This window comes from Streptopelia decaocto (assembly GCF_964273445.1).
Source record: "Streptopelia decaocto genome assembly, chromosome: 3".
Lineage (NCBI taxonomy): Eukaryota > Metazoa > Chordata > Aves > Columbiformes > Columbidae > Streptopelia > Streptopelia decaocto.
This window is the reverse complement of record NC_138656.1, coordinates 120,596,199-121,143,663: the sequence shown is the minus strand read 5'-3', so window position 1 is coordinate 121,143,663 and position 547,465 is coordinate 120,596,199. Positions and strand designations below refer to the sequence as shown.

General features: G+C 60.4%; 17 protein-coding genes and 1 long non-coding RNA gene across 47 annotated transcripts; 12 read left to right on the top strand and 6 right to left on the bottom strand.

Moving 5' to 3' along the window:
* The first annotated feature begins 12,104 nt into the window (after window positions 1-12,104).
* Window positions 12,105-28,460, top strand: KIF3C (kinesin family member 3C). 3 transcript variants are annotated; one of them, XR_014183532.1, is made up of 10 exons: window positions 12,105-13,588; window positions 18,485-18,586; window positions 18,669-18,791; window positions 18,882-19,000; window positions 21,314-21,430; window positions 21,676-21,784; window positions 22,550-22,725; window positions 23,561-26,008; window positions 26,277-26,316; window positions 27,103-28,460. XR_014183532.1 is itself a non-coding variant. In XM_082047690.1 (8 exons), the coding sequence occupies exons 1-8, from the start codon at window positions 12,176-12,178 to the stop codon at window positions 23,652-23,654; spliced, it is 2,253 nt and encodes a 750-aa protein (XP_081903816.1). In that variant the 5' UTR covers window positions 12,105-12,175; the 3' UTR covers window positions 23,655-26,106. The 3 variants fall into 3 exon arrangements, 1 of the variants encoding a protein (XP_081903816.1); XR_014183533.1 differs by lacking the exons at window positions 26,277-26,316; window positions 27,103-28,460 and adding an exon at window positions 26,351-26,395; XM_082047690.1 differs by lacking the exons at window positions 26,277-26,316; window positions 27,103-28,460 and having other exon boundaries at window positions 23,561-26,106.
* A 20,064-nt stretch (window positions 28,461-48,524) lies between these two features.
* On the top strand, window positions 48,525-153,269 carry ASXL2 (ASXL transcriptional regulator 2). Of its 4 annotated transcripts, XM_082047684.1 has the most exons (13): window positions 48,525-48,758; window positions 59,398-59,525; window positions 69,038-69,120; window positions 87,389-87,497; window positions 92,908-93,058; window positions 106,262-106,377; window positions 129,843-130,017; window positions 135,529-135,669; window positions 137,039-137,202; window positions 140,816-140,912; window positions 142,135-142,240; window positions 143,991-144,711; window positions 146,413-153,269. In XM_082047684.1, exons 3-13 carry the CDS (start codon window positions 69,065-69,067, stop codon window positions 148,720-148,722), a joined length of 4,146 nt encoding a protein of 1,381 aa, XP_081903810.1. In that variant the 5' UTR covers window positions 48,525-48,758; window positions 59,398-59,525; window positions 69,038-69,064; the 3' UTR covers window positions 148,723-153,269. The 4 variants fall into 4 exon arrangements, with proteins under 4 accessions (XP_081903810.1, XP_081903809.1, XP_081903811.1 ...); XM_082047683.1 differs by lacking the exon at window positions 59,398-59,525; XM_082047685.1 differs by lacking the exons at window positions 59,398-59,525; window positions 87,389-87,497; window positions 129,843-130,017 and having other exon boundaries at window positions 48,738-48,758.
* Window positions 153,270-161,235: 7,966 nt separating this feature from the next.
* Window positions 161,236-332,340, top strand: DTNB (dystrobrevin beta). 9 transcript variants are annotated; one of them, XM_082047696.1, is made up of 22 exons: window positions 161,237-161,354; window positions 161,927-162,005; window positions 171,692-171,759; window positions 176,653-176,733; window positions 179,189-179,402; window positions 187,155-187,240; window positions 193,959-194,113; window positions 200,621-200,726; window positions 206,252-206,418; window positions 208,451-208,575; window positions 226,701-226,778; window positions 241,918-242,025; window positions 245,771-245,858; window positions 256,860-256,945; window positions 260,494-260,607; window positions 262,089-262,185; window positions 269,919-269,939; window positions 314,133-314,292; window positions 319,831-319,920; window positions 322,997-323,047; window positions 327,562-327,593; window positions 329,811-329,918. In XM_082047696.1, exons 3-21 carry the CDS (start codon window positions 171,693-171,695, stop codon window positions 327,564-327,566), a joined length of 1,899 nt encoding a protein of 632 aa, XP_081903822.1. In that variant the 5' UTR covers window positions 161,237-161,354; window positions 161,927-162,005; window position 171,692; the 3' UTR covers window positions 327,567-327,593; window positions 329,811-329,918. The 9 variants fall into 9 exon arrangements, with proteins under 9 accessions (XP_081903818.1, XP_081903817.1, XP_081903820.1 ...); XM_082047695.1 differs by having other exon boundaries at window positions 322,994-323,047; XM_082047692.1 differs by lacking the exons at window positions 327,562-327,593; window positions 329,811-329,918 and adding an exon at window positions 331,974-332,340 and having other exon boundaries at window positions 161,236-161,354.
* An 8,222-nt stretch (window positions 332,341-340,562) lies between these two features.
* DNMT3A (DNA methyltransferase 3 alpha) lies at window positions 340,563-386,180 on the top strand. The gene is made up of 23 exons (XM_082047687.1): window positions 340,563-341,760; window positions 350,516-350,747; window positions 355,193-355,297; window positions 363,797-364,136; window positions 370,268-370,314; window positions 371,016-371,162; window positions 377,899-378,111; window positions 378,223-378,381; window positions 378,458-378,565; window positions 379,067-379,223; window positions 379,386-379,535; window positions 379,790-379,834; window positions 380,371-380,450; window positions 380,622-380,734; window positions 381,965-382,148; window positions 382,694-382,778; window positions 383,048-383,193; window positions 383,471-383,561; window positions 383,668-383,816; window positions 383,922-384,007; window positions 384,863-384,932; window positions 385,124-385,242; window positions 385,342-386,180. The coding sequence occupies exons 2-23, from the start codon at window positions 350,679-350,681 to the stop codon at window positions 385,481-385,483; spliced, it is 2,805 nt and encodes a 934-aa protein (XP_081903813.1). The 5' UTR covers window positions 340,563-341,760; window positions 350,516-350,678; the 3' UTR covers window positions 385,484-386,180.
* Window positions 386,181-397,710: 11,530 nt separating this feature from the next.
* DPYSL5 (dihydropyrimidinase like 5) lies at window positions 397,711-407,920 on the top strand (the record flags this gene model as incomplete). Its single annotated transcript, XM_082048102.1, has 12 exons — window positions 397,711-397,971; window positions 399,493-399,651; window positions 400,450-400,629; window positions 400,718-400,786; window positions 401,752-401,796; window positions 401,937-402,012; window positions 403,050-403,206; window positions 404,188-404,329; window positions 404,488-404,630; window positions 404,714-404,921; window positions 406,389-406,557; window positions 407,835-407,920. 12 exons carry the CDS (start codon window positions 397,711-397,713, stop codon window positions 407,918-407,920), a joined length of 1,695 nt encoding a protein of 564 aa, XP_081904228.1.
* A 2,398-nt stretch (window positions 407,921-410,318) lies between these two features.
* Window positions 410,319-418,935, top strand: MAPRE3 (microtubule associated protein RP/EB family member 3). 5 transcript variants are annotated; one of them, XM_082047643.1, is made up of 7 exons: window positions 410,319-410,433; window positions 416,036-416,163; window positions 416,254-416,399; window positions 416,476-416,677; window positions 417,300-417,451; window positions 417,570-417,722; window positions 417,964-418,926. In XM_082047643.1, the coding sequence occupies exons 2-7, from the start codon at window positions 416,043-416,045 to the stop codon at window positions 418,030-418,032; spliced, it is 843 nt and encodes a 280-aa protein (XP_081903769.1). In that variant the 5' UTR covers window positions 410,319-410,433; window positions 416,036-416,042; the 3' UTR covers window positions 418,033-418,926. The 5 variants fall into 5 exon arrangements, with proteins under 5 accessions (XP_081903769.1, XP_081903768.1, XP_081903771.1 ...); XM_082047642.1 differs by lacking the exon at window positions 410,319-410,433 and adding an exon at window positions 412,097-412,468 and having other exon boundaries at window positions 417,964-418,927; XM_082047645.1 differs by lacking the exon at window positions 410,319-410,433 and adding an exon at window positions 412,843-413,343 and having other exon boundaries at window positions 417,964-418,928.
* Window positions 418,936-421,994: 3,059 nt separating this feature from the next.
* On the top strand, window positions 421,995-437,077 carry CAD (carbamoyl-phosphate synthetase 2, aspartate transcarbamylase, and dihydroorotase). 2 transcript variants are annotated; one of them, XM_082048206.1, is made up of 45 exons: window positions 421,995-422,145; window positions 422,387-422,526; window positions 423,981-424,110; window positions 424,317-424,459; window positions 424,604-424,745; window positions 425,217-425,388; window positions 425,468-425,653; window positions 425,724-425,836; window positions 425,938-426,083; window positions 426,168-426,299; window positions 426,431-426,664; window positions 426,765-426,986; window positions 427,331-427,519; window positions 427,912-428,036; window positions 428,120-428,253; window positions 428,327-428,439; window positions 428,532-428,782; window positions 428,854-429,100; window positions 429,225-429,323; window positions 429,409-429,633; window positions 429,711-429,893; window positions 429,963-430,181; window positions 430,277-430,444; window positions 430,515-430,697; window positions 430,768-430,872; window positions 430,947-431,195; window positions 431,371-431,452; window positions 431,617-431,783; window positions 431,928-432,092; window positions 432,175-432,306; window positions 432,379-432,580; window positions 432,652-432,842; window positions 432,914-433,054; window positions 433,145-433,240; window positions 433,309-433,450; window positions 433,580-433,627; window positions 434,093-434,137; window positions 434,222-434,376; window positions 434,508-434,582; window positions 434,671-434,883; window positions 434,989-435,114; window positions 435,194-435,349; window positions 435,416-435,517; window positions 435,625-435,719; window positions 436,942-437,077. In XM_082048206.1, exons 1-45 carry the CDS (start codon window positions 422,058-422,060, stop codon window positions 437,042-437,044), a joined length of 6,774 nt encoding a protein of 2,257 aa, XP_081904332.1. In that variant the 5' UTR covers window positions 421,995-422,057; the 3' UTR covers window positions 437,045-437,077. The 2 variants fall into 2 exon arrangements, with proteins under 2 accessions (XP_081904332.1, XP_081904333.1); XM_082048207.1 differs by lacking the exon at window positions 433,580-433,627.
* Window positions 436,980-446,977, top strand: MPV17 (mitochondrial inner membrane protein MPV17). Of its 10 annotated transcripts, none has more exons than XM_082048229.1 (7): window positions 436,980-437,165; window positions 442,759-442,874; window positions 443,520-443,612; window positions 444,429-444,524; window positions 445,891-445,923; window positions 446,143-446,195; window positions 446,271-446,977. In XM_082048229.1, exons 1-7 carry the CDS (start codon window positions 437,114-437,116, stop codon window positions 446,338-446,340), a joined length of 513 nt encoding a protein of 170 aa, XP_081904355.1. In that variant the 5' UTR covers window positions 436,980-437,113; the 3' UTR covers window positions 446,341-446,977. The 10 variants fall into 10 exon arrangements, with proteins under 10 accessions (XP_081904355.1, XP_081904351.1, XP_081904356.1 ...); XM_082048230.1 differs by lacking the exon at window positions 436,980-437,165 and adding an exon at window positions 437,220-437,232 and having other exon boundaries at window positions 442,762-442,874; XM_082048222.1 differs by lacking the exon at window positions 436,980-437,165 and adding an exon at window positions 437,330-437,342 and having other exon boundaries at window positions 442,762-442,874.
* Window positions 446,692-447,589, bottom strand: LOC309437645. Its single transcript, XR_014183596.1, has 3 exons — window positions 447,413-447,589; window positions 446,992-447,336; window positions 446,692-446,826 (listed from the first exon to the last, which is right to left on the bottom strand). It is a non-coding gene; the product is annotated as an uncharacterized lncRNA (long non-coding RNA).
* Window positions 447,590-450,882: 3,293 nt separating this feature from the next.
* On the top strand, window positions 450,883-451,194 carry UCN (urocortin; the record flags this gene model as incomplete). Its single annotated transcript, XM_082048501.1, has 1 exon — window positions 450,883-451,194. The coding sequence occupies exon 1, from the start codon at window positions 450,895-450,897 to the stop codon at window positions 451,192-451,194; it is 300 nt and encodes a 99-aa protein (XP_081904627.1). The 5' UTR covers window positions 450,883-450,894.
* A 5,163-nt stretch (window positions 451,195-456,357) lies between these two features.
* TRIM54 (tripartite motif containing 54) lies at window positions 456,358-460,826 on the bottom strand. The gene is made up of 10 exons (XM_082048472.1): window positions 460,555-460,826; window positions 460,077-460,249; window positions 459,419-459,590; window positions 459,240-459,335; window positions 458,901-459,134; window positions 458,558-458,580; window positions 458,321-458,445; window positions 457,927-458,028; window positions 456,683-456,721; window positions 456,358-456,493 (listed from the first exon to the last, which is right to left on the bottom strand). The coding sequence occupies exons 1-10, from the start codon at window positions 460,720-460,722 to the stop codon at window positions 456,483-456,485; spliced, it is 1,143 nt and encodes a 380-aa protein (XP_081904598.1). The 5' UTR covers window positions 460,723-460,826; the 3' UTR covers window positions 456,358-456,482.
* A 1,862-nt stretch (window positions 460,827-462,688) lies between these two features.
* DNAJC5G (DnaJ heat shock protein family (Hsp40) member C5 gamma) lies at window positions 462,689-464,814 on the bottom strand. Its single transcript, XM_082049381.1, has 4 exons — window positions 464,476-464,814; window positions 464,176-464,389; window positions 463,915-464,068; window positions 462,689-463,374 (listed from the first exon to the last, which is right to left on the bottom strand). Exons 1-4 carry the CDS (start codon window positions 464,586-464,588, stop codon window positions 463,298-463,300), a joined length of 558 nt encoding a protein of 185 aa, XP_081905507.1. The 5' UTR covers window positions 464,589-464,814; the 3' UTR covers window positions 462,689-463,297.
* A 456-nt stretch (window positions 464,815-465,270) lies between these two features.
* LOC309438256 (uridine-cytidine kinase-like 1) lies at window positions 465,271-476,802 on the bottom strand. The gene is made up of 14 exons (XM_082049380.1): window positions 476,523-476,802; window positions 475,147-475,253; window positions 474,868-475,038; window positions 474,245-474,316; window positions 473,781-473,970; window positions 473,611-473,672; window positions 473,134-473,150; window positions 472,334-472,432; window positions 467,230-467,323; window positions 467,071-467,133; window positions 466,756-466,878; window positions 466,572-466,679; window positions 466,332-466,488; window positions 465,271-466,203 (listed from the first exon to the last, which is right to left on the bottom strand). The coding sequence occupies exons 1-14, from the start codon at window positions 476,797-476,799 to the stop codon at window positions 466,130-466,132; spliced, it is 1,614 nt and encodes a 537-aa protein (XP_081905506.1). The 5' UTR covers window positions 476,800-476,802; the 3' UTR covers window positions 465,271-466,129.
* A 2,555-nt stretch (window positions 476,803-479,357) lies between these two features.
* SLC30A3 (solute carrier family 30 member 3) lies at window positions 479,358-483,533 on the top strand (the record flags this gene model as incomplete). The annotated part of the gene is made up of 8 exons (XM_082049446.1): window positions 479,358-479,440; window positions 481,229-481,395; window positions 481,466-481,612; window positions 481,684-481,837; window positions 482,362-482,566; window positions 482,710-482,815; window positions 483,155-483,289; window positions 483,388-483,533. 8 exons carry the CDS (start codon window positions 479,358-479,360, stop codon window positions 483,531-483,533), a joined length of 1,143 nt encoding a protein of 380 aa, XP_081905572.1.
* A 908-nt stretch (window positions 483,534-484,441) lies between these two features.
* GTF3C2 (general transcription factor IIIC subunit 2) lies at window positions 484,442-496,089 on the bottom strand. The gene is made up of 18 exons (XM_082049379.1): window positions 495,879-496,089; window positions 494,837-495,218; window positions 493,600-493,909; window positions 492,991-493,085; window positions 492,163-492,240; window positions 491,735-491,833; window positions 491,344-491,571; window positions 490,531-490,642; window positions 490,274-490,391; window positions 488,556-488,587; window positions 488,224-488,353; window positions 487,565-487,709; window positions 487,166-487,327; window positions 486,643-486,730; window positions 486,285-486,413; window positions 485,963-486,094; window positions 485,204-485,311; window positions 484,442-485,111 (listed from the first exon to the last, which is right to left on the bottom strand). The coding sequence occupies exons 1-18, from the start codon at window positions 496,009-496,011 to the stop codon at window positions 484,905-484,907; spliced, it is 2,688 nt and encodes an 895-aa protein (XP_081905505.1). The 5' UTR covers window positions 496,012-496,089; the 3' UTR covers window positions 484,442-484,904.
* A 2,252-nt stretch (window positions 496,090-498,341) lies between these two features.
* On the top strand, window positions 498,342-509,401 carry LOC309437315 (interferon-induced very large GTPase 1-like). Its single transcript, XM_082047585.1, has 3 exons — window positions 498,342-498,447; window positions 500,147-500,344; window positions 501,273-509,401. The coding sequence occupies exon 3, from the start codon at window positions 501,275-501,277 to the stop codon at window positions 508,556-508,558; it is 7,284 nt and encodes a 2,427-aa protein (XP_081903711.1). The 5' UTR covers window positions 498,342-498,447; window positions 500,147-500,344; window positions 501,273-501,274; the 3' UTR covers window positions 508,559-509,401.
* Window positions 509,402-514,483: 5,082 nt separating this feature from the next.
* Window positions 514,484-527,301, top strand: LOC309437688 (interferon-induced very large GTPase 1-like). 3 transcript variants are annotated; one of them, XM_082048347.1, is made up of 2 exons: window positions 514,484-514,503; window positions 519,174-527,301. In XM_082048347.1, exon 2 carries the CDS (start codon window positions 519,176-519,178, stop codon window positions 526,457-526,459), a length of 7,284 nt encoding a protein of 2,427 aa, XP_081904473.1. In that variant the 5' UTR covers window positions 514,484-514,503; window positions 519,174-519,175; the 3' UTR covers window positions 526,460-527,301. The 3 variants fall into 3 exon arrangements, with proteins under 3 accessions (XP_081904473.1, XP_081904472.1, XP_081904474.1); XM_082048346.1 differs by lacking the exon at window positions 514,484-514,503 and adding an exon at window positions 517,907-517,997; XM_082048348.1 differs by lacking the exon at window positions 514,484-514,503 and adding an exon at window positions 517,976-517,992.
* Window positions 527,302-529,910: 2,609 nt separating this feature from the next.
* On the bottom strand, window positions 529,911-535,626 carry CIMIP2C (ciliary microtubule inner protein 2C; the record flags this gene model as incomplete). The annotated part of the gene is made up of 3 exons (XM_082048993.1): window positions 529,911-530,055; window positions 533,889-534,001; window positions 535,495-535,626. 3 exons carry the CDS (start codon window positions 535,624-535,626, stop codon window positions 529,911-529,913), a joined length of 390 nt encoding a protein of 129 aa, XP_081905119.1.
* Between the last annotated feature and the right edge of the window lie 11,839 nt (window positions 535,627-547,465).

The following is a 547,465-nucleotide window of genomic DNA, read 5'->3' as shown; positions in this document are numbered from 1 at the left end:
CAGGACAGACACGGGACAGACATGGGGACAGACACAGGACAGACACGGGGACGGACACAGGACAGACACAGGACAGACACAGGGACAGACACAGGGACAGACCCGGGGACAGACATGGGGACAGACACAGGACAGACACAGGGACAGACACAGGACAGACACAGGGACAGACCCGGGACAGACACGGGACAGACATGGGGACAGACACAGGACAGACACAGGGACAGACACAGGACAGACACAGGGACAGACCCGGGGACAGACACGGGACAGACATGGGGACAGACACAGGACAGACACAGGACAGACATGGGGACAGACACAGGACAGACACAGGGACAGACACAGGGACAGACCCGGGGACAGACACAGGGACAGACACAGGGACAGACCCGGGGACAGACACAGGGACAGACACAGGACAGACACAGGGACAGACACAGGACAGACCCGGGGACGGACACGGGGACAGACACGGGGACAGACCCGGGGACAGAGGCAGCCCCGGGCAGCCCTGCCGGGAGCGGGGCACAAACCGGGCAGACAAGAGGACGCGACCCCAAGTTGCCCAGGGGAGGTTGAGGTTGGATGTGGGAACAATTTCTTCCCCAAAGGGCTGTGGGGCATTGAACAGGCTGCCCAGGGCAGTGCTGGAGTCACCAGCCCTGGAGGGCTGGACAGACGGACATGAGGTTCTCAGGACATGGGGCAGGGACAGGCTGGGTTATGGGTGGACTTGATGATCCTGAGGGGCTTTCCCAACCCAAAGCAATTCTGTGATCCTGCGACACCCGTGGGCTGGGGGTGACGGGGACTCAGCCGCCACCGGAGCCGGAGCCCCCGCACTCGCTGTGCTGGGGATGGGCCGGGGGCTGCTCTGGGTCACTCGGCGGGAGGGACAGGGACGGTCGCTCCGGTGGGAATGAGGACAATTCCGGGTGGGACGGGCGGTCGTCCCGGTGGCTCCCACAGCTCTGCTGCCCCGGGCTGCAGCGCCGAAGCTGCGGAGTCCCTGCTGGAGCCATTCCAGGGCCCCGTCAGCGGGGCTGGCGGGACCTCGGCGCCTCGACACGTATTTTGTGTGTTACACGTGGTTCCCTCCGTGCTGTGGCTCCTCAGCCCCCCCGCGCTCCCCGCGGGGCGCACCCCGTCTCCGGAGCCTCGAGCTCCCGCAGCGGCTGCTCTCCGGAGCTGACACAGCAGATCGCGCAGGAGCTGGTGGCTTCACAAAGAGGGTTTATTTTTAGCGCTTTGCTGTGGCAGTTTAAGGGCACCGTACAAAGCGCTTCCTGCCCGGGGCTGAGCAGATATGGAGAAAAGCGCCCGTGTCCACGGAAACCGCCCCGATACCCCCTGGGCAGCGCGGGCGGCGCTGCCAGCGGCCCCAGAGGTTTGTCAGCAGCAGCAGCGCAGCCCTGAGTGCTGGCGCCGATGTTTGCAATAACCTCTTGTCCCGGAGAGTTTGTTAGTGCGGTTCAAAGGCGTTTATCTTTCGGGATCGCAGGGAGCGGGAATACGCAGCCTGGCACATCCCAGAGTGTTTTCTGTCTGGCGCCCAAGAGTGGCTCTGAGATTAAACGTCGCCCCAGAGGGAACCGATGGCACAGGAGACACCCCCAAGGACAGGGGCGCCCTTGTTCTTGGCGGGTCCTGCTCACACCGTTGCTGCGGGGACAGGAGATTTGGGGTGTCCGGCGAGAGGTGGGATGATTCTCACAGCTCCCCCCGCCACATCCTCCCGAGGATCTTCCATCCTGCTCTCCGGGGCTCTGATCCGCACGGCGAGGGGTAATTCCGGAGCCAGGAGGCGCGGGGTGAGGGGCAGGCCGGCGCTCGGAGCCGCGGCCGTTGCGACACCCCGGATCCGTGTCCTCGGAGCTCGCCGTGGGAGGGGACCGTGAGTCACCCGCGCGTTGGGCAACAGTGTGTGAGTTCGGGGAGGTTTGTGGAGGACGGCGGTGACGCGCCAGCCCGGCTGGTTCTCCAAAGCCGCCCACCGAGCCGGCCCAGCCCGTGGTGAGCGCGGGGCAGAGGCCACTGCCAGCAGCGGCCCCCGCGCCGCCAGCCAGGCGCTGTGTGCCGCCGCTCCGCCCGCCGCGGGGACAGCGCTGCACGGCCGCGGGCGCGGCTCAGCCCGGCTGCCAGGGCTCTGGTGCCACCGCTCAGTGTGCCCGGGGCCAAGAGGCCACAGCATCCTGGCTGGTGCCAGCACTGGGGTGGCCAGCAGGCCCCGGGCAGCGACCGTCCCTGTGCTGGGACCTGGGGAGGCCAAACCACCGATCCTGGGGCAGTTCTGGGCCCCTCACACCAAGAGAGGCCTTGAGGTGCTGGAGCGTGTGGAGAGAAGGGACCGGAGCTGGTGAGGGGCTGGAGCACAAGTGTGATGGAGCGGCTGAGGGACCTGGGGGGTTCAGCTGGAGAACAGGAGCTGAGGGGAGACCTTCTGATCTCTGAACTGCCCGAAAGGAGCTTGGAGCCAGGGGGGTCGGGCTCTGCTCCAGCCCCGGCCGCCCGCCCCGGCTCTGCCAACGCACAGGGCTTGGCAGGTTCTTCACGGAAAGGGCTGTTGGTGGTGGAGTTGCCATCGCTGGAGGGGTTCAAGAGGCGCATAGACGAGGTTCTCAGGGACATGGGTTAGTGCCAGAGTTAGCTTAGGATTGGACTTGGTGATCCTGAGGGTCTCTTCCAACCAAAATGATTCTATGATTCCACGTGCTGGCAGCGGCTCCCTCCCCAGCTTTAATGCCTGAGGGCTCGATTTTCCCGCGTCGCTCCCCAGGACAGCCACCCGCTCCGAGAGCTCCAGCCGCTCCGTCTGCAGCCCAAGGCTCCCGCTGGCCGGCCGCAGCGCCGCTGGCCGGTGCCAGGTTGCAGCCCCACGCTGCCGGCGCGGTGCAGCGCGGCGCGGGGAAGAAGCTCGGCATTGTTGCCGGCGGTGCTTTGTGGAGCCAGTCGCCGCCTTGTTTTCCCAGGGTTCGCGCTGGGGAGCGGAGCAGCGGCTCAATAAGGGGCAGGGAAGCGGCAATGGCCGGCTCACCGCCACCGAGCCCCGGGAAGCGGCCGAGCCGGGGTGTCCCCGGGCAGAGGGGCCGCGCTGCCCCAGCTCCCTGTTCTGTGTGGAGCAGCCTGAGGATGCAGAGTGAAAGGTCCCTGGAAGGGCGTTAAGGATCCACCAGTGGTTACCTACAGAGGGAGGTGAAGTGTTAGTCCCTGGATGCTGCGAAGGGCCCCCCGCCCCTCACCAGGGATTTATCCTGCTCAGAGGAGGGTCTGGAGGGGTCCTGGGTGCGTGGAGCGCCGCGGGGCCAGAGCTCTGCCTGTTCCCATCACACCTCGCCGCAGGTACTAAATCCTTCAGTCTCCGCGCAGCGATGCTGGTGTGGCCGCCATACGGACGTTGCTCACGCCACGTCTGCCGGAGGCGCGGATCCGAGGTCGAAGCCTGGCGCCTGCCCCGCTCGCAGCCCCCACGGGACGCGGGGACAGCGGGGCCGTGGGACCTCGCCTCGTGGCTCGGGGACCACGGCCAAGGGCCACCGGGCACGTGTGGGCTCCGGGCGCAGCCCCCGCGCCGGGCAGGGCTGCAGCTCCTCCCAGCCCCTCAAGCGTGGCCGTGACCAGCAAGGTGGCACAGGACACCCGAGCTGCAGCCCCGCCGCCCCGGCGCTCGTCCTCGGGGCCGTCGGGGGGTGTGCTCCTCCGGGGCAGGCCCACGGGCCGCAGCACGGGCAGCGCTTTGCAGGAGCCTCTGCTCCTCGCCTCCCGCGGCTCAGGGGGTGCAGCTCGGTGCTGCCGGCTGGTGCAAGGTCCGGGGGTTATTTGGAACACGGGCAGTTTCCTGTAATGACCCGTGGGAAGGTGTTGGAGCTCTGCCCCCCAGCTGGTCCCGGACTGCCGCCATCTAATTATAGAGGAGTCAGCTGCCGGCAAACTGATCCATCCTAAATCCAGGCTTAGTACGAGCTGCGCTTGCCCCCCCGGCTCCCCCGGCTCGCGACATGGGGTGGGTCTGGCAGGAAGGGCGAAGGGCGGGGGCAGTGGGAGGACGCAGCCTGAGCTGCTGCCCCAGCCGGGGACAGCGTCACGCAGGGACATTTGCTCTTGTCCTATCACTTGCTACTTGGGAGAACAGACCAGCACAGCACCATTGAGCCCCAGCACCATTTTTCCACTGGCAGCCAGGACAGGAGGGTTTTGGCAGCCGGGGGAGCCCCGGTTGCACCCATGGCTTAGGCAGAGCGGTGGCAGAGCTGGAGGTGGCAGTGAGCTGTGCTGAATGTCCCCAGGCCTGGGGATGGGGCACCACGGGGATGGTGACCAGGACGGGGAGGGGACAAGCAGCATCAGCCCATTCTGCAGCCAGCCGCGCTGTTTGGAGCAGCTCTGAGACACCCTCAGGGTTTGGGGTGGAGGCAGCTGGTGGCACCGCAGCCCCGAGCCGGTGCAGCCGGGGGCTGTCGGTGCTCGGGGGAGCTGCTGCACCGGGGCACGTGCGGCAGGTCCTGGCGCATCCCTGGCGCTTTTCCCTTGACCACGGCCCAGCAGAGAGCCGGGGTGGCCCAGCAGAGAGCGGGGGTGGCCCAGCAGAGAGCTGGGGGTGGCCCAGCAGAGAGCCGGGGTGGCCCAGCAGAGAGCGGGGGGTGGCCAAGCAGAGAGCGGGGGTGGCGCAGCAGAGAGCGGGGGTGGCCCAGCAGAGAGCGGCGGTGGCGCAGCAGAGAGCCGGGGTGGCCCAGCAGAGAGCTGGGGGTGGCCCAGCAGAGAGCCGGGGTGGCGCAGCAGAGAGCCGGGGTGGCCCAGCAGAGAGCTGGGGGTGGCCCAGCAGAGAGCCGGGGTGGCGCAGCAGAGAGCCGGGGTGGCCCAGCAGAGAGCGGCGGTGGCGCAGCAGAGAGCCGGGGTGGCCCAGCAGAGAGCCGGGGTGGCCCAGCAGAGAGCCGGGGTGGCCCAGCAGAGAGCCGGGGTGGCCAAGCAGAGAGCCGGGGTGGCCCAGCAGAGAGCTGGGGGTGGCCCAGCAGAGAGCCGGGGTGGCCCAGCAGAGAGCGGGGGTGGCCCAGCAGAGAGCCGGGGTGGCCCAGCAGAGAGCCGGGGTGGCCAAGCAGAGAGCCGGGGTGGCCCAGCAGAGAGCTGGGGGTGGCCCAGCAGAGAGCCGGGGTGGCCCAGCAGAGAGCGGGGGTGGCCCAGCAGAGAGCTGGGGGTGGCCCAGCAGAGAGCCGGGGTGGCCCAGCAGAGAGCGGGGGTGGCCCAGCAGAGAGCCGGGGTGGCCCAGCAGAGAGCAGGGGTGGCCCAGCAGAGAGCCGGGGTGGCCCAGCCGCTCCAGCGACCGCGGTGCTGGCGGAGATGGGACGGGACCGCAGGGTCTCAGGGTGGCACAGCATCACCGGCAGCACTGTCACCGCCTGTCCCTGCCCTCCCGCCTCTGCCCGCTCCGGCTGGTGCTGCTGCCCAGCCAGGGACACCGGAGCGGCCGCGGCGGAGCGTGGGACGGGCACGGCAAGGTCTGTGTCACCCGCTGCCAGCACCCGGTGCAGGCAGAGCCCTGCTGCCGTCTGTCCTGCTGCCATCCGTCCTGCTGTCTGTCCATCCCTGCTGCCATCTGTCCTGCTGCCATTGTCCTGCTGACCGTCTGTCCTCCTGCCATCCGTCCTGCTGTCTGTCCATCCCTGCTGCATCCGTCCTGCTGACCATGTGTCCTGCTGCCATCCGTCCTGCTGTCTGTCCATCCCTGCTGCCATCCATCCTGCTGCCATCTGTCCCTTCTGTCTGTCTGTCCCTGCTGTCTGTCTGTCACTGCTGTCCAGCTGTCCCTGCTGCCTGTCTGTCCTGGTACCTGTCCATCCCTGTTGTCCGTCCTGCTGTCTGTCCATCCTGCTGCCATCCGTCCCTGCTGCCCCTCTGTCCCTGCTGTCTGTATGTCCTGCTGCCCGTCTGTCCTTCCTGTGTGTCCGTCCCTGCTGCCCTGCTGTCACCGTGCCACGGGTGCCGAGCTGGAGGGCTCTCCATCGCTGCCACCCCATCGGCACAGCCTTCGACGTCACCACGAGTGACGCTGTAGTGATTTGTCCCAGGCCGCTGCCAGAAACTGTCCCAGCTCGGCCAGGCTTCCCTCATTAATTCCTTAAGGACCCCGGCCCACGGCTGTGCCGAGCTGACCCCGGCCCTGGAGGGCCCCTCACCTCGGGGCTGGGGACGGAGGGTGCCAGGTGTCCCAGCACCTGGGGGTTCCTGGGGCCACAGCCCCCCCGGCTCCCCTGGCCACCCACAGGGGCTGGGAATTGGCTCATTTGGCATTTTCCAGCATTTTTTCCAGCGCAGAGCATCTCCTCGGAGCTTGGCGGCGTTTCCATGGGAGCGTGGGGGCTCGGCGGCTGCAGCCCCTTCCCAGCCCATCACGTGCCCAGCACGGGCGCAGACCCCCGGCACGGCCAGGGCGAGGGCGAGAGCTGCCCGTGCCGGGGTCCCTGCAGTGCCGGGGTCCCTGCAGTGCTGGGGTCCCTGTGGTGCACTGTCCCTGCAGTGCTGGGGTCCCTGCAGTGCTGGGGTCCCTGTGGTGCACTGTCCCTGCTGTGCCGGGGTCCCTCCTGTGCCGGGGTACCTGCTGTGCTGGGGTCCTTCCTGTGCCGGGGTCCCTGTGGTGCACTGTCCCTGCAGTGCTGGGGTCCCTGCAGTGCCGGGGTCCCTGCAGTGCTGGGGTCCCTGTGGTGCACTGTCCCTGCTGTGCCGGGGTCCCTCCTGTGCCGGGGTCCCTGTGGTGCAGTGTCCCTCCTGTGCCGGGGTCCCTGCAGTGCTGGGGTCCCTGTGGTGCACTGTCCCTGCAGTGCTGGGGTCCCTGCTGTGCCGGGGTCCCTCCTGTGCCAGGGTCCCTGTGGTGCAGTGTCCCAGCAGTGCTGGGGTCCCTCCTGTGTCGGGGTCCCTCCTGTGCCGGGGTCCCTGTAGTGCTGGGGTCCCTGTGGTGCACTGTCCCTGTGGTGCAGTGTCCCTGTCACCAGTTGCATGGACAGCCCCCCCTTGCCCCACGGCAGCACTGTGGACCCAGCAGGGGCAGGGCTGGGAGGCTCGAGAAGCAGCAGAGTGGGAAGAACCCCAAGGGGACACTGTCCCCAGCTTCCCTCCCCATGGCCCCCGCCTGGGCTGGGGACCACCAGTGGCCAGGACGGGGCAGAGCAAGGGATGTCCAGGGGTGGCACAGTGTCCCAGAGATGGCCACAGTGCCCTGGGGGTGGCCACAGTGTCCCAGTGGTGCCAAGATGTCCCAGAGATAGCTGTGGTGTCCCAGAGATGGCCATAATGTCCCAGGGCCAGTCACAGTGTCCCAGGGGTGGCCGCAATGTTCCAGAGGTGACTGTGCTCTCCCAGGGACAGTCTCGGTGGCCCAGGTGTGAGCAGGGTGCTGGCAGTGGTGTCTCAGGGGTGGTCACAGTGTCCCAGAGGTGGCTGTGATGTCCCAGAGGTGGCTGTGATGTCCCAGGGATGGCTGTGATGTCCCAGGGATGGCTGCAGTGTCCTACAGAGGTGACCATGGTGCCCCAGGGGTGTCAGTGGTGTCCTGGGTGGCCGTGGTACCAAACCCAGCCAGGTCTCCAGGGGCTGGGTATGGGCTCTCAGGGGTGCCCGTGTTACCCCAACAGCAGCCACGGTGCCCAAGCGGTGGCTGCGATGTCTCGGGGTGGCTGTGGGACATGGGGACACGGGACGGGGAGGAACAGCAAAGCCAAGGCCGTGGGAATCGGGACTCCCCAGCCCCCCGTGACCCAGGGCCCCACAATCCACCCACGCGCCCTGTCACACGCCAATGGCCACACCGTGACACCACCGGCTGTGTCACCAGGACCCCCACCTGGCCACGGCTGCCCTGGGGTCCCCAACCCGCACCCTGTCCGCACACGTGGGTGGATGGAGCTGGTGATGGGGTCCCCTGGGGCCCCACCTGCACTGTGTCCCCCATGGAGTGAAGGGTGGGGGGCTCAGGGCTCTGCTGTGGGGGCTGCCGGGGCGGGCGTCCCCGTGCCCTGCAGTGTCCCTGCCCGCGTGCCCGGGGCTGGCCCAGGAGGGGCACAACGAGGGGCCACTGTCCCCCAGCCCCACCGCCCTGGGTACAGCCCCAAAGGTCAGGCCAGAGGCCACTGATCCGGTGTCAACACCTGCGGGCGAGGGACCCACCCTACAGGTCACCCTATGTCACCACATCCCTCTGTCACCACGGCCCTACGTGTCACCCCATGCTGACATGTCACCCTGTCCCTCTGTGTCACTTTGGCCTTGTGTCTTGTCCTGCCTAAATACCCCCCCTTTCCTATGTGTCACCCCACCCCTGCCCATCACTGCACCCTGTCCTGCGGGGGATCTGGGGCAGGGGCACCGTGGCCGGGGCTGCCGGGGAGCAGGACGATGGTGCCCTTGACCCACCCACCCGCCCTGGGGACACGGGGCAGTGCCACAGGCAGAGCCCTTGACCCACCCACCCGCCCTGGGGACACGGGGCAGTGCCACAGGCAGAGCCCTTGACCCACCCGCCCTGGGGACACGGGGCAGTGCCACAGGCAGAGCCCTTGACCCACCCACCATGGGGACACAGGGCAGTGCCACAGGCAGAGCCCTTGACCCACCCACCATGGGGACACGGGGCAGTGCCACAGGCAGAGCCCTTGACCCACCCACCCGCCCTGGGGACACGGGGCAGTGCCACAGGCAGAGCCCTTGACCCATCCACCCGCCCTGGGGACACAGGGCAGTGCCACAGGCAGAGCCCTTGACCCACCCACCCGCCCTGGGGACACGGGGCAGTGTCACAGGCAGAGCCCTTGACCCACCCACCCACTGTGGGGACACAGGGCAGTGCCACAGGCAGAGCCCTTGACCCACCCACCCGCCCTGGGGACACGGGGCAGTGTCACAGGCAGAGCCCTTGACCCACCCACCCACTGTGGGGACACAGGGCAGTGCCACAGGCAGAGCCCTTGACCCACCCACCCACCATGGGGACACGGGGCAGTGTCACAGGCAGAGCCCTTGACCCACCCACCCACTGTGGGGACACAGGGCAGTGCCACAGGCAGAGCCCTTGACCCACCCACCCACCATGGGGACACAGGGCAGTGCCACAGGCAGAGCCCTTGACCCACCCACCCGCCCTGGGGACACGGGGCAGTGCCACAGGCAGAGCCCTTGACCCACCCACCATGGGGACACGGGGCAGTGCCACAGGCAGAGCCCTTGACCCACCCACCCACTGTGGGGACACAGGGCAGTGCCACAGGCAGAGCCCTTGACCCACCCACCCACCATGGGGACACAGGGCAGTGCCACAGGCAGAGCCCTTGACCCACCCACCCACTGTGGGGACACGGGGCAGGGCCACAGGCAGAGCCCTTGACCCACCCACCCACCATGGGGACACAGGGCAGTGCCACAGGCAGAGCCCTTGACCCACCCACCCACTGTGGGGACACGGGGCAGGGCCACAGGCAGAGCCCTTGACCCACCCACCCACCATGGGGACACAGGGCAGGGCCACAGGCAGAGCCCTTGACCCACCCACCCACCGTGGGGACACGGGGCAGTGCCACAGGCAGAGCCCTTGACCCACCCACCCACCATGGGGACACAGGGCAGTGCCACAGGCAGAGCCCTTGACCCACCCACCATGGGGACACAGGGCAGTGTCACAGGCAGAGCTAGGCAGCAGCGGGGTCCCTGCCCGGCACAGGGACCTGGGAGGGAGTGGGACACAGGGGCTGCAGCTGGGGCAGGACGGTCAGGGCTGTGCTGGCCCCTCACGGGGGCTGATCCCCCCCATGGCCGTGCCCGCGGTGTGGGGCACCTGCAGGGCCCCGCCGCAGACCCTGCCCCGGGACAGGGCGGGAGCGCAGAGGTGGCCCCGGTGCAGCCCCCTGTCCTCCCCGTGTCGTCCCCAGTGCCGCGGGCAGCCCGTGGGCAGTGCCGGGTGCCACTGGAGCTGAGGGGCAGTGTGGAGCCGGGGCCGGAGCCTCAGCCCGCGGGGAGAGCGGCACCGCAGCCCGGTGGGACCCCCACCCGCCGTGGGGACGGTGCTGCCCAGCCCCACTGCGCAGCCTGGTGGGGTCAGGCCCAGCCCCGCGGTGCCCCGTCCTCCTCCTCCTGCACTCGACCCCCACCTCCCCTCCACAGCCCCCGCCATTCCCATATCCCTCGTCTGTGCCCTTTCCATCCTCCTCTGTTGCCTCCTCCATCCCCCTCTGCCCTCCGTGTCCTGTTCTCCAGCTCCCCCCTGCATCCCCCCCTGCACAGACCCTCCCATTCCTCTGCCACCCCCTCCATCCCTCCCTCCATCGCTGCTGCATCCCCCCTTGCACCCCCCATCGCGCCCCCCACTGTTGCTTCCACCCTCCGTCCCTCCTCCATCCCCCTCCACCCTCCTCTCCCCCTCCCCCGCACGCCCCCTCCATTGTGCCCTCCCTGCTGCACCCCCTTCCACCCCCCCCCCGCCATGCCCTCCATTGTGCCTCCATGCCCATCGCTGGGGCTGTGCCTCTGGGAGGGGACTGTCCCTCCCCAAAACCTCCTCCTGGAGACAGAGGACCCGGATTGAACCCAGCAATCCTGCGTATGGCAGCAAATACCCTAATTAATTAATTATGGGATAATCTCTGGTTCCGGGGAGCGGGCGGCTGCTGAGACTCGATTAACCGCGGGGATGTGTAATCTGCCCCCGAGGCCCCGGCCGCCTCCCCCATAAAGCGCCGGGGATGATTCCCCCCGGGCCACAAGCCCGTGCGGGGACACGGCAGCCGTGCGACAGGGGACGGGGACCGGGGGGCCAGGGGTCGCCGCCATGAGGGGCACACGCGGGGCTGGCTGCCGGGGTGACGAGGGTGACGCTGCCCCGGCCTGGCAGGAGGGGGGGTCGGGGAGGTGTCCCTGTCCTGGCTGCCGGCACTGCGGAAAGGGCTTTGTCCCTGGGGGGTGCTGGGGCAGGGCACCTCCCGCTGCCCCTCCTGCCCCCCGTACCGCACCCGCGGCCCAGCCCCGCATCCCTGCCCCATGGCACGTACCCCATCCCGCATCCTAGTGCTGCATCCTGCGTCCCACATCCTGTGCTCTGCACCAGGCAGCCCCGTCCTGCGTCCTGTATCACATCCTGCACCATGCACCCTGCATCCTAGTCCTGCATCCCCCACATCCTGCATCCCAGTCCTGCATCCCCACATCCTGCATCCCAGTCCTGCATTCCCACATCCGAAACCTGCATCCCACTTCCTGCACCCTGCATCCCACATCCCCATCCTGCATTTCGTACTCTGCATCCTGTGTCCCAATCCTGCATCCCATTCCTGCATTCTCTGTCCCACATCCCTCATCTCACATTCCACGTCCCAATCCTGCAGCCCAGTGCTGCACCCTGCATCCTCCATCCCAGTTCTGCATCCTGTATCCCTGTTCTGCATCCTTCATCCCACATCATGCATTCCAATCCTGCATTCCGTATGCTGTGTCCTGCATCCCAGTCCTGCATCGCAGTCCTGCATTCTGTATCCTGAATCTCACATCCTAGTCCTGCATCCTGCATCCTGCATCCTGCATGCCAATTGTGCATCCTTTATCCTGTATCCTGCATCCCAGCCCTGCATTCTGTATCCTGAATCATACATCCTAGTCCTGCATCCTGCATCCTGCCTCCCAGCCCTGCATTCTGTATCCTGAATCTCACATCCTAGTCGTGCATCCTGCATCGCAACTGTGCATCCTTTATCCTGCATCCTGCACCCTGAATCCCGCATGCCACTTCTGCGCCCCGCACGCCAATCCCGCACCGTTTATCCCGCATCCCAGTCCCGCATTCAGCGCCCGCAGCCCGGTGCCGCACCCGCGCCGGCGGCCGCTCCGCCCGCCGCGCAGCACAAAGGCCGGACTACAGCTCCCGGCGTGCCGGGGGGCGGCAGCGCCCCCGCCCGCGCCCCCGCCCGCGCGTGTGCGTGTGTGCAGCGAATCAGCCGCGCCGCCGCCCCGCCCCGCCCGCCCGCACCCGCACCCGCAGCCGGGCGGGCCGAGCGGCCGCGCTGCCATGAGCCAGCGCCCGGCGGGGCCGCCCCGCCGCCCCCCGGCCCCGCGCAGCCTCCGCCCCGCCCGCGGCCCCCGCCCGGCCCCGGCCCCGGCCCCGGCCCGGGGGCTGCAGCGGGGCCGGCGCGGCTGATCCGCCGCCGCCATGGCCGGGAAGCCCCGCAGCGGCTGCGAGGCGCTGCGGGTGGTGGCGCGGTGCCGGCCCATGAGCAGGAAGGAGGAGGCCGCGGGCTACGAGCGCGTCCTGGAGCTGGACGTGAAGCTGGGCCAGGTGAGCATCCGCAACCCCCGCGCCGCGCCCGGGGAGCTGCCCAAGACCTTCACCTTCGACGCCGTGTACGACGCCAGCTCCAAGCAGGCGGATCTGTACGACGAGACGGTGCGGCCGCTGATCGACTCGGTGCTGCAGGGCTTCAACGGCACCATCTTCGCCTACGGCCAGACCGGCACCGGGAAGACCTACACCATGCAGGGGGCCTGGGCGGAGCCGGAGAAGCGGGGCATCATCCCCAGCTCCTTCGAGCACATCTTCACCCACATCTCCCGCTCGCAGAACCAGCAGTACCTGGTGAGGGCCTCGTACCTGGAGATCTACCAGGAGGAGATCAGGGACCTCCTCGCCAAGGACCAGAGCAAGAAGCTGGAGCTGAAGGAGAACCCCGAGACGGGGGTGTACATCAAGGACCTCTCCTCCTTCGTGACCAAGAACGTCAAGGAGATCGAGCACGTGATGAACCTGGGGAGCCAGACGCGCTCCGTGGGCAGCACCAACATGAACGAGCACAGCTCCCGCTCCCACGCCATCTTCCTCATCACCATCGAGTGCAGCGAGACGGGGCCGGACGGCGAGGAGCACATCCGCGTGGGCAAGCTCAACCTGGTGGACCTGGCCGGCAGCGAGCGCCAGAGCAAAATGGGCGCCCACGGAGAGCGCCCCAAGGAAGCGTCCAAGATCAACCTCTCCCTCTCTGCCCTGGGCAACGTCATCTCCGCCCTCGTGGACGGCAAGAGCACACACATCCCCTACCGGGACTCCAAGCTGACCCGCCTGCTGCAGGACTCCCTGGGCGGCAACGCCAAGACAATCATGGTGGCCACCTTGGGCCCGGCCTCCCACAGCTACGAGGAGAGCCTCTCCACCCTCAGGTTCGCCAACAGGGCCAAGAACATCAAGAACAAGCCCCGGGTGAACGAGGACCCCAAGGACACTTTGCTGCGGGAGTTTCAGGAGGAGATTGTCCGGCTGAAGGCCCAGCTGGAGAAACGCGGCATGCTGGGGAAGAAGAGGAGAAGGAGCAGCCGGAGGAAGAAAGCGGCGGATGGAGAAAGTGCCATGGAGAACGAAGGGGAGGATGACAACGAGGAAGGCCTGGAGAAGAACATGGAGAATTACTTGAAGGAGCAGAAGGAGAGGCTGGAAGAGGAGAAAGCCGCTATCCAGGATGACCACAGCCTGGTGAGCGAGGAGAAGCAGAAGCTGCTGCAGGAGAAGGAGAAGATGATAGAGGATCTGCGCAAGGAGCAGGAGGCCACAGAGCTGCTGGCCACCAAGTACAAGGTACCTGTCACCCCGCGCCACTGCGAGTGCCGCTGGGGGAAGATCTGCTTTGCCTCCTGCCCCTGTGGGGGGCCTGGATGGGTCCCAAGCAGGGCGTCCAAGCAGGGTGGGCTCCCCAGCGAGGGCTCCACGCAGGGTGTCTGGGCCAGCCCCCTGTGGCTGGGGTGCCCGCAGTCGGGGACCTGCGTGGGGACCTTGTGTGGGAGCTCCCGGGGGCGCGGGGACACGGGGCCGTGGGCAGCGGGTCAGTGGTGGCACGAGCGTGCCCTGCTCAGCTCCGTGCCCTCGGCACAACAAAGCGGCTGGCGCGGGGAGGGGAGTGATGCTGCAGATTGGTCCCCGGTGGCCCTGGGAACACGCCCAGGGCTGGGGCTGGGACACGTCCCTGCCTGCCCGCTCCTGTCCGGCCCCGCGGGCAGCGCCTGGCCGCTCTGCGGGGACCCCCGGGTGCCCCCCACCTCAAATCCTTCCTGGCACTCCGAGCGGAGCAGGGTGGGTGGGCGCACGTCTCTGGCACCCGGTGAGGGGTGCTCGGGGATGTGGGGCTGAGTGTGGGGCCTGGGGCAGCCCCTGCAGCCGTGCTGGGGGTCGGGGCTGCCCCACTGCCCCCCCAGCCCTGCTCCTGTTCCCGGTTAGGCTGGGGGGTCCTGGCCCCATGGCAGTGGGACCGAACCCGGGCACCCTGACAACTGTGTCACGTTTGGGCACAGCCGCTCCGTCACTGCCGTGGCCGGGATGTGGTGGCCGGGCTGGGGACCTGGCACGGAGCCTCCAGGGGACACACCTGGGCTGTCGGTCCCTGCCTGGGGATTCGGGGGCTGAGCAGGGGGGTGCGGTCAGACCCTCCTCCATGGCCAGAGCCGTGCTGGCTGCAGCCCCAGGGACACGCGGCCGTGCCCAGGGATGGGTGACAGTGCCCAGGGACGCGTGACAGGGCCCAAGGCTGCATGGTCATGCCCAGATGCGTGGCCTGGGTGCCTGCACGGGCAGGGGGCTCACACTGTAATGTACCATTGGGGCAGAGCCGTGGCGGGGACACCGGTCGCTGTGTGGCCTGACGGATGCCCCAGGACGGATGTCCCATGGCAGATGTCCCCTGGGGTGTCCCGGCAGAGCAGGGTGCTCGGCGCAGGGGTGTGCTCCCCCCGCGGTGCAGCGCAGGTTGTGGCTGCAGCCGTCCCGCGCGGTGTCCTCGTCCGGCACGGTGCGGCCGGGCTGGCTCGGGGCCACCGTGTGTCCTGTAACTGCTGAGTAACGAGGCCGGGCTGGAGGCGCGATGACGCCGCGTCCCCTTCGGTGGCCTTCAGGGCCACCCAGTGCTGCAGGACCGCGGGGCGCGGTGTGGTCACGCCAGCGAGGCGTCGCCTGGGGGCAAAGATCCCCCCGTGCCAGCGGTGGGGGGCAGAGCCCGCTGTGATTGTCACCCCGGGCACGGCCAGGGCCCTGCCCAGGGGACATCACGGGGGTCAGGCTGTGGCCCCCGGTGCCCAGGGCAGCTCCGCCACACGGCACAGCCTGGCAAGGAGGCACCGGTGTCAAAAGAGCCCCGTGTCCTGCTCACACGTTTGATGTCTCCGTAGTGACCACGGCACAGGCGGTCGCAGTGACCGGGGGCACACAGGGTGCCCCACACGTGGGTGACACACGCTGGCTCCTGTCTTTCTGTCACCCTCGTGGATGAGGGTGCTGCCTCTGCTGTGTGACACCACCGGGGCCCGGCCCCACCGTCCGGCTGGGACACAGGGGGACACTGAGCCCCCAACAGATGTGCACCCCGGCACCCAGGTGTGCACCTCGGCACCCAGATGTGCACCCCGGCACCCAGGTGTGCACCCCGGCACCCAGCTGTGCACCTCGGCACCCAGATGTGCACCTCGGCACCCAGGTGTGCACCCCGGCACCCAGGTGTGCACCTCGGCACCCAGGTGTGCACCCCGGCACCCAGGTGTGCACCTCGGCACCCAGATGTGCACCTCAGCACCCAGGTGTGCACCCCGGCACCCAGGTGTGCACCTCGGCACCCAGATGTGCACCTCAGCACCCAGGTGTGCACCTCAGCACCCAGGTGTGCACCCCGGCACCCAGGTGTGCACCCCGGCACCCAGGTGTGCAGCAGGCGGTGCGGCGGAGCCTCAGCCCCGGTGCTGCGCACAGCCCCACGCCACGTGGCTGTGGCAGCTGCCGGGGTCAGCGGGTGGGCAAGAGCGGGGGAAGTTATTTGGGTGCCGGAAATGAGTTCCGTGAGAAGCTTAACCTTCCATCTGTGCCAGGGTGAAGGACATCGGGACTCGTTTCGTTAGAGGGAACGAGTGCTTGGGCAGGGGGAGATCGGCGGAGCTGAGAGACCCCTCTATCCCGTGGTGATGGCTCAGCTGGTGTGGACCTTTGGGGAGGGGACAGCACCCTGCCCGGGCCCAGCACCGTCCCCACGCCCCCGGCAGCGTGTAGGGGACATTTGCCATCACAGTGTGTGACTGGGACCAAGAACCGGCTTTGGAAGACAAGGTGCGAAGGGCCCAGAGCACCCCAGGGCCCCCAGTGCGGCTGCTACGGGGAGCGCTGGCAGGGGAGGGGACAGCACGGGGCTGGGGGCTGCCCTCGGGGGTCTCAGCCCCCCCAGCAACCCGGTGGCTTCCGGCAGGATCCCCGGCCAGCGGCACCGGCCAAAGGCAACAGGGCCGGGGGGATCCCTGGGCTGGGGCTGGGGGTGCAGGGCGGGCCGGATGGGGCACTAGTGGGGGGTGCGCCCTGTGGCGCTGAGCGGCCACAGGGGTCTCACAGGGGAGCTTTCCATGTGAGGTCCTCGATCTAGGGGTGCAGGGGGACCCCGAGGGCACACACCCGCGGGGAGGACAGGCACGCGCCGGGTGTGAGGGTCAGCGGCTGGCGGGGACACCCCGGGGACAGGGACGGGGACGGTGACGGGCGGTGCTGCCGCAGGCGCCGTCGGGGGCATTAATTTTTAAAGCCATGTGCAGTGGCGCGGGGACATCTGGATCCGTCCCTGCTCGTGCCCCTGAGCCCCCGTCCTCCCTTCCCCGGTGCCAGCCGCGCCGTCCCACCGACACCTGACACGGGGCACGGCTGCGGGCGGGCACAGGGCTGCACACGCGTCTTGCACGGGTGTGCGCACACCTGCGCCTCTGTGCACGTGTATTCAGTGTGTGCACACACCAGCACACCTGTGCACGTGTATTCAGTGTGTGCACACACCAGCACACCTGTGCACGTGTATTCAGTATGTGCACACACCAGCACACCTGTGCACATGTATTCAGTGTGTGCACACACCAGCACACCTGTGCACGTGTATTCAGTGTGTGCACACACCAGCACACCTGTGCACATGTATTCAGTGTGTGCACACACCAGCACACCTGTGCACATGTATTCAGTGTGTGCACACACCAGCACACCTGTGCACGTGTATTCAGTGTGTGCACACACCAGCACACCTGTGCACATGTATTCAGTGTGTGCACACACCTGCGCCTCTGTGCACGTGTATTCGGTGTGTGCACACACCGGCACACCTGTGCATGTGTATTCAGTGTGTGCACACACCAGCACACCTGTGCATGTGTATTCAGTGTGTGCACGCACTGGCACGTGTCTGTACATGTATTCAGTGTGTGCACACACCGGCACACCTGTGCACGTGTATTCAGTGTGTGCACACACCAGCACACCTGTGCACGTGTATTCACTGTGTGCACACACCGGCACACCTGTGCATGTGTATTCAGTGTGTGCACGCACTGGCACGTGTCTGTACATGTATTCAGTGTGTGCACACACCGGCACACCTGTGCACGTGTATTCAGTGTGTGCACACACCAGCACACCTGTGCACGTGTATTCAGTGTGTGCACACACCAGCACACCTGTGCATGTGTATTCAGCGTGTGCACGCACTGGCACGTGTCTGTACATGTATTCAGTGTGTGCACACATCGGCACACATGTGCATGTGTATTCAGTGTGTGCACACACCAGCACACGTGTGTGTGTGCGTGTATTCAGTGTGCACACACTGGCACACGTGTGCACATGTATTCAGTGTGTGCACACACCAGCATGCGTGTGTGCGTGTATTCAGTGTGTGCACACACTGGCACACGTGTGCATGTGTATTCAGTGTGTGCACACACCAGCATGTGTGTGTGCGTGTATTCAGTGTGTGCACACACCAGCATGTGTATGTGCGTGTATTCAGTGCATGCACACACTGACGTGTGTGCCTGTGTATTCAGTGTGTGCACACACTGGCACACGTGTGCATGTGTATTCAGTGTGTGCACACACCAGCATGCATGTGCCTGTGTATTCAGTGTGTGCACACACTGACGTGTGTGCCTGTGCATTCAGTGTGTGCACACACCAGCACGCGTGTGCACATCCCTGCGCACACACAGGCACGCATGCGTGTGCTAACGTGTGTGTGCATGGGGTGTGCACACCCGAGTGTGCTCGCATGTGTGTGCGCTGGGCTGTACACAAGCGTGTGTGCGCGGTGTAAGGGAGAGCAGACAGGACCCCCGGTTTGGCCGGGGCCGGTCCCGGCAGCTGCTGCACATCTGGGCTCGCAGCTGGGCGGAAGGAAGCGGGACCCCGACCAGCCCGGGCTCGGTGCCAGCGGCCTGTGCCACGTCCCCGCGGAGGGGACGCTGCGCCTGCTCCCCACTGCAGCCCCCCCCAGTGGTGCCGAACCAGCGCTGGGCCGGCGGGTGTCCGAGTCCCCCCGTCCGCTGGGACCACAGCACGGGCCACACCGAGCTCCCAGCTCCCCAGGGTGGGGGAGGACAGGGTGCCCCGGACAGGGGCCAGGGACGGGGGTGACACCTGGGACAAGCGCCGTGGGGCCGCGCGCTGACCCCCGCCCCCTCTGCCCCCCAGGCGATGGAGAGCAAGCTGCTCATCGGCGGCAGGACCATTGTGGACCACACCAACGAGCAGCAGAAGATGCTGGAGCTGAAGCGGCAGGAGATAGCCGAGCAGGTAACGGCACGGGGGCCCGGGTGCCGGGGTGTCCAGGGGCCGGTCCCCCCTCCCCGCTCTGAGCATTCCCCCCACGCCGCAGAAACGCCGGGAGCGGGAGATGCAGCAGGAGATGATGCTGCGGGACGAGGAGACCATGGAGCTGCGGGAGACGTTCACCTCCCTGCAGCAGGAGGTGGAGATCAAAACCAAGAAGCTGAAGAAGGTGAGAGCGCGGCAGGGGGACACAACCGACCCCGCGGCCCCCTGGGCCCCCGCAGCCCCCGGGCGCGGGCTGAGGGCTCCTCTCTCGCAGCTGTACGCCAAGCTGCAGGCGGTGAAGGCGGAGATCCAGGACCAGCACGACGAGTACATCCGCGTGCGCCAGGACCTGGAGGAGGCGCAGAACGAGCAGACGCGGGAGCTGAAGCTCAAGTAGGTGCTGGTGCATCCCCCGTGTCCCGGAGCAGCCGTGCAGGGGTGTGCGGGGCAGGATTGGGGTGCACAGAGCAGGGCTGGGGTGTGCAGAGCGATCCGGGGTGCACAGAGTGATCTGGGGTGTGCAGAGCAGAACTGGGGTGTGCGGAGCGATCCGGGGTGCACAGGGCAGAGTGGGGGTGCACAGAGTGATCTGGGGTGTGGAGAGCAGAGCTGGGGTGCACAGGGCAATCTGCGGTATTCAGAGCAGAGCTGGGGTGCACAGGGCAGAGTGGGGGTGCACAGAGCAATCTGGGGTGTGCAGTGCTAAGCTGGGGTGAACAGGGCAATGCTGGGGTGCACAGGGTAGAACTGGGGTGCACAGGGCAGAGTGGGGGTGCACAGGGCGGAGCTGGGCACACAGAGCGATCTGGGGTACAGAGGGTGGAGCTGGGGTACACAGGGCGGAGTGGGGTGCACAGAGCGATCTGGGGTGCTCAGAGCAGAGCTGGGGTACACAGGGCAGAGCGGGGTACATAGAGCGATGTGGGGTGCGCAGAGCAGAGCTGGGGTACCCAGGGCAGAGCTGGGGTACACAGGGTGGAGCGGGGTGCGCAGAGCGCTGTGGGGTGCGCAGGGCGGAGCTGGGTACACAGGGCGGAGCGGGGTGCGCAGGGCGATGTGGGGTGCGCAGAGCGCTGTGGGGTGCGCAGAGCAGCACCGGGTGTGCGCCGCAGGGAGCGGGGTGCGCAGGGTGATGTGGCGTGCGCAGAGCAGCACCGGGTGTGCGCCGCAGGGAGCGGGGTGCGCAGGGTGATGTGGCGTGCGCAGAGCAGCACCGGGTGTGCGCCGCAGGGAGCGGGGTGCGCAGGGCGATGTGGGGTGCGCAGAGCGCTGTGGGGTGCGCAGAGCAGCACCGGGTGTGCGCCGCAGGGAGCGGGGTGCGCAGGGTGATGTGGGGTGCGCAGAGCAGCACCGGGTGTGCACCGCAGGGAGCGGGGTGCGCAGGGCGATGTGGGGTGCGCAGAGCGCTGTGGGGTGCGCAGAGCAGCACCGGGTGTGCGCCGCAGGGAGCGGGGTGCGCAGGGTGATGTGGGGTGCGCAGAGCGCTGTGGGGTGCGCAGAGCAGCACCGGGTGTGCGCCGCAGGGAGCGGGGTGCGCAGGGTGATGTGGGGTGCGCAGAGCGCTGTGGGGTGCGCAGAGCAGCACCGGGTGTGTGCCAGAGGGAGCGGGGTGCGCAGGGCAATGTGGGGTGCGCAGAGCAGCACCGGGTGTGCGCCGCAGGGAGCGGGGTGCGCAGGGCGATGTGGGGTGCGCAGGGCGATGTGGGGTGCGCAGAGCAGCACCGGGTGTGCGCCGCAGGGAGCGATGCGTCTGCCGACAGGGCCGGCTGAGCGCGTCCTGCCCTGTCAGCAGGGGCAGCAGCTGTAGCACGGACTTACCCCGCTGAGCGGGTGCGTTGCGTGCAAGAGCGTTAAAACGTTGCTGCCAAAGGAGAGAAACCAGAAAATACACGCGCAGAAACCCGAGAGCGGCAGCACCGCGGCTGTGGCTGAGCCGGGACGTGGCGGTGGGGCTGGAGCTCAGCGTACCCCGGGGCACGGGGACACCTGCCCGTCCCCAGCGCTGTCGGCAGAGGGAGAGCAGCCGGGGGACTCGGGGTGGCCCCAGCGCCGCAGGAGCTGCTGGCACCACCGCGGCACCCGGCAAACCGGGCGGCGTTTCCCCGGCAGGAGCCACAGCTGCGGGTCCGGCCCCTCGCTGGGTTTGGTTTCACTTTGAGCAATGAGCGTATTCAATGTCTTTAAAAATCCCCACCCAGACAAATATATATACATATATACGTACAAACATGTTCAAGATAAAATATTTATACTTTTACTAGAAATAAAATGTTGCTACCTGTCCTTTCAAACACAATTCCAACCTTTTAAGAGCCGGTGGCTCCATGAAGCAGCTCATCAACTCACAACGATTTTCTGCAGCTGCTCAATTTGCCCGCAAAATGTGGACAGAAACGATTCCCTTCGGGGCTGTTTTGCACCATTGAGTTTTCCTTTGTTTGCTGGCGGGGCAGCGGGTGGGGAGGCTGGCAGAGCCTTCGTCCTCCCGTCCCTGCCCTCCCTCTCCCGCCTCTCTGTTGGCCACATTTATTGCTTCAACTGCTCCATTTCTGTCCTGTCTCCATCGTCTGGATGTTTTCCCATTTCCCTGTCTCCCTCTCTTCCCGACATCCCTTTCCTCTCCCTTTCTGACCTGTTTTCTGTCACTTGTCACATTAACTCCGTCCTCTCCCGCTCCATCTGTCTCTTGGCCGCTCACTCGCTCAGGTACTTGATCATCGAGAACTTCATCCCACCAGAAGAGAAGAACAAGATCATGAACCGCCTGTACTTCGACGGTGAGGAGGACCAGTGGAAGTTCCAGCCGCTGGTGCCCACCGGAGGGTACGTCCCTGTCCCCGATCCGCGCTCTGCCTGTGGGGCAGGGGTGTCCCCAGGGCTGGGGGGACATCAGGGGTCCTGGGATGGCTGCAGGTGCCTGCGGGTGGAAATCGTGTCCAAGCCAAGCCCCAGCAGGAAGGGCGACGCTTCACTCCCTGTAGACGAGCTCCGTTCATCACTGTTTGGACACGTGTTCAGTAGGGATCGATGTTCTCTAATGTATGTTCCCCTCTTAATTGATTTCTCAGAAGCAGCAACCAGATGAAGAAGCGGCCGACCTCCGCCGTGGGCTACAAGAGACCCATTAGCCAGTACGCCCGCGTGGCCATGGCCATGGGCTCTCATCCTCGCTACCGGGTACGGGAGAGGGCACCGGTGCCTGCTGGGGGACAAGAGGTCGTTGGGTAAATGGGAGGGGGGGATGGATGGGTGGGTGGATGGGTGCATGGATGCGTGCATGGATGCGTGGGTGTGTGGGTGGGTGGATGGATGGGTGGGTGGATGGACGGGTGGATGCATGGATGGGTGGATGGATGGGTGGGTGGATGGATGGGTGGATGCATGGATGGGTGGATGGTTGGGTGGATGCATGGATGGGTGGGTGGATGGGTGGATGGATGGGTGGATGGATGGGTGGGTGGATGGATGGGTGGGTGGATGGATGGGTGGATGCATGGATGGGTGGATGGTTGGGTGGATGCATGGATGGGTGGGTGGATGGGTGGATGGATGGGTGGGTGGATGGGTGGATGGATGAACAGTGGAAGAGGAAATGGAATAAACAAGCAGCAGCCGATTTGAGATAGGTGAGATCAAGCCGCCAGCTTTATCCTCCCCCATGGCAGGATGGGTGGCCATGCTCTCAGCTGGTCCCTGAGCTGCCGCCCAGCAGTGCTGGAGCTCCTGCTGTTGGAAGGGACAGGGCCGTGCGGAGCCTGAGCAGAGCAGGGGCCCGGGCTCCAGTTTGGGGCCAGCCCTGAGGCTGTGACAGCCAGAGCAGGGTCCACTGCCCGGTGCGCCCATCACCTTCTCTTGGCAGCGTGGACTTGCCAGAGCTGGTGCCGTGTTCTGCCACCCAGTGACGCCCCGTGGTGGCTTTCCCTTTGCCCTGTCCCGCTGCAGGCTGAGAACATCATGTTCTTGGAGCTGGACCTCTCCCCTCCGGCCATCTTTGAGTTTGAGCGGAGCAGGGACCCGGCGGAGCAGGACCCCCGGGCTCTCCACCTGGAGAGGCTGATGCACCTGGACAGTCTCCTGGAGCGGCCGGCGGCCTCGCGGGTGCGCAAGTCCCGCTCCTGGTGAGTGCCGGCGGGACGCGGGGCTGCGGATGCGCCGCTGGGACGGTCTGCGGGCTCGGGGCAGGCGGAGGAGCTGCAGCAAACCCCCTGTTCCTTTTGGGGTGGAACTGGCCATGGGGTGTGATGTATTTTAAAGTATGGCTGACCTCGCTTTGCTGATGGTTGTTGGATGCGAATTCAAAATGGGGCGTTGTGTATCATCATATGCACCTCAGCACAGGACGCACACGGAGCTGCTGGAGAGGGGCCAGAGCAGCCCCAGGAATGACCCGAGGCTGGGACAGCTCTGCTGGGGACAGGCTGAGAGAGCTGGGGGGTTCAGCTGGAGGAGAGAAGCTCCGGGGACACCTGAGTGCACCTTTCAGTGCTTAAAAGGGGTGATAAGAAAGATGGGGACAGACTTCTGAGCAGGGCCTGTTGTGACAGGACAAGGGGTGATGGTTTAAACTAAAGGAGGGAGATTCAGGCCGGACATGATGCAGAAATTGTTTGTGCTGAGGGTGGTGAGAGCCTGGCCCAGGTTCCCAGAGAGGGGGTGGCTGAACCATCCCTGGAGACATCCCAGGCCAGGCTGGACGGGGCTCTGAGCAGCCTGAGCTGGTGCAGATGTCCCTGTCATGGCAGGGGGCTGGGGGGCTGGGAAGGGCCCTCCCACACAAACCATCCTGTGGTTCGATGATACAGACATCCCAGATGGTGAGACACGAGGTCTCGTCCTGCCCAGCTGGGTGTCCCTCGGCGCTGCCCGTGTAGGTGCCTGGGACAACAGGTGGATTTTGGGGAAAGGGGAGGCAGGGGGAGGAGAAGGAAACAAAGTTTTCCCGTCCCGCCCCAGGTGCCAGACGCCGCGGCCGCTGCCGTCCTCAACCACGCATGTGTCCCTCGCCGCCAGCTCCCCGCGCGCCACCACGATGCCAGCTCAGGAGTGACGTCCCGGAGCCCCTTGTCCCCCGACGGCCCAGGCCGGGCCCCAGCCGGCAGCATCTCCAATGGTCCCAGTTCGTCTTTGTCTTCAGCTACTTTGTGTGCTCGTGTGTTTGTGTGAGCTGCTCACGAACAGCCCCCGGGGCGAGGGGAGCTGCCCCCCTTCCTCCTGCCCCCTCCTCCCCCACCCGGATCTGTCACTTTATTTATTTAATGTATTTATTTATGGAGTGGTTGATGCGCCGAGGCAGGAGGCGCCTTGGGACTGGAGGACGCCCAAGGCGGGCAGCGGGCACCACGCCGAGCGCGCCTCGGGGACACCGGGCGCCCCGCCACCCCGCGCCACCGCCGCAGCCCCCGCGCGTGCCTGGGACATGGGGACACTGCCGGGTGGTCACTGCTCACCATCGCACCCCGCAGAGCCTGCGGGGGGGGCACGGGCCCTGCTCTGGAGGCTTCGGCAGGCGGTGAGGCTGCCCCGGGCACCGGTGAGGCTGCCCCGGACACCGGTGGGGCTGCCCCGGACACCGGTGAGGCTGCCCTGGGCACCGGTGAGACTGCCCCGGACACCGGTGGGGCTGCCCCGGGCACCGGTGAGGCTGCCCTGGGCACCGGTGAGACTGCCCCGGACACCGGTGGGGCTGCCCCGGGCACCGGTGAGGCTGCCCCGGACACCGGTGAGGCTGCCCCGGGCACCGGTGAGGCTGCCCCGGACACCGGTGAGGCTGCCCCGGACACCGGTGGGGCTGCCCTGGACACCGGTGCTGCGATTCCAGGCAGTTTGGTGATTTCTACAAGGATTTGGGGACTTCGCGGTGGCAGCTCCTCGCGCTGGGCTTGTGAGAGGCCCAGAGGGACTCTCCAGCCCTGGTGGCAGCAATGACATCTCATTGACTTCTGGGCATGGCTGGCAGCCAGGAACGCTGGTTCCATCCACGGAGAGGACCTGCAGATTAACCAAACCGCGCCAGTCCTGGTGGTGCCGGGACTTTGTCCACCCGTGCCGCGCTCCGGAGACGGCCAGCCCTGTCCTGTCCCGTTGCCTGGCACCCAGCTCCCGGCCCTATGAGGGTGTTTAACTCCTTACAGCAAGCACAGGAGGTGGGAATCTCCGTCCCCTCCCAAAGACGCCTGCAGTCGGGGAGCGATGCTACCTGAGAGAATCCAGAGGAGAGTCTCCACCATCCTGGCAACCGAAGGCAATGGAGAAATGCCGGACAAGATGGAAGAAGAAACGCTGAGCCAGTGTTTGAAGCGGTGAAGGTTTTAACGCTCTAGTGCAATGACGGTGATGCCTGGAGCAGGGATGGCAGCATCGCTCTCCCCCGGGCTGGGCGGCACCGCGTGGGGGTCACCTCGGGGCTGGGAGATCTCTCCTGGTGATGGCGTGGGTCGTGGAGGGACAGATGTGAGTCACGGGTAAGGGGACGAGCCACGAGGCCGTGCTGGCGATCTGAAACCTGTCCCAGGCGGCAGCGCACGCGGGCGCCCGGACGTGGCTCGGGGTTCCTAAAGGTTCAGCTTTCAGCAGTTGGGTTGAGGGCAGGTGGTCCTTGCTGAAGACCATCCCTGGCAGGGCCAGGCCAGCTGCTGTGCCTTCCCTGGGATGGTTTCCAGATGTGCAGAGGTGGGCAAGATCCATTTGTTTGACAAGATCCTAATGAATGAGGGAGAGACCTGCAGGTTGACGTGGGAGGATGCGGGTTTTCGGAGGGATGGACTCTGAGGCCGGGCCCAGGGCAGGCAGGTCAGAGAACGCTGCAGGTAGGGACCGTGTCTTGGGGTGATGGAGAGAGTCACTGCTCACCCTGATGGCTCCTGCATGGAGGGAGAGGGAACGAGGCACAGACACGGAGCAGAACCGTAGAATCATAACATAGTTTGGGTTGGATGGGACCTGCAAAGGTTATCCAGCTCAGCCCCCCGCAGCGAGCAGGGACATCTTCAACGAGCCCTTCAGCTAGGAGCGTCAGTTGGGTCTGCTTGAGAGCAGTGCAGTCCCACCAAACAGGAGTGACCCCCGCACGCTGGGGCACCCACAGCCCTTCCTGCCGCCTCCCAGCCCGCGTCCTGCTCCGGCCTCTCCCCACCCCCAGCACGTCGTCCCGCGCCGTGTTCCTGATCGTTGCCCTCTGCCACCATCCCTCCCACCAGTGCCCCTGACACCGTCCGCCCTCCGAACGCCGCGGCCCCGCGGCCCACGCAGCGGCAGGCGGTGCTGGGAAGCTGTCTGTCCATCACGCCTCGATCCTCAGAGCAGCTGCCGGTCTGGCCTGCTCGGCCTGGGGCGAGGGCGCAGGAGGGTGTGCGGGAGCCGGAGATGGGTCTGTTCTGTGCTGGGGTCAGCTCCTGCCCGCAGGTTCCGCTGAGCTGGGTCAGCTCCTGCCCGCAGGTTCCGCTGAGCTGGGTCAGCTCCTGCCCGCAGGTTCCGCTGAGCCGGGGTCAGCTCCTGCCCGCAGGTTCCGCTGAGCTGGGTCAGCTCCTGCCCGCAGGTTCCGCTGAGCCGGGGGCAGCTCCTGCCCGCAGGTTCCGCTGAGCCGGGGGCAGCTCCTGCCCGCAGGTTCCGCTGAGCTGGGTCAGCTCCTGCCCGCAGGTTCCGCTGAGCTGGGGGCAGCTCCTGCCCGCAGGTTCCGCTGAGCCGGGGGCAGCTCCAGCTCCTGCCCGCAGGTTCCGCTGAGCCGGGGGCAGCTCCTGCCCGCAGGTTCCGCTGAGCTGGGGGCAGCTCCAGCTCCTGCCGCAGGTTCCGCTGAGCTGGGGGCAGCTCCAGCTCCTGCCGCAGGTTCCGCTGAGCTGGGGTCAGCTCCTGCCCGCAGGTTCCGCTGAACCGGGGGCAGCTCCTGCCCGCAGGTTCCGCTGAGCTGGGGGCAGCTCCTGCCCGCAGGTTCCGCTGAGCTGGGGGCAGCTCCTGCCCGCAGGTTCCGCTGAGCCGGGGCAGCTCCTGCCCGCAGGTTCCGCTGAGCCGGGGGCAGCTCCTGCCCGCAGGTTCCGCTGAGCCGGGTCAGCTCCTGCCCGCAGGTTCCGCTGAGCCGGGTCAGCTCCTGCCCGCAGGTTCCGTTGAGCTGGGGGCAGCTCCTGCCCGCAGGTTCCGCTGAGCCGGGTCAGCTCCTGCCCGCAGGTTCCGCTGAGCCGGGGCAGCTCCTGCCCGCAGGTTCCGCTGAGCCGGGTCAGCTCCTGCCCGCAGGTTCCGCTGAGCCGGGGCAGCTCCTGCCCGCAGGTTCCGCTGAGCCGGGGCAGCTCCTGCCGCAGGTTCCGCTGAGCCGGGGGCAGCTCCTGCCCGCAGGTTCCGCTGAGCCGGGGTCAGCTCCTGCCCGCAGGTTCCGCTGAGCCGGGTCAGCTCCTGCCCGCAGGTTCCGCTGAGCTGGGGGCAGCTCCAGCTCCTGCCCGCAGGTTCTGCTGAGCTGGGTCAGCTCCTGCCCGCAGGTTCCGCTGAGCCGGGTCAGCTCCTGCCCGCAGGTTCCGCTGAGCGGTTGTCCATGCGCATCCCCAGAGCGAGCTGGCTCTGCCCTGTGGAACCCGCGGGCCGAGAGGCCCTGTTCCTTGTTTCAGCTTCAGGGGAGCGTCTGGGAGCCCGGGTCGGGAAGCACAGACCCGAGAGGGGAGCAGCTGTCTGCCAGGCTGCCTGCAGGAATGTATTTTCCTCCTTTGCTTGTTTTTGAATTGCCCCGAGTTCATCTTCAGCCGAATCAGCGGCTCGTGGAGCCCTGAGACGGTGAACCAGTGACAGAGTCCCTTTCACCACTTTGTCTACCCGGGGCATGGGAGGCAAATCTCGAGAGCTGATGGTGTCCATTGCCAGGGTGGGCTAATGGTTGGACTCGATGATCTTGAGGGTCTCTTCCAATGTAACTGATTCTCCGGCTCATTGCCCCGGCTCGCCCGGCCGCGGAGCGCGGTGCAGAGGCTGGGTGTGCTCCCCAGGGCCCGCGCGGGTCCTCACCCGCGTCACCGCGGCAGAGCTGGTGACGGTGGCCTCGCAGGACACCCTTCCAGCAGAGCACAGGACGGGACGCGTGTGCCCGGCGCAGGGGACGGGCCGAGCCGCTCCCAGCATCCAGCGCCGCTCGTACGGCGGCTGTGGCGGGTCCGGCACCTGCTCCGTCCCCACGCGGCCACCGGCCGCCTCGCAGCACAAACAGGGCAGGTCAGGAGCAGACGCCGGTGACGCGAGCGGGCACCGGGCGAGCTGGCGGCGGCATGTTCCCGCTCCCCGGCTCGGGCGGCCCCGGAGCCGCTGCTGGGCGCCTGCCTCGCGTGTACATTTGTAATGTTCTGCGGTCTTTGTACGTCGGTGCGTGTGTTTGCCCCGGGCGTGTGTAGGTGTGTGTGGGTGCGCGCGTGTAGCCAAGGGGTCCATTTACTGTCAGTGTGAGGGGCTGTACAGGGGAAACTCCCAGAGGGGGGGAACGGGGCTTTTTTTTGTTGTTAAATTGTTTAGTTATTTTGGGTTCCAGGTTTGGACTTTCGTTTGCAAGGGGGTGGGTCGGGGTCTGTTCTGGATTGATTGACAAGGTGAGGGGCCTTGATTAGGACCAAATTTTTGTGCCTGTTGCTCTGGTGATTTATTTAGAAATCAAAAGTTTACTGTATGGTGGCCCATCCTTGTCACTCTATACATATGAATATACAGGACATATTATAAATATATATATATTATACATACTGTATGGAGAGAGGTCATTAATCACCCTCTGGCTCGGGATGGACACCTCTTGAACCTGCTGTAATGTAGCTTTGACCCGGTGCTGGGAAGGACCAGAAAGCGCCAGCGCCCGTTGGAAAACTGGCAATGACACCAATAAAGGAATGAGCATCATCGCAAAGGGCGTCTGCGGCTCCTTCCTCCGCACCCGCGTGTCCGTCTGTCCGAGCGCAGCTCCGCGTCACGTCCCCACCTCGGGGAACCTCCTGGGCTGGGGTGGCACCCGGGCCCGGCCGGACGGGGCTCTGAGCGACCCGAGCCGGTGAAGGTGTCCCTGCTCATGGCTGGGGGAGCTCGAATGCTCCCGTCCCACCTAAACCGTCCCGTGATTCCATCATCCTGTGACTTCTGTTTTGTGTAACAGAGAGCATTTCTGCTAAAACAACTGTTATTTGCAGGGAGCTTCACTAGGACAAGGTCTAAGCAGCAAATCTGGTTTTGCTAGGTAGGAGCTCTCTCTTGATCTATAAAAGTCAAAGCACAAGCCCTAAGAGTGCAGAGAGGCCCATGTAAAGTTGCTGAGTTTATTTGGGGGGATTTCATTTTACATGCTTGCCACGTTCCTCCCAGCTTAGCGATGACGACACCAGGAGCGGGTCCCGGCCAGGCCTGGTGTGCTGGCCCGGTCTGGTGTGTCGGCCCGGTCTGGTGTGCTGGCCCGGTCTGGTGTGTCGGCCTGGTCTGGTGTGCCGGCACGGTCTGGTGTGCCGGCACGGTCTGGTGTGTCGGCGGGGTCTGGTGTGTTGGCACGGTCTGGTGTGTCGGCCCGGTCTGGTGTGTCGGCAAGGTCTGGTGTGTCGGCCCGGTCTGGTGTGTCGGCCCGGTCTGGTGTGTTGGCGGGGTCTGCAGCAGTGTGGGGCACACGGGGTGGCAAAGGGGGACAGTGGCATCGCGGCTGGCCACAGGATCCTGAAATCACAGAATGTCCTGAGCTGGAGGGACCCATGGGATCATGGAGTCCAGCTCCTGTCCCTGCACAGGACACCCCACAGGTCACCCCGTGTGTCTGAGGACGGTGTCCAGTCTCTTGTTGAACACTGTCAGGTTGGGGCCGTGACCCCTCCCTGGGAGCCTGTTCAGTGTCCAGCACCTTTTGGGAAGAACCTTTTCCTCACGTCCCACTGACCCCCCTGGCACATCTGCTGCCGTTCCCTGGGCTCTGTCACTGTCACAGAGCAGAGCTCAGCACCCGTGGGTCACACGCATGGGGAGGGGGGCATTGCCAAGAAAGGAGAGAAGAAACTTGGGGTAGAAGCAAAAATAGGTGCAGATAAATGGGGACAGTTATACCCCAAAAAGGAGAACAGGGACCCGTGGACATTCTAAGGTTTGCCTCAGTGTTCGCTGTCGGGCTCTGGACCGGGGCAGCAACGTCCCTCCCGCTGTGAGGATCAGGCTCGTGGCCACCTGAGGAGCCCGGACACACACGGACCCGTGGGACCCGAGGGGACACGTCTGGAGTGCCGCGGGTCCCAGGGCAGCGTCCCGGCCGCGCTCCGTGGGCTCGGAGAGCCCGGCGCTCGGGTAAAGCCCCTGGGGACTGGAGAAGGGAACATCACACCTGTTTTAAACCGGGTAGAAAGCAGGATCCTGGGAACTACCGACCCGTCAGCCGCAGCTGTGCCCGGGGAGGCCATGGCGCAGACCCTTCTGGAAGCTGTGCTGAGGAACATGGGGGACAAGGGGGCGATTCGGGACACTCAGCACAGCCACAGCGAGGACAGGTCCTGCCGGACCAGCTGGTGGAGACACTGCATCAGCGGGCAAAGGAGGCGCTGGGACAGCTCTGCTGCGGACAGGCCGGGAGCTGGGCGCTCAGCTGGAGAGGAGAAGCTCCGCGGAGACCTCAGCGCGGCCTTTCGGTGCTTGAAAGGGGCTGATAACAAAGATGGGGACAGACTTCTGAGCAGGGCCTGTTGTGACAGGACAAGGGGTGATGGTTTTAAACTGAAGGAGGGAGATTCAGACCAGACATGATGCAGAAATTGTTTGTGCTGAGGGTGGTGAGAGCCTGGCCCAGGTTGGCCAGAGAGGGGGTGGCTGAACCATCCCTGGAGACATCCCAGGCCAGGCTGGACGGGGTCTGAGCAGCCTGAGCTGGTGAAGATGTCCCTGCTCATGGCAGGGGGGCTGGGGGGCTGGGAAGGTCCTTCAACACAAACCATCCCGTGGTTCCATCGCCCTGGTGCCCCAGGCTGTGGGGAGGCAGGAGGTGCCCTCGCAGTTTCAGGAGCAGCGATACCGAGCAGAAAGAGACCGGCCACCTCCCAAGTGCCGCTGCATGTTTCCCCTGCCATTGGAAACTGGGGAAATTCCCATGTCTTAGGCATTAACACAGCTGTCCCGAAGAAAACCCTGGGAAGGCGCAGGATTCCCGTGCTCTGGGCCGGTCCCCAGCCCTGCCCTGTCCCGGCGCCCTGGGCACGCTCTGGGATCGCGGGTGTTGGGAGTCGCTCGCAGCCACCGCCGGGCTCCTCGTGCTCCCCAGCGTGGGCAGCCCGGGCCCAAAGGTGACACAGCGAGGGACAAACAGCGGGAGAGAAGGCAGGGGAGGACAAGGAATCCACAGCTGCACGGGTGGGAGGAGATGGAGAGAAGGATGCTCCACCGCGCACCGGGGAACGGGCGCTTGCGTCCGAGGGAAAGCTGAGCATGCAATCGTGGTTTTTGCTTCAGTCTTCATTTAAAAGGTCACTTGCGATCAGATGGTTGACTACAAATGTCAGCGGAAAAGGGCTGAGGACTCTGGCTAAAATAAGAAAACAGAAGGTTACGGATTTGTTCTGCACGCTGGATGTTTCCGAATGGGCTGGGTCTGATTTAATCCATTCCGACGTGTGTAGGAAGCTGGTAAAGCGTCCCTGGGCTCAGTGAGGGGTTTTGGGAGCTGCAGGCAGCACGCAAGGTGTCCAAATAGCAACCGGACAAACATAAAGAGTATCTTTAAAACGCGGGAAAGGAGGTTTCAGAGAATTATACACAAAACCTAGCTTAACTCCTCAGGAGACTTTGAATGGGTCAACAGAATGCATCTGTGTCTGCAGGGACTGTTTGGCAAGATGGGTAAGAGATCAAGGGGAAGCGTGCAGGACCATAGGGACTGAAAGAACCGGGGCTGGGGAGGGTTCCAGCGGGGGCTGGAAGGCTGGAGAGAGGGGACGGTGCCCTTCAAACCCTGCCAAGGCACTGCCCAGGACGGACCACCCTGCTCCGGCTGCAAAGGAGACGGGGCAAGGACTCCTGCTCTTAAGACACAGCGGGCAGTATTTAGATTAGAATTTAGGAAGCACGTTGTAGCCCCCGAGGACAACGCAGCGCTGGAACGGTCCACACGTGCGGTGCAGAACCGCTGCCGCTGGAGCTTTGGAGTGCAGATCAGACCGACAGCTGCCAGGAGCCGTTTCTGAGCAGGTAACTGCGCTGGAGAGCCAAGGACGGCGCGGTGACCCCTGACCATCTCCTCCGGTCCTATTTTGGTGATTCTGCGGTTTGAAATCACGGCAGGGCCCGAGTCTGGGTGCCGGGGCGGCCGAGCCCTGCGCAGAGCTGGAGGAACCGCGGAGGGGAGATCAGCACGGAGAAGGTCGGGTTGGCCACGTCAGTCTGTGTCTGTGCTGCCCCGGGGCGGCGGAGCCGAGAGCAAGGGCCTGGGGAACACAGAGAGAGTAAAAGGGGGGCAATGTCACACCATAAGCATCGCCACGCTGACTCCACTCGTTGCAAAGGCGATCAATGATCGTGCACAAAAGGTGCAGAGAAGGGCAAAGGATTTTTCCACGCCAAGTAGAACTGCCAGAACCATTCCGGAGCGTCAGCTGTGGCGACACGCGCCGTGTCCCACGGGACAGGAGGGTGACTGCAGGCAGGTAAAGAAGCTCCAGTCACCAACAATACGCTGTCCTTGCAAACTGTGGAGTGTCCGGTTAATGATGTTACGGACTCGGGGCTGTTTGGTTTTCCCTGCGCTGGCAGCAGCGTCACCGGGGAGCAGCTGCGGGCCGGGCTTCATGAACACCGATATCTCACAGAATCACAGAACCCCAGAGTGCCAGGGTTGGAGGGCCCTGGAAAGCTCATCCAGTGCAATCCCCCATGGAGCAGGAACACCCAGCTGAGGTTCCACAGGAAGGTGTCCAGGGGGTTGGAATGTCTGCACAGAAGGAGACTCCACAACCCCCTGGGCAGCCTGGGCCAGGCTCTGCCACCCTCACCCCAACAAGTTGCTTCTCCTCTTTCAGTGGAACCTCTTGTGTTCCAGTTTGCACCCATTGCCCCTTGTCCTGTCCCTGGTTGTCACCAGAAGAGCCTGGCTCCATCCTCCTGACACTCCCCCTTTCCATACTGATCCCCAGGAATGAGTCCCCCCTCAGTGTCCTCTTGTCCAGCTCCAGAGCCCCAGCTCCCTCAGCCTTTCCTCCCACGGGAGATGCTCCACTCCCTCCAGCATCTTGGTGGCTGCGCTGGACTCTCTGCAGCAGTTCCCTGTCCTGCTGGAACTGAGGGGCCACAGCTGGACACAAGATTCCAGGTGTGGTCTCCCCAGGGCAGAGCAGAGGGGCAGGAGAACCTCTCTGACCTACTGACCACCCCCTTCTAACCCACCCCAGGTCCCATTGGCTTCCTGGCCACAAGGGCCCAGTGCTGGCTCATGGTCACCCTGCTGTCCCCAGGACCCCCAGGTCCCTTTCCCCTACACTGCTCTCTAATATGTAATTTCCCAACCTATACTGGAACCCGGGGTTGTTCCTGCCCAGATACAAGACTCCACACAGTTATTTCCTCCGTCTTTGTTCGTGTGTGCTGCCCTGATACGGCAGAGTGCCCGGCGAGCGTGCACGGGCTGGTGCAGCGCTGGGACCGCTCAGCCGCCGCACGCCATCAATATTCATCATCCGCGCTCATTTCCAATGCAAAGATCCCCAGGAGCGGCTGCGTTTTCCAGCTCCGCTGGTTCGCTCTGTGATTTGTGTGCTTGTTCTCCGGGTTTGTCTGTTCACAACGTCTGCTCCGGTTGCTTTGATGAGGACGTTCCGTGGCTTCGGCAGCCAGGGGAGTCTTTGCTCAGGGTCAAGGTCTCTTTGCTTCCTGCAGCATTACCCAGAACGCTGCCACTTCCGTGAGAATATTGAATCAGGTTAGAAAAGTGTGATATAAAGAGATGTGTCCCACCTACTGACAGCTCAAAAAATATTATATTTTTTAACTGAAATCCAGAAAATTTGAGGTAAATTCACTATAACAATTTTGGGTTGATTATTCCTACAATTCGTAGGACTTTTTCTGTCATAAATTTAAAGTGTATGCTTAAGATTTGTATGGGCCTATATGCCAATATTTACATCTTCAATGATGAACGTAAGTGAAAATTTTAAAGGGCCAAACACCTACATCCCCCACCTTGGAATTAAAATGCCCGTGGAGACCCGTTGTCCCCTGTGACCCCTCCGTGCTGGTGCAACATGGACAAGCTCCAGTGCAGGGGACACAAGAGCCACACGCTCAACACAAAGCAAAGAGCCAGAGAGGCCGGAGCTGGACTAGCGAAGCCGTGCCACGCCGCGCAGGCCGCGGTGGCCGGTTGGTTGTGGTGGAGATCAGGGGCCCACAGAAGCAGAGCAGATACTTGTAACTTGCTCAAGCAGAAGAGGAGAGTTTACAGGTCATGGAAGCAGGGGCTGGCCACTTGGGAGGAATATAAGGCTGCTGTTAGAGGATATAGGAAGGCAGCTAGGATAGCCAAGGCCTCCTTAGAATTACAGCTGGCGAGAGGGGTCAAGGACAGCAAAAAGAACTTTTTCAAATACATAGCAGATAAAACTAATACCAGAGGCAATGTAGGCCCACTGATGAATGGGGTGGGTGCCCTGGTGGCAGAAGATACAGAGAAGGCAGAATTACTGAATGCCTTCTTTGTCTCTGTCTACTCTGCCGGAGGCTGTCCTGGGGAGCCCTGTACCCCTGAGACCCCGGATGAAGCCAGGTCAATGGAGGAGTTTGCTTTAGTCAATGAGGACTGGGTTAGGGAGCAATTAAATAGTCTGGACATTCATAAATCCATGGGTCCAGATGGGATGCATCCGCGGGTGCTGAGGGAGCTGGCTGAAGTCATTGCTGGACCGCTCTCCATCATCTTTGCCAAGTCTTGGGAAACGGGAGAGGTGCCCGAGGATTGGAGGAAAGCAAATGTCACTCCAGTCTTCAAAAAGGGCAAGAAGGAGGACCCGGGTAATTAGACCGGTCAGCCTCACCTCTGTCCCTGGGAAAGTAATGGAACAGCTTGTCCTTGGTGCCATCTCAAGGCATATCAAGGATAAGAGGGTTATTAGGGGCAGTCAGCATGGCTTTACCAAGGGTAGGTCATGCTTGACCAACCTCATAGCCTTTTATGAGAATGTACCAAGGTGGATGGATGATGGCAGAGCGGTGGATGTGCTCTACCTTGACTTCAGTAAAGCCTTTGACACAGTCTCCCACAGCATCCTCACAGCTAAGTTGAGGAGGTGTGGTCTAGACAATAGAGCAGTGAGGTGGGTTGCAAACTGGCTTAGGGAGAGAAGCCAGAGAGTGGTAGTCAATGGTGCGGAGTCTAGTTGGAGGCCAGTATCTAGTGCAGTGCCCCAAGGGTCAGTGCTGGGGCCAATATTATTCAATATATTCATTAATGACTTGGACGAGGGAATTGAGTGTACTATCAGCAAGTTTGCTGATGACACCAAGCTAGGAGGAGTGGCTGACACGCCGGAGGGCTGTGCTGCCATCCAGCGGGACCTGGACAGGCTGGAGAGCTGGGCAGGGAATAACCTGATGAAATTTAACAAGGACAAGTGTAGAGTCCTGCATCTGGGCAGGAACAACCCCAGGTTCCAGTATAGGTTGGGAGATTACATATTAGAGAGCAGTGTAGGGGAAAGGGACCTGGGGGTCCTGGTGGACAACAGGATGACCATGAGCCAGCACTGTGCCCTTGTGGCCAGGAAGGCCAATGGCATCCTGGGGTGTATTAGAAGGGGGGTGGTTAGTAGATCGAGAGAGGTCCTCCTTCCCCTCTACTCTGCCCTGGTGAGACCACATCTGGAATATTGTGTCCAGTTCTGGGCCCCTCAGTTCCAGAAGGACAGGGAACTGCTGGAGAGGGTCCAGCGTAGGGCAACAAAGATGATTAAGGGAGTGGAGCACCTCCCTTATGAAGAAAGGCTGAGGGAGCTGGGTCTCTTTAGTTTGGAGAAGAGGAGACTAAGGGGGGACCTTATTAATGTTTATAAATATATAAAGGGTGAGTGCCATGAGGATGGAGCCAGACTCTTCTCAGTGGCAAACAATGATAGGACAAGGGGTAATGGGATCAAGCTGGAACACAAGAGGTTCCACTTAAATTTGAGAAGAAACTTCTTCTCAGTGAGGGTGACAGAGCACTGGAACAGGCTGCCCAGGGAAGTTGTGGAGTCTCCTTCTCTGGAGACATTCAAAACCCGCCTGGACATGTTCCTGTGCGACCTCACCTGGGTGTTCCTGCTCCAGCAGGGGGATTGGACTAGATGATCTTTTGAGGTCCCTTCCAATCCCAAACATACTGTGATACTGTGATACTGTGAACTTCACTAAATCCTGACATAACCCCAATGTTCAGATTCTCTCGGAGTTGGAAACCCCTTCAAAGACACAGGTTGAAGAACCAGCAGAAAAACCTGCAGAAGAACCAGCAGAAGGTTGAAGAGCCAGGTTGAAGAGCCTTCAGAAGAACCAGCAAGAAGCTTGTGTGTCTCCAGCAGAGGGTGAGTGTGGTGGGATGAAGGCAGGTGGCTACCAGGGCAAGCTCCACAGCCTACAAGTGATGCCATCTCCCTGCAGAGTGTCCAGCTTTGCTTCTCGAGCGCCAGAAGATGGCTTCAGTGGGCAGAGAGCTGCAGGGCGCGGGTCACGGGTGGCAGAGCCATAGCTGCTCCTGCGCTGGGAGACACGGGACAGGTTTGGAGTGGAGAACTCCACAAGAAAGGGGTTGGGTTCCTTCTGGAATGGGGTGGCTGCAGAGCAGGTTCTAGAAGTGTTGGTCTCTGGACCAGAGTCAGTCTTAGAGCAACAGAACCACACAGTCCCAGGCTGTGGGGCTGCAGGAGCTCTGTAGATCCCCAGCCCAGCCCTGCTCATGCAGGGTCATAGAGCAGATCACGCAGGATCAGCGGAGCAGATCACAAATGGTCACACAGCAGATCACACAGGGTCACAGAGCAGATCACACAGGGTCACCAGAGCAGATCACACAGGTGGGTCCAGGCGGGTTTGAATGTCTCAGAGCAGGAGACTCCACACCCGCTCTGGGCAGCCTGGGCCAGGCTCTGGCACCTCCCAGCAAACAAGTTTCTGCTCATGTTCACATGGAGCCTCCTGTGTTTCAGTCTGTGCCCGGTGCCCCTCACCCTGGCGTTGGGTCATCACAACGACACCTGTGCTGGGGAGGGACATGGGCCCTCTCAGTGTCCATGCCAAGGACACAAGGATGTGCTTGGGGAACTTTGTACAGCTCCTGGATCCTCCTCTTGCTCTCCTCTTGTGCGTGAAGAACGAGCCACCCAGGCAGTGACTTGTCTCCGAAATCTCCGCAACGTGTGGTTGAGACGCGCGGGGTGGCTCAAAGCAAGGTGCACCAAGTGCGTCAGGTCTGTCTCATTCAGGACAACCAGTAACGTTTGCTGCTTCAGCCCTGCGCTGCAGCCCTGGGTGCTGGTGGCCGAGGTCCCGCCGCTCGCCCGCCGGCCCAGGAGCACACGGAGGGGACAGGGACGTCGGGCTCCTGCTATCGGGACAGCTCGTCACTCCCCTGACGCTGCTCCTGAGTCGTGATGAGCAACCTCCCCCAGTCCTGCTTTTCCTATTGTTAACGCGGTGCCAAAGCTTGTTATCATCTTTGAGATTTACGTTTATAAAAAGTTGTAAAAGAGCTGAATGTTTTTACTGCTGAGCACGAAGGTGACTGCAGCCGCTATAAACACGCTGCTGGCCTTCCCGAGACAGAGGCCGCGCAGGAAGCCTTTGTTCTGAAAGGCTTTTGGGCTTCAGTTATTTCTGCTGTTCCTCGATCTCGGGTGTCACCTTGTGGACCTCTGCCTGTACTACTGCAGCTGTGCAAACACCTGACAATTCCATTCCTTCTCTCCTCAATGGCTCTTCTGCTCCATTTCCCTGCATTTTTCTCTGGTGACCTTTTTCTTTGGGCTATTAACTCAGTTTTCAATGTTTTTTAGCGAGGGGGTTTTGTCACGAACATGATTTGGCACGTTCTGTCCCTGCACATTGCTGTCTTGCTGACACTTGTCCTGCAGTCAGAGGGAGAGACGTGGAGCTCTCCGCGACCAGCTGTGGCACATCTGGAGGTGCAGCAGCAGGGTCCAGGCGTTCCGAGCGGCCTGTCTGCTGGGACGGTGGTGCTTTGACACCTCCGCGATGGCCTCCCCCAGTCAGACTGTCTGGAGGAACACCCTTGTCCTTTGTCCCTTGGTCCCAACTTCTATGCCGGTAGAAGGATGTTTTCGTTATTTGTAGCCTTGAAACGTGTTGCCCGTGTGCTTTGTGGCATTGTGGGGACGTTCAGGACCCGCAGGCACTGCCTCCCCACACCGGCCACACGGCTCTGGACACGGGACGGGCTTTTCCTTTAGTTCCCTCAATCCCAGGAGAAATATTAAAGGAAGGGAAGAAGGAGGAGCCAAACTTGCTTTCTCCTACGAGCATTTGTCTCTGTTTGAATTCACACCGTGGATGGAAGCAGAACCACCCAAAACAGCTGGAAGAGAGTGTCCGAGTTTGAAGTGGCCAAGGATCAGGTGGAGGACACCAGAGTTTCCGGAGCCCCAGGGAGCTCCTGCGGGCGCCAGGCTGGGTTATTGATAACGTGCGGGCAGATGTCGAGGTGACCGCGCTGCAGAACGGGCACATCCACGTAACACACACACAAAGCATCAGCCCCCGTGCACGCAGCTCAGGGGACAAGAACAGTCAATGTTCTGACAAAGTGAGGTGCAGACTAAACCTTGCATGAAAACTTAGGCTGGATTTTATCAGTAATAACATCCCAACTGAGAGCGACAGAAGAAGAGTCAATCTTAGAGATTTTGATCATCCTCTTCAGCTCATCAGTGGTGAAAGCCACCAAGAAGTCTGTCTTTGCTGGAACATGAGGACAGTGGGCAGCCAAAGGCTTGCACGACAGCTCCGCTGGGACCACATCAGGCTCAACCACCGCCAAGGAATCTTGTGGGTAATGAGGGGAAACCCTTGAGGGATTATCAAACATGTAAGCACGGATAAAGAGAGGAGTGTTCCTCCTGGGGGTGAGGGCAGACACAGCCACTGCATTTATTCCAGAGGCTGGTGAGGATCTCAGAAAACCTCAGCCCCAGCGGTAATTTCAAATGTTAGGTGGGATAAATTGAATGGAGGCTGCTGGGCTGGACGTTCACCAGGAAATAGTTCCAGCCCCTTTGGTTAGACACCCGCTGGAAGGTTTTCTGCTCAAAAAAGCACCTGGCACCCTGCTGTGAGCTGGCGGAAGATGCAGCTGCACTGAGAGAGAGCGGATGACGGATGTTGGGATGATGGGATGGTGGGATGATGGGATGGTGGGATGATGGGATGATGGGATGATTGGATGGTGGGATGATGGGATATTGGGATGGTGGGATGATGGGATATTGGGATGGTGGGATGATGGATGATGGGATGATGGATGATGGGATGATGGGATGGTGGGACGATGGGATGATGGGTGATGGGATGATGGGATGATGGGATGGTGGGATGATGGGATGATGGGTGATGGGATGATGGGATGGTGGGATGATGGGATGGTGGGATGAGCAGCCAGTCAGCAGAGATCCTGGTACAGGGATGAGTCAGATCCCAGCACGATGACTCAGGCTGCTCCCCGCCGTATCCCTCAGCTAAGCTGGGAACAGAAGAGAAAAGCAGCACATCGACTTCCCCTCCCGAGGGAGGACAACGGGAAGCCGGTGGAGCCGAGGCTGCTCTTCCTCCTCCGTGCGCAGGGACGTGGGCAGGAAGGCTCAGCTGCAGAAGATGGGTCCCATAGTGTGGCCGCATGGAGTGACCCATCCACCAACCCATCCAGAGCCCGGGCTGCAGAAACTCGCACCTGGAGCTTAGCGCATCACTTCCCAAGGAAAGGGAAATGGAGTTTGCATCCTTTTTTGATGGAAATAGAACAAAGGGATCTTATTGTTTGTTATCATGTAGGACAATCTTGTGTGCATGAGTGAAAGCCCAGACCTGCTCTCATCGCTCCCTGATTTCGAGGATGTTGATGCATCTGCATCCTGGAGCACAAGTGTGATGGAGCGGCTGAGGGACCTGGGGGGTTCAGCTGGAGAACAGGAGCTGAGGGGAGACCTTCTGATCTCTGAACTGCCTGAAAGGAGCTTGGAGCCAGGGGGGTCGGGCTCTGCTCCCCAGGAACAAGCGCCAGGAGCAGAGGAAACGGCCTCACGTTGCGCAGGGGAGGTTGAGGTTGGATGTGGGAACAATTTCTTCCCCAAAGGGCTGTGGGGCATTGGAACAGGCTGCCCAGGGCAGTGCTGGAGTCACCATCCCTGGAGGGCTGGACAGACGGACAGGAGGTTCTCAGGACATGGGGCAGTGCTGGCGTGGGTTATGGTTGGACTTGATGATCTTGAGGGGCTTTTCCAACCCAAATGATTCCATGATTCTATGTTCTTGTATTACAGGTGAGATCACCAATTCTGAGCTTCGACAGCTGGAAATGAACTCACAGCCAAGCACAGAGGCACATTTTTCTGTCATTTTGGATCATGAAAGAACACTGGAAGTCATTCCATCGTGTATCTTGTTCTAGAGTTGCACAGCTGTGATTGTCTGGAGGAACAGGTGGTTAGTAAACGATATTTAGACAATTCTGCTCAGCAGAGTGAAACCTGTGGAGATCGGGTGAAGTCTGTCCCGAGGACCTGTGGTCACGGGCGGCTCAATGGCTCAGGACTCCCAAGCCAACCTTTTCATCTGTAGTCTGAGAGTCCAATATTCTCTGAACAGGATCTTACAGATATTCCTCACGTGGAGGATTTAAAGTTTAATATCAAATTTACGTATTTATTTGAGGACGCTTGATGCTCCATGTGATTTGATTAAGCAGAGTTGTGTGCCCGAGTCGCTGTTTCAAACCAGCGTGGAACAACCTCGGCAGCAAACTCCTGGCCGAGGGTGAACCCAGGAGAGCAGCTGGAACAGCTTGAGGGGAGAAATCTGAATTCGCTCACCCAGAACACCACCACGGTCAGGAGATCTGGGGTGAGGCTCAAAGCCCTCGTGGGTCAGTCTAGGGAGGGTGGGTTTTAATCTGTTGTCTCCCAATGGGAGTTGTCAATCCCCTTCCTCAGCTCAGTCACCTTCCACGACTCTTGTGCAAGCCCTCGGCACTGCGGGCCGGCAAAGCCCGGGATGAGCGAGCCACGCGCGGCCGGGCAGGCAGCCCCTGCGGGGGAGCCGGTGCCGGGCACTCAATGCGCTGCTGCGGGCACAACGGTCCCAACTCAGGGGATTCCACTTTGTTTCATTCATTGTCAGCTCACGTAAACTTTTCATTACTGGTTTGGGTACTGAGAAGAACTAGAAGACGAACAATTCAGCAAATGCTTGGGGAAGTTCTTCTTCTCCCCGCCCCAGGCTGAACCCGGGTCCCGCAGCTTTGCCCCCGCGAGGCGCTGCTCCCCTTTCCGCGGGAGGCAGCGGGTGCGCAGGAGCTTCGGGCAGCGCTTGAGGTGTCACAGAATCACACAGAATCACAGAATCGACGGGGTTGGAAAAGACCTCAGAGATCATCGAGTCCAACCCTTGGTCCAACTCCAGTCCGTTTATTAGATCATGGCACTAAGTGCCATGTCCAATCTCAGTTTAAAAACCTCCAGGGCTGGTGAGTCCAGCACCTCCCTGGGCAGCCATTCCAATCCTGACCACTCTCTCTGCACAGAATTGCTTTCTCATCTCCAGCCTCAGTTTCCCCTGGCAGAGTTGAAGCCCATGGCCCCTTGTCCTATTGCTGATGCCTGGGAGAAGAGCCCAATCCCCCCCTGGCTAGAACTGCCCTTCAGGTAGTTCTAGAGAGTGCTGAGCTCAGCTCTGAGCCTCCTCTTCTCCAGACTAAACAAGCCCAGCTCCCTCAGCCTCTCCCCATAGGTCTTATGTTCAAGTCCCTTCCCCAGTCGTGTTGCTCTTCTCTGGACCCGCTCCAGCACTTCAATGTCTTTCCTGAACTGAGGGGCCCAGAACTGTCTGTCCATCCCTCCTCGCTCGTACTCCCTTCTCCTGCCATGGTGCGGGAGCCGCAGCCCCCCAGGGTGTCCCTGCTCCGCCACGGCGTCCCCACAGGCCACACGCCGCCAGAGGGGCCTCCTGCGGCACACAGCGGCTCCTGCCGCGTGTCCCCAGCCATGTCACCTTCCACGCGCTTTGTTTGCGCATCTTCTCACCCGCCTCCTGTGCCCCAGGCTGTGCCCCTGGATGCCCGAGGAAGCTCAGCCTCCCCGAGGCCGGGATCGGTCTCCAGCTGCATTCACTGCTCTGTCAGGAAGTGGCTTCTCCTGAAACAGAGTCACAGTAATCCTGTAAGTGCTTGGGATGAAATGACTTCCACCTGAAACAGGCGCTGCGGGAAGAGTCCCCGGGAGAGATCGGCGAGGGGTTTGGAACCGGAGGACTCGCAGGGTTTGAGGATGGACCTTCGGGGTGGGGAGCCCTGGTTCCCGACTGTCCGGGTGGCAGATTGCCGCGGCAGTCACCTCTGAAACGGGCTTTCTGAACACCCGGGAGCAGGGGACGCGGGCGGGAGGGCCGGACCCTCATTCGCACCCGCGGCGCCACTTCGGATTGTCGCTCCAGCGCAGAGGAGCAAGGTACCAAAGGAACGGGCCCGTCTGTCCCTCCCCACTCGCCCATGGCACAAGGTCTTGAGGAGCTCGTGGCCAACGCTGAGACCCGGTCGGGAAAGGGACAGGGAGCTTTGTGAACAGTGGGGACAGTTAATAACTAGTGGGGATGCCTGCGGGGTACAGGGATGAGCCCAGAAGATCACAAGACAGCTTGCAAGTTCAAAGTTAACCAGCCCTTACCAGTACTGAACAAGGGCTTCAAAGGGAATGCTCTCCTCTGCTTTGTACCTCCAGGAGAGCAGGAGGAGCCAGGAGAGGCCGCTGAGTACCTCCCAAGGCTGGTGATAGCGAGGATACCCTGGGCAGGCACTCATCGGGGGCACAGAGAGCGCCTCTGTGCCTCTGCCGAGGGGGAAAGGCTGATGGAACGTCACAGAATCATTTCGGTTGGAAAAGACCTCTGAGATCATCGAGTCCAGCCATTAAACCCACACTGCCAAGTGCACCTCTAAACCACGTCCCTAAGAACCTCAGCTGCAGGTGTAATACAGCTGTTACTGCTCCTGCAGCAGAACTGGCTCCTAAATACTTAGCTTGATTGCCACTGCAGCGTGTTCCCTACCGTTCCTTTTGCAGACAATCCAAAGGCCAAGGCCGGAGGCAGCACGTGGATCGCAGCACTGTGGTTCACCCACTCACACTTACAGCAGATCTAATGGCACCACTGCTGAGGAGTGTGTGATTTCCAAGGTGACTCTGCAACAGCGCTGCTTGGATTTCCTGGGGATAAAGCTTTGCCTGACTAAGGACCCGAGCTGGACCTGCATGAGCCCGGCTCAGGTATCTGCATCCCAGCCACCCAGACCTCCTGCCAACGGCTGACAAGGGTCAATGGGCGATGCAGCACTGTGCTGTGCAGCGTCCGTGTTGCATTTCTGCTCTTCATTAGAGGTCGCATTCACCGATTTGCACAAAGATTTGGGTTCCTGGTTTTTGTATCACTTTCGGAACTTAAGATAATTAGTGAGAGGCTGCATGCCCGCGGCCCTCCCCCACGGGAAAGGCCGTCTGCCCATTGTTCCAGCTCAGCCCTCTGACAGCTGCATGTTCTTTTTCCTGGCTGGAAGCACCAACCAGCAACCAGCTCACTGCTTGCTTTGAACTGGAGTTTAGAAATAGGATTTAAACACTTACTGATTCTGCTTTAGAATTCATTCCTCTTTAATAAATACCAGTTTCTTAAGCTTAAAGCAAGTTGATAGTAATAACCTTGCTCCTGATGTTTGCGAAGTGGGATGGTGCTGTGCTCATGTGTAATAAGGTCAGTGAGGGCTGGGCTGACCCCGGGCACTGAACTCTGTGCAGCTTCCACCGATACAACCAGACCCGGGACCAGCCGACCGGCTCCGAAACTTCCCCGACAGGCTGCACGTCGTGCTTCAGCCATTCTGCTTTTTGCCACTGGATAAAGTACAAATTGAAAGAGGATTGCGGGATATTTCTGAAATAAATAGCAGCAGTTTGATCCTGTGGCTCCCGCAGCTGCTCTGGACAGACAGACGTGTCCGGAGCCCGGCTCCGGGGGGGCACGGCGGGCAGGGCTGGTTCGGGACACACAGCCCAGGAGGCGGTGGATGCCCTGTCCAGCCTGGCCTGGGGTGTCTCCAGGGATGGTTCAGCCACTGCCGCTCTGGGTACCTGGGCCAGGCTCTCACCACCCTCATGGGGAGTAACTGCTCTCTCATATCTAATTTAAATCCACCCTCTTCCAGTTTAAAGCTATCATCCCTTGTCTTGTCACAACCCCTTGTAAAAATTCCCTCTCCAGCTTTCTCGCAGGTCCCTTTAGGTACCGGAGGCCGCACTCAGGTCTCCCCGGAGCTCCTCTTCCCCAGCTGAGCCCCCATCTCTCAGCCCGTCCCAGCAGAGCTGGTCCAGCCCCGCATCATCCCCACGGCCGCCCCTGGGCCGGCTCCAGCAGGTCCGTGTCCCTGATGCTGCCCTGGGGCTGAACGCGGCGCTGCAGGTGACGTCTCACCAGCGATGACCATCTCACCAGAGGTTACATCGTCCTGGTGTCCCTTCCGGCTGACGCCTGCACCAATTTGTGACTCACAACACAAATCCTGGGGTCACCCCAACATCACGGGTTGGAGCATGTACCCTGTTACATGTCGGTAAAAGAGGAAACTGTGATTCTGGGAGTCAGTCTGGATTCACTTAGGAGGTGAAGAAGCGGTTTTGGATCTCGGGTTCTGGGTGGGCTCACCTCCCGTGAGGGAGCAGCCTGCCTTAGCGTGTTGAGAGACTCCTTAACACTCTTTCACAGCCTCGGTGAGTGATTCTTTTTTCTGCAAAGGTTAGTTCACAACGAGAACTTGCTCCTTTCCCTCGATGCTCAGTTCCACACTGTCTCGTGACCATTTATGCTGCACATTTATGCCCATTGCTCTGTTTTGGCGTTGTTGTCTAATTGTTGCTCAGAAGCTTCAACCCCCAAGGTGCTGTGAGAATTGAGGTGCACAAAGACCTTTAAGGACACTGGCCTGGACCTCCTTGTGCCCCTGGCGCGCTGTCACTGACCTGGCTTTCCCACACTGCGATTTTCCACGTTCTTTCCCCACAGAAACAGGACCGTACGATGCTGCGCACTGTGAGGAGCTGCTCATTTTCCTATGAAACCACGATATGGACAGAGCAACCATTTGAGGCGCTGCACAGGTCCCTCGCAGGTGGGTGACAACTGGCTGTCAAATAGCGCAGTAATTAGCTTTTCTATCCGGTCAGTGATATCTTCCTTTAACAGGAGAGGTGACGGAAATAAAATGACCAGTCTGGGTGGGTGGGAGTGTCACCTGGGGGCTCCTGGCGCTTCAGGGGCAGAAGTGGCTTTTGGTTGAGGGAGGACGGGAGCAGATTGCGGAGGGAGGACGGGAGCAGATTGCGGAGGGAGGACGGGAGCAGATTGCGGAGGGAGGACGGGAGCAGATTGCGGAGGGAGGACGGGAGCAGATTGCGAAGGGAGGACGGGAGCAGGTTGCGGAGGGAGGACGGGAGCAGATTGCGGAGGGAGGACGGGAGCAGATTGCGGAGGGCGAGGTGGGCTGGGGACACTGTGCTGAGAAGGGGACGCGGAGCTGCGGAGCAGCGTTGAGGGACAATGGTGACAGCTGGGGGTGCGAGGGGACATGTGGTTCAACCTGTTCATGAGAGACCTGGCTGAAGAGCTGAGGGCACCCCAGCCAGTTTGCTGCCGGTGCCAAACTGGGAGGACGGTCTGACCCGGCAGAGGCTGCGCTGCCATCCAGAGCCCTGGCCAGGCCGGGCTGGGCACACAAACCTGATGGATTCAACAAGGGCAGGTGTGGGGTCCTGCAGCTGGGCAGGAACAACCCCCCAACCAGCACAGCTTGGGGGGACCTGCTGAAAGCAGCTCTGCAGAGGGACCCGGGAGTTCTGGGGACAACAGGGTGGCCACGAGCCAACAATGTGGCCTGTGGCCAAGAGCCATCGGGACCTGGGGTGTGTGAGGAAGAGTGTGGGCAGCAGGTCGGGGAGGTGAATCCTCCCCCTCTGCTCTGCCTGGGGAGGCCACATCTGGAGCTGTGGGGCCAGTGCTGGGCTCCCCGGGTCAGGGACCAGGAGTCACCGCAGAGTCCAGGGAGGGACACAGAGATGCTGAGGGCTCTGGAGCATCTTTGTGCTGAGGAGACTGAGAGAGCTGGGGCTGCTGAGTGGAGAAGAGAAGCTGAGAGGGATGTGAGCAATGATCAATAGCTCAGGGTGGGTGTCAGAGCATGGACCAGACTCTGTTCAGTGGTGCCCAGCGCCAGGGTGAGGGGCACCGGGCACAGACTGAAACACAGGAGGCTCCGTGTGAACATGAGCAGAAACTTGTTTGCTGGGAGGTGCCAGAGCCTGGCCCAGGCTGCCCAGAGCGGGTGTGGAGTCTCCTGCTCGGAGACATTCAAACCCCTGGACCCACCTGTGTGATCTGCTCTGTGACCGCGCGGGATCTGCTCTGGTGACCCTGCGGGATCTGCTCTGGTGACCCCACGTGATCTGCTCGGTGACGCTGTGTGATCTGCTCTGGTGGCCCCGCGTGATCTGCTCTGTGACCCTGTGTGATCTGCTCTGGTGACCCTGCGTGATCTGCTCTGTGACCCTGCGTGATCTGCTCTGGTGACCCTGCGTGATCTGCTCTGTGACCCTGCGTGATCTGCTCTGGTGACCCTGCGTGATCTGCTCTGTGACCCTGCGTGATCTGCTCTGGTGACCCCGCGTGATCTGCTCTGTGACCCTGTGTGATCTGCTCTGGTGACCCTGCGTGATCTGCTCGGTGACCCTGCGTGATCTGCTCTGGTGACCCTGCGTGATCTGCTCTGTGACCCTGCGTGATCTGCTCTGGTGACCCTGCATGATCTGCTCTGTGACCCTGTGTGACCTGCTCTGTGACCCTGCGTGATCTGCTCTGGTGACCCCGCGTGATCTGCTCTGTGACCCTGTGTGATCTGCTCTGGTGACCCCGCGTGATCTGCTCTGTGACCCTGCGTGATCTGCTCGGTGACCCTGTGTCTCCAGAGGTTCCTCCAGCCCCAGCCAGGCTGGGGTTGTGTGCAGGTGCTGCCAGAGGCAGGTGGCAGCTGGGACGGCGGTGACTGTGGCGCTGGACGCCGGAGGATGTGGACAGCAGCGCCGAGTGCAGGTGCCGGTGTTGGGGGACACGGAGGGTCACCAGGCGGGGGCTGCAGGGTTGGTCGAGGTGTGTTGGCCACCCCAGAGCAAAGGGCTGCGCGGCCAGGGAGGGGACACGAGGGGCAGAGGTGACACTGCTGTCCCTAAACCAGGGATCTCTACCCACTGTGCATGCAGATGAGCCAAATTCTGCACGCAGACCAGGTACTGGTTTTATTATGGAGCTGTGCAAGTCTGGATGCTGGATCAAACCAGCATACCGGCAATACCAAGGTCTCAGTCGTGTACAAAATGGTATTGTATACATGCGGCCCCAGGGCAGGGCTGATCGGCTGCAGGATTTGCATGTTATACCACGTAACTGTCACTGCACACCGGTCAGCCGGGTCTGTGCCGGGAGGCGGGCGGCCCCCAACAGCGACCGGTGGCCCCAACAGCAACCAGAGGCCCCAACAGCGTCCAGAGGCCCCAACAGCGACCGGTGACCCCCAACAGTGACCGGTGGCCCCAACAGCGTCCGGTGGCCCCAACAGCGTCCAGTGGCCCCAACAGCAACCAGAGGCCCCAACAGCGACCAGTGGCCCCAACAGCGACCGGTGGCCCCAACAGCGACCAGTGGCCCCAACAGCGACCAGTGGCCCCAACAGCGACCGGTGGCCCCAACAGCGACCGGTGACCCCCAACAGCGACCGGTGGCCCCGACAGCGACCAGTGGCCCCAACAGCGACCAGTGGCCCCAACAGCGTCCGGTGACCCCCCAACAGCGACCAGTGGCCCCAACAGCGTCCAGTGACCCCCAACAGTGACCGGTGACCCCCAACAGCGTCCGGTGGCCCCAACAGCGACGGGCGGCTTTGGATTCAAACCATGTTACAATGAGCAAAGTTCACCCCGGGTTAAGCATGCCCACGTTTGGCAATGATCACTAGATAATCAACTGTCCATGGCTGACTTCTCCATTCCGGGATAGATTTTGCTGTACAATTGAAAGTTAATTACTGCTAGGCATTTAATCTCTTTAATTAGTCTCAGATTAACTTTTTAGCTGTCCTCACATGTCCTTTGGCCTGTCTGGTGACAAGCCATGAGGGGCTGTGGGTGAGCTGGGGGCCGTGGCTGCGGGTGTCGGGGCAGGGCGGTGGGTGGCGGTGACACGGGAGGGGCTGGTGGCCCCATGGCGAGCGTGGGCACAGGCAGCGAGCGGGGCGGCGGGCGAGCGGGGCTGGCGGAGCCGGAGGCCGCTGCTGGCGGGCGGTGGCGGGGCCGCTATGGCCGGAGCGGCTGCTGTTCCGCGGGGGGACCCTGGGACACGGAGCCGCCGCCGCCGCCATTTCCGCAGAGAGGGGAGGGCAGAGCCACATAGGGGATGGGCGGGGCCAAGGCTAGGAGGGGCGGAGCCAAGGCGGGGAGGGGCGGGGTCACAGCGGGGAGGGGCGGGGTCACAGCAGGCGGCGGCCGCGCCCTTTGGCAGCCGCCGCGGGGCGGGTAGCGCGCATGCGCAGGCAGGGAAAGGGCGGGGCTCCCCGCTCGGCCCCGCCCCCCGGCTGCCCCGTACAGTAGGTGGAGTCACGCGGGCGGGGTCACATGACCGAGGCCCTTTACAGTGGGTCCCAATATGGCAGCGGCGGCGGGTGCTGGGGCCGTGGCGCTCCGGGCCGCCCGCGCTTAGGGCCGCTCCCGGCTCCCGTCCGCTGCCCGCCGCGCTCCGCCGGGCGGGAGGAGCTCCCAGGGTACCCCGGAGTCAGCTGCGCCCCGTCGCGTCCGACATGAGGGAGAAGGGCCGCAGGAAGAAGGGCAGGACCTGGGCAGAGGCCGCCCGGACGGTACGTGGGGCCTGCGGCCGCGGGGGGTGAGGGCCTGCGGGCCGCGCTGCGGGCCGGCCGGGCTCGTCCTGCGGGGGCGGCCGCTGCCCGGCCCTGCCGAGAGCCCCGGTGGCGGTGGGGGGGCCGGGGCGGCCTCGGGCTCCGGCTGCGTGCGGGGCAGCCCGGGGGAGCTGCCCGGGCCGTGCTGCCCCGGGCTCCGGGCGCCGCTCTGCCCGGCGCCGGCCGCTCTGCCCGCGCTGACCTGCTCTCCAGTGCTTCATGTTTGCAGGCACAAATTTATACGGAAATGTTAGTGGGGGAGGGGTTATCTCTTCGTATTTACAAAATGCCGTGATTAATGAGTTGATGAGGATGTAAGTAATTTTAGCGAACAAGCCATGTGCACAAGGGAGTTTTATTTTGGTTTTAGTATTCTCTGTCTGTCAGTGTCTTTCATGCAGCAGAACTTGTTGCAGTGGGACCTGCTGGGCTGCATCGGGTCAGGCAGTGAGTTGCAAACCCTGATAGGAGACTTTTTATCTTCTAGTTTACCTGACAGTCTTTGTTATTATAGTGCATCTGAGATGGACTTAACCGCAGTTTCCGTGTGGGGCAGGCACGCTGGGGACTGGACAAAGGGGAAGTTGGCTGGTGGGATGTGTGAGAGAGGAAACGGCACAAGGGCAGCGTGCAGGAGCTGGACAGAGCGTTGAGCTGCGGGAGCGCAGCACGCGCCGCCGAGATCGCTGCATTTCCAGTGCAGGTTCTCATCTGCCTAGGGGAGAGGGGAGGAGTTCAGGTTCCACCATCAGCATTCTGAAAGAGGTATCTGTTAAAACAAGACTTGAAACGCCTGGCTGGGAAGCAAATGTAAATAGGCATCTGCAGCTGAGACTTGCAAGCACTATTTTCATAAATAGGAACTTATTTGGGCCTCGTATTTACAGTTTGAAAGGTATCGAAACAGCCGCCCTTCTTTCTTGAGCTATGATGCAGTTAGCTGCTTTAAGAATGCAAGATGCCATCCTACAGGTGGACACTTGGATTTTTCTGCGTGTGTTTTTGTGTATCTTTTTTGAAACAATTTGTTTGGAAAGAAGAGTGGCAGAATCTCCAGTGCAGGGTGTAAGTGCTGGTCATCCACTGATCCCTTCCAGAAGCCACTTAAAGGCTAAAACATGTATTTAGAGAAGCTGCACTGAAAACTATCAAAACTGAAGGTTGCGTGTTACCCTGGGTTGCATACCTGGATTCGTGGCAGAGGCAGCCAGAACTGGGAAAAGATGAGTAAACGCTTGCCAAAACCTCAGTTTTGGCAAATATTTCTGTATTCAGCGGGAATGCTAAAATATTCTGGTTAAACTCCAGCTCCAGCCTTCAAAAGTTTCCCCGCATTTTTGGTTTGAAATAACGTCTTTTGGTTCTTGTCCTAGCATGTGTGCTCCTCTTGGCTTCCCAGCTGCCGGGGGCTGGAGTTTGTAGGGTGCCTTATGAAACTGTGGTAAGAGACGTGGCAGCTCTCGGGTGCCCTGTTCTGCTGCTCCTGGAAGGTGACATAAAACTGGAGGAAAGCTTCCATTTGACCTGCGGCAGAGTGCTGCATCTCTGCGCCCTGTTGTGCTCACCCTTGGAGCTCCGAGCTGGCCGTGGGGTGAGCCCCGGTGGTCCCAGCTCAGCGTGGGGCTGCAGGGCAGGGCTTGGGGTGCTGGGCTTTGACAGCCCCTGGCTGTTGGTCCTGAACAGCAGCACAAGGTGGTCACAGCTAATGTTTCAGTGGTGACTGTGTCCCCCCTTTGCCTCCTTGCTCGGTCACCTCACCGCTGGTGCCATTGGGTAGCGCAGGGAACTAAACCAGCAAAAAACCATCATCATGATGGTGCTGATCTGGCTTCACCCCATTTAGTCTTCCTAAGCGGGCTGGGTGTCCTCTGGTACGAGGGAGGTGGTGGGAATGTGGGGCAGGGAGAGCACCGGGTTCCACTTAAACTAGCTTCATCTGTTGTAGCGGTCGGGGCTGAGCTGGAGCAGGGCGGCGAGCGGCGGGAGCCCGGCCTTCCTGCCTGGGGGAGGACCCGGGGTGTGCGGGCGAGCGGGTTCGGTGGGACGCGAGCTGTGCTCCGTTTGGATGTACGGGACCGTTCACCGGAGCGCAACTGCGGTGTGAAGGAAGGAAAGGGTGCCCCGGGCGGGCAGCGCCTTCGGGGAGGAAGTCACTGTTGATAAACAACCTTCTTCTTATTTCCTGGCTCATTCAGTCAATTTGCAGCTGCAGTTGACTGTTAACTTGTGACTTTTCTTGGGACAGTGGCTGGGTGTCCCTGCAGTTAAAGTAAAAACTTCATTAGGAAGCTGATACTATATAGTGCACAAGCTGAAGAAAATAGTACACAATTTAAAGATATTAATAACTACACTGTGTATGTCTCGAGCCTGGAGCGCACTCTTTCGATCCAGTGGTGGGACAGCCCAACTGCAGACACACAGCGAGGAGCAGTGTGTCTAAAGGAAAGAGGTGGTTTGTCTCTTCAGCTGAGGACTAGAACACGCAGGTCGCATCTGTGCTGGTGAACTCCGCTTTCAGGGCCTGTTTCCTGGCCCCCAGGCCGGCTGACAGCGTTGTGCGTATCCGCAGGGCTGCCCCTCCGTCCCCCGCGCTGGGCGGCTGCGGCAGGCCGGGCTGTGCCTGGGCTGCACCCCAGACCCGCTCTGGGCTCTGTTTGTGATCCGGGCAGCGCGTCTGTGCCGGGACCTTGCACCGAGCTCGGGTGGGGGCGGCCGGGCTGTGCGGGGCCTGCTCGGCGTCCCGGTGACCGAGAACTGCAGCTGATGCCTGTCAGGCTGGTGCAGGCAGAGGAGAACAAATATTCAGTGGTACTTGCTTTGGTCTATTTGGGTGTTATCATTATAGTATCTGCTCAAGGGAGACCTTACTGCAACCTTTCTAGACTTAAAAGGGGCCAAGAAGAAAGATGGGGACAGACTTTTGAGCAGGGCCTGTTGTGACAGGACAAGGGGTGATGGTTTAAACTAAAGGAGGGAGATTCAGGCCGGACATGATGCAGAAATTGTTTGTGCTGAGGGTGGTGAGAGTCTGGCCCAGGTTCCCAGAGAGGTGGTGGCTGAACCATCCCTGGAGACATCCCAGGCCAGGCTGGACGGGGCTCTGAGCAGCCTGAGCTGGTGCAGATGTCCCTGCTATGGCAGGGGGACTGGGAAGGGCCCTTCAACCCAAACAGTCTGAAAACTGATACAGTGGCTGTGGCTGAAGGGGACAGTGCCACGTTGCGTGTGGCAATGGGACTTTGGTTGTGCCACAGAGAAGTTCTGTGCTGTGTTTCACTGCTCAGGCCTCGCAGTTGCTGCTCTTCCTCTTGCTTATTTAACACAGTCCTTGTGGTGCAGCTTTCCAGGCTGGTGAGGGGCCAGCGCCCAGCAGATGTCTCGTGTGTCACCCCTGCTCTGCCCGGCGCTGGAGAGCGGGCTGCTGTGCCGCGGTGGGTCCTGCTCAGACCCAGGCAAGAAGTCCCGTTGCTGGACAGGAGCCACAAGCAGGCTGTCTCTGTGCTTTGTTTGCCTGGAGGAAAGCCTGCGAGCTCATGTGCCAAGTTTGAAGAAATTTGGTGTTTGTTTTCCATGGGAAGTCCCCGTGTGTGACCTGACAAAACCCTTTTCCTCTGTGCAGCCTCCGAGCGCTGAGGCGCTGGGGCCGGGCCCTGCAAATGCTCCCTGGCCGGGCCATCCAGGGACACAGAATGCAGCTTTTTACAGCGCGGGGCTGCCCTGTGGGCTGGGTCACGCTGGCGGCAGGTGGAACCGGTGTGAGAGCAGGCGGAGACCCGACCGTGCGGTGCTGGGCATCTCCGGGGGCTGGTGGCCAAGGGCGAGCCCTGCTGTGATGCTGGGAGCTCCTGCGCAGCTCTCGCAGTGTGAACTCGGCTTCTCTCGTGCTGTCGGGGTTTTTTGCGTCACTTGTGTCAGCTGAAGCATTAAAAGGAAAAGACGGGCCGTCCCTGAAGCCGGCAGCACAGAACATGCCGTCTGATCGGGTGTTCGCCTGCCTGTCTGCTGTGTCAAACAGAAGACGATGTCGTGAGGTCAAAAGGCAAAATCAAGTAGGAAGCTTATTTGTTTGGTAAACAAATGGTGTGTTCTGCAAGGTGACGTTGTGGGGACCGTGCTGTTCAGAGGGCGCAGTTGGCTGCGGTGGCGGGTGAGGTGGCGGGGGTGTCCCTGCTGGCTGTTCGAGGAGCGTGGCTGGAAGGATCCGAACTGTAGGAGCTGTCCACCTGTCCACAAGTACCAGAGTCCGTTTGCTCACCTGTAGCTACAGACTCGAAAATCTGTGGATTCCAAGACTGCTGCAAAAATCCGCATGAATTGAGAAGGTTCTGTAAAACGTGAAGCTGTGGGGCTGATCAGCCCGGTAGACGATGCTGCTGTTTGTTACTGCTGTGCTGTTCCAAGCGCCCAGCTACAGCTCTGTGGTGTGCGGGCTGGAGGAGCTGAGCGCTGTGTGCCCCAGGTTGGTTTTTGAGAGGAGCCGTGTTTGGTGTCACTGGTACGGAGTACAGGCGGTGTCCGTGTTTGGTGTCACTGGTACGGAGTACAGGCGGTGTCCGTGTTTGGTGTCACTGGTACGGAGTACAGGCGGTGTCCGTGTTTGGTGTCACTGGTACGGAGTACAGGCGGTGTCCGTGTTTGGTGTCACTGGTACGGAGTACGGGCGGTGTCCGTGTTTGGTGTCACTGGTACGGAGTACGGGCGGTGTCCGTGTTTGGTGTCACTGGTACGGAGTACGGGCGGTGTCCGTGTTTGGTGTCACTGGTACGGAGTATGGGCGGTGTCCGTGTTTGGTGTCACTGGTACGGAGTACGGGCGGTGTCCGTGTTTGGTGTCACTGGTACGGAGTACGGGCGGTGTCCGTGTTTGGTGTCACTGGTACGGAGTACGGGCGGTGTCCGTGTTTGGTGTCACTGGTACGGAGTACAGGCGGTGTCCGTGTTTGGTGTCACTGGTACGGAGTACAGGCAGTGTCCGTGTTTGGTGTCACTGGTACGGAGTACGGGCGGTGTCCGAGGCGGGTTTGCTTCACCAGCCCTCAGGGGTCCCGGCGCTCCATCGGAGGAGATCTGGGGGCGATGTGGAGCACGGCAGGTGCCTCCTGGTGCACCTGGGAACTGGCTTTTCCATTGCAGCGCGGTACTGAGCAAGGTGGCGCCGGGGGAGCAAAGTGATTAACTGAACCTTGGCACAGATTTGTCACGCGTTGATAGAGAACTGCAGTTTTCTTCGCTGCTTACCCATACGTGTCTCCTATTGACCGCAGCACTTGGATGCATTTTTCTTGCATCTTTTCATTTTTATTGTTTTTCAGGATTTAAAGTCAGAGCTCACATGTGGAGAGCAACTGCTGCTTTGGCCCAGTGCTGGTGGTACCTTTGATATCCACTCTTCTGGATACTAAAACTTCTAGTGAACTGAAAGTTGCTTTAAACTCATCTTGGTAATCTGTAAGAGGGAACTAGAGGCTTTAAAAATTGTGTTTAATATGGAAATAGAATTTTGAAAGAATGAGGTAGGGGAGTAGTCTGCTATAGCTGCAGAAGCAAACTGGCAGACCACAGAATCTGCCCTTCTAATGCCAGTAATCCAATTATTTGCCTGCCATTTAAAAAACCTGATTTCCAAGCCATAGCCTGTGTTCCTGGGAGCAGCTTAAACCTCTTAAAGGCGTCAAAATCCGGGTGGGTTATTGCACGTGCAGGTACCTCCTGCGTGGGGCCATGTCCTGCTCACCCTGCGCGGGGCTCAGCAGCCTGGGCTGGTGCCCGGTCAGGGGCTGGCGCTGCAAGGCTGGACCACGTGGCCTTCGTTTAGTAGTAGTAGTACAGCTTGAGTTTGCTAAGGCTGAGGTTGGGTCTTGTAACAATTTCTTCCCCAAAGGGCTGTGGGGCATTGAACAGGCTGCCCAGGGCAGTGCTGGAGTCACCAGCCCTGGAGGGCTGGACAGACGGACATGAGGTTCTCAGGACATGGGGCAGGGACAGGGCTGGGTTATGGATGGACTCCATGATCTTGAAGGTCTCTTCCAACCCAAATGATTCTGTGATTCTAACCATTTTTCAGAGACACTGGAGGGGACAGAGCCCAGGGAACGGCAGCAGATGTGCCAGGGGGGTCAGTGGGATGTGAGGAAAAGGTTCTTCCCCAGAGGTGCTGGACACTGAACAGGCTCCCAGGGAGGGGTCACGGCCCAACCTGACAGTGTTCAACAAGAGACTGGACACCGTCCTCAGCCACACGGGGTGACCTGTGGGGTGTCCTGTGCAGGGACAGGAGCTGGACTCCATGATCCCGTGGGTCCCTCCAGCTCAGGACATTCTGTGGTTCTGTGGCTGGTTCGAGGGGGCTGCAGTCCGTGTGTCCCAGAGCGCCGGTGCTGTTCTTATTTAAAAGAAATGCAGTTTAGATATTAATTTTATTACAGAGCTTAGATATACTTTTCTTTGGAGTCTCTTGCTAACCTTATTTTAGCACAGAAGGATTTAAAGGTGTCATGCAAACTTCCTTGAGCGAGCTGGTCTCTAAAGCTGCAAAAGCATTGAAATGGCTCTTGTGCAAAAGCTGTGGTCTCCTTCGGGCAGCTGAGACGCGCAGGTGTGCCGCCGGCTCTTCAGTGCTTGTTGAGCGATGCTTTTCCAAGGGAGAAGGTTTGAGAACGAAAGCTGGTTTTGTTTCCTGGATGTGGTCTTTGCAGCATCTGCAGAAGGTTGTTAAAACGAAGCAAACCATTGGGTAGTAACCAGCACATCGTCTGGCGTCCTACAGAAATGAACCATCTTTTACTAAAATGTAGTTGGATTCTGTGTATCGTGCAAACTTTTTCTACAAGAAGGGGGAAATTCAAATACTTTGTGTTTAAAACCCGTGCCTTACCATCTGCGTTTTTGTGCACCAAGTGCTGTTTGCTTTAGCGAGGAGCAGGGACTGATAAAATCACCCGGGGTGGTGAGGAGGAGTCAGTCTCGGTGCTGTGGCTGCTGCGGGGCTTTGCTTTGAGGTCACAGAATCACAGAACCGTTTTGGTTGGAAAAGCCCCTCAAGAACGTGGAGTCCAACCATAACCCAGCCCTGCCCCATGTCCTGAGAACCTCATGTCCGTCTGTCCAGCCCTCCAGGGCTGGTGACTCCAGCACTGCCCTGGGCAGCCTGTTCCAATGCCCCACAGCCCTTTGGGGAAGAAATTGTTCCCACATCCAACCTCCCCTGGGCAACTTGAGGCCGTTTCCTCTGCTCCTGGCGCTTGTTCCTGGGGAGCAGAGCCCGACCCCCCTGGCTCCAAGCTCCTTTCAGGCAGCTCAGAGATCAGAAGGTCTCCCCTCAGCTCCTGTTCTCCAGCTGAACCCCCCAGGTCCCTCAGCCGCTCCATCACACTTGTGCTCCAGCCCCTCACCAGCTCCGGTCCCTTCTCTCCACTCGCTCCAGCACCTCAAGGCCTCTCGTGGTGTGAGGAGCCCAGAACTGCCCCAGGATTGGCGGTTTGGCCTCCCCAGGTCCCAGCACAGGGTGCTCGGGGTGTGCTCTGGGCTGGAAGCTGCTCCTGTGGCTTCACCCATAGGGATCCCGTTGCCTTCTCCAGTGGCTGCTCCGGAATGGGACCTGAGGCACCTGCAGATGCGTTAGAGCCGGCAGACTGGGCGCCCTCCCGGTCAGAGGTAAAACTACACTTCCACAGATGTGAGAGGTGGGTGTTATCACCCAAATACACCAATGCTGGATGAACATCATCCCGTGGCATCTCGGATCAGTCCTGTGTGTGCATCTGTTCCCTACAGTGCATGTTAAAATACACCAGAAGGGGATGTTTCTGGGGGTGTGTGTGTTTTCTTTCTCCTCATGATGGTCAGGTTTTGTGCTGATGGGGTCAGCTTAAACTGTTTGGAGGAGTAAAAATAGGGGGCCAAGAAGAGCCAAGACATTTGGTCTAATTTTCCCTGTGTCTTTGCTGTGACCAGCTGGGGGGACTCGCACAGCTCTGCTCTGAGTTCCCGTGTCTGCTGTGACCAGCTGGGGGGACTCGCACAGCTCTGCTCTGAGTTCCCTTGTCTGCTGTGACCAGCTGGGGGGACTCGCACAGCTCTGCTCTGAGTTCCCTTGTCTGCTGTGACCAGCTGGGGGGACTCGCACAGCTCTGCTCTGAGTTCCCTGGGTCTGCTGTAACCAGCTGGGGGGACTCGCACAGCTCTGCTCTGAGTTCCCGTGTCTGCTGTGACCAGCTGGGGGGACTCGCACAGCTCTGCTCTGAGTTCGTGTCCTGAACGAGGCAGCTTCCGCAGGACGTATTGAAAATACTTTTCATTGTTACCGAGTAGATTTTCACATAAATGTGAAAAACTGGATAATCATGCCGATTGCTTATGTTCTGTAGATGCTACAGAGCGCCGCTTCATGAAGTGAAGCAGTGTTGCTGTTGTGGAGGTGAGTACAGCGGAAAATGTGGAGGACTAAGCGTAGCACTTGCCGGCCGTGGCAGTCAGGTTGTACTTGGGCAGCAGGAGCGGGCTCCAGCGCCGCTGCGGTGGGCGCTGAGCGCGGAAGCCGAGGCCGCAGGTGCCCGTCGGGAGGGGCTGCGAGCTGCGGAACGTGCTCTTGCAGGACGCTGGGGTGCGGGAGACCCTGTGCGGGTCACCCAACACCGCAAACCCCTCGGGTTTTGAGTCCTGAGCAGCTCCCGGGGTGCTGGGGTGTGGAAGCTCTGCTGTGGCCCCATGTGGACTGGGATTTCAGTGCTTAGTCCAACTTCAGGCCACTAGAACAGTTTCCTGCTTTTCTGTGTGAACAAAAGGTTTTCCTGGTTCCTGAAGAACCGGCCAACACGATCCCAAGTTGGTTCTTTGCTGTCCACAGAGGACTGTGGTGACTGGGGAAAGCTCCTGGTGAGGGGGAACGTGTCCCGTCACCTCCAGAGCAGTGGGGACACCGGCTGGTCCTCCTCAGCTGGGCCCTCGGGAACGTGTATCAGTATCTTTTAGATACTGAAATGTAGTTTCATGTTGTAATAGGTAAGCGTTGACTCTTTGCAGGTGTCTATGGTGTGGCTATAAATATGCATGAGGAACTTCCTCAGTCTCAGATTAGCGTGGGTTTATTTGCCTGGTTCAGACCAAGTCTGTGCCTGTAGACTCTGCAGCTTCAGGACGCGTGCATGAAACTATTCACCCAGCTAGGTTACGGGCTTGGGTGAGTTTTGTTTAAATCCGAGAGATATATATTTTAAATTACTGAAGTATACGTGTGTAAGTGAGTAGCAGCAGGGTTAGGATGTGTCTGATGCTGCGCCGCGAGCGCAAACCCGCCTCACGTACGGACAATATTGCGATCGTATGGGGTTCTGCAGCAGTTCCAGACAAAACATCCAAAGGACTCCTTGCTTAAAGGCATTTGTGTTCGCTCCAGGCCCAACCGATGTGACGTGTGGTCACGTCAGCCAGGACGCGCTCCTGACGTCACCGCAGCGATGCAGCTTGGGCAGGAATGGAGCCGCCGGGCTTCTCCCTTTGGGGCAGGTTCCGGCTTTATTCTCAAGAGCACAGAACACTTGCATCCCACGGCCGGTAGCTGGCTGCTCTGGGGAAGCTGTTGGCAGAGGCTTTGCGATGGGAGACGCTGTCTTTCCTTCTGGTAACGGCACCGCCCCGCGGGGGGCTGAGCGCACTGCGGTGCTGCCGGCTCTGGGCTCGGAACTGCTCACATCGCTTCATACACGTGTCCCTGTTCTGACAAGTCCTTGCATTCTGCTGGCAAGAATTCTTTCTTCCCCACTTTTTTATGTGGAGAAATTGGAATTTGTTCTTAAACTTATTACGAGACGCAGCGATAAACATGATCTCTTAGGCTTCCAGTTTAGCTGTTCGGAAGCTTTTCCTGAGCTTGGTCTATACTCTGCCCCAATACACGTGTGCAGCCTAAACAGAGCTCAGCAAGTCATGGGCAGGAGAACCCGCAGAGCAGGGGCTGCGCCGATCTGCTTCCCTTCCTCCTTTAAAATTACCTGCGGTCTTGTTCGGTATCGGTGTGCAGCTGGAAATGCTGCGCTGGAGGTTTGCTTTGTCTCTATGGAATGCGGCCGTAGCTCTTCTGGCGGTCAGCAAACAGCTGCTTCTGCACTTAGTGGTGGGAAGGAAAGGGCAGGTGTTTGCCCTCCCGAGCGTGCTGTGGCTGCACGGGCCGGGCTGATCCCGCTCTCCCCAGCCCTGCTGCCCTGGCACAGCCAGCGTTTGTTTCGTGGCACTGCCATAATGGCGCTTAAATTGTCTTTCAGCAGCCAGTGGGCAGGAAAAAAAGAAACTGTTTTGGTGTGGGTTGTGTGAATGACCCTCTAGAATAGGGAGGTTTGGAGGTTTCAGCGCTGAGGTGGTGATCTCTGTTCTCAAGCCGTGGTGTGTGTTAATACGTTAAAACCCGCATCTCATGTTTGAAGTCTTTCCGAGGCAGCTGCAGGTCTCCAGGGTCTGTCCCCTCACCTCCTCGCAGCCGATTCCATTGGAACGCGCAAATCCCAGTTCTTGTTTGAAGGCTGAACACCAGAGCTCAGAAAACGGCAAAGAGAGTTGTCTCCTCTCAGCAGTCCTGTTCCAATAACGGATTTGTTCTCAATCAGGAAGACTTTTGCTCGCGTCTGAACTCGGATGGTTTTTCTTCCACTGAATAAGCCTCTGTTTTGGAGAGGCAGCGGAAGTGAAGAACACCCGCATCCTTGCGTTTGGCCTCCTGGCTCTGGGCTGCAAGGTGAGTGAACGTGAAAGCCGAGCGGCACGGGCAGAGCCCCGGAACGCTTCCATGTTTCACCTGCTGAGCCCTGCCGGCCGTCTTTGACCTGCCGGCTCCTCGGGAGCTGTGTGCAGCCCCGCGTGTCCCAGGCCTCAAAGGAAGGACGGAGCAGAAAGGTTTCGTCTGTGCTCTGCAAACCGAGAGCGCGGAGCAGGCTGGTCGTTCCAGGCCGTGCTCACCATGAGCTCGTCGACTCTCACGTCACGAGCACCCAGGTTCTGCTGCTCAGGGTCCGAGCAGCCGCCGTGGCTTTGGCTCCCAGCGAGCGCCTCGCGTTGAAACGCGGCCTGAGAACGTGTGTCGGGGTGAACCGTGATCTGTGTTCAACCCCGATGCAGCGAGCGGTGCCGGCTGGAGGAGCGCGGTGTCCTGGGCGCGGGTTGACCGAGCGGTGCTGGCTGGAGGAGCGCGGCGTCCTGGGCGCGGGTTGACCGAGCGGTGCCGGCTGGAGAAGCGCGGCGTCCTGGGCGTGGGTTGACCGAGCGGTGCCGGCTGGAGGAGCGCGGTGTCCTGGGCGCGGGTTGACCGAGCGGTGCCGGCTGGAGAAGCGCGGTGTCCTGGGCGCGGGTTGAGCGACCCCCGGGCTGCTCCGTGGCGCTGGACGGCCATGCGTGTGCCGCGTGCTGTCGGGAGCGCGCGTTCCTCGCTTTGCTCCCTGCAGGTGCCTGTTCTGCGGTGCTGGGGGTGCTTGCCAGCCCAGCGCTGGTCTGGGAGCCGTGCCAGCTGCTGCCAGATGTGGGCTGTGCGCTGTGTCAGCTCTGCCGCCCCACCCGCCTCGCCGCTGCCGCAGTGTGTGAGGCTGCTTGGCAGACTCGGTCGTTAAACCGTGCTGGGCGGGCTTTTTCTTTCTAGCATGGTTTTTAGCTCGGATGAGGTCCCTGCTGTCGCTGAGCCCTTTGCCAGCCCGCGGGGGGAAGGGAGATGTGCCAAGGGGCAGGACCAGCGCCCAGCGTCGGCTCGGACCCCTCACCCCCCAGGGTCTGGGGTTTTAATGGGACGTCCAGGTGTTGGAGACAAACGTGTTTTCTTGGCAGCGAGGGAAGTAAAATAACTTGCCTAAGCTCAGTAGCTGGTTGTGTTGGCTTTAACACGCCCATGCTCTTGTCTACGGACCCCGAACGCTCCTGGCAGGCCGGGTCTGCCGCCTGCTTTAGGAGCTGGGCTGGGCTCAGCAGGGCGGCTCTGGGGCCTGGTGATCTCGGAGGCGTTGCTGTTGTGCCGCTGGGCGTGGGTTCTGGCCGGTCCGCTCTCCAGCTGCCTTGCTGTTCGTTTTGGGGCTGGGAAGGGGCGCCCCCAGCCCGCACCCCTCGCTGCCGAACGCGGGCGCCAGGCACGGCTCAGCTCGGTGGTGTCGGTTCCACAAATACTCATTGGGAGCTTAAGGCCGTTTCTGTTTGAAAAAGCATGTATGTGCGAACATGAGAACTCTGTAGTGTTTTACATGGGAATCCTGAACTGCGGTGCGGTTTGGGGCAGCCGGAATCAACCAGGAGCAGTCCAGCAAGTCTTGCTTAGTGATGGTCGCTTGCTAATTGCGGCCTTCTCGTTTCCCTCGGATTGCTCCTGTGAGACTCCTCAGCCCTCTCATCTCTTGAGAGGGAATGCTGAGGGGTGCGCTTGGGGGTTTTGGTGTGTGTCTGTGGGTTTTCGTTTTGGTTTGTTGTTTGAAAGGCTGCTGTTAGTCCCCATGGACCGCTGCCCAGCCCCTCCCGAAGGCAGGATTGCTGAGGGCCCTCCCGGGGGCTGTTCTGCTCCGAACGGGGGGCTGTCAGCGCTCCATGCAGAGCCCGAGTTGGCGGGTAGGGGTGTCCGCTTTGTTTTCCCGCTCTGGACATGCGGCTCCTCGGGTGGTCGGGCTGGGGTCCTGCGGCAGCTGCCCCGCGGCTGTGGGCGCTGCCCCCCGCGGCTGTGGGCGCTGCCCCCCGCGGCTGGCCGCGCTGCCCAGCTCGGCTTGCGGGGCGGGCACCTCGTCCGGCCTTGGGCGTGCTCGTCACCAACCCAGACACGAACCCTCGCAACGGACCGTTCCAGATACAGCCCGCTTTGGAGGCAGGTTTCTGGTGGCGTGGAGTTGTCCGTTCCTTCTTGACCTCGTTTCTGGTTAAAGCCTTGACCAGCATTTGGCTAATTGGATGAGCAGAAAAGACGTTGCAATTTAGGTCAGGTCTTTCAGCTCCCCCTTCTCTCCTCGCGCTGCTGCCGGAGTCAGATGGTGGTGTGTGTTCTGCTTCTGTAGCATGGGCAGAAAGGGAATTTCACATACACTTTAAAATTGATTTTTGATTTATTTCAATAGCTGGCCCACTTGTGTGTAAGAGTTTGCGTGGCACACGGATTCTTTCTTGCTGAGGAGTGTGTAAGGCAGTTTGCACCGTTGCTGGCCCCTGCGGCTGGAGTTCTCCCCGGAAGGCGAAGAGCAGGAGGTCAGGGGCCGAGATGGAGCCGAGGAGCAGGTATTGCCTGGCCCCTGGAGCACGGGGCGTCGCGGCGACAACCAGCTCCTCCGCTGGCTGTGGGTTTGTGGCTTTTAGGAACTTTAAATTCTATTTCCAGGAAGAAGCCCAAGTATAAGTGATGGTTATGTTTACAGCATTAGGTTGCCCAATTTTAATTTCCCCTTTATACAGGGGAGTAATCAGTAGCAAGGGTTCCCGAGTGCAGTGTTGCCAAAGCTTGCTGAAAACGTCAGCGCACTAAAGTGCTCCTTCCTATTGAGTCTGGGAGAATCTCTTGCTGAAACCTTGCTGGGTAGATTGTGTGAAGAAAAACAACCAAACCAACCAACAGAAGACCCCAAGCAGTTCCAACACTGATTCCCATGGGTTCCTGTCACAGTGTTCATCCTGCTTTGCCTGGGAACCAGCCCTGCGTGTCTGGTTTTGTTCAGCACTTGCTGAGCTTCCCGGAGACCCAGCACTGGAAGGGGGGGACGGAGCTGGTTCCTGGTGTCGTCTGGAGGGGCACAGCGCCGGGAGCATCCAAAGCCTTGTGTCCAGCTCGGATTCTATATTCCAACAGCATTGTTTCATTTTTCTACTGATGTTTTTCATGTTGGCATTTAAAGATGGGAAGATGGTGCTGGATGGGCCCCGTGGGTGCCTCTGGTGGGGGGAGTGGTGCGCAGTCTGTCCTGACACGTGTCCGTTTGTCACTCAGATACCAGAGCACAGTGAGACCTGTAGAGCTTCTTCGTGCAGAAGAGTGCTGGAAGCTGAAAGCCCATTCTGCCAGCTTTCGAGAGCCACAAGTAGCTGGGCGAGGCGGTGGGGCTGTTCAAAGGTGGGGGAAGATGTGCTGACAGATGAGGTTCAAATGGCTTTGCCAGAATTATCGTGGTTTTCTTGCTCTGCCCTTCCTGCCAGTACATGTGCAGATCCCCCGGTGCTACGGTTGTGTTCTCAGTAACACTCGGAGCCTTGCAATGTGCAACAAGGACCAGGTCCCTAGGAATGGTAGCTGGAGGGCTGTTGGAATGGGCACAGGGCTGTTTGAGGGGACTTCCTGCAAATGCTGCAGCACGAGGAGACGGGCGCATCGCGGGATGCGAGACTCGTACGCGGACAGCCCTCAGGTACTCGCTGCTTTTGGTGAGCTTTCCTTCAAGCAGATAAGATGTTAATATAGGTGGGGTGTACCTGGCAACTGCATTTTCAGCCCTTTGATCCCCAGCAGGCACACTGGCACGATAAAACCACGTGGTGTCGTGTTGTCTGCACCTGCACGGGTGGAATGGAGAAGCCACGGGTGTCACGTGTGCCGGGTGGAGGAGCAGCACAAGCTCCTGCTGTTACGCGGGTGTTGAATCTTCGCTGGGGCGTTTGGCGAGCTGGGCCAGCACAGGCTCGGGCGGCACTGACACCATCTCCGGTCGCTCTGACTGCGTGTAGGACGCTTCAGACCCGCAGTGGGCTCCACACCGGTCCGGGAGCCTCAGGGTCCCTGAGGTGATGGTGCAGGCTGGGCGGGGAGGACGATGCAGCTCATGCTCTCTGGGTTTGTGATCCAGCACAGGGACCATTGCTGGGGCCATGGGGAGGGAGGATGATGCAGCTCATGCTCTCTGGGTTTGTGATCCGGCACAGGGGCCATTGCTGGGGCCATGGGGAGGACGATGCAGCTCATGCTCTCTGGGTTTGTGATCCAGCACAGGGACCATTGCTGGGGCCATGGGGAGGATGATGCAGCTCCTCTCTGGGTTTGTGATCCGGCACAGGGACCATTGCTGGGGCCATGGGGAGGGAGGATGATGCAGCTCCTCTCCGGGTTTGTGATCCAGCAGAGGGACCATTGCTGGGGCCATGGGGAGGATGATGCAGCTCCTATCTGGGTTTGTGATCCAGCAGAGGGACCATTGCTGGGGCCATGGGGAGGATGATGCAGCTCCTATCTGGGTTTGTGATCCGGCACAGGGGCCATTGCTGGGGCCATGGGGAGGGAGGATGATGCAGCTCCTGTCTGGGTTTGTGATCCGGCACAGGGACCATTGCTGGGGCCATGGGGAGGATGATGCAGCTCCTCTCTGGGTTTGTGATCCAGCAGAGGGACCATTGCTGGGGCCATGGGGAGGGAGGATGATGCAGCTCCTCTCTGGGTTTGTGATCCAGCACAGGGACCATTGCTGGGGCCATGGGGAGGATGATGCAGCTCCTCTCTGGGTTTGTGATCCAGCAGAGGGACCATTGCTGGGGCCATGGGGAGGGAGGATGATGCAGCTCCTCTCTGGGTTTGTGATCCAGCACAGGGACCATTGCTGAGGCCATGGGGAGGGAGGATGATGCAGCTCCTCTCTGGATTTCTGATCCAGCACAGGGACCATTGCTGGGGCCAAGGCTGAGATGTTTTTTGCTGAAGACAAACCCGCTTGTTCCAGGGCTGCTTGGGAGAGGAGGTCCTGGCTCACCTCGTCTTGCAAGAACACTCGGTTGCCCCTGTTCCTTCGCACACATTCATTTAAATTAGTTTTGCCTGAATCTTCAGCTTCTGGCCACGTCTCCACGTGCACACCGTTGGTTTTATTGAGCAGCGCAGACTGAACTCGGAGGTGTGTGGGTTGCGGTTCTCGCTCTGTCTGCCTCAGCTGCTTCCAGAGCATCGTCAGTCCGGTGTGATTCTGGCCCTTGCGCTTGTTCTCATGCTTTGAGACTCTGAGGTTTCCCTTCTTTTCTGTCCAACGGTTGAAGAAAGGAATAAAATCCAAAATGGGGGGGTTATCTGGTCTGTCTGCTATTGTAGGAGAAGATATCATCACAGTTTTAACTCTGTTAAACCAAAGGGGTAATTCTATAACCAGGGGTGCAGTTCAGAGGAGATCAATGTACCACTGCTTGCAGGTCCGGTGGCCCAAGACGCCGACATTTCTCTTCGCCGTGTTCATTCAAACAGCACTGATGCACAGGCGATTGGGAGGGAAAGGAGGACAGAGAGAAGAGAGTTGGAAAAATTAACAATGTTTTACTAATGCTACTAATAAGAATAGAGAAAATAATACAAAATGTACAAAACCAATCTTGAAAGTCTCAGCAGCTGCAGAGCCGGCACCCAAAGTCCTGGACTGGACTCTGCAGCCAACCGGAGCTGGATTCAGTCTCTCACTGGCCTCAGTTCGCAGGGATGACTCGCAAGGTCCTCTGCTAATGTCGCCATAAGGAAAAGGGACGAGATCCTCGTGATCTCCCACTTTTCTATGAAGTGTCATGTGAATGGGATGTTACACTCAGTTGGTCAGTTTCTTGGTCACCTGTTTCACGAGATGTCCATCCATGCTTATCAATAACCTCGCATTCCATTGCTATGTTGATCAAAACATGTGTCTGGTTCTCCAGGAAAATGCAGCTGATATGAAGCTTTAGCTGACAGGCAAATTCACTAAAACAGAAACTTGATTTTAACAAAACCAGGACAGAGACAAGGGCTGATCCTTGCATTTGAAAATAGTCTAAAATGAGTGGAAAGCTTTGATGGAGAGATGGGATTGTGTTGGCTGGGGGTTAACCATGACAGAAAACACATGCGGGCTACTCCCGATGCAGCCAACCCTTGATAATCACGGGGAGAGGCTGGTTTGTGGTTCACTTCTAAACCCCTCCTGTTGCCCTTCACTTGTGTCTTGTTGGTAGCAGGAATGTTGTCCCTGGGGGTGCGGGGGACACTTCTCCTGGCAGTCCCGTGTGGGGAGGCGCTGGCCATGCGCTTGTGTGGGACCCGGGCTGTTCCTCCTGGGAGCCGGGAGCGCGCTGGGCAGCGTGCGCAGAGCTCCGGGATCCTCCGGGTCCTGCTGGGCCCGGCTCAGCCGGGGAGCCCGAGTTCAGCGGGGCTGGAAGTGGAGAGATGGGCCTCGAAGTGATTTCTGTTGGCAAGTTTACTTTACGGTATCTCTTGCTTTGAAACATCATCTACTTGGACGTTTCTCTGTTTTTATTGCACATTCCAGAATCACCCCTCTGTTCACGTCTTTTCTTCCGAGATGTGAAATTGGGAAGCACCTCCTCTGGTGATGATCGTGTTTTCTTGGGCACGTGTGCAGGAGCCGGGAGAGCTGCGGGTGCGACACAGCGTCTGGAAAACAGAGCTCGCAGTGGTTTGTTAGTAATAAGCCAATTAGAATATTTCAGCACCTGACACCGCGTAATTAGAGCATCAGTGACACCGTCTCCAGTGTGTGGCTTTGCCTATACTGGGCACCTTTTCCTTGGGTTCACCGTGGCTGACGCTGAGCGCAGGACACAGCTCTTTTATCAGTCCTGACTCTTCATTTTAAAATGCCTCTCAGGCTCAGTTCTGTGGTGGGTAGTATTAGTTTATTTATTTACACACGGTAACTAAAAAAGGACTCAAGTGCAAGATCTGATACAGGATTAAACGGGCAGAAGACAGAGCAAAGAAGCCACTTAGGGTGTATCTATTTTTTAAGAGTCTCTTTAATCTCCTTACAGCCGGTTCTTCTGGATCAGCGTGTGAGGCAGCAGGGGTTACTGCTCTGCTTGTCCAGGCAGGGCGGCTTGGTGCTGAGCAGGGTGCTGAGCAGGGTGCTGAGCAGGGTGCTGAGCAGGGTGCTCAGAGCGCGAGGCTGCTGTTGGTGCAGACGTCTCGGTCCCCGGGAGCCAGAGCTGGTGTCTCTATCAGCTCCACCTCCGGAGGTTGCCCAGCACACACACTGGGGTCCTTGGTGCAGGATTAGCTGAAGTTAACAAGACGAGCTTGTCTAGGCTATGTTTAAGTATCGGGTGTGTTTCCCAACTCTTAGCCCCTTCTCATGGTTTTGCTCTATTTAAACCATAGCTAATTGCTTTAGATAAAATGGATAAGATGCGTTTGGTGATCCCGAAGCCTGTAGACAATGCCCCGTTCCCGTGCATGGATCAGCGATACGGCAGGTTCCATTTTCCCTCCGGGCTGTGTTCCTGAGCTGGCAGATGCCGGGGGGGTGTCTATGGCTCCCTATGGGACAGGACCAGCGGGTCCGCGGGCTCTTCCTGCGGCCAGGCCCTCATCCCAAAGTCACAGGGAGCCGTTCGGACTCACATCCACACGTGTCTCAATCTGTACTTTCTTTCTGACCATAACTTGCTTTGTTTTGTTGACTCGCAGCTTGGTGTGCTGGTTTTGTGGTGGTTTGAGGTGGAGGCAGCGTGGGGACGTGAAGCTCTGAGATCTCTTCCCTGGTGCGTTTGTGTTCCCGAGCTCGGGTGACAGCCCGAGACCCCCCTTGCACAGCTGCTGAGGTGACAGGGGTCCCGACATCCATGGCTATTTCTGAAGGCTGTTTCTGTTGTTTTAATAATGTCTGTGTTGTCTAATCCAACTCATCTATCATAGTAATGTCTTGACAATAGATAATAACAAATGCTTGAGGAAAAATCTTTTAAGTGTGGAGTGACACGCGACCCCCGTGCTCTCCCAGCTGCCTTAGTGTGAAGTTCCTAAAGCCACGGTGTTGAATTAACGTTTTCCGTGAGTTTGCCATTTTTTGGGCATTGTTTAGCGCTCACAAGAGCCCATGCCAAGTGGTTCACAGCCGGGATGGGACACACCTCCCGTGGATTTAACCTGGTCAGGGACTAAAAATCAGGGCTGATACTTGACCTCAGTCCTGTAGTGACTAAAGCAGCTGTTTGGATCGCCCGGGGGGGTCTGTATTGTGGGCTCAGTCACTGAGGCTGGAAGGGCCGCTGGAGCCTTACCGACTCCTTGGCAATGCCAAGCAAGCGTGAATTAGGTGCTGATACGAATCTAAAACCTGCAGTGATCCGGCTTAACGCTCTGCAACAACCTTAACTTTGTATGGTTTCACTGCAGGCATCCTTAGTTGCAATATCCCTTGAAACGAAGTGGAATGAATCACTGAGGCTGGTACCAGAGGGAGTGTAAATAAACTCTGCTCAAATCCGTTTTAAAGTCACCGTTTTGAACGCGCGGCTCCAGGGGCGGCAGCGTGCAGAGCCGTGCTGGTGGGTGCTGAGCACAGAGCCTGGGCAGCTCACCGCCCGCTTTAGGAGCAGCTTACAGGGCTGGGGGAGTCAGGCTTGGCCATAACTCAAACGGGCGTTTGAACGGGACAGGGACATCAGCTGGGGCTCACCAGGCGGGACACGGGGCTTTGTGCCGCTGGGATAACGGGTGCTGTGGAGGGAGCCAGCAGCTCTGCAGTTGTCGGCCGGAGGAACCGAAACGGGGCATTTCCTTCTGCAGAGGCACTGTGGGTTTGTGCTTACCAAACCGACGGGTGGTTTTCTGTTCAGTCAGAGCTCAGGGGCTGATGTGCTGGGCTTGGGTCAAAGCGGATGATTAAGAAGGAAACAAGGCATTTCCTGCCCATCCCCCCAGCACAAATATTGCTTAAAATATCCAAATGACGTGTGGTAGGCGGCATCCTCCCCCGGGAGCCTTCAGCACCCCCTGTGCTGGGGCGAGTGGCGCTGGGGCACCCGGTCCTGTGCGAGGGAGCCGAGGGGCTGGGCGGGCTGCAGCTCCGCCGAGGAAGCCTTTTGCTAGGCCGGGCTTACAGACGTTAAGCCCGGACTGTGTGCAGAGACTTTTCAAAGCATCCTAACAGTGTTAAAAAACCAAGTTTCCTGTAACTTAAGTACTGAGCGGTTTGGTAAGCGTTAGTTTCTACTTTGCAAACATTAAGGATTTGGGTTTTGGAAGTTTTACGTCTGAGAATTCCTGAATCATTCCCAAGTGAAGCCAATGGTTGCGAAGCCACAATTACCATGGAGCATTTAATTCGCCAAGAAGTGTTACCTGCGGGCAGTGCATTTGAAATAACGTCTGGGATTGCACTAAGAGAAGGCGTCTAGCGAGTGTTGTGGAGCCGCTTTGCTCTCGTGCTCTCCGGATGCGGCCGGGGGGCGAGGGCCGGCGGGCCGGAGTTCCTCCTCGGTTTGCCCTTCAAATGCACTTTTCTGTGCGGTAGAACGGGAGCGCAAATGCCGATGAGTAACTTCCTCTTGATCTCCATTTGCTTGCAGGTCCTGGAGAAGTATCCTAATACACCCATGAGCCATAAAGAGATCCTTCAGGTTATCCAGAAAGAAGGGCTGAAAGAAATCAGGTGAGTGAAGTACCTGTCCCACTAAAACACGTCCATACTTTGGTTCCAATTAATTCAGTTTACTGCTAACCCCATCTCATAGGTGTTTTTGGGAGTGAAATGTAAAATACCTGTAGGATTGGAGTCTGGGTCCCATTTGTGAACAAGCTCTGAAGTCACTGGTACTTCTCATCAAGCAAGCTGGATCTTAAGTCAGACTTAATTTCTAGGGATGAGCTGGATGCCTCTTGTCTGCAGCTCTTGTACGAGCTAAGCTAGAGCGGGTCAGGTACTCCAGACTCCAGCTACTGAAGGAAACTTAAATACCTTTTATTTTTTTTTTTTAAAAGGTGAAATGAAAGAGGCTGAATAGTCGGTTTAATGGCAGTGACCTAAACCAAACGCTAAAGTTCTCCAGGAAATAAAAAGCAGTCTTGCTTACGAATCCGTATTTAGAGAACTTTATGCCTCGTATGGCGTTCCTCAGCACTTCTGGAGCAGAGCGTGGTTCTGCTGCGGAACTGGTGCTGTGCCCCAGGAGCAGGCGGGGGGGCTGGGGCGCTGGGCTGGTACCGACTGCCTCGGGGAACCAGCGTGGCCCGGGGGCCGCGTCCCGAGGCGCCAGGACCCCAGCGTGGCCCGGGGGCCGCGTCCCGAGGCGCCGGGACCCCAGCGTGGCCCGGGGGCCGCGTCCCGAGGCGCCGGCACCCCAGCTTATCTCTGGAGTCACATCTGTATCCCAGAGGTGGTCAGGGGGACGTGAGATAGGGAACAATTGTCCGTGTGAGGTACAAACTATTTCCACTCCTCTTTTTTGAGAGCCAAAAGGTTGGATATGGCAGTTTGTGTGTTTTGGAGGGGAGCAGCCATCCTGGGTCTGAGTTCATCGTGTTCTGCGCGTTGCTGGGTTCACACAGCAATCCACCTGCTTTGGCAGAAACGGTTGAGGCCCAAGTGTGGGAATTCTGCTCTCAGTAGCAACATCTTCCACTGGAGCGGAGCACAGAGCGAGGGTGGCTTGCTGTTTGGAATGTCAGTTTATCGAAAAGTAAGGAACCCAAATACAGTGATTTAGCTCGTCAGGAGGTGCCAAAAGCAGGTTAATCCCTGCCCTGAGCGTGCGCTGTGCTTTGGGCAGCACTGCAGTCAGTCCATGGGAGGCTGAGCTGTCCCAGGCAGCTCCAGCTCTGTGTCAGGCACTGGATCACCAGGAGCAGTCCATGGAAGGCTGACCCATCCCGGGACAGCTCCAGCTCTGTGTCAGGCACTGGATCATCAGGAGCAGTCCATGGAAGGCTGAGCTGTCCCGGGACAGCTCCAGCTCTGTGTCAGGCACTGGATCATCAGGAGCAGTCCATGGAAAGCTGACCCATCCCGGGACAGCTCCAGCTCTGTGTCAGGCGCTGTGGATCATCAGGAGCAGTCCATGGAAGGCTGAGCTGTCCCGGGACAGCTCCAGCTCTGTGTCAGTCACTGGATCATCAGGAGCAGCCCATGGAAGGCTGAGCTGTCCCGGGACAGCTCCAGCTCTGTGTCAGTCACTGGATCACCAGGAGCAGCCCATGGAAGGCTGAGCTGTCCTGGGACAGCTCCAGCTCTGTGTCAGGCGCTGTGGATCCCCAGGAGCAGCCCATGGAAGGCTGAGCTGTCCTGGGACAGCTCCAGCTCTGTGTCAGACACTGTGGATCATCAGGAGCAGCCCATGGAAGGCTGACCCATCCCGGGACAGCTCCAGCTCTGTGTCAGGCGCTGTGGATCCCCAGGAGCAGTCCATGGAAGGCTGAGCTGTCCCAGGCAGCTCCAGCTCTGTGTCAGGCGCTGTGGATCCCCAGGAGCAGTCCATGGAAGGCTGAGCTGTCCCGGGACAGCTCCAGCTCTGTGTCAGGCGCTGTGGATCCCCAGGAGCAGTCCATGGAAGGCTGAGCTGTCCCGGGACAGCTCCAGCTCTGTGTCAGGCGCTGTGGATCATCAGGAGCAGTCCATGGAAGGCTGAGCTGTCCCAGGCAGCTCCAGCTCTGCGTCAGGCGCTGTGGATCCCCAGGAGCCGCTGTGTGAACAGTGGCCGTGCGTCTGCTCCGGCTGCGTTCCCGAGGACCGGCACGCCTGTCCCACCGCTGGTCCCGCTGGTGGCGGAGCACCAGCCCAGCACACACCAGGCGTTTGGCCGGGAGCCTTTGCAGCGGTCCTGAGCGTTCTCTTGGGCTGAGCTGCTGCAGGAGCCCAGATGTGCCCTCGAAGGCCCAGGCTCTGCCTGGCCAGGCCATGTTTTTGACCAGGCAGCCAGAAAAAAGACTCAGCACAGAAATGCCGTGGTGCCTTATGGTCCTTCTCAAGCTCGAGTCCCGTTAGAGCTGATCTGGGGCTTTAGCCTGAGCTGATGGTGAGTTGTTTTCCTGTCTAAAACGCTGCTGAGCATCAGGACAGCGCAGACTCCTCAGTGTCTGGCATCCCAGAAGACGTTTGTGGAAGCAGTGGGATGTGAAGCTCAATTTCTTTAGCTCAGTGATCCACCTTAGCGGCTCGTGGGTGCTGTGCCGTATCTGCCCCTTTGGTGTCAGGTCGATGTGCTAAACCTTTATTTAGGTGAAGGCCTGAAGGGTTGCCAGTCCCTAGTGCAGCTCCAGGCCGCCCTGCTGGGCTTTGCTTTCAGCAGGTGTCAAGGTATTGAATTGTTGCTCAGCGCAGTTTGCTTTTAATAAATAAAAATGGCAATTTTTGGCTAGTCTGTAACACAGTCTCTAAGCTGTTTTGGTTGTGCTGCTGTGAGGGTTTGGCGTTGCAGGGAGCAGGTTGCTGTGCGGGCGGGAGCCGATCGCTGCTGTCTGCGGGACAAACGGACGGTTTGGACACGGTTTGGTCTTTCCGAAGATTTTTATCTTTTTGTAGTAGCAGTACAAAAACCTCGAGTGATAATGGCTCATTATCTTACCTGCCTTTATAATTTGATCCTAGTACTCAAATGATGAGGTTTTTAACGGTGTCGGTTTTGGAGATCCAAGGCATCCCGAAGCCAGAACTGTTAGTTTTGCGTGACCTGCCGTCCCCATTTTCTCTGCCTGTCTTGCCTGGCCGCCCTGGGCCCGTGGGCTCCTTTCCTGCTCGCAGGCTGCAAACAAACCCCGCGTGGATAAACACCCGCTGAACTGGCAGCTTCAACCGTTTCTGGTTCTGGGGTTTGCTTTGAGAAGTGCTTTGTGAAATCCAAACCGTTCGCTTGTCGCTGGATCTCATTGATCCCCTCGGGCATGTTGAAATCGGCACGAGTGTGGCTGAGGAGCTGCTGTCTTTGGAGATATCTGCCATTGCCATTTCGTGTTAGCCATTGGATCTGTATAGGGGACAGTGTAAAACGCTGTGCTAGCTTGTGAGCCTCTGGCCCAGCACAGTGACTTTTTGCCGTTAGCACTAATTAAGCAATGAAACACATGCAGGCGTTAGCTCAGTCTCAGCGAGAGCTGACCCTGGACATGGTATCTGGCTAATTTTGAGTATCCATGGGACGTGTAACACAGGGGAACTCCCCGCTGCGCTGCCGCCCTGCGGCCTTGGGTGCCCAGCAGCTTTCTTCGCCCATTCCCCGTATTCCTCCTCCCTTTGCTGGCTGGAAATCAGAAGCCCGCTGTATTTCTGTAGGCCATTATTCCACCTTTTAGACGTTCTTGCCCAATATACAGAATTACCGTGGTAGAATATTTGATAATCCATTTGATTTCCTGTGGAGTAAGCATGTCTGGAGTTTTGCCTTCATCCTCCATGTCTACAGTCAAAACGCTGAGGAAACCCTTTTTGCTGTGCGGCCTGCTGGCTGTCTCCTGTTGATGAAGATCTGTGCATTGGCACCTCAGGGTTGTGCTGAACAGAACGTGGTTTCGTGATGAGCTGTTACCGAGAGCTCCGACGCTGAGCGAGGAGACGTGCGCAGGTCAGGCAGCGCTCGTGCTGTCGCTCTTAGAACGGGCTCAGGCCCTGGCTGAGCTCAGCTTTAGCGTCTGCTCGTTCCTCTGGCCAGACCGGGCAGGACGGGGCGGCGGGACCTGCCGCAGGCCCGGCTGGGCACTCGGCTTCTCCAGTGCAGATACACAAACACAATACAAATACACGCCAGTGCGTTATTTTCTAGTGGCAGAGACTGTCGTAGCAGCATCGTCACGTCTGACACGCAGGCTTTTCAGCGCCTGCGTTGCGTGGATCCGCCAGGCAGCCCTGTCCGTCTGTCCCCCCGTGTCTGTGCAGCCTTCCTTAGGGGCTCTGCTCGTGTCCGGGGCAGGACGGGTCCTTCCCCCCGCGGTGGCAGGCAGCGCCCTTGGCACGCTTGGTTTGCAGTGCTGATTTGCTCAAACAGAGCTTTTCACAGCTGCTGAGAACAACCTGTGTGCTGACGTTTGGTGGCGGTGTCGCACGGAGGGAGGCCGAGTGCCCGCTGTTTGCCAGATCACCGCGGCGCTGTGGCTGGGGCGGGTGGAACTGCTCCCGGCTCCGGCAGCCCCAGGATCCACAGCGGAACCTCCTCCTGCCTCAGCTCCTTGTACACCGGGACATTTAAAAGCTGCTGCATCCAAAAGGGCTTTTCATAAGCTGGTGGTTGCGTTTCTGGTGAGCGTTCATTTCTGTCACCCGGAGCCAGGCTCTCCATGGGGGCTCACAGTGCGGGACTGAGGGGCAGCGGACACACGCTGCGAGCTGGGAAATTCTGATTAGGTATGAGAGGAAACTTCTTTTCACCATAAGGGTGCTAGAACACCAGAGCAGGACTCATGGGGGTGGTCAGAGCTGGACCGAGGTACCTGCTGCAGTCGCTCGGCATTGGTGGGAGGTCGGGCTGGTGGCCTCAGCAGGTTCCTGCCCACGGCAATGGCTCCGGGTCGGGGGCCCAGCCCCAGGGCCCTTAGCAAAGTGGCCTTTGGCTGCGGTGCCAACCTCCAACAGGCTTTTTAGTGGCCATGGAGCTCGGCTGAAAGGGCTGCTGCTCAGTGTGCAGCTGGGGCACGGGCGTCCAACCGCTCACACTCTGCATACAGAACACTGTATGTATGGCTTTCCCAGCTCCCAGGGTATGAAGTTGCAGATGCTGAGCTGGCTGGGAAGGTGCTGAGCTGTTTGGGAAGGTGCTGAGCTGGCTGCAGCCATCGGCTGGCTGTCAAATAACAACACATTCTCCAGTCCACAGCTGCTTTAAAGGTGCCCTCTGGGTGAGCTGGAGCAGCTCGTGCGCGTCTCTTGGGTTTGATGCTGGTGGCGCTGAGCGTGGACGGGGGTGCACAGGGCAGGGGCATCTGTGCTGCTCATATCTCTCTGGTTTATTTTTGTTCATTCTGCTGGAAGATGGGAACGAAGTGTCCGTGAAGGTGTTGGTGACTCCTGCGCTGTCCTGCGCAGGATCGTCGCCGCAGCGGGGGCTCCGGGCCCTTTCCTGCTGCTCCGCTCAGGGCTGGAGGCGGCTGCCTCGGGCCGGCCTGGCCGCCGTGTGCCCGTTAGTTCCAGACTCATCTGCAGCTTCGCTCCGTTAATTACCGAAAGCCTTCAGGAACGCTCCGTTAATTACCGAAAGCCTTCAGGAGAGGGGCTGGCTGCAGGAAATGCTGCTGCGGTCCTTGTGGGTTTTCCCTTTAGTCAGCTGGAAGCTGGATTTGGCTTTTTCTGGAGCAAACAAAGAGTTACCAACTGACATTAGTAACTGAGACCAGCAGGACAGGGCATTCTCTGTGAGACCTTCGTGATGTCTTGATGTCGAAGTGGGATTTGTGTGTGAAGTCTCTGCTGTCAAGTACAGGTTAGAGCTATTTTTGGCCAAACGGCTGTCAAGGGTTGGTCATAGCGACAGTTACACATTAACATTTGACAAGGCCAGGGGTATTTTGGGTGAGTTGTCTCTTTTGGCCACTCGTGAGTCTCCTCTAGTTCAGGATTTTCTGCGCTGGGCAGGGGCTCCTGATGGGGACTTTGCCTCCAGTGAGGAAGAGCTGGAGGTGCAGCCCGTGGCCCTTGAGCACCACCAGCCCCAGGGCCCTTGTCCTGTGGTTCCGTGTCCCCAGCCTGTGTCTGCAGACAGTGCCCACCCTGCGTGGGCAGCCTGGTTTCATCGGGGCAGGGACGGTTTGGGTGGGAGGGACCTTCCCAGCCCCCTGCCATGACAGGGACATCTGCACCAGCTCAGGCTGCTCAGACCCCGTCCAGCCTGGCCTGGGATGTCTCCAGGGATGGTTCAGCCACCACCTCTCTGGCCAACCTGGGCCAGGCTCTCACCACCCTCAGCACAAACAATTTCTGCATCATGTCCGGCCTGAATCTCCCTCCTTTAGTTTAAACCATCACCCCTTGTCCTGTCACAACAGGCCCTGCTCAGAAGTCTGTCCCCATCTTTCTTATCGGCCCCTTTTAAGCACTGAAAGGTGCACTCAGGTCTCCCCGGAGCTTCTCTCCTCCAGCTGAACCCCCCAGCTCTCTCACCTGTCCCCAGCAGAGCTGTCCCAGCCTCGGGTCATTGCTGGGGCTGCTCTGGCCCCTCTCCAGCAGCTCCGTGTGTGTCCTGTGCTGAGGACCCATCCTGCAGGGTCCCTGGCTGTGCTCCTCATGGGTCCTGGCACACAGAGCCCATCCTGCAGGGTCCCTGGCTGTGCCCCCGATCGGTCCCAGCACACAGAGCCCATCCTGCAGGGTCCCTGGCTGTGCCCCCGATCGGTCCCAGCACACAGAGCCCATCCTGCAGGGTCCCTGGCTGTGCTCCCCATGGGTCCCGGCACACAGAGCCCATCCTGCAGGGTCCCTGGCTGTGCCCCCCATGGGTCCCAGCACACAGAGCCCATCCTGCAGGGTCCCTGGCTGTGCCCCCGATCGGTCCCAGCACACAGAGCCCATCCTGCAGGGTCCCTGGCTGTGCTCCCCATGGGTCCCGGCACACAGAGCCCATCCTGCAGGGTCCCTGGCTGTGCTCCCCATGGGTCCTGGCACACAGAGCCCATCCCGCAGGGTCCCTGGCTGTGCAGCCCCTCCCAGCCTGTGTTGCTCTTCTCCCCCATTACCGTTCATTCAGCTGAAAGTTGACACACCAAGGGTTTCTGTGCCGCTTGGTGTCTGTGCAGAAGCATGGGGATAAGTCAGTGGGTGCCATAAATAATACATGTAAGGGGAAATGTTGGTTTAAAAAATAATAGTTCAAAGAGAATGGTTCTAGAGGAAGATCGTGTTGTTACCATTAGCAGGGAGCACTAAATGCATTTATTTTACGTAGGACAAACTCTGACTCGGTGACTCTTTCCATGTCCCTTATAGAGAGGTTCAAATCCATGACTAGTAAAACATTCCACTTCTCTGATCCTGTCCCACACTGTGCTCGTAGCTGCTTTTGCTGTCTCCTCAAAATAAAATTGCACATCATTTTTGTCATGTGTGGGAGTACATTAGCATTGCGAGGGGAAATGGGGCTGTAAGAGATGCTCCGGTGGTGAACTGCACGAGGCTGACAGGCTGACGCTCTTCTAGAAAACACCAGAACCAAGGTCTCCAAATATACCTGCATTCAGGATTTATCCTCACTATGAACTGGCTTGTGGTTCTGGAGCAGAAATATTAAGGTGGGGATCCTAAATACTTTGAAATTTCAGCTGTGTGCCCCGAAAGCCTTAGGGGCAGGTGCTTCTACCTGGATTCCTCCTTTAAAACGACCGTGCGCTGGTTTCCCGCAGTCCCGGGGGGCGAGCAGCCCCGGAGAAGAGCAACACGACTGGGGAAGGGACTTGAACACAAGCCCTATGGGGAGAGGCTGAGGGAGCTGGGCTTGTTTAGTCTGGAGAAGAGGAGGCTCAGAGCTGAGCTCAGCACTCTCTAGAACTACCTGAAGGGCAGTTCTAGCCAGGTGGGGATTGGGCTCTTCTCCCAGGCATCAGCAATAGGACAAGGGGCCATGGGCTTCAACTCTGCCAGGGGAAATTGAGGCTGGAGATGAGAAAGCAATTCTGTGCAGAGAGAGTGGTCAGGATTGGAATGGCTGCCCAGGGAGGTGCTGGACTCACCGGCCCTGGAGGTTTTTAAACTGAGATTGGCCATGGCACTTAGTGCCATGATCTAGTCAATGGACTGGAGTTGGACCAAGGGTTGGACTCGATGATCTCTGAGGGCTTTTCCAACCCAGTCCATTCTGTGATTCTGTGATTCTGTGGGGCTCAGGGGAGCACAGCGGGGCTGTAACCCTGGGGGGCGGTTCCCCCGGGAAACCGGGACGGGCAGAGGAGCTCTCGGAGGGGTTTGGGCTTGTCCAGGGCTCGGACTCTGCTCGTGTTCCACGGGCCGCCTCACTTGGCATCACAGACTGGTAATTTGAACGAGAAAAAAGTCCAGTTTTGGCGTGTTATCACATCTCCAGGCTGATCCGATCCCCTTCGCCCCGTGTCCGCGGCTCCGTCCGCGCTCCCTCATTCCCACCTTGCACTCTGTGTGCTGGTGGGTTAGAATTGGGTTTATAGCACCAACACGTCACCTGCCCCCGGTCCCGCTGCTGTGGAAATACAGCAGCGAGGCCGGTGGTGTGTCATTGGGTTGTTAACTCCCCGCGGAGGCGGCGGTTAGAGGCTCGTTAGCTGGCGAAGGCTGAAGCGCGGCCCTGGGGCTGGCGGCTGCTTTGGAAGCAGCCTGAGGAGTCCCCGTCCTCCTGCCCGTACCTGCGTGACGTGACCTGGCCGCGGCGTCGGTGCGGTCTGCCCCAAACTCCAAACCGCGGTTCGGTGGCCGGGGGGGGGCTCTGTTAATGCTCAGCCAATTGTTGTGCTCAAGTTCTTAAAGGGGTGTTTCTCTCCTTTTTTTGGGTTGCACTCCAACTCCAGAAGGTAAGAACCACTGCTGATTGTTGTGAAGCTGCTCCTCTCCACTAACCCACGCTGCAAAGCCTTCCTTACCAGAGACCCGCTTGTGTGGCGCAGCCGTAGCCCCCGGTGCTGGCGCTTCTGCTCCCTGCCCGTCCCTGCATGTGTTTGCATTGGCGCTGCGGTGCAAACCCCAGTGTGCACGTGTGTGACGTCCGGGGCTCGGGGACAGCGGCACCCCGTGTCCCCGGCGCCCCGTCCCCACCTCGGCTCGCTTTGCATGGCCTGTTCTTGTGCGGCTTCTGCCTCGGGGCTTTTGGCGCTGCGGGTTGGGCTTTACAGCTTTAACGTGTGAAACCCGCTGCTTTTCTGAACCGTGAACGTGTTTAACAAGCTTGGAGTTGATTCCGCTCACGTGAATGTGTTTAACAAGCTCGGAGTTGACTCCGCGGTGTCTGCTCACAGTTCCTCTGCTCTGATACTTCTGTAGGTCTGAAATTATTCATTTTCAAAACCATCGTATTTTAACATACTAATAAACAGCTGTTTGTGTGAATGTCTGATTCAAATGGCAGGTGGGATGCTCAAAAAACCCCAGATGGGGCAAACCCCCTCACTCCTAAACCCGGTTCAGTTCACTGGGGCATTTCTACCCCGTTACCCTGCGGTGCGGTGCCGACGGGAAATGAAGACGCTCGCTGTTGGATGCACTTTATATTAAGCTTCTGTTTAGAGCAGAAGACAAAGGGTTTGAAATGCCGTGATTTGAGGATGGCTTAAATTTGACATTCTCAGAAGGAAGTTGGGTATGTACGCGTGTGTCTGAAACGTCGAGCAGCTCGGAGCGGGGCGAGAGCTCCGCACGTGGATCTCCCCTCGCAGCTCCCCCGACCCCAGCATTCGGCATCCCACCGACAGCAACGGGAGCCGGGATTAGACTCCAGGAGACACGGTAGTTTTACCCCCCGGTGATGTGCTGTCGCAATACGACATTATTGTGCTGGTTCAGCCCCCGGTGCGGTGGGCGGAGTGCCCGCTCTGCACACACAGGGACCGTCACTTGCTGCGCATCGCTTTGAGATACACTTTCTGATCTATTAATGGAAGCGCAGATGTGGAAAATGTTGATTTTCAGGATAGAGTCAATATTTTGAAGGCGCTCCCCCAGCAGCGCCCAAACCGCTTCTTCCCTTTGGATCAGGGTCCGTCTGAGCGGCTGTGCTGCTCCCTGGCTTTCCTCCGCTGACATGTGCTGTGAGGATAATGCATGAGATGTGATTTAAGACTTCAAACAGCGAACAAATGGGTGTTTGCCGTTTTTTCTGAAGAAGGTTCCAGGCCTGGGCGCGGGGGCCTGGGTTGTGACCCCCCACGGGCACCACGGGGCTGATTTAGGCCGGGTTCGCTGCCCGTTTTTGGCAGGGTCACCGAAAGGCTGTGCTGCTCTCGGCCCTTGCAGGGGTGAGAACTCAGGAGGTTCAGAGCGCGTTCGTAACACCACAGAAGCCAAATTAACCCTGATCAATGTCGTTATAGTTACCTTTGCATCCTCGAAACCCTTGCAGATATATTTATTTTACTTTAAGGGAAGCTCATGTCAGTGAACAGAGCCTGTTTATGTCGGCTGAGCTTATCGGCGCAGTTGGCTTTGTTCTGGTGCGAGCCATCTCCGGTATCGCGGGCTGTGGAGCGCCCTGGTGTTCGTGCCGCGCTGTCCGTTTGTCCGTGGCTGGCACTGGTGACCGATAGAGGTGGGCAGCGCGTTTGTCACCGCAGTGATTACAGCAGGTTTGCTGCTCTGCTGGAGCTGTCGCTAACGCGCTGTTCCCTCGTGCGATGGGAAGTTCAGGTGCTGCGTTGCTGTGAGAACGCAGCTGAAGATCCTTTCTGCTCCCAGAAGCGCAGGCGCAGCTCGTGTGCAGGGAGCAGCAGCGCCGTGCCGGCCCCGGCCGTGTCCAAAGGGACCGCTGGGAGCCTCAGTCAACACACCAGGACCTTCTGAGTCACTTACATCAGGATTTATCCTCTTCTCGTGCTTTTGCCATGAGGAGCACGGTCTGCTGGAACAGGAGCGTGTTGTGACACAAGCTGCTCTGCCTGCAGAGGGCTTGCCTCTCCCCGGCTGGGTGAACTGGCAACACCTTGGCTGTGCACGTGGTTTATTTTAAGTGCAAAATGAGGTTCGGGATGAGAACAGTGTGGGTATTTTGGGGCAGAGCCTCTCCGGTGTCGCTGTGAGCTGTCAGGAGGCGGCAGGCGCCGGGACGGTTGGGTTTTGCCTGTCCCGCCGCGAGGCGCAGAGCGGAGCTTCAGGTGGGGGCAGCTCAGGCCGGGCTTAGCGGGGCTTCAGGCAGGAGCAGCCCAGGCCGGGCTTTGCGAGGCCGGAGCAGCAGTGACCCGGCAGCTCCCACCTGCGCCCCAGCGCGCGGCAGCCTCGTGGGAAATGGCATTTTTCACACTATCTGTTAGTGTGTGTGATGTCAAACCACTTATCTGGGTTCAAAAACTTGCTGGAATTCTGCCTAATTAGCTGTAATAATACAGGATGTGGCATAATGTTAATAAAACATCCTGACTCTTCCAGCAGTTCTTGGGGGAAGCCCGAGCAGTTGGGTGGACCCGGAGCGTGCCCTGTGCAGATGTAGATCTGCATTGCCCTGGTTGATATCCAAACTCGCAGCCGAGTGCCGTGGCCCCGGGCTGGCGTGGTGCCACTGCGTTGTTAGCAGGGTCCGTCCCGGCGCAGGGACAAGCATCGCAGGCTGGGAGCGGCAGCAGAAAATGTCATCTTGGTTCCTCGTTTCCAGAACTGCCCCGAAGCCCCAGCGCCCGCGCCCACGTGTCGTACCCACGGGGCGTTCTGCTGCTCCTGTTCCAATGCAGCCGCCGTGCTGGGGTTCCTGGGTGCGGCACACCCCAGGCTCCTCCGTGCCCTCGGTGCTGTCAGCTGCACCAAATTGCCAGCATCTGGCCAAATCCTTTGACCTCGCATTGACTACGAGCGTGAGATCCCTTTGTGGCCGCTCCGTAGCAGTCATTAATACTGGGTGAAAACAGAGCGGTTTGTGAGCACAGGGAATGTGGAAACTTAACACGATGGGAAGAGTGATTAATGGTCTTGGCTCATTTGGGGAGATTCCTAACGAAACAGTGAAACGCAAACAGCGCTCGGTGGGGACGGGTGGTGGATGGGGCTGGGGAGGGGCGGTGTTTGCCGCGGTTTCCTCGGCAGCAGCTGATGTTTCTGAGCGCGGATGGAGGTTTCCTTGCCCGTGGCCGCGCTGTCCGTCCGCACTGCGATGATCTGCGGGCGGGTGGCGGTGGCACAGGAGCCTGCGGGGACGCTGCCCGCAGGAGCAGCCGTGGGGTTTCTGCCGCACAAACGGAGCAGGTTCGTGCGTCTGCACCTCGATCCCCTCGGCTTCGTGGCAGGAGCCACAGCTCGAGCTCAGCGAGAGCCCGGGGCGGCGGCTGAGCGTGACCACCACGTGGGGAGCCCTGCGCGGCAGAAGCTCCGGAAATGGAGTGGGGGGCTGGAGCTCTACCGGATCTCCCAGGGCAGCGGCGGGTTCCCCAGCGCTGGAGATGCCGCTGGACAGGGCTGGGCCAGCGTGGCTAGACCGGGCTTTGCCAAGGAAGGCTGGACCTTGGGGTCCCCTCCAGCCCGGTGTTCTGTGATTCTACGACTCAGGTCCAGTGCAGCTCCCCATAACAGGACATGGAGGAGATCAGAGCTACAAACCAGCCGTGTTGTGGTCCGGCTGAGCTCCGCCTCATCTGGTCTGAGGGATGCGGCCTGTTTGAGACCTCGGAAGGACCGGTCTGGCAGCGGTCCCATTATTAACGATGGTCTGTCAGCGGTCCCGTTGATGATGGTCAGTTGGCAGTCCCATTAACGATGGTTTATCAGCGGTCCCGTTGATGATGGTCAGTTGGCAGTCCCATTAACGATGGTTTATCAGCGGTCCCGTTGATGATGGTCAGTTGGCAGTCCCATTAATGATGGTTTATCAGCGGTCCCGTTGATGATGGTCAGTTGGCAGTCCCATTAACGATGGTTTATCAGCGGTCCTGTTAACCATGGTCAGTTGGCAGTCCCATTAACAGTGGTTTATCAATGGTCCCATTAACCATGGTCAGTTGGCAGTCCCATTAATGATGGTTTATCAGTGGTCCCATTAACCATGGTCAGTTGGCAGTCCCATTAACAGTGGTTTATCAATGGTCCCATTAACCATGGCCAGTTGGCAGTCCCATTAACGCTGGTTTATCAGCGGTCCCGTTAAGGATGGTCAGTTGGCAGTCCCATTAACGCTGGTTTATCAGCGGTCCCGTTAAGGATGGCCAGTTGGCAGTCCCATCAATGATGGTCCATCCCATTAACAATGGTCTGTGAGCGGTCCCGTTAGCGATGGTCAGCAGCATGGGATGTGTCTCTGTGAGCAGAACAGGAGGGGTTTGGGCAGGATGGAAGGGGCTGGAGTGAATTAGTGGGTAACGATGCATCTGGAGCGGCAGGAGCTCGTGTGTCCCTTCATCTGCTTCTGGCGCTGCTGGTTCTGAGTGACAGGAGCTGTTGGACACGGCTGCTGATCCGCTGCGTGGTCCCGGCCAGTGGAGATGGCCTGTTATTAAAAAGGGAAAAGAGGCAGCAATAAAATCAATGGCTGGCTCCTCAGGCTAGTTTTGGGCACCTGTTGCATTCAAATAACAAAAGGTGGGCTGCGTGCAAAACACAGGTAGCTGGAAAAAGTATCAAGTGAATATTGGGGGACTCTGAGCGAAGGGGCAGCAAAGAAAGAGCAAGGGATGAGATCTTCCCATTCAGAGGAGAACAAGCTTCATCTCCAACAATAAACGTCACCCCAGCCTCACTGCACGTCTTTGTTAACGAGCTGTTGGAGCGCGGGGCAGGGGCTGCGGTAATGCGGCAGCACCTGCTCTCAAAGGCAAGCGCCCCAAGCGCGGGGCAGGGGCTGCGGTAATGCAGCAGCACCTCTTCTCAAAGGAAAGCGCCCCAAGCGCGGGGCAGGGGCTGCGGTAATGCGGCAACACCTGCTCTCAAAGGCAAGCGCCGCAGTGCTCGGTGGGGCTGCAGCGGGTGCTGCGGCTGCGCCCCCGGCCCGGCCTGCGCGGGCAGCTCAGCCTGGGCTGGGACACCCGGTGGGTGGGTTTGTCGGTTTGGGTCTGTGTGTGGGATGCAGACCGGGATCGGTGGAGCTGAGCCTGCCTGGGCAGCTCCGTGTGCTCTGGGATACCCTTTAGTGGAATCCCAGAACCCCAGAGTGCCTGGGTTGAAGGGCCCTGGAAAGCTCATCCAGTGCAATCCCCCCATGGAGCAGGAACACCCAGATGAGGTTCCACAGGAAGGTGTCCAGGGGTTGGAATGTCTGCACAGAAGGAGACTCCACAACCCCCTGGGCAGCCTGGGCCAGGCTCTGCCACCCTCACCCCAACAAGTTGCTTCTCCTCTTTCAGTGGAACCTCTTGTGTTCCGGTTTGCACCCATTGCCCCTTGTCCTGTCCCTGGTTGTCACCAGCAGAGCCTGGCTCCATCCTCCTGACACTCCCCTTTCCATATGGGCAGGTTTGTTGCTGGTTTGGGTCTGTGTGGGATGCAGACGGGGCTCAGCAGAGCCCAGCCTGCATGTGCAGCTCGGGATGCTCTGGGTTACCTTTGGACGGGTGTGTTGTTGGTTTGGGTCTGTGTGGGATGCAGACTGGGCTCAGCAGAGCCCAGCCTGCGTGGGCAGCTCGGGATGCTCTGGGTTACCTTTGGACGGGTGTGTTGTTGGTTTGGGTCTGTGTGGGATGCAGACCGGGCTCAGCAGAGCCCAGCCTGCGTGGGCAGCTCGGGATGCTCTGGGTTACCTGTGGACGGGTGTGTTGTTGGTTTGGGTCTGTGTGGGATGCAGACCGGGCTCAGCAGAACTGGCCGGTGCTGGGGCGGCTCAGGAACCGCAGCAGCCGCCGTGTCCCGCTCTGCAGCTGCCTCGGGCCCCGCTCCAGAGCCCCGACACCACGGGAAGGCAGAAAGGTGTCATATGGCATGAAAACCGCACGTCAAATACCCACATCGAACCTTTTAAAAAAAACAAGTTAGGTGGGACTTGTCAACTGATTTTTAGCTTCAAAAATCTCCGCAGTGAGCTTTCTGAAGGGCTAGAGGAGTGAGATGTTGTGCCAGATGTTTGTGCGGGAGGAGCCCGCAGAGGAAGGCGTGTGGCGGTAGGCGGGCGAGCGGGAGCGAGCGCTGCAGCAGGAGCCGTGGGGCGCCGTGGGGCAGCAGTCGTGCGGGGCCAGGCCGGTGGCGCTGTTGCAAACACGGGTCCTGCCGGGGCTTCGTTCCCCGGAGCTGCCAAAGCGCAGCTCTGCCCGGGCTTTGTACAGTGCTTGGCCTCACTGGTGCTCTGCTCTGGTACCGGTTTTTAATGCAGGTGCTCCCTGAGCGGGGGTGCTGGGTGCTGCTCAGCCTGCTGCCGGTGATCCGGAAAGGAACAGAGCTGAGCACTGTCCAGGGGCAGCGACAGGAGCGTGACCCTGAACGGTGGTGGGACAGGAGAGCTGCGTGTCCTGCCAGGTACGGCTGCGCCTGGACAGATGACACCTGTGTGCAGCTCTGGGATAGTGCCCGCTCCTGAAATCCCGAAATCCCAGTGCCCGCTGCAGAAATCCCGAAACCCCAGTGCCCTCTGCAGACATCCAGAAACCCCAGTGCCCGCTGCAGAAATCCCATCCAGGAGCACCGAGGCGCCGAGGGGCGGCTGCGCCTGGGGTGAGGCCTTGGGAAAGGATCTGGGAGTGTGTAGGGAATCACAGAACCACACGGTCCCAGCCTGGCTGGGTTGGGCTCTCTGGAGATCCCCAGCCCCACCTGCTCACACAGGGTCACAGAGCAGATCACACAGGGTCACAGAGCAGATCACGCGGGGTCACCAGAGCAGATCACGCGGGGTCACCGAGCAGATCACACAGGGTCACAGAGCAGATCACGCAGGGTCACCAGAGCAGATCACACAGGGTCACCAGAGCAGATCACACAGGTGGGTGCAGGGGGTTTGAATGTCTCCGAGCAGGAGACTCCACACCCGCTCTGGGCAGCCTGGGCCAGGCTCTGGCACCTCCCAGCAAACAAGTTTCTGCTCCTGTTCACATGGAGCCTCCTGTGTTTCAGTCTGTGCCCGCTGCCCCTCACCCTGGCGTTGGGCACCACTGAACAGAGTCTGGTCCATGCTCTGACACCCACCCTGAGCTATTGATCATTGCTCACATCCCTCTCAGCTTCTCTTCTCCACTCAGCAGCCCCAGCTCTCTCAGTCTCCTCAGCACAAAGATGCTCCAGAGCCCTCAGCATCTCTGTGTCCCTCCCTGGACTCTGCGGTGACTCCTGGTCCCTGACCCGGCTCCCCATCTGCCCGTCGTGCAGGCTCAGAGCTCTGCTGCTGTCAGTGTCACAGCAGACCTGAGTGCAGACAAACAGCTGTATCTCCTGCTTGGGGATTTCACGTAATCACAAAGATTTTAGTCAATTCGATGGTTCTGGTTGCAGCCCGTGGGTGCTGGGAGCAGGAGCCTCTTGCTTATTTCCTGTGAAGAGCTGTGCTGAATGTGGAGATGCTCTACGAGCGAGGGCGCCCGTGTGGCAGAGGGCGTGATGAGCCTGGCCCGCGGTGGGGACAACAGTCCCTTGTCTTTCCGTGTCCACCCGCGGTTGTTCCTGTCGGCAGCGGGAAGGGGTCAGACAGCGGACACAGAAACCCCCGGCAGCGCTGGAGCACGGTCCCCTGCCCGAGGATCCCGCTCTTTGCAGGAACACGGTGTGATTGGCCTCCACGCTCTATCCCGCAGCCCTCATTTCGGTGTGCTGTGGGCTTTAAAACAGCCCGCAGTTTTAAATACCTCTGCATCGTTAGCTCGTGACAGATCTGCTCTGGCCTTCGGATGAGCAGCACTGAGGATCTGGAGCTTTGACGGTGTGGGACCGTTGTGATGCTCTGCACAAACGCTCTGGAGAGTCCGGGGGGGTTCTTTGTTGGCTGTTTCTCCGCTCTGGGCCGGGAGTGTGGGTGCATTGCGCTGCTGTCACTGGCGCTGGCGGGGCCGCTTCAGCTTGTGCTCTGGGTGACAATAGAAGGCGGACGTGGGACGTTGTGGCTGCGTGGGGCAGGTGGTGTGTGTGCTGGGTGTGTGTGTGTGCCAGGTGTGTGTGTGTGCCGGGCCGTGTGTGCCGGGTGTGTGTGCTGGGCTGTGTGTGTGTGCCGGGCTGTGTGTGTGCCGGGTGTGTGTGTGTGCCAGGTGTGTGTGCTGGGCTGTGTGTGCCGGGTGTGTGTGTGTGCCGGGCTGTGTGTGCCAGGTGTGTGTGTGCCGGGCTGTGTGTGTGCCGGGCTGTGTGTGTGCCGGGCTGTGTGTGTGCCGGGCGTGTGTGCCAGGTGTGTGTGTGTGCCGGGCTGTGTGTGCCGGGTGTGTGTGTGCTGGTCCGTGTGTGCCGGGTGTGTGTGCCGGGTGTGTGTGTGCTGGTCCGTGTGTGCCGGGCTGTGTGTGCCAGGTGTGTGTGTGCCGGGCTGTGTGTGTGCCGGGTGTGTGTGTGCCGGGTGTGTGTGTGCTGGTCCGTGTGTGCCGGGCTGTGTGTGCCGGGTGTGTGTGTGCCGGGCTGTGTGTGTGCCGGGTGTGTGTGTGCCGGGCTGTGTGTGTGCCGGGTGTGTGTGTGCCGGGCTGTGTGTGTGCCGGGTGTGTGTGTGCCGGGTGTGTGTGTGCTGGTCCGTGTGTGCCGGGCTGTGTGTGTGCCGGGCTGTGTGTGTGCCGGGCTGTGTGTGTGCCGGGCTGTGTGTGCCGGGTGTGTGTGTGCTGGTCCGTGTGTGCTGGGTGTGTGTGCCGGGTGTGTGTGTGCTGGTCCGTGTGTGCCGGGCTGTGTGTGCCAGGTGTGTGTGTGCCGGGTGTGTGTGTGCCGGGTGTGTGTGTGCCGGGCTGTGTGTGTGCTGGTCCGTGTGTGCCGGGTGTGTGTGCCGGGTGTGTGTGCCGGGCTGTGTGTGCCGGGCTGTGTGTGTGTGCCGGGTGTGTGTGTGCCGGGTGTGTGTGTGCCGGGTGTGTGTGTGCCGGGTGTGTGTGTGCTGGGTGTGTGTGCCGGCTGTGTGTGTGCCGGGCCGTGTGTGCCGGCTGTGTGTGCCGGCTGTGTGTGCCGGCTGTGTGTGCCGGGCTGTGTGTGCCGGGTGTGTGTGCCGGGTGTGTGTGCCGGGTGTGTGTGCCGGGTGTGTGTGCCGGGTGTGTGTGCCGGGTGTGTGTGTGCCGGGTGTGTGTGCCGGGTGTGTGTGCCGGGTGTGTGTGTGCCGGGTGTGTGTGCCGGGCTGTGTGTGTGTGCCGGGTGTGTGTGCCGGGTGTGTGTGCCGGGCTGTGTGTGTGTGCTGGTCCGTGTGTGCCGGGTGTGTGTGCCGTGTGTGTGCCGGGCCGTGTGGGTGGGGCCGGCGCGGCCCGGGCGCTGACGCTGTGTCTGTTTGCAGCGGGACGTCTCCGCTGGCGTGCCTCAACGCCATGCTGCACACCAACTCCCGCGGCGAGGAGGGCATCTTCTACAAGGTCCCGGGCCGCATGGGCGTCTACACGCTGAAGGTGAGTGTCGCGGAATCATGGAATCGTTTCTGTCATAGCATCCTGACCAGCCCTGTCCCTGCCCCATGTCCTGAGAACCTCATGTCCGTCTGTCCAGCCCTCCAGGGCTGGTGACTCCAGCACTGCCCTGGCAGCCTGTTCCAATGCCCCACACCCTTTGGGCAAGAAATTGTTCCCAGATCCAACCTCAACCTCCCCTGGGCAACCTGAGGCCGTTTCCTCTGGTCCCATCACTTGCTACTTGGGAGAGGAGCCCAGCCCGTCCCGTCTCGGCTGGGAATTGTGTTGGAACACTCAGCTGACTTTTCTCCATGTAAAAACGTGCTGATGAGGCTCATCCTGAAGAGGGGACTGTCCCCCTATAGCGGGAGCTGTAGCGTGAACTTGCCCTCCTGACGCAGCCACCGCGTCTCCGTGCTTGGCAGTGGCCCCTGTGTGCCGAAATGCGCTTCACGGTGGGGCAGTTTGCTGATGTTAATTACTATCCTAGAAATAAAAGAGTAGTTAAAATTGTAATAAGATTCTAGCCCTAAAAGGCAAACCTCATCTTCACTGATTCACCCTATATCTAGAAATGAAATATTACCTTATCCTCAGTCTGTTCATAGTAGGCAGGGAACATTTGTAGGGGAAACGTGTGGATTCCTCGGTTTACCTGCTCTAAAAATCATCTTTACTTGAAGCCTTTTCCCCAGTTGAACTCGGGGGCCACGAGCTGGCGCTGTTGGTGGCCGCGGCTGGTTCCGGAGGCCGTTCCGCAGCCGGAGCCAGCGCGGTGTCCCCGCGGGAACCGCGGCCCTCGTCTCGCTCCCTGCTCCACACACAGACAGTGACTCCCAGGATGAGGTTTGCACTCACACACACTAAACCATTCCGGTTGGGTTACCAGGGAGCTGGCTCAGAGCTGCCCAGAAGAGGACGTCCTCGTTGTCATGGTCAAAATGCTTTCCTGTCCGTCTGCCCCACCCCGGACGCTGGGAACGCACCTTGTTCCCTGAGTTCTTGTGCAGAATGTGACCGCAGAGGGTCCCTTTGGGTGCCGTCCGTGGACGCCGACGTCCCCAGAGCTGCCGGAAAGGCCGTGGCAGGACACCCGACAAACTCCTTCCTTTGAACATGTACCAAGCAGAGGTTGATCTGATTTTGGTGAGACGTCCATGAAGCACCACTTTGCCAACACCTTTGTGTGAGGGAAGGACTGGCAGAGGAACACCCAACAGCGAGGAAGGTGCTTACCTGTTTGCCGATAAACCGCGTTAATTTTTGCACCATTTTTCACTACACGAAACCGGAATGTTCTACGTTTTCGGAATGCAGAACGCAGAGCTCCAGGCAGGGAGAGCGTGTCCTGTCGAGCACCGGGGCTCGGGAGAGGATTTGCATCTGGTGGCAGACAAGGAACCGAGTCCTTGGCTGTGGATTGTGTGTCCCGATGCAGCAAAGCTGCACTGAAAGCTGCAGAGCAGAACAAAATGACTCAAGATGTAAAAAAAACCCCAAAAGTCCCTTTTGAAAGGTTGTGAGCATGTTGTTATTGGGGCAGTTCTGAGGCAAACTTCCTGTCTGGTGATGAAATCTGGTCAAGTTTAAGTGCGTTTGAGCACCAGCACTGGCTGTCCAGGCTACTGCTCGGTTTGTTTTGCTTGTGAGATCCAAGTCCAGACTGACGATAGTTTGTAATGTTGAGCTTCAGCAAAACCCCAGTATGATGTAGCTGAGTGGAGGAGCAGGGAGGTGAAAGGCAGCGAGTGGTGTGAGTGAGGAGGCTGGAGCAGCGGCCGAGTGACCCCCGCGGTGTCCCGTGTGGCCGTGTTGTCCCCTGTCCTGCGGGGCTGTGTGGGCGGCCGGGGTGAGTCCCCAGTGTCCCAGGACAGACGGACACGTTGAGCCCGGCTGCTCCGTCCCAGGCCCCCGTGCCCCGTTCGGTCCCAGCCCAGCGCCGGGAGGAGCCCGCGGGCTGTGAAGATGCTGCGCTGAGCGAGGAGCCCTTTGCAGCTCCGGGGTGAGCAGAACACGCCGGCTGAGGGACGATGATCATGATGATCTTTGGAGGTCCCTTCCTGCGAGGGCGAAAACTCATGGACTCCACACAATCCAATATGAATTCAAGCGGAGCCATTTATTACAGGAACAAGCCTCCTTATGTATGCAGGTATTTCCTGATCACGCGTCCACGCTCCAAGCGCGCATTGGCCAACTGGATGTTGTCCATGTTCACGAGCTGTCCGTGCACCTGAGTCTCACTGCTAATAGGTCTGTTGATTTACGTCGTGTTTTCGGCTTTCCGAGGTGGCCTTGAAACTCCCTTGGGCCTGGCCAGTTCAGAAACAAATCTCCATCTAACAGAAACCCATCCACACGTTAACTTCAAGAGAATCCCTCCAATCTGCCACGCCTTGCCGTCCCCGGCGCTGGGAGGGAGCGATGACGAGCAGCGCGCGTTGTCACACCGCGGGAGCGCCTGGCGAATCAGCTGCTGACAGAGGAGGCTGCTGGGGACACTTGGTGGTGACAGAGCGGCACTTTGGTTTTGGTGGCTCGGGGCCCTGGGTGATGGAGTCACCGGGCTGCGTGGCAGGCAGGCCGGCCAGCCCTGGGATCTTCCTTTCATTTTTGTTTTCTTCCTAGACTTGGTGATAAGGATGTTTAAAACAGGTTAGAGAATGAAAACCATGGAGTATGGGAGTTCTGTGAGGTACCGTTCAAAGGATGAGGTGTTTTGGGGGCCAGGAGATGCTCTGCAGGAGGATGCCTGGTGGCAGCTAGCAATTGAACTAAACTTCATTGTTGTTAATGTGATTTTACTGCCCCTGTTTCCCAGCGGGTGATGGTCTGTGACCGCAGGGCTCGGCCGGGTTTGGCGCTGCGGCGGTGCCCAGGCTGTGGTGGCGCGGAGCAGGACCCGGGGCACGGGGCATGGAGCACAGGGCGGGCCGAGCTGCCCGGGAACGCGGCTGCGCTGCCTCGAGCTGCGGGGGCCTGTCCAGGAGAGCTCAGCCTGCGCTCATCTGCAATATCGTGTCCAGTGGTGGCCCCTCAGCTCCAGCAGGACAGGGAACTGCTGCAGAGAGTCCAGCGCAGCCACCAAGATGCTGCAGGGAGTGGAGCATCTCCCGTGGGAGGAAAGGCTGAGGGAGCTGGGGCTCTGGAGCTGGACAAGAGGAGACTGAGGGGGGACTCATTCCTGGGGATCAGTATGGAAAGGGGGAGTGTCAGGAGGATGGAGCCAGGCTCTTCTGGTGACAACCAGGGACAGGACAAGGGGCAATGGGTGCAAACTGGAACACAGGAGGTTCCACTGGAAGAGGAGAAGCAACTTGTTGGGGTGAGGGTGGCAGAGCCTGGCCCAGGCTGCCCAGGGGGTTGTGGAGTCTCCTTCTCTGCAGACATTCCAACCCCCTGGACACCTTCCTGTGGAACCTCAGCTGGGTGTTCCTGCTCCATGGGGGGATTGCACTGGATGAGCTTTCCAGGGCCCTCCAACCCTGGGACTCTGTGATTCTGTGGTTCATGAGCCGCCGTCTCTTGTGCTCTGTGCGGTACTGCTGGCAGCAGCCACATTTGTCTCAATGAGAACACTCGGCCATTGGAACAGTCTCTGCAGGGCAGTGCTGGGCTCCCCAACGCTGGACGTGTTGAAGATTCAGCTGCACGGGGCTGGGCCGGCTTGGCTAGACCGGGCTTTGCCAAGAAAGGCTGGACCGGGTGATCCTTGAGGGCCCATCCAGCCTGGTGTTCTGTGATTCTGTGACTTGCCCTGGCCAGGGCGTGCTGGTCGTTTCTTGTACAGCCTGAACAGTCTACTGGTCCCCGGGTAAAATTAACCCCACCTTCTCCTAAATGCTACAAAATAAAACAAATTACCATGAACTTGTCACCTTTGCCAGGGTTAAGCTGAGGAGGGGGTTTAATGGCGGGAGTGTCCCCATCAGGAATACGCAAGTTCCATCTCTGTCAGCTTTGAGACTTGATGGAAATAGCAGGGTTTTTCCTGCTTTGGGTGATATCTTCTCTTCCACTGTGGTTCACAAGTAGCTCTTAATGTGCAGTTCAAAGAACTTATTTCTGAAGTGCAGGATGAAAATGCGATTGAATATGTGAAGCTATCGGCTCCCGTTGCTGATGGGAGAAATGGGGAATGAACTGAATTGGTGACGCTTGCGTTGTCTGTAGTGCTTTGTGGCCCTGCCGGTGGCCGCTGGTGGCAGCGGTGGCCGCAGAGCAGGGCGGGCAGGCGCTGTGCGGGACGCGTTTGTGTCACACAGACCCGCTCTGCCCAGCTCTGCCCGCCGCTGCCCCGCTTGCCCCGGGAGCATTTACAGCTTCAGTGACGTTACTGACGGGGATTTCAGGATAACAGCGTCATTTTGGGTCCGTGGGCCAGCAGGGGTGCGGGCCCGTGTCCATGGGGCACCGAGAGCGGGTTTGGGTGGCCGGACAGCGGTGACATTAACGGCCACAGCCAAACAGCTCATCAGCAGAGTCTGGTTTGTTGTCACTAATTAGCACTGATTTCTGATGGAGGTTGATAATGCGGGTAAGCACTAGAGGGCAGTCTGGGTTTAGGTGCGGACAGGGTGGAGCCCGCGCTGGTTCTGGAGGCGATGACGAGTTCTGGGGGTGACAGCGGGGTCTGGGGGTGACAGCGGGGTCTGGGGGGGTCCGGAGGTGACATGGGGGCTGGAGGTGACGGTGGTTCTGGAGGTGACATGGGGGCTGGAGGTGACCGCAGGGTCTGGAAGTGACCGCAGGGTCTGGAGGTGACAGCAGGGTCTGGAGGTGACCATGGGGTCCGGAGGTGACCGTGGGGTCTGGAGGTGATGGCGGGGTCTGGGGGTGACCGTGGGGTCCAGAGGTGACAGCGGGGTCTGGGGTGACCGTGGGGTCTGGGGGTGACCGTGGGGTCCAGAGGTGACAGCGGGGTCTGGAGGTGACCGTGGGGTCCAGGGGTGACCGTGGGGTCTGGAGGTGACCGGGGGGTCTGGAGGTGACCGGGGGGTCTGGGGGTGACCATGGGGTCTGGAGGTGACCAGGGGGTCTGGGGTGACCGCAGCCTCTGCAGCCTGGACGTTCCCCACAGGAACACCCGCCAGCTCCGGTTTGGAAGGAGCTGGCAGGACAAGCAGCGTTGCCTGGTCCCACTGGTGTTCTTGTCTCAGGGAGTTCCAAGAGGGGGTTTCTGGTGGAGGGGACGAGCGCTGGCGCTGGGGAGCAGTTCGGTGGAGGGTGAGGGGTCGGTGCGGAGCTCGCGCCAGCGGATCTGCACTCGTGTTTGCTTGGGGCTTGCAGGAGCCGCCGAGCGCTTCTGCCAGCGCTCCATGGTCCGCACTTGGTGAGCAGAAACCGCTGCTTTAGGAGCCGGGAGCCGTTCCCGCGGAGCGAGTGACGGTGTGTGTGTTTCCGTGCGCAGAAGGACGTTCCGGACGGGCTGAAGGAGCTGTGTGACGGCTCGGAGGAGAGCAGCGACGCGCGCTCCGACTCGCCCAGCTCCGACCACAGCAGCAGCAGCAGCGACGGCTGCGGCAACAAGGACGGGAAGAAGAGCAGATGGAAAAGAAAAGGTAAGTTTCCTTTTCCGCAGCGATGGCTTCTGGCACGGTCCGTGTCCGTGTGGGACCGGGAGCTTTTCATCCACCACATCTGTTGCTTTATAAAGACAGTTAAATCCTAAAATCTGCTGTTGCCATTGGTGCTCGTGGATTGACACATAAACTGTTGTAGGCACCAAAGAGGAGCGGGCACCTGTAATTAAGTGTAATTAAGGCCTCGACACAAGTCACAGCCCAGCAGGCTGTGCTGCCCACCCGGGAATCAGTTCCTGCCCGGTTTTCTCCACTATCCATCTGCTTTCCCAGGAAATCGGCGCTTTTTCCTCCTGGCCCCGGTGCTTTGGCTGCCGCGCCGGCTCGGGACGGGCTCGGAATGGGCTCGGGACGGGCTCAGAACAGGCTCAGAATGGGCTCAGAACGGGCTCGGAACGGGCTCAGAACGGGCTCGGAACGGGCTCAGAACGGGCTCGGTACGGGCTCAGAACGGGCTCGGAACGGGCTCAGAACGGGCTCGGAACGGGCTCAGAACGGGCTCGGAACGGGCTCAGAACAGGCTCGGTACGGGCTCAGAACGGGCTCGGAACGGGCTCAGAACGGGCTCAGAACGGGCTCAGAACGGGCTCGGAACGGGCTCAGAACGGGCTCAGAACGGGCTCAGAACGGGCTCGGTACGGGCTCGGTACGGGCTCAGAACGGGCTCAGAACGGGCTCGGAACGGGCTCAGAACGGGCTCGGGACGTGGGGTTAAAGCTGCGTGTGAACCGCGGGTCCCGTGGGCTCGGCCGCTCTGCTCTGCGGCTCTCGGGAACCAGGCAACGTCTGCCTGTCAGCACTGCCAGTGAAACCCTTTACCACCCCAGATAATACAGGAAAGTGGAATCCTTTACAACCTCAGGTAATACAGGAAAGTGAAATCCTTTACAACCTCAGTAATACAGGAAAGTGGAATCCTTTACAACCTCAGTAATACAGGAAAGTGAAATCCTTTACCACCTCAGGTAAAACAGGAAAGTGAAATCATTTACAACCTCAGATAATATAAGAAAGTGAAATCATTTACAACCTCAGATAATACAGGAAAGTGAAATCATTTACAACCTCAGGTAATACAGGAAAGTGAAGTCATTTACAACCTCAGATAATATAAGAAAGTTAGATCATTTACAACCTCAGATAATACAGGAAAGTGAAATCATGTAGAAGCTCAGATAACACACTGAAACACCGTTCTTCCCCCCGCTGCTCCATGTGGGTGGCTGCTGAAGTCAGACGCTTCCGTGGTGTTCCGGGATATCCAGATGGTGGGTTTTCCGCAGCAGAGTGTTTTTGGGAGCGCCGAGCAGAGGCAATAGGGGATTTCGCGGTGTTCGGAGCTGCGGGGCCGCGCGTGCCCCGTGGGTGCTGCCGCACCGCGTGGCGCAGCCTCCGGAGCAGGGGAATCGAACCCCTCTGCCCCCGTCTCAGCGCTGGCATCCTGGGCCAGTGACGGACCGAAGCTCCCGGCTCTGGGTTCAGCCCCCGCTCATCCCACCGGCGCTGCCTCGTTCTTTCCTCCTCAAAAGTCGGATGTCTGCTTAGGTACCAGGAGCTGACTTAATTAGAAAAAAGCTGTAATAAAATGCAGAGGTGTGATGCTCCCCCTTTCCATATTGATCCCCCCTCAGTCTCCTCTTGTCCAGCTCCAGAGCCCCAGCTCCCTCAGCCTTTCCTCACACGGGAGATGCTCCACTCCCTCCAGCATCTTGGTGGCTGCGCTGGACTCTCTGCAGCAGTTCCCTGTCCTGCTGGCACTGAGGGGCCACAGCTGGACACAGTATTCCCGGTGCGGTCTCAGTCTGGTGTTCCTGCTCCCGGGACCCGGCTGCTGTTTGGTGGGGCTGTGGTGCCGCGGGAGCCGCGGCGGCCCCGGAGCACAGGGAACCTGCTCAGGGCGCTCGGTGGGAGCGCTGGGAACCGCTGGGTCTGTGTGGGTTGTGTGTGGACGGGCGGCCGGCGGTGTCGCCGTCCCAGCCGCGCTGCGCCGCGCTGCGCAAACAGCCCGGCCGGGCCGGGCTCAGCTCCGTTTGGGGTGGGAAACAGAGCTTGGCTCTTGATTTTGGCCTGGTTTTGAACTGAAGCTTTTAAAACAGATTTCAACTTAACTGCATAGCCGGAGGGGTTACAGAGATCGTTCCGTTCCTGCTTTGCAAACAGCCGCTGGGTGGGAAGGGAGAAGAGGCCCCGTAGCTGCTGGAGCTGGAACTGGAGCTTCCACGTGAGGATACAGGAGGATGCACGAGGGCGATGCAGGAGATGCTTGGGAAGCTCCGTCATCGATCAGTGCCAGCACATCAATATACAGCAAATCGGCTTTGCCAGTTCCAGGTCTCGTTGCTTATTTTTTCTGTGATAGCTGTCACTAAATAAGTCACCTGGTTTATCTTCCCGGCTCCGTTTCCTGGCTGTAATGTAATGTTGCACCAAAACTAAATGATCCAAAACGGTTTAATGAGCTAAGATAAGGTACAATGATGGTAAATGGTTTAAAAACATCTTTGCAAGAAACATCTTAAAATTCGAATATCTTAAGGCATCTCTCTTAGGTCACGCTGTCCCTCACTGTTCTTTGGAGACCGTGGTTTTCGCGGGTGCATCCCACACTTGCACCGGTTGAGGTTCCTGGGTGCGGAGCGGCTGGACTCGGAGAGCGGGTAGAAAAGCACCCGTGCCCGCAGCCCGCAGGGCAGACGCCTTTCTGCCATTCCTGGTCATTCTTGCACATCACGCATCTGGAAAGACTCTTCTGGTTTCCTCTGGCAAAGGCCGCGGTTCCACGGTGCTGCTCTTCGCAGACACGGACCTGCGCTGGCTGCCCGAGGAGCTGCCGTGGAAGGCGTCACGCAAGCAGAAAGTGCCCCAGGCTGCGGTCGCTCTGGGCTCTGCCATCGGAACGTTTGCACGTGGCAGCGAGTGAATCTGCACCCCGTGGGAGCTCCTGGCGTGGGGACGAGCTGACGCGGCGCCGGTGCCGGCAGCTCCCGGTGCCTCTGTGCCTCCTGCTGCTCTTTTCTCCTTTGCCATAGCCAGGGCGGCACCACGCTCCGATGTGAGAGGTTCCTGCAGCGCCGAGCGGTGCAGCGTCCCCTGGAATGCTGAGGGTGCAGTGTCCCCTGGAATGCCGAGGGGTGCAGTGTCCCCTGGAATGCCGACCCTGGAATGCCGAGGGGTGCAGCGTCCCCTGGAATGCCGACCCTGGAATGCCGAGGGGTGCAGTGTCCCCTGGAATGCCGACCCTGGAATGCCGAGGGGTGCAGCGTCCCCTGGAATGCCGAGGGGTGCGGTGTCCCCTGGAATGCCGAGGGGTGCAGTGTCCCCTGGAATGCTGAGGGTGCAGTGTCCCCTGGAATGCCGAGGGGTGCGGTGTCCCCTGGAATGCCGAGGGGTGCGGAGTCCCCTGGAATGCCGAGGGGTGCGGTGTCCCCTGGAATGCCGAGGGGTGCAGCGTCCCTTGGAATGCTGAGGGTGCAGTGTCCCCTGGAATGCTGAGGGTGCAGCGTCCCCTGGAATGCCGAGGGGTGCAGTGTCCCCTGGAATGCCGAGGAGTGCAGTGTCCCCTGGAATGCCGAGGAGTGCAGTGTCTCCTGGAATGCCGAGGGGTGCAGTGTCTCCTGGAATGCCGAGGGGTGCAGTGTCTCCTGGAATGCCGAGGGTGCAGTGTCCCCTGCAATGCCACACTCCTACACGGCCGCTTCCTGCGCTGTGCGCACAGAACACACAGAAACCTCCTCCTCATTTAAAACAATCTGAAGCTCCAGAGGAGCGCAGATTTCAGCCAGAACTGGCTGCCGGCATGGCGTGGCTGCTGGCCATGGGTTCCAGGGTGCCAGCATGGCGTGGCTGCTGGCCATGGGTTCCAGGGATTCGGCATGGCGTGGCTGCTGGCCATGGGTTCCAGGGATTCGGCATGGCGTGGCTGCTGGCCATGGGTTCCAGGGATTCGGCATGGCGTGGCTGCTGGCCATGGGTTCCAGGGATTCGGCATGGCGTGGCTGCTGGCCATGGGTTCCAGGGATTCGGCATGGCATGGCTGCTGGCCATGGGTTCCAGGGATTCGGCATGGCGTGGCTGCTGGCCATGGGTTCCAGGGTGCCGGCATGGCGTGGCTGCTGGCCATGGGTTCCAGGGTGCCGGCATGGCGTGGCTGCTGGCCATGGGTTCCAGGGATTCGGCATGGCATGGCTGCTGGCCATGGGTTCCAGGGTGCCAGTGTGGCGTGGCTGCTGGCCATGGGTTCCAGGGTGCCAGCGTGGCGTGGCTGCTGGCCACGGGTTCCAGGGTGCCAGCATCCAGAGACCCGTTGGCATCGGGGGCTGCTCTGGGCTTGTTTGCAAGGGTGGGGAGGATGGTTTTTATTGTGAGAACACGGAGTTCTGATAGAAATGGATGAAGTGGCTGCAGACCGGGGCAGACAGTGAACAGATGAGCTGTGCCCGTGTTGTTTTGCTGAGAGGCTTTGACTCGAGCTCTTTGAGACTGCAGTTTAGCCTAACGGGACATTATTTTCGCTCATATACATATAAAACAGGAAGCGCATTCAGATAACATCAACAGCCGCTTCCTTATATGTACAAAAATAAAGTGCTCTGACACCAGCAAAACCGATGCTTTGATTGTAGAGAGGACAGAAACCTTGAGCGCTGCAGCCGCGCACGGGCGAGACCAGCGCGGAGCAAGGACGGAGCTGGAGAGGGCCGCGGTGCCACCGCCTGCAGCCGCGGCACCGAGCACGGCGGGACGCAGGTGCGGGGCTGGGGACACCGCGGCGACGGTCACGGGGCAGTGTCAGTGATGGTCACAGGGCAGTGTCAGTGATGGTCACAGGGCAGTGTCAGTGATGGTCACAGGGCAGTGTCAGTGATGGTCACAGGGCAGTGTCGGTGATGGTCACAGGGCAGTGTCAGTGATGGTCACAGGGCAGTGTCGGCGCGGGGCTGGGGACACAGCGATGCTGTTCCCGTGGGGCTGGGGACACAGTGGCGCTGTTCTGTGGGGCTGGGGACACAGTGGCGCTGTTCTGTGGGGCTGGGGACACAGTGGCGCTGTTCTGTGGGGCTGGGGACACAGGGGTGCTGTTGGTGCCCCAGCTCTGTGCGGTGCCGCTGTCCTAAGCGGCCGTTGCTGCAGATTTTGGCGGTGGGGGCGCAGCGGGCCATTCCTGGCGGGGGTCGCTCTGTGCCGCTCCGAGGTGACACGGGCACCTTTTCTGTGACCTCAGAGCAGCAACTCAGCTGCCGTCTGTGGGGTCTGATGGGAAGAACAGAGGAAGTTTTGCATCCAGTGCTTACGATACTGCCAAGACTCCTTGAGTCCCACGTTGTTGTAAATCATCCTGAAACTTGACGTGCAAATGCCTCAACTCCAGCTGCTTTTATCACCGGTTGGCTGGGCTGGTTTGCGGGCCCCTGTGCAGGTGGTTTGTTGTGGAGCGCTCGGTGAAGGTGCGTTCAGCACTTGCTGTCGCTGGCTGTGTGCACCTGTGCTGCTCACCTGTGCTGCACACCTGGGCTGCACACCTGGGCTGCTCACCTGTGCTGCTCACCTGGGCTGCACACCTGTGCTGCACACCTGGGCTGCTCACCTGGGCTGCACACCTGGGCTGCACACCTGGGCTGCACACCTGTGCTGCACACCTGGGCTGCTCACCTGTGCTGCACACCTGTGCTGCACACCCGGGCTGCTCACCTGTGCTGCTCACCTGTGCTGCTCACCTGTGCTGCACACCTGTGCTGCTCACCTGTGCTGCTCACCTGTGCTGCTCACCTGTGCTGCACACCTGTGCTGCTCACCTGTGCTGCTCACCCGTGCTGCACACCTGTGCTGCTCACCTGTGCTGCTCACCTGTGCTGCTCACCCGGGCTGCTCACCTGGGCTGCTCACCCGTGCTGCACACCTGTGCTGCTCACCTGTGCTGCTCACCTGTGCTGCTCACCCGTGCTGCACACCTGTGCTGCTCACCTGTGCTGCTCACCTGTGCTGCTCACCTGTTCTGCACACCTGTGCTGCTCACCTGTGCTGCACACCTGTGCTGCACACCTGTGCTGCTCACCTGTGCTGCTCACCCGGGCTGCACACCTGTGCTGCTCACCTGTGCTGCTCACCTGTGCTGCACACCTGTGCTGCTCACCTGTGCTGCTCACCTGTGCTGCTCACCTGTGCTGCTCACCCGGGCTGCTCACCCGGGCTGCTCACCTGGGCTGCTCACCCGTGCTGCACACCTGTGCTGCTCACCTGTGCTGCTCACCTGTGCTGCACACCTGTGCTGCTCACCTGTGCTGCTCACCTGTGCTGCACACCTGTGCTGCTCACCTGTGCTGCTCACCTGTGCTGCTCACCTGCCCCACAGCCCTTTGGGGAAGAAATTGTTCCCACATCCAAGCTCAACCTCCCCTGGGCAACTTGAGGCCGTTTCCTCTGCTCCTGGCGCTTGTTCCCGGGGAGCAGAGCCCGACCCCCCTGGCTCCAAGCTCCTTTTGGGCAGGTCAGAGATCAGAAGGTGCCGGGAGCTCGGCTGGGCTCGAGGGGCGTGCGGACGAGCAGCGATCGGACCCAGACTGCAGGTTGGTGTCTCAGAGCTGCCAGTGCAACACACGCCCCAGTCTCTCTGTATAAAGCAAAGAGTTGATCTTTTTTATGCTTATAAAACTGTAGTTGCTGGGGGAATGTGTCGTCCTGGCGAGAGCAGCACGAGGTTCACTCCGACCAGGGCAGGCGCGGGAGCTGCAATCGGCCGCTGTTTTGGGGCATGATTTCTTCCTTCATTTCGCCAGGAGCAGTGGCGGGGGGAGCAGTTCTGACGGGGCTGTCTCCCTTGCACCCGGGACACCGTGTTCATACGCACCCAAAGTCCCGTTCCCGTCCTCACTGTGGTCAACGGCAGCACCGTAGCAGCGAGGCGCTGGATCAGCAGGGAGCGTTTATGTGCTTCTCCAAACGCCTTTGAATGCCTTTCGCTAGAAGTTCTTCATGTAATACATCTGGATCACATTAGCTGTTTAAGATTAGCTTATTCTAAGCTTAGTTGAAGGGGGGTATTGTATTTTTAGTTCAGCTTGACTGTACTTTTTTTCCAAATAAGTAAAGCGCAGCCTTTTCTTTCTGAACGTGTGGATTTTGAGGCAGAAAACCCCACGGGAATGCACGCAACCCCTGAGCAGGAACTCTATTTACATGGGTTTGGTGCTGTACTCCCCCAAATGCAGAGCGCTGAGGGAGCTGGGGCTCTGGAGCTGGACAAGAGGAGACTGAGGGGGGACTCATTCCTGGGGATCAAGATGGAAAGTGGGAGTGTCAGGAGGATGGAGCCAGGCTCTTCTGGTGACAACCAGGGACAGGACAAGGGGCAATGGGTGCAAACTGGAACACAGGAGGTTCCACTGGAAGAGGAGAAGCAACTTGTTGGGGTGAGGGTGGCAGAGCCTGGCCCAGGCTGCCCAGGGGGTTGTGGAGTCTCCTTCTGTGCAGACATTCCAACCCCCTGGACACCTTCCTGTGGAACCTCAGCTGGGTGTTCCTGCTCCGGGGGGGGATTGCACTGGATGAGCTTTCCAGGGCCCTTCCAACCCCCAACATTCTATGATTCTGTTTTTTTCTTCTGATTTGAAAGTATTTTGACTCCCAACTTCTCCCAGCAATTGCAGATGTATTTTTCCTTGACTTCTGGCACATTTTTAGATGGTTTTCTTTTGTTTCCTGATGTTTAACCGTTAGCACGTATCTGGTAAGGTGCGCTGCCCAGGCTGGCCTTAAGCTGATGACCCTGACCGTGATTTTCTCTGGAGCCACCGCCATAAAGGCTGTGTCAGTGCAGGGCTGTTCTCGCTGTGTTCCCAGCTGCATCCCCGCGGCTCTGCTCGGACAAGCCTGAGAAACCCGGCTGCTCGTTTCTGCTGCGTCAGGTTGAGAAAATCTCAGTCTTGATTTAGGAATTGTCTGAGCGGCTGCCACGAAAGTCCCGAGCTGTGTCCCCCCGGTGTGTTCTGCGATGTCCCTCGGCGCCGCCGTTCCCCGCTGCGTCTGCTCCAGGTGCGTGAGCCGTGTCTGCACATAATAAATCGAAAGGGAAATGGTTGGCTGAGCGAGCCAAGATCTCTGCGGTCCTGTGAGAGACACACGTCGAGCTGCACGGGACGGCACCGTCGCTCTTGGATCAGCTGCCTCCGTGGATTTTCTCGTTGCTGTTTACCTGGCATCGTTTGTGAAAGACAAATGTGAGCCAGAATATTGTTGTTAACTATCACTTTAGGCAAGTGAGCAGATGTATGCTGGAGGTGCTGTATGCTGGAGGTGCTGTATGCTGGAGGTGATGTATGCTGGAGCTGATGTATGCTGGAGGTGCTGTATGCTGGAAGTGCTGTATGCTGGAAGTGCTGTATGCTGGAGGTGCTGTATGCTGGAAGTGCTGTATGCTGGAGGTGCTGTATGCTGGAGGTGCTGTATGCTGGAGGTGATGTATGCTGGAGGTGATGTATGCTGGAGGTGCTGTATGCTGGAGGTCCTGTATGCTGGAAGGCAGTGGGATTTCAAACGAGCATTCTGGTGCTCTCCCACCCCGAAGGATAAAACACCTGCGCAAGATGACACGTCCAAGAGAAAACAAAGCAAGTGCCGTACTCTGGGCACGTCCAGCTCCCCGTTGTCTCCGGGCTGGGCCGCGCACTGGGCTGTGCCGGCGCTGCCCCACCGGGAGCCGCCGCTCCGGCTGCTGCCGCTTAGCAGAGCTCCTTCATAAGTGTGCGTGCGAGAACTGGTGGACTTCAGGGTCTGCAACCTTAAGGAAGCCCAGTACCTTGTAAAATGTTGTTGGGTCTTGCCAGGCTGAAATTTCTCATTTAATTGACCTTTAACATAATTAAAGTTCTGTTGTAATTTCATTTCTCAGAAGAAATGCCCTGGTGTCAATGACATTCCAAGTGAGAATTCTATAGAAGGCTGTATTTAAGCGTTAGGTCTCCGCTTGGCTGCGCGCAGCCTTCTTGGAAAGATGCAAAATGATGGGCTTTTGTGTCCTGGTTTTTCCAGGTTGGAAAAGCTGAGTTTTCTTTGTTCAAGCACAGCATAAACATGAAAATGGGACCAGAATATGAGGGTGAAGAAGAGCAGCCCGCATTCGGCTTAATGTTCCCGCTTCGCACAACTCGTCGTTTCTGCAGCGAGAGGCTGCAAAGAGGATGTGGTTTGTGTTCCTGCCGTTCGAGTGTCTCAGACCCAGTAACAACCAGCCTGTTTCTCTGCCCGGGTTTCAAATGTTAAACCGAACTGGTGTTTTCTTGGTGCTGAAGAGCCGCGAGCAGGGATCAGTGTGTGAGGAGGGCTGTGTGCAGGCCCAGGCCGATGCGCCACAGGCCCGGCCGCGGAGCCGCAGCGCTGCATCTCCTCCGCTCCGCTCCTGCTCCTTCCGCCAAATAACACACACAGCTCGGCATCTCCGCCCCGTTAACAGTTCACCTGAGTGCCGTCAGGGTTTGCTGGTGTCGTGTGGTCAGCACTACAGCGTGAGACGGTCAGCGTGAGATCGCCCGGTGGGAGCAGAGGACACGGCCTCAAGTTGCCCAGGGGAGGTTGAGGTTGGATGTGGGAACAATTTCTTCCCCAAAGGGCTGTGGGGCATTGAACAGGCTGCCCAGGGCAGTGCTGGAGTCACCAGCCCTGGAGGGCTGGACAGACGGACATGAGGTTCTCAGACATGGGGCAGGGACGGGGTGGGTTGTGGTTGGACTCCATGATCTTGGGGGTCTCTTCCCACCAAAATGATTCTGTGATTGTCCGATGACACTTTTAGATACATCATCTTCACACATGGCATCATCGTCATCTTCACACATGGCATCACCTCGCTGGCCATTGTCATGGCCCTGTCGGCCGTAACGGATCCCGTTCCCGGGATGGCACAGTTCCTTTAGATTACTGCAGCTTCTATGAGTATCTTGGGGTTTTTCCCTCCAAAAATGTACTTATTCCTTTTTTGATGTCGTACTTTGTATTTCTGGTCTTCTGTTCTGTGGGTTCTATGTCTCTGGATTCCCACACGATTCCCCCTGACCTTAGCTAACCAGAATATCAAATATTTCACCCTTTCCCTGTCGCCGGGGTCTGAGCTGCTCCTGCTTAGGACGGGACCTTGCAGAACTGTTCCCGATTTCTTGCCCGATTCCCATCTGATTCCGTTCTTCGCCCTCTCCAGCCCAGTGCCGGAGTTCTGCCAGTGCTTTGTTTTTGAAACAATAGCCAAATAACGTTTAGAAGCCTCTTGTTGGAAATGTCTGAGTGAACCCTTAGCAAGAGACTTTCTCGCAGCCCTTTGTGTCGCTGCGCTGGGTTAACTGCGGTGGGTGTCGGGTCTGCGTTTCCTCGCAGGTGCTGAGCGGACTCGGATCCTTTCCAGCACCTTCTCATTCTTCTGGAACTGCGGTTTCAACCAAACCGAGAAACAGATGCAAGTTTACCAACATTCTTACTGATTTCAAAGTGCAGATACAGCTTTTGCTTTCCAGGTCTTGGTGTAACATCAGGGGGTTTTACCTTTGAAGTGGTAATTCTGCTCGCTGTGCGACTGTGTTGTCTTTGATCGTGTGTGTGTATCATCCGGGTGTGATCTTGTCAGAGACTTTTAAATTCCCGCTTCTTACCATACCTTTTTATTGTTGTCATTTTAATGATACTTCAGAGGCGTTTCTGTTGTGTGTGCCCACGAAACACTTGCTCTTTTCATTTAACGCCCATGCCAAGTGTGAGAGTTTTGCTTTCCATAACTGGTTGTTACTAATGCTGTGCACTTTAGGGCCAAGCTGGTTGCGGCGCTGGCTGTCTGGCGCCGCGGAGCTGCGCCCTGCGCCGGGAGCGGCCGCGCTCCGGCTGCTGTCAACCGAGAGCTGACGCCGTTGTCTCTGAGCTCCCTGCAGCTGCACAGGGTGCTGCTGTCACCTCCTGGATTCTGCAACTAGTGGCTTTAGGAAGCACTAATTTAAATAGTTTACGTGTGAATCCGTTTATTATCCTTTATGATAGGGGTTCTCCCCGTCCTGGGAACAAACGTTCCTTTGCTCTTTACTCTTTCCCTGCGCACACAGGGGCCGTTGTTATCTACACAAATTTACGTGCAGATACATACACAGCCCGTGAATTTGCTGATCTCTGTTGTTTTCTCTTTTACCTGCCTGTCCCCATGCCCAGGCCCACAGATGGGCCCTCGGGGTTCGCGGCAGGTGCAGCCCAATCTCGCTGATGTTCTCGGTGTTCACTTTGTCCCGGCCGTCTCGCAGTGCCAGTGTCCCATTCACATCATCTGGTGTCTGTCTGGTTCAGTCCCGGCCGTCTCGCAGTGCCAGTGTCCCGTTCCCATCATCTGGTGTCTGTCTGGTTCAGTCCCAGCCGTCTCGCAGTGCCAGTGTCCCGTTCCCATCATCTGGTGTCTGTCTGGTTCAGTCCCGGCCGTCTCGCAGTGCCAGTGTCCCGTTCCCATCATCTGGTGTCTGTCTGGTTCTGTCCCGGCCGTCTCGCAGTGCCAGTGTCCCGTTCCCATCATCTGGTGTCTGTGTGGTTCTGTCCCGGCCGTCTCGCAGTGCCAGTGTCCCGTTCCCATCATCTGGTGTCTGTGTGGTTCTGTCCCGGCCGTCTCGCAGTGCCAGTGTCCCGTTCACATCATCTGGTGTCTGTCTGGTTCTGTCCCGGCCGTCTCGCAGTGCCAGTGTCCCGTTCCCATCATCTGGTGTCTGTCTGGTTCTGTCCCGGCCGTCTCGCAGTGCCAGTGTCCCGTTCCCATCATCTGGTGTCTGTGTGGTTCTGTCCCAGCCATCTCGCAGTGCCAGTGTCCCGTTCACATCATCCTGTGTCTGTCTGGTTCAGTCCTGGCCGCCGAACAGCTCGGCCTCCCCCGGGGTGCGGGTTCACAGCTCGGCCTCCCCCGGGGTGCGGGTTCACAGCTCAGCCTCCCCCGGGGTGCGGGTTCACAGCTCGGCCTCCCCCAGGGTGCGGGTTCACAGCTCGGCCTCCCCCGGGGTGCGGGTTCACAGCTCGGCCTCCCCCGGGGTGCGGGTTCACAGCTCGGCCTCCCCCGGGGTGCGGGTTCACAGCTCGGCCTCCCCCGGGGTGCGGGTTCACAGCTCGGCCTCCCCCGGGGTGCGGGTTCACAGCTCGGCCTCCCCCGGGGTGCGGGTTCACAGCTCGGCCTCCCCCGGGGTGCGGGTTCACAGCTCGGCCTCCCCCGGGGTGCGGGTTCACAGCTCGGCCTCCCCCGGGGTGCGGGTTCACAGCTCGGCCTCCCCCGGGGTGCGGGTTCACAGCTCGGCCTCCCCCGGGGTGCGGGTTCCCTGGTTTTCGTGCAGGCGCAGGGGGTGGGTTCACTGTGGCCGCTGCCCAGTGCCAGGTGGGTGTGCCAGGGCAATAGAGGCAAACCCGCGGTTGCCAGGCCTGGAACCGAGGGGTTTCCCCGCTGGCCGTGTCCATCACCACGGCGCTGCCGAGCGGGTGCTTGGGCGTTCTGTGCCGAACAGGCGCCTTCACGCTACGGGACCAGCTCTTACTCAGTTCCCATCCCCGGTTCGTTGGTTGTGACGAGACCGTTTCAAAGTCAGAATCACCTGGAACTAGACGCTTTGCTCCAGGACTCCGCTGGCTAAGACGGGATTCCCTGAAGCACCCGGGCTCAGCCGCTGGGAATATGTGTTCGTCTACGTGTTCATTTACGGGGATATCCTGGATATTCCCATCTTTGTTTTCAGAAAGGAGCGGGTGACGTTCCATTTCCTTGGCGTGTCGTTTACTTCCTGCTCTTGTGTGGGGTTCAGATCAATTCTGCTCGGCAGCTGCTGTCAATGAAGTGCCTGACTGCAGCTCATCCACACGAACAACCACCGGTGCCTGTGTCTGTATTTAGACTTGAATTTGCTAAGCCTGTGTGAACCTGGAGCACTTTCCCAAGCCGCAGCCTTGTTCGACAGCAGCTCTTTACAAGATTAATAAAAAAAGAGATGGGCAAGAGATGAAAAGCAGGAGTTGGTGACAAGAACTGCCGTTGGCTTTCAGAGAACAGCTGCCGCGGCGGGGAGGAACAGGAGCGATTCTTTGTGCTGGAGGTGCAGCTTTCCTGAGCCTCCTGAGACGCTGCGAAATGGTGAGGACTGGCTAACGTGCTGATGTATAACGGCAGCTTATGTATGTGTATCTATATTTTTCCCGTAGTGTCATCCAGGCTGTCCCAGACGTCCTCCCCGCAGCCGGGCTGCCCGTCGCCCTCCATCCAGCCCGCCAAAGCCATCTCGTCGTCGCAGAAGCACAGCAAGAAGGCGCTCAAACAGGTCAGTGTCCTGAGCGGGACCCGCTCGGGGGCTCAGCGCCGCCGGTCGATTTCTCTGCTGAATGGTGTTTCTCAGTGGAGCTCACTCTGCAGGAGGTAATTCAGGACTTCCCCCTGTCTCATAATAAACAGGGGTTTGCTAAAACATCCCTCTCTCTTAAAGGTGATTAGGAGTATTGTGGTATTTAGTTATGTGCTTTTTCCCTAAATGAGCATCTGAACAATTTTTATTATTATTATTTTAAAGAAGGGGTATAAGATGTCATTTCTTTTCACCCAGCCTTTTGGTGGGTGTGCTTAGCTTCCTGCGGGCTGTGCTCAGAAACGTGCGGCGCGTGGCTGGGCAGGGGGAGGCAGGGGAAGGAGCACCCGCTGCGCCTGGGTCGCACCCTCTGGCTGCTCGGGAATGGCTGTCGTGCAGACCGCGTTCATTCTGTGCACACAGGATGGAATTGGGTGAGTTTTTGTATTTCAGTGCTTTATTTCTCCTAATGAAAGCAAGAGGAATGAGTCCCCGGAGCGGCTCATTTGCAGGTGTTTCCCCAGCTGCATTGTTTAGTTCTCCACGACCCTTAGAAAGGAAACGCTTTATCAGGGTTAGGTTTACCCCTTAGTAAAGTAAAAGTCTGTAAGGACGTATGAATCAAGCTGCGGCGGAGGTGCTGGTGCAGGTGTTAAGGCAGCTCGGCACCAACAGATGAAGCCGCGATGCATCCCAGACAGGACTTACCTTCTCCAGCCTGTCTCCCAGCGGAGCAGCAGCGCCCAGGCCGTGTCCGCTCACAGGGCTGCCGGCGGCCCTCGCGAGCGGCTGCGCTGCGGGAGGACGGTCTCACCAGGGCCGTTATTGAGGAAAGTGTTACAGATAAGGCCTCTGGGTAAACTGGAGCTGGGTTGGTGTCAGGATGAGATGCCGGCTGCAGGGCATCGTCTCGCTCCGTTCCCTTCCCGCTTGGCTGGTTCTCAGCAGAAGTGTCGGTGTGACTGTGCTGCTGTGTGCGAACCGCGATGAAGCGGCGAGGTGGTGGTGGCACTTCAGGCAGATTTTCGTCTGAAGTTCAGAGTCAAGCCTCCACTTTCACTTGAATCCCAGAAAATTGCTTCTCACTAATTCAGCAAGATATTAACTACACTGTTATCAGTGCAATTCTGCCATTTTGACCAAATAACAAATCTTCCTCCTCTTCCTAAACACAGTAGCCACTGTTGGCTGGAAAAGTTATAAGAAGTGGGTAAAATGAACAAATCTAGATAGCAGGAAAAAGATACTGAGTGGGACAAGAATTAAAGAGAGCTTTCCTGTTTCTAATGATGTCTGTGACCCAGATTACTTGCTAGCGTGTGCTGGACAAGACAGCTGGCTGGGCTCAGCCCGCCTGGCTTAAGCACTGAGTGATCATGAAGTTCCTGGAGGGGAGAGGGAGCGGATTTCTCAGGGAGAGCTCTGGAACAGCACCCTGCTGCTCTACTGGCTAGAGGTGTCAGGCCCTTCAGGAAATAATGATCAGGGCTTAGTTCATAATGCATCAGAGTTAAAACTGTAAAATACAACCGAATAATGAGGTGTGCCCTGGTGTGCCATCACCACACAATACAGTAATTAAGTAGATGGCTGCATTCCTTACAGTCATTTGGAAAAATCCCGAGTTAGAGGTTTGCAGTACCTGAATTTAAATTGGCAGAGGCATGTCAGTGCTCATCCTGCTGGAAAGATGAAACAGCCATGGGGAGAAGCCCCCTTCATTGCAGTGAGCGTGTGCTGAGACAAAACCCACCACACTGAGGCTCTGAAATTATAACCCAGATCCAGAAAGATGGGCGGTTTCTCACCTGCTGCTGCAAAATGCAGGTGCTGCTGCAATGTTTCCTCTGACCCTCTCCAGTCCACTGATCCCTACCTGGCTTGAGCAGCCAGCCGGTGCCCTCAGAACTCAGCACAGCAGCCAGCGCTGGCTGGAGCTGCAAGGGAGCCGTGGGGTCCCAGCCCTGCTCGAGCCAGGCCACCCCGAGCCGTGGGCACACAGCTGAGGATCTCCACACCTCCTGCCAGCTGCCTGTGCCAGCGCTCGCTCGCCTCCTAGGAACAGGGGATCTTGAATTCACATGGGATTTCTGGTTTTGTGCCTGTGGCCTCTTGTCGTGAGACGATGTGGAGAATGCAAAATTGCCGGCAGGACCTCTTTGAGCACTACGGGCGGGCCGGCGAGAGTAATGAGTCTAATTCAATATGAATTTAACATCAATACCCTTTAATGAACTCTTAACAACACTGAATATCGATGTCCACGAGACCACGTTTTTCCAACCCTTATATACTCTATACCCAAAAAGCCATGCGGCAAGCACAGGCTACGATTGGTTACACATGCAGTCATTCTTCCCCCCCCACGATGGTGATTAGCTGCAGGGCACTGTCCACATGTGCAGCGACCATGACGGCGCCCTCCTGCAGCCTGGGTCCAGGGCAGACCAGCTTCTGTTTACTTCTGTGCGGTCCTAGTGCACCTCAGTCACCCCAAGCCCTGGCTTGTTCACAGCATACGGCCCAAAAACTCTCCACAGCCTCTGGTCCCATCTCTGGGCACTCTGGCAGAGCACGGCTCCCTCTGCCCCCCCTCCGGCAGGTGCTTCCACACCTGGATCCCCTCCCATCCCATCCCACCCCATCCCCATCCCATCCCATCCCACCCCACCCCACCCCACCCCACCTCATCCCATCCCACCCCACCCCATCCCATCCCATCCCATCCCATCCCACCCCACCCCATCCCATCCCCATCCCATCCCATCCCATCCCATCCCACCCCACCCCACCCCACCCCACCCCACCCCATCCCACCCCACCCCATCCCATCCCACCCCACCCCATCCCATCCCACCCCATCCCATCCCACCCCATCCCATCCCATCCCATCCCATCCCATCCCATCCCATCCCATCCCACCCCACCCCACCCCATCCCATCCCTGCTCCAGGCTGAGCAGCCCCAGCCCCTCCATCCCCTCGCTGTGCTCTCTCCAGTCTGTCCATGTCCCTCCTGTACTGGGGAGCCCAGCGCTGGGCCCTGTGCTGAGCAGGGGGAAGGACCATCCACTCCCTCGATCCAGATCTCCTCATGGTGTTTTAAGATTAGGAATTTCACCCTCTGCCGAGGTTGATACTGTTGGCTTTCATCATTATCCAGTACAGTTTGCCACGCAGATGGGATGAATAAGGCCAGAACTGGGTTGAGCTACACCCTGCAGCTCTCTGGTGGTGAGTAGTGGTGTTCTCACCGTTTGGGTGAAGAAGGGAGCTGTACAACATGGATTTTTGCCCATGACGTGTGTTGCTGTGGGTTTTTAGTATCGTTGCCAAACCGTAGGCAGGTCCAGAGCAAGAGGTGGGTGCTCAGGAGCAGCTCCTGGTCCTGCTGCCATCACCGTTGTCCCAGAGCGGAGCTGACACGCAGGAGCGTGCTGGGGACGTGAAGTCTGTGTTTCAATTACAGTTAAAGGAGGTGCTGTGGTACTGACAGAATGGCACCGTTTTGAACTGCGCTCTTGTGGAGCTCTACAGAATGAAGTGGTTTCCGCCCTCGACAGCGGGATTTACCCCAGAGCTGCCCTTTGTGCAAACTGCACCGAGGAACATCCGCACCCAGAGAGAACAAAGGGAACTGCAGGGCGAACAAAACAAAAAGAACCGGCCCGTGGGCACGGAGGGAATATCCATGTGGGGCTGGGCCACAGGAGAGTCACGGGCTGGGGCTGGTGGAGGGGTTTGCCGTGCTCTGGGGTCTCTGCAGAGAGAGAGACCCTGAGAGAGAGACCCTGAGAGAGAGAGACCCTGAGAGAGACCCTGAGAGAGAGACCCTGAGAGAGACCCTGAGAGAGAGACCCTGAGAGAGAGAGAGACCCTGAGAGAGACCCTGAGAGAGACCCTGAGAGACCCTGAGAGAGACCCTGAGAGAGACCCTGAGAGAGAGACCCTGAGAGAGAGACCCTGAGAGAGACCCTGAGAGAGACCCTGAGAGACCCTGAGAGAGACCCTGAGAGAGACCCTGAGAGAGACCCTGAGAGAGACCCTGAGAGAGCCCTGAGAGAGACCCTGAGAGAGAGACCCTGAGAGAGAGACCCTGAGAGAGAGACCCTGAGAGAGACCCTGAGAGAGACCCTGAGAGAGACCCTGAGAGAGACCATGAGAGAGACCCTGAGAGAGACCCTGAGAGAGAGACCCTGAGAGAGAGACCCTGAGAGAGACCCTGAGAGAGAGACCCTGAGAGAGAGACCCTGAGAGAGAGACCCTGAGAGAGAGACTCTGAGAGAGAGACCCTGAGAGAGACCCTGAGAGAGACCATGAGAGAGACCCTGAGAGAGACCCTGAGAGAGAGACCCTGAGAGAGACCCTGAGAGAGAGACCCTGAGAGAGACCCTGAGAGAGAGACCCTGAGAGAGAGACCCTGAGAGAGAGACCCTGAGAGAGAGACCCTGAGAGAGAGACCCTGAGAGAGAGACCCTGAGAGAGACCCTGAGAGAGAGACCCTGAGAGAGACCCTGAGAGAGAGACCCTGAGAGAGAGACCCTGAGAGAGACCCTGAGAGAGAGACCCTGAGAGAGACCCTGAGAGAGAGACCCTGAGAGAGACCCTGAGAGAGAGACCCTGAGAGAGAGACCCTGAGAGAGACCCTGAGAGAGAGACCCTGAGAGAGACCCTGAGAGAGAGACCCTGAGAGAGACCCTGAGAGAGACCCTGAGAGAGACCCTGAGAGAGAGACCCTGAGAGAGACCCTGAGAGAGAGACCCTGAGAGAGACCCTGAGAGAGACCCTGAGAGAGACCCTGAGAGAGAGACCCTGAGAGAGAGACCCTGAGAGAGACCATGAGAGAGAGACCCTGAGAGAGAGACCCTGAGAGAGAGACCCTGAGAGAGACCCTGAGAGAGAGACCCTGAGAGAGAGACCCTGAGAGAGAGACCCTGAGAGAGACCCTGAGAGAGAGACCATGAGAGAGACCCTGAGAGAGACCCTGAGAGAGAGACCCTGAGAGAGAGACCCTGAGAGAGACCCTGAGAGAGACCCTGAGAGAGAGAGACCCTGAGAGAGAGACCCTGAGAGAGAGACCCTGAGAGAGACCCTGAGAGAGAGACCCTGAGAGAGAGACCCTGAGAGAGAGACCCTGAGAGAGACCCTGAGAGAGACCCTGAGAGAGAGACCCTGAGAGAGAGACCCTGAGAGAGAGACCCTGAGAGAGACCCTGAGAGAGAGACCCTGAGAGACCCTGAGAGAGACCCTGAGAGAGACCCTGAGAGAGACCCTGAGAGAGAGAGACCCTGAGAGAGAGACCCTGAGAGAGAGACCCTGAGAGAGACCCTGAGAGAGACCCTGAGAGAGAGACCCTGAGAGAGACCCTGAGAGAGAGAGACCCTGAGAGAGACCCTGAGAGAGAGACCATGAGAGAGAGACCCTGAGAGAGACCATGAGAGAGACCCTGAGAGAGACCCTGAGAGAGAGACCCTGAGAGAGAGACCCTGAGAGAGACCCTGAGAGAGAGACCCTGAGAGAGAGACCCTGAGAGAGAGACTCTGAGAGAGAGACCCTGAGAGAGACCCTGAGAGAGACCCTGAGAGAGACCCTGAGAGAGAGACCCTGAGAGAGACCCTGAGAGAGAGACCCTGAGAGAGAGACCCTGAGAGAGACCCTGAGAGAGAGACCCTGAGAGAGACCATGAGAGAGACCCTGAGAGAGAGACCCTGAGAGAGACCCTGAGAGACCCTGAGAGAGACCCTGAGAGAGACCCTGAGAGACCCTGAGAGAGAGACCCTGAGAGAGACCCTGAGAGAGAGACCCTGAGAGACCCTGAGAGAGACCCTGAGAGAGACCCTGAGAGAGACCCTGAGAGAGAGACCCTGAGAGAGAGACCCTGAGAGAGACCCTGAGAGAGACCCTGAGAGAGAGACCCTGAGAGAGACCCTGAGAGAGACCCTGAGAGAGAGACCCTGAGAGAGACCCTGAGAGAGAGACCCTGAGAGACCCTGAGAGAGACCCTGAGAGAGAGACCCTGAGAGAGAGACCCTGAGAGAGACCCTGAGAGAGAGACCCTGAGAGACCCTGAGAGAGACCCTGAGAGAGAGACCCTGAGAGAGAGACCCTGAGAGAGAGACCCTGAGAGAGACCCTGAGAGAGACCCTGAGAGAGACCCTGAGAGAGAGACCCTGAGAGAGACCCTGAGAGAGACCCTGAGAGAGACCCTGAGAGAGACCCTGAGAGAGAGACCCTGAGAGAGACCCTGAGAGAGAGACCCTGAGAGAGAGACCCTGAGAGAGAGACCCTGAGAGAGACCCTGAGAGAGACCCTGAGAGAGACCCTGAGAGAGACCATGAGAGAGACCCTGAGAGAGAGACCCTGAGAGAGACCCTGAGAGAGAGACCCTGAGAGACCCTGAGAGAGAGACCCTGAGAGAGAGACCCTGAGAGAGACCCTGAGAGAGAGACCCTGAGAGAGACCCTGAGAGAGACCCTGAGAGAGACCCTGAGAGAGACCATGAGAGAGACCCTGAGAGAGAGACCCTGAGAGAGACCCTGAGAGAGAGACCCTGAGAGACCCTGAGAGAGAGACCCTGAGAGAGAGACCCTGAGAGAGACCCTGAGAGAGACCCTGAGAGAGAGACCCTGAGAGAGAGACCCTGAGAGAGACCCTGAGAGAGACCCTGAGAGAGAGACCCTGAGAGAGAGACCCTGAGAGAGAGACCCTGAGAGAGACCCTGAGAGACCCTGAGAGAGAGACCCTGAGAGAGAGACCCTGAGAGACCCTGAGAGAGAGACCCTGAGAGAGACCCTGAGAGAGAGAGACCCTGAGAGAGACCCTGAGAGAGAGACCCTGAGAGAGACCCTGAGAGAGACCCTGAGAGAGACCCTGAGAGAGACCCTGAGAGAGAGACCCTGAGAGAGAGACCCTGAGAGAGAGACCCTGAGAGAGACCCTGAGAGAGACCCTGAGAGAGACCCTGAGAGAGAGACCCTGAGAGAGAGACCCTGAGAGAGACCCTGAGAGAGAGACCCTGAGAGAGAGACCCTGAGAGAGACCCTGAGAGAGACCCTGAGAGAGAGACCCTGAGAGAGAGACCATGAGAGAGAGACCCTGAGAGAGACCCTGAGAGAGAGAGACCCTGAGAGAGACCCTGAGAGAGACCCTGAGAGAGACCATGAGAGAGACCCTGAGAGAGAGACCCTGAGAGAGACCCTGAGAGAGAGACCCTGAGAGACCCTGAGAGAGAGACCCTGAGAGAGAGACCCTGAGAGAGACCCTGAGAGAGACCCTGAGAGAGAGACCCTGAGAGAGAGACCCTGAGAGAGACCCTGAGAGAGACCCTGAGAGAGAGACCCTGAGAGAGAGACCCTGAGAGAGAGACCCTGAGAGAGACCCTGAGAGACCCTGAGAGAGAGACCCTGAGAGAGAGACCCTGAGAGACCCTGAGAGAGAGACCCTGAGAGAGACCCTGAGAGAGAGAGACCCTGAGAGAGACCCTGAGAGAGACCCTGAGAGAGAGACCCTGAGAGAGAGACCCTGAGAGAGAGACCCTGAGAGAGACCCTGAGAGAGAGACCCTGAGAGAGACCCTGAGAGACCCTGAGAGAGAGACCATGAGAGAGAGACCCTGAGAGACCCTGAGAGAGAGACCCTGAGAGAGACCCTGAGAGAGACCCTGAGAGAGAGACCCTGAGAGAGACCCTGAGAGAGAGACCCTGAGAGAGACCCTGAGAGAGACCCTGAGAGAGACCATGAGAGAGACCCTGAGAGAGAGACCCTGAGAGAGACCCTGAGAGAGAGACCCTGAGAGAGACCCTGAGAGAGACCCTGAGAGAGACCCTGAGAGAGAGACCCTGAGAGAGAGACCCTGAGAGAGAGACCCTGAGAGAGAGACCCTGAGAGAGACCCTGAGAGAGACCCTGAGAGAGACCCTGAGAGAGAGACCCTGAGAGAGAGACCCTGAGAGAGACCCTGAGAGAGAGACCCTGAGAGAGAGACCCTGAGAGAGACCCTGAGAGAGACCCTGAGAGAGAGACCCTGAGAGAGAGACCATGAGAGAGAGACCCTGAGAGAGACCCTGAGAGAGAGACCCTGAGAGAGACCCTGAGAGAGACCCTGAGAGAGAGACCCTGAGAGAGAGACCCTGAGAGAGAGACCCTGAGAGAGACCCTGAGAGAGAGACCCTGAGAGAGAGACCCTGAGAGAGAGACCCTGAGAGAGACCATGAGAGAGAGACCCTGAGAGAGACCCTGAGAGAGAGACCCTGAGAGAGACCCTGAGAGAGACCCTGAGAGAGAGACCCTGAGAGAGAGACCCTGAGAGAGAGACCCTGAGAGAGACCCTGAGAGAGAGACCCTGAGAGAGACCCTGAGAGAGACCCTGAGAGAGACCCTGAGAGAGACCATGAGAGAGACCCTGAGAGAGACCCTGAGAGAGAGACCCTGAGAGAGAGACCCTGAGAGAGACCCTGAGAGAGAGACCCTGAGAGAGAGACCCTGAGAGAGAGACCCTGAGAGAGACCCTGAGAGAGAGACCCTGAGAGAGAGACCCTGAGAGAGAGACCCTGAGAGAGACCCTGAGAGAGACCCTGAGAGAGACCCTGAGAGAGAGACCCTGAGAGAGAGACCCTGAGAGAGACCCTGAGAGAGAGACCCTGAGAGACCCTGAGAGAGAGACCCTGAGAGAGAGACCCTGAGAGAGAGACCCTGAGAGAGACCCTGAGAGAGAGACCCTGAGAGAGACCCTGAGAGAGAGACCATGAGAGAGAGACCCTGAGAGAGACCCTGAGAGAGAGAGACCCTGAGAGAGAGACCCTGAGAGAGACCCTGAGAGAGAGACCCTGAGAGAGACCCTGAGAGAGACCCTGAGAGAGACCCTGAGAGAGACCCTGAGAGAGAGACCCTGAGAGAGACCCTGAGAGAGACCCTGAGAGAGAGACCCTGAGAGAGAGACCCTGAGAGAGAGACCCTGAGAGAGACCCTGAGAGAGAGACCCTGAGAGAGAGACCCTGAGAGAGACCCTGAGAGAGAGACCCTGAGAGAGACCCTGAGAGAGAGACCCTGAGAGAGACCCTGAGAGAGAGACCCTGAGAGAGAGACCCTGAGAGAGAGACCCTGAGAGAGAGAGACCCTGAGAGAGACCCTGAGAGAGACCCTGAGAGAGACCCTGAGAGAGAGACCCTGAGAGAGACCCTGAGAGAGACCCTGAGAGAGAGACCCTGAGAGAGAGACCCTGAGAGAGAGACCCTGAGAGACCCTGAGAGAGACCCTGAGAGAGAGACCCTGAGAGAGACCATGAGAGAGACCCTGAGAGAGAGAGACCCTGAGAGAGAGACCCTGAGAGAGACCCTGAGAGAGAGACCCTGAGAGAGACCCTGAGAGAGACCCTGAGAGAGACCCTGAGAGAGACCATGAGAGAGACCCTGAGAGAGAGACCCTGAGAGAGAGACCCTGAGAGAGACCATGAGAGAGACCCTGAGAGAGAGACCCTGAGAGAGACCCTGAGAGAGACCATGAGAGAGAGACCCTGAGAGAGAGACCCTGAGAGAGAGACCCTGAGAGAGACCATGAGAGAGACCCTGAGAGAGAGACCCTGAGAGAGACCCTGAGAGAGACCATGAGAGAGAGACCCTGAGAGAGAGACCCTGAGAGAGAGACCCTGAGAGAGACCCTGAGAGAGACCATGAGAGAGACCCTGAGAGAGAGACCCTGAGAGAGACCCTGAGAGAGACCCTGAGAGAGACCCTGAGAGAGACCATGAGAGAGACCCTGAGAGAGAGACCCTGAGAGAGAGACCCTGAGAGAGAGACCCTGAGAGAGACCCTGAGAGAGAGACCCTGAGAGAGAGACCCTGAGAGAGAGACCCTGAGAGAGACCCTGAGAGAGACCCTGAGAGAGACCCTGAGAGAGACCATGAGAGAGACCCTGAGAGAGAGACCCTGAGAGAGACCCTGAGAGAGACCCTGAGAGAGAGACCCTGAGAGAGACCCTGAGAGAGACCCTGAGAGAGACCATGAGAGAGACCCTGAGAGAGACCCTGAGAGAGAGACCCTGAGAGAGAGACCCTGAGAGAGACCCTGAGAGAGAGACCCTGAGAGAGAGAGACCCTGAGAGAGACCCTGAGAGAGAGACCCTGAGAGAGACCCTGAGAGAGAGACCCTGAGAGAGACCCTGAGAGAGAGACCCTGAGAGAGAGACCCTGAGAGAGAGACCCTGAGAGAGACCCTGAGAGAGAGACCCTGAGAGAGACCCTGAGAGAGAGACCCTGAGAGAGAGACCCTGAGAGAGACCCTGAGAGAGACCCTGAGAGAGACCCTGAGAGAGAGACCCTGAGAGAGACCCTGAGAGAGACCCTGAGAGAGAGACCCTGAGAGAGACCCTGAGAGAGACCCTGAGAGAGAGACCCTGAGAGAGAGACCCTGAGAGAGACCCTGAGAGAGAGACCCTGAGAGAGACCCTGAGAGAGACCCTGAGAGAGAGACCCTGAGAGAGACCCTGAGAGAGACCCTGAGAGAGACCCTGAGAGAGACCCTGAGAGAGAGACCCTGAGAGAGAGACCCTGAGAGAGACCCTGAGAGAGACCCTGAGAGAGACCCTGAGAGAGAGACCCTGAGAGAGACCCTGAGAGAGAGACCCTGAGAGAGAGACCCTGAGAGAGACCCTGAGAGAGACCCTGAGAGAGAGACCCTGAGAGAGAGAGAGACCCTGAGAGAGACCCTGAGAGAGACCCTGAGAGAGAGACCCTGAGAGAGAGACCCTGAGAGAGACCATGAGAGAGACCCTGAGAGAGACCCTGAGAGAGAGACCCTGAGAGAGAGACCCTGAGAGAGACCCTGAGAGAGACCCTGAGAGAGACCCTGAGAGAGACCCTGAGAGAGAGACCCTGAGAGAGACCCTGAGAGAGACCCTGAGAGAGAGACCCTGAGAGAGAGACCCTGAGAGAGACCATGAGAGAGACCCTGAGAGAGAGACCCTGAGAGAGAGACCCTGAGAGAGACCCTGAGAGAGAGACCCTGAGAGAGAGACCCTGAGAGAGAGACCCTGAGAGAGACCCTGAGAGAGACCCTGAGAGAGAGACCCTGAGAGAGAGACCCTGAGAGAGAGACCCTGAGAGAGACCCTGAGAGAGACCCTGAGAGAGAGACCCTGAGAGAGACCCTGAGAGAGAGACCCTGAGAGAGACCCTGAGAGAGAGACCCTGAGAGAGAGACCCTGAGAGAGACCCTGAGAGAGACCCTGAGAGAGAGACCCTGAGAGAGACCCTGAGAGAGAGACCCTGAGAGAGAGACCCTGAGAGAGACCCTGAGAGAGAGACCCTGAGAGAGAGACCCTGAGAGAGACCCTGAGAGAGACCCTGAGAGAGAGACCCTGAGAGAGAGACCCTGAGAGAGACCCTGAGAGAGACCCTGAGAGAGAGACCCTGAGAGAGAGACCCTGAGAGAGACCCTGAGAGACCCTGAGAGACCCTGAGAGAGAGACCCTGAGAGAGACCATGAGAGAGACCCTGAGAGAGAGACCCTGAGAGAGAGAGAGACCCTGAGAGAGACCCTGAGAGAGAGACCCTGAGAGAGACCCTGAGAGAGAGACCCTGAGAGAGACCATGAGAGAGACCCTGAGAGAGAGACCCTGAGAGAGACCCTGAGAGAGACCCTGAGAGAGACCCTGAGAGAGAGACCCTGAGAGAGAGACCCTGAGAGAGACCATGAGAGAGAGACCCTGAGAGAGACCCTGAGAGAGACCCTGAGAGAGAGACCCTGAGAGAGACCCTGAGAGAGACCCTGAGAGAGACCCTGAGAGAGACCCTGAGAGAGAGACCCTGAGAGAGAGACCCTGAGAGAGACCATGAGAGAGAGACCCTGAGAGAGACCCTGAGAGAGAGACCCTGAGAGAGACCCTGAGAGACCCTGAGAGAGACCCTGAGAGAGAGACCCTGAGAGAGAGACCCTGAGAGAGACCCTGAGAGAGACCCTGAGAGAGACCCTGAGAGAGAGACCCTGAGAGAGACCCTGAGAGAGAGACCCTGAGAGAGAGACCCTGAGAGAGACCCTGAGAGACCCTGAGAGACCCTGAGAGAGAGACCCTGAGAGAGACCCTGAGAGAGACCCTGAGAGAGAGACCCTGAGAGAGAGACCCTGAGAGAGACCCTGAGAGACCCTGAGAGACCCTGAGAGAGAGACCCTGAGAGAGACCCTGAGAGAGACCCTGAGAGAGACCCTGAGAGAGAGACCCTGAGAGAGAGACCCTGAGAGAGACCCTGAGAGACCCTGAGAGACCCTGAGAGAGAGACCCTGAGAGAGACCCTGAGAGAGACCCTGAGAGAGAGACCCTGAGAGAGAGACCCTGAGAGAGAGACCCTGAGAGAGACCCTGAGAGAGACCCTGAGAGAGACCCTGAGAGAGAGACCCTGAGAGAGACCCTGAGAGACCCTGAGAGAGACCCTGAGAGAGACCCTGAGAGACCCTGAGAGAGAGACCCTGAGAGAGACCCTGAGAGACCCTGAGAGAGACCCTGAGAGAGAGACCCTGAGAGAGACCCTGAGAGAGAGACCCTGAGAGAGAGACCCTGAGAGAGAGACCCTGAGAGAGACCCTGAGAGAGACCCTGAGAGAGAGAGACCCTGAGAGAGACCCTGAGAGAGAGACCCTGAGAGAGACCCTGAGAGAGAGACCCTGAGAGAGAGACCCTGAGAGAGAGACCCTGAGAGAGACCCTGAGAGAGACCCTGAGAGAGAGACCCTGAGAGAGACCCTGAGAGAGAGACCCTGAGAGAGAGACCCTGAGAGAGACCCTGAGAGAGAGACCCTGAGAGAGACCCTGAGAGAGACCATGAGAGAGACCCTGAGAGAGACCCTGAGAGAGAGACCCTGAGAGAGAGACCCTGAGAGAGACCCTGAGAGAGACCCTGAGAGACAGACCCTGAGAGAGAGACCCTGAGAGAGAGACCCTGAGAGAGAGACCCTGAGAGAGACCCTGAGAGAGACCCTGAGAGAGACCCTGAGAGAGAGACCCTGAGAGAGACCCTGAGAGAGACCCTGAGAGAGACCCTGAGAGAGAGACCCTGAGAGAGACCCTGAGAGAGACCCTGAGAGAGAGACCCTGAGAGAGACCCTGAGAGAGAGACCCTGAGAGAGACCCTGAGAGAGACCCTGAGAGAGAGACCCTGAGAGAGACCCTGAGAGAGACCCTGAGAGAGACCCTGAGAGAGAGACCCTGAGAGAGACCCTGAGAGAGACCCTGAGAGAGAGACCCTGAGAGAGACCCTGAGAGAGACCCTGAGAGAGAGACCCTGAGAGAGACCCTGAGAGAGAGACCCTGAGAGACCCTGAGAGAGAGACCCTGAGAGAGACCCTGAGAGAGACCAAGAGAGAGAGACCCTGAGAGAGAGACCCTGAGAGAGACCCTGAGAGAGACCCTGAGAGAGAGAGACCCTGAGAGAGACCCTGAGAGAGACCCTGAGAGAGAGACCCTGAGAGAGACCCTGAGAGAGACCCTGAGAGAGAGACCCTGAGAGAGACCCTGAGAGAGACCCTGAGAGAGAGAGACCCTGAGAGAGACCCTGAGAGAGAGACCCTGAGAGACCCTGAGAGAGACCATGAGAGAGACCCTGAGAGAGACCCTGAGAGAGAGACCCTGAGAGAGACCCTGAGAGAGACCCTGAGAGAGAGAGACCCTGAGAGAGACCCTGAGAGAGAGACCCTGGAGAGACCCTGAGAGAGACCCTGAGAGAGACCCTGAGAGAGAGACCCTGAGAGAGACCCTGAGAGAGAGACCCTGAGAGAGAGACCCTGAGAGAGAGACCCTGAGAGAGACCCTGAGAGAGAGACCCTGAGAGAGAGACCCTGAGAGAGACCCTGAGAGAGAGACCCTGAGAGAGACCCTGAGAGACCCTGAGAGAGAGACCCTGAGAGAGACCCTGAGAGAGAGACCCTGAGAGAGACCCTGAGAGAGACCCTGAGAGAGAGACCCTGAGAGAGAGACCCTGAGAGAGAGACCCTGAGAGAGACCCTGAGAGAGACCCTGAGAGAGAGAGACCCTGAGAGAGACCCTGAGAGAGAGACCCTGAGAGAGACCCTGAGAGAGAGAGACCCTGAGAGAGACCCTGAGAGAGACCCTGAGAGAGAGAGACCCTGAGAGAGACCCTGAGAGAGACCCTGAGAGAGACCCTGAGAGAGAGACCCTGAGAGACCCTGAGAGAGACCCTGAGAGAGAGACCCTGAGAGAGAGACCCTGAGAGAGACCCTGAGAGAGACCCTGAGAGAGAGACCCTGAGAGAGAGACCCTGAGAGAGAGACCCTGAGAGAGACCATGAGAGAGACCCTGAGAGAGACCCTGAGAGAGAGAGAGAGACCCTGAGAGAGAGACCCTGAGAGAGACCCTGAGAGAGAGAGACCCTGAGAGAGACCCTGAGAGACCCTGAGAGACCCTGAGAGAGAGACCCTGAGAGAGACCCTGAGAGAGACCCTGAGAGAGACCCTGAGAGAGACCATGAGAGAGACCCTGAGAGAGAGACCCTGAGAGAGAGACCCTGAGAGAGACCCTGAGAGAGACCCTGAGAGAGAGACCCTGAGAGAGACCCTGAGAGAGAGACCCTGAGAGAGACCCTGAGAGAGACCCTGAGAGAGACCCTGAGAGAGAGACCCTGAGAGAGAGACCCTGAGAGAGAGACCCTGAGAGAGACCCTGAGAGAGAGACCCTGAGAGAGACCCTGAGAGAGACCATGAGAGAGAGACCCTGAGAGAGAGACCCTGAGAGAGACCCTGAGAGAGACCCTGAGAGAGACCCTGAGAGAGAGACCCTGAGAGAGACCCTGAGAGAGACCCTGAGAGAGAGACCCTGAGAGAGACCCTGAGAGAGACCCTGAGAGAGACCCTGAGAGAGACCCTGAGAGAGAGACCCTGAGAGAGAGAGACCCTGAGAGAGAGACCCTGAGAGACCCTGAGAGAGACCCTGAGAGAGACCCTGAGAGAGAGACCCTGAGAGAGACCCTGAGAGAGACCCTGAGAGAGACCCTGAGAGACCCTGAGAGAGACCCTGAGAGAGACCCTGAGAGAGAGACCCTGAGAGAGAGACCCTGAGAGAGACCCTGAGAGAGACCCTGAGAGAGACCCTGAGAGAGAGAGAGACCCTGAGAGAGAGACCCTGAGAGAGACCCTGAGAGACCCTGAGAGAGACCCTGAGAGAGACCCTGAGAGAGAGACCCTGAGAGAGAGACCCTGAGAGAGACCCTGAGAGAGAGACCCTGAGAGAGACCCTGAGAGAGACCCTGAGAGAGAGACCCTGAGAGAGACCCTGAGAGAGACCCTGAGAGAGACCCTGAGAGAGAGACCCTGAGAGAGACCCTGAGAGAGAGACCCTGAGAGAGACCCTGAGAGAGACCATGAGAGAGAGACCCTGAGAGAGACCCTGAGAGAGACCCTGAGAAACCCTGAGAGAGCCCTGAGAGAGAGACCCTGAGAGAGACCCTGAGAGAGACCCTGAGAGAGAGAGAGACCCTGAGAGAGAGACCCTGAGAGAGACCCTGAGAGACCCTGAGAGAGACCCTGAGAGAGACCCTGAGAGAGAGACCCTGAGAGAGAGACCCTGAGAGAGACCCTGAGAGAGACCCTGAGAGAGAGACCATGAGAGAGAGACCCTGAGAGAGACCCTGAGAGAGACCCTGAGAGAGAGACCCTGAGAGAGAGAGACCCTGAGAGAGAGACCCTGAGAGAAACCCTGAGAGAGACCCTGAGAGAGAGACCCTGAGAGAGAGACCCTGAGAGAGAGACCCTGAGAGAGACCCTGAGAGAGACCCTGAGAGAGACCCTGAGAGAGAGACCCTGAGAGAGAGACCCTGAGAGAGACCCTGAGAGAGAGACCCTGAGAGAGACCCTGAGAGAGACCCTGAGAGAGAGACCCTGAGAGAGACCCTGAGAGAGACCCTGAGAGAGACCCTGAGAGAGAGACCCTGAGAGAGACCCTGAGAGAGAGACCCTGAGAGAGACCCTGAGAGAGACCATGAGAGAGAGACCCTGAGAGAGAGACCCTGAGAGAGACCCTGAGAGAGACCCTGAGAGAGACCCTGAGAGAGAGACCCTGAGAGAGACCCTGAGAGAGACCCTGAGAGAGAGACCCTGAGAGAGACCCTGAGAGAGACCCTGAGAGAGACCCTGAGAGAGACCCTGAGAGAGAGACCCTGAGAGAGAGAGACCCTGAGAGAGAGACCCTGAGAGACCCTGAGAGAGACCCTGAGAGAGAGACCATGAGAGAGACCCTGAGAGAGAGACCCTGAGAGAGACCCTGAGAGAGACCCTGAGAGAGACCCTGAGAGACCCTGAGAGAGACCCTGAGAGAGACCCTGAGAGAGAGACCCTGAGAGAGAGACCCTGAGAGAGACCCTGAGAGAGACCCTGAGAGAGACCCTGAGAGAGAGACCCTGAGAGAGACCCTGAGAGAGACCCTGAGAAACCCTGAGAGAGCCCTGAGAGAGAGACCCTGAGAGAGACCCTGAGAGAGACCCTGAGAGAGAGAGAGACCCTGAGAGAGAGACCCTGAGAGAGACCCTGAGAGACCCTGAGAGAGACCCTGAGAGAGACCCTGAGAGAGAGACCCTGAGAGAGAGACCCTGAGAGAGACCCTGAGAGAGACCCTGAGAGAGAGACCATGAGAGAGAGACCCTGAGAGAGACCCTGAGAGAGACCCTGAGAGAGAGACCCTGAGAGAGAGACCCTGAGAGAGAGACCCTGAGAGAAACCCTGAGAGAGACCCTGAGAGAGAGACCCTGAGAGAGAGACCCTGAGAGAGAGACCCTGAGAGAGACCCTGAGAGAGAGACCCTGAGAGAGAGACCCTGAGAGAGACCCTGAGAGAGAGACCCTGAGAGAGACCCTGAGAGAGACCCTGAGAGAGAGACCCTGAGAGAGACCCTGAGAGAGACCCTGAGAGAGAGACCCTGAGAGAGACCATGAGAGAGAGACCCTGAGAGAGAGACCCTGAGAGAGACCCTGAGAGAGACCCTGAGAGAGACCCTGAGAGAGAGACCCTGAGAGAGACCCTGAGAGAGACCCTGAGAGACCCTGAGAGAGACCCTGAGAGAGACCCTGAGAGAGAGACCCTGAGAGAGACCCTGAGAGAGACCCTGAGAGAGACCCTGAGAGAGACCCTGAGAGAGAGACCCTGAGAGAGAGACCCTGAGAGAGACCCTGAGAGAGACCCTGAGAGAGAGACCCTGAGAGAGACCCTGAGAGAGACCCTGAGAGAGAGACCCTGAGAGAGACCCTGAGAGAGAGACCCTGAGAGAGAGAGACCCTGAGAGAGACCCTGAGAGAGAGACCCTGAGAGAGAGAGACCCTGAGAGAGAGACCCTGAGAGAGACCCTGAGAGAGACCCTGAGAGAGAGACCCTGAGAGAGACCCTGAGAGAGACCCTGAGAGAGACCCTGAGAGAGAGACCCTGAGAGACCCTGAGAGAGACCCTGAGAGAGACCCTGAGAGAGAGACCCTGAGAGAGACCCTGAGAGAGACCCTGAGAGAGACCCTGAGAGACCCTGAGAGAGACCCTGAGAGAGACCCTGAGAGAGAGACCCTGAGAGAGAGACCCTGAGAGAGACCCTGAGAGAGACCCTGAGAGAGACCCTGAGAGAGAGACCCTGAGAGAGACCCTGAGAGAGACCCTGAGAAACCCTGAGAGAGCCCTGAGAGAGAGACCCTGAGAGAGACCCTGAGAGAGACCCTGAGAGAGAGAGAGACCCTGAGAGAGAGACCCTGAGAGAGACCCTGAGAGAGACCCTGAGAGACCCTGAGAGAGAGACCCTGAGAGAGAGACCCTGAGAGAGAGACCCTGAGAGAGACCCTGAGAGAGAGACCCTGAGAGAGAGACCCTGAGAGAGACCCTGAGAGAGACCCTGAGAGAGACCCTGAGAGAGAGACCCTGAGAGAGACCCTGAGAGAGAGACCCTGAGAGAGAGACCCTGAGAGAGAGAGACCCTGAGAGAGAGACCCTGAGAGAGACCCTGAGAGAGACCCTGAGAGAGACCCTGAGAGAGACCCTGAGAGAGACCCTGAGAGAGAGACCCTGAGAGAGACCCTGAGAGACCCTGAGAGAGAGACCCTGAGAGAGACCCTGAGAGAGACCCTGAGAGAGAGACCCTGAGAGAGAGACCCTGAGAGAGACCCTGAGAGAGACCCTGAGAGAGACCCTGAGAGAGAGACCATGAGAGAGAGACCCTGAGAGAGACCCTGAGAGAGACCCTGAGAGAGACCCTGAGAGAGAGACCCTGAGAGAGAGACCCTGAGAGAGAGACCCTGAGAGAGAGAGACCCTGAGAGAGAGACCCTGAGAGAGACCCTGAGAGAGACCCTGAGAGAGAGACCCTGAGAGAGACCCTGAGAGAGAGACCCTGAGAGAGACCCTGAGAGAGAGACCCTGAGAGAGAGACCCTGAGAGAGAGACCCTGAGAGAGAGACCCTGAGAGAGACCCTGAGAGAGACCCTGAGAGACAGACCCTGAGAGAGAGACCCTGAGAGAGACCCTGAGAGAGAGACCCTGAGAGAGACCCTGAGAGAGACCATGAGAGAGAGACCCTGAGAGAGAGACCCTGAGAGAGACCCTGAGAGAGAGACCCTGAGAGAGACCCTGAGAGAGAGACCCTGAGAGAGACCCTGAGAGAGAGACCCTGAGAGAGACCCTGAGAGAGACCCTGAGAGAGACCCTGAGAGAGACCCTGAGAGAGACCCTGAGAGAGAGACCCTGAGAGAGAGAGACCCTGAGAGAGACCCTGAGAGAGACCCTGAGAGAGACCCTGAGAAACCCTGAGAGAGCCCTGCCAGAGCTGAGGGGCACAGGGCCCGGTACAGGGAGCAGGGCCCGGTACAGGGGAGCTGGGCCCGGTACAGGGGAGCTGGGCCCGGTACAGGGACACAGGGCCCGGTACAGGGGAGCAGGGCTCGGTACAGGGGAGCAGGGCCCGGTACAGGGACACAGGGCCCGGTACAGGGGAGCAGGGCCCGGTACAGGGGAGCAGGGCTCGGTACAGGGGAGCTGGTCTCGGTACAGGGGAGAAGGGCCCGGTACAGGGCAGCAGGGCCCGGTACAGGGAGCAGGGCCCGGTACAGGGGAGCTGGGCCCGGTACAGGGGAGCAGGGCCCGGTACAGGGAGCAGGGCCCGGTACAGGGGAGCTGGGCCCGATGTGGGGAGCTGGGCCCGGTACAGGGGAGCAGGGCTCGGTACAGGGAGCAGGGCCCGGTACAGGGGAGCTGGGCCCGGTACAGGGGAGCTGGGCCCGGTACAGGGGAGCAGGGCCCGGTACAGGGGACCTCGGCCCGGTACAGGGAGCTGGGCCCGATGTGGGGAGCTGGGCCCAGTGTGGGGAGCTGGGGGATGCTGGCCCTGTGGCGGGTGTGATGGCAGAGGTGTTGTCCCCAGCCCAGGGTTCCTTACCCCGTGTGCACACACACGAGCCAAGTTTAGCACACAGGGACGAGACCGAGTTTATTAGAGAGCTGCTCAAGCCTGGGTGCTGGAATGAAGCCAGCACACCAGACAGTAACAACCATTATAGACAAACTCTTATCACACTCAGGGCAGTCCGAAAGAGCCAATTGGTTACGTATTTACATATAGCATTACATAATCCTTTCAGCGTATAATGAGCAATGTTGAGCTAAAGGACACTTTATCCAGCAGTCTGGAGCTGTGTTGGAGCAAGACTCACCTGGTTGTGCGGTTCAAAGTGTCTAAAGCTGCAAGGTCAGTGTTGTCTGTAGTGTGTGATCAGGTGTTTTGCAAGTCACTCTTTGTTATATGGGTGGACTGACCTAAACCTGAAATTATTTATATATCTTTAGGGTAGCAATTGCAGATAAGATTCGTTCTTTTACGTGCTAATGACAACGAGCTGGGTCTGGTACGGGGGAGCTGTGGGATGCTGGACCTGGTGTGAGCTGGGCTGTTATAGGGTGTATGGAGGAGCTGGGCTGTTACAGGGTGTATGGAGGAGCTGGGCTGTTATAGGGTGTATGGAGGAGCTGGGCTGTTATAGGGTGTATGGAGGAGCTGGGCTGTTACAGGGTGTATGGGGGAGCTGGGCTGTTATAGGGTGTATGGGGGAGCTGGGCTGTTATAGGGTGTATGGGGGAGCTGGGCTGTTACAGGGTGTATGGGGGAGCTGGGCTGTTATAGGGTGTATGGGGGAGCTGGGCTGTTACAGGGTGTATGGAGGAGCTGGGCTGTTATAGGTGTATGGGGGAGCTGGGCTGTTATAGGGTGTATGGAGGAGCTGGGCTGTTACAGGGTGTATGGAGGAGCTGGGCTGTTATAGGTGTATGGGGGAGCTGGGCTGTTATAGGGTGTATGGAGGAGCTGGGCTGTTATAGGGTGTATGGGGGAGCTGGGCTGTTATAGGGTGTATGGAGGAGCTGGGCTGTTATAGGGTGTATGGGGGAGCTGGGCTGTTATAGGGTGTATGGAGGAGCTGGGCTGTTATAGGGTGTATGGGGGAGCTGGGCTGTTATAGGGTGTATGGAGGAGCTGGGCTGTTATAGGGTGTATGGAGGAGCTGGGCTGTTATAGGTGTATGGGGGAGCTGGGCTGTTATAGGGTGTATGGGGGAGCTGGGCTGTTATAGGGTGTATGGAGGAGCTGGGCTGTTACAGGGTGTATGGGGGAGCTGGGCTGTTATAGGGTGTATGGAGGAGCTGGGCTGTTATAGGGTGTATGGGGGAGCTGGGCTGTTATAGGGTGTATGGAGGAGCTGGGCTGTTATAGGGTGTATGGAGGAGCTGGGCTGTTATAGGGTGTATGGGGGAGCTGGGCCTCAATGATCCCCATACTTCCAAGGGGGTTATTGAGAATATGAGCCAGGCTCATCACAAACTGAGTGAGACCTGGACAGGCTGGAGAGCTGAGTGGGGAAAAATTTAATGAAATAGAACAAGGGCAAGTGTGGAGTCTTGTATCTGGGCAGGAACAACCCCAGGTTCCAGTGTAAGTTGGGAACGAGATGTTGCAGAGCAGTGTAGGGGAAAGGGACCTGGGGGTCCTGGGGACAGCAGGGTGACCATGAGCCAGCACTGGGACCTGGGGTGGGTTAGAAGGGGGTGGTCAGTAGGTCAGAGAGGTTCTCCTGCCCCTCTGCTCTGCCCTGGGGAGACCACACCTGGAATATTGTGTCCAGTTGTGGCCCCTCAGTTCCAGCAGGACAGGGAACTGCTGCAGAGAGTCCAGCGCAGCCACCAAGATGCTGGAGGGAGTGGAGCATCTCCCGTGTGAGGAAAGGCTGAGGGAGCTGGGGCTCTGGAGCTGGACAAGAGGACACTGAGGGGGGACTCATTCCTGGGGATCAAGATGGAAAGGGGGAGTGTCAGGAGGATGGAGCCAGGCTCTTCTCAGTGACAACCAGGGACAGGACAAGGGGCAATGGGTGCAAACTGGAACACAGGAGGTTCCACTGAAAGATGAGAAGCAACTTGTTGGGGTGAGGGTGGCAGAGCCTGGCCCAGGCTGCCCAGGGGGGTTGTGGAGTCTCCTTCTCTGCAGACATTCCAACCCCTGGACACCTTCCTGTGTAACCTCAGCTGGGTGTTCCTGCTCGATGGGGGGATTGCACTGGATGAGCTTTCCAGGGCCCTTCAACCCCTGACATTGTGTGATTCTGTGAAAATGGTGAAGGACGTAGCATGACGAGGAACAATGGGTGTAAGTGGAAGGGTCTAAGGAGAAAGGAGAAGGTTTATCCCCGCAAGGCCAGTTTGGCGGTGAGCAGGTTCCAGCGCTTGTGTCGTCTCCAGCCTCAGAGGGTTCCAGGACCCAACTGGCCAGAGCCCTGGGCCCCGGGGAGGCCAAGCTGGGCCTGCTCTGGGCTGGACACGGGACTGGATCCCAAAAACCCTCAAATGCTTATAGCAGAGAACGTAAGTGTGAAGCTGACACAGTTTATAAGAGGTATCTAATGAAGGGTTGTTCCCTTGTCCTCCCACACGTGCCTCAGCCACCCCGGCGTGGGCACCGCTGCACAGTGACAGCTGAGGTGACATTGAGCAAAAGCAGAATTGTTTTAGCTAAGCAGAGGAAAATGCAGCAGTTGAATGGCAAACAGAATGGGTGAGCTGAATGCACCAAACCTTAAATATTTGAAGTGATTTGCATAATGCAGCCATGGGATTCACCCAGCCCCAGAGGGTACTAGTGATCTCTGCCTTCTGGTGCTGTCTTGACATTCGCTTTGTCTGCAGTTCATCTTCAAACCAGAAAGAGTTTGTAAAACCTTGCTCGAACTTGCCTATGGATTTTTGTTATTCGTAGGAATGCCAGGTCTCTTTTTATCTCTTTTTTTAAGCTTTTGATCTCAAGAACAGGGGTTCATTGTGCACTGCAGAGGATTCTTCCCCTTACCAATTTAAGTGTTGCTGAGCTTCAGATTGGCCGATTTTGTTTTCATCACTTTAAGCCTGTGGTAGAAGTGCCTAAATAAGAATTCTTTAATAAATTGGAAAACAGGAATCTAGGGTGCCCGTTCATGATCCGTGTCCTCCTGTGGCCAGTCTCCCTCATCTGTGTCTCTACAAACTGGAAGTCAGTCTGTCGTTGTTCTCCTCATGTGGCAGATTCTGCTGGTTCACGCATATTTTTATTCTCTCTCCTTGTTCTAACTCTATTATTATTGTTGATATTAGTATTATCATTGTTGGTTTTATTATTAGTGTTATTATTGTTATTTTAAGATACTGGTCATCTCTAGTTAACAATCCCACTCCTTTGTGTATATGCAGCACAATATTTGCCATTGCTTCCCATTTTGAAATTCCAGGGTATACTTGATCTGCCATAATTCATTGTGCTGTTAGGTTTACCTGGGTCTGGATTTGAGTGTTTGAAAACGGGCACCTTGGGTAGACGCTGCAGGTGAACGGAGCTGCGCCTTCCCGGCTCAGCCCCCGCGCCTGTCGGGCTGTGTTACGGTCACATCGACAGTCTTTTCGGAAACAAAAGGTTTATTTTCTTCCCTTTGGTGTTTTAGTCTTTGTTACTCTCTTAATTAAAAAAGTCCTTCCTAGTGGGTAGTGTTTCCATTAAAGGTTTTTGGTTAAGTTGCTACTTGCTTCTCTAGGAGACGGAAATGAATTACACGATGGTACTTTCACTTTGAAGTTATTTGTATAATTATTCTTGAACCAACTCCAGATGTGGAATCCTGGCTCTTTGCATTCTCTAGGGATTGTTTTTTTCATGAAACTACACAAGGTAAGATGTTCTGCAGCCATTAACATTTTGCTGTAGATGCGAAGGTGGGAGATGTGTCTGCTGGTGCATTTAAACAGGCAGGATCAGCGTCCTACCCGAACGGAACGTGCTTCACAAGTTGTGAACTTTTGACATAGTTAGAATCAGAACCCAACTATCGGTTGCCGTACAACAAGTGGTTTGTTCTGTGTGCTAATGATTGCTGAGGGTGTTTTGCACTTCCCTTGGTCACGTTCTCCTGTCTCCTGCGCAGGCCCTGAAGCAGCAGCAGAAGCAGCAGCAGCAGAAGCAGCAGCAGAAGCAGCAGCAACAGCAGCAGCAGCAGCAGCAGCAGCAGCAGCAGCAATGCCGCGCCGCCATGCCCAGCAGCCAGCACGCCCTGCTCAAGGCCGTCAAGGCGGCCGCTGACTCCGCACCCGCAAAATCTGGTACGTGCGGTGAGGCTCCTGTGCTTTCTTGGCCTGTCGTTCTCTTCAACCCACCCGTTTTTGTTCTTAGGGGATGAGAGAAGAAAGCGCTCTTTTCGCACGGTGTTCTTTTTGTTTCTGAAAGAGTCTAGCTTCTGTTTTCCCAGCTTTGATCTTATTAGGAAAGCATTCAGTTAAGAATAGATCCTGAAGAGGTCTTGTTGTGCCATTGTCTGGTTAAAAAGCTATTTCTGTGATAAATGACTTCCCCGGGAGTTGCCTGGACGCTGTGGTCAGGTACTTCCTGTGGCAAAGCAAATTAGGTGGTGCTTTTCTTAGTACTTCTTTTTTTCCAAAGTGGCGTCTCACCCTGCAGCGTGGTTTCATGTCTTGTTCCCAAGATGTGTGTTCTGCCCTGAAAGCCTTCACAGAACCACAGAATGTCCTGAGCTGGAAGGACCCACCAGGATCTTGAGTCCAGCTCCTGTCCCTGCACGGGACACCCCACAGGTCACCCCGTGTGGCTGAGGACGGTGTCCAGTCTCTTGTTGAACACTGTCAGGTTGGGCCGTGACACCTCCCTGGGAGCCTGTTCAGTGTCCAGCACCTCTGGGGGAAGAACCTTTCCCTCACGTCCCACTGACCCCCCCGGCACATCTGCTGCCGTTCCCTGGGCTCTGTCACTGCTCACTAAAGAGAAGAGTTTGGCGCCTGCTCCCTTGTGAGGCAGCTGTCACCTCAATGGGCTCTCCTCTCAGTCTTCTCCAAGCTGAACAAAGCTCCATGTTTGTACGGACTGGTTTTTGTGTCGTACAGGTAAATGACTCTGTGGGCTGACACCATTGTTATTTTATCAATCTGAAACCGTTACCAGCAGCGGCTCTTGTACCGTCTCCCAGGTCAGCGAACACCAGCTTGCTTTGGATCGTAGTTGTGGCAGGAATCAGAGCAGCGGGGCTGTGACCTCGGACACACTGTCCAGCGCTGCCGCAGCCCGTGCGTTGGGAGGGTGTACAGGCAGAGTAGGAGTGTAGTAGCGCTCAGGGACCTCCCAAGCAGGAGGGGCTCAGGATCGCTTGGGCCGGGTGGGATGTTCTTCAGTGGGTTTGCCTGACCTGGGGAGTGGGCAAGTTGACTTTGTTGGTGCCTTGTGGCAAACGCCACACTGTAAAAACTACTCGGTTTTGTTTGGTTTTAGCCGAGCTCCTTCTGCTTCTATTTGTTTCCTTCTAATTATCAAACAGGCAGTGAACAACTAGTGTTTGTTCAACAATTTTGCCGCTTGTGGCTTCTGTACACATCTCTGTTTCAGTCTGAAGAGCCGTACCATACGATCTCATTCCTCGTGTGGAAAGCTCTATTATTTTTGCAGTCAAGAATGAAAACTGTACATGATATTCAGGGTGCAGGTGCATCCTGGATCTGTTTAGCATCATTTTGGTGTTCTGTATACCAAAGGAAAATTTGTCATTATGAGAATCAGCCACTGGAATAGTCTTCCCAGGGAAACTGTGGATTTCCCAACATGGGACACATTGAAGATTTGGCTGGACAGGGCTGAGCCAGCTTGGCTAGACCAGGCTCTGCCAAAGAAGGTTGGGCCGGGTGATCCTTGCGATCACTTCCAACCTGGGATTCCATGGTTGTATTTTGTTCATCTTTTCTTAACAGTTCCTAATGTTCACTTTGCTTTTGTTGACCCCACCAAAAGCAGGCGTTTTCCTACAACTGTTGAGATTCTGAGACTCTTTCCCGAGTTGTCATTTCCTATTTTAGGGCCCGACACTATGTCTGTAAGGTTAGGGGAGTTCTTTTTGTACATCACTTCGTGTTTCTTTTTTCACTCAGCCGTTCCTTGTCACTACGTCCTCGTGCCGCTGTAACGGGGAGGGGGCTGTTGGCACCTGAGAAGGACACAGGATTTAGGCAGGCAGGGTCGGTACACGTGGTTTGGAGCCGGAGCAGTGGTGCTGCGTACAAGAGGAAAAGCGGCCTGGCTTCCAGAAAGCAGTGACCTCCTCCTCCGCTTCGCAGTGCTGACCCCGCTCCTGTTCCCCTGCAACACGCACAGGCCCCGTCTGGTGAAGCTGCGTCTACTTCCGAAGCTCTTACTGCCCATCTGCTGCACTAATTACGGTGGGTGAAATGCTGCGCTATCTGTCAAACTCAGACACTTCTGAGATGGAAATTCCCTCCCTCTCAGCAATTACCCTCTTTTCCATCATCCACCCTTGATGTACTCGGCTGGTCCTGGTTCCTCTCAGGAGGACGATGCTCATGAAGATGTGAGTGTTGAGGAAGACGCAGCCGGAACCTCTCTCTGAAGGGCTCCTGTCGGGTGTTCTCTCGCGGATGGAGCAGCTGAGGCTGGCGGTTGTGACACCCGCACAGAGGGAGAGAAAGCAGTCAGATCACAATGAATTACACCTCCGATCCCAAATCCTCAGCTATTTTCAGTCTTCTTAAAAATGCCTTTTTGGTAAAGATGGGTAATATGGAACCGTTACCTTACCGCACTGTTTCCAGCCCCGCAGCTCCTCCCCATTCTGCGCAGCCGGTCCTTCAGCCCCCGAGCCTGCGCCCAGACGAGGAGCAGCGGCGTGCGGGGGGCAGAGCTGCGTCTGCTGAGTTACCCATTGCCGTGGGACCGGCTACAAGAAGTGGCCCTCGGTCGTTCCGTTCTGCGAAGTCCCTCGGCACGGCCCGTGTCCAGCCCCGGCCAGATGTGGTTCCCTGTGGGTGATCTGAACGTGGCCAACCCCGCCGTGACACGGAAAGCACCAGGACATGGCCACGGCCGCATTGGGCCCCTGTTCTCGGGGCCAGGGGGGTGCCCCATGTCACCCGGCTGTTTGCTGGTGTGGAAGCAGCCAGAGGACTGTACGACAGCAATAGGACAGTATCGGCATGAAAAAGACGTTGCTCTTGGTTATTCTTCACGCAATGGTGTGAATGTCTGGCTGAAATGCAATGGTCAGGTTGGGAAATGTCAGAGCCAGCAGAAACTGGGTGTTTTCCTCCGTCTGTTCCAAGAGATGCTGTTGATGCAAAGACCAAAAACTCCCAGCAAGTCTTGCCCCTCCTGCTTTATTAGCTTCATCCTTACCATGTTTTTCTTAGTCTCTAATCAGAATCTTTTCTTGCTTCCTTGGGTTTAAACCCAAGATTTCCTGGCCTATCCGCCGTGGACACAGTGCAGGTTATTTGATTTCCTTTCGCTACCACCTTTCACGTAACGGGACATGTTTCCTCATCTCATGCTGATCTGCTTGAGTATAAAATTCTTTCTGTGTTTTAGTGTGTTTGTTTATTCTCCCTTTCCAAAGAGCTCTAAACAAATCCAAACCCAAACGAGACCGGCCTGTCCCGCTTGCCGGTTATTTACTGCTGGAATGTATCTGGTAACATCTGGTCAGACATACGCAGGGTTACAGAACAGGCACGTTGGTCGCGGGGCTCGGTGCATCGTTTAACAGCAGAGTAAGGACTGAAGAGCTGATGAGGTTTCCTGATGTTCCCAGCCAGCTTTGTAGTTCAGACCCTTTCAAAAAGGGTAAGGGCAAAACGGTCAATATCTTCCTGATTGTTTGAATTTCAGCCCTAAGATGTGCTTGTGCCCTTTGGGGTGCAATGTTGGCCTTTCTTAGTTCTAAAGAATCTCCCACAATCTTCATTTCTGGAGTGGAGTGGAGTGGAGTGGAGTGGAGTGGAGTGGAGTGGAGTGGAGTGGAGTGGAGTGGAGTGGAGTGGAGTGGAGCATCTCCTGTGTGAGGAAAGGCTGAGGGAGCTGGGGCTCTGGAGCTGGACAAGAGGACACTGAGGGGGGACTCATTGCTGGGGATCAAGATGGAAAGGGGCAGTGTCAGGAGGATGGAGCCAGGCTCTTCTGGTGACAACCAGGGACAGGACAAGGGGCAATGGGTGCAAACTGGAACGCAGGAGGTTCCACTGGAAGAGGAGAAGCAACTTGTTGGGGTGAGGGTGGCAGAGCCTGGCCCAGGCTGCCCAGGGGGTTGTGGAGTCTCCTTCTGTGCAGACATTCCAACCCCTGGACACCTTCCTGTGTAACCTCATCTGGGTGTTCCTGCTCCATGGGGGGATTGCACTGGATGAGCTTTCCAGGGCCCTTCAACCCCTGACATTGTGTGGTTCTGTGAGCTGGTAGAGAGAGGCTTTGTAAGGACGGGTGGGCTCCCCAGGATCTTGGGTTCAGCTCGTGGGGTCCCGCGGACCCATGTCGGTAGCTGACCTTCTTGGCCCATCCTCCCCAAAGGGCCGATGTCTCCCCAGGCCATCGCCCAGCCCGGGGAGCTCCGCTGCCTGAGAGGTTGTGCGGGATGGAAGGAAATGATGGAGGGAGCTCATTTCACAGGTGCTTTCAGGAAACGGTGCTCCCCGGCTTTGGCTGTGGCTCGTTGGTCTGGTTTAGGGCAGGAACAGTGTGTGTTTATACAGCCCCAGCTAGGCTGGACAGTGGTCTCTGTAAAAGCTGCATCACGAGCGGTGTTTGTATGGTTTTGTCAACGCCCAGGGAGTCCTTTTTCCCCTCCTGCCCATGTGAGAGCGATGGAAACAGCTCACAGCTGGACAGTGGGATATATTGGAGTGGAAAAGTAAATTAAACATACAAGCGGAGAGCGAGCGATATTGTGACAAAGGCAGGCAGTGATTGCACGGGTCAGGGATGCGTTTGCTCCCAAGTGGAACTGCCAGGGCAAGAAAGAGAAGGAACCAGGCAGAGCAAGGGAGGCAGATGGAGGACAAAGCTGGCACGGGCTGGCCGAAGGAAGTGATTAGTGCCAGTCGTTAATCAGAGCCAGCATTCGGCTGGTTTGTGACTCCCTCACGTGTACGGCGGAGTTTCTCTTTTGAGGGCTGGGACTCCAGAACCTTTCCATACCTGAGTGAGTACCTGTGATCATGCTAAACCCAAGGAGAGCAGAGGGAAGAGCAGCTCGTGTTCTCCTTCATCTGAGCGCAGCAGAGAGGGCGAGGAGACAGGGAAACACGGCCGTACAAAAGAGACGTGGGTGGCGGTGATGCGTACGGAGAAATCGCGGTGCTGAAATCTGTCTAGTGTGGCTAAGGAGCGACTTTGGGGGAGGACGTGGAAATATCTCTGGAGTATTTGAAAGAGGAGGAGGAATTACCGAGGGTGGTCTAAAAGAACAGGGGCTGCAATAGTAGGTTCAAATTTAGAAAGCACACAGAAAGTCTGAAGAGATTTTTTCTGACGGTGAACTCTGACAGAAACTAAAGCTGCCTCTGAAAGGGAGGTTTAACAAGACCATTGCTGGAAATAAGATGGGACTAACTGGGGAACAGACTGAAAGCATGAGCGAAATGGCAGTTGGTCCCTTGGTGGCAGTGTCACCGCCGCAGTGTCACCGCTGCTGCCGGAGGGAAGGACTGTCAGTGTCCCAGAGCCTGGGATGGGGATCCACGCGTTAACCTTTCTGCCAGTCCAAGCAGATGTCTCTTGTCAGATTTCCGTGTCCATCCCCTGTTTAACCGTCTCCATTTCCTGCGCAGCTTGGGACGGAAAGCAGTCGGATGGGCGGTCGAGCAGCCCTCACAACTCCACCTCCAGCTCCTCTCCCTCCGTGAAGCTGGAAAACTCCTTGCCAGGGCTGGGGAAGAAGCCGTTCCAGAGATCCGACAGGCTCCATGCAAGTAAGAGAGTTGTTCTGCTTACAGAGATTTGGTTGCTCTGATAACAAACAAAAGCCTAAGGAGCAAAATTGAGTCAAATGTGTCATTAATTCCATTGCAAAAGTGACTTCTGGACAGCTCTGGAAGGTACTGCCTAGTATGCAGGGTGAATTAGGATAAACAATTTAAAACCTACATATGCAAAGATGCAAATGAGCCTCTTCTGATTTCTTATCAGGGGTTCCTACCTGTGAATTTGCAGCTTGCTGTTTGAGAGGCAAAAAAGGACTTCCATTATTTAGCAGGCTTTTTAACGTGCTTAAGACACTTGATAAACGTTAAAAATAAAAGAGGAATTCCTTCCCAGATCTTCATCCTTCAGACCCTTCTGATTCCCGGGGGTTGGGTCTCAGCCTCCCCACCCGCTGCGGTTTCTCTCACCCAGGTGGCTGCACCTCGGGGACCTGAGCCCGTGCTGGGTCTCTGATCACCCGAGGTCGCCCTTGTCCCTGCTGGAAACGGGCATTGTCGGAGCACGTTTCATTGGTCACCTCTAATGAGGAAATTGTGTAACTTCAGTAGATTATAAACCTGCTGAGCCATTTTCTGAGTCGCTTCTGATAGTGCAAACTGCCTCTAATGAAACATTTATTTCGTTAGGTACCGTTACCTTAAAAACAATTGCTGCCATCCCTGTAGCCAGGGCGAGCAGTCTGTCTAAATGTCACCCGTTTTGCTAATAACACTCTTCAATCTCAGCTTCAAAACACATGGGGTTTTGCCAGCCCCAGACAGGGAATGCCCCCGAAGGAAATGAAGCACACAGCACAGATGCTTTCACATGAGCCTTCTCTGAACGTGCAGCACACAGCTGGCGCTGGCTGCAGCGTCAGGGTGCGTGTTGGACGTACGGCCTTTCCAGCACAGCGAACGAGAGAACAGTTGCACATGGTTACAGTTGGTCTGGTGTTGTGGTTTCTACGCAAGCACAATGAGCTGATGAATTTTTCTGAAACGCTTTTGCTGAGAACAAAGTAGGAAAGTCCAAAAAGAAATCCCGAGGAACAAACCGACCTTAACTGGAGGCTTAAAATAGCAAATTGACGGAGCTAAAAGCAGCTCTAAAAGCCTCCATACCAGTCCCCAGACAGCCAGGTTCCCACAGAAGGGAACCGACATGGGATGCGATAGATTGGGTATGGACATTTTCTGTGCTGGAAAGGGCCTCTCTCGTTTGGTTTTTAACTGTATGTGCAAAGGTAAAACGTGTGTTTCGAGTCCAGGTTTCAAATGGATGACTGCGGCGGCGCTTTGCAGACCTCGGGTGCAGCGCGTGCCGGGGAGGCTGTAACCTCCTGGGCAGGCGTTGCTGACGGCGTGTTCGTTGCAGGGCAGCTGAAGAGGGCCAAGTGTGCGGAGATCGACGTGGAAACTCCGGACTCCATCCTGGTGAACACCAACCTGCGGGCGCTCATCAACAAGCACACGTTCTCGGTGCTGCCAGCCGAGTGCCAGCAGCGCCTGCTGCTGCTGCTGCCCGAGGTGGACCGGCAGGTACGTCAGCCGGCGCCGCCAGCCCGCTCCTGGCTTTGTGTCTCATGGCTTAGACGTTTCCTTCTCTGCACAGTGTAAAAAAAAATGGGGAAATTCCTTAGTAATTCATTCGGGTATTTGCTGCTACCAGAAAAGAAGGATTCAGGTTTGATAAACCCTTTGAGCAGCTCCGTATTCCCAGCTCTGGCGAGAGCTGCGTTTCTGTTACACTGGACCTGGGCACAGCCAGGAGTGCCGGGGATGCAGCGGTGTCACCATCCTCCTGTCCGTCCTCCCCAGACTCCCCGGTACAGCATTAACCCCGCAGCTTTCAGCCCGGTGCCTCCCCACCCAACGCCTGAACCGCCGCGGCCGTTTAGTTCCAGTGTTGTCAGTCCTCGGGGTCTCGTGTAGCTGCTGCCACATTGGGATTTGGTAACGCGAAATCTGAGTGAGTTTACATTGCGTGTCCAGACTGCCAAGGAGACCTGACCTGCTCCGAAGCACCCATGTCCTGTCCTGACACACACTAGACAGAAGGTTCCAAACGTGCAGGGCCAGCCCTGAGGGCAGTTTGTTTTTGTGGCTTGTCTGTCCAAGATCCTTTTGTGTGTGAAGAGACAAGTCTGGACAAGCAGAAAAGCAGGAATGAGTTCATGCGCTCCGGGAGTGGCACAGGAGGAGCAGCCAAGGCTTTCAGGAGCTCAATGAGAGGGAACAATGAGCTGAGTGACGAGGGGTAAGAACTGGGCCTGCAGCGCTGAGGGAACAGCTCAGGTGTCTATTGGAGAGCCAGTTATTCCAGCTCAGCTGGATCGGATGAATTCCAGCCAAAGGGGCACATGAAAGAACAGCCTGAAGCAATCGCACCCTACAGCAGTTCCCTTCAGCAGCTTGTGGAAGACTGGGGGGGGGACTAATGTTGCACTTGCATGTAAAAGGAGGTAAAAGCGCTAAGTTGAGGAAGTGAATTTCATTCTCTTCATGCTCAGTTCCAGAAGAGCTGTATCTAGAACAAGGACCTTCCCATGTGTTGTGGTGTCTCCGGCACGGCGGGTTTGGAGCCCCGGCATTCTGCCCGCAGGCTCTTCGTCCAGACGCCTTGACGATGTGCCTCGGGCATTTGAAATGTTCTTTAGACACCAAAGCTGGCTTCAAGATGCCGCTCCAGATGGAAATGTTCGGCGTGTCCTGTCTCAGATCTGCAGGTCCCTTGAAGATACTTTCTGTGTGCTGTTTGGGTCAGTGCTGGATGTGTTCACACACCTCGGTCACCTGCAGGGCTCTGCGTCTCAGGTGGTGCCTCCGGGCTCCTCTCACGGAGTGGAAACCCAGTTGGTCCCAGAGCCTGTGCCCAGATCCAGGTGTCGGCTTCAGGACGAGATGAACCAAATCCCTCCAGGCACTCAGTTGACTCCTCACCATGGACTGTGCCGGGACACGGGTCAGACACAGATGTTTCCAGCATGGGCGTCCTGTTCCGTGCAGTCACTTCCACCTCGCTGCTCCTCTGGTTCTCCCCGAGCGTCAGTTCAGTAGTGTGTCGGGCTCCACGGCACAGGGGGGCTTTGCAAACACATCCTGCTCCTTTGGAGTTGGGAGGAGTTCTGACATTTTGTGTTGTCTCTTCAATTCTAATCTTCAATCAGCATTCATCAGGGACTTGTTAGTCCAAGGCCGAGCCAAGAAATATTTGAAGGAATTGTTTTATAAGTCCTGTGGCCTTTGTAATAACTAGGTATGTGTCAAAATACACGTGATGGAGTTTGCAGCTGGAGTTTACTGGCAAGAACGGCACAGCAGATGGCAAGGCACTTCTGTCCTGACTTCTAAGTTTAATTGTCCTGACATTGAATGAGTGTTGGACTGAGAACAAATTTTGACTAACTGAATACTATTTCTTGGCACCAGAGAGGACAAATTTTATGTTTTGCTGTAGTAAATCTCTAGAGCAGCTCACCACATCAAGTGGGGATACGTGCTTTAAAAAACATGGCGCTGTGCCGTGGTCAGGAGGAGAAGAGCTGAAGGCGCTGGGCGTGCCGGCTGGGAAAGGCCCCGGTTCTGGCGTCGTGCTGGGCAGTGACGGACCTGGGCTGGCACCGCTGCTGCTGCTGCGGGGCACAGGAGGCGGCGCTCTGCTGGACCCGCACCCCGCGCTGCTTCTGTCCCCGCTCTGTCCCCGGTTCTGTCCCCAGTCTGTCCCTGGTTCTGTCCCCAGTTCTGTCCCCAACACCCTGTGCTGCTTCTGTCCCCAGTTCTGTCCCCGCACTCTGCGGCAGTTCTGTCCCCAGTTCTGTCCCCGGTTCTGTCCCCAGTTCTGCCCCTGGCCCAGGGAGCGGGCAGCACCGATGAGCGGTGGGTTCTGCGCCCTGTAGCCCATCAATAGAGATTTGGACTAAGAAAGAAATCTCTGGTTTTGTATGTCCCCATAACGGCTGCTCCTAACCTAACCCTAGAGATCTCTCAGTAAACCTCACCTGACAAACCTCCTGGGCGGTGCTTCCACCGTTTGGATCACTGCCTGACCAATGCTGCCTCGGGAAGAGCGGTGGTGTTCCTCTTACAAACCCTGCACCGCTGAGCATTGGCTGTGCAGATCTCCCCGTGGAATCGGATGCATCCTGCGTCTGAGCAGCTGGACTTTGCTTGTTTCTTCAGATTTATTATTTATGGCTGAAATGAAGCACAGCAGTTTTGCCCACTGCACATTTTTGTGACTTTCTGAATGATATGCGTGTGTTTGTGTTTCTGGTAGTGAAATTCCACATTGAATTCTGTGGGATAAAGAGATAAAGAGCACAGCAAACCTCATCCATGTTTTATCCCTGGTTATCACTTCCCCCACGCTACGTTCCGCTCTGAGCCTCACGCTTTCTCGTTTGTGCCCAACTCTGCAGCTTGAGTGCCCTCTTTGGTGAACCAGCGCGTGAAGACAAAATGGATTTTGAGCTTCGTTTGTCCTGAACCGGGCACGAATATGGCCATAGACATTTCCAAGTTACTTTTCTATGCTCTTTTCTGTCCTTCTTTTTCCTTCACGTGCTTTTCCCGACCGCTGCTGCTCCGGCTGGTGGCTCAGGTGATGTCTCGCCGTTGCTTTGCAGCTTTCCGAGCCCGTGCGGTGCCGTTCCCTGAGCTCTCCTTGTCCCGCGGGCCGGCCGCTGCTCTCGCGTGTTTGTGCAGCAGCAGGACGCTGGAGAATTGGGCTGAGTATCAGGAATAACATCTTCCCAAAGGGCTGTGGGGCGTTGGAACAGGCTGCCCAGGGCAGTGCTGGAGTCACCAGCCCTGGAGGGTTGGACAGGAGATGAGGTTCTCAGGACGTGGGGCAGTGGTGGTCGTGGCAGCGTGAGGTTGACGGTTGGTCTTGATGATCTTCAAGGTCTTTTCCAACCAAAATGATTCTCCGATTCTCTGATGAGGAAAACTTACCATGGCCTCCTGGATCCCAGACTTGGCTTAAGCACAGGCTTAACAAGGCTGTTTATTTTCTTCTGAGTGGGTTAAAGGCAGATCCCAGAGGGATTTGTGGTGATGTCAGGCCTTTTGCTCATTTTCAGATCCCATGTGACAACATGTGACATTCATCTTTCCAGCCCGTTAATACCTTTCTCTTTGCCGCGTGTTGCAGGTCGGGGCGGATGGTCTAATGAAGCTGAATGGCTCTGCGCTCAACAACGAGTTCTTCACGTCGGCCGCCCAGGGCTGGAAGGAGAGGCTGTCAGAAGGTAAAACTGCCCCAGGCGGCGGAGCAAACCACTGGAAAGCATTTGGCTGCTCAGTGCTTGCGGAACGTGTAAAAGAGACTTGGTGTGCAGGTTGGAGCGCTGCAGTGAGTTACTGGGCGAGGCCAGCAGTAGTCAGTACGGCCATGAGATTAAATGCGATTTAGAACTATCTAATCTCGTGAACACAGAGAGGGCTGCAGCAAGGAATTGTCTTTTGAACTTAACATGTGGAAAAACGAGCAAGTCTCTGGAAGAAATGAGAAAAGAAGGAAAAATGCACTTAGAATCCTGCTGAAATGGCAGGAAAGCTGTTGTTCTCAAGTTGGGGTAGCTCAATATAGCCCACTGCTGAGTGCAGGAGAGAAATTATATTCCCAGAGTAACACACTCTGTCATCAGCCAAGTCACCTGGGCACATGTTCTTGTTCATCTGCCCTTCAGGAGTCACTTGAAGAGGGAATTCCCATTTCCCCGTGCCCCGGTGACTGACTCTCAGCGGCTTTTCCATAGCAGATGCCTCCTGTTGCGGAGGGCTAACCCTTCTGTTGGGTGGGTGCCGGGTGTCTGTGCTCAGCGGTCGGAGCTGCTCCGTTGTTAAAACTGCTCCTGGTTTTGACCACCATCCGTTGGTGCTTTCTCTTGAATGCTTCTTAGAAGGAAGGAGGGTTGGACAGACGGGATGAGGTTCCCAGGACATGGGGCAGGGACAGGGCTGGGGAACAGGTGGACTCCATGATCTTGAGGGGCTTTTCCAAACAAAATGATCCTATGATTTCTTTACCATTTCTTTAGTAATATCTTCAGCTCCTTCGGGAAATGGCACTCGCACAGTGCATGCACACCTACGATGTATGTCCTGAGTGCAGATTTGTATTCATTTAATAAGCGCTATTTCACAGAAAGCATCTGTTGACACCAGAGTGGACACTGACGGGGAAGGGACCTGTGACAGAGTGAGGTTAACAGGTGGACTCGCTGATCAAAGGTGTTTTCCAGCCAGCCCAGTTCTGTGGTTTGTGACAGTCACACATGAAGCTGTTGCCCATGCAGCACAAGGAGCGGGTGGCAGAGCAGCTCCTGCGGCTCGGGAGAAACGCCGAGTCCCGCGGGCAGGGCCGCGGTGTCACCCGCTGCGCAGGGGACTCCTGGGACACAGCACAAGCCTGAGGGCTCCTGCGCTTTTATCCATAGTTTTGAAGATATCCTTTGTTGCCTTTTGCAGGTGAGTTCACACCAGAAATGCAGCTGAGAATACGGCAAGAAATAGAAAAGGAAAAGAAGGTGGAGCTGTGGAAGGAGCATTTCTTCGAGAGCTACTACGGTCAGAGGTGAGTCTGCCAGCATTGCCTGTCCAGACGTAGCTGGCGCTGCGTTTGGCGTGTGCTGTCCCTGCAGAAACTCCTCCTCCCCAGTGCGGCAAGCTGGCGCAGGTCTCTGGCTCCATCCCGCTGCCACGGAGCCGAGAAGGCGCCGAGGGATCCCATCAGAGTGATGTGTTCGCTGTCGTGGTTTGCAACCCTTTCCCCAGGGCGGGCAGTGCTGGTTCCCTCTGGTGAGAGCATCCTTTAGATTTCTATCCGCGCCTCCTCCACCCCGTCCTGTGACACCTGGAGATGCTCCGGACGTTCTCCGGGTGTCGGGGTTCCAGAGACAAGGGCTGCGCTGCCCGAGCGTGTCGTCCTGTCCCTTGCAGCCATCACCTGCCGAAAATCTCCTGCGCTTCCCGCAGCTTCCGTCAGACACAGCCTGGGTTGAGCTCCCACGTCTGCCAGCCTCTCATTCGGCTGTTTCCTTTGTGCTTCAACATTTTCCCATCCCGCTCCGCAGAGGAGTTCAGGTTTCTGTGCAAATATATATACTAAGAAACTTGAACGGACACATATAAATAACTAATAGGGACTTGGTTACCCTGTGTCCTGGTGCTTAACTGCTCTGCTCGTCCTTGGGCTCTCAGCCCATTTCACTCCCTTTCAGCTGTGATGTTTTCACTCTCTCAAGCATTTGGACTATTTCAGGCCCTGGTTTTATCATTCTGTGGGCTGACAGCTGGGGCTCTGGCTGCTGTGGGGGGTGTGTACACGCGTGTGTGTGTGTGTACACGTGTGTGTGTACGTGTGTGTGTGTGTGTGGAGCTGCGGTGCCACGCGAAGGGACACGGGGCCGGAGCGCAGGGCCCTGCAGGCGTTACCCAAGAGCTGTGCTTGGTACCTCACCCGCTTCTCCCAGCGCTGAAACCAGCATGGGAACACCTGGAGCTCGCTGGTGGCAGCTGCAAGGTGACAGCCACAGGCTTGAAGCTTTAGGGGGACAGGGGACAACAGGACAGCATTGAGGTGACATGCACAACGCAGAACTTCAGTTCTCTCTGGCTCCTAAGAGCTTGTCTGGTAGAAATCAGTCCTGTAGGTTCATCAGTCTGGTTTCGTCAGGTTCATGTTTGGGCAAAAAAGCAGATTTGATAATAGGTTAAGAGGGGTGGGTGATGTCAGTCCTACAGCAGACGTCACTCTGGGAATTAGATTCCCAGCTTGTTCTTTTCTTTCCCAAATCAAGATGAGTAACGCGGGCCCTGCTCCGGGCAGCAGCAGCGTGGGCGCTGAGCTCAGGGCCGGCGGCAGTTCCGGCACCAGCCGTGTTCCTGGGGACACCTCTCGGTGTTCCTGGGGACACTTGTTGGCCTCCCTGTCTGCACGTGTCACCCTGTCTGCACGTGTCACCGTGCTGGCTGTGCGGGGTGTCCATGCTGCACAGACACGTCCTGGTGGCTCCTAAAGGGAATATTGACTGTTGGCCCAATTTGTGTGGTTTGCAACCTGGGAAATTTGTATCCGGTTGGAGGACTGGAGCGAACCTGTGTTCCATGTATCTCATTTAGTTTGTTTTAAACTTCGCTATTAAATTGCGTTTCATGTGGAGGTACTAACAGCACGGAAGGTTTTCAAAGATCATGGTGTAGAATTAGGTGTGTGAGCCATTTTGTTTGGGTGTGGTACATAGAACCCTCTCTCAGTTCTCATAAAGACAGTATGTTTTTTGCAATAATGTTTTACAAAATAAAAATTCTGGCTTTATTGACAGTTCTGGACTAAGTCCCGAGGAGTCCAAGAGACTGACAGCAAACACCAGCCCTGCTGAGCTGGAGCCCGAACATCCCGCAGCTGAGCAGCCAAAATGCACAACGGCCGCACCGGCACCGGCACCGGCCTGCGAGGAGACGGCTGCACCCATAGAGCCCAAAGCACCGGCGGCTCGGGAAGCAGCAGCCACCAGAGGAGGAGCAGAGGAGAGCGGGGAGGACCCGCAGCCCAGAGCAGCCAGAGCCGCGGGCGCCTCGGGGTCCCCGGCTGGGAGCGCAGCGAAGCCCAACGGCCACGCTGGCCCTGGGCAAGAGAAGGTCCAAGGAGAAACCATTCAAGAGAGACCCCCGGCCGCCGGTGGCCAGAAGGCAGAAGAAGACAGAAGGCACGTGGCGGCCAAGGCAGCGCCAGCCATGGAGCCGGGCAGCACCTCAGCTTCAGCTCCAAGCAAACCAAAGAGCCCCGGCGCGGGTGAAGCGGCAGCGAATGTGAAAAGTCCAGAAGCACCGGAGAAGGCGCCCCCTGGCAGCGAGGACATGGAGGTCAGCGTTGAGGCCCCTAAGAGGAAGGCAGAGAGCTGCGAGGACGCTCCGAGCACTCCTGAGAAGAAGCCACGCGTCTCGGAGAGCTGCCAGCCGGCGCCGGCGTTTCGCAGCCAGCCGCAGCCCTTTCCCGCCGCCGGCACCGCCGGCACCGCCGGGCCGCGCGTGCCCCCGCTCAAGGTGAGAGACCTGCAGAGACGCCCCGAGGCGGGGCCGTGCGGCCGCTGCTCGCACAGAAATGCGCTCTCAGCTCTGGTTACGTTGGTAATTGCCTTACCTGCTCATTAGAGTGATGGAAATATTTGATGCCAAGGTGTAAAAGCTCAACTGTTTGCTAAGGGGAAGCCGCTGGCTCTAAGTGCCCCCTGTACATGTGCATCTGGTAAAGGATCTGGGTGGAAGCTCAGAGGATTGTGCAGAAGCCCAGGGCTGAGTGCGACAGGGAGTTCTCGCTGGAAGCGGCAGAGCTGCGGATAACAGAACCGTGCAGCCGTGCCAGCGTCCCCAGCAGCGCAGGAACAAACCGGGCCGGGAGGAACGCTCCCAGCAGCTTCCTCTGGTGCACCCGCTCCACAAACCAGATTATTTACCTGTGTTCAAAAAAAGACCACGTAGCAATAGCGCAGTTCTGGTTTCCACAGCCGAACGCAGCGTGGTGCCAGAATAGCAGGCTCCTTCAGGGAACATCTCCATTTAGCTGCTGAGTCTTAGCCAGACCTCGGTAGGAAGGGAAAGGGACAATGAGCCGCTCGAGTCGGGCGTTACGGGCCCTCCCGGAAAGTGCTGCGGAGGTCACACGAGCGCAGGTGGCGCCGAGCGGTGACAGTGACCGCGTGAGCCGGAGCAGAGCTGGTTTGCACAGTCACGTGTGCTGGACAGACAGATCGGTTGGTTTCTGCAGGATAAGGCCTGCGATTTTCTACCCGAATTTGCTCTGGTTAACGTTCCGCTCCCTGGTTTGGGGCAGAAGTTGTCAATGGAAAACTGCGGGATTCCTCTAGTTCTGTACGTCCTAGAAGTTCACCTCTCTGATTAAGATTCTTTTAGACTAGGAAGAACACAAACACGTCGTTTTAAGAACAGTTCATTATTGTCACTGTGTTAGTAAGTACAGCACGAAGGGAGGAAAGCATTAATAAAATTTGTTAGTGACACAAAACTGGGGGAAAACTGTCAATAAAAGAGAACTGAAATACCATACAGGAAGAATGTTTGACCTTCCAGTGTCATAAAAATGGGATTTAATTTAATGATAGAGTGAATTTAAGGGAGATTGAAAATAGTTTCTCCTGTAAGGTAGAAGACCTGTCGTTCCTCAGAAAGCAGCAAGTGGTGACCTGGTTAATCGGGGGGCAGCAGGTGTTGCGGACAGATGGACACGAATGTGACCTTAGAACAGACTGGCTTACATCTTGGCAGTGGAGACAGAGGAGCACGAACCCGAGTGCCCAGTTCTCAGCTCTTGCGTTCCAGGGCGAACAAACGTACAGCGAGGGAACCGAACCACGAGGGGAGAGGAGGACGTGCCTTAGGACTAGAATATTGGCATTTTACCTACAGATACTAGATTAGCGTTACTTTGTATAAAGATACTGAGGAGAAAGTGTAACCACACAGGGGTAGCAAAGCAACGCAAAAGGAGCAGAATGTTGGCTGTTGAAAAAATATAAATGACATAGGAATAAAGGATGGAGCTTGGAATAAGGGACGTGGGTTCAGCGGTGCACGAGGCAGCGGGAGATTGCACGCGGCTCTGGGATCCGGCTCAGAGGGGTCGGGGGGTCCCAAAGGGGTTTCTCTAGGGCTAAGCTGTAAAGATGCAGATCCTCAAGTCGTGCGTTGTTGGCCGTGTCTCAGCTGTGCTCTTCTCCTCTGTTGCAGATCCCCGTGTCCAGGATCTCCCCGATGCCATTTCCCGCGGGCCAGGTCTCTCCCAGGGCACGTTTCCCGCTCTCGCTCACCAGTCCGGGCCGCAGAGGGGCCAGAACCTTGGCCGACATCAAGGCCAAGGCCCAGCAGGCCCGGGCCCAGCGAGCAGCCGCCGCCGCCGCCGCCTCGGCCGGGGGGGCTGTGCCGGGGCCTGGGCCGGGCGGCGGGGGGGCCCCTCCGGGCGGCGGAGCAGACAAGAGTAGCACAGCAACGGGGGGAGCCGGCCAGGTGGGAGCTGCAGGAAGAGCACTGGAACTGGCAGGAACTGGAAGCGGGGGAGGTTCGAGAAGGTTTCTTCCCCACTGCACAGGGACCCCCACCCACATGGAGACCCAGGCCGCAGAGCAGGCAGCCCCGCGCAGTCCTAGAGCACAACTACAGCAGACCCCCGCGCTGCAGCCCGCAGCTCCCGCCGCTGCCACAGGCACCAGCTCCTCGTCCTCCTCCGCATCGGCGCTAGAGAACGCGGGCAGAACCGGGCAGAGCGCCCCCAGCGCGGCTGCGGATGTGGCTCCAGGCTCCTCGCGTGCTGGTGGCGGGGACGGGCCGGAGAAAGCCCCGTGTGCCCCGGGCCAGGGCTGCGGGCCACCAGCCCTCAGGGACGGAGCGCTCGGCGTCGCGGCGTCCACGGCCAGCGCCACCAACGTAACCAAGGTGGCACCCGCAGCCGTGGGAGCGAGCAGCTCAGATGTCTCCAAAAGCAAATGTCCATCGCCCCTGGTGTCCTCACGAACACCCGCCAGCTCGGGAGCCCAGGCCGGGGTCACGTCTGTCCCCCCCTCCAACGCTGTGTCAGCAGCACCAAGCCTTAAAACTCACACAAGTCCAAGCTCAAGTGCGACCCTCCCAAAACCCAGCTCCAGTATTCCTGCCAACAACCCTTTGGTCACGCAGCTTCTGCAAGGCAAGAACGTCCCTCTGGAGCAAATCCTGCCCAAGCCTCTCACCAAAGCAGAGATGAAAACCGTCCCGCTAGCTTCTCACGAAGAAAAACGGGCAGCAGCAGCACCCAGTGCTTCCAGTGCAGCCGGGAACGGCGCTGGAGCCGAGGGCGGGGACAGGCAATCGAGTTTCCCCCCCCAGCAGCTCGGGAAGCTCTTCTGCCAGAACAGGCCCCTGCCGCACATTCCACGGACCTTTCCACCGCCCCCGGGAAAGGAGCCGGGTCCGGACCAGCACCCGTGCCACGAGGCGCTCAGCAAAGCCACGCAGGAGCAGATCCTGCAGACCCTCATCAAGAGGGTGCAGAGGCAGAATTTGCTGCCCGTCCTTCAGCCCCCCCAGCTGAGCCTCCCTCGCGCGGGCTGCCAGGTGGACAGCAGCTCCCCCAGCCAGAGGCTGCTGCTGGGCTTCGTGGGCAGGAGGACGTCCAAGCCCGCCATGTCTGGGCATTACCTGCTCAACATCTCCACCTACGGCCGGGGCTCGGAGAGTTTGAGGAGAGGCTTCCTGAACCCCGACAGCCGCGTGTGTCTGAACAGCCCCGCTGACGGCCCGAAAGCGGAGTTTGGGGAATGCGAGGGGCCGGGCGGCCACAGCAGCAGCGACGAAGGGGAGGAGGATGACGAGAGCACCGGTGACGAACGGGAGCAGGTCAGTGTAAAGGAGGAGCCCCAGGGCTCTGGCCAGTGTGAAAAAGAGCAGGTGTCACACAGCGTAAGTTCGCCGGATTACAGCCCCCTCACTAAAAAGGGGGTAGCGACGGCCGCGGCCCCTCAGCAAGCAGCGGTGGGCAGGGAGAACGGGCAGCCCTTGGACGGCACCGCGCTGGCACGAGATTTCCTTCACGCCGCTCAGGAGCAAGTGGCGCAGGCGATGCGGGGGAAAGCGCCGAGCAACCCCGAGCGTTTCGGTGCTGCCGCCCTGTCCCCGGACCCCGCGCAGCCGCCGAAGCTGCCGGGGACCGCGGCGGCGCAGCTCCTGGCGCCCAGTTACAGCGGCACCATCAACGTGTCCACCGGGCCGGACGTGAGCCAGGGCTCGCTCATGACGGGGCTGGCCGACTGCAACCAGCTGGCCAACAGCATGGCCAACGTCATGTCCTTCTCCGTCACCGTCACCGCCATACCCGCTGGCTCCGGCGGCCACGGGCAGCCCATCCCCGGCCAGGCCTTCACGGAGGACGGCGGCACCGAGGATCCCCCCTCCAAATGTTACTGCAGGTTGAAAGCCATGATCATGTGCAAGGGCTGCGGCGCCTTCTGCCATGATGACTGCATCGGGCCCTCCAAGCTCTGCGTGTCCTGCCTCGTCGTGCGGTAACTGGCCGGGCGCGGGAGGAGCACGGCGTCCTTTGGGGGTTGCTTTCGGAATTACGTTGGGAAGAAACAGGAAATTTACTGCCTTGCACAAGAGACACGTTACTGAATCAGGAATAGAGAGTAGAGTCCTTCTTTCATTAAAGAAAGAGCACCTTCTTGTACAGTGAGTCTAAACCGCGCTCAACTGCGTGAATTGTGACAAGAGTTTGCACTTAAGGAATTCTGTAAATATGTCACATTATTTTGTTTAAAGATATTTTTTCAGTCTTTTAGGAGAGCTGGTGTTTGAGTTGTAGTTCGATGAAGCGCAGCCCGTCCCCGGCACGTGCCGAGCTCTGAGCTCTGCGCCAGGCGGGGGACGAGCCCCCGCTCAAACCGTCGCCTTTTGTCTTCTCTGCACGAAGAGGAGAGCGGGTTAGTCGAGAGCTGAGGAGTCTGTGTTGAGCGCTGGCAGAGCACGAGCCCCTGGGTCACCTCTGTCGCTCACGTTTTAGTGGAACCATTTCCCATTGGAAGGCATTAACGTCGTCCCAGCCTTTCCCGTCACGGCCGCTGGGCTGTGGCCGGGCTGTGCAATATTGGCTGGTGTTCTGGCGTGCGTGCCCTGTCCTCTCGGCTCAGGGCGCTGACCTGGTGTCCCCGTTTGCTACCGGTGAATACTGAAAAAGGCAACTGTACTAACCATAGGATTCCAGAATTTAAATCACTAAACCAACCCGGTACCCGATACCAGTAATCCCAGATCCGTTTAAAGCAGAGGCCACACACGTGCTGAGCTGCGTTGCGTTTCCGGATTGTTGGACCAGCAGGAACCTCCTGTTGGAGCCGTTTCCAGTGAGCTGGGAGGCGCCGACCCCTCGCGGTCACCGCACGTGGTGGCGGTGATGGGCAGAGCTGTCACCGCACGTGGTGGCGGTGATGGGCAGAGCCGTCACCGCACGTGGTGGCGGTGACGGGCAGAGCCGTCACCGCACGTGGTGGCGGTGATGGGCAGAGCTGCCACCGCACGTGGTGGCGGTGACGGGCAGAGCTGTCACCCGTGGTCGCACTGCTCTTGGGACGGTTCCTGTGCCCCACCAGCCCCCGGCAGTCAGGCCTCTCATTTCTGTAGGTTTCTGTTTAATGAAGCGCAGGGACAGGAGGACGCGTGTCTGTCGGGCCTCCCCGTAGCCCTCAGCGGATCTCGGTGTGTCCGGGTACTGGGCCGGCTTGGCGCAGCGTGGGCTGCGCTCACCGAGCTGCGGGGCTGCACCGCGCCCGCGGCGCGACACAGAGGGTGACGCTCGTCCTCGCTGTCCCTGCTCGCAAATCGTCCCCTTTGATTAATCAGGATTAAAGCCGTTCCAAAGCGGTTCCGTTCCCGCGGGAGGAGCAGCCGCAGGCTGGCCAGGGAAGCGCCGAGCTGCGGTTGGATGTGTTGCGGCGTGTCCGTGTCTCACCGAGGCTCTGGGTGTCGTTTCTCTTCCGAAACAACACGAGGGTCGCCGGTCCCCTCCAGCCCCACGTTGTCGCATCCCGGTCAGGTGACTGATCTGTGTCTTTTTGATGGAAAAGCACTGAATTCACTTTTAATCCAAAGGCCTTTTTAAAATGAAGCAATATTAAGAGGAGAGGTGGGACAGCGGTTTGCGCTCCTCAGCCTTCCCTCCTCTGTGCCGCGGGCTGCGCCGCGGCGTTGTCCCCTCGCCGGAGCTGCCCGCGCTGCCGCTGGCCCCGGCACGGCCGCTGGACGGGGGTGTGTGAGGAGCGGGTAGCGGTAAAGACAAGAGCTGCGGGGTAAATCCAGCACGTTTCCGTTTCCATCCCGTCCGGCAAGCGCGGGCTCCTCCGGCAGCGTGAGCGGGGCAGTCGGCCAGAGCTGCCGCGGCCTGGTCTGTTGTGCTCGTGGTGAATTGATGGGGGAGCAGCGACCCCCGCTTTCTAATTCTGCATCTCTGCTCGGCCGGCCGGTGGCACAGAGCATTTAAGGATTAGAAAGATAGAAAGTCCTTTTTTTTCAATCTGTAACTGAAATCTCAAAAAACCACCCCAAACCCCACACGGAATGGCCCCAGTTTCCCTGCGGAGCTGTGCGGTGCTGGGAGGGGGGTCTGTCCCTCGCCAGCTCAGCCGTGCCCGGGCGCGGGAGGCTCAGCAGCGCCTCCCCAGACACGCGTCCCCCGTCTCGGATCCCCCGCCACAGCCCCATTCGAGATCGATACCAACTGAACTGGAAAAGTCGTTCTTGCCTGAACTGAGAGCGAAGAGGTTTCGCTGGCACAGTTGGATCAGTTCTGTTCACACCTCGGCTTTGCTCGCTGTCATTTTTCTTGCCTGACAAGGCGGCATTAAAGGGGGAAAGAGAAGATCATAGAATCATAGAATCATTTTGGTTGGAAAAGACCTTCAAGGTCATGGAGTCCAACCATAACCCACCCTGTCCCTGCCCCCTGTCCTGAGAACCTCATGTCCGTCTGTCCAGCCCTCCAGGGCTGGTGACTCCAGCACTGCCCTGGGCAGCCTGTTCAATGCCCCACAGCCCTTTGGGGAAGAAATTGTTCCCACATCCAACCTCAACCTCCCCTGGGCACTTGAGGCCGTTTCCTCTGCTCCTGGCGCTTGTTCCTGGGGAGCAGAGCCCGACCCCCCTGGCTCCAAGCTCCTTTCAGGCAGCTCAGAGATCAGAAGGTCTCCCCTCAGCTCTGTTCTCCAGTGCCCCCCGGGTCCCTCAGCCGCTCCATCACACAGCCGTCACTGTCCCACCGCGAGGGCACCACGGTGGCTCCGGCCTCGCGTGGGCCCACGCACGCACCTTGCGCAGTGACGGGGCTCTCAGCCCGCTCAGTGCCTTAGGGATCTTCAACAGATCAGCACTTTTCTTGGGCTCCTTTTGTTCTGTTCCTTTTTAAGACAATAAATTCTTTTAACTGCATGTCTTTGGTTTTCACAAATGCTTTGAGCCACTGGGTGCAGCCTGATGGAACCACCTCCACAGGTTCGCAAGGGGGCATTAAGTCGTTAGGTAATTAAGTTGTTAGGAAATCGTTAGAAATAACGGCGCTCGGTGTAATAAGCACTTACAGGTGAGGTCGGGTCGGGTTTGAGGGGAAATGGAGCTGCTGCGGCTCCTCCTCCCAGCATCGCCCTCCTGCCGGCACATCAACCCCGCGCTCGCACACCGAGGGATGGCGCGACATGGCTCACAACAGCAGACTTTGCTTCCCCAGGTAGTAATTTAATAGCACTATAGTAAATACTGACATAAAATCTAAGGTAAAACCTTCTCAAAGTCTAATGTCAAACAATGTTTGTGGTGGTAAAAGCGACTTGAATAGGAAAAGATACTTGGATTGAAATTTTCCCTCTCAGGCCACATCCAAGTCCTGCAGCGTGAGAACTAGAAATAGAGCTCGATGGAGTTGGATGTTCCAGCGCACAAATCCCCCGTTCAGGCTGGTGATGGGGAGGTGAACACGGCTCGACAGACGAGCTGAGCTGTGGACGTGGATTGGGAGCCATGGGAGGAGTTTAGTGTCACATCTCAACGTCCCTTCTTGGATCGCAGAGCAGGGTGCTCGGCAGCCGCGCTGCTCGGGGAGCCGGCTCCTTGTGGTGGGGGCGGCAACCAGCAGCGGGTTCTGGCCGAGTCACCCGCGCCAGGACGGTCCCAGGGGGTCGGTGTGACCCGTGGTCGGTGTGACCCGTGGAGCTCCGGCCCATGGTCGGTGTGACCCGTGGTCGGTGTGACCCGCGGAGCTCCGGCCCATGGTCGGTGTGACCTGTGGTCGGTGTGACCCGCGGAGCTCCGGCCCATGGTCGGTGTGACCCGTGGTCGGTGTGACCCGCGGAGCTCCGGCCCCGAAGCCGCGTGTGGCGGTTGCGCAGCCGAGGGCACGGCGCTGTGTAACCACCACGTGGCGCCGGGGGAGCCGCCGGTCCCGGCAGCGCCGGCGTCGCCCTCGGCCCCCGCGGCGGCCCCCGGGACATCCATAGCCAGAATTGTATTTGTTTGTATTTTTTTTAACGCTATACATTTGATATAACTGAAGATCAATTTTAAGAGCTTACAGTAATATATTTTAAGTAATATATATTTTAGTAACTGTAAAAAAGAAACGGGCAAAGGATGGTTTCTGAAGTCGATCAACAGGGTAGCGGGACGTGTGGTTTCTCAGCAAGGCCAAGGACACTTTTGTTACAGGAGAACTGAAAAGGGTCAGTTTTTCCACTCATGCAATAACAATGGGAATTCTCAGCAGGAAGAAATCCAGGACTGTTTCCTACGCGCTTTTCTTGTTCTGCCAACCGGCCTGAAAACACAGTTCAGACGATACTGAACCTCTGTCTGTCTTTTGCCTTTTTAAAAGGGATTTAAATTGGAATAGAGGGTATGTACAGAAAAATCGAGTCGACACCATTTTAAAATGTATTTTTACACAAATAATATAGAAAAATCATATTTTACATAAGAATTTTAAGTATTTGAAATCTGTATATATATACTGTATGTACTTCATATATTCTTTATTTTACATTTTCAATGTATTAAAAAGTATTTGAGCTGTTGGATTGAGCGTGTAATGATGTGTAAGCCATGCGGGGGGCGGGAGGAGGCCGCGCCGGGGCCGGGCCGGCGGTGCCGAAGGTTCGGCACTTCAGAGCACACAGAACGGCTCTCGCTCCCGCTCCTGGTTGTGTTGCCGTTAATATTCGCTCGAGTCGCCTCCGAACCGCCCGGAACGGCCCGTGGTGAGCGCCAGTGGGGTGGATGTTGTACCCCGGCGCCGCTGCCGGCGCAGCCAAAGGGGCGCTGCCACCAAAACCAGCGCCCGAGCGGCTCCCACGGCTGTGCCGCTGCAGTTGTGATAAACAGCTCGGTTTCTGGTGTGAGCATCGCGCGGCGCTTTGGGAGTTCAGACAGCGCGCCCAGAGCGCGGCGGTCCCAAGGAAACGGTCACAGCGGGTCGTGTTTGGCTGTTGGTGAGGAACCCCCGGCAGGGGATGGTGCGGCCGCGGTGCTGGAGACCAGAGCTCCCGGGAAGGGTCCCGGGGCCCTCGGGCAGCGGCGGCCGATGCTGCAGCAGCACCGTGGAGCGGGGAATGCGAGTCCCTGCGGAGACAGAGCAGGGGGGAAAATCCCTATAGAGACAGAGCACACATCCCTATGGAGCGGGGACACAAATCCCTATGGAGACAGAGCACACATCCCTATGGAGGGGGGACACAAATCCCTATAGAGACAGAGCACACATCCCTATGGAGGGGGGACACAAATCCCTATAGAGACAGAGCACACATCCCTATGGAGGGGGGACACAAATCCCTATGGAGAGAGAGCACACATCCCTATGGAGGGGGGGACACAAATCCCTATAGAGACAGAGCACACATCCCTATGGAGGGGGGGACACAAATCCCTATAGAGACAGAGCACACATCCCTATGGAGGGGGGACACAAATCCCTATAGAGACAGAGCACACATCCCTATGGAGGGGGGACACAAATCCCTATAGAGACAGAGCACACATCCCTATGGAGGGGGGACACAAATCCCTATAGAGACAGAGCACACATCCCTATGGAGGGGGGACACAAATCCCTATAGAGACAGAGCACACATCCCTATGGAGTTGGGACACAAATCCCTATAGAGACAGAGCACACATCCCTATGGAGGGGGGACACAAATCCCTATAGAGACAGAGCACACATCCCTATGGAGGGGGGACACAAATCCCTATGGAGAGAGAGCACACATCCCTATGGAGGGGGGGACACAAATCCCTATGGAGAGAGAGCACAAATCCCTATGGAGGGGGGACACAAATCCCTATAGAGACAGAGCACACATCCCTATGGAGGGGGGACACAAATCCCCATGGAGAGAGAGCACACATCCCTATGGAGGGGGGACACAAATCCCTATGGAGAGAGAGCACACATCCCTATGGAGGGGGGGACACAAATCCCTATAGAGACAGAGCACACATCCCTATGGAGGGGGGACACAAATCCCCATGGAGAGAGAGCACACATCCCTATGGAGGGGGGACACAAATCCCTATGGAGAGAGAGCACACATCCCTATGGAGGGGGGGACACAAATCCCTATAGAGACAGAGCACACATCCCTATGGAGGGGGGACACAAATCCCTATGGAGAGAGAGCACACATCCCTATGGAGACAGAGCACAAATCCCTATGGAGAGAGAGCACAAATCCCTATGGAGAGGGAACACAAATCCCTATGGAGACAGAACACAAATCCCTATGGAGAGAGGGGGAACAAAAATCCCTATAGAGAGAGAACACAAATCCCTATATAGAGAGAGGGGACAAATCCCTATGGAGAGAGAACACAAATCCCTATGGAGAGTAGGGGGGGACAGAAGTCCGTATGGAGAGGGGGGACGCAAATCCCTATGGAGAGAGAGCACAAATCCCTATGGAGAGAGGAGGGGACAAAAATCCCTATAGAGAGAGAACACAAATCCCTATGGAGAGAGAATGTGAATCCTATGGAGAGGGGGACACCAATCCCTCTGGAGGGGGGCTGAATCTCCCAGGAGATTGCCGCTGTTGTCACTGGCACAAGCACCCGCAGAGCCCCGCGGGAGCAGCTCCCGGCCGCTCTGTGTCACTGGGGCTCGCAGGGAAGGAAACGGAGCGGGAAGCGGAGAAACGGTCCCACGTCAGGCGCTGAAAGTACAAACCCAAACCTGCAACGGCAACCGGTGTTGTATCCTGCTACAGTCATTGCTGGAGGCCTTGACAGAACAAACCCCGCACACACCTTGTCCTGCTCCTCACGCACCAAGGAGCTTCACTCCATAGGCAGCTGTGCTATACGTCCTGCTGGGGGGGCGTGTAGGCTTGTATGGGGCTGTGCAGCCGTACGTATGGACACACACTGCTGGGGGTGTGTAGGTCTGTATGGGGCTGTGCAGCCGTACGTATGGACACACTGCTGGGGGTGTGCAGGTCTGTATGGGGCTGTGCAGCCGTACGTATGGACACACTGCTGGGGGTGTGCAGGTCTGTATGGGGCTGTGCAGCCGTACGTATGGACACACTGCTGGGGGTGTGCAGGTCTGTATGGGGCTGTGCAGCCGTACGTATGGACACACACTGCTGGGGGTGTGCAGGTCTGTATGGCACTGTGCAGCCGTACGTATGGACACACACTGCTGGGGGTGTGCAGGTCTGTATGGCGCTGTGCAGCTGTACGTATGGACACACACTGCTGGGGGTGTGCAGGTCTGTATGGGGCTGTGCAGCCGTACGTATGGACACACTGCTGGGGGTGTGCAGGTCTGTATGGGGCTGTGCAGCTGTACGTATGGACACACACTGCTGGGGGTGTGCAGGTCTGTATGGGGCTGTGCAGCCGTACGTATGGACACACACTGCTGGGGGTGTGCAGGTCTGTATGGGGCTGTGCAGCCGTACGTATGGACACACACTGCTGGGGGTGTGCAGGTCTGTATGGGGCTGTGCAGCCGTACGTATGGACACACTGCTGGGGGTGTGCAGGTCTGTATGGGGCTGTGCAGCCGTACGTATGGACACACGCTGCTGGGGGTGTGCAGGTCTGTATGGGGCTGTGCAGCCGTACGTATGGACACACTGCTGGGGGTGTGCAGGTCTGTATGGGGCTGTGCAGCCGTACGTATGGACACACAGGTGTATTTTAGCTACGTGTTCATAGCAGGACCCGCTTCACCTGGGGCTCCTGGTGGCGCCGCGCCTTGCAGTCACAGTTACGGACAGCGGGTGGGTGGCACTGGGGGTCGGGCGCCCGGGCCCCCCCCGCGGCCGCCGCCCTCAGCTCTGCGCTCTGGCACAGGCGCTTTGGCAGCGCTTGCACCCATTTTGCTGTGCAGGTTCCAGCCCAGCTCGGCAGCGCTGGGAGGGCCCCGAGAGCTCAAACAGCCGTTTGTGGGCGTCGCTGCGGACCCGTGAGCCGGGGGAGACGGCAGCGCCTGGACACGCAAAGCGGCCCCGCGCCTTGCGTCTTACTGCACGTTCTGTCCCTCTTCTTGTCATGTAGATCTACCTGCTTTATCCATGACTGTAAAATACTGTGGTTCTTCAGCACACGAACAAATGTGTATTTTTTTCAGATGTCAACAGGAATGTGCAGATAATATCCTTCAACAAACCACTTCATTTTAGAGCTCAATAATTCTTACAAGTCGTTTAAAATATTCCTTTCACTGTCACGCCTGCATTGAAAGCGATGCCATGCCCTGCGCACCGCTCTCTCAGCTCTTCTACTCGTTAGATACTGTTCTATGCCATTATTGCTGTTCCTGGCAGCCCCGTGTTGTCAGTGACTGACGCCGGCCCTGCGCTCACCCGTTCCTCACGCAGGGCTCCCACCCCCCGGTGTTCCGCACACCGTGTTTCTGAACCCCGTGTGATCAATGCTCTCGTGTTCCCCGCGCAGCCCACCAAGGGCGGTCCTGCAATGTGCTTGGTTTTGTTCCTTTGACAGCTTGTGCTCGGGGCTGAGGTGGCACATCGAGCTTTCCTTCCACTCCCGTGTTCTGTTCAGGACTGGATGAAACATGTGACGCCGCCGAAGCTGCAGATGTCAGCGAGAAGGAACCATCTCCTGTGCCCAGTTTCCTGTTGTTTTAATCGAGCCCCAGCGCTGGGGAACGCTGCCCGTCCTTCTGACGGAACCTCCGTCCGGACTGCCCGTCGGAGCCCGTTCTACAGCAGAACGTCTGCAGCCTCTCTGCTCTCGTTGTGCAGCTGTTCCTGCAGCTGACACAGGGACACGGGGCGATGCAGGCGCCGTGTGACACCACCGGCTCCAATCCACTCATTCGCCACTAAAGGAGAGTGACGTTTGGATCAGGACGGGTCTGTAGGGTTTTACTCTCCTCTTGATGCGCGTGTCCTTGCCCACAGATACGGAAAGAACTTGCATGTGCACAAGCTGAAGGGAACATCCATTTTTAATATCTGGGTTCCCTACGCAGGGGTTTTCACGCGGTGACAATGGGAAGCAGCTGCAAAGGCCGGTGAGTCTGGGAACCATTCTGGAACAGAAGAAAGGCAAGAAGGTGATTAAGAGCAGCCAGTGAAGACAAAATCGTGCGTGACCACCATTATCACCTTCTGCAGTGAAATGACCGACCTGGGCCACGTATGATGAGGGCAGATGTGTACCTGGATTTCAGCACAGCTGCTCAACTCTCGTCCATAACACGCTGATGGAGAAACTGGTGGAGCACAGAGCAGATGAGGGGACAGCGGAGTGGCGCGAGCGCTGGCTGAACCGCCAGGTCAGCGGGTTCCCATCGGTGGCACAGGGCCCAGCTGGAGGCCGGTCACCAGTGGAGATCCCTGGGGGTCGGTACTGGGTCCGGAGGGGGAACATCTTCATGAGGGGGCAGGTGGGGATGCCCCATCCCTGGAGACACCCCAGGCCAGGCTGGACAGGGCTCCGAGCAGCCTGAGCTGGTGCAGATGTCCCTGCTCATGGCAGGGGACTGCGGGAGATTTAACTGTCCCTTACCAGCCAAACTATTCTGGGATTTGACGACAGTGTCCAACGCCAGCACGTCTGCAGAGGATATGAAACTGTGAGGAGCGGGTGATACTCCAGATGCTGGTGCCACCATTTAGAATGGCCTCGACAGGCTGGAAAAATGGGCAGAGAGGAGCCTCGTCAAGTTGCCAAGTCCTGCACTCGGGAGGAACAACCCGTCGCTCGCAGGCGTGAGGCACAAAACAGTGATTCCATCCAAACCGCCAACCGGGAATGGCCCCGTCCCACCTGAACACTGCCTGGAGGAGGTTTGGGAGAACAGTAATTGGGCTGGAGCTTGTGTATACACACCAAAATACATGAACTGCTTCACTGCTTCAATGGTTAAACAGCACCGGCAAATCCCAGTGTCAATGCCTGTGTCCTGCTGCTATGGAATCCACCAGCAAAACCACCCTCCCCAGCACCTCTGCCTGGCTGGTTCTGCTGCTGCTCTCGGGCCTGACTTCAGCATTCGGGGGAAAAACCACGTCCTATCACTTACAGACATATGGCTCAGAGTAAACAGCGCAGCACTAGCTAGAACGGCTAAGCAGCACTTTTATTCTTGTTTTCCTCTCGGCTCATGGCAAAGTATCTCCCTCCCACACACGCCACGTGTGATGTGAGAATCCTGCTCCTCCCCCAGGGGCACAGAAAGCGTTTTGCACCCAGGGGGGCTGAGCAGAGGGCGCTGCACTCGCGGGCCGGCCCGTCCGCCTGCGCACTCACGGACTCGCCATCGCTGTCACTGTTTGTAAAGCGCCCGGTGGCCAGCAAGCCAGGCTGGTGGTCTCTGCTCCCAAGCAGCAAGTGACAGGACAAGAGGAAACAGCCTCAAGTGCCCAGGGGAGGTTGAGGTTGGATGTGGGAACAGGAAGCTCAACAGGAGCCACCAGTGTGCCCAGGTGGCCAAGAAGGCCAATGGTGTCCTGTCCTGTATCCAAACCAGCGTGGGCAGCAGGACAAGGGCAGTGACCCTTCCCCTGTGCTCTGCATTGGGGAGGCCACACCTGGAGTATTGTGTTCAGTTCTGGGCCCTCAGCTCAGGAAAGAGATTGAAGTGCTGGAGCGGGTCCAGAGAAGAGCAACAAGACTGGGGAAGGGACTGGAACACAAGCCCTATGGGGAGAGGCTGAGGGAGCTGGGCTTGTTCAGTCTGGAGAAGAGGAGGCTCAGAGCTGAGCTCAGCACTCTCTAGAACTACCTGAAGGGCAGTTCTAGCCAGGTGGGGATTGGTCTCTTCTCCCAGGCATCAGCAATAGGACAAGGGGCCATGGGCTTCAACTCTGCCAGGGGAAACTGAGGCTGGAGATGAGAAAGCAATTCTGTGCAGAGAGAGTGGTCAGGATTGGAATGGCTGCCCAGGGAGGGGCTGGACTCACCGGCCCTGGAGGTTTTTAAACTGAGATTGGCCATGGCACTTAGTGCCATGATCTAATAAACGGACTAGAGTTGGAACAAGGGTTGGACTCGATGATCTCTGAGGTCTTTTCCAACCCCGTCCATTCTGTGATTCTGTAATTTCTTCCCCAAAGGGCTGTGGGGCATTGGAACAGGCTGCCCAGGGCAGTGCTGGAGTCACCAGCCCTGGAGGGCTGGACAGACGGACAGGAGGTTCTCAGGACATGGGGCAGTGCCGGGGTTGGCTGGCGTATGGCTGGACTCAATGATTCTGAGCGTCTCTTCCAATGGAGATGTTTCTGTGATTCTCTAACACAGCTGATCGCTGTGCAGCAGCGTTCCCAGCCAGGCACCGGTGGCCAAAGGACGGAGCGGGGGACACTGTCACTCGGGAAACAGCTGTTCCTGTGCTGGGTGACTGTGGGACGCAGCAGCTGCTCTCAGGGGCTCCTGGGGAACAAGCGGCACGTCCTCCAAGGGCCCGTTCCCTCGGCAGCCCAAGCTGCCCCGCCAGGCGGGGGGTGCAGCCACAGAGCCCCAGAGTGCCGGGGGTGGAGGGCCCTGGAAAGCTCATCCAGTGCAATCCCCCCATGGAGCAGGAACACCCAGCTGAGGTTACACAGGAAGGTGTCCAGGGGGTTGGAATGTCTGCACAGAAGGAGACTCCACAACCTCCTGGGCAGCCTGGGCCAGGCTCTGCCACCCTCACCCCAACAAGTTGCTTCTCCTCTTTCAGTGGAACCTCCTGTGTTCCAGTTTGCACCCATTGCCCCTTGTCCTGTCCCTGGTTGTCACCAGAAGAGCCTGGCTCCATCCTCCTGACACTCCCCCTTTCCATCTTGATCCCCAGGAATGAGTCCCCCCTCAGTGTCCTCTTGTCCAGCTCCAGAGCCCCAGCTCCCTCAGCCTTTCCTCCCACGGGAGATGCTCCACTCCCTGCAGCACTGACACGGCCGAGGCGCTGCAGCAGCCCCGCGGGGCGCTCTGCCCGAGCCGAGCGCCCCCGGCCCCGGCAGGTGTCCGTCCCGGTCTCCCCGGTTCCCCGCGGACGGTCACCGGCTCCAGGTGTCCGTGCCGGTCTCCCCGGTTCCCGCGGACGGTCACCGGCTCCAGGTGTCCGTGCCGGTCTCCCCGGTTCCCCCGGACGGTCACCGGTCCCGCCGCCCCCCGTGCCCGCAGTGACGCCGCTCCGGGCAGGGCCGCCCCCTCAGCCCCACGTGGGGGCGCTGCGAGCCGCCGGCGGCGCGCGCTGGGGCTGCGGCGGGAGCGCGCGAAGCGGCGGCCGCGGATTGGCTGGAGAGCGCGAGCGCGCCTGGGGCCCCCTGGCCTCGGCCGCCGATTGGCTTGAGGGGAGCGGGGAGCGCGCGAGGTGCGCTCACGCACGTCCGCCGCCGGAGCAGCGTCCGCCTCGTGATTGGCGGCCAAGAGGCGTCGCACGGGGCGGGGCTAACTGTTTCGGCCGTCGATTGGCTGGCGGCGGCGTAAGGGGAGAGGCGGGCGCGGGCTCAGATTGGCGAGAGTGCGCGCGTGCCTGCGGAGGCGTGCTCGGATTGGCTGGGCGCCGCGAGGCGGCCGGGGACCGTTGGAGCGGGGCGGCTGAGGCTCTTGGCCGCCCGTGCCCGTGGGGCCGGAGCGAGCGGCGCCCGGAGCCCGCGCTCCGTGCGGGCGGCCCGGGACCCCCCGGCCGCTGCCCGCGGGACACAGCGGTGCGTGCTCGGCGGGCGCGGCGGGGCTGAGGCGGGCCCGCTGCGGGCACCGCTCCGCCCGCGGGGGGAGGCTGCCCGGCCGGGCGCGGGGCCGGCGGCAGCGGGCCGCATTCCGCCCCTCCCGCCGCGGGTGGTGGCGGCAGCGCCGGCGGAGCCCCCGCCTCAGCCCGGCGCGGTGGCGGTTTGGCGGGTTAGCGGGCCTGGCGCGGGGGAGCGGCCGGTGCTCCGAGCGGGTCCCCCGTGCCCTGGGAGCGCCCGGCGGGGCTCCCGGCCCCCCCGCTCTGCGGAGCCGCTCGCTGGAGCGGCCTCGGGCTCCTCCGGCCGCGCGTCGGGCTCCTCCGGCCGCGCCTCGGGCTCCTCCGGCCGCGCCTCGGGCTCCTCCGGCCGCCGAGCGGTGCTCGCAGGGTCCGTGGGGCTGACGGGAGCCGCAGTCAGGGCACAAGTGGCATCATCACAGCCGTAACCGCGCGAGGGGGGGAGTTGTTATTTTCCTGTGGAAAACCGTGTCTTTCTTGGAAAAAAATGTTCTGTTTTGTTTTTAATTTTTATTTGCTTTCCCTCCATCTTTTTAGATTGTCTTTAAATGTTTGGAGAAGGAACCGAGCCCAGGAAAGTGGAAGTTGCCCTGAGAGACCTCTCAGTGTAATTCAGGTAACGTGGTCTGTTGTGACTATTGAACTTCGAAAGTTGTATCGTGTAACTGATTTCGGTCACTGTGTGCCCCACTCACCTTACTGAGATCAGAATCTTTCATTTGTGGCAAACTTCCAGTATGAGGTAGTGAATTCTGCATTTGATGTGAGGTATTGGACATGTAAAATATTCCTATGTGAGACGCAATCATGTATTTAAAAAACCCACACGGTTACGTTCTTGTGCGACAGATCCCTGAGCTGGGGAAGGTGACACGACGGATATTCTCCCGGAGACCCTCACTGGTCCGCAGGGCACTGGTGCTGGAATTCCTCCTTTCGGGGGGATTGTTGATCCCCTGAGAGTGGGCTGGACAGCACAAAGATACTTTGAAAATTGATTCTGTGTTGCTTGAAATTCCGTGTCGAATAGAATCTGACTTGTTAAAATTTGGTCAATAGTTGTGTGTGACTGCCCTCTAAAAATGCTTTGTACTTTCAGTTTTCTTTTCTTACTCTGATTCCTAAACCTGACTGTAAAGTCTGATGTTCTATCTGGTGCAGCTGCCCAGTGACAAATATTCCATGTGCCAGACCAGTGGTTTAAAAAGTCAGAAGTCTCAGTTCCAGGTTTAAATGTTGGGAAATGCTGGACTGAAGAATTGTTGTGGGTTTTTTTCTCCCCTCCCCCCATTGTTTTTTCCTCTGGTAGGTGTATGTGATCCTGTACTGCTAGGTGGTATCGTAAAGTACACCCGAAGGAGAGGAGGGACCCCAAAAGCATTGCATTCAAACTGTTGCCTTTTGTGTTTCTTTTTCTCCAAAGGATATTTTGAATTAATGGGGAATTTAGATAAAAGGGCAAACATGCTGTTGACCCGAAGACTTCTTTTTAGGGAAGCTGGAAAGAAGAGGATTAATCCTGTGTGGGGCAGGGTGAGCAGAGGTTTCTCTCCCCAGAGCACGGCCGTTTTGCGGAGGTTGGCCCTGGCCTGTGCTACGGTGTTTTCTGACGTTCTTTTCCAGCCCAATCAGTTCATGTGTTACCAGCACCATCGTTCCCTGGACCCTTCTGTTCTTGCTGTGCTTTCGTCTGCCCAGGGCGCTGCTCCAGAGGCAGCTGGCTTAGCTCATCGCCTTCACCCTATTTCAATCCTGTTTGCGTTTCTGCTTCTTACCGTGGCCACATGTAGGATTCTTGGCTTCATTTGGTAGCTGTTTGGTGTTTTATCCACAATGTGCCTCTGAGGTCCTGCCTGGTGCCCAGTGGGCAGCTCCCGCTCTGGTGTTGGGGTGCCAGGGTTCATTGCCTACTCGTGGCACCAGCTCACGAATTAAAAAAGTCATGGATGGGATAGAAAACTCAGGAAGAAGCCGTAGTGGAAGAACAAGGGCTTTGGCAGTATTATAAAGCCAGAATTTTCCCATCACTTCGGTTACCTTACACACTCAGTACCACAGGTGCCATTAGGAGGGACAGCTTAGGATTCTTGTAGCCGTGGTGGTGTGTTATCTGTGGTGTGCTGTGCAAGCTGACAGTTTTGAAGAGGGAGAAAATCAAGTCTTGCAGCTGAAGCCAACGCCTCGGGGATTAGTTGGCGCATTAACCAGAGTGCACAGCACGTTGTCTGCACGTTTTGGAGTTGGATTCAGGTGCTGCTCCCGTACAGGCTGTTGTAGAACCCAAATGATGTGTTCCAATGTGGCACTTCCTAGAACTTCTTTTAAGAGGGAAGTTAAACAACTTTCTCAGTCTGTAGCATTGGCACTACCACTGTAGTTCCTGGAAGCATCACCTGTGTGCAAGTGATACAGATTTATAAAAAGACTTGCACCAATGAAGATTTTCAGGCAACCTAAATCTGGAAGAAATGGCAGGAGACCTTTATAATGTGATAACTGTTGTGGAATTTGATTTGGCCAGTTGTATCTCTTTGCAAATAAATGGAATTATGACCGCAGGTCCCAGTTCGTACCTGAATTTTAAAAAGATGGAATGTCTAAAGTGTGTACTGTAGTTACAAAACACTTAAAATGATAATAACTGTGCTGCAAGTAGTTCCTGCCTGCAAGTGTGAGGTATCGTGTGGTCTTTGTCAGTCCTGCTGCTTTCAAGTGCAGCTTTTTACTTCATTTCAGAGGTGGGAGAACAAGGAGGGTGTTTTGCCATAAAGCAGACAGTGAGGAGCCAAGTCCCTCATTTAAATTGCTGTAGAAACAGGCAAAGTGATAAAGCTGAAGGATAAAAGCTCTTGGTTTTACAGAAGCTGGTGGCAAGCATGAGCTATTACAGTTTTACAATTGGCTTATTTTGTTTTTCCTTCCTCAAGGAGAGAAGAATGTCCATGGTTGTCCACAGTTGGTGGGACGTTTGGCGTGTTGTGGAGCGGCGGGTGGTTCCACGGGGTGACAGCTGCGGGTGCGTTGGGTGGGAGCAGCGGGACAGAGCACGCGGGGCCGAGTGCTGCGGGCTCGGTATCCTAAAGGGAGGTTTTCAACGTAGTCTGCAAAGAGCAGGGAGATGGGAGGCAGGGCAGGGATGAAGCGTCCTGCTGCCCCGGGATTATTCTGTGTTAATGCTGCTGGGGCAGGTTCTTGTAACAGCTGAATAGGTCATGAGAAGAGACTTGTGGCAGCAGCGAACAGTAAGGAAACTTGCCTGGGTAGCAGTATCGGTTAACGTGCTCTGTGATTGTGGTCTGCAGATGTACGTACAGATAGAGCAGAGCAGACAGCAAATTATTTGGAGGTGTGCTGTGAAATACGCACATTAAAGTGCTTCTTGCCCTGGTTGCCTAGTGGATGCAACCAAAATCTGGTTTGGGGTTGTCAATATGGCGCAAGATGAGCAAAGCTGCAGAGCTGGGCTGTGTGGGCGTCGCGGCGGGGCAGGGGAGAGCACAGCGCTAGCATGGGACCTGCTTTCTCTACCTTCTTTTTATTTTTGCAGTGCTTATGGAATCTTATCTTTTAATTATTGTGTGTTAGTCTTTTATTTATTTCTATTTGAATAGAATGATCACATCAAAGGAAGTCCCGAGGCACAGGGAGGCACTGCTGGTGTTGGCTTCTCGTACCTGCGACTGTATATACATTCACTTTCCCATTGGCTGTGCAAATGGCAGATACACTCTGAAAGTTTAGGTTAATGTAAATTCTATACTCTAAATTCTATACTCTTACACACTGCTGCTTCTGCTGGGCTGACACTCAGTGTATGGTGGTGACACCTGTGTGCGGTGGGAAGGGCAGGGTGGCAGGGCTGGCTCGTTTGGTGAAGATGGTGGCAGGTGAAGGAGATCTGGAGCTGATGACTGTGCTGGAGCTGGTCTGATCCTCTGCTGCTGTGGCCGGACGGGCTCAGAGAAGTGCTGGCGCTCCAGACCATCGCCTGCCGGCCCAGCTGAGGGTTTGTTCTGTCTGCCCACGGATGGATGTTACCCCGTGGTGCTGTGTTCCTGGCTCTGCTCCTGCTCCATCTGTTTGTCCAGGTTAACAGAGAAAGGGCAAGAATGGAACTCAAGGCATTTCCTAATCAATGTTTCCTTTTGGTGAAGGGGCAGTGCAGAGTTGTCTTGGCTGTGGCATGCAGCTGTGGGTCGCTGCGCACCGAGGGGAGCAGGAGGGGCTGTGCGCTGGCGTGGAAGCGGGCACTGTGGAAATCCCTCCAGAGCTGCTGAGGAGAGGCACGCTGGTAGCTGGGGCACTTCCAGCTTCTTACTGCTTGAAAATCATGGTGTAATAGTTCGTTTAGCTAACATTAGCGCTGCTTTATTTTAAGGAAACAATTTGAACTGCCATATTTGCTCTTGATTGCAGGCTCATGCTAAATCTCGTGTAGGGATGTTACTTTTAACTCCAGCATCCGCATGACCAGGGCAGGCTGCAAAGAGCTATTGCTGTTCCTCAGGCCTTTGGGCAATAAAGAAACGGAAGAGTTTGTGGTGAATCCGGCTACTGAAGAAAAGCATTTTCCTATCCCGGGCACTGTGTGTCCTGGCTTCTGAGTGCGCTGGAAGCCAGGCCTGCCTGTGCAGTGCGTGCTTAAATACCCTGTGCTGGCCTTAGTAGTCTTCCTATTCCCCATGCTTAATGATTCCTTGTTACTATAAGTGAATATAGATGGCTATGTACCTAAAATAATACCTTGTAGTATTCTTTTAAAGCTTGCTTTGGTTTTGTGGCTTGAATTTCCCAGGGCTCCAAACACAGCGTCCCTGTGCTCAGCCTCATCGACCCGGCTCCAGCCTCGCCTGGAAATTCTTCAGGGCAGGGATTTCTTTCTGTTCTGGGCATTGAACAAATAGCTCCTGCATGGACTGAAACCTTGTTGTGTTGCAGTCACTCGGCTGCTTTGGAACTCTACCTGCAGCTGCATTTTTTTTCTATTTTGCCTTGAGTTAATCTGGAGCTGCTTCTTAAAATTAGCATTAAAAGCTTTGGAAGGCTTTGAAAGAAACCTGTGATGAAGTAGTGTTCCTCGTTCCATGTGTGTTGGCTGGTACCCGGCAGAACCTCAGCAGCGCGGTGCGGGCGGGCAGCGCGGGCTCAGCCCGGCGCTCTGCTTTGCCCCCGGTGAGTGAGCGCCGGGCCCGGCGCCTGTGCCGCTGCTCCGCGGCCGCTGAAACCCAGCACTGGCTGGTTGGTGCTTGACAACAGCTCCCGGTTTGAAGAGAAGCGGCAGGCCAAGGAGCAGGGCAAGCTTTTCTTCTTAGTGCTATTGTTTTTTCCTGATCTGCTTGATTGCCCAGTCGTCTTCAAGCAAGTTTACCGGACAATATCTGCATGTTTTTGCAGAATCTTCTCTAAGAGTAGGTTTTGATCCAATGGATTTGCTAAAAAAAAGAAGAAAAGGAACTGTTGACTTGTATAGAATTTGACTGCAAAGTTACGATCCCTTCTCTTGGTCTTAGCCCGGTGTGTTTTCACTTGTGCCCTTAGTCTAGACTCAAGTTAGTTTTGACTCGTGAAGAGCCTCTGAGCACCAGACCTGCCAGGGAACTCGATCCTAAAAATCCGGGAGATGCAGACGGTGCAGATTTTAGGAAGCGGTGCTCCTAGAAGATGCACATTATTTCTCAAAGGTGCTCTCTTGTTCTTGTTGCTGTATATACAGAAGTAACATTTAAAGTGTTTTTAATACGTTTGTGCACACTTATGCTTCAGTTACTTTTCCCATACAGCAATGGGAACAGAGTGTGAAAGTTTAACTAGGAGAATGATCAGAAATCATTAAAAGAGACTTTTAAAGGAAGATGTAGCCAGTCTGCTTGCTGAAGTATCAGAGGATTTTCTTCTGTCTTCCTGGGTTTTGGTCCGAGTGTGTTAGATGTGTCCCCCAACATAACGTGTGGGTCTCTTTCCTTTCCCTGGGCAGAGGCAGAGGGACGGAGCAGGAATACTTTCTGTTGATGACATAGAAGGTTTGATGGGGAGGGAGATGAGGGAATGAAATTGATCTTTGGGCATTTTTTTGTTCTAATTCTTAGGAAAGAAAAAGCAAAAATACTTCAGCATCTTTTAACTGGAATCTGTCTAAGCTGAATAAATGTGAGCACCTTTATATCATGAATAAATTTATATACTTTAAAATTAACAAAGCATTTATGATGATTCAGAAGTTATTTAACGCTATTGCAGCCCAGTGGCAGCTGAAGCCATACGGATGGCCAAACCAAATGCTTCAAGTGCTAAACCAGAGGCGACATCAACACTTTTTCTGCAAGTACAGATACGCCCCGGATTTTTGTTCAGTATCTTAATCTCAACGACAGTTTCATTCAAATTCTTACCAGTGAATGAACTGACGAGGGATGAAAGCTTTGCTTTAAACCACCCACGAAGGTGCTTTCCTTCTAATTAGAGAACTGGCAGAAAGTTACTGAACTTCCTCCGCTGTGGATCGAGTACGTGGAAGAGCAACGTGTGCCCCAAACTGGTCTCCTGAGGTTGTTTTCATTACAAGTTATTTGTGAAGATAACTCGGTATAACCGCAGTTTTACGCTCACACAGCAGCTGCAGTCATCTCACTGGCGATATCAAGTATGATTTTTGCTGGTAAAACGTGACACCAAGAATCTGAACAAGCTCCAGTTGAAGAATTCAGAAATTAACTTGTATTTCTGCGTTCTTCTGCTTGGCGGCTGCGTTTCAGTGCTAACCATGGTTCTCAAATCAGAAAGATCAGGATTTCCCACGGAAACGCAAAAGAAAACAGAATTGACTATTTAAAGGAAAAAAACCCACTGACTTTCTGGCTAATTAACAGATTTAGTGACTAAATTAATTAAAAAAGCAGCAAGGAAGCACCTGAAATTGCAGATATGGAACCTGCATGACAAAATGTAAAGTTTCTAGTGTCTGTAGTAGGAAGGCACTATAAGGGCAGGTGGGGACGAGCAGCAGTGGGAGCAGGGGGGAGGCAGCTGCTGTAGCCCAGTTAATGTCGCTCTGTGTCCCACATCCCGGCCGGGGAGGAAAAGCTGCTGCTTTAGGCCGTTACCTACAGCTGATGAGCTCCAAGAAGAGCGAAACCTTTTAAGACAGGTCCTGTAGTATTGGCCTGGGAGCGGCTGGAGGACGCGGGGCCGTGGCGCTGGGCTGAGCCGGGGCCGTGGCGCTGGGCTGAGCCTGGCCCGGCAGCCCGGGGCAAGTGGGCGTTAGGCTGCTGTGTGTGTCTCCGGGGTTTATGCAGCCGCGTGTGACGCGTGGGTGCGGGAGGGAGCGTGGGAAGGGCAGGGAGAGCGGGGCTCTGCGTCTTCCTCCCCGCTCTGTCCGGAAGGGATCCTTCTGCAGCGGATCGCTCGGCCTTTAGAAACGGGGTGTCAATGATTCTAATAGACCTCACGTGACTAACGTCATTTCCACGACTTCTCCACGGATCTGCCGGTTTCTCTTCTCTCTCCGCTCCCCTTGTCTGCCGAGTGTGTACCTCTGGCCCAGGACGATCGATTCCTGGACGTTTGCCCCGTCACAGGTAACCGCAGGAGAGTCAGCAAGGAGAGCTTGTGCATCTCAGCAGAACATGGAATTTATTTTGGTTTGGTGAGCAGGTACAGGATTGCTGAGCTGTTCATCTAATGACAATTTAAAATCTTTTGCTTCCTTCAAGACCAGACGCTTGGCGGAGGACCTAAGAGAACGTTCCTTAGGACAGGACTTTCCCGTGGCCGTACCCGAAGAATCCGTACGAGGGCTTGCTGAGCTGTGGGTTAGTCAGCCTGGCTGGTGTGTCCCTGCAGCTCTTCACGCCAGCAGAGCAGTTCACTGATCCTGATCTCAGCTCAAGGCCGCTGCTGAGCGATAACTCGCTCATTGCCTCGCAGTGAGGGGCAGCGCTGCTCCCTTACCACCGCAGAGCCGCGTGCGGAGGGCGCGTGGCGGCAGCTGGGAGCTGCGCACAATGGTGTTCTGGGCGTGGGCTGGGGCCCCCCAAAACCGCGGGCCCTGACACCGCGAGGGCGGCAGTGTCTGTAGGGAAAGGGGTCCGTGTCCTGGTAATATCGGGACTTTAAATGTGCACCTTAGCAGGCAGCAGCAAAATGAATTGCAGCCCGTAATATACAGCTGGTTCTAGCGCTGCAAAAAATGGAGCTGTCCTAGAAATGGGGTTGGGAAGCTGGAGTGAGGGACATGTGCACCCGGAGCCTGAGGACTGGGAGATCTAATATTGTCAGGATTGGGTTTTTCTGGTGTTGCAGAAGATTCAGGTGGTGTTGTCCCATATGTCTTGACAAAATAGTCTCTACTAAAAGCAATTTAAAAGATCAAATAACTGTAGCGAGGTGGGGGGTCGGGCTCTGCTCCCCAGGAACAAGCGCCAGGAGCAGAGGAAACGGCCTCAAGTTGCCCAGGGGAGGTTGAGGTTGGATGTGGGAACAATTTCTTCCCCAAAGGGCTGTGGGGCATTGGAACAGGCTGCCAGGGCAGTGCTGGAGTCACCAGCCCTGGAGGGCTGGACAGACGGACAGGAGGTTCTCAGGACATGGGGCAGGGACAGGGTGGGTTATGGTTGGACTCGATGATCTTGAGGGGCTTTTCCAACCAGAATGATTCTGTGGTTCTATCTACCCCTTGGAGTCCATCTGTTGTGGAATTTAGAGAGGGACTAGCACTGCAAATAAAGCTAATTACTGGAACAGTAATTGGCATTCTTTGAGGTGACACGCGTGTTTCTTGTGGAAATGAAGAGCTGGTTGCAGGAGCTCCGCAGGCCGGGGTGGTGTGAGGGTGACTGGGCTGGGGTGAGCGGGGGTTCCCAGGGCCGGTGTGCAAACAGCCGCTCTGCTCTGCAGGGCAGCCCGGCTCCGGCTACCGTGTCCTCCAGAGCCTCGGCTGGCTGGGTAGGACGCTCCTTTTGCTTATGGATATTAACTTCATAACATGGATGTATTTTAGGAAATGGAAAAAAAGGTAACTTTTGCATATCTGCAAAAATACCCCTGAGGTTTTTCCTTATAAACAAACCAAAACACCCCAACCCAGGAGCACATTGCTTCTGAGTCTGAGATTTCCTAAAGTAGGAAGAACGTCAGGAAATAAAGTATATTTGCAAAGTGCTATATACCACCGTGCACTTGTTTTCCTCCTCTGAGCAGCTGATGCCAAGGGATTTGGTGGTGTCAGGCTGGATGCGCCGTGTGCGCTGTTGAGCAGCGGGTGACCAGCAGGCGCTGTCGCCGCTGTGGGGCTGGGGTCGCTCCGTTCAGTGCCAGGACCCCGCTCGCTCTGCCTCCCACGGCGTTTGAGCCCGGGACATCGGTGCCGCCAGGCGGCTGAGCAGGGCCCCTGGAGCCTGCCGCCAGCGCAGGGGCAGCGCTGCGGACTGCTGCCCTCCCTCTTCCCCTCCGTTTTTTCTTCTTCTTTTTAGGCATTTAAAAACCATATCGAATGAGTTGGTGAATCATCATAATTTCAAGTGAAATTTTACACTGATTCTGAATTTTTGCCCTTTTTTTTGGCACTGGCTGAGGTTTGGCGTCTGTCTCTTGGGAGTCCACAGTGCAGTGAGTGCAAGGGCTGCGGAACGGCCCCTGCGCCTCCCTGCCTTGGTGTGAGTTCCGCTGTGCCGCTGTCAGTTCTTTACTCTGTTTTCCCAGGAAAGGAGGCTTTTTTTCTTTCTTTCCACTTTAATTGCATTTAAGATCTTTACTTCCCTGACAAAGATGGTTTGAGCTCAGGCGTCAGGTTTCAAGGTGAAGTGGATTCTCACACGTTTTTGAAGCGCCAGCCCCGCAGGCAGAGCCGCGCGGGAGCCTCGGGCGCCACGCAAAGGGACGGGATTCGGCGTATTCTCCCCGTCTGAACTGCGAAGCCTCCGGCGCACACCTGCAGGGCCCGGCTGCCTTGGCTGCTCTTGCTTTCTGTTTGCAACGGTCTCTTTGAACAGAACGGAATTTTTACATGATATCCTTATATGTACGTAGCATCTCTGAGCTTTGCAAATTTAAGATTAGCAATGAAAATGTTTAGAATGAGTGTTTCCTGTACCGCACACCGCTTTAAAAGGCACTGAACAAATGTGAGGCCTGTCTGTGTTACAGAATGTGATCGTTATCAAGAGATGTCTGTCTGTCTGCTGGTCTTTTCATTTACCAACTCAAATCAAACTGTTTCAGCTGAGGGGGAAAACAATGTTGTTCACAGTAAGTTGCTCGTGTAACAGAAATTCCAGCACCAACAGTGTTTGCCGTTTTTGTCTTCAGAATGATTGAGGAGAGTGGGAAGAGGAGGAGGACAATGGCAGAGAAGAGGCAGCTGTTCATGGAAATGAGTAAGTAAGACATTTGAAGACATAATGTCGTTTATTCTTTACTGAGCTTTGCTTTGCTGGCTCCAGGGGCTCACTTGGATCCCGTTCCACGAGCCTCCTGCGGTGGCAGCACCCGGGTGCTGCGGCGCTGGAGCTGCGGCTCAGCCGCCCCAAGGTCACTCATTTCTGCTTTGTGAAGGAACAGCCACATTTCTCGTATATGGCAATATCTAAAGTGTGTGGACACCTATTAATGATGACAGCAAACACATCACCTTTTACCTTAAAAAAAACCAATGCACGACAATACGAGTGTGACTCGGGAGAGAAACGGTTTGGGGGTTGTTTGTACAGGCCCGTTGTCTGAAAGAGAGGCTGTAATTGTTATTAGAAATCCAATGCCTGGTCAGAGAACATAATTTAAGGGAATGAGGCGTAACAGCCTTTAAAAAAGTTCGGTGCAGTTGTTGTGTGTTTGCATGGCATCGTGTCATTTTACTTTCCTCTGGGAACACAAAACCGTAGGCAAGTATGTCCTGTGATTCCAATTACAGGTGGAGGTCTCTCTTAAACCAATAGTGTATTCCTGCTGTTTTGCTGAAGGAATTCTGGAGTAACATTCTTGCTGTGTCTATAAGCACCTGATAGCTTCAGGGACAGTGTCATTCCTGGCTCACTGCCATCTGCTTCACCCGCTCTGGCACAGCGTTTCTGCCCCTTGCACCACCTCCCCTGGCGCTGGAGTGGCCGCTCCTGTCCCTCTCTGGCTGTTGGTGCAGCCGGCTCCCGCGGCCCCGGCTCCTGGGCTTCTGTGCTCGGGTGTGCTGAGCGAAGGTGACGGAACGGTGTGTCACATCCCGGATGCAGTCACGTTAGAACCGTGTCCAGCGCCAGCAGCACTTCTCCTCCAGACGCGCTTTGGCTTTGTGATCCTTTAGTACAGAAATGAGCCTGCTGGTTGTTAGCTTTGGCTAAATTGTTAAAAATGCTCAGAATTCGGATTGTGCAAGGTGTGTCTCTGCAGCTGTGGTTCTTGCTGTTCATTACTGTGGTAGTGCTGGTGTTCACCATTCCAAACTGCTTTTCTCCGGGGCTCTTTGGCACAGCACTATGAGAAATCTGAGGGCTTCAGGCTTCCCCTGCCCTGTGCTGGGATATTTCACTCAAGGCTGCACACGTGTTTGCCTTTCTAGGTGAGCTTCATGCACAGGATAGATGTGTGGGGGGAAAACTGATGCTTTCAGTGACCACTTGTTGTGGTCAACACACAAATTTGCCGACGTATTTGGATAATTGGTCCTGTGAGACAAGCGCAGGCCTCGGCACTCACCCCACGGGACGTGCTGCCCAGGACCACAGTATCCCAGTATGTCTGGGATTGGAAGGGACCTCAGAAGATCATCCAGTGCAATCCCCCCATGGAGCAGGAACACCCAGATGAGGTTACACAGGAAGGTGTCCAGGCGGGTTTTGAATGTCTGCACAGAAGGAGACTCCACAACCCCCCTGGGCAGCCTGGGCCAGGCTCTGCCACCCTCACTGAGAAGAAGTTTCTTCTCATATTTAAGTGGAACCTCTTGTGTTCCAGTTTGATCCCATTACCCCTCGTCCTATCACTGTTTGCCACCGAGAAGAGCCTGGCTCCATCCTCATGGCACTCACCCTTTATATATTTATAAGCATTAATAAGGTCACCCCTCAGTCTCCTCTTGTCCAGCTCCAGAGCCCCAGCTCCCTCAGCCTTTCCTCCCACGGGAGATGCTCCACTCCCTCCAGCATCTTGGTGGCTGCGCTGGACTCTCTGCAGCAGTTCCCTGTCCTGCTGGAACTGAGGGGCCACAACTGGACACAAGATTCCAGGTGTGGTCTCCCCAGGGCAGAGCAGAGGGGCAGGAGAACCTCTCTGACCTACTGACCACCCCCTTCTAACCCACCCCAGGTCCCATTGGCTTCCTGGCCACAAGGGCCCAGTGCTGGCTCATGGTCACCCTGCTGTCCCCAGGACCCCCAGGTCCCTTTCCCCTACGCTGCTCTCCAACAGGTCATTCCCCAATTTATACTGGAACCTGGGTTGTTCCTGCCCAGATACAAGACTCCACAGCCCGAAGCAGCCGGTTCTGTGTGCTGTGATCACACCCTGCTGTGCGGTGGCTGGGCCCTGGAGAGGTGTCTGAGTGGAGCTGTGGCATGTCCCTCGTCACACGCGTCACAGCCCGGCCGGGCTGGAGCTGCAGAGGACATGTCCCGGCTCTGCAGAGAGCCGAGAGGAGGGACCCGCTGAAGCTCTTGTGGTGACGTGGCACAGGAAGGTGAGAACAGAGAATGGATGACTTTTTGGGTTTGCCTGTAGCTGTTAAATAACAGTTTATGTGGATGTGTGTCTATGTATACACACACGTGTATTTTCTATGCATTTATTTATGTGTATTTTATATAGACAAAGCATTTTGTGAAGACTCATGGTCTATGGGAGTGCTTTCTGTCGTTTGAAAGACAGAAGTATGCACCCTAACTGAGAGTTTTGAAAGAATATTGCATAGAAAATACCAAATGAGCTGTTTTATTGGAGTCTCGGATCTGAATGCTCCAGCTCACATCACCTGGCCAAGTACTTCCCTGTAATGTACCAAAGAGTGTTTTTTCTGCAGCTGAGGCAGTGAAATAATCCGTGGAGCTGGTAGCACCGTAGCGCCAGCAGAACGGTGCCACCCCGGCTGAGCTGGCCTGGGCAGCCCTGGCTTAGCAGATCCCTCGCTGACCTTAGAGGGGCTTCGCCCCTCCCGTGCTGCCCCAGCCACCAGGAGAGGTGATCCTTGCGCGTCCTTTTCAAGACACGGTGCACATGTCTCTAAGAACAAGCAGGTGCTTTGGCGTGTGTGCGGGTGCTTTGGCGTTGCATCTGTGAAACTGTCATGGAATATCCAAAAGACAAGAATTGTTCTTCAGTTTGCAGCTGTGAGTCGGTGGGTGCACACACAAAGGTAAATCGGACGAGGTGTCTGCAAGCTCTGAATTCACCGTGTAGGAGGAAGTAACTTCTCACCTTTGAGCGAGAGCTGCAGATACGATCAGGTGCCTTCTTCAGGAGGATGTGGCTTTGGGGGTTTGTTTTTAAGTCTGTTAGAGGTCTGTATTCTCTAAGTCCCGGTTATCCCCGTTTCTCTGTTCTCTGCTCATCCAGGCTCTGGCTTTGGAGAGCAGCGTGCGGGGCTGCGGCCGATCCTGCTCCCTGCCCTCCGTGACAGCGCAGGGGCCGCGTGTGTCCACCCCGGGGCCCCCACGCCGGAATTGTTTCCAACTGCACCTGCATAGCCCGTAGCTGCCAATGCTGCTGAAATGTCCGCTGCTTAAAAGGCATTTTGGTTTATGGTTAATGTTTTTTTTGAGACTTGTTGGCTGCTTCCAAATTAGAAATGGTCAGTACTGGATTTTAAACCAGAATCATTTATCACGCCCACATCATTTATGATTGTATCATCAGAGGCTGCGCTGCCATCCAGAGCCCTGGCCAGGCCGGGCTGGGCACACAAACCTGATGGATTCAACAAGGGCAGGTGTGGGGTCCTGCAGCTGGGCAGGAACAACCCCCCAACCAGCACAGCTTGGGGGGACCTGCTGAAAGCAGCTCTGCAGAGGGACCCGGGAGTTCTGGGGACAACAGGGTGGCCACGAGCCAACAATGTGGCCTGTGGCCAAGAGCCATCGGGACCTGGGGTGTGTGAGGAAGAGTGTGGGCAGCAGGTCGGGGAGGTGAATCCTCCCCCTCTGCTCTGCCTGGGGAGGCCACATCTGGAGCTGTGGGGCCAGTGCTGGGCTCCCCGGGTCAGGGACCAGGAGTCACCGCAGAGTCCAGGGAGGGACACAGAGATGCTGAGGGCTCTGGAGCATCTTTGTGCTGAGGAGACTGAGAGAGCTGGGGCTGCTGAGTGGAGAAGAGAAGCTGAGAGGGATGTGATCAATGATCAATAGCTCAGGGTGGGTGTCAGAGGATGGACCAGACTCTGTTCAGTGGTGCCCAACGCCAGGGTGAGGGGCACCGGGCACAGACTGAAACACAGGAGGCTCCATGTGAACAGGAGCAGAAACTTGTTTGCTGGGAGGTGCCAGAGCCTGGCCCAGGCTGCCCAGAGCGGGTGTGGAGTCTCCTGCTCGGAGACATTCAAACCCCTGGACCCACCTGCGGGATCTGCTCTGGTGACCCTGCGGGATCTGCTCTGGTGACCCTGCGGGATCTGCTCTGGTGACCCCGCGTGAGCAGGTGGGGCTGGGGATCTGCAGAGAGCCCAACCCAGCCAGGCTGGGATTGTGTGGTTCTGTGTGTTCGGTCCGTGTAGGAGTCCCAGGCTGGTTTGGCAGTGGGTTCACACTGCTCTGGAACGGCTCCGGTTTGCCATGGTGGGAGCGGTTGCTGGCACTGGGGGGTGTGGTGCAGACTGGTGACAGATAACAGCACTCGGCTCCTCTGTGGTGGCGTTGGCAGGTACATCACACACAGCTTGAGGTGGGAGGGTGTTGGTGAAGATTCCTTTTCTTCCTCTGCTTCTGTGCTTCTCCTCCTGGCTCTGCCCTGCCTGGGTGTGTTGGAGACGCCGGGGCTGCGCTGCAGGCGGGCGGGAGCTCCGGCCCCCTTTCCTTGTCCCTACCTCCTGCGTGTGTCCAGCGCCGTCCTCCGCCTGCCGCCCGGCGCTTGCTTCTCGCTTCCTCTGAAGGTACTTGTATCAGTCTCAAACTTAGGTCACTCTATAATACATTGGTGAAAATGACTTTACCGTGAGGTATCTAATGATCTTTGTCACCCTCGCATGACAGACTGTGTATGTGAGGAAATGCTCATGCCAGCCTGTAAATAACTGTCAGATGAGCTGAATGTTACAGAGGAAAGAAAAACACACACAACCTTTTTTTTATTCGCAGGAGCACAGAACTTTGATGTCATCAGACTTTCCACGTATCGAACAGCCTGTAAACTGCGGTTTGTACAAAAAAGATGTAACCGTAAGTTATAATTACACTTTATGTTCAGAAATTTCTCACGCATGATTGTTTCAAGTGTTTTACCCATGTGAATTTTAAGTACGGCAAAAAAGCAAATATTTTATCAGATAGTGGTAGTTGTTACTTAAATAGAGATTAAATATCTAATTAAAAAGAAGCAATGATCTTTGTTCAATACTCTATAGTATCTTCCAGTTTATTATTTAATGCTTCTAAGGTGTTCAGTATGTGGGCCAGCCGGCCGTGTGTCGGTTCTCCTGGGTGCCGCGAGGAGATGCCGGAGCTGCTGGTCCATGTGTGCGGCACAGAGCACCCAGCAGCTCGGCACCGCCGGGCACCGGGGAGCACCGTGTGCTCAGTGTCTGGGGCTGCTCGTGGTGCTGTGTGTGCAACGTGGCAACCGCTATGAATTCTGTGAGTGCATGTGAGCCAGCTGAACATGAGCCGCGTGTGCCCAGGGGCCAAGAGGCCACAGCATCCTGGCTGGTACCAGCACTGGGGTGGCCAGCAGGCCCAGGGCAGTGACCGTCCCTGTGCTGGGACCTGGGGAGGCCAAACCGCCAATCCTGGGGCAGTTCTGGGCCCCTCACGCCAAGAAAGGCCTTGAGGTGCTGGAGCGAGTGGAGAGAAGGGACCGGAGCTGGTGAGGGGCTGGAGCACAAGTGTGATGGAGCGGCTGAGGGACCTGGGGGTTCAGCTGGAGAACAGGAGCCGAGGGGAGACCTTCTGATCTCTGAACTGCCTGAAAGGAGCTTGGAGCCAGGGGGGTCGGGCTCTGCTCCCCAGGAACAAGCGCCAGGAGCAGAGGAAACGGCCTCAAGTTGCCCAGGGGAGGTTGAGGTTGGATTTAGGAACAATTTCTTCCCCAAAGGGCTGTGGGGCATTGGAACAGGCTGCCCAGGGCAGTGCTGGAGTCACCATCCCTGGAGGGCTGGACAGACGGACATGAGGTTCTCAGGACATGGGGCAGGGACAGGGCTGGGGAATGGTTGGACTCGATCTTAAGGGTCTCTTCCAACCCCACAGATGGTGTGAATCCGTGCCACACTAGTCAGTGTAAGTTTTCTCGTTCTCTCCCGTGCTCCGTTGAGCTTGGCTGGTGCTGCACAGCAAAGCTCAGCCCAAGGCCCGCAGGTGACGCTCTCGGCACTCTGCTGCCGTGGCTAACCTGCAAGCAGAATGCGGAGCAGGCGAGTGTGCGCAGGGCCAGGCTGTGGGGCAGGATCAGCGTGTCTGTGGAAGGGCAGAGCGGAGCGGGGATCCGCAGGGGACACATGGAGCTGCCCTGCGCGTCCTGTCCCCATGGCCCAGGGAGCCCTGGGCCGCGTGTCCCGCGGCGCTGCTGGGGCTGCCTTGGAGCCGCTTCCTTCCTGTGCAGAAGGGCTCGCTCTCGGCTGTCCGTCATGCTGCTGAATTAAAAGTCTCTCTTAAGGAGTAGAGAGGTATTAAAACGTGCTGATGGTAGTGCATTGCATGCTCTGGGCCCAAACGGCTGACGCCAGGCACGTGCCTCGGGTGGCCCACAGCGCACACGGGTGTCCAGGGGAGGCTGCACGCTTGGGAGCCCGGTCTGGACACCGTGGCCAGGTGCACTGCTCGGCTGGGCTTTTATTCTTGTCTGGCTTTTGACTGAGAAATATCAAGATTAGTTTTATGTAAGAAATGTTAGAGCTCACACTCTTACTTGAGACCATTCTTTGTAAGTTAAGGAAGACAACAAGGTTGTGGAGTTAGCAAATAAGCCTGGCCTGGGTGCCTGTGGGATCATGTTCAGCGTGGGCCATGGGTTCAGGCTCATCCTTAGATGCCGTCTCCCGCTATCACACTCGCCTTTCAGCTTTGGAACGCTTTAAAAAGTGTTTAATGTGGCTCTGCAAATCACTTGGTATGGTTTTGGAAATCTTTTTTCTACATCATTAACACTACTTAGATATGCGCTAAGATACGGCTGGGGAATTGCTTTGCAGTTCTCAACCCATGTTTAGAAAGTATTATGCTCTGGACTTGGCAACCGGATCAACTGGAAACAGTCACAGTTGAACTGGAAGGCCAAGTTCCCCCTCAGTACTGAGCTGCTGGTCAGCGCGAGGATGTTCCGAATTCCTGTAGCCCGTTTGCAGTGGGTTTAGACTGCGCCTGCTGTGTTTCTCAGGTGAGAACACCCAAGGGCCGCCGTGCGGGGCGCGGTGACGGGAGATGCTGTTCTCCGGGGTGCCCATTTTCCCGTGCCGGGGTGGAATTCAGGGCCGGGCGCACGAGGCGCGTGGGCTCTGTGCTGTGGCTGCCGCCAGCTGCCACGGGCCCTGAGCAGCGGCACAGTCTGTCTGTCACTGAATACAAACAAGTAACTGTTCATTCCACTATACAAGCTAACATACTATTCAGAAACTGTACCATGAAAGTAAACTTGCATGCATTACAGAATAGAAGTTAATTATTTTTCCTTTATTTTTAGTTCATCTTGTTGATATCTGGAATATGATTGAAGCCTTCCGAGATAATGGCCTTAACACTTTGGATCATAACACAGAGATCAACGTGTCTCGACTAGAAACAATCATTTCATCCATCTACTACCAGCTAAACAAACGCCTTCCTTCTACTCACCAAATCAGTGTAGAGCAATCCATCAGCCTCCTCCTCAACTTCATGATAGCAGCATACGACAGGCTAGTAACTCCTGCTTGTATTCTCCAACTAATTGTCTCTTTTAGTCAGCCAGCAGCCGCACGAGCCTCTGGCAGTCTGTCCGCACGCTGGTTCTCAGGTTCATGGGATCGGGTGTTGCACACACACGTGTATTTACTGTGTTGGCAGCACCTTGGAGACGTCCTTTGCACAGCACCAAGGCTGCGTCTGACCCGCGGCTCCCTTGGCAAAGATGGGCTGTGTGTGGCCTGGCAGACTGCGAGCGCGGGGCTGGCCCGGGGAACCGAGCCGAGCTCCGGGCACAGACAGAACGTCCCGTTAACCTCGTGCTGCTGTAGCGCTGTTTGAAAACCTGCAAGTGTCTTACTGATCTTCGTCAACAAAACCATTTTCTAACACTGCCTTGTTTTGACGGTCAGCTTGGGTCCTGTTCTAACGTGCTGTGACCCCAGAAAGGTCAATTCTTGTTTCGTGGCTGGAAAAGCTTGATTTCACGTTCAGAGCACTGCTGAGGCGTTTCCTTGGGTCCAGTTGAGTTCCTTTTGCAGCCTCTTTCTTCAGGGTTTGGTCTGCGAATGTTCTCGGGTAGCTGTGTCTCTGTGGGTTCTGCGGCACCTGCAGATCTTTCTCACTTCTCACCTTTCGTGGTCCCTTTTTCCCAGTGCACTGTTGTTTCAGTCTCACCTTTCTCCTGCTTCGCCCTCTCTCCGAGCAGTCAGGAGCTGCTTGTTCTACCCAAGACAGTCTGCAGCACTGAATATGCCAAAGAGTTGTTGTGTTTGTAATGCCCAGGCCTTGATCCTTTCCTAACGCGACTTCCTCCTGTCACCAAACAGAAGCTGGGTTTCCCTGAAGGAGTCCAAGGCCTCAGAACAATCCGTCTCGCTAAGGACAGATCAAACACCTCAAAGCTCAGAGCAGGAGGAGAACAGAATCAAACGTGTTACTGTGTTCAGTTCTGGTTTGGTGTTCGTTGTGAGATTGGGTTGTGAGGGTGAGCCGATGGGTTTAGCTATTCTGAGACAGGTCATACTGGAAAAATACAGAATTTGAACATAAAAGTGGTCGTGTTTGGGGGCTGCCCCAAAGACTGAGGCTTTAAAGAGATGTTTTCTCCCCCAAGCTTGCACGTTCTGCCTGTTCTGGAAAGAAAGCAGCGCGTGGGATCCCAGCACAGTGCAACAGCTTCTCATGGTGTCTGCTGCTGGTGCGCGGATGGAGAGGAGCTGTGCAGTGAGAGAGGATGGAGAGGAGCTGCAGTGGGAGCTGTGCAGTGAGAGGGGATGGAGAGGAGCTGCAGTGGGAGCTGTGCAGTGAGAGAGGATGGAGAGGAGCTGCAGTGGGAGCTGTGCAGTGAGAGAGGATGGAGAGGAGCTGCAACAGGAGCTGTGCAGTGAGAGGGGATGGAGGGGAGCTGCAACAGGAGCTGTGCAGTGAGAGGGGATGGAGAGGAGCTGCAACAGGAGCTGTGCAGTGAGAGGGGATGGAGAGGAGCTGCAACAGGAGCTGTGCAGTGAGAGAGGATGGAGAGGAGCTGCAGTGGGAGCTGTGCAGTGAGAGGGGATGGAGAGGAGCTGCAACAGGAGCTGTGCAGTGAGAGGGGATGGAGAGGAGCTGCAGTGGGAGCTGTGCAGTGAGAGGGGATGGAGAGGAGCTGCAGTGGGAGCTGTGCAGTGAGAGGGGATGGAGAGGAGCTGCAGTGGGAGCTGTGCAGTGAGAGGGGATGGAGAGGAGCTGCAACAGGAGCTGTGCAGTGTGAGGGGATGGAGAGGAGCTGCAACAGGAGCTGTGCAGTGTGAGGGGATGGAGAGGAGCTGCAGTGGGAGCTGTGCAGTGAGAGAGGATGGAGAGGAGCTGCAGTGGGAGCTGTGCAGTGAGAGAGGATGGAGAGGAGCTGCAGTGGGAGCTGTGCAGTGAGAGGGGATGGAGAGGAGCTGCAGTGGGAGCTGTGCAGTGAGAGGGGATGGAGAGGAGCTGCAGTGGGAGCTGTGCAGTGAGAGGGGATGGAGAGGAGCTGCAGTGGGAGCTGTGCAGTGAGAGAGGATGGAGAGGAGCTGCAGTGGGAGCTGTGCAGTGAGAGGGGATGGAGAGGAGCTGCAGTGGGAGCTGTGCAGTGAGAGGGGATGGAGAGGAGCTGCAGTGGGAGCTGTGCAGTGTGAGGGGATGGAGAGGAGCTGCAGTGGGAGCTGTGCAGTGAGAGGGGATGGAGAGGAGCTGCAGTGGGAGCTGTGCAGTGAGAGGGGATGGAGAGGAGCTGCAGTGGGAGCTGTGCAGTGAGAGAGGATGGAGAGGAGCTGCAGTGGGAGCTGTGCAGTGAGAGGGGATGGAGAGGAGCTGCAGTGGGAGCTGTGCAGTGAGAGGGGATGGAGAGGAGCTGCAGTGGGAGCTGTGCAGTGTGAGGGGATGGAGAGGAGCTGCAGTGGGAGCTGTGCAGTGAGAGGGGATGGAGAGAAGCTGCAGTGGGAGCCGTGCAGTGAGAGGGGATGGAGAGGAGCTGCAGTGGGAGCTGTGCAGTGAGAGGGGATGGAGAGGAGCTGCAGTGGGAGCCGTGCAGTGAGAGGGGATGGAGAGGAGCTGCAGTGGGAGCCGTGCAGTGTGAGGGGATGGAGAGGAGCTGCAGTGGGAGCCGTGCAGTGAGAGGGGATGGAGAGGAGCTGCAGTGGGAGCTGTGCAGTGAGAGGGGATGGAGAGGAGCTGCAACAGGAGCTGTGCAGTGAGAGGGGATGGAGAGGAGCTGCAGTGGGAGCTGTGCAGTGAGAGGGGATGGAGAGGAGCTGCAGTGGGAGCTGTGCAGTGAGAGGGGATGGAGAGGAGCTGCAACAGGAGCTGTGCAGTGAGAGGGGATGGAGAGGAGCTGCAGTGGGAGCTGTGCAGTGAGAGGGGATGGAGAGGAGCTGCAGTGGGAGCTGTGCAGTGAGAGGGGATGGAGAGGAGCTGCAGTGGGAGCTGTGCAGTGAGAGGGGATGGAGAGGAGCTGCAGTGGGAGCTGTGCAGTGAGAGGGGATGGAGAGGAGCTGCAGTGGGAGCTGTGCAGTGAGAGGGGATGGAGAGGAGCTGCAGTGGGAGCTGTGCAGTGAGAGGGGATGGAGAGGAGCTGCAGTGGGAGCCGTGCAGTGGCAGAGAGAGCCCAGAGTGACAGGAGAGGTCGGGCTCCGGCTCCCTCTCCAGGAGCTGAGCGGTAATGCACACATTTCTTTAGAAATGAAGATCCGTCTGGGCTGGGATTGCATCACTGGTAGCTGTGTGGCTGCTCGAATCCACGTCATTCAGTAGGTTCTTCCAAGGCAATGCTGGTGGTAACCTCACCAGTTCCACCATGCAGGTACAGGAGCTGCAGTCTTGGCTTCCCCGCGGAAACACGGGGTCAGAGCTGTGTTAGTGACCCACCGCCCCGCAGAGCTCTGCCTGGCCTTTGGCGCTTTATTCCTGCTCTGGTTTGCCCAAGAACATCGCAGGCTTTCCCGAGTCCCTGACCCAGTCACGGCTCCTTCCCTCAGCCTGTGTCACAGCGGTTGGAGTTATTTTTTATTTCATTGTTTCTAGAAATCACAATTAATTTGAGAGTGGGTTTAGTTGCTTCAACTTCCTTTTTCCTTTTTAGGTTGTAGGTATCAAACCACGCTGTGCTGGTCACAACGCAGCGTGCAGTGAGGGGGGGGGACCAACAAACACGTGAGGAAGTGAGCTGGTCAGCAAAGTGTGATTCTGTTTCCAGTTTTGCCCTTTTTCCTTTTGATATGGGATTCAGCAGGTTGAATAGCATTCAGATTGAAAAGCATTGGTACAGCTGTCCGAGGGCTGGGGGCTCGGCTCAGGCACACACACAGGGGAATGCAGAAGGCGCTCACACCTTTTCTGGGGAGCCGGCAGCCCCGGGAGCCTGTGCAGTGGTGGGCACTGGTGTGGGGGCACGGGCAGCAATGGGAGCAGCTGGGGCTGGTTCCGCAGCGGGAGGGACAGGTTGGGGAGCTGCCCCTGCCATGGGGTGCGCGGAGCTCTGCTCTGCCCTTTGGAGCATGAGCTTGGATCTGGGAACAATTTCTTCCCCAAAGGGCTGTGGGGTGTTGGAACAGGCTGCCCAGGGCAGTGCTGGAGTCACCATCCCTGGAGGGCTGGACAGACAGACATGAGGCTCTCAGGACATGGGGCAGTGCTGGGGGTGGGTTACAATTGGACTTGATGATCTTGAGGGGCTTTTCCAACCAAAACGATTCTGTGATTCTGTTTCCAGTTTTGCCCTGTTTCCTTTTGATGTGGGGTTCAGCAGGTTGAATAGCGTTCAGTTTGAAAAGCATTGGTACAGAAATCGATTTGGGCAAGTTGCTTAATAACTGCACCTCCGGCAGCTTGCGGGAGGTTTGCTTTTCTCCCCTCGATCGATGGGCAGCATGTCAGCAGAAGCAGGCCGGGGTCTGAGGGGACCATAAGGTACCTTTGCAAGGGTGAGTTTGTGTCCTGTGAGGAGGTATCGATGGCTTTAGTGTTTGTTCTGGCAATTAATTCCAAGCTGAACTCTTTTGAGAGAAAAGAAATGCTTCTTAAAAAGAAAAGGGGGACGTGGGTGGAGACTGGAACTCGGGAGGTTTGAGTCAGCTGGTGAGATGTGCTCGGATGAAGGCGGAGGGCAAGGCTTGAGGAGGATGAACCTGTCACAGCCGATTCCAGATGCACTCAAGTCTTTAACACACGACTTATTCCTTTGAGAAGGCTGTTGAAGAGCAAAGAAAGCAAGCAGGATAGCTGAGATCTTTACCTGGTTGTTAACTCCATAGACTTTATACAGCTTGACGTAACTATGTGCCGTGTGGAGTTGTGTCCCTTGGTTTCCCAGGCAGGCTGAGGGCGCTGGGTCCCCGGCCTCTGTGTCGCCCTCCCCGGCAGAGCATCGCGCTCCCGCACCCCTGCTGGGGCGTTTGAGGTGCTCTGAGCCTGGGCTGGAGAGACACCAAATTACATTGCGGGTGCTTTCCAGCCTGAGAAAGGCCGAGAGCCTTTAGCTCACCGCGGAGCCGGAAATGGTACCAGAAGATAATATTTCTTATTAACTCTGAGTGTGAAAGGGGAAAGAAGGTGATTTGGTGACTTCCTGATGTCTCCGTCTGGTTGCTCGTCTGTCACTGACACTGGACCTCGTCAGTGCTCCAGTACCATGAGCCGGCATTTACTGGGAGTGATTCTGCTCTTGACACTCCCGGTGCCCGCTGTCCCAGCACAAACAGTCAATGAGTATCTCCTGTCCGCCGACGAGTGTTCCGTGTCTGCACACACAGTCAATGTGCATCTCCTGCCTGCCGACGAGTGTTCCCGTGTCTGCACACACGGTCACTGTGCATCTCCTGCCCGCCGACGAGTGTTCCCGTGTCTGCACACACAGTCAATGTGCATCTCCTGCCCGCCGACGAGTGTTCCCGTGTCTGCACACGCGGTCACTGTGCATCTCCTGCCCGCCGACGAGTGTTCCCGTGTCTGCACACACAGTCAATGTGCATCTCCTGCCCGCCGACGAGTGTTCCTGTGTCTGCACACGCTGTCAATGTGCATCTCCTGCCCGCTGACGAGTGTTCCCGTGTCTGCACACACAGTCAATGTGCATCTCCTGCCCGCCGAGTGTTCCCGTGTCTGCACACACGGTCACTGTGCATCTCCTGCCCGCCGACGAGTGTTCCCGTGTCTGCACACACGGTCAATGTGCATCTCCTGCCCGCCGACGAGTGTTCCGTGTCTGCACACACGGTCAATGTGCATCTCCTGCCCGCCAACGAGTGTTCCGTGTCTGCACACACAGTCACTGTGCATCTCCTGCCCGCCGACGAGTGTTCCGTGTCTGCACACACGGTCAATGTGCATCTCCTGCCCGCCAACGAGTGTTCCGTGTCTGCACACACAGTCACTGTGCATCTCCTGCCCGCCGACGAGTGTTCCGTGTCTGCACACACGGTCACTGTGCATCTCCTGCCCGCCGACGAGTGTTCCCGTGTCTGCACACACGGTCAATGTGCATCTCCTGCCCGCCGACGAGTGTTCCCGTGTCTGCACACACGGTCGATGTGCATCTCCTGCCTGCCCACGAGTGTTCCCGTGTCTGCACACACAGTGGATGTGCATTTCCTGCCCGCCGACGAGTGTTCCCGTGTCTGCACACACGGTCACTGTGCATCTCCTGCCCGCCGACGAGTGTTCCGTGTCTGCACACACAGTCAATGTGCATCTCCCGCCCGCCGACGAGTGTTCCCGTGTCTGCACACACGGTCACTGTGCATCTCCTGCTCGCTGACGAGTGTTCCCGTGTCTGCACGCGCGGTCACTGTGCATCTCCTGCCCGCCGACGAGTGTTCCCGTGTCTGCACGTGCGGTCAATGTGCATCTCCTGCCCGCTGACGAGTGTTCCCGTGTCTGCACACACGGTGGATGTGCATCTCCTGCCCGCCGACGAGTGTTCCCGTGTCTGCACACACGGTGGATGTGCATCTCCTGCCCGCCGACGAGTGTTCCCGTGTCTGCACACACAGTGGATGTGCATCTCCTGCCCACCGACGAGTGTTCCCGTGTCTGCACACACGGTCAATGTGCATCTCCTGCCCGCTGACGAGTAGTTGAGAGGTTTCCTGGCCTCTCCCAACACCCAGCATGTATTTTCCCCATCACCGTGTTTTCCATGATAGTACAAATTATCTGTCCGATACATTTATTTGGTTATTTTAATCCTTTTTCTCCCATCCGATGTGACTCGAGCGTGGTGGTCTATCACCCGTTCCACTGCCTGTTTGCAGTCAGGATGATGACTCAGTACGGTCCTGGTTGCCAATAGGTTTCTCAGAATTCCAACAGCTTTCACACATGTTTCCTTTGCCCCGTGTGCCGCTGAACCAACGTGTAACCAACTTCATGGCACCAGTGGGTTTGCAGTGAGATCATCACACCCCGCCTGGCTTCACAGCCCGTACTGGAGGCTGAACCAACGTGTAACCAACTTCATGGCACCAGTGGGTTTGCAGTGAGATCATCACACCACGCCTGGCTTCACAGCCCGTACTGGAGGCTCCTGCTTGTTCAGCCCCGTGAGCCGCCTTTGTGCTTTGCTGACTTAGTTCCCTCTCCATCTCATCCTATGTGTCTTCCTGGTAGCAGGAATAATACATATTTCTACAATGATAACACAATTTCTATATAAGCTGAATGGGCTTTTTTGTACTTTCCATAGAGACAAAATAGTTTTCTCTTGCTGATCCTAGAAAATGATTCCCCAAATGTGGCACCTGTTTGACAGCACAGCAGCGTTAGTGACTGAGATGAGAATAAAGCTTTGCTCCTGTGGTTCCTGCTGTGTGGCATATTCAGGATATACAACTCGACCATTAGCTGTTGTTCACTGTACTGTCTTTGATGTTCAAATACAGATTTCATTCTGAGTTTAAATCAAGGGTCAAACTTTACAGCAACTAACGAAGGGCAGGAGAGGGAAAAATGAGATTTTTACAGTGAACAAATGTATTTTAATGTAAAAAACTAAATTAACAAGTTCCTTTTTTATAGGGCAGTGGTGTGATGAACAAGACAAGTGGGTGTCTCTTTATCTGTGTCGGTGTTGTCTTTCTGCGAGAAAGTTTGATTTGTGGTCAGACATGTGCAAACTCCTCCAATATATTAAAATGGTGGTGTTATCGCTGTTTGAATGTTGTGCTGGATGGGTTTGGCGGATCTTGGGAGTTAATGGAGCGCATGGTGGTGTTCCCTCTCATTCCTGGTATTAACTCCTGGCCTGTTTTCCGCAGCGAGGGCCACGGGAAGCTGACGGTGTTCTCCGTGAAAGCCATGTTAGCCACCATGTGCGGCGGGAAGATCCTGGACAAGCTGAGATGTGAGTATCTGCAGTCGCACCCTTGGATGCGGTGTTTGTTTCCATTGCTGGCCATACGAGTTCGATGGTGGTTGTTCCGCGAGCTCCCTGCTTTGCTTATCCAGCGACGTCCTCCCGAGCCGCAGCCGCTGTGCCGGGTTTGTGCCCCGGGACCCGGCGCGCTCTGTTACCTGTGCGGGTCTCTGGGTTGTTTGCGATGCTTCGCATGGCAAACCTCAGCTCTGCTTTCTGGGACAGCAACGGCCAGTTTGTTGCCATGTCCCCTGTTGGGAGGATGCTGGATTCCTGCAGATCTCGTGCTTCGTCCGGGGTGCTCCCTGCACCTCCTCACTCGGTCACTCCAGCTTCTCACTTCCTGGTTTTGAACTATTTTATTCTCGTTTCATCAGTTTTACTACCTCTTTTTCCTATTGTTTCCATGAGCCTCCTGTGTCCATAGAGAACCAGCGATACCACGAGGGCTGGTTTGTCCTTCAGGGTTAGTTCCTGTGTCTCAGTGACAGGGTTCACTGCTGTGTCCATAGAGAACCAGCGATACCACGAGCGTTGGTTTGTCCTTCAGGGTTAGTTCCTGTGTCTCGGTGACAGGCTGCACTGCTGTGCTGGGTGTTGTTTTGTTTCCACCCTGAGAGGCCGGGACGTTAATCTCACTGTCAGTGCCAGATCTTATTGTTCATGTCTTTCCATTTTCACCTCACCCTAAATTCCCTTAGTGAAAGCTATCTTGTAATAATTCATTCCTCCCGATCTCCACGGTTGTCAGCTCTAAATAATTCTTTATACTCTTCTACATCAATAAGCTTCTTTATGATATTTGCTTTAAAACTCACAATGTGAAGCACTAGTGTGCTGAATTAAACGAGGTGACCAGGTCTGCAAATAGTGAGAAATCACCGCGTGCACATGTTGGTATTAGAGCTGCACGTGTCCCGGTGCCGGGAAATGCCGTGTCTTAGAATCTGGGAGTAACTACGAAACTCTGCAGTTACCAGCAGAGCTGCAGGTGCTGAAGATGGGTGTAAGTAAAGGGAGAAGGCAGCTATGCCAGAGGATCTTCAAGACTTGTTAAGCGTTTTTAACAAACGTATTGCTTCTGTAAGATACGCAGGATCAAATCCTGGGGATAAAGGACGAGGGCTGTATCTCCTCAGCCCAATATCGCATTTTGGGTTGAACGCGGGTGAGATTGGGGGGTTGCGGCACACGGGCTGTTCAGCACGGGCTGGCACGGGAATAAGTGGTATTTCTAGAATGGCCACATCAAGAGAGTGACAATGGGGCTTTTTGCTGGAAAAGGCAATTAATCACCACAATTAAATGTTAGAGGAATTGTGCAACTTTGGATATTTGCACTCAAAGACCTGGATGTTATTCTGGAAGTTACATTAAGCCCGTTATTGATTCAATGGGTGGCTGGTTAAGGTGCTTTCACCCTGAGCACAGCCGCTTAGTAGTCTTGTTTAACAGGGGTGGCTGGTCTTAACAGTTAAATTTGTGCGTTTCATGTACTGTTATCTCTCTTTTTTCACAATGTCTGCTCTTGTCCATAGCGTTTGTGGCTTCCTTCTTCCTGTCCGCTGGCTGATGTTCCCGTGTGCGGTACAACGACTGCTGGCTGCGGTTCCGCCGTTCCGGACGGGCTCTGGCTGCGCTCGCGGGCCGGGGCCGCGCTCACAGCCGGCTCCTGGCCTGGTTCTCACGTCTGGTTGTTTGCTGTATCTTCCCAGCTGACCTTCCGTGCGCATCCTGCCCTGCTCTGGCCCCCGCTATGTGCTGCCCCGTTGCCGTGGGGCGCTTGCAGCACCGTTTGCAAAGAGCGGGGCTGCGTACTCCCCGTGTTTGGGACAGGAGCACTTCTGTCCTTCCCGCAGTTCCTCTCCTTGCCCTCCAGGGTGTCACTCACACTGGCTCCCACCGTTCATGTGTCGGGGCCGGTACGTGACAGCACACGAGCCGCTGAGCACCGCTCTGCAGAGCTGCCTTTGCTGAGGGGCTCTGTTGTTCTGGCAGCTACAATCTCTTGTGAGTCAGCTGGGAAACACAGGCCTCTTTCTCCAGAGCTCTAACAGGAACGCTGATTTGCAGCTGCTTCCCAGGGCGGTGGCACCGACTCCATGTCCTCTGTCGCTTCTGGACACTCCTCCGTCACTTCTGGATGCTCCTCCATCCCCTCGTGTGCTCATTCGTGTCTCTGCTCAGTTGGAGAGAAGGTTGAAGCCTGGGGCCACCTGCCTGTTATTCTCTGAAACACTCGCAGTGCCATGAGCGAGGCTGGACACGGAGACAGAGTCTCACTGCACCACGGACAAAATTGTCCAGGAAAAGGGGATTTGGGCTAAGGCAGAACTGACATTTTAGGAGCACAGGCAATCTGTGCAGGAGGGAAAAGTTTTGTTTGAAGCAGACTAGAATGGGGCCAGTGGCTTTTCAGACAAGGCCATGGGACAGATTGCTGTGGATCTGAGGTTGGGTGGTGGGATCTTGTGAACCCTCCAAGGGCAGAAGGAAGAGGCATGTTGTGCTGCTGGTGGAGTCCACGTCTGAGCGTGACCGGGGTCTGCGCCCGAGCATCCCTCGCGCTCCAGAAAGCAGTTTGACAGCTGAACTGCTCACTGCTGGCTCCATGTTGTTCCGGAAGCTTCCTCAGGGCAAAACGGGGAGAAGAAAACGTCGTGTGAGGTTTGGAGGGAGCCGGGAGCTGCAGGCTTGGGTACCTGCACTCCTGCTGGACGAGCCGCTTGTAATGCAGAGCAGAATGAGTTGATGCATGGATAAGTGCGGTTGTATTGTTGGGGGAAGTGGCTTTTGTGAAGGGCTGCCCTATAAAACCTTAGGGGTTTGTTAAAGGAGGCAGAAAAAAAAGATGGGCAAAGGAGTTCTAACTGATACAGACTTGTTGGGTTTGTGACAGGCATTCAGGAAGGGTCCGCATCAAACGCTTAAAGGCATCTAAGTTGGATGAAAGGGATGGCAAGCGGAGTCTTTGCACAGGTAGAAGCTTGGCTAAAAGGAACAAAAAAGAGCAGTAAAGATCCTTTTTGTGTTTTGAGATAGGTTGATAGCGGTAAACTGACACCTGAACTCGACAGTTGGAGATGAAGTGGCTCAGTGCAGTAGGAGCTGGGACAGGGTGAGGAGTGCGGTGGAGCTGGCCGCTCTGGCACGTGTGGATGAAGCGGGTGCCGCGTGGCGTGCGCGGTGGGATGTGGTGCGGAGCGAGGGCTCGGCGTGCACAAAGCTCACCCGGGGCAGCTGCTGCCCGGATCGGAGGTGCTGGAGCTGTTCAGGTGTCGACACTGTTTAGTAATGGCTGAAACCCGTGAAACGTCACGGGGGGAAGGACGCGAGGGACAAAGGGGAGGTAAAGGCACTGTGTAAACCCGTGGGGTCTTTGTGCTGCATCGCTGTGCTCTTGGGCTTTATTGCTTCTGATCCTTAGCGGTGTGCTGCCTTGGTTCTGTGTTCCCCACCTGTCTCTGGTCACTGACCTATGTATCATGAGCTTCTTGTGTTCCCAGGTGACTCGTTGCCCCGATTCCCCTCGGCTCAGCTGCCACATCAGCCTTTCCGCAAATCCTGCAAGTTGCGAATATTCTTTTTTTGCTCATCTCGTAATTGATAAGAATGGCGGTAACGTGTTCTCTGTACCTGCATATGTACAGGCAGCTTTTTCGGTTGTGCAAATGCGACCACGCGGCGCGTTCTGCAGTCGGTCGGTGTCTGCCAGCGCACGTGAAGCGGCACTTGCTGGGCGGCGCCTCCTGGCTGGCTGTGCCACGGGGACACGTTTCCCGGGACACGATGCTCCTCGCAGAGGAGTCCCCGTATTCCCGTACGCCATGTGCTGTGGACTTTGTCGTAGCTTTTTAAGCCAAAGAAATTCCACATAAGAACGTTGAGTTTTGTGGATCTGGATGACTTCATTTTGGCGTCCCAGCAGATTCATTGTGAAGTAATTAGTGCTTCCTTCCGTGTCCTTTCTGCAAGTAAATGGCAAGCCGAGCTTCCAGCAGATGAGGACTGCGGGTGCTCAGTGGAAGGGCCGTCTGGCTCCGGTAGCGACTGGCCCTGCCTGCGCGCTGCCTCCGCGCAGCTCCTGCGCCCTCCCGGGCTCCGGGAGCCTGCAGCGCTCGCCGCAGCTCACCCCAAGCATTCCTGCAGCCGCGGTTGCTGAACAGCTTTGCATGCTGGAGGCCCTGAAAATGTAGGTGATTTAGCCCAACTGTGGGGTTTTGATTTGGGGAGAGAGTGTTTTGTGTTTTGGAACAGCAGAGGCGAAAGGGGAGTTGTTTGTTTTAGTCCTAATCGGTGGACCAATGTAATAGTAGTAATAATAATAGTACTAATTCCCAATTGGAACACACACACACACACACAGCTACATGGATCAGCACCAAGAGAAAATACCATGTGAATGTGAACAGCACCAGTGACCTGGGGCTGGTCCCCCTTGGCCTGGTCAGGATGCAAGGCCGTATGTATATATAAATATACATGTATGCACGTGCCTTTGCAGTATGGATCCCTCCAGGGACCGGCCTTAGCTGCTCGTCTCTCTCATAGCTGGTCCTTGGAGCCTCTTAGAATCACAGGATCATGGTGGTTGGAAGAGACGCTCAAGATCATCGAGTCCAACTGTTAACCCAGCTCTTAGATCCCCCGATCTCTCCAATACCTGTCCCAGACTTACAACCTCTCTAATACTTGCCTCTCAAACTCTCATCACTAAATTTTCCCCAGAAAGCAGCTTCATAATCTTGTTTTTAACGTGGTTGGAGACCTGGTGCAAAGCGTCGGGCTTTGGTTGGACAGCACAGAGCAGGGAACCTTGGCAGTGGTAAAGGAAGCTCTGAGGGGAACTGTGGGACAGGCTTAACGTGATAGCACGAGCTCGGTTCTCAAAGCTTTACTACAAGGATTTGGGAAAAGGAAATGGCACGTTGCACACGTACCATTTTACCTTGGTGTTTTGGGGGCTGAGCAGTGTTTCTCGCAGTTCTGAATTTTTGATTTAAAAATAGATGTAGGTTAGTGGTGCTTTCTCAAATTTAGCCTTGATAGAGCCTGTTCTACGTTAGTTTCATTTCCACTTTATTTCCATAGCTTTAGTTACGGTTCCGACCCTGCCGGCTGTTGAGCTGGGGTTGCGGGCTGCGTGTACCAGCAGGTTTGTGTCCTCTCTGGAGTACGAGCACCGTCGCGTCCCCCTCGCGTCCCGCCAGTCCCGCTCTCACAGGTTCAGTACCGGACCTTCCGTTCTCGCGCATGTGCCGGTTCCGGAGCGGTTCTCACCCAGAACTGATCAGAATTCTGGCAGTTTGCCTCTCTGATTAGTTTTAGTTATTTCCATAGTTCTCATTTGTATGCGTTTTGATCTGAAATTTTCTTCATGTTCAGTGTTCAGGTTAAATTTGTTTTTCTCTGTGAGTTAATTTTCTAAAGTACAGTGTTTCCCCCGAGCCTCTTTTCTCTCTTTGTCTCTTTCATGTTTTCCCCATTACTGCTCGTGTGCCCTGTGCGATGGTTCCGCGTGGGCTCAGCGCGTCACCTCCCGCGGGCGCTCAGCCCCAGTGTGGGTTCCCGGGGGGTTATTGTGCGTTCTCTGAGCTCCTTCCTTCAGGACACTCGAGTCACTTCTCTGCTTTCTAGAAATACCCCTGTCTCAAATAATCTTGGGTTTTGTGCAGACCTGGTTTTGATCACTTAAATGAAGCTCGTTTTCTGTCACTCTGTCCCCCCCGGTGTTTAATTACGGATGGTGTCCTGAATAACCGCAGAGATGATCCAGCGGCTCTTAGCGAAGAATTCTGGATCCGTCACGTCTTGGAAAGTTGTTGGTCTTCCGAATGTTGGTGCTGCTTTAAGGAAAGCTTCCTGGGCAGAGCCCCGCCGTGGCTGTGGCAGAGATTGCTCTTTTCCGGAGGGGTTTTGGTCCCAGGACAGTTTGACGTTGTTGTTGGGTGTGTTTTGAGGTGTGAACACGGTGATGTTCCGTAGGCTTTGCGGTGCCCCGAGCTGCTGCGCTCCTGCCGTACGGTCAGTGCAGAGCGGCTGTTTGACGTTGTTGTTGGGTGTGTTTTGAGGTGTGAACACGGTGACGTTCCGTAGGCTTTGCGGTGCCCCGAGCTGCTGCACTCCTGCCGTACGGTCAGCGCAGAGCGGCTGTTTGACGTTGTTGTTGGGTGTGTTTTGAGGTGTGAACACGGTGATGTTCCGTAGGCTTTGCGGTGCCCCGAGCTGCTGTGCTCCTGCCGTATGGTCAGCGCAGAGCGGCTGTTTGACGTTGTTGTTGGGTGTGTTTTGAGGTGTGAACACGGTGACGTTCCGTAGCCTTTGCGGTGCCCCGAGCTGCTGCGCTCCTGCCGTACGGTCAGTGCAGAGCGGCTGTTTTACGTTGTTGTTGGGTGTGTTTTGAGGTGTGAACACGGTGACGTTCCGTAGCCTTTGCGGTGCCCCGAGCTGCTGCGCTCCTGCCGTACGGTCAGCGCAGAGCGGCCCCAGGACAGACAGCGCCGCCTCGGACGGATGGAGGACACGGGATTTATATCACAGCATCTTCGAACATCTTCACTTAGAAATTTAACCTTGATAGCAAGCGATAAGAGACTGTGTTCACAATAAAACAAAAAGACATTTCTTGGGGTTTAAATGGATTGTGAAATAACTTTTCTGTAGCGAGCATGTATTCACTGTGGGGTTTTGTTATATTTTCTTACAGATGTTTTCTCTCAGATATCGGATTCGAACGGGCTGATGCTATTCACCAAGTTTGACCAGCTGTTGAAGGAGGTCCTGAAGCTGCCGACGGCCGTGTTTGAGGGCCCGTCCTTCGGCTACACCGAGCACTCGCTGCGGACCTGCTTCCCCCAGCAGGTACCGGTTCCGTAGGGTCCGTACCCGCTGCCGCTCGTCAGCCTGTGCTTTAATTGCGCGGTGACGCGGGGTGTGCGGGATGGAGGGGGTGACACACACTGCACCCCCGCACTTCAGACAGTGAGTGTGGGTGTGAGGCTGGGAGAGGACTTGGCACAATTTACAGGGACTCCCGCTCCCCAGCAGCCAAACACCACGGATCACGGCTTTATTGCCTAAAACACACGAAACACAGCATTTTTACTATTTGCCCTTGATTTTTTTAAGCTTTCTCAGTGTGTTAAGAGTATTAGTTTCAACAAACCACTTTCTATTCGGTTTGGTCTGTACCAAATGAATAGTTGTGTGCACATAGTTTGTTTTTAAATCTATTTCGCTGCTCTGCTTTTTGGTATCACTGTCTTGCTTTCCAAATATTTCCATTACGTGTGATGCGTGGAGTAGATGTTGTAGTAATGATCTTCAAAGAGCTTTTTATTTCTTCATACATTTTAGTTGTGATTTATTGCTCCAGGGATTTGTTTCTAATTCGAGATAATGTAAGTAGTATAAATAAACCTGAAGTCAATGGTAAACATGAACCTAGAAAATCTTAGGCCTCAGATTAAATGTTTAGACTCTGGTCATGATTATGTTCTGCAATAAATAGTTCCAACTTATTTAGGTTTAGAATTTGTAGTCACTTTGCCAAATTTAAGTTAATTAGCAATTAATATATTTGAAATACAACAGAGGACGAAGCAGCCTTTGCTGTAGGAAACAGTAAGGCCTGCAGCCCGCCTTGAGTCACCGAGGACAGAGCTTTGGGTTATTTCAGTGGCATTAATGGATGTTTTTCAGTTTCCATGCTGGCCGAGGCGTTTGTGGGCTGTGCTTGTTCCCATATTCGCCCTCCAGTTAGGCCAGCGCCAGCTGGGGGGTGGTGGGATCAAATGGGGGGTCATGGAGGTGACACCAAACCTCAGCCCCACAAGGAGCTGTGGGGCCAGAGCCGGGGCTGTGGGGGCTGTGGGGCCAGAGCCGGGGCTGTGGGAGCTGTGGGGCCAGAGCCGGGGCTGTGGGAGCTGTGGGGCCAGAGCCGGGGCTGTGGGAGCTGTGGGGCCAGAGCCGGGGCTGTGGGAGCTGTGGGGCAGAGCTGGAGCTGTGGGGGCCACTGGGGAGGCCAAACCTCAAATCCTGGGGCAGTTCTGGGCCCCTCACACCAAGAAAGGCCTTGAGGTGCTGGAGCGAGTGGAGAGAAGGGACCGGAGCTGGTGAGGGGCTGGAGCACAAGTGTGATGGAGCGGCTGAGGGACCTGGGGGGTTCAGCTGGAGAACAGGAGCTGAGGGGAGACCTTCTGATCTCTGAACTGCCTGAAAGGGGCTTGGAGCCAGGGGGGTCGGGCTCTGCTCCCCAGGAACAAGCGCCAGGAGCAGAGGAAACGGCCTCAAGTTGCCCAGGGGAGGTTGAGGTTGGATTTAGGAACAATTTCTTCCCCAAAGGGCTGTGGGGCATTGAACAGGCTGCCCAGGGCAGTGCTGGAGTCACCAGCCCTGGAGGGCTGGACAGACGGACATGAGGTTCTCAGGACAGGGGGCAGTGGTGGCCTTGGCAGCGTGAGGTTAACAGTTGGACTCGATCTCAAGGGTCTTTTCCAAGCAAAGCGATTCAGTGACTGTGATTTGCACGCAGCTTGCCAGCAGCATGTCTTAGTGCTCTGGATCCCATGAACAACAAGGTTAATTCTTCATGTTGATTTACGTTTAGAAGTTCCTTTGCTCCGGTTTTGTTCAGCATAACAAAATCCCCAGTGTAAGGGCAGGTGTGTAGAGTGGTAATGCTTTTTTAATTAATCCAGATGCACACTGGACCCCAGGACAGTTCTTTCATTTATTTGAAAACATTGGAACAAGCAGGTCCTGGGAAGTAGATGGATAGACTCTCTTAGATTTAATTTCATTTTCTTATGCCTCCCGGCTTTGAAAATGAGCTCCCAGAGGTAGTTCTGTGCTGTTCTCTGCCAGCCCGTCCGTTTGCTGGGCTCCCTGCAGACAGTATTGCTAAAGCTGGGGGTTCAGACTTGGGCATTTCCATGGCAGACACGTGAGCCACATCTGTACCGCTTAACTGAACCGGCCTTGAGCCGGGCTGTGCTCCTGGGCCAGCCGGACCCGTCTGAGCACATCCCTGCTGGTCAGCGCTCTTATTCCCTCAAGCAGGCTGGTTACACGGAAACAGATCGTTAAAAATGATTGCTAGGTGATATTAACACTGATCTGGATGTTGGAATCATTTGGGGGAGTGAGCGGTTAAACCAGGCACAGGTTTAATAACGTGAAATGCTGCATGATTGAGCGTTAGTGCTGGGGGCACTTAAACTCCCGAGCGCCAAGTCCTCCCTGGCCAGCGGTGGGTCCTGCCCCCGGGGCTGTGCCAGGTCTGGGAGCCGCTTCTCTGAGCTCTGAAGGGCTGGGGCTTGCTGCGGGGCGCTGGAGAGGCCAGGGCTGTTCCCAGCGCACAGCTCGGCCGCGTGGAACAGAGCCCCCTTGCTGCCCACCTGCATGGAGCTGATTGAGCTGCGTTCTCTGTGATGGCTCCAGGGTGTGCAGAGAGCTTCCGCTAGTAACTTAGTGTTCTAGCTCAAGCGGGGGCTTCCACGCATGTAAGATATTGTAAATAAGGACATTAAAGGCAGGATGGCCTTGTGTCCAAAGGATGGAGTGAGCAGCTCTGAGAGATGCAGGGCAGTTAGAGGTGCAGGCGGGTCTCGTGCACAGCTGCTTACATTGGCTAACTCGTTTTGATCGCTGCAGAGTGAAAAACGACACGTTGTTGTGTTGGCTGAGGTGATGTGGTCTTCTGCCAGCGTTTTGTGGGGAAATATGTGCATTAGCGTCTTGTTGAAACAAGCGCCTTGGCAGCGTAGCGATAAAACCAGCTGAGCTGTGTTCATCTTCTAAATACACGCACGGCATTGGCGTGAGCTGCCAGCGCAGCCCTGCGAGCCGAGCTGGGGACAGCGTGGGGACACGGCTGCGCCGGCAGCGGGCGCTGGAAGGTCACCGAGCGCAGGGAGAGGAGGCGGGTGATGACACAAGTACCTGTGCGGCAATGCGCGTGTTCTCCCAGGGAGCGCTGGACCCTCACGGGCGTTGTGCCTTCACATTTACTAATTCTCAGTTGATGAACCTGGAGCTTGGAACCTGCTGGCAGATGATTTGCTTGTTGTTGCATCACAAGTGGTGCTGAGGGATGTTTGCGGTTGGGTTGTGAAGCCGGCAGGAGATGGTGTACCCGCCGCAGGAAAGGGCTCCAGGCTCTGCGCTGCGGTTTGATTCCTGCCCGCGCTGCCCTCACCCGAGCGCCGTGCCAGGCAGGAGGACGCTGCTGGGGCTGCGGAACTCTGGTCAATCGCTTCCAAAATTTCCTACCTAAAAGTGGGAAAAAACCCCAGAGCCTGTGTCCCTGCTGCCCTCTGGTGAGCGGCGCGGACTCTGCAGCGCTCCGTGCAGCGGCTCGGACAGCTTTTCTTTGAGGAACATCCCTGTCTGTGGCAGGAGGAAGCTCTTCTGCTAGGCTTGGCTGCTTCTGCCGCCGTGTGTGTCATATAGCACTGCCTAACTGTAGAGTCATAGAATCGCAGGATGGTTTGGGTTGGATGGACCTTCCCAGTCCCCCTGCCATGAGCAGGGACATCTGCACCAGCTCAGGCTGCTCAGAGCCCCGTCCAGCCTGGCCTGGGATGTCTCCAGGGATGGTTCAGCCACCACCTCTCTGGGAACCTGGGCCAGGCTCTCAGCACCCTCAGCACAAACAATTTCTCCCTCCTTTAATTTAAAACCATCACCCCTTGTTCTGTCACTACAGGAGCAGAGGGGCAGGATCCCCCAAACCTGCTGCTCCCGGGGCTGGGGACGCAGCCCAGGACACGGGTGGGTTCTGGGCTGCCAGCGCACATGGCCGGGCCATGGCCGATCGGTCACCCAGCACCCCAAGTCCTTCTCCTGGGGCTGCTCTCCATCCTCCATCCAGCCTGGACCGACACCGGGGTTGCCCCGACCCAGGGGCAGGACCTTGACTTGGCCTTGTTGAACCTCATGGGGATGGATCCCGTCCCTCAGGTGTGTCCCCTGCCCCACTCAGCTTGATGTCACCTGCAAACCTGCTGAGCGTGCACCTGATCCCACTGTCTGTGTCGCTGATGAAGGTGTTAACCAGTGCTGGTCCCAGTGTGGACCCCTGGGACACCTCGTTACTGGTTTCCACTTGCACGTGGAGCCACTGACTGTACCCCTCTGGACGTGGCCATCCAGCCGGTTCCTCATCCAGCTGCCAGTCCGTCCATCAAGCCCGTGTCTCCCCAGTTTAGTGGCCAGGATGCTGTGGTGACTCTATCAAAGGCCTTACAGAGGCCCAGGTAGCTCTGTCTGCTGATGGAGCCACATCGGCCTGGTCAGGTCTGACCGTCTGTGGTGAGGCTGTGCTGGTGTCACCTCCCTGTTCTCCCTGCGTTTCCACGTGTTTCCCGTGGCCGGGGCAGGTGTGGGATGAGGCTGAGTGGCCGTTCCCAGGGTTCCCTTTGTCACACCTGTGGAAACGGGTGTGATGTGCAATGGATCCCACCTCTTGTCTCCAGAGAACTTGTCTGTGAGCAGCGTTTCTCGTTTGGAGTAACCTCATACTCTTGTGTACAAAACGGGGAGCAGGGGCCCCGCGGCGGAGCAGGGACCCAATGGCCGAGCAGGGACCCGCAGCCGAGCAGGGAGCCTGGGAGGCGTTTCCCCAAAGCTGCCCCATACCCGCACGAGTAAGCGGCTGGGTAATCATGTACAGATTGGCCACATCCAGTCTGCCCGTTGATTACAGCCGGTGCTGCCGTTTAACCTCGTTAGCACAGCGGCTCGTTATGTGAGCAGCCTCTGCTCTGGGGCCTCACACGGCTCCATGGGTTCGTTCCCGGTTAAACACGGGGTTGTTGTCCCCGCAGGCGCTGGGTTCAGCCCCGTGCAGGGTGCCCGGTGGAGGGACGGGGGATGTTTGCGAGCAGCCGGGCTGCGGGAGGGCCCGGCCGTGCGGCTGACGTGGCTGTGCCTTGGGCTCTCTCAAAGCTGCCCTTAAAACTCTTTGGGAAAAGCTTTTGGTGACTAAGCAGAGAGACTGGAACAAGGACACCTTATGGAAGTTGCAAGAAGTACGATTAAATATTTCTTACAGTTTTCCTTAGCGGTAGCTGGGATAGTCATCCCCCCGCGTTCTCTCTCCAGGAGAGTTAGCTGCAGCGCAGCACATGGATCTGTTTGCCACTAGTCACAAAAGTGTTGGTGCTGCTGGGGTGCCGCTGTGCGCCCGCTTCTCCCTGCGCACCCACCGCCGTCCCAGCCGTTCGCCTTGCCGCTCCCCTCCAGCCCGCGATGGTACGTCCACATACCTTAACACATACCTGCAACACGAAACCTAGAAAAACCCAAACCTTCTGAGCTGCTTAACTGCAAACCAACGTGGTCTCATTTGGTCAGAAATTTGTATCAAGCATGTCAACAGAAAGATTAAGTCTCACTTTAAAAAAAACAAAACAAAACACAGAACTGTATGGATCTTGTACATTATTTCACATCTAACTTGAAAGCTGTGTAGTAGTGCTGGCTGGTTTTAAGAGCAACTGAAATATTCCTTAAGAAATGCTTTTGAACATTGCACTCACCATAAAATGACTGAAGCATTTTCTGTGCCGTTTCTCTCTTTTTGTCTCCAATACAGATACAAATCAATGACCTGCCGTGCTCCTTTCCCCTTCATTTTTGTTTTGTTTTGGTTTTTAATGTTAATGTTCATTCCAAAATTGCTCACAGGGCACTGCACAAAGACAGCAGCTTGCTCCAGCGGAAATTCTCTCTTGCTCGCTTGAGTTTCAACCCATAGGAAATACGACTCTTAACTTGCCCGACTCCCTTCTCCATATGATTTCCTTTCAATTTCATTTTTATTGGCAGTTCTAAAAAAATCTTAGCGTAGGTGTCCCCTTGCCTCTTTCTTTATTTTGCCTTTAGTAAACCATTTCCTGTCTGGATTGTCTATGTACATTAGTTGTTATTACTCTCTAATGCATGTCTGCTTTATTCAGTGCTGTCTGCAGTGCTGTTTTCTACACTAGTGAATCACCTCCGCTCACATTGCCGTGTCCTCTCCAAACTCAGACCCTTCCACTGCAGCTCCGAGCTGGTCCAGGCTCACCAGTCCAGGCTGACCAGTCCTCCCTTCCCTGGGGCTTTCCATTCGTCTCTTTATCATTTATCTTCATATGATTATATCATGACTATACTAAGATGTTTTACCGGTGTTACTGTTTGCCTAATACAGATTGAAACTCCCTGAGCAAAGAAGTTGTGATTTTTCTCTCTTTATAGCATATGAAATATTCCTGGTGGACAGAAGTTGAGTCAGAGAGAGATTTTAAGGCTGAAGTAGTTTTTGGTGTATAAAATGGAAAATTGTCTTGTAATCAAGTTCTATTTCTCTTTTCTTTGCAGAAGAAGGTCACGCTGAACATGTTTCTGGACACGCTGATGGCTGACCCGCCTCCCCAGTGCCTTGTGTGGCTGCCTCTCCTGCACAGACTCGCCCACGTCGAGAATGGTAAATGGAATGTGTTGTTGTTTGGAACATCTGGTCGGAGCAGGGTTTCTGTTCCACGTGTGTAAATATGCTGTTCCGTCTCGCGTAACCAAGCACTTAATGCTTCCATTGTTCCCACTGGGACCGTCTTGGGCCCAGGGCATTTGAGCCCGACTTTTGTTGGAGTGAAGACACCTCAGGGATGGAGGCCGAGTCTATGAAATCATCAGCAACAGTACAAAACAAGATTAATTGTGGAGTTCTGGTGTCGCTAGTGCTAGAGGATGAAAAAACCAAGCAGCAGAAAACCGTGTTCATGTTTATCGTGAAACGTTTAAAGAGCTCCCGCTGAGCCGCGCTTTGCCGCGCGGAGCTCCCGCTGAGCCGCGCTTTGCCGTGCACTGCCCGTCAGCGGTGCCGGTACCTGCAGCGCTCGGGCTCCGTCCCAGCTCCTCACCCCACCGCACCTTTCCTCAGCTCCAGTGTCCCGGCTTTGGTGCCCACGGGAGACGTTGGAGCAGCACCAAGGGCTGGAAGCCGAGCTGCGCGCTGGGTGGTGGGTGGGAGAGCCTCCTGCCCCGGGGGGGGCACCGGGGCTCCCGCAGGAGGTTGTGCAAGGCTATCGAAACTATTGGGTTTAGTGTCCGAACAGGTGGTGTGTTTAGTTTATTGTGCAGTTGTGCGTGGTGTATGTGTGTGAGGGTTTGTATGTGAATTCTAGAAACAAACCAAAACAAAAACTTTGTTTTTTCCACCCATAAACTAAACTTCATCTTTTGTTTCCTTCCACACAGAGTACAATCATGTTATCATCCCTCAAATCCCGGCCCTACTGGTTGTTGCCTCTCCTTCCGCTCAGTGCGTCTGTAGCTGTTTCAAGGTGCACAGCCTTGTTCCCTTTAAGACAGGGCTTGGGAAAGCCCAGCCCAGGCTGCAGTCTGGCTCCAGCCCAGCTTTCCGGGCTTATATTCTGTTCTCCTTCCTGACAGCCGCGCCTGTGACATGGTTGGGTGCTGCTGTGGTTTTGATATGCTGGCTTTTGGCGTTTGTTTCGTCGTCTCCTCTCAGTCCTCTTGCAAAGCTCATCGGGTAGTGAACCCAGCGCGTTGGTTGCGTGGCGCACAGGGCTGGGGCGGGATGCTCTACGGGCCTTTGCTGCTGTATTGCCACACAGGAGAAGGTGAAGTTCCCAGGTGCTCTGGATGCTTACAGACATCTCCCGGTAACTACGGATCTTATTTTAAAAAGAATTGTGAGGGGAGCGATTTCATGGAGACAAATCTTGTGGGAAAACAGAAGGCGTCGAGGGGTTGATGTAGTTAAAACGTTGGGTGAAGCGCTGCACTGCGTTCCCATCCTTCTGTGGCAGCTTGCACCGGGACACGGGCAGCAGCTGCTCGGTGCTTTCTTCATCCTTTAGCCTCTTATTCTTATAAACTCATCCTTCAAGAAAAGCACACACGGTGGAATAAACACGGTAAGGAAATGGGCACTCAGAATATTTGTATGAGTTACAGGCCGGGATAGAATTGCACAGAGCTCAGATCAAACGTTTGAACGTCATGTTTGGACAGAAGCGCTGGGAAGGTCTGAGATAATCCACAGTCTCATCTTCTTTCTGCTTGAAGGTCCCTGGAGGGAATTCCTGGGTTCCCAGAGTAACCCATCCCTGTGGCTGGGCGCGTGCGCTCCGGCGCCACCGCGCAGCTCCGCTGCCCCGTGGCCACTCTAGAGCCCGCGGGTCCCCATCCATCCCTGTGGCTGGGCGCGTGCGCTCCGGCGCCACCGCGCAGCTCCGCTGCCATGTGGCCGCTCTAGAGCCCGCGGGTCCCCATCCATCCCTGTGGCTGGGCGCGTGCGCTCCGGCGCCACCGCGCAGCTCCGCTGCCATGTGGCCGCTCTAGAGCCCGCGGGTTCCCATCCATCCCTGTGGATGGGCGCGTGCGCTCCGGCGCCACCGCGCAGCTCCACTGCCCCGTGGCCGCTCTAGAGCCCGCGGGTCCCCATCCATCCCTGCTGCGCGGGAGCAGGTGCAGCGGTGCCCCTGTGATCCGCCTGATCTGCAGCCCGTCCCCAGGCTTCATCCCGTCCTACACATCGGAGACTCGTTACACAGCGGCTTAGCATGCAGATAACTCGATAGGGTAACTATTAATGTTTGTGGCGTTAAAATTACATTTCTGATTCTCGTCGCCCTCTTCTACGGCTGCTTGCTGAATTGTGTTACCAGCGATAATTTCTGCCGGTGTTCCTGCCCTCTAAATTACAACAGTTTTTTCCCTAGAAACTCTGATTGCGTTTCGAGTGGTATTTCTGCTCCGGAGTCAGGCAGCTTCACGGCGTTGATGGGAAATCCCCGCAGCCGACGTGCCGAGGAATGGGGCAAGTCAGAGCAGGCTTAGCGCGGCGGGCTCGCTCTGGACCGTGTCTCCGCACCCGAAGGGCGGCCTGGCCCCAGGGCCTGGCTGCGGGGAGCTGGAACGGCACAGGGAAGGAGGCGGACAGCAGAGGAACGGGCTTGGGATCCTGGGACGTGCTGGGGAAGTCACAGCTCTGTCAGGGACCTGCCCGCTCAGGAGAGGCCGGGAGCTTGGAGTGGAGTGTGGGCCAGGCCGTACGCAAGAGGTCATTGCCGCCATGGGTGAATATCTCCTATGAAACGGTCATTTGCAGTGTTTGAAAAGCAGAAGATGGAAGATGTGAAGTTTTGTCCCAGTTTTCTAGCACGAGTTTTCTTGGCGCGGTTCAAGCCGCGGGTCGCGGGTTCGTGGCCGCGGTCGCTGTGTCTGTGGGGCCGCGGGCGTGCTGGCGACCCCTCCGCTCTGCTCCCGGCCACCCTGTCCGCTGGAGACACAGCACAGGGCTGGTGCTTCCTCCCACGTCTTCCTTGGAACGGGACGCCCCGAATCAGACATTTTTGATGATCACTCAATACGTTTGTGAAACACACTGACCAGCATGTGTCCTGCAGGAAAGCCCTTTGATTGTCAGATCTTCCCGTTTTGACAGTTATCTGTTCTCTGGTGTTTTTCCAGTGAGATTCACGGCCATGTTACCATCCTGTCATCCCTTGTGTTTCCCTCTGGCGTGAGAATATCACAGGAGACCGATTTTGTTAGAATTACTGAAGTGAGATGAAAAATTGATGGCGTTTGATGCCTGTTTCTTCCTTTCAAGGTCAGTTACTGTGCCTGGGAAGACACGGGGTTGATGTGGCGAGTGTTGGCCGCGGCTCATTCCTCTGCTGTTCTCCAGGTGCTCACGGTGCTTTGCTCCGTCATTTGTTCTGGTGTGTATTCTACAAGTTCAGATAACGTGGGGAGTCAGTACATACATATGTGTGACTTCACACCCTTCTAAGGATCATATTTACCATTCTTGCTATGGCCTTTTAAAATCCCCAGCTAGTTTTCTATCGTTCTGTTGTTCTGACTTGGTCTTGGACTATTTGAGTCACTCTTTTAACCCTCATTAGTAACGTGTCCTGGTTTTTGCCTCTGTAGGTTTCCTTTTGAATTTTGGCATATTGGGGAGCTCTCCTGCAGGCTGCTCCTTGCTCCCAGCTGGCTCACGCTTGTTTCTTCAGCAGCGTTCCTGTAACGATCAGACAGTTCTCTGACCTGGGGTGTCCTGTTGTTCCTTCCTGTAGCTCCACGCGGCTGTCCCGAGTGTGCTGAGATGGGCTGAACTCACCTTCTCTCTCCTCTGCTTCCTAAATTCCACAGAATTACTCTGCTGACTTGTCAACTTTAGCTCAGTTGTCATCACCTTTATCAACTACTTCTTATCTACTGTTTGATACAAGCCTACAAGTCTTTCTTTTCATTGCTTTCTCTGTTAAAAAAATGATCACGGTTTCCTCTGCAGCCCATTCCCTCTGGGCATTTGTACACGTGCGTATTGGAATCGCGCTCCGCGGTGCAGTCCGGTGTTCACCCGGCGCTCCGTGTGCTGCGGGGAAGCGTCGCCCACCCGCTGTCTCGTCTCAGTTCCCGCAGGTCGGTGCTCCCGTGTCTTTGCCGCGGCCGTTTCCCGCGTTGGGCGGCTCTCGCAGCACCAGCTGCTCCTGGGACGTTCACCGGCCAGACCTCTCTTGGATTCACTTTGTTGCTCCCTGTGCTGTTACACCAAGTCTTGCTTGCAACAGCTAAGATGTCATTTTCATCAGAGATCAAAACTTGAGCCTGTTTCCAGGTCCTTCTGGTCCGCGTCTCAGCAGTTGGTGTCAGAGGTGCGAGGACCCAGCTGGCCGGCGAGCTGCTCCGGCGCTGCCCAGCGCCGCCCTGCCCAGCACCGCGCTGCCCACGTCTGCGGGTGCTGCTGCTCTGGACCACAGCAACGCTCAGCTCTTTGTTCCTGTGATCCAGCTTCGCCTTCCGCTCTGTTTGCCGCGCCTCACCTTGTGAGATGCCTGTGAAACAGGAGGGGGTCTCCAGCACCTCATGCCCGCATCACTCTGTTGTTTATTCTGAAGACCTTCCTCTTAACCGGAGCGAGCGCGTGGCTGCTTGTTCATGGGTGGAACAAGGAAGAAGCATTTATTTGTTGTTCTAGTCCACTTCTGGTGGCGCCTCTGCGTGTTTAATTGAATTTCCCAGTTCTCAGGATTGCGAGGGGGTTGGGGCTCAGCGGGTGATGCCGGGTGGGTGCTGGAGCTGGGCCGGTGGAGGCTCCTCGGCGAGGGGGCCGGAACAGGTGCCCCTCACCGTGCTCCGGTTTCCCTGTGCTGGGAGCGGCATGGAGCTCACACCGGGCACAGGGACCCGGGCTCACACGAACCTCTGAGCGCAGCCGCCTGCTGCCCCTGCCCACGCACACGGGTCCGCAGGGGCCTCCAGGGAACCTCCTGCGGCTGAGTGGACTGAGGAGGGAGAAACACTGGACGTGTCAGAGGGAACTGTATTGGGAATTGTATGGGAATATAGTGGGAGATTGGCGAGGAGGTTGGTTAAATGGAAATACGCTCAAGTGACTTGCAGCTGTCTGTAAAAAAGCACATACATCATGCTCATTGTTTTAGTGAGCTTGTGTGCGTGATGAGCAGAAGCTGTGTTAGATAACAGGCCTGTGCGGAGCTCCACACACCTTGGCACTCTGAGATTCCTGCTCTGCTGTGGGAAGGAGCGGGAGGCTGTGCCTGCCTGGCGCCTGGACGTGCGGGCGAGCTCGGCGGGCTCAGAGCTTCCAGCAGGGCCAGTGACCAGCGCCTGCGTCCCCGCTGGTGTCACCTGCTGGCAGCTCAGGTGCCACTTCGCAGACAGACCCCCCCGGAGAGAGGGAACTCAAGTACAACTTGCTCTTTGCAAATGCATTTGCGGCCTCTGGCTCTTCTCGTGCCGTGCCTGCGTTGGGTCACGCAATCGTCAACCTTAAACATGCGGTTAATCGTACTGAAATGGCCAGTTCTGCGCTCCAAAGCCGCGACCCGCCACAATAACAAGGTGGTTTAGTGCTGTAGAACTGGGGGGCTGGAAGCGCCGGTGAAATGTGATGGTTGAGGTTTTCCTAACGTTCACTCATTGCTTTTCTTCCTTTTCGCCCTCAAGTGTTCCACCCGGTGGAGTGTTCGTACTGCCGCTGCGAGAGCATGATGGGCTTCCGGTACCGCTGCCAGCAGTGCCACAACTACCAGCTGTGCCAGACGTGCTTCTGGCGCGGCCACGCCAGCGGCCCCCACAGCAACCAGCACCAGATGAAGGAGCACTCGTCCTGGGTGAGGCGGCGCGGCGGGTGCGCTCGAGCCGCGCGCCGGGGCCTCCGCGGGGCTCCCGTGGCGAGACCGTGACAGTGGCTGAACCGACTGGTTTTGTATGAGTGATGTTGTGAAACTGTTGATGGTTGTCATTGCGTTCAGCACACAGGGCAGCACTGTCCCGCTCAAGACTTTTAATGTGTGGCTGGTTCCCCTCTTCACATCTTTTCTTCTATTTTCCTCTCTTTTAGCTTAAGAACATGGACAGGCTGCAATCCCTTTGCTCCCCAGAAAGGAACTTGATCCCAGTGCCATCCTTAAACACAGCATTTCTTTAACAGGAAAAATGGCATGGTCGTTTTCCAGTGACTGTAAATGCACACGCTGGAAACTCCTCACTAAAAAGCCTTTCAGTAAATTATCTGAGAAACACCATTCAGTTAGGTCACTGTATGATAATCACAGTTCAAGAAATAATAGCCAATTTTACATATAAAAGCCTATTTTATGGCAAAAGATTAAGTGCAACCTTTTACTTATTCAAAGAGAAGTTCAAATGATTACTTGATTATAATTAGTAATTATCTTCACGAGGAAGAGTCATTATAGTATGACCGTTTAATTTTGAAAATTGGGGCTTAATACCATTCAGTAGTTGGAAGGCGAAGATACGAAAATTCAGTCTTAAATATTGCCCTGTTTTAAACTGTGTGGGTAATGAACTTGTGGAATGTTGAATGTGAACTGCATTAGGTTGTTATCCCCTTCGGCACGTACAAATCCAACGTGCGTTTTTGCATAGAGACGTGTCTCAGTTGTATCTCTAACTGATGGAATCTTCATCCCACCTTGTTCAGCATCAGCTGCTGCGCCGCCTGATTCTCACTGGGCCCTGTGGAGTAGGTTGGTTTAAGATGGGACGTGAGCAGGCGCTTCTCTCCGGGGGCAGACGCACGTACAGAAGCGGCACTAAATAAACACTAATGCGAAGCACAAGTTTACTGGAAACAGGGTTTTTACAGAACAAAATGAAAGAATCTGTGAAAGAACATGATGGTGTGAATAGCCGGGAGCCCGGAGGGCAGGGCAGTGGGTGCTGCGCAGAGCTGCGCAGAGGAGCTGCAGCTCTGATCCCCTCGAGAAATACAGCGATTTCTCTGGGTTTCAGTCCAGCCAGACCCGGTTCGGTCGTGGATGGTGTGTTTTCAGAGCCCTAAGGCCCAGAATAAGCATTAATAACAGGTATTGGTATCAAGTTATTTTTCCTGAAATTCTGAAGTGCCTTTGATAATTTTGTGCTACTATAAATCACATCATATAGCAAGTTAAAATATATAGAGAGGAGTATTTACATATTACTATAGTGATTATATATATTATAGAATCACAGAATCATTTTGGTTGGAAGAGATCCTCAAGATCACCGAGTCCAACCATTCCCCACCCCGGCACCCTCCGTGCTATAGATACATATATAAGTTGAGGTAGAAGTGTTTCTTTGAGCGGGGGTTTTGCTGCAGGAACACAGCCCCTTGTTGGGGTTTGTTTCGAGGGAAAACAACAACCTCACACTTTACAAATTCTTCCTGCTGGGCTATTTCAATTTTGGTTGTATTAAATAGCCTTAAACACTGATTCATTTTGCTACGTATGCGCAGCAGGACTGAAAATCAAACAGTTCCTTTTGAAAGTGTCATTAGTCATTGTTCATTCTATTCGTTTAGTTTGTGTCTATTCTGCTAAAGTCGAGCAGTCTCTGCCATGTCTGAATTCCAGGTGAACTGCTGAAACAGCCACGTTACCCGCAGGGTGTTCCCGAGGGGTGGTTGTTGATGGGTTGTCCCCAGCTGCAGGTCCCTTCCAATCCCAAGCATACTGTGATACTGTGAGGCTTGTTCACCGAGGTGGTGTCTGTGCGGGTTTCCAGGCTGGCGCACCGTGAGGGTGTTTGAGTGCTCCGGTGTGGTGCGGTGTTTCGCGCTGGCCGCCAGCGGGTCGCAGGCGCCGGAGCTGCTCCCGCCAGCCCCGCTGTGCTCACCGTTGTTCTCCGCAGAAATCCCCGGCCAAGAAGCTGAGCCAGGCCATCAGCAGGTCCCTGGGCTGCGTCCCCAGCCGCGAGCCGCCCCGGCCCCTCTTCCCCGAGCAGCCCGAGAAGCCGCTGGACCTCGCGCACATCGTGTGAGTACCTGCTCTCCTTCGCTCACTCGGGCGCTGCCTTTACATTAGTGTTATCACATTGCGATGCTATTCGTGTTGTGTTTCTCTGAAAAATGATTTGAAACATACCATTCTGTTAAGAGTGCCTTGTTCACAAGAAGGATGCAGAATGTGTTTATGTGCCACTGGCTATATATTTTACTTGGATTCAGTACCATTTCAAAGTACTACATACCCTTTGCACGTCACCATAATGGATCGGACTCTATATTCTCCTTTATTGTAGGTTAGAATTATATAAACAAGCCGATGTTAAGCAAGGGACGCGTTGACCCGCAGGTTCACGTTCCGTGCTGTGAGCAGAGCGGGTTTAGCGGGTGCTGCGGTCTGGGAGCGTTGGCTTCACGTCCTTCTCTGTCTCCGAGGTCTGTGTGTGTTTGTTGTAACCCTTTCATTCCGGCCTTAGAGTCGAACCGACGAAACGATTTTGATGAGACACCATCATACAGGTGTTGGTTGCAACAAACCTGAATGAGTCTGCTTCCCTGGTTTGCCAGCTTTCATGGCAAAAGTGAAACCTGAGACAGAAAAGCTCCCTAACAGATTTCCTTACTGTGTGTCTATAATAAACTAAGCCCCCAAGTCGATCTGGTTTAATGCCCTATGGAGTCGTGAGGAAGAGTCTCAGTCTTTCCATGTATCTGCAGTGAAGCACGTGCTGTAGAGTGAGGAGCAAAGCGAAGGGATGTAATGGATGGACAGTGAACATCTCCCGTTTGCATCAGGACCGAGTCGGTTGCTGTTGTGAGAGTAAGTGGAGCTGATGCTCCTGGGGTCACTTTTGGTGTTGTCATCGACACCGGCTGCTTCGCGAGCTGTTTTCTGTGCCAGGATTTCTGCCCGGAGCACCCGCTGCCCAGGTGCGGTTGGGTGTGGGGCCGTGCTGCCGGGTTGGCTTCGGGTCGGGGTGTCCGCGTCGGGGGCTGCTGGGCCGCAGAGAACAATCCCGAGTTCACAGTGTTATCACATCCTTAACCCCTTCACATTTGCTGGTTAGATTTTTCTGCGTGCTGCTCCCATGTTGAAATGCATGAACGTTCACCAGAGCACATCAGTAGTTTATGGTGTAATACTTCTATAAAATATAAAAGAAGATGTAAGTGTGTGAGTGCAGTACATGTAAATAATTTGGGGGTGGAATCGTGGCTGCCTGCACAGGCCGGTGCTGGAACCGGGCCCAAAACCACCAGCCAAAGCTTTACTCTGGCACAGATTGCCCGGTTTGCCCAGTTACCTCTTTCTTTTGCTGGGACTGTTTTGCTGGGTCAGACCAGGTCCAGGTGAGGAAGGGGAGGTGGAAGCGGTGGCTTTGTCCCGAGCCCGGCTTTGTCCCAAACCCGGCTTTGTCCCGAGCCCAGGGAGGCTGGGCAGGGTGGGCTGGAGGGCGCACCCTAAAAACTCAAAGTATTGGGAAATATGGCATAACACAACAAGGCCAACTGTGGGAACAGCAGATGATGGTCTGGTGTAAAAATAGCGTAGGTAGATGGTTTATATTAAACACTAAATCACATGAAAATGAAACGAACATAGGACTAAGAAAGCCATTGTTCAGCTGTGACCGTGACTTCTTGCAGTTGTTCCGTGTGGAGGAGGCGCCCGTCAGCATCTCCCCAGTGCTCTGGAGACTGGCATGGCGCTCAGATCGACTGCAGTGAGTAAATAGTGTGAACACCAAAGTATTAATAACGAGGAACGGTTTCGGAATAGTTGGCCAAACGCTCCGGGGGGCTCAAGGCTGGGGGAGCGGACCCAGCTCTGCCTCCGCGTAGAGCAGCCCGGGATCGGCGCCTGGGCTGCAACCTGCGCCTGGGCTGCAACCTGCGCCTGGGGGGCTCGCGGCGGCTTCAGGTGTCCAGGGCCCGGCCAGAAGGACGGTGGGACAACCAGCTCCTTCCCGTCCAAACCGCGTCTCAGGAGAGTTCCTGAGCCTGGAGCCTCGCTGCTGGCTGTCCGTGTGTCTGCGTGTCCGCCTGTCCCGGGAAGCGCCCAGAGCGCTGGGAGAAAATTCCGATGATCTCATTTGTTTTTTGGAGGCGAACGAAGTCAATCGGAGCGATCTCTGACAATGTTGTGTTTGCCAGCCTGACTGTGATGGATGAAAGAACCGAGCAGCAGATAAGCGGTTTTGGTGATCGTGCCAATCAAGCACTGGCTTTTGGCAATTGGGTGTGGTAAGACTCAGCTTGTACCTTTTTGTATGAGGTTAGTTTTGATTAACTAAGTGATATTGTTGGCCTAATGCATTTATTATGTGCGTTGAATAGTTTACAAAACGATCAATGCAGGCAGATAGGAAAAAAGAATTGTTTAGCTTGTGATCCTCAGTGTAACCGCAAGAAGGAGGTGGTGGAGTCGGTGCGTTTTGAGGACTGATGTGGGTATGGGAAGATGCAGAGCTGTACCTCCAAAATCACCACACATGGGGGTTGAGGAATCATCTGGTATTTCTAGAAATGAAATATAGCTCCAGGGAGCTTTCGCAGGTGGCCTTGGCAGAGGACACAGAGCAGGTGTTGAAGCCAGACAAATTCAGAATAAAAATGAGAAACGTGTTTTTAATAGTGAATGTAAAGAAATAATTGTTAGGGTAGGTTACAATTGCTGGAGCCCACAGGCTGCGAAAACTTCTGTTTTTAAGGAGTTACAGTCTTACATGATGAGAAAAAAAATATTAAGCATTAAAAATGGCTTCTTAGTTTATATTTGATAAAGGAGAGATTGCATTTGACATGGATTGTGTTTCCTGGGGGAGATAATGTAAAGTTTTTCTTCGCTGCGCTGTGATTTCAGGTTGTAACTTGACCGTTTTCCCTGGCTCTGGACCCGGCAACTGCAAAACCCTCCCAAACACTTGTTAAACTTTAACCCGAGGGGGATCGTGTTGGTGACAAAACCTGTTGTCAGAAATGACCCGTGTGAGATGAGGTGGGTTTCCCAGCCAGAACCCCCCTGCGATGCCGCCCGCGCTGGACGTGGCACGCGTGGGTGTTGCGCTGGCACGCGTGGGTGTTGCGCTGGCACGCGTGGGTGTTGCGCTGGCACGCGTGGGTGTTGCGCTGGCACGCGTGGGTGTTGCGCTGGCACGCGTGGGTGTTGCGGTGCTGCTGAGCACGGCGGTTCCTGGTGGCGTGGCCGCGGCTGCAGTGACAGATGGGCTGTGTCACCCGAGGCTGTGTCACCGTCCTCCCTGTGCCACCCCGGGGTCTGCATGGGAGAGGGGGCAGAACGTGGCGTGTGTCCCCCCTGAGCACGGGTCGCTCAGCGTGACCCGTGACCGTGGCTCCGTGCGGGTGAGCTGTGCCATGACAGCTCCAGAGGGAACGTGCGTCCCACTCTGCGGGTCACAGTGACAAGTGTGCGGAGCCACGGGGAGCTGAAGGTCGCTGGAGGATTTCAAATGCTCTTTGTGGTGTTTGGGGACTGGAGATGCTGCTTTGGGCCCTCAGCAGGGAGGCGACGGGACGAGGAGGCGTTTGCAGGGATTCACAAAGGGTTCGCACTCCTGTTGGCACGGCTGGCAGCAAATAAAGCCGGGGCCGCTGTCCCGCGTGTGTCACCGTGCTGTCCTGCGGGCAGCAGGAGCGCTGTCCTAGCGATAATAACCTGAGCTGTAGAGAAGCTGCACCCAGAAGAGAGCTGGGGTTTAGTTGGTGGCCCCAGCTCGGCCAGGGTGTCATTTGCTGTGACCTGCTGGTGTGACCACAGCTCTGCTGGTCCCTGCCGGCCCGGCTGCTTTGGCACCGTCGTCCTGGTGCTGGGGTCTGCTGGTTGGAAAAGATCTTTAAGATCATCAGCCGTTAACACTGCCAAGGCCACCACTGCCCCATGTCCTGAGAACCTCATGTCCGTCTGTCCAGCCCTCCAGGGATGGTGACTCCAGCACTGCCCTGGGCAGCCTGTTCCAATGCCCCACAGCCCTTTGGGGAAGAAATTGTTCCCCAGATCCAACCTCAACCTCCCCTGGCACAACTTGAGGCCGTTTCCTCTGCTCCTGGCGCTTGTTCCTGGGGAGCAGAGCCCGACCCCCCTGGCTCCAAGCTCCTTTCAGGCAGGTCAGAGATCAGAAGGTCTCCCCTCAGCTCCTGTTCTCCAGCTGAACCCCCCAGGTCCCTCAGCCGCTCCATCACATTGTGCTCCAGCCCCTCACCAGCTCCGGTCCCTTCTCTCCACTCGCTCCAGCACCTCAAGGCCTTTCTTGGTGTGAGGGGCCCAGAACTGCCCCAGGATTGGCGGTTTGGCCTCCCCAGGTCCCAGCACAGGGACGGTCACTGCCCTGGGCCTGCTGGCCACCCCAGTGCTGGCACCAGCCAGGATGCTGTGGCCTCTTGGCCCCTGGGCACACGCTGGCTCATGTTCAGCCGCTGTCACCAACACCCCTGGTGCCTTTTCCACCAAGTGGATTCAGACTAGAAACAAGGAAGAAATTGTTTGTGCTGAGGGTGGTGAGAGCCTGGCCCAGGTTCCCAGAGAGGTGGTGGCTGAACCATCCCTGAGACATCCCAGGCCAGGCTGGACGGGGCTCTGAGCAGCCTGAGCTGGTGCCGATGTCCCTGTCATGGCAGGGGGGAACAGACGGCCTTTAACGGTGCCTCCGACACAAACCACCACGTGGTTCCACAATTCCACGATCCCTCAGCACCAGCAGGAACGGACACTGAAAAGCATCTTAATTATCACCATTGGCGAGGTTCTTGCACGTGGTTGTGAGGTCTCGGCATCCTGTTGGCTCTATATTTTTGCGTATTATTTTGAAAATTCCTGTTTTTCCGAGATCCTCCTGAGCAGTTGGCGCGAATGTGCTTTGCTGGAATACCAGGGCTTGGCTTTGACTTTGATGCTTGTTCTGCCACCGAGGATGGCGGCTGCTGCTGCCACATTGCGGGCACATTTTACCGAAATTACATAAATATACATTTAAAAAATGTAAAGATGTTTATCAGAAAACAGATTACATCTTATTCTATAGAAGACTTCTGAAGCTAAACACGTTCGAAACACATCTTTCCCTCATTTGGTATTCTGTTAGGTTTGCATTTGAATACACCACCTGCTACATGGAACTTCCCTTCATTTCCGGAGGAGGAAGCTCGTTTCTCTGCTCTCCAGCGTCTTCTGTAGCTCCTCCAGGACTGACCTGGTGTGGGTGTCTCCGCACCGGCGGGGGGTTCGGCCGATGCCCCTGCTCGTTTGCTCCGCGCCCTCGGATTGCCGCGGGGCAGCAGGAAACCCTGCGCCTTTCACCCTTTTTGGGACGGACGGTTCCTGACGTTGGTTCGTTGGTGGTTCTGCCGTTTCCCGGCTGGAGCAGGTGTGGGGCAGCCGAGAGCCCCGGGGCCCCGCCACTTCCCGCTTGTTTGCCCGGTTCTTTCCTCATTTTGGCCACTGTTACAATGGGAGAGCTCCGAGCAGGAAGGCTTGGGTGACATACCCAGCTGAAGCCGTCCCGAGTCTCTGCGACAGGACAGAATCTTCCATCATTTTGGGTTGTTTGGGTTTGTTTCCGCCGCCAGCACGTGCGTTTTGGCTGTTCGGTACGTCTCTGGGTTCCGGGCTGGCCGAGGACATTAGGATGTCGTTAGGACATTAGGACATTAACACTGTCCACTTCGGTGGCTTTTCCTGGGTTCAGTTCTCTTCTGTTCGTGCGGCACATCAGTCTGTGATGCTCTTTTGACAGTATCAGTGAGCGGCTCTCACCCCTTCCCTGACAAGCGGATGTTATCGAGGTATGTTATGTCACCAAGCTACGGGATATTGTCAATAGTTATTTAATAATAATTTCTTGTATCTAATACTTGTATTCACAGTGTGGTTCTGGAAATCAGGCTGGTATCTGGGACAGAATATGGGGCATTAGTTATAATTCCTTTTATACTTGAAAAAGGAGCCGAGACATTTGATTAACCCTTAAGCTATTGATGCTGAAGCCAAACAATTTCAGTTAAAAATCTGCTGTTTTGATCACGATAGCAATGGAATAAAGAACCAGGGGAAGCTGTGACTATTTCTTTGGTGCCTTAGATCTGCTCTTGTTCAAATTGGGCTTTAGACAAACCTGAGTAACTTGTCTCAGTGCCGGAGGCAGTGGGTGAAATTTCATTTGTTCCTGTGTTGATTTTGATATGCTATAGGTCAGATTACGTGGTAGGATAATATCTATTTTACTAACTTATGAACCATGTATTCATTTTTATTTTGGTTCGGAAGGTGGAGGAGTTTGCATTCTAGTGTGTGTGTATTGGTCAGACCTGTGCTTATATTCTGTGTTCTTTATTTCTGTTTCGGTCTGTGCTGCTCTCCGTCCCCGTTCTGCGGCGCTTTGGTCGCAGCGGGGATTCCCTGTGCTGTGTTTGTGCTGCTCTTGAGGGATGTTGTGGTTTGAAGGGTAAGCTTTGCACTTCTGTATTCGTTCATTGAAGGGGAAGATGCAGTGAAATGTGCAGCATCATCTGTGTGTTACAAAACCTGCCGCGCGTCCGTGTGCCGTGGCTGGCAGGCACAGCCGGCCCCGTGCCTGCAAACAGATCCAAACGCCTTAGATAATAAAATATTAGCAAAAGAAGAAAGAAAAAGCATCCTCAGTCATTCTGCAGCTGGACAGCTCATCCTTGGCTGCCTCATCCGAGCAAAGAACGTTTTGCCGGATAAGATCCCTTGTGCTCAGGAGATGCTGGATCACGTGGCGGCCCCGTTTCCTTAGAGACGGCACCGGGATGCTGCGCGGGGACGCTGCGTGTCGGGACGCTGCACCTCTGGATGCTGCGTGTCGGGACGCTGCACCTCTGGATGCTGCGTGTCGGGACGCTGCACCTCTGGACGCTGCAGGTCGGGACGCTGCACCTCTGGATGCTGCGGGTCAGGATGCTGTGCAAGGATGCTGTGCCCTGGAGTACCAGCGCGGTGCCGGAGCGGGACCGGAGCGGCATTCGCCACAACCGCACAGGTTTGCTGGGTTTCCCTTCCTCGCCGGTTTTTTGCTTCAGCGTGGAAGGGTTTGCCGGTGTGCGCAGGCGGGAGCGCGTGTTCAGCAGTAACTCTCGCAGCGCTGCTCCCCTGCAACCCTGTTCCGGGCAGTGCAGGGGGGGCTGTTCCTGGCGCCTGCGAGCAGGTCACAGGGACAGCGTGGGCAGGGACACGAGGGGCGTCACAGGGACACGAGGGGCGTCACAGGGACACGAGGGGCGTCACAGGGACACGAGGGACGTCACAGGGACAGTGTGGGCAGGGACGCAAGGGATGTCACAGGGATGCAAGGGACATTGCAGGAACACAAGGGAAGTCACAGGGAGAGCATGGGATGTCACAGGGACACGAGGGGCGTCACAGGGACACGAGGGGCGTCACAGGGACACGAGGGGCGTCACAGGGACACGAGGGACGTCACAGGGAGAGCGTGGGATGTCACAGGGACACGAGGGGCGTCACAGGGACACGAGGGACGTTGCAGGGCCAGCCTGGAGCGGGACGTGCGTCAAGTTCCGCCGTCCTGTTTGTCACCGTGAACAGGGCAACAACAAAGTCACAGTGGCACGGTATCGCACTCGGTGCCTTGTTTACAAGGAGAGTTATTATTAATAGGTCGCTCATACTCATGTGGCATTTTAGTGGAAACCAGCAGAATTTGCCGTGACATTTTGTCATGATAAGTAACAGCGTATTGCAAATTACTGGAAACAAAGAGGCGCAACGAGGAGCTCCCCCATGTCGGTGTCGCCGCTCCCTGTCCGTGCGGCGCTGGAGCCGCAGCGGCTGAAGAGCGCTCGCCTGGCTCCCTTAGAGGTGTCGCACGCAAATAAATGGGCGGTTATACAAAAAGCCTGTGGAGAGTTCATTTTGGCGTTGCTCCGGAGCAACACGCTGTGCGTGTTTGCACTGTGTGGTAGAGCGCTCAGGGACTCGTTTTCCTCAGGACTCATCTTGTTGCGAAGTCTCCAACATCCAGATCTATTTTCAGGGTTGCAGTTGGTTTGTAACTTCTTAGCACGTCTCACTTGTTCCCATCATCTCAACAGCAGCACATCCCACGCTTAGTCCTGAGTCCTGAAACACTTTCGTATCCAAACATGTTTCAAATGTTGCCCTTTGGCAAATATTTAGGCTGCTATTTTTGAATTATATGTTTTTAACCTAAATAGTTGTTGTGTTATATGTTATATGTTGTTGTGTTATATGTGGAACAGCCCAGCTCCGCGTTCCGAAGGGAACCAGAGAACACATTGCTCATTCCGGGTCCACAAATAACGAACCACTCGTGAGTAGCACAGGAACTGGCCATTTTCCACTGCTTAAAATAACAAAAAGGACTAAGTACTCTGGAATCTAAACGTGCACTTTTTCTTGCAAGGTGCTGATATGACTTGCACCAGAACGGCGTGGTGAGATCCAATTCAACATCACAGTCGTTATGGTCCCTTTTCGTAGGGAAGCAGCGTTGGCTCAGCACCCCCCGGATGGCTTTGCCCTTGGTGCTCTCACAGTATCACAGTATGTTTGGGATTGGAAGGGACCTCAAAAGCTCATCCAGTGCAATCCCCCCGGAGCAGGAACACCTAGGTGAGGTCGCACAGGAACATGTCCAGGCGGGTTGGAATGTCTGCAGAGAAGGAGACTCCACAACTTCCCTGGGCAGCCTGGGCCAGCGCTCTGTCACCCTTACTGAGAAGTTTCTTCTCAAATTTAAGTGGAACCTCTTGTGTTCCAGCTTGATCCCATTACCCCTTGTCCTATCATTTTTTGCCACCGAGAAGAGCCTGGCTCCATCCTCATGGCACTCACCCTTTATATATTTATAAACATTAATAAGGTCCCCCCTTAGTCTCCTCTTCTCCAAACTAAAGAGACCCAGCTCCCTCAGCCTTTCTTCATAAGGGAGATGCTCCACCCCCTTAATCATCTTCGTTGCCCTACGCTGGACCCTCTCCAGCAGTTCCCTGTCCTTCTGGAACTGAGGGGCCCAGAACTGGACACAGTATTCCAGATGTGGTCTCACAGGGCAGAGTAGAGGGGTAGGAGAACCTCTCTCGATCTACTGACCACCCCTCTTCTAATACACCCCAGGTACCATTGGCCTTCTTGGCCCCAAGGGCACAGTGCTGGCTCATGGTCACCCTGTTGTCCACCAGGACCCCCAGGTCCCTTTCCCTTTGTCAGCTGCTATTTTTAAGCAGTTCCCAATTTGTTCTTGCACAGGCACTGTCGGAAAGCAGTGGGAGCGGGAGGAGCTGCTGCCGCTCATGTCCGTGCGGCGTCCGTGCGGCGTCCGTGCGGCGCGTCCGGGAGCCGCGGCCACACACGGCGTTTCCATTAGAACACCCTCATTCCTTGGATATATTTAAACAATCCTGTAATCCGGATTACTCAAGGAACTGGTAAAGGGCCACGAGGAGTTTTACATCTGGTTCTCTGCCATTCGGGGACAGCCACCAATGCGTCTCCATCCTCAGGTTGGTTTCAGCCACACCATTAATTGGTTTGCACGTCCCAGAAATTCAGGTCACCCGTTTGTTTGTGGTTTGGTTGGTTGGTTTGGTTTGGGTTTTTTTGTTCCCTGCTCAGAAAAGAAATGAAGTACCAGAGGTGTCTGTTCTTCGCTGGATGTGCACTTTGGCTTCCAGCTTTCTTTGTTGGTCTGACGTGAACAGATGTATTCATCTTCTCTTCTGCTTACTGCAGCAGGAGATCATTATTTATATTGGAATAATAAATAAAGGGCCTTATTTATATATAATACACTGTACAAAAGAAGCAATTTTTTCATGCCCACCCACTTAATGATAGTTTTTGAGTAATTAGAGAATAAGAGTTCATACAGCAAATACCAGTGAAAGAATCACCCTCTTGAGTGTCAGATGCGGAGGGGGGTGCTGGCTGCTGGCAGCATGCACCGCGACCCTCCAGCGTCGGAGCTGATGGGCGCGGAACCACAGAGGGGTCTGGCCCATTGAACTCCAGGGCGTTCAGGTGGTTGTTGAACTCCTCAGGTGCGTGGAGTGGAAGAGCCATGGCAATGTGTAAGAAATCCAAACCGTTTTCACCTCATCTTGTTTAAAAGGAGCTCTGTGTGCTCCTGCGGAGCTCCAGCGTCCCTGTGTGCTCGCACCAGCGCTCCTCTTCTGGTGAGATTAATGTCTGTATTGTGCCGCTAGCCCACATTATGCTCCTTGTCCTTGCCATTTGCACAGAAAGCTCTGAAATACGTATTGGTGTGTTCGCCATGTTCTCTTGCCTAGCATGGTTAAGCTTTCTCTTGTAGACATTCTTTAACCTAGAGCTGGTTTCATCGATAGCAGCCTGAAGTCAGGCCTGAAAGGCCGTTACCAAGTGAATGAACCTTCTGTGTTCGGGTCTTCCCAGCTGCTCACTCAGCACTTGCCTCCTGAGCACCTGTGGGTTGTTATCGCAGATGGTGGATGATCTCGAGTTGGAAGGGACCTGCTGGGATCCCCGAGCACCTCGGTGCAGACTGCGCTGCTCCCGCACATCATCCCAGGTCAGACTGCTCCGCACCTCGGGTGTGTGAAGGAAAGCTGCTGATTTGGGGTGTGCGAGGGGACTCGAACACGGGTTGCTCAGAGCGTGGGGGAGTCTCCGTCCCTGGGGGTCTCAGGAGCGCAGCGCGCAGGCTGCTCTGCCTCTGCTGGGCAGGGACCTGGGCTGGGTCACCTCACCAGGTGCCTTCCCAGCTCAGCAATGTCAGCTCAGGTACCCAGCTGCACGAGCCAGCTCCAGGATGCTGGGCAGGGTGCTCAAGCAGTGCCAGAACTCATGGGTTAACTCGGGATTGTCGCCACCGCTGATGCCAGGGTTTGCCGGGGCCGTTGATGCTCATCAGACCCCATCCTCTGGCAGACTTACAATTGAATGTGGTGTGGCTTTGATATCTTCCCAGGAAGAAATTGTTCCCAGATCCAACCTCAACCTCCCCTGGCGCAACTTGAGGCCGTTTCCTCTGCTCCTGGTGCTTGTTCCTGGGGAGCAGAGCCCGACCCCCCTGGCTCCAAGGTCCTCTCAGGCAGGTCAGAGATCAGAAGGTCTCCCCTCAGCTCTGTTCCCGCACGGGTGCCGGGGGCAGCGCTGGGCCTGCAGGCCCCTGGCCCAGAGCTCTGCCCGGCTCAGACCCACAGGATCGGGGCTGCTGTGAGGGGAGGAGGCTGTGACAGCAGCGGGTGATAGTCTGGGCTTAGTGAAATGTGGCCCAAGCGCTCGTTGGTGCGATGAACTGGTGCAGCGTCCTCAGCGACGTGTGTTACAGTCCCTCTGGTGGACTTGAAGCAAATCTCTTTGGATGCCGAGGTCTGGGCTGTGGTGTGTGCCACCGGGGACCTGGGACTGCGGCTGGGCACCCCGGAACACCCGCAAAACCTCCCAAAAGCTCCACCAGCGTGCCTGTGAATAACTATAGTCATAACAGTAGTAGTAGTAATAACAACAACAATCAACCACTCTCTAGTGTGGTGTGATGTAGTGTCAGTGTGATTTTTCAGTTTCATATATAATATATATTTAGTATATATATAATATATTGTTTGACTTGTGCCTCGGGCTGGTCCAGTCTTAGTTGTGATTCTTTGTAGTTCTCTTTGCACAAAAAGCACAAGCTGGACCGTCGGTGGGTTCCTGAGGAACGGCAGAACCACTCATAATACCCGGTGTAGAGTCTGAACTAGTTCAGAAGTTCCCGGTCCCAGGGCAGAACGCAGCTCTGGGGTTGGCAGATGCACAGCTGCCCAGCTGCTACAATAGCTTCAGTTCTAGACAAACTAACAAAGGAGACTGATGGGTATCTGATGGAATCAAATAAATGATGTTGCTTTGCCACACGGGACCGATCTTGGATGGCAGAACCGTTTGGGTAAATTTTGGTTACTGCTGCTTTTTGGTCAAAGTCCCTTTGCAGGGTGATTGTCCAGCACAGCAAGAAGTCCCAAGACTCAGTTCCTTTTACTCATGGAGGTTTTAGGCTTTGGAAGGCTCAGAATTGTCCTTGTTTTGTTCTGGAGCTTGATCGACCACATCTGACGGGGGACAAGCAAGTAATTAGGCTGAGGCTTAATTGTGCTTTTCTCCAGAATGCACAATGATTGATTTTCCTGCCTAAGTTGTTGACTTGGGGAAAACTGTCGACACAAAATAGCAATGACTAATCTATTTCTTATTTCTCCTTTATAGACAAGATTACTGTCACATTTAGACAAGATCACTGAGAACAGATGAGGCAGCAACTTCAGTTACATCTGGATCTCGTAGGTTTTACTACAGGTAGGAGACAGTAGTTAATAAGAGTAAATACTAGTGATAGAGAGAAGTTCAGATCTTTGCTGATTTTATTGAATTATGGCCATTACCTGTAAAAGCTTGTTGACATGTTTAGCAAGATGATGGTAAGTCGAAGAACAAAGTATCATCCATCCTGGGTTGGACCAAAATGCTGTTTAGTCCACTATCTTGTTTCCAGCCCAAAGCAGACACTTAGAGACAGAGGGAGCGTGCACATGAGTGTGTTTGGAAAAGGTAACGGAAGGTAAGCAGGTCCCAGGGCTGGGGAGCTCAGCTTGCGGCACCTTCTGGAAAGATGACTCAAGGTATTTTAGCTTCACAATTCACTTTGTGACCTGTGTGTAAAAAAGAAATAAAACTAGGTGGGTGAGTAATTAGTTTAAAACGGCTCCTAAATGTTGGCGTCCTGGTGTTGTTCCGTCCCACCTTTGTGCGCATGCAGAGGATGCTCATGGCCCCGTTTTGGAGCCCTCCCCAGAGAGGAGGGTTTATGTATGGTTATTTCTGTTGGGTTTTGTTGATTTGTGCACCTGCTGCACGGTCCGTGGGTGCCGGGAGCACGGCCTGACCCAGCCGGGCTCAGTGACACTGAGGGCTCCCCAGAGGCACCCGTGTGTTGGGAACAGGATCGCCCGTGTCCTGATGTGTGTTTGGAACAGGATCGCCCGTGTCCTGATGTGTGTTGGGAACAGGATCACCCGTGTCCTGATGTGTGTTGGGAACAGGATCGCCCGTGTCCTGATGTGTGTTTGGAACAGGATCGCCCGTGTCCTGATGTGTGTCGGGAACAGGATCGCCCGTGTCCTGATGTGTGTTGGCAGTAGGATCGCCCGTGTCCTGATGTGTGTTGGGAACAGGATCGCCCGTGTCCTGATGTGTGTTGGGAACAGGATCGCCCGTGTCCTGATGTGTGTTGGGAACAGGATCACCCGTGTCCTGATGTGTGTTGGGAACAGGATCACCCGTGTCCTGATGTGTGTTGGGAACAGGATCACCCGTGTGTCCTGATGTGTGTTGGGAACAGGATCGCCCGTGTCCTGATGTGTGTTGGGAACAGGATCGCCCGTGTCCTGATGTGTGTTGGCAGTAGGATCACCCGTGTCCTGATGTGTGTTGGGAACAGGATCGCCCGTGTCCTGATGTGTGTTGGCAGTAGGATCACCCGTGTCCTGATGTGTGTTGGCAGTAGGATCGCCCGTGTCCTGATGTGTGTTGGCAGTAGGATCGCCCGTGTCCTGATGTGTGTTGGCAGTAGGATCGCCCGTGTCCTGATGTGTGTTGGCAGTAGGATCGCCCGTGTCCTGATGTGTGTTGGGAACAGGATCGCCCGTGTCCTGATGTGTGTTGGGAACAGGATCGCCCGTGTCCTGATGTGTGTTGGGAACAGGATCGCCCGTGTCCTGATGTGTGTTGGGAACAGGATCACCCGTGTCCTGATGTGTGTTGGGAACAGGATCGCCCGTGTCCTGATGTGTGTTGGCAGTAGGATCGCCCGTGTCCTGATGTGTGTTGGGAACAGGATCGCCCGTGTCCTGATGTGTGTTGGGAACAGGATCGCCCGTGTCCTGATGTGTGTTGGGAACAGGATCACCCGTGTCCTGATGTGTGTTGGCAGTAGGATCACCCGTGTCCTGATGTGTGTTGGGAACAGGATCACCCGTGTCCTGATGTGTGTTGGGAACAGGATCGCCCGTGTCCTGATGTGTGTTGGCAGTAGGATCGCCCGTGTCCTGATGTGTGTTGGGAACAGGATCACCCGTGTCCTGATGTGTGTTGGGAACAGGATCACCCGTGTCCTGATGTGTGTTGGGAACAGGATCGCCCGTGTCCTGATGTGTGTTGGCAGTAGGATCGCCCGTGTCCTGATGTGTGTTGGGAACAGGATCGCCCGTGTCCTGATGTGTGTTGGGAACAGGATCACCCGTGTCCTGATGTGTGTTGGGAACAGGATCACCCGTGTCCTGATGTGTGTTGGGAACAGGATCGCCCGTGTCCTGATGTGTGTTGGGAACAGGATCGCCCGTGTCCTGATGTGTGTTGGGAACAGGATCGCCCGTGTCCTGATGTGTGTCGGGAACAGGATCGCCCGTGTCCTGATGTGTGTTGGGAACAGGATCGCCCGTGTCCTGATGTGTGTTGGGAACAGGATCACCCGTGTCCTGATGTGTGTTGGCAGTAGGATCACCCGTGTCCTGATGTGTGTTGGGAACAGGATCACCCGTGTCCTGATGTGTGTTGGCAGTAGGATCACCCGTGTCCTGATGTGTGTTGGGAACAGGATCGCCCGTGTCCTGATGTGTGTTGGGAACAGGATCACCCGTGTCCTGATGTGTGTTGGCAGTAGGATCGCCCGTGTGTCCTGATGTGTGTTGGGAACAGGATCACCCGTGTCCTCTCCATGCTCCCCGGCGCGGGCTGGTCCCTGCCCTCCCGGCTCCTTGGCTCGTGTCACCTTTTGTAAGCAGCGTGACTAGAGAGTTGAGGAGCCTGATTTCTCAGCGCTGTGGCCTCTGAGCTTTTCCCAGGCCCAGGTACCGTCACGTTTCTCTGCAGACGCTGCTTTATTTAGGAGCTTTTTGTCCCGAGAGCACCCGGGCTGATTAACTCCACCTTAAACCTGACCAATGTAACCGAGGAAAGAGAAGATGTTTGGCAGGAGGCGGTGGGTGTTCCTGACGCGCACCCGTGTCCCTGCTTGTGCTGCTGTCTCAGCGCATGGTGGGCAGGACAGGAGCTGCTCCTGGCGCCTCTCCCGAGCTCTTTGCCAGCGATGCGTTGGGCTTTGTCCTGTCCCGGGAGTCTGGATGGTTCCGCTTTCCGGCGAGATTCCCCAGGCAACAATATCCTCTTCTCTGTAGCCAATTCAATATGTTTTCTATTTTTCGCTGTTACACTGACTGGCTGCAGCAGGTGCCAACTGCCCTGAGCATGGGAATTCAGTTCTGTTCCAAAACCAGAGGCTGGGTAGAAGGGGGCTGAGCTGCACCGCAGGTCCCGGTTCCGCAAAGGGCTCCTGTTGCTGTGTGTGCTGTGAGCAGGACTCAGCGTGCTCCTGCTTCCTCCTGCGCTTACCCAGGCACACACGGCGTCTCACGGGGCTGCCGCTTGGTGAACATGTCACCTGGAGATGGAGAAGCAGCCTCACCAAATCCTCTGCACAGGGAGAGGCTTTATTGTGCATAATCAAGAAAACAAGACTGCGCAGGTAGAGTCTTTTAACCAGATGTTCCTATTTAATTTTTTCTTTGCCTTTATCACTGTTAGCGGGGATTTAGCTGGAAAGTTGTGGACGTTGGTGTTTACAGAACGGGAATGAGCCTGTGGAAATTTCTCATAATGCTGCTAAAACCAGATTGCAAGTGGTGAGTTAGATCTGCTTCCCTAAAGCAGTATTGTAATAGAATAACACCTCAGCCCCCACTCAGAGGAGCAGACCCACGTGCATGAGCTTCTGTGGGGTCATGGAAAACGTGCCCTCGTGCAAATGGGTTGTTTAAAGTAAACTGAGTTGTGTGAAAACTCGTGCTGGCTGTTGTCTGTGTCTGGTGGATGCCCAGCTCACAACACAGGGATTGTGACACTGGTGCTGAACATACAGTTTTGTTCGCAAAAGCTGCTGCGTGTGGCTGTTTCTCAGCCGCGCGGTTCTGCGGGTGCGGCAGAACCCGAACCGGGGAATCCTCGGGAAGGGTTTGCGGGGTGTGCACAGAGCACCCTGAGCTCGGGAGCCACTGAACCGGGGAATCCTCGGGAAGGGTTTGCGGGGTGTGCACAGAGCACCCTGAGCTCGGGAGCCACTGAACCGGGGAATCCTCGGGAAGGGCTCGTGGGGTGTGCACAGAGCACCCTGAGCTCGGGAGCCGTGGGCCAGCGCTGCTCAGTGACTGCTCTCACCACAGCAACTCTGCATTTCCACCAGCAAAAGGAATGGCTTCCAAGCATGGCCCTGTGACACATCTGTTGGCTTTCCAGCGCCTTAGAATCCTGTTTCTGCTTTTCTGTACAGCAAGAAGTTCCTTTTCTAGTGGAGCACATTCATTCAGTATCTTATGACCAAATCACTTCTCGGTGTAATGTTATATTTAGAGCAACATTAACATTAAACATGCAGAATTATTCTTTCTGTGCGCACCCGTCCTGAGCGAGGACTGAGGCTGAAGCGTTGTGCGCTGCGATCCCGCCCGGAGCGGGGACAGCCTGGGACCTACCGGGAGCACATTGCGTGTGATTCCGTGTGTTTGACATCCAGGGGATTTGAGTTTTAGCGCTTGGTTGATTCTCGGGATTACTGCGCTCTGGAAGCTGTTAAATGGAGTAAGGTTGGAGTGTTCGGCCGCCTGGAAACCGGCTGGCAAGAGTTCATTCCAGTCCTGTCCGCAGTACATCTAATGGGAGGTGGGTGTGGAGGTGACGGCAAATACAAACCTGGGGAGAATGAGACCCCGTTCCAGGGAAGCGCGCAGGGAACGTGGCACTTTCTTCAGTTTGGATCCGTGCGAGTCCGGCGCTGTCTGGTGTGGAACCCCCAGGTTCCAGTGTAAGTTGGGGAATGACCTGTCAGAGAGCAGCATTGGGGAAAGGGAGCTGGGGACAGCAGGGTGACCATGAGCCAGCACGGGGCCCTTGTGGCCAGGAAGCCAATGGGACCTGGGGTGGGTTAGAAGGGGGTGGTCAGTAGGTCAGAGAGGTTCTCCTGCCCCTCTGCTCTGCCCTGGGGAGACCACACCTGGAATCTTGTGTCCAGTTGTGGCCCCTCAGTTCCAGCAGGACAGGGAACTGCTGCAGAGAGTCCAGCGCAGCCACCGAGATGCTGGAGGGAGTGGAGCATCTCCCGTGGGAGGAAAGGCTGAGGGAGCTGGGGCTCTGGAGCTGGACAAGAGGACACTGAGGGGGGACTCATTGCTGGGGATCAATATGGAAAGGGGGAGTGTCAGGAGGATGGAGCCAGGCTCTTCTGGTGACAACCAGGGACAGGACAAGGGGCAATGGGTGCAAACTGGAACACAGGAGGTTCCACTGGAAGAGGAGAAGCAACTTGTTGGGGGTGAGGGTGGCAGAGCCTGGCCCAGGCTGCCCAGGGGGTTGTGGAGTCTCCTTCTGTGCAGACATTCCAACCCCTGGACACCTTCCTGTGGAACCTCAGCTGGGTCACTGGCGGGTAAATGTGGGCAAATATTGCCTCTGCCATAGCAGTGGCTGCAGTTCTCCTCTCCCAGCGCTTGGATTCAGGGCAGAGCTGCCTGGGATGTCCCCTGTGAGCAAACCGTGTCCCCGGGCCCGGCGCAGCCACGGCCGGCGCCATCGGGGACTTTCAGCCTTCAGAAATGCAAATACCGGGAGCAGGGCCCGTGGTTGTATTTTATAGAGCAGTAAGGAACATTAGACTCTATCCATTTGTTTTTTTCCAAATAACTTGTTAAAATAAAAATCAAACAGATGGTATACATGGTGGTCGTGTAAATGATTGCTTGGTATAATAAATATTTGCTTAATTTCTTTAAGCGTTTCAAATAATTGCCCTAATCGGAATGGTTCCTATGTTTGTTGAGCTGCTGGATGATGCCAGAGGTCCTTGTGTCATGACAAATGTTGGGTTTGCCTTGGTTTTAGTGTCACCCAGGAGCTGTGACAAGCAGTGAGAGCAGAGCAGCCCTCGCTCCTCAGGCGTCTGCGGAGCAGCGCCCGCTGTGCTCCCGGCCCGACGTCGGCCCAGGGACAGCCACGTCCTTCTCCCCACGGTTCTGCTTGGTTCCTTCTGCGGCTTTTGGGTTTTAAATCACTGACTGGAATCCCTATTTCTCTCCTAGTCCTCCTCGGCCTCTGACCAACATGAACGACGCCGCGGTGACCCACGTGTCCTCGGGAGCACCCACGCCCACCAAAAGGTACGTGTGCCCGCAGCGGCGGCTCTTCATTGCCAAAGGGGAAGAGCACACGACGTGGGGTGAATGTTGAATATCACCAGGGCTCTTGTAGCATATTTCACATAACGCCGCCACTTCAGAATGCACACACAGCTTTCATAAGGTGAGGAATCGTTTGCAGGGCTTCGTTTTGTTCTCTCTGAGGAGCGTTTTCTCGTGTTGGAATAGGTGTATGACATGAGTGCGACTGAAGGAATGTCTGAAGAGACTGGAGAGGATCTTGTTTTCCTTTTCAGTGGAGCGTTACTTGCCAAGCTGCTCTGGGCAGGCTGCTCTCGTACCACGGGCTGCTGCGCTTACACGGGTCGTTCTGTGCACACGCGGTCGAGCCGCGTGGCCGTTGTTACCCCGTGTTCTCACACCGCACGCAGCTCCCAGAGCCTGTCAGGTCACCCGTGTCTATGGGAGGCACTTCGCTTTGAGTTGAATCTGGGTTTATGTTTACTCGGTTCTATATACGTAAGTTATTGTATGGATGTACATATGTAAACGTGCATAAACTACCTGAACCCCGTATTTGCACCTTTCTTTCTCTTTGAGATGTGCCAGGTTCCCTGGTTCCCTGCAGACTTTGCTTGCCCAAGCCGTGAGTGAATGACTGTTCCCTGCATGGGATGGGAAGCGGTGTCACTGTTCCAGTGCCGAGATGGCACTCCTGGGTTTCCAGAGCTGCCTGCGAGCCGGATGGAGCAGACGTCCTTGTGCTCTCCTCCTTTCCTTGCCGAAGAAGCCAGTTGTGTGTGCAGGTTGGAACTGGCCGTGTTAAAAGTATGTCAGGGTGCAATGACTATGTGACTCTGTGGGCAGTGAGAGGGTCCCCATGGCTGCAGGTTGCAGGATGCAGGGTGCTGGATCATCACATCCAGGCTCCCTTGACCCGAAAGGCCGGGCCAGATCACCTTGTGAGGTCCCTTCCAACCTGGGCTGTTCTGTGATTCTATGAAACACACCTGTTGCTGAATTAGAGATTGTCCTTAAGCAGCGTGAGCCGTAACATCGTCTGGTTGGTTGGGTTTCAAGCACAAGGTCTCCTGTATCGGCTCCACTTTCAGCCTCTGCTTGGGGTCCAGGTTCGTTCTCCGTAGTGCCAACAACAGTTGTGTTCAGGTGTGTCGGAGCAGGCCCTGCTTTGTGCACACGTGTGCTCAGGGCACACGAGAGCAGCACCCACCGGGTGCTCCAGCAGAACAGGCCTCACGGAGGGAGCGGCGCAGCTCCCGCCTGAGCGTCCGCCTCTTTGTTTAACCCCCTTTGCCCATTTTCTTCACCCAAGCTGGACAATTCATATTTTAAAAAAGCCACCTCAGCGGCCGGTGGGGACGGTCCCGACGCCGTCGGGTTCGCTCTCCCCTCCATGCTGGTCACGGGCAGCGATGGTGCCGCTCGTCCCACGGAGCCACGTGGTCCCAGGACCCCTCCGTCCATCGGCTTCTCCCTGCCAAGGTTCCTTTCTTCCTTTCTCAGGCTGTGTCTGCCGTGTTATCAAGAAGAATCGGTGTGAGCTGGAGGAAGGGGCCGCGGGACTGGAGTCAGGGTTATCCAAGCAAGGAGCTCCATGGTCCTGCTTTGCAGATATTGGGAGACAGGCTTGTGCGGAATACACTGATATTGCGGAGGATCGTCTCCCATGGAGCGGAGGGATCCTCCCTGATCCTGGTCCTGTTCCAGCGCACAGGAACAAATACTTCATTGCTAAAAGAGCAAACGAGAAGATACCAGCATTGGCTTTATTGCCACGGACCAGTATTGATTCTAAAGTGCATTCATTCTACCTAAGGAAACAGCTTTCTTCTTCCATTTTTTTCCCTTTTTTTCTCTCTTCTTCCTTTTTTCCCCATGTCGACATGCAGAGTCTCATTCGGGGTATGTCTGTCACATCATCACCTGCCAGTTACGCTGCTGTTCTCTGCGTCAGGGCCTCGCCTACCTGTTCTGTTCCTTTGGGACGGGGACACCGCAGAACCGCCAGGAGAACACGTATCGGTCGGTAATCAAGTTCTGCCCTTGGTTTTTGCACTTGCTGCCATCGCGCAGCAGCCAGCGGTTCAGTTCCTGACCCACAGTACATACAGAGCTCTGCTTCAGGAATCCAGCCCCCACAAGTGAGTTCTACGGTGCAGTTATGACCTGTGTAAGAAAACTCTTCCTTTTTTGTTGTAAAATTCACCTGGTAACGTTCTTCCCGCTGCAGAAGGTTGAATATATCCCCCTGCTCCAAGCCTGAGGCCTCGTTGCTGGGTTCTGCCTGGCACAGGTGAGCTGGGACTCGTCTCTTTTTGGTGTGTGAACCAGAACTGCACCTGACAGCCAAACCTGGGCCCGCTCTGGCCTTCCAGTCCCGTTCTCTTCTGCTCGTGTGGGCTGCAAAGGTCTGGGAGCCCTGGGGAGCAGAGACCGTCCCGACGGCAGAGCTGAAGAGTCTGTGGGCAAGATGGCCAGGGATCTGGATTTGATCCCAAGAAACACGGAAATCCTGGGTGTAGGAACCGCAGTGAGCAAGGGAGACGTAAATAGCTTTTCAGCAGTGCTACCAAGATGAGCGTTTTGACTCGATAGAATCAGCAACAGGGCTTTAGAATCAGCAGCACCCATGGGCTTGGAGCACCGTTGTGTGGGTGAGGCAGGGAGGTCTCTGCTGCCCGCTGGCCCAGACAAGATCAGATAGAGCAGATGCAATTCAGAAACAAGGACCCTGAGCCACCAGACCCGTTTGGACACGAGGAATGTCGTCTGCCTCCACGCACCCACAATCACCAGCTACCGAGACCGCGTGGAAAGCTCCTGGTGGGACTCGCTTCTGGTTTGGTAGCTCAGGCCTTGCGCCGTGCGGGAGCCGAGTGGGAACATCAGGACGGGCTGGATGGGAACAAAATGTCGACACAGGCCAGTTGAGCCACCCAGACCGGTCCTGGTCACAGTTGTCACCATCAGCAGACCAGCTGGCTGCAGCAGCACTGAGCCTGAAAAACACGCGACTGCAGGTGACTGACTTCCCATTGAAAACCAGAACGTTCTTGTACTCTGTGCAGTGTCATTGCTCCAGATTCGAAGGCTGCACGGGGGCAGTTCAGGGTGCAGAGCTCTGTCACACACGTACCTTACAGATACCATCCCCAGCCAAGGCGAGAAAAACAGGTGGAATTTGGAATAAACACCAAAGAAACAACGCGATTGTGCAGAATGAGCCCTGGGGTCGTCCCCTGCCCACGGTTTGCTGTGTGGTGAGACATCTGCAGAAGGGAGGGGTGGCACAGCCCAGCCAGAACGTACCTTTAGAAAGCCAAAATCTCCTCTGATCGTCTTGGTCCTTTGCAAAACACCCGGTGGCGGTGGCAGCGACGGGGTTGGGTCGCTTTCCATCACACAATGTGTTACCTGTTTAGTTTAGTGGGGAAGGGAGAGACGGGCTCTGATTGCGACGTTACATGTTGTCGCACGTGGAAATCTGCCTGGGCGGGAGGCGTTTCAGCCTTGTGTAGAGTGACATGTCAGGGTCCCCAGGTGCCGCGGGACCCCCGGAGCAGCTGGTCGCGGGGCTGGGGCCCTGGACTGAGCACCAAAGCTCAAACACGTGCGCTTGCCTCCGCTCCAGAGCCCCTGGGTCTGTCCCAGCATGTCCCCCCCCGAAATGGTACAATATTCATATTTCTGAGAGTTTTGAGGGAGCCGCTGGAGCGTTGGCGGCTCATCCATCACCCATCTGTCAGCACAGAGTCGTGTTTGTGTCTGTGTGTCCTGCGGTTCTTCACACCTGGAAACGGCGCAGGTGTCAGCAGTTAATAACAGAGCCAGGGGAGGAAGAGAAACAGGTTTCTCCCCCTTCGGAAATGTCTTGTATTTCTGTTCTGTCAGTTCGCGTATGCCTGATTACAGTGTTTTCCCCGAGATTTACTGCGGCTGCTGTTGCTCTGGGTTGGTCCGTGGTGGAGAGGATCCCGGTGGCCCCGGCACGGCCGGTGGGACAGCGGCTGGGTGGCCGGGCTGCCCGTGCCGCTGGACGGCGCCACAGCCGCGGTTCGGTGCGCTGGCGCTGCTCAAAACCAGCACGGCCGGTGGGACAGAGGCTGGTGGCCGGGCTGCCCGTGCCGCTGGACGGTGCCGCAGCCGCGGTTCGGTGCGCTGGCGCTGCTCAAAACCAGCACGGCCAGTGGACCGGCTTCCTCGGGAAAGCTCACTTTGGTCCTAAACCCACTGTGGTTTATACACCTGGAAAACGATGGGTGAAGATGTTAGAACTTCCGCTTGCCTGTCTGGGGACACACAATTCATCCTGAAAACAGGGAGGAGGGGGTTTAACCCGCCTGTCGATGTCCTCAGTGCTGGAGGAGAATGACGGGGCGTCAGTAAACTCAGTAGCATTTGCTGGAAATCTGTCTGATTTCTGTGATGGTGACATTGCAGTGTGAGCAAAGGTGTCGTGCCACATCCTGCCCGTGCTGAAGAGCACGTTACGTTTGTTTGTACCTTCATTAGACCTTCTTTCTTCATGGTGGAATCCTCCAGCTTCCTCCAGCAGACTGAGACCAGAGGGAGGGGTTTTGTTTCACTTTCCTTCTCCAAGAACTGGAGCAAATACAGATGAATTTACTCGAAGGCAAAGCTGGAAGGAATAGTAAAAGGATACCTGCACCTGATTGTGTTGGAAAAGAGGCCTCTGCCACTTTTTAATTGCATCCGCATACCATTAGGAAGTTGCTTTCTGTGGGATTTCCTGTAGATAAAGATGATATAGATCAGATATAGACACAGATGATATACATAGGTCTAGATTAGATATAGCTATGGGAGCAGGTGGAGGTAACACAGAACCTCAGTGGAAGTCTGTACTGATTAATGTACATAGCGTGAAAAGCTGTTTTCATGTGCTTCCTCGTAATGTTTTCAATAAAAGGAGGAGTTCAGGTGTAATTTGGGTTGTACTAATATACTTGTGCAAACCAGCCGTGCTCCAGTTCTGATCTGTTTGGTGCAGATGCACACACAGGCGGTTTGGGTCTCTGTAGGAGGGTTTGGGTCTCTGTAGGAGGGTTTGGGTCTCTGTAGGAGGGTTTGGGTCACTCTAGGAGGGTTTGGGTCTCTCTAGGATGGTCTTCAAGGTCCCTTCCAACCCAAACCCCTCTGTGATTTGGTAATTCTGTGGTTCTTGTGCTTGTGGCCGTCCATGGCACAAGTGGTGCCAAACCAGGACGGGACCAGCTGCACCGCAGAGCTTCTCGCTCCTCCAGGACACCATGAACATGGTGGGGCAGGATAGAAACCTCTTCTTGTGATTTCCTGCCGCTAAGAACATGAGAATAACCTCCCTTTGGCAATGGTTGTGTTGGGAATACGGCTGAGCCGAAAGAACACGGGTTTCGTGCCTGAGCTCACTGGTCGCGCACCCTGAGAAGTGAAAAGGAGCAGCCGAAGGAGCCCCGGTGCTGCTGCTCAGCCCCGGTGCTGCTGCTCAGCCCTGGTGCTGCTCCGGAGCCCCGGTGCTGCTCCGGAGCCCCGGTGCTGCTCCGGAGCCCCGCGCGTCCCCGTGGAACCTCCCTCCTCGTGCCCTGCGGTCGGGGCCCCTCCAGCGCGGCGCCCGGCCCCGCAGGCCCCACGTCCGCACTGCGTTTCGCACGGCGCTAGAGCGCGGTGCACAGAACGGGGTCAGGGAGGGCTGTGCTGGTGCGGGGGCTGTGGGGACAGGACGGCGCTGGCGCCGCGTCCGCTCAGGGTTCGTCCATGTTTACGTAGGTAACATTTCCACTTGGATGTTCATCTGGCGAAACGCGGGTTTCCAAAGGAACGGGCTGGTCGGGTGCCGTGTTCGTTCAGCCGTGCGGGTTCAGACGCGGGAGGTGAATGTTCCGGACGTTTCCTGGGACGGGCACAGAGCGGCAGTTTCGGGGCAGTTCTGCCTGGTTGTTACCTGTGATACAGCAAAACACAGTGTTTCTCCGGTCTCTGCAGCCAATGAGCCTTCCTAAATAAATGATGGTGACGTCTCCTCTGTCAGACTAGGCCAAGCCCATCCAATGTTATTTGTTTTAGCTAATTTATTCTAAATTAAATTACTTTGGGAATAGATGTTTTTCCTCCTGTTGTGGTCGATGTGCACTATTCCTCCTTCAGTAATTCTGTTCCCAAAGACAGCCTGTCCCCAATTAGGTTAATTAGGTATTTCCCTCTTTAGATAGCCTTCTATGTCACTTGTTTTCTCAGCGGCCTGTGGGTTGTGCAGCATCTTTCACGTTGCGGATCCACGTCAGAATTTCGGTGCGTTTTGTGTTTGTCTGGTTGGTGTATGTACTGCGTGAAAACGTGGGCGGGTCGTTCTGGTTTGTCCCAAAGGGCTGGAAGGTGTCCCTGTCCCGTCACAGCCCGCGGGCGCGCGAGGGACATGGGCGCAGACAGGGCGCTCGCGCCGAGGAACCTCTGTCCTCTCCTTTGGGCCAACAAGGCTCTTTGAAGCAGAAATCCTGGCCTGTAAAAGCAGTCGCTGTATTTGCTACCTATAATACAACAAAATATCGCGTTCTTTTTTTTCTGATTTCTACAGCTGAGGAGCCCGGAGCCTGTAGACATTACATTTGCTCAGGTGAAACACGTTCTTACAGCCTAAACGCAAAACTATTTGCAACTTGAGAAACGAAGCTGAAAGGGGTCTCGTGTCACCCGCCCGGCCACCATTAAACCCCACTTCTTCCTGTCGAGGAGGATTTATTTCCACTAACTCTAACCTGGACGTGTGTCCGTCTCCTGCTGTCACTGCTCACCCGCTGCTCCCGGCCCCCGCGGCTCTTCCTGCCTGTTGGCTGGATTTGCTGCCTCCAGCGCACCGACGGCCCCGTTCGTCCCCGCTGGGTTTCCCATTGTCAGCCGCACCAGGTGGTTTGCAGGTGCTGATGTTTCGCAGGACGTGTCCCGTGCCCAGCTCTGCCGCCGTGGCTGTGTCACTGCTGCTCAGGTTCTGTCACCCGCAGTGCTATTTGCTCGGTTAGCTTAACGTACCATCTGACAGTTCCCAGCCTCTTTCATCCGCCGTTCCCGTGTCCACGTTCCTCTCTATGTCATTCCCTTCCCGCTGTCCCGTCACCGCTCCTGCGGGAGTGCCTGACCCCGCTGCCGCCGTCCGCTCCCCGTGTTCCTCTGGCACGGGTGCAGTACATTCGCTTTCTTGCGTTTGGCCTTTCAGAGCTCTGGAGATCCCAGATCCGCTCCAGCCGCAGTTTCGGCCGCAGGCAGCTCTGGGAGCTGTTCACCGGTGTGAGCGGGTGGGTCGTGGCAGCCGGTGCTGCCCGTTGCTGTTCCAGGAACGGGTACGTTTGCACCAGAACACCCGGGACATGCCAACATCCTACCAAAACAGACGTTCTTTCTAGAGGAGCCATAAACACACCTGTTTGTGTGAGATGAGGGACATCCCAGCCCACACGTGACTTCGCTCCGTGGAGCTGTGACACTTCACCGCAAGAGGAAAATGAGGTAGAGGAGGAGGGAATAGTGCGGACAAGGTTCAGTGTAATCAACCCATCTCACAAATTCACACCAGAAATCTGTGTTTCAGTACTCACCGGTACCTATAGGTGTTTATTTTTAACCTGTGGTTTAAATCCTCCGGGTGCAATTGTGAGTCTGTGCGTTACGAGGAAGGTGAGAGCGGGGGGATTTTGATGGGGAGGAAGTAACGGTCAGGAGGCGTCAGCAAGGGGAGCGGGTGGGAGATGCACCGCGCGGAGGCGGCTGAAGGGTCGAGGTCAGGAGGAAAACGTGAAGGAAATAGAAACGGAATCCTGGGTGTGGAACCTGCATGTGGAAGGTGCTGGCGGGGGGGCAGTCGGGGGCTGGTGCAGACCCTGGTGCTGCTTTGATGGCGTCTGTGCCCCCTGGTTGCAGTGGTAGCTCTGTGATGTCCCTGAGCCCCACGTCTGTGCCCCTGGGGGCGGTGGCAGCTCTGCCGTGTCCCTGTGTCCCTGGTTGCGGTGGCAGCTCTGCCGTGTCCCTGTGTCCCTGGGTGCGGTGGCAGCTCTGCCCTGTCCCTGTGCCCCTGGTTTTGGTGGCAGCTCTGCCGTGTCCCTGTGTCCCTGGTTGCGGTGGCAGCTCTGCCGTGTCCCTGTGTCCCTGGTTGCGGTGGCAGCTCTGCCGTCCCTGTGTCCCTGGGTGCGGTGGCAGCTCTGCCGTCCCTGTGCCCCTGGGTGCGGTGGCAGCTCTGCCGTGTCCCTGTGCCCCTGGGTGCGGTGGCAGCTCTGCCATGTCCCTGTGCCCCTGGGTGCGGTGGCAGCTCTGCCGTGTCCCTGGTTGCGGTGGCAGCTCTGCCGTCCCTGTGTCCCTGGGTGTGGTGGCAGCTCTGCTGTGTCCCTGTGCCCCTGGTTGCGGTGGCAGCTCTGCCGTGTCCCTGTGCCCCTGGTTGCGGTGGCAGCTCTGCCGTGTCCCTGTGCCCCTGGGTGCGGTGGCAGCTCTGCCGTGTCCCTGTGCCCCTGGGTGTGGTGGCAGCTCTGCTGTGTCCCTGTGTCCCTGGTTGCGGTGGCAGCTCTGCCGTGTCCCTGTGCCCCTGGGTGCGGTGGCAGCTCTGCCGTGTCCCTGTGCCCCTGGGTGCGGTGGCAGCTCTGCCGTGTCCCTGTGCCCCTGGTTGCGGTGGCAGCTCTGCCGCCCTGCACCGCCGCTGCCATGGGCCATATCCACCTTTGCTGCGTTTCCCTTCCCGGGCAGTGCTGCTTCGGGCCGGCTCAGGAGCTGCGCTGGATCAGTATCACTCGTCCATTCCAGCTCTTGGTCCCTGCGGCTCGTGCTGGGTTCCGATAACCTCACTGCAGAGCAGGTGCTGAAGCGTTCACGTTCGTTTCTGTTCAAGTCACCTATTCGTACACTCCCAGACGTTCTTCCACCTGTTTGCTTTAAGTTTCCCGATGAAGATTTCGATGCATGTTTTTTAAGGAATTCACATCAGCACACACACCCCAAGGGCTCTTCCCGCTCCTGCAGCCCCTTCGCTGGCTCTTCCTCCCCTCGGGTCTCTCTTTAAATGCAGGTGTTAGACGTTTCCGCTCTCTCTGCTGTCACAGTGACCATCGTGCGCTGCTGTTGGGCTGCGTTTGGCTTCCCCGGGTCGTTATAGCGTGTGGATTTCTGCTCAGACGGACGCCCGTCCTCCTGTCCTGTGCCGGGCTCTGCGGAAATCAGAGCTTGTTCCGAGTGTTGGGGCCGCGGCGGCTCCCCCGTGGCCCCCGGCTCCGGTGTCTGGCCTTGATCTCCAAATCCCTGTGCTAAATTTCATCGCCTGGGTTACATGGAGCGTGGTGGTCGTTGTCCTTTGTGACCTTAGCGCCTGTTTGAATCAACCCTGGGGGGACATAATGCGGCAGAAACCAAGAGGTCCCCGTGGATGACGTCCTGGCAGCTCCTTCCAAAGCGCTTTCGCGTCCCCGTGGCCGGAGCAGCCGTGCGCCATCTCGTGAGCCAGCGTCAGAGACACCTACAGGGATTTCCTGCCATAAATTGCAGGTTTTTGAATAAATTCACTGTTTTCCTTGGCGTTCCTGGTAGGTGTTCAGAACAGAAGTTGAGACACCAAAAGCACCATTTAAATACCTTTGTCATTTATTGAGCTGCCTGTAGAGCTGTGGAGCCAAGTCCTGGTGTGTGAAATATGGGGCTGGAGCAACAGAACCTCTCGGAGCCCGTCCCCACTGACCCAGACCCGCACCCGTCACCCCGGATGGGACACGGAGGGTCCTGCACTCCAGATGGGACACGGAGGGTCCTGGATCCCCCGGATGAGACACAGAGGGTCCTGCACCCCGGATGGGACACGGAAGGACCTGGATCCCCAGGATGGGGACAAGAAGGGTCCTGCAGCTCTAGGATGGGACATGGAGGGACCTGGATCCCCAGCATGGAGACATGGAGGGTCCTGGATCCCCAGGATGGGGACACAGAGGGTCCTGGATCTCTGGGATGGGACACGGAGGGTCCTGCACCCCGGATGGGACATGGAGGGTCCTGGATCCCAGGATGGGACACGGAGGGTCCTGCACCCTGGATGGGACACGGAGGGTCCTGGATCCCTGGGATGGGACACGGAGGGTCCTGGATCACCGGGATAGGACACGGAGGGTCCTGGATCCCTAGGATGGGACATGGAGGGTCCTGGATCCCTGGGATGGGACACGGAGGGTCCTGGATCACCGGGATAGGACACGGAGGGTCCTGGATCCCTGGGATGGGACATGGAGGGCCCTGCACCCCAGCGGCCCCTCTGTTCTGGGTTTTCTCTCCCCATTCTCTCCCCTCTCCCTCGAAGGAGCCCGGTTATCGCTATTTCTTGCTGCATTTTGGCTGTTGCTCTGCGTGGTGTAGCCTGGTTTTGTGTATGGCGGCTGTTGTGTGAAGAATGTGGGAAACACACTATCAAGTTCTGTTTTAACGCTGCTTTGACGAATTGGGTGGCAGCACGTGGCCGATCCGGGGGAGGAGGTGGTACTTTGACACCACCTGAAAACGGCGAGATTCTGTGTGCACAGGGTAATTCTGAGTTTCTCTGCCTGGGATGTGTTGATCATTTTTCAAAGCAGAAGAAAAGCCCCTTCAGCGTGTCTGAGCCTCGCAAGGGCCCGGCCTGGTCCTCAGGCGCGTCCAAAACTCCTCTTGGAAGACGTAGACACGGTTCGAAGTGCCGGTTCAATAGGAGGTTACTCCAAAGGCGTTTTTTGAACAAGGGTCTTGCCCAGAGCTCATGTTCAAGGGAGTCGCAGAGAGGTGCAAATCCAGCTGTGGATGGATCTGTGCAGGACCGCCCGGAGCGTCCCCGTCCCCGTCTTTCTGTATGGACAAGGAACTGAGCCTGGTGTGGGTTAATTACGGAGAACAGGGAAGGGAGAGAGGAGCGGGAGGGGATCGTGGCGCCAAGGCAGGACATGGCCGCCCCTGCTCCGGCTGTGTGAAGAAGGTATTTTCACTGATACACGTGTCTGAAAGCCAAGGGGACACCGTCAGGTTCCTGAACACATTGTAAAACCATCAGTCCGTGCCCACGGAGAGGGGCAGGGGGTAAAAATAGCTGGCGGAGCCATGTGGGGAACGAGTCGTGTGGAAGGATGGAGACGGGACGGGAAGCACTAATTTTACATCTCTTGACTCATCAAGCTTTTGACACCATCCCATATGGTGTTTTCATAAATAAAGGAGGCAGATGTGGACGGGCTGACACTACTGTTACGTGGGAGCAACACCAGTTGACAAACTACAGTCAGAGAAAGAACCATCAATGTTTTCCTCCCCGGAGGGAGCGGGTGGCAGGTGGGATCCCACGGGCTCCGCTCCTGGCTCAGCCGCACTCGCTTTGTTCCCCGGCAGCTCCAGGGTGGAACAGGGAACGCGGGTACAGAACTATCGGTGCCAGGGACGTGCTGGGGTTCTGCAGAGGACAAGACGCTAATTCAGAGTGGTCCTGGAGATCAAACCAATGGAATTAATAGAGACATTGTTGAGTGGCAGAATAAGAAATGTATGGACAAGACATAGAGAATGACCAACTGATGGGCCTGTTGCTGAAGGGTATCCTGGGAACTGCAGTGGATTAGGAGCAGGATGCAAATCGACGCAGTTCCCACAAGAAGGGACGATGCTGCAGGTTTGCATGGAGAGCAGCGCCGTGTCCAGGGCGGCCGGGACAACCGTCCCGCAGCGGTGACTTCCCTTCTCCTGGCTGTGGGGCATCACACGGCGAGTCCAGAGCAGCGGTGGCATCGACACCGGGCCTTGAGATACGGGTGTGCAGACAAGATGGTAATTCTGTTCCTGTCTGCGGTGCTGAGCTGGGAACCAGTGACTCCCCCTTGTTCCTCGTCCTTCTGTACTGGGGAGCCCAGGACTGCTCGTCTCAGCCTTTCCCAGAGGAGCTGAATTCAGTGAAAGACAAGACCTTTGGAAGCGGGAGTTAAAGGTCCATGTTGGCATCGCTGTCCTGGGGACAGCAGGGTGACCATGAGCCAGCACTGGGCCCTTGTGGCCAGGAAGCCAATGGGACCTGGGGTGGGTTAGAAGGGGGTGGTCAGTAGGTCAGAGAGGTTCTCCTGCCCCTCTGCTCTGCCCTGGGGAGACCACACCTGGAATCTTGTGTCCAGTTGTGGCCCCTCAGTTCCAGCAGGACAGGGAACTGCTGGAGAGAGTCCAGCGCAGCCACCAAGATGCTGGAGGGAGTGGAGCATCTCCCGTGGGAGGAAAGGCTGAGGGAGCTGGGGCTCTGGAGCTGGACAAGAGGAGACTGAGGGGGGACTCATTGCTGGGGATCAAGATGGAAAGGGGGAGTGTCAGGAGGATGGAGCCAGGCTCTTCTGGTGACAACCAGGGACAGGACAAGGGGCAATGGGTGCAAATGGGAACACAGGAGGTTCCACTGAAAGAGGAGAAGCAACTTGTTGGGGTGAGGGTGGCAGAGCCTGGCCCAGGCTGCCCAGGGGGTTGTGGAGTCTCCTTCTGTGCAGACATTCCAACCCCTGGACACCTTCCTGTGGAACCTCATCTGGGCGTTCCTGCTCCATGGGGGGATTGCACTGGATGAGCTTCCCAGGGGCCTCCAACCCTGGCACTCTGGGGTTCTGTGATTATCACTTAACTCCTACATGTCTGAATGGGGAGCGGGCATTCCGGGGCTGGGGATGATGCTGCACAGCCCCACGTCTGACCAGCATCACTGTGACACCCAGTACCAGTTAATGCTGCTTTTGAACCACAGAGCTCATGGTTACATGAGCTGTGCAGACCAGGATGGCCTCCGGGAGCCTCTATAGGTTAGTACATCTTCTGCTCCAGGAAGGCAGCACACGCACCTACACATTTTTTGTGGTACGACAGTGCAGCCCACAGGGCATCACTGAGCCACAAAATCATGGAATAGTTCGGGTTGGAAGGACCTTTGCAGGTCATCTGTGCTTAGATGTTCTCCTGGATGAGCCAACACCGGTGTGTGATGGCAGACACAGCGCCCACGACGGGAACGGACGTCAGAGCCGTGCTGGGGAGGGTGCTCAGGTGCATGTGCGCCTCATCCAACTCCTGCTTTGTTTCCAAACCCAGGATGCTGTTCCCGTTTGGAGTGAGAACCGTGGCCGTTTCTGCTGCGCTTTTCCTTTCCAAGGAGCGTCTGTGTTGAGTTACGGTGGAATAGGGTTTGGAAGCTCAGTTGCGGTTGCTCCAAAGCTCCAGCGCCGCTCTCAGCACCTGCCGGTGCTTGGGAATTGCTGTGCGCCGCAGCGCTGTCGCGTCTCTCTGTTCTTCCAAAGGCTGCTCCTTGCCCGGAGGGGCTGACGCGCCTAATTCCGTTTTGCCTGGTTTATAAGGTCTCGTTCTGCTCCTGGCGGATTTCTCTGGCATGTTGCTGCACGTAACAGAGCAGAGAAGAGCTTGTGTGTCTAAAAGATGTGGGTTCTGTTTTGCTAGTATCAGTCTATTGGTGCTGAAAGCAATAAATGCCATGTACTAACAGCCCCTGAAACAAATACTTCCTGGACGTGTGGAGAGGAATTAACTGGGGGTTAGAAACTGAAAGAGCCGCGTGAATACCTGACATGGGAGGAACAGCGGGACTTCTTGTGCACTTGTATTTTAGGAAGAAATGTATGTTATGCTAAAATAGCGATACATGTTCAAGAACCATTTTCTAGGTAACGAGCTCTGATCTGGTGTGGGGACTTGGCATGTCCCGCTGGTTCTGTCTCCTCGTGCCCCATCGCACATAGAAATATTCAAAACTGTAGTAGCGTCGTTTTGATGAGCCCACAGAAAATAAACCCGCGGCGGCGTTGAGTGAACCCGTGTCAGAGGATGGTCACGGTACCGACCGCTGCCGTCAGCGGGTCGTCACTTCGCTCGGGGTTTCGTTTGCTGGAGATGGATAATGAGAGCAAGAGCAGGGATGGGATCTGAACTGAACCGCTTTCGGTTCTGATCTGAGACATGGCAACAAAGCTGCACCCCAGTGCGGTTTGGGGGATTTCGGAGCGGATTGGGGTCCTTTGGAGCGGTTAGGGGTATTTCAGAGTGGCTTGAGGTACTTTGGAGTCGTTTGGGGTATTTTGGAGTGGTATGGGGTATTTCAGAGCAGTTTGGGGTCCTTTGGGGGTGTCTCTCTGGTCCCTTTGGGCTGTCTCTCTGGTCCCTTTGGGGATGTCTCTATGGTCCCTTTGGGCTGTCTCTGTGGTCCCTTTGGGGTGTCTCTGTGGTCCCTTTGGGGGTGTCTCTGTGATCCCTTTTGGGGGTGTCTCTATGGTCCCTTTGGGGTGTCTCTGTGGCCCCTTTTGGGTGACTCTCTGATCCCTTTGGGGGTGTCTCTCTGATCCCTTTGGGCTGTCTCTATGATCCCTTTGGGCTGTCTCTGTGGTCCCTTTTGGGTGTCTCTCTGATCCCTTTGGGCTGTCTCTATGGTCCCTTTGGGGTGTCTCTGTGGTCCCTTTGGGCTGTCTCTGTGATCCCTTTCGGGTGTCTCTATGATCCCTTTGGGCTGTCTCTGTGGTCCCTTTGGGCTGTCTCTATGGTCCCTTTGGGGATGTTTCTGGGGTCCCTTTGGGGTGTCTCTCGGGGCACAGCGGGCTCAGGGATCCCCAGCTGGACCCATTCCGTGCACAGGTACCCAAGTTCTAATCCGTGTGTTTAACTGCAGCAGCTGACACACAGGAGGTTCCACTTGAATATGAGAAGGAGCTTGTTGGGGTGAGGGTGGCAGAGCCTGGCCCAGGCTGCCCAGGGGGTTGTGGAGTCTCCTTCTGTGCAGACATTCCAACCCCTGGACACCTTCCTGTGGAACCTCAGCTGGGTGTTCCTGCTCCATGGGGGGATTGCACTGGATGAGCTTTCCAGGGCCCTTCCAACCCCTGACATTCTGGGATCCTGTGACACATTTCTGTTTCCAATTCCTCCTCTGCTGGTTCTGATTTGTAGCTGTTAGGTCCATTATTGCTGCGTCGAGTGACCCCGTGTGCTCTCTCAGGTGCAGTGGCCCCGTGTGCTCTCTGTTGCCCATTTGCAGGTGCAGTGGCCCCGTGTGCTCTCTCAGGTGCAGTGGCCCCGTGTGCTCTCTGTTGCCCATTTGCAGGTGCAGTGACCCCGTGTGCTCTCTCTCGCCCACCCGCAGGTCTGCGCGCAGCCCGGACGCCGCAGCGGACGAGCACGCCCTGATCTCCGCGCACGTCGCCCGGCTCCAGCGCGGCACCCGGGGGGCGCGGGGACGGCCCAGCCCCAGGTACTCGCAGGGAAACGGCTCTGGCACCCTCCACGGTCTCCTGAGAATGCACCAACATGTCTGCGCGCACCATCGGGGAGGAAGGGATCGGTTTGTGTCCGTCCCCCCGATCGCACGCGCTGTGTTACAGAATCCCGTACAGGAACTGACTAACATCACTTAGAGAACTTTTCTCATCCTCCAATCTCATCTTTCACCAGCAGGAAACTAATTTCCACCTTCAGTCTTTTCACAGCCAGCTCTTGGCCGCCGGTCCCTGTGCCCAGTGCTGTCCTGTACCGCCGACTGCTCTTCTTTCTCCTCGTTGTCTTATTCTTTCTCCTAATTCTTCTTCCTCCCTATTCTCTTCCCCAGACACAATCTCGGACCGATGTCCCCTCCCATCACCGTCTTTGTCACTCGGACTAAACAACCAGACTCTTTCAGTCCCCTCAGCATGTCCCGCTCGATGCGACTCTTTCCGTCTGTGCCTTTCCAAAGACGCGAATGCTTTGAAGCGCTCATTTCTTTGATCTCAGCTGCAGTATCTGTGCGCGTTGTTGTTTCCTGTGTGTAGGCAGGGAGCGTTGCCCCCAGGCGGCTCTCCCCCCAGGCCGGGCGCAGCCGCCAGGTTCCCCCTCCTGCTTTGGCCCTCGTTAAGTCCTGCGCTGCGGGGCCGAGCGGGGCGGAGGGAAGGGGGCGCGGGGGCTGCAGCTGTGTGCGCAGCCCCTGCTCAGCCCTGTTCTCAGCCCCCGCATAACACTTTTGGAGTCCTGTTTCCTCACTCTGTCACGCAGAAACGCGTGTTCCGCTGCGGGATGGCTGAGGAGCGTTGGCTGGCTGCATCTCTGGGGAAAGTTGGGTGTCCTGCGTGGCGGGGAATCAGCGCTGCCTGCTGTCACCTGCTCTGAGCTGAAAACCCATAGGAATGTCCACAGACAAGAAAAACCAAGACATTTCGGACTCTCGCCTTCACTCAGTTACTGTAATCACAGGGGTCTGAGGTACAAGGGAGTGCAGCTTGAGGAGCGTACAACAGATTGCAATGCAGGGTGTCCAACCAAAAAATCCATCCATGCTACATAAGGTGCGCAGCAAACAGAGCTCAGTGCACTTCGTTCATCTTGCAATAATACGTGTTTCTTTTTTTGCCCGCTGTGTTATTGTGGTAACAAGTCCAATGGGTGAAGTGCTTTTCAACAAGCAGTAGAAAGTGGGCATTGTGGAGGCCGTGCCACAGCAGAGAGCGCAGGGTGCACCGCGTACCGCTGGAAGGCTCCTGGAGCTGAGGAGCTGAGCTTTATTACTTGGGCGGGTGTTTGTTACGTATTTTAAGCTCAGCATTCATAACTGACTGACATAACTGCTGAGCTGAGCATCTCCAGGTTATTACCCAGCAGACTAATTACAATAACGCAATTTGTCCCCATCGCAGCCCCACCTGTGTAAACTCTAGTTGTACGTGTACTAAATCCAGCCCAGTGTTGCTGTCCATCCCAAGCACATTGTGCGGCACACTCAGAGTCTTCAGAGAGATCAAGGTGTCCCATTTGGCGTTACAAAAAAGGAGTTAGATCTACGTTTTTAAATCAACATACCGTGCGCAATGTGGGTTTGGTTCTTTACATAAGGTAAACATGGTTCTTTAAATGAGGTAAACAGAAACCTGTGACATTTAAACAATGGACACAAATTGTGAAATGAAGCTTAGAGACAACGTGGTTGTTTTTGGCGGGTGACGGTTTGGTTTATAAACCCACTGAAAGGGGGTGTGAGCAGAACCCCCGTGCAGCGGCGGACGAGGAGCAGCACCGAGCGCTGGGGTTGGACGTGGATTTGAGTGCTGTGCTTTCCTTTGGCTTCTCCTGCTGGCTCCTGGTGCCAGGGTCACCCTGCCCCCAACCGAGCTGGTCTCAGCTTAACGCTGGCTGCTTTCACTTAACCCCAGCTGCACGTGAGCGTTCCCCCTAAGTGTTCATAGTTGAAAAGGCGTTTATTTGTGAACGCAGTGATTCAGCACCCCGGGCACTCACTGGTGGCCAGTGTGGGTTCATGGGAGCGGGGGACGATGCTGTGAAGCCGAGCAGGACACAGGTGCCGTTTCACCTCCCGCTCTGGGGGATCTGCCGCCTCTGCCATCGCTGCTTCGCTTTTCCTTCCTCAGTGTTCCACGGCCCTTCTGTCCGTCTGCGGTGCTACCGCTGCCCGCGGGTGTTTCCAGTCCGTCCGCGGTGCTGTCGCTGCCCGCGGGTGTTTCCAGACCGTCCGCGGTGCTGTCACTGACCGTGGGTGTTTCCAGTCCGTCTGTGGTGCTGTCACTAACCGCGGGTGTTTCCAGTCCGTCTGTGGTGCTGTCACTAACCGCGGGTGTTTCCAGTCCGTCCGCGGTGCTGTCGCTGCCCGCGGGTGTTTCCAGTCCGTGCTTGGTGCTGTCGCTGCCCGCGGGTGTTTCCAGTCCGTCCGCGGTGCTGTCACTGCCCGCGGGTGTTTCCAGTCCGTCCGCGGTGCTGTCCCTGCCCGCGGGTGTTTCCAGTCCGTCCGCGGTGCTGCCGCTGCCCGCGGGTGTTTCCAGACCGTCCGCGGTGCTGTCGCTGCCCGCGGGTGTTTCCAGTCTGTCCGTGGTGCTGTCACTGCCCGCGGGTGTTTCCGATGCCTTCAGCCGTGTTCTGCAGCAGCAGGAGGCCGTGCAGCCGTGTCCCCAGCTGTGTCCGGTGTGTTCGGTGGGTGTTGGCAGGCTGACCCCAGCCGCGGTGTGCAGTGGTGTCCAGTGACGGTCGGTGGGCGGTTCACTCATGCAGTGGTGTCCAGTGACGGGCGGTTCACTCATGCAGTGGTGTCCAGTGACGGGCGGTTCACTCATGCAGTGGTGTCCAGTGACGGGCGGTTCGCTCATGCAGTGGTGTCCAGTGACGGGCGGTTCGCTCATGCAGTGGTGTCCAGGGACAGGCGGTTCACTCATGCAGTGGTGTCCAGTGACAGGCGGTTCACTCATGCAGTGGTGTCCAGTGACGGGCGGTTCGCTCAGGTCAGCGCGGCTCCCCTGCTCTTCCTCCTGGAAGCCTCCTCACTTGGACACTCGTCCTGCATCTCCTGAGGCCTTTTCTGCTTCACCACTCAGCATACTCACCCCTCTTGAACTTACCCCGCATCAACCGAAAACATTTGCAGAAAAGCTCCTTAGAAACAAAGTAAATTTATCCTAATGATGTTTATGCATGCATTGCTGAAAGCAAATCATTTTAATGATTTAAAACCAGAGTTTGCGAATCCTGGAGGAAATGCTACCGGGTGGAAAGTCTGGAGAGCAGAGGAGCGAAGCCGGGGATGGTCTAGATCGTTTCCAGTTCTGTTTCGCATCCCTCTCTCTTTACAAGGATCTAGACCGTTCCCAGCCTGACTCCTGCTTCGCCTCCCTGTGTGTTTGCCAGACGCGGTGTTCCCCGTGGCCGCGGGACGGTTGCGGTGTTCCCCGTGGCCGTGGGACGGGTGCAGTGGTCCCCGTGGCCGCGGGACGGTTGCGGTGCTCCCCGTGGCCGCGGGACGGTTGCGGTGTTCCCCGTGGCCGCGGGACGGGCGCGGTGTTCCCCGTGGCCGCGGGACGGGTGCGGTGTTCCCCGTGGCCGCGGGACGGGCGCGGTGCTCCCCGTGGCCGCGGGACGGGCGCGGTGTTCCCCGTGGCCGCGGGACGGTTGCGGTGCTCCCCGTGGCCGCGGGCCGGGCGCGGTGTGTGTGGCGGGCGCTGACGGGTGTCTCGGTTTCTCCGCAGCGTCCTGGACAGCCCGGGCCGGCTGGACGAGGAGCACCGGCTGATCGCCCGCTACGCCGCGCGCCTGGCCGCCGAGGCGGGGAACGCCGTAAGTCACCTCCTGCGCCTTCACGGGCCGCGCTGAGCACCCGGGCGCCCACAGCCGCCCGAAACCATGGCGTTTGTTCAGCCAGCCGATGCGAAAGCAGCACGCTCGCCTCGTGTGCGGTAGAAACGCCTCGTTCTCGGGCGGCGGGAGAGGGGGAAACGAGCACAAATTGTCAGAAATGAGGTCAGAGGAGACGGGAGAATAAGCAGATTAGTCCTGCTTAGTCTAGGGAAGAGATAAACAAGTAAATGTCTGAGGAAAACAAATCATGGAGCAAACGTTACGGAATGTATTTATTCCAGAGGGAATGAGCATGATAGAAAGGAAGGTGTTATTTGTGTTTGGGAAGGTGTTATTTGCGTTTGGGAAGGTGTTATTTGTGTTTGCAGTCTCTTATCATTGAAGAAACCAAAAGAAACACCCAACCGATTTTTAATTGGTATAAAACGAAGGCTGCTTTAACAGGAAACTGCAATAGGGGTGATGGCAGTCCAGAATTCACCGAGGTTCGGGAGCATGGCTGCGGTGTGGCGGGCGGGAGGCGCCCGCGTGTGCTGCGCCCCCCGTGCCGCAGCACAGCGGGCTGCAGGGCCGGCGTGGAGCTGCGCCGCTGCGCCTGCGGGTTACGGCACTTCCACCGGGATGCTGCCGAGGAGCAGCGTGACAGACCCCAGCCCCTGCTCTGTCTGTCTGTCTGTCGTCTCCTCCAGCCGAAGCGATCCCCTGGTTCTCCGACGCTGCACGTCCTCTGCAGCGCGGCGGCTCGTGCCTCCCTGTCACCCCTTCAGCGTGTGCTCAGCCGATGCCACTTTGTCATAGGGGCATTTCCCTTTTGTAAAGCTTTACTAAAGAAGAGTTACGCTTTTTCAAGGTGTTTGCCTGTCAGCTGCCGTGTTCTCCGTCAAAGGCTGTGCTGGCATTGCTGGAGCCATTCAGTTCACTACAACTGTGGCCACGTTGAAATGCTAAAGCAACGCAGTGCACCTTTCAGGTTTAGCTCAGCAAGCAGGGCTTTTCTGTGTCATCTTCACAGAAAATTACAGTTGTTAAGTGCTGAATCATGTTCTCTCTGGAAGAAGTCCTTACTTACGACTTCTGGTAGTAATAAAGAAGTGTCACAAAAACTAGAGAGTCACAATATCGGTCCTGAAAGAACCCGATGGTTTAAAAATCTGTAAATCACCTCGACCTGTTTGCGGGCACTTCGTGGTTCTGAAAGCGGTCGAAGATGAAGCATCTTATTGGATGTGAAGAAAGCAGCGTTCAGAGTTCACTGAGGCTCTGCAGAGCCCTTTGGCAAGTGACCGCTCGCTGTGCCCCCCGCTGCGTCGCGGGGCTGCGGGGCCGGAGCGTGGCCGGGAGGACAAAGCGTGGCAGCGTGTGTTCCCACTGCGACCAGCGCTCGGCAGCATGGAATCGAAAGGTTATTGCCTGCCTCCACTGCTTATTCACAGACCAGTACTAATCAGCTGAAATGGGGTGTTGTTCATGTTCTGGAGCAATCCGAGTTGAAAAGCCCTCTTCCAAACACACTGCGTCATGACGGGTTCTAGTTCTTTCTTGCTCCAAGATCTCCCCCACAGGCAGCACTTGGTGTGACCAGTGTCCACAGTGGCCATTGCAGCTCAGTGGAGGAGCATTCCTAATCCTGCATCCCGCATCCCTCATCATTCATCCCTCCTCCCGCATTCCTCCTCCCTCATCCCGCATCACAGAACCCCAGAGTGTCAGGGGTTGAAGGGCCCTGGAAAGCTCATCCAGTGCAATCCCCCCATGGAGCAGGAACACCCAGATGAGGTTACACAGGAAGGTGTCCAGGGGGTTGGAATGTCTGCAGAGAAGGAGACTCCACAACCCCCTGGGCAGCCTGGGCCAGGCTCTGCCACCCTCACCCCAACAAGTTGCTTCTCCTCTTCCAGTGGAACCTCCTGTGTTCCAGTTTGCACCCATTGCCCCTTGTCCTGTCCCTGGTTGTCACCAGAAGAGCCTGGCTCCATCCTCCTGACACTCCCCCTTTCCATATTGATCCCCAGGAATGAGTCCCCCCTCAGTCTCCTCTTGTCCAGCTCCAGAGCCCCAGCTCCCTCAGCCTTTCCTCACACGGGAGATGCTCCACTCCCTCCAGCATCTTTGTTGCCCTGCGCTGGACTCTCTCCAGCAGTTCCCTGTCCTGCTGGAACTGAGGGGCCACAACTGGACACAAGATTCCAGGTGTGGTCTCCCCAGGGCAGAGCAGAGGGGCAGGAGAACCTCTCTGACCTACTGACCACCCCCTTCTAACCCACCCCAGGTCCCATTGGCTTCCTGGCCACAAGGGCCCAGTGCTGGCTCATGGTCACCCTGCTGTCCCCAGGACCCCAGCTCCCTTTCCCCTATGCATCCCTCATCCACGTCCCTCATCCCACATCCCATGTCCCTCTGGACTCTGGGACAGCTCCCTGTGGGTAATGAAATAGCTGAGATTTATCAGCCACTGTCCTTTTTATCCTCTTCTTAGAGTGTTAAAACAGAGACGGGAGTGAATTAGAGGCTGGGAAACTCGAAACAAAACAAAACGAGTTCTTCCCATATGGCATTAAAATGGGGAGTACCAAATGACAACCCCAATATAATGAACATCTCAGAGATCCAGTAAGAGAAAGCTGATTGTTGAGTGTATGGCTGTGAGCTGCAGAGGAACGGTAGGGTAGGATGTGCAGGCGAGGGAATGGACGAGTTGGAGGACGAGTTGGAGCGGTAGCGACCGTCGTGCACGTACCTTCAGCGGCAGGACGAGCGCTCAGTAACCGTGTGCAGGGACTCCGAACTACGTGAGAATGAAACTATTAGAAAGAACCCTCAAAGGACTCGTCCAAAAAGCAGGACGCCTGTGAGCAGCCTGAAGGGCGTTAAAAACCCTGTGTTACGAGCTCAGGAAACCTGTGCGTCAAAGCTGAAAAAGAAAACAAAAACGGACAAAGAACTCTTGTCATGGATCAGTAAGAAAGCTGAGGGGGATGTCCCGGGAAAGGATGGTGATCAAGAAACGGAGAGCTTGCCCAAACGGAAAGAAAAAGCAAAGCCTGTAGATGTGGATGGTTAAATGTTAACAGGAAATTCAGAGGTGGGAGAAGAACATGAAGAGCACTTTGCAAGGGATGCTGAAGTCTCTGCAAAAAAGATTTTCAGTACCAGCAAAATTAAGAATCGAACTGGGGAAGCGACAAGAGGTTTTGAGGAGCGAGACGTACCAAGGAGCAGTGAGGAGTGGAAGGGGCACGGCGGAGGAGCACGGGGACTTGGTGCATCAGCCAGGGCTGCCCGGGGTGGCCCGGCCCAGGGACACGGTGAGCGGCGAGAGCGGCAGAAACAGGAGCTGCAATAGGGGAACTGCCAACTCTATAGTAAGAAGAACTTCTGCACCACGATAGATTGTTGTCCAGAGAAGATCTGGAATCTTCCTCCTTGGAGACACTCCGAGCTCAGCCCGACCAGCTCTAGAGCAGCCTGCGGTGAGCTGGTCCTGCCTCGAGCAGCACATGGACCAGAAACCTCCGGTGGGTCCTTCCCATCCGTGTTTTTGGATGAACCTGGACCTTAATGGAAACAAGCCACCAGGATGGAGTTCTGGAGTATTTGTCAGTGGAGATTTTAAACCCAAGATAGACCAGGATCTGCTGGGAACACTCGGAGAGGTTGATGTGAACAGAGTTGTTGAAGTCCTCTCCAGCCCTACCGCTCAGCCATGATGTGCTTTGTTTTTGAACGTGCTCACCGACACAGAGCGCTGGCACCGCCGCAGCCTCAGCCCGTGTTCTGTGAAGCGGCTGGCGGGGTCGCTGCTGGAGTCGCACGCTGGACCGTGTGGCGATGGCTGCGACTCAGCCCAGCAGCTTCTGCGTTTGCTCAGATGAGCTGCACTGGTGAAACTGCCTCTGCAGCTTGGTGCTCTGAGCAGCTCACTCGCCATAGGAATGCAAATGCGTTCCATTAACAGTTTTAGGGGAAATGCCGTAGCTTGATGTCATACTGGGACAGAATAATTTGAGGCAGATCTCGGAGTCAATTCTTTATGTCTGTTTCTTCTTAAAGAAGAAAAATAAATGGGGAAGGAGGAGAAGAAAGGAGAAGGCACCATTTGTCACTCCCTGTGTGCGAGTTTCTCAGCAGGGCAGGCCGTGCCGATGGCGTGGGACGGCGCAATGCCGATGGCGTGCGATGGTGTGGTGCCAATGATGTGGGATGGCACGGTGCCAGTGGTGTAGGACGGCGTGATGCTGATGGCGCGGTGATGATGTGGGACGGCACAATGTCGATGGTGTGGGATGGCACGATGCCGATGGCATGGGATGGAGTGATGCCAATGGTGTGGGATGGAGTGATGCTGATGGCGTGGGGTGGAGGGATGCCCATGGTGTGATGCTGATGACGTGGGACGGCATGATGCCGATGGCGTGGGATGGAGCGATGCCGATGACGTGGGATGGAGTGATGCTGATGACGTGGGACGGAGCGATGCCGATGGAGTGGGATGGAATGATACTGATGACGTGGGATGGAATGATGCTGCTGACGTGGGACAGAGCGATGGCGTGGGATGGAGCAGTGCTGATGGCGTGGGATGGAGCGATGCCGATGACGTGGGACAGAGTGATGCCAATGGCGTGGGATGGAGCAATGCTGATGACGTGGGATGGAGCGATGCCGATGGAGTGGGATGGAGCGATGCCGATGGAGTGGGATGGAGCGATGCCGATGGCGTGGGATGGAGCGATGCCGATGGCGTGGGATGGAGCAGTGCTGATGACGTGGGATGGAGCGCTGCCGATGGAGTGGGACAGAGCGATGCCGATGACGTGGGACAGAGCGATGCCAATGGCGTGGGATGGAGCAGTGCTGATAACGTGGGATGGAGCACTGCCGATGGAGTGGGACAGCACGATGCCGATGGCGTGGGCCGGCGCAGTGGTGATGGCGCGGGACGGCACGATGCTGCGCTGCCGGGGAGCAGCTTGCTCTGGGTTGGCTCAAACAAGCCCTGCCTGGGCTGCTCGGGTTTTCTTCAGAAGATGAAGCCCTTTTGCCGAGTGCCGTGCAGGGGCCGTGCTCGGCCGCCGCTCGCTCGTGCTGAGCGTTGGCGCGGCTGTGGCGGCTCCACCGGCCCGGCCGGCTGGGAAGCCAAGGAGAGAGAAGCAGGAGGTGGCTGCGTGAATAAAGTGAAGAAATTCTTGGAAAGCGAGCCAAACTTCGTTTAAATCACATCTTTCAAGATCACAGCTTCATCGGTTTGTCTCCCTCTGCTGATCTGTTCAGATTATCAGTCTGTGGTAAGGACAAAAATCAGGTGTTTCCTACCAAGCCCCATCATTCTGACACAGACCAGGACCGAGGGTGATGTGGGGTGTCCCGGCCCCTTCCCCGCTGCCCCTTACAAAATCCCTTCCACACACCATCACCCTGTTACTTCAGTATTGCTCATCCTGCACATAAGGTGACCGCAAACTTTTAAGGGAAGGGCTGGTTACATGTATTCTAGGTGAACATATGTCTACACCACCATATGTATTAATATAAAGCAACCCTAGGCCCTGTCTTACCAATACGGCCTTTCTGGACTTAAAGGGGGCTCATAAGAAAGATGGGGACAGACTTTTGAGCAGGGCCTGTTGTGACAGGACAAGGGGTGATGGGTTTAAACTAAAGGAGGGAGATTCAGGCCGGACATGATGCAGAAATTGTTTGTGCTGAGGGTGGTGAGAGCCTGGGCCAGGTTGGCCAGAGAGGGGGTGGCTGAACCATCCCTGGAGACATCCCAGGCCAGGCTGGACGGGGCTCTGAGCAGCCTGAGCTGGTGCAGATGTCCCTGCTCATGGCAGGGGGACTGGGGGAGCTTTAATGGTCCCTTCAACCCAAACCATCTCTACAGATGTGCTACACAGCAGCTCCCTTTCTCCAATCCAATTCCTCCTTCATCTCCTCTCCCACCTGCTCCCCCTCGGCCCTTTTGTCTGGCTCACACAGCACTCGTACAATCAGCCTGCCCAGGCCTGTCTGCAGGAACCCAGGAACGTGCTGAGAGCACAAAATGGGGAGAAAGGAGCTTTGGGAGAGCAGATGGGAGAGGAGCTGGAGGAGAAGAGCCCCGCGTGGGGAGCAGAGGCCCATGGGGACCATCCGTGGCAGGATGTGCTGACCTGTGCAGCCTCGCTGCGAGCAAAGGCACGAGCACCTCATAAACACGAGATAATAGTCAATTATGGATGACTGGGTAATTAGGTTGAGTTATGTGGATGAGTTACGATAATTAGGTTCTTGCCCACGTTGCTACTTTTTGAGAACTGTGTGGTTGCTCTGCTTCCCTCAACATCAAGCGCTGCTAAAAGCCTCTCATCATCTCATCCCACTAAAGCAACCATACCTGCAACCTAAATAACACTGGTAATACTCCCTTGATGTAACTTTTCTCTTAGGCATTAGGTTTTTCTTTTTAATAGAGAAAGAACAATTAAACCAGATTCCCTTTGCAAGGTACCTCTGCAGCTTGTTTCTTGGATCATTTCTTCTCCTGGTTACGCCAGTTATATGACCAACTGTTGCCTGTATCCTCTTTGCTGCTCACCAAGGGTGGTGCCACGGTGCTGGTCCGGTGGGTGCTGGGCCAGCCGTCCCGTGGCTCCGTGGGCTCCGTGAACCCACAACCCGGCGCCTGATGCCCGTTAAGTGCAGGTTTTACTGTTCTTTGGCAGTTTGTTCCAAATCAGGGGGATGGAGGAGTGAACTCCTTGCAAATCTGGCTTCTTGTGGCTTGATTAAACTGTTGTTAAATCCTCTGCTACCCTGTTTCCCTGAAAATAAAACAGGGTCTTATATTAATTTTTGCTCCAAAACGTATTACTTTTTTTACGTATATACCTGCCTGGACACTGTTTAAGTTCCCTTTTTTATGAACGGTAACTAGGGCTTATTTTTGGAGTAGGGCTTATATTTCAAGCATCCTGAAAAATCACGCTAGGGCTTATTTTTGGGGTAGGTCTTATTTTGGGGAAAACAGGGTATCACTCAAAAATATATATACTGCAGGTAGGTCTGAATGCTCCTTATTACAAACAGCAGCCTGAGGGGAGGTTCCAGAAATGGATCTCTCACTTTTACTGGCTTGCTCATAGGAAAACTCAAGAACAGTGCTAGCTCTACTGCTCCTATGTGATAGTAAGGATTTTAAGCAGATTTTATGATCATGGTCTTAAGAATTTTCCTGCTGGGGGGGCGGGTGCTTGCGCTGGGCTGGTCTGAACCACTGCACACTCCACTGCGCTTTTCAACTTCAACAATTTAGCTTTTAAATTATTAGTCCTCAGCTCAATAAGCTTCAGCTTTGGTCTGGCTGCTGTTTGGTCTAAAACAAGAGACTTATGATGCAGTTCACTGTGTCGAAAAGCCCTTTTCCTTTTCCAGCTCTACTGTACTTCAAAACCCTTTTACCCTGGATAAACTCTAATGGTTTCTGTGATGTTTGGGGGTTTAGTCGTGCTATGTTATTTCAGAAAACTGGGAACTGCATCCAGTAGGGCCAAGCAAAGATCGTATAGGACGGTTGTCCTCCTCGGGTACCGCGTCCCTGCTGACAAGGACAGCCCAGCGGACAAAATGCTGTGAATTCTGTTCACGTTCTCATGCAGGTGTGAAGATGCGGTTTGGGGTCTGCGGGGGTGTTGAGGGTGATGTTGGAGGTGGTCGGGGCTCGCGCTGTCTGCGCTCAGACCTTTGCGGGAGCGGAGCAGGAAGGGCCGTGGCCCTGGTGCTGCTGAACCTGGGACACGAACCATGGGGATGAATCCTGCGAGACAAGCGGTTCATACCCGCCCGGTGAGGTGGAGCACACACCGAGCGTGCTGACTGGGAAGTGAATGGGTTGGTTGGTTTAATTACAGAGGTTTTGAGAGCCACGGGTCGCGGTGAGGACAGGCACCTCTCAGCGAAGTGAACAGCAGCGTGCAAACGCTCTACTGGATTCTGTCTCCTGCATTTACGAGGAGAACAGCGCTTGCCATCGCGATGCTGTGCCGTACACCCAGGGCCCTTGTGCAGGCGGTGACGGTGCCTTTGGTGTGATGAGTCTGGGCAGACACCAGAGCAGCGGCTACAATCAGATTATTCCTTCCTGGTGTTCAGAGCAGCTCGGTCTCTGCAGAAATATGGTCAGTCCTACCAGCATCCAACATGAAGCCCAGCGTGGCGTCTGTACATTGGAATGACGCCTCGTACTTTATCGTTATCTGCTAATAGTCGCATTTAGAAGATACATTTGAAACACTCACCTCCATAAGAGGTAACACAATACTCATATGAATTTAATTTGAAAGCCTTAGATCAGGAACAGGTCCCACACCGTGTCCACCGGCTTCTCAGTCATTCTCCACAACCCTTTTACCCTGAGCAATATTTCCCCTCACCCGTGAAACTGGATCTTTTCGGAGGAGCAAAGGGCAGCTGCGATCTCTGCAGAGGATGCGCCGGGGCTGGCTGAACTCCATGCAACGGACCGTCTGGGCTTGAGAAACGTTGCGACGGAGCTTCCCAGATCCGGTGTCCAGTGGAAAACCCTTCACCGGGACGTCGCGGTGTTATACCGACTGATCCTGTGAGCAGAGGAACCGCTGCGACATTTTCGGTTGCTCAGATGACTTCCCGGCACGCTGGGCGCTTGGAACCCAGCTCTGGTTTGGGGGCAGAACGGCAGATTTTGGCCAAGTGCCGCCCAGTCGTGCTGCGTGAGACAACCAGGCTATGGGAGCGGGAGGCCCCTTCCAATCCCAAACATACTGTGATGCTGTGAAACAGCTGGAGATAAGCACAGCGCTTGAGCTACCGGCAAAGCCACCCAGAAATACAACACCAACATGAAGACTTCTTCCGCCAATGAAGGAACTGAGAGAGAAAAAACCTGAGTTCTTGGTTAATTGTAGTTTTTTGTTACTGAGAATGTGTTGGTCAGTTATTCCATTAGTTTCTATGAAATAATGTGTTTTTTCTCACGTGTCTGTGGAGGTTTATAAAGCGATAGGAATGGAGACTGGTAACAAGAATGAGAAAAGGGAAAAAAGGAAGAGCGATAGAGAAAACCTGATCAAAGAGCTCGAGCGGCGGTGGGACAGAGAGGAGGAGTCAGGTCTGGGGGCGATACAGGGTAAGGGAAATGTGACCTGAATGGAAGCGGAAGAGATGGGTGGTGATTGATCCAAATCGCCGGGTGTTTAGTCCACAAGCCTGAGAATGGCAGAGACCTCGGGTATCTTACATTTAATAGAAATAGGAGTTACAGGACGTTTTGAGGGTATTTTAGAGGAAAAATTAGGGGTTTTTTAACGTGGGAAAAGGAGGAGGATGATGATGGTTTTGATAATGATGATGATGATAATGGAGGAGAACGTTCTGTTGGCCATAGCACAGGAGCCAGTGCTCAGGGGAAGGTCCAGCTGTGGATGGAACCAGAAGACGATGTGTTTCCAAACTAGATCTGAACAGAGAGAGAAAGCTCCCCAGCTTGTTATCTTAATAGGATGCAACCTATTGTTTCAAACCATTTCTCCAATTTATCAAATAATTTTATATTTGGGTATGTTATATATTTTCCCTTGTCCTGTGGAGCAGTAGGAGCTCGGCACTGTGTGCTCTGCAGGTGTAAGAAGCAAATATTTGATTCTGTGACCCATGATATTAATGAAAATATGGAATGGTTCTAAATCTAAAAGAAAGGCTGTAAAAGCCCCCAGGAGGCTGTGGAAAGCGTTGCTGAGGTGGAGGGGTGTTGTGTCCACACATCTGTAGAGCTCCATGTAGGCTGTTTCCCAGCCTGTCCTCTGGGTATTGACAATGGTTTGGTCTGTGTTTGTCCCGGGCGCCGGGTTAAGCTGGGCTGTCGCGGTTGGTTCTGTGTCAGCGGTGCCGGTGCCAGCTGTGCGGGCAGCCTCTCCCGGCCCTTACCCAGCTCGGTGCGTTCGGACACGAGCGCAAAGTTTCCGAGACGCGTCAGGTTTAGTTGAGCACCAAGACCTAAGGACTCTGGTGGATTTCCTTGTGCCCCAGCCACTCGAAATACCCGTGTTGTCTTCAGTCTGGTTTTTCTAATCTGAGGTTTTACCCCAAGGCTGCACGTTGCGTGTCCTGGACACTCCGTGGTTTTTGATCTTGGGCCGCCAGAAGGATGGTTGTCACACAAGGGTTGGGGTTGGAAGGGACCTCTGGCGATCGTCTGGTCCAGCGCAGTGTTGAGTTGCGCTAGAGCAGCGCCTTGGGGTGCACCTGGAGAAATGCACCGAACCAGCACAGAACCCTGGATTCCTCCCTCTCACCTCTTGGTTCAGATATCTGGAGTCTTCACCGTCCAGCCCAGCTGCCAACCGCTTCTCCCAAAAGCTGCAGATTCTCGTCGAAGGGCCAGGTCCTTGTGGTAGTGCTGGAAAGTGTCATACAATTGTCACATAGATTGGGACTCACTAGGAAAACGTGTCTATTCAGCAATCTCAGCTCAGTTGATTCTTTTGGGGGCTTGAGAAAAGTTCTATTTTCCAGAGGCAGTGACCGTGTTTAAAAGTAATGTCTGAAAACCCCGTTCATAAGCTACAAGTTCTTCCAAGCTGGCACATGGGAAGGTTGATGTTTCACTAGAAGACGTTCTGGTGAAGGTACGAGTGCATCTCTCCCCAGGGAGGAACAGACGGGTGCGGTGCCGTGTTTTCTGAAGGCCTTTGACAGAAAGGCAGTTGAAGTTCTTGGGGTGGAGGGTGAGGACGATGACCAGGTCCCCCTTTCTGCAGCCGCCCACCCCAAGGTGGGGCCGGGCCAGCTGTAAAACCACACTGGGCTCATCCCGCAGCGCGGCGGAGCTGTTTGCACGGGTTTCCATAGCTGTAAGTGCCGTTCCGCGGTGTTCAGGAGATACGGGGCCGCGTCCAAGCCGTGGTGTTTGCGGTAACAGGTAATGGATGTTCTGTCTGATTGTCTCTGTTCCTCTTCCACCAGCCTCGCCCACCAGCAGACCTGGGCTTCAGCTTCGATGCCAACAAACAGCAGAGGCAGCTGATAGCAGAGCTGGAAAACAAGAACAGGTAAGAACGGCTTTGATCAGGATTGTTTTGGGAAAAACATTTGCGGAGAGAAAAGCCTCCGGTCTTGTTTTTAACCTGTTGTATGACAGTAATGGGATTGCTTTTGCAGCTCCCGTTGCGAGGTGTGGCTGGCTCATGGAGCCGGCGGCTCCGCGGCCGCGGCTGCCGTGCCCTCGGTCCCCGGGGAGCACGTTGATCTTCTTCGCTGATCTTCTTCAAACCATCTTCCCCGGCGCGGAGCCGCCTTGCTCTGCTGTGCCGCCATCTGCGAGCCCAGCGACCCGCTCGCAGCGCGATGAGCCGTCCCGGTGGAGCAGGGACATGGATCGGCTGCTGCGGTGCAGCGAGCAGGCGGGAAGGGTTAGTAGATGGCCTAGTGGTTAGTAGATCGAGAGAGGTCCTCCTTCCCCTCTACTCCGCCCTGGTGAGACCACACCTGGAATCTTGTGTCCAGTTCTGGGCCCCTCAGTTCCAGAAGGACAGGGAACTGCTGGAGAGGGTCCAGTATAGGGGAACAAAGATGATTAAGGGAGTGGAGCATCTCCCTTATGAAGAAAGGCTGAGGGAGCTGGGGCTCTTTAGTTTGGAGAAGAGGAGACTGAGGGGTGACCTTATTAATGTTTATAAATATATAAAGGGTGAGTGCCATGAGGATGGAGCCAGGCTCTTCTCGGTGGCAAAAAATGATAGGACAAGGGGTAATGGGATCAAGCTGGAACACAAGAGGTTTCACTTAAATTTGAGAAAAAACTTCTTCTCAGTAAGGGTGGCAGAGCCTGGCCCAGGCTGCCCAGGGGGTTGTGGAGTCTCCTCTGTGCAGACATTCCAACCCGCCTGGACACCTTCCTGTGTAACCTCATCTGGGTGTTCCTGCTCCATGGGGGGATTGCACTGGATGAGCTTTAGAGGTCACTTCCAATCCCAAACATACTGGTATACTGTGATACTGTGAAGGCCGGGCTGGGAAACAGCTCGAGAAGAATGAGCCTCTTTTTTCCTTTTGCTGGAAGACAAATCTGAAGAAACAGGGAGGCCTGGGAGAAATAGATGGGCTGTAGGAGAAGGTTTCTGTCTTCTAGATGTGACCTGATGGTGTGCGCTGGCAGCCCAGAAACCACCGTGTCCTGGGCTGCATCCCCAGCACCGTGAGCAGCGGTTTGGGGGGATCCTGCCCCTCTGCTCCTGTAGTGACAGGACAAGGGGTGATGGTTTAAACTAAAGGAGGGAGATTCAGGCCGGACATGATGCAGAAATTGTTTGTGCTGAGGGTGCTGAGAGCCTGGCCCAGGTTCCCAGAGAGGTGGTGGCTGAACCATCCCTGAGACATCCCAGGCCAGGCTGGACGGGGCTCTGAGCACCCTGAGCTGGTGCAGATGTCCCTGCTATGGCAGGGGGGTTGGGGGATATTTAACAGTCCCTTCAACCCAAACCATCCTGTGATTCGATGATTCCTGTTGCTCCACAGGGACCATTAAGAGGTCACTCTGTTTTTATCACAATATGGCATGTGCACTCACCTGCTGCTTCCGCAGCCGCGGTTTGAGTTCTTGTGTCTCTGGCGCAGGTCCCGGGAGGGAGCTGCTCTGCAGGTTGGGCCGTGGAGGGGCTGCAGCCCCGGGTGACACTGCGGTGCCCGGTGACGCGGTGGCCCTGTCGCCGCGCTCGTGGCTCCCGGTGCCCCGGCTCAACCGCCGGTGCGGCAGAGCTCCCCGCTGGCACCGCCTCGGTACACACACTTCCTGCGGTTAGTTTGGAGGAGAACCGGCTCCTGGAGAGCAGGGGACAGCCCAGCCCTTGCAGCGGGGAACCAGTGCGGCTTCAATACGCTACCAAGACACTTTGCGGGTATTTGAAATTATTCGTCGAGATCACCGATAAGGGAGATCTGAATCAGCGCGAGCGTGAAACCTTGCAAGGGAGCAGCTCAGCGGTTTTAGGGAAGAGCAGGAGGGGGAGAATTAGAGATTATAATCTTCCCTCTCGGAAGGCTTTCATTTCCACTTTAATGAGCGAGTTCTTGGCTGTCAGTGCTCTGCTCCCTCGCCTCCGGCTGCACGGAACGCAGCTGCTGGCTCATCGCCTTCCTCTGGCGAAACCTCCGCGCTCTGTGTCTGTTCCAGTCACTAGTGGTGTTCCCCAGGGGTCGGTGTTGGGTCCAGTCCTATTTAACATCTTTATTGACAATTTAGATGAAGGGATTGAGACCATCATCAGCAAATTTGCTGATGACACCAAGTTGGGAGGGAGTGTGGAGCTGCTGGAAGGCAGGAGGGCTCTGCAGAGGGATCTGGACAGACTGGAAGAATGGGCTGATTCCAATGGGATGAAGCTCAACAAGGCCAAGTGCCGGGTGCTGCACTTTGGCCACAACAACCCCCTGCAGCCTCCAGGCTGGGCACAGAGTGGCTGGAGAGCAGCCAGGCAGAAAGGGACCTGGGGGACTAATGGACAGGAAGCTCCACATGAGCCAACAGTGTGCCCAGGTGGCCAAGAAGGCCAATGGTGTCCTGTCCTGTATCCAAACCAGCGTGGTCAGCAGGACAAGGGCAGTGACCCTTCCCCTGTGCTCTGCACTCGGGAGGCCACACCTGGAGTATTGTGTTCAGTTCTGGGCCCCTCAGTTCAGGAAAGAGATTGAAGTGCTGGAGCGGGTCCAGAGAAGAGCAACAAGACTGGGGAAGGGACTGGAACACAAGCCCTATGGGGAGAGGCTGAGGGAGCTGGGCTTGTTTAGTCTGGAGAAGAGGAGGCTCAGAGCTGAGCTCAGCATTCTCTAGAACTACCTGAAGGGCAGTTCTAGCCAGGGGGGGATTGGGCTCTTCTCCCAGGCATCAGCAATAGGACAAGGGGCCATGGGCTTAAACTCTGCCAGGGGAAATTTAGGCTGGATATTAGAAAGAAATTCTTTCCAGAGAGAGTGGTCAGGCATTGGAATGGCTGCCCAGGGAGGTGCTGGACTCACCGTCCATGGAGGTTTTTAAACTGAGATTGGACATGGCACTTAGTGCCATGATCTAATAAACGGACTAGAGATGGACCAAGGGTTGGACTCGATGATCTCTGAGGTCTTTTCCAACCCAGTCCATTCTGTGATTCTGTGTTTCTCCGCGCTGCTGTTTCCCGTGTTCCCAAGCCCCTGGGATGCGAGTGGGACCCTCCGCGGTGCCGGCACGGCCGCGGGTGCTGCCGGTGCCGCGCGGAGCCCCGACAGCCCGCGCACCGCAGGCTGTGCCGCCAACGGAGCGTCTTCCTCTTCCAGCAGCTCTTTAGCATTTTCCACATGAAGTGGTTGGGAGACGCTCCCCGCCTATGGCACTGGAGTGATTTCCTACTTCTCGTTAAGTACTAAATCTCCTGTGTGTATTACAGCACTTTATAGGACTGCGCTAACCGACCTGTCTTGGGTTTGAGTTGGTGCCAGTCAGACCTGGACTAAACTGCTGAGCTTAGGCTGGAGACTGACAGAACGTGCTCCAAGGGCTGTAACGGTGGTGAAGAGCAGGAATTGACCTCGTTCCTCCTTGATCTTCCCTCTGTCATTTCTGTAGGGAGATACTCCAAGAGATCCAGCGTCTGCGGCTGGAGCACGAACAAGCCTCTCAGCCCACCCCGGAGAAAGCCCAGCAGAACCCGACTTTATTGGCCGAACTCAGGCTCCTACGGTAAGAGAAGCATCTAAAGCTCGTGTGTGTTCGGTTCGGGGCTGCTCAGCACAGGACGCAGGTGTTGTTGGGGAAAGGGAAATATCTGCACATCCCCAACCACCTGCAACTCTTCTTTAAAACAGCTCAATTCTCAAGACTGACAGCATATTGCAATCTGCCTGGATTTTTTAAAGTGGGTTTAGAAGTAATTAAAAATGTCTCTTAAAGTTAATTCTGTTTGTGTAGTTCAGAAGGCTGTTTGTAAAGAGTCTTCCAGGTTGCTACCCACTTTGGCTTCCTGCTTAGCCCAGAATTCTTTCACTCTTTTATTAATGTTTCTTTCCTCTCTCAACTGCTTTTGCCACTGCCGTAGCTCTTGTGTTTCGCTGTCACAGCGGACCCGGTAACCTCTCCAGAAGGACTGAATTATTAGGCTTGCTGCTGCTTCTGATAGAAGGAGAGACAGAGGAACTGGTGGCCTAGGATGGTCCTTTAGCCAGTCGCTGACAAAAGGAATGGAAAAGAATTCTGTGAATGACTGTGTAGTCGTCCGTGCTTTCCGAACCACGTAGGCACAAGTGAATGGTGTTTCGTAGCTCAGCGGTTTTGGGGTGCGGTGTGTGCCCGTGGTCTGTGATTTCCACCGGCACCACCAGGAAAACAAGCCACACACACCGGATTTGATAATATGTAGTGCCTTTAACTTTGCATTAATACATCGTTATGTCCACAAAAATAACGGTAGATGAATGAATGAGCCTTTCTAGTCTGTTTGGGTTAGTTGGTCTTTGCGATTTCCAGGGCCCAGCATTTCTGAGATCATAGAAGTTACTGAACTTCTGACATGTTGGCAGCTTGTCTGAATTTCTCCTTAGATTAGTCACTTCTTTATTGTTGTCACTTTAAAATAAAACCGCGCAGTCGCATTGCCTTAAATATCTCAGAGATGGGCATCTAGAAATACAGTGGGTTTGTGATGCTGAGAAAGGGAAGGTCACTCGTTATCTCTCTGGTGAGCTGGTCCTGGAGCAGCAGGTGTGTCAGAGCTGACGGTCCCGCTGCTGGACAGAGGAGCTGCCGAGTCCCCGTCCGGACAGCTGATGCTTTGCCTTTGCAGACACCTGCAGCCTTCTCTCCTCCGTCCTGTCTGTCTGTCTGTCCTGCCGCGGTTCCTCCGCGCCGCTCTGCCGGCTCTGCAGGATGCCTTGGGCTAACACTGAGCAGGGTCTTAAAAGGAGGGAAAAATGGGCTTTTTTTGTCCAAATGCAGTGCTTTGAGAAGGGGGTCATGCTGCCAAGGTGCTGAGCGTGGCTTTGGGGATTTTCAGTGAAAAGCTCGACTGTCATCAATAGTTGTCATGGTCATTGTACTGTGCTTTGCTCTGGGAACAGGGGCGACTGATGAAAACCCAAGACGCGGTCCTGCGGTGGATTTCCTGGAGGGGTTGTGCAATATCCACAGTTCGTTTTCTGACTCTCTGTTTCGTGTAACCCGAGCAGGCAGAGGAAGGACGAGCTGGAGCAGAGGATGTCTGCGCTGCAGGAGAGCCGCAGGGAGCTGATGGTGCAGCTGGAGGGGCTCATGAAGCTGCTCAAAGTAAGTCAGAAACGCCGCACGTGCTCCTCCCCGCACAGGAGCACCCGGTCGCTGCTCGGAGACGCCTCGTTGCTGTCGTACCCTTACAAATACCCCGTGAGAAACAGAGGGAATGTGCAAAGAGTCATTTCCTACTGGCTCTGCATGTCGGTGCGGGTGGTCAGTGGGTTTTTGGGTTCATGTGCTGCTGCTCTGGTTCAAATAGCAAGAACCCGTCAGGTTCGGAAGGCTTTACAGGAGTATGAGATCTGGTGCTCAGCGCCTGGTGTTCGGGTGCCGGTTCCGTTCCCCCAGCTCTGCCTGGGACGTGCGCAGGGGCTCTGGTGGCTGCGGTGCCGCGGTGCTGGGCTCACCGGTAACACCGTGGTGGCGAGGGTCTGCTTCAGAGCATGGTGGGTTTGGGCCTGAGCCGTAGGATACGTTATGGTTGGGCTTTCTGATGAGGGCCCGTCACTTTTTTCATAGAGCCCTGCTAGAGTTGAGCTCAAAGTTGATGACCGCAGCCTGAAATATTATTATGCGTTCATTCTCTCTGGTCTTTGAACTGGACAAGAGCCGCTCCATAAAGTGAACGGGAAAGCATTGTCCTTACTCAGAGGGGTTCTGGTCAAAGACAAGATGCAGTCAGATGCAGCAGAACATGGCAGCAGGGGGGCGAGATGGCAGCGGCAGCCGTGGCAGCAGCAACCCCGGCGGCAGCGACCCCGGCGGCAGCCGCGGGGCTGCGGATCAGCCACGGGCACATCCCGGAGTGCCAGGAGAATTCGGAGCTTGTCTGCGCTTGCAGGTGATGATGAATTCACGTCGGCTGTCAGCCCCAGCGCCGCGCTCGTCAGACCGAGCGTGTGCTCTGGAGGGGACTGTGCGCACAGGGCTGCGATGGAGCGCTCTCCAGAGGGGCTGCGCTGCCTCATTCCCCTGGGCAGATGAGCTCATCGGCAGTATTAATAGTTGGGGAGTATTTTTTTAAGTCAGCCGTTCTGCATACTGTAATTTTTTCCCGTTCAGCCTGTTAATGTCTGTCTTCTAAAAATATTGAAGACGATCGCTTGCTAAATTCACCTTGACTTCTTCAGAGCCTAATCCTTTGTAAGTTGACGTGTGATGTCTCTGAAAATGGGCATCCAAAACTGAATTACAGTTTTGGGGAAGGGTTAAAAGCTGTTGTGGCAGAAACATTTGGATTCTTCGTGGGTCAGGTGCCCGCAGGCCGAGCATTTTCCTTGCACATGTTTGAGGAGCCTCTGGGTAGCAAAGTCAGTGTGGACATCTGGTGAGCAGCTCTGGCGCCAGGGGCTCCGCGCACCATGGCGGTGGCAACGCACTCAGTGGCCTTCGCAAATTAGGTCTCCCAAACACAACCTGCCATTGTGTCCTCAGGGTGTCAGTGCCACCGTCTCCTCATGGTGTCAGTGCCACCGTCTCCTCATGGTGTCAATGCCACCGTCTCCTCAAGGTGTCAGTGCCACCGTCTCCTCATGGTGTCAGTGCCACTGTCTCCTCATGGTGTCAATGCCACCGTCTCCTCAAGGTGTCAGTGCCACCGTCTCCTCAGGGTGTCAGTGCCACCGTCTCCTCAGGGTGTCAGTGCCACCGTCTCCTCAGGGTGTCAGTGCCACCGTCTCCTCAAGGTGTCAGTGCCACCGTCTCCTCCTGGTGTCAATGCCACCGTCTCCTCCTGGTGTCAATGCCATCCTCTCCCCAGGGTGTCAATGCCATCTTCTCCCCAGGGTGTCAGTGCCATCCTCTCCCCAGGGTGACGGGCCGTTCTGTGACAGGTCTGACTTGCTGCTCTCCCACCTGCAGCCCAGGTGCGATTTCTTCCTCAGACACGCGGCTCCGAACCTGTGTGAGCCCAGCACGCCCTGCCGAGCTTTCCAGACTTGTGCAGATGTCCCTGTCATGGCAGGGGGACTGGGGGAGATTTAATGGTCTCTTCAGTCCAAACCATCTGTGGTTCGATGGTTGCAGCAGAGGGAAGGAACCGTAGCTGACTCACATGTGATAAAGTCATGTTTTTGGGACCCATTTGCTAAGTTGAATCATGCAGTTCAATTCTGAGGTTGACAGAAACCTTAATGACGTGTTGTACAGAAGCCTCGCTTAGAAACTGGCTCTTACTAGGCTTTCCATTTTTAAACTCAGTATCTTTTACTTATCTCCCCCAGTTCCCAAGCTTGTTTCAAAACTGTAAGGGCAGATTGCAGTGGATGTAAGGACAGTGTCCCTGGGGACGGCGGAGCGGGGCGTGGGAGCTGCTGCCTCCTCCGCCTTGGAGGTTCTCAGCACCAAACTGAACAGGGCTCTGAGCAACCAGTCTGAATTCAGCTGACCCTGAGACCTCCCGAGGTCCCTTCCGGCCCAAGTTATCCCGGGAGCCTGTGCCTGTTGCAGCCATTTCGTTCTCCATGTTGCATAATGCGGCTCTTTGCATTTCCCGATGAGCATCCTCCGGAGCCTGGCAGATTCTCGCTGATTAAAGCGTCTTCCAGAAAGACATCTGCTCCCGAACCGGAGAAATCAGAAAGGGAGAATTCGCTGCCAATGCTAATTTGCTCGCACAGTTAAAAAATTGCACCTCATTTTCCATTTTGGTGCATTTTAGGTTCGGTCTGCGCCCGCTGGCTGTGGCGTGCGGCGCTCCGTCCCATGCGCGGAGCAGCGCTGCAGCGCCCTGGCTCCCCGCGCACATCCTGCTCCTCGCCGGCTCCGGGGGCTGAGCCGCGCGCGTCCCCGGGCTCCGCTCCTCTCCGCGCCTCCCTTGTTTGTCTGCTCTAGACTTTCAATATCAGCTTTTTAACTGGCAAAACCAAACCGTACGTTGAATTACAGAATCACAGAATGGACTGGGTTGGAAAAGCCCTCAGAGATCATCGAGTCCAACCCTTGGTCCAACTCCAGTCCGTTTATTAGATCATGGCACTAAGTGCCATGTCCAATCTCAGTTTAAAAACCTCCAGGCCGGTGAGTCCAGCACCTCCCTGGGCAGCCATTCCAATCCTGACCACTCTCTCTGCACAGAATTGCTTTCTCATCTCCAGCCTAAATTTCCCCTGGCAGAGTTGAAGCCCATGACCCCTTGTCCTATTGCTGATGCCTGGGAGAAGAGCCCAATCCCCCCTGGCTAGAACTGCCCTTCAGGTAGTTCTAGAGAGTGCTGAGCTCAGCTCTGAGCCTCCTCTTCTCCAGACTAAACAAGCCCAGCTCCCTCAGCCTCTCCCCATAGGGCTTGTGTTCAGGTCCCTTCCCCAGTCTTGTTGCTCTTCTCTGGACCCGCTCCAGCACTTCAATCTCTTTCCTGAGCTGAGGGCCCAGAACTGAACACAATACTCCAGGTGTGGCCTCCCCAGTGCAGGTACAGGGGAAAGATCACTCTGGAATTGTTCTCTGAGTCTCAGCGTCGCCGCAGAGTCCCGGTTTTGTTTCTCCTCATTGCTTTTGTGCGTTTCCGCAGCGTGGGAGCCGGTGGAACCGCCGCTTGGCCAGATCCGACCCTGTGCAAAGCCTCTGTTTATTCTGTGTGATGCTAACTGGTTAATGACACCCTATTACAAGCTTGGCCTCCAGGGGAACTGCAGATATGGAAATATATTACATCTGTGCGGTTCCTTTAGAAGCCAAGCTTGTAATACATTCATATAACAAAATGAGATTTATTTGGCAAGATCTATTTTCCATGAAGCTATAATGCTTCACATGTTACTTATTAGTTGTATCAGCATTTCTGTTACTTGGAATAAATTAATGACAGGGCAAGATGTTTGTGCGTATTTGAGTTCTTACCTCCCTTTTTGAGAGTGAGTGCAGCACGGCACGTTCCAGTCCTGGGCGTTCCAAGATGTGTTACAATGAGCTCCCCTGGAGCGGTAACTCCTCATGTGAGGATCTGAGGAACCCCAGCCGCAAGTTCCCAGCCTGCTGGGCTAAAAACATCATTTCCAGGAGACACTTCTAAACACCTTTTCTCCTGCGCGGTGGAAAGTCCTGCACTGTTTGCTGACAGAAGCTACAAGGGGAAGTACCGTTAGTCGAACACGGAACAGAAATACTAATTCCTCCTCAAATATGAAGGATTTACCGTGACAAGCGAGGAGCAGCACGCACCCCCTAAGGCTCGATCTCGTGTCTGATATTTGTGTTCGTTCACAGTCTCTTTGGTGGCTTTGGCCCTGCCAGACACCATGTTTTCCCGCAAGGTTTCTCTTCCCTCGTCCGTTGGTGCAGTTCAGAAATTTTCATTTATAATTTAGATCAGCTGTTAAGCTTTTATGGTGTTTTTTCCATTTTCTTATGCAGTGCTTTTTACATATTTAATGCCGCCTTCATTTCAGTGTTTGGGGCTGGCCTCGGCGTCCCGCGTTGCGCGAGCGGCTGGTGCCCCTGTCCGTGGGTCGGGGCTGTTCTCCGCAGGTTCAGCCCGTGGCCGTGGGCGTTGGGCTCGGAGCAGAGCAGGGCAATGGAAACCCGGTGGTGAGCGTCCTGCTCCCATGTTTCGCCGCCTGCCCCGTTGCAATTGAGATTTAAGGGTGGGGTTTGCATTGAGTGCCCTTCCATGTCTTCTTGCCGACGCTCCTGTGCGGAGGCTTTGGTTGCTGGAATTTGGTGGTGGTTTCCCCAAGGAGACGTTGGGCTTGTCCCTGAGTGCCGTCATTGACATCTCCCGCTGTATCGTCCCACGTGCTCCTGAGGCGCCGGCTGCTCTGTGCGGGGCTCGTTGGTGCCGGTGACATCCCTGGGGGGCACTGGCGACCCGCTCTGCCGGGCTGCAGGCGCTGCCGTGCCCTTGGACCAGGGCCACCGGTGCTGGCCCAGACCGGCCCCAGCCACCACCCCGAGGGGACCAGCTGCCCGACCCATTCCCGGGGACAGTTTGGGGGAGGCCAACCCAGTCGTCGAACCACAGAATTGTTTGGGTTGGAAGAGATGCTCAAGATCATCAAGTCCAACCATTAACCTTCACTGCCAAGGCCACCACTGCCCCATGTCTGAGAACCTCATGTCCGTCTGTCCAGCCCTCCAGGGACGGTGACTCCAGCACTGCCCTGGGCAGCCTGTTCAATGCCCCACAGCCCTTTGGGGAAGAGATTGTTCCTAAATCCAACCCCAACCTCCCCTGGGCAACCCGAGGCCGTGTCCTCTGGTCCGTGCCCAGCGCTAACCCGGTGCCGCTGGCTGCGCTCCTGGGGCCGTCTGCAGCGCCCGCGCCTGCCCGCTCGCAGGGCTTTGCTCTCAGCCACACGGATATTCAGCAGACATATCCCATTTCACTTTTTCCATTTCCTCAGCGGTAATTTCCTCAGCAGCCGATCTGATGATTTATCTCATAACCGCTCGGTCCTTCCAGCAAAGCTCCGTGCCTCTTGGGATTGGTTTTTCACATCTGTAGTTAATGCTGAAGCCTCATTTTTCAAACTTCTTCTGTAGAGCGGAGATGGTTGAAGATCTTTTCCCCGGCCTTGCTCACCGTCTGCTCCTGCGAGTCCCGGCGCTGGGGAGCAGCGACTGGGAAGCAGTGGGACGTGGGGAGGGCAGCCCCATGGCTGCTGTGGGGTGGTTCCGTGGGGCCATCCCCACCATCTGCACATCGGTGCTGAAATGCACACCTGAGAGAGACCGGGGCTTGGGACACGAGAACAGAAGTGTCTGCTCAGAAACGTGGAGCTCTGTGCCGTGGGTCCCACAGTCTCTGCCGTGCCCTCGGTGCACAGTCAGAAAAACGCCTCTTGCTGCAGCGGCCGGTGAGAAGGAGCGGCTCTCGATGAAGGGGCAGAGTTCAGGTTAATCCAGACGGGAAATAAATGAGGGAAGGTGGATCAGCGGGAACTCGGATTTCGAGGCCAGAAGGAGCTTTTATTCCGAGAGTTTGAATCCCGTGAGCTGGCTGCCTGGGGAGCCGCGCTGCCCGCGCTGCTGCCGGCGGGGACACGCCGTGACCCGGCCACGCTGTCACCGCTGCTCTGCCAGCGCGAGCGGCACCGGCACACGCTGCCGGCCTGTCCCCACGGCACCGGCACACGCTGCCAGCATCTCCCTGCAGCACCGGCACACGCTGCCGGCCTGTCCCCACGGCACCGGCACACGCTGCCAGCATCTCCCTGCAGCACCGGCACACGCTGCCGGCATCTCCCTGCGGCACCGGCACACGCTGCCGGCCTCTCCCCGCGGCACCGGCACACGCTGCCGGCATCTCCCTGCAGCACCGGCACACGCTGCCGGCCTGTCCCCGCGGCACCGGCACACGCTGCCGGCATCTCCCCGCGGCACCGGCACACGCTGCCGGCCTGTCCCCGCGGCACCGGCACACGCTGCCGGCCTGTCCCCGCGGCACCGGCACACGCTGCCAGCATCTCCCTGCAGCACCGGCACACGCTGCCGGCCTCTCCCCGCGGCACCGGCACACGCTGCCAGCATCTCCCCGCAGCACCGGCACACGCTGCCAGCATCTCCCCGCGGCACCGGCACACGCTGCCAGCCTCTCCCCGCAGCACCGGCACACGCTGCCAGCATCTCCCCGCAGCACCGGCACACGCTGCCGGTCTCTCCCCGCTGCACTGGCACACGCTGCCGGCCTGTCCCCGCGGCACCGGCACACGCTGCCAGCATCTCCCTGCAGCACCGGCACACGCTGCCGGCCTCTCCCCGCTGCACCGGCACACGCTGCCGGCCTCTCCCGGCAGCACCGGCACACGCTGCCGGCCTCTCCCCGCGGCACCGGCACACGCTGCCGGTCTCTCCCCGCAGCACCGGCACACGCTGCCGGCCTCTCCCCGCGGCACCGGCACACGCTGCCGGCCTCTCCCTGCGGTACCGCTGCGCTTCCGCACCACTGCGTCGCTTCCGCACCGCAGCTGCTGAGGGACGCAAAATATTGCTTATATCAGTGGGTGCAAAATCTACAGAAACTTCCGAATTATGGAACTCCTGACTACGTGATACTCGGGTCATTCGCATGAATGCTCATGCAGTGGAAGTCAGGCTGGTCGCCCACCTGTCCGTGGTCACAGTGGACACTTCTCTGCTTCAAAACAGGATAAACTCATCCGTATTTCACTTTTTCTTCTTTCGGTCTTCCAAGTGAAGTGACACCCAGAGTTGTTTTCTCTGCATCCGTCTCCTTACTGCACATCTCGGGCGCTCCTGCCCCCGCTTTCCCGGTTCACTTGGCAGAGGCGCGGGTGGCCCCGGCGCTGCCGCCCCAAACGGGGACGCTGTGCCCTGGGCTGGGGCGGTTCGGGGCTCGCCGCGGCACATTGTGCGCACAGGGACCCGAATGTGGCGCGGCGGTTGCGGCTCCGGGTGGTGTCTCCAGGCTTCGGGTGCTGGAGGGTTGGTGTCTCCTGCCCCGAGAACAGCTCGAGAGGCATTTCCGAGCCCGGGGGAGCGAGAGAAGCCAGGGAAGGTTCTGTGTCAAAGCCAAGAGACCGGTGGGGTTTCCTGTCCTGTATCCATACCGTGACAACCATCGTGTATTCAACTTTTGCCAGCGCTCAAGGCCATTTTAGACAAGAGTCTCCTTCTGAGGATGGAGCAGATGATGCCTTTGCAGCCCCACCTTGGCTGTTACATCCCACGGCCTCGTTTCCTTGCGTGGCTGCAGATGTTCCTCCACCTTGCCACGTTCTGCTCTTTCATGGGCCCTGTTGTGTATTTTGTGTGTGTATATGTTTCCTTTTCATATGCTAATTAATCTATCCTGTTTCTCTTTTCACCCTTTCCTTTTGCCGCCGCTACAGGAGGAAGAGCAGAAGCAGGCAGTAAGTTGACTTCGTTTGTAGGTGATCCAACTCCTTTTTCGTTCTGCATGAAAACTCTTTTCTGTTCGTTGGCTTGTGTGCAAATAAACCACGGGAATGCGGGGTGTCTCACACTTGTGAATGTGAAAGCAGCCCTCACCATTTTCCCGTAGAGCATGTTTGTGTGTGTCCTTGCAGTTACACCTCTCTCCTTTGCAAATGAAGTTTATGGCCATGGGTGCTCAACTGGTGGCTGCGTTCATTAGTTCTTTATAGAATTGTGCATGATCATCCGCGGTTGAAAATGTGGATTCTCACTGGCTTCATCATCTATTTGTTGGAGATTCTTTGGAGTGTTTTCCTCGCTAAGAAAGCTTTCTTGTCTCTTCCGGAACCCTTTAATTTGCCTCCTTGCCACACACAAGTCCATGCATGAAAACTAATTAATGACTTAATATTCCGGGCAGGGATCCATATCATTCAGTCCTGATATATTCTCCTCGAATTAGTCCCGGTTTGCTCGTTGTGAACAGGAGGAGTAAGCTCACAAGAGACAAGAAGGCGTTGGCTTTGCTACCGCCTTCGTCCCTGTGTCGTGTTGAATGCTGGTGTTGTGCTGGTCCCGGAGCCCGCTGCAGAGGGAGCCCTGCTGCTGCTCTGGGGACAGCCGCGCGTTCCGGGTCTTCTCTCCGGCAGAACGAATGCTCGGCATTTTCCAACATGGTTGTCTTTATACACAAAGCTTCAAGGAACACTAATCCTGAGTTTCCCGTCGTTGGGGGTTTCACATGTTGGTTAGCAGATAGCCCAGCTGGCTATTTGATACGTGAGCTGGGAATTCTGGTGAGCGATGTTTTGGAAGGGGATATATCTCCTGGGTGACTCTATTGCTGAAAGTGCCTCAGCGCTACATGTGCTGAAAGGGGCTTTTGGTGACTCCTGGTCGGCCGTTTGTGAATTTAAACAGATGATAAGTGTGCATCTGCTGTCGGAGCCCCGTTCCTCTTCAGCTGGTGCGGACGTGTCGCTGGGTTTGCTGCGGCACCTTGCAGGTGGAATTCCGAGGCTATGTCGTTCTCTTTCCCAGCATCACTGCTGGGAGTGATCACCTGCGTGGAAATGCGGCGTTTTAGCTTGGTTTTGCTGCGTGGCGATGTGCAGCTTGACTACGGAAAAGGGAAAAGGTTAAATATGACATCAAAGGAGGAGTTGGCCCAGTTTCACCTCTCTTCTTCCCTGGAGCACTGTGTTAGTAGGAGGACGAGAGAGCCAAAACTATTGACATTCTGTCCAGTCTGTTCTGCTGGAATCCATGATGGGTGAGCCAAAGAGGATTTGGAGCTCAAGAAGGGCAGATTGTGACCAACCAAAGGACACATTGCTGATCTGTAGGAACTGAAACTTTACATCTTTGCCTTTGCATGGCCCAAAGTACCTTGGGTGCTCTCCTCTGAACTACAACCGTGCAGCTGCAAAGCTGGTCGCCCTGGGCGCGCCGCTGCGGCTGGCGGAGCAGCACGGGAGCCACACAGCGGCATCTCCGCAGAGCAGCGTGTCCCTGGGAGCCTGTCCCATCGTGTCCGAGCCCCTCCGCGCCCCCCGAGCGCGGGGTTCTGGTGCTGCAGTGCCCTCCCTGGAAGAAAGGGTTTCTTTCTTTTTAAATGAAATTTCCTGTCTTTGCGCCTGTATTCCCATTCCGTTGCCTCTGGCTCTTTTGCTGGGGACCACTCAGACGGGTCTAGCTCTGTTTATATCTGGTTTATGTCCATCGATAAGATCCCCCTGAGGCTTCTCTTCTCGAAGCCAAACAGTCCCAGCTCCTTCAGCCTCTGCTCACACGGCAGATGCATGCGCTCCTTGATCATCCTTTTGGCTCTTCCTTGGCTTGCTCCAGTCTTGCGCTAAATCTGCCCTGTACGGGGTTGTCCAGCACTGGGCCCAACCCTCCAGCTGCGGGTTGAGGGGAAGGGTCACGTCCCTCCGCCTTCCCCGCGCGGCCCAGGACGCTGGTGACTTTCTTTGCCGGCTCATGTTCAGCATCTCTGCAGGACCCCAACGTCTTTTCGTGCCAAGCCGCTTTCCAGCCGGTCAGAGCACGCAGGCTGTTCCTTCCCAGGAATGGGGCTTTGCACCCTGTGTTCAACTTGGTGAAGTCCCTGTCTACCCGTTTCTCCAGCGTTTCAAGGTTCCTCTGAACGGCAACACAACCGTCCAGTGTATCAACCGGTGGTGGCGTATCTCCAGCTTGAAGTCCAGGGGCACTCATTGGACCATGCACTGGCTTCCACACATCTTCAGGACTTCACGGTCAAAGAAATGCTTGAATAAAGGGCTGGATGTCTGCGAGAGTCTGGGCTGAAGAAACACAACAACTGAAGAACTTTAAAAATATTATCAAGCATCCCAATGTCCTTTAGAACTTGTACCAGTTTGGGTGGCTCTAGAGTCACGTCTTCCCTCTGCATGTGTGTGAAAGCCCAGAGTAGGTGGGAAGGGCACCGGCTGCTGTGTGCTCAGCCAGCCCTGTCCTGGGGCCCACAAGCGTCTGTCTTGGAAAAAGAAGCTGAAGGAGAAGAGCTGAGTCTGGTTAGTTCCTCACAAAGGCCTACGGACTAGGCCAGAAACAGCAGGACCACGTATGAGGGAGAACGTGGAGACCTGAGCGCTAAGGTGGGGTGAGAGCCCGGGGCTCGGCGCTGGCAGCGGCACATCTGGAGCAGCAGAATCTGCATCCGCTGTAGGAGCCGCTGATTTCCCCTCGCTGCTAAAGCTGCGGGTCCCATTCTGCCCTCTCTGTATCACCGACGGGATTTACAGAGGTGGGTGAAAGAGGATCCGCTTCTTGGCTATGTTCAAGCAAATTGCTTTGCAAGCAAAAAATCCCTTCCAGGACAAAAAGCCGTCTCGTTCATTCAGCGCTGAACGGGGACAACACGGGCTGTGTCGCGGGAGCTGGAGGTGCCGCTGTGGATGGTTCACCTGTCACCGGGAGCTGGTGTGGCACCACGTGCAGCAAGGCACAACCTGGTGGGGCACCTTGATCACGTATCTGCGGCCAGTGGTTGGTTGTGTAAGCACTGAGCAGAGACCTTTGCTGCTCCTGGGGGGTTAATAACAAGTTACTCGGCTGCTGAGGTTTCCACCAAGGGCCCACAGAAAATTGTGTGATAACCGACTTCCACCTCCTGGAGCCGCTGAGGGACCTGGGGGTTCACTGGAGAACAGGAGCTGAGGGGAGACCTTCTGATCTCTGAACTGCCTGAAAGGAGCTTGGAGCCAGGGGGGTCGGGCTCTGCTCCCCAGGAACAAGCGCCAGGAGCAGAGGAAACGGCCTCAAGTTGCCCAGGGGAGGTTGAGGTTGGATGTGGGAACAATTTCTTCCCCAAAGGGCTGTGGGGCATTGAACAGGCTGCCCAGGGCAGTGCTGGAGTCACCAGCCCTGGAGGGCTGGACAGACGGACATGAGGTTCTCAGGACATGGGGCAGGGACAGGGCAGGTTATGGTTGGACTCAATGATCTTGAGGGGCTTTTCCAACCAAAGTGATTCTGTGATTCTGAGAGACCAAACTCCAGTCACGCGAATGTCCTCAGGAGGCCTGGAAGCTGCTGCGTCTCTGGGCCGGTCTTGGTCAGCAAATCATGGCGAGCTGTAAGGACTTTGTGTCAGGAGACACCGTGATTTCTGATGCTGGTATTTACTGGGAAGCCAAAGAACTTCTGTGCCCCATGTTCAGAGGGGATCCCCTGTCAAGACTTTCTAAGTTTCTGTCCCGCCTTTCCCGTTGCAGAACTGTCCCTTGGAATCCACGGGGCCAGTCCTGGTCGCACCCCTGAGGATCAGGGCTTTGTGTGGGGAGATTGCTCCGGCACCGCAGTGCTCAGCCACATGGTGTTCATAGCCCACCACACTGTTCTCTACTACTGCGAAGATTGTTGTGTCCCAGCTCATAAAGATCTTTGCCAGCGTAGCTCCTAATTTACAACAGGACCATTTTCATGTCACAGCTGGTGAGAGGCTTGAATAATCTGCTAAATATTAAACCCTCTTTGTTTTGTAGTCAAACGAGCGGCCAATGGAGCTGCAGTGTTCAATATTCAGAAGAACGTCAAAGGAATTCGCCAAGATGTACATCACATGGACGATGTCTTTGGCGTGTAGTACAATTCATACAACAAATGCAGAGGAGTCAGGCGCTCGCGCTCCAACACAAGAGAACGGCTCTAATGCCAAACAGGCGCGGAAACGGCTCCGCAGCAGAGGGGCTCACATGGGAGCGTTCAGACGCTGGAAGGGAAGCGTCCTCCTTTCAGAAGATGGTGGGAACCGTGCGACGCAGCGCAGCAGATTTGGCCCATGAATTCCGAGGTTGTGTTACTGATCAGAAAAAGTGGACGCGCTCCCACCCAACAGTCCTCGTGGGGTCATGGAAATCGTGGGAGGGTCGCTCCTTACCCAGTGGACAGACAGGAATCCCTGTTCTCCTCCCATCGTTCCAATGATCATGGAGTCATTGTGGTTGGAAGACCCTTAAGATCATGGAGTCCAGCCTGCACTTCAGGCAGCTGGGGAGGCGCAAGGGCAGCGGCGCACAGCCCCCGCCGAGGTGAACCTTCCTCCCCAGGGCTCGAGCGAGGCTGGGCCCGGGCAGCAAGCTGGGCGAGACCTGCATCCCTTGCCAGGAGATGGAGAAACCTGCACCGGGGGAATTCCTGACCTGGAACAGCCCTGCAGCAGCGGAAGGAGCCTCATCGTGCTGATATCTGAGCCCGAGATGCCGTCCAGATCTGCACCCGTTTTTGCGTCAGCCGGGGGTCCCGCACACCCCCCTGCAGTGGATGGGTGTGCGCAGCTGGGTGATCCTACCATCGCGTACCGGTGCACTGTAACGAAAATAGGAACAATTCCTCCTAACGCTGCAAGTCGCTGTGTCTCACACGCGCGGCCTCGGCCGTGTGCAGCGTGTCCCTTCGGGCTCTGTGGGTGACAGGAAACTCGCAGCGTCGGTGGATCACGTCTGCCAGCTCCATAGCTGGTGTGACCCAACCTCCTGAATGACATTTGCTCATTCTCATACCCGACAAGCATTTCTGGAACAAGTGGCAGACTGCCGTCTGGAGGGCAGGAGCGGACAGCCCAAATAGTGTGACAAAGAATAAGAGAAACTGCCTATTTGGGATAAATTGAAGGGAAGGACCCAATCTGGTTACCCACCGCGCTGGCAGCCCTGGTGCCGTCTGGTTCAGCCGAGGAGGGTGGTACCACGCAGGCTCCGTCTGTGCGAGCAAATGCACCGGAGAATAGACGCTGTGCTGCTGCGAGCTGGATCGTCGCAGCCAGTGAGAGCTGGTGGCTGGTTGCGGTGTTGGGAATGGCTGTCTGGGAGCTCAGGTGTGTCACAGCCATGCCAGGGAGCGTACTGACACTTAGATATTGTGAACTATCTTGTTCCAGTGCCAGAAACACTCTTTGGTACGGTTTAACTCACTAGCATAGACAGACGTAGCTTTAGAATAAGCTTTGAGTTGGTGCCTCCTCACTAAGAGCCGTGTCCACGGGCCTCCGGGAGGGTATCAAACCTGGAAGGGCTCCTGGAAGAGCTCTTGAGGTGACGGAGATTTGGGGTCATGTCGGAGCCAGAGCTCCATGTCTCTGGAGTGTGTCCGTCAGCGGGCGCTGGGAAGCACAGGCCGGTGCGTGCGCGAGGAGCCCTCACCCTGCCCTTGGGGCAGCGCTGCCCGGCGCAGGGGACGGTGGGTGCCAGGAGGAGGGCTGGGCAGGGAGCACATCACGATCCCTTTCTTGGCCGTCTGTTTGCTTCGCTGGGTCGCACTGTCCTGTGGTGGTTGAGGTGAGAACCGACTCCCCGAATGGTGTGGTGGTGCTTCCTGTGGCGGTGAAACACAGACGGAGGCGCCGAGCTGGCGCGGCAGAGACCTGGCTCTGTCTGGGAAGAAGGAGGATCCCTGAGCCGGTGGAGATGTCCCTGCGCATGGCAGGGTTGGGTGGTGCCTTGGAAGGTCCCTTCAACCCAACCCATCCTGTGATGCTGTCAGGGGTGCGGGAGCCTCTCCTGACGCTCAACCAGGGACTGGTGGACAGCTGCTGTCAGCCTGGGGGGTCTGGTTGTTCCGTCCGGTTTCGGAGGGCACACACAGCACGAGGTGAACTACAACAGCACGAGGTGAACTACAACAGCACAGAGCACTTGGCTGCTTTTCATCCTGAACTGTAGTAACCAGAGCGACTTTCCAGAGTAGCCGCGCGGAGGCTGCGGAGAAGCGCGGTTGTGCCGGTGCTCCCGCCGGCCCGTGGCGAGCAGGACAGCTTGTGCAGAGCGCTCGCTCCATTCATGCCGGCCCTGAATCGCATTCCTCCGCGCTTAATCACCTTTTGGATTGCACGGCCAGGAACAGGCAGGAGTTTGTTTGGTTTCTTGTCCGCCCGGCCCTGCCTTTGCCGAGACACTCGTGTGCCAAGTTCCAGCTTCTGAGCCGCCAGCGTTCCTAACAAAGCCCTGTGCAAAACCATTGCGGCTGCACTTGCTTTCGACTTGGGGGAAAAATACGCTTATTCGTTCTACTGTGCTTCAAAAGCAGCTGAGAGGGTTGGGATTATTTGCTAAACAGATCCTCTGGCAAGGGGCTGCCCAGCACGAACGATTTTCAGTTTTTATCTTCTACAGGTTCCTGTTTATTTGCTTTTTGTTTGTTTGTTTTAATGCGCGTTATTCATGAATAGAGGGTTGGAAACGAAACGATGTTAGAGTGTTTACAGCGGGACACGCAGTACTCGCACGCAGCAGTTCCTATGGATTCATTGTGGGCGGTTGTAAGGAAATTCAAGGCTTGGTCGTGTGCCATGTGTGCTCAGAGGGGCTCCCAGAGCCCCCAGAGCGTATTTCTATATCCAGCACATTCTCCCCTCCTCCTGATGGCCCATTTTGCCGTTACTAAGTTGGAAGCACAGCGGCTGCAGGAGCGGAGCATCCTTGCTCTGGGAAAGCACGTTGTGCGCCCCTGGACGCGGCAGCTCCGGCGCTCGGTGGCCGCGGTGCCGCTGGGGCTGCGGAGGGGAAGGTTCTGGGGTGTCCCACTCGGTGGAAGGACCGAGGCGCTGGGTCACACGCTGCTGTGCTGCTGGTTCCTACCGGCCGGCTCCTGCTCATTGCAGAAATTGTAGGGCCATCCCAACCTATCCTATGCTATCCCTTCCCATCCCCACCCCACCCCATCCCATCCCATCCCCACCCCATCCCACCCCGCCCCATCCACCCCACCCCATTCATCCCATCCCCATCCCATCCCATCCCCATCCCATCCCACCCACCCCATCCCCATCCCATCCCACCCGCCCCATCCCATCCCCATCGCACCCCACCCCATGCATCCCACCCCACCCCATCCATCTCATCCTGAGACCCCTGCCCCGGGGAGCATCTTTGGAGGGAGGTTGTACATAGGGAGGGGTGTCAGAGCCGCATTTAATATATTGTGTAGCACCTGGTTTGTAGGTCTCAGGACGGTTAAATTCAGCTGGTTCTCCCACATATGTGCAGTGGGCCCTGGGGCGCCCCAGGCACCAGGAGAAGGCAGGTCTGCTGGTGGGGAGGTGATGGGGGATGGACTCCTGGCCCAGCCCAGTCCTAGCCCTGGGCAGCCTCCTGTCCTGGCCCTGGGCAGCCTCCTGTCCCAGCCCTGGCCCAGTCCTGGGCAGCCTCCTGGCCCAGCCCTGTCTTAGCTCTGTCCCAGCCTCCCTAACGCAGGCCTAGTGCCTGTCCTGCTGCTCCAGGACACCTCCAGCAGATCGGGGGGTGGCCCAGGGCCTCGGGGTCCTATAGCACAGGAGCACAGAGCCAGCTCGGGCACCGCGATGAGCCCCAGCACATAAATGAGGAGACTGGGGAACTGCTGCAGAAACAGTGGCTTTGCTCAGGCTTAGCTTCAGTCTGACCTGCTGGGACTACAAACAAGGTGCCACCAACGGCTTTACCCCACAAGTCACTTAGATCAAACATTTTCCTTCTTGGCTTATATTTCAAATACCCAGGTATATTTGTCAAATGCCCAGGGTTCAGCTTTACAACAAGCTGTCCTTGACAGCAAAGCCAGCTTAAGCGTTCCTTTCCCTGTGCCGGTGTTCACTGCTCCAGCAGTTACAGGTGTGCGGGTTCTGGGGGGCTGTGGTACAAATCGGGGCACTGAGATTGTCCTGCAGTGTTCCCAGAAAAACACAGATGAAGTCAGAAGCTCTTGGAGGTGCGCTACACTGAGCTTGCATCAGAACCTCGAGAAATGTGCTCTTGTGGCCAGGAAGGCCCATGGTACCTGGGGTGGGTTAGAAGGGGGTGGTCAGTGGGTCAGAGAGGTTCTCCTGCCCCTCTGCTCTGCCCTGGGGAGACCACACCTGGAATCTTGTGTCCAGTTGTGGCCCCTCAGTTCCAGCAGGACAGGGAACTGCTGGAGAGAGTCCAGCGCAGCCACCAAGATGCTGAAGGGAGTGGAGCATCTCCCGTGTGAGGAAAGGCTGAGGGAGCTGGGGCTCTGGAGCTGGACAAGAGGACACTGAGGGGGGACTCATTCCTGGGGATCAATATGGAAAGGGGAGTGTCAGGAGGATGGAGCCAGGCTCTTCTGGTGACAACCAGTGACAGGACAAGGGGCAATGGGTGCAAACTGGAACACAGGAGGTTCCACTGAAAGAGGAGAAGCAACTTGTTGGGGTGAGGGTGGCAGAGCCTGGCCCAGGCTGCCCAGGGGGGTTGTGGAGTCTCCTTCTCTGCAGACATTCCAACCCCCTGGACACCTTCCTGTGTAACCTCATCTGGGTGTTCCTGCTCCGGGGGGATTGCACTGGATGAGCTTTCCAGGGCCCTTCAACCCCTGGCACTCTGTGTGGTTCCGTGTGGAATGCTGCTCAAGCTGGAAGAGGCTGGATGCAGTTCCTGCGGATGATCTCCTTGCGGCAGTCGTTGAGACTCGGTGGCAGCACATGGGTGGCGAGCGCCCGCGGTCAGGGCAGGCGTCGCAGCGGGACCTGGTGGGGCACGTGTCCTCCGGAGCAGTGAGAGCAAAGGATGGTTTGGGCAACGGCACATCAGAAAGAAGATCAGAAAGGCCAATGAGCATTGTCTCTCCAGGGTTGGTGGTTATTTAGAACCACGCATCCAGTGCTTAGGCTTATCCTATGGGAATGTTTCATCAGTGGCCATGAAAGATCTCATACATGAGGCTGGAGTGGGGTTTTTGTTGTTGTTGAAGATATTCTCCCGCTATGTGGGTGTTTCTCTCCTTTGACACTTGTTCATGAGTCTTGGCTGCAGCATGCTGGTGGTATTTTTCGTTTCACATAGATGTTTCCACCAAAGCATTCATTGCCACATTTGGGGATAGATATTCATGAGCCTATGGATGTTGTGTTTCTGTTGTGGAGATATTAAGATGAGTGGAGAGATGTACTACAAGGATTTGCATTTCTTTTGGCAAGATCTACTTCTACTTGGTGTTTGTTTCGTCCCCAAGAACTGTGACGCTGATGATGAGTTTGGCACGACTGAAAGCTGGAAGACAGGATTCTGGAATAACTTACTTCACTGTATTTTCTTTGAGCGCAGGGTTGTAGCTGTTTAAATGATTATCCTTGTAGGGTCCAGGGTGTGAAATAGTTATTGCCTCCTGCAGAATTTCGTAGCCGTGCTGAGTCTGGTAGGACAATGTTTTCTTGGCTGAGCAGTCACGGAGCCGCTCTGGGACGTCACTGAGCCTCGGTGCGTGTCGACGGCGCACACTCCTCCTCCCGGACCCGATCCGTGCTGACGGCGCACACTCCTCCTCCCAGGCACGATCCGTGCCGACGGCGCACACTCCTCCTCCCGGGCACGATCCGTGCCGACGGCGCACACTCCTCTTCCCGGACACGATCCGTGCCGACGGCGCACACTCCTCCTCCTGGACACGATCCGTGCCAACGGTGCACACTCCTCCTCCAGGGCACGATCCGTGCCGATGGCGCACACTCCTCCTCCTGGACACGATCCGTGCCGACGGCACACACTCCTCCTCCTGGACACGATCCGTGCTGATGGCGCACACTCCTCCTCCCGGACATGATCCATGTCGATGGCACACACTCCTCCTCCAGGACACGATCCGTGCCGACGGCGCACACTCCTCCAGGACACGATCCGTGCCGATGGCGCACACTCCTCCTCCAGGACACGATCCCTGTCGACAGTGCACACTCCTCCTCCAGGACACGATCCGTGCCGACGGTGCACACTCCTCCAGGACACGATCCGTGCCGATGGCGCACACTCCTCCAGGACACGATCCGTGCCGATGGCACACACTCCTCCTCCTGGACACGATCCGTGCCGATGGCACACACTCCTCCTCCTGGACACGATCTGTGCCGATGGCGCACACTCCTCCTCCAGGACACGATCCGTGCCGACGGTGCACACTCCTCTTCCCGGACACGATCCGTGTCAACGGCGCACACTCCTCCTCTAGGGCACAATCCGTGCCGACGGCACACACTCCTCCTCTAGGGCACAATCCGTGCCGATGGCGCACACTCCTCCTCCTGGACACGATCCATGTCGACGGCACACACTCCTCCTCCAGGACACGATCCGTGCCGACGGCGCACACTCCTCCTCCAGGACACGATCCGTGCTGACGGCGCACACTCCTCCTGGACACGATCCGTGCCGATGGCGCACACTCCTCCTCCCGGACACGATCCATGTCGACGGCACACACTCCTCCTCCAGGGCACGATGCGTGCCGACGGCGCACACTCCTCCAGGACACGATCCGTGCCGATGGCGCACACTCCTCCTCCAGGACACGATCCCTGTCGACAGTGCACACTCCTCCTCCAGGACACGATCCCTGTCGACAGTGCACACTCCTCCTCCAGGACACGATCCGTGCCGATGGCGCACACTCCTCCTCCAGGACACGATCCCTGTCGACAGTGCACACTCCTCCTCCAGGACACGATCCGTGCCGATGGCACACACTCCTCCTCCAGGACACGATCCGTGCCGATGGCACACACTCCTCCTCCTGGACACGATCTGTGCCGATGGCGTACACTCCTCCTCCAGGACACGATGCGTGCCAATGGCGCACGCTCCTCCTGGACACGATCCGTGCCGACGGTGCACACTCCTCCTCCTGGACACGATCCGTGCCGACGGTGCACACTCCTCCTCCTGGACACGATCCGTGCCGACGGTGCACACTCCTCCTCCAGGACACGATCCGTGCCGACGGTGCACACTCCTCCTCCTGGACACGATCCGTGCCGATGGCGCACACTCCTCCTCTAGGGCACAATCCGTGCCGATGGCGCACACTCCTCCTCCAGGACACGATCCGTGCCGACGGTACACACTCCTCCTGGACACGATCCGTGCCGACGGTGCACACTCCTCCTCCTGGACACGATCCGTGCCGACGGTGCACACTCCTCCTCCAGGACACGATCCGTGCCGACGGTGCACACTCCTCCTCCTGGACACGATCCGTGCCGACGGCGCACACTCCTCCTCCTGGACACGATCCGTGCCGATGGCGCACACTCCTCCTCCAGGACACGATCCGTGCCGACGGTACACACTCCTCCTGGACACGATCCGTGCCGACGGCGCACACTCCTCCTGGACACAATCCGTGCCGACGGCACACACTCCTCCTCCCAGACACGATCCAGCGAGTGCTTAGTTCTCCGCAATTACCAATTCCTTGTACTGCGCTGCAGCACGGGCTTGGCACCCCGGAGCACCGCATCGGTGCCATACGAAGTGGATACACTGAGCTTTCCCACAGCACTTTAATCTTGACCAGACTACACACCCGTACCTTTTCACGTCTTTCTGAATTAAATCGAGCGTGTCCATTTCAGAGATGGGGAAAACCGATACTTTTTAGACACTTGAGACTGTCCAAGAAGATGTTGATGTAATTCAGATGAGAGCCGGCGCCTGTCTCGGCTGTCGCTTCTAGGAGGGGTGGCCTCTGCTACACAGCCAGGTGAAGGTGCCGGAGCCCGTGTTGCGGTGCAGATGCCGTGGCTCCCGCAGGACCGGCGCAGGGCACTGGCCACCACGCTGACCGCGGGCACCGGGGCGGTAACGCCGCCAATGCCCGGCAACCGCGGAGGAGCTCACGCCGAACGTGCCTCGGAGCCTCTGTCTCTAAGACTTTCCCTCCTAGTGTTGGCCAAGCCTAGAAGGGTAATCAAAGCCACGTGAGGGACATCTGGATCCAGCGTTGGTTTATGCGGCACCTGGCCCTTATTAATAGTAATGAGGAAATGGCAGTTTGGGATTTCTTGACCTCACATGAAATTCATTTCACTGGGCAAAGGTTGCTAACAGATGGCAGCAATTTGGGGCTCGTTTCATCATCTGTTACACAGACTTTATTGCTCCTTTTTGGACCTTTCCTTTGTAAGGAGCTATCCCTTCTTCCACCTCATGTCTTTATAAGGGTTGTCTTTTTCAAAGGGAGTCCTGAAACATCTTGTTAAAGCATGTTATATGCAGCACAAGGCTTTAGGTATGGTCTGATACAACAAAATAATCCCTTTGGGCATAAATCACTCCTTTACTAACTGTGTTGTAAACTTTTATCTGTTTGAAGTTGGTAGTTTTTTCTGGGTTATTGGCTTCTCTCCAATTTGTTCTTTATTTCCCCAGCCCACAAATACACTTTTGCGCTCCGACTTTGAGCAAATGAAAGCGCTGTGGGCAGACACAACCCCAGAATTGTCAACACAGTCACAGAATCACAGAATCATCGCATAGTTTGGGTAGGAAGGGACCGATAAATCTCCCCCAGTCCCCCCTGCCATAGCAGGGACATCTGCACCAGCTCAGGCTGCTCAGAGCCCCGTCCAGCCTGGCCTGGGATGTCTCCAGGGATGGTTCAGCCACCAGCTCTCTGGCCAACCTGGGCCAGGCTCTCACCACCCTCAGCACAAACAATTTCTGCATCATGTCCGGCCTGAATCTCCCTCCTTAGCAGCACAGGGGAAAGGGAGCTGGGGGTCCTGGGGACAGCAGGGTGACCATGAGCCAGCACTGGGCCCTTGTGGCCAGGAAGCCAATGGGACCTGGGGTGGGTTAGAAGGGGGTGGTCAGTAGGTCAGAGAGGTTCTCCTGCCCCTCTGCTCTGCCCTGGGGAGACCACACCTGGAATCTTGTGTCCAGTTGTGGCCCCTCAGTTCCAGCAGGACAGGGAACTGCTGCAGAGAGTCCAGCGCAGCCACCAAGATGCTGCAGGGAGTGGAGCATCTCCCGTGGGAGGAAAGGCTGAGGGAGCTGGGGCTCTGGAGCTGGACAAGAGGACACTGAGGGGGGACTCATTGCTGGGGATCAAGATGGAAAGGGGGAGTGTCAGGAGGATGGAGCCAGGCTCTTCTGGTGACAACCAGGGACAGGACAAGGGGCAATGGGTGCAAACTGGAACACAGGAGGTTCCACTGAAAGAGGAGAAGCAACTTGTTGGGGTGAGGGTGGCAGAGCCTGGCCCAGGCTGCCCAGGGGGTTGTGGAGTCTCCTTCTGTGCAGACATTCCAACCCGTCTGGACACCTTCCTGTGGAACCTCAGCTGGGTGTTCCTGCTCCATGGGGGGATTGCACTGGATGAGCTTTCCAGGGCCCTTCAACCCCTCACACTCTGAGGCCCTGCTCAAAAGTCTGTCCCCATCTTTCTTCTCGGCCCCTTTTAAGCACTGAAAGGCCGCACTAAGGTGTCCCCGGAGCTTCTCTTCTCCCCTGAACCCCCCAGCTCTCTCACCTGTCCCCAGCAGAGCTGTTCCAGCCTCGGGTCATTCCTGGGGCTGCTCTGGCCCCTCTCCAGCAGCTCCGTGTGTGTCCTGTGCTGTCCCCGGAGCTGGACCAGCACTGCAGGGGGGTCTCGACGTCCCATCTCAAACCAGCATCCGTGTCTGTGGGTCTAATTCGTGCTGTTCCCCGGTGAGCTGCGTACCGCGAGCCCGGGTTTGGCGAGCGTGTAACACCTATGGAAAGGATTTGCATTCTGGTGTCTGCCTCGCCGTTGTGACGCTGGTGTTTGGTTTGGTTTGGGTTTTTTCTTGGTAGTTACAGCTGATTTGAAGCATGCTAGAAGTAAGATAAAGAAACCCAGAAAATACAGATGCAGCGCTGTTTAGCATTAAAGAAACGTTAGGAATTCAAGCCCTTGGCAATGATGAGGTTCAGCATTGGCTCCCCCAGACGTCGTGTAGCTGTTATCCTCTGGTACCGCGATGGCTACTTCGTGGCGACACCACCTATTTACAGCAAAACACGTGGCCTAACGCTGGTGTAGATATTGCACCGTACTACAGACATGAAAAAGCCATACCTGGAATCAATCTGTCCTCCGCGCTGGATCAAAATAGTCTGCCCTAAGAGCGCGAGCGGAGCACATATCTGTTCCAGCTGTAGCGTTGGCCTTTCCTGATGCTTTCAGACTGAAACCTCTTGGGGGTTTTATTTATCAAAGTGAAATGGAAGTTGTTCTAACTACTAAAATCGTCATGTAATCCAAATTAGGTTTAGATAGCAATGCTTGTATTTGTGATTTAGCCTGACTACTGTAAATATCCCTACAATTCTGCAGGCATGAAGCAGGTGGGCCTAAATCCACAAAGAATTAGAACAGCGGAGCAATGGAAAATCTCGGTGTTTTAACTAATTTTCCTAGTTGAGGAGAACCCAGCGCATGTGAATATTCATATTCTTTTGTCTGTTGAAATGAATTCCCAGGCGGAGGTGAGCGGGGTGTTTGCTGGGGGAAGGATCCGGATTCCAGCAGCCGTGGTGCCGTCGGACCGCGGTGCCGCTGCTCATCTGAACACACGGCGCGTCGGCTCCCGCGGCCTCGCTTCTCCGGATCACTGGCAGCTTAATCCCGTGTTTCTGACAACACTAACGAGTTCATCAGACTGAACAAAACGCAGAATTCCGGGGGATCTACATCTCGTGAGCCGGGTTCCACCGTCGCGGGTGCTCGTGGCGCTCGTGCGTGTGACGGCAGAGCGTTGCTGTGCCTCCAGCGTCGGGTCCGCCCCGGCTCCGCGGTCGCTGCCGCCCTCTCGGCGACATCACATTGCCAAACTCTTGGCTCCAGTTGTTTCTCTTGTGCATTTGTGCAGTATTTCTGATTCGTTGATGTTGGCTCAGCAGTTGGCTTTGAGCTGTTTGGACTGATGCTGACGCTCAGGGTCACTCCAGCCCGGCCTGTATCCTCAGAAATCCCTTTACACGTCCCTCGTGCTCGGTGTGGACTCTGGAACCCTCCGGCCCCACATCTCCCACCGCTGGTACCAACTGACAGCAGGAACTTTGTCATCTTGATGTCAAGGATGTCCAGAATCCTCACCATCAGTTTCTGATCCAAAGTCTTGCTTTCCTTGTCAGGATTGGCTGCAGACAGTGCGTCACCTGTGACGTTAGGAGGTGTCTCCTGGGATCGTCGTCTCCTTTGGTGTCAGGAATGGCCTTTGGCAAAGGCCGTCAGGAGGACACAGGAAGAGCTCTGAGCTCTGGCACATCCAGCCTCCCTACCAGGGAAGCCATTGCCAAAGCTCTTGGTAGGTTCACAGCACAATTAATTGATGTGGGGATAAGAGGAGATCAGGCTTGATGTCCAGAATGTCTTTCCAGCTCTGCGCTACCCTAGAAAACAGCAGGTGACTGAGGATTATTAGAAGAATTGGTGAATTTTGGAGACTGTATTGATAGTGGCCCTGGTCACCATCAGCAGAACCTCCTAAGAGGTGTGATGATGTGGATGATGTCCAGCCACGCTGCTTCAAGCCACCCGCCTTCAAACGGCTGGAGATGGGAGCTCAGCCCGTCTGCCGGGGTTCGTGTGTCCCATCCCATCCCATTCTGTCCCATCCCATTCCACACCATCCCGCCCCATCCCATCCCATCCCATCCTCATCCCAGCCCATCCTAGCCCGTCCCAGCCCATCCCATCCTCATCCCAGCCCAGCCCATCCCACCCCATCCCATCCCATTCCTTCCTCATCCCATCCCATCCCATCCATCCCATCCCATCCACCCCATCCTATCCCATCCCATCCCATCCCATCCCATCCCATCCCATCCCATCCCATCCCATCCCATCCCATCCCATCCCATCCCATCCCATCCCATCCCTTCCTCGTCCCATCCCATCCCGCCCCATCCCATCCCATCCCATCCCGCCCCATCCCATCCCATCCCGCTCCCTGCATGTGTCGCTACTGCAGGAAAACCCATTTGCTGAAAGGTGGGTGACACTGAGGGCCCAAGTTCTTCTGCAGCCCCATCCACAAGCTGCCAGACCACAGCAGCCAAGCCCGGCTTTTCTTTAGACCGGAGCAGGGTGATTTTCAGACTCTCAGAACCCCAAGGTGGTAACGAGGAGGTATCAGAGCAGCTGGGTCAGGCAGCAGGAGACATTTGGGAAAGCGAGAGCAGCACGGAACGCTGCGGTAGAACGTCGAGGCTGCACGCCGTGGGTTCACCTGGAAAAAGGAATAAAGGGAAAAGTGCGGGTTTTTCAGGAGGGGGAGTGTATCGGGTCTGTGCCGCCTGCCCCGCATCCCGGCTCCCGATGCAAACCCAGCGGCTCTCGCGGCACACAGGGAAAAGCCGAAAGCCAGCGGAGGTGGTCGGCCCGAGCCATCGCGGTGCTGCCGGCCGCTCCGCTGGCAGCTCTGGGGACGTGGCGCTGCTTTGTGAGCCCTTGGGAAGCCGGAATTCCACTGCTCTGCCCGTGGCGCCAGACACGGAGGGGCAGAGCTGCTGCCCGCACCGGCCCGTGCTGCTCATGGTCCTTCCCGCAAGGGATGCTGCTCATGTGAACTCATTATAAACCAGCGTACGCTTGTTGCTGCTGATAGGAGCTCACCACAGTTTTTATTCCCGGTGGTTTTTTCTTTCAAAGAGGAAAGAGGGCTGGTTTTTGACACGCACAACCCAAGACGCAAAAAGAGGTGCCTGTGCCTCAGGTTTGGGGTGGTGATGCTTTGCTGTGTCTCTCACTGGGCTCCAGCTCCCAGGTGCATGTCCGGAGTATCGCTGCTTCTTACTTTCCTGTGTAGGCTCCTGGAAGATACGAGCAACAAATCAGATTATCGTCATAGGGAACAAAATCTACAGGGACTTGTGTGCTCTCCATCAGCAAGCACTTTGCTATGAGGAGCACAGCTCACACGTGGCCCCAGTCACCAGGGTACGTCCTGTGCCAGCAGCACGCACATCGCGCTGGGTGTCACCAGCTGCACGGGCTGTTCGCGGGCACCGCTCGCTTCCAGCAGCAGGACTCAGCTTCGCAGATGATCCCCATTCCTTTGGTGTCTGTTTGCGGCCCCCTGGAAGACCCCGGCATCACATCAGAGGCTCTGGTGGTGCCTGGCGCTCCGCGGCCGTGTGTTACTCATTAGCTGGTGAGCCGCTCCTTCCGAAGATCAAAGCAGCGCGGCCGGGCGCGAGGAGCCCGCTTTGGCAAACACGCCTGCGGCAGCTGCGCGGCCGCCAGCAGCCCACGCCTTCTGCCGAGCGTGCGGTGCTGCCGGGCCCGGCGCAGCTGCGGCTCCGCGGGCTCGGCCGCGCTGCGGTGCCGCCCAGGCCGCCGGGAGGTGCCTCAGCAGCCGCTTTCATACTGCGTCAGGTACAGTCCCAGTCTAGTTGTAGTGGGAAAGCAGACTGAGACAATATACAGCCTACCGGTAGTGCAGCTTTGTTTAACGTTAGCATTATTTGAAACACAGTTTTAAAATGAAACTGTGGGTTTCTTTTGAGACTATGCTCTCTTTTCTGAGTTCGGTGGTACAATTATAGTCAGACGCTGATGCTTCTCCGGTCCATCTAGGCTGGCTTCTGCCTCCTCACGTCTCTCTTAGGTCGGGGAAATCCGAAGGTGTGAATCCAGTTACTGTTGTTGGTCCAGGGAGGCGCGTTGTTGGGTTCGGAACCGGCGTGTCCCCTGCCCGCTCAACCAGCCCCAGTCCAGCGCATCCTTCCCGCTGCGCGTTCCTGCTCCCCGTGTGGGCCATTGCCGGGGGGCATCCGCCGGGGAACCCCCACGTGCCTCGCTGGATGCGGTTACTCGTTCGTAAAGCGTTTGCAGCGTCCTCGCACAACCAGCCTTGCAGAGGACTGGTCTGCGCTGCTTATTGCTGCTCCAAGGAGCCAAGCGTGTTCAAAAAGGACGACAGATCCTGGAGAATTTCAGCAAAGTAGTGAAAGCTGCTCAGGACCCCGCTGCTCCTCACCTATGGACATTTATAGGACCGCGGCATCAAAGAGAGCGGGAGGGACTGGGGAAGGGCGCTGTGCCTTTCGTTTTCGGTGCAAGGCATAGATGTGTTTATCCACAGAGCTACAAAGTTCATCATAGCGCAGCAATTTTTCTCAGTCCTCAAATGTTTATCCGTAATCACAGTCTTCCTGCAGTGGGTTTAAAAGTGCACTTTGATCGGGTTTTGCAGAAATTCATGGTGCTACATTAGCAATGAGACACGCTTTCCTCAGCCCGTGCTCCTCGTTGTATTGTGTCCTTCTCATCGAATGCTTCGTTTATCTTTTAATCTATTTTAACCACTTTACAGCTATTCAGAGAAAATATTTAGATACAGAAATCAAAATGTAAATATTTTATTGTTCGGTGGGTAGGCTTAAGTTATGGAGAGTAAAATACGCATTTTGGACGTGTGTATTATGCAGGTCTGTGGTCAGTGAAGACACATCTTCCCGGTAATGCTTTGTGTGGGGCTTTGGCCGTGTGTGTGAGCTGTAATTAAACATCTCCACCATTAGCAAACCGACCTCGTTTGGAAGGGCGAGACCAGAGGCTCAAACGCGTGGGCTCTTGGGCTGGTTCGTGTTGTGTCGTGCTCGCTCTCTTCACAAAAGTCACGTTTTCTGGGAGAGTTCGTGGCCAGAGGGGTTTGCGTGTGGTTTTGTGGCATGTGAGCTCGCTTGTGTTTCCGTCCCGGACAGCAGAGGAAACGGGGCGGAGGAACAGGGCAGGATAAGGAGAGCGTGGAGAAGAGCGCGGCGCCGCAGCCACGGCGCTCCCTGCCCGGAGCCATTCACAGAACAGAACCACAGTCAGTCGGTTGGAAATGACCCCCAAGATCACCCAGTCCAACCGTAACCCAGCTCCGGGATCCGTGGTCCCGCTCAGGGACCCTCAGGGCGAGTCCTTGTGCTGAGCTCCCCCGTAGCGTCTGGGGGACGTTCGGGGTTGAACCATCTGAGGTGTTGCAGGAGAAGGAGCTCGGGAGAGTGACGGAGCGTCGCGCCATTTCTAGGCCCTTTATCCTCTCATAGTATTTGTGGTTCGCTCGAGTGCAGCCCATTCCCTGTCCACGTCTTGGAGAGATGCAGGTTGGTCCTCACTGTACATTCGTTGTCCAGGGACAGGAGCACTGCCACCATGTCTAATTCATTTTAACGGGAGGAGGGGAATAATATTTTGCCATCTGTACCCATTTTCACAACTGGAAATGTCCGGGAGCGTGAGTGTCTGAGGACTTAGGTCCCTGGCCCAGGAGGAGCTCAGGGTGAGGGGCGCAGAGGAGGTTCAGCATCTGACTGGAGACCCCGAAACCACCACAGACTGTGCAACTGGGAGCTTCCACATTTCCCACAGTAACGACACCAGCGCTTCCCAAGGAACATCATCTCTGTTTCGGCCATTAAACTCAGCTGCTGAAGCTAGTGCTTCTGACTTTCTTGGTGGATGAAAAGCTGGACGTGACCCGGCCATGTGCGCTGGGAGCCCAGAACCCACCGTGTCCTGTCTGCGTCCCCAGCCCCGGGAGCAGCAGGTTTGGGGGATCCTGCCCCTCTGCTCCTGTAGTGACAGGACAAGGGGTGATGGTTTTAAACTAAGGGAGGAAGAAATTGTTTGTGCTGAGGGTGGTGAGAGCCTGGCCCAGGTTGGCCAGAGAGGTGGTGGCTGAACCATCCCTGGAGACATCCCAGGCCAGGCTGGACGGGGCTCTGAGCAGCCTGAGCTGGTGCAGATGTCCCTGCTCACGGCAGGGGCACTGAATGGGCTTTAACGGTCCCTTCAACCCAAACCATCTGCGAGCCGGTGGCTCTGTGACTCTCTCTGGAGTCAGTGCTCCGAAGAGCAAGTCAGAGCCTGAACCAGCCTCCTGCTCTCGTCCCTTTCCGAGGACACTGTCCCTCTGTTGACTTCAGCAGCACCTCAGGCCCCGCAGAGCAAAGCCAAACTTCACGGAGGCTCTGCCTCCCAGCTCTCAGGCCATTCTTAGTCCACTGACAAGTAGTTTTCACCTTCCTTTTGATTTTCGGCACATAATTTTTTTCAAAGGAAGAGTGGATGAAAAAGCAAAGACCTTCGTGCACAGCTCTCGGGAGCACCAAAGGAGCTGGTGGCTTTTCTGTCACCATCCGTGGTCTCTGTAGATGTTGCCTCCAGACCCTGACGCTGCTGACAGTGTCTCTGCTGCACGAAGCACTGAGACTCTGTGGCTGTTCCACCAGCGCAGATTTGATTGCATAAAGCTTCACATAAAGCCCCAAAAGGTAAGAGTGAGCTAGGGACCGCTGGCCAAAGCGGGCACATCTGGTTCTTTTACATCCCGACTCGTTGAGCCCAGGGCGGCAGCGGAGCGGGACGGCCCTGCGGATGGCCAGCACGGCTCAGGGCAGCCCCGCTGCTCATCTCTCCAGCGAATAACACATTGCGGAGCCTTCGTGTGCTCTGTGCTCCTGGAACGTGCCCGTGTGCCCACAGCCCTTCTTCCTGAATCACCCGGGCCTGTTCCAGCCATTTCCGTGGCACAGCACCGGGCGATTTTGGCAGCAGGTTCAGCTGCAGCAGCACCTGCGTTGGCAGCGTTTGTCACCGGCACAGACCCTCCCGAGCGCGGTCTCCGGCGTCCTTGAGGACTGCACAAAATATTGGGAGAGCGTTCCAGGAAATGATGGAAGCCGTGAAGAATTTAACTATTTTCCCGAGTTTTCTGTCCTCGCCCACATTCTGTCTTCATTGGCTTCTTCTCCTTTTTTGCCGAAAGACTCAGACCTTGAGCAACATTTTTAAGGTCCTGCAAAAGCCTTGTGTGCTCTGTTGCTTTCACACGTCCTCTCCGACGCGACAGCCAAGGATCTCGGTAACAGATGAGCGACCTTGTAAATCCATCCAGCGTTCTCTCGGTTTTCAGCATCTGAAGCTGTATCATTAATGATTAATTCTCAGACGCAGTCAGTAATTGTTTCCATCACCACCCCACATCAGTGTTCCCCTGGGACGACCCTGCACCTTTGTTCCTCTGCAGACGCCCGTGGAGCCTCAAGGGCTCCATTTGGCAGCAGAATTGCCGTTCTCCTCGCGCACCCCACGCCGTGTGGGTCCCTTTACGAGGGTTTACGCCCTGTGACACGCAGCACTTACGTACTCCTGGCAAGCGGCGATGCCTGTTGCAAAGCGCTGATGGTCCTTCCTCGCGGCTGCGGAGCTGGATCTGCACGTCTCTGACAGTTCTGCTGGTGCTGGGGGGATCTCGGAGCTCCCAGCGCAGCCCCTGCCCGGCACAGGGCACAGAGTGTCAGGGGTTGGAAGGGCCCTGGAAAGCTCATCCAGTGCAATCCCCCCAGAGCAGGAACACCCAGCTGAGGTTCCACAGGAAGGTGTCCAGGGGGTTGGAATGTCTGCAGAGAAGGAGACTCCACAACCCCCCTGGGCAGCCTGGGCCAGGCTCTGCCACCCTCACCCCAACAAGTTGCTTCTCCTCTTTCAGTGGAACCTCCTGTGTTCCAGTTTGCACCCATTGCCCCTTGTCCTGTCCCTGGTTGTCACCAGAAGAGCCTGGCTCCATCCTCCTGACACTCCCCCTTTCCATCTTGATCCCCAGGAATGAGTCCCCCATCAGTGTCCTCTTGTCCAGCTCCAGAGCCCCAGCTCCCTCAGCCTTTCCTCCCACGGGAGAAGCTCCACTCCCTCCACCATCGTGGTGGCTGCGCCGGCAGGTCGAGCTGGAGCGGTTGCTCAGGACGGCTCCGTCGCTGGCGTTGCTGACGCGCCCAGGATCTGGTTGCCCTTGGCCAAGGTGCTGCCGGCTCCTCAGCCGTGGGGCTTGGCCGGCGCCTCCTGCAGGACAGGCAGGAGCAGCGTGAGCCCAGCTCGGGGCTTCTTCCCTATGGCAAAGTCATTCATTGACTCAACATAGCATTACTCTGTAGTGAGTAATACATAAAATAGGAGCAGAACAACAAATACCCACGAGGAGCAGCGTTCTTGGGGCTGGGCGCCTTGTGTGCACCAAGAGGAACTTGCCTTCCTGGAGAGATGTGTGGCTCTTAACTACAGAGCTTCTCCTGCACTGTCAGGACCGGTCAGATAAGGTCTGATCCAAACCGTGAGGGAGGTGTAGGTGTGTATTGGGTCTAAAAGAAGAGTTTTGACTCGAGAAGTCTCCGTTTTGGGTGGCTTCCTTCACGCTTTATTGACTAACGCAGGAGTTGCAAGCTCAGAGGAATCGGGTTTTTCCGTAATTGCATGGTGCCGTGAGAAACCATTTTCTCTTTTGAAAGCAACAATATTCTGTTAATGCATTTTTGTCTTTTATCTCTTGCACGGAGCAGGTGTTTTTCCTCAAAGCAGCCTTTGTAAGTGACTGAAACGTTTCGGTTCCTTGGGAAGACAACTGTTCCCGACCACTCTTTTCATACACTCCTACAAGTTCGTGCAGTCTAAATGTAGAAAACTCTTCTTTTTGTTTAAAAAAGTCCCCAGGCTAGGAGCTTCACTTCTCAGTGAACACCTTGGTGTTCAGAAGACACTCACATTTGCATAGCAAAGGTTCTCAGATATTCAGAAATGTCAAAGTTACATTGCCATGCAGATTTCACGGTGCTCTTAGGTTACGGCATTGCACCTGCTCCCAACCATCAGGCAACGGGCAACATGCGAGATAGGAAATGTGTGAGACTGGAGCTTGCTGTGCCTTCCCAAGCCCGTGCTGCCCAGACGGGGACACCTGGGATGGGGACAGCGCTTCGCTGGGCTTGGGCCACATGGAACCCCAGAGTGCCAGGGTTGAAGGGCCCTGGAAAGCTCATCCAGTGCAATCCCCCCATGGAGCAGGAACACCCAGCTGAGGTTACACAGGAAGGTGTCCAGGGGGTTGGAATGTCTGCACAGAAGGAGACTCCACAACCCCCTGGGCAGCCTGGGCCAGGCTCTGCCACCCTCACCCCAACAAGTTGCTTCTCCTCTTCCAGTGGAACCTCCTGTGTTCCAGTTTGCACCCATTGCCCCTTGTCCTGTCCCTGGTTGTCACCAGAAGAGCCTGGCTCCATCCTCCTGACACTCCCCCTTTCCATCTTGATCCCCAGGAATGAGTCCCCCCTCAGTCTCCTCTTGTCCAGCTCCAGAGCCCCAGCTCCCTCAGCCTTTCCTCCCACGGGAGATGCTCCACTCCCTCCAGCATCTTGGTGGCTGCGCTGGACTCTCTGCAGCAGTTCCCTGTCCTGCTGGAACTGAGGGGCCACAACTGGACACAATATTCCAGGTGTGGTCTCCCCAGGGCAGAGCAGAGGGGCAGGAGAACCTCTCTGACCTACTGACCACCCCCTTCTAACCCACCCCAGGTCCCATTGGCTTCCTGGCCACAAGGGCCCAGTGCTGGCTCATGGTCACCCTGCTGTCCCCAGGACCCCCAGGTCCCTTTCCCCTACGCTGCTCTCTAATAGGTCATTCCCAACTTGCACTGGAACCTGGGGTTGTTCCTGCCCAGATTCAAGACTCTACACTTGCCCTTGTTCTATTTCATTAAATTTTTCCCGCCCAACTCTCCAGCCTGTCCAGGTCTCTGCTGGCAGCACAGCTCCCAGTGTCACCCACTCCTCCCAGCTTGGTGTCACCAGCAAACTTATGTCCCTTATGTCCCCATCCCGCCCCCGCGGCTCCGGCTCTGCCGTGTGATGGTGCCCTAGGAGGGATCTGGTGTTATCTCCTGCCTTTCCCCTCACACTGGCGCCGTTCCCTCTTGGAACTTGAGTTCCTTGCCCAAACGTCCCTATGTCCGTCCTGGAAACCTGTCTGAGCAGGTCGCAGGCTCCTGAAGGTGAAGGGCCATTTGACATCCTTTCTGTCATGGGGTCATGGGACACTTCACCTGGTCAGTCCAGGTTTTGAATCCGTTCCATTCTGTATTACATTGTTGAGCCAGAAGCGTCTCTAATGGTGGGTGAAAGCATGAAGCACCAAGGAGCGCTGGTTTGCACTGCAGGGTGTCCCGCTGCTGCATCTCACGTTGTCTCCATCCCGGGATGTCTGGATCTGGCTTAGCTGCTCCTGATTTTACTTTTCCTTTAGATTAAACATCTCTGCTATTCTGGACTTTGCTCCTGTGAGTGTACCTGCCTGCCTGTCGTCAGCTCTTCGTTATCTTTTGGATAACCTGAGGTGGTAGATGTCCCCTGGTCTTTTCAAACCTTTACCTAACGCCTCTCTTTGGCTTTTTTCCTTGTCTCCTCCTCTCTCCCTGTTCTGCATTGTGGTCTATAAAGGGTTTTGCTCAGCTGTCCCAGTATCATCTCCATTAGCACCATCGGTACTTACCGACTCATCTTGGGGCACAGCAGCCGACTGAAAGGTCCTGCCCATGGCCATCAGCTACAATCCTTTACGGTTTTGGTGTTATTATCTCCTGTCAGCTTTTGCCTGGTTTTAACCTTAGCCTAACTGGTCTTAGCTACCCAAACATTCTGCTTTTTCTTTTTAATATGACCCAGGAAAATGCTAAATACCATTTATTTCCCCGTTGCTTCGAGATTGGTGGAAAATGGATATCAACAGAACGATTTGAGGCGCTCCTCGGGGATCTCAGGTGTAAGTTATCCACCCTGCTGCCTTTAGAAACAAATATCTTGAGGGAAAAGTGTGCTGGATGCTGAAATACTGCACTATAGTCGAGTCCAAATCCGGCCCCAGAACAGCGACAGGTTTCCCCAGCATCAGTTATTTCATCTGTTTCACCATCCTCAGGTCCAAGTGATAATCTCGTGCTGGGTACAGTGCACCTGGTAACATAAACCTGTCGTTTCTGACCCTGTGAACACTGGTGGGGTTCCTAGGGGACTCCTGTAGACCCGTCTCAAGTTTAAATCCTGCAAAATCGCCCGACTTTGCTTCTGGGCTTTGCGAGTAGGTGCTGAGGGAGGGCTGGTCCTGCCCCTGGTTTGCCGTGGCGCGTAATTCCACTGGTGCTCTTGGTCCGGATCGGTGGTCTCGCGGATCCGTTGCGTTCGAGAGCCTGGAGCTCTGCGTTAACCATCAAACTAAAGGAGGAATATTTAACATGGGCCACCACCCACATCTTTTTCTCTTTACGTTCTTCACCTTTCCCAAAGAGGAAGAAGCTGGATTTTAGGATGCCGAGCACACGCGTTCTGTGTGATCAAAGTCAGTGCCACCGGTTTCTACAGGCTTGTTAACTGTGATTTCTGCAGGTTCTTGCTCCTTCGGACTCCTGCTTTTGGATGCCCAAAGGACTGTTGATGTTTTTATGTGTGACTTTGCCCAACAACGTTGTCCTTAGGTACCAATAATATTTTTACTTCGGAGAACAGAGTTTGTGTGTCCCCGTTTTGTCCTTTTCCGTCCCTCATCCCCCGTTCTGGGCCGGGGGCCGTGGGCGCTGGGAGGGAGGTGAGGCTGATTTATGGCGATACCTTCGGCGTGTGCCCCGCGGCCACTTGCGTGACTGCGCTGACCTGCTAACTAGTACTCACCGCGGCGTTAGTAACCAGTAACTGGTACTTGCCTGGCAACCCAGTCCGTGGGCGTCAGAAACCCTTCTCCGGGGTGCGTGAGCGTCCCCCACACCATCGCTGTCGTGTGCGATGTTCTGCTCTGCCTCTGTATTAATGATTCATCCCAACCTTTATGTCATCAGGAAGTTTCATTAGAATGCAGTTATTTCTGTGCATGTAATTAGAATATTAAATAGACAGATCCCCGAGGGGTTCCTGCTGGCTCCTCCAGCCTGCAGGTTGTCTTTCAGCATCCCAGCCGTGCCTTGCCGGGTGACCTGTGCTGACAGCTCTTTTGGAGAACAACCCCAAATACCAGGTTTATCTCCTGTAGTTACTGCCTGGTGCCTGGGGCGGATTCCTCCGGAGCTCGTTTTCTGAGCATCATCTGACGACTCCGTGTTCTGGCACGAGGATTTCACGCTCCTGCCTCATGGTCGCAAGCCGACAATCCATCTTTTCAGCCCCTCGCGCGCCTGTTTCCCTTATCTGTCTCTCTGTTGTGTCTTTGGCAATGGTTATCACATCGCGCTAAGCAGAACGCCGTCACCCTTTGGCTGCGGCGCCGGAGCGGATGCTGCAGCGTTGTGTGCAGCGCGGCCGCCGGGCGCGGCGAGCTTGGGGAGCCTGTTTTCTGGACTGTGGAAGGGGAGCACGGCTGGGCCGGGATTACCGAGCTGCTGCTTTGTTCGGCAGAGCTGCGGTTCCTGCCCGGCGTCCCCGCGAGCCGCGTGCCCTCGCCTGCTCTGCAGCTCCTGTGCGGACTTGTTTATGTACCATCTGTTCAGCCTCGTGCTCTTATTACCAAGGAGGAATTCCATCGGTGACTTTAAAGGCTGGATCTGTTGAGAAACCTACTAGTTCTGGTTCTTATCCCATAAGCTTCCATCATCATAGTACCTGTGCCCAAGAACCACCACCAGCAGGACTTTTCTCTCCTTAAGAGCAGTTCTGCTTGCACAGAGGGAGAAGGAACTTGATCTTGGGCAGCGAGATGTCAGAGATGAGGGTTTTGTACAATACCCCGATGGCTGCGGCCTCGGGATGTGTCCGGCTGCTGCTCAGCCGTGACACAGGGTCTCGGAGCTGCTCCATGGCCACAGATCCCGAGAGGCGCTTGGATCAGGCTGCATGTTGGTGGAGCAATGGGGGCGCAGGACCCCAGCTCCCAACAGCACCCACCTCCTTGGTATGGGGGTTTGGGGGCTTCTGGCGTCCTGGCTTCTCCCTGGTGTCTGAGCAGCCCTGACGGGGACATCCTTGTCACACCACTGCCGTGGTACAGCAGGTGTTCCGGGTCGCCTGTGCGCGCCTGGCCGGGCAGATCTCCTCAGCTCGGGTGAACTTTTCCAGCTGTTTTTAATGGTGGGACATTGGTCCCAAGGCACTTCATGTGTCCCCTTGTACCGTCGGTGGAGCAGAGAAGTCCCGACCCAGCAGGGCAGCTGGCGGCTCCGGTGGTTGGGTCCTTAAGTCTGTGTATTCATAGGTTCTGGGTGCTCCCAGGGGAAAGGGACCTGGGGTCCTGGGGACAGCAGGGTGACCATGAGCCAACACTGGGCCCTTGTGGCCAGGAAGCCAATGGGACCTGGGGTGGGTTAGAAGGGGGTGGTCAGTAGGTCAGAGAGGTTCTCCTGCCCCTCTGCTCTGCCCTGGGGAGACCACACCTGGAATCTTGTGTCCAGTTGTGGCCCCTCAGTTCCAGCAGGACAGGGAACTGCTGGAGAGAGTCCAGCGCAGCCACCAAGATGCTGGAGGGAGTGGAGCATCTCCCGTGTGAGGAAAGGCTGAGGGAGCTGGGGCTCTGGAGCTGGACAAGAGGAGACTGAGGGGGGACTCATTCCTGGGGATCAAGATGGAAAGGGGCAGTGTCAGGAGGATGGAGCCAGGCTCTTCTGGTGACAACCAGGGACAGGACAAGGGGCAATGGGTGCAAACTGGAACACAGGAGGTTCCACTGAAAGAGGAGAAGCAACTTGTTGGGGTGAGGGTGGCAGAGCCTGGCCCAGGCTGCCCAGGGGGTTGTGGAGTCTCCTTCTCTGCAGACATTCCAACCCCTGGACACCTTCCTGTGTAACCTCAGCTGGGTGTTCCTGCTCCGGGGGGATTGCACTGGATGAGCTTTCCAGGGCCCTTCAACCCTGGCACTCTGGGACTCTGTGATTCTGTGTGATTTGGCTCTGACCCCACACAGACCCCCGGGCTGGCTCCTCCAGCTCCGTTCTCCAGCCACGTTAGCGACATCAATGAGTTATCGGGATAAAAGCACCAACTGAGAAGCCTGAAAACAAAACTGGGTTAATTTTGAAAGATAACACTGGCTTTTAGCCTTTGTAACGCAAGTTGCAAGGGGATCGGGTGGGAATCGGAACCGCGGGGGTCCTGGGAACAGCTGGAAGCGGAGGGAGGGGGGAGCGCCGTGGGCCCGCGTGGGGCCCCGCTGGGGGGCGGCCGCACATGCCCCAGCCGTGGGGAGACGGCGAATGAAAGCAAAAATGTGGGTATGGAAAGGCGCTGGGAAGGGAGGCGTTCTGTGTGGTAACCGAGGTTTTATTGTTTCCTGATCCCCGCGCTGTGTCCCCAGCTGCGGGGAGCGAGGGGAGTGACAGCAAACAGCGCAGCGTGAATGGGGGAGTTCAAACGGCACCGGGGGCCGGGCGGCCGCGCTCCAGCACCCCAGGGCTGCTTTGATTCAGAAAAAGCCAAGTGATAGCAGAGAGCAGAGGGAGCATCCTCAGGATGGCGACTGCCACCAAAAAGGCAGGAGCTGCCCGTACCCACCACATCTTCTGCTTTATTGTACCCAGGAAAGAAGGATTGGGTGGCTCGGTGGTCACTGCTGGAAAACAGGGACTCTTCTAAACGGCACCAATGGAGCAGTGGAGCTGTTTCCTCTTCCTCCTCCTTTCGCCTGTCATAATTCGGGGAGGATCATCCGCGTGGCTCTTCTCCTTTATGAGATGCAGCGTTTAATTCCGCAAGGGCGCGCGTGGCTCTGCTGCGTGACTCGCTGCCCCATGGGCACCGCAGGCAGGGCAGGCAGGAGAAGGCAGAGGAAGGCAGGGCAGGCAGGAGAAGGCAGGGCAGGCAGGAGGAAGGCAGAGGAAGGCAGAGGAAGACAGAGGAAGGCAGAGGAAGGCAGAGGAAGGCAGAGGAAGGCAGGAGGAAGGCAGGAGGAAGGCAGAGGAAGGCAGAGGAAGGCAGAGGAAGGCAGGAGGAAGGCAGAGGAAGGCAGAGGAAGGCAAGAGGAAGGCAGAGGAAGGCAGAGGAAGGCAGAGGAAGGCAGGAGGAAGGCAGAGGAAGGCAGAGGAAGGCAAGAGGAAGGCAAGAGGAAGGCAGAGGAAGGCAGAGGAAGGCAGAGGAAGGCAGGAGGAAGACAGAGGAAGGCAGAGGAAGACAGAGGAAGGCAGGAGGAAGGCAGAGGAAGGCAGAGGGAGGCAGAGGAAGGCAGGGCAGGCAGAAGACAGGGCAGGCAGAAGGCAGGGGAAGGCAGGGCAGGCAGAAGGCAGGGCTGCCTGCATGGCCGTCACATCCAGCAGAGCCGCAGCAGCTCCTCCGCTCCCATGTGGTTTGAAAATACCTGAAAATACTCACTTGCCTTTAGCAGTGGCAGCAAAACTGCATAAAAAGAGCTCTCCCGAAAGCACAGGTTACCCGTGCGGTGGGATTAAAGCTGAAAAAGCAAGTTGTGAAAGAGCTGAGTAGCAGCAGGCGGCTGGCAGGGCAGCGGGGGAATAGCACATCTCTCCCGTTCGGCAGGAGGATGCGCCGTCCCGCCCGGTGCCGCGGGAGCCGGCTGTGCCAGCCCTGCCTGGGCCGAGCCCATGGCCACGGGTTTTAATTTCACACTAACGAGTGTATTAATAGCCGTGCCATGGCCCGGCAGTCCCAGCTGGGTGGGGGTCACAGCCCGGCAGCCCGGGCCGCCGCACGGCCCGCCAGCGCTGAGCTGCGTCCGGAGGGGAGAGACGCTTCCCAAGCACAGGAGCTGTTAATTAACACTGGGATTCAAAGCCAAAGGCTGCTCGGTGCACGGCCTGGCCCCCTCGCCTCCCCTGCGCGCCCCCCGGCACACTCGGCCTCGCCGCGCGTCGCCTGCCGCACAGCCCACGCCGTATCGCCGCCCGCTTCGCTGTGTCTAATCTAATTATGTGATTTTGAACAATTAAACGCAAGCCCTTCAGTGTGACGGGTGATGTGCTATCTCCTAATCCCGTCGCTTTAGCCTGGCCCCTGCTCCGCACCGCCAGGTTAGTCGGCATCGCCGTGTCGGCATCACTGGGTGGACGTCACCGGGTCAGCATCACCGGGTTGGCATCGCCGGGTGGGCATAACCGGGTGGGCATAACCGGGTTGGCATTGCTGGGTTGGCATTGCCGGGTTGGCGTCACTGGGTTGGTGTCGCTGGGTTGGCATTGCCAGGTTGGCATCGCCGGGTTGGCATCACTGGGTGGGCATCGCTGGGTTGGCATTGTTGGGTTGGCATCGCTGGATTGGTGTCACTGGGTTGGCATCGCCGGGTTGGCATCACCAGGTTGGCATCGCCGGGTTGACATCGCCGGGTTGGCATCACTGGGTGGGCATCGCTGGGTTGGCATTGCCAGGTTGGCATCGCCAGGTTGGCATCGCCAGGCTGGTGTCGCTGGGTTGGTGTTGCTGGGTTGGCATCACTGGTTTGGCATCACCGGGTTGGCATCACTGGGTGGCCATCGCTGGGTTGGCATCGCCAGGTTGGCATCGCTGGGTTGGTGTCGCTGGGTTGGCATCGCCAGGCTGGCATCGCCGGGTCGGCATCATCAGGTGGGCATCGCTCGGTTGGCATCGCCACATCGGCATCGCGGGGATGGCGCAGGAGCCGCCTGGGCCGGGTGGTGGTTGTGCGTTTGCGATGCGTTCCCGATGCACACGCGTGCCAGCGCTCTGCATATAGATCCGTGTTCACATTCCATAGGCGGGTGCCGGCGCCCCGCCGTGCCGAGCAGGCGCCTGGCGCCGCGTTTCGGAGCAGCGCGTGCGCTGGGACTGCGGTGCGTTCTCACGGCTGGATGGAGGGGCCTCGTCCCGGCTGCTCCCGCCTGCGCCCCACGCTGGGGAGACTGGGGGGACCGGGGGGACTTAGGGGAGCAGGGGGACGTGGCCGGCGTGTCTCTCCCTCTGTTGCCATGCAAACAGCCCTGCGTTGGGTTTTAGTCAGGGGATTATATTAATGCTTCGGAAAGGTCGTTAGCCTCCCCGACTAATAACCTTCCGTGTGTTCCCTGCGTGGCTGCGGTGGGGAAGGGCAGCGCAGGGCCTGTGGAGCCGGGAGCTCCGGCTGCTGTGCCACAGAGCACAGCCAAATTCAATTGTCCTGCAAGAACAAGGTTAACGGGACCCATTGGTGGGGGCTCTGATTTACTTACCTGATTTTCTGCTTTAAATATTTTCATCAAAGAGCATTTGCGGGGGGTGGGGGGGGGTGTATTATTTTTAGCACACATTCAGTCAAGCTGGAATTACTCAGGCAGAGGCTGCAATAGTTTCATTTGCCGCATGCGAGAAGGATTTTTTTCTCCTCCGTTTCTGGTTATTTTTAAATTGCTAGCGAAAGGGAAAACTGCCAATGGCGATGCAGACCCAAACTCGTGAGGAATCCCTTGCGGTCGCGGTGTTTGCCGGCACAGGGGCTGCGCTCGTCCACCCCGACCCCATCCCCTGCCAAAGCTGGAACGACAGCACCAAACGACAAGACCGAACGGTCTCAGCCCAAACCGGCTCAGCAGCATTCCGATATTTATCACGGGTTGAATAAGAGGAAAAGGCAGCAACGGGAGCATCCCCCTCTGCTCGTCCCCTCGCAGCCCCCTCGAGCAGCTCCATTTCACCCCATGGAGCTGGAGCCGCGGCGGCTGCACGAGCCTCATGCGGAGCAGCTGTACGTTTGGTTGGGCAAGTTCTCTCCAACATCAGTCGTCAAGGGTTTTCTGTTAAAATAGAAAGACGCGTAAATTGAAATTCCTCTATAGTTCATTATTTCTGTCCTGAATTAATTACTGTTCAGCCTTCCTGCGAGGGACTCGGATTCGCTCTCGGCATCAAGCGGGAGGAGATCGCTGGGGCTGCAGAGAAGGGGATGAGAATTCAAAACTATCCTGAAAAATTGCGGGAATGTTTGGAGGAAAAGAAGGATTTGGATTTCAGAACGTAGGAAGGAGCGTCTGCAGGACGGGTGCAGGAAAATCAGCCGAGCAAACACACAGTGCAGAGCACAGCCGGAATGGCACCATTCCTTCCATCAGCCTCTTTGCCTTCAACCATTGGAGAAAGGAACCAAAGAAGCGTTTTGATTAGAAGAGACTCTCGAGTTCATCCAGCCATTCCCCAGCCCTGTCCCTGCCCCATGTCTGAGAACCTCATGTCCGTCTGTCCAGCCCTGCAGGGATGGTGACTCCAGCACTGCCCTGGGCAGCCTGTTCCAATGCCCCACAGCCCTTTGGGGCAGAAATTGTTCCTAAATCCAACCTCAGCCTCCCCTGGTGCAACTTTGGGGTTCACCATCCCCACAGCGCAGCCCCCCGTTCTGTGCCCATCCTGGTCCCACCTGGAGCGGGAGGTTGATCCGCTCTCCGTGAAGCTGCGGCAGGTCCCGGCTCGTCCTGGCCCAACCGCCGGGTCACCCTCAAGGCCCGGCTTTGTTAATCTGGAGACGAGGGGCCGGGCCACAGGGGTTGAAGGGCTCAAGGCACTGATGAAGGTCACGGCCCAAGGAGGGAAGAGCTGCCGTCCCCGTGGGCCGGGCCGCGGGCTCCGCTTGCTGGAAACTTGCTTTAGGAGTTTCGTGTAGGCTCTAGGAAAGTCTGAATGGAGAGGTTTTTGAAAGCGTGTTGGATAAACATGTGTCAGGCGGGGATTATGAGGAGCGGATCCAGCTGTGGTGCACGGGGTGGACGAGGTGTTTTCTTGCAGCTGCGTTTTCCTGGGATTCTCTTCCTTTCTGCGTCAGCAAATAAGGGCATTTCCCCGCAGCTCACCCTCCGCAAACAGCAGCTTCTGCAGCTCCTGACTGCAGAAAAAGCAGCTGAAATTGCAGCAAACACACGTTACTTCCATTACTTATCGTTGCGGGATTTCCTGTAGCTCCTCAGCGTGTTGGTTGCACAAGGCACCGCTGCAGAGCGGCTCCAGCTGCGCGCCGGGTGCGTGGCCATGCGCACCGAGCCCCTGCTGCAGCCGCGGGGACAGGGGGACAGCCAGGGGGACGGGGGGACAGCCAGGGGGACGGGGGGACAGCCACGGGGAGAGGGGGGACAGCTGCGGGGACAGGCGGGACAGCCACGGGGACAGCCGGGACAGCCACGGGGACAGGGGGACAGCCACAGGGACAGGCAGGACAGCCAGGCGGACAGGGGGGACATCCAGGGGGACAGGCAGGACAGCCGGGGGACAGGTGGGACAGCCTGGGGGACAGGCAGGACAGCCACAGGGACAGGGGGGACAGCCGGGGGACAGCCGGAACAGCCGAGGGGACAGCCACGGGGACAGAGGGGACAGCCACGGGGACAGGTGGGACAGCCGGAGGACAGCCGGGACAGCCATGGGGACAGGCAGGACAGCCAGGGGGACAGGGGGGACAGCCAGGGGGACAGGCGGGACAGCCGGGGGACAGGCGGGACAGCCATGGGGACGGGGGGACAGCCAGGGGGACAGGTAGGACAGCCAGGGGGACAGGCGGGACATCCAGGGGACAGTCGGGACAGCCAGGTGTGCGTGCAAACTGCAAAAAAACAGAATGATGCCGGCAAGAGTTGGAAAGTAAAATGTGGGAAAGCAAGATGTGCAGTTCCAGCCACCTGGACCATAAAGGAAGATCAATACTAACATGGCCATCTGAACAGTTGAAGACATAATACTAACATAATAATATATAAAAGGCCTTGGACAGATTACTTTGAAGCACATTTCTCATAATTGTAAAGAGTGATAGCCCAGACTGGTGAGAATGGTACCGGATAACCGCCCCAAGCGCATGGGGTGTGTGAATGGCCTTGGGCCGGGTCTGTGAATGAGTGGAAGTACAAGTGAGACAAACATCACCTGAGTTTAGTGTGTTCTTAATAACCATCAGTGGAAAAACACCTTTTGTAAACATCTTAGTCCAGGCCTGTACCTGTAGATCCTATAAATTGTCAATGGTGAATAAAGAAGGCAGCCTAGGCCTAGGTCAGCTCTCTGCTAGGCCAGGCTCTGCGCTCCTTCCTGATCTCTGTCTGCGTCCCGGTGTGCGTCGTCGTAATCGCCGCAAGTGTGAGTGTGTGAGCCCTGGAGGCCCCTCGTCAAGCAGCGTGCTTATTTCATCCCAAAGTCACGCATGGCTAAATCAAACGCCTTACGAAGGATATTACTTCTCCGTAATTATCCTCATCAATAAAACTCGTAATCTTCTCAAGGAAGGAAATCAAGTGTTATTTGACAAGGAGTGTTTTCAGCACTCTGCTGCTTTTCTGTCGTGTGCTCCTGGTTGTGAAGGACTCGGTGCGCTGGCCGGATCGCCGGCGCCCAACCCGCCCGCGCGGCGCCGCCACGGTCTGCGCGGTAAAACGTTTGCGCTCTTCGGGACTCATAAATCCACCCGATACTTCAGGCAGTTTCTGAACAGGATTGACCTCAGCACAAGGAGCGTCTCAGCTCGTTCTTCAGGCTCCTGGGTGCTGTTTCTTGGCTCGGCTCGGCCCCAAAGCGAGCGGAGGAACGCGAGGGCACGGCGGCTTCGGGGATGGGTGTACGCGTGAGATTTTGGACACAAATGCTGTGGGCTTAGACAGAGGACCTACACATCCGTGGAAAGAATCACTTAATTTCCTACTTGACAGGTTTTCTGGTGAAATCCGCAGCCAAGGGGCTCGGTTTGGTGCAGCCCAGCCCTCAACTGAGGAGTCTGAGGGGGGACTCATTCATGGGATCAATATGGAAAGGGGGAGTGTCAGGAGGATGGAGCCAGGCTCTTCTGGTGACAACCAGGGACAGGACAAGGGGCAATGGGTGCAAACTGGGGGAGAACACGTGGGCCAGAGCTGTGTGATCCCGAGGAAGCCCCTGCATGTGGGGAAGGGCTCCGGTTCCTTCCAGAGAACAGGGTGAAGGCTCTGGAGCCGCAGCAGCTCCGGCACCGTCCCATCGCTGTCGGGTGAAGCCAACGGAGAGCGCGGTGAACGGGAATTAGATGCTGAACGTGCCTGATGCGCAGATGAGAAACGCGTCGCCATTTCACTTTCTAACCCAGCCCCTGCTTTTCTGGGGGGCCGTTTGACACCCTCGGACGCGCTTTGTCTCCTGCGCAGGGATGCAGAACAAAAAGGGAGAGTTGTAGCCCCTGTGTTCGTATTCTGGGGTTTGTTCTGCTTCTGCCGTGCTCTCTGGAGTTGGTTATTTGAGGCACGATGGGATGTTTACCTGTTTAAATCATTTCTCTGAAAACTCTTAGCTCTTCGGGTTTAGATATATACAAGATCCCTTTTATTCTGATCTATTCGCAGGCACATGTTACATAATAAAATGCATTAAAATCAATGTCTTTCTTGCAAAGCAAGATTTCTTAGTTTCTCAGTGAGCATCCAGACTGCAGAGATGTGGGGCCTTCTGGGGGTCTTGAGCTCGGCTTTAAGCACGGAGCAGGATTGCTGCTGGCACTAGATCAGGTTAGGTCTGGCTTCCCGTAGGCAGAGCTTTGAAAGGCACTGAGGATGGGTCCTGTACATCTGTGCTGACTCCCCAATATCTGTGTCCTACAAAACCCTCTGGCCAGGGCGGTGTGTGAGCGGTTGTGTTCAGCCTGGAGAGAGGAGCAAAGAGGATATCCAGCTGTGATTGTCTCCTCATGGGTGACCAAGGGACAGCAGAGCCAGAGTCTGATCGGCGGTGCCAGAGGAAGCGAGAGGCGATGGTCACCCCTTGGCGGGGGTGCGAGGGATCCCCTGAGCGGTTAAAGGCTGGAACAGGCTGCCCGAGGGCTCTGGGATCTCCCTTTTGGGGGATTTTCAAAGATGAAGCAACACTGAGAAGTTGACCTTGCTTGGTAGAGGAGATTGGACCGGACACCCTCTGAGGCTCCTTTCCAATGCTTTTGTCATCCCATTCTCCTTTCAAACCCTCCTGTCGTGGCACTGGCAGGAAATTTGGCGGCAGGTCACCAGAGAGGTGGGCGAGCTCCAGTTGGGCTGCAGGGACAAGGCAGGAGGTGCTGCAGCCGTGTGTGTGTCCCTGCTCAAAGCTGCTCAGTGCCCTGCACTGGCTTTGGTGCACGGACCAGAGCTCTGCCTCTTCAGGAAATGTTCAGGGCTTTTTAGGTTAAGCCTCACAAGTCTTGTGTACAAGACTTGATAAGCCGGGGCCAATAAATCGATGTCAGCTCCCAAACATTTCAGGAGCCGGGTCAGAGGTTTCCTCCATTGTTTTTCTGAATTGAAATCCATCTTCCGTGTCCCCCGGTGCGGTTTCAGGCAGCACATGCGATGAGTCAGTAACCCCCGGGGTGTTCGGAGGCTGCACGTCCAGCAGAGTTTACAAACGCCTTCAGATCCACCTCTGCTCTGTTTACAAACACATCCCCAGTTTCCCGTCCCGTGGGCGCTGCGGCGCTGGCCGAGCAGGAGCAGAGCTGAGCACGGACCATGGGGGTCAGAGGGGTTCTCCTGCCCCTCTGCTCTGCCCCGGGGAGACCACACCTGGAATCTTGTGTCCAGTTGTGGCCCCTCAGTTCCAGCAGGACAGGGAACTGCTGGAGAGAGTCCAGCGCAGCCACCAAGATGCTGCAGGGAGTGGAGCATCTCCCGTGTGAGGAAAGGCTGAGGGAGCTGGGGCTCTGGAGCTGGACAAGAGGACACTGAGGGGGGACTCATTCCTGGGGATCAATATGGAAAGGGGGAGTGTCAGGAGGATGGAGCCAGGCTCTTCTGGTGACAACCAGGGACAGGACAAGGGGCAATGGGTGCAAACTGGAACACAGGAGGTTCCACTGAAAGAGGAGAAGCAACTTGTTGGGGTGAGGGTGGCAGAGCCTGGCCCAGGCTGCCCAGGGGGTTGTGGAGTCTCCTTCTGTGCAGACATTCCAACCCCCTGGACACCTTCCTGTGTAACCTCAGCTGGGTGTTCCTGCTCCATGGGGGGATTGCACTGGATGAGCTTTCCAGGGCCCTTCAACCCTGACACTCCGTGGTTCTGTGTGCACCGCTGTCTTTACCCGCAAGGCTGCAGAAGCACTTGGCTGTGCTGGGAGAGGAGACGCTGGAACAAGAGCCCCAGCACAGGGTCACTTCAGCAGCCTGAGAAACCACAGGGAGAGCCTCAGCTCCGCGATTTGTCAGACCTTGCACCATTCCTTCCATCACCCTCTTTGCCTTCAACCATTAGAGAAAAGAATCACAGAAGCATTTTGGTTGGAAAAGCCCCTCAAGCTCATCCAACCGTTCCCCAGCCCTGTCCCTGCCCCATGTCCTGAGAACCTCATGTCCGTCTGTCCAACCCTCCATGGCTGGTCACTCCAGCACTGCCCTGGGCAGCCTGTTCCAATGCCCCACAGCTGCTGTTGCTCATGGGGGTTGCCATTGGTCGCGGGGGTTGCAGTTGCTCCATGGGGGTTGCCGTTGATCTGTGGGGGTTGCCATTGGTCATGGGGCTTGTCATTGGTCTTGGGGGCTGCTGTTGCTCATGGGGGCTGCTGTTGGTCATGGGGGTTGCCATTGGTCGCGGGGGTTGCTGTTGGTCCATGGGGGCCGCTGTTTGTGGCGGGGGCTGCCACGGCCGGCTGGGCTCCCCGCTGCTCCCTCCACCTCCGCCCAGGTGTCTGTCACGCTTGCTCGGTCATTAAAGTGCTTTCTAGGACAGGGCTGGTTTCCGGCTGTGCAGGGCCAGCCCAGCTGTGGGTGCGGCTCCGTGCCACCATCCGTGTGTCACCATCCGTGTGCCACCATCCGTGTGCCACCATCCGCGTCCTCAGCTCTCACCCGTGCCCCTTGGTCACCCTGGGCTCCTGCTGCCTGCGCTGCCGTCGGGTCCCACGGGTGCCGCGCTCCCCGAGCCGTGGCCGAGGGACACCGGCCGTGCGAAGGGCTGGAAACACCAGCTCACACTCCTATTTCTGCTTTCTGGAGGTGTGCGCATCGCAGTCTCGGCTCGCACAGCATTTTCCATGCACATCATTTTTCCACAGTACTCATCATTCGGTGCAGAGCATGTTAAGACTACATGCCCTATGTAAAGCAGGAGAAGAGAGATCAATATGTAAAATATATTTGTTTTATTTTACTGTATTTTATTTTAGCTTTATATTTTTTTTAGATTTTATCTGGAGGTAGAGAACAGATATGGCAGGTGGTGGAGCCCCACATGCAGCCCTGACCCGGGCAGTGCCGCTCCCGCTCCCGCGGGTGTGTGTGATGCGCATCCCTGCACTGGGAGCAGCTCCAGCCCTGCAGACAGCAGCGTTTTTGCTTCAGCGTGACCTGCAGAGTCTGTTCAGAGGTCCCACCCAAGCTGTGTGCAGCAGCGAACACCCCACGCATACCCTGGGGTTGCTGCTGAGCTTGAATCGCCATGTATTGGCTTGCAGTTTGGTGAATGCGTGGTTACAGCTTCGCTGTGGACTCGGTCGTTGTTCCTTCCTCCCCAAAGCCCCGTCCGTCATGCCCGCGATGCCGGGGCTGCTTCTGGGGTCTCAGCTCTGCAGCGAGGGTTCCTGCTTCTCCTCACGCCTTTGGCGCCCGGTTTGTTGGGCCGGGGAAGCTCCAGCGATGCTCTGGCTGCACCAGTTCTGCCACCAGCACAAAGGAGTCAGCATCCCCAGGGATGCTCCATTCTCCGTTCAGCCCGGAGAGGCTGGTCCAGGTCTCCTGATGCATCCGAGACCTGGCCAGGTGTCGTCTCCACGCGTGAACAACGTGGCCATCTGATGGGGACCGTGGCCTCAGATCTCCCAAGGAATCATCCATGATCACCCAGATTCTTTCTTTCCTCCTGGAGATGTGAAGGTGGAGGGTTTGCAGCAGCCCCTGCCAGCTCGCCCGTGCCCGTGGCGTTTCCCACCCAGATGCCACACAAGAAGGTTTGGTGTCGGTGCTGGCCGGGAGCTTCATCCATCGTCAGTCAGTGAGACGGGTCTCCTTGGCCGGGAGCTCCAGCCCAGGTCACCCCATGAGCTTTGCTTGCTTCTGCTTTTCCAGTTCTCTCCCACATGCCCCTGGTGGGGAGGGCGCGAGCGGCTGGTGGGGGCTCAGTCACTGGCTGGGACCAACCCACCAGTGCCGTTACTGGGGTCGGTGTGGTCCCAGTGCAGTTACTGGAGGACCCAGTGCAGTTACTGGAGGTCCCAGTGCAGTAACTGGAGCCTGTGAGGTCCCAGTGCAGTAACTGGAGCCCATGGGGTCCCAGTGCAGTAACTGGAGCCCATGGTGTCCCAGTACAGCTACTGGTGTCCATGGGGTCCCAGTGGAGGTACTGGTGTCCATGGTGTCCCAGTGCAGTAACTGGAGCTTACGGGGTCCCAGTGCAGCTACTGGAGCCCATGGTGTCCCAGTGCAGCTACTGGTGTCTATGGTGTCCCAGTGCAACTACTGGAGCCCATGGGGTCCCAGTGGAGGTACTGGTGTCCATGGTATCCCAGTGCAGCTACTGGAGCCCATGGGGACCCAGTGGAGATACTGGTGTCCATGGGGTCCCAGTGCAGTAACTGGAGCCCATGGTGTCCCCAGTGCAGTAACTGGAGCCCACGGGGTCCCAGTGCAGCTCTGAGCACACCAGTGGCCATGGAGCTGTCACCCTGCGGTCCCCAGCAGCAGCCCCACTCCCAGCTGGCGCTGGGGACAGACCAGATGTGTTTCTTGTGATTTTCAAGCCTTCGCTGAACCGAAACCTCTCAGATCATCCTGCGTGGCCGGCGTCGCGGGGCTGGGTGTGCGAGCACCGGGGGACACGCAGCCCTGCCCGGAGCTGCTCTGTGGGGACACGGTGCTGTGTGTGCTCTCGCCAGCTGGTCCCCACATCCCTGCGGGTCCCAGAAACCGCGTGGTCGCAGGGCCGGGGACATTCCCAGCCCCGGTCGCTGCCGTATGCGAATCACCGTGGCCCATCTGCCTGCCCAGGGCTTAAAACAATGAATCCAAGTGCTTGGGCTCTTACTCTAAGGATACAGATGGAGGCGGCGTCTCAAAGGTAAAGGACAGTGCAAAAGAGGTTTCCCTCCCGAAGGCTCCGTGTGCGCGGGGGGTCCGGGCGCTGTCGCTGCCGCTGTGGGTGTTTCTGGGGGTCAGGGTCACCCCATGGCCCAAGGAACCAGCACATCTGCAAAAACCAGCGTGGGCCAGATGTGGAGATGGGTGGGATGGGTCAAGTTTGGGGCAAGCGTGCTTTGGGGATGGGGGTCGGCAGGGACACCTCACCCCAGTGATGGAGCTCTTGCTTTTCCACATAACAAACCCTCTCGGTGGCGTTTGTTTGCCGTCCCTCTCACGCCCGCCACCACCAGTGGGTCCTGGGTGGGGGTGCAGCCTGGGGAACAGGCTCCAAAACAGAAAACACCCCCTGGCCCCTCCGGCCGCCCCCCGGGGACGGGAGCTGCGGCTCATCAGCCTCGGCGCGGCGCTGCCGCTGGGGTTCCTCCCGTTGTTCACCCGGGTTCACGCGTGGCCGTTCTCCCTCGTCTCCCGGTGTTCACCCGGGTTCACGCGTGGCCGTTCTCCCTCGTCTCCCGGTGTTCACCCGGGTTCACGCGTGGCCGTTCTCCCTCGTCTCCCAGGGTTCACCCGGGTTCACGCGTGGCCGTTCTCCCTCGTCTCCCGGTGTTCACCCGGGTTCACGCGTGGCCGTTCTCCATCGTCTCCCGGTGTTCACCCGGGTTCACGCGTGGCCGTTCTCCCTCGTCTCCCGGTGTTCCAGGTTCACGCGTGGGTGTTCTCCCTCGTCTGGGCAGCCGAGCTGAGTGTGGCGGAGGGCGGGCTGAGCCGTGCCGCGGCTGGGCTGGCGCCGGGCAGCGGGCAGGCAGCTCGCAACACCGCTTTGTGCAAATTCAGGCACTCCTGCCTGTTTCTGTGCGTTTTCAGGACGTTTTCAAGGGTTTTGTGTGAGGTTTCGGTGCCGGGCAGGGAAGTTGCGGGTGTTGCATGCGCATTTTCTAATGATTTTACCTTCGACAGATGTCGTGTCCCTCCCGCAGCCCTCTCCTCTGCAAAACCCGTGTCACAAGGACATTTTACTCACTTCTTTTAGTCCCCATATCACTAATGCAGTTTCGAAATGACAGTTTTACACATGACTAGGTTTTCATGTTAATACAAATATCAGCTTTTGGCTGGCAGGGATTAGCTGGAGCTGCGTGGTCCCCGGGCCGCCCCGAGCAGTGTCCCCTGCGTGGGACACGGGACCTTGGAGCCGGGCAGCACCCGATGTGACAACCGGTGAAACGTGGCGGTGATGGATGCCGGGGAGCAGCTGTGCGGGGCGCTGGCGGTGTCACCGATGCACAGGGTGCTGCCAGTGTCACCGATGCGGAGGGTGCTGGCGGTGTCACCAATGCAGAGGGTGCTGGCGGTGTCACCAATACACAGGGTGCTGGTGGTGTCACCAATGCAGAGGGTGCTGGTGGTGTCACCGATGCACAGGGTGCTGGTGGTGTCACTGATGAGGAGGGTGCTGATGGTGTCACCAATGCAGAGGGTGCTGGCAGTGTCACCAATACACAGGGTGCTGGTGGTGTCACTGATGAGGAGGGTGCTGATGGTGTCACCAATGCAGAGGGTGCTGGCAGTGTCACCAATACACAGGGTGCTGGTGGTGTCACTGATGAGGAGGGTGCTGGTGGTGTCACCAATGCAGAGGGTGCTGGCAGTGTCACCAATACACAGGGTGCTGCTGGTGTCACTGATGAGGAGGGTGCTGGTGGTGTCACCAATACACAGGGTGCTGGTGGTGTCACCAAGGCAGAGGGTGCTGGTGGTGTCACCGATGCACAGGGTGCTGCCGGTGTCACCGATGCGGAGGGTGCTGGTGGTGTCACCAATACACAGGGTGCTGGTGGTGTCACCAATACACAGGGTGCTGCCGGTGTCACCGATGCGGAGGGTGCTGGTGGTGTCACCAATGCAGAGGGTGCTGGCAGTGTCACCAATACACAGGGTGCTGGCGGTGTCACCAAGGCAGAGGGTGCTGGCGGTGTCACCAATACACAGGGTGCTGGTGGTGTCACTGATGAGGAGGGTGCTGGTGGTGTCACCGATGCACAGGGTGCTGCCAGTGTCACCGATGCGGAGGGTGCTGGTGGTGTCACCAATACACAGGGTGCTGGTGGTGTCACCAAGGCAGAGGGTGCTGGTGGTGTCACCAATACACAGGGTGCTGCCGGTGTCACCGATGCGGAGGGTGCTGGTGGTGTCACCAATGCAGAGGGTGCTGGCAGTGTCACCAATACACAGGGTGCTGGTGGTGTCACCAATGCAGAGGGTGCTGGCAGTGTCACCAATACACAGGGTGCTGCCGGTGTCACCGATGCGGAGGGTGCTGGTGGTGTCACCAAGGCAGAGGGTGCTGGTGGTGTCACCAATACACAGGGTGCTGCCGGTGTCACCGATGCGGAGGGTGCTGGTGGTGTCACCAATGCAGAGGGTGCTGGCAGTGTCACCGATGCAGAGGGTGCTGGTGGTGTCACTGATGAGGAGGGTGCTGGTGGTGTCACCAATGCAGAGGGTGCTGGCAGTGTCACCGATGCAGAGGGTGCTGGCGGTGTCACTGATGCAGAGGGTCCTGCTGGTGTCACCAATGCAGGGGGTGCTGGCAGTGTCACCGATGCGGAGGGTGCTGGTGGTGTCACCAATGCAGAGGGTGCTGGCAGTGTCACCAATACACAGGGTGTTGGCGGTGTCACTGATGCAGAGGGTCCTGCTGGTGTCACCAATGCAGAGGGTGCTGGCAGTGTCACCAATACACAGGGTGCTGGCGGTGTCATTGCGCCATCGCCGCCGTGCCGACCGGGTTGCCCCGGCAACTGATGCACGTCAAAGGCAGCAAACGATGCACGGGCTTTAAAACGCCGAGCGAGCGCCCGGCACAAACAGCCGGTGTTTGCTCAGGGGGCCGCGCGGCTGCCGCCTCTCGCCGGGCGCTGGGTTACGAGCAGCTCGCTGGTAACCAAGGGCAGCGCAGGGACCGTGCCGAAATATCAATACGGTGACAGATCGTAAAGCCGTGCGGCAGAGCACCAGAACCCAGCCCCGGGAGCTCTGCGCCGGAGCAGGAGGGTCTGGAGGCTGTTGGAACACATGAGTGGCTGCAGAGAACAGATTATTGACAATGTGATGCTGTGCGCAGTCCAAGCACTTGTCAGGATGACCGGTGCTCCGGGCAGGGGACATTGTCCCCAGGCAGCGAGGATGGATGGGGAGGGAGGTGGGACCCGAGAGAGGTGGGGACATCTCTGCAAATGGCCCTCGGCCCCCGGCGTTACTCGGTGGCCGCCTCCCCGCTCTCTGCCGGCGCCACACGCAGGGTGCTTCGGGAGATGATTTTTGGAAGCACGGAGCCAATAAGCGCATGTTGTCATCTGTATTTCTATCCTGTCCCTGCCCATCAGGCTCAGGTTGGGCTGCGGAGCCTTTGCTGGGGCAGCAGCTGCGCTGAGCCGGGCAGTTTGGCCCAAGTGGATATTACAGCAGTTTCCTCTGAGCCTTCAAACGCCAGAGAACAAAAATAAATCTGGTGTATTCATTTGCGATTTGCTCTGGAGTTCAGTGGATGCCGAGTGGATGGGCAGCACCTGGAGGACCCTGCAGGGAGCTCCAGGGTTTGCTCCGGGAGGCTCCGGCACCCGCCGCACAACGGTGCCCGAGAGGCTCCTGGAGCAGCACGAGGAGGGCTGGGCTGGAAGGAAATGTAAAATTAAAAGCTTTTCAAAATCACTATTTTAGCAATGAACAAAAATATATGAAATGTATAAAAATCAGTTAGAAAAGGGGATGGACCTTCAGCAGAGCCCGGGTGGCACCACGGAGCTGTGGGCTCCATCACCGTGGGAGGACGAGCAGACGCCGAGCGGCTGGCGGGTCCTTGTGGAGCCCAGGCTGGGTCGGTCACTCTGTGTCCTGGGATTTATTCGGTGTCCGGTGACACGGGCAGCTCGCGGAACGGGGCCGCGGGTCCGACGCCGTGAGGACCACGTGCAGCCCAAGCCGGTGCAGCCGCCGCGGCGTGACGCTGGCACCTGCGTGCCGCCACCACGGGGCCCTCCCACGGCACGCACGTGCATCACGTATTACTCAAATGGAGAGTTTCGGTGAAGCGTTTTCCCTTAAGCGTGTTGGTTTTGGGGTTTTTTGTACAGAATTATTTTTAGACGTTGACCCAGAAAGCAGCGTTTGCCGTTAGTGATGTGTGTGTGTCTCCGCGCAGGCGCAGGCCGCCGGCTCGGCGCACTCCTCGCCCACCCACGGTACCGGCCGCCCCGTGCCCGTGCCCGTCAGATCCACGTCGGCCGGCTCCACGCCGACCCACGGCCCGCAGGACGCGCTGCCCGGCGCCGGGGGAGACGCGCAGGACGCGTTCACGCCAGGTGAGTGTCACGACGGGCAGAACCGCGGCCGTGGCGATGCGGTGGGAACCAGGGGACGCTCAGACTGCGTGCACGGAGGAAATTGTTTGTGCTGAGGGTGCTGAGAGCCTGGCCCAGGTTGGCCAGAGAGGTGGGTTGAGAGTTGGCCAGAGAGCTGGGGCTCTTTAGTTTGGAGGAGACTGAGGGGGGACTCATTCCTGGGGATCAATATGGAAAGGGGGAGTGTCAGGAGGATGGAGCCAGGCTCTTCTGGTGACAACCAGTGACAGGACAAGGGGCAATGGGTGCAAACTGGAACACAGGAGGTTCCACTGGAAGAGGAGAAGCAACTTGTTGGGGTGAGGGTGGCAGAGCCTGGCCCAGGCTGCCCAGGGGGTTGTGGAGTCTCCTTCTGTGCAGACATTCCAACCCCTGGACACCTTCCTGTGTAACCTCATCTGGGTGTTCCTGCTCCATGGGGGGATTGCACTGGATGAGCTTTCCAGGGCCCTCCAACCCTGACACTCTGGGATTCTGTGAGAGGTGGCGGCTGAACCATCCCTGGAGACATCCCAGGCCAGGCTGGACGGGGCTCTGAGCAGCCTGAGCTGGTGCAGATGTCCCTGCTCATGGCAGGGGGGCTGGGGGAGCTTTAATGGTCCCTTCAACCCAAACCATCCCATGATTTGGTGATTCTATGTGCAACAGAAGCACAACTCGCCAATAATGAGACAATAATTACAAACTCCTTTCCTGTGCTCCAGACTAAGGAGATCAGGGGCACGTTTTTAATCTTTACAACTCGATGAAATTATTTCTGTGGTGATGATCTTCCCCCCGGGGAAGGAATCTTCTCAGTCTGCCATCCTGGAAAGCTACACCCACAAGTAATTAAAAACTGGTTGTATTTACAAATCTGGTGGTTGAACTGTGCTATGACTTGCAAGAGGAAAAAGGAGTTTGATGACCAAAAGAAGAGAAGAGAAGAGGAGAGGAGAGGAGAGGAGAGGAGAGGAGAAGAGAAGAGAAGAGAAGAGAAGAGAAGAGAAGAGAAGAGAAGAGAAGAGAAGAGAAGAGAAGAGAAGAGAAGAGAAGAGAAGAGAAGAGAAGAGAAGAGAAGAGAAGAGAAGAGAAGAGAAGAGAAGACCATAGTGAAGAAGCATGGCAAAGAAGACGATGGACTTTTTGTTGCTCCAACGGCTGGAGCTCCTTTTGCACCTTTTCTACGTGTTACTCCCCTCTGCATTTGAAAATACCATCACTTTCTGGCCTTAACTCATGGCGTCTTCCTGCTCCAGCTGTGGACATCAGGAGTGCTGGGTGATGAGGTGGTTTCAGCTGTTTTCCTCTGTCCACCGTGTCCTCCGGTTCTTCGGTAAAATCAGTGTGGTTGGACCAGGCGGGTAAACGGTCCGTTTGTGAATAACACAGCTTCTCATGCCTTGAAGAAAATCAGGGCAGCAGTTGACATGTATCTTTTTATTTCCCAAATTCTGTAGGTAGTGGGAGTTTATACTTGGCTGCTGTTGCTTTAATAATAATAATATAATAATTTTACAGTCAGGTTTTTCAAAGAAATCCAACTTGTCAAAGCCTTGTTGGTTCCAGAAGGGTCCAGGGTGCGGAGCCGGCCGGAGGAGCTGGAGTGTCCTGCAGACCGAGGAGGGGCGGCCGCCCGGCCATGGGGAAACCGGCACAGCCAGCGTGCCAGAGACTCGGCGAATGTGTGTTACATTTGGGACTGTCCCAGTGAAGGACAGAGACTGGGTCCTGTGCGGCGCAGCTCGCGGTGGGGACGCCGTCCCGCAGGAACGGGAGCCCGCGCTCCGTGTTTCCACGAGTGGGGCCGCTCAGGTTTTCTCTGCTCTTTTCTTCTCTTTTGCTCATTTTGGTCTGGAGTTCTGCATCTTTAGTCCTCCAGCGCATCCTGGGCCGTAGAGCTGTGGGAAAAGCAGCAGCCGGACCTGGTGTCCCTGGGTCCCTCCAGCGGACACGGAGGTTGTTTCTGAACATGAGCCGCGTTCCTGGAGCTGCATGTCCACCTGTGTTTTGTATTCTTCTTATTGACAAGGAAAGATGGACAGATCCCCCTGTCCCTAGGTCAGGACTTCACCTGTTTGCGGGTGGTGGCTCTTCCCATGGAGCTCTTGGTGCTCGGTGGGACATTCCCCGGCGTGCTGGACACCTGGGAGCGCTGGCGCCGGGTTCCTGGGCACCGCCCGGAGCCCTGGCCTCGCCGCACCGGCCGCCTTGTTTGCTTCTTTGAAAGAAGACGATTGTGTCATACGGACTCACTAAGCTGGAGGTGGCGTTTTCTCATTCCGAGTAGGGAATATCATGGATATTAGTGTGGAATACTAACGGATGGGCGGTCTCCTTTTCAACACAAAGAAAACAGGAAAATAAATTTCCCAGAACTGACGATGTACCTTGAAACCCAGGGAGTTTTAAATAAGGATTTGCATTTATCAGCTGCTCAATGGGTACGTCCTGCTAGGATGATCTTCCTTGCCTAACGGAGCTGCTGCCCAGCAGAAGGTGAGGGGAGCGGCCAGAAGGGCAGCGGGGGAGCAGAAGGGTCCGTGAGCACTTGTAACGGGTATTCGGTGCCGCAGCCCCCTCCGGGCTGCGTGGAGCAGAACTGCAGCGCACGGGTCCTGCCCGGCGCTGGGAAAACCTGCTCCACCTGCCCCAGCGTTTCCCCCTTTCCTGTCTTAATTAGGAAAGCACAAAGAGACAAAATCATCTCCTTTCTGCGGCTGGGAGTGACGAACGCGTGGTTACAGTAGCACATTAACTGTCCTACTTGATTTTCTTCTCATTTTACAGTATTGCTCTGGCATCCCAATCTGCTCTCTATCCACCTGCTTCTTCCTTTGGAGATGCAGGCAAAGCCGTGACAAAGCAAAGCTCCGTGTGGTTTGCAACGCCCAGCGCTGCCTTCCTCGCACTCCTGGCTCAGTGGAAGCTGATGTGATTAATCACGAGCTCGTTAGCGCCTCGGACCTCAGTGCCTGGTTCAGAAGGGGATCAGCTTCATCAGGACGTGTTGATATTGGCCAAAGTGAAAACTTGGGGTGTTTTTCCAGGTTTTTAACACCTGGCAGCATCTCCAATGTCTGTCGCAATGCACCAGGTGTTGTATAAAACTCGTCAGGGCTGGGCTGAGGACTTGTGACCATCTTCATCGTGTTGTTTCCTCTGTAGGTGATCTCTTGGTCTTCCCTTTGGCCAGGGGAAGAACGCAGTGACACGGTATTAGAGTAAAATGCCCTGATGGTGTTCGGGTTGAAATATTCAGGCAAGCAGCCATCATCTCTTGGAAAACTTCTTGGAAGAGAAGAAGACAGTCCCTCAGGGTTGCTCAGGTGCAAGGACGATCCGCTGCTGCCAGCGGGAAGGCACAAGTTCCTCTCGTGACAACCGCAGCGGTGGCTCGGTCGACTACCAGAAAAATGATGGCAAGAAAGAAATGGTCAGCAGGCTCCGTAACAAGTTTCCTGGAATGATCCTTCCGGAAAGGCAATCTGCACAATTAGTGCTTTTGCACATTAATCATGCAAAATCAGGCAAATTCAAGGCAAGTGGAGAACACAGGAAACAGGATAAAATTTCTGTGTTTTTACATAATAAAGTAATTGAATAGCAGCAGGCAGGAGGGCTGGGGCTGGCTCCTGCACGGCCGCGGCCAGACCAGCTCGTTAACGTTATTCAGCTGGTTCTCAGGGGAGCCGGCTGTGTTCTCCAGCCTTTCTCTCCCAAGGCAGCGCTGGGCAGGGCGGTGACCGCGCCGCGGTGTCACCCGCAGGGACGGCACATCGAGGCACCTGCGTAGAGCCGCCTCCGTCGTGTGGGAGCTGCCGAGGAGTCCCCTCAGTCACAGCCCCAGGCTTTTTGGCCGAAACCTGCATGTTTTCCCCCGGAGCTGCGCACAGTGCGCGCGCAGGAGCTCGGGGGCACTGCGGGGGGTTCGCAGCCCGGCGCGGGGAGGGCGCTGGTGGGAAGCGCCGCAGCCCGGCAGCGCTCGGACGCCGCTCCAACGGTGCCGAAAGCCACGGGTGCGGCGCCGGAGCTCTGAGGGCTCCGTGGCCAAGGACGGAGCGAATTCCGGCACCGCGTTCGGGAGATGGATACGGCACGACTGGGATGGGAGAGCCGCCTGATTCCAAACCAGGAAACGGGTCGTGGCCAGTTGTCGCCGCTGCAGCTCAGTCCCGCTGCAGACGTCCCCTCGCTGTCCCTGCGAGGCCACACGTGTCACCTGCATGGCCCGGCGGGAGCAGACGCAGGACGGGATCCCCACGCGGGATCCGAGGGAGCGGGCAGGCCCTCGGTGTCGGAGCCGCGCTCTGGGGCTGTGCCGGTGCCCGCTGGCACCGCAGCTGCCTAAAGCCGTTTCTGTGCAGGACGGGGACGGCTGGGGTGGGGACACGGGACGTCACAGGGACCTGTTCCCAGCAGAGCTCCCACCCGGCGCCGACGGCTCCGCAACCTGAGACACTGCGGCTACAGAGCACGCCGGGGGAACCGCGACCCCGGCACCAAACCTCCAAATCAAACCAGAACAGTGCAGGGGTGCCGGAGGAAAGGGGCTCAGCAAGGCTCTTGAGCAGAGGGCGGCACCAGCCGGGGGTCCGGACTGGACCCGGGCAGGTTGGTGGCACAGGGTGACAGTGCAGAGCTACCGGACCCGGGCAGGTTGGTGGCACTGGGTGACAGTGCAGAGCTGCCGGACCCGGGCAGGTTGGTGGCACTGGGTGACAGTGCAGAGCTGCTGGACCCAGGCAGGTTGGTGGCACTGGGTGACAGCTCAGAGCTGCTGGACCCGAGGCGGTTGGTGGCACTGGGTGACAGCACAGAGCTGCCAGACCCGGGGCGGTTGGTGGCACTGGGTGACAGCACAGAGCTGCTGGACCCGAGGCGGTTGGTGGCACTGGGTGACAGCACAGAGCTGCTGGACCCGGGCAGGTTGGTGGCACTGGGTGACAGCGCAGAGCTGCCGGACCCGGGCAGGTTGGTGGCACTGGGTGACAGCGCAGAGCTGCCGGACCCGGGCAGGTTGGTGGCACTGGGTGACAGCACAGAGCTGCCAGACCCGGGGCGGTTGGTGGCACTGGGTGACAGCGCAGCCCCAGCGCTGCGGCACACCCGGGAGGATTCTTGCAGAACACAAGAGTCCAGTTATGGGTTGTTCCCCTCCAGCCTCAGTGACGGCGACTGCCACAGGGAAGCCGGCAGCGGTGACAACCCTGCACGAAGCAGGAGACGGATGAGCCGCGCCAGGGCCAGCGCCCGGTGACACCGGTCTGGGGACAGCAGCGTCTGCCCTACGAGCAGCGTCCTCGTCAGGGCGCAGAGCTGCGTGATCGCTAATTAGCAGAGCAGCCGAGCAGGCAGCCGCGCAGCACCGCGCTGTCCGTGCACATCGCCGTCCCTCGCCGAGCCGCGCTGCCCGGCCGGGGCGGGTGACCCTGTCCCGCGGGGCCCGGGGGGCGCGGAGCCGGCACCGTGTGCCGGAGGGTGGGCACGGTGCGACCCGCTGTGTGTGCTCTGCTGCAGGTGCGAGGAGGAACCTCCGCAACGACCTGCTGGTAGCGGCCGATTCCATCACCAACACCATGTCGTCGCTGGTGAAGGAGCTTCACTCAGGTAGGAGTTATTGAGCAGCGCGTACGCGCAGCAGAAAAAGGGGAGCTCGAAGCCACAAGCTGGAGATTTGTCTTCAGATTTATTGTTTGTAAAACCTCTTTAAAGCGTAATGCCAGATTATGTGCTTGTTGATTCAGTGCTAAAATGAAAAATCATTGTTATAGCTGACATCCCTGAGAACTCCAAGCGCCTCTGAGCAGGCTGCCCGTTGGTTTTGTCGCCGATGGCTGAGGCTCTGCCGACACGCACCCGCTGGCGCCGGTCCCGCCGGGACGCCGAGCGGAGCGCAGCAGCCACGCGGGTCCCCGCGTGCGGCCCCAGAGCCCCCGACACCAGAAGGCACGTTGGGTGTCCCCAGGCTGCTGGGGGCGGCAGCGGCGCCGGAGCAGCGGGTGAGACTCCTCTGCAGCCAATCTCCCTCAGATGCCGAAATCGCAAATATTTAGTAAATACACACGAGGCCAATTGCAACAAAGGATTAACCAGCGCTGTGGAAAAACAGATAATGATTCCCTCTGTGGTTTTTGCTGTGCTGGTGCAGGCGAACGCCCCGATGGGGCTGGAGCAGCTCTGCTGAGCTCCAGGGACGTGTCCTGTGGCTCTGGAGCCTCATCGGTGCTGCAGTGTATGACCATTTAGGATTCCAGCAGGTTGTTTGCGTGTTGCCTTCTCTCCTAAGAAACAAGTAAAGCGTTCTGCTTTCAGACCGAGGCCCGTGGCGTCTGTTTCGTGCCACCCCAGCCCCTTGCTCTGTCTGGTAGTGGCACCACATAATCCCCCCAATAAACTCACCAAGCTCCAGATTAAAAACAGTTCAGCTCTTTGTTCCCACTGCCCTCAGTGGAGAAGTCACAGTTATAAACCGGGTTGATATTTTACTGCTAAGCAGTAAATTCCCTCGGTCTAAAGCCCGCGCCTCGGCTGCAGAGGCAGCTGTGAGTTAATAAAGCCTTTCATGTATGACAGCAGCATCGCGGTGCCGCTGCGGCGAAGGGCTCGGTGTTGCTTCCATCAATCACGGCGCTCGGGACGCACAGCTCGCTCCTCTCCGGGCTGGAGCCGCGGGCAAACCTGCCCAGAGCAGCTGCCCGCGGTGCAGGCACGGGCTCTTTGCTTTCAGCAGCAGAGCGTGGGATTAATTGCAGTCTCCTACTTGAGGATACGCAGCTACTAAAAAAGGCTCCCTTGAAAGTATCTGAAATCATTTCGTTTGTGTACATTAGGAAGAGCATGAGTTATCCTCAGCTGATGAGAGTCGGCGGGATTGAACGCGCGTTGTCCCGGAGGTGACGGTGAGAACAGACACCTCCTCCAGCCCCGGGCTCCCCGATTTAGCTGCGGCATTGTGCCGGAGCGCTGGTGAGCCCGCGGCAGCGCCCACGCCGTGCCGCCTCTGCTCTGCAGCGCCCACAGAGCCGCGCGGCGCCGGAGACTCCGCTGGGGTCACCCGTCCCGGAGGGGCCCCCGAGCTGCGCTGGCTGTCCCCGCTGGGCCCTCCTGCGCTGTGCTCTGCTGCTGCCCCGGAGTGCTGGTACCGGTTTTACTCCAGCCGAGCTCAAAAGGACGGGCGGCGCTGGTCCCGGGGGGCGCGATGCTGCTGGGCCGACTCGGCCCTGCAGAGCAGGTTCAGGACCCGGCGCGGCTGCCGAGCTGCAGGTCACGTCCCTTGTTGTTAGAGCCGCGTTTGGATCGGTCGGTGATCTCCACCCTCGCATTCAGGACACATCGGTGGCCGTCACCGGGTGGGCAGGGGCTGTGTGACTCCCGGGTGTCAGAGCAACAAAGAGAGCAGGTGTTTATAGATCCCTTTGGATCAGATAACCAAAGTGCTTCAGGTTTTCAAACAGTGCCTTTTATTGCAGGTTTTCTCCTTGTCTTTGCTCCCCGCGTGTGGGGTGGGCAGGGTGATATCACCATGACTGGTACCTGTTTACACAGGGCTCACCAAAATGTTGTGCAGAGAGATATGAGCCACCATCTGCAGAGGAATGTGACCTTCTGCTCCCACTCTCTGCTGTGTGAATATGAGCCTGGCCATAAACTCCCTTCAGCTTCACCGGAGTTAAATATAATGACCCACTGGCTCTCGCCTGTCACCAGCTGGGTGGCTTTGCCCACGGGTGTCACTGGACACCTTGTGTGGGCAAAGCCTCCAACACCAGGAGGGACCCTCCGAGAGCCCCCCTAAACCATTTTCATTGTTCTTGCTTGATTTGAGCTCAGCCTAAGAGCCATGGGCTCCTGCCCAGCTGTGCTCCAGCTCACGCTCCACAACCTCTGATCATCCCATCAGGATGGAGTGCGGACTGTTCTAACACCGTGCCGGGGGAAGGGTGTTGGTGCTTCCACACAGGTTCTCCTTGTGGGGGTGGTCAGTAGGTCAGAGAGGTTCTCCTGCCCCTCTGCTCTGCCCTGGGGAGACCACACCTGGAATCTTGTGTCCAGTTGTGGCCCCTCAGTTCCAGCAGGACAGGGAACTGCTGGAGAGAGTCCAGCGCAGCCACCAAGATGCTGGAGGGAGTGGAGCATCTCCCGTGGGAGGAAAGGCTGAGGGAGCTGGGGCTCTGGAGCTGGACAAGAGGAGCCTGAGGGGGGACTCATTCCTGGGGATCAAGATGGAAAGGGGGAGTGTCAGGAGGATGGAGCCAGGCTCTTCTGGTGACAACCAGGGACAGGACAAGGGGCAATGGGTGCAAACTGGAACACAGGAGGTTCCACTGAAAGAGGAGAAGCAACTTGTTGGGGTGAGGGTGGCAGAGCCTGGCCCAGGCTGCCCAGGGGGTTGTGGAGTCTCCTTCTGTGCAGACATTCCAACCCCCTGGACACCTTCCTGTGGAACCTCATCTGGGTGTTCCTGCTCCATGGGGGGATTGCACTGGATGGGCTTTCCAGGGCCCTTCAACCCCTGACATCCTGGGACTCTGTGACTCTGTGATCCCGCACTCCCGTCCTCCTTCCCCTGCAATGTCAGCTGTGCCTGCAAAGCTGGTTCTTCCTCACCCCAAAAAGACTCTCCAAGTTCTCTCACCTACTTGTCTCACACACACTTTTTTCTTTTTCTCTTGTTTTGAAGCAGAGGAAGAAGACGAAGAAGAAACAGAAAAAATGCAGAATGGAAAGGACCAAGGTAAGGGGGTGTAGCTGTAGATGAGCTATAGGGCACGTTTCGACTTGCTGCTCTGCAGGAGCTCGTTTTCCCAGCTCCATTTCATAGAATCATAGAATCATTTTGGTTGGAAAGCCCCTCAGGATCATTGAGTCCAACCATAACCCACCCCAGCACTGCCCCATGTCCTGAGAACCTCATGTCCGTCTGTCCAGCCCTTCAGGGCTGGTGACTCCAGCACTGCCCTGGGCAGCCTGTTCCAATGCCCCACAGCCCTTTTCACGAGGAGCTTCAACCGTGGCTCTTGCTGAGGTCCCGCTGGGTTTCTGCAGCCTGTGTTCGGCTTTCAGGACTGTTTTCGGCAGCGGTCATGCCCAGATCTTCACAACGTGTAAGCGAGGGGGACTTGCTTTGAGCGCTGCAAGAAATCCAGTTCAGATGGTGTCAGAAAAGAAACGGAAGCGTGGGCCGGTTCCCTGTGAAGCTCTGAGTGGTGGGACCGTCATCTGCGGAACCGCTGCCTCCCATGCCAAGCGCTGGAGCGGCTGTGCTGCGGGCGATCCCGCGTGGGCGGCGCCGGGCCCGAGCGCGGTTTCACCGGGGATCCCCTTCGGCTCCCGGCTGCAGGTCTGGCTGCGAATCCTCCCCAGGCCACATCTGCCTTTGGTGTCCCCACGGCACGTGCGAGCGGAGCCGGTGGGGCCGGGAGCCTCCGGCGCAGGCGTGGGGCGTGCGGGTTGGGTCTGCGGGGACCGGCTCCTCCCGCCGGCACCGGCGCCGCTCCCGGACCTGGCTCAGGGCTCTCGGCTTCTGCTTCCCCTGCTTTAAGCAAAGCGTGAGAAGCGCGCTTGGCCAGCTTTGAGTCGGCCCAAGCGTTTGCCTCATTGAGCCAAAACTCATTTCAGCATCAACAAACTGGACGTTTTTACCCCTTTTCTGTTGCACGCGCGTTTTCCCCCGGCAAAGCCGCGGTGGCGGGGCTCACGTTTCTCACCAAAAGAGCTTGTTTTCCTGAGTTTTCCTGTCCAGCCAGTTCCACAAAGCCTTTGGGTGTTTGGAAAGGCTTCCTGGTGCTGTGTCCATCAGTATTACACATTACACGTTTGTATGGAGAAGCGCATCAGTATTGGACGTTGTAAGTTTGAAGTGCAGTGAGTTTGATTTTAGCTGAAAGAGGAGTTTTGGAGGCAGAATCGCATTGGCTCTGAATCACAGGGCTCACTTTGCCCCAGAACATTCTTCTTCAGTTAAATATTTGAGATGCTTAGCAGATGCCCCTTCTGCTTTTTGCCAGAAGTGCTTTGTATCTTGCGTGGGAAACAGCGAAAGGGGATTTTGAAGAGCTGAAATATGATGTATGGCGGTGGAGACGTAGTAAGACAAATCCGGCTCTGTTACTCATTGCAGCAGCACTGGAGTTTGTGGGGGGGATGGAGACGTGTAACCAAAAGCAGAACTTGGCCCAAGAGCCTTTGTGTGGAATGTAAATATTATCGCTGCCGGAGAGTAAGTGATTCCGTAATGGCACGGAGTTAGCGGGATAAAACTGCGGCAGAAGGCTCGAGGAATGGTCACTGTATAAACGGAGCCCTCCCGCAGACGCCAGCGCACACGTGGGATAGGGCTCCGGGCTCTCTGCGCCCAGGGCAGGTGTCACCCACGCGCCGGTGCTCAGCCGTGTCACCCACGGGGACACGTGTCCGGGACGCTGTGCGTGGGGTCCCCACGCCGGTGCGGTGTCTGCGCGGTGACTCTGCATCCCCGTCCCGGCAGAGCTGTCCCTCCCCTCCTCCATGCGCAAGGACAAAAATCACCCGCGGCTCCTGTGTCCCCAACTTCTGCACCGGCGTGGACAGGAGACGCTGCTCCTCGCGGGACTCGGCTGCCACCCATTTCCTAGGGACAGCGTCGCCCGTGGGCTCAGCTGCCACCCGTTTCCTAGGGACAGCATCGCCCATGGGCTCAGCTGCCACCCGTTTCCTAGGGACAGCATCGCCCTTGGGCTCAGCTGCCACCCGTTTCCTAGGGACAGCATCGCCCGTGGGCTCAGCTGCCACCCATTTCCTAGGGACAGCGTCGCCCGTGGGCTCAGCTGCCACCCGTTTCCTAGGGACAGCATCGCCCGTGGGCTCAGCTGCCACCCATTTCCTAGGGACAGCGTCGCCCGTGGGCTCAGCTGCCACCCGTTTCCTAGGGACAGCATCGCCCTTGGGCTCCTCTGTGACTTTCCCCACAAACTTGTTCCATATTTCTCCTAATTAATCAACCTCAGAACTCACTTCCCCGCTGGAGAGGCTGACGTTCGAATGCTGGATGAGGCTCTGAGCAGCCTGAGCTGGTGGAGATGTCCCTGCTCATGGGTGGCACTGGAGGAGCTTGGAAGGTCCCTTCAACCCAAACCATGCTGTGATGCAGCAGGGGTGCGACGTGGCTCTAGCAGGATGAAATCATTTGTGAAGACTCCAGGTTGGCTGCATCGTTTTTGGCTGGGATTACAAACCAAGCAGCATCTCCAGAGAAGATGCATACACGGGTTTCCAGGCTGCAGAAGAGCCCGGTTGGGAGCTGGCAGAGCCACCTCCATCCAGTCGTGTTCAACGTCACCCCATGGCATTCAGTCGGTCTCAGCGCTCTTTGTGGTCACCCTTCATGGCACCTGCTGTGACGTGTCCATCCATTGCACGGGCGTTACTGCCGGTGGGGCACCCGCCCATGCGGGCCGTGGCACTGCCATCCCTCTCCCAGACATGGTGCTGATGGTGGTGACCAGGAGGAGAACTCGTGGGGATGTCACCTGAAATGAACTCTACATGTATTGGCCGTTTGGATTTTGCAGCCCCCAAATCACTAGAGAAGGGGCTGAAGAGCTGTGATCCACTCTGTCAGATGGCTGGAAGGAAGCACTTGGTTTGCAGCCCCATCAAATCTGTTCAGCCAAAAAGAACCAATTTGGAATACTGATGATGATGAAACATGGAATCCATGCAGCCGTCTGCCTCAAGGAATCAGAGATGATCCCAGAGTGTCGGGGTTGAAGGGCCCTGGAAAGCCCATCCAGTGCAATCCCCCCATGGAGCAGGAACACCCAGCTGAGGTTACACAGGAAGGTGTCCAGGGGTTGGAATGTCTGCAGAGAAGGAGACTCCACAACCCCCTGGGCAGCCTGGGCCAGGCTCTGCCACCCTCACCCCAACAAGTTGCTTCTCCTCTTTCAGTGGAACCTCCTGTGTTCCAGTTTGCACCCATTGCCCCTTGTCCTGTCCCTGGTTGTCACCAGAAGAGCCTGGCTCCATCCTCCTGACACTCCCCCTTTCCATCTTGATCCCCATGAATGAGTCCCCCCTCAGGCTCCTCTTGTCCAGCTCCAGAGCCCCAGCTCCCTCAGCCTTTCCTCCCACGGGAGATGCTCCACTCCCTCCAGCATCCTGGTGGCTGCGCTGGACCCTCTCCAGCAGTTCCCTGTCCTGCTGGAACTGAGGGGCCACAACTGGACACAAGATTCCAGGTGTGGTCTCCCCAGGGCAGAGCAGAGGGGCAGGAGAACCTCTCTGACCTACTGACCACCCCCTTCTAACCCACCCCAGGTCCCATTGGCTTCCTGGCCACAAGGGCCCAGTGCTGGCTCATGGTCACCCTGCTGTCCCCAGGACCCCCAGGTCCTTTCCCCTACGCTGCTCTCTAATGGGTGATTCCCCAGCTCACACTGAACAGCGGTGATGAGCTCCTGGGGGACAGGGCAGGGTCCGTCCTCAGCAGTTTTGCAGATGACCAGGAGCAGCGGCTGGTGCGGCAGAGGGTCACGCTGGGGACCTGGACAGGCTGGAGGGACGGGAACGTCATGGAAACACCGAGTGGCGACAGGTACAAGTTACTGCTGGGAAGATTCCAGTTGGACTCAAGAGAGGAGTTTTTCCCAACGAGAAGGATCAACCATTGGAATGATCTCCCCAGGGAAGTGGTGGGTTCCCCGACACTGGGCACATTGAAGATTCATCTGGACCGGGCTGGGCCAGCTTGGCTAGACCAGGGAAAGGTGATGATGGACGCCTTGCGACATCTGTCCCACGAGGAGAGGCTGGGAAAACAACGTGTGTACATACCTGATGGAAAAGGAAACCGAGCCAGAACCTTCTCAGTGGTGCCCGCTGGAAAGACAAGAGGCCATGGGCACACGTGAAATACAGGCAATGCTATTTAAACATAAAAAATACTTCTTTACCGTAACAGCGGTCAAGCAGCAGCACAGGTTGGAGGTTGCGGGGTTGGCACCCTCGGAGGTGCCAGAACCTGACGGCCCCTGTTCAGCCTGTGGCTGCGGGGGCTGGACGGGGCCGTGTGGGTTGTGGGGTCGGGGAGATCGGGAGCACTTTCCTCTTTACCCGCCCGTGTTTCCAAGGACTTGCCGTGCGTCCTGTGCCGCGGAGCTGCCGCGGTCCCGAGCAGCGCGGCAATAAGGGATGGGGAGGGCAGGAGTTTCATTTTACAGGAAGAAATATTGCCCGCGTGCTAACGGTGCCTCTCGGCCTGTGTTGCAGGGTAGCTGGACGGCCGCCGCACAGCGATTCAGGTGAGCACGGGGCTGTGTTTCATGCCCATCTCTGCAGGCACCGGCGCAGCGCCCCGGTCACCTCCTGCCCTTGTCCTTTACCTCCTATTTCTGCACAAGGTGAGGGACGTTCCCCACCTGCCCGTCGCTCCGCAGCCCTTCCAAAGCACATCAGGTTTTCCTTGCTAAGACCCAGCTCTGTTCCTGCTGCAGACAGCGGGAAAACACCATTAACTTCAGCGAGAGCAGAATTGTCTCCTGTTTTGTTAGGATTGCTTCCACACCGAGAGGCCTCGGCCGGGAAACAGGACCCTGTTGCACTGAACACTGTCCAGATGTGCTAAAAATATGATCTCTGCCCTCAAAGAGCCAGCACTTTAAGTTATAATGAGGCACAACAGATGGACGGACAAACAGGTGGTGGGAGAGCAGCGATAGTGGTGAGGGAGGGAGCCTGAGGCCCTGGTGACAATACAACACCTGAGCCCCTGGTGACAATACCTGAGCCCCTGGTGACAATACAACACCTGAGCCCCTGGTGACAATGCCTGACCCCTGGTGACAATGCCTGACCCCTGGTGACAATGCCTGAGCCCCTGGTGACAATACAACACCTGAGCCCCTGGTGACAATGCCTGACCCCTGGTGACAATACAACACCTGAGCCCCTGGTGACAATACAGTACCTGAGCCCCTGGTGACAATGCCTGACCTCCTGGTGACAATACAACACCTGACCCGCTGGTGACAATACCTGAGCCCCTGGTGACAATACAACACCTGAGACCCTGGTGACAATACAATTCCTGACCCCGTGGTGACAATACCTGAGCCCCTGGTGACAATACAACACCTGAGCCCCTGGTGACAATGCCTGAGCCCCTGGTGACAATGCCTGAGCCCCTGGTGACAATACAACACCTGAGCCCCTGGTGACAGTACCTGAACCCCTGGTGACAATACCTGAGCCCCTGGTGACAATACAACACCTGAGCCCCTGGTGACAATACCTGAGCCCCTGGTGACAATACCTGAGCCCCTGGTGACAGTGCCTCTGAAGAACCTGAATAAGGTCCTTATCTCCCACCTGAAAAGCCGGGGTGGGCGCCGGTTGGTTCCCACACTCCCCAGACCCCCGCTGGGGATTCACCGTGGCCACAAACCCACCGGCCACCATTCCCAGAGGGTTCTGGCGCAGAAGCCCTGTGGACACACGTGTGTCAGCCAGAAAGGGACGGGGACCAGCACAGCGTCACCTCCTCCCCAGGACCTTCCCCCCGCAGGCTGTAGGAACCGGACAGGAGAAAGTCTTTGATCTTTAGCTTCCCAGACCCAGCCCACAGAGATACTGGGCCAGACAAATTATTCCTGATGGATCTGAAACACAATTTTGCATGATAAAAACAGCACATTAGAAATTCAAGTCCTGCCTCATCTGGGAAACAATCTGGTAACTCAAGAAGGAGGGAGATGGCAGCGTTAGGGAGGACGGCGGCAGAGCAGAGCTGCCCGAGCTGCCCGCGTGCGGCATTTTCTGGAGGCCCCTTTAATGGCTTTGGAGGGAAGGGCGGCTTTGTCCCGCTCACCCCGAGCCCAGCCTGGAGGGGACGAGCCCAGCACCCCCAAAACCTGGTCCTGACGGGCGCCAAACTACAGACAACCCAAAGTGCCAGGGAGAAAAGCTGCTTTCGGGTTTCTTTATCCTCCAGAAAGAAGGAAGAAAAAAGACACGTCAGTGAAAGGCAAAAAAGTCCTTTAAACTGCGATGGTTCTTCTAGTTCCTCACGTTCCCGTTCGTGGTGCCGGAGCTGTGACGGGGCCTCCTGGGCCTGGCTGGCGGTGGCTCCGGCCAAGCCGCCCCGCTGGCTCCGGTTACCGTTGGGTGATGGAGGGGCTGGGACGGGCAGTGTCCTCAGGGCGTTTCTGCTGCCAGACTGTGGGGCACCGAGCCCACCTTGGCTTGCCAAGTCCATGTGTTGGCTCACGGGCCTCGCTCGCAGGGCCTGGGGACCCGTGCGCCCCGTGTTCCGGCGGATCCGGGGTTCCCTGTGTCCCCCGGGTGGTCCGGTGAGGAGCTCTGGGCTCGGCAGGACACTGGATGGTCACGGGGGTCCTGCAGGTTTGTCCCACCCTCGCTTGCCCCGGCGATGCCGAGCCCCGAGCAGCAGGTTCAGGAGGTGCCAGGAGAGGAGCTTGTCCGGCTCTCCGCGGCGCTGACCGCGTGTTTCGGTGACGCAGGCACGGAGGGTCGCGCTGGCGCCCGAGACGTCTCCCCGGCCTTTGGAAGAGGCACGTTCCAGCTGATCCATCCACCATCGTGCGCCTGTGACCAACCTCCACCACCTGCCGACGAGAGCGGGCGCCCGCGGGCCCCGGCCTCGGTCACTGCATGCTCCGGCGTCCTCCCGCGGTCCCCAGCGGCCATCGGACAATGTCCCGTCAAACCCAGACATCTCTGGAGCTTCGAGGAAAGAAAAAAAGACAAAACACAGAAGGAAAGCCAACGCTCCTGCTCCCGCCGAGGTACCGATCTGGATCGATCGCCTCCCAAACGGTGTCATCATCGTGTCACACGCTGGTTCTTTCTTCTCGCCCCTCGGTGTGCATGAAAAAACAGGTGTCGAGCCTCCCTGGGACACAAAGGGGGTTCTGCCTCCAAAAAACCCCCCATCCCACACCACCGCACTGCCCACGGTGTCCGGCTGCCGCCGGTGCCGTGTCACTGTCACCCTGGCAGCGCCGCGCGGCCGGCAGAGCAGCACGGGCCATCAGCCCCCGCCCTCCGGCGTCCCGGCTCTGCTGCTCTCCCGACTGTTAGAAATGTCCCTTTACGAGCAGGGAATTCAGGGCAACCGCTCCTAGGCCGAGGTTAGCGTCTCTGTGTTCATTTTCAGGAGTCAAGTTCGGTTTTGTTCCAAATGGAGAGACCAGGCGGTTGTGCGGTGAGGCCGGCAGCTCACGGCCCCGCCGCGCTGGCCTTGCCGCTTAGAAAACACGGGAACCGCTTCCAATCAGCGGCCACTTCTTCTTTCCTTGGTGTTTAGGAATGTTATTTTTAGTGGAAGGAGCTGAGTGCCCTAACGCATCTATAAATATTTATCAGGGGTGATGAATGGGAAGGAGCGATAAACCCTGAAACCAGCCCTGGGCTTCTCATCCTGCCGGAGCCGATACCGCGGCGCTGGGCGGCGAGTGCTGGTCGGGCACCCACAGCTCTTGGGGAGAGAAAATAAACAGCCGTGCTGGCCGCAGCTTTGGTTGGATGTAAATCTTGTGAAGGAGCTGTCACGAAGGACAGGAAGGTGGTGGTAACCTGCGCACCGGGCGCAATCCGTGGTCGTCCCCATGCGCTCGCGGCTGAGCTGGCACCGGCAGCTTTGGCTGCGGCTGCGGGAGGTTTGAGCACTGGAAAGGGGGACGGGAGACCCAGCAGCTGAAGGTGTCACCTCCTCCGAGGTGCCGGCGCCCAAACCGCGGCACAGGAGGGTTTGGAGGGGGCGAGCACGCGCGTCCCGCGGCCACCGGGGATCGCGGCGCGGCGGCGCGTTTGCCGCTGTTCCTGTTATTGCTCACTCCGCGACTCTCCCCTCTGGCTTTGGCTGCCACCGGGGGAGCGGGGACACGGGGGCTCGGTGCAGAAAGCCCGGTGGGATCGACGGGGTTTTGTGCATCGACGTGTGTTACATCACAGGATCGTACAATGTCCTGAGTTGGAAGGGACCCACGGGGTCACCGAGTCCAACGGCTGTCCCGGCACAGGCCGGCGCGGCCCCGCGTGCCGCAGCGCTGCGGTATCTCACCCGCGGCGCCCTTTGGTTTAGCCAGAAAAGCAGTTTAGCAGATGTTTTCTAGGATCGCAAGGTGGGTGCTGGTGCTGCCGGGGGACGGCGCTTGCTCAGGGTGGGAACCTCTGTGTCCCCCAATCCACAGGGTCCTGGCAAGGCCGCGGTGCTGCCGGCACGGCTCTGGTAACCCACACCCTGCTGTGCACCGTGATGCAGGGTGCCCGCAGCCATTCTGCACCCCGGTGACACCGGGCACCTGTGCGGTGACACGCTGGGACAGCGCGGAGGGGACAAACCCCCAGCAGTGCAGCTTGCCTGTGGCTGACCTGAAACCTGTGTGTGAACTGGTGTTTGCCTTCAGAATAACCGCCTTAAACCCCCAAGGAACGGAACATTCAGGCCAGGCCTTAATTCCCGTCCCCAGGCTGTGTCCTGCCCCGGCGTCACCGCAGCGCGGCGTGGGTGCAGGTCCCCAGGCTGGTGGCACCGTGGCGCCGGCACCAGGCTCACCCCCATACCAGAGGCTGCCAGTGAAAAACAAGTAACCACAGATGCGCTTCTATCCTTTCCAATGTGGGGGTTTATTTTATGCAACCGGACGGTCATTTCTTGTCAGGAGCCCGTAATGGGAGCCACCAGCAAAGAGCGGCGCCGGAGCGGAGCGCGGTGGCACGGCGGCACCCCAAAATTCAGATCGCAATGAAACTTTGCAACTCCCGCAAGGCCAAACCCACCTAAAGATGTGACAGAGCCCTGTCCCCGCATTGGCGTCCCCTGCCGGGGCCGCGGTGCCGGGGTTCATGGCAGGAGAGGGAACCCCGGTTTTCACGGGTAGGACCACAGACGCTGCCCGTGGCAGCAGAGGGACCCCGGGGCACTGGGGGCTCTGGTTCCCTGTTGTGGCACCGCCGGAGCGAGCGGGAGCGTCTCCAGCAGAGCCCTGCGAGCTGGAAGCCATGTTCTGTCACCTGCCAAATACCCAATAAATCCATCTCATCCTGAGGGCTGTCGTGTCCCTTCTCTGCGTGGAAAAAGCAGAGGGGTTTGTGTAAAAAAAGCCAGAAAGAAAATGGTTTCTAAGAGGCCACGAGTGCTGCAGAGCCGCGGGAGAGCAGCTGCGGCGCTTCGCCGCGGTCGTTGGCAGCGGCAGAGCCGGCGCATTACCCGCATTGGTCATGGCCGCGGGTCACTGCGAGCACACAGAGCCGCCTGTGTTGGGGGCCGCGGCGCCTGCCACATCTGTGCCATCGGCTCAGCGCCGGCACCGCGGCCCGGCTGCTCTGGCCCCGCCAGATGTTCCCCCCCTGCAAACCCTGCGCTGGCCGGCACATCTGGCAGAAAGGGCGAGGGAGGGTGGGAGTCACCGGGATGGGGGCACCGGCGCGTGCTGGAGCCTCCGTCCCCTCCCGGGGAGCCGGGGTTCGGGTGGTGGGTGCCAGAGGCCCCTGCAGCGGTGCGGCCGTTGTCTCTGCCCTGGACACGGAGCTGGTGATGGCGGGCGCTCTGCCCACCCAGCCCCGCTGTGCTGTGCCGGCGGCGCCTCACGGCCACACCGGCTCCCGCAGGGGCTGCCCCCTCATGGCCGGAGCCTCTGCCCGCTCCGGGGGTGCCCGTGGCGCAGAGCCCCCGGCGGAGCCGCCGGCGGGGCCGCGCTCTGAGGAAACCTGAGCCCCAGGAATCCGCAGCTGCAGATGCGTCCCCTCCGCTCCCGGCCCCGATTTGGCACGGGGCCACCCGGCTCGTTTGTGTCAGGGATTAGGGGCACTGGTGGGAAAGACACGGACCCTTCCCAGCGCCAGGGGGTCCCGGCTGGGACCTGGGGTGGCTTCGCGCTCCTCAGCCGGGGTGGTGGGAGCCAGAAACACCCGGGGAGCCCAGCCCGGCTTCGAGGGGCACGGACCGAGCGCCACGGCACGTCCCGCTGTGCCACCACGGCGCCGGCACGCTGCCGGCCTGGTGGTGACCCAGCTCTTCCGCAGGAGCGGGCAATGGCCGGGCGCGGCAGAGGGCCAGCACGGCGTTACCAGCACTGCCCGGCTCCGCACCCACCCCGGTGTGTGCCGGGGAGTGGTGGGTGCCGCATCCGCGCTGCCCAGGACCGCCCGGGGACAGGGACGGGTGGCGGTGCCAGGTGCTGGTGCCACCCGTGTCCCCCCCGCATCGTCCCCCGGCCCCCCACTGGTCGTTCCCATCCCCACGTCGGGGGGCTGGGGCAGCACCCCCTGCCCTCCAGAGCCCCACTGAGCTGCCCAGCGCCGAGCCCCCCCCGCTGGCACCTTCGGCGCCGCAGACCCCAGCGGCTGCACCCAGGACATTGTCCCCACCCGTGGGGGAGGATGTTGTGTCTCTCTCCCCCTGCGCCCACGCAGCCCCGCAGAGGACGGTCCCCATTTCCCCAGCGCCGGTCCCACCCACAGCACCCTGTGCCACCCCCGGGACCCCCGGGTCCTGCCCTGCACCTGCCAGCGCCGCCTGGGGACACTGAGCCACCGCCTTGGTCCCGTTGTGCCGGGAGGGCGCAGGGACACCGAGCTGTGCCAAGACACGGCCCCGACACCGCGACCCAGGGCGGGGGGGTCCCCCTGCCCTGCACCCCGTCCCGTGGGGGTGCTGAGCGCGGGGGCCGCGGGCGCTGGGCGGGCAGGACCCGCAGCCGGGGTGGCACCTCCGGCCCCTTCCCCCCCTGCTTAGTCTGGAGGTGACATTTTCACACCTCATTATCGCGGTATTTAACCCCAATTACCCCCAGCTGGGAGGTCAGGTCCTGCTCAGGCGGGGCAGCAGGTGGGCTCAGCCCCACGGAGACCCCAGGGACCCCCTGTGCCCTATGGGGACCCCCGTGATTTCTGTGCACCCCAGGGACACCCCAGGGACCCCTTCTGCCCAACAGAGACCCCAATGACTCCCTGTGCCTTAGGGGGACCTCCATGGTTTCTGTGCACCCCAGGGACACCCCAGGGACCCCTTGTGCCCAACAGAGACCACAGTGACCCTGTGCACCCCAGGGACCCCTTGTGCCCCACAGAGACCCCAATGACTCCCTGTGCCCCACGGAGACCACTTGGTTTCTGTGCACCCCAGGGACCCCGTGTGCCCCATGGAGACCCCAGGGACCCCGTGTGCCTCACAGAGACCCCAATGACTCCCTATGCCTTATGGGGACCCCCATGGTTTCTGTGCACGCCAGACAGACCCCAGGGACCCCGTGAGCTCCATGGGGCTCATCTCTGGGTGCCCCTTGCCAACCCCCCACAACCGGCACCGGGAAAGGCCGAACCCGCAGTGCCCACCACGCTCCGGTGCCGCGGCACAGCCCGTGCTGCAGCCAGGACGGTGCTCATGGCACCCAGCACCTCACAGCACACATGGCCAGCACCGGGGTCCCTGCACCCGTCCCAGTGCCGGACCCCCTCTGGGCAGCCCCCGGTGTGGCCCCTGGACGTGGGACAGGGCTGGGGACACCCGGTGAATCCCGTGTCAGCGGCCGCCCTGGGGCTGCTCGGCGTCTGCCGGTTACCGGCCACCCTGGCTCCATCCCTCACCGCCACCAGATTTGGTGTGACCCGCGCCCCTCCTCACCACCCGCCCCCTCCCCACCCATGATTTATGGGGGAAGAAGGGGAGCGGCGAGCGCGGTTATATCGGTTATCGGTGGGCGATCGCAGGGCAAACACGGTGCTGGGTGGGATGCCGAGGGAGCGGCCGCAGGTGCCGGGAGCGCGGCACGGTGCCCGTCCCGGCCGGGGGCTGCGGCCCCTCCGGGGTCCCGCTCCTCACCGCACCCGCCCCCGCGCCGCCGTGGCACGGGGCGGCTGGTGCCGCGCACATGCGTGCCCTGCACACACCGCTGCCGCGTGCCACACGCTGCGTGTCCCTGGGGACGGGCCACCGCCACGTCCCTCTGGCCATGGTGGCATCATCCATGACCCTTGGGGTCCCTCTGGCCATGGTGGCATCACACCTGCATCCCTTGGGGTCCCTCTGGCCATGGTGGCATCATCCATGACCCTTGGGGTCCCTCTGGCCATGGTGGCATCACACCTGCATCCCTTGGGGTCCCTCTGGCCATGGTGGCATCACACCTGCATCCCTTGGGGTCCCTCTGGCCATGGTGGCATCGCACCTGCATCCCTTGCGGTCCCTCTGGCCACGGTGGCATCATCCATGACCCTTGGGGTCCCTCTGGCCATGGTGCACACCGCACACCAGCCCGGCACACTGCACACCAGCCCAGCACACCATATGCCAGCCCGGCACACTGCATGCCAGCCCGGCACACCGCACACCAGCCCGGCACACTGCATGCCAGCCCGGCACACCGCACACCAGCCCGGCACACTGCATGCCAGCCTGGCACACCATATGCCAGCCCGGCACACCGCACACCAGCCCGGCACACTGCATGCCAGCCCGGCACACCGCACACCAGCCCGGCACACTGCATGCCAGCCTGGCACACCATATGCCAGCCCGGCACACCGCACACCAGCCTGGCACACCACACACCAGCCCGGCACACTGCACGCCAGCCCAGCACACCATATGCCAGCCCGGCACACCGCACACCAGCCTGGCACACCACACGCCAGCCCGGCACACTGCACGCCAGCCTGGCACACCACATGCCAGCCCGGCACCGCTGCAGGCTCCCCCCGCACCAAGGCAGGACCAGCCGCTCTCCCCCACGGCAGCGCTGACGAATCGGCTGACCGTGTGTCACCGGCTTCATTTGGCACCCGCCTTCTCGGCGAGATTAATTAATCCGATCCTCCAGTCCCTGGAGGGAGCTGAATCAAACAGCACCTGTCACCAGGACCTGGTGCTGCTGCTCCTCGCGGTGACGAGGCCGTGCTGCCGGGGGCACCGCGGGGACCCCAGCTCTGCCAAGGGCTGCGGCACCAATGGTGTGGTGAGCACCATGGCCAGCCAGGATGAGCCAGGCAGGCAGCAGTGCAGGCAGCGGTGCAGGCAGAGGCGCAGGCAGCGGTGCAGGCAGAGGCGCAGGCAGCAGTGCAGGCAGAGGCACAGGCAGCAGTGCAGGCAGAGGCGCAGGCAGAGGCGCAGGCAGAGGCGCAGGCAGCGGTGCAGGCAGAGGCAGATAATTGCAGCTATTGGCAAAAACGGAGCTGCCGGAACAGCTGGGGGCACATCGTACCCAGAGATGGTCCCACATCTCTGCTGCGATTTTGCCTGTTCCCAGGTGTTTCAATCCCCTTTTCCTCCTGTTTTCCTCACCCGGTTTCTGTCCAGCTGTCACAGCTCCTCACTGAACATCCAGCCGCCCTCTCCCCGGCAAACGCCGCATCCCCTCCGTTCAGCACCGGCACTAAAGCCACTTTCCTGCCCACCGGTGCAGCTGCTGCTTTCGGTGACCAAGCAGCCCAGGAAGGTGCCGGGTTTGGTCTGTGCCGGCGGCAGAGGGCCGGCCAGCCCCGGTGAGCGCTGGTGCTGGGGTGCAGCTCCCTCCCCGGCGCAGGGTGACATGGGGAGGGACACTGGGAGCAATGGGGACAGTGGCAGAACTGGGGATAATGTGAAGACAATGCGGGAGCACAGGACAACGTGGGGGTGGCACCGTGAGCAGTGGGGACAACATGGGGGACGATGGCGGGAGCAGCGGGGACAATCAGTGGGGACGCTGGCGGTGCTGCTGGCACAGCCGGCGCGGGGGCACCTACAGCCTGGTTCGGGGAAGTGGTGGCAAAACCCGGTAAATGCTGTTGGCATCAACTTGTCCATGGAGGTTTCACAGCAAAAGGGATCAAATCGGTTCTGGTTTTGGTGCGAGGGCTGTTTGCCATCCTGGAGCTGCCGGCGGGAGCCGGCACAGGGCGAAACTTCCCAGCGGTTGAGCGGTGCGGGAAGCGCCGTGCTGAGCAGCACCCGCCATCCGGATGGACGGACGGACAGGGAGCGACCCCACCAGCTGCAGCCCAGGTCCCTGGGAGCTGCCGGTGCCGCCGCTTCCCCGGCTCCAGCCCCACGGCCGGCGCCCACCGCGGCAGAACCACGGGGAAGCCACGGGAACGCTGCGGGGTGAGAAACCTTCCTGTCCCAGCCCCGGCCCACCGGGAGCGCGTGCTGGTGGGTTTCCAGCCATATGTATCCCCAGCCATAGGTACCCCCAGTACCCCCAGCCATAGGTACCCCCAGCCATACATGCATGCGGATGTACCCACATGCCCCATGTGCAGGTGTATGTACCTACAGCTATACCTAGATGCAGCTATTCCCATATGGAGACAGACCCATGTATAGATGTACCTATGGGCAGACACACCTACTGGCAGACATATATGCTGTATGACCTGTGTGATCTGCTCCGGTGACGCTGTGTTGGCGGGTGGGTTGGCCTGGATGATGTCCAGCCCCAGCCAGGCTGGGATTCTGTACGCAGCTCCCCATAGGTGCAGCTGTACCTGTGTGAGCCGCACCTCTGCCACGGTGCGCCGCACAGCGCCAGGGCTGCCTGCACGCACACCTGCCTGCACGCGTGCGGGGAGCACGGCTGTGCCGGGGTGCGAGCGCGGCTGTGCCAAGCAGCGCTGCGGTGAGGCTGGGGCTTCGGAACACACAAAAACCCTGCAGCGCGGCAGCTTCCACCGGAGCCAGGAGCGGGAGCGGACGTGCAGCAGTCGCAGCAAACCGAGCAGGGTGGCAACACCGGCATCGCCGGCACCCCTCGCTGCGGCTGTGGGGGCTGGCTGGGAGAGCCCCAGCACAGCCTGCACCGTGGCTGCGGATGGGGATGCAGCGGGCACGGCCGGGGTCGCTGCAGCCGCCGCCGGTGCCACATCCCGAAGCAGCAGTCCGCAGGCGCGGCTGGGAGAGCCGGCGTGTGCGGTGGTCGGGGCGTTGGGCCGCGGTCACACCGGCCGGGGGAGCGGAGGCTCCGCGGCTCGGCATGGCAGCGCCGGAGGAGACCTGCTGGGAGGGGGGATGGCAGCTGCTGTCACCGCGGCACACGCTGCGCCAGCCGGATCGTCGCCGGATCGCAGGGCAGCCTGGGGCGCCGGGAGCAGCTGCAGACATGGCTTCTGCTGGCAGAGCTGCGGCAGCGCTTGTGGGGAGGGCACGAGGAGAGCGCGGCAACAGCGCGGCCACAGCGCGGCCACAGCGCGGCGAGGCTCTTCACCTGTGGCCGGGGGCAGCCGGGGTCCAACCAGCATCCCAGCACAGCGCCAGAACCGCGGCTCAGCCGGCCAGGCCCACTGTGCTGGTGCGCTGGTGCACCATGAGCTGCCAGCGGGCCCTGGCTACACCAGCACAGCTGGGAGCTGGGCAGGTCCGTTACCTGACGTGCCGCGGCGATGACACGCTGCTGGGCTCTGGCTGCACTGCCGGTGACTCCCAGTGTGGCGCTGGGGCTGTGCCATCGGGGGTGCAGCACCGGCTGCTGGCACTGCTGCCAACCCCTGGGACCACGGCCCTGTTTGGTGGGGCCATGGCAGCCCTGGCCCAGCCAGCAACTGGACCCTGGTTCAAATGCTTGTGCCAGGTCTGCTGCTGCCGGCACAGAGTGGGCGCTGCCACCGGCTGCACTCGCGCAGGTACCGGCAGCCGGCAGGGCCGGGCACGGTTTGGCAGCTCCGGGCAGGGTTTGGCAGCTCCGGGCCAGGGGCACCTGCCCTTTCCAGCCCAGGCCAGCAGCACCCGCAGTGGCTCCCGAGGGAGCCGGGGGGAGCAGCCGTCCCTGCTGCGGCGCAGGAGCCGGCCCCGTTAAGTCAGGGGAACGCACCATTAATTATTATTATTAATTAATGTCTTATTTTACAGTGCCCCCATGTGCACCAGGAGCCTTCCAGCAGCGCAGGCGCAGGGTCCCCGCGGGGAGGGCTCCTCTGGGGGCCGTGGCCGGCGCGGTGGAGCGCGGTGGCTCGGCGCGGCCGGGGCAGGAGTGGGGCTGCCCAAGTGTGCCGGGAGCTGCCAGGGGTGCCCTGGGGGTCCATGGGTGGCAGCCTGGGACCCTGGACGCCCGTCTGGGTGGTGCAGGGCTGGTCCTGGGGCAGGCGGCTCCCCCCAATGTCACCCCATCCTCAGCACCCGCGGGCGCTGCTCTCGGTGCGCAGCCCATGCCCGGCGTGCGCAGTGTGGGGGCGGCACAATGGGCATCCCCAGGTGCCCACCATGGCTGGGGGACACAGCAACCTCCCCCCAGCTCCCCAGAACCCCCTCCTCCAGTGCAGTGCTGGCCCACGGCTCTTCTGGGGTCTCCGGTGCCCTTGTAGCCCAGCCCCAAGCCCCCGATTTTTGGGCGCTTCCCCGCCAGGACAGGGCAGAGCCCGTCTCCCCCAAAGCTGCTGCCAGCTGGGGTTCAGGCCCAGCCATGCCCGTCTCTCCGGTCCCCCCGGCACCCACGGCACCACTGGAACCGCAGGAACCTGGATCAGCCCTCAGGAAAGCTCTGGTGTGTTCGCAGATCACCACACTCACAGACACCCCAATGGCCAAGCCCGCGGATCCCCTGGCTGCTTCCCGAGCGCCCGCGGTGCGGCCGTGCCCGTCACCGGGCCCCGAGCCTCTCCAGGCTTCGCCACGCGCCGCCCCGCAGGGGAAGGTGCCCCCAGGACACTCGGGTCCCCGCTCGGCCCTGGTGTCCCTCTGGCAGCCCCTGGCTGGGCGAGGAACGTGGGGTGTCCCTCCAGCCCAGCAGCGTGGGGCTGTTGTGGGGAGCTGGGCTGCGGGGCAGGGGCGGCCAGCGAGCCCGGGCTGAGCAGAGGGAGGTGGGACCAGCCCTGGGCGGGGGCACCGGGCTTGGGCACCACAGGAGGGCACAGGGGGTTCCCTGCCATGAGACGGTGCCAGGGATCAAAGAATCACTGAAACATTTTGGTTGGAAAAGATCTTTAAGATCATCAGCCATTAACACAACACTGCCAAGGCCACCACTGCCCCATGTCCTGAGAACCTCATGTCCGTCTGTCCAGCCCTCCAGGGATGGTGACTCCAGCACTGCCCTGGGCAGCCTGTTCCAATGCCCCACAGCCCTTTGGGGAAGAAATTGTTCCCCACATCCAACCTCAACCTCCCCTGGGCAACTTGAGGCCGTTTCCTCTGCTCCTGGCGCTTGTTCCTGGGGAGCAGAGCCCGACCCCCCTGGCTCCAAGCTCCTTTCAGGCAGCTCAGAGATCAGAAGGTCTCCCCTCAGCTCCTGTTCTCCAGTGAACCCCCAGGTCCCTCAGCCGCTCCATCACACTTGTGCTCCAGCCCCTCACCAGCTCCGGTCCCTTCTCTCGGCTCGCTCCGGTGTCAGTGGTGCCCATGGCTGAGCTCTGCGGGACGCACAGAGCAGGGGGCAGGTCCGCACCGCGCTGCATGGCACAGCCGGCACTGCGCAGCGTGGCCGGCTTCAGCATGGCGCTGCATGGCTCAGCATGGCCCACAACCATGGGACACGGCATCGCTTGGCACTGCACAGCCCCGGCTGGCACTGCACAGCCCCAGCTGGCACTGCACGCCACTGCACGGTCCTGCATGGCCCGATACGGCCTCAAACCCCTTGGCTCAGCAATAGCCTTTACAGCGTGGCATCGTATGGCATGGCTCGACACACGACTCAGCACTGCACGGCCTGGCACTGTATGGCACAGCTTGGCACTGCACATCCTGGCACACCTGAGCTCGCCATGGCACAGCTTGGCACTGCCGGCATGGGCTGGCACAGCTTGGCTCGGCATGGCACTGCCGGGATCTGCCCAGCATCACCCGGAGTGCTCCAGAGACGCTGGGCTCAGCCCAGCTCTGGGTGGCTCTGGCCCAGCACTGCACGGGACTGCTGGGCTTGGCTCAGCTTGGCCCAGCCCAGTTTGGCCCAGCCCAGTTTAGCCCAACACAACATGGCACAGCCCAGTTTGCCTTTTCTTGGCCTGGTCCAGCGTGGGTTGGCTCACTGCGGTCCGGCCTGGCTCAGCGCTGCATGGCCAGCATTGGCTCAACCCCGTCTGGCCCAGCCTGGTTCAGCTCGGCTCAGCTTGGCACTGCATCACCCAGCCTGGCTTGGCTTGGTCGAGCTTGGTCTGGCTTGGCACGGCACAGCATGGCTTGGCACGGCACAGCTTGGCTTGGCATGGCTTGGCTTAGCTGGGCTCAGCAAGGCCCAGCCTTGCCCGGACAGGCCCATCCCAGCTGAGCCAGGAGCACAGCCCATCCCGACACCGCCTGCCGCAGTGTCGGTCCGGCCCGGCTCGGCTCGGCCCGCGGGGCTGGGCCCGGCGCGGCGGGGCTGGGCTGCGCTCAGCGCGGCCCGGCGGGCGCTAGGACCGCGCGGCGGGCGGGCGGGCGGCTCGGTGCTGCAGTGGAGGCGGCGGCGCTGCGGGAGGAGGCCTCGCCGGGAGCGCAGCGGCGGCGGCGGCGGCTCGGCACGGCTCGGCACGGCTCGGCGCGCCGGGCCCGCACCGGCCCAGGTAACGGCCCCGCGGCAGCGCGGACACGGGTGGCCCCCGCGGCCCCCCGGGACGGGGCACCCCCACCTCGGCACCCCCGCCTCGGCTCGGCTGGGCTCGGCACCGCTCGGCTCGGTTCGGCACCGCTCGGCTCGGCTCGGTTCGGCTGTGTTCGGGTCGGTTCGGCTCCGTTCGGGTTGGCTCGGTTCGGCTCGGCCCGACCCGCAGAGCCCGGCGGGCGGCCCGCGCCCCCCGCCCGGACACCCCCGCCCCGGTCCCGTGTCCCCCTCCCCGGCCCGGGGGCGTCGCGGCGGCGGGCGGGGGCTGCGGCGGGAGCGGGCCGGGCCGGGCCGGCCCGGGGGGCGCAGCGCCGAGCAGGAAAACATGGCAGCGGCCGGGCCGCCTCCCGCCCGGCCGGGCCCGCGTCGCCCCCCCGGCCCCGCGGCCGCCCCCGCTCCCGGCCCGGCCCCGCGCGGCGGGCGGGGGTGGCGGCGCGGGCCCGCGGGCCCGTTCCCCGCGGCGCCGCCGTGTCCTTGAGCGCCGCGCCGGGCGGCTGAAGGGCAGCGCGGGGCCCCGCGCCGCTCCGGGGCTGCGGGGCCGCCCGGGGGTGTCACCGCCGTGCGTGCCCCCCAGCCCCGGCCCGTCGGGACCCCCGGGGCGAGCCCCCCGCCCGGCTGCGGAAGAGCGGGGGTGCCCGCAGCCCCTGCCGCCGCAGCCCCGGCCCGGCGCTGCCCTCCGGCGGGCCGCAGCGGAGCTGCCCCGGGCTGGCGCTGCGGAAACTTTGGTGGTGTGCACCCGAGAAATCCCCTCCCGTGGGCAGCGGGAGAGCAGCAGCCGCGGGCGGGCAGGGGGCGGCGTGGGCACGGGCTGGCAGGGCTGCCCGCTGCCTGCCCGCTGCCCTCAGCCCTGCCTGCTGCCCTCAGCCCTGCCTGCTGCCTCTCTGCTGCCTGCTCTGCTGCCTGCTCTGCTGCCTGCTCCCATCCCTGCCTGCCTGCCCTGCTTACCCATGCCCCGCTGCCTGCCCGCTGCCTGGCTCCCCCGCTCCCGTTGGCGATGCAGCTGGGCCGCCCGCTTGCTCGCTTCCCCCTTTCCTCTCTCTCTGTTTTTTCTCTCCCCCCCTCGCTTTCATGTGTTCGTGTGCGCGAACCTGTGGGCAAATGAAATTTTCCTTTTCGCTCAGTTCCTCTTTCTTTATTTCTTCCCTTTGTGTGACGTAGACGGTGTCACCACGGGATTGGCGTTCGGTGCTCGCGCTGCCGCGCCGAGCGCGCGGCGGCAGGAGCTGGCGGTGACGCTGGGTGCCCGCGTCCTGCCCGCGGCTGCGCCCCTCGCCCGCCCCGACGGGGACGCCGGGACGGGGGCACCCGCGGCAGCCGCGAGCAAAGCGTCGAAGCCGGTGGCCACGGGCAGCCGGCGGGAATGGATGTTGTCGTACCCGGCGGCTGCTCCCGGCAGCTCCCGCGCCTGCTCTGGCCTTTCGTGCTGAGTCAGCTCGAAACTTCCCAGCGGAGCCTCTTTTGGTGACACGCAGCGCCCGCCGCCTCTCGAGGAAAGGCGGGATGCCGGTGCCGGCGCTGCTCGCCGAAGCTGCGGGCCAGGCCTTGCCCCGGCTGCCGGCGTGACCGCGAGCTGCCGCCGCGGGCGATGGCTGTGCCTCAGATCCGGCGCGGCCGCTGCTTCGCGGGGCTGCTGTGGGGCCACGGCCGCTTCCCTTCAGGTGGTGGTTTTTGTACGGGTGTTTTTAGGACGGCACATCCCTGCCTGCGCCCCTGCCTGTCCCGGGCAGGCTGTGCCGTTAGCGAGCGTGCGGCTCCCTGCAGCGCCCGCAGGGGACAGCGCGTGGGCTTGCCAGGTAACCGCCGGCACACGCGTGCGTGCGCCAGGACACGCGTGTGCCAAGCGCGCACGTGCCCCGGCGGCTCCTCGGGAGGAGCCGGCGGTGTTTGGGCGTGCGGTTTGGCGGAGATGGAGGTGTCGTCTGCTCCGCTTTGCTGCAGGAACCTGCTCGCCCTCGAGACCGCGCGGCGGTTTTTGACACCATCCGAACCCTGCCCGGTGCTGCCGGCGTGGGGCCGGGACCACCAGGGTCACACCGGGCAAACCGGGGCCAGGAGGGACATGGAGCGGAGCCGCCGTCCCGCTTCCCCACCGCGCTGCCGCCGCGGGGCTCGGCACGCGCGGGACGCGCCGCCGCCGGTTGGGCCTGTTCCCGCGGTTAACCACCCTCCCCAGTTCAAAGCCCGTACCTGACTGCCGCTTTGGATCGCCCCAGCCCTGCTGCTCTGCCAGCTGGAGGCTCTCCGCGGTGCCGGGGGCTCTGCCGCAGCGGCACTTGCTCACCGTAATCACGTCATCTCTTGGCCTTTCTTTCCCTCGATAAGCTCAGCTCCGGGAGCTCGGCCGCGGCTCCTTCATCAACCTGCCAGGTTGGCACCGTCCCACCTGCAAAACAGCTCCACGTCCCGGTGCCGGCGGCTCCCCTGTGTGTCACCACCATGTCCCGGCGCCGGGGGCTCCCCCATGTGTCCCCACTCTGTCCCGTGGGCGATTTTGCCTGACCCCGGCCCTCAAGGTGCTCCCGCTGTGCGGGATCTGGTGCTGGTTGTGGCTGCAGCCGGGGTTGCGGTTTGCTTGTCCTGGGGTGCAGTGCACTGTCCTGGGGTGCAGTGCATTGCTCCTGGGGTGCAGTGCTGTGCAGTGCACTGTCCTGGGGTGCAGTGCGGCATGGTACCCTATGGTGCAGTGTGTCACTCTGAGGCCAGTTTGGTGGTGCCAACCAAGCCGGGGTCGCCGTCCGCCCCGCTCTGTTTCGGGGAGCAGAGGGCACGTGCTGCCGGCACCATGTCCCTCGTCCCGTTGACACCCCGTCGTGCCGCGGCAGCAGTTCCCGGCGGCTGCGGCGAGGGCGGCCGCTTCCCTGCCCGCCACGTGCGCCCCGAGCAGCGTGGCCAAATATTTAGCCCGTAAGTGATAATTACGGGGGATGAGGTCAACGCTCTGCCCGCCACGGTGGTTTCGGCTCAACCATCTGTCGGAGGCGATCGCAGCGGCGCTGCTGCCGCTCGGTGGAATTTTGGGCCTCCAGGGACACCCACCCGTCCCCGGGTGCCCCTGGAGCGGCACCCCTGGCGTGGGGGTCCGGGGGGGCGCCCCCCCCGTGAGTCAGGTGTGGGGGCTCAGGGGGTGGGGGTGACTCACGGCCGCAGCGCCCGGCCCCTCTGAGTCAATCCTGAACTTCTTCCTCGGCGCTGGGAGGGAGGAGGAGGAGGAGGAGGAGCAGCGCGGCTGCCTGGGGGTGGCAGTGACTCAAAGTGACAACAACAATAATAATACGCTGCGGCACTTGTCACGGGAGAGGCGTTTGGACGGGGTCCCTCGTGCGTCCCCAGCGCCAAAGGCACGCGAGGGACCCCGTCCAACCCCGGTGGGTGTCACCGCGCCGGGGGCCGCCGCGTGCGGGGTCACGTTAGGACAGGCGGGGGGGGGACTGCGGTGAAGGTGTCACCAGCCGCCGGCACGGGGGGCTGCCGGGGACCCCGTTCGCCATCACCTAAAATGGCCGTTTGGGTTTCTGCGGGTTCCCGGCTGCGGCGCGGCAATGGCAACGGCAACGGCGGGAGCTGCCGAGGTCCCGAAATATAAAAAAGGCGGGTTTTCTCCTTTTTTTTCCCTCCCTTTCCCTCCCGCCGCGTGTCTCATCCAGCCAGCGCAGGTAACCTACTTTGAAACGCCTCTGCCGAGCGGCGAGCGTGACTCGCCGGGGCCCTGCCGTGCGGGAGCGGCAGCGCGGGCTGGGGCTCCGGTTCCCCCGCTCGCCGTCAGCCGTAAGGTCAGCCCGAGCGGTTAAATAGGGAGGCAGGAGGGACGGCGGCGAGTCCCTCCCCGCGCTTCGGCGGCGAGCGCCGGACCAGGCTCCGTCCCCCCCGCCGCCACCGCCGCATCGACGAGGGGATGCCCCGGTGCTGCCGGAGGGGGCTCTCGGCGGCCTAACGGGGGACACGGTGCCACAGCCCCCGTCCCGTCCCGTCGTGCCGCGGTGGGCGAGCCCCGGCTGGGTAAGAGCGCAGGAGAGCGGGGACGGCGCCGGGGGCCGCGGCGATACCCGCGGGTACCCCTCGGTGGGGCTGGGGGGGCCGGGGGCCGCCGGCTGCTCCCCGGCTTTGTTCGGCGGCCGCCGGCCGGGGCTGCCGTGGGGTTTCTCCGCAGCACAACTATTTTTAGTGCGTTTGGAGACCATGTTTGCTGGAAGCAAATCAAAGCCCGAGCTGGCCCTTCGGCAGCGCCAAGCGGGGCGGCCGCGGCCGCGCTCCCCAGGCACCGGTGATGCCGGGGGGGCTCACCCGCCCCCGGGGCTGCCAGAGGGACCCTGGTTGAGGGGGGTCCAGGCTGGGGGGCTGGAGGTGGCTGAGCCATTTTCTAGGGCTGTGGGGACATGCGGGTAGGGACCCGCTGGGCAGCGGGAGCCGGGGACACCAGGGACACCAGGGACGCCAGCACCCTGGTGCCTCTGGGCACGGGGTGCCCCACGGGGGAGCCGGGGCTGCCCTGCCGCGCAGGTGTCTGGGTGCAGCCGGGGTGTTCCCGGGGGGTTCCAAGCGGCACGTGTGCTCCGGTGCTCGCAGCCGGGGCTTTGCCGAGGCGCGGGGGGCATGGGCAGGACCGGGGGCACCGACAGCCCCGGCCCATGAGCAGCACCCGGTGGGGGGGACATGGGGCCGAGGTGCGGTGCTGAACGCGTGCCGCGCTGTGCCGAGCAGCGAGCCGTGGTGCTGGCACCGGCGCAGCTGTGAGATGGGTGCTTGGAGTGGCGGCGTGTGGGTGCTCCGTGCCGGCCCCTCGCCAACGGGCACCGCGGTGCTGACACGGGGCTGAGCGCGCCGGGCGGGGGCAAAGGGCTCCGTGGGGAGCGCGGGCAGGCCCTGCGCGGCACGGGGCTGGGGGGCCGGTGTCCGGGATGGGGACAGGGACGGAGCCTCCCCTGGCACCCCCAGCTGGTGAAGGAGAGGGATGGGGCAGCTCTTCCCTGCATTCCACCGGATGGCACCGCGCTGGGCAGGGGGAGCCTGCACCCCAACCTGCATCCTGCACCCCAACCTGCATCCCGCACCCCAGCCTGCACCCCAACCTGCATCCTGCACCCCAGCCTGCACCCCACACCCCAGCCTGCACCCCACATCCCAACCTTCGCCCCACACCCCAGCCTGCACCCCACAGCCCAGCCTGCACCCCACAGCCCAGCCTGCACCCCATGTCCCAGCCTGCACCCCACCCCTCCACCCCCCATCCCCCCCCCCGTGCCCACGCCCCCCTCGGGCCCCGGGGCAGCCGAGCCCCCCCCACCCCCCCATCCCGCGGGTGGCGGTGCCGCGGCCCCGCTGGGCAGCCCGGGGGTGCGGGCTGTGCGGCGGCGTTGGCAGCGGCCCTGCCCGCCCGCAGCCCCCCGCCCCGCGGCTGGGAACGGCTGCGGCTGGAAAGCTCTAGAAACAAATTGCAGCGCCGGTGCCAAAGGCAACAGCAGCCTCGGCCATGGCTAATGCAGCGTTTGCCATAGCAACAGGTGCCGGGGCTGACGCCTGCGCCGCAGCCCCGCGGGGCCCTGCCTGTGCCTGCACCCCCACCCTGCACCCCTTACCCTGCACCCCTCACCCTGCACCCTCACCCTGCACTCCTCACCCTGCACCCCCACCCTGCACCCTCACCCTGCACCCCCCACCCTGCACCCCCACCCTGCACCCCCCACCCTGCACCCCTGCACCCTCACCCTGCACCCCTCACCCTGCACCCCTCAGCCTGCACGCCCACCCTGCACCCCCACCCTGCACCCCTCACCCTGCACCCCTCACCCTGCACCCTCACCCTGCACTCCCCACCCTGCACCCCCACCCTGCACCCCCACCCTGCACCCCTCACCCTGCACCCCCACCCTGCACCCCTGCACCCTCACCCTGCACCCCCACCCTGCACCCCCACCCTGCACCCCTGCACCCTCACCCTGCACCCCCCACCCTGCACCCCCACCCTGCACCCCTGCACCCTCACCCTGCACCCCTCACCCTGCACCCCCACCCTGCACCCCCACCCTGCACCCTCACCCTGCACCTCCACCCTGCACCCCCCACCTTGCACCCCCCACCTTGCACCCCCCACCCTGCACCCCCACCCTGCACCCTCACCCTACACCCCCCACCCTACACTCCTCACCCTGGCACCCTCACCCTGCACTCCTCACCCTGCACCCCTCAGCCTGCACCCCTGCACCCCCCACCTTGCACCCTCAGCCTGCACCCCTCAGCCTGCACCCCTCAGCCTGCACCCCCACCCTGCACCCCCCACCCTGCACCCCCACCCTGCACCCCCACCCTGCACTCCTCACCCTGCACCCCTCAGCCTGCACCTCCACTCTGCACCCTCACCCTGCACCCCCAGCCTGCACTCTGCACCCTGCACCCTGTGTCCCCACCCTGCACCTCTCACCATGCGCCCCACACACCAGAACATGCACCCCTCAACCTGCACCCCAAACTGCACACCCCTCACCCTGCACCCCTCAACCTGCACCCCAAACTGCACACCCCTCACCCTGCACCCCTCACCCTGCACCCCAAACTGTGCACCCCTCACTCTGCACCCCTCACCCCAAACTGCACACCCCTCACCCTGCACCCCTCAACCTGCACCCCAAACTGCACACCCCTCACCCTGCACCCCTCACCCTGCACCCCAAACTGCGCACCCCTCACTCTGCACCCCTCACCCCAAACTGCACACCCCTCACCCTGCACCCCTCACCCTGCACCCCAGACTGCACACCCCACACCGTGCACCCCACAGCACACGCCCTGCACCCTGCAGCTCACCCCACGCTGTGCACCCCGTGCTGTGCACCAGACACCCCACACCCTGCACCCCACTCCCCACACCCCATACCACACCTTGCACCCCTCAACCTGTGCCCTGCAGCCCTCACCCTGCACCCCTCACCCTGCGCCCCCCGCCCTGCATCTTGCACCCCACACCGTGCACTGCACACCCCACACTGTGCATCATGCGCCACACACCGTGTACCATGCACCACACACCCCGCACCATGCACCACACATCTTGCACCCTGAACCCTGCACCACTGCACCCTGAACCCTGCACCACTGCACCCTGCACCGCTGCACCCTGAACCCTGCACCGCTGCACCCTGCACCCTGCACCCTGCACCCCACACCTTGCACCCTGCACTCCGCGCTGCTCACCCTTGAACCCCGCACCGCTGCACCCTGAACCCTGCACCACTGCACCCTGAACCCTGCACCGCTGCACCCTGCACCCTGAACCCTGAACCCTGCACCACTGCACCCTGCACCGCTGCACCCTGAACCCTGCACCGCTGCACCCTGCACCTGCACCCTGCACCCCACACCATGCACCCTGCACTCCGCGCTGCTCACCCTTGAACCCCGCACTGCTGCACCCTGAACCCTGCACCACTGCACCCTGAACCCTGCACCACTGCACCCTGCACCGCTGCACCCTGAACCCTGCACCGCTGCACCCTGCACCTGCACCCTGCACCCCACACCATGCACCCTGCACCGCTGCACCCTGAACCCTGCACCGCTGCACCCTGCACCTGCACCCTGCACCGCTGCACCCTGAACCCTGCACCGCTGCACCCTGCACCGCTGCACCCTGAACCCTGCACCGCTGCACCCTGCACCTGCACCCTGCACCCCACACCATGCACCCTGCACTCCGCGCTGCTCACCCTTGAACCCCGCACTGCTGCACCCTGAACCCTGCACCACTGCACCCTGAACCCTGCACCACTGCACCCTGCACCGCTGCACCCTGAACCCTGCACCGCTGCACCCTGCACCTGCACCCTGCACCCCACACCATGCACCCTGCACCGCTGCACCCTGAACCCTGCACCGCTGCACCCTGCACCTGCACCTGCACCCTGCACCCTGCACCGCTGCACCCTGAACCCTGCACCGCTGCACCCTGCACCGCTGCACCCTGAACCCTGCACCGCTGCACCCTGCACCTGCACCCTGCACCCCACACCATGCACCCTGCACCGCTGCACCCTGAACCCTGCACCGCTGCACCCTGCACCTGCACCCTGCACCCCACACCTTGCACCCTGCACTCCGTGCTGCTCACCCTTGAACCCTGCACTGCTGCACCCTGAACCCTGCACCACTGCACCTCGCACCCCGCACTGCTGCACCCTGAACCCTGAACCCTGCACCCCGCACTGTTGCACCCTGCATCCCGCACCCGGCACTACTGCACCCTGAACCCTGCACCACTGCACCCTGAACCCTGCACCTGCACCCCGCACTGCTGCACCCTGAACCCTGCACCGCTGCACCCTGCACCTGCACCCCACACTGCTGCACCCTGAACCCTGCACCACTGCACCCTCACACCCTGAACCCTGCACCTGCACCCCGCACTGCTGCACCCTGAACCCTGCACTGCTGCACCCTGCACCTGCACCCCACACTGCTGCACCCTGAACCCTGCACCGCTGCACCCTGCACCTGCATCCCGCACTGCTGCACCCTGAACCCCACACCACTGCCCCTCACACCCTGCACCCCACAGCTGGTGCGATCTGAGGCTCGAGCGCCTCCGCGGGGCGATGCCGGGGCCGCTGCCCAGCCCAGCCCCACCGAGTCAAGGTTGTGGTGTGTTAATAATTGCCGGGGCCGGGGCGCGGTGCGGGGGGCGGCGGGGCCGGTGCTCCCCTCACCCCGGCGCTCTCCGCTTCCCGCAGGGGCAGGAGGATCCAGGCAGGCGGCGGGACGCAGGGGCGGCCGCTGCGGCGGGCGAAGGCTCCGGACCCCTCCTCGGCGCAGAGAGCCAGAGCGTGGCGGCGGCGCGGGCCACTTTGGTGCTGAAGAGGTGACAGTCGCAGGCGCCCGCCCTCGCGCCCCACCATGCCATCCAGCGGGACCCTCGACACCAGCAGCCCCGCTCCGGACCGCGAGGCGCCCGACGCGCACAAGGTAGGGACCGGCGAGCGGGGGCTGCCGGGGGGACCTGCCCGCGCGGTGGCCGCCCCCATCACTGGGCTTGGCGTTGCTCCTGTGGTACGGGGGCAAGAGTGGGCTCCGGGGGTCCGGTGCGCTCCTGGCTGGCAGGCACGCGGGAAAAGGGGGCGCCCTGTGGCCCAGCAGCCCCGTTCCCCCCTCGCCGTGGCGCGGAGCCCTGAGCCACGGCCGGGATTAGCGCGGATTGAGCTATTCCTGGCAGAGCGGGAGCGCGGGGAGGGGACGGGGAAGCGCAGACCTGCTGTCACCTCCCGGCGGTGGCCAGGGCTGGGCAAGCCCGGCGGTGGGGAGGGGGCTGCCACCATGGCGGGGTGGGGGGGTCCCTGCGGCCGCCCCGGCTCTGGGTGGGTGGCAGGTGCATGTCCTGGGCTGTGGAGCAGCGGGAGGGGGACATGGGGCTTCCATTGAGCTGGAGCCCTGCTGCCAGGCCTGCTCCCCAGGGGCTGCGCTGGCTGCGTGTCCGCGGTGCTCCCCGGTGTCCCCGCCACACAAGGATGTGCCAGGCCGGTGCGGCTGGTGCCGGCAAAGGCGTCACTGCTCCTGCCGAGAGAAGCGTCAGGGCAGGCGTGGGGGCCGGCCTGCCCTGGTCGAGGCGTGGGGACCGCGGCCAGCTGGACGCCGTCGCGCCGCGGGCAGCGCGGGGTCGGGGTCAGCCGAGCTCCTCCGCGCTGGCTCGGCCGTGCCGTGCTTCCTGCGCCGTGCCAGCCCGGGTGCTCCCCACGCCGCACACCCGAACCCCGGCCATCGCTGCTGGCTGCTGGTGGGTCTGCCCCGTTGGGAGTGCCCAGCGCGTTCTTGGCACGGCCAGGGTGGTGAGTAACCCTGGGGTCGGTTCGTTGGTCCCCCACTGTCCCCTGTGGCAGGTGACACCACAGCAGGTGCATGTGACCAAGCCCACCCGGTCACTTGTACCAGGAGCCCCGGTAGGTGGACGCAGAGCCCACCCCCTGTTTCGGTGCAGTTCTGGAGGTGCACGGCAGCGCCAGCTTGGAGAGTGGGGTGCGGGGCCACGGCACATGGGCAGAAATTGGCAGCTGTGGTGCAGCCCGGCTCACCCTTGAGAGCAGGACCGGTGCTGGTCCCCGGGGTGCCGCGACCCGCGTGGGCCGGCAGTGAGCGTGCTGTGCCACAAGCTCGCCCCGCCGAGCGCTGTCCTGGCCTGACCCCGCCGGGACGCGGCGTCACCTCCCCCGTGGCCGCAGATGGAGGTCACCTCTGCCGACGGGACGCGCGGTGCCCGCGGGGCCGGACGCGGCTGTACCCCGACACCCACAGCACTGCGGGTCACACCGGTGCCGCCCTCGGCACCACCCTGGTGAGGCTGAGTTCCAGCTCCCATGCAAGAGGGGTCTCTGCCCCCGCCTCCTCCTGCCCCCCAGCCTGGCTCCCCCCGCCGCCCGGGGCTCCCGGCGCAGCCGGCGCGGGGCCCGGCGCGGTGCCGCGCAGCCAGCACTGCGTCATGCAGCAGCTCGGCTCCTCGGCGGTGCTTTCCCTCTTGGGCTGTTGCCTGGCAGCGGCGCAGGAGCGCGGCGCATCGGGGCCGCGCCGTGCAGCCCGCGCCCCGGCAGAGGGGGAGCCGTGCGGCTCACGGGGCCGTGACTCCGCTGCCAGTGAGGGGCTGCGGCACCGGCACCTGTGCTGGGCGGGGTGAGCGGGTTCCCCTGCAGCCTTTACCCCGGCCCTGCCTGTGCCCAGGCTGCGTCCCGGCTCCTCCTGCAGCTGCCCCGCGCGGGGGGGCCGGCCCTGCCCCGGGGTCCCCGCTGCTGCCCAGGGCCCCGTGTCCCCCAGCTCGGTGACACAGGAGCTGCCCCGCGTTGGCAGCAGTGGTGATGGCTCACGGGGAGCTCGCCTTGTCCCCGTGTGTGCTGGGAGCAGCTCCCTGTCCCCACAGCAGGGACCCCCGCTGCCCCCCCTGCTGCGGTGTCCCCAGGGCCGGTGTCCCCAGGGCCGGTGCCCAGTTGATGTTTTACGTGCAGCGGCACGAGGAGCAGAACGGAGTCCTGAGCACCGGCATTGCCTGGGAACGCCATAGAGACCCCTCAGAGCCCCCTCGCTTTGCCAGCACCCACGGGGTGCTGCTCAGCCACCTCATTTGGCGGGGGGCTGCATGAAGCACGGCCCCACCATGGGGGCACAGACACGGGGCCGCCCCGGCGCTGCGGGAGCGGGACGGCCGCGCTGGGACACCGCACGGCGCCGCACGGTTTGGCACAGGGGGTCCCTGTGGCCGCAGCCGGGGGGCTCCGCTCTGCCCCCCCGCACAGCGCTGGCGCCAGGCGGGTGCAGGGCCTGCGGGGCCGTGTCCTGGGGGTGCTGAGCTCACTGTCCCCTCCTGCTCCCAGCCTGTCCCGCGGCTCCTCCATGGCTGGGGACAGGCTTCCCCGGGGACAGGGACAGCGTCCGCGAGGAGGGGGACAGACTTTTGAGCAGGGCCTGTTGTGAGAGGACAAGGGGTGATGGTTTTAAACTAAAGGAGGGAGATTCAGGCCGGACATGATGCAGAAATTGTTTGTGCTGAGGGTGGTGAGAGCCTGGCCCAGGTTGGCCAGAGAGGTGGTGGCTGAACCATCCCTGGAGACATCCCAGGCCAGGCTGGACGGGGCTCTGAGCAGCCTGAGCTGGTGCAGATGTCCCTGCTATGGCAGGGGGACTGGGGGAGATTTATCCTACCCAAGCCATCCTGTAATTTGATGATTCTGTGATAAGGAGCATCCTGGGGCTGGATCAGCTGCCGAGGGCCCCTGCCCAGGTTTCGGCTGGTGGCAGGAGCTGGTTTGGAGTGGGTTGTGCCCAGTGCCCCTGTTTGCCGGCTGTGTTTGGCACGGGGCTGCCGTGCCTGACTCACTGCAGGCAGCACCGGTTCCTGCTCCAGCCCGGCGGGAGGGCTGAGGGGCTCAGGGGAGCAGGAACCCCCCACCCCGGCAACCCCATTTGGATCCTGTGCCAGGATGGAGCTGGAACTGCGATCCTGACACTGTCCTTGGACCCGTCCCAAAACTTGGCACCCGGGGCCGTGTGGGGAGCGGGGCTGGGCCCAGGCCTGAGCCCCTGGCTGCCGGAGCTGGGCATGGTCACTGGGGGCTGCCGGGGCGTGGGGGCCGGGGCTGCCCCGTGCGCAGGGGGCGACACTCAGTGACGGGGCTGGGGACAGCACGGTCCCAGCGGCCACCGTGGGTGCAAACCAGCGCGTGGCTCCCTCGTGATCCCACAGGCACAGCCTGTGGCAGGGGGATGGCAGCAAAGGGGACACCGGGTTTGGGAGGGAGCTGGTCTGGGGGGCTGTGGCCGTGGGGCACTGCAGCCGTGGGGCACAGCACATCCTGACCCCGCAGGAGCTTTGGGCCGGACTCCATGGGGCTGTGCCGGCGGTGGTTCCGGGGCCGGCAGGCAGCGGCGGGCAGGGCCGCGATGGGGCGGGCAGGACCGCGGTGGGGCCGGCACCCGCCGTGCCTGCGGGGCCGCGGCTGCAGCTGGATGCGGCGCAGTCTGGCTGCCAGCCCCATCCCCTCCCCGGCCTCCCCCTCGCCAGCCCCCGCCGGCCTCCTCTTTCCCCGCTCCCCCTCCGCGGCCTCTTCCTGCCTCGGCCGCCGCCGCGGGAGCTTCTGGGGCTCAGGTGAAACCAGCCCCGCTGCCGCCGCGGGACACGCCGGGGCCCGCGCCGCCCTCGCCCCCACGCACGACCCCCGCGCCACGGCACCGGGCGCGAGCCCCTCGAGCGGGAGCGGGGCCCCCGGCACGCTGCGGCCCTTGGGCGCTGCCGCGGTCCCGCGCGGGGAGCAGGTTCATTCCCGGGGCCGCGTGCCCGCCGTGCCGCCCGTGCCGGTGCGTGGGCCTCAGGGCACGGGGAGGGGGACGGGGCGCCAGCCGCTGCTCCGGGGCAGAGCGCGGAGAGGGTGCGTGGGGTCTGAAGCGCCCGCGCTGGCCGGCGCGGTGGCTGCTCCGAGGGCAGCCGGGCTCCCGCTGCCCAGCCGCGTCCCCGCGGAGCTGCCCGGCTCCCTGCAGGCCCACCCTGCGGTGCCGGGGTGCAGGAGCCGCAGACCCACACGCGCAGGGCTCTGGTGGGTCTCGGCAGAGGCACATCCCTCCGAGGCGGCCGCGGCGCAGGGCGCGGTGCAGGAGGGCTCTCCCGCTGATGGTGCCCGGCTCCACGGCAGCTCGCGCCGCTGCCCAAGTGCTGGCAGGAGCCGCCATTAAGGTTGTAGCGGTGCCCCGGGGGCTGCCGGGCCGGTGATGCCGGCAGTGCTCCTCACTCGCCGGCCAGGCGCCCGGCTGCACGCAGCTCTGTGCGGTGCGGCCGTGCTGCCGGCGATCCCAGCGCCGAGCAGGAGCGGAGCCGTGCCTGGGACCCTGTGCTGCCCGGGGCCGGCACCATAACCATCCTCTCTGTCTCCGGCTCGCAGGGGGAAGAGGAGCCTGAGGAGAACCAGAGCAAGGAGGAGAAGCAGGAGCCGGGGACGCCCATGAGGAAAGCGGGGCGGCCTGGGCGGAAGCGCAAGCATGCCCAGGTGAGCCAGCGGGCGTGGGGGCCGGGGGGCAGCGGGGTGTCCCCCCACGGGGCCGTCCCGCCCTGGTGGTGCCGCACCGGTGGTAGAGTGCGGCTCCCGGCATGCCGGGCTGGCCCGCCACCCCTGCTCGCCGCCACCCTGCAGCCGCCAGCGGGAGCAGAGCCCGAGGGCGGCAGAGCGGCCGGACGGGAGCGTCCCCCTCCCCAGCCCCTGCTGCTCAGCGGGAGCAGCACTCCCCTTGCTGCGGTCGAGGCCCCACCGCGCATTAGCTCTCTGTCCCCGCCACGGAGCTGCCCGGTCCTGCGGCTGCGGGGCCGGTTGGGCAGGGGGAGCGGAGCCCCCGGCTCCCCGGGCGATGGTGCACGGCTCGGGCTCACGCCAGCAGCTGCAATAACAAGGCAGATGTGGGGGCGCAGGGCCGAGTCCCCCCACCTTCCCCGGCTCCTGCCGCACAGGCGATGCCCGCTTGGGTGTGTGCGGGGCTCGGCGAGCTGCCGGGGCCGGCGCGGGAGAGCGGCACGGTGCTTCCCGGCTGCGGTGCCGGCAGAGGGGGGCTGTGCGGTGACAGGGTGCTCAGGGCTTCGGGTGGCAGCTGGTTCTGGGGGGCACTGGGACAGGGCACATGGGGCCAGGGCTCTTGTGGAGCTGGAGGCTTGTGGTGCATCACGGTGCTGGTTGTGGAGTCATGGTGCCTTCCTCCCCGCCAGCTGGTGGGACACGGCACTATTGGCTGCCGGTGCCACCGTGAACGCGGCGTTTGCAGGAGCAGAGGTTCCTCCGGAGGGGAGGTGCACATGGCCACCCTGGCCGGGGCTTGGGCAGTGTCCCTGTCACCTGTGCCGCCAGAGGGTTGCAAAACCTTGTTGCCAAGGTTTCTGGCTGCAGAAGGGGTTAATCGTGCTCTTGGACGTGTCCAGATCCCCTGCCCGTCCCGATCCGGCGGTGCTGGCGGCAGGGCCGGGGAGGCCGGACGGTGTCGCCTGGGGCGGGGGGATGCGGTGGGGCACGGCGCGGCCGGCAGCCGCTGGGGGAGCGGGCGGCTCCGAGCGCCAGCTGTAAATCCGGCGGGGCGGGAGGTACGTGCCGGGGCGGGGAGAGCCGTGTCGGTGGAAGAACAATGCTGGCACGGGAACAACTGGGGAAAGTCGTCAGGAACACTTGGAGCCTGGGAACCAGGAGGTCTCTGGCCATCGGAGCCGGCAGCCCCGGGAGCGTCCTCCAGCACGGCGGGTCCAGAGCAGGGTGGGCGGATGGCGATGGTGCCGCAGCACCGGGCACCCCTGGCCGGCTGGCCGCAGTGCCCATCCCGCCCGCCGCACCTGCCCCGTGCGTGGCGCTGACCCGGCCAGCGGCTCCGGCTGCCAAGCCAGGGAGCTGGCAGCTCCGTGGGCACTGCCAGGAGGCCGGGAGAGCCCCGGCTGGGTGTGAGCTGCCAAAAATAGCCTTCCTGCCTGGAGCCGCAGCCGGGGGCACCGCGCCGGCGTGGAGGGGAGCTGGTGCGCGGCACCGGGACCCTGTGGAGCCAGCTGGCTCCTTGGGGACCCCCTGAGGTCCCCAAGCTGCTGCTGGCAGGGACCCAGCGGGCAGACATGCTGCAGGAGGGTGCTGAGCACCCACCCCCGCCTGGGGACACAGCGCCACGGCATGGGGGCCGCGACGTGGGGCCGGGGGGCTCTGGGCGCTGAGGAGCCACCCGCCCTTCCTGGCGCGTCCGTGGGGCGGGGAGCTCAGCCTGGGCACCCCATCGGGGTGCAGGCGGGCAGAGGGCGGGCAGGAGCGGGCAGGGCTGGGAGGAGATGGCGCTGGCTGCGGCAGGCAGGCCTGGCTGGGACGGGCAGGGCCGAGCCCGGCGGGAGCCGGGCAGTGGGGGAGCCCTGCCCGGTGCTGGTAACCGGCTCCTCTGTGATCCGGGCCTGCGGGGCCGGTGTCATGGGGTGTCACGAGGTGTCATGACGTGTCACGGGTGTCAGTGAGCCATGCTCTGCCGTGTGGTGCCATCCTGTGGTGTGCTGTGCCATGCTGAGTTGTGCTGTGCCATGCAGTGCCAAACCACGCCGTGCCAAACTGTGCCGGGCCAGGGCTCAGCAGCTGGATGTCCCCTGGGCCGGCGGCTCCACAGACGGTGCTGTGGATGGCAGTGACTCCCCCGGCACCTTCCCTCTGGCAAAGGGGACGTGGCCTGGGGGTGCCCCATCTCGGGTCCCCCCGAGCTTGGCCGTGACCCCCAGGGTTTGGAGCTGCCACTGGTGCTGCAGAACTGGGGTTGGCACGAGGCTCCCCCGGGGCTGCGGTGCTTCGGGGCCCCTGCCCCTCTCTGGGTGTGGGTCCCCAGCGCAGGCACATGTCCCCGGCACAGCCAGCCCGCGGCCGAGGCCCCGGCGTCCCCCCGGCAGCGAGCGCGGCGGCGGGGCTGGCGCGGGGCGGTGGGGCTCCCGGCGGAGCAGCGGCCTTGGCGGGGCCCAGCGGAGGGGGGAGCGGCAGAAAGGCAGCGCCTGTTCCCAGCGCCGGCGCCGAGGAAGCGGGTGGGTGGGCAGGAAGGGCGAGCGGCCGCCGGGCCCTCCGCGGGGACGGGACGGGCGCCGGGGCGGCCGGGAGGGGCAGCGCCCTGGGCTGGGTCCCGGCTTCCCCTTCCCCTCCCTGGCCCGGCGGCCGTGCCGGAGCGGCAGAACCGGGAGCCCGGTGACCTGGGGTCTGGACCCAACCAGGTAGGGAAGCGGCGGCAGGGCCGGAGCCGCGGTGCCAGCTTTGGCCAGGCGGCTGTTGAGGGCTGGAGGTGTGGGGTTGTTTGGACGGGTGCCGTGCCGGGGCGCGCCGGCTGCGGTGCAGGGTGGGCTGTGTGTCCTGTCCTGGCAGGCTGTGGTGTGAGGGGACACGGTGCCTGTCCTGCCTGGCGTTCACCTCCGTGTGCCCCATCCCACCGCCTGCCTGGCACAGATTCCTGGCGTTGTCCGGCAGCACCACAGAGCTGGGGAGGCCCCGGCACAGGCAGGGAGCTGGGGCTGAGCGGGTGCCGCGCCGGTGGGGCCGCGGCAGAGGTGCGGTGATGCCTATTTCCTGAAAGCGCGGTGGGCCAGGGTCTCTGTGCTGGCGAGGAGGGGCTGCCATGGCAGGGCCGGAGCGGGGCCGTGGGGCCAGGCTGGCACAGCAGCCCCATCTGCTCAGCCGCGCCGTGGGGGGGTGTGCGTGGTGCCGGCGCGGTGGTGCTGCCCAGCCCCGCGGTGACAGTTCATCCTGGCACCAAGGGGACTGTGTGCCCATGGCAGCTGCCACCCCCAGGCCCCGTCCTGCTGTGGGGGTGGGCTGAGCCCCCACAGCCCCACGCAGCCCCACGCAGCCCCACAGCCCCACCAAGCCCCCCGCAGCTCCACCGAGCCCCCCGCGGCAGCGCCTCCGCCAGCCCCGCCGCCGCCGAATCCGGAGCGTGCACCAGCATTCCCGTTTCCTCCGGGAAGCCCACGCGGCCCCTGCGATTGTTCTCAGCGCCGTGTCCAGGATGCGGCCCCGAGCGGGAGGTGGGAGCGGGGCTGGGGCGGCCGGGCCCCCCCACCACCGGCAGCTCGGCCGAGCGCTGGTGTGGGGGCACGGGGGGCGCAGCGAGAAGCCACGGGGCCTGCAGTGGGAACGGAGCCCCCGTCTGTTCCCAGGAGTGACGTGGGACGGACTCGGCGTGTTCTCTGGTGCAGCCCCTGGCATGGGCTCTGGGGCGCAGCCCCTTGGCCCCGCTTCGGTTTGTCCTGAACCTCCCTCCCCTTCGCTGCGGCTGCTGCGGCCCCTTCCCCACTGGCTCAGCCCCCTCCGGCAGCTCCGGCACCTCCAGCACAGTCACTGCCAGAGCCAGCGCAGTTCCCGGCACAGGCACCGCGGTGCTGCCGCCTCCCTCCCCGCACCAGCCAGGACTTTGCTCTCTGGTGTCCATCCCACTGCTGGTGCTGCTCCCTGTGCTGCTCCGGGGCCACATCCAGATGCACCGCACCGTCCCCGCAGCCTGTGCCAGCGCTGCGGCTCGTGGCCGGGCTCTCGGGGCTGTGGCGCACCCAGGTTGGTCCCGCAGCCTTCGTTTCCCCGCGCACACGCTGGCTCATGGCTGGCACTCCGCCGCGGCGGCCTGGCACGTCCCGCACCGTCCCGTGGCTGCGGTTTCTGCTCGGCTGAGCCGTGCCCTCCCCGGCTGTCGGCCGGCACAGGAGCGGCTGCCAGGCACCCTGTGAAATGGCGGCAGCAGCTCGCGTGTCCCCGGTGTCTGGGTGCGCGGTGGCCCCACCCCAGCGCACAAGTGACACCGCCGCGCTGTCCCCAGGTGGGAGCGGCTCCCCGCAGCCATCCGGGCGTTGCGCTGGCGCGGCCGTGGCACCACCAGTGCTGCTGCATGCCCTGCGAGGGTCCCCAGCGCCCCCTCCCACCTCGCAGCCCCTCACAACCCGCTGCAGGTTGCGGAGCAGCTTGTCCCCTCCTCCCCGTTGCACTCGCGGCCCCTCGGCGCCCTGACCCCCGCGCGCGGCGCCGGGGCTGGCGGTGGGCGCTGGCAGCGGCCGTGCCAGCAGCGGGGCGGCCAGGCCGGCAGGAAGCAGCCGGCACCGCGGGGCCGTGGCCGCCGGCACAGGGAGAGGCGCCTGCGCGGCAGCTGGTGGGGATGCGCCGTGGTAAGCGGCACACGGTGCAGATCCGGGGAGCTCTGGGGAGCAAAGGTTCCTCCCCCACCTGCCACCCCCCAGCGCTCCTGCCCCACTCTTGGTGTCCCCTTCCTGGCGGCCCCAGGGCAGGGGCGGGGGGGCTCACGCCAAGCCTGGCTGCCAGCGCGGCCTTTGCTCCTGGCGCCCTGGCGTTTGCTCCGGGCGTTCTGCCACCGGAGGCTGCGTCCTGGGACGTGGACTTTGCTGGGGACGGGCAGGAGGGTCCCTGCAGCCACCTCCCCTCTGTGTCCCCCGGCAGAGATGGGGGCTCTGCTCCAGCACAGGCAGGGGGCAGGCAGGGCACAGGCAGGGGCAGGCAGGGCACAGGCAGAGCACAGGCAGGGCGCAGGCAGAGCACAGGCAGGGGCAGGCAGAGCACAGGCAGGGGACAGGCAGAGCACAGGCAGGGGACAGTCAGGGACAGGCAGAGCACAGGCAGGGACAGGCAGAGCACAGGCAGGGACAGGCAGAGCACAGGCAGGGCACAGGCAGAGCACAGGCAGGGGACAGTCAGGGACAGGCAGGGCACAGGCAGAGCACAGGCAGAGCACAGGCAGGGGACAGGCAGAGCACAGGCAGGGGACAGGCAGGGACAGGCAGAGCACAGGCAGAGCACAGGCAGGGGACAGTCAGGGACAGGCAGAGCACAGGCAGGGCACAGGCAGAGCACAGGCAGGGGACAGTCAGGGACAGGCAGGGCACAGGCAGAGCACAGGCAGAGCACAGGCAGGGGACAGGCAGAGCACAGGCAGGGGACAGTCAGGGACAGGCAGAGCACAGGCAGAGCACAGGCAGGGGACAGGCAGAGCACAGGCAGAGCACAGGCAGAGCACAGGCAGGGGACAGGCAGGGGACAGGCAGGGACAGGCAGGGCTCGCCTGCCCTCCCCGTGCACACAGCTGTGCCTTGGCCGGGCTGGGAGCAAACCCGGGGCCTCCCCCTCCATCCTGGGCCCTGCAAAGCCCCCGGCGCTCCCGGCCTCTTGCGGAGCCTCCGCTGTGGGGCTGGGGGGACGAGGGTGGGGGCTGAGTGTGGGGCTGGGGGGCACAAGCTGGCGGAGGTGAGTGTGTGGCACAGGAAATGGGGCCGGGTGTCACCGCCGCAGTTCCCGGCACCGCGGGTGCCTGTGCTTCGGGTGCTGGGCCGTGGGGCTGGGGTGGCATGGGGATGGGCACCCCGGGGGGTGTGGGTCAGCGCCTGGGGAGCGCTCCTGGGGGGCACCGGGAGCAGGGCCGGCTGGGCCCAGCCAGGCAGCGCGGGCAGAGCCCCCCGTGCCGCGGCTGCGCCGTGTGCCCGGCGCCGCTGTCGCAGTGACGCAGCAGCACTTTCACTCTCCTTCGCCACGGAAACCGCCGGGCCGGCTGCGCCTCTCGCTCTGACTGCGCTGCCCCTGCTGCTCCTGCTCCTGCTGGCCCGTGCTGTGCCGTGCCGTGCCGTGCCGTGCGGCTCCCCCAGGGCTGCCAGTGTGGCAGGGGACTGGTGGTGGCATCCCCAGCCCCGCGGCCTTGCCGTCTGCCACGCTTACGTTGGTGCTGCCTGTCGCGCAGACATGCTCTGGGGCCCGGCATGCCGGTGAGTGCCGGTGAGCGCCGACACAGCCGGTCCTTCCCCTGGCTGTCACACTCACACACGTTTGCCACTGTACCCACAAGCTGGGGACGGCTGCATGGTTCCCATGGGCACCGGCACCGCCTGTCACACACACCTGTCACACACACACACCTGTCACACACACACACCTGTCACACACACACCTGCCTGTCACACACACGTGTAACACACACACACCTGTCACACACTCACCTGTCTGTCACACACACACGCTCCCCTGCGGGTGTTGCTGTGCCCGCCTGTCACACGTGCACGTCACAGGCTCCGGCTGTGCCTGTCACACTGGCTCGCCGTCACTCTCACAGTGTGTCACAGCCGTGTGTCACACCGGCACAGGCATGTGCACACAGAGCTGTCGCGGGGCCTGGCTCTGCCTGTCACCCGTGCCCACACATGTCACAGTCCCCAGCTCTGCCGGTTCTGCAGGAACACCCGTACAGCTGCCCTGGCCGCCGTGCACACCCACGTGTGGTTGTCACACGCCTTGTCCCTTCCTGTCACACGCACAGGCCACAGTGGCCGGCTCTGCCTGTCATGCACACCACGCACAGCCGTCCTGGCCCTGAGGGCATCGCGGAGGGTCCCGAAGGTGTCATGGCAATGTATGCAGGTCCTCGTGGGGTCACCTCCTCGTGTCCTGGTCCTGAGGGTGCCAGGGAATTGTGTCTTGGTGCTGAAGGTGCTATGGTGGTGTGTCCCGCTCCTGAGGGTGTGTGTCACATCCATGTGTCCAGCTCCTGTAGGTGTCACGTCAATGCGGTGTTGGTCTGAGGGTGCCATGCCATCACGTCCTGTTCCTGAGGGGGTCACTGCAATGTGTCTTTGTTCTGAGGTTGGCTTGGCCACTTGTCCTGCCATGCGGTGTGTCCTGGTCCTGAGCGCGCCATGGGCGGCTGTGAACCATCGGAGGGGACGGGGCAGGAGGAGAGGCGGTGGGGGGCTGCTTTGGTTGACTGGAGCTTCATGGTGGTGATGACAGGGCCGAGTGTTGGTAAGAGTCGGGAGGAAGCCAACAAGGCCGATGTTGTGCCAGTTCCTCAGCAGAAGGTGTCACACTTACCCAACCCCCTCTGCTCTGTTTTTGTTGCTGATCATCATGTTATGTGGCCTGTGATACCATCGAACCACAAGATGGTTTGGGTTGAAGGGACCGCTAAAGCCCATTCAGTTCCCCCTGCCATGAGCAGGGACATCTGCACCAGCTCAGGCTGCTCAGAGCCCCGTCCAGCCTGGCCTGGGATGTCTTCAGGGATGGTTCAGCCACCACCTCTCTGGCCAACCTGGGCCAGGCTCTCCCCACCCTCAGCACAAACAATTTCTGCATCATGTCCGGCCTGAATCTCCCTCCTTTAGTTTAAACCATCACCCCTTGTCCTGTCACAACAGGCCCTGCTCAGAAGTCTGTCCCCATCTTTCTTCTCATCCCCTTTTAAGCCTGGAAAGGAGCCTGTCACGGGTGCTGTGGGTCACCTGCCTCTGTGACACGCCATGGTGTCCAGTCCTGAGGGTGCTGTGGCTGCATGTCCTGGTCCTGAGGATGTTGCGGTGGTGTCTCCTGGTCCTGAGAGTGCCAAGGCAGCGTGTCCTGGTGCTGAAGGTGCCGTGGCCGTGTGTCCTGGTCCTGAGGATGTCATGGCAATGTGTTCTGCTCCTGAGGATGTCCTGGCAGCATGTCGTGGTCCTGTGGCTGTCGTGGCCGTGTGTCCTGGGCCTGAGGTGCTTTGACAGCCTGGTCTGGTCCTTTTGTCCCATGACAAAGCCATGGCAACCTGTCCTCATCCTGCGGCTGTCACCACAGCGTGTCCTGTTCCAGACGGTGTCGTGTCCCTCTGTCCTGGTTGTGCAGGTCCCATGGCACGGCGCGTGGTCCTCGTGGTGTCTGCGTCCTGGGGGTGCCGGTGTAGCCCTGTCCCGCCCGCAGGCAGCGGCAGCGCCGTGTGCCGAGGTGCAGGACGTGGACTTGGTCCTTTTGGTGTAATGTGCATTTGTCCCCAGATGATCACCATGTCACAGCGCTGTGTCATGGCACCGGTGACACCTGTCCTGCTGTGCTGTCTGAGCTGGAAGTGGGGTCAGGACAGGGGCACGGGGACAAGGACAGGGCTGGATGGGGTTGTACAATGTGGCGCGAGGGCTCCTGCCGTGGGGTCCTGTGCTGGTGGAGCCGTGTCCCCCCTCCAGCGCCCACCGCAGCTCCTTTCCCTCTCCTTCTCGGCAGGTGGAAAGCAGTGACACCCCCAAAGACACTGCGGCTGTCCCCAAGTGCCCGCCACCCTGCCCGGAGGCCAGCCCTGCCGAGCCGCTGCCCAACGGGGACGTGGAGGGGGACAGTGCCCCCTGGAAGGGCGCCGAGGAGGGCGGCGCGAGCCCCAAGGGCGGGCGGCCCGAGGAGGACGAGACGGAGAGCCTGCCGGACGGCGAGACGGGCCGGGCGCTGGAGAACGGCCGCTGCACCCCTAAGGAGGGCCTGGACGCCCCGGCCGATGAGGGTGAGCTGGCCCCTTCCGACCCCCAGAAGAAACGCGGGAGGAGGAAACTCCTGGAAGCCGCAGAGAAAAGTAAGACCTGAGCGCCGAGGGCTCCCGGCTGCGGGGTGCGGCTCTGCCCGCGGTGCCGCCAGGGACCCCGGCCCCTGTCCCGGGAGGGGACCGGGCTGCGGCGGCCCCCGGGCTGAGGAGGAGGAGGTGGAGGAAGGGCTGAGCCCATCTGTGCTCCATGGGGTTGGGGTGGAGGCGCGGATAGAGCAGGGGCTGCGGATAGAGCAGGGGCTGCAGGTCAGAGCAGGGGCTGCGGGTCAGAGCAGGGGCTGCGGGTCAGAGCAGGGGCTGCAGGTCAGAGCAGGGGCTGCGGGTCAGAGCAGGGGCTGCGGGTCAGAGCAGGGGCTGCGGATAGAGCAGGGGCTGCGGGTCAGAGCAGGGGCTGCAGATCAGAGCAGGGGCTGCGGGTCAGAGCAGGGGCTGCGGGTCAGAGCAGGGGCTGCGGATAGAGCAGGGGCTGCGGATAGAGCAGGGGCTGCGGATAGAGCAGGGGCTGCGGATCAGAGCAGGGGCTGCGGATAGAGCAGGGGCTGCGGGTCAGAGCAGGGGCTGTGGATAGAGCAGGGGCTGCGGGTCAGAGCAGGGGCTGCGGGTCAGAGCAGGGGCTGCTGATAGAGCAGGGGCTGCGGGTCAGAGCAGGGGCTGCGGATAGAGCAGGGGCTGCGGATAGAGCAGGGGCTGCGGATCAGAGCAGGGGCTGCGGGTCAGAGCAGGGGCTGCGGATAGAGCAGGGGCTGCGGATAGAGCAGGGGCTGCGGGTCAGAGCAGGGGCTGCGGATCAGAGCAGGGGCTGCGGGTCAGAGCAGGGGCTGCGGGTCAGAGCAGGGGCTGCGGATAGAGCAGGGGCTGCGGATCAGAGCAGGGGCTGCGGATCAGAGCAGGGGCTGCGGATGGAGCAGGGGCTGCGGGTCAGAGCAGGGGCTGCGGGTCAGAGCAGGGGCTGCGGATCAGAGCAGGGGCTGCGGATAGAGCAGGGGCTGCGGATCAGAGCAGGGGCTGCGGGTCAGAGCAGGGGCTGCGGATAGAGCAGGGGCTGCGGATAGAGCAGGGGCTGCGGATAGAGCAGGGGCTGCGGGTCAGAGCAGGGGCTGCGGATAGAGCAGGGGCTGCGGGTCAGAGCAGGGGCTGCGGATAGAGCAGGGGCTGCGGATAGAGCAGGGGCTGTGGATCAGAGCAGGGGCTGCGGGTCAGAGCAGGGGCTGCGGATCAGAGCAGGGGCTGCGGATAGAGCAGGGGCTGCGGGTCAGAGCAGGGGCTGCGGATAGAGCAGGGGCTGCGGATAGAGCAGGGGCTGCGGGTCAGAGCAGGGGCTGCGGGTCAGAGCAGGGGCTGCGGATCAGAGCAGGGGCTGCGGGTCAGAGCAGGGGCTGCAGATCAGAGCAGGGGCTGCGGATAGAGCAGGGGCTGCGGATAGAGCAGGGGCTGCGGATCAGAGCAGGGCCTGCAGATCAGAGCAGGGGCTGCGGGTCAGAGCAGGGGCTGCGGATAGAGCAGGGGCTGCGGATCAGAGCAGGGGCTGCAGATAGAGCAGGGGCTGCGGGTCAGAGCAGGGGCTGCGGGTCAGAGCAGGGGCTGCGGATCAGAGCAGGGGCTGCGGGTCAGAGCAGGGGCTGTGGATAGAGCAGGGGCTGCGGATAGAGCAGGGGCTGCGGGTCAGAGCAGGGGCTGCGGGTCAGAGCAGGGGCTGCGGGTCAGAGCAGGGGCTGTGGATAGAGCAGGGGCTGCGGATCAGAGCAGGGGCTGCGGATCAGAGCAGGGGCTGCGGGTCAGAGCAGGGGCTGTGGATAGAGCAGGGGCTGCGGATCAGAGCAGGGGCTGCGGATCAGAGCAGGGGCTGCGGATAGAGCAGGGGCTGCGGATAGAGCAGGGGCTGCGGATAGAGCAGGGGCTGCGGGTCAGAGCAGGGGCTGCGGGTCAGAGCAGGGGCTGCGGATCAGAGCAGGGGCTGCGGATCAGAGCAGGGGCTGCGGGTCAGAGCAGGGGCTGCGGATAGAGCAGGGGCTGCGGATCAGAGCAGGGGCTGCGGGTCAGAGCAGGGGCTGCGGATCAGAGCAGGGGCTGCGGGTCAGAGCAGGGGCTGCGGATCAGAGCAGGGGCTGCGGGTCAGAGCAGGGGCTGCGGGTCAGAGCAGGGGCTGCCCTCGCGGGCTGGCCCCATCGCGTCCCCCTCTCCGCTGGGCTCTGCTCCCCGGCAGGGACGCGGCAGGGAGCTCAGTCCCTGTGTTGCCAGCGCAGCCCGTGCTGGTGCCCCTGCCCGCACACGAGCGTGCCCTGGTGCGTGCCGCCGCCGCCGGTGCTTGTGCCGCTTTGCCTGGCAGCCCCGCACTTGCCGAGGGAGGCACCTGCGTGGTGCAGTCCTGCAGACACGCTGTCCCGGTGCTGGGGAGATGCCAGCTCTGGTGCCGGTGCTGCCCTGGGCATTGCAGGGAGCAGGCGAGGCCGTGGGCTCAGCACCGCACTGAGCACCAGCCCCTGCACCAGTGTGTGCCAAGGACATGCCGGCTGGAGAGCAGCGCGGTGGGGAGGACCTGGGGGTCCCGGTGGGCACCAAACCAACCGTGAGGCAGCAGCAGGTCCTTGGGCACATCAGGGAAATGGTACCCTGGGCTGCACTGGGCAAAGCATCGGCAGGGCAGGGGGGGACGGTCCTGCCCTCTGCTCAGCACTGGGCCCAGCTCTGGGCTCCCCTGTACAGGAGGGACATGGACAGACTGGAGAGAGCACAGCGAGGGGCCACCGAGGGGATGGAGCTGCTCAGCCTGGAGCAGGGATGGGATGGGATGGGATGGGATAGGATGGGATGGGATGGGGTGGGATGGGATGGGATGGGATGGGATGGGGTGGGATGGGGTGGGATGGGATGGGATGGGATGGGATGGGATGGGATGGGATGGGATGGGATGGGATGCGGTGGGATGGGATGGGATGGGATCCAGGTGTGGAAGCACCTGCTGGAGGGAGGGCAGAGGGATTCGGGCTCTGCCAGAGTGCCCAGAGATGGGACCAGAAGCCACGGGCACAAACTGCACCGCGGGTGGGTCCCTCTGAGCACAGGGACACGCTCCTCGTGCGGGGGTGACACGGGCACAGGGAGGCGCTGGGGTCTCTGTCCTGGCGCCCCATGTCGTGGTCCCGGGCAGCGGCCGGTGCGGGGGCTGCCCGGGGTCCCCAGCGGAGCTCGGTTCACCGGCCCGCGGGTGTGTCGTGTCCATGAGCGCGGGTGTGGATCCACGTGCACAGCTCAGGGAGGGCTCCCAGCCCTGCCCCCCGCCCGCTGCGAGACCCTCAGCTCCCCTGCAGACCCCCCGGACGTGTCTGGGCTGGGTCAAACCACAGCCACGCAGTGACCGTCCCTGTGCTGGGACCTGGGGAGGCCAAACCGCAATCCTGGGGCAGTTCTGGGCCCCTCACGCCAAGAAAGGCCTTGAGGTGCTGGAGCGAGTGGAGAGAAGGGAACGGAGCTGGTGAGGGGCTGGAGCACAAGTGTGATGGAGCGGCTGAGGGACCTGGGGGGTTCAGCTGGAGAACAGGAGCTGAGGGGAGACCTTCTGATCTCTGAACTGCCTGAAAGGAGCTTGGAGCCAGGGGGGGTCGGGCTCTGCTCCCCAGGAACAAGCGACAGGAGCAGAGGAAACGGCCTCAAGTTGCGCCAGGGGAGGTTGAGGTTGGATGTGGGGAACAATTTCTTCCCCAAAGGGCTGTGGGGCATTGGAACAGGCTGCCCAGGGCAGTGCTGGAGTCACCATCCCTGGAGGGTTGGACAGACAGACATGAGGTTCTCAGGACATGAGGTAGTGCCAGGGCACTTGGTAACTGTTGGACTCGATGCTCTTGAGGGGCTTTTCCAACCCAAATGATTCTCTGATGGAGTGGGGACGGGCAGGGCAGGGCTGGAGACAAGCGACGCAGCCGCTATTGCAGCCATGAGGCACCGAGGCGGCAGCTCAGGGAGCGGAGAAGCCGCAGCGGCCGCGGTGCAGGCGGTCGGGGAGCCTGCTGGGCCGGGCCATGGCGCAGCCACGGTGCCAGGCTGGCCGCGGTGGCCAAGGGGAGCGGGACCGGCCAGGCTGAGCCAGAGCGGGTTGGAGCAGCACCCCCAGTGCGGGGACCAGTGTGCAGTGGGGTGCTGGCAGCCCCAGGGTGCCAGGTCCCACCTCCAGCCCCAGGACGGGTGTTGAGCCCTTTCCCCTCGGCGTGACAGGGCCCGTTCCACGGTGACATGCCCGCAGGGTCCTCGCGGTGCTCGCCCTCCCGCTCCCCTCCCCGCGCAGGCAGAGCGGCACAGCCCATGTTCTGCCGGGCAGGCGCAGCCCGTCACCCGGAGGCTCTTTCCTGCCCTCCCCTCCTCTCCGGCGCGTTCCTGCAAACGCGGCCGCGCTCTGCGGCGTGTGCCGCCTGCCCGGCGCTGCTCTGCGGCGGGAGCCCCGCTGATGGCGTTGGAGCAGCAGCCCCGGGTACCCAGAGCCCGTCTGGGGGAGCGGCGAGAGCCGCGGGAGCTCATGCTCTTCCCTGGAAGCCATTTCCAGCGCCTCGGCCATGTCTGCGCGGAGGTTGGCAGCGCCACCGTCACCTTCCAGCGACAGGCTTGGCTCCTGCCGGCGGCGCTGCTGCTCCCGGGCCCCTCAGCCCCGCCTGCTCCCCGAGCATCCCGCACCCTGTCCTGCACTGTCGCTGCTCCTGCCCCACCGGCTCTTCACCCCTCGCCGCCCCCGCCCGGGGCCGGGTCCTGCCCTTCCAGCGCCGCCCAAGCACCGTTTCCCAGCTGCGCCATCAGCTCTGCCCCCGGTCCTGTCCCTGCTGAAATCCCCGGGGGGAAGGTCTCAGCCAGGATCCTGCTGTCAGTTGGTGACTCTGTGTCGTGCCTGTGCCAGCGTGGGGCACGGTGCTGCCGCGGGGCGCCGGGATGGGCGGGAGCTGCGGCTGTGCCAGGCCCCGGCCGTGCTGGGCGTGTGCGGGATGCTCAGGCAGGAGCTGCAGCCGCGGCGCTACCAGAGGCCGTGGCAGCCCTGGCACCGGTAATGGCCTGGCACTGGGCTCGGCGGGGGCAATGCCAGCTGTGTGGCCTCCAGTTTGTTCAGACTCCCCCAGTTCGGCTGGCACTGGTGCCTGGGGTGCTGGAGGGGACCAGCCTCTCAGAACTGAGCCCCTCCCTCACCTGTGCCTCAGTTTCCCCACCTGAGATCGTCCTGCCTGCAGGGGCTGGGGGGGCAGGTCACCCAGCCAACCCCGGGCACACACCCCTTCCTGTCCCCCTGTGTCCCCAAGTGTCCCCAGCACTCGGGCCGGGCTCTGGGCTGCTCTCCTGCTTTGGCTTCACGGCTGCTGGGCTGGGGACCGGCTGCCGCGGGGGTCGGGTCCCCATGTGCCGCGAGGGACTGTCCGGTGTCACACAGGGCTGGGTGGGTGACCGGGGCTTGTGCCCTGCAGCAGAACAGCGTGGGGGTCTCTGGGGGTCCCGGCCGAGCCCCCCTCACCGTGCAGCCCCGCTCTGTGCCGGGGTGGCCGGGTGTCGCGGTCCGTTTGGTGATGGACTCGTGATGGTTCGTTTACCTTGATCTCAAAGCGCAAAATTAAGGCAACCGAAATGCCAAGGGGTTATAATTCAATAGTGTTCTTTGGACTGACTCTCACACCGGGGCGAAGCGCGGACGCCGATGGCACCTGGGACGGAGGTGCCCCCCCACTGCAGGGTCCCGGCGGCCCGGCACTGCCGCGGCGAGGCGCGGGGGGGGGTGTCCCCACGTGCGCACACCGGGGCACCCCCAGCTCCGGCCGCGGCAGCTCGGGCTGTGTGCAGGGTTGCAGCCCCAGGAACCGTCGGGGTTATTTTTAGCCGCTTTCCCGGCAGCGGTTCGGCGCGTACCTGCAGCACAAAGCTGTGCCGCTAGCACAGGAAGCCATGGGGCTCTGTGTGCTTCCCCCGCCGCCCCGGCCCCAGCGGGGCCGCCCCGGCACCCCCAGGCTCCCAGGCCGGCGCGCAGGGAGGGGGTTCCGGAGCAGCCGGCGTCCCCGGGAGCGCAGCCCAGGCCTGGCACAGTGGCCACAGGGACCCTTCCCCAGGCCGGGCTGGGGGTCACAGGTGGGACCCCTTCCCCCCCAGCCCCCCAGCCGCGAGCTGCCCCCACTGATGGCTCCTCTCTGTTCTGTGTGCAGGCAAGGACGAGAAGGAGGAAAACAACTTCGACAGCCTGAAAATGGAGGCAAGTATGGGCTGGGCTGGGGGCTGCACCGCGGCCCCCACCGGAGCTGGACATGGCCCCACAGCCCACCGGGGAATGGGCAGCCCTGTCCCTCAGCACCAGCGGCCACGGGGTTCCCGGTGGGTGGGGGTCGGGGGCTCCTGCACCGGCGCAGCGAGGCACCGGCACAGCGGGGCACCGGCACGGCGGGGCTCCGGCACAGTGGGGCACCGACATGGTGGGGCTCCAGCACAGTGGGGCTCCGGCACAGCGGCGCTCCGGCACAGCGGGGCTCCGGCACGGCGGGGCACCGGCACGGCGGGGCACCGGCAGCGCCTGACCCTGCGCTGGGGCCCAGGCAGCACCGAGCTGTGGCCAGGCGGTGCCATCCTGCCGTGGGACGGTGCTTCCCCAGGCAGAGCCCCCACCTCCCCAGGCAGATCGTGCCGGTGGTGCCATCCCGGTGCTGCCAGGCCCAGCGTGATGCCCGCCCACCGGTCTTGGTGCAGCCGTGGGCCAGGGGGGCTGTGCCCCCCGTCCCCACCTCCCTGGCTGGTCCCAGCAGGTGCCACCCGCTGTCCCCGGCACAGCTCGTCTACGTGTCCCCCCGCTGCCCGCAGAGCGCGGCCTGTCCCAGGCCACGGCTCCCCCCGAGCTGCCATCCCCGGTGTCTGCGGCAGCGCCAGCACCGCAGCCTTCAGCCTGCTCTCTCCCCGGCGCAGGGCTCCCGCGGGCGGCTGCGCGGCGGGCTGGGCTGGGAGTCGAGCCTGCGGCAGCGGCCCATGCAGCGGCACACCTTCCAGGCCGGGGACCCCTACTACATCAGCAAGAGGAAGCGGGACGAGTGGCTGGCGCGCTGGAAGAGGGAGGTGAGAGCCGGCACGGGCGGGGGGCACCGCGGCACGGCGGTGGCGCGGGATGGGGCGGGGGGCACCGCGGCACGGCGGTGGCGCGGGATGGGGCGGGGGGCACCGCGGCACGGCGGTGGCGCGGGATGGGGCGGGGGGCACCGCGGCACGGCGGTGGCGCGGGATGGGGCGGGCTGCACCGCGCTGCACGGCCCAGGCCCCGCGGTGCCTCGCTGTCTCCAAGGCTCGCACGGCTAATTGCGGCGTCGCTAATGATGGCGGGCAGAGCTCCGGCAAAATGCGGCGTACTCAGAGCGCTCTGCTGGCTGCCGGCAGTGCCACGGTGACCGGCTGCACGGTCAGCACAGGGCGGGTAAGGTGGGCAGCCTTGCTGCGGGGCACCATGGTTTGTTTGTGCTGTGGGGCTGGCCGCAGAGCCGGCACTGCCCGTGGGATGGTGGCGGCGATGGTGCCACCGCGCTGCCCACACCGCGGTTCACAGCACAGCCAGGACTGGTGGCTTCGCTCCCCCCGCCTCTGCCCCCCGGGGGCCACCAGAAGCCATGGGCCAGGGCGCCGGTGTGTGCGGCTGCCGGTGTGGGCAGCGCGGGGCCCGTCCTGCTCCCGCGGGATGTGCCGGGATGTGCCGTTCCTGCTGGTTTCCCAGGGAACCAGCGTGCGCCGTGACGCAGCCGCGGCGGCGCAGCGGAGGGTTGCGGCAGGAGCTGGGGGGGCCTGGTGCAGACCGTGGTGCCAGTGGCCGCTCGGGGGGTGCCGTGGGGCAGGGGCTCGGGGGGGCTCCCATCCCCACCACCCCACGACCCCGTTCTCTGCGCCGGCCCCCCCGGCAGCACGTCTCCATGGCAACGGGTCTCCTCATGCCACTGCCGCCCTGGTGCTATTTATAGCCCTGCGCCGCGAGTTCCGGCACGATGGCACCGCATGGGGACAGGGCGAGGCTGGCACGGCCAGGGCGTCCGGCAGGGCACGGCTGGGGTGGACACAGTGTCCCCATGGGGCACAGGGCACGGCTGGGGTGGACACAGTGTCCCCATGGGGCACAGGGCATGGCTGGGACGGCCACGGTGTCCCCATAGGGCACAGGGCATGGCCACAGTGTCCCCATGGGGCACAGGGCATGGCTGGGACGGTCACGGTGTCCCCATAGGGCACAGGGCATGGCTGGGACAGCCATGGTGTCCCTATAGGGCACAGGGTATGGCTACAGTGTCCCCATGGGGCACAGGGCATGGCTGGGATGGCCACGGTATCCCCATGGGGCACAGGGTATGGCCACAGTGTCCCCATGGGTCACAGGGCATAGCTGGGACAGCCACGTCCCCATAGGGCACAGGGCATGGCCACAGTGTCCCCATGGGGCACAGGGCATGGCTGGGACGGTCACGGTGTCCCCATAGGGCACAGGGCATGGCCACAGTGTCCCCATGGGGCACAGGGCATGGCTGGGACGGTCACGGTGTCCCTATAGGGCACAGGGCATGGCTGGGACAGCCGCGATGCCATGAGGCACAGGACTGGCGTGGCTGGGGTGACTGTGCCGGGGGATCTCGTGGCTCAGCTCCTCCCGCGGTGGCCAGCACAGGCACAGGGGGGTGGCAGCTGGTGACACGGGGGTCACTGCCATACCCCCAGGGTCTGTGTGTGGCTGCTGCCCACGGGCAGAGGCTCTGGCAGGGCAGAGCCGGGGGGTGTCCTGGGGTACCCCAGCCAGGGTGGGCACCCCAAGGCATGGGTGGGCTGTGGATTGCCAAACGTGGGGTCGTGGTTGGGGCTTGCTGCCGCTGCCTGGTGTGGGGGGCACCAGCAATGCAGACGTTTGCAGGTCGCGGTGCAGGTCCCGGTGCAGCCGTGCTCTGGCTGCCCGCAGGCCCTGCAGCTGCTGCCGGCGGTGCCACAGATGGGACCCTGTGCCGTGGGCTCCGGCCGTGGGCTGGTGGTGCTGCCCGCACCGTGCGCCAGGCAGCTGCCGGCCGTGCCGCACCGCGCCGAGCGCACGGAGCAAACCGCAGCTGGCACAGCCGGGGAGGTTGCTGGTTGCAGCCGCCGAGTAACAATTTTCCAATACACGGTTCGCTTGCCAAAACAAATGCAGCTTCAGGTCAGCCAGAATCGCCCGTCAGCCAAAAATAATTGGGAAAAAATGCTTAAAAAATGAAGATATTTCTTCTGAGGAGCCTCACTCTCAAACAATGCTGGACCAGCGCGCAGCATTCCAATGTTTTTCTAATAAGAGCAAGTGTTTTCTTTTCATTACGGCGAGAAAGCCGGAGTCGTTTTCTGGCCAGATCAGCCTTTTTCCTGCGATCCCGGCTGACAGCGCGTGCCCAGCGCCACTTGTCACTTGGTGCTGGTGTCAGCGACACGGTCCCCGGGGATGGGACGTGCCACCCGCAGCCCGTGTGGCTCCGTGTCCCTGCCCTCCCGCCGTGCCGGGGGCGGTAGTGGCTGTGCCATGGAGGGGTTGGCTCCTTTGGGGTGCCAGGGTCCCCAAAGGCTCAGGGACTGAAACCCTCCCTGGGAAGGGCCCCCCATGGCACAGCTCACAGGGACAAATGGGCCCCAAGCCCCCTGGCCTTCCCTCCTTTTCCTCACCCGCCGCAGCCCCGAGGGCACTTGCTGCTGCCCGCTGGGTGGGATGGATGGGATATTAGGAACAATTTCTGCCCCAAAGGGGCATTGGAACAGGCTGCCCAGGGCAGTGCTGGAGTCACCATCCCTGGAGGGCTGGACAGACGGACGTGAGGTTCTCAGGACATGGGGCAGGGACAGGGCTGGGGAATGGTTGGACTCCATGATCTTGAGGGGCTTTTCCAACCAAAATGATTCTGTGATAGGGATGGGGTGGGGATGAGTCGGGGAGGGGGACAGGTGGGATGGACATGGAGATTCAGATAGATGGAGATGGAAATGGGGATTGAAATGCGGGTGGAGATGAGATGGGGCAGAGACAGGGGATGGAGATGGGGGTGGAGCAGGGACACGGACAGAAGAGGGGATGGGGATGGAGACAGAGCAGCGGCAGGGCAGGACTGGGACGGGAGCAGGGGCGGCGCTGGCAGAGCTGCCTGTGGCCTGGGGGCAGGAGCGTTGGCTGATTGTCACCATGTCCCAATCCCTGCACGTCCCCTTATCGCGCTTTAACGACCGTCAATGGGAGATTTCCGCCCCCTCCCCGGGGACAAAGCAGGAGCCACCCCCGCGGGAATCGGCAGCTTTGTCCCCCCCGGGGGCCCAGGCCTGTGCTGGGGCTTTGTCCCCCATCTGCCCCGTCCCCCCCTCGCCCACAGACCCCTCGGGTCCCTCCTGGCTCTTCCCACAGCTCCAGCGGGCGCCCCCGCTCCCGCCATGGCCCGCAGTGCCTGGCGCCCCTCACCAGGGGGTCCCGGGCGCACCCCACGCTGTGACCACCCCCTCCTCTGGCTGGGGGGTGTTTGGGGTCCCAAGGTGGTTTGGCCAAAGTGCTGCCCCACGGGCCGGGTGGGGGTCACAGGGCAGGAGGGCTCTGCTGCCACCCCCCCAGCCCTCCCAGCTCCCACGCCCGGGGGTGACACCATCTGTCCCTTTGTCCTCGCACTCTGCAACACAAAGGGGTCCCGGTGCCACGGCTCTGCAGGACAGCGCCGGCCTGGGGTCCCAGGGACCCCCCGCCCTGCGGCTGGCAGCTCTGTCCCGGGGTGCCGGGCACCCCACATGTCCCCTCGCAGCTGTGGCTCCTGCGTGGGCCCCTCGCTCTGCTGGGTGTCCGTGACAGACTCACTCCCCACAGCCATGGCAGGAGGGTGACGCTGGCACCCGTCACAGCCATGCCGCGCTCGGCCTGGCACCCTGGGCACCGCCGAAGGGCTCATACCAGCACCCGCAGCCCTGCCTGGGGGTCCCACAGGACCCTGCTGCTGCTGCCAGTGCTGGGGAGAGAGAGGGGACACGGTGGAGCCTGTGGGTGACAGGCTGTGGCCACCTCATCCTCGCCACCATCCTCAGGGCACCGGCACAGCCACAGCCAGCACTGCCTGGTTCGGCCTGGCTGCCAGGACAGGCACGGCACAGGCAGTCCTGCCACCGGGGACGTCCCTTGGGGCGTCTGGCTGCCGGGGGACACGTACTCTGGCTGCGGGGGTGTCTGAGCGTTCAGGGCTGTGCCGGGGGACTCGGGGGAGCAGGATTTGGGGTGCATTGGGGTTTGGGGTGCATCGGTCTCGCGTGTTGGGACAGGGGGCTCTTTGGGGACATCTCGCTGCTGGGGGACAGCCCCTGGGCTGGGGGTGCAGCCTGGAGACAGCCATGAACTGGGATGGTTGGGTCCAGCCAGTCCAGTACTGGTATTGGTGTGTGCAGAGGGGCTGACCTGGGTGGTGAGGTCCCAAACCAGTGCCGTGTGGTCTGGGCTGACCTGGGTGATGAGGTCCCAAACCAGTTCCGTGTGGTCTGGGCTGAACTGGGTGCTGTGGTCCCAAACCAGTGCCGTGTGGTCTGGGCTGAACTGGGTGCTGTGGTCCCAAACCAGTGCCGTGTGGTCTGGGCTGACCTGGGTGATGAGGTCCCAAACCAGTGCCGTGTGGTCTGGGCTGAACTGGGTGCTGTGGTCCCAAACCAGTGCCGTGTGGTCTGGGCTGACCTGGGTGATGAGGTCCCAAACCAGTGCCGTGTGGTCTGGGCTGAACTGGGTGCTGTGGTCCCAAACCAGTTCCGTGTGGTCTGGGCTGAACTGGGTGCTGTGGTCCCAAACCAGTGCCGTGTGGTCTGGGCTGAACTGGGTGCTGTGGTCCCAAACCAGTGCCGTATGGTCTGGGCTGACCTGGGTGATGAGGTCCCAAACCAGTGCCGTGTGGTCTGGGCTGAACTGGGTGCTGTGGTCCCAAACCAGTGCCATGTGGCCTGGGCTGACCTGGGTGATGAGGTCCCAAACCAGTGCCGTGTGGTCTGGGCTGAACTGGGTGCTGTGGTCCCAAACCAGTGCCGTGTGGTCTGGGCTGACCTGGGTGATGAGGTCCCAAACCAGTGCTGTGTGGTCTGGGCTGAACTGGGTGATGAGGTCCCAAACCAGTGCCATGTGTCTGTGCCAATGGGCTGAGCTGGGTGATGTGATCTCAAGATCAGTGTCATGCTGGTCTGTGCCAATGTGATGAACTGGGTGATGTGGCCCCAAACCAGTGTCCCGTGCTGGCGTGTGCTGATGGGCTGAACTGGGTGACGTGCTCCCAGACCAGTGCCATGCTGGCGTGTAACAGTGGGCTGAACTAAGTGATGTGGTCTCAAGATCGGTGCCATACTGGTCTGTGCCAATGGGCTGAGCTGGGTGATGTGACCCAAAGCAGCCCCGTGCTGGTGTGTGCCATGGGCCGCGCTGGTGCCGCGGGGCCGGGGCCAGCCAGCCAGTCCCCACCTGGTTGCCACTGGGGCGCTCCGGGCCAGCGCAGCCCGGCGCGGGGCGGGGGAGCCCCCGGGCGGATTCCTGCCGTGCCGGGCGCGGCCCCCGGGGCGCCCCCGCCCCCGCCCTGTCCCCCCGCTCCGCTGCACAAAGGGGCCGGGGGGGCCGCGGCCCCGGGACAAAAGGCGGCGCTGAGCGGCCCCGCGGCAGGGAGGCGGCCCCAGCCCGGCCCGGACGCGATCGCTGCCGCTGGGCCGGTGAGTACCCGGGTGAGCGGGACCCCCCCGGGCCGCTGCTGCCGCCCGGCCCCGGGGCACGGCCTGGGGAGGCACCGGGTCGGAGCCGAGCTGGGCTGCACGAGACCGGACCGCGGGGAGACACCGGAGCCGAGCCGAGCCGAGCAGGACCGGGACACGGTGAGAGAGCCGGGTCGAGCCGAATTGCCGATCGGAGCCGAGTTGCCGACCCGGCTTGCCGACCCGAGCCGAGCTGCCGAGCGGAGCCGACTCGACCCGAGCGGAGCTGCCGAGCGGAGCCGACTCGACCCGAGCGGAGCCGAGCGGAGCCGAGCCGGGCCGAGGCGCGGGCGGGGGGGCCGGGCCGGGCTTGTCCCCTCGGCGCCGCGCGGCCCCTCCCGCCGCAGCCAACCAGCCGGGCCGGGAGGCACCATGTGACCCGGGATCCCAGACAAAGACCCGCCGGCCCTGCCCGCGGCCCGGTCCGGCTCGGCTCGGCCCGGCCCGGCTCAGGCGGGCTCGGCTCAGTGCGGCCCGACTCGGCTTAGTCGGGCTCGGCTCAGTGCGGCTCGGCTTAGTCGGGCTCCGCTCGGCCTGGCTTGGCTCGGCTCAGTCCGGCTCGGCTCGGCTTAGTCTGGCTCCGCTCGGCCTGGCTTGGCTCGGCTCAGCTCAGTTCGGCTCGGCTTGGCCCGGCCCGCCGCGGCGCCCAGCCCGCATGGGTAGGTGGCCACCGCGGGGAGGGCGGCTCGGCTCGGCTCAGCCCGGACCGGCTCGGCACAGCTCGGCTTGGCCCGGTCCGGCGGAGCCTGGCACTTCCCCGCCCCGGGGCAAGGCCGGTCCCTGCTCAGGCTGGGCTCAGCCTCTGGGCCCGGCCCGGCCAGTGCAGCTCAGCACAGCGGCCCGGGGACAGCGGGTGCCCAGCCTGGGGTGTCCCAGGGGCACCGGGTGGCTCGGAGAGGGTGACACGGGCGGGGGGCGCTGGGGGTCCTGCCGCTGTGCCCCGGCACAGGCTCTTGGCGGCCCCTCTGGGGATGGAGCTGCACCCCGGGCTGGTCCCCGGGGCAGGTGCTGGGGGGCTGTCCTGCACCTCGACACCCCCACCTTGCTCTGAGCACCCCCTCTCCCTCCCCAGGCGGAGAAGAAGGCGAAGGTGATCGCCGTGATGAACGTGGTGGAGGAGACGCCGCGGGCAGAGCCCCAGAAGGAGGAGGAGGCCAGTCCCCCCGCCTCGCAGCAGCCCACCGACCCCGCCTCGCCCAACGTGGCCACCACGCCTGAGCCAGTGGTGGCCGACGCCGTGGACAAGAGCACCTCCAAGTCGGCCGACGACGAGCCCGAGTACGAGGTGAGGGCAGGGCCGGCCGGGGAAGGGGGGTTTGCGGGGCTGCCGCCCCTGGGGACATGGGCACCTCGTCCCCGCCGGGCTCTGACGTCCCCTGTCCCTGTCCCGGCGCAGGATGGCCGAGGCTTTGGCATTGGCGAGCTGGTGTGGGGCAAGCTGCGCGGCTTCTCCTGGTGGCCCGGGCGCATCGTCTCCTGGTGGATGACGGGCCGGAGCCGTGCGGCCGAGGGCACCCGCTGGGTGATGTGGTTCGGGGACGGCAAGTTCTCCGTGGTAAGTGACACCCGTGGGGCTTGGGGAAGTCCGTCTGTCCCCAGGCATCCCCTGGGCTCACGTCCCCGTCCCCCAGGTCTGTGTGGAGAAGCTCCTGCCGCTCAGCTCCTTCGCCAGCGCCTTCCACCAGGCCACCTACAACAAGCAGCCCATGTATCGCAAAGCCATCTACGAGGTGCTGCAGGTGAGCGCCGGTGACGGCGGGGTGGCACCGGGTCACACCGGCTGCAGGGTGGCACCGGGTCACACCGGCTGCAGGGTGGCACTGGGTCACACTGGCTGCAGGGTGGCACTGGGTCACACCGGCTGCAGGGTGGCACTGTCCCCATGACTGCAGGAGGTTTTGGGGACACCGGTGCCCTGGGCAGGTGTGTGGGAGCAGGCTGGGCCCTGCCTCCTGCGCCCAGTGGCCTCCCAGGGGACATGGGCTGTCTCTGAAAAAGCGGGGGAGATGCAGGGGACTCCCTGAGGAGATTCTGGGGGTCCCTTGTCCCAGCCCGGGGTGTCTGGAAGGACGCTGGGGTCTCTGGGGAGTTGCTGAAGTCCCTGCTGGGCGACGCTGAGCCGGTCCTGGCTCTGGGCAGTGCTGGGAGCTATTGGGAGCTCCTCATGGGGCGATGGGGGGATCTGGGGCTGGGGACCCCTGGGCAGGGGTGGGTGACGCTGTGCTGTGACCCCTGCGCAGGTGGCGAGCAGCCGAGCAGGGAAGATCTTCCCAGCGTGTCCCGAGAACGACGAGACCGACACCTCCAAGGTGGTGGAGATCCAGAACAAGCAGATGATCGAGTGGGCGCTGGGCGGCTTCCAGCCCTCCGGCCCCAAGGGCCTGGAGCCCCCTGAAGGTGAGGGGGGTGGGGACCCGCTCGGTGGCCTCAGCAAGTGTCCCCTGGGACCACTGGCTCTGGCATCACCAGGGTGGCACGAGCTTGAGCAAACGCCATGGGGCTGGCAGGTCCTGGGGGGCTGAGGGGACCCTGCTGACGGTCCCCCGCTCTCCCTTGCAGAGGAGCGCAACCCCTACAAAGAAGTTTACACGGAGATGTGGGTCGAGCCGGAAGCAGCTGCCTACGCGCCACCCCCACCTGCCAAAAAACCCAGGAAAAGCACAACAGAGAAGCCCAAGGTCAAGGAGATCATCGACGAGCGCACCCGAGGTACCGCCCGGGGGGCCGGGGCTGCCCCCACGCCCACCCCCCTTCACGGGGTTTGCTTGGCCAAGCTTGGTCCTGGTGCTGGGGGGTCACGCTCACCCGGGGGCCATGGGGTGAAAGCTGCTCTGGGCCAGGTGCCCTTTTCTATTGGGGACCTTCCCTGCGGGGTCCCCTCCCTTCACTCCCCTGCGGGGGCTGCGCAGACGGGACCTGGCTGGGTGGGACCCCCCCACCCTGACACCGTTGTCCTTCCCCAGAGCGACTCGTGTACGAGGTCCGGCAGAAATGCAGGAACATTGAAGGTGAGCACAGGGCTGGACACGTCCTGTCCCCCCCGGGTGGGGCTGGGACACATCCTGCCCCCAGGACAGGGCTGGGGTGGGGGGGTCTCTCCTGGTCTGGTCCAATTGTGGCTGCAGAGCCAGGAGGCAGAGAGGGGGCTCAGAGGGGTCCCAAGGGGGCAGAGGACAGGTTTGTCCTATCCTGCAGCAGCCGTGATAGGGGGGGCTGCACCCCATGGTGACAGACCCCTGGGACACTGGTGTCACTGTCACAGGCTGGGGCTGAGCCTGGGCATGGAGCGGAGCAGTGCTGGGGCTGGGGAGGTGACGGGAGCCCCGCTGTCCCCAGGGTTGGTCCCTGTCACAGCACAGTGGCTGTCCTGGCAGGCTGGGGCTCGGGGGGTGCAGCCGGTGTCACCCAGCCCCGGGGTGGGCGTTAGCCGGGGCGGCAGGAAGTGGCTCAGGCTGCTCCCGAGCGCCGGGCTCACCCGTCCCGCTGTGGGGTGCTGGGGGTGGCAGAGCCCGGGGGTAACAGAACGTGTCCCCTCCTGCTCCAGACATCTGCATCTCCTGCGGGAGCCTCAACGTCACCCTGGAGCACCCTCTGTTCATCGGAGGAATGTGCCAAAACTGCAAGGTACGGCACGGCACAGCCCGCGTGCCAGGCGGGCACGGCCGGTGCCCCCGAAACGCCTCGTCGCGGGGGCGTCCCTCTGCCGGGAGCCACCCCGGCAGCCCCGCAGCGGCGTCCCAGTGGCCCGGGTGGCAGGCCCGGCTGTGCCGTACTCACGCCTTGGCTCTGCCACAGAACTGCTTCTTGGAGTGCGCGTACCAGTACGACGACGACGGCTACCAGTCCTACTGCACCATCTGCTGCGGCGGCCGCGAGGTGCTCATGTGCGGCAACAACAACTGCTGCAGGTCGGGCCTGGGGCTGGGGAGGGTTTGGTGGTGCCCCCGTGCTGGTGTGGGGCTGGGGAGGGTTTGGTGGTGCCCCCGTGCTGGTGTGGGGCTGGGGAGGGTTTGGTGGTGCCCCCGTGCTGGTGTGGGGCTGGGGAGTGTTCGGTGATGCCCCAGTGCTGGTGTGGGGCTGCGGAGGTTTTGGTGATGCCCCAGTGCTGGTGTGGGCCTGCGGAGGTTTTGGTGATGTCCTGGTGCGGGGCTGGGGAGTGTTCGGTGATGCCCCGGTGCTGGCGTGGGGCTACGGAGGTTTTGGTGATGCCCCGGTGCTGGCGTGGGGCTGTGGAGGTTTTGGTGATGCCCCGGTGCTGGCGTGGGGCTGCGGAGGTTTTGGTGATGTCCTGGTCCTGGTGTGGGCCTGCGGAGGTTTTGGTGATGTCCTGGTGCGGGGCTGGGGAGTGTTTGGTGATGCCCCGGTGCTGGCGTGGGGCTGCGGAGGTTTTGGTGATGCCCCGGTGCTGGTGTGGGGCTGGGGGTTTTGGTGGCACCACAGTTCCGGTGTGGGGGTTTTGGTGACACCCCGCTCCTGACATGGGGTTTCAGTGACACCAGTCCTGGTGTGGGACTGGGACATTGTGGTGATGCCACAGTGCAAGTGTGGGAGGTGGTTGTGGTGCCACAATCCCCATGTGGCATTTTGGTGATGCCCCATTCCCAACGTGGGGCTGGGGGAAATTTTGGCAATGTCCTGGCATGAGGCTGGGCGGTTTTGGGCATGCCACAGCCCAGGCCAGGGGTGGGGAAGGTTTTGGTGATTCTCCAGTCCCACATGGGGCTGGGGGGGTTTCGGTGGTGCCCCAGTCCTGGCATGGGAATTTTGGGATGCCAGTGCTGGTGTTTGGGACTGAGATGTGTCGGTGATGCCCCAGTCTTGGCATGGGATTGGGGAGGCTTTGGTGGTGCCCCAGTCTTGTCAAGGGCTGGGAGGTTTTGGTGGTGCCGCAGTTCTGGTGTGGGGGTTTCGGTGATGCCCTGGTCCTGCCGTGGGGCTGGGGAGGTTTTGGTGATGCTGCAGGTCCCAGATGTGGGTCATTGTGTGGGTCTGGCAGAGGTTTGGGCAGGTGGCAGGTCCTGGTGTGGGTGTGCGGGTCCCGGGGGCACGGTGAGCGGCTGAGCCAGCAGGGCCGTGCCGGGGACACCCTTCTCCAGCGCCCCTGCGCCGCGGCTGAGCCCGGCTCCCGGTGCCACCAGGTGCTTCTGCGTGGAGTGCGTGGACCTGCTGGTGGGGCCGGGGGCGGCGCAGGCGGCCATCAAGGAGGATCCCTGGAACTGCTACATGTGCGGCCACAAGGGCGTCTACGGGCTCCTGCGCCGGCGGGAGGACTGGCCCTCGCGCCTCCAGATGTTCTTCGCCAACAACCACGACCAGGAGTTCGTGAGTGTCCCTGCGGCGGGACCCCCATGTGGCCCCTCCCCACAGCCCCGTGTCCCATGTCACAGAGTCCCAGAGTGCCAGGGTTGAAGGGCCCTGGAAAGCTCATCCAGTGCAATCCCCCCATGGAGCAGGAACACCCAGCTGAGGTTCCACAGGAAGGTGTCCAGGGGGTTGGAATGTCTGCACAGAAGGAGACTCCACAACCTCCCTGGGCAGCCTGGGCCAGGCTCTGCCGCCCTCACCCCAAACAAGTTTCTTCTCCTCTTCCAGTGGAACCTCCTGTGTTCCAGTTTGCACCCATTGCCCCTTGTCCTGTCCCTGGTTGTCACCAGAAGAGCCTGGCTCCATCCCCCTTTCTATCTTGATCCCCATGAACGAGTCCCCCCTCAGTCTCCTCTTGTCCAGCTCCAGAGCCCCAGCTCCCTCAGCCTTTCCCTCCCCACAGCCCTGTGTCCCCCTTGACATAGCCCCATGTCCCCCGTCCCTGCTGCCCCACGTCCCCCCTGCCCCGTGTCCCCTCCTGCCTGACTCCGCTGTGGCCGCAGGACCCACCGAAGGTGTACCCACCGGTGCCGGCCGAGAAGAGGAAGCCGATCCGGGTGCTCTCGCTCTTTGACGGCATCGCCACAGGTGGGTGGGGGTCCCCAGCCCCGCAGCCCCCACAGGGACCCTCATTGGGGCGTTTGGGAGCAGCGTGGGGTGAGCAGCCCGCCCACACCCCACAACCGCGCAGCCTCGGGGCAGAGGGTCCCACACCCATCGGGTGTCAGGGCAGGCTGAGCAGCCCCCACGTCTCCGCAGGCCTGGGGGGCCACGCTAGTGGGGGCCAGGGAGGGGGATGGCGTGGGGCTGGTGGCGATGTGGGGGGGCCCGTCGTCACCCAGCGCCGCTCCCCGCAGGCCTGCTGGTGCTGAAGGACCTGGGCATCCAGGTGGACCGGTACATCGCCTCCGAGGTGTGCGAGGACTCCATCACCGTCGGCATGGTGAGGCACCAGGGCAAGATCATGTACGTCGGGGACGTCCGAAATGTCACCCAGAAACACGTACGTGCTGCCGGCCGGGCCCCCCTACGCCTCCCCCCTCCCCACAGCGTCCCCGTGCTCAGTCCTGCGTCCCCAGGATGGGGCTGGTCCCTTGTCCTTGTCCTGCATCTCCCCACGCGCTGCCTTTGCCAGCACAGCCTGGCCATCCCGCCGGGGGCTCGGCTGCCGTCCACCCCCCTGTACGCACCCAGTGTCCCCAACAGCAGGCGCGCTGTCCCCAGGCAGGCGGCAGCATCCGGCACTGGTGCCCGGCTCACCGGCTCTGTCCCTCTTGCAGATACAGGAGTGGGGCCCCTTCGACCTGGTGATTGGGGGCAGCCCCTGCAACGACCTCTCCATCGTCAACCCGGCCAGGAAGGGGCTCTATGGTAAGTGTCTCCCCGCGGGGCTGGTGCTGGCCCCCACCACCGGTCCCCGCTGCCGCCACCGGCCCCGCGCCGCCAACACCGGCCCCTCTCGCTCTCTCCTGCGCAGAGGGCACCGGGCGTCTCTTCTTCGAGTTCTACCGCCTGCTGCACGAAGCCCGGCCCAAGGAGGGCGACGACCGACCCTTCTTCTGGCTCTTTGAGAACGTGGTGGCCATGGGGGTGAGCGACAAGAGGGACATCTCGCGCTTCCTGGAGGTGAGTGCGGGGGGCTCGCTGCCCCCCGGCCACGGGGACCCCGCGGGTCCTGTCCCCATGCAGGGCTGCCCGGCCCCGCTGACCAGCCTCTCTCCCTTCTCGCAGTCCAACCCCGTCATGATCGATGCCAAAGAGGTGTCTGCGGCGCACAGGGCCCGGTACTTCTGGGGGAACCTTCCCGGGATGAACAGGTTGGTGAGAATCCCACAGAATCACACAGTTCCAGGCTCTGCCACCCTCACCCCCAACAAGCTGCTTCTCCTCTTTCAGTGGAACCTCCTGTGTTCCAGTTTGCACCCATTGCCCCTTGTCCTGTCACTGGTTGTCACCAGAAGAGCCTGGCTCCATCCTCCTGACACTCCCCCTTTCCATATTGATCCCCAGGAATGAGTCCCCCCTCAGTGTCCTCTTGTCCAGCTCCAGAGCCCCAGCTCCCTCAGCCTTTCCTCCCACGGGAGATGCTCCACTCCCTGCAGCATCTTGGTGGCTGCGCTGGACTCTCTCCAGCAGTTCCCTGTCCTGCTGGAACTGAGGGGCCACAACTGGACACAAGATTCCAGGTGTGGTCTCCCCAGGGCAGAGCAGAGGGGCAGGAGAACCTCTCTGACCTACTGACCACCCCCTTCTAACCCCTCCCAGGATGGGGTGGTGGGGACGGTGCTGCCGGGGGCTCTAGACTGAGCCGGACTCCAGGGTCCTCCCCATGTCCTCTGCCCCAGGCATTACTGGGTGAGAGCGGGGGGTCACAAGTGGCTCTGGGTGACAGCACACCCCAAAAACACGAGTGGTGACCCCTACAGAGGGGGCTGATCCTGTTCTGGCTCCCTTGTGCTGGGGGTGTCGTGGAGCTGCGCTCCCTCGTGGGGACAATGGTGGCACGTGGCCACACGCAGGTTCCAATGGGGATCAGCCGCTCCTGCCCCAGCCCCTCAGAACAGCCTTGGCCACCCATTGCCCCCCAAACCCCATCTGGAGAGCTGCCCTGTGCCCGGGTGGGTGGGGACGTGGGACCACCACCCCATGCCGACCCTGTGTGTGTCCCACAGGCCACTCGCGTCCACAGTCAACGACAAGCTGGAGCTGCAGGAGTGCCTGGAGCACGGCCGGATAGCCAAGGTCAGCCCTGGCGCGCGGACGGGGGCGGCGGGGGGGACACGGGGTCCCACACCCCATGGGCTGCAAGGGACTGCTCTCGGGAGGGTGCAGAGGGGACACGGTGGCACTGGCATCCCGGGATGGGGGTCCCGCCTGTCCCGGCACCCGTGGGGCTCCGTTCCCCCGGCGTGACGAGCCGTTGCCTCTTGCAGTTCAGCAAAGTGCGAACTATCACCACCCGCTCCAACTCCATCAAGCAGGGCAAGGACCAGCACTTCCCCGTCTTCATGAACGAGAAGGAGGACATCCTGTGGTGCACGGAGATGGAGAGGTACCGGGGGCTCGCCGCGCGCCGGGGGGGCCCGCAGCGCCGCGTCCCCCGCGCCGCCACCCCTGACCCGCTGCCCGTCCCCTCCCCGTGTCCCCGCAGGGTCTTCGGCTTCCCGGTGCATTACACGGACGTGTCCAACATGAGCCGCCTGGCCCGGCAGAGACTGCTCGGCAGATCCTGGAGCGTGCCGGTGATCCGCCACCTCTTCGCTCCCCTGAAGGAATACTTCGCCTGCGTTTAAGAGAGACGGGACAGGAACTGGTGACACGGAGCGAGTCAGAAACAAAACCATCCACGCCAAGAGAAGTGACAACACGGAATGAGAGAAGAGTCAGCACCCAGAAGAGACACGGGATTTCGCGGCCCAACGGGAACCCGGCACACGTCTCCCCGAGCGAAAGGGTTCGGTGTCCTCTCCTGAATTCCCAATGTTCAGCTTTTAGCCTGTTTAAAAACAAAAACAACAAAAAAAAACCACCAACGAAAACAACAACGACAACAACAAAAAAGAAAGAAAGAAAGAAAAAAAAAAAGAAAAAAGCAAAACAAACAACCAAAACCTTTATTTTGGGGGGTAACCTTTTAATTTTCCGCTCTTTTCTGGCTGGGTTTTTCTGTTGGTTTGGTTTCTGCTTCTCGGAGCAGCGGGCGAGCCGAGCCGAGCCGCCAGCTCCGCTCTCGGAGGAGGGAAGGGAACCAGCAGCGGCAAAGCCCAGCCGGGACGGCCGCGGCCAAGGGGAACCCGAGGGAACCCGCTCGCTCCGGCGCCCGGCCCGGTGCACCCAGCAACTGAGCCTCGCTCTGCTCCACCAGCACCGGCACTGGTGACCTGGAGCCAACCCGACTGGCAGGGAAGCCGAGAACACACACACCACAACACACACCTTTTCTACAGTATTTTGGGTGCCTACCACACGGGAAACCTTGAAGAAAGCAAATTCTAGAAGCCGCTGTTACCTCTTGTTTACAGTTTATATATATATGATAGATATGAGATATAGATATATATATATATAAAAGGTACTGTTACTACTGTACAACCTGACTTCATAATGGTGCTTTTAAACAGCGGGGTGAGTCAGACATCAGCTTCCACGTTGCCTTACGTGCCGGGCCTTTCCGAGCGCGCGGGGCCGGGCGGCGGCCGGGCGGAAGCGTCTCCATCCCGAGTCATGCAATAACCTTTTTCTGTCCTAAAAGGAAGCGCCTCCCTCGGCGGCGCCGCCCTGCCCGCGCCGCCGCCCGCCCGCGCCGCGCACAAGCGTACTGGTGCTCTTCTGCGTACGCGGCGTCCCCGGCCGGGCCGGTGCTGGTCGTGTCCCCCCCGACCCGGCGGCGGGTGCTCCTGCCGGGGCGGCGCGGGGCGCGGGTGCTGTGAATCGGGCTCTTGCCAAAAGCCGTGGCGGTGCCGCGGGACGGAGCGGTGCCGGAGCGCGGCTGGGCGCTGCTGGCGTGGGACGGGGACGGCTGCGGGTCCCCAGGCCCTGGTGCTACATCGGCGGGAGGGCGATGCCCGGTGAGCCCGGGTGGGACCGCGGTGCCGCCCGTGGTGTTGTCTCGTGTGCCGGGGGCTCGTGGCATCGCTCCTGTGCCTGAGCGTGGGTTTGGAGCGATGTGTGTCCTGTCGGTGCCCTGTGCTGGGGGTGGCCCCAAACCCCCTTGCTGGGTGCTGGGTGCCCGTGAGGAGCGCGGTGGAGGCCGGGGTGCCGCGGAGGCAGCGGTGTTGGTGTTGGTGCTGAGGGCCGGCAGCCACGGCCACAGGGGCCGGGAGCCGCGATGGCATTGGTGGTGCGGAGGGAGCCGTGGTGCGTGCAGGCAGGTGCTGGCGTTGCTGTGGATGGTGCTACTTGTCCGGCAGCCATGGTGCCACCGGAGGCCGGTGGGTCTGGCTCGGCGCGGCGCGTTGCGCGGTGCCGGAGCGGCTCCGGTGGGGCCAGGGACTGGTGCTACGGCGCAGGGGGCCGGGCGGATCCTGCCCCCTCGCCGTCTCTTCTCTAACTGTGAAAGGTGCCGGGGCTGCGGGGCCGCCGGCCGCTCGGTGCGGGGTGCTGGCTATTTGGCAGCGAGCCGTGCGGCGGCCCCGCGGTGCTGAGAGGTGCTGGGACTGATGGCGGCGAGGGGGAGCGGGGGGCGGCCCCAGGGCCCCCCACCTCCCCACCGCGCCTGGTGCTACCGGGGGCCCCTCTGTCGGTGTGTGCGGTGCGGGGAGCCGGGCTGTGCGGTGGCGGCACCGCGGGGCCCGGCTCTGCCGCGGTCAGGCAGGCGAGGCGGAACACGGTGCTGGGCCGTGCCCCTGGGCTCCGGTTTGTCCCGGGGCCAGATGCTGCGCTGCCCCACGGCACCGGGGTGAGTCTGGCACAGGGCGGCTGTGGCAGCGCCAGGTGTGGGCCTGGCACAGCTCTGCCGCGCTGTCGGCAGGTCCTGCGTGGCCACAGCACCGGCTGTAAGTAGTTAAGCGGTCCTGCAGTGACGGGTGCGGGTCCTGCAGTGATGGATGCAGGTCCTGCAGTGCCGGTGCGGGTCCTGCAGTGCCGGTGCGGGTCCGGCCCAGCCCCGCGGCACCGGCTGTGTGTTCTGCAGGGCCCTGCGGCGCGGTCTGCGGGTCCTGCATGGCTCACAGTGCCAGGTGCAGGCACCGCGTGGCCCCTGTTAGCAGGGCCTGCAGCATTGCATGCAAGTCCTGCATGGCCCTACAGCCCGATCTGCAGGTCCTGCATGGCCCTGCAGCTCCAGCTGCAAGTGCTGCCTGTGCAAGTCCGGCGCAGCCCGGCAGCGCTGGCTGCGTGGTGCTGCAGCACCAGGGGCGAGTCTTGCGTGGCTCTGTGGTGCTGGGTGCTGGTCCTGCATGGTATAGATGCCACATGGCCCTGCAGCGCTGGGTGCTAGTGCTGCACAATCCTGCAGCACCGTTTGCAAGCGCTGCATGGCCCTGCAGTGCCAGGTGCAAGTGATGCGCAGCCCTGCAGCACTGGGTGCAAATCCTGAGTGGCCCTGCAGGGGCGTTTGCAGGTCCTGAGCAGCCCTGCAGCAGCAGTTGCAGATCCCGCATGGACCTGCAGCGGCGTTTGCAGGTCGCTAATGGCGCTGCGGCGCTGGGTGCAAATCCTGCGCGGTCCTGCAGCGGCGTTTGCAGGTCCTGAGCAGCCCTGCAGCGGCGTTTGCAGGTCCCGCGTGGCCCTGCAAAGCCAGGTGCAAACGCTCCGCGGTCCCGCGGCGCTGGGTGCTGGTGCTGCGCGGTCCCGCAGCACCGTTTGCAAGCGCCGCGCACCGCGGCAGCGACCCTGGCGCAGCCCCGGCTGCGGGTCCCGCACGGCCCCGCAGCACCGGCTGCACCCCCTGCCCGGCGCGGTCCCGCCGCGGCGTCTGCAGGTCCCGCTCGGCCCCGCCGCACCGTGCCGGCCCGGCACAGCCCCGCAGCGCTTCCCTGGGCCCCTCTCGGCCCCGCGGCACTTTTGGCAAGCCGGGCGCCGCACGGTGCGACGTCGGCACGTCCTTGGCGGCTCCTGCACCCGCGGTCGGGACGGCCGGAGCGGCGCCGGAGCCGGTGCCGGCGCGACGCTGGTTCCTGTCCCGGCACAACTGGAAGGCGCCGGGCTCGGCTCGGCGGTGCCGGGGCCGCGTTGGCAGCTCCGCGGCGGCCGCCGGCGCCGGTGGGGACCGTGGGGAAAGAGTTCAGTTTTTAACGTACCCGACTCACATCTTTTCTTAAACCAGACGAGTTTTGTTGCACAGCCCTACACGAAACGGTAAAGCCGAAACAAACCCAGCCTGAATTCCTTAGATCCGCCGAGGGAGTGGGTGACAAACACGGTGCTAAAACATTTTATTAAAAATATATATTGTTAAATTAAGTCTGCTGTCTGGACAATGACTGTTTGTTTTGTTTTCTTGTAGTGGAGTTTCAAAGAGCACTATTATTTTACTCTTATATATTATTATTAAAAAAAAAAAAGGAAAAAAAAAAACATAAAAAAACCACAAAAAAGGCATTTTAACTTTGTACTTGAAAACTAAACGAGAGATTTCATGTGTTTTAGCCTAGACATTGAAGTAGCTGACGCTTAACTATTTGTGGGGAATCATGTACTCATCCCGAGGAATAAGCGCGTAGAGTTCGGTCCCTCCCCTCCTTGATTTGGCTCAGCCCGCGCCCCCCACATCCCGGCAGCGCCGGCCCCGCCGCCCGGCCCCGCGCCCCCGGCTGCCCCCCAAACCTCCCTCTTGATTTTCTACTTTTCTCTCGGTTCGTTCCTTTCGTTTTTCTGTTGGTTTGTTTTTTTAGGGTCGCTTCTCTATTTATTGCCGCTGAATACTGTGCATTTCACCGTATGGTTCTGGCCCGCGGGCTTGCCCGGCACTCTGTCGTATCTGTGTAAGTATTGCTCGTGACATAGCTGTTCTGAACTAATTAAAGGTCAATGCGTGCAGCAGATGTAGAAAGTCTGTCCGTTCCGCTTCCATCCCATCCTCCTTTTTATTTTTCTTTGGTGCCCAGAAGAATATAATACAGACGAGCTCCTTTCTAATGTACTTGTGCTGGAGAACACTTGAATAAATGTACTGTTTTTGTGCAAAAAAAAAAGGAAAAAAGAAAAAAAAAGAGGAAAAAAAGCTGCCGTGGTTCTGTGCTCTGTGGCCGCTCCACCCGGGCTGGGGGACGCGGGGACCCGGTGGGTGCCGGGGGCCTGGTGATGGGGGGTTCCCAGCAGTGTGAGGGGTCCCGGTGATGATGGGGTGCCAAGGGGTGGTGGGGTCTGGTGGGCAGAGGGGTCCCAACGCAGGTGCTGGAGTCTCAATGGGGTCCCAGCAAGCAGTGGGGCTCTGGCAGGGGGAGGGATGCTGGCGATGCTGGGGTCTCAGTGGGGTCCCAGTGGGGTCTCAATGGGGTCCCAGCCGGCGGTGGGGCTCTGGCAGGGGGAGGGATGCTGGCAATGCTGGGGTCTCAATGGGGTCCCAGTGGACACTGGGGTCCCAGTGGGGTCTCAATGGGGTCCCAGCAAGCAGTGGGGCTCTGGCAGGGGGAGGGATGCTGGTGATGCTGGGGTCCCAGTGGGGTCCCAGTGGACACTGGGGTCTCAATGGGGTCCCACTGGGGTCTCAATGGGGTCCCAGCAAGCGGTGGGGGTCTGGCAGGGGGAGGGATGCTGGCGATGCTGGGGTCTCAATGGGGTCCCACTGGGGTCTCAATGGGGTCCCAGTGGACACTGGGGTCCCAGTGGGGTCTCAATGGGGTCCCAGCCGGCGGTGGGGCTCTGGCAGGGGGAGGGATGCTGGCGATGCTGGTGATGCTGGGGTCCCAGTGGGGTCCCAGTGGACACTGGGGTCCCAGTCCCAGCTGTGGGGTGGCTGCTGGCTGAGCTCAGTTCCCAGTTTGGGGCACGGGGGCTTTGCTCGTGCAGCCAGTACTGGGGTGTGGGGGTGCAGAGCCCCCAACAAAGTGGGACCCCACGGTTCTGCCCCATTTCTTCCCCCCCCCAAATGCCCTGTGCAGCTCCTGCCTCAGTTTCCCCTCCAGCCAGGCAGCACTGGGTGAGGGCTGAGACTCCTGGAGCCCCCCAGTCCCTATGCCAGACCCCGGGCTGATGGGGTCTGGATGTGACCCAGGGGACCCCTCGTGGGATGGAGCCCAGGAGAGGGGCTGGGGGGGTGAGGGTGCCTGGGGTGGGCAGGGACAGGTGACAACTGCCTGGAGATGGGGCTGGAGAAGGAAAACTGCCTGAAATGGAGGAGAACCAAACTGGGGCTCTTCTGAGACACCCCAATCCCCCCGGGGCTGCACCCAGGGGCTGCCAAGGTCCTGGTGAGACCCCAACAGGTGAGACCCCCCTGCAGTGCTGGTCCAGCTCTGGGGACAGCACAGGACACACACGGAGCTGCTGGAGAGGGGCCAGAGCAGCCCCAGCAATGACCCGAGGCTGGAACAGCTCTGCTGGGGACAGGTGAGAGAGCTGGGGGGTTCAGCTGGAGGAGAGAAGCTCCGGGGACACCTGAGTGCACCTTTCAGTGCTTAAAAGGGGCTGAGAAGAAAGATGGGGACAGACTTTTGAGCAGGGCCTGTTGTGATAGGACAAGCGTGATGGTTTTGAACTAAAGGAGGGAGATTCAGGCCGGACATGATGCAGAAATTGTTTGTGCTGAGGGTGGTGAGAGCCTGGCCCAGGTTGGCCAGAGAGGTGGTGGCTGAACCATCCCTGGAGACATCCCAGGCCAGGCTGGACGGGGCTCTGAGCACCCTGAGCTGGGCGCTGGGGCTGGTTCAGCTGGAGGAGGAAAGGGTGAGGGGAGCCAGGGTGTCCCTGAGGGTGGGACAGCACAGCTGGGGTGGGGATGGGATGGGATGGGGATGGGATGGGGTGGGGATGGGATGGGGAAGGGATGGGGATGGGGATGGGGATGGGATGGGAATGGGAATGGGGATGGGGATGGGATGGGATGGGATGGGATGGGAATGGGAATGGGGAAGGGATGGGGATGGGATGAGGATGGGATGGGGAAGGGATGGGGATGGGATGGGGAAGGGATGGGGATGGGATGGGGAAGGGATGGGGATGGGATGGGGATGGGGAAGGGATGCTATGGGATGGGATGGGATGCAATGGGGATGGGATGGGGATGGAGCAGCAGCACCCCTAACCCCGCCCCACATCCCCACCCCATGCATCGCTGGACACCAAGTGCCATGTTCTGCACGGGGGGTGCCTGGTGCCACCAGCCCCAGGCTGTGTGCAGGGGATGGGACGGGCTGGGGGGACAGTGCCACCGTGTTCTCCAGTGTCCCATCCCCACCGGCTGGGAGCCTGGGCGGCTGAGACGGGCTGCGTCGGGGCTGTGGGGTGTAACCGGGGTTGCGGAATGGTCTGGGACACTACTGGGCATTACTGGGTGTTACTGGGCGCTACTGGGTGTTATGGGGTGCTGCTGGGCTGAGTGGGGCGCTATTGGTTGTACTGACCACTGGGTGTTACTGGGCACTGCTGGGCTGTACTGGCCTCTGGGTGTTACTGGGCTGTACTGGGCGCTGGGTGTTTCTGGGTGTTACTGGGCACTGCTGGGCAGTGCTGAGTGTTACTGGGCTGTACTGGGCTCTAGGTGTTACTGGGTGTTACTGGGCTGTACTGGGCGCTGGGTGTTACTGGGTGTTACTGGGCACTGCTGGGCAGTGCTGGGTGTTAGTGGGCTGTACTGGGTGTTACTGGGCTGTACTGGGTGTTACTGGGTGCTGCTGAGAGGCCCTTATGAGGATGCCATGGGTGGCCATGGGGGAGCGATGTGCTGTGGGGGTGCCATGGGGGGTGTCATGGGATGGTAACCCGGGGAAAACGGGGCTGTTGAGGGGGGCCATGGAGGGGGAGTCCATAGTGGGGCCCGAGGGGGCTTGGGGGCCCCATGGGGAGGTGCTGGGGGGCCCATGGGGGGGCCCATGCGGGGGTCACGAGGGGGTCACAGGGGTCGGGGTTACTCGGGGCCGCCCCCGCTCGCCTTTGTGCCGGGTCCGGTCACCATGGCAACCACTCGGGCAGGTGGCGCCGCTGGGCGGGGCCCTGGGCGCCGGCCCCGCCCCTCCGCCTGTCAGTCAGGCCGCGCGCAGCCCACCCTGCTGGGGGCCTGGCACCGCCCCCGTCGGGGAGAGCGGGCGGAGATTGGCGGAGGCCGCGGTCAGGCCCCGCCCCCGCCGCGCAGGTTTGGGTGAGAGGCGATCGCGGACGGGAGCGCGGCGGGCGCAGCCGGAGCGGGAGCGCAGCGGGAGGTACCGGCGGGGACGGGCTGGGCTGGGCTGGGCTGGGCTGGGCTGTTATCGCACGGTCCCGCACCGGCGGGTCTTGGTTTGTCGCGGCTGTATCGCGACGGGCGAGACGATTGCGACAGGTGCGTGTATCGCGGCAGGCGAGGGTGTCCTGGCAGGCGGGGGGAGCTCTGCCCCATACACACGCACAGACGGGGCGCATCGCGGGGCAGGGAGGGTGCGTGTGACCCCCGCCCACGTACGGCCAGTCACCTGTCGCGACAGGGCGGTTGTGTCGCGGCAGCGCGAGGGGCTCTCTTCGGCGGGGTGTGGCGACGGGTCCACCCCGCGCGAGCGGGCCCGGTGCCCCCGTCGGCGCCGTGTCGGGACCGGGCGCGGAGCAGCAGGTGCGCGGAGGAGCGGCCACCCCGGGGCGGCCGGTGCGCGGGGGGGGCGGGCGGGGGTCCCGGCGGGCCCGGCTCATTGTTCCGCGGGGGCTCCCGGGCGGCCCCGCCCCGGCTCGGAGCATCCTTTGTGCTGGGCGGCACCGGGGCTTTGTCTGCAGGGCCGCCCCGGGGCTGGCGGGGCCTGGACCCAGCCGCGCCCCCCCGAGCCGGGCACCGGGGCCCCGCCGCCCCCCCGCTCCGGGCCGCCCCTGGCCACGCCGCCCCCGCACCTTGCCCGGGGCTGCGCCCTGCCCAGCACCCCGCGCCGGGCCGGGCAGCCCGGGGACCCCCCCAACAGCTCCGGTCTCTGCCCGGGGACCCCCCGCAGCCCCCCGACCGCGAGGGCTGGCAGGGCCCCGGTTCGGTGCCGCAGTGCTGGCCGTGCTGCACCCGCCACCCATCCTGGGTTCAGTGCCTGGGGCGCAAGGAGGACCCTGCGACTAGGCGGGGGGTCCCACCGGGCAGCCGGCACCCCGTGCTGCGGCAGCGTGTCCCGCGCTCGCTCGGGTGTGGCTGTGCCGTGGTGCGCGGTGTGCCGTGGAGCGTGCTGTGCCAAGGTGCCCGCGGGGACGAGGACCGGCTGTTCACGCACCCGCAGCATTCTGGGCTCAGGATGGGCATCCAGCTCTGCTGGAGCATCCCTGGCCTTCAGCCGTGGATCATGGTCCCTCCATCGCCGTGGGGCAGCCCGGGTGTCCCTTGTCCTCTGAGGGTGGTGGCTCGGTCACCCCAGCACCGGTGGTCATCCCGGCTTGGGGGACGGTGGGTGGGACCCCGGCAGCGGGGCTGGGCAGCCCAGGCCCCTCATGCAGCACCGGAGCGGGTCAGTGGCTCCTGGCCTAGCTGTGTCTGTAATGGAGCCGGGGAAGGGCAGGGCTGGGGGGACATGGTGGTCGTGGACCCCAGGAGACATCTCCAGGTGATGCCCAGGTGGGAGGTGATGCCCACCCAGCTGCCACTGCCGGCTGGGGACAGGTGGTGGTCGTGGTTTGGTGTCACCGGTAGGGCTGGTCCTGCCTGGGAGGGGATGGTGACGGAGCCCAGCCGCTGACAAAGGAGGGTCTCTGCCATGGCGCAGGGGTGCTGGCGGGGGGGTGCGGGTCGGGGGGCGTGCTGGGTTCTCACCGGTGCAGACAAAAGCGGGGGGCGGCAGAGGGGCTGCGGCAGGCCGGGCGCGGGAGCAGCCCTTGGCCTCGCCTCGCCGCACAATGCAGCTCTGTGTGCGGCCGTGCCGCAGCCCCACCGGCCCCGCACAAAGGCTGGGCCCGGCGGCTGCCCCAGCCCCAACAGGTGCCCCCCAGCAGCCCCCACAAGGCAGGGGTCTCTTTGTCCTGCCGGGGTCACAGCTGTCCCTGTGCTCCCGCCCCACCAGCCCCTGCGGCTCAGGGCCAGCGAGCAGCCGGTGGGCGCTGGGGGGGCCGCAAGCCCCCCGAGATGGCCGCGCTGCTTTGTATGCCGGGAAGCGCCGCTGCAGCCCCTCACCTCCCAGGCTGCCAGTAGCGCCCAAGGATGGCCGGGCTGGGGGCTTGTGGAACAGGGGTGCTGGCTGTGGTGGTGGGATCAGGTGCGGGGTCCCCAAGGATGCTCGTGGCCCCCCCAGTGCTGACGCTGTGTCTCTGCCCTGCCTGGAGAACCTGTTGTCTTGCAGAAACCTCCTGCCTTCCATCTCAGCAAGCAGCCGCTGGTGCCGGCTGTGCCACGGCGCCGCAGCGGCTCGCCAGGGCACGGGGAAGAGCCCGGGTGTTCCCAGGAGCGGCTGTGCCGTGCTGGCGCTGCAGCGCAGGCTGGGGAACAGAGGGGCAGAGCCCTCGGGGGTGCTTGATGTGAGCTGGGAGGGACTGGCGGGCCATGGTGGCAGCCTGAGCTGGGCGCGGGGACCAGCACGGTGAATGGAGTGGCGGCTGCCAGTGCAGGAGGCGGGGGCAGCGATGCCCACTCCTGGGGGCACAATGCTGGGGGTGGCTGGGGCCCCGAGGAGGGGACAGGAGGGTACAGTGCGGTAGGGCGGTGGCGGTGTGATGGCAGAGTGGTGGCAGCGGCGTGGGCGGCTCCGCGGTGGCCAAGGCCGCGGGCAGCGTGTGGAGCTGCCAGCCCTTGTCTGTGCATTGTGTGCAGCCCACGCGGGGCTCGCCCTCACCTGTGTCCCTGAGCGCTGCTCAGTCCCCTCAGCCCGCGCCTTGCCTGCCCACCACGCTCTGTGCCCATGACAGCCTCCCTCTCCCCACCAGACCCGCGGGGCCGGGGCTGCGGGGCCGCTGAGCCCACTTGCCCGCCTGTGCCGAGCTCTGGGATCCAGCTGCCCGCCGGGCTGTGTCCGGCACTGCGGTCCTGCCTGCACAGCCCCGAGGGGCCGGGCTGAGTGGGACCCCACCATGGGTCAAGTCCCATCCCCACCTGTGCAGCACCGGGCACGGTGGAGGGACAGCGGGAGGGGGGACGGTCACCCCCTCCCCAAGCTGCTGTGGGGAGCGGCCAGGCCAGGCTGGGATGTGGCTGTGCCGGGGGGCCCTGCCCGCGCCACACGGCGGGGGGGTGATGCGGCACCGCTGGCAGCCGGCACGGGCTGCCTCCCCGTGCGCTGCCGTGCTCCAGATCCGTCCGTCACGGCAACCCGCTTTCATCTCGGGGTGTCGCACACCACCTCCCTGCCGCACCCCCTTTCCTGCGCTGCGCAAGCACCGTCCTGCCCGGCACAGCCCTGCCTGGGTGCCGGGGCTGGGGGGCAGTGGGCACCACCACATCTCCCGTGGTCCCTCACCCGCCACGGCCGGTCGCTGTCCCGACTCCTCGCCCCATCCCGGCTGCTGGGACGTGGGGGCTCGGCAGGTCTGGGGGCTGCCCCCGTGTCCCGGCAGCGCAGCCGTGGGGCTGGGTGCCCCAGCGCAGCCCGGGCACGGGACAGCGGCTTCCTCGGGCGCAGGGTTGGGCAGACCAGAGGTGCCGGTGCCCAGCACGCCGCGGCAGCCTGGCACGCCGCATGAGGAGCTGCTGCTGGCAGGAAGGTCGCTGCCATCCCACCGCGACCCCTCTGGGATCTCCTTTCCTCGGCCGTCATTCGGCAGCCGGCGCAGCTGTGCATGGCACTGGCATCCCTGGCAGGGCGGGGGCCGCCTTCCCCAGGAGCGTGTCCCGCGGCGGGGGCTGCCGGCGGGACCCCTGGCAGGTGCTTGCCGTGTTCCTGTGCCGGGGGGAGAGCAGGGGCCGAGGTGCAGGCTGGCACCGCGGCAGGACTGGCACTGCCAGCGCGGAGCCCCGGGACAGGAGCCGGGAGGCGCTCCCGTGCCCCGCGGCGCCGTGGTGGCCCCGCGGTGGGCACGGCCGCTCCCCGGCCCGGGCAGCTGCTCGTGGCTGCGGTGCCGGGGATGCTCAGCTGCTGGCCAGGCCCAGCTCAGCTGCCGCGGCTCCCGCCAGGTCCGGGGAAGCCATTTGCTGCCGAGCTGGCGTTTTGCTGGGTGGCTGAGAATCGCTGGCATGTGCTGGGGACGGTCCCTTTGGAGCGGTGCCCTGGCCCCAGCACCCACACGAGCCGCGGCAGGTCCCGGCGGGTCCCAGCCCCCGCTCGGGGAGACACGCTCCCGGGGCGCCGGCACGTGCCGGCCATGCTCAGACGGGTCGATCGCGTTTGACCTTCATCTACCAAATGAATTATAGATCGTGTCTGGGGGCGCCCATGGCTGCCGGGGGGCGAAGGCGGCGCAGGTGCAGCGTGGGGGGCTCCGGCAGAGCTGGCACCGCGTGGGGCCGTGGGGCAGAGGCCGGCGGTCTGTCCCGAATAGGAGCGCTCGCACCCCAGGGAGAAGCCCGGGCTGTGTCCCCTTGGCACATGCGGCACCAGCAGCCGGGGCTCGGCCCCCTCCCTCGCCCGGTGTCCCTGCCCACGGCGAGGTGGGCAGCACGTGGGGCTGGGCTGGGGGGCCAGCGGTCCCGCTCCGTGGCCAGCCGCGGGTGCCGGGGCCGCGGGTGCCGGGGCCGCGGGTGCCGGGGCCGCGGGTGCTGGGGCCGCAGGCGGGCAGTGCTGTGCGGGGCACAGCTCGTGTCACCGGAGCAGGGGCTCGGCAGGGCAGCCCCCCCCGCGGATTTCCCGGGATAATCCAGTGTTGACACGGCGCAGGGCGGGGACGGGCATGGCGGGTGCGTAGCCGCGGCGCTGCCCACGCCGGGTCCCCAGGCTCAGACGTGGCGGTGGCCACGGTGGCCCAGGGTGGGCGATGGGGGTGAAGCCCCCGCGGCCCCGGGGGGCTGTGTGGGACGGGGGCTGCCTGTGGCCGCGCCGGCGCTGACGCCTGCCCTCGCAGCACCATGCTGGCCAACGCGGCCACCATGCGGATCCTCATCAAGGGGGGGAAGGTGGTGAACGATGACTGCACGCTGGAGGCCGACGTCTACATCGAGAACGGCATCATCCAGCAAGTGGGCCGCGAGCTCATGATCCCCGGCGGGGCCAAGGTCATCGACGCCACCGGCAAGCTCGTCATCCCCGGCGGCATCGACACCAGCACCCACTTCCACCAGACCTTCATGAACGCCACCTGCGTGGATGACTTCTACCACGGCACCAAGGTACCGCCCGGCACGGCCGCCTCGGCACTCCCGGCTCTGCCTGCGCCCCCAGCCCTGGCGGGTGGGTTTGCTCCCAGCTCCCGGCCCCTGGGGTGCCGGCGAGTGCCGCGTGGAGCATCCGCGGCCGAGGGGGACGCCGGCCAGGCAGGAGCGCTTGGTGGCTGCGGCTGCTCGGTGTGGGCAGGCTGCACCGGCTCCACGGCAGCCTGGCATTGCTGTCCCCATGTCCCCATCCATCCGGTCCCCTCGCTGTGCGCCGCGGCACCCTGTGCCGGCACAGAGCCCCCCAGCTCCCTGCGTGCCGCTGGCTGTGCCCGCTGTGAGCTGATGCAGTGAGGCACAGATGCCACTTTCCGGCGATGAGCCCCCGGCTGCCGGGAGCCCGGCTTTCCACCCAGCCGCGCTCACTGCCAGCCCCGGGAGGGGGAGCAGGGGGTGGGTGCGGCCCCCCACCCGCAGCAAAGGTGCCGTCCCGTGCAGGGACCCCTGGGTGCCCGCAGACCCTGCCGTCCAGCTCCAGCCAGGGTGCTGCCAGCAGCGAGGCTGCCGTGGGATGCTCCGCGGTGCCAGCCCGGCGCAGGGCTCCCCCTGTGCCGCAGGGTCCTGCCGCGGGCCGGCGGTGCCGTGCACCGGGTGCCGCTGCCTGGGCGTGTTGAGGGGCCGGTGCAAGCTTGTCGCGGGCAGTGCCGGGGCCGGCTGTCTCCATCTTGCTGCACAGAGCAGCCATTGTGCTGGTGCTGGCCATGCCTGGCCCCGGGGAGCCCACGAGCAGGGGCTCGGCTCTGCCGCGGCGGCTGCGGCAAAGGGCTCAGGGGCCGGGGCAGCCCCGTGCCGCGGCACAGCGAGCAGCCTGGCAATGTGCCGCAAGGCAGGGGGACGGTGCAGTGGCTGCAGGTGCCCCGTGCCATGCCTGCATCCCATCCCTGTCCCACCGGGCTGTGTGGCAGCACCACGCCGGCACCATCAGCCTGCGCCAGCCTGCAAGGACCAATTGGTAAAGGAGCTTTGGGGATTAGCCGGGCCGGGTGAGCTGGGGACACCGCCGGCTGCGCTGGCGCCTGCGCTGCTGCCCACGCGTGCCACAGTGGGGGGGGCTCTCCCGGCGGCCCCCGTGCTGCTTGGGCTGGGCACCCCCATCCCGGATGGGGCCCCACACTGGGGGTGCAGCTGGGGGGTGTGTGGTGCCCAGGCAGGGTGTCCCCCTGGCACCCCAAACCCAGCGGTTGGTGCAGGGGGGCAGGATAGGGCTCTCCAGATGTGTGCCCAGATGTGCTGCTGCAGCCAGGCAGGCGCGGGCAGGGCCAGGGCGCTGCAGGGGGCGGGTGTACCCCAGGGTGATGTGGGGGGGTCCCTGCCTGCAACAGGGCCCAGCCCGGGCCCCCGCCTGCCTGCAGGCAATGCCGCGCCCCGAGTGGCAGGTTTGCTGCCATCCCACGGCACAGGCAGCACCGCAGAACCCGGGGCCGTTCCCAGCCAGGCAAATCCCGCTGTCCCCAACGCCACTGTCCCCATCACCCGCAGGCAGCTCTGGTGGGAGGGACGACGATGATCATCGGCCACGTCCTGCCCGACAAGGAGACCTCGCTGCTGGACGCCTACGAGAAGTGCCGCAGCCTGGCCGACCCCAAGGTCTGCTGCGACTACGCCCTGCACATGGGCATCACTTGGTGGGCGCCCAAGGTGAGTCTGGCACGGCGCGGCTCTGGCACGGCGCGGCTCTGGCACGGCGCGGCTCTGGCACGGCGCGGCTCCAACCCCAGCACCGCGAGTGCCCGGGAGCAGCTGCTGCGGCCGGGGATAATTCCCGTCCCGCTGATCCCATTAGCTGCTTGTTGGGATGGGCTGAGCCCCCCGGCTGCCTTTTGAGCTGCCCTGATCCCGGCTCAGCAGGCGGGGGGTCCCGGCAGGGCTGAGCTCCTCGCCGGGGTGGAGAAGGTGCTGCTGGGCACGGTGGTCCCAGTGTGGGGGGACACAGTGCTCCAGCACAGCCCCTGTGGCCATGGGCGCTGCCCCCTGCTCGGTGCCCAGACCCCGTCCCACAGCACGCTCAGCCCCTGCGATTGCCACCAAAGCTGCCGCAGCAGGATCTGGCCCCGCTCGAGCTGCGCAGCTCCCGGCTGTGCTGCAGGAGACCCCAGCCCTGAGCACCCCCTGGCCCGGCAGAGCCCCCCAGGCAGAGCAGGGGATGAAGCAGGTGCCCCGGGGTGCAGCCCAGCACCAGATCATGGCACGGCATGGCGAGCAAAATCCTCCCACCCCCCCCTTGCCAGCATCTGTCCCTCCCCAGGTCACCCCGGGGCATGTGCGCAAATCCTGCATCTCACACCCCCAAGGCTGAAGTGTTGGTCCCTGCCCCATGGCAGGGGGCACCTCACCCCACGCCTGCCCGGTGGGGCGGGGAGCACGTCCCCTGGCTGCCTGCGCACCCCAAAACCACCGTGTCCCCCCACCACGCTGACCCCCCCTGTCCTGGTGCAGGTGAAGGCGGAGATGGAGACGCTGGTGCGGGAGAAGGGGGTGAACTCCTTTCAGATGTTCATGACCTACAAGGACCTGTACATGCTGCGGGACAGCGAGCTCTACCAGGTCTTCAGGGCCTGCCGCGACATCGGGGCCATCGCCCGCGTCCACGCCGAGAACGGCGAGCTGGTGGCCGAGGTGAGCGCTGGGGACGGTGGGTGCCTGCGGGCAGAGCGATGGGGCAGACCCCCGTGTTGTCCCCATCCTGACCCCCCCCGTTCCCCAGGGAGCGAAGGAGGCGCTGGACCTGGGCATCACGGGGCCGGAGGGCATCGAGATCAGCCGGCCTGAAGAGGTAGGTGACTGTAGGTGTCCCCGAGGCGCCACACAGGCAGTGGCCCAGGATGTGGCTGGGATGCTGCAGGGCATCCTCTTGGCTGGCACCACTTGTGCGCCCGTCCCTGCACCCGTCCCTGCACCCGTCCCTGCACCCCTCCCTGCACCCATCCCTGCACCCATCCCTGCACCCCTCTGTGCCATCCGTGCACCCATCCCTGCGCCCGTCTGTGCCATCCGTGCACCCATCCGTGCACCCATCCGTGCACCCATCCGTGTACACCCATCTGTGCCATCCGTGCACCCATCCGTGCACCCATCTGTGCCATCCCTGCACCCATCCCTGCACCCGTCTGTGCCATCCTTGCACCCATCCCTGCACCCGTCTGTGCCATCCTTGCACCCATCCCTGCACCCATCTGTGCCATCTGTGCACCCATCCGTGCTATCCTTGCACCCATCCGTGCACTCGTCTGTGCCATCCCTGCACCCATCCCTGTACCCATCCCTGCACCCATCTGTGCCATCCTTGCACCCATCCCTGCACCCATCTGTGCTATCCTTGCACCCATCCGTGCACTCGTCTGTGCCATCCCTGCACCCCTCCCTGCACCCCTCCCTGCACCCCTCCCTGCACCCCTCCCTGCACCCATCTGTGCCATCCCTGCACCCATCTGTGCCATCCGTGCACCCATCCCTGCACCCATCTACGTACCATCCTGTACCATCCTGCACCATGTTCCTGTGCGACCTCCCCTGGGCGTTCCTGCTCCAGCAGGGGGATTGGACTGGATGATCTTCTGAGGTCCCTTCCAATCCCAAACATGATACTGTGATCCACACAACCATTTGCACACCCGTCCCTGCACCACTGGGTGCACCAACACCCCTGTCCGTGCACCCGTCCCCACACCCATTGGTGTCACCGTGCCCGAGCCGCGGTGCCATGCTGTGCCACACGTCTCACTGCCCTTCTCTCTGCAGCTGGAGGCTGAGGCCACGCACCGTGTCATCACCATCGCCAACAGGGTGAGTGCTCCCCAGTTTCTCCATCTGGGGGTGGGCGCCCCGGTTCCATGGGGGGTCCCCGCGCCCCCCTTGGGGGCGCGGGGACCCCCCATGGAGCCGGGGCGCCACAGGGGTGGTGTCACTGACCCCCCTCTCCGCAGACCCACTGCCCCGTCTACCTGGTGAACGTCTCCAGCATGTCCGCGGGGGACGTCATCGCCGCTGCCAAGATGCAAGGTAGGGGGTTCGGATGGGCACCCTGCGAGCGGCCCCATCCAAGGGCAGGATGTGACCCCCCCAGGCTGGACATGGGCCCATGGGACATGCGTGGACACGCAGGGACATGGGCAGGTGCACCCACGGAGGAGTGCGCAGGCGTGAGCCCGTGTGGGGTCACAGACACGGGGTGTGGACAGGGACACAGGCACACACCGACACGCGTGGGCACATGGCACCTGTGTGGACACGGACACAGCCACGGGACACACGTTGGGTGAATGTGGGCGCTGGGAAAGGCTGAGGGAGCTGGGGCTCTGGAGCTGGACGAGAGGAGACTGAGGGGGGACTCATTGCTGGGGATCAAGATGGAAAGGGGGAGTGTCAGGAGGATGGAGCCAGGCTCTTCTGGTGACAACCAGGGACAGGACAAGGGGCAATGGGTGCAAACTGGAACACAGGAGGCTCCACTGAAAGAGGAGAAGCAACTTGTTGGGGTGAGGGTGGCAGAGCCTGGCCCAGGCTGCCCAGGGGGTTGTGGAGTCTCCTTCTCTGCAGACATTCCAACCCCCTGGACACCTTCCTGTGGAACCTCAGCTGGGTGTTCCTGCTCCATGGGGGGATTGCACTGGATGAGCTTTCCAGGGCCCTTCAACCCTGACACTCTGTGTGTGGAGGACACAGGCTTGCAGGGGCAGGGACAAGGGCACATGCAGGGACGTGTCACATGCAGAGGTGTGGACGTGCATGACACGGGGCTGCGGACACGTGGGCTCTTGCATGGGCAGGGACACAGGCAGGAACAGCCACGCGAGCACAGAGCAGGTGTGTGGGTGCGCAGTTGTGCCCTTGGACACAGGCGCACACGTGGCTCCGCTTGCACAGACACGTCACACAGGTGGGAGCACACGCGTGGACACGGCGTCAGGCCCAGACACGGGCACGCTCTGCCTGCACAGACACGGCCGCGGGCAGAGCTCACACGCACCCCTTGCACGCACCCCTTGCACGCCTGCCCCACCGCCCCCAGCCCCACGCCTGTTCCTCCGCCCCGGCAGGGAAGGTGGTGTACGCGGAGACGACCACGGCGCACGCCACGCTCACCGGGCTGCACTACTACCACCAGGACTGGTTCCACGCCGCCGCCTACGTCACCGTGCCGCCGCTGCGCCTGGACACCAACACCTCCGCCTACCTCATGAGCCTGCTCGCCAAGTGAGGCTCCCCGGGGGCCGTGCCGCCCCGCACCCCTCCCCGCTGCCACCCGTGCCGTGTCCCAGGGCACGGCGCTCACTGGGCACCCCTGGTGTCCACCACATCTGGGCATCCTGCTCCCGGGTGCCGTGCACTCCGGCTGCCCCACCACCTCAGCACCCCGCTCCCCAGGCGCCCCGCTCCCCAGGCGCCCCGCTCCCCGCTGCTGCGTCCTGCAGACACCCCATCCTTGCAGCACTCCGCTCCTCAGGCTCGCCCCTGAGCACCCCGTGTCCCTGGCACCATGCATTTGGGGTGCTGGGTGCTTCCCAGACATGGTCTGGGACCTCATGGTCTGGCTTTGTGGGTGCTGCATCTCCCAAGCACTCACTGAGCACCCAGGCTGCTGGGTGCTGAGCTGCCCGGGTATGCCACTGCATGGGCGCCCCATTCCTTGGGCACCCTGTTCCCCCCACTGCATGGACACCCCATTCCTTGGGCACCCTGTTCCTCCCACTGCATGGACACCCCATTCCTTGGGCACCCTGTTCCTCCCACTGCATGGACACCCCATTCCTTGGGCACCCTGTTCCTCCCACTGCATGGACACCCCATTCCTTGGGCACCCTGTTCCTCCCACTGCATGGACACCCCATTCCTTGGGCACCCTGTTCCTCCCACTGCATGGACACCCCATTCCTTGGGCACCCTGTTCCTCCCACTGCATGGACACCCCATTCCTTGGGCACCCTGTTCCTCCCACTGCATGGGCACCCCATTCCTTGGGCACCCTGTTCCCCCCACTGCATGGGCGCCCCATTCCTTGGGCACCCTGTTCCTCCCACTGCATGGACACCCCATTCCTTGGGCACCCTGTTCCCTGTTCCCCCCACTGCATGGGTACCCCATTCCCTGGGAACCCCCTCCCTGGGCGCTGAGCTCCCCGAGCACCGCGCTCCCCGCCGGCGGTGCCGTCAGCAGCATCGCCCCGTCCTCCCGCAGCGACACGCTGAACATCGTGGCCTCCGACCACCGGCCCTTCAGCACCAAGCAGAAGGCCATGGGCAAGGAGGACTTCACCAAGATCCCCCACGGCGTGAGCGGGGTGCAGGACCGCATGAACATCATCTGGGAGCGAGGCGTGGTACGCGGCCCCGCGCCCCTGCCCCAGGCACCCCGGCTGGGCTGCGCTGGGGGTGCGATGGGGCTGCGATGGAGCTGCCCCCTGGCTCGCAGGGACTCAGTGGGCAGCACTGGGGCACAATGGGGCCTGGCACATCCTCACCCCACACTCCGGCACAGGTTGGGGGCAAGATGGATGAGAACCGCTTCGTGGCCGTGACCAGCTCCAACGCCGCCAAGATCCACAACCTGTACCCCCGCAAGGGCCGGATCATCCCCGGGGCCGACGCCGACGTCGTGGTCTGGGACCCCGAGGCCACCAAGTAGGTGCAGCTCACGGGGGGTGCCGGGGAGGGGGCTCCCCGTGCCACTGGACGCCCTCTCACCGCCCCGTCCCCCCACCCAGGACCATCTCAGCCAGCACCCAGGTGCAGGGGGGGGACATCAACCTGTATGAGAACATGCGGTGCCACGGGGTGCCCCTGGTCACCATCAGCCGCGGGCGAGTGGTCTATGAGAACGGCGTCTTCATGTGCGCCGAGGGCACCGGCAAGTTCTGCCCGCTCCGCTCCTTCCCGGACTCCGTCTACAAGAAGCTGGTGCAGCGGGAGAAGGTAGGAGGGTCCGCGGCGTGGGGCAGGGCTGTGCCGCGGCGTGGGGCAGGGCTGTGCCGCGGCGTGGGGCAGGGCTGTGCCGTGCCTGGCTCCTGGCTGCCGGGGGGGGTGAGGGAGGTGGCGGCCGTGGTGGTCCTGGTGGCGTGGGTCGGTGCTGCCGGTGCCAGGAGGATGGGTCTGTGCCACACCGCGCTGTGCCGGCCTGGTGCCACGCTGTGCCGCGGTCGGTGTCACCCTGGCGCGTGGCGTGGCGGGAGCACAGCGTGCCTTGCTCTGGGGACAGGGGCCTGGCAGTGGCAGTGCCTGCCGGGGCGAGTGGGGACATCGGCGCCGCGGGCCGTGGGGTCCCTGTGGGAGGGGGTGCGGTGGAGGAGCCCCCTCAGCCGCTGCCCTTGCCCGCGTGCTGGCGGTGCAGAGGCTCTGGGGACGGTCACCCCCCGCGTTGCCGGGGCTGGCAGTTGTCCCGACACATGCGCGAGGTGTGTGCTGAGCGTCGGGGCTCCCTGAGCCCCGCTGTCCTGGGCCCTCTGCCCTTTGCGGGGTCAGGGTGTCCCCTCTGCAGCCCCGGAGTTGGTCCCTCGGTGACCCACGCTCACCGGGGCTCAGGCGCCCACGGCTGGGCTGTCCCGGGGCACGCGTCCCATGGGGTGGGGGGCAGGTCTTGCCTGCACTCGCTGGCGCTGCAGAAGCCTCTCTGCTCTCCCCGTCCCTCCTGGTGACCCGCCCCACAGCGCCGGCCCTGCGCCCCATCTCTGACCCACTGCGGGCAGGGGGTGCGGCCACCACCCCGCCATCCCCCTCCATCCTCGCGGGTCCTCGGGGCTGTCCCGGCGTCACACCCGGGAGCGCTGGCAGACCCCAGCACCCGGGACCCCCCGTGCCCCTCGCCTTTCGCCAGTCTCTGCCTGGATGTGGGAGACGTGTTGGGGGGCTCAAGGCGGTGCTGATGTGGTGAGGGAAGGGGACGGCTGGGGGGTCTCGGCAAAGTCCTGGGGAGCCGGGAGCCGATGTCCAGTGCCGGGCTGGAGCCATGTGTGGCCGGGGCAGCGCCGAGGGGCGCGGGGCAGGGTCCTGTGTGGGGCAATGTCCTGCGTGGGGCATCGCCTGCCTGCATGGGTGGCGCTGGGCACTCGCTGCTGCCTCGCTGTGATGGGGCCGGTTTGGCATCGCCGCGGGGATTGTGGGGCTGCGCCGCCGGGTCACCCGCCTCCCCCAGCCCCCGCCCTGGCACTGCCCTGTGCCGCCACCTCCAGCATCCCGCTCCTTGCCTCTTTTCCCCAGTTGCAGCCCCCTCCCCAGCCACAGCATCCCCCGCCCCTTCCTCCCCCCCGCCCCCGGCTGATTGCACCCCGCTGTAAGGCAGTTGCGCCCCTAACCCCACTCACACCGTGGGGCACCCCTGTGCTTCCCTCCATGCCCCCCCCGCCCCGCTGATGCTCTCTCTGCTTTTTCTTTCCCTCCCGGCAGAGTTTGAAGCTGCGGGGTGTGGATCGCACCCCGTACCTGGGGGACGTGGCCGTGGTTGTGCATGCCGGGAAAAAAGAGACGGGGACGCCCCTGGCCGATACGCCCACCCGCCCTGCCACGCGACACGGGGGCATGAGGGACCTCCACGAGTCCAGCTTCAGCCTGTCCGGTAAGAGCGGGGGTCCCGGCAGCTCCCCCGGGGCTCACCGGCAGCCCCACACCCGGTGGCTCTCTGGCATCAGCCGGGCGCTTGCCACCCTGAGGTGCCACCCCCTTCTCCCGGACAGGGGGCTGCACCGCCCCGGTGGTCCCACAGCAGCGTAGGGCACAACCCCCTCCCCAGACCCGCGGCCCCTCCATCCCTCGCCTGTCCCTCCGTGCACCGTCGGTGGCACGGCTGCGCCTGCGCGGGAGCCGGGTCAGGACCCAGCTGGTGCGCGCCGTGTTTGGCCCTTTGTCCCCAGCAGCGGGACTGGAGGGCTGGAAGCATCTCAGTGGCTCCGGCTGGCATGTGCCATCCCATCCTGCAGCCGCCACGGCGCTGCCCTGCGCCGGGCAGGACCGAGCACGTCCTGCTCCCCCGGCTGCGGCACGCTGCTGTTTGGTGCTGGCTGTGCCGGGCTGGCAGCCACGGGCTGGGGCCGCTGTGACCCCCTGGATAGGACGCCGGGGCCTGGGGGGTTGCGAGCGTCGGTGCCAGCGTGGCCAGTGCTGCCGGAGGCGCCGGCGCTCCGGTGCTCACCGCTGTGTGCGGCACAGCCGGGGCCGTGGGGGAGCGCGGGGACACAGGGTGTGAACTATGGGGTGTCCTGTGCAGGGACAGCAGTTGGACTCGATGGTGCTGTGGGTGCCTTCCAGCTCAGGACATCCTGCGATTCTGTGACATGGGGCACCCACTGACCTGCGGTGCCCGGTGGCAGGGCTGGGGGTGCCAGGGGGACACAGAGGACTGTCCCCACAGTGCTGACAGCAGGACTGGGGGTGCTGGGGGACACAGAGCACCCACTGTCCCCACAGTGCTGATGGCAGGGCTGGGGGTGCCGGGGGGACATGGAGGACCTGCTGTCCCTGTGGTGCCGGTGGCAGGGCTGGGGGTGCCAGGGGGACATGGAGGACCTGCTGTCCCTGTGGTGCCGGTGGCAGGGCTGGGGGTGCCAGGGGGACACAGAGCACTGTCCCCACAGTGCTGACGGCAGGACTGGGGGTGCCGGGGGACATGGGTGACCTGCTGTCCCTGTGGTGCTGGTGGCAGGGCTGGGGGTGCCAGGGGGACACAGAGCACCCACTGTCCCCACAGTGCTGACAGCAGGACTGGGGGTGCCGGGGGACATGGGTGACCTGCTGTCCCTGTGGTGCTGGTGGCAGGGCCGGGGGTACGGGGGTGCCTGTCGGGCTCTTGCCCCAGCACCAGTGGCCCTGACTCCTGTCCGTCCGTCTGTCCGGCAGGTTCTCAGATCGATGACCACGTTCCAAAGCGAGCTTCGGCCCGGATTCTCGCTCCCCCCGGAGGCCGGTCGAGTGGCATTTGGTAGAGCTGGGGACCTGTCTCCCAACTGAGGACCAGGTGCTGGCCCCACGCTGCTCCCCCCGGGACCCCGGCTCTGGGGGGGCTCCCCTGGCACCGGGGGGCCCTGCCCACCCCCGGCCTGCCCGCGGGGCCGTGCCGGCAGCGTCCGGCGGCAGCCACGAGCGGGGGGCCGGGACCGCGGCCTGGCCGGCGGGAGGGGACGGGGCAGCGGGGGGGCCTGCCCCGGCCCTTTTCTGTTTGCACGTTGGGTTTGGATCAGTGAATTTTTGACTTGTTTGTGCATCACGTGGAAATACTCTGAAGTGGTTTGTGTCACTAGCGTTAGGGGAGAAGCAGGGACCCCCACCCCCTTCTGCCCTTCCCACCCCGGGCTGCCCCCCCACCCCTGCACCCCCGCTGGCCCCCACCCCTTCACCCACCCGGCCCCAGCCCCACGCGGGACGTGTGAGCCCGTCCCACGCCCCGGCAGTGAGCGGCGTTACGGCACCTACACACCAGCGTGGTGCCAGCAGCTGCCGTGTGTGCACACACACGTGCAACCCTCTGTGCAAAGCGCCAGCACACACATGCATGCACACACACGTGCAACCCTCCGTGCAAAGCGCCAGCACACACCTGCATCCCTCTGTGCAAAGTGCCGACACATGCATGCACACGCATGTGCAATGCTGTGTGCAAAGTCTCGGCACACGTGTGCACATGCACGTGCAACCCTCTGTGCAAAGCGCCAGCACACACGTGCACACACATGCATCTCTGTGCAAAGTGCTGGCACATGCATGCACACACATGTGCAATGCTCTGTGCAAAGCCTCGGCACATGCATGCACACACACGTGCAACCCTCTGTGCAAAGCGCCAGCACACACGTGCATCCCTCTGTGCAAAGTGCTGGCACATGCATGCATAAACATGTGCAATGCTCTGTGCAAAGTCTCAGCACACGTGTGCACACGCACGTGCAACCCTCTGTGCAAAGCGCCAGCACACACGTGCACACACACGCATCTCTCTGTCCAAGGTGTTGGCACATGCATTTACACACATGTGCAATGCTCTGTGCAATTTATTAGCACACGCGTGCACACACGTGTGCATTCCTCCGTGCAAAGCGCCGGCAGCCCCCTCACCGCCGCATGCGCGTGCACACGCGTGTCACACGGTGCACGGGCTCAGCAGGACGCTCGCAGCGCACTCGGGGGCTCCTCAGCAGGTGTCTGCGCACACGTCCCCGTCCCTCCCTGCACCACGGCCGCCCGGTTGCACGTCGTGTTGCACCCCAGGGGTGCCAGGGCTGGTGCTGCTCCCAAGCGCGGGTGGTGGGGGCCGGTGGGTTGTGGGTCCCGGTGCATGTGGCCCCGGTGGAGCAGGGTCCCCGTATCCCCGGGGCCATGCACTGGTGCTATCCGGCGGGCGCCCGGCCCCGCTCCCCCTCCCCAGCTGTCCCCGGGGTGGTGTCAGATGTGAGTTGTTCCTTGTGCACTTTTCCCCTAGATGGTCCCTGTAGGTGTGCGGGGGGGCCGGGTGGGCGCAGCCCCGGGCCGGGGGTCCTGCCCGCTCCCGGGTAGTTGCATATTGGCCGTTTTAGGAACCTGCAGTACGTTTCTGTTTGCTCATTAAAGACAGTTCTCACAGCGCCCGGCCTCGGCGCCTGCTTTGGGGGGTTGGGGGGGCTGGTTGGGGTAGGGCACACAGCGGACTCTGTGTGTCCCCACCTCCTGCACCTGCACCCCAGCCCTGCCGGGGTCCGGCACCGTCCCGCGTCCAGGCTGGGCCCTCGTGGCTGCGGCGCTGGGGACAAGGAGGGAGCAGGAGGCTGCTGGGAGCATCCACAGGCATGGTGTGGGGACACACGGGTGCGTGGGGACACGGGGACGCAGTGGCACACGTGGAGACATGGAGCTGGCCCTGCCACCGCACGGCTGCACGGCCACCGGCACCGGTGCTGGTTGCACACACACAACCACACACATGGGTGCAGGGGTCTGCAGGGTGGGGATGGGTGCAGGTGGGGTTTGTGGGTCTGTGGGGTGCAGATGCGCGCGGGGGGGGTGCAGGGGCTCCTGAGGGGCTCTGGGCTGTGCTCGTCCCCACACCCCAGGGGGCACTGGGGTCTCTCGGCTGTGCCACAGGGCCTCTGCGGATCCCCGGCCGACAGGGACAGTCCCAAGTGCCCCAGCAGACCCTGGGGCTCCGGGAGGCCCCGGGCAGATCCCAGGAGGGTCCCAGGGGGGTCCCGGGGTCGCGGCGGTGCGGAGGCCGCCGCCGCCCGCCCGCAGGGGGCGCTGTGGGTGACGCGGGGCCGCGGCCGGCGTTGCCAGGGCGACGAGAGGGGGCGTGACCAGCTCGGTTGCCATGGCGGCGGGGGCGGGGCGTCGCAGGGGCCGGTCCCGCCCGCGGGGACAGCGGCGGCGGCGCATGCGCGGGCGGCCCGTGCGGTCCCGGCCCGGTCCCGGCGAGCCCGGCGCGGTGCGGAGGGTGCGGAGCGGCGGCCGGAGCGGCCGCGGCCCGAGCGCGGTGAGTGATGACCGGCAGCGCGCGGCGGGGAGGGGCGGGACCGGGCCGAACCGGGCCGCCGCCATCGCCCGCATCCCGGCACCGGCTGGCGCCGCCCCCCGGGACCGGGCGGGGGAGCTGCCGGGGCCTCGGGTGATGGAGCGGCCGTGGCGGGGTGGGGGTGTCCGCCCGGAGCGGCCGTGACAGGTGTGCGGGCCCGGGATGGAGCGGCCCTGGCAGCCGGGGCCCCGGGGATGGCGCGGCCTTGGCCGGGGGGGCCGGGGGATGCGGGAGCGGCCGAGCCGGGGGTCCCGCGGTGCCGGGGGCGGCGGGTCCGGCCTGACTCAGCGGCGGCCGCCCCGGCTGCGCCTCCCGCAGGGCCCCGGCGCGGCACGGCACGGCACGGCACGCCGGGAGCTGTAGTCCCGGCACCGGCGGGGCCGCTCGGCACCGCGCAACGCCGGTTACCGGGCACCAGCCGCGGGCTGCAGCCGGGCCCGGGCCGCCGCCGGGCGGGGTTTGTGGCGGTGCGGGGCGATGCTCCCGGGCGGGCTCGGTGACCCGCAGTGCCCCCTGTCCCCGTGGCGGCACGGCACGGCCCGGCCCGGTGCCACGGGCAGCCGTGGGCGGGCAGGACGGCAGCACCGAACGGTCCCCATACGGGTGCATGTCATGGTGGGGGGACAGTTTCCTTCCCGGGGCTCTGTCCCCACCTCTCCCCAGGGGACATCCAGCTCCATCTCCTGCTGGTGACCTTCTCACCCCCCGCTGCCGCTGGGGTCCCCGGGGGTGTCGCGTGCCACCTCCCACCCAACGCACGGGTGGGGACGGGGTGGGGACAGCTCCGTGTGGCCTGTCCTGGGGGGCCCGGCCAGCGAGGGGCTGCCCGGCTGGGGCTGCTCTGCCGCGCACGCACCGGCCGGCGTGGGGGTCCGGCTGGGGGTGCCGGGGAGCGGCTCTGCCTGCGCAGGCTCCAACCACCACCCAATTTGTATCATCAAAAGGCACCGGCATTAATATTTCAGGGAGGCTGTGCAGGATAAGGATGTCGGCGAGGGGGGAGCAGGCACGGTGGGAGACGCTGCTGGCAGCACCGCACTCTGCACATGCTCCTGCTGCTGCTATTTCGAGTTATTTAGGTTAGCGAGAGCCTGCGAGGCCGGGCCACCCTGCCTGTGGTCCCCTGCGTCCCCACCAGCCGGGCACCGTGTCTCCAGGCGCTGCACCTGTGCCGAACGCCACAGCTGGGTGTTGTGAGCTCCCCGGCCGGTTGCCCTTGCCACAGGCTGCATGGGCTCTGCCACCTGCTAAAGAGCCGGGAAAAACGGTGCCAGGGGATGGACCCAGCGAGGAGCTGGTGCTGCCTGGCCCGGGCAAACCCGTGTGCCATGCACGGGCTCCAGTGTGGCGTGGCATGGGGGGGGGATGCTCCCTGGGGTCAGGGCACGTGGCACTGAGGGGACAGCTGCAATGGCCGGGGGGATGGGGACAAGCGGCCACCCCTGCCAGCACCTGGGTGATGCTGCCAGCTCAGCCGGGCAGCACCGCAGCGGCTCCGCGCCGCGCTCAGCCCCCGCCAGGTTGTCTGCCGCCCCCCTCGTGTATTTGTCACTTGAGAAGCCACCGGGACGGCTCCCAAAATAGAAGCCGCGAGTCGCAGCAGCCCAGATCGCCGCGGCACAGCGGTGTTGCCGGGCCGGCGCAGGCAGCGGGGGGCCGGCACTGACCCGTGGTCTCGGCGGGCAGCCGCAGCGCCGTGCAGCCGGTGCCTGGCCTTGGCAGCGGGCGCTGGCACCGTCGCCCCGGTGCTGAGCAAACACGTCCGGCGCAGCTGCCGGCCTCCTTCTCCTCCCGCTTTGTTTGGCCAGAGCGTGCCGGCCCGGCGAGGGCTGCGGCGTGGGACGCTGGTGCCCGCCATCGGCGCCAGGAGCCGGGCTGGACGACCCTGAGTGCCGCGGCAGCGCCGGCGGGACAGGGCAGGGACACGCGCCCCAGCGCTTTGTTCCCCGTTGGGCCTCGATTAGCAGCTTGGCGGCTGGACAATTAAAATGCAGCGGTAAGCGTCCCGCGGCACGGCTGGCCGGGCGCCCGGCGCCCCCGGCACGGGGGGGCTCCCTTGCATGGCAGGGGCTGAGCCCCAGACCCCCACGCCCCCTGCACCGCCGCTGCCTGCGCGCTGCCTGCGCGCTGCCTGCGCGACAGAGGCAGAGCCGGCGTCAAGGGCAGCAGCCGCATTGCCCGAGCTCGCCGCGGCTCCCCGGGGACGCGGTGCCTGCAGAGCCGGACAGCGCTCGCCCAGCCGTGTGCTGAGCCCCGCGCCAGAACAACTCCTCTCCCCACAGCTCGCTGGGAATCGGGGCGAAAGTTTTATTTTGATAATTTTTGTTGCAAAAGCTGGTGGCAGAGGCAGCGTCCAAACCGGCTCGGCCGGAGGCTCCTGCCCTGGGCGCGTCCGTCACCGTGGGCAGCGGGGCCGGCCCTGCCCTGGCCATCGGGCTTAAGCGCCGCTCCCGTCCCTGTCATTAGCCGGGGCGTGCTCGGCACTGTGGTGCAGGACTTTGAACCCCGCGCGGTGTTTCAGAGGGTGGAAACAAGCTGGGTGGCACCGCGTGCCCCGCTGAGCGTCCCCTCGCAGCTGCCCCGTCTCACCGCCGGCTGCCCAGGGCCGGGACGTGCTGGCGCTCGGCGGTGCCACGTGCTGGAGCGGGGTCAGGGTGCATGGTGATGTGTGGCAGAGTCAGGGTGCGGCTGGCGGCGGCACGCCAGGGAGCGGCTGGCATGGTGACACCCCAAGTCATCGCGCTGTGAAACCTGTCCCTGCGGCTGCCGGCACGGGCCTGGGCTCACTTCGGCAAAGGGAAAGCCGTGGCCGTGCCGAGGCGTGGGGCACCAAGGCCAGCAGCCTGCCAGGGCGCGCGGTGGAGACCCCAGGTGCGAGGGATTGCGGGTGCATTGCCTGCCCGGCCCCCCGGCTGCGGTGTGGGGGGGTCCTGGCAGAGCCGGCTGTGCGGGGGGGATCGTGTGTGGGGCTGTGCCCAGCACGGTGCCGGCAGCGTGTGCCTGGTCCCACGCGTGGCAGTGGCATGTGCCCCATGGCAAGCGCCGGGAGAGGCAGGAGAGCCGTGTGCCCGGCCTGGGCACCGCGCAGCCCCCCTCAAGCAGGGCAAGACCTGCCCCCCGGCTCCGTGCGGCACCCGGGTCCTGCCAGGGAGGCTGCGGCTCCGCCGTGTGCGCAGGGCGCTGGCAGCTGCTCCCGGCTATTTCGGGAAAGGCCGGCGATGGGGGGGTCAGGCGGCTGCTGGCCGGGGTGGGCAGGCAGCCCCCTGCCCGCTGCAGCCCCCCCGCCTCCCGCCCGCGGGCGAGCGCCGCCGCTCTCCGGCTGCACCGCGGCGGCCGCACCGCAGTGCGCGGGGCTCTGGCGCTGCGCCGCGCATGACTCAGCTCGGGGCTGCCGGAGGGAGGGGACCCCTGCCCGCTCCCCTGCCCGCACCCCTGCCCGCACCCCTGCCCGCTCCCCTGCCTGTACCCCTGCCTGTACCCCTGCCTGTACCCCTGCCCGCACCCCTGCCCGCTCCCCTGCCTGTACCCCTGCCTGTACCCCTGCCCGCACCCCTGCCCGCTCCCCTGCCCGCTCCCCTGCCCGCACCCCTGCCCGCACCCCTGCCCGCTCCCCTGCCCGCTCCCCTGCCTGTACCCCTGCCCGCTCCCCTGCCCGCTCCCCTGCCTGTACCCCTGCCCGCACCCCTGCCCGCACCCCTGCCCGCTCCCCTGCCCGCTCCCCTGCCCGCACCCCTGCCCGCACCCCTGCCCGCTCCCCTGCCTGTACCCCTGCCCTCTCCCCTGCCTGTACCCCTGCCCGCTCCCCTGCCCGCTCCCCTGCCTGTACCCCTGCCTGTACCCCTGCCCGCTCCCCTGCCTGTACCCCTGCCCTCTCCCCTGCCTGTACCCCTGCCCGCACCCCTGCCCGCACCCCTGCCCGCACCCCTGCCCGCTCCCCTGCCCGCTCCCCTGCCTGCTCCCCTGCCTGCTCCCCTGCCTGTACCCCTGCCCGCTCCCCTGCCTGTACCCCTGCCCGCTCCCCTGCCCGCAACCCTGCCCGCTCCTCTGCCTGTACCCCTGCCCGCTCCCCTTCCCGCACCCGTGCCCGCTGCCCGGCCCGCTCCCCTGCCTGCTCCCTTGCCCACTCCCCTGCCCGCCCCCCTGCCCGCTCCCCTGCCCGCACTGGGCGGTGTTAGGCTGTTGGAGGGTGCCGCGGCCGGCACGATGGTGGCTTTGGTGTTCACCGGGGGGCGGCCGGTGCCCGTCACACCGCGCCGGGGGCTCGGGGCTGCTGGTGGCCGCAGGGGCCTCGTTTCCAGCTGCTCGGGCGGCTAAAAATGCTGAATCCGCCCTGTGTGCGGGGTCCCAGCCCGGGGGGGGCCGCGGTGCGGGGTCCCAGCCCGGGGGGAGCGCGGTGCGGGGTCCCAGCCCGGGGGGAGCGCGGTGCGGGGTCCCAGCCCGGGGGGGGCCGGGCTGCGCCACGGCCGATCCCCGGTGCTGAGTCACGGCAGCAGCGAGGCTGTAAGTGGGGGGCGCTGTGGCCACGGGCACCTTTCCCCTTCGCAAGCAGCACCCCGGGGCACAGCACCCCCGGTCTCCCCCCCATTACAACCAGGATGGGGACAGGGGGTGCACCCGGGGTGTCCCCCCCGGGCGCAGGGTGCGGCCATTGCCCCCCCTGCCGGCCTCGGGGCTGCGGCAGCAGGAGAGCGGGACGGAGGAGGGGATGGGGGGGGGTGACAGGGGGATGGGGAGTGGGAGGGGGCTGCCCCCCCCAGCCCCTGCCTGGCAGCTGGGCCTGAGCCCGGGGGAGGGGGAAGCGGATTAATGCTGCTGGGGGGGCGCGGGGGGAGGCTCTGGGACAGCGGGTGGGATGGGGACCCCGCACTCAGGGAGGAGGCAGCAGGACAGGGACCCCACTCTTGCAGCGGGGCCGATGCCTTCTCCAAAGCGTTTGGAGGGTGTCTCGGTGCCCCCCCCCGGCGCCCCCCGTGCTCTGCCACGCCGTGGCTGCGGCTGGGGGGTCTCAGCTCCCGCGGTACCAGGGCAGAGCCTCCGCCATCTGCGGGGGGGTTGCGGCTGCCGGCAGATGTTGCCCCTCTAAGCCTGCGCTCATGGACCCCGAGCCCGGCCCCAGCAGATTAGGCCGCCAGCGAGGGCTGGGGGGGCTGTAAGCTGCTTATGGGCCAGCGCTGGCCCCTGGGAGCCCCGTGGCCACGCACCGGGAAGGAGCTGTGCCCCGGCACGGGGACAGAGCCTCACCCCCCGGGACCCCCTGCCCTGAGCCGCATCCTGCAGTGGGTCCCGCTCCAGTGGCACCCTGGGGACGTGCCCCCCGCCAGGTGCCCCTGCTCGGGGCAGGTGGGACACCAGCGGCTCCTGGGGACTCTCGTGCTCTCACCGCACTGGGGGTGCAGCGCGGGTTTGGGGTCCCATGGGCTGCACCATGGCAGCCTGGGCACAGTGTCCCCGGTGCTGGAGCCCGGGTGGGACGGGCGCCCCGAGTCCTGCCGCCCCTGGGGCTGGGCTGGGGGGCACGGGGGGTGGCGGTGGCGGCACCAGCGTGACATCTGTCTCTCGCCAGCTGGGGCATGGCCGTCAATGTGTACTCGACGTCGGTGACCAGCGAGAACCTGAGCCGCCATGACATGCTCGCCTGGGTCAACGACTCCCTCCAGCTCAACTACACCAAGATCGAGCAGCTCTGCTCAGGTGGGCCGGGGTCCCAGGGTGGGGGGACGCGAGGGGCCGGCGGCGCGGTGCCACCACCCCCCGTGACGCCGCGGTGCGGGCCCGGCGCAGGCGCTGCCTACTGCCAGTTCATGGACATGCTGTTCCCCGGCTGCGTCCACCTGCGCAAGGTGAAGTTCCAGGCCAAGCTGGAGCACGAGTACATCCACAACTTCAAGGTGCTCCAGGCCGCCTTCAAGAAGATGGGAGTGGACAAAGTAGGTCCATGGGGGGTTGCAGAGGGGCGGGGGCCGTGCCGGCGGGGCAGCCCCCCAACCCCTCTGTGCCCCCCAGATCATCGCGGTGGAGAGGCTGGTGAAGGGCAAGTTCCAGGACAACTTTGAGTTCATCCAGTGGTTTAAGAAGTTCTTTGACGCCAACTACGACGGGAAGGAGTACAACCCGCTGCTGGCGCGGCAGGGCCAGGACGTCACGCCCCCCCCAAACCCAGGTGATCACATCTTCAACAAACCCAAGAAACCCATTGGCACTGCAGGTAATGTCGGGGTCCCCCGGCGAGCGCTGCCCCCCGCCCTCCCGCCCGGCCTCCTGCACCCCACGTCGCTCTGGCTGCGGCCGGGCGTCCCCCCGCCCCTGCCTGCGCCCGCTCTGCTGCCTGCCTGCCTGCGACCGGGGGGGCCCAGCGGGTCTGCAGGGACACGCGGGGCGGAGGGGGCGGCGGAGGGACCCGCGGGGGGCTGGGCAGGGCTCGGCCGCCTCCACCTTCCTGCTCCCCCTGGCTCTGGGCTGGTTTGACCCAGACCCCCGCGGCTGCCATCCCCTGCCGTGCCGCCGCGCAGCCAGGCTGCTCCCCGCGTGCTGGGCACCGTGGGCTCCCTGTGCCGGCCCCACGGGGGGATCTCAAGGGCTGGATCCCCGTGTCCCGTGGCAAACCCTGGCCAGGCCACAAGCACCCCTTAGGGGGACTGGGGCTGAGATCTGCTGGGGGAAACTGAGGCAGGGGGGAGGCTGAAGGCAGCGCAGCCCCGAGTGCTCTGCCTGCCCGTGCTGCCTGCTGCTGCCTCCTGGCCCCTGCCACCCCGCACGATGTCGGGGGGGGTCCACATGGGCAGCCCCCCAGGCTGGCATTAACCCGTTGGTCCCCGTGTGCTGTCAAGTGCCCCAGAGGACCTCTCCCACCGGCCCCAAAAACACGCCAAACCCAGCGCGGCTCAGCAACGTGCCCAGCAGCATCCTCCGGAAAAACTCCCCCGCCACCCGCAACGGGGGCAGCGAGGCCGACGCGCAGATCCTGGAGCTCAACCAGCAGGTAGGCAGGAGCCCTGCCCGCCGCAGGGCCGGGGGGCGCCTCGCTGTGGGAGGGAGGGGATGGTGCTGCGCCCCCCCGGCACAGGCAGCCTCGGGCTGAAGGCTCCGTCCCCCCGCAGCTGATGGACCTGAAGCTGACAGTGGACGGGCTGGAGAAGGAGCGGGATTTCTACTTCAGCAAACTGCGGGACATTGAGCTGATCTGCCAGGAGCACGAGAACGAGAACAGCCCCATCATCGCCGGCATCATCAGCGTCCTCTACGCCACAGAGGTGAGGGCTGGGCGCCGCTGCCCTCCGGGACCCCCGGCCCATCCTGCTCCCTGGGACGAGCCCCCCATCCCCGAGGCTGCTCTGGCTTCTGGCTACGATCACTCTCTGGGGTGCCTGGGGGGAGATTGGGCTTTGCCGAGGCTCTTGCAGTGTGCCAGGAGGGGCCATGGGGATGGGTTGAGAGCGGGACCCCCACCCCACGTGGCCCCGGGGCTGATGGCCACATGTGTCCCCCGGCCAGGAGGGCTTCGCCCCACCAGAGGACGACGAGCTGGAGGAGCAGCAGCCAGAGGACCAGGACGAGTACTAGCCCCGGCAGCTCCTGCGCCCGTGCCGCCCCGCGCCGTTCCCCCTCCATAGACATTCGAGGTCTGAGCCTGTGCGCCTCGCCCTGCACTGTCACACACCGTCACGGCTCCTGGCGGCCGAGCCCACGGCCTTGGCGGCCAGCAGCGCCGGTGGAAGCCACAGTCTCCATAATAAATAGATGTCCCTCCAGTGAGGAGCGCGGCTCTACCTGCGCCGGGGGCTGGGGGTGGGGACAGGCTGTGGCCACCGCACCGGGGGCCTGGCCCTCGCCACCTCCACCCCCTATTTATTTCCGTTGTCCCCTCTGGTGTGAGTGCCATGGCCGCCCCAGCGTCCCTGCCTGCCCCGCTGCGTGAGAGCGAGAGGGAAAGAGAGATCGAGTCCTCGGGGTGTTTTCCTGGTGTGGATGGAGCGTGTTCGTGTGCTGCCTGCGCTGCCTGCACCCTGCCAGCCCTGGAGCCCGGGGACCACTGCATGGGGACCGGTGCTGGCCCGGCAGCCTGCGGGCAGCGGGGAGGACGCAGCTCAGAGGAGGGAGGTTTTGCTTCAAGTTCCTGGGAGGATGCAAAAGAACCCCCAGCCTGGCTGGTGCCGCGGCCGCCTGCCCGCTCGGGCAGGTGCAGGCAGCGGGGGCGACCTGGCCACCGCAGGCTGGGACAGAGCATCCCGGAGCGGGAGCCTGTCCGTGCTGTGGCACGGGGACAGCGGAGCCCCTGTCCCCGCTGTGGGTCCCCCACGGTCCCACGGCCGCCGAGGACCCCCCAGGCCAGCCGGGTGTCCCGCCCCGCGGGGCGCTGGGGTGGGTTTGCCGAGAGCGGCGCGCAGCACCTGTCCCGGCCGTCATCTCCCTGTCGCATCGCTTGTCTGGTCCGTCACTCCGGTTGCAAAGCCTGCATCTGTGTTAAGTTTTATTTAAAATAAACTCGTGTGGTAAAACGTTGTCTCGCCCCTCTGTCTGGGCTGGGTACAGCGAGCAGCGCCCGGCTGGCCCTGCGCCGGGGGTGAGCGGGGAGGGGGCGGAGGAGCAGCGTGGGACCCCTGTGCTGGGTCTGGGGGTCCCTCGGTGAGGGAAACCCCGTGTTGGGGGGCGGGAGCTGCCGCGGGAGGAGGCTGCGCAGCTGCTGGCAGGCAGGGGAGGGCTGGGGGATTTTTGCTCCGGGATTGTATCGTACATTCTGTTGTTGCTGCTGAAGTACAAACACCCAGATGGACCCCGGCTCCCGCGGGCACCGCAGCGCTCGGGACCCTACTGTCCTAACTCCAGCACGCAAAGAGTATTTCTAGCCCCTCAAGGCACCACAACACCACTCGTAACAATACGAGCTGAACTACAACCAGACAGAAACCACTGAAGTTTATCTGTTTTTGAACAACAATTGCCAGGGGAGAGCGCGAACGCAGTCCCCCACTACCACAAATTATGCAGTCGAGTTTCCCGCATTTGGGGAAATCGCAGGGGTCAGCACACCCGGAGTGCAAGGGATGAGCCTCGCCCTGGGAAAACCACCTGCCTGATCATGGTGTCTCCCCTGCCAGGTAAGTATGCCCCGCACCCGCGCCCGCGCCGCCCCACGCCGCCCCGCACACCCCCACCACACGGACACCCCGCGCCGACACCCGCGCACGGCCCGCGCGACGCCCCGGCCCGCGCCCCGCGTCCCGCCCGCACTCGGCGCCCACGCGGCGCTCGCGCACGCCCGTGGGCGGTGTTGTCGTGGCGCGGGGAGCTCCCGTCATGCCGCGCGGGGACTGATCTGCATGGCCACGCCCTACGCGCGAGGCCCCGCCCCTTCCAGTTCGGAACGGTTCTATCGCCAGCGGCGCGAGCTGCGTGGCCCCGCCCCCGCCCGCAAGGCAGCGCCACCAGGCGGCGGGGCGGAGCGCTCGCCAGGTCCCCCGTGCCCGCCCGCGTCCGCGACGGTCGTGGCAGCATCAGGGTCGCATCTCCAACACCGGCCACAGCGCCGGGAGCCCCCGCCGTGCTCGGGCACCACGAGCGGTGCGCGGAGGGGTCAGCGGGATGGGCGGTGAGGGGAGCGGCCATGAGCGAGCCCCAGGGACCAGGCTGGGCCAGGTGGAGCCCCGTGGGAGCTGAGTGGCCGGAGGTGACAGAGACCACGGACAGCGATTTGTGCAAAGGGGACCCGGAGTGGCAGAGGCACTGGACGCTGCGTCTCCCCAGGCTTTGGGGTCCCAGTGCCCAGGGAACGGCTGGAGAAGGGATGATGCCCCCGGACAGGGACCAGCGCAGGGAACGCTGCCGCAGATGGGACACGCGCGCGTCCCTGGCTCCAGTGGGACACACCGGGTGCGTGGCAGGAGCTGGTAGGGTCATCACAAGCCACAGTCAGTGACCTGTGCTCGGTCACGGGGGTGGCAGGGGAGCCTGAGGGCGCAGAAAGGCAAATGTCACCCCGTGGCACACGCAGCCGCCCCCAGCGCAGGAGCAGCCGAGCCCGACAGCGGCACCGGCACCTGCGAGCCCTGTGGGGAGCGTCAGCTCCGCGGTGGTGCCCGGGGACAAGGACAGACGGACGCCGGCTGCCCCCGGCCAGCGCAGGGCGGTGCTGAGCGCGGCCGGGACCGAGGGGCCAAAGCCACAGGGGCGGCCCGGCCAGGAGCCGGACGGCGGCCGGAGCGGAGCTCAGCGCAGCACCGACCCAGGGGCTGCCGCGGCCCCGCACCCGGAGCTGCGGGACTGCCCCCGGGAGGCCCGAGGGTCCGGCTGGGGCCGGTGACAGCGGCACCGCGGGGCACGCGGAGGGGCAGCGAGCCGGGAAGCGGCCCGGAGGTGCCGGCTCCGCCCCACCCGCCCGGTCCGGCCGCGTCCCGCCCGGGAACCCCGAACCGGGACCGCCCGGGAGACCCGAATCGGGACCGCGCGGGAACCCCGAACCGGGACCGCCCGGGAGACCCGAATCGGGACCGCGCGGGAACCTCGAACCGGGACCGCCCGGGAACCCCGAACCGGGACCGGCCGGGAGACGTGAATCGGGACCGCGCGGGAACCTCGAACCGGGACCGCCCGGGAGACCCGAATCAGGACCGCCCGGGAACCCCGAACCGGGACCGCCCGGGAGACCCGAATCGGGACCGCCCGGGAGACCCGAATCAGGACCGCGCGGGGCCGCTGGGGCGGGGCTTGCGGGCGGGGGCGGGGCCACGCAGCTCGCGCCGCTGGCGGTAGAACCGTTCCGAACTGGAAGGGGCGGGGCCTCGCGCGTAGGGCGTGGCCATGCAGATCAGTCCCCGCGCGGCATGACGGGAGCTCCCCGCGCCACGACAACACCGCCCACGGGCGTACGCGAGCGCCGCGTGGGCGCCGCGTGCGGGCGAGACGCGGGGCGCGGGCCGGGGCGTCGCGCGGGCCGTGCGCGGGTGTCGGCGCGGGGTGTCCGTGTGGTGGGGGTGTGCGGGGCGGCGTGGGGCGGCGCGGGCGCGGTTGTGGGGCATACTTACCTGGCAGGGGAGACACCATGATCAGGCAGGTGGTTTTCCCAGGGCGAGGCTCATCCCTTGCACTCCGGGTGTGCTGACCCCTGCGATTTCCCCAAATGCGGGAAACTCGACTGCATAATTTGTGGTAGTGGGGGACTGCGTTCGCGCTCTCCCCTGGCAATTGTTGTCCAAAAACAGACGATGGTTCCAAATGGCGCTGTGTTTGACATGAAAGTTGCCCGCGGGCCCGTGTTTTAAGAGCCGCCCGGCGGCCACACCTTCGTGTCGCAGGGTCGGTTGCACTCGGGTTCCGGCTGCGGCGCCGGTCCCGCCGGTCGCGCTGCTCTCCCCGCGGCCGGATCGCTGCAGACGGCGGAGCCGCCGCTCCCGCTGCCCGCTCGGCGCTGCCCCGCGGCGCCCCCCGCCGCTCGGTGCGCCCGGTGCCGCGGCCGCCCCGCCGCCGCCCCGCCCCGCCGCGGGGGCCGGGCCGGCCCGGACCCGCCCCGGATTCTCCCGCTGCCGCCGCCGCGCTGCACGCGCCTCGCTCGGTTGCCGCCGCGGAGCCTCCGGAGCGCACGTGGAGCCGCCATGGGCTGCCGCCTGGTGCTGCAGGACGGGTCGGTGCTGGGGGGCCGCCCCTTCGGGGCCGTCGGGGCCGCCGCCGCCGGGGAAGTCGGTGAGTGCGGCGGGCGGGGCCGGGCGATGAGGTCCGGGACGGCGGCGGATGTCGGGGGCGGCCCGAGCCTGGCGAGGGGAAGGGACGGGAGCGGGGGTGTCCGGCCCGGTACCGGGACTCCTCCCGGCTCGGAGCCCCGCTGCGGGATGGGGGCGGCCGTGCCCGGGTCTCGGGTGCCTCCGTCGGCCGGACGGTGGGCGGCCGGGATGCTCCGTCCCAGCCCCTCTCCCCGCGCCCCCAGTGTTCCAGACCGGCATGGTGGGCTACCCCGAGGCGCTCACCGACCCCTCCTACAAGGCGCAGATCCTGGTGCTCACCTACCCGCTCGTCGGCAATTACGGGGTTCCCCGGGATGAGACCGACCCCTTCGGCCTCAGTAGGGTGAGTGAGCGGGGAGGGGGACAGGCAGCAGGGCAGGCAGGGAACAGGCAGGGGGACAGGCAGCAGGGCGGGCAGGGAACAGGCAGGGCGGGCAGGGAACAGGCAGGGGGACAGGGAACGGGCAGGGGGACAGGGAACGGGCAGGGGGACAGGCAGCAGGGCGGGCAGGGGGACAGGCAGGGGGACAGGGAACAGGCAGGGGAACAGGCAGCAGGGCGGGCAGGGAACAGGCAGGGGGACAGGCAGCAGGGCAGGCAGGGGGACAGGCAGCAGGGCAGGCAGGGGAACAGGCAGCAGGGCGGGCAGGGAACAGGCAGGGGGACAGGGAACAGGCAGGGGGCCAGGCAGCAGGGCGGGCAGGGAACAGGCAGGGGGACATGCGGCAGGGCAGGCAGGGAACAGGCAGCGGGACATGCGGCAGGGCAGGCAGTGGGACATGTGGCAGCGTGTCCCAGCAGCGGTGCCGCTGCAGCACACGGAGCTGCCAAGCCCAGCCGCTCGCCAGCCACTGGCGCGTGTCTGGGCAGGATGGCACCGGGTGCCAGGACAGGGCGAGCCGGGTGCCGCCGTGGCACATGACGGCAGGCAGAGGTTTGACACCGCTGCCATGGGGCCCAGCGTGCTCCAGCCCACTGTGCAGAGGGGTGACACCCCCATGGACTGGGATTGGGGTGTCATTGCAGCACATGGGGCGCAGGGCTGTGTGTCTGTCCTTGCCAGGGCTCCACTGCAGGACTGGGGGTCTGAGGCCCCCCGGGCAGGGCAGACCCGCTGCCGGCTCGAGGCCCCAGACCCCTCCCAGCCCCTTGGCCTTGCGCTGCCCCTGGGGCAGAGTCCAGGCCCTGCTGCAGCGGTGCTGTGCGGGGCCTCCCGCGCTGCCCCTGGGGTCCGTCCTGCCCAGCCCCATCCCACCTTGGCCCCGCTCTCACTGTGGGCAGCTCCCTCTGGGCCGGGGTGTGTGTGTCCCCGCTGTGGCCCCGCAGACCCAGCTCCGGGGAACCAGAGCCCCCGTCCCATGGGACAGGACGCACTGGGGTGTTTGGGGCTCCCCAGGGAGGCTGCGCTGGAGGGAGCGGTGTTTCCCCGTGTGCCGGTTCACGCTGCAGCTGGACCCCGCTGAGGGCTCCCGTAGTGTGGCCAGTGCTGGCCTCTGGGCAGCAGCACCTGGGCCTGGACACCCCATCCTGGGGCTCCTGGAGCTGGGGGCTCAGCTGGACCAAGCCCTGGCAGGGCGGGGTGAGGGGGGGACAGCGACAGCCCCACACGCTGTGTGGGGTGGCAGTAGGGGCTGGTGCTATGCCGTGGGGTCTCTGTTTTGTGGGGCTCCCCCACCCCTGGGCTGTAGCTCTCTCCGTGCCACATGGGGACAGCTGGGCCGGGCACTTGAGGGGCACATGGGGCCTCTCCCGATCTGGTGACCCCACACCTGGCTGTTATTCCTGCTGCTTCTCCAGTGGTTCGAGTCCAACAAGATCCACGTGGCTGCACTGGTGGTGGGCGAGTGCTCGGAGACCCCCAGCCACTGGAGCGCATCCCGCTCCCTCCACCAGTGGCTGAAGGAGCAGAACATCCCCGGGCTGGAAGGTGGGACTGGGGAGACTGTGGGGTTGGGTTTGGGGTGGGAGCTGGGGGGGCAGTGGGTTCTGGAGCAGACCTGTCCCTGCGCTGGGATTTGCCCTCCCGGGGGGTCAAGCTGACGTTGGCGGTTGGGGGTGACGATGTTGCCAGGGCACGGGGTCCTGCTTGGGATGGGACAGGGCCACGGGGCTGTGTCTCACGGCCATCTCCAGGAGTGGATACTCGGGCCCTAACGAAGAAGATCCGCGAGAAGGGGACGCTGCTGGGGAAGCTGGTGCCAGACGGGACCCCCGAGGAGAGCGTCTCCTTTGAGGACCCCAACAAGCGGCACCTGGTGCAGGAGGTGTCGCTGAAGGTGTGGCTGGGGGGAGTGGGGGTGACGGAGGGGTCTGGCACTGGACAGGGGACATGGGGAGGTGGCTGGAGGGGCTGCGGGGTCCTTGCCGTGGAGCGCTGGCCCAGCTGGGGGTCGGGTGATCTGCGCTCCCCCCTCCCGCAGGCGCCCCGCGTGTTCAACCCCGGCGGGTCGCTGCGCGTCACGGCGGTCGACTGCGGCATCAAGTACAACCAGGTGCGGTGCCTGTGCGAGCGGGGGGCGGCCGTCACCATGGTGCCCTGGGACCATCCGCTGGACACCGCAGGTGAAGTGGCAGCGGCCAGGGCCCCCCCGCGGCTCTGCTCGGGGGTGGGGGATGGGACCTGGAGCAGGGGACACCTCCATCTCCTTGGCTGGTGCTGGGGACAGCGGAGAGCCATGTCCTGCTCTGCACTGTGGGGTTGGGGATCCCCAGTGTCGTCCTTCCTGGGGGCTCAGCACCCTGTGGGGATGGGGGGCACAGGCTCAGGGTGCTTTGTTTTGATTGGGCTGGGGGGCTCTGGCCCGTGGCATTGGGGTGTCCTAATGTGACCGCGCATGGTGGCTGTGGGACTGGGGGCCTTGCTGCCACCAGGATGGGGGGTGTGGGTCAGGGCACCTCAGTGTGACCCTGTGGGGTATCGGGGGCTGTGGGCCTGGGACGCCATGTGGCTGGTAGCCAGGGCCCTGCTGTGACCCCGTGGGCCTTGAGGGGTCGGGGGGGCCCCACTCTGACCCTGCTGTTGTCTCGGCCCAGACTTCGATGGCCTGTTCATCAGCAACGGCCCCGGGGACCCGCAGCTCTGCCAGGAGACGGTGTCCAACCTGCGCCAGGTGCTGGACGCCCCCCAGCCCAAGCCCGTCTTCGGGATCTGCCTGGGGCACCAGCTGCTCTCTCTGGCCATCGGTGCCCACACCTACAAGATGAAGTGAGCGGAGTGTGGGGTCAAGGTCACCGTTGGGCTCTCGCTGCCCAGAGCTGCCTGACACCCTCCCGGCCCCCGCCAGGTACGGGAACCGCGGGCACAACCAGCCGTGCGTGCACGAGGACACGCGGCGCTGCTTCATCACGGCGCAGAACCACGGCTTCGCGGTGGAGGCCGGCAGCCTGCCGCCCGGCTGGGCCCCGCTCTTCACCAACGCCAACGACGGCTCCAACGAGGGCCTCGTCCACCAGCACAAGCCCTTCTTCAGGTGGGCGCAGGGTCGTGGCGGGGGGGGCCGAGGGGCTGTGGGGTTGCACCCTGTCTGACCCCCTGGGCAGCGTCCAGTTCCACCCGGAGCACCGCGCCGGCCCCACGGACCTGGAGGGGCTTTTTGACGTCTTCATGGAGGCGGCGCGGGAGCTGCGGAGCGGAGACGGCGGCGCCCGGACCGGTGAGTGTGGGGAGGGACGGGGTGGTTGGGGCTGGGGTTGTGGGGCCAGAGCTGTGCGGGGGGTGCGTGTGGCCCCATCCCCAGCGTGACCTGTCCCACAGTGCGGCAGCGGCTGCAGGACTGGCTGACCTACGGCGAGGCGCCGGCAGGGGGCCAGGATGCGGCCCGGCCCCGCAAGGTGCTGATCCTGGGCTCCGGCGGGCTCTCCATCGGGCAGGCGGGCGAGTTCGACTACTCGGGGTCACAGGTGAGCGTGGGGGGTGCTGGAGGTCACCAGGGTGGGGGTGCATGTCCTGAGCCACCAGCCGTGACCCCCTCTGCTCCCCGTAAGGCCATTAAAGCGCTGAAGGAGGAGAACATCCAGACGGTGCTGATCAACCCCAACATCGCCACGGTGCAGACGTCCAAGGGGCTGGCGGACAAGGTTTACTTCCTCCCCATCACCCCCGAGTATGTCACTCAGGTGAGCACCCTGGGGCGCCGGCTGGGAGAAGGGGCTTGGGGGGTGCTTGGGGGGCAGTGTCAGCTGGAGGGCGCAGGGCACGTTCTGTGGGGCTGCTGTGGATCCCTGCCCCACCGCCCCGTGCCCCCCAGGTGATCCGGAACGAGCGTCCCGACGGGGTGCTGCTGACCTTCGGGGGGCAGACGGCCCTGAACTGCGGCGTGGAGCTCACCAAGGCGGGCGTGCTGGAGCGGTACCGCGTGCGCGTGCTGGGCACCCCCGTCGCCTCCATCGAGATGACGGAGGATCGCAAGGTCTTCGTGGAGAAGATGGAGGAGATCGGGGAGCACGTGGCACCCAGCGAGGCCGCTGCCTCCCTGGAGCAGGTCTGGGGTGGGATGGGGGGTGGCCGTGGGGCAGGGTCCTGTTCTCCCTGCTCCCGTCGTCACCCCGTTGCTCCTGTCGTCACCCCGTTGCTCTCTGCAGGCGCAGGCGGCGGCGGAGCGGTTGGGGTACCCGGTGCTGGTGCGCTCCGCCTATGCCCTCGGGGGCCTGGGCTCCGGCTTTGCCAACAGCCGGGAGGAGCTGGTGGCACTGGTGAGCCAGGCCTTCACCCACACCTCCCAGGTCCTGGTGGACAAGTCCCTGAAGGGCTGGAAGGAGATCGAGTATGAGGTGGTGCGGGACGCCTACAACAACTGTGTCACGGTATGGGATGGGGGGACCCCCAGGTGTCTGCGGGGGGAATCCATGGAGGAGCAGCTGTGGGGGCGCGGGGGTCAGCAGATACCGCTGGATCCCATCCCAAGGGGACTCCCCAGCCCCTCCTGTGCTGCCAGCACGGCTGGTAGCAGCTGTGCCCCCGGATCAGGCCTCCTGCGCCCCCCGTGCTCTGGGCGGCTGCAACACGTGCGGTGTCCCGGGGGTTTGTGTTCAGGGGACCCCCTGTTGATCCCAGGGCCAGGGGAGGGATGTGAGGCAAGAGGGACCCGCTGGAGCCTGCGTGGGCAGCGTGGGGGGGTCAGGACCGGCGGTGACCCCCCTGCTGCCAGGTGTGCAACATGGAGAACCTGGACCCGCTGGGGATCCACACGGGCGAGTCCATCGTGGTGGCGCCCAGCCAGACCCTCAACGACACCGAGTACTTCCTGCTGCGCCGCACGGCCGTGAAGGTGGTGCAGCACCTGGGCATCGTGGGCGAGTGCAACATCCAGTTTGCCCTGAACCCCGAGTCGGAGCAGGTGAGCGCGGTCCTGTGCCGAAACCCCGGGGAGCCGGGTCTGGGTCCTGCCCTGCGCTGTCCTTCTGCTCGGCCCCACTGACTCCCGGCTGCGGCGCCCGGTGTCCCTGGGGACAGAGGGTCTCGCCATGTGGCAACTGGGGTGGCCCTGGGGGTACAGCGAGCGCCGGGTCTCATCCCAGTGCCATGTGCATGTGGCCCTCAGGTGGTCTCTGCAGCTCCATCCCACCAAAGCCACCGCCACTGGCTGCCCTTACGTTGTGTCCCCATTGCTTTGTGCCCTCCACGTGCCCGTGGCGTTTCGGCAGCAGGGAATGGTGGTGCCGGTGCCTGGCCTCGTGCCGCAGGGGCCGATCCCGTGCCGCCCGCTGACGCTGCCCCCCTGTCCCGCAGTACTACATCATCGAGGTGAACGCCCGGCTCTCCCGCAGCTCGGCCCTGGCCAGCAAGGCCACTGGCTACCCGCTGGCCTACGTGGCTGCCAAGCTGGCCCTGGGCATCCCCCTGCCCCTCCTCAGGTAACAGCAGTGGCGTGAGACGGGGGGCTGCCCTTGCGCCCCTCAGCGGGACAGCCCTGCCGCTCACCCTGTCCCCTCCCCAGGAACTCTGTCACCAACTCCACCACGGCCAACTTCGAGCCCAGCCTGGATTACTGCGTGGTGAAGATCCCGCGCTGGGACCTCAGCAAGTTCCTGCGCGTCAGCACCAAGATCGGCAGCTCCATGAAGAGCGTGGGTGAGCGCGGGGCGGGCAGGGGGCGGGCAGCGCGGTGGGCACAGGGTCCGGCTGCTCACAGCCCTGTCCCCAGGGGAGGTCATGGCCATCGGGAGGAACTTCGAGGAGGCGTTCCAGAAGGCACTGAGGATGGTGGACGAGAACTGCGTGGGCTTTGACCACACGGTGAAGCCGGCCTCGGATGTGGTGAGCACAGGGGGGCTGGGGCCGCACTGCCAGTGCAGCCTGGGGGAGGCGGCTGCGCCCCCTCCCAGCCCCGCTCAGCCCCGGCCCGGCAGGAGCTCGAGACGCCGACGGACAAGCGGATCTTTGTGCTGGCGGCCGCGCTGCAGGCCGGCTACTCCATCGAGCGGCTCTACGAGCTGACCAAGATCGACCGCTGGTTCCTGCACAAGATGAAGAACATCACGGACCACGCGGTGCTGCTGGAGTCGTACCGCGGGGAGCAGAGCACCATGCCGCCTGCCGTGCTCAAGCGGGCCAAGCAGCTCGGCTTCTCGGACAAGCAGGTGGCCCTGGCCGTGCTCAGGTAACGTGGGGAGGGGGCGGCCCCGCTCTGCCCCCCAGCCCGCGTCCCGGCGCTCACCCTGCCCCTCGCAGCACCGAGCTGGCCGTGCGGAAGATGCGGCAGGACCTGAAGATCCTGCCGGTGGTGAAGCAGATCGACACGGTGGCGGCGGAGTGGCCGGCCCAAACCAACTACCTGTACCTGACCTACAACGGCACCGAGCACGACCTGGCCTTCCAAGAGCCACACGTCATGGTCATCGGCTCTGGCGTCTACCGCATCGGCAGCAGCGTGGAGTTCGACTGGTGCGCTGTCGGCTGCATCCAGGAGCTCCGCAAGGTCAGCCGGGCCCAGCACCCTGCGGGGCTGGGGAGGTGGGTGTCCCCGCTCAGGGGACGGGGCTGTGGAGGAGTGGGGTGTCCCGTGGAGCCCTTGGCCTCACCCCATCCCTCCCACCCCACAGATGGGCTTCAAGACCATCATGGTGAACTACAACCCCGAGACGGTGAGCACTGACTATGATATGTGCGACCGCCTCTACTTTGACGAGATCTCCTTCGAGGTGAGTGGGGCTGGGGCTGCGTGGGGGCTGCCACGGCCCCCGTGTCCCCTGTCCCAGCCACCCCCTGCCCCGCGCCGTGCCGCAGGTGGTGATGGACATCTACGAGCTGGAGAACCCCGAGGGTGTGATCCTGTCCATGGGCGGGCAGCTGCCCAACAACATCGCCATGGCCCTGCACCGGCAGCAGTGCCACATCCTTGGCACCTCCCCGGAGGCCATCGACTCGGCCGAGAACCGCTTCAAGTTCTCCCGCCTGCTCGACTCCATCGGCATCAGCCAGCCCCTGTGGAAGGAGCTCTCTGACATGGAGGTGGGGGCGCGGGGCCGGTGGGGGTGATGGGGCAGAGCGGGGGGACGTGTTCCCTGAGGGTGCTGGTTCTCCTGCAGTCGGCCAAGCAGTTCTGCGGCAAGGTGGGGTACCCCTGCGTCGTGCGCCCCTCCTACGTGCTGAGCGGCGCCGCCATGAACGTGGCCTACTCGGACAGCGACCTGGAGAAGTTCCTGAGCAACGCCGTGGCCGTGTCCAAGGAGCAGCCCGTTGTCATCTCCAAGTTCATCCAGGAGGCCAAGGTCTGTCCCCAGGGTGCCCCCGCCATCCCCCACCCTGGTGCTGGGCTGTGACCGTGTCCCTGCTCGCAGGAGATCGACGTGGACGCGGTGGCCTGTGACGGCATGGTGGTGGCCATCGCCATATCGGAGCACGTGGAGAATGCCGGGGTGCACTCAGGTGATGCCACACTAGTGACGCCCCCCCAGGACATCACCCCCAAGACGCTGGAGCGCATCAAGGCCATTGTCCACGCTGTGGGGCAGGAGCTGCAGGTCACCGGGCCCTTCAACCTGCAGCTCATTGCCAAGGTACCCAGCCGAGGGGACCGCGCCGGGCCAGCACGGTGCTGGTGGGGGGACACCCTGTGCCCCAGGTGAGCCTCACACTGTCCCCTCTCCCCCAGGACGACCAGCTGAAGGTGATTGAGTGCAACGTCCGCGTCTCCCGCTCCTTCCCCTTCGTGTCCAAGACCCTGGGGGTGGACCTGGTGGCTCTAGCCAGCCAGGTGATCATGGGCGAGGACGTGGAGCCCGTGGGGCTGATGACAGGCACTGGAGTTGTCGGTGTCAAGGTGAGCAGGGGTCCTGGGGCCCAGGCTGGGGCAGTGGCCGGGCAGCCTCTGAGCCCCCCCGTGCCCCCAGGTGCCCCAGTTCTCCTTCTCGCGCCTGGCGGGCGCCGACGTGGTGCTGGGGGTGGAGATGACCAGCACCGGAGAGGTGGCCTGCTTCGGGGAGAACCGCTGCGAGGCCTACCTGAAGGCCATGCTCAGCACCGGCTTCAAGATCCCCAAGAAGAACATCCTGCTCACCATCGGCAGCTACAAGGTGCGTGGGGCCGGGGCGGGGGCTGGGGGTCCCCTCACCACCCTCTCACCAACCCATGGGGTCACTGCAGAACAAGAGCGAGCTGCTGCCCACGGTGCGGACCCTGGAGAGACTTGGCTACAACCTGTACGCCAGTCTGGGCACCGCCGACTTCTACACCGAGCACGGCATCAAGGTGGGGCTGGGGTCTGCAGGGCCGGGGGCACCGTTGGGCACGGCGCAGGGCCCTGACGGCCGGCGCTGCGGCAGGTGATGGCCGTGGACTGGCACTTCGAGGAGACGGACGGCAGCGACGCCGGCACCCGCGAGACCCAGCGCAGCATCCTGGACTACCTGGCCGAGAACCACTTCGAGATGGTCATCAACCTCTCGATGCGCAACTCGGGCGGCCGCCGGCTCTCCTCCTTTGTCACCAAGGGCTACCGCACCCGCCGCCTGGCCGTCGACTACTCCGTGCCGCTCATCATCGACATCAAGTGCACCAAGCTCTTTGTGGAGGTAGCTGGGGCGCAAGCGAGGGACCGAAGGGGTGACCGCTGTAGGAGTCTTGTGTTGGATGCTGTGGGGCGATGTACGCGGGCGGGTTGTTTTGTGGTGCGGCTTGGGAGATACAATCGCTCTGGCCCCACACACCCCGTGAGATGGGTCCGGCCTCACTGCTCCATCTCCGCAGGCGCTGCGCCAGATCAGGGCAGCCCCCCCGCTCAAGATGCACGTGGACTGCATGACGTCCCAGAAACTCATCCGCCTGCCAGGTAGGTGGCACGGGGGCCACCGCGGGGACCGGGGACTCCGAGGGGGCAGCACTGGGAGCCAGCTCAGGGGCTCTGGGGTCGTGAGACGTTTCCCTGCGCTGCGGGGGTGTCCTGTGTCCCCCGTGGCCGGAGACTGCGTGTCCTGACGCTGCCCTGCTCCCCAGGCCTGATTGACGTCCACGTGCACCTCCGCGAGCCGGGCGGCACCCACAAGGAGGACTTTGCGTCAGGCACAGCGGCTGCCCTGGCCGGGGGGGTCACCATGGTGTGTGCCATGCCCAACACCAGCCCCGCTGTCACCGATGCCGCCTCCTTTGCCCTGGCGCAGAAGGTGAGGGGGGAGCTGCCACCACCTGCCCCTCTGCCCGTGTCCCCTCCTGGGTGCTGAGGTGCCAGCTGCGGTGCACTTGCCCGTGGTGGGGCTGGCCCTGGCCCGGCACCCACTGCCTGGGCACCCACTGCCTGCCCCCCGCAGCTGGCCGAGGCCGGCGCCCGCTGCGACTTCGCCCTCTTCCTGGGGGCGTCCCCGGAGAACGCCGGCTCGCTGGGCGCCCTGGCCGGGGCAGCCGTGGGCCTCAAGATGTACCTGAACGACACCTTCTCCAGCCTGCGGATGGACGACGTGTCGCTGTGGATGGAGGTGAGCCGCGGCGGGCAGGGGCTGCCGTGGAGCCGGACCCGGCTCCCAGCACCGGCACCCACCAGCCGCGTTGTCCCCGCAGCACTTCGAGCAGTGGCCACAGCACCTGCCCATAGTGGCACACGCGGAGCGGCAGACGGTGGCCGCTGTCCTGATGGTGGCCCAGCTGTACCAGCGCCCCGTGCACATCTGCCACGTGGCCCGCAGGGAGGAGGTGAGCGGGGGGCGCTGCGGGCAGTGGGGTGCGGGGCCGTTTGGGGCAGCCCCTCACCGCGGCTCCCCCCAGATCCTCCTCATCAAGGCAGCGAAGCAGAAGGGGATCCCGGTGACGTGCGAGGTGACCCCGCACCACCTCTTCCTGTGCCGGGACGACCTGGGGCGCCTCGGGGAGGGCCGGGCGGCCGTGCGGCCGGCGCTGGGCACCCGCCAGGACCTGGAGGCTCTCTGGGAGAACATGGACACCATCGACTGCTTCGCCACGGACCACGGTGAGCCCTGGGGGATGGCTCCGCGGGGTGGGGACGGCAGCGGGTCCCCCGGTGACCACCCCCTCCTGCAGCCCCCCACACGCTGGAGGAGAAGCAGGGGCAGGAGCCGCCCCCCGGTTACCCTGGTCTGGAGACGATGCTGCCGCTGCTGCTGACGGCGGTTTCTGAGGGGCGGCTCAGCGTGGAGGACGTCATCCAGCGCCTCTACGACAACCCGCGCAAGATCTTCGGGCTCCCTGCCCAGGAGGACACCTACGTGGAGGTGGGTTCCTGCACGTCCACTCGGGATGCGGCCCCATCCTGGTCCCCCCCTCTGACGCGCTGTCCTGGCAGGTGGACCTGGAGCATGAGTGGATCGTCCCCAGCCACACGGCTTTCTCCAAGGCTCGCTGGACGCCCTTTGAGGGCATGAAGGTGAAGGGGACGGTGCGGAGGGTGGTCCTGCGTGGGGAGGTCGCCTACATCGATGGGCAGGTGAGGCCCCAGGTCCCTTTCCCTCTGTATCAGGGTCTCCCCCAGCCCAGGGGTCTCTGATCACCAACCCCATCGCCCCCACATCTGCAGGTGCTGGTGCCCCCCGGCTACGGGCAGGACGTGAAGAAATGGCCCTCGGGAGCTGTGCTGGCACCACATGCAGCTCCCTCCAAGGACAGCACGAAGGTACTGAGGTGCGTGGGGCTGGGGGGGTAGCTGCCGCCCCCCGGTTCCAGCTCAGCCTCTCATTGCAGACCCCCGAGCAGCCCCGGCACGTGGTGGCCACCGAGACGCTGCGCAGCCGAGCCTCCAGCCCTCGCCGCGCCGGCCCCGGGGGCGACGGGCGCTTCCACCTCCCGCCCCGCATCCACCGCGCCTCCGACCCCGGGCTGCCAGGTAGGGGGGCAGCGGTGCGGCGGGGCCAGCACGGTGGGCGGATGGTGGGTGGATGGTGTGCTGCCCAGGGCCGGCTCTGGGGCCGCGGCCGGGCGGCCCCGCTGACACTGGCCCTTGTGTCCCGTTCAGCGTTCCAGAGGCTGGGAGCCGTGCACCGCCCGGGCGCCCGAGGCACCGGTAATGTGGGGGTGACTCACTCAGACAATGAGATGCGGCCGTACTAATGGCACTAACTGCAGCCCATGAGTGCATCCCCTCCCCCAGGTGCCGCGCTGGCCCCGGGCCCCCCGTGCCACCCTGGCACAGGCCCCTTTCCCCGGTGGGTGATGGGACAGGGCACGGCTGCACCTGCTCCCCCCGCCCAGCCCGCACGGCACCTCGGGGACCCCTTGCCTGCCAGTGTGATTCGGGTTGCGTCTGATCGGGTTTTGTGGGGTGCGTGGGGAGAAGAGGGGTGCAGCACCGGGCTGGGGCTCGGCCCGGTGTCAGGGTGGCCGTGGCCCCAGCACTGGGCGCTGCGGTGCTTTCACCCAGTGCTGTGACTGCTGGGGGGCTGTGCTGCGCTGGCAGAACCCCAGGGGCGCGGGGCCCGGGGTCCCGCAGGTGCCCGCACCCTCTAACATCCCTGCTCCCCTCTCCCAGCCGAGGACGCCCGCGAAAAGGCCGGCAGGAAGGCGGCGGAGGCGGGTGAGTGCCCTGGGGGACTGCGGTGGGTGGGCTGGGCTCCCCAGGACCACCCCACAGCCTGACCGGCTGCTCTCGGTGCTGCAGATCCGGCTGTGATCCAGGACGGCTGCTTCTACCCACCGGGTCCCCTCCCACGCCAGGCGTCCCCCCAGGGGGTCCCCCACTTCCAGGCCTTCTTGGCGCCGCAGCTCCTTGTCGGGCAGCACATTCTCTCCGTCCGGCAGTTTTCCAAGGACCAGGTGCCCGGGCTGGTGGTGGGCGCTGGGGCCGTGGGCACCTGGATGAGTGTGGGGGCACGGTGCCTCGTGCGCCTTGTCCCCATCCTCATGCCCCGTGCGCCCCGGCTGAGCCGCCTCTCCTCTCCCCACAGCTGTCGCATCTGTTCAACCTGTCGCACACCCTGCGCATGCTGGTGCAGAAGGAGCGGAGCCTGGACATCCTCAAGGTGAGCAGGGCAGGGGTGGCTGCCCGGGAGCCCCGTGCTCGGCGCGAGTCCCCCGGGGCTCCCTGAGGTGACGGCACGGCCCCCGCAGGGCAAGGTGATGGCATCCATGTTCTACGAGGCCAGCACGCGGACCAGCAGCTCTTTTGCCGCGGCCATGAACCGGCTGGGCGGCTCCGTGCTGTCCTTCTCGGAGGCCACCTCCTCGGTGCAGAAGGGCGAGTCGCTGGCGGACTCCGTGCAGACCATGTGCTGTTACGCCGACGTGCTGGTGCTGCGGCACCCGCAGCCCGGCGCCGTGGAGGTGAGAGAGGCTCGTGGGGAGGCAGGTCCTGCCCCGCGGGGCTGGCGGGGGCCTCGTGCTGCCCGCGCTGGGTGCTGCCCGCGCTCAGCGCTGCCCGTCTCCCAGCTGGCCGCCAAGCACTGCCGCAAGCCGGTGATCAACGCCGGGGACGGGGTGGGGGAGCATCCCACGCAGGCGCTGCTGGACATCTTCACCATCCGCGAGGAGCTGGGCACTGTTAACGGCATGACGGTGAGGGGCTGGGGGGGCCGTGACCACCCCACCACAGTGCCGGGGGGCCGTGGGGGGTCGCGCTGACCGCTCTCCTCAGATCACCATGGTGGGCGACCTGAAGCACGGGCGCACGGTGCACTCCCTGGCCCGGCTGCTCACCCAGTACCGCGTCAGCCTGCGCTACGTCACCCCCCCCAGCCTCCGCATGCCCCCTGAGATCACCGGCTTCGTGGCCTCCAAGGGCATCAAGCAGGTGAGGAGGTGGGGCGGGGGGCAGGGTCCTGGGCCCCCCCCGGCTCCGCTGACGGTTCCGCCGCAGGAGGAGTTTGGGAGCATCGAGGAGGCGCTGCCCGACACCGACGTGCTCTACATGACGCGCATCCAGAAGGAGCGGTTCTCCTGCACCGAGGAGTACGAGGCCGTGAGTACGGGGGGGCGGGAGGGACCCCGGGCCTGGCTCCGGCGGGGGGGGGCAGCAGCCTCTGCCCTGCGCGGGGGCTGGGGGCTCAGCGCCGTGCCCCCCCGCAGTGCTTCGGGCAGTTCATCCTCACGCCCCACATCATGACCCGGGCCAAGGAGAAGATGGTGGTGATGCACCCGCTGCCGCGTGTCAATGAGATCAGGTGGGGACGGGGGGACAGGAGTTGGGGGTGCTGGGTGGGGATGGGGGCTCTGGGGGGTTCAGGGGGGCTGGGACGGGGGGCTCTGGGGGGTTTGAGGGGCTAGGGGGTGCTGGGTGGGGATCTGGGCTCTGGGGGATATGGAGGATGGGAAGGGGGGCTCTGGGGACTTTGGGGGGCTGAGGGATGCTGGGTGGGGGGTTCAGGGGGGCGCTGGGCAGGTGTTGGTGTCTGTGCCGTGGGTCCCAGGCGGGGCGTGTCTGTGCTGGGGGCGGTTCTGTGCTGGGGGTCCCCGCTGGGCTCTTGGGGTCCCAACTGGGCTTTTGGGGGTGTCTGTGCTGGGGGTCCCTGCTGGGCGCTGGGGGTCCCTGCTGGGCTCTCTGCTGGGCTCTCCCGGGTGGTTGTGCTGGGGGTCCCTGCTGGGCTCTTGGGGTACCGGTGTCTGTGCTGGGGGTCCCCGCTGGGCTCTCAAGGGTTGGGGTGTCTGTGCTGGGGGTCCCTGCCGGGCTCTCAGGGGTTTTGGGGGTGTCCCTGTGTGGGGGTCCCTGTGTGGGGGTCCCCGCCGGGCTCTCAGGGGTTGGGGTGTCTGTGCTGGGGGTCCCCACTGGGCTCTTGGGGTACCGGTGTCTGTGCTGGGGGTCCCCGCCAGGCTCTCAGGGGTTGGGGGTCCCCGCCAGGCTCTCAGGGGTTGGGGGTGACCCTGTGTGGGGGTCCCCGCCGGGCTTTTGGGGGTGTCTGTGCTGGGGGTCCCCGCCGGGCTCTCAGGGGTGTCTGTGCTGGGGGTCCCCGCCGGGCTCTCAGGGGTTTTGGGGGTGTCCCTGTGTGGGTGTCCCTGTGTGGGGGTCCCCGCCGGGCTCTCGGGGGTTTTGGGGGTGTCCCTGTGTGGGTGTCCCTGTGTGGGGGTCCCCGCCGGGCTCTCGGGGGTTTTGGGGGTGTCCCTGTGTGGGTGTCCCTGTGTGGGGGTCCCCGCCGGGCTCTCGGGGGTTTTGGGGGTGTCCCTGTGTGGGGGTCCCTGTGTGGGGGTCCCCGCCGGGCTCTCAGGGGTTTTGGGGGTGTCCCTGTGTGGGTGTCCCTGTGTGGGGGTCCCCGCCGGGCTCTCGGGGGTTTTGGGGGTGTCCCTGTGTGGGGGTCCCTGTGTGGGGGTCCCTGTGTGGGGGTCCCCGCCGGGCTCTTGGGGGTTTCGGGCTCCGGGGGGCGGTGCCCCGTGCTGACGTCACATCCTCAGCGTGGAGGTGGACTCGGACCCGCGCGCCGCGTACTTCCGGCAGGCGGAGAACGGGATGTACATCCGGATGGCGCTGCTGGCCACGGTGCTGGGCCGGTACTGAGCGGCCCCGGCCCGCAATAAACGCGTCACTGCCGCCGCCCGCCTCACTGCGTCATCGCGGCGCGCGGGCATGGCGGCGCTGAGGAGCTGCTGCGCGCGGGTGGGACCGGCGCTCACCGCCGGTAAGAAGGGAGGGAAGGGAAGGGAAGGGCCGCACCGGCCGGGTCAGCCCGGCGCTCACCGCCGGGGAGAAGGGAAGGGAAGGGCCGCACCGGCCGGGTCACCCCGGCGCTCACCGCCGGTAAGAAGGGAAGGGCCGGGCCGCACCGGCCGGGTCACCCCGGCGCTCACCGCCGGGAGGGGCCGCACCGGGCCGGGGTCACCCTCCCCTGCCGCTGGGCACGCACCGTCACCCCCTCTGACTCCGCTCTCCCGTGACCGGCCCCACATGTGTCCCCCCCGCCATGTTCTCGTGGATCTCCCTGTTCTCCTCCTCTATCCCATTCCCCACGTATCCCCCCATATCCCCCCATATCCCCCATTTCACCCCATATCCTATTGCCTTCATATCCTCCCCACATCCCCCCAAACTCCCCCATATCCAATTTGCCTCATATCCCCCCATGGCCCGTTCCCTTCATATCCCCTCATATCCCCTCATATCCCGTCCCCCTCATATCCCGTCCCCCTCATATCCCGTCCCCCTCATATCCCGTCCCCCTCATATCCCGTCCCCCTCATATCCCGTCCCCCTCATATCCCGTCCCCCTCATATCCCGTCCCCCTCATATCCCGTCCCCCTCATATCATTTCATCCCCGCATTGCCCCATATGCCTCCATATTCCTTCATATCCCTCTATATCCCCCCGATATGTTACCCTACCCCCCCCCCATATGTTACCCTACCCCCCCCATATGTTACCCTACCCCCCCCCCTATCTTAACCCCCCCCCCCATCTTAACCCCCCCCCTATCTTAACCCCCCCCCTATCTTAACCCCCCCCCTATCTTATCCCCCCCCCCCTATCTTATCCCCCCCCCCATCTTATCCCCCCCCCCCATCTTATCCCCCCCCCCTATCTTATCCCCCCCCCCCAATATCTTATCCCCCCCCCAATATCTTATCCCCCCCCCATATCTTATCCCCCCCCCCCATATCTTATCCCCCCCCCCATATCTTATCCCCTCCCCCCATATCTTATCCCCCCCCCCCATATCTTATCCCCCCCCCCATATCTTATCCCCCCCCCCATATCTTATCCCCCCCCCCCATATCTATCTTTTTCCCCCTCCATATCTATCTTTTTCCCCCTCCATATCTATCTTTTTCCCCCTCCATATCTATCTTTTTCCCCCTCCATATCTATCTTTTTCCCCCTCCATATCTGTCTTTTTCCCCCTCCATATCTATCTTTTCCCCCCCCCCCCCATATCTTTTTCCCCCTCCATATCTATCTTTTCCCCCCCCCCCCCATATCTTTTTCCCCCCCCATATCTTCCCCCCCCCCCCCATATCTTTTTCCCCCCCATATCTTATCCCCCCACCCCTAGCCCCTAACCACCGTCACACAGGCCCCTCTTGCCCCGCTGCTGTGGGCACTGTCACCCCGGTGGGAAGCAGAGCAGGAGCCCCACAGCCGGGGGGGTTCCCGGTGCCATGGGGGGAGGAGGTGCTGCCGTTCCCCGGCTCAGCAGGGACTGGGCACCCGCCATGTGTCCCAGTGGGTGAAGGGCCCTGGTGCATTTTGGGCTCAGGAGATCTGCGTTGGGGGCCTGTGCTGGAGCCAGAGGCTAACGGGGGCTGGGAGAAGACCTTCCACAGCTCAAGGGCTCACCCCAAAACCCAGGGTGGAGGCTGTGTGGGAGACCTGCACCCCCCGGGCAGGGATGGGTGCTGGGACATGGCACGGGGGGGCAGTGGGCTGAGTCTCCCCCAGACGAGCTGCCAAGGCCTTGGCATGAGATGGGTGTGAGGAGCTGCTGGGGGAGCCCCCATCCCTGAAAGGCTCCCGGAGCCCTGCCTGGGTGATTGAATCTCCCTAATGGCATCGCTGGTTTGGGGGCTGGGAGGTGCCATCAACCTGTCCCAGAGTCCCAGAGTGCCAGGGTTGAAGGGCCCTGGAAAGCTCATCCAGTGCAATCCCCCCATGGAGCAGGAACACCCAGATGAGGTTCCACAGGAAGGTGTCCAGGGGGTTGGAATGTCTGCAGAGAAGGAGACTCCACAACCCTCTGGGCAGCCTGGGCCAGGCTCTGCCACCCTCACCCCAACAAGTTGCTTCTCCTCTTTCAGTGGAACCTCCTGTGTTCCAGTTTGCACCCATTGCCCCTTGTCCTGTCCCTGGTTGTCACCAGAAGAGCCTGGCTCCATCCTCCTGACACTCCCCCTTTCCATCTTGATCCCCAGGAATGAGTCCCCCCTCAGTGTCCTCTTGTCCAGCTCCAGAGCCCCAGCTCCCTCAGCCTTTCCTCCCACGGGAGATGCTCCACTCCCTCCAGCATCTTGGTGGCTGCGCTGGACTCTCTCCAGCAGTTCCCTGTCCTGCTGGAACTGAGGGGCCACAACTGGACACAAGATTCCAGGTGTGGTCTCCCCAGGGCAGAGCAGAGGGGCAGGAGAACCTCTCTGATCTATTAACCACGCCTGGGGGTGTCCTGCTGTTCAGGGGGGTTCCGGGGGGGCTCCATTCGCTGTGCAGCCGCTGGCCCTGCTGCCCGCTGGGGTCCGGCCAGGCCACCTCACCATTCCCGCTGTTATTTTTATCTGGTTTGATGGAGTCTGTTGGCCGGCACCTCCTGCACTGCGCGGTGCTGTGCATCCCTCTGTGGTTCCTGGAGGGAGCCGAGGTGGAGCTGGGGGTTGCCCAGGACCAGCCCCTGCCCATTGCACTGGCAGCCTCGGTGCAGCCACAGCTCCGGGTTCCAGCTCTGCCTGTTGCTTCTTCACATCACAGCCAACCCCGCGCAGCGCCCCAGTCCCTGGAGAACCGGGGAGCACCGTGCCGAGCCCGGTGGGTGCAGAGCCGCCCGGCGCTGGATGCGGTTCCTGCGGTTGAGAAGAGGCTCAGCCGTGGGCCTGGGTCTCCCTGCCTGCGGGGGTCCGGCCCCGCGCCACGGTGAGGGGCTGGGACGCCAGGAGCACGGCTCTTCCGCGGGGCAGGGGCGGCTTCAGCAGTGATTCCTTTGTGCGAGGCCGGGCCGGCCCCTCGCTGCTGGCTGTGCCGTGGTCCGTCCGTGCGGAGGAGGCCGCCCGGCGCTGTGCCCTGCGCTGGGAACCACGGGAAGGCTGGGCTGGTTCCAGCTCTACACTGCTCACAGTGCTGCTGTTTCCCCGGTGCTGCCGTCCCCTGGGCTGGCAGAGCCGCCAGCTGGGGCCGGGCCAGGGAGGTTTGCCGGCAGCCGGCTGTGCCGGGCGCATCCAGCCGCGCTCGCCTGCTGAACGCCGGTCCCGCTGGGCAGCGGGAGCCGCGGGGTCACGCGGAGCTTTGCCTCCTGCCTCCCGGGCCAGGATGCCAGCAGGGCCGGGCACAGCGGGCAGCAGCACATGCCCGTGGCCATGACCTCGCTGTCCCTGCCCTGCAGAGAGCAGCCCAGCTCCCGCGGTGCCGATGCAGCCTCCAGCTGCTGGCCCGCGGGTTCACAGACCGTTTGGCCTACTTAGGCTTGGGCCGCTTTCCAAGTCTGCTGTTTGCGGGAGCAGCAGCGTGCCGGACCAGGGGCTGTGTGCTGCCTCCGGGCACTGCTCTGCGCACAGCCCGAAAGTGCATCCCCACGGCTCCAGGCAGCCCTCACCATCACCGGTGTGTCCAGCCTTCCGGTGCTGCCACGGTGCTGCCACGCATCCCGGCTCCCCCAGCCCAGCGCAGGGTGTTGCAGCAGCAGGGCCATGGGGGTCACCTGGGCGCTGGTTCATGTGTTCGTGGCACGGGGCTTGTGCAGGAGCTGCGGCAGGGCTGTGCCACGTCACCCTGGGCGAGCACAGTCACTGTGAGGGGCTTGGTCTGTGTGCCCAGGCTGGGGTGCACAGACTGGCCTGGCCTGTCCCCCGGCATTGTCCCCCTGGCGTTGCTTTGTCACCACCGGGCACTGTGCCCAGAGCCTCCGGCACTGAGTAACGCTGGCACTGAGTAACGCTGGCACTGAGTAACGCTGGCTGAGCTCTCAATGAACGCGGTGTGGGGGGAGCCCGGCTGTGCCGAGCGGGATTGCTGCCCGCGGGACGCAGGAGCCAGCGGTCGGTCGTGCCAGCCGGGGGCCCTTTTCCTGCCGACACCCCCTGCCCTTTGCTGCCGCGGCCCCGTGGGCTGGCGGGGGCCGCTCTGTGCGATGGGGTGCGGTGGCTCTCGGGGTCAGAACCTCAGCCCCTGGGGCTGCACTGGGCCGGGGTGGGAGGTGGAGCCGGTGACGTGGTGGCAGGAGAGGCTGCCAGGAGCACAGCGGCTCCGTGGGGCTGCAGGGACCGGGCCAGCCCTGCTGGGGCTCATCCAGCCGCCCGGCCTTGGCTGCGGCCCCGACTCCTGCCCGGGCTCCTGGGCCACCTCCAGGCTCTGCCGGCCGCAGCAGCCGTGCTGGGCCGGGTCCTGCCCCTGCCCGCGGGGTCCTGGGGCCACGCTGCGCCCTGGGCTGCATGGCCGGGGCGAGGGGCTGGAGGGCCAGGGCTGCACCTCTGCCCTGGTGCGTGCCAGATGGGGACAGTGCCTGCGGGAAGGTGCGATCTGGCTACGGGCACTGGGGAGGTGGCAGCCGTGGTCCCCTGGCACGCACTGGGGTCTGTCCCCCTTCGCTGGGAGCTGCACCCTGTGGTGCTGCTGGGGGCTCCACAGAGACCGGTGGCCTCGGGGGGGGAGCGGGGGACAGGCCTGGCACTGCTGGGCCACACCCGGGCTCTGCTGCCCCAGCATCCTCATCCCACCGCGCGGTGAGGAACCACTGGTGCCAGCCCTATGGGCAGTGCTGGTGGGGCTGTGGGGACGAGGGGGACGCTGGGGACACCGCTCCCCGAGATGAGGGCTTGCTGGGGTCAGGGTTTCCAAGAACGGAGCAGAACGGCAGTGCGGCTGGAGACCTGCCTGGGACCCGGCCCGAGAGGCGCGGGGGGGACGCAGGGAGCCCCCGGAGCCCGGGCAGGAGCGCCGGGCCAGCCGAGTTGCGTCGAAGGGGTCAGGGGTGCAGGGTGGAGCGGCAGCTGCCAAAGGCCCAGCTGAGCGGCACCCGCGGGGACCTGCACAGCTCAACGTCCCTCACACTGACATGGAAACAAGGCGAGGGGCTGTGCCAGCGGCCAGGAGCCGGGGCCGGCACCCGGTGGCCTCACCTGCCTGTCCCCAGTGCCGGACGGGACCGGCGCAGCGGGAGAGCGGCTTTCCGAGGATGGGGATTGCCGTCGGCAGTTTGCATGATGCTCAAGGAAGGGTTTTGGGGAGCGCAAAGCTGGGGCGCAGGGCAGGCACCATGCACATGGGCTCTGCCCAGAACCCCCAGGTGCCACGGCCCTGGGTGACCGATCGTGTGAGGCCGTGGGGAGGTGGCACATCTCTGTTTCGGCCAGAGGTGCTGTGTTGTTCTGAGAGTGCCCCGAGGTGCTTGACCGCTGCGGGGTCCTGTGCCGCGGGGCGGGAGCGGGCAGGCTTGGCACGGGGTGTGCCGTGCACCGGGGTGTACCCACGGGGCCAGGGCGGGTTCGGGCCATCCCGGGGCCGTGGGCAGACGCGGGCAGGAGGGCCCGGCTGTCGGCAGGACACCAGAACCGCCTGAGCCGGCCGTGTTGGTCACAGGGACCCTCATGGGAGCTGGGGACGTGATCGCGCAGCAGCTGGTGGAGCGGCGGGGGCTGCGCGGGCACCAGGGGCCGCGGACGCTCAAGATGATGGCGATCGGCTTCTGCTTCGTGGTGAGTGCGGTGGGGCGGGCGGGAGGGCTGGGCCAGCAGGGTGAGACCCTGGTGCCTGGGCAGAGCCAGGCTGTCCTGGTGCCATCTCCTGCAGCCGTGGGCAGAGCGGGGTCCCTGTGCGCTGTCCCTTCGCCCCGTGTCCTGTCGCTGTCCCAGCTGTGCGGTGGGCACCCCTGGCCCTGCTGCGGGTGAGCCGGGACCAGCAGCCTCTGTCCGCGCAGCCAGAGCGCCCGCGCCCGGCCCTGCTGCCCCCGCCGGCCCCTGGGGAGGTGTCCCTGGGCAGGACGGTGGCTCCGCGCTCGGGTGCAAACGCGCTTTGCTCCACCGTGCACGGCAAGGCTGGACCCTGCCTGTCAGCTCCAGTGCTCCGGGGGGTGTTGGGCCCCAGTGCCGGTGTTGGTGCTGCCCAGTGCCGGTGTTGGTGCTGCCTGGTGCCAGCGCTGCCTGCAAGTGCCCCAGGAGGGGCAGGGGCCTGTGGGCATCCCCGCATCCACCCCATGCAGGGGGGATGCCCCCGGGGAGAGGAGGCAGGTCAGGCCCTGGTCCCTCTGTCCAGGGCCATGTAACCAGCTCTGGGGACCCCCCAGCCCTGACACCCCGTGTCCTGGCGGAAGGGACGCTGCTGTCACCACCTGGCTCCTGCAGGGCCCCGTCGTGGGCGGCTGGTACAAGATCCTGGATCGGCTCATCCCGGGGTCCTCCAAAGTTGTGGCAGTGAAGAAGGTGGTCCTGGACCAGGTTGGTGCCGCGTGGGTGGGGGTCCCTGTGTGGGGTGGGGGCAGCAGGACGGTGAGTGGGGGCTCCTGTGTTGGGCGGGTGCAGCAGGACGGGCGGTGGGTGCAGCTACATGTCTGTTAACAAGCATCTATTCTGCTCAGAGGGCCCCAGCTCCTATGCAGGGCTGGTCCCGATGCTGTGGGGGATTGTGGGGGGCCAGGGTGGCAGAGGGGCCACACTTGGCCTGGTCTTGAACCCTTCCAGTGGCCCCAAGGTGGTGCCCGTCCCTCCATGTGTCTCTGTGCTGGGGAGCAGCGGGTGAATACCCCCAGGGCATTGGGCGCTGTCCCCTCGCCCTGCGCTGCTGATCCAGCTCCCAGCCCCGCGGCATCCCCAGCCCCGGCTCCCAGCACCGCGGCATCCCCAGCCCCAGCTCCCAGCACCACGGCATCCCCAGCCCCGACTCCCAGCCCCGCGGCATCCCCAGCCCCGGCTCCCAGCACCATGGCATCCCCAGCCCCAGCTCCCAGCACCATGGCATCCCCAGCCCCAGCTCCCAGCACCATGGCATCCCCAGCTCTGGTTCCCAGCACCGCGGCATCCCCAGCTCTGGCTCCCAGCACCATGGCATCCCCAGCCCTGGCTCCCAGCCCCGCGGCATCCCCAGCCCCGGCTCCCAGCACCATGGCATCCCCAGCCCCAGCTCCCAGCACCATGGCATCCCCAGCCCCAGCTCCCAGCACCATGGCATCCCCAGCTCTGGTTCCCAGCACCGCGGCATCCCCAGCTCTGGCTCCCAGCACCATGGCATCCCCAGCCCTGGCTCCTCTTTTGCAGGGAGCCTTTGCACCATGTTTCCTCGGCTGCTTCCTCGCCGTCACGGGGGCCACAAATGGGCTGTCGGTGGAGGAGAACTGGTCCAAGATCCAGCAGGTACGTGCTGCATCCCCAAAGCAGCGTGGGGCCGCGGTGCCTCGGCAGCTCCTCGCGGTGCTCCGCACTGCCGGCTGTTCCCATCCGTGGTCATGCCCAGACTCGCCCCTCTCCAACACCACCTGTGTCCCCGGCTCTGCCATTGCGATCCTGTCCCAGCCCGGCCTGCAGCTCCGCTGTGCCGTGGGACCCCACGCACAGAGCCGGCTCTGGGTGCCCCATGGCTGGCTGGGGAGGTGGCTGCCCCATGGCGGTGGGGCACAGAGCAGCTCTGCCTGTCTGGGGCATACGGGCTCAGCACTGGGTCCCGGGGCTCTGGGGGCACCGGGTGGCTGGTGCTGCTGGTGCCGCGGTGCTGGTGTCAGGGTGCTCTGTGGTGGGGCTCTCTGTGGTGCTGGGGTGGCCCGTGGCTCCCTGTGCTGTGCAGGCTCCTGGCTGCATTTCCAGAGCCATTACCGAGATGGCTCCTGTTAGCAGCCGTTGCTGGAAACCAGTGCAAAAGCTGAGTCAGCGTGTCCGGAGCATGAGTCACTGGGGAGCGGGATGAGGCACATGGGGTGGTCGTGTGGCTGCCCGGGGTGCACAGCACCAGCACTCGCACGCTGATGCTGCCGGGGCTGCGTGAAGGGCTCCTGGTGAGCTGCGGTGTCCCAGCCGGGCTGTCGGCTGCTCGGGGCCAGAGCTCTGCTGGGTGCGTCACGCCGAGCTCCGTCTGGGAGCACCGACCAGCTGCCACGGGGCTGCGGGTGCGTGCCAGCAGGGACCTTTCCTGCCCCTCGTCCTGCCCTGGAGCGCTGGGAGCGAACCCTGGGGGAGAACAGAGCTGCTTCATCCTTCTCTTGCCTTTGCAAGAGCAACGTTTGGGTACGAGGTGTTTTGAGACACCCCAGAGGGACTCACAGGCTGGTTCTGAGCGTTCCCATCTGCCCCAGCTGCACCTGACCAGGCCGTGCCGTGCACCTTGCTTTACCTTCCCCGCCAGGACCTGGGCACAGTGGTGGGTGGTTAGAATCACAGGAGCTGTGGCTGCTGCGAGGGGCCACAGCCACCTTCACCCCTGGCTTGGGACGCCTCCGTCCCTCCCCACGCGGAAGAAGCGTCAGCAGAGCATCCGTCACCCCTGCGCCGCTGTCCTGTCCTGGGCTGCCGGCCAGCGCGGCGGCCGGGCCGCGGCTGAGTCACGGCCAGGCTGGATGTGGACTCATCCTGCTGCCAGGACAGGGCTGTGGCACAGGGACGTGGCAGCGTGTCGGGCTCCCCGGCTCGGTGCCCTCCGTCCCTGCCCCGTGGTGCCTGGGGGGCTCAGGGGGCAGCAGTGGGTGGCAGCGGGTGTCTCTGGGTGCTCACGACCTCCCTTCTCCCCCAGGACTACACGGACACCCTGATGACCAACTACTGTGTAAGTGGTGGCGGCAGCCGCGGGCAGGTCCACCCCTGGCCCCGGTGCCGTGCTGGCTGCGTCCCTGGCAGGGCGGCTGCGCCGGGCTCCTCTGCACCCCTGTCCCCCACCTTGGGTGCTGCCGCAGGCTCGGCTGGATCCCTGAACGCCTGGGCAGAGGTGGGCACGGGATGGGGGTGCTGGCAGAGCCCCTTCACCACCGGCTCCTTCTCTGCCCAGATCTGGCCACCGGTGCAGATCGCAAACTTCTACTTGGTGCCGCTGAAGCACAGGTAGTACCGCGGCCGTGGCCCCGGCTTCTTGGCTCCCGGAGCCCGTGGCTGTGGACCTGTCCCCTCTGTCCCCAGGCTGGCTGTGGTCCAGTGCGTTGCCATTGTGTGGAACTGCTACCTCTCCTGGAAAGCAAATCGGCTGTGAGGGAGAAGCCACGTCCCCTCCCTGTCCCCCCGGCCGCCTGACTCTGCCCCACCGCCGGAGCCCTTGGAAGAGGCGCCCGTGGCCGCGGATGGGGCCGGGATACGGGGGTGCTGGCAGCACCCGTCCTGCTCTCTCCTCGGGGACCCCATCGCCTGCAGCTGCGGCCCTCGCTGCTCACAGGGACACGCAGAGGAGATGATGGTGAGACCTGGTGAGACAGGTCAGCGCCAGAGCTGCTCCGGGTCCTGCTGTGCCGCGGGGGAGCTCTGGCCATCAGTGCGCTTCCATGCTCGCTTCTTGGCCCTTGGCCCCATACAAGGGGTGTTCCTGCCCCAAGTGGTCTGTCCTGCCCAAGTGGGGCATCCGAGGCAGGGCGAGAAGCCGGAGTGGCAGGTGCCGGTGCAGGCCCCGGGCTGGCGGTGCCGTGGGTCAGACACTGCCCTGCTCGGAGCTGGCGTTGGTGCTGCCTGTCCTTTCCCAGGCTGCCTGTCCCGGGCTGCCTGTCCCATCCTGGGCTGCCTGTCCCGGGCTGCCTGTCCCATCCCTGGCTGCCTGTCCCATCCTGGGCTGCCCGTCCCGGGCTGCCTGTCCCATCCCATGCTGCCTGTCCTGGGCTGCCTGTCCCATCCCAGGCTGCCTGTCCTGGGCTGCCTGTCCCATCCCGGGCTGCCTGTCCCATCCCATGCTGCCTGTCCCATCCCAGGCTGCCTGTCCTGGGCTGCCTGTCCCGGGCTGCCTGTTCCATACCAGGCTGCCTATCCCATCCCGGGCTGCCTGTCCCATCCCTGGCTGCCTGTCCCATCCTGGGCTGCCCGTCCCGGGCTGCCTGTCCCATCCCATGCTGCCTGTCCTGGGCTGCCTGTCCCATCCCAGGCTGCCTGTCCTGGGCTGCCTGTCCCATCCCGGGCTGCCTGTCCCATCCCATGCTGCCTGTCCCATCCCAGGCTGCCTGTCCTGGGCTGCCTGTCCCGGGCTGCCTGTTCCATACCAGGCTGCCTATCCCATCCCGGGCTGCCTGTCCCATCCCGGGCTGCCTGTCCCATCCTGGGCTGCCTGTCCCATCCCAGGCTGCCTGTCCCATCCTGGGCTGCCTGTCCCATCCCAGGCTGCCTGTCCCATCCCGGGCTGTGTGTCCTGTGCCTGCAGCTCCGAGCTCCCGCTGCCGCAGCTCAGGTGCGCTGCTCCTGAAAACAGGTTTCTCTGTAGCTCTGCTACGGACAGTGGTAGCACCCAATAAATGCTGGTTTTCCCTCTAGATGCCTGTGGCTCTCCATCCCGTGCCGGGGGCTGTGGTTTCAGGCCGATCATTCCTGTGCTTGCAGAGCTGCGGGCAGCCCCCCGTCCCTCGGCGGGGTGGGGGCCCCGAGCTGCTGTCCCAGCCACAGGCAGGCGAGCAGGGCTGTGGGGCAGAACCGCAGCTCTTCTCGCTGTTCCTGAGTGCGTGGCCACAGTGCCACGGGGAGAGGGTCTGGCAGGGGGTGGATGGAGCCTTAGAGGGTCACCAGGTCCCACTGTGGCTCTTTTGTGAGGGGTGATGGTGTCTCCACTAGTGCTGGGCAGTGGGACAGGGCGAGCTGTGCCCATGGGACACGGGCGCTGGGTGCAGGATGCTCCCGGGGCTCACGGTGTCCTTGGTGCGGGGCAGCACGTCCAAGGGGCTGCGGGAAGGGTCTGGGTGGCGGTTGGAGATGGAGCTGTGACAAGACCACATCCACCTGTGCCTTGCCCAAGACGAGCCTGCCTGTCCTGCCTGCCAGGAGTCCCGCAGGGCTGCCCGCGCTGCTGGTCATGGAGACAGGCACCCAGCCCCGGCCTGCACGGGCAGCGAGCAGACACGGGCGGCTCACGCTGTCCTGCCCGGAGCGGGGCTGGGGGAGCCACGGTGGTTGATGGAGCCCAGAGCCCCCTCGGGGTGAGGATGGGCTGGATGGAGCCATCCCCGCGTGCTGCCGGCACCGCGCTGGGCGCTGCCCACCAGCCGCACCGTGGAAGCAAAGACGTGGGAAAGCGAGATGTGCGGTTCCAGCCACCTGGATGATAGAGGAAGATCAATACTAACATGGCCATGTGGACGGTCGAAGAAGAAATAGTACTAACATAATTAGATCATGGCAACTAGTCAAAATATAAGGGGCCTTGGACAGGTTGTACTGAAGTACGTTTCTCATAATTGTAAAGAGTGACAGCCCAGACTGGTGAGAATGGTAGCGGATAACCGCCCCAAGTGCATGGGATGTGTGAATGGCCTTGGGCCTGATCTGTGAATGAGTGGGAACGTAACTGAAACACGTAACATGAGTGTGGTGTGTTTTTAATTTTAATAACAATTATTGATAAAACGTCTTGTTTAACCTCTTAGTCCAGGCCCATATTTGTAAAGCCTATAAATTGTCAATGGTAATAAAAAGGGCCTCGGCCTGGCTCAGCTCGCTGCTCTGCTGCGGGTGAACACCCCCAGGGCATCAGGCAAGCTCTCTCATCGCCACACTCGCCTGAGGGGATGCACCGTCCTTCCTCCTGCTCCGCGCTGCCCTTGTGCCCCGTGCTGGCTCGTACCGGGGTCCAGGGCTGGCCCTGCTCCGGCCCCGGTGTGGCTGCGGTTCCAGGCAGATGAGTGTAACCCAAAGCACAGGAGAGACAAAACCTGCACAGGACAGGGATGGAGCCACAGAACCTGCCCGGATCTCAGCGCCCAAGGGGCCGCAGCTACAGCCAACTGCCGGCACCGCGGAGCAGTGCTCGGCGGGGCGCTGGGGCTGTGCATGGTGGCACCGGGGCTTTGGGAGCCAGGCCCAGCCTGGCCTCAGGCACCATGTGGGGCTGTGGGGCTCGGCCCAGGCTCTCCCCAGCCTATGGGGTGGGAGCTGCTGGTTGGAGGCTGCAGATAGCAGGAGGTCGCAGCCCCAATGCACTGAGCCTCTTGCAGCTCAGTCCAGGGGTGCGGAAGGCCCTGGGGTGTCAGCAACGAGCGAGCTGTGAGCATGGCACGAACCGGCTGCTTGTCTCCAGGAGCCACCAGCCTGATGGCACCGGGGCTGCCAGGGTACGGGGGGTGATCCCAGCCCCTGCTGAGGGCTCTGCCCCGGAGCCGCGGGGAGGTGGTGCCGGGTGCCAGCCTTCACGCCGGATCCACGTCACGGGTGCACGGCGCCGTGTGCCGCCTCGCTGCGGGCAGGGCTGTGCCTGGAGTGGGATGCGCTGTGTGAGGGACCAGCTGGACCGCCCTGCCCAGGCTCTGCCCGACGCCGGCACCAAGGACACAGCCGCTCCGTGCCCACTCGGGCACCGGCAGCAGCACCAGCGCGGGTGTCAGCGCGGTTCCCCGCTGCCGGCAGTGGGGAGGGGGCTCTGCCAGCAGCAGTTTGGTGCACCCGCAGCTACCTCACCTTTTGGCAGCGGCAGCTGGTGCCCCGGGCTGGAACATCCTGCATGCAGCACAGCACTGCCGGCTCCGGAGCTTCGCTCTATGAGTCACAGAATTTGGCTGGTGGTGCCTTCGCCGCTCACGCTGTCTGCAGCTCCCGGTGGTTTGACCTCAGCACCCCGAGCTCTGCCCGGGGCACGGTGCCGCCAGGCCCCGCCACAGCCACGGGTGTGTGCCCCTCCCGTGCCGTCCTGTGCGAACCCCCCGCACCCCGGGGCAGCCCCCGCTGCCGCGCTTGGTGCCTGCCCGGTTCGTTGCTGCTCAACGCGGCCGCTTGGCCCGGCCCACCCGGAGGGTCTCAGGCCGAGCAGCCGCCGCTCAGCCCGCTCCGCCGGACCGGCACCGCTCGGGGCTCGGGGCTCGGGCCGGCCCCGGGGTCCTGCCCGCCGGGGTGACCTGCCCGCCCACCGCCGGTGCCCCGATCCGCACTGTCCGGCGGGTCCCGGCGCTTCAGCACCGCGGACAGCGGCACCGGGCCCCGGACGGGCGCGGGGCGAGCGGGGGCGTCGGGGGAGCCGGGGACCGGGAGGCAGCACAACCGGCGGCTCCCGGCCCCGAGGACCTGCCGGTACCGGCCCCGCCGCGCCCCTCTGAGTGGGCGCCGGAACGGAACGGGGGTCGCGGTCCCCGAGACCGGGGAGAGCAGGGCCAACCCCGCCGCCCCATCGCCCCGCTGCCGGTACCCCGCTCCCCGCCGCCGTCCCGGTGCCTCTCCCGCCCCCGCCCCCCGCCGGTCGGTGCGTGCCCGGCGCTGACGTCAGCCCGAGCTCCCGGACCTATATAAGCACCGGCCGAGCCGCCGGCTCAGCTCCCGCGGGACGGACGGCGCTCCGCTCCACCGCCAGCGCACCGGAGGGGACAGCGCACCGGGTACGGGACGGCGCGCGGGTACGGGGGCAGCGCACCGGGCCAGCGCCGGTGAAGGGGACCGGGCAGGGCGCAGAGCGTACGGGACGGTGCAGGCTGCCGAGGAGGCGGCACCGCGCCCGGGCGGCCCCACGGTGGGTCGGTCCCGGCGCTGCCGCGCACACCGTCCCCTCGGGTTCCCCGCTCCCTTCAGCCGCGCCGGTACCCCGGTGTCTCCCCCTCGCACTGAGCCCCCCGCCCCGCAGGTGCGGACGGAGCCGAGGATGCGGCGGGCGCTGCTCACCCTCCTGCTGCTGCTCGTCCGCCCGCCGCCCGCCGCCCCCCGCCCCGCGAGCCCCGACGGCTCCGTCCCGGCGGCCGCGGCCGAGGCGGGGGATCGCCCGCTCTGGCCGCCGCTGGCGCCGCCGCCCCCGGAGCCGTGGCGGGCGCGGCGGGACGAGCCGCCGCTCTCCATCGACCTCACCTTCCACCTGCTGCGGCACCTCCTGCTGCTCGCCCGCGCCCAGAGCCAGCGCGCCCGCGCCGACAGCAACCGCCTCATCCTCGACGCCGTCGGGCGCTGAGCGCCGTCCCGGGGCTGCGCCGGGCTCCGGCCGCCCCCTCGGCCTCCACGCCGTGAGCTGCACCGGCAAACTCACGGGGAGCGGCACCGGAACCGGCTGCACCCGCCGCACCCGCCTCATCCTCGGCGCTGGGGCAAGTGGCCGCGGTACCGGTCCCGGCACAGCCCCGGGACGGCCCGCTCTCGTTTTGTAATAAAACGTGGTGGAAGCCCGAGGCGTGAGCGAGTGCGGGGCGGGGAGGGCGGACGGGGCTGCGCGGGGCCGGGGCGCCGGGCTCACCGGGAACGGGGGACAGAATCACCGGGAACGGGGGACAGGCTCACCGGGAACGGGACAGGCACACCGGAAACGGCGGTACAAGCTCACCGGGACAGGTTCACTGGGGACAGGGGCCGGGCTCATGCGGGAGCAGCGGGGCAGGCAGCACAGAGCACACCAGCGGGGGACAGGGCTGCGTGTGTCCGTGGGTGGGGAACACGCACCGTGGTCTCCGTGGGGGAAGGAGCTCCCAGCCCGAGGCGAGGCGGCCATGGGCGCAGTGGGAAGCGAAGGGCGCAGGGCGATGGGAGCCGCAGGTGCCTTGCCACAGAGGAGCAGGGCAAAGGGGTGCTGCACCCACATGGGACAGCCAGGGACGTGGCGGGAGGGAAACCAGAGCTCTGCATGTGGCAACCCCCGGAGCTGCTGTCAGAGCCGCGGGGGCTGTGGGGACAGACACAGGCCCTTCGGGGGACACGGCTGTCCGTGCAGGGGCGGTGGAGGGCAGCACGGGTGGGGGGCAGGGGTGCAGGCAGCAGGGTGCAGCCCCCATGCTTCACATGAGCTGGTTTCAGTGGGCTGGGGGCAGCGACAAAGGACGAAGGAGCTGAGGAAAGCCAGGAGGCCTGTGAGGATGAGCCCCAGAGCAGCCACAGGGTGCCAGGATGGCTGAGGGTGGAAGGGGCCCCGGGAGATCCCCCGCTCCAACCCCCGCTCAGGGCAGGGGCAGCTGGAGCTACTTGCTCGCAGTCGTGTCCATTCGGGCTTCGAAAGAGGAAAGTCCCTCTGGACACGAGAAACTTGGAGCTGGAAGACTGTACTGGCAAGAAAGACCATAATAGAAGAGGCTTCCCAGAGCATCTCCCCGCTGGAAGATGTTCAAAAGCAGACTGGACACAGACCTGGGCGACCTGCAGAGCTGGGACGGGGGAGCCCCAGAGGCCGGGCCCCCCGTGTGTCTGCGTGGCTGGGGGGCACAGCTTCCCCAGGCGACCTCTTTGATCAGCATCGCTGTAAAAAATGTATGCTGTTTTTTTTTGGAAAATAACAAAACACAACCCCCCAAAAAAACAAAACAAAAAGCTTTGGAAAAAAGCTTCAGTGGAATCTCCTCTGCTTCAGTTTGTGCTCGTTGTCTCTGGTGCTGTCACCAGGCTCTGTGTCCCTTCCCTCCCATCACAGACGTACACACACGGCTCCGGATCTCCCCGAGCTGTCTCTGCTCCAGGCTGAGCAGCCCCAGTTCCCATCATGTGGCAGATGCTCCAGACCCTTGGTCATGTCTGTGGCCCTTCCCTGGACTCCAGCAGAGACACATCCTCACAGAATCAGAGAGTCCCAGAGTGTCGGGGGTTGAAGGGCCCTGGAAAGCTCATCCAGTGCAATCCCCCCATGGAGCAGGAACACCCAGCTGAGGTTCCACAGGAAGGTGTCCAGGGGTTGGAATGTCTGCACAGAAGGAGACTCCACAACCCCCTGGGCAGCCTGGGCCAGGCTCTGCCACCCTCACCCCAACAAGTTGCTTCTCCTCTTTCAGTGGAACCTCCTGTGTTCCAGTTTGCACCCATTGCCCCTTGTCCTGTCCCTGGTTGTCACCAGAAGAGCCTGGCTCCATCCTCCTGACACTCCCCCTTTCCATCTTGATCCCCAGGAATGAGTCCCCCCTCAGTGTCCTCTTGTCCAGCTCCAGAGCCCCAGCTCCCTCAGCCTTTCCTCCCACGGGAGATGCTCCACTCCCTCCAGCATCTTGGTGGCTGCGCTGGACTCTCTCCAGCAGTTCCCTGTCCTGCTGGAACTGAGGGGCCACAACTGGACACAAGATTCCAGGTGTGGTCTCCCCAGGGCAGAGCAGAGGGGCAGGAGAACCTCTCTGACCTACTGACCACCCCCTTCTAACCCACCCCAGGTACCATTGGCTTCCTGGCCACAAGGGCCCAGTGCTGGCTCGTGGTCACCCTGCTGTCCCCAGGACCCCCAGCTCCCTTTCCCCTATGCTGCTCTGCAACAGGTCACTCCCAGCTTACACTGGAACCTGGGGCTGTTCCTGCCCAGATGTCAGACTCTACACTTGCCCTCAACCTGGGTTCTGCAGACACGACCTCCCCACACCACCAGTGCTCCCCCCGCACAGCCCACGGTGCCACTGGCCTCTCCACTGGGAGGGCATGTTGTCATCTCCTCTCCAGCTCGGTGTCACCAGAGCTGTTTGTAGCTGTTACCCTTCACGTCCCTCAGCAGGTTCCGCTCCAGACGGGTCCCCAAAGCCCATGGGCACTGCAGGGATGGAAGGTAGAGCTGCCCACCAGGATTGGGACAGACACAGGTGTCCTGGGGGGTGGCCTGGAGGCACTGGGAACCCATGGTGGAGATCCAGCGCAGGGAGAGGGGCACACGACCGCGCAGAGGGACAGATGACAAAGCAGGAATTTTCAAACTTTGTCCGGTTGTGCATGGAGGGCGTCAGGCGGCCAGAGATCGGCCGGGGTGTGTGAGGTCAAGGTGAGCGTCCACGCCACCCCGTGTGCTCGGGGGCTGCCCAAGGGACAGGCTGGGGCTGGGGAGGGCAGGGGCAGATGCCAAACGTGTGGAGATGGGACTCCAGGAAGAAAACTACCCAAAATAGAGGGGAATCAACCTGGGGCTCTCCCGAGACACCCCAGCCCCCAAAGTGGTGCCCAAGGGTGCCCAGAGGCTGCTGATGTCCCTGTGATCATCGTCATCTCTGGAAGGTGATGGGGAGAGAGGAACGTCCCTGAGTGGTGGAGAAGGGCAAATGTCGCACCCCCAAACGGCCCCGAAGGGCAGGGGCAGAGATGGAGAGAACATCCAGCCTCCCCTCGGACCCCAGGGACCACGCGAGCCCTCCCAGGGGGCGTTTCTGGCACGTGAAGGAGCTGACAATGACCAGCTGGGCCACAGGGTCCATCCCCGCAGCAGCGTTGGCTCAGGGACACGGGAGAGCAGTGATGTCCCCAGCCAGGGCTGAGCACGTGTCCCCACGCTGGGCTGTGGGGGCTGGCCGGTGGACACGGGTGGGTGCAGTGCTGTGCCGGGGGCTGGTGGCCAACAGGGCACCGTGCCGGGGTCATCACTGTCGGGGCAGTGGGGTGGCACTCACTCATGTTCACAGATAACACCAAATCCCCAAGTTCATGGGTACCACCAAATCCACAGGGACCAGTCACTCTGCTGGAGGGCAGAGCTGCCACCAGCGGGGACATTACAAGGACCAAGGCAAAGCCCGGCCTGAGCAGGCAGAGCCCGACCCACAGCTACAGCGAGCTCAGCGTGGGGCCATGGGGAGGGACCAGCGCTGGGCTGTGTCCCCTGCGGGGGACACGTGGCGCCATGTCCCATGGAGGAGGGTGGTGGTGCCGTGTCCTGGCCCATGGCACCTGTGGGGTCACACCGTGGTGGGCTCAGCTGCTGCACTGGTGCCTCTTGTCCCCCCACCCTCCCCAAGCGGGGTCACACCAGGGAGCTGCCGTGGACCCCCCAACTCTCTTTTTAATGGGTGCGCTGTTCCTGGGAGGTTCCCTCGCACCCAGTGGGAATTTCCCCTGCCCCAACTTGTGTCACCAGCTCCTACACTGTCCCCGCGCCCTGTGGAGCAGGCTGGCCCCACATCCCCACACACCATAAAGCAGCTGTGGGGTGTCCTCTCCCCCAGCTCCTGTCCCCACTGTGTCCCTTGCCTGGCCAAGTGTCCCTCCCTGTCTGCTCCGGGGGCCCCAGCCTGGGCCAGGAACCAGCGGCAGCAGGGGGAGGGTCCTGCTGGCACAGCCCAGACATGGGGGTCTCCTTGACTGCCGGGGAACCCCCAGCCTCCTGGACACCCCACTGGGGCCCAGCGCTGGTGTCACCAGGACCTGCCACACACTGGTGCCCCTGGGGGCCCGTCCCGCACCCCGGACCCTGGCCAGGTCGGTGTGGGGTGCTCAGGTCTGCTGGGTACTGGGGGCCCTTGCTGCCCCTTGGCAGGGACAGCGGAGGTGGCAGCTGGAGACCCCCCTGCAGTGCCCCAGCCCCAGGGGACCTGCCCACCCCCAGCCTCAGCCCCACGAGGAGCCCCTCGCCATGTGCATCATCCTCCGCATCAGCCCTGACGCCACGGTGGCGCGGGACGAGGCGGGTGACGCAGCCGGCGCTGCCGCGGCGCTCCCGGGGGGCTCGGCCAGCGGGGCGGGGGGCGCGGGCCCCGAGACGGCGCCGATGGCGGCTCCCGGCTGTGTACTCAGCCAGCTCAGCCAGCACTGTTTGCTCGGTGCGCCCGGGGGACGGTGCTGCCCAGACTGTGTCCGGCACAGCGGGGGGGCTGGCGGGGCTGGGGGGGCAGGTGCAGGCAGGGATGTGGGCAGGGATGCAGGCAGGGATAGAGACAGGGATGCGGGCAGGGATACGGGCAGGGATGCAGGCAGGGATGCGGGCAGGGATACAGGCAGGGATGCAGGCAGGGATGCGGGCAGGGATACAGGCAGGGATAGAGGCAGGGATGAGGGCAGGGATGCGGGCAGGGATAGAGGCAGGGATGCGGGCAGGGATGAGGGCAGGGATAGAGGCAGGGATGAGGGCAGGGATACAGGCAGGGATGCGGGCAGGGATACAGGCAGGGATGGAGGCAGGGATGTGGGCAGGGATGCGGGCAGGGATACAGGCAGGGATGCAGGCAGGGATGCAGGCAGGGATGTGGGCAGGGATGCGGGCAGGGGGCAGAGCTGCTGCCCTGGCTGCCGGAGCTGAGCTGCACTGGGGCTCCCTGGGACCCACCACTCACGGGGGGTCCGGGACACTGCTGGGGTGGGGGGGCTGGGCCTGCACCCCGGCCGGACCCCGTGGAACCGGCACAGAGCTGTGGGGGGCAGCCCCCATGCCCACCCCAGCCCACACACCACACTGGAGACACCATCCTCACACGGGGTTTAATGTCCAACAGGAGCAGCTCTGGCGTTTGGGGAATCCCAGGCGCAGGGGCTCGCCGGGGGCGCCGGGACAGCGATAGGCAGGGTCCAGTGCTGCCCCACGGCGCCGGCTCAGTGCTGACCTGTGTGGGAACGCGGGCTCAGCACCGCGTGGTGCAGCCCCCCCAGCCCCTGCAGGCTGGGACACAGGGAGGGCCTGGGTGCCCCGAGGTGTGACCCCCCCAAACATCCCATCCACTCCCCCTTCTGTCCCCAGAGGTGCCTCCTCTGCCCCATGGCCTGGCCCATCCCCATCCCGCTGAGGGTCTCACCATGGGGGGAGCTCACTGGCTTCTGCCTCGGCCCCACATCTGCAGGGGAAAGCAAGTGACAAGCTGGAGCCAGGGACAGCCCGGCTCGCTGCAGGACCCGCGCAGCCACAGCGCGACCACGGCGCAGCCACACGCACACAGGGCTGGTCATGGCACGGCCGCCCCTGTGGGCACGGCAGCCCCAGCGCCCTGCGCTGCAATTGGAGCCCTGGGGACAAGCGCAGCAGCCAGACACAGCGCGACAGAGCATGGCAGAGCATGGCACAGCATGGTACACCATGGCACAGCACAGCACAGCATGGCAGAGCATGGCACAGCACAGCACAGCATGGCACAGCACAGCAGAGCATAGCACAGCATGCACAGCATGGCAGAGCATAGCACAGCATGGCAGAGCATGGCACAGCACAGCAGAGCATGGCACAGCATAGCAGAGCATGGCACAGCACGGCACAGCATGACACAGCACGGCACAGCATGGCACAACACGGCAGAGCATGGCAGAGCATGGCACAACACAGCACAGCATAGCAGAGCATGGCACAGCACGGCACAGCATGGCACAACACGGCAGAGCATGGCAGAGCATGGCAGAGCATGGCACAACACAGCAGAGCATGGCACAGCATGGCAGAGCATAGCACAGCAAAGCATGGCACAGCATGGCACAGCATGGCACAACACGGCAGAGCATGGCAGAGCATGGCACAACACAGCACAGCATAGCAGAGCATGGCATAGCACGGCACAGCATGGCACAGCACGGCACAGCATGGCAGAGCATAGCACAGCAGAGCATGGCACAGCATGGCAGAGGCATGGCACAGCATGGCACAGCATGGTAGGGCACAGCATGACATGGCACAGCATGGTAGGGCACAGCATGGCACAGCACAGCATGGCAGAGGCATGGCACAGCATGGCACAGCATGGTACAGCACAGCATGACATCGCACAGCGTGGTAGGGCACAGCACAGCACAGGATGGCATGGTAGGGCACAGTACAGCACAGCATGGCAGAGCATGGCACAGCATGGCACAGCACAGCATGGCAGAGCATGGCACGGCAAGGCACAGCACAGCACGGCACAGCAAGGTACAGTACAGCACGGCACGGCACAGCACGGCACAGCACAGCATGGCACGGCACAGTACGGCACAGCATGGCACAGCACGGCACAGCATGGCACAGCACGGCACAGCATGGCACAGCATGGCACAGCATGGCACGGCGGGGTCTCACCTTCCACGGCTTCGGGCGCCTCCAGGCTGTCCAGCCGGTCCTCGTCCCCCGCGGCCTCGCTGCCGTCCCCCGGTCCGTCCCCGTCGTCCTCACCCAGCGGCTCTGCGGATGGGGGACAGGTCAGCCAGGGCTCTCTCCTCAGCCTGGGGACACCCCGCGGGGTGGGGGACACGTGACACAGCAGGACGTGAGCCAGAGGGGACATGGGGCAGGCCTGCCCCCACAGGGTCCCTGGGCAGTGGACGAGGGGCCACACGTCCCATTCCTGTGCAAAGGGGATGCACATCCACGCAGAGCATGCAGTGGTGGTGGGGCTCTGCCCGTGTGAGGGCTGGGCACCCCGGGCAGGCCTGGGGACCCCCAGGGCACGACAGCGCTTGTCCCAGCGCCGCACCTGTCTGGAACTCGATGGTCCTCAGCATCTCAGCCACGTAGTCCACGTTGATGGAGAAGTGGTCCATGTTCTCGTAGCCGGGCTCTGGGCGGCTGCTCATCGACACCTTGGACATGTCCATGATCCTGCGGGCAGGCAGACCCCCCGGGAGATGCCAGGCTCCGGCACCCACGCGGCTCCTGCGCCCCCGGCCCTCTGCCCCCCATGCCCAGCCCTCTGCCCCCCGGCCCCACTCACTTCTTCAGTAGCTCCTTGGAGTGCTGTGGAGGAAAGCAGGGGGGGTCAATGTCACCCTGGAGCAATGGGACCTGAGACCCCATCAACCAGACATCACCCCCACCACAGCACAACCCGGGGGCAGCCCCACCTCCTTCAAAGTGACCACAGTCCCCTCCCCCTGCCCCGAGGGGCAGCCCCAGCCCCCCAAGGGACCCATGGCCCCACCACACAGCCCTGGGGCAGTCCTAGAGCCCTGGAGGGACCTGTCGCCCCGCACAGTGCCCCAGGACAGCCTGGGGACAGCCCCATTTCCCCAGAGAGTCCTGACCCCTTGCACCCCCATGGCCCCACCAGCACAGACCTGCAGGTACACGGCCATCTGGGGCTCCTCCATGGCCTGGATGGCCGACTCCACCAGCTTGGAGGAGGCCTCCAGGTGGTCTCCGTACTGGCGGATGAGGCCCCGCACGTGCTGCACCTTCTCCTCCTGCTCCCGCGCGATGCTCTGCAGCAGCTCCTTCTTGCGCTCCTCCAGGATGCTGTACAGCGAGTCGAAGCGCAGCCCCAGGTGCTGCTTCTGCCGCCGGCCGTTCTCCTGCAGGAGCACCGGGCTCAGGGGCTGCCACGGCCCTGCGTGTCCCCACCACGGGCACGTGGCCTCAGGGCTCCGCGCAGTCCCCAGGCCCCCCCTGGCCCCCACCTCGATGGTGTGGCAGATCTCCTCCATCTGCGTGATGATGGCCTGGATGCGGTCGTTCCCCGCCACCAGCATGGCGATGCCATCGCTGAGCTCGCTCTGGGAGGGGGTGGGATGGGTGTGAGGGCCGGTTGGGTGGGCAGCCCCCCAGCCCCTGCGACCCCCCCTCCAAGGGCACCCACCTTCTGCCGCTGGTAGACGGTGGGCAGCGGTGCGACCTCGCAGTCCTTGTGCGCCCCGAAGACCTTGCAGAGGGAGCAGGTGGGCGCCTCGCAGCGCAGGCAGTAGATGTTGATCCGCTCGTCCTCGTGCTCCTCGCACATGAGGTGCTGCTCGGCCTTGGCGTGCAGGGGCCTGCGGGGGTCGGGCAGCGCTGCCCACTGGTGGGTCTGGATCCCACGGACACCCCCGTTCTCCAGGGACACCCCTGGCCCAGAGACACCGCGGACCCCAGGGACACCCCTGACCCCAGGGACACTGTGGACCCCAGGGACACGGCGGACCCCAGGGACACCCCTGACCCCAGGGACACTCCAGCCCTCCCCAGGGACAACTCTGACCCCAGGGACACCCGTGGCCCCCAAGGGACACCCCCGGCTCCAGGAGAACCTCCGACCCTCAGGGAAACCTCCAAACCCCAGGGACACCCCCACCCCAGAGACATCCCTGGCCCTCCAGGGACACCCCCAGCCCCTCGTGGTCCCTGTTACCCCCACGGTCCAGATGGGCTCCCGACCCCAGCTCTGCGCTTGCAGCCCCCCCACCCCGTCGTGGGATCCCTGTCACCCCCGGGGCTCGCTCCCCCGTGGGGTCCCCGCTGCCGCCGTGGGGTGTCCGCACCTGGCCGACTCCTGCTTGTAGATGTCGATGATGTTCTCCACCAGCAGGTTCCGCTGCAGCCCGTACACGCCGTGCCGGTCCAGCACCACCTCGTGGCGGCACGACGGGCAGCGGAACCGGCCGCCCGACGGGACCGCGCTGGAGCCCCGCGACTGCCACAGCGGGTTGGAGGCCTGGGGGGGCGGCGGGTCACGGCCGCGGAACCCCCGCAGCCCCCCAGGAGCCCCCTCCACGGCTCCGCCGCCGGGACCCCGCGGGGCCCTCCCCCCCAAGCCGTGTGTCCCGAATCCCCCGCGCGGGCACGGGCACGGACACGGGCACGGACACGGACACGGACACAGACACGACTCCCCCCCCTCGACGCGACCGGGCAGTCCCCACCGCGCCGGGAGCGGCTCGTCCCGGGGTCCCGGCGGCTCGTCCCGGGGCCGGGACCGGCTGCAGCCCCCCCGGCGGCCGCGGGCCGGTGCGGGCGCACCTGGAAGACGTCGTTGGCGCACTTGCGGCAGAGGTTGTGCTGGCAGGGCAGGATGACCACGGGCTTGGTGAACATCTCCAGGCAGATGGGGCAGATGAGCTGCTTCTCCAGGCTCTCCATGCTCCGCGCCTCCGCCAGCAGCGGCTTCAGCCCCACCGCGAAGTTCATCGCCGCGGTCCCGGCCCGGCCCGGCCCGGCTCTGCCCAGCACGGCTCCGCTCCGGCTCCGGCCCCGGCCGCCCGGTGCCCGCTCTGCCCCGGCCCCGGCCTCGGCCCCGCTGAGCGCCGCGCTAATTTTAGCCGCCCCCGCCCCGCCGGGGCCGCCGCAGCTGTCGGCGGCGTCGGGTGACACTGAGTCACGGCGCCGCGCTCAGCGGGGCCCCACCGGCGCCCCCGGCCCCACGACCCGGCCCCGCTGACCCCCGGGACCGGCTGACCCCCAGGGACCGGCTGACCCCCAGGGACCGGCTGCCCCCCGGAGCGTGGCTGACCCCTGGGGACTGGCTGACCCCCTGGAACCAGTCGACCCCTGGGGACTGGCTGACCCCCGGGACCAGCAGCCCAAGTGGGCTCGGGCAGGTGGCCGGGGCAGCAGGGGCTGAGGCACACACCACCCCTCCGGGGGGACCTCCCCCCATGCCCATCCCATCCCGTCCCATCCCATCCCAAACCACCCCTGAGCCCTCGGCCTGGTCAGAGCCCCATTCTCCTGGGATGAGCAGCGCTGCTCCAGGGGCTCCACAGGGCTCCCCCACCACCTGCTGCCTGGGAGGACGAGGGGCTGGGACCCCATCCCACAGACCCTGGGTGGCCGGGGCAGGTGGGTGCGGGGTCTGCAGAGCTGCGATGGAGCAGGGCCTGGCAGGGCAGAGCTGCCGGGGTCTCCCGCAGGCAGCGGGCACAGGCCAGGGTCACCCAGGCCCCACGGACCCCGTCCAGCGCCAGCCCCCCAAACCGCAGCGTGGAAGGGTGCCCGGGAGGGACAGTGCCAGGAACATCCCCATCCTGCTGCTCACCTCGACACTCCGGCTATATTTAGGGAGTGAGACAGAGCCTGTGCAGCTGCAAACAGAGGCTGCTGCCTGGGCAGCGGGAAGGAAGGGCCAAAGGATCACTGCGTCCCCTTTGTCCCTCCGCTCCCTGCGATGCGGTGGCACCATCCAGCCCTGCCACATCTCCCGAGCGAGCAGGGCAGGAGCCGGGCAGCGTGGCTGGTTGGGAGCAGGGCTCAGGGGCAGCACATCACAGCAGGACCGTCACCCTGAGCCATCAGCCAGAACACCGGGCGGGAAGCGCCCCAGGGCCAAGTGAACTGCTCCCCAGGGGTGCACTGCACACAGCACAGCGACAAGGACGGGGCTGCGCAGCACGTCAGCGGCAGGAGTGGGGACAGGCCCCGCGGCCACCCCAGCAGGACCAGGGTGCTCAGCCAGGCTGCTGCTGCCCCACGCACCGCAGCAGTGATGGGGAAGCACAGCCATGGGAGCCAGCCCTGTCCCAGGAAGGTGACAGGAGACACCGTGATGTTCACCTCTGCGAGGAAGCAACCCCTGACCAGCCACAACCCACTGGTGAGGGCTGTGAGTGAGGCCCCACTGCAGCACAGGTCATGAGGAGCAGCTGAGGGACCTGGGGGGTTCAGCTGGAGAACAGGAGCTGAGGGGAGACCTTCTGATCTCTGAACTGCCTGAAAGGAGCTTGGAGCCAGGGGGGTCGGGCTCTGCTCCCCAGGAACAAGCGCCAGGAGCAGAGGAAACGGCCTCAAGTTGCCCAGGGGAGGTTGAGCTTGGATCTGGGAACAATTTCTTCCCCAAAGGGCTGTGGGGCATTGGAACAGGCTGCCCAGGGCAGTGCTGGAGTCACCATCCCCGGGGGTGTTTAAAAGGTGTTCAGACGAGGTTCCCAGGGACATGGTTTGGTTCTAGAGTTGGCTGGGTTAAGGCTGGACAGGATGATCCTGAGGGTCTCTTCCAACTCAAATGATTCTGTGATCCTCTACTCCACACCCCACCCAGCCCACCACCCCCCCGGGACCCCCAGCGCCCAGCACAGGCAGCACCAGGACAGGCCCGTCCCGCTGCGGAGCGTTCGGCAGCCCCTGCTGAGACAGACACCACACAGAAACGCGCTCCCCTCCTCTCATCCTTTAATGGTGCCCATAAAACCTGTACAAACCCAAGGAAAGCGCCTGTCCTGGGCCCAGCCCTGCAGGGAACCTGCCAGCAGTGAGCGTGGGGTGCAGCCAGTGCCCCAGGGCCACGGCAGGGCAGAGAGGGATGGGGCGCAGCAGGTGTCACCCCCATCCCACGAGCAGTGTTTGGCACCCAGCACCCATCAGGAGGATCCCCGGGAGGGCGGCAGCGGGCTCAGCCCAGCCCCGGAGGTTACAGTGCTAGCGGTCTTGGAAACGCTCGGCTCCCTCTTGGGAGACGCGGAGCTTGGCCCGGAGAGGTCCCCGCTCGGGCCGGCTGCCGGTGCCACACGGGGGCACCGCGGCGGGCCAGGCACTGGGGACGGGGCGCAGCAGCGGGGGGGTCGGGCCACCCCCACCACCAGTGCTGGGAGACAAGGGCATCGCCCTGGAGCTGCTCGAGCAGGGGCAGAACCGCCTCTGCAGTGATGCTGGCCAAATTAACCTGAGATTCTAGCCACCCTGAGGCTGGAGAGCCAACACGGGCGGCACGACGGGGGTCCCGGAAAGTGACAGTCCCAAAGGAGGATCCCTGCAGGGACTGAAGTCAGCCTCAGGCATCGGTCCTGGCGCTGACAGACGGCAAGGGCTCCGCACCGGCTGGCGGGGGCTGCGCCACAATGGGTGGATCTGGAAAAGAAGGGCTGCAGGTGAGCGGCTCCGGCCCGTCCCACAGTGCCGGCGAGTGGGATCTGGCACAGCCCAACACCCCACAAAGGCTCCCCGAGCCCAAAGCTCCCAACCTCTCGCCAGCACGCAGCCATGCAGCTGTGTCCCCCACCCCACGGAAACCTGCAAAAGTGACCCCCACAGGGACCAGCGTGCCCAGCACCCAGGGAACGAAGCCAGCCTGGCGCACGCTGCTGTCACATACTCCATGTCCCAGAGAGCATGGGCCCAAGTGTCTCTCGGTCACAGACTCTTGCAGGGGCTTCAGGGAGCCCCTGCCCAAGGCAAAATGAGGAGGGAGAAGGTACCCCCATGGTCCGTGTGGTGGCTCCTTCCACCAGCCCCAGTTGGGACGGGAAACACCGAGGGCTGGCTGTTAAGCAACAGATGCAGCTAAGTCAGGTCTGAGCCCCAAACCAGAGCTTCAACCCCCAGGCAAGACGAGACGGGGGGAGCCCCCCGGAGCCCCCCACCAAGCCCGGTGGCCTCAGCCCGACTCACCGCTGTCCTCCGCCCGCATCTGCGCCTCCAGGTCCTTGGGGTCCACGTACTTGTAGGACTCGTCCTCCTTGGGCGGGCCGCACGCCCCGCAGCAGAAGCAGCAGCAGCAGCAGCAGCAGCAGCAGGTGAGGGCACCGCAGCACAGAGCCAGCGCCTGCGGGGCGGGACGGCCGCGGTGAGCCCCCCCGAGCCCCGCCCGGCCGGAGCCCCGTCCCGCAGCCCCCGCAGCGCCCCGCGCCGCCCGGGCAGCGCTCAGCTCACCCGGAACCACCACTTGGACAGGAGGAAATAGTGCTTGACGGCATCGTCCCCGAACTGCTCGGCCACGTAGAGCCCCAGCGAGCCGTACTGGTCGTACAGCCGGCGCTTCTCCTGGTCGCTCAGCGTGGCGTGGGCGCTGTTGATCTCCTTGAAGCGCTCGGCGGCCTCCGGGTCATCGGGGTTCTTGTCCGGGTGGTACTTGAGCGCCAGCTTCCTGCGGGACACGGGCCGTCGGACGGGCCGCCCCGCGCCCACCCCGCACCGCCTGCCCCCCCCGCCCCGCCCCGCGCCGCTCCGCACCGATAGGCCTTCTTGATCTCCTCGGGGGAGCTGCCCTTCTGCAGCCCCAGGACGCGGTACAGGCTCTCCCCGACCCGGGACAGCTTCCGCTGCGGCCGCCCGGCCTCCGCCATGGCGCCCCGGGACGGCGGCACCGACCGCCCGCCCGCCCGGCCCTGCGGCACCGACCGCCCCGACCGCCCGGCCCGGCCCGGCACAGCCCGGCCCTGCCCGCCGCTCTGCGCACGCGCCGGCACGGACGGCCCCCCCGCCGCACCGGACGCGGTGGCAGCCGTGTCACAGTCCCGCACGGGGACAGCCCCAGCACAGTGACCGGCCCCCCCACAGGGCGACACCCCAAGCACGCACCCTGAACCGCCGGTACACGGTGGCACCCCCAGCAGGAAGCGTCACCCTTACCCCTCCCACATGCACATGGTGACACCCTTATCACACAACCCCCCCCACAGTGACACCCCAGCACACACCCCCACATGCACGGTGACACCCCAGCACACAGCCCTGCAGACAGTGACACCCCAGCACACACCCTCAGACACATGGTGACACCCCCACCACACACCCCCACATGCACGGTGACACCCCAGCACACAGCCCTGCAGACAGCGACACCCCAGCACACACCCTCACACACATGGTGACACCCCCATCCCACATGCACGGTGACATCCCCAGCACACCCCCCCCAGCATGAAGTGTCATCCTTACCACTCCCACCCACACACAGTGACACCCCCATAGCTGCGCAGTGTCCCCCACCCGTCCACGTCCCCACCCAGAGGCAGCAGCCGGGGGTCGCGCTGCTCCTTTATTGGGTACAAAACAAGGCAGCGGGGGCAGCGGGGAGGGGGCAGCGGATCCTCTGCAGCCGGCAAGGGGGGGCACGGGCCAGGCCCAGACCCCCACCCCGCTCCAGAGCCGCTGCTGCTCCCATTCCCCGAGCGGGAGGCAAAGCTACTGCTGCCCCTTCAAAGAACCTGAGCGACAAGGGCAGCAGTGGGGGGGCAGCCCCGGCCCCCTCACCCCCCCAGGGATGCTGGGCACTGAGGATGGCCCCCCCAGGGCTGGGACAGCACCGGGACAACGTTTGAATATCAAACCCTCCTGCCGGCACGGGGCGGGGAGCGAAGGCAGCCCCTGCCCTCCCTGCGCCAGCCCGGAGCCCCCTCGGCCCCGTGGGGACAGGGAGGGGATGGAGTGTCAGATCGGTGGGGACAAGGTGGTTCCTTGAGGAGATCCCCAATCCCTGATGTTTTTCAAGTAGCTGGGCTGCCCCGCGGGAGAGCCAGGTGGGCAGCCGCTCAAAATAAATACGAATAAATACAGATTCCAGCAAGGGAGCCTGCCCGGCCCCCCAGCCAGGGCCCGGAGGAAGCGCCGAGGGCACCGCAGCGCGTCCCCTCCTCCCCAGGGACCAGGGTGAGCGGCCCCTCGGGGACACGCCTTGGGGAGGACACCCCCCACTGCGTGGGCTGCCAGCCCTCCTCGGAGGGGACAACGGGCCCCGCTGGTGGCTGCTCCTGCAAGGCAGAGGGTGGCAGCGAGGGGCTCGTCCTGCGGGCAGCACCATGCCGGGGGGTGGGCACGGGAGCCCCTCCTGGGGGCAGGGCCGGCTCCAGGGCCAGCCCGGCCGGTGGTTCCGTGGCCAGCCAGCTCAGCAGTCCATGCCGTCGCTCTCACACCAGGCAGAAGGGCCGTCAGTGCCAAAGTATCTGTCCCCGAAGTTACCTGTAGGATGAGGGGACAGAGTGAGGCGATGGCAGCGCCAGCCCCGCTGCAGTTCCCTCCCAGCGTGGCCGGGGGGCACCCCAGGGTGAGGGGCTGGGGGCCCGGCCGGTGCCCTTGTCCGCCCTCACCGATGCCCGGGATGATGTGGAACTCCTCATTGATCCTCTTGTCCACGGCGGTGGTGATGATGCGGACGCGGGGAAAGGCGTAGGCCACGGAGTGCACCCCCATCTCCGCCATCAGCAGCGACAGCAGGAAGATCCTGTCCTCCTGCACGTCGTGGTCCTGCAGGACGCCGAGCCGTGAGAGCCCGGCCGGCGCCGGCAGAGCCGCGCGCCCCCGCCCCGGCGCCGCAGCCCCCGCCTCACCAGCAGCACGCGCACGGCCATCATGGCCGCGGCCCCGGTGGACACGGTGCTGTCCATGAGGATGACGTAGTCCTCGCTGATTTCCTTGGGCAGGCGCAGGTAGTGGAGCTGTGGAGGGAAGGAGAGCTGATGGAGCATCCTGCGGCGCCAGCAGCTCCGTGCCGGGGCAGGAGGGGCCGCTGACCTCGGGCTCCCCCGTGTCCAGGTTGGTCTGGATGAGGATCTTGCCCAGGCGGATGTCCTTGCACACGGCCGTGAGCGCCTGCTCCATGGTCTCCCCTGCGCGCAGGATGGACACGCCTGTGATCTGGGGAAGGGACGGGGACACGTTTGCCTCTCTGGGGAGCTCCCCAGGCTCCGGTGCTTGCCCTTGTGCCGCGGGAGGGGGAACAAGCCCCACCGAGCAGCTCGTCTGCACAGGCAGAGACCCCGGAGCCACCGGCCCGAGATGGGGCAGCCACGTGCTTGTGGGGAGAAAGGGAGCAGCACGACATCTCACCCTCTGCCTGTGGAACCGCTTCCCTTCGTACGTTGTCCCCTGCGGCGTCTCCACAGTGACCGACTGCAGAAAGGGAGGCGAAGGGGGGCGATGGACCCGGCCCTGCCTGTCCCGGGGCCAGGAGGGGGACGGGGCCGCACCCGAGGGGCGGTCGCTCACCTTCAGTGGCAGGAAGGAGAGGGCATGTTCAATCAACAGCCTCATCAGGCGCTTGGAGTAGAAGATGAATTCGTCCCTGGTCGTGTCCTTGTTCCTGTTGAGGGAGGACACGTGTGAGATGAGAGCAGAGCCCCCGCGCCACCTGGCAAACGGGGCTCCAGAGACCGGCCGGCACCGACAGAGCAGCCTGTGCGAACAATTACGGATTGTTAGCGTAACCCAGAGCTGGGGCGCTGCCTAGAAAAGACCACACGCTCAAGAAACGTGGTGGATTCCCCTGCAAGGGGGACGTGAAGCCCGTCGCAGGTCACTGGGACGGGATAGTGAAAGGATGCCATTGAGCCTGCTCCATCCTCCTGGGGACACAGGGACAGTTCAGAGCTGCTGCTGCAGGGTGGCAAAGTGAATAAACCAGCTGCAAATGGAGGGGTGAGCGAAACATCCACAGCCTGACCCTGAGCAGAGAGAAGTGAGCGCGGAGGCGCCGCGGTCCCCGCGCTGAGCACCACCGCTAATCACCGCTGAGCCCCTGCGCCAAGATCTGCAGGGCTGGAGGTTCAGGGTGTAACTGCACGGGAAGAGCCCGGAGCACAACGGGGGGAGCGGCGCAACGTCTGGCAGCACCAGCGGCAATTGGGGCGACAGCAGCTCGGGAGCGAGCAGCAAGTGGTTTGCACGGGCCCCATCAGCGGAGCGTGGGGAGGAACGCGAGCGCACCCAGGACAGACCCCAGCACGGCCGGACACACCGACACGGCAGGACAGACCCTGGTGGGACAGACTGCCTGCTCTGGCAGCACCGCAAGGTGGAAGAGACCAGACCGCACCACGGCCAAGAGCAGCTGGGCGACCTGACACCCATCACGGAAAACATCTCATCCCATCATGGAAAACATCTCACGTGTTCCCACCTCCTCTCCGTTTATGCACCGAGGTAGAGACAAACTCCTGCCAGGAGCCAGGCAGAGCCTGAAATACCTGGCGTTATCACCAACGTCTTGCTATACTCCTCGCGGTCTGTGGTGGCGTTGGCAAAAGAATAAGCAGCACGTTGGAATTTAAGTGCCATTTTACCGGACAACCATCAAGACCGAGCTTCTGGCCGCCTGGCAGAGCAATAACCAGGAGGCAGCTGGACGCCGAAGGACTGTGCTTAACAAGACTGGGCAGAAATCTGTTTCCTTGGCTGTGACCGGTGTCTGAGCAGCGCAGCCTGCACATAGCCCCGGTGTTTTCTGGAGAACGTAAGGAACAGAGGAACCCTACAGACATGTGCCAGTTGCCAGATGGAAGAGGTGGGACTGGCAAGAGTCCAGAAGAGGCAGAAGGATACCGAATATTTTTACTCTGTATTTTAGGACATCATCTGCCACTTCTCACATCACGCCACGATGACAGACAGCCCCGCCAACAGCGCGGGGAGAAGGAGAAACAGTCAATACTACCCCGAGATGTTTGTGCAGCCAGAGCTGGGCAGCTCGTGCCCCAGAGCTCTGCGGTGAGCGGAACACCGGGCCAATGGGGACAGCTCCAGCGAGCCTGGGGACAGCTCCAGCGAGCCTGGGGACAGCGGGGACCCCCCCGAGAAGTCAGAACATCAGTTCTGGTCTGCAAGAACCAGGTGCCCGGCCAATGAGCTCTGCAGCGCGGGCTGTCAGCATGCACACCCACCCACGGCGGGACTCACGCCACACTGCCGGGGGTGGGACTCACCCCCACGGGTGGGATTCACCCCACACTGCCAGGGGTGGGACTCACCCCCACGGGTGGGATTCACCCCCACACTGCCAGGGGTGGGACTCACCCCCACGGGTGGGATTCACCCCCACACTGCCAGGGGTGGGACTCACCCCCACGGGTGGGATTCACCCCCACACTGCCAGGGGTGGGACTCACGACCATGGGTGGGATTCACCCCCACACTGCAAAGGGTGTGATTCACCCCCAAGCTCCCCCATGGGTGCGATTCACCCCCATACTTGCCCATGGGTGCGATTCACCCCCATGGTTCCCCGGGGGTGGGATTCACCCCCAAGCTCCCCCATGGGTGTGATTCACCCCCACACTTGCCCATGGGTGCGATTCACCCCCATGGTCCCCCAGGGGTGTGATTCACCCCCAAGCTCCCCCATGGGTGTGATTCACCCCCACGCTTGCCCACGGGTGGGATTCCCCCCAAGATGGGATTCCCCCCCTGGTCCCCCACGGCTCGGGGACGCCGGGCCGAGCTCCAGGTGTGCAGCCCGGCATCACGAGCGGCCTCTGGCAGTGACACCGGTGACAAGCCGTGCACCGGCCGTCAGCCCCGGGGCTGCTCTGCCACGGACAGGCCATTGCTCACCCCCTGTCCTGGGGGGACAGGCCCACTGGTGCTGCCGCAGGGGCAGGTTCCCCTGTAGCCATCCTGGAGGAACATCCTCGGTCCCTGCACCAAAGCCCAGCGTGCCTCCCTTTTTGTGCAGGGGTGAAGACGCCGAGAAACTTCTCACCCAGGGGACAAGCAAGAGACGCGAAGGGAAGGGGGGGCTGCTCGGAAGGGCAGCCCTCACCCCCCCACAGCGGCTGAGGACCCTCCCCATGGTGCTGAACACTGGCCCAGGCTGCCCAGGGGGGTTGTGGAGTCTCCTTCTGTGCAGACATTCCAACCCCCTGGACACCTTCCTGTGTAACCTCAGCTGGGTGTTCCTGCTCCATGGGGGGATTGCACTGGATGAGCTTTCCAGGGCCCTTCAGCCCCTGACATTGTGTGGTTCTGTGTGACTCTGTGAACACGTGGCTCTGCCCGTCGCTGCGGCACCCGCAGCCACACGCTGCAGCGCAGGACAACGTGTCTGCCAGAGCACAAAGTCCAAGGGCTCAGCCGGAGCGGACTCGCCAGGAGAGGTGGGTGGCCCATGGACGGCCCACGACCTTCCCCAGTGGGTGGCACCCGGTGGCAGCGGTGGAAAGGAACCGCTGTCCCCTGCGGCAAAGGGAGCCCAAGGTGCCTCGGGGCTGTTGGGGCAGGAAGGGCTGTTTGGGTGCTGCAGGGTCCTGATGTGTGGCACGGAATCACAGAATGTCCTGAGCCGGAAGGATCCACAGGATCACGGAGTCCAGCTCCTGCACAGGACACCCCACAGGTCACCCCGTGTGTCTGAGGACGGTGTCCAGTCTCTTGTTGAACACTGTCAGGTTGGGGCCGTGACACCTCCCTGGGAGCCTGTTCAGTGTCCAGCACCTCTGGGGAAGAACCTTTTCCTCATGTCCCACTGGCACATCTCCTGCCATTGACTTTGGAGATCTATACCTGATACCAAAGCACCTTGTAAGTTGGAAGACACAATTCATACCCTTATTACCCTGCCCATCATGAATAAAATCATTCAGCCGCTCCAGTGCAGGACTATTTTTCAGTTTCTGCCTCTCCGCAATAACAGAAAATCCTCTGGAAACCACTTCTCCCCGAGGTGCCAAGCCTGGATCTGCCACGGCCGTACCCAGCGAGACGCTCATGCGCTGCCTCAGCGCCACGCTCCAGCAGGGCCCTCGCAGACCCTGGAGCTGCAGCTCGAGGAGCCTCCGGCGCTGAGCAGCAGGGAAATGCCGTTGGCTGGCAGCGGCTGCGACGGCAGGACGGACAGAGGGATGCGAGGGGAAACGCTGGCTCACGGCTCTGGCACAGCCACAGGGTTTGGTGTGCCAGGGCACCCGAAAGGCAGCGCCGGGGGAACACAGCCCCCCGCAAGGGATGAAGATGAGAGATCAGGTTTGCCAGGACACAGTAACATCCCGTGCAGGGCTGCGGGAAGCTTGGCGAAGGGTGCGTGTTTTATCCCCACACGCAGGGAGCAGCGTTTCTGGAGCAGAGGAAGCCCGGAGGGTCACACATGAGGAGCACCAACAATTCCACACCGCGCCGAAGTCACGGGCGCTGCCAAGTATCCCCTACAGGCTCCAGCAATACCAGCTGCCTCGCCGTCACCAAACACAGAAACTTTCTGCCGGGAGAGCTCTCAGCTCGGGGACGCCGGTGACAGCGCTGCCGCAGTCCCCGCGCGCTCCCGGGCTGCGGCAGGATTTGAGGGGGTGGCTGACAGGCCAAGTCAACGCCCCCTCATAAATGTGGTATTTTTCATTTACCATCTGGAAGAGGCAAAGTCCGCCCTCCCCAGCCCTGCCGCTCGCGTCCTTACAGCGACCCGGCACCGCCGGCTCCGGCACAGCCTGCCGGGTCATCCCCTCCCGCCCCGGAACAAACTCCTAAGTCTAAGCAGATTAAGGTTATTAGACGCTTGTGGCATGAAGATGAAGGCACAACAGGCTATTCCTGGCAGCAAAGGGACGCAGATTTCAAGGAGGAAGATGGATCCAGCCCTCGTTCCCCAAGAGCAGCGCCCGGCAACGTCATGGAGCTGGCGCAGCCGCAGGTAACGGGACGGCTCAGGCTGCACACAAACACTCACATTCTTCTCTCCCTGAGTGACCCCGATAAGGTAAAACTGCTCCTTTGTGAGCAAACAACGTTCAGCCTCTGGAGGGCTGTTCCCCCATCGACCAGAAAGCACCACCAGCGGATGAGCTCAAGAAATCCGCTCAGGCTGTGAAGAAGCTGCTGCCAAAGCACTAAAGCAAGAAGATACTGGAGGGACATTGTCATATCTCCTCCAAAGTTGACTCTACGCTAACGCTGCTGTCACCAGGGAAAAAGGGAGCACTGCCAGGAATGAAAAGACAAAGCGAGTGGCAAAGCCAGGACACGGCAGCCTTGATCCCTTCTGCCAGCTGGCTATAGAGCCAAGAGCCTCGGGACGGGGACAGCAAGGCCACCTCACCCCGTGCCGCCAGCTCCGGGGCTGTGCTCCAGCTCAGAGGGAGCCAAGCAGCTCCTCTCATGGTGACAAAAGCCCTCCTGTGGCTCAAAAGTCACCCTGGGCACATGTGCCAAGGTCTTGCCACCAAAAAAGCATCTGTAGGCCAGAGCAGTTCTGCTCTGAGGAAACACCTGCGTCCGAAGCCCTAAAGGCAGAGGAGGGAAAACCAACCCTGGGATTTGTAGTATGATCCTACAGACCAGCCCCTCTGTGAGGGACACGGAGGGAACCCCGCGGGAGGCCGGGACCCACCTGATGATGGTGTGCATGCCCCGCACCTGCGGCGTGTTCTCCAGCACGCTCAGCGTCTTCGGCAGCGGCTGCCCTTGGTGGGCAGAGGCCAGAGCTGCCCTGCAACGAGGAAGCAGCGGTCAGAGCAGCACGGCGCACGCACACGGAGCCGCTGCGCTGGAGCCCCCGGAGCAGGATGTGTCCCCTGACCTCCTCCCGCAGAGCCCGCTGCGTGGGCTGAGCACCAGAAAGAGCTCGGCCTCCCCACCCTGATCCCCAGGAAAGCCCCACATCTGATACCAGGTACGAGATCCCAAAGCAGCAGCGTCCCATGAAACTGGGGCAAACCTCCCCCGGCCACAAACCGCAGCAGCCCCCGCGCACACCAGGTGCTGCCAGAGCTGGGAGCAGCAGCTCTGCATGGGCAAGATCTGGCTACGTGCCCTGGGACACACTGGGTCACACTGGGGCATGAGGACCGTCCCAGCGGGGCTGCCTGTGTGGTGTCCCCAAGAACGGGGGGGCTGTCCATGGCACTGCTCCCACAGAAAGGAGCAGCCTGGGGGACTTGTGGTGGATGCAGTCCACATTCAGGACACAAACTGAGCTCAGGAAGGGACCGGAGCAGCGCAGGGAGCTGCGGTGGGATGGGTCATGGTGAGACAACCCCCAAGGAGCTGCACGGGGGGGCAGCCACCACAGCAGCCAAGGAGGAGAAACTATGCCGAGGTGTCCCCCCAAGCAGGACTCGGGCAGGAGTGGGTGCTGGCAGCGCCCCCAGCCCAGCACCAGCCCCTCTGAGCCATCACGTCCCCACGTACCTGACGGTGATCTCGCGCTGGCCGGCAGAGCAGAGTCATCCCGAGCGGCACAAGGGGAAAGAGAGGACACGCAGTCACCGCACCGGCCTGGCACAGCCACCGGCAGCCCCGGGCCAGCTCCCAGCCCATCTCCTGGGCTAAACCACGGCTGGGCGCAGCAAGGGTGGGCTGCTGGGGGGCGGCCAGCAGTGAGCAGGGTGGGGACAGCGGGGATGGGGAGAGCTGACTGGGACCGAGGAGACAGGGAGTGAACACGGCCAGGCATCACTGCAGGGGCAGGCACTGCGCCCAGACCCAGCGCCGTTTCCCCACAGCCCGTCTCATGGCTCTGCCTGCCCCAAGAGCTGCACTTTTGTAAAGAGAGTGGTGACAATGAGCCCCTCGGCGTGCCCAGGGGCTGTGAGCAGTTGCACCCTCCCCTCTGTACACAGAACCCTCCTCTTCCTCGCCCGGCCAGCAGCAGGCAGCCCCCCTCACCTTCTCCAGCTGGCTGTGCACGTGCTGCACGATGAGGTCCAGGGCCACTGAGTTCTCCCCACCTGACGGGAGAGCGGAGAAGCCGGGTCAGGCAGCGCCGAGCCGAGCCCGGCACAGGGCACCCGCTCCCGACGCTCAAGTCAGGCCCGGCAAACCCGGCGCGGCCTCACCCCGCGGCACCACGATGTCGGCCACCTGCACGGTGGGCTCGATGTACTGCTCGAAGGCCGGCTTCACGAACTTCTGGTACTGCTTGATGACGCCCACGATGTCGCGCCCACGCTCCATGATGTCGCGTTGCAGCCGCCGCACCAGCCGGATGTCGGAGTCCGTGTCCACAAACACTTTCATGTCCAGGAGCTGGAAAACTGGGAGGGGTGAGCACCCCCTCGGCAGCCCCGTCTCGCTCGCTGCGCCCACGGCCCGGCCAGCAATGACCCCCACAGCGCTGGCACGCAAATCCTCTGACACCGAGGTGCTCTGCCAGCAAGCAGCAGGTGACCCCCCTGTGCAGCCCCCAGCGGTGGTGAGGGCTGGGGCAGGACAGCATCCCCGCCACCCGCAGCGCAGCTCCGTGCGCCTCCTCCCACGCCACGCACCGAGATGGGCCACCGGCCGCATCAGGCAGCGATACCTTCAGCAACTCCTTGTTTGCAAAAGCCAGTATCCCTTCAAACACGATGACGTTGGCTCCGTACACCGTTTTCTGCGGGCAGATAAGAGCAGAACTCGTCCTGCCCCCCTCGCACACACCGCAGCAACGCCAATGCTTGGCACACACAGCCCCCCGTGGCTGGGACTCCCCATAACCGTCCCACCTCATCCAACCTTTAAGGGCCCTTAACCCTCACCCTGCACTCGATACCCCAGCCCGGCACCAACCCAGAACCCCGAGCTTTGCTCCAGAACCCCAAACCTCTGCCCAGCGCCCTCCCCCAGCCCCCGCCTCCCCGTGCTCCTCCTCCACCCTGCAGCGTGTCCCCAAACCCCGCGCTGACCCCTGCTCCCATGCCCCCGTGCTTCCGCCCCATCCCCACACCCCCAGTTCCCCCAGAGTTACCCCCATACCCAATGGCCCTCAGCCTCTCCCTCCCTCGACCCCACCAGGCCCCACAGTGCCCACCCTCTCTGCTCCTGCCCCACAGGTGTGTCCCCCCTATCCCTTCCCAGGGGCTCCCCCTGCAGCATCCAGCCCCCCCGGCGCCTGGCCCGGCGCCCCTGCGGCATCCAGCCCCCCGGCGCCCCTGCGGCACCCACCCACTCGCGGCGGCGGCTGTGCGTGGTGAAGTCGTACACCGGCACCTTCACGCTCTTGCCCTTCTTGAGCTTGCGGAGGACGCTGACGAGCAGCTCGAAGTCGAAGGCGTCGGGGTGGTCAAAGTTGTAGTCGCTGCGGGCGGCCAGCGCCTGCTGCCCCTCGTCCAGCACCTGCGGGCACCGGCACCGCTCAGCACCACGCTGGACCCCAACCCGCAGCACCGTCGCTGCTCAGCACCGTGCCAGCCCCCCAGCACCACGCTGCCCCCCCATCCTCACCTTGTAGAAGGAGTCCATGGAGAGCAGCACGACCCAGGGCACGTCCAGCGCCTCGATGATCCGTGTCGCCACGGTTGTCTTGCCAGAGGCGCTGCCGCCGCACAGGCCTGGGGGGAGCGGGTGGTGGCACCGCGGTGGCCATGGTCCAGCTTTGGCTTCATCATGTCCCCACCCTGGCCCCGTCCCTTTCCCAGCCTGGCCCGGGCTCCATCCCTCCTCAGCCCCGGCCCCGTGCTTTCCACTGTTCGGGGTCCATCCCTCCCCTCCCCAGCTCCATCTCTCCCAAGCCCCGGCTCCATCCCTGCCCGGCCCCGGCTCCATCCCCTGCCCGGCCCCGGCTCCATGCCCTGCCCGGCCCCGGCTCCATGCCCTGCCCGGCCCCGGCTCCATGCCCTCCCCGGCCCCGGCTCCATGCCCTCCCCGGCCCCGGCTCCATGCCCTGCCAGGCCCCGGCTCCATGCCCTCCCCGGCCCCGGCTCCATGCCCTGCCCGGCCCCGGCTCCATGCCCTGCCCGGCCCCGGCTCCATGCCCTGCCCGGCCCCGGCTCCATGCCCTGCCCGGCCCCGGCTCCATCCCCTGCCCGGCCCCGGCTCCATCCCCTGCCCGGCCCCGGCTCCATGCCCTGCCCGGCCCCGGCTCCATCCCTCCCGGCCCCGGCTCCATGCCCTCCCCGGCCCCGGCTCCATGCCCTGCCCGGCCCCGGCTCCATGCCCTGCCCGGCCCCGGCTCCATGCCCTGCCCGGCCCCGGCTCCATCCCCTGCCCGGCCCCGGCTCCATCCCCTGCCCGGCCCCGGCTCCATCCCCTGCCCGGCCCCGGCTCCATCCCTCCCAAGCCCCGGCCCCATCCCTGCCCGGCCCCAGCTCCATTCCGCCCGGCCCCGGCTCCATCCCCTGCCCGGCCCCTGTTCCATCCCCTGCCCGGCCCCGGCTCCATCCCCTGCCCGGCCCCGGCTCCATCCCCTGCCCGGCCCCGGCTCCATCCCCTGCCCGGCCCCGGCTCCATCCCCTGCCCGGCCCCGGCTCCATCCCTCCCGGCCCCGGCTCCATGCCCTGCCCGGCCCCGGCTCCATGCCCTGCCCGGCCGCGGCTCCATCCCTCCCGGCCCCGGCTCCATCCCTCCCGGCCCCGGCTCCATGCCCTGCCCGGCCGCGGCTCCATCCCTCCCGGCCCCGGCTCCATCCCTCCCGGCCCCGGCTCCATCCCCTGCCCGGCCCCTGTTCCATCCCCTGCCCGGCCCCGGCTCCATCCCTGCCCGGCCCCGGCTCCATCCCCTCCCCGGCCCCGGCTCCATCCCTCCCGGCCCCGGCTCCATCCCTGCCCGGCCCCGGCTCCATCCCTCCCGGCCCCGGCTCGTCCCTCCGGCGCCCCGCTCACCGATCACGAAGGCCTCGTCCACGGGCGCGCCGGTCTCGCTGTACCAGGGCGGCCGCCCGGCGGTGTAGATGGTCCGCTTGCTGGTGCGCAGCAGCGGCGGCTCGGGCTGGCACTGGCTGGCGGTTCGGCGCCGCGGGGCCGGGCCCAGGGGCAGCCGGCTGAGCAGCGAGCCCAGCGGGCCGGGGCCGGGGCCGCGCTCGGCGCCCGCCGCGCCCCAGGCTCCGCGCCGCTCCTCCGCGCCCCAGGCTCCGCGCCGCTCCTCCGCGCCCGCCGCCATCTCCCCGCGCCGGGCGGGCGGCTCGCGGGGGCTGCCGGGACGGGACGCGGCCGCACGAGGCTCCCGGCGGCCCCCGCGGCCCCGCCCCGCCCGGAGCCGGGACGGCCGGAGCGGGACCGGGAGCCCGGGGGCCCCGCGCCCGACACCCGCGGGCCGGTGAACCGAGCTCCGCTGGGGACCCCGGGCAGCCCCCGCACCGGCCGCTGCCCGGGACCACGACATGGGGCTCCGGGACGGAGACCCCAGCGCCTCCCTGTGCCCGTGTCACCCCCGCACCGAGGAGCGTGTCCCCGTGCTCAGAGGGACCCGCCCGGGGTGCACTTTGTGCCCGTGGCTTCTGGTCCCATCTCTGGGCACCCCTGGCAGAGCCCGAATCCCTCTGCCTTCCCTCCGGCAGGTGCTTCCACACCTGGATCCCATCCCATCCCACCCCATCCCATCCATCCCACCCTGTCCCATCCCATCCCATCCCCATCCCATCCCATCTGACCCCGTCCATCCCACCCCATCCCATCCATCCCACCCCATCCCATCCCATCCCACCCCATCCCATCCCACCCTGTCCCATCCCATCCCACTCCATCCATTCCACCCCATCCCAACCCACCCCATCCCACCCCACCCCATCCCAACCCATCCCACCCCATCCCATCCCATCCCATCCCACCCCGTCCCATCCCATCCCACCCTGTCCCATCCCATCCCATCCCACCCCACCCCATCCCAACCCATCCCACCCCATCCCAACCCATCCCACCCCACCCCATCCCAACCCATCCCACCCCATCCCATCCCATCCCATCCCACCCTGTCCCATCCCATCCCATCCCATCCCATCCCATCCCATCCCATCCCATCCCATCCCATCCCACTCTATCCATCCCACCCCATCCCAACCCACCCCATCCCATCCCACCCCATCCCATCCCATCCCACTCTATCCGTCCCACCCCATCCCAACCCATCCCATCCCACCCCATCCCATCCCACCCCATCCCATCCCTGCTCCAGGCTGAGCAGCTCCAGCCCCTCGGTGGCCCCTCGCTGTGCTCTCTCCCATCTGTCCATATCCCTCCTGTACAGGGGAGCCCAGCGCTGGGCCCCGTGCTGAGCAGAGGGAAGGACCATTCCCTCTCTCCCCATCCTGATAACCCTCCTCATGCAGCCCAGGACACCATTCGCCACCGTCACAGCAAGGGCACGTTTCTGGTTCACAGTCAACTTGGTGTCCACCAGCAGCTCCGGGGCCCTTTTGGCTGAGCAGCTTTCCAACTGGGCGGCCCCAGCACACACTGGTGCTCTGGGGTTGTTCCTCCCCAGGACAGGACTTAGTGCTTCCCCTCACTGAGCCTCGTGAGGTTCCTGCCCCCCATTTCTCCAGCCTCTCTGTACCCTCTGCACTGTTGAGCAACATGACCCCCTGTCCCAGCTCCATGTCACCTCCAAACTTGCTGCCGCTACACCCTGCCCCATCCTCCAGATCATTAATGGAAATGTTAAATGATACTGGACCCAGTACTGACCCCGGGGTACACTGGTTGTTACTGGTCTCCAACTGGACTTAGTGCTGCTGATCCCCAGGCTCCGGGCCTGGCTGTGTAGCCATTTCTCAGTGACCTCACTCATCCAGCCCCACAGCCATGGCTTCTGCAGGAGGATCTCATGGGACGGTGTCAAAATCCTTCCCGAAGTCCAGGTAGACAGTGCCCCCTGCGCTCCCCACGTCCGCCAGCCCTGCCATTTCATCACGGAAGGTGCTCTGGTTGGCCAGGCCTGATCCCCCCCAGGCTGGCTTCTCCTGATGACTTTCTTGTGCTTAGAAATGGTTCCTGAGATGAGTTGTTCCATCACCTGCTTCCCGCGGATGGAGGTGGGGGGACCCCTCTGTACCTAAACTGTCCCCCCACATCTGAGCAGTCCCCTTGTACCCAAATAGCCCTCACACGAAATCAGCTCCCCCTAAACAAACACTTCCCGCGTGTCCAGGCAGCTCTCCCATACCCGAGCAGCCCCCAAGCCCACCAGCTCCCCGGTGCAAGTCAGCCAGAGCCCCCGCACGGCCCTGGCCGCCGGCACCCCCGGCAGGGCTGGTGCTGCCGCCCGGTGCAGCGTCCGCGAGGTCACCCCCCACACCCCCCCGTGCCCTCGGCTCGTGTCTCCGTGGGACCACGGGCTGGGCCCTCCCCGCCACCCCACCCCATCCCACCCCACCCCACCCCATCCCATCCCATCCCATCCCATCCCATCCCATCCCATCCCATCCCATCCCATCCCATCCCATCCCATCCCATCCCATCCCATCCCGGTGCCCGGGGCGGCGGCGCGGCCGAGTGGGACCCCCCACCCCGGGGAGCCCGGGGGTGCCGGCTTCTCCCTCCCCCCGAGAAGGAGCGTGGCCATGGGGGCGTGGCCAGGGGTGTGGCCCCACCCCCGGCTCCTCTCTCCCTCTGCCCTGCGGGTCTGTGTGGCCGGTGCTGCAGCAGGGGGCGGGGCCGCGGCAGGGGGCGGGGCCTCGGCCGTCCCGGCGGCGGGTGCCCGCGGTGCTGCTCGCTCCCGGCATGGAGCCACCGACCGGCACCGAGAGCGCCCGCCTGGTCAGCCCGCGGGGCGACCGCGCCGACGGCAGCCTGCGCCTCAAGAGGTACCACCGGCACCCATCGCCCCAGCACCTCCATCACCCCCGGCACCTCCATCACCCCCGGCACCTCCATCATCCCCGGCACCGGCACCGCCGTCGCCAGCACTTCCAGAACCCCCATCACCCCCGGCACCGGCATCCATCGCCCCGGCACCTCTGTCACCCTTGGCACCCATCACCCCGGCACCTTCATCACAGGCACCCACATCATCCCCGGCACCGGCACCCCATTGCCGGCACCTCCGTGAGCCCTGGCACCGCACGTCCAGCACCCCCATCGACCCCGGCACCCCCAGCACCCTCAGCACCATCACCCCCGGCACCCGCACCTCCATCACTTGGATCCCGGCACCGCCATCGTCCCACCACCCGCAGCACCTCCATCACGGCACCACCATGACCCCCGCACCACCACCCCCACCAGCCCGGCACTGCCACCCCCGGCACCCCATCACCCCCTGCTAGCGCCACCACCCCCCAGTGCCCCCACAACCCCTGGCACCGCCACCTCCATCATCCCCTGCATCTGTAACCCTCGATATCCCCGCACCCGCACTGCCGGCACCGGCTCCCCCTTCACCCCGGTTCCCCCATCCCCCCGGTCTCCTCGGTCCCCGCACCCCCGGCAGCGCCAGCTCCCACCCCCCGGGACCCGCAAGCCCCCGGCACGTCCAGCACTACCCAGCTCCCACGCCTCCCACCCTCCGACACCGGCACCCCTGGCACGTCCGTCCCCGCCAGCCCCCGCACCCTCATCCATCTGTCACGGACACCCGCACCTCGGGCCAGCTCTGACCGTCCGTGCACCGGCACCTCCTTCCAGCCCACACCGGCACCCGCACCCCCTGCACCGGCACCCACCCCTTTCCCGGTACCGGTAACTCCATCCCAGCGGAACCAGCATCCCCCCGTGAGCCCCCCTCGGCTGTCCGGCCGGCTGGTACCGGCACCCAAACGTCACCCACCCGCACCAGTACCGTCCATCCATCACCTCCCCGCACCGGTACCGTCCATCCATCACCTCCCCGCACCAGTACCTTCCATTCACCGCCTTCCCACACGGGCACACAGTCCATCAGCGCCCCGCTCGCCCCCCGCTTCCCACGCCTCACATCCCCGCACCGCCGCCGCGTCCAGCAGCCCGGCCCCAGACATCCCGGTCCCACCGGCACCTCCGCCGCAGGCACTCGCTCCCGCAGCGCTACCGACCCCGGCCCCGCCATCCCCCGCCCCGTCCGGGCTCCCCGCGGAACCGCCGCACAACCTGGCTGAGGCGGGCAGCTCCGGCTACGGGGAGCCGGGGCCGGACCGTCCCCCGAGCACCGCCCCGAACCCCGGGAGCCCCGCGGCGACTCTCCTTCGCCACCGGCGGCCCCGTGGCTGCCCGTCCCGACGGGGCGCTCGGCCGCCGCGGGCCCGGCTCCTCCGTACGTTCCCGGTGCCCCGCCGGCGGCCCGGCCGCAGAGCCCGGTGCGGCAGCGGGACCCGCTGGTGGGCCGGTGCAGGGGCGCAGCCCGCGGGAGCCGCAGCCGCCGCCGTTGTTACCGGCTGCGGCAAGGCTGGGGCGGGCACACGGCGCGGCCCCCCGGGACCGGCCCGGGCACCGGGACACCCCCGCCGGGCTCGCACGGACCGGGCCGGGGTACCGAGAGAGGCGGCGCCGTGTGTCCGGAGCTCGGCAGCGGCCCGGCCAGCGGCAGCCCCGGGCCAGACTGTGGCTACCGGGAGTCCCGGGGGTGCCGGGGAGGGGCACCGGGAGCCGGTGTGGGCGGCTGTGACCCTCGCCCCCAGTCTCTTTGCAGGCTCTCCAGAGACCCTGGCACCACCGCGCCCCCCGGCTCCCCACTGCTGGTGCAGCCCCCTCGCCCCCAGCCCCGGCCAGGGGAGGCTCCAGGCCCGCCGGCAGCTGAGCATCGCCTGCATCCTCTGCTGTGTCTTCATGGTCGGGGAGGTGATAGGTAACGGCGGGACAGGGACAGGTACGGGGGGCTGCCAGGGCACAGGGTGCCAGCTGCTCTGCACCCGCAGGCGGGTACCTGGCCCACAGCCTGGCCATCATGACGGACGCAGCCCACCTGCTGACGGACGTGGGCAGCATGTCCGTCAGCCTCTTCTCCCTCTGGGTCTCCACCCGCCCGCCCACCAAGACCATGAGCTTCGGCTGGCACCGCTCGGGTGAGCCGGGGGCACACGGCTCTGTGGGACCCCCACTGCTGGGGTGGGTGCTGACAGCTCCCATCCCGCAGAGACGCTGGGCGCGCTGGCCTCTGTCCTCTCCATCTGGGTCGTGACCGGGGCCCTTGTCTACCTGGCGGCCGCCCGCATCGTCAGCAACGACTACGAGATTGAGGCGCGAGCCATGCTGGCCACGTCCGCCTGCGCTGTCGGCGTCAACCTGGTGTACGTCCCACACAGGGCTGCGCGCACACCCGCCCCCCGCGCACTCCCCTCCACAGCCCTGCCCCACCTGTGCCCCTGGTACCCCAAGACCCCCAGCCCTGGCTCTCAGGCCACCTTCTGTCCCTGTGCCTTGTGTCTCCAAGCGCTGCCTCCCCCTATTCCCTGTCCACCATACGCTGCTGGCTTCCAGCCTGTGTCCGTACATACTCCAGCCACACGTCCCCTGGACACCCAAAAGCAGCACCCCCACCCTGCGCCATGCCCAGCCGGCGCCCTGGCACATGCTCCAGGTCCAAATCCCTGCCCTGGCCCCACGCATCTCCCTTGGGTGCTGCGGCTGCCCCATCCCGCTGACTCTCCAGCCCTGCCCCATGGTGGGACTCTGCCCTACACCTCTCCACCCTCCTGGGGCGTGGGTGTCCCTGCCCGTGTCCCCCCTGCCTGTGCCGTGCGGGCACTGCTGCCCGCGTGTGGGTGCGGGCAGGGCCAGCGCCGCGGCGCTGAGCCAGCCCTGCTCCCCCCAGCATGGCCCACATCCTGCACCAGTCCCCCGCCGGCCACGGCCACAGCGCAGGGGGCTACGAGCAGCTGGAGAGCGCTGGGGGCTGCCTGCCTGGCCGTGTCCCCCTGCCCGGCAGCACCAGCGTCCGTGCGGCCTTCGTCCACGTGGTGGGGGACCTGCTGCAGAGCCTCGGTGTCCTTGTGGCTGCCACCATCATCTACTTCAAGGTGCCCGGGCTGGACTCCCCTGCACTGCCTGTTGGAACAACTCCCCCAGCCCCATGCGGGGTGCTGGGGGGCACTGGCGCCCCAAGCCTCTGCCCCCTGCCCCCACACTGTGCCCAGCCTCACACAGCCCATGTTCCCTGCAGCCCCAGTGCAAGATCGCAGACCCCATCAGCACCCTCTTCTTCTCGGTCTTCGTCCTCGGCTCCACCTTCACCATCCTCAGGGATGTCTTCAGAGTCCTCATGGAAGGTGAATGGTGGACAAGGAGGGTGTGGGGCCACGGGTGCAGGGTGCAATGGGCTAGGGGGGTGCAATGGGCTAGGGGGGTGCAATGGGCTAGGGGGGTGCAGGGGGCTGGGTGGCCACGGGAGCTCCTCAGGGCTGCAGCTGCTACAGCCCCTCACCACCCAGTGCCCCGCTCTGTCCTTCCCCGGCCGCTTGAGACCCCCCAGCGCAGACAAACAGCCCTGTGGGGAGAAGCTGCCTCACCCTGGAGCCACCGTCCCCAGCCTGGGGAAGCCCCCACCCCGGTGACCCCGCTGGGGGCTGGGGCCGGGTCTGCCCCTCTGTGACCAGGTGCTGCCGCAGGGACGCCACGGGGCATGGAGTTCGACGCGGTGAAGGAAGCGCTGCTGGGGGTGCGCGGGGTGAAGGGCACCCACGACCTGCACCTCTGGGCGCTGACGCTGAGCCACCACGCCGTGTCGGTGCACGTGGCTGTGGGTGAGTGCCCCCCAGCACCCGCAGCCCCGGGCACGGCGGGGGGACCCGTTGGCTGCCCACACGGCGGGGGCTGAGCCGCGCTGCCCCGCTGTCCCCAGACGCCAGCGCCGACCCCGAGACGGTGCTGCGGGAAGCCACCAGCCAGCTGCAGAGCAAGTTCGGCTTTGCCGCGTGCACGGTGCAGGTGGAGCGGTACCGGGAGGAGATGGCAGCCTGCCGGCACTGCCAGGACCCCCGCGCCTGAGCCCCCACCCGCCGCACAGCCGGGTCGGGCCTGGCCCGGTCCCCATCCCACGGGCGAGCAGAACTGGCCCTGGAGCAGGGGGGGCAGCGCGGGAGTGGGGACGGCCACAGGGTGGCCCTGTGCTGCACCCACCTGCTGCTGCGGAGCCCCGGGGGGGGACAGTGCCCCCAGGGGTGCAGGGGCCGGGGCACAGGGACACACAGCCCGGCCCCTGCAGCACAGGGGCTCCCCTGGGAATCTGCACCCCCAGCTGTGCCGGGAGGGGACCAGCCCCAAAGGAGGGGGGTCCTGCCCCAAAGGAGGGGGGAACCAGTCCCAAAAGAGGGGAGGACCAGCCCCAAAGGAGGGGGGGACCAGCCCCAAAGGAGGGGGCGGTCCTGCCTCACCACACATCCCCAGGCAGAGCCCTGTTGTCCCCTGCAGGAGAGGGGACAGGAGGGAGCCACTGCCGAAGGGCCCAAGGAAGTGAGGGGACATGCCCTGGGGGGGATCCCAGCCCCAGCTGTGGCCCCAGCTGCTCCTGTGCCCCATGGCGGCAGGGGCTGCCCCATGGCCATGGGCTGTGGGCCAGGGGTGCTGCCCCAGGGGGGTGCAGGGACATGGGGCTCGACCCGAGCGTGGCTGCCCCGGTCCCGGCCCCGCTCCCCCACCTTGGCCTGACCCATCCCCAGCGCTGTGAGTCTGTGTCTGTTGCCCCCGTGGAGTGTCTGTCTGTCTGTCTGTCTGTCTGTCCGTCTCTTTGTGCAAGGAGCCCGGCGGGCGGTGGCAGAGCCCGTGGCGCCAATAAACTTTTTGGAGAGCAGCAGCAGCGGCGCAGGCAGCCAGGAGGGGCCGGGGAGGGGGGGCGGCCCTGGACCCCCCCGAGCGCCGCAGCCACGGCCGCCCCGCGCAAGCACCACAACCAGCCCTTAGAAAACAAACCACGTTTACTGCACAGCTGAACACAGGCTCAATGTGAGCAACTCCCGAGCTCCCGGCACCCTGCCCAGGACAGGGCTGGCCCCGGCCCCTGCCTGCACCCGCACGGGGCTCAGGGGGCACGGGGGCAAGAGCAAGCACAGCCCCACGGGGGGGCCCACGGGGGCTTCCCCAGCATCGGGCCCCAAGACCCGCAGCTCAACCCAGGGACCCGCACCGGTCCCACCGCCCTCCCTGCAACCAGCTCAGACCAAACAGCGCAAAAGGAACTTTCTGGGCCCAGAGCACGAGTGTCCTGAGCGTTCCAGGTGACGGCTGGGAGCAGCCGTCCCTCCCCCGAGGGGGGGCCCAGAGGGTGAGAAGCACCGAGAGGGGGTGCACGGCCCCCCCGGACAGCACGGCCGGCCCCGAGCTCTTCTCGGGGTGCGCGTGGCGGCAGAGGGACCCGCGGCGCTACTCTGCGGGCAGCGGGGAGCGCGGGGCGGGCCGGGGGCTGCGGGGCTCGGCCCCGTGCAGGGCGCTGAAGCGGGCCCGGCGCTCCAGGAGCAGCTCGCGGCCCACGCCGGAGGACAGTCCCGCCAGGCAGTGCACCCGCACGATGCCCGCCTGCCCCCCCGACACCAGCCAGCCCCGCGAGTCCAGGTTGGGGCTGAAGCGCACCTGTGGGGGACAAGGGGGTGGGAGGGAGGGGGTTGTGGTGCCGGGACCCCGCACCACGGGCAGCCCGGACTGCGGGGACGCGCCGCCCTCACCTTGTGCAGGGACTCCAGCTGCAGGCGGTCGAGGCTGAGCTCCGCCGTCCCCTCCTGCCGGTGCATCCTGCGCACGGGCTCCCGGCTGGGCAGGTTCCTGAAGCTGCGCTGTGGAGCGGCGGCACCGCCATGGCTGCGTGCGCGGGGCAGGAGCGCTGCTCGCACAGCAGCCCTGGCAGCGCCGCCACCATGGCGCCGGCACCACCAGGTGCTGCTCGCCCGGGGGACACGTGTCGCCCGTGGGGTCACCCACAGCAAAGGGCAGCAGAGCCAGGCCCTGGGCAGCGCGGCTGCAGCGTGGCAGAGCCCAACCCGTCCCCTTCTGGCCCCAAGCAGCTCGGACCCTGTCTCGGGACCCCCCTCCTGGGGCCTTGGGCACAGCCTGGTCTGGCACAGGGGGAGTTGAGACCCCCCAGCTCCATCCCACAGCTGTGACCCGCACTGCCCCGTGAGTGGGGCTGCCTGCCCGTGGGGACCCCAGACTGGTGAGGGTCTCCGCAGAGGCCGCGTGGCAGCGCAGCCCATCCCCCGCTCTCAGGGCTGCCAGCCTGAGCTCCACCAGACTGGGGGGCTGCTCCAGCATCTGAGTGGTGTCCCCTGCCTCTGTTGCTCCCACCCTCCCCGCCACAGCCCCACAGTCCCCAGCTGCACTCCCACCACTCTGTGACCATCCCACAGCCCCCACCCCCACCCCAGGGCACCCAGCGCTGCTCCCGCGGTCCTGCCCCCGTTCAGGACCCCCAGTCCCTGCCCTCCTACCAGGTCTGTGTCCCGAAACTTGATGTAGCTCTTGGTGACCATCTCGCTGTAGCGCCTGGTCTTGGGCAGCGCCTGCTCGGCGCCCTCCGGCCCCGCGGGGCTGCAGGGCAGCAGGTCGGCTTTGTAGACGGGCTGTGGGGGAGAAGGGGCTCAGGGCAGGGCGGGGGGTCCCGCTGCTCCCCGCAGAGGGGGCTGGGGGCCCAGGAGCCTGTCCTGCCCCACAGCACGGCGGGGTTGGGGTGGGGGAGAGGGAGGAGGTGCTGCCGTAGGGGCAGGGGACAAACGGGGCACCACGCGTGTCACTGACACGACCTCCCCTTACAAATCTGCGGTCCGAGGAGCGCTTGACGTTGCGGGGGTTGACGGCCAGGTCGGGCAGCACCGCAGCCACCAGCTCGCCGGTGATGTCCCCTGCAGCCACCGTGTTCAGCCAGTCCGAGCCAGAAATGCTCTGCGGGAACGCAGGGTTTAGGGGGCAGGGTCCCCCCGCACCACGAACACCAACCCCGGGCAGGGACGGGCCCAGGGGTGCAGTCACCACCTCACCCGGGTGCCAGGGTCCCCTGTCGGGGGGCAGAGGGTGACCCCAAGGGCCTCACCCCCAGCGAGCTGGGTTTGGAGCAGGCACCAACCCCTCCAGCGCAGCCCCGGGACAGAACCGCGCTGCAGCAGCCTCTTACCCACACGGTCCCCTTGCGAGGGGCCACAAAATATGCCTTGAAGCCCAAGTACCCGGCGTCGATGTAGTGGATCCCGCAGAGCCCGTAGCTGCAGCAGAAGGGATGAGCACAGAGCTCCGTGCTGCTGCCCCAAGACAGCAGGAGCCAGGCGGCAGCCCCCCTCCCCAGAGACCCTGGGTGTTTTGGGGGGGCCCCCTCACTCTAGCACCATGTCACAGCATCACGAGGCAGCTCAGGGCAGCTCCCAGAGGCTGAGAACACACCAAGACCCCAGAACCCGTCTGCCAACTCGTGTCACCGCGGGGCCACCCAGGAGCCCCAGGACAGCGTCCCCCCCGCCACACCGACACGTGCCGTGACCCAGCGTGGGCAGCGCCCGCGGCACAGCCCAACGCTCCTGGGGAGGGACAGACCACAGGGAGCCCCGAGGACACTGGCGACACGTGGGACGAGGCACGAGCAGCCCCAGCAGCAGCCCTGGCCCCGGGCACAGAGCGGGCACCGCGGTGGCCCCGGAACTCACGAGGCACAGCAGTTGTCCTGGGCCACCGTGACGCCGTTGTAGGGCAGCAGCCAGGCCACCTCGGTGCTGAGGAACCGCTTGATGCTGTTGATGGGCTCGTAGAGCCGCCGCAGGTCCCAGAACTTGATCTTGCGGTCGCTCCCTGCCGTGACCAGGACGTTGCTGAGAACCGGGAGAAAAGCAGCGCTGAGACCCCAGCGCAGAGCCGTGCCCTGTCCCTGCCGCAGCGACACGGTGGCCACTGTCCCGCAGCACCGCGCTGCTCCTCAACCCTCCTCACCCCACAAAACCCAACCCAACCCAACCTCTTCGGTGCCTCAGAGGGTCCCGTGCCACCAGCACCGAGTGCCTGGAGCCCACCCCAGCAACGGAGCCTCAGCCCCCAGGCAGCGCCCGCACCTGTCGGCCTTGCACCACTCGATGCTCCGCACCGCGTGGTCGTGGGCCGGGAAGCACCGGAACGGGTAGAGCTTGAGGGAGCCGTCGGGCTGGCGCATGCACTGCAGCAGGGACTTGGTGAGCAGGTTCCAGATGGCCACGGTGCCTGCGGGACAAGACCCGCGGCCGTCAGGAGCCGCCCCGCGGCTGTGCCGGTGCTGCGGGGGATGCCCGGTGCTGCGGGACCCGGGGCAGCGGGACGGGCAGGGGCTGCAGGAGCTGTGAGGCAGCGGCTGAGCCAGGGCCGGGGTTTGGAGCAGGACAGGCTGGCTCGGGTACAGCAGGTCCTGGAGGGAGCTGCAAATCACCCCAAGCCAGACACAAACAAATCAGACAGATGGGGCTCAAGCCAGAGCCACGTCCTGGAGCCGACAGGTACATGAGGTTGCTCATGGGCAGCCCATGATAAGCATTTCTCCTGTCCCAGGAGCGGGCAGAGGCTCCTGTGTGGTGCCTGGCCCTGGCTGCCGCTCACCCTGATGCCTCCCACCTCCTCATCCTCCTTCCCCTTGTTCCCCCAGGAGAGGCTGAAGGAGCACAAAGCTCCGCTCGGGCTCTGCCGCCCGCAGGGTGAGGGTCAATCCCCAGCGGCTCCGCCGTCCCTCTCGCGCAGGACTCACCATCATAAAAACCCGCTGCGAGGTGATGATGGGGCTTGGACGGCATCCAGGAGAGGCTGAAGCACTGCCCGCACTCGGACACGTTCCCGGCCTGGATGGAGCCCACCTGGAGCGTGGCCATGCACTGCACCTGCGGCCGAGCGACACGCATCACCTGCAGCCCACGCTGGAGCCACCGCGTCCCAAGAGCCAGGGACACCCAGGTGTGGGCACGGCTCTGCTCCGCCACCCCAAACAGCCCGGGGCCAGCGGGCTCTGCGGCCTCACGCTGCCCCAGCTGGAGACTCGCTGGGCACCGGCACCGGTGGCACCGCACCGGTGGGGACACTGACCTTGCAGATAACGTGCTTGTGGAAGGGCCCATCTAGAAGAGAGCAGAGAGCAGTCAGGACAGGGGCCAGCTCCCCAGAGGCTCCGTGGCAGGGGCCTGGCTCAGCGCTCCTCGGCCCCATCCTGCCACCCGTCCAACCAGCGTCCCCACCACGAGCAGGGAGCAGGAAACCCGAGAGCTGCTGGCGCCAGAGGCAGCGACACCCCGAAAGGTGCCCGGGGCAGCGATGGGGCAGGGCTGACGTTCTCCCCACCCCAGAGATCTTCCCCCACCACACCCGGCTGCCTCGATGGAAGACGCTTCACTGATCTCGAGGCGACCCGCTGGCACACAAGGCCAGACTGGACCACGGCTGCCCGAGGAGCGAAGGAGCAGCCGTGTGGGATGGATGGATCTGCTGAAGGCGGCCAGGGCAGCGGTGACAGCTGGAGCAGCCCGGGCAGCCACTCCCGGGGGTGACACACTGTGCTGAGACCCCCGCGCCCAGGACGAGGTGCCTGCGGGACCACAGGCACCAGCTTTGTCTGCCGGAGACACCTCTGGGTCCCCGTCCCCTGCGCGGGGCTGTCCTCAGGCACCCGCAGCACGGCAGCCGCGGTGGAGGCGGCGTCACACCGAGACAGCAGCCGTGCATCTTCCCGGCATCTCCACCACAGCCGGGGCTCGGCACGGAGAGCAGCTCCGGCGCTGCCAGGCACAATCCCCCGCTGCGGTACAGGGAGCCCCGGTGACGCCGGCACAGCCGAGCTGGGAGCTCCCGCAGGACCCAGCGCCGCAGCCTGGCACCGATCCTGCAAACCCGCAGCCCAGCGCGGTGGTGAGACACGGTGACGGGATGTGCAGCCACAGCCGGGAGACGCGACGTGACCAGACCCGGCCCGGCTGCAGGAGCCGTGTGGGCTGGGAAGGATCCGCGCCTGCCGCAAGCTGCCCACGTGGGGCCTGCGGCAGCCGGCACGAACCATCCAGAGCCGCGCCGAGAGCGGCACGACGCGGCGACGGGGGTCGGCAGCCGCGCTCGGTGCAGAGAACCCATTTCCATTGTCAGCCGTGGCCGCGTGGGCCGTTGGCCGCGGCTGATTGACCACGGGCAGCACGCACAGGCCATCAATCTCGCCCGGCGCCCAGCAGATGAGACCATTACAAGCGCCATTAGTCCAGGCAGCCGAGCGCGCCGAGCCCCAGGTCCCCACCACGGCAAACAGCTCGAGCTGGGCTGGCAGGAGCAGCTCTGCCGTGAGAAGACGTGCTCCCAGCGGCAAGCAGGGCGGTGGGGAGAGGCTGGAGAACACGCCACGGCAGCAACGCCTCGCGCTGAGACCCGCTGCAGTCACAGCAGCCCTGCCCAGAGTGCCCCCAGCGCAGGGCCCGGCCTCACCAGGGCTGTCCCCAGAGCTGTCCCCAGCCGGGCTGTGGCAGTGTCCCCGGACACTGAGCTCGCCTCCGTGTCAGCAGCGCTTTGACGTCCTTTGACATCAAAACGCAGCCCCGCTCCCCGTGCCGCCGCGTCTCTGCCAGAGGGCAGCAGCGACTGCTCCCAGCTGCACCGGGTGCCTGGGGGCTGCCCCACAGCCGTGCCCATGGCCATGCCCCAGCTCGGCCAGCACAACCGGCTCCCCCCAGCACGGGTAGGGGGCCCTGGCCCCGGGCTCGCCCGCCGCCCCCAGCACAGTGGGAGGGGGCCGGGACGGCCCTGCCCGGCGCCGCGGCTCTTCCTACCTTTTACCTGGGCTCTCTTGGCGCGGTGCAGGGCTCCAGGGTGCGGCAGCGCGTACAGCACCACCTTCCCGTCTGAGAAGGCCACGGCCAGCAGGCCCAGCCGGCTCATCTGTGGGTGCTGCGGGACGACACGGGGGCTCAGTGCGGGGCCACCGTCCCCCGCCAGGGCGGGCCAGGCTGCAGCGAGGACGCGCAGAAACCCCGGGGGAAACCAAGGGCAGCGCCCAGGGCCGGGGGTCCCGCTGCAGCCCACCCACCTGCCTGGCAGCGTCGGGCGGCTCCCAGGCGCCGCTGGGGCAGAACTTCATGTCCCAGACGCAGCCGTGGTCGGTGGCGATGGCGTAGGCCAGCGCGGCTTTGTCGGCAGAGCTGCAGGCATGGGTTGAGCCGTGATGAACGTGGGAGCCCGGCAGCCCCAGTAGACACCAGCAGCCCCAGTAGACACCAGCAGCCCCAGTAGACACCAGAAGCCCCAGTATACACCAGCAGCTCCAGTATACACCACCAGCTCCAGTATACACCAGCAGCCCCAGTATACACCAGCAGCCCCAGTAGACACCAGCAGCTCCAGTAGACACCAGCAGCTCCAGTAGACACCAGCAGCTCCAGTAGACACCAGCAGCTCCAGTAGACACCAGCAACCCCAGTATACACCAGCAGCCCCAGTAGACACCAGCAGCCCCAGTAGACACCAGCAGTCCCAGTATACACCAGCAGCCCCCGTATACACCAGCAGCTCCAGTATACACCAGCAGCTCCAGTATATACCAGAAGCCCCAATATACACCAGCAGCTCCAGTATACACCAGAAACCCCAGTATACACCAGAAGCCCCAGTATACACCAGCAGCCCCAGTATACACCAGCAGCTCCAGTAGACACCAGCAGCTCCAGTAGACACCAGCAGCCCCAGTACACACCAGAAGTCAAGCTGGCCGCCAGCACAGCCTCCACAGGGCTAAGGCCGTGGTTGGTGGCGCTGGCAGAGGATGAACCTGCTTGGCCATGGAGGAAGAAGAGGCAGGACCCTGTCCCATCCCTGGGAGCCCGTCCCCAGCCAGGCCACTCACCCCTGCTCCTGCTGCAGCGCGCCCAGGCCCCAGAGCTGCAGGAGCATGGGGCCGCCGTGCAGCCCGGCCGCGCTGTGCGTCTCCTCCATGCTCCCGTGGCAGTAGATGGCCACGTACTGTGCCGCCGCCGAGCCCTCCGGGGACGGGCACCACTCCATGGCCCACACGGGGCCGCCCACGAAGAACGAGACGTCCAGGCGCTCGGCGTGGGGCTGCAGCGAGTTGAACCTGCGGGGGGTGGGTGAAACAGTGTGGGGCAGGTGGGGGCCCCCAGGCAGGCTGCAGGGTGGCTGCTCAGCCCCCCCCGGCCCTCGGTCCCGCAGCCCTGTGGCCACAGCCTGTCCCAGCACGATGGCCACTGCCCCGCAGTCCCCGCGCACCCACCACTGACCTGTTCACCCGGTACAGGACACCATTGTCTTCAATGCCCTCCCGCTGGATGGAGAAGAGGGGAGACTTCTCCTCTGCTGGCAGGTACGGGGCAGCTTCGCTGGGGGGGCAGCAGGTGAGGGGACACCTCCCCACCCCCCAGAATAGCCCCATGTCCCAGCACCCGCCCCCAGCCCCACACAGCCCAGCTGCCTCCCGCTGCCCACCCTCAGGGCTGATGAAACTCCATGGCCAAATCCAGGAGACCCCTGAAGCCCACGACAAGAAGGGGCCACGCTGGGGCCCAATCCCATCAGAGGGATAGGGGGCTCAGCACCCACCGTGCCCTCTCCCCCCAGCTCACCCCCAGCACGGCCGGGTCCCGCCCCATCCCGCAGCCGCGCGCGGGCAGCGCCGGTGCCCCGTGTCCCCCAGCGCCTCCCCGGGTACCTGTCGGAGAGACACGTCCACTTGTGCGCCAGCGGGATCCAGTCGGGAAACTCCCACTGCGAGTGCTGCTGGTCCCGCCTGCAGCCGTGTCAAACCTCAGCCACGGCCCCGCTCCCTGTCTGCCCGCGCACAGGGAGCCCCCGCACCCCGACACGGCACAGGGAGCCCCCGCACCCCGACATGGCACAGGGAGCCCCCGCACCCCGACATGGCACAGGCAGCCCCCGCACCCTGCCCATGGCACAGGCAGCCCCCGCACCCCGACACGGCACAGGCAGCCCCCACACCCCGACATGGCACAGGCAGCCCCCGCACCCCGACATGGCACAGGCAGCCCCCGCACCCCGACATGGCACAGGCAGCCCCCGCACCCTGCCCATGGCACAGGCAGCCCCTGCACCCCGACACGGCACAGGGAGCCCCTGCACCCCGACATGGCACAGGCAGCCCCCGCACCCCGACATGGCACAGGCAGCCCCTGCACCCCAACACGGCACAGGCAGCCCCTGCACCCCGACACGGCACAGGCAGCCCCCGCACCCCGACATGGCACAGGCAGCCCCCGCACCCTGCCCATGGCACAGGCAGCCCCTGCACCCCGACACGGCACAGGCAGCCCCTGCACCCCGACACGGCACAGGCAGCCCCTGCACCCTCCCCGCTCCGCCACCCCTGGTGCCTCTGCAGGTGACAGGGCACCATCCGCAGCAGCTGCTGGTGGAATGCCGACATTCCCGATGGCAGGGGGACGCTGTGACAGTGATGGCACCCAGGGCACCAGCAGCCACTGCTCCCCACAGCCCAGCCCGGCCCCCGACCCCCACTCACAGGCTGCAGGTGAGGCTGGAGCACTTCTCCACCGGGGCCATGACGGAGTTGTGGAAGCCGTTGGGAGCGAGGCCGCGGCAGAGGGGCTTGGATCTCTGGGCACAAGAGCAGACTGAGAGCAGGATGTGGCGCAAGGGCCGGCTCGGCTGCCTCTGCCTGCCCAGACGTTCCCACGAGCCCCTGGGGACCCTTCTGTCCTAAACGGCACTGACAGGGCCCACCGGCACAGCGCTCTCCCCAGCCACCGCCCTCGCCAAGACCATGTCACACTGGGCAAACGACACAAAGTCCCACTCCGGGGACTTGCACAACATACAGGACAGCACCCAGCATCCGGCCTTCACCTCCCACGGGCTCCAGCAGAGCCCAAGACCCCCGCACCTCTCTCCCAGGAGCACCCATGTCCATCCCCATCCCACCTCTGCCCGCAGTTCAGCCCAGAGAGCTGATGCCTGGCCCGTGGCTGACGGGGGCTGTGCTGTCCCCAAGTCCTGCTTCAGGGCTGTCCTGCCCCGAACAGCCAGGGGTGGGGACACCACACGACAGCTCAGACACTTTGTGTTGTTCCTGCCAGGGAGGAAGCGGCCACAGCAGAGACCCTGCCCTTACCCCTGTGGGTGATGTCTTCCCTCCCTGTCCTCGCAGCACCTCCAGCTCCGGCTCCGACACCTCACTGAGCGGCACATCGCTCCCCTCCTCCTCCTCCGCCTGCAGCAACACCTCCTTTGAAGGCACGAAGTCAGCATCTCCTGCAGGATCATCGCTATCTGTTTCCTCCTTCTCCTTCTTCCTCCGGCCCCGGCGCTTCTTCTGGACACGCTCAAGCTCTGGCGCCGGCTCCTGGGCACCCTCGGTGGGAGCTGGAGGTTGGCACACAGACGACAGCTCCTCCGCCAGCTGCTGCAGGTACAGCAGAGCCCTGGGACACCGAAGGCATCGCCCGGAGGTGAACGGAGGGACCGTGCAGGGACCAGCGCCAGGGCTGGGCCAGCAGTTTGCTGGGCTGCGGCGGAGCCCACCTGGATGCACCGCCAGCCTCCAGCCCCGCCATGGGGTCAGCCAGCGCCCCCGCCCTCCCCAGTGAACACACCCAGCGGCAGAGCAGCTGTGGCCGTGTGGCAGCCAGAATGGAAGAAAACTAGAGATCTTCCCGCGAGTGCCCTCAGCAAAGGGAGCTCCAGGCACCCGCTGCCGGCGCTGCATCTCCCTCTGTGCAGCAGCACGAGGGGCCCAGGGCACTGCAGCCCAACAGCCCTGACCCTGCAAAACGGGGCTCGCGCAGGCCCTCGGAGAGCACCAGCACTGCCCGAGCTGCAGCCAGAGCCCCCAGAGCACAACCCCCCAGCTCTGCCCTTCCAGCAGCACGGGGCTTGCACGGTGTGTCCTGCTCGCCGCTGGATAAGCCTCCTCCTGCCTTTGCCAGCAACCAGGGAAACCTCTTCCCCACCGCAGACAGCCCACTGCGGCCAGACAGCACTACCTGTGAGCCCATTGCGGCCCCTGCGAGCCCATTGTGGCCCCTGTGAGCCCATCGTGGCCCCGTGAGCCCGTGCGCATCCCTTGCGAGCCCATCCCAACCCCTGTGAGCTCATCCGCATCCCCTGCACACCCATCCACGGCCCCTGCTGTCCCCCCACGCCCTCATCCTGGACCCAAACACCTTCTCCCAAAGCAAGAAAAGGTCTTTTTGTGAGGAACCAGTCTGTCCCACCAATGTGAAACCAAGTCCTTCAAGGACACCGAGCCCCCTCAGGCAAGGCTGAGGTTTCCAGGAATCGCTACAAGAGCAGCATCTGCCCATCCGCCCAAACTCCCCTGTGACCCCAGCCCCCCCTGCCCTGCTCACACTTTGGCTGCCCGTCTCTTGGGGCGCCCGCCGGGGGGTGTCTCGGGACCATCCTCTGCCTCGTTGCTCCCCAGGACCTCCTGCAGGCAGAGGGGCTGCGGGGCCGGGCACTCCAGGTCCTGCGACAGCTTCAGCAGCAGCATCTCCGCCTTGGGCTTGCGACCGCGCTTCCCGGGCGCCTTGCGGGGCGGCACGGACCCATTCTCCGATGTCACCGAGGGCTCACCCTGCGCCTCGGTGCCCACAGGGCCTTGGCCATTGGCACCACAAGGATCATTTTGGTCTTTGGGTTTTTGGGTGGTTTTCAGCTGAGATTTGGTACTTTCCCCTCTGTCTTCAGAATGACCCAAACCGTCCGGATCTCTCAGTGGCGACAGCTCCCCTGCCCAAAAGTAAAACCCAGAAATAGCATAAAAACTCTCCAGGGCCCCATAGCACCCGCGAGTCCCCCTGGGGCACGATGTGGTGCCTCTGACGGGATTTGAACCTCCTAACCAATATCTCCCAGGCCCCTTAGCACCTGCTGGTCCCCCGGGACACAATGTGGTGCCACCGGTTCGAATCCTGCTGTCCCCCCGGGGCACGATGTGATGCCCCAGGGGTTCGAATCCCACCGCAGCCCCTGGGACACGATGCGGTGCCTGGGGTTCGAATCCCGCCGCAGCCCCCGGGACACGATGCGGTGCCAGGGCTTGGAATCCCGCCGGTCCCCCTGGGTGCAATGCAGTGCCAGGGTTTCGAATCCTCCCGTCCTCCCGGGACACAATGCGGAGCCAGGGGTTCGAATCCCGCCCTCCCCCGGGGATACGATGCTGTGATAGGAGTTCGAATCCCGCTGTCCCCCCTGAGCACGATAAGGTCCAGGGGTTCGAATCCCGCTGTCCCCCCTCGGCACGATAAGATACCAGGGTTCGAATCCCGCTGTCCCACCTCGGCACGATAAGGTACCAGGGTTCGAATCCCGCCTGCGGCACCGCATCGTGCCCGGTGAGCGATCCCCTCCCGCAGTGGTCCCGGTCCCCGCCCGCCCCTCGGTACGTACGGAACGCTCGGGATTCCCCGTCCCGCACCGGGCTGCGGCTCCGGCTGCGGCCCCTGGGCACCGAGCCCCGTCCCGCGCGGCCCCGGCGGCTCCGTTCCCGGCAGCGCGGCCCGCGGGAGGAGCTGGACGCCATCCGGGTGGCTCCAGCCGGGCTCCCGGTGCCGCCGCCTCCCCGCTGCGGGGCCGCGCCGCAAGGAGCGAGGCGGATACGGAAGCGGCGGCGCGGGGAGATGACGAAGCGCCGGTAACGTTCTGGTTTCCATGCTCTACCGCCCCCTAGCGGGCCGTGAGCGCGCGCGGCTCCGCGTCCCGTAGGGGGCGGGATTCGGAGGGACGGAACCGCCCCGGCAAAACCGGGCACGTCCGCGCGTGGACGTGAGAGGTGTGGGCAGGACAGTGCGGGTGAACCCCCGAGGGAGGGACCCCCAGAGCGCGGGACACGCGGTGGGGGGTGAGAAGAGACGAACCGGGACTTGGGTCGGGACAACCCGGTATCGGTCCAGGCTGGGGATGCAGGGATGGGGAGCAGCCCCACGAGAAGGACTTGGGGTGCTGGGCTCAGAGACTGGACATGACCCGGCCATGTGCGCTGGCAGCCCAGAAACACCCGTGTCCTGGGCTGCGTCCCCAGCCCCGGGAGCAGCAGGTTTGGGGGGATCCTGCCCCTCTGCTCCTGTTGTGACAGGACAAGGGGTGATGGTTTTAAACTAAGGGAGGGAGATTCAGGCCGGACATGATGCAGAAATTGTTTGTGCTGAGGGTGGTGAGAGCCTGGCCCAGGTTGGCCAGAGAGGTGGTGGCTGAACCATCCCTGGAGACATCCCAGGCCAGGCTGGACGGGGCTCTGAGCAGCCTGAGCTGGTGCAGATGTCCCTGCTCATGGCAGGGGGACTGGGGGAGCTTTAACGGTCCCTTCAACCCAAACCATCCTGTGAGTTGCTGATTTTGAGGTACAAGGAGCAGGTTGGGGATGTTCCCAGCCAACATCCCCAAGTGCTCAGCAGCCCCTGCTGCCTTTCACCCCAGTCCCAAGCAGCAGCTTTGCCAGGTTTCACTTTCATACTCTGCTACAGACAATGGTGTGATTTCCAGGAGGGCTGGATCTCTCTGTGCTGCCTCGATAAACAGGAAAACACAGCCCATCCTGGGGAGTGGGGACTATAAAGAGAGAGTTTGGGGGGCTGGGATCAGCCTGGGAGCTGCCGAGCACCCAAGGGAGACGGTAGGACCTCGGGGATGAGCTCTGGGAGGGGGAGCCGGGGATCAACACAGAGCAGGGATCTCATTTGTCTTCTGCTCTGTATTTCACATGTTTTCCTGTCGATGGAGAGATGCCAGGGAAGGAAAAAAGGGGGTTTTGGGCAGGAGGCGGGTGGTCTGTGCTGTGAGTGTGTCTGGAGGAAGCAGCCTTTGCTCGCCAGCCCGTTTGCGGAGCTGTGGGCACCAGTGTGTGCCGGGGCTGAGCTGGGAGGGTGTGCTGGCCTGAAGCCCAGCCGTGCCGGGGGCCGGGAGCCGTGCACGCTCCTGCACCCTGATGCCATTTGCTTCCCCGCTCTGGAGACAGGGACGGGGCTGGGCTGTGTGCGAGCGAGACTCAGGGCCAAGGGCAGGTGGGACGGCAGCCCGTGGCCTGGGGAGCTGAACGGATAATTGGGGGAACATCATGGGTAAAAAGCTCTTCTGTGGGGAGCTCTCTGTCAGCGTTCCGGGGTGCAGAAGCAATGGGTGCTGGGGAGCCGTCCTGGGGCTGGCAGCGTGGGCAGCTTGGGTGGTGTCTCTGTCTGCTGTGCCGCTGGTTAGAGAGCGTGGCAGCGCTGGGGTAACGAGCAGCATGGTGCTGAGGGGGAGGAAGGGGGGATGCTGGTGGCTGCGGCGTTTCCCTTCCCAAGCAGCCGTCCCGCGCGCTGGGGCTCTGCTTCCCAGGGAGCGGCTGGACGCCTGCCCGACCATGGGCAGTGGGGAGCAAACACCCTCCTTGGCTTTGCGAGCGAGCGCAGCCTCTGCCGCTTCCTCAGCTCTCCTTGTTGTGACCAGGAGTCGTTCTTGCTTTTGCTTTTCCACTTCTCTCCCCTGTCCCACTGGCAGGAGTGCATGAGCTGCTTGTGGGACCTTAGTCACTGGTGGGGACCAACCCACCATGGGGTTTCTGACCCTCTCTTTGGGGGGCTGAAGCTTCCCCCACAGCAGCAGATGCAGGATGTGGCCAGTGGTGGGATGGGGCACGTGCTGCCATATTGTCAGTGCTGTTCCCCCAGACGTTTCCTGGGCAACCTGAGCCTGAGTGGACAGCACAGACATTAAGTGGGCAGCCTGAGTCCTCCTGCCTGGAGCTGGTGTCCATCTCTGCTCTCACACATCAGCCAGCTCTGCATCCTTCAGCCTGCTCTGCATCCTTCCACACCTCCTTCTTTGTGTCAGCACTGGTGTGGCCAGCAGGCCCAGGGCAGTGACCGTCCCTGTGCTGGGACCTGGGGAGGCCAAACCCTGAATCCGGTGGTCAGTTTTGGGCCACTCACACCAGGAAAGGCCTTGAGGTGCTGGAGCGAGTGGAGAGAAGGGAATGGAGCTGGTGAGGGGCTGGAGCACAAGTGTGATGGAGCGGCTGAGGGACCTGGGGGGTTCAGCTGGAGAACAGGAGCTGAGGGGAGACCTTCTGATCTCTGAACTGCCTGAAAGGAGCTTGGAGCCAGGGGGGTCGGGCTCTGCTCCCCAGGAACAAGCGCCAGGAGCAGAGGAAATGGCCTCAAGTTGTGCCAGGGGAGGCTGAGGTTGGATGTGGGGAACAATTTCTTCCCCAAAGGGCTGTGGGGCATTGGAACAGGCTGCCCAGGGCAGTTTTGGAGTCACCGTCCCTGGAGGGGTTGAACACACGTGGAGATAACTTTCTTAGGGGCATGGGTTAGTGGTTGACTTGGCAGTGTGAGGTTAATGGTTGGATTCGATGATCTTGAGGGTCTTTTCCAACCAAAAGGATTCCGTGTCTTTCCCCTTAAGAAAGCCGATGTGGGCCCTGCTCCCTCCCTTGCGGGTGGCTGCTCTGTGGTCACAAGCGTTCGGCCGTATTCCTGAGTCACTCCTGAGCACCTTTTGTTGTGTGCAGAAGAGACTCTGCATCAGCAGATTCGTACTTTGCCTCTGTCCCTGTGCTAATGTATACAACGGGTATGTGGGTTTAGGATGTTGCGTTTTAAGCCCACAAGCAGCTCAACACCACACGGCTGTTCCCTTGCTCTCCTTCTGCATGAGGTGGGGAGAGAATTGGGGACAAAAGGGTAAACCTCATGGATTTAGATAAAGACAGTTTAATAGGACAGAAAGGAGAAGAAAGTAATGATGATGATAATAATAATAATGTAGAATGTACAGAACAAGTGATGCACAATGCAATCGCTCACCACCCACTGAGTGATGCCCAGCCTGTCCCTGAGAAATGACCCCACCAGCTTTCTCCTAGGTTACGTGCTGAGCCTGAAGTTACATGGTTTGGAATATCCCTTGGGTCAGTTGGGGTCAGCTGGGGTCAGCTGTCCCAGCCGTGTCCCCTCCCAGCTTCTTGTGTCCCTGTTTGCTGGTGGGGTGGTGTGAGGAGCAGGAAAGGCCTTGACTCTGTGTGAGTCCTGCTCAGCAGAGACTAAAACATGCCGGTGTTATCAAGATTATTGTCATCCTAAATCCAAACCACAGCACTACACCAGCTGCTAGGACAAAAATTAACTCTGTCCTAGCAAAAACCAGCACAAGGTCCCATGTGAAACCCTCATCTGGAGAACACCACAAGAAGGCTCTGATGAGTCTTTGTTGGCTGAGAATCATCACTGGTGGAGAGGGGGTGACCTCCAGTGCTCCCTGGAGTGCATCCTCCCTGTGGAAGGGTTGCCATTGCTAAAGAAATGCTCTTGACCTCAGGTTTCCCATAGCAGAGTCTCAGTTGTGTGTTCTTAAAAAAGTAATTTATTCAAAAGATGATAAAATAAAAAATAAATGGAACAGTACAGCAAAGAAACAATCTGGACTGGTTTCCTCTCTATCTGCAGGTCCTGGCCTTCACAGCCCATCACCGAGTGACCAGGTCATGACAGGTTCATGATATGCCGCCTGGAATTCCAGCAAGCCTGGCCAATTATGTTCAGTTTGTGTACTCGTGCTAAAAGACATTATTCAAACAGAATAATGAACAGAGCTAAAAGAATGAAATACAATTTAGGAGTTAGTTTGGTCAACCTTGTCCTGCAACAGCCACTTCCTGACTGTCTGGTCTTCTTCTTTAGGATTTTGGACCTTTCCTTCCCGCTGTTTTTCCTCCTGAGCTCTTGAGGTGGTCCCCATCTTCTCCTGAAGACCCCGGCCTTGTCCCCCAGGCCGGCCAGGTGACGGTGCGCTGTCCCAGCTGAGCGGGGGACCTTGGCTGCCTGTGTCCGCTGGAAAGTCAAGTGTCTGACCAAACGGCGTGTCTGCTGGGAGGTGAGGTGAGTCAGACCCACATCCCTTGAGTTATTGCCTAAGTCTTCAATGGCTTTTAAGGAAAAGCTGGCACTAAAGGCTCCCTCTGAAAGGGTCCCAAGCCCCCTGGATCAATACCAGTGTTGGAAGGGCTTAGTAAGAGTCTCGTGTTGTCGGTGGGACAAGAGCTGAATGCATGGAAAGGTTTTGTGCACAGAAGGAATCTCTTCAGTATCCAGCTGAATTGAGGCAGAGAAAATTAGCAGCTTTGTATTATAATGCAAAAAAACAGGTGTAAAGATAAATGTACGGTGAGAGCGTCAGCTACATTGAAGTTACCAGGAAACAACCTTTTGAGTGCATATGGGAAAATAAGTGAAGGGGAGACAAGAAGCAAATCCAGAGAGGGACACAAAGGGGATAGACGGGGGTCACACACAAGGCCAAAGATCCAAAGTCTCCCGTCACTGATGAGGGGCCAACAGGATGCTCCAGCCACAGCTCTGGACAGGGACAAGTTGGATTTTTCCCAACCGCCGGGGTGAGAACGATGTGTGTCCTGAGAACCCGCTCCTGGGGAACGGGCGTGAGTGAGGTGAGTGAGGGGCTCCGCGCCGGCAGCGGGAACGGGACCGCAGGGCACAGCCCGTGTGCCCGGAGCCGGGTGTTCGGGGCACCTTGACCATGGCTCATTGTGTGGCCAAGTCTGCGTGTGAGTGTGTTGTCTCTGGGATACACAATCAGCTCCATTCTGGGTTGAACGTGCAAAGGGGAAAGCAGCAGGAAGGTCCATGGCCTGGAATGGGGACCCCCAGGTCTTGGGCTGCCCCCGGCTGGGCCCCAGCAGCTGGGTAGCAGGAATCCCCTGGGCCTGCAGCTGCTGGAGAGCCCTCTTGTAAGAGGCCAACGCCTCTGTAACATACCTTAAAGACAGAATGTTTTCCTCTTCCACAGCCATGGCTTCACAGGAGGACACACAAAAAGATGAGGAAAAGGCACGTCTTGCTAAAAAACTGCTGGCAGAAGCATGTGAGAAGGAAGGACTGGATGCTGGATACTGGCTGCCCAAACTGTCGGAGCTACTGGGAGTGAACTCCAGAGAAGCCCTGAAACATCTGCAATATGAAGACTACCTGAAGCTGGAGTGTGCAGTGCGGCAACCATGGGAAAAAAAGGCGCTCCAAAAACTCCTGGAACTAACAGACAAAAAAGCAGCCTCTGGGAAGAGGGCAAAGGAGAGACAAGAAGCGGCCAAGCTGCTCCTGAAGGAGCTGAAGGAAACGCACGACAGCCGCAGCCACAGCAAGGACACTGTAAGACAGAAAGAGGAGGCTCTGTGGAAAGCCATGGAGATTTCCAAAGAGTCCTGGGCCCCACCAGAGAACTCAATGATGGACGTGCTGGAGAACATCCATAAGCAGCTGGAGCAGCAGGAGTCGCCAGTGGGCAGGGCTGAGAACGTCTCGGACGCGGAGGTCCTGATGCGGGCGTCGGGGGGACTGGCCCTGCAGGGCATTTACAAAACCAGCAGAACTGCAGATGTGCTGGCAAAGCGAGAGCAGCTCATCAGGGTTCCCAGTGGGTTCAAGCTGGCAGGTCCGGTGCAAGGGGCGCTGTTCTATAGGAAGGAGTTCTCCTCCTCTGCAGCAGAAGCCACTTTCACCAAGTCCATGGAGCAGCTGGGGTTCAGCCTCAGCGTTTATGCCAAAGATGTATTCTGGGGGGTTAATGTTGAAACGGGTACAGATTACAGCAAGTCTTCGCAGTTGGAGGACACTCGTCGGTCCTGCTCTGAGCAGAGCTACATTTGCACCACCAAGTACCGGTACATCCCTCTGGCCTCCTGCTACTTCCAAAAGCATCAGCTTCACCTCTCGGATGCAGCCATGCGGGAGCTGCAACACATCGAGCATCTTTTGAGCATCACGGAGGAAGCAGACAGGCTCGACATGCTGAAGAGCAAGTGTGGGAGCTTCTTTGAGAGGTTTGGGTCCCACGTAAACCAGGGTCCCCTCCACTTTGGGGGGATATTCTGGTGGAAAGCATCTACGGAAGGATTCAGAGCTGAGCATCGGGAAGAGATGAAGCAACAAGTATCTGAAGCGCTGGACTCCTATATTAGTGTGAATTACGGCCTCTTTGGTGGCAGCGTTGACGTTTCGAAATCCAGCTCACAGGCTTCTTTCCGGGGAACAGAAAGAAAAAATTACCACACGGCTGTTCATCTCTCTGTGACCAACACAGGCGGCCCATCAGAGATGGATTCTCTTCCTCAGTGGAAAGCGGGGCTTGTAAGTAGCAACAGAACCTGGTCTGTTATCGACAGAGGCTTTCAGCTCATCCCAGTGTGGGATATAATCCTGTCCAATCACAGCAGTGATTTTAAGTCCAGCTATCAAGTAAGCAGCAGCCTCAGGGTCGCGTACAGAGCGCTAATGAACCTCCGTGTCGGCACCATGTTTGGGGACGAACTGGCCAGTGCGGAGGAAGAGGCCAGAGCTTTCATGGAGCGTGTGGAGGCCTGGGAGGTGCCGGGGGATGAAAGCAAACTGTGCACGCTGATAGATTTCAAACAGAGTCTGAATGAGAAAACCAAAAGCCACAGTGTCTGGATCAACGTGTGCCTGTCGGACAAAGCGCTGCAGGAGTTCCTGCTGAATACTGTTCGGTTTTACCAGAAGTCACCTCCAGAAAACACCATCTACATCAAGTCCCTGTTGAGGTGCCTCCTGGATCCTCACAGCTATTCTGTCGAGGACTTCCCCAACTCTTCCCTCATTATGCAATGGATCTTCCACACTGAGCACCCGCTTCCTGAAACTGCCCGTGTGTCTGAGCCTGAAGATCTCACCAAGACACTGCTGCAAATGAAGGACTACATCCAGGAAGTCACCTACGCGCCAGAAACCTCTGAATCTGCCATTCATGAAGCAAAGAAAAAAGCCACCGTGACTGCAAGCCTGGCTGTTCATTCCTTACTCCAGTTTCTCCAGGACAGGGCACAGAAAGACATGGAACTGTTGGTGCACGTCATTACAACCAGCACAGGATACCAGGTGGAAAGGGGCACTTTTCAGCACCTCCTTGGATATCCAGAACTGAACTTCATGATAAATGAAATGGAAAAGGGACAGAAAGAGTATCTGAGTCTGAAGGAGCGAGATGTGTCCAGAGCTCAGGCCTTCCTGCTGCTGACGGGCCTGACTGTAACACCCAACTACAAAGGGGTGTCCCCTGAGGAGAAGACTGAGCGTCTAGTTTTCATGGAAGATCACATGAAAACCTTATGGAGCACAGAGATAAAAACTCTCCTTGAGAAGCACAGTTCATTGAAAGACTGGGAGGTGCTGGAACGGGACTTGTGTTCCTTCATCGATGGGCGCGTGGAAGACACATGTGACGATCTCAAGAAACACAATATAACCAAAGACATGGAAGACACTTTTCAAAGAGTAGAACCTTCCAGGCAGTCCAAATCCAAATCAGACAGCAGCAAATCCAAAGCAAATCAAGACATTGCAAACCAAGAGTTCCTCCACTTACTTAAGCGCCTGGGACTAGAAAGTCGGTATCCAAGAAAAATGGGGACAGAAGATTTCCACGTCATATACAAGACATCTTTACATGACAGCCAGCCCAGCAAGGACAGTGAACTACCCTTTTACTTCTTACAAAAGCTATTAACCGTGGATTATCGGGTGAGGTACCTGACTTGCAAGGACGAGAGCGACCCAGGACTCACATCTGTGCCAGAACCCACAGAGCGAGAGCATGAACCCTTGTATTCCGTGGATGACTTTTTCATGGATTTGAAGAGAAAAGCGCCTGAATGTGCCAGCAGGGAGAGTCACGTGCACCCCATGGACCTCCAGATGGCAATTTTCCATTGCGCTGATGATTTCATGAGACAGTACATGGCAACAAAGCTTGCCTTCTGCCAGTTTGCACTGCCCCTCCTGGTCCCACACCCCTGCACTTCACACATAGAGTTCCCCCTCTGGTCCCTCAGCCAAATCAAAAGGAGCTGGAAAGAAGTCAAGAAGTCAGGAAAGCAGGTCCAAAGTAACAGTTACAATAACAAACTCTTGTATCAGGCCGAGACCCCCATCGTGTCCTTCCTGCGGATCGGCAGTTCTCCCTCCTCTTCCAAGTCTCAGATCCTGAATGCTTTGCTGAGCAAACAAAGACATGACACTTTTTTCCACCGCCATTGCAAAGGCAGCACCAGAGAGTGTTTGCTGATGGAAGGTGTTGTGGAGATCTCCTGGTACTGTCCCCGGGGCAGTGACGATGACAGCTTTGACTGCTGTGTTGCTTTCTGTAACCTGCACGGAGACGCAAGGGATCACGAACAACAGCTACAGTTTTTACAGGAGATATCCGCTGTGACCGTGGCTCTCGTATCCGAGACTGCTCAGAGTGACAAGAAAGGGATGAAAATTTTACAGGAGCTGTTGCAGTTGCAAAGGCCTTTGGTTTGTCTTTTCACCGAAATGGAGGGCGTTGCAGCTGGCCGATCCAGCCAAAAGATAGGAATAGGTCTCAAGAACAGAAACGAAGCAGAGTTAACGGGTGAGCTGACAAAAACAATCAGGGGTCTCCTGGCAGGGTCTAAGACGCTTTTCAGCCTCGACGCCTGCCTGGACAAAGCTCACAAGCTGGGGTTCTTAGTCGATGAAGATACAGAGGCGTGTGTGACAGCCAAAGAAGAGGCAACGGCGCTGGTGAAGCTTCTGAAGAAAGAACCATTGTCTGAGATCAAGTCCCGGCTACTGCCTCTTCAAGGAAAACTGTGGTACCAGTGGTGCAAAAGTGACAAAGAACTCACTCGCTTGCAGGAAAAGCGGAACAAGAGCATAGAGCATCATCAGAGCCAAATTGTATCAAAGAAGCGGGCAATAAGAAGAGAGCAACTAGAGAAAGCATTCCCCCTCAATCCTCTGATGAAATCAGTCCTTGTTTTTCTCCACTCCCAGCCAGCAGATACCAAGAAATACTTCCTGCAGTGGATGAAGGTCTTTATGGACGACCTGTCCTGCGATCGCCTTGATGACCTGAAGAGACAATACCACGAGTTATGGTCTGAAGTCCTGGCGATAAAGAAGAGCAATGAAAAAAATGATCTGAAACAACAGTTGCAGAGAGATTTAGAGGCCCTCTCCAATAAAATGGACGAGTCATCAATTGGCCTTGAGCATATTTTGAGAGAGGTCGGGCAGATTTATGAAGCTCTGGAATCAACGAACTCAAAGGAAGAATATGTTGTCAAACTCCCTGAAATTGCAGCTGATCTGATGGTTTCCGGGTATCCCATCGAGCTGATGGATGGTGATGCTTCTTACGTACCATTACGATGGGTCGGAGCAATCTTTGACAGATTAATTGAGAAGCTGGGGGACAAACGAGTATTTGTTCTGTCAGTGCTTGGCATCCAGAGCACAGGGAAGTCAACCCTGTTGAATGCCATGTTTGGTCTTCAGTTCAACGTCAGTGCAGGGAGATGCACCCGGGGAGTGTTTATGCAGCTAATTAAAGTGGACAAGAAGGCGCAACAGGATCTGGGCTTTGATTACATGCTGGTTGTTGACACAGAGGGACTCCGCGCCATAGAGGTGGCCAATAAACAGTCTCTCCCCCATGACAACGAGCTGGCCACCTTTGTCATTGGTATCAGCAATATGACTCTGATCAATATCTTTGGAGAAAATCCTTCCGAAATGCAAGATGTCCTTCAGATTGCTGTGCAGGCTTTTCTGAGGATGAAGCGAGTAAAACTTTCTCCAGGCTGCGTGTTTGTGCACCAAAATGTTGCAGAAACAACTGCCAGGGAGCAGAACATGGAAGGACAAAGACGTCTGCAGGAAAAGCTGGATGAGATGACCCAGACAGCTGCCCAGCAGGAATTCTGTGATGTCTCCTCCTTCAGCGATGTCATCCGCTTTGACGTGAACACCCACATCCATTACTTTGCTCACCTGTGGGAAGGAAACCCCCCAATGGCACCACCCAATCCCACCTACAGCCAGAACGTCCAGGAATTAAAGAGCAAACTCCTCCGAGCAGCCAAGAAGGAGGCACAAGGCAGCATTTTGAGGCTCTCAGGCTTGAAAGTTCGAATCAGTGACCTCTGGAATGCTTTGCTGAATGAAAACTTTGTTTTCAGCTTCAAGAATTCAGTGGAGATTGCTGCCTACAGGAAACTGGAAACCGCATTCAGTCAGTGGTCCTGGCAGCTGAGGAGCCACTTCTTAGACCTGCAAATGAAACTGGACAATAAAATTCGGAACAGGGACTTGCAGGAGGTCAGCAGAGAACACCTTCAAAATCAAGTGCAAGAGACGAGTGAGGCCATTAGTGAAGACATGGAAAAGTTTTTCAGGGAAGACAGAGACCATGAGATACTGGTCCAGTGGAAAGGCAACACGGGACTGAGGCTGAAAGACCTAAAAGAATCTCTTCTTCTTGAGACTAGAAAGAAGTGTGAGAACCTTATAGAACTAAAGAAGAACCAGTGTAAACTGGAGGAACGGAGGTCAGAATACGAAAACGAGCTCCTGGCAAGGAGCAGGGCTCTGGCTCTGCGTCTGAAAGGCCAGAGCCTGAGCGAGAGGGAGCTGAGAGACAACTTCATGGCTCTATGGGCAGGGTGGATTACTGAAGTCTCCTCTGCTGTTTCCCCTCTAGAACAGGTTGATATCAATGTGCAAATAGAAAATGTCTTCCTAGATCGCTTTAAGGAGTCTCACTTACATGAACGAATCAGGACATTTCCCAGACATCCAGAGTTTTCTGTTGACTTGGAGAAACATGTCGCTAAGAAAACAAAATGGCTAGGACTCAAGACTGTGAGTTTGGATAATGCTGATGAGGACAGCATACACCGCATTACAGACAACATCATAGCCAATGTGTGGGCAAACATTGATAAGAAGGAAAAGGAGAAAAGGGATTACAGTCCAAGCTTTATTCATGAAATTCTAAATGAAGTAGAGAAAGGTATGAATTCTGTCCCTAACAATGCAAAATACAGTTTTAATAAAGATTACAGAATAGATTTATCACTGTATCTGTGCCGAATGGCAGCAGGAAGGTTTAAAGCCATGCGTGAAGCGTTCCAAAGAGCAAATGATCCAGTTGTCTACCTGGAGAGCAAGAAAGAAGATTTCTTCACATGTTTCCAGATTTCCTGCCAAGGAGCCACTTGTGTCACAACATTTGCACTTTTCCTGTGTGACAAGATCGGCCCAGCTCTTCGCCAGGCGGTCTATGAGAGGACAGCTCTGGCCATAGCTCGAGACATGAAGGGCAAAATCCCAGACTTCAGTGGCAATAGATCCTCTCTGGAAGTCTGCATACTGAGATACCTGGCAGAAGAAGAAAAGTTTGAGAATTTCCAGGAGTACCTTTATTTCCCAAGAGACTTTTTCCAGAGTTACATCAAGACACGTGTTGAGACCTACTGCTTAGACAAGAACAGGAGGCTGGAGAGGTTCTTAGATGACTCCCTTACTCACTGCTATGAGAGCATCCAGTCGGCTGTTTCTGCATCAACCAACGTTGTCAAAGACAGAAAAGACAGAAAAGACCAAATCTCTCTCTGGCTGGATGAATTTTGCAGGGCACTTGGAGAGGTGCTGAGCTTGCCCAGAGGGGATCTGAAGGGCCTTGAGCATCAGGAGGTAACAGACATGGAGTTCCTGAACAATGCCATGGCACAAGCACTGGCTTCTCTGAAAGATCAGCTCAGGGAGGAGTTTGCTGGAGCTGATATGAGCCGGTTTGAAAGGCCGCCCCACACGATCCTGGCTGAGCAGTTTTCAGGGTGCTGGGAGCAGTGTCCCTTCTGTGGGGCGGTTTGCACAAACACCATGCCGAATCACGATGGAGACCATCGCGTTGTCTACCATCGTCCAAAAGCTTTGGCAGGAGGGTGGTGGATTAATACAGACAATCTGGTCATTGATATTTGTTCTAGTAGTGTTGAAAGTGACAATATATTCAGGAATGGTGCAGACACATGGATCCCCTACAAGAGATACCGGAATGCAGGACCTCCTTATTCCTCTTGGAACATTCCTCCCGATCCATCCATGCTGGCGTACTGGAAATGGTTTGTGTGTCGTTTCAGGACACAGATAGAAGAACAGCACAATATGAGATTTCATGGCAAAGGAGAAATCCCTGAGTCGTGGCACAGAATTACAAAGCGGGAAGTGCTTGAGGAACTGGAGAAGCTTTAGGTCAAGTCGACATGAAGAACCGCAACTGCTTTGCATTTTAGATGACCGTAGTCCAAGTCTGTCCACCAAATATTGTTATAATGACTATGATCTCAAGCCACATTAAGAAAACTATATCTAGCTGCTCACAAAGATGGGTGAAATGAGGTGTGCTACTCCTGCCATTGCTCAGAAGTTCCCTTGCTTCAAAATAAGTTCAGAGTCCTCTTCCCTTCTTGCCATGAGCATTTACCTCCGCTGTGCCTTAGAGCAAAAAGAAAAACCTTCCTGCAGCGAGTGGTCGTACGGCCAAGATTAAGACCAAGAGCCAGGTGAAGAGCCAAGGCAGCATTAGAAAGTACCGGTTTTATCAGCGGCTGCGAGACAATAAGTGACACGGCAAAGCAATAGTTTTCCTGCAGTGAGTACTTGTCACACTCAAAGAAAGGGCTGTGGGGCAGAATCACTGAGCTGAGCCGTTCCCACGCAGGTGCCTGGACCTGGGGAGCTTTCCTGCAGCTCTCGGCCGGGACAGCAACTGCTCTTGCCGTTGCTTCGCTGTTGAGCAAAAGCCTTTGTATGACCAACGTGGAGAATTATGTTCCTCCGCATGTTCCCCGGCAGCCGTCGGCCGTGTGTGACGTCAGTGTTTGTGCGGCCAGGACAGGCTGGTGGCAACGGAGCCGTGGTCTGGAGAACGTGTGACCAGCTGGGCCGGCACCCGTGGGCTGGTCGGAGGCTTTTGCTGCACAGTTCCTGCAACGCCGCTGGAAACCCAAGGCCCGAGCCCTCCTGGAGACTTGCCCAAAGCCGTGGGTCAGGATAATCCCCCACAGTCTTTGCTAATAAAGTGGTTGTGCTGGACAGGGCTGGTCTCTGTATCTTTATTTTCAGGTGAGCCCCAGGTGTGCGTGACTTCAGCGTCTGGGCTGTGAAGACAGGCGGGTGGCAGCTGGGCCATGGTCTGTGGAAAGGTGTGTGGAAGGAGTGTCTGCTCCTTTCAGGGTGTCTGCTCAAGGACCCTCTTGAGCGTCTCAAGGGATAATAAGAAGGGGAGGAAGCCACAGAGCAGAACAGGGCGTTAGACAGATGTGCCCTGCAAATGAGAAGGGAGGCGGTGGTGGGAACCCAGCCTGGTCAGTCCCACTGATGGTGGCTGGGAGGCTGAGAAGGTTTATTCCAGCGAGGTTATCTGAGTGGGGAGCTGGTCAGCTGGGGAACGGAGGGAAAAAAGGGGAAGCAACCCCCAATATCCCAGCAAAGCCTCCATGGAGACAGCGGCAGGAAACAAAGCTCGTGTTGGGAGTGTGAGCTGCAGGGGCTGGGGGCCAGTGACTGGTGAGGCCTGTGGGGTGTGAGTGGATTTGGGGCAGCTACTGGAGTCAGACTGGGGCTCTGGGTGGCCCTGGCCTGTGGTGTGAGCTACTGCAGTGAGGGGGGTCCCAGTGCAGCTACTGCAGTGAGGGGGGTCCCAGTGCAGCTACTGCAGTGAGGGGGGTCCCAGTCCAGCTACTGCAGTGAGAGGGGTCCCAGTGCAGCTACTGCAGTGACGGGGGTGTGCGAGTGTGGAACCCACCAGCAAACTTCCAGCTGGACCAGTGGGCGAGTTGGGGGTCTCAAGTGCAGGCGGGGGTGTCAGGCAGGTAGAGGGTGATAGAGTCCCCTGAGCTGGAAGGACCCTCCAGGATCATGGAGTCCATCTGCTGTCCCTGCACAGGACACCCCACAGGTCACCCCGTGTGTCTGAGGACGGTGTCCAGTCTCTTGTTGAACACTGTCAGGTTGGGCCGTGACCCCTCCCTGGGGAGCCTGTTCAGTGTCCAGCACCTCTGGTGAAGAACCTTTTCCTCATGTCCCACTGCCCCTCCCTGGCACATCTCCTGCCGTTCCCTGGGCTCTGTCACTGTCACAGAGCAGAGCTCAGCCTGCCCCTCCTGCTCCTGCTGAGGAACCTGCAGCCCATGAGCTCTGCCCTCAGTCTGCTCTGCTCCAGCTGAACAAACCCAGGGACTGCAGCCGCTGCTCACACGGCTTCCCCTCCAAACCCTGCACCAACTTGGCAGCCTCTTCTGGACACTGTCCAGCAGCTTTGTCTCCTTTTCTCCTGTGTCCCCAGCCCTGCACACAGTGAATGCTGCAGGTGAGGCCGCCCCAGCGCAGAGCAGAGCGGGACGATCCCCCCTGCCCGGCTGGCCGTGCTGTGCTGGGTGCACCAGGACACGGGGCCCTCTTGGCTCCAGGGACACTGGTGGCTGATGTTCAACTGGCCATCGACCAGAACCCCCACTGGTTGTCACCCAGAAGAGCCTGGCTCCATCCTCCTGACGCTCCTCCTTTCCATATTGATCCCCAGGAATGAGTCCCCCCTCAGTCTCCTCTTGTCCAGCTCCAGAGCCCCAGCTCCTTCAGCCTTTCCTCACATGGGAGATGCTCCACTCCCTTCAGCATCTTGGTGGCTGCGCTGGACTCTCTCCAGCAGTTCCCTGTCCTGCTGGAACTGAGGGGCCACAACTGGACACAATATTCCAGGTGTGGTCTCCCCAGGGCAGAGCAGAGGGGCAGGAGAACCTCTCTGACCTACTGACCACCCCCTTCTAACCCACCCCAGGTACCATTGGCTTCCTGGCCACAAGGGCCCAGTGCTGCCTCATGGTCACCCTGCTGTCCCCAGGACCCCCAGGTCCCTTTCCCCTACGCTGCTCTCTAATAGGTCATTCCCCAACTTACACTGGAACCTGGGGTTGTTCCTGCCCCGATTCAAGACTCTACACTTGCCCTTGTTCTACTTCATTAAATTTTTCCCCGCCCAGCTCTCCAGCCTGTCCAGGTCTCTGGATGGCAGCACAGCTTCCAGTGTCACCACTCCTTCCAGTTTGGTGTCACCAGCAAAATTGCTGATAGTCACTCTATTCCCTCGTCCAAATCATTGATGAATATATTGAATAATACAGGCCCCAGCACTGCCCCTGAGGCACTGCACTAGATCCAGGCCTCAAGTGGACTCTGCCCCATTGACCACAACTCTCTGGCTTCTTCCCTTCAGCCAGTTCACAGTCCACCCCACTACCTGACTGTCCAGACCACACTCCCTCAGTTTAGCAGCAAGGATGCTGTGGGAGACTGTGTCAAATGCCTTACTCAAGTCAAGGTAGATCACGTCCACCGCTCTGCCATCATCTATCCACCTGATTATATCCTCATAAAAGGCGATGAGGTTGGTCAAGCACAACTTTCCCTTGGTGAAGCCATGTTGACAGCCCCTAATGACCCTCTTATCCTCGATATGCCTTGAGATGGTACCCAGGATAAGTTGTTCCATCACTTTCCCAGGGATGGAGGTGAGGCTGACCGGTCTATAGTTACCTGGGTCCTCCTTCCTGCCCTTTTTGAAGACTGGAGTGACATTTGCTTTCCTCCAGTCCTCAGGCACCTCTCCCATTTCCCAAGACTTGGTAAAGATGATGGAGAGCGGTCCAGCAATGACCTCAGCCAGCTCCCTCAGCACCCGTGGGTGCATCCTATCCGCACCCATGGACTTATGGATGTCCAGATTGCCTGACTGCTCCCTAACCCAGTCCTCATCAACCGAGGCAAACTCCTCCATTGTCCTGCCTTCCTCTGAGGCCTCAGCGGTGCAGGATCCTCAGGACAGCCCCCGGCAGAGTAGACAAAGAACATTCAGTAACTCTGCCTTCTCTGTATCTTCTGTCACCAGGGCACTCACCTCCTTTAACCCTGTTTGACCACGCAGGTCCCCGGGCTCCCTTCCTTGACTTCCTACGTGTCGGGATGCTCTGATCTTGTGCCTGGTAGAAGCAGTCCCTGAACACTGACCAGCTATCTTGGGCCCCTTTACCTTCAAGCAGCCTTGCCCGTGGGATTTCCCCCAGCAATTGCCTGAAAAGGCCAAAGTTTGCCTTGCTGAACTCCAGGGTTGCAATTCTGCTTGCTATCCTGCCCCTGCCACAGGAGATCCTGAACTCCACCATCTCATGGCCGCTGCAGCCAAGGCAGCCCTCAACCTTTACCGCTTCAACCAGACCCTCCTTGCGAGTGAGGATGAGGTGCAGCAGTGCACCTCTTCTAGTCGGCTCCTCCGCCCTTGGCATCAGAAAGTTCTGGTCAAGGCACTGGAGGAACCTCCTGGGCCGTGGCTGCCGGCCGAGCAGTCCTTCCAACAAACATCAGGGAAGTTCAAATCCCCACCACAACCAGGGCCTGTGACTGTGCGGCTGCTCTCAGCTGTCTGTAGAGGCCTCATTGACTTCCTCACCCTGACCTGGTGGCCTGTAATAGACACCCACAATAGTATCACCCTTGCCAGCCCGCCCATATTCACCCATAGACTCTCAACTTGCTCCTCATCCATGCCTGGACAATACTCAGTTTTCTCTCTCACATAAAGAGCAACTCCACCACCACGCCTGGCCGGCCTGTCCTTCCTGAAAAGGACACAGCCATCCATGACCACATTCCAGTCATGTGAGCTGTCCCACCATGTCTCTGTAATTGCCACCAGGTCATAACCTCCTGCCCTAACACAGGTTTCTAACTCCTCCTGCTTATTCCCCACACTGTGCATTGGTGTGCAGGCATTTCAGAGAGCGAGCCGAGCACACCGATTTCACCCAGGGGTGTGGGAGGCCTCCCAGTATTCATCAGTTCTAGAGTGCTGCCCCACTGATGCAAGCCCAGCTACAACTCTGTTAATTGTGGACGGGGAAGGCCGTGGGTCTACAACCGTAACCTTGGGGACAGACAAACAGCAGTTTGTCCTCTGCTCTCCCTGGCTGCTGCTCCTTGCACAGACTCTGGGCAGGTTCAAAGATCACGGTGATTTTCTCTCCTGGCTGGTGCTTGCTCAGCTGACACTGTGTTTCCCAGAAATGACAGCCGTTCTTGGAGAGGGCTCAGGCAGCCCACGGAACTGAAACTGCTCCTCCTACTTGGTGGAATTGCACAAGGGGAGCCCTATCAAGACCCCGAGGTGGGAGGAGGAGACATGCTCCTCCATGAAAGGCTCATGTCCTTTTAGGCAAAAGCCCTCATTTCTCTCATCTCAGGTGAAGAGTTTATCCTCCAAACCCTTCCTGAGGACAGAGGGTGCTGAGAGGTGCCTCTTTGGCAGGAACCCTGCAGGAACCAGCCAGGCGGGGGTTCCCAGTGCTCCCAGAGCCCCTGGGACCGGTACCTGCAGGTCTGGAGCATCTCTTGTGGGGCAGCAGGAGGATGCAGCCCCATGGACTGGTACACTGGAGGGGTAGAGAGCAGCCCCAGGAGAAGGACTTGGGGTGCTGGGTGAGATATCGGCCATGACCCGGCCATGTGCGCTGGCAGCCCAGAAACCACCCGTGTCCTGGGCTGCATCCCCAGCCCCGTGAGCAGCAGGTCTGGGAGGGATTCTGCCCCTCTGCTCCTGTAGTAACAGGACAAGGGATGATGGTTTTAAACTAAAGGAGGGAGATTCAGGGCGGACATGATGCAGAAATTGTTTGTGCTGAGGGTGGTGAGAGCCTGGCCCAGGTTCCCAGAGAGGTGGTGGCTGAACCATCCCTGGAGACATCCCAGGCCAGGCTGGACGGGGCTCTGAGCAGCCTGAGCTGGTGCAGATGTCCCTGCTCATGGCAGGGGGGCTGGGGGAGTTTTAATGGTCCCTTCAACCCAACCATCCTGTGAGTCGCTGATTTTGAGGTACAAGGAGGAGGTTGGGGATGTTCCCAGCCAACATCCCCAAGAGCTCAGCAGCCCCTGCTGCCTTTCACCCCCGTCCCAAGCAGCAGCTTTGCCAGGTTTCACTTCCATAATCTGCTACAGGCAATGGTGTGATTTCCAGAAAGGCTGGAGTTCTCTGTGCTGCCTCGATAAACAGGAAACCACAGCCCGCCCTGAGGAGCGGGGACTATAGAAGAGAGAGTTTGGGGAGGGCTGGGATCAGCCTGGGAGCTGCCGAGCACCCGAGGGAGACGGTAGGACCTCGGGGATGAGCTGTGGGAGGGGGAGCTGGGGATCAGCACAGAGCAGGGATCTCATTTGTCTTCTGCTCTGTATTTCACATGTTTTCCTGTCGATGGAGAGATGTCAGGGAAGGAAAAAAGGGGGTTTTGGGCAGGAGGCGGGTGGTGTGTGCTGTGAGTGTGTCTGGAGGAAGCAGCCTTTGCTCGCCAGCCCGTTTGCGGAGCTGTGGGCACCAGTGTGTGCCGGGGCTGAGCTGGGAGGGTGCGCTGGCCTGAAGCCCAGCCGTGCCGGGGGCCGGGAGCCGTGCAAGCTCCTGTACCCTGATGCCATTTGCTTCCCCGCCCTGGAGACAGGGACGGGGCTGGGCCGTGTGCGAGCGAGACTCAGGGCCAAGGGCAGGTGGGACGGCAGCCCGTGGCCTGGGGAGCTGAACGGATAATTGGGGGAACATCATGGGTAAAAAGCTCTTCCGTGGCGAGCTCTCTGTCAGCGTTCCGGGGTGCAGAAGCAATGGGTGCTGGGGTGCCGTGCTGGGGCTGGCAGCGCGGGCAGCTTGGGTGGTGTCTCTGTCTGCTGTGCCGCTCGTTAGAGAGCGTGGCAGCGCTGGGGTAACGAGCAGCATGGTGCTGGAGGAGGAGGAAGGGGGGATGCTGGTGGCTGCGGCGTTTCCCTTCCCAAGCAGCCGTCCCGCGCGCTGGGGCTCTGCTTCCCAGGGAGCGGCTGGACGCCTGCCCGACCATGGGCAGTGGGGAGCAAACACCCTCCTTGGCTTTGCGAGCAAGCGCAGCCTCTGCCGCTTCCTCAGCTCTCCTTGTTGCGACCAGGAGTGGTTCTTGCTTTTGCTTTTCCACTTCTCTCCCCTGTCCCACTGGCAGGAGTGCATGAGCTGCTTCTGGGACCTTAGTCACTGGTGAGGACCAACCCACCATGGGGTTTCTGACCCTCTCTTTGCGGGGCTGGAGCTTCCCCCACAGCAGCAGATGCCAGATGTGGCCAGTGGTGGGATGGGGCACGTGCTGCCATATTGTCAGTGCTGTTCTCCCAGATGTTTCCTGGGCAACCTGAGCCTGAGTGGACAGCACAGACATTAACTGGGCAGCCTGAGTCCTCCTGCCTGGAGCTGGTGTCCATCTCTGCTCTCACAGATCAGCCAGCTCTGCATCCTTCAGCCTGCTCTGCATCCTTCCACACCTCCTTCTTTGTGTCAGCACTGGTGTGGCCAGCAGGCCCAGGGCAGTGACCGTCCCTGTGCTGGGACCTGGGGAGGCCAAACCCTGAATCCGGTGGTCAGTTTTGGGCCACTCACACCAGGAAAGGCCTTGAGGTGCTGGAGCGAGTGGAGAGAAGGGAACGGAGCTGGTGAGGGGCTGGAGCACAAGTGTGATGGAGCGGCTGAGGGACCTGGGGGGTTCAGCTGGAGAACAGGAGCTGAGGGGAGACCTTCTGATCTCTGACCTGCCTGAAAGGAGCTTGGAGCCAGGGTGGGTGGGGCTCTGCTCCCCAGGAACAAGCGCCAGGAGCAGAGGAAATGGCCTCAAGTTGTGCCAGGGGAGGCTGAGGTTGGATGTGGGGAACAATTTCTTCCCCAAAGGGCTGTGGGGCATTGGAACAGGCTGCCCAGGGCAGTTCTGGAGTCACCGTCCCTGGAGGGGTTGAACACACGTGGAGATAACTTTCTTAGGGGCATGGGTTAGTGGTTGACTTGGCAGTGTGAGGTTAATGGTTGGATTCGATGATCTTGAGGGTCTTTTCCAACCAAAAGGATTCTGTGTTTTTCCCCTTGAGAAAGGTGATGTGGGCCCTGCTCCCTCCCTTGCGGGTGGCTGCTCTGTGGTGCACAAGCGTTCGGCCGTATTCCTGAGTCACTCCTGAGCACCTTTTGCTGTGTGCAGGAGAGACTCTGCATCAGCAGATTCGTACTTTGCCTCTGTCCCTGGGCTAATGTACACAATGGGTATGTGGGTTTAGGATGTTGCGGTTTAAGCCCACAGGCAGCTCAACACTACACGGCTGTTCCCTTGCTCTCCTTCTGCATGAGGTGGGGGAGAGAATTGGGGACAAAAGGGTAAACCTCATGGATTTAGATAAAGACAGTTTAATAGGACAGAAAGGAGAAGAAAGTAATGATGATGATAATAATAATAATATAGAATTTACAGAACAAGTGATGCACAATGCAATCGCTCACCACCCACTGAGTGATGCCCAGCCTGTCCCTGAGAAATGACCCCACCAGCTTTCTCCTAGGTTACATGCTGAGCCTGAAGTTACATGGTATGGAATATCCCTTGGGTCAGTTGGGGTCAACTGGGGTCAGCTGTCCCTGCCGTGTCCCCTCCCAGCTTCTTGTGTCCCTGTTTGCTGGTGGGGTGGTGTGAGGAGCAGGAAAGGCCTTGACTCTGTGTGAGTCCTGCTCAGCAGAGACTAAAACATCACAGTATCACAGTATCACAGTATGTTTGGGATTGGAAGGGACCTCAAAAGATCATCTAGTCCAATCCCCCTGCTGGAGCAGGAACGCCCAGGTGAGGTCTCACAGGAACATGTCTAGGCGGGTTTGAATGTCTCCAGAGAAGGAGACTCCACAACCTCCCTAGGCAGTCTGTTCCAGTGTTCTGTCACCCTCACTGAGAAGAAGTTTTTTCTCAAATTTAAGTGGAACCTCTTGTGTTCCAGCACATCCCGGTGTTATCAAGATTATTGTCATCCTAAATCCAAACCACAGCACTGCACCAGCTGCTAGGACAAAAATTAACTCTGTCCTAGCAAAAACCAGCACAAGGTCCCAGGTGAAACCCTCATCTGGAGAGCACCCCAAGAAGGCTCTGATGAGTCTTTGTTGGCTGAGAATCATCACTGGTGGAGAAGGGGTGACCTCCACTGCTCCCTGGAGTGAATCCTCCCCGTGGAGGGGTTGCCATTGCTAAAGAAATGCTCTTGAACTCAGGTTTCCCATAGCAGAGTCTCAGTTGTCTGTTCTTAAAAAAGTAATTTAATCAAAAGGTGATAAACTAAAACATAAATGGAACAGTACAGCAAAGAAACAATCCGGACTGGTTTTCTCTCTATCTGCAGGTCCTGGCCTTCACAGTCCCATCACCGAGTGACCAGGTCATGACAGGTTCATGATATGCGGCCTGGAATTCCAGCAAGCCTGGCCAATTATGTTCAGTTTGTGTACTCATGCTAAAAGACATTATTCAAACAAAAGAACAGAGCTAAAAGAATCAAATACAATTTAGGAGTTAGTTTGGTCAACCTTGTCCTGCAACAGCCACTTCCTGACTGTCTGGTCTTCTTCTTTAGGATTTTGGACCTTTCCTTCCCACTGTTTTTTCCTCCTGAGCTCTTGAGGTGGTGCCCATCTTCTTCTGAAGACCCCGGCCTTGTCCCCCAGGCCAGCCAGGTGACGGTGCGCTGTCCCAGCTGAGCGGGGGACCTTGGCTGCCTGTGTCCGCTGGAAAGTCAAGTGTCTGACCAAACGGCGTGTGTGCTGGGAGGTGAGGTGAGTCAGACCCATATCCCTTGAGTTATTGCCTAAGTCTTCAATGGCTTTTAAGGAAAAGCTGGCACTAAAGGCTCCCTCTGAAAGGGTCCCAAGCCCCCTGGATCAATAGCAGTGTTGGAAGGGCTTAGTAAGAGTCTCATGTTGTCGGTGGGACAAGAGCTGAATGCATGGAAAGGTTTTGTGCACAGAAGGAATCTCTTCAGTATCCAACTGAATTGAGGCAGAGAAAATTAGCAGCTTTGTATTATAATGCAAAAAAACAGGTGTAAAGATACATGTACGGTGAGAGCGTCAGCTACATTGAAGTTACCAGGAAACAACCTTTTGAGTGCATATCGGGGGAGTGAAGGGGAGACAAGAAACACATCCAGAGAGGGACACAAAGGGGATAGACGGGGGTCCCGCACACAAGGCCAAAGATCCAAAGTCTCCCGTCACTGATGAGGGGCCAACAGGATGCTCCAGCCACAGCTCTGGACAGGGACAAGTTGGATTTTTCCCAACCGCCGGGGTGAGAACGATGTGTGTCCTGAGAACCCGCTCCTGGGGAACGGGCGTGAGTGAGGTGAGTGAGGGGCTCCGCGCCGGCAGCGGGAACGGGACCGCAGGGCACAGCCCGTGTGCCCGGAGCCGGGTGTTCGGGGCAGCGTGTCCTGCGAGTGAGGAGTGCCCGTGGGACGGGTGTGTGAGCGTGTGGCTCTGCTGGCGAGCAGCAAGCTGGGCCAGCCAGCCAGGAGGAGACCCGTGGGGCTGGTGAGAGGGTGCGGGATGCAGGGCCAGGGGTGCACAGAGGGGCTGTGCTGGTGCTGGGCGCTCCAGGGAAGCTCCGGCTGTCTGGACGCATGTATTCATGAGTCCTGCTGGGGACATGTGGGAGCTTTTGAAGGCAGCACCTTGACCATGGCTCATTTTGTGGCCAAGTCTGCGTGTGAGTGTGTTGTCTCTGGGATACACAATCAGCTCCATTCTGGGTTGAACGTGCAAAGGGGAAAGCAGCAGGAAGGTCCATGGCCTGGAATGGGGACCCCCAGGTCTTGGGCTGCCCCCGGCTGGGCCCCAGCAGCTGGGTAGCAGGAATCCCCTGGGCCTGCAGCTGCTGGAGAGGAGCCCTCTTGTAAGAGGCCAAGGCCTCTGTCACATACCTTAAAGACAGACTGTTTTCCTCTTCCACAGCCATGGCTTCACAGGAGGACACACAAAAGGATGAGGAAAAGGCACGTCTTGCTAAAAAACTGCTGGCAGAAGCATGTGAGAAGGAAGGACTGGATGCTGGATACTGGCTGCCCAAACTGTCGGAGCTACTGGGAGTGAACTCCAGAGAAGCCCTGAAACATCTGCAATATGAAGACTACCTGAAGCTGGAGTGCGCAGTGCGGCAACCATGGGAAAAAAAGGCGCTCCAAAAACTCCTGGAACTAACAGACAAAAAAGCAGCCTATGAGAAGATGGCAAAGGAGAGACAAGAAGCGGCCAAGCTGCTCCTGAAGGAGCTGAAGGAAATGCACGACAGCCGCAGCCACAGCAAGGACGCTGTAAGACAGAAAGAGGAGGCTCAGTGGAAAGCCATGGGGATTCCCAAAGAGTCCTGGGCCCTACCAGAGAACTCAATGATGGAGGTGCTGGGGAACATCCATAAGCAGCTGGAGCAGCAGCAGTCGTCAGTGGGCAGGGCTGAGAACGTCTCGGACGCGGAGGTCCTGATGCGGGCGTCGGGGGGACTGGCCCTGCAGGGCATTTACAAAACCAGCAGAACTGCAGATGTGCTGGCAAAGCGAGAGCAGCTCATCAGGGTTCCCAGTGAGTTCAAGCTGGCAGGTCCGGAGCAAGGGTCGCTGTTCGATAGGAAGGAGTTCTCCTCCTCTGCAGCAGAAGCCACTTTCACCAAGTCCATGGAGCAGCTGGGGTTCAGCATCAGCGTTTCTGCCAAAGCCGGATTCTGGGGGGTTAATGTTGAAACGGGTACAGATTACAGCAAGTCCTTGCAGTCGGAGGACACCCGTCGGTCCTGCTCTGAGCAGAGCTACATTTGCACCACCAAGTACCGGTACATCCCTCTGGCCTCCTGCTACTTCCAAAAGCATCAGCTTCACCTCTCAGATGCGGCCCTGCAGAAGTTGCAAGACATTGAGCATCTTTTGAGCATCACGGAGGAAGCAGACAGGCCCGACATGCTGAAGAGCAAGTGTGGGAGCTTCTTTGAGAGGTTTGGGTCCCACGTAAACCAGGGTCCCCTCCACTTTGGGGGGATATTCTGGTGGAAAGCATCTACAGAAGGATTCAGAGCTGAGCATTGGGAAGAGATGAAGCGACAAGTATCTGAAGCGCTGGACTCCTATATTAGGGCGAGTTACGGCCTCTTTGGTGGCAGCGTTGACTTTTCGAAATCCAGCTCACAGGCTTCTTTCCAGGGAACAGAGAGAAAAAATGTCCACACGAAAGTTCATCTCTCTGTGACCAACACAGGGGGACCATCAGAGATGGATTCTCTTCGTCAGTGGAAAGCGGGGCTTGAAAGTAACAACAGAACCTGGTCTGTTATCGACCGAGGCTTTCAGCTCCTCCCAGTGTGGGATATAATCCTGTCCAATCACAGCAGTGATTTTAAGTCCAGCTATCAAGTGAGCAGCAGCCTCAGGGCCGCGTACGAAGCGCTAACGAACCTCCGTGTCAGCACCATGTTTGGGGAGGAACTGGCCAGTGCGGTGGAAGAGGCCAGAGCTTTCATGGAGCGCGTGGAGGCCTGGGAGGTGCCGGGGGATGAAAGAAAACTGCTCACGCTGGTAGATTTCAAACAGAGTCTGAATGAGAAAACCAAAAGCCACAGTGTCTGGATCAACGTGTGCCTGTCAGACAAAGCGCTGCAGGAGTTCCTGCTGAATACTGTTCGGTTTTACCAGAAGTCACCTCCAGAAAACACCATCTACATCAAGTCCCTGTTGAGGTCCCTCCTGGATCCTCACAGCTATTCTGTCGAGGACTTCCCCAACTCTTCCCTCATTATGCAATGGATCTTCCATACTGAGCACCCGCTTCCTGAAACTGCCCGTGTGTCTGAGCCTGAAGATCTCACCAAGACACTGCTGCAAATGAAGGACTACATCCAGGAAGTCAACTACGCGCCACACTCCTCTGAATCTGCCATTCATGAAGCAAAGAAAAAAGCCACCGTGACTGCAAGCCAGGCTGTTCGTTCCTTACTCCAGTTTCTCCAGGACACGGCACAGAAAGACATGGAACTGTTGGTGCACGTCATTACAACCAGCACAGGATACCAGGTGGAAAGGGGCACTTTTCAGCGCCCCCTTGGATGTCCAGAACTGAACTTCATGATAAATGAAATGGAAAAGCGACAGAAAGAGTATCTGAGTCTGAAGGAGCGAGATGTGTCCAGAGCTCAGGCCTTCCTGCTGCTGACGGGCCTGACTGTAACACCCAACTACAAAGGGGTGTCCCCTGAGGAGAAGACTGAGCGTCTAGTTTTCATGGAAGATCACATGAAAACCTTATGGAGCACAGAGATAAAAACTCTCCTTGAAAAGCACAGTTCATTGACAGACTGGGAGGTGCTGGAACGGGACTTGTGTTCCTTCATCGACGGGCGCGTGGAAGACACATGTGATGATCTCAAGAAACACAATATAACCAAAGACATGGAAGACACTTTTCAAAGAGTAGAACCTTCCAGGCAGTCCAAATCCAAATCAGACAGCAGCAAATCCAAAGCAAATCAAGCCATTGCAAACCAAGAGTTCCTCCACTTACTTAAGCGCCTGGGACTAGAAAGTCAGTATCCAAGAAAAATGGGGACAGAAGATTTCCATGTCATATACAAGACATCTTTACATGACAGCCAGCCCAGCAAGGACAGTGAACTACCCTTTTACTTCTTACAAAAGCTATTAACCATGGATTATCGGGTGAGGTACCTGACTTGCAAGGACGAGAGCGACCCAGGACTCACATCTGTGCCAGAACCCACAGAGCAAGAGCACAAATCCTCGGATTCCTTTGATGACTTTTTCATGGATTTGCAGAGAGAAGCCCCTAAATGTGCCAGCAGGGAGAGTCACGTGCACCCCATGGACCTCCAGATGGCAATTTTCCATTGCGCTGATGATTTCATGAGACAGTACATGGCAACAAAGCTTGCCTTCTGCCAGTTTGCACTGCCCCTCCTGGTCCCACACCCCTGCACTTCACACATAGAGTTCCCCCTCTGGTCCCTCAGCCAAATCAAAAGGAGCTGGAAAGAAGTCAAGAAGTCAGGAAAGCAGGTCCGAAGTAACAGTTACAATAACAAACTCTTGTATCAGGCTGAGACCCCCATCGTGTCCTTCCTGCGGATCGGCAGTTCTCCCTCCTCTTCCAAGTCCAAGATCCTGAATTTGTTGCTGACCGAACAAAAACTTAACCCTTTTTTCAACCGAGATTGCAAAGGCAGCACCAGAGAGTGTTTGCTGATGAAAGGTGTTGTGGAGATCTCCTGGTACTGTCCCCGGGGCAGTGACGATGACAGCTTTGACTGCTGTGTTGCTTTCTGTAACCTGCACGGAGACGCAAGGGATCACGAACAACAGCTACAGTTTTTACAGGAGATATCCGCTGTGACCGTGGCTCTCGTATCCGAGACTGATCAGAGTGACGAGAAAGGGAAGAAAATTTTACGTGAGCTGTGGCAGTCGCAAAGGCCTTTGGTTTGTCTTTTAACCGAAATGGAGAGCGTTGCAGCTGGCCAATACAGCCAAAACATAAGAATTGGTATCAAGAACAGAAACGAAGCAGAATTAACGGGCGAGCTGACAAAAACAATCAGGGGTCTCCTGGCAGGGTCTAACACGCTTTTCAGCCTCGACGCCTGCCTGGACAAAGCTCGCAAGCTGGGGTTCTTAGTCGATGAAGATACAGAGGCGTGTGTGGCAGCCAAAGAAGAGGCAACAGCGCTGCTGAAGCTTCTGAAGAAAGAACCGTTGTCTGAGATCAAGTCCCGGCTACTGCCTCTTCAAGGAAAACTGTGGTACCAGTGGTGCAAAAGTGACAAAGAACTCACTCGCTTGCAGGAAAAGCGGAACAAGAGCATAGAGCATCATCGGAGTGAAATCCAATCAAAGAAGCGGGCGATAAGAAGAGAGCAACGAGACAAAGCATTCCCCCTCAATCCTCTGATGAAATCAGTCCTTGTCTTTCTCCACTCCCAGCCAGCAGATACCAAGAAATACTTCCTGCAGTGGATGAAGGTCTTTATGGATGACCTCTCCTCTGATAGCCTTGATGACCTGAAGAGACAATACCACCAGTTATGGTCTGAAGTCCTGGCGGTAAAGAAGAGCAATGATAAAAATGATCTGAAACAACAGTTGCAGAGAGATTTAGAGGCCCTCTCCAAGAAAATGGACGATTCATCAATTGGCCTTGAGCATATTTTGAGAGAGGTTGGGCAGATTTATGAAGCTCTGGAATCAACGGACTCAAAGGAAGAATATGTTGTCAAACTACCTGAAATTGCAGCTGATCTGATGGTTTCCGGGTATCCCATCGAGCTGATGGATGGTGATGCTTCTTACGTACCATTACGATGGGTCGGAGCAATCTTTGACAGATTAATTGAGAAGCTGGGGGACAAACGAGTATTTGTTCTGTCAGTGCTTGGCATCCAGAGCACAGGGAAGTCAACCCTGTTGAATGCCATGTTTGGTCTTCAGTTCAACGTCAGTGCAGGGAGATGCACCCGGGGAGCGTTTATGCAGCTAATTAAAGTGGACAAGAAGGCGCAACAGGATCTGGGCTTTGATTACATGCTGGTTGTTGACACAGAGGGACTCCGCGCCATAGAGGTGACCAATAAGCACTCCATCAATCACGACAACGAGCTGGCCACCTTTGTCATTGGCATCGGCAACATGACTCTGATCAATATCTTTGGAGAAAATCCTTCCGAAATGCAAGATGTCCTTCAGATTGCTGTGCAGGCTTTTCTGAGGATGAAGCGAGTAAAACTGTCTCCAGGCTGCCTGTTTGTGCACCAAAATGTGGGAGAAACGACTGCCAGGGAGCAGAACATGGAAGGACAAAGACGTCTGCAGGAAAAGCTGGATGAGATGACCCAGACAGCTGCCCAGCAGGAATTCTGTGATGTCTCCTCCTTCAGCGATGTCATCCGCTTTGACGTGAACACCCACATCCATTACTTTGCTCACCTGTGGGAAGGAAACCCCCCAATGGCACGACCCAATCCCACCTACAGCCAGAACGTCCAGGAATTAAAGAACAAAGTTCTCCAAGCAGCCAAGAAGGAGGCACAAGGCAGCATTCTGAGGCTCTCGGGCTTGAAAGTTCGAATCAGTGACCTCTGGAATGCTTTGCTGAATGAAAACTTTGTTTTCAGCTTCAAGAATTCAGTGGAGATTGCTGCCTACAGGAAACTGGAAACCGCATTCAGTCAGTGGTCCTGGCAGCTGAGGAGCCACTTCTTAGAACTGCAAATGAAGCTGGACAATAAAATTCGGAATGGGGACTTGCAAGATGTCAGCAGAGAACACCTTGAAAAACAAGTGCAAAAGACGAGTGAGGCCATTAGTGAAGACATGGAAAAGTTTTTCGGGAAAGACAGAGACCATGAGATACTGGTCCAGTGGAAAGGCAACACGGAACTGAAGCTGAAAGACCTGAAAGAATCTCTTCTTCTTGAGACTAGAAAGAAGTGTGAGAACCTTATAGAACTAAAGAAGAACCAGTGTAAACTGGAGCAAAGGAGGTCAGAATACGAAAACGAGCTCCTGGCAAGGAGCAGGGCTTTGGCTCTGCGTCTGAAAGGCCAGAGCCTGAGCGAGAGGGAGCTGAGAGACAACTTCATGTCTCTATGGGCAGAGTGGATTGCTGATGTCTCCTCTGCTGCTCCCCCTCTAGAACAGGTTGATATCGATGTGCAAATAGAAAATGTCTTCCTAGATCACTTTAAGGAGTCTCGCTTACATGAACGAATCAGGACATTTCCCAGACATCCTGAGTTTTCTGTTGACTTGGAGAAACATGTCGCTAAGAAAAAGAAATGGCTAGGATTCACGACTGTGAGTTTGGATAACGCTGATGAGGACCGCATACACCGCATTACAGACAACATCATAGCCAATGTGTGGGCAAACATTGATAAGAAGGAAAAGGAGAAAAGGGATTACAGTCCAAGCTTTATTCATGAAATTCTAAATGAAGTAGAGAAAGGTATGAATTCTGTCCCTAACAATGCAAAATACACTTTTAATACAGATTACAGAATAGATTTATCACTGTATCTGTGCCGAATGGCAGCAGGAAGGTTTAAAGCCATGCGTGAAGCGTTCCAAAGAGCAAATGATCCAGTCGTCTACCTGGAGAGCAAGAAAGAAGATTTCTTCACATGTTTCCAGATTTCCTGCCAAGGAGCCACTTGTGTCACATCATTTGCTGTTTTCCTGTGTGAAAAGATCGGCCCAGCTCTTCGCCAGGCGGTCTATGAGAGGACAGCTCTGGCCATAGCTCGAGACATGAAGGGCAAAGTCCCAGACTTCAATGGCAATAGATCCTCTCTGGAAGTCTGCATACTGAGATACCTGGCAGAAGAAGAAAAGTTTGAGAATTTCAAGGAGTACCTTTATTTCCCAAGAGATTTTTTCCAGAGTTACATCAAGACACGTGTTGAGACCTACTGCTTAGACAAGAACAGGAGGCTGGAGAGGTTCTTAGATGACTCCCTTACTCACTGCTATGAGAGCATCCAGTTGGCTGTTTCTGCATCAACCAACGTTGTCAAAGACAGAAAAGACAGAAAAGACCAAATCTCTCTCTGGCTGGATGAATTTTGCAGGGCACTTGGAGAGGTGCTGAGCTTGCCCAGAAGGGACCTGAAGGGCCTTGAGCATCAGGAGGTAACAGACATGGAGTTCCTGAACAATGCCATGGCACAAGCACTGGCTCCTCTGAAAGATCAGCTCAGGGAGGAGTTTGCTGGAGCTGATATGAGCCGGTTTGAAAGGCCGCCCCACACGATCCTGGCTGAGCAGTTTTCAGGGTGCTGGGAGCAGTGTCCCTTCTGTGGGGCGGTTTGCACAAACACCATGCCGAATCACGATGGAGACCATCGCGTTGTCTACCATTGTCCACAAGCTTTGACAGGAGCGTGGTGGATTAATACAGACAATCTGGTCATTGATATTTGTTCTAGTTGTGTTGAAAGTGACAACATGTTCAGGATTGGTGAAGACACATGGATCCCCTACAAGAGATACCGGGATGCAGGACCTCCTTATTCTTCTTGGAACATTCCTCCCGATCCATCCATGCTGGTGTACTGGAAATGGTTTGTGTGTCATTTCAGGACACAGATAGAAGAACGGCACAATATGAAATTTCATGGCAAAGGAGAAATCCCTGAGTCGTGGCACAGAATTACAAAGCAGGACGTGCTTGAGGAACTGGAGAAGCTTTAGCTCAAGGCGACATGAAGAACCGCAACTGCTTTGCATTTTAGATGACCGTAGTACAAGTCTGTCCACAAAATACTGTTATAATGACTATGATCTCAAGCCACATTAACAAATCTATATCTATCTGCTCACAAAGATGTGTGAAATGAGGTGTGCTACTCCTGCCATTGCTCAGAAGTTCCCTTGCTTCAAAATAAGTTCAGAATCCTCTTCCCTTCTTGCCATGAGCATTTACCTCTGCTGTGCCTTAGAGCAAAAAAGAAAAACCTTCCTGCAGCGAGCGGTCCTATGGCCAAGGTTAAGACCAAGAGCCAGGTGAAGAGCAAAGGCAGCATTAGAAAGTACCGGTTTTATCAGCGGCTGGGAGACAATAAGTGACACGGCAAAGCAATAGTTTTCCTGCAGTGAGTACTTGTCACACTCAAAGAAAGGGCTGTGGGACAGAATCACTGAGCTGAGCCGTTCCCACGCAGGTGCCTGGACCTGGGGAGCTTTCCTGCAGCTCTCGGCCAGGACAGCAACTGCTCTTGCCGTTGCTTCGCTGTTGAGCAAAAGCCTTTGTATGACCAACGTGGAGAATTATGTTCCTCCGCATGTTCCCCAGCAGCCGTCGGCCGTGTGTGACGTTAGTGTTTGTGCGGCCAGGACAGGCTGGTGGCAACGGAGCCGTGGTCTGGAGAACGTGTGACCAGCTGGGCCTGCACCCGTGGGCTGGTCGGAGGCTTTTGCTGCACAGTTCCTGCAACGCCGCTGGAAACCCAAGGCCCGAGCCCTCCTGGAGACTTGCCCAAAGCCGTGGGTCAGGATAATCCCCCGCAGTCTTTGCTAATAAAGTAGTCGAGCTGAACAGGGCTGGTCTCTGTATCTTTATTTTCAGGTGAGCCCCAGTTGTGCGTGACTTCAGCGTCTGGGCTGTGAAGACAGGCGGGTGGCAGCTGGGCCATGGTCTGTGGAAAGGTGTGTGGAAGGAGTGTCTGCTCCTTTCAGGGTGTCTGCTCAAGGACCCTCTTGAGCGTCTCAAGGGATAATAAGAAGGGGAGGAAGCCACAGAGCAGAACAGGGAGTTAGACAGATGTGCCCCACAAATGAGAAGGGAGGCGGTGGTGGGAACCCAGCCTGGTCAGTCCCACTGATGGTGCTGGGAGGCTGAGAAGGTTTATTCCAGCGAGGTTATCTGAGCGGGGAGCTGGTCAGCTGGGAAATGGAGGGAAAAAAGGGGAAGGAACCCCCAATATCCCAGCAAAGCCTCCATGGAGACACCGGCAGGAAACAAAGCTGTGTTGGGAGTGTGAGCTGCAGGGGCTGGGGGCCAGTGACTGGTGAGGCCTGTGGGCTGTGAGTGGATTTGGGGCAGCTACTGGAGTCAGACTGGGGCTCTGGGTGCCCCTGGCCTGTGGTGTGAGCGAGTGCAGTGAGGGGGGTCCCAGTGCAGCTACTGCAGTGAGGGGGGTCCCAGTCCAGCTACTGCAGTGAGGGGGGTCCCAGTGCAGCTACTGCAGTGAGGGGGGTCCCAGTGCAGCTACTGCAGTGAGGGGGGTCTCAGTGCAGCCACTGCAGTGAGGGGGGGTCCCAGTGCAGCTACTGGAGAGAGTGACTGGGGTCCCAGTACAGCGAGTGGGGTCTTTTCCCGCGGGTGGGGATGTTCTCCTGCCCATGAGCTCCCTGGGCAGCGCTGAGGGAGGCGGGTGCCGGGCTGAGCAGCGGCAGCGGGGGCAGGACCGTGGGTCAGAGCCCACGTGCTGGTCCCGGCTGCTGGGGGGAGCGAGTGTCTGTGTCCCCAAACCAGGGGTGCGTGGGGCGAGTGTGGAACCCACCAGCAAACTTCCAGCTGGACCAGCGGGTGAGTTGAGGGTCTCAAGTGCAGGCGGGGGTTTCAGCTGGGTGGATGGTCATAGAGTGTCCTGAGCTGGAAGGACCCACCAGGATCATGGAGTCCAACTGCTGTCCCTGCACAGGACACCCCACAGGTCACCCCGTGTGTCTGAGGACGGTGTCCAGTCTCTTGTTGAACACTGTCAGGTTGGGGCCGTGACACCTCCCTGGGGAGCCTGTTCAGTGTCCAGCACCTCTGGGTGAAGAACCTTTTCCTCATGTCCCACTGCCCCTCCCTGGCACATCTCCTGCCGTTCCCTGGGCTCTGTCACTGTCACAGAGCAGAGCTCAGCCTGCCCCTCCTGCTCCTGCTGAGGAACCTGCAGCCCATGAGCTCTGCCCTCAGTCTGCTCTGCTCCAGCTGAACAAACCCAGGGACTGCAGCTGCTGCTCACACGGCTTCCCCTCCAAACCCTGCACCAACTTGGCAGCCTCTTCTGGACACTGTCCAGCAGCTTTGTCTCCTTTTCTCCTGTGTCCCCAGCCCTGCACACAGTGAATGCTGCAGGTGAGGCCGCCCCAGCGCAGAGCAGAGCGGGACAATCCCCCCTGCCCGGCTGGCCGTGCTGTGCTGGGGGCACCAGGACACGGGGCCCTCTTGGCTCCAGGGACACTGGTGGCTCATGTTCAACTGGCCATCGACCAGAACCCCAGATCCCTCTCTGCAGAGCTGCTCTCCAGCATCTCGTCCCCCCGTCTGTCTGTACAGCCGGGGTTGCCGTGTCCCAGGTGCAAAATCCGTCACTTGCTCTTGCTGAACTTCATGCAGTTGGCGATTGCCCAGTTCTGCAGTTTGTCCAGATCCCTCTGCAGGGCCTCTCTGCCCTCCAGAGTGTCAACAGCTCCTCCTAATTATGTGTCATTGGCAGACTTACTAATTAATCCCTCAAGTCCGTAATCTAAGTCATTTATAAAGACACTGAATAGTGCCGGCCCTAAGATGATCCCCGTGGAACCCGCTAGTGTCTGAGCCCGACATGACCCCATTTACTAGAACCCTTTAAGCCCGGCCCGTCAGGCAGTTGCTCACCAGCTGCATTGCGTGTTTACCCAGCTGTGTGCTGGACGCCTTGTCCAGGAGGAGACTGCCAGGCACAGAATGGTTTGAGGTCACTGATGGCTATGCTGAAGTCCCCATGCTCTTCCCCACCACTGCAACGCTTCAGTAGCTGTCCCGGCCCAGGCGAGAGGGTCCTGGGTGACCCCCCAGCACCGTGAGCAGAGCCTGGAGCGGGGCAGAGCCGCCTTCCCACCCGAGCGGAGGCACCAGCCTGTGCAGCAGAACAGAGTGGGGACATTTCACCTGCCGGACGGTCACACCACCAAGCCAGCTGATTTCCCACCTGTCCTCAATGTCTCTTCAGCCCGTGGCTCATCCCCAATGGCAGGAGGAGCTGCGGGGTGTGTAGCTGCACCCTCTCCTTGAAAAACAGGGACAAAGAGCATCCCTGACACATGTGGCAGGTCCCTGTTGCACACAGAGCCCCAGACAGCAAGCAGCTCCATCTCCTTTATTTTCCCATTGCTCCTCCTGCAGCTGGACAAAGCAGGTTTCCGCTGAGGGCAGGGTGGGTGCCATGGCTTAGGCTCGGCACGCAAAATAGACGTCTCGGTTCTGCCTCTCCTGCGAGGGGACCCTCTTCCCCGAGGGGAAGGTCTGGCAGGTCCGTACGTCCAGTGATGACAATCGCAGCAAATGCCAGCGGGTCTTGGCGCTGAGTGGTGGGCTGGGGAGCAGAAGAATGGGAAGGATGGTTACCGGGGTGCAGGCAGCAGGTACGGAGGTGCAGGCAGGGGTTCCAGAGGTGCAGGCAGGAGTTACTGGGGTGCAGGCAGGGGTTCCAGGGGTGCAGGGCAGCAGGTATGGAGGTGCAGGCAGGAATTACAGGGGTGCAGGCAGCAGGTACGGAGGTGCAGGCAGGGGTTACCGGGTGCAGGCAGGGGTTCCAGGGGTGTAGGCAGAGGTTACCAGGTCCAGGCAGGGCTCAGCCATCGAGATGTGCTCCGAGGGCACTGGGGCACCCACAAGCCCAGCACTTTCACCCAGCAGAGCTGCAGAAGCAGGTTGAGGTTGCAGCGTTGTCCCCGCAAAAGGATTTGTCCAATTTGAGTCTTCACGGGGCTGATACAATCCCAGGGCTCCCAAATCCTGAGTCCCCGCTGGCTCTGCCTACGCCAGCACCCCACACGGGCAACCCAAGTCCTGCTGTCACGGATTGCACGGGTATTGCAAGGAGAACACAGGCAGAATGGGGAGATGTTGTCTGTGCCGTGTTCAGAGCTGATGCTGCAAGACCAACCCGTGCTCCCCAGTTTGCAAACACCCACGACCTCCAGGACACAAATATTAATGCAGAAGTAGCTCTGCACTTTGGTATTATCCAGGTGGGTTCAGTCACACGTCTGCACGAGGAAGGAACCTGGGGATGGGGAAGAGTCTGAAGGGATAGAGGGAAAATAAAGATGACTTTCAAGGCCACCACCGCTTCTGCCCCTTCGAGGACACATTGCCTGTCCCTCCAGGGGTTGGTGACAGCCAAATGTCAAGTCAAAAGACATGGACTTTTTGGAGAGTAGCTGGAGGAGCCCCAGAAATGATCCAAGGCTGGAACAGGCTGAGAGAGTTGGGGTGTTCAGCTGGAGACGAGAAGCTCCGGGGAGACCTCATTGTGGCCTTTCCAGACTTAAAAGGGGTGGATAAGAAAGATGGAGACAGACTCCTCAGCAGGGCCTGTTATGACAGGGCAAGGGGTGATGGTTTTAAACTAAAGGAGGGAGATTCAGGCCGGACATGAGGAAGGAATTGTTGTCCCTGAGGGTGGTGAGAGCCTGGCCCAGGTTGGCCAGAGAGGTGGTGGCTGAACCATCCCTGGAGACATCCCAGGCCAGGCTGGACGGGGCTCTGAGCAGCCTGAGCTGGTGACGATGTCCCTGCTCATGGCAGGGGGACTGGGGGGCTGGGAAGGTCCCTTCAACCCAAACCATCTGTGATTCTGTGATTTGATGTGCAAGGAGAGGCAGAGAGCTGTGTTATTCACGCTCAAGAGGAAAAGGCAAAGGGGAATCTTCTCATAGTCTACAGCTACCTAAGGGGAGGTAGCAGAGAAGAGACGATCGAGCGGATGTAGAGATGTGAGAAGCTGGAGGATGCACCTTGAATTCTGAGGTGCCTGGTGACAGGCGCAGCTATGGGCACAGGTTAGAACATCGGCAGATCCAGCCAGATATAAGGAAAACATATTAAGGTACTTTATCTGAAGCCCTGTGAAGATGACTGGAGGTTTGTTTGGGTTTTTTTCCCTCCTGGATTTTACACCCTGTGGAGCCTCGGCCGTATCACACTAGAGGGCACCCACGTATTTCTGCTGGCGCCGGCTCCGGCTGCTCCCCCGGCAGCTCAGCCCCCGGCCTTTCTCAGCCCATTTCACATCCAGTGTCATCATCCTCATCCTTTGTCGGGCATTGGAACAGGCTGCCCGGGGCAGTGCTGGAGTCACCAGCCCTGGAGGGCTGGACAGACGGACATGAGTTTCTCAGGACATGGGGCAGGGACAGGGCTGGGGAATGGTTGGACTCAATGAGCTTGAGGGGCTTTTCCAACCAAAATGATTCTGTGATTCTGTGATCCCAGGTCAGTGTCATGCTCAGAGCTCGAGGCAAGAGGGAATTGCTACTCTATGCCCCCACTGAGTTTTACTTTCATTTCATTCTTGCTAAAAATTATTTATCACTATCTTTCCATTCCCAACATACCCATGGTGGTTTCAGTGCTGGAGAGAAATATCCAGCCACTTAATGCATGTTTCAGCAGGGCTGTGTCTCCTTCTGCCCACCTTTGTGCCTCAGAGATGCTGCTGAGCTCCTTCACACGCTCCAACGTCTGCAGCATCTGCCCTGACGTTCCCAGGAGGTTTTGGGGTTACTCAGCCCACGTGCACATTGGGTGATGCTGGGGAAGCTTAAACGGATCCTTTCGACATCACTTCATCACCCGCAGCCCAGGCTGCGTGCACAGGGCTCTGTGGTGTTTGAGTGGACACATTCCCTTTGCCCTGGGCAGACCGGTAGCCAAGACCGGAGCAGGAGAAGCAAAGAGCGATGGTTCCTATCTACCACGGCCACAGCTTTGCTCTGTCCTGGTTTGCAGCTCCGCTCATGGGCTGCAGGGCTGGGGGTGCAACAGAAGGGTTTCATTTTGGGCGATAACAGATGTTCTGGTGAGACATCTGTGAGGATGAGCTGTCCTGACACTGGTGGCTTAGGGAGGACATCTCTGAGGTCTCAGCGGCCCTGCTGCAGGCGTTAGGATGGAAGGCAGGAAGCTCTGCCATCGGGTGTGCTGAGCACAGCCAGGGGTAGAGCAGACGAAACCCACACGTGAGGTGCACGAGCGGCTGGGTGAGATGACTCCAGAAGTACCCAGGAGCGTCACTCTCTGATGTCTGTTTTCCATAAATGGCTACTTGAACACTAACAAAAGGGCACATTTTTCCTTTTGGTTTTGATGACCTCCTGCTCTCTCCAAACCTCACATTTTGCAGGTACCAGGTCAGCAGAAGACTGGACCCACCGGCTCAGAGGAGAGGAGCCCCAGCACTGCCCATGCCCAGCCTGGCTGTGCGGAGGCAGGAGGCAGCTGTGGGATGGAATTGGTGCTTCCCCCATCAATTCATGGCCATGGTGACTTGGAGACCTCGTCTATCTGAGATGGTTTGGGTGGCCGGTGGGCACCCTGGGGTGGCAGCTGGACCTTTGGCCAGCTCACATGTCTGGTTGCTAAAGTCAAGTCTTTTCAGCAGCGGCTTTGGTATAATATTCCCGTTGCAGCCCTCAGCTCTCCTTGGCCACACCGATGGTGGGAAAGGTCCCAGGGAGCAGCAGAGCCTGTGGTGTGTCCCACAGGTACAAAGAGAGGAGAAGGTGGGACATGGAGCCCATGGGATGCTGCTCCCGTTTTTATGAGGGCTTTGAAATTCAGAAACATCCAGGATTTCAAACACGCAGCCAGGAGGATACTTGCTTTAAAAACCAACCAACCAACCAACCAACCAACCAACCAACCAACCAACCAACCAACCAACAAACCAGGCAGCCAGCCAGCCAACCAACCAGCCAACCAACAAACCAACCAACCAGCCAACCAACCAGCCAACCAACCAACCAAACAGCCAACCAACCAGCCAACCAGCCAACCAGCCAACCAACCAACCAACCAACCAACCAACCAACCAACCAACCAACCAACCAGCCAACCAACCAACCAACCAACCAACCAACCAACCAACCAACCAACCAACCAGCCAACCAGCCAACCAATCAACCAAGCCAGGGATTTCTAAATTAGGAAAAAAGCCTCAAATCCTGGCACGTTGCCCACCTATTTCTCCTCTTTCAGGTTAATCTGGTTTCTTCTGCTCTCATTTTTCTGAGGACAGAAGGTTTGGGCGAAGAAGAGAAGGATGATCAGGTGCAGCGCTGGCTCTCCCCCAGACCTCTCTGGTTTCATCCCACCAGCCCTGGGCACTGGGTGCCACCATGTCCCGGGGACATCGGTACTCACAGGTCAAGTGGATGAGGGCATCTCTCCTTTTCCTTCATGGGCAGCACAAAGTAGGGAACAGGGTACAGCGTCCCGCTCTTGTCCCGGTAAAACTCACGGTGCTGCTGGACCAGCTGCAGATAAAGGCAAATGTCCAGATGCACACACCTGCACACGCAAATGTCCAGGAACACATATGTGCACGCACAAGCATATGCACACGTATGTGCACACACATATGCACAGGTGTATGTGTGCACACACACACATAACGGAATGAGGAATCACAGAATGGTTTGGGTGGGAAGGGACTGTTAAATCTCACTCAGTGCCCCAACTGCCATGAGCAGGGACATCTGCACCGGCTCAGGGTGCTCAGAGCCCCGTCCAGCCTGGCCTGGGATGTCTCCAGGGATGCTTCATCCACCACCTCTCTGGCCAACCTGGGCCAGGTTCTCACCACCCTCACCACAAACAATTTCTTCTTCATGGGCCCCTCAGTTCCAGCAGGACAGGGAACTGCTGCAGAGAGTCCAGCGCAGCCACCAAGATGCTGGAGGGAGTGGAGCATCTCCCGTGGGAGGAAAGGCTGAGGGAGCTGGGGCTCTGGAGCTGGACAAGAGGAGACTGAGGGGGGACTCATTCCTGGGGATCAATATGGAAAGGGGGAGTGTCAGGAGGATGGAGCCAGGCTCTGCTGGTGACAACCTGTGACAGGAAAAGGGGCAATGGGTGCAAACTGGAACACAGGAGGTTCCACTGAAAGAGGAGAAGCAACTTGTTGGGGGTGAGGGTGTCAGAGCCTGGCCCAGGCTGCCCAGGGGGTTGTGGAGTCTCCTTCTGTGCAGACATTCCAACCCCTGGACACCTTCCTGTGTAACCTCAGCTGGGTGTTCCTGCTCCATGGGGGGATTGCACTGGATGAGCTTTCCAGGGCCCTTCAACCCCTGACACTCTGGGATTCTGGGATTCTGAATCTCCCCTCATTTAGTTTAAAACCATCACCCCTTGTCCTTATCTCAGGTGTCGGTGCATGCAAGTCTTTGCCTGCTGCTCCACAGACAGTTTCTGCACCATTCAAGCCCCACACCTTGTGCTCAGCCCCCCCTGAGCAACACCCCTGGTTGCCCACATGCATTAAACATGCACAGTGGACCCCCTGCTCATGCATGAGTGACGCCTGGAATTAACCCCTCCCTGAGGTTCCTTTCAGTTTTGTGAACACCCGAGCACTCCAGCTGCCTGGAATCACAATTGGCTGCTGAGGTGACATCTCTGCTGCTGCCTGTGCAGGGATTTTGCGCAGTGGGGCTCACCACGTTTAAAATTGATCTGGGGAACAATTTCTTGCCCAAAGGGCTGTTGGGCATTGGAACAGGCTGCCCAGGGCAGTGCTGGAGTCACCAGCCCTGGAGGGCTGGACAGACGGACATGAGGTTCTCAGGACATGGGGCAGGGACAGGGCTGGGTTATGGTTGGACTCGGTGATCTTGAGGGGCTTTTCCAACCAAAAGGATTCTCCCGTTCTGTGCAGGCAGCAGAGGAGGGCTCGTCTGTCCCCAGCCCCCGTAGCCAGCAGGTGCCCGTGGCCACCCCGCTTCCCCTCCAGGGTCCCCCGTGTCCTCACCCCGTAAAACCTGCCCAGCTCCTGGGATCGGCCGCCGTCCAGGTTGAAGCGGGTGTGCTGCGGGATGCAGGGACACAGGTCCTGGCTCTCTTGCCGTGTTGTCATGGTGTGGGGGCTCAGGGGGTATCTCATGGTGCCGTTCCCACGGGGGGTTCTGAAAGAAAACGCTGGTTTGGGGCTGTGCCTTCAGTACCTACATGGGAAACGCAGTCAGTAAGGGCCATGCTGGGGCTTTCTGTCAAGAGGGAGCTCTTTTCTCCTCTCTGGCTCTGCAAAGTGCCTGTGAGAGCCCGTGCCCAACCCTCTGGGTTTACATAACCACAGTTTGGGAAAAACCCTCCCGTTTGATGCACAGAATTGCACCTGAGGATAAACCACTGCTCACAGGATCCCGGTGCTGGCGGGAATGGTGGCTTCATGCCCTTCATGACTCAGGACATGTTCTGTTTTCATTTCCTCCTCTAAGCACCCTTCCTTGCATTTTCGGGGTGCCCCAGCTGCCGGCAGAGCAGGGTTCACCCCATGCCCGGCTGTGCTGAGACTGGCCATGCACCCCGGGAATGGGAAAGGGAAGCAGCTGGTCCCTCTCCTGGCAGAAAACCAGCAGGAAAAAGGGAGAAGAAATGGGCCTCCTCCATTGCGAGCACCCAGGAAGGTCAGCGTGCACCTTGGGCAGCTGTTCGCTGGTGGCCTGTGGGGTTTCCAGCTGAGGACGTGATACCAAACTCAACTCATTCCTACCGGGCAGAGGGCTCAGGGGTTGTATGAGACATCAGAGAATCATGGAATCACAGGATGGTTTGGGTTGGAGGGTCCTCCAAAGCTCCTCCAGTCCCCCCTGCCATGAGCAGGGACATCTTCACCAGCTCAGGCTGCTCAGAGCCCCGTCCAGCCTGGCCTGGGATGTCTCCAGGGATGGTTCAGCCACCACCTCTCTGGCCAACCTGGGCCAGGCTCTCACCACCCTCAGCACAAACAATTTCTTCCTCTGTCCTTCCAAATCATGGTGAAATGGCACCGACTGGCCCCGAAGCAGGGGGTGGCTGCACAGACTCATTCCCACCACTTCACCTGCTCCACAAAGGCATTATTTGGGAGTTCTTTTATCTCTGTGCACTCTCTGGGCTGAAAATCCAGCTATTACTGATAATGACTGGTAAAATACCAAACTGCCTTCACTCCTTCAGCCACCCTGGTGAGCTTGTTCGACTCCCTGCGTGTTCCCAGACCATGGAAATACATAAGCGTTCTCCCTCCAGCTTCTCGCAATGGCTGTGAGCAATCGACTTTCCTGCAAAGCCTCAGCTGCCAAGATGCCGACACACAGGAGCTGGTGGAAACAGCTTCTTTTCGCCAAGCAAACTCAGCCAAGGCATATTGGGGTTAATTTTGCTGCAGTCTGAGATGCTCTGCCTGTAACCCAAACCCAGCGGTTCAGCCGGTGCGGGAGAGCTCGGCTCTGGGCACAGGGCTGTGTTATTCTGCAAAAGCCAGGAGAAGGAAAGGAAGATCTGAAGGAAAAAGACAGAAATCTATGCCTTTCCTCTTGCTGCCAGGGCAGAGAAAACAGGGATGCCAAAGAAAGGAGACAACTAGAGGCAAAAATCAATGGCAACGTACTTAGCGCATCCCCTGCTCAATGAGCCCCTGGGGTTTGCTGAGTCCTGTGCCTTGTGTCCCCTCCCCAGGGATGCTGCAGCTGTTCAGTTTTGAGTCTGTGTGGGTGAAACCGCTGTCCCGCTGTCTGTCCCCACCGGACTGGGCTTGGTGGCCCCAGCAGCTCCTTGTGCTGAGCCGGGTCCTGCTGTGGGGACAGCACTAAAACCCACAGGACCCGGGTATGAGCACGAGTCCGTTTGTCTGCCAGACAGCAAAATCCCCATTAGCATTCTGGGACAAACACAGAGCATACCTCCCCAACAAACAGCAAAGCAGCTTTCTGAGCAGGTCCAATGAATGTGAGATTTTCTGCCTGACCCCGTGCAGTTCCCACAGCACGGGTTGAATGGGGAATGATGATTTGCACACTACAAATTTTGCATTTGAGCAAGATTGGGTACCAGGGTTTTGTTCATCTAAGGACAGATGATTTTGCACGAGAGAAGGTTGTTAATCCGGACCTCCCTGTTGAGTGGATTCTGTTTTCCGTGGCCACTGGTACAATAAGGACACCAGGCCAGATCCAGCACCAACAGGTTGCAGGTGGCTTCCCCACATCCCAGTTTAAATACTGGAAACACCCTTGTTCAGCAACGCATGGGATGAGGGAGCCGTGCTGGCCCATTCCCTCCTCTCATCTTTGGTCCAGCCACCAAATAATGGGCATTTCTCTTGTCTGAGCCTCCAGAGACACAAAGGGGATGATGGTGACATCACCCTGCAACACCTTCACCTTTACTGCTACCAGGGGGCCACCAAATCCAAAGCAAAGCAGTAAATCAAGATATTTTATAAGTATCCCATTGCTTCCCACCCGCCACTGTACTGGGAATAGCCACGTGAACAGGAACAGGGGCCAAAAATGCAGGATCTGAGCGTGCAAGCACCCATGGAGCCAGGCGGGCCCCAGAGCGCAGCACCCGTGCCCCGAGCCCTGCAGCTCAGGGTGTTTTTGAGGCTGCAATTTGTTGTTTGCCAGAGCAGCTGAAGAGCAGGAAAGGTGAGAGATTTGGCAGCAAACCCACTTTGGGGTTAAAGCGGGGAGATGCCAACCAGGAGCGGGTGTGGAGGACTATGGTGGGTCCGTGGATTCCCTGACAGAGGGCATGGGAACAGAAATAAGCCTTGAAGATATGAAGGCCTACCCGTGAGAAAGATGGGAGTAACAGAGTATCCAGAGACGTTAAGGATGTACCCGTGAGAGAGAAGGGAGCAAAAGAGTAACATTGATGATAGCAAAAATAGCCAACCTGATGTTACTGCTGTAACTTGTAACCAATAGTGAAGAGACACATGAATTGGTAACACTGTATAAAAATGCACTTGTGGCAATAAATGGCATCTACTACTTTCATCCTGAAAGAACTTGGTCTATGTCGTTTGTCCGTCTCAACCAGGACAAGCGGGCTGTCAACAAGGGGCTGGAAAGGATGCTCTCAAAAGACCAGATGAATAATTTTATATATATATATATATATATATAAAATATATATATATAAAATATATAAAAATAAATAAATAAATAAATATATATATCTCCTACAAATACAGCTCTGCTTGCAAGGGAGAAATTGATTCCAGCAGCTCGGGGAGCAGCAGTGAGAGGGATGGATGCCAGACAAACACATAACCCCCCCAGCAAGGAGCCCCTGGGTGCGGGTGCACCCCTGGGTGCAGGGGACACGCAGCCTTGTCACCCAGGCTGGCCTTGTACCCGGGGAAAGCTGCAGGGACGGGCACTGCCCAGCCAGGGCAAGGGCATCCCCAGCGCTTTGGGCTTTGTCACAAAACCTTTGCTTACACGAAACAAAAGGAGACGTGAAAGAAAACAAGAGAAAGGGGGGAAAAATCTGTGGTGCTGGAAGGGGCTGGGGAAGGTGCCTCGGCTGAGAGGGCAGAGCAAGGGTGAGCTGAAATTGGGTGACACTCGCTTGGCAAGAGCAGTGGGGACATGGGGTGTGCAGAGCTGGTTCCTACAGCCCCGTTCGACCAGGGAGAGGAGGGGTGCAGGGGTTTTGGGGTGGGTGCAGGGCCCTGGCAGGGTGCAGGGTTTTTGGGGTGGGTACAGGACCCATGAAGGGTGCACGGTTTTTGGGGTGGGTGCAGGACCCATGAAGGGTGCAGGGTTTTTGGGGTGGGTTCAGGACCCATGCAGGGTGCAGGGTTTTTGGGGTGGGGTGAAGGATCTGTGAAGGGTGCAGGGTTTTTGGGGTGGGGTGAAGGATCTGCGAAGGGTGCAGGGTTTTTGGGGTGGGTGAAGGGCCCATGCAGGGTGCAGGGTTTTGGGGTGGGTGCAGGATCCATGAAGGGTGCAGGGTTTTGGGGTGGGTGCAGGACCCATGAAGGGTGCAGGGTGTTTGGGGTGGGTGCAGGATCCATGAAGGGTGCAGGGTTTTGAGGGGGGTGCAGGACTCAGGAAGGGTGCAGGGTTTGGGGTGCAGGGTGTTTGGGGTGCAGGGTGTTTGGGGTGCGGGTCTGGCCCTGCCCAGCCCTTACCCCGTCTCAGCCAGGTCTGGGCTCTGGATGGTCCCTGCGCTGCAGCTGCCCCCGGTCCTATCCCCTTTGCTTCTGCCTGGCCCAGCCGGGTCACAAACACCATCACCCGGCAACGGGGGAGCCTGGAACCCCCACCGCACCCCCCGGAACCCACTCTGGAACATCCCCTGCACCCCCCAAAAAAACTCCCCTCCCCCCACCCTCCCCACTCCTGCTGCAGGGGATCCAGAAATATCCCAAAGTTTGCATTTTTTAGGCTTTTTGCTTCTCTTTCCCATGTCCCCATGTAAGCGGAATAGTGGGCTGTGCTCCTGCCCCAGGGGCAAGCAGAACCTGCTCTGGAAGCGCTTTGGGAAGGGTCAGTTGCCTATAGACAACTAATGCAAAAGAAAACAAAAGCACACAGAGATCTGCATGTTCGATTTAAATAACCCTTGTAAAATAATCCTTGTGAGGAGCGTGGGGAGCTGCGGGAATTGGAGGGGTTGCTTTGTCTGTTTGCATCTAAGCTCTGAGATATTGGAAATAATAATGAAAAAAAAAGAATATAAGGAAAAGGAAAGAAAATAGAAATGCAGGGGGTTTCATATCAGAATGTAAAATGATAATAAAATAAGAATAAAATAATAAAATATGCGTTGTGGGAACAGACCATTATACCTCCCCCAGTCCTGCTGCCATGAGCAGGGACATCTGCACCAGCTCAGGCTGCTCAGAGCCCCGTCCAGCCTGGCCTGGGATGTCTCCAGGGATGGTTCAGCCACCACCTCTCTGGCCAACCTGGGCCAGGCTCTCACCACCCTCAGCACAAACAATTTCTGCGTCCTGTCCGGCCTGAATCTCCCTCCTTTAGTTTAAAACCATCACCCCTTGTCCTGTCACAACAGGCCCTGCTCAAAAGTCTGTCCCCATCTTTCTTATTGACCCCTTTTGAGTCCGGAAAGGCCACAATAAGGTGTCGCCAGCACCTGGCTCCCGGCCACGAGACCTGGCTGGCTCAGCAATGGCTTTGCCACAGCGGTCACAGAGGCTGAAACTCTGCAGAGTTTAACTGCAGCTGCTGTCTCAGACCTACTGAGGGTTTGGGTTCCCCAGCATCTTCTTCGTCTGCCTGGAAATGATGCTTTTGGGTGGGCTTAGTGCAAGTGTCTCTTTTGCAGATCTGAGGATCATATCAAGGTCTGGGACTCTCCGTGCACAGAGCAGCTCAGCCGAGCCAGGAAACCCCAGGCAGAAGTTTCAGCTTCTCTGGAAATGAGTGAGGGTCTCGTCATCCCTCCAGGGGAAAGACATCACCCCAGGAAACGGCCTCAAGTTGCGCCAGGGGAGGTTGAGGTTGGATGTGGGGAACAATTTCTTCCCCAAAGGGCTGTGGGGCATTGAACAGGCTGCCCAGGGCAGTGCTGGAGTCACCAGCCCTGGAGGGCTGGACAGACGGACAGGAGGTTCTCAGGACGTGGGGCAGGGACAGGGCTGGGGAATGGTTGGACTTGATGTTCTTGAGGGTCTTTTCCAACCCAAATGATTCTGTGATTCTAGGACCTGCGGTTGCTAAGGGTGCAGAGCTCACACTTATCCCCTGCAAGCTGCACCAGGGTAAGACAAAGTCCAGAAGTTCTCGTGAGGACACCGTGCAAGCACTGATTTACACGGGAAAGGTTCCAGGTTTGCCTCAGCCTGGGCATCCTCCCTTTCTCCGCAAGCTCATGCTTCTGCTTATCTGCAGAATCTGCCTCCCCTTTCTTCCCCAAGACTGATACACACGTGCGGAGCTGCCCACTGCAGAACTCTAAATTAGAGATGATGCTACGGGGCAGCTTTGGCCCACAGAGCCTCACTCACGGCAGTCACCTCCCTGACATTCTCTAACATGGAAGAGGCTCGGCTGCAGGGGGACGGTGGCAGATGGAGGAGACCTGCAGCGGCAAAGTGAACGTCGGGGAGAGCTGGGATCTGAACGACGGGATCTGTGAGCCGAGTGATGTAAGATTGCAGGGGACAAGAGTTGCTCCCAGCCCTTTTGCTGCTCATTCCTTGGCCCTAATTTCAGCTGTCCCAGAATCCCAGAGTGTCAGGGGTTGAAGGGCCCTGGAAAGCTCATCCAGTGCAATCCCCCCATGGAGCAGGAACACCCAGATGAGGTTACACAGGAAGGTGTCCAGGCGGGTTGGAATGTCTGCAGAGAAGGAGACTCCACAACCCCCTGGGCAGCCTGGGCCAGGCTCTGCCACCCTCACCCCAACAAGTTGCTTCTCATCTTTCAGTGGAACCTCCTGTGTTCCAGTTTGCACCCATTGCCCCTTGTCCTGTCCCTGGTTGTCACCAGAAGAGCCTGGCTCCATCCTCCTGACACTCCCCCTTTCCATCTTGATCCCCAGGAATGAGTCCCCCCTCAGTCTCCTCTTGTCCAGCTCCAGAGCCCCAGCTCCCTCAGCCTTTCCTCACACGGGAGATGCTCCACTCCCTCCAGCATCTTGGTGGCTGCGCTGGACTCTCTCCAGCAGTTCCCTGTCCTGCTGGAGCTGAGGGGCCACAACTGGACACAAGATTCCAGGTGTGGTCTCACCAGTCAGTCTCTTGGGTGCTCTCCAGGCACCTACAATACACACCCCAAACTGCTCCATAGGGCAGTTCAACGGGGGCTCCAGGTCCCTCTGTGTGGGGCTAAATTAGTGTGACCGCTCTGTAGGAGCTGTGGTTCAAGTGCTATTTGTAAAGCGCCTGCCCGCCCCCCAGGAAAAGGGCTGGAGAAGCTCCAGGGAGGTGCTTTGGGTTGGGTATTTGCCCTCCAAGAGGGTCTCCTTGCTGCTCGCCCTCCAAGGCTCCGGCTCCGTGCTCGCTGTTGGGGCAAAGGGGCTGCACGGGGAAGAGAAGGGCCAAAAAATAGTGATTCTGATGGGAAATGAAGAATGCGCCAGCTGCCCGTGAGCACGAGCCCTGCGCTTGGGCTGAGGAACATCTGCATTGCAGGAGAAAAGGCTTTTCTGCTCCTTTTTGTCGTGTCTCCAGCAGCAGCCTCTTTGCTGCTCAGCAAGGGCGGATGCTGACGGGAGTGCTGGTTCGGTCCCTGCTCCTGTTCTGCAGGACTGGGGACATGAGCTGCCGATGGAGAGAGGAGCACGGTGGCCGTCGGTGACCTCAGCAGGCAGGACGGGAACGTGTCGAGCTGAGCGCTGCAGGGTAAATAGAGCAGGTGGGAGGAAAGGGCAGGTGCTGGCGCTCTCAGTGAAGATGGAGAATGAAACTGGGCCCTGGCACTGAGTCCCCAGAGCATATTGTACCCAAAGCACACTGTCCCCAAAGCACATTGTACCCAAAGCCTGCTGTCCCCAAAGCACATTGTACTCAAAGCACACTGTCCCCAAAGCACATTGTACTCAAAGCACATTGTACCCAAAGCCTGCTGTCCCCAAAGCACATTGTACCCAAAGCACACTGTCCCCAAAGCACATTGTACCCAAAGCACATTGTACTCAAAGCACATTGTACTCAAAGCCTGCTGTCCCCAAAGCACATTGTACTCAAAGCACACTGTACCCAAAGCACATTGTACTCAAAGCACACTGTCCCCAAAGCACATTGTACCCAAAGCACATTGTACTCAAAGCACATTGTACCCAAAGCACACTGTCCCCAAAGCACATTGTACCCAAAGCCTGCTGTCCCCAAAGCACATTGTACTCAAAGCACACTGTACCCAAAGCACATTGTACTCAAAGCACACTGTACCCAAAGCACATTGTACTCGAAGCACATTGTACCCAAAGCACGATGTCCCCAAAGCCATTGTACCCAAAGCACACTGTACCCAAAGCACATTGTACTCAAAGCACACTGTACCCAAAGCACATTGTACCCAAAGCACGATGTCCCCAAAGCCATTGTACCCAAAGCACACTGTACCCAAAGCACATTGTACTCAAAGCACACTGTACCCAAAGCACATTGTACCCAAAGCACATTGTACCCAAAGCATGATGTCCCCAAAGCCATTGTACCCAAAGCACGCTATCCCCAAAATACGCTGTCCCCAAATCATGCTGTGCCCAGGGCACAGTGTCCCCAAATCTAATTATCCCCAAAGCATGCTGTCCCAAAGCACATTGTCCCTAAAGAACACTGTCCCCCAAAATTATTGTCCCCAAAACTTTTTGTCCCCAAAGCTTGCTGTCCCTAAAGTCCACTGTTCCCAAAACTAATTATCCCCAAAGCACACTGTCCCCAAAGCACAGTCTCTAAAGCTCACTGTCCCCAAAACTTATTGTCCCCAAAGCTTGCTGTCCCTAAAGCTCCCTGTCCCCAAAGCTCACTGTCCCCAAAGCACACTGTCCCCTAAGCTAATTATCCCCAAATCATGCTGTCCCCAAAGCACAGTCCCTAAAGCTCACTGTCCCCAAAACTTATTGTCCCCAAAGCACACTGTCCCCAAAGCACACAGTTCCCTAAGCTAATCTTCCCCAAATCATGCTGTCCCCAAGGACACTGTCTCCAAAGCCTGCTGTCGCCAGAGCACAGTGTCCCCAAAGCCTGCTGTCCCCTAAGATAATTGTCCCCATAGAATGCTGTCCCCAAAGCACACAGTTCCCTAAGTTAATTATCCCCAAATCATGCTGTCCCCAAGGACACTGTCTCCAAAGCCTGCTGTCGCCAGAGCACAGTGTCCCCAAAGCCTGCTGTCCCCTAAGATAATTGTCCCCATAGAATGCTGTCCCCAAAGCACACAGTTCCCTAAGTTAATTATCCCCAAATCATGCTGTCCCCGAGGACACTGTCCCCAAAGCCTGCTGTCACCAGAGCACAGTGTCCCCAAAGCTAATTTTCCCCAAAGCCTGCTGTCCCCAAGGCATCTTGTCCCCACATCACACTGTCCCCCTGCTACGCTGTCCCGGGACCGATCGGAGCAGATGTTGCGGTGACACGGGATCCGCTGGGACACCCCCCACCTGAGAGCCACCTCCCTGTCCCCACCCGGCACGAGGAACCCCAGTGATTCCATCCAAACACCAAATTCCGGCTCGGAGGGACTCAAGACACATCCCGCACTGATGTGGGGACAGGGGCTGGTTCTGGCGCCTGTTAAGGTTTTCTGTCCACTGGAGTAAAATTTGGAGCAGATGATTTGTCACGTTGCTGGCGGGTTTGTCACTGAAGCAGAACTGCTTTCCCAGCCCGTGTCACCGCAGCCCAGCTGTGGGGATCCTGCGCATCTTCCGCAGCAGCCTGGGTGGCACGAGAAGGAAAACATAGCGTGGGACAACATACAGCTCCGTATACGCACACACGCACCCCCACATTGTCACCCCCATCAGCATCTAAACAGCACTCGGAGCCTGTCCCAGAGGTCCCGGTTGATGAAGAGGGTCAGAATGGGCTCTGGGGGGCGATGCCTTTGACTCTTCAGGCAACACAGAAAGACAAAATCACAGCGACTCTCTGTAATGAATATAAAGGATTTTAGTGGTTTGCTGATGCGATATTACGATATTGCCAAGCGTGGGGAGAGAAGAGCTGGGGGAAGAAAATAGAGAAAAAGAATTAAGAAGAGAAAATGTCATTAATTTTGGACTTCACGCTCTGCAGCATCATCACAAGACTATTGCTCCAGCATGGGCAATTGGGCTTATTTTAATGGGACCCTGGTGGGCGGCGTATGGGGGGGCGGGTTGGGCCTGATTCTGCCGCGGCCAGCAGTGCCTTTGGTGTAAACCCGTAGTAAATAAGAGCAATCAGCAGTGATTCAGAGGTGGGCGTGTAATTTTATTCACATGCGGCGATGCAAAAATTGCAGAAACTGTGCAAAACCGAAATGAATGTTTATCAAGGGCGTTTTCTCATCTTCTGTTAATCGCAGGCAGGTCTCTTTAGCTCTCGAGCTGGAGAGAACGTTTTTCAGCCATCGTACTTTGACAGTCCTTGTGCTTTGGTGACTCCGGTGCCATTGGGTTCCGATGCTGCTCCTGCTCATCCTCATTATCCAATTTATGGGTATAACGGGTGGATAAATCACCAGGGGTGCAAGTGCAGAGCATTGAGCTCTACGGGTCTCTTCAGTTATGCACAGACAAACTTTATAGAATCATAGGATTGAAACTTTGCTGGGTCGTGGCATCCTAAGAGGACGCTTCTGTCCAGCAGCGAAGGGCAGCAGGTCCTTGCACTGGTTTCAGTGATTACAGTCACCACATCGCAGCCAGATTTAATGCACCGTATTAAAGACCCATGTGTACATCATCTTCTGCCTTAATTTCTCCTTTCTTGCTTTGCTGTGCCTCTCTATTTACATCTGGGAGTAAATCTATGGGTTCCCACTCCCCAGCAGCCCTCCACCTGTGCTTTTGTACTACAGTAAGGACAGTTAAATCATGGCTGGGATTTCCTATAGGATCAACTCAGGAGCAAAGAAGCCACAATCCTCATCAGGTCCTCCAGGCTGATGTTTTGATGTGGCCACGTGGCATCACTCCCCTAGCACACGTTGCAGCTCCAAGTCAGCCGTCCTACTGCCTCTGGCAGCGAGTATCTTCAGTCAACACCCTTACGCTGGATTGTTTTACTTCATTATCCACTTTCTGATACTGAGTAAGAGGTTTACAATTAACTACGTAATGTAGAAGGTGCTGCTGCCTTATGGCCACCTCCTCCCTTGTGCTGGAGCGTCCTCGCCTCTGGGCCGTGCTGCCAGGAGCTAATTATGAACCTAACGAGAAACAGCACACGCTGTTAATCCCACAAGTTTCTTCCCTCTCATGCACTTATGAATGAGCATAATGATCTTTTCCGCTGGCAGGGGGACAGCAATACAGCCTCTCTGACAGAACCCGACGTGCTAGATGGAAAACAATGCCTTATTTCCAGTGTTTTATAATACATTTGTGGAGGTTTCACCTTTGTTTTTCTCTCTCTGATGCTGATGCAGCTCTCCTGGGCTCACACTTCACCATAGATGGATTTTTCCTGGAAGTGCCCAAGCAGGAAAGGAAGACGTGCAGTGTCCGCAGACCCTTCCCCGTCCCAAATGCACGCGTTAATCATCTGCTGGAAACATAAGGCACGTTTAAGACCTCAGGAAATGCATCCACATGCAACCCTATGGGCAAGACCTGCTCAAAACCGAGCCCACAAGTCCAGATTCTAAAGCTATTATTTAAACCTGGAAATACCACTTGAGCCTGTTGAGATTCAGCCCGAACACGGCACAGAGCGGAGCACGGGGCAGGTTGCAGCTCGGCCAAGCGTGCAGCACCGCGCGGCGTTGACGGCGTTCCGGCCCTTCCAGGCTGGGATGCTGCAGCCCCGCGGTTGCACCGACGCTGCCAGGACCTTCCCACACCGTCCTCCAGCCCCAACTTGTTGATGGTCCAGCAGGGTTGTGATCTAGTGGTCCAACTGCCATCACCATGCGGGGTGGTCTCGGTTCTGCCTCCCACCCCCCAGCTGGCATCGGGTGGGGGGAGACACATGGATAACAGCCAAGAGCCCCCCCACCTCCTGCACCTGACCCCAGGAGATGCTGTAACAGCGTGGGATCCCCTTGGTGGTCCCGGGCGGTGGGGGGTGAGTTCAAATCTTTCTGGGCACACCCCAGCTCCCCTCCCCGTCACATGTTTGCAGGGGGGTTACACCCTCTTGTCCCACAGGCTCCAGCCGGGGTGTGGCGGGGGGAGGCCGTCCCTCAGTTTCCCCACCCACAACCCCCTGCAACCGGAGAGGGAAGCTCCGCGCAGCCCGCGCCCCCCCCCAAACACCCGCCTTCCTCGGGGAGCGGAGGGGGGGCGGGCGGTGCCGCTGCTGAATTATTCAGTGTTTAGGCGGGGGG

Excerpts from the sequence above, each read along its gene's own strand:
- ASXL2 (XM_082047683.1), top strand. The coding sequence starts at position 48,702 with ATGAGGGAGAAGGGCCGCAGGAAGAAGGGCAGGACCTGGGCAGAGGCC. Across the intron at positions 87,498-92,907 it reads TGGGCGTCTACACGCTGAAG|AAGGACGTTCCGGACGGGCT; the intron begins GTGAGTGTCGCG and ends TTCCGTGCGCAG. Across the intron at positions 130,018-135,528 it reads CTCCGCACCCGCAAAATCTG|CTTGGGACGGAAAGCAGTCG; the intron begins GTACGTGCGGTG and ends TTTCCTGCGCAG.
- CAD (XM_082048206.1), top strand. The coding sequence starts at position 422,058 with ATGGGCTGCCGCCTGGTGCTGCAGGACGGGTCGGTGCTGGGGGGCCGC. Across the intron at positions 428,037-428,119 it reads ATCCCCCTGCCCCTCCTCAG|GAACTCTGTCACCAACTCCA; the intron begins GTAACAGCAGTG and ends TCCCCTCCCCAG. Across the intron at positions 433,451-433,579 it reads CTCCGACCCCGGGCTGCCAG|CGTTCCAGAGGCTGGGAGCC; the intron begins GTAGGGGGGCAG and ends TGTCCCGTTCAG.
- GTF3C2 (XM_082049379.1), bottom strand. The coding sequence starts at position 496,011 with ATGGCGTCCAGCTCCTCCCGCGGGCCGCGCTGCCGGGAACGGAGCCGC. Across the intron at positions 493,910-494,836 it reads AAGAGACGGGCAGCCAAAGT|GGCTCTGCTGTACCTGCAGC; the intron begins GTGAGCAGGGCA and ends TCGGTGTCCCAG. Across the intron at positions 487,710-488,223 it reads CGCAGCGGGTTTTTATGATG|GCACCGTGGCCATCTGGAAC; the intron begins GTGAGTCCTGCG and ends CTTGTCCCGCAG.
- DTNB (XM_082047691.1), top strand. The coding sequence starts at position 171,693 with ATGATTGAGGAGAGTGGGAAGAGGAGGAGGACAATGGCAGAGAAGAGG. Across the intron at positions 179,403-187,154 it reads ATGATAGCAGCATACGACAG|CGAGGGCCACGGGAAGCTGA; the intron begins GCTAGTAACTCC and ends TGTTTTCCGCAG. Across the intron at positions 260,608-262,088 it reads GCCGAACTCAGGCTCCTACG|GCAGAGGAAGGACGAGCTGG; the intron begins GTAAGAGAAGCA and ends TAACCCGAGCAG.
- TRIM54 (XM_082048472.1), bottom strand. The coding sequence starts at position 460,722 with ATGAACTTCGCGGTGGGGCTGAAGCCGCTGCTGGCGGAGGCGCGGAGC. Across the intron at positions 460,250-460,554 it reads GCGCCAACGACGTCTTCCAG|GCCTCCAACCCGCTGTGGCA; the intron begins GTGCGCCCGCAC and ends CCGCCCCCCCAG. Across the intron at positions 458,581-458,900 it reads AGATGGCCGTGTACCTGCAG|CACTCCAAGGAGCTACTGAA; the intron begins GTCTGTGCTGGT and ends TTTCCTCCACAG.
- LOC309437315 (XM_082047585.1), top strand. The coding sequence starts at position 501,275 with ATGGCTTCACAGGAGGACACACAAAAAGATGAGGAAAAGGCACGTCTT.
- LOC309437688 (XM_082048347.1), top strand. The coding sequence starts at position 519,176 with ATGGCTTCACAGGAGGACACACAAAAGGATGAGGAAAAGGCACGTCTT.
- LOC309438256 (XM_082049380.1), bottom strand. The coding sequence starts at position 476,799 with ATGGCGGCGGGCGCGGAGGAGCGGCGCGGAGCCTGGGGCGCGGAGGAG. Across the intron at positions 467,324-472,333 it reads GGCATGCACACCATCATCAG|GAACAAGGACACGACCAGGG; the intron begins GTGGGTCCCGGC and ends CTCCCTCAACAG. Across the intron at positions 467,134-467,229 it reads TCTCCTTCCTGCCACTGAAG|TCGGTCACTGTGGAGACGCC; the intron begins GTGAGCGACCGC and ends CCCTTTCTGCAG.
- DNAJC5G (XM_082049381.1), bottom strand. The coding sequence starts at position 464,588 with ATGGCGGAGGCCGGGCGGCCGCAGCGGAAGCTGTCCCGGGTCGGGGAG. Across the intron at positions 464,390-464,475 it reads GAGATCAAGAAGGCCTATCG|GAAGCTGGCGCTCAAGTACC; the intron begins GTGCGGAGCGGC and ends CGTGTCCCGCAG. Across the intron at positions 463,375-463,914 it reads GATGCGGGCGGAGGACAGCG|ATCCACCCATTGTGGCGCAG; the intron begins GTGAGTCGGGCT and ends CTTCTTTTCCAG.
- MAPRE3 (XM_082047642.1), top strand. Across the intron at positions 416,400-416,475 it reads AGAAGATGGGAGTGGACAAA|ATCATCGCGGTGGAGAGGCT; the intron begins GTAGGTCCATGG and ends TGTGCCCCCCAG. Across the intron at positions 417,452-417,569 it reads TCCTGGAGCTCAACCAGCAG|CTGATGGACCTGAAGCTGAC; the intron begins GTAGGCAGGAGC and ends GTCCCCCCGCAG.
- KIF3C (XM_082047690.1), top strand. The coding sequence starts at position 12,176 with ATGGCCGGGAAGCCCCGCAGCGGCTGCGAGGCGCTGCGGGTGGTGGCG. Across the intron at positions 18,587-18,668 it reads GGCAGGAGATAGCCGAGCAG|AAACGCCGGGAGCGGGAGAT; the intron begins GTAACGGCACGG and ends CCCACGCCGCAG. Across the intron at positions 18,792-18,881 it reads AAACCAAGAAGCTGAAGAAG|CTGTACGCCAAGCTGCAGGC; the intron begins GTGAGAGCGCGG and ends CCTCTCTCGCAG.
- MPV17 (XM_082048221.1), top strand. The coding sequence starts at position 439,757 with ATGGAGTCTGTTGGCCGGCACCTCCTGCACTGCGCGGTGCTGTGCATC. Across the intron at positions 443,613-444,428 it reads AGAAGGTGGTCCTGGACCAG|GGAGCCTTTGCACCATGTTT; the intron begins GTTGGTGCCGCG and ends CCTCTTTTGCAG. Across the intron at positions 444,525-445,890 it reads ACTGGTCCAAGATCCAGCAG|GACTACACGGACACCCTGAT; the intron begins GTACGTGCTGCA and ends CTTCTCCCCCAG.
- DNMT3A (XM_082047687.1), top strand. The coding sequence starts at position 350,679 with ATGCCATCCAGCGGGACCCTCGACACCAGCAGCCCCGCTCCGGACCGC. Across the intron at positions 380,451-380,621 it reads GAATGTGCCAAAACTGCAAG|AACTGCTTCTTGGAGTGCGC; the intron begins GTACGGCACGGC and ends GCTCTGCCACAG. Across the intron at positions 383,194-383,470 it reads GAAATGTCACCCAGAAACAC|ATACAGGAGTGGGGCCCCTT; the intron begins GTACGTGCTGCC and ends TCCCTCTTGCAG.